At 42.9% G+C, this 576,716-nt stretch overlaps 1 protein-coding gene across 2 annotated transcripts; it reads left to right on the top strand.

The window, feature by feature from the left end:
* The first annotated feature begins 101,337 nt into the window (after positions 1–101,337).
* Positions 101,338–331,530, top strand: LRFN5 (leucine rich repeat and fibronectin type III domain containing 5). 2 transcript variants are annotated; one of them, XM_066605734.1, is made up of 5 exons: positions 101,338–101,764; positions 228,012–228,114; positions 312,190–313,597; positions 326,192–326,886; positions 331,257–331,530. In XM_066605734.1, exons 3-5 carry the CDS (start codon positions 312,210–312,212, stop codon positions 331,277–331,279), a joined length of 2,106 nt encoding a protein of 701 aa, XP_066461831.1. In that variant the 5' UTR covers positions 101,338–101,764; positions 228,012–228,114; positions 312,190–312,209; the 3' UTR covers positions 331,280–331,530. The 2 variants fall into 2 exon arrangements, with proteins under 2 accessions (XP_066461831.1, XP_066461830.1); XM_066605733.1 differs by lacking the exon at positions 331,257–331,530 and having other exon boundaries at positions 326,192–327,552.
* The last annotated feature ends 245,186 nt before the right edge of the window (positions 331,531–576,716 follow it).

Below are 576,716 nucleotides of genomic sequence, written 5' to 3'. Positions count from 1 at the left end.
TAACTGCAATGTCAGGGATGTTATATAACTGCAAAGGAAATATATGGCCAGCTGGAGCATGAGAGCTCTTCATGAGCCAACCACCTTTAAAGGAATAATAAGGACTTGTCAGCGTGCCGGCTTCCATAATATCGCAGTGCGACATCCACTATATAGAAGCAGGTACGGACCACCTTCCCATTTTCCACTGACCAGGTCACATCTATCTGGTGGTGTGTGGTCTGATTGGTCAGTGGGAAGGTGTTGTCCATCCCCAGCCAGCCAATCTGCCACTGTTATAGTATATACATTCCAACTCCTCCTCTGAGAGGGCGCAAATTATTCTTCAGTCGGTGGAGTTCTGGTCCAGTCCATCTATCCCCGGTGTCATTCTACATTTTGATAAGTTCCTGCATTCACACTTGAATTGCGGTCTTACACCTGCTTCCTATACTAACATGACTATTGCTATTACATCTGTCCATTGTTTTGACCTTGTTTTTATCTATCTAGGGACAGTTTAGGAATTTCTTAGGTTCAGGATATGGGGTTACCCTCATCAGGACAATCGCCCTGCTTTAAGCAGGGATTTTTCCCGCATTAGTACATTATGGTGAGATTTCCCTTTTCACCCTCATTAAGTTTTATGTTGGTCATTATGTTCCCCTGAGTTTTTACTAGAGTATATATCTGTCATATGATACCTGCAGCAAAAAAAACTGCAGCTCGCTCGAGCAATTGCCCTTAGCGAGTATGCTCGCTCATTACTAATACACACCTATATGACTGATTATACTGCACTTGTGGATGCATGCCCCTTGACTTCTTTTCTTATGTACCAGAGAGGGAAATTGCACATAAAGAGTAATCCTGTATTGATTGCCTTTCTTTTAAGAGCCCAGAGCAGATACTTTGCTTACCTCTACGATAAGCATGTCCTTGTAGAAAGGCATGCCATGAAGATAACCAATAAAGTTACCATGGGGTCATGAGAAGTGGACTGTGGATTCACCAACTCAGCAACAGTGTTGTGTGATGAATAACATTCATCTTTTCTGCAAAGGTTTGAGAGCATTGGAGAGAGAGCAAAAGTGGTCGTTTGTTCCTATCTTAGCATAGTAGGATATGACTGAGCCAGCTACGGTGACCATTTGATTTTTGGTTATGATTATGCAGTGCCCTTGCTATTTGTATATGTACTCCATTATACAGCTGCAATATCTTTTACTGAGAAGCTCAAAGCTTTTCCGGAGCAGCCGGGTTCATGAATAGAGAATGTCAGCACCAGTCTTGAGTGAATTGAAATAGTCAAACCCTCTTTGGTTTGGTGCAAAGCTAAAGATTCCGCAACTTATCTCAGCAAAACACACTAAAGTTTCTTCTCTTCTTCCACTTTTTCTTTTACTCCTTTTTAAAAGAAGAATGAAAAGGAGAAAGAAGAAAAAGAAAAGGAAAAGGGGGAAGGACGAAGGAAAAAGACTAAGGAAAAGAATCTTTACCCTTCTTTTTCTTTCTTCTTTCTCTGTCTTCCTTCTTTTTACTTATTATTTTCCTTCTTTCTCTTTTGGGAAAAGGGTGATATAATTATTTATAACAATGTATCTAAAATAGGTTATAACTAGAGATGAGCAAGCACCAAAATGCTCGGGTGCTCGGTACTCGAGTCGAACTTTTCGTAATGCTCGAGAGCTCGTTTTGAGAAACAAACCCCATTGAAGTCAATTGGGGACTTGAGCATTTTTGTATGGGACCGATGCTCCGCATAGGGGATGTTTTGTGAAGCACCTGAAAGCATGAGAAAGTCATGGAAACACCACAGAAACAGATAGGGAAGGGCAGGGGCAGCATGCATGGCTGCATCTGAGGCTCCCAAGTCCCACCAATAAGCCAAAAGGGGGCAAGAGCCTGGCGGTCACCCCCCTAACAATTTACTTGGGACAGACCCTCATTAGCAAGGCACATGTGCTGGCACATCTTAGCTAAGCACAACACTAGCTGCAACCAAGGACAATCACTGCCTCCGGGTGACACCGCTGCCTCCTCTCCTGGGTTACATGCTGGCATTGCTGTCCAACCCGCCACCACGACCCTGCGTCCACAGCGCATACAAAATTTTCCCTGCGTAGCATTCAGCTGCCCTCATGCCACATGCTCGCTTCATAGCCACACCACCCTCGTGTCGATTTATAAGTGCATCTGCGATGAGGAGGAACCGGAGACACACACTGCAGAGGGTTGGCAGGGCCAGGCAATGACCCTCTTTGAAAGTGTGGGCGATAGCCCACAATGCTGATGCGAATTGATGATAAACTAACACATGATCATCATTCCAATCCAGTGCCACCTCCGTCAGGAGCCGCAAACGTGGGTGTAAAGGGGACTCAGGTGCCAGCACTTCTATACATCTCCACAATGCAATAGCACATACTAACACCAAAGATTGGTTTGAACGATGTTCGGGGGTCCCGCACGCCCCCCCCCCCCACCGTGGTGAGATTGGGTGAGCCGTGCAGGCGTCATGGCTGCTGGGGGCCTTCTAAAAGGCCCCAGGTCTGCCTTACCAGACTGCCTATCAAGCCATCCCCGTGGGGTGGCTTGATAGACTGCCTGTCAAAAAACAGTATGACGTAATGCTATAGCATTACGTCATACTGTAGGAGCGATCAAAGCATTGCTAGTTGTAGTCCTCCAGGGGAAGTAAAAAAAAAAAGTATTTTTAATTGTAAAAAAAAAAAAGTTACAAAAGTTTAAATCACCCCCCCCCCCCTTTCGCCATATCTATTATTAAAAATCTAAATCATAAAATAAAAATACATGTTTGGTATTGCCGTGTCCGTAAAAATTCGATCTATCAAAGTAGTGCATTATTTTTTTTGTACAGTAAGCGTCGTCCGAAAAAAATAAAATAAAGAACACCAGAAATGCACTTTTTTAGTTACCCTGTCTTGCAATAAAAAGCGATCAAAAAGTCGTATGTATTCCAAATTGGAACTGTCAGAGACTACAGGACATTCCACGAAAAATGAGCTCTTGCTCAACTACGTCGTTGGAAAAATAAAAAAGTTATTGCGCGCACAAAATGACCGCAGAAAATAATTGAAAAAAATTAAATGTCTTTGAAAAAAAAGAGCAGTACAGTAAAAAAAAAAAAAACTATACAAGTTTGATATCGTAGTAATCGTACCAACCCATAGAATAAAGTTATCATGTGGCTTTTGTTGCAGTTTGTGCGCGGTAGACACAAGACGCACTGAAAGATGGCAAAATGTCATTTTTTTTCATTTTACTCCACTTAGAATTTTTTAAAAGTTTTTCAGTACATTATATGGTACTTTAAATAGCACCATTGAAAAAAAGAACTCGTCCCACAAAAAACAAGCCCTTATACAGCGACGTAGATGGATAAATAAAGGAGTTACGATTTTTTTGAAGGGGGGAGGAAAAAACGAAAATGGAAAAAGAAAAGGGCTGTGTCATTAAGGGGTTAAATCAGTTACGGTTGCTTTCATCACTTCAAAGACTGGATGAAGCACAAAGAAGTTCCACAGGCCAAACCTGGCACAGTTGCATCCCCCCCAGGACCTCGGCCTCTGCCCACAGCCTCAGTAATCATTGGCCTTTGCCAAATCGTGTGCCTAAAGCAGACTTGAATGCTAGTACAGCTGTGAACATCTCATTAAATCAGTTATGGTTGCTTTCATCACTCCAAAGACTGGATGAACCACCAAGAAGTTCCACAGGCCAAACCTGGCGCAGTTGATTCTTCCCCCCCAGGACCTCGGCCTCTGCCCACAGCCTCAGTAATCATGGGCCTAAAGTGGACTCGGATGCTAGTACAGCTGTGAACGTTTCATTAATTCAGTAACGCTCCTTTTGTTTGGCCCAAACCAGTGTCTCAGATAACTGTGGTAACATGAGAGCAAATACATGTTTCCCAGCGCTTATCCCCAGACCCCAAGCAGGAGGAGGTGGCATAATAAGGCCGAGAAAAAGCATGACCGAGGTAGGACCCGCAATACTCTGTGTGGGAAGTACGTGAGCGGGCCCTGGGACAGGCTCGGTTCCAGCCTCCCCCTTTTGTGACCCAAGGTGCCATGAGTTACATAGCTATGAGAAATTCATGTGTTCCCACACACTTCATTCTGTGTATGTGTCAGGCAGCTGAACACCGCTATGGGAAACCTTTGTGCACCCACAGTATAGGCGGACCCATGTAACATTTCTGTAGCAAAAGAATAGGCGGACCCCAGTAACATTTATGTAGCAAGAGTTTAGGCAGACCCCTGTAACATTTCTGTAGCAAGAGTATAGGCGGACCCCAGTGACATCTCTGTAGCAAGGGTATAGGCGAACCTCTCAAACCTTTCAGTAGCAAGTGTATAGGCAGACCCAAGTAACATTTCTGTAGCAAGAGTATAGGCAGACCCCAGTAACATTTCTGTAGCAAGAGGATAGGCGAACCCCTCAAACCTTTCAGTAGCAAGTGTATAGGCGGACCCCAGTAACATTTCTGTAGTAAGAGTATAGGCGAACCCCTTAAACCTTTCAGTAGCAAGAGTATTGGCGGACCCCTGTAACATTTCTGTAGCAAGAGTATAGGCGGACCCCAGTAACATTTATGTAGCAAGAGTATAGGCGGACTCCTGTAACATTTCTGTAGCAAGAGTATAGGCAGACCCCAGTAACATTTCTGTAGCAAGAGTATAGGCGAACCTCTCAAACCTCTAAGTAGCAAGAGTATAGGCGAACCCCTGTAACATTTCTGTAGCAAGAGTATAGGTGGACCCCAGTAACATTTATGTAGCAAGAGTTTAGGCGGACCCCTGTAACATTTCTGTAGTAAGAGTATAGGCGGACCCCAGTAACATCTCTGTAGCAAGAGTATGGACGAATCCCTCAAACCTTTCAATAGCAAATGTATAGGCAGACCCAAGTAACATTTCTGTAGCAAGAGTATAGGCGGACCCCAGTAACATTTCTGTAGCAAGAGAATAGGTGAACCCCTCAAACCTTTCAGTAGCAAGTGTATAGGCGGACCCCAGTAACATTTCTGTAGTAAGAGTATAGGCGAACCCCTCAAACCTTTCAGTAGCAAGAGTATTGGCGGACCCCTGTAACATTTATGTAGCAAGAGTATAGGCGGACTCCTGTAACATTTCTGTAGCAAGAGTATAGGCGGACCCCAGTAACATCTCTGTAGGAAGAGTATAGGTGAACCGCTTAAACCTTTCAGTAGCAAGTGTATAGGCGGACCCCAGTAACATTTCTGTAGCAAGAGTGTAGGCGAACCCCTGAAACTTTGGTGTACAAAGAGTATAGTTGAACACCTGAAAAAATGTGGTTACCAAGAGTGTAGGCGAAGGCCAGAAAAATTAGTTAGATAACAGTATACTGTAGGCAAGGGCCTGAAAATTTGGTGTACCAAGAGTACAAGTGTACCCCTGAAAAATTGCTCAACCGCGAGGGCAGGTGAAACCCATAAACATTTTTTAAAGATAAAGTTCGCTGTTGCTTAATTTATAACAGAGCCTGGAAGCAGCCCACTGAAAAAAATTGGTTTCAGTTTAAGTATAAAAACTTTTGAAACTTTTAAAAATTGTAAAAAAACTTTTAAACAGAGCCTTTTGGGCCGCAGAAAGGTTGGCAGTTCAGCGTGATGACAAGCTGTTTTAGGAGGAGGAGTAGGAATAATAATATCCGAGAGGGATTGACAAAGCTAATTCCCCCTTTTTTGTGGTGATAGAGGATGCATTTTTCTCCTGTTGCAATAAAAAGAATCATTAGGTTCCGCTGCTTTCCAGAGAAGTCTGGGGAAATCCAGCCTTTGTTCATCTGTATGAGTGTAAGCACGTCGGCACTGGCAGTTGACAGGCGGGTACACTTATCCGTGATAATTCCCCCAGCTGCATTGAACACCCTCTCTGACAAGACACTAGCAGCAGGGCAGGCCAGCACCTCCACGGCGTACAGCGCAAGTTCGTGCCATGTGTCCAGCTTTGACACCCAATAGTTGTATGGAGCAGAGGGATCACGGAGGATGGTTATAAGATCGGCTACGTACTCCCTCACCATCTTTTTACGTTGCTCCCTCCGACTAAGCCTTGACTGGGTAGTGGTGACACAGTCTTGCTGGGAAGCCATAAAACTGGCAAAGGCCTTGGAGAGTGTTCCCCTGCCTGCGTTGTCCCGCGTCTCCACTGCTACTTGGCCCTCAGAACTGCGTCTTCTGCCGCTAGCGCTGTCAGATGGGAACTTTAGCATCACTTTTTCCACCAGGGCCCCGTGGTATTGCATCACTCTCGTAGCCCTTTCCTCTTTCGGAATGAGAGTGGAAAGGTTTTCCTTAGACAGTGGGTCTAGAAGGGTGTACACCCAGTAATCCGTGTTGGACAGAATGCGTCTAAGGCGAGGGTCACGGGAAAGGCAGTCTAACATGAAGTCAGCCATGTGTGCCAGAGTCCCAGTACGCAACACATCGCTGTCCTCACTAGGAGGATGACTTTCAGGCTCCTCCTCCTCCTCTTCAGCCCATACGTGCTGAACAGATGACAGGCAAGCAGCATGAGTACCCTCTACAGTGTGGCCAGCAGTCTCTTTCCCCTCCTCCCCCTACCCCTCCTCCTCCAAAACGCACTGAGATATAGACATGAGGGTGGTCTGGCTATCAATTGACATACTGTCATCCCCCGTCTCTTGTTCCAACCGCAAAGCGTCGGCCTTTATGCTTAGCAGCGAACTTCTCAGCTGGCAAAGCAGTGGGATGGTAACGCTAATGATGGCCGCATCGACGCTCACCATTTGGGTAGACTCCTCAAAGTTTCCGAGGACCTGGCAGATGTCTGCCATCCATGTCCACTCTTGGACAGAATGCGTCTAAGGCGAGGGTCACGGGAAAGGCAGTCTAACATGAAGTCAGCCATGTGTGCCAGAGTCCCAGTACGCAACACATCGCTGTCCTCACTAGGAGGATGACTTTCAGGCTCCTCCTCCTCCTCTTCAGCCCATACATGCTGAACAGAGGAGAGGCAAGCAGCATGGGTACCCTCTACAGTGTGGCCAGCAGTCTCTTTCCCCTCCTCCCCCTACCCCTCCTCCTCCAAAACGCGCTGAGATATAGACATGAGGGTGGTCTGGCTATCAATTGACATACTGTCATCCCCCGTCTCTTGTTCCAACCGCAAAGCGTCGGCCTTTATGCTTAGCAGCGAACTTCTCAGCTGGCAAAGCAGTGGGATGGTAACGCTAATGATGGCCGCATCGACGCTCACCATTTGGGTAGACTCCTCAAAGTTTCCGAGGACCTGGCAGATGTCTGCTATCCATGTCCACTCTTGGACAGAATGCGTCTAAGGCGAGGGTCACGGGAAAGGCAGTCTAACATGAAGTCAGCCATGTGTGCCAGAGTCCCAGTACGCAACACATCGCTGTCCTCACTAGGAGGATGACTTTCAGGCTCCTCCTCCTCCTCTTCAGCCCATACGTGCTGAACAGAGATGAGGCAAGCAGCATCGGTACCCTCTACAGTATGGCCAGCAGTCTCTTTCCCCTCCTCCCCCTACCCCTCCTCCTCCAATCGCGCTGAGATATAGACATGAGGGTGGTCTGGCTATCAATTGACATACTGTCATCCCCCGTCTCCTGTTCCAACCTCAAAGCGTTGGCCTTTATGCTTAGCAGCGAACTTCTCAGCTGGCAAAGCAGTGGGATGGTAATGCTAATGATGGCCGCATCGACGCTCACCATTTGGGTAGACCCCTCAAAGTTTCCGAGGACCTGGCAGATGTCTGCCATCCATGTCCACTCTTCAGTAAAGAATTGCAGAGGCTGACAACCACTTCGCCGACCATTTTGCAGCTGGTATTCCACAATTGCTCTACGCTGCTCGTATAGCCTGGCCAACATGTGCAGCATAAAATTCCAGCGTGTGGGCACGTCGCACAGCAGTCGGTGCTCTGGCAGCTGAAACTGACGTTGCAGGGTCCTCAGGGTGGCAGCGTCCGTGGTGGACTTGCGGAAATGTGCGCAGATGCGGCGCACCTTGCCGAGCAGGTCAGACAAGTGGGGGTAGTTTTTCAGAAACCGCTGAACCACCACATTGAAGACGTGGGCCAGGCATGGCACATGTGTGAGGCTGCCGAGCTGCAGAGCCGCCACCAGGTTATGGCCGTTGTCACACACGACCATGCCCGATTGGAAGCTCAGCGGCAAAAGCCAGAGGTTGGTCTGCTCTGTTAGACCCAGCAACAGCTCGGGTGCCTTGTGTCTCTTGTCACCTAAGCTGATTAGTTTCAGCACGGCTTGCTGACACTTGCCCACCGCTGTGCTGCAGCACGCTACGGACTGCTGGCGACGTGCTCACACTTCTTAATTAAGAGGTGGCGGTGGCAGAGGAGGAGGAGGGGGGGGGTGTTGGAGGAGATAGATTAAAACACCACAGATATCAGCACCGAGGTAGGACCCACTACTCTGGGTGTGGGCAGGACATGAGCGGTCCCAGGCTCTGACTCGGTCCCAGCCTTGACCAAGTTCACCCAATGTGCCGTCAGGGAGATATAGTGTCCCTGCCTGCCAGTACTTGTCCACGTGTCTGTGGTTTAGTGGACCTTCCCAGTAACTGCATTGGTGAGGGCACAGTTTATGTTGCAGGAGACATGCTGGTGTAGGGCGGGAAAAATAGTGGCGACTCTTGACCGAGTAGCGCAGGACTGCCGCCACCATCATGTTTTTGAAAGCCTCCGTTTCCACAAGCCTGTACGGAAGCATCTCCAGGCTGATTAATTTGGGAATGTGCACGTTTAAAGTGTGTGCATGCGGGTTGGTGGCGGCGTATTTCCGCTTTCACTCCAATGCTTGTATTAGCGACAGCTGAACGCTGCGCTGAGAGACATTGCTTGATAGAGTGGAGGACCATGAAGGTGAGGGTGTGGAAGAAGGCCAGGAGGTGCTCGTGCCTGCGTCCTGGGAGGGGGATTGGATCTGTGTGGCAGGTTGTGGTACAGGGGAAGAGGCAGTGGTGTGACCCAGAGGCAGTGAATGGCCTTTGTCCCAACTTATGGGGTGCTTGGCCATCATATGCCTGCGCATGCTGGCAGTGGTGGCTCCCCGGCTAATCTTGGTGCGACACAGGTTGCACACCACTGTTCGTCGGTCAGCCACGCTCTCACTAAAAAACATCCACATCTTTGAACATCTAGCCCTCTGCTTGGAGGCTTGCCACGAGGGGGTGCTGAGGGAAACAGTTGGGGGATTCTTGGCTTTGGGCCTGCTTCTCCCCCTGGCCACCCCACTGCCTCTTCCAACCTGTCCTGCTGCTGCACTTGCCCCCCCCCCCCCCGAAGCCCTGTCTTCAGTAGGCTTAGCAAACCAGTCACCTCATCGTCCAGCAGCTTACTGCCCTTACTACTACCTCACTGACAGACAACTGTGCCTCATCATCCTCATCCACAAAAAGCTCTTGAGACAGTTACCGGACGTCCCTAGGCTTATCACCCGGACTCCGGGAACTTTCCACAGGTTAGACATCGGTCACAACAAACTCTTCAGGTGAGAGAGGAACCGTTTTTTCCCACTCAAGGCAGGGATCTGAGAACAGTTCCTGGGAGTCTGCCTGCTCAGAATATGTCATTTTCATGGAGTGAGGAGGCTGGGAGGAAAGAGGAGCAGCCAGAGCATTCAGAGGTGCAGTCCCTAGCCCGGTAGTAGTGGACTTAGTGGAAGACTGGGAGTTCGATACATTGCTGGACACGTTATCCGCGATCCACGACAGGACATGCTCGCACTGCTCTGTTTGTAATAAAGGTCTACCACACGGACCAGCAAATTGTGATATGAATTGGGTCAGCCCAGAAACTTGCCTCTCTCCTAATCCCTCAGCAGCCGGCTGTGATTTACCCAGTCCAGGAACTCGGCCTGTGCCAACACCCTCACTTGGACGCCCGCATCCGTGTCCACATCCACGTCCTCGACCCTTACCCCTACTCCTCATCATGGCGGATTAAGTATAGAGCAGGGCCCAAATAAATTACCTCACTGTACAGCGCTGACAACTGTGGCTAATTCACCGCACACAGAGACTTGTAGATAGCGAAGGCTCTATGCTGTGACTTGAAAAAATTAACCCGCTGTCGTGCGCTGATACCTAGGGATAATTTACCGCTCTCAGAGACTTGTAGATAAGAGAGTCTGTATGGAGTGGGAGAAGACTTTAAATTCAGTGGATAGTGCTGGGAACTGCGGCTATCTCACCCCCCCCCCCCCCCCCAAGGAAAGGGTATTGTGAGACGCTCTGCACAGTGGCAGAGCTAAAATACTTTGCCGTGGCCTAGGAAATATTAGAGTACTGTTTTGCAGTGAGACCTTGGTCTAATGCACTGCAGACTGAGAATGGTATAACTGAAAGTCTTTGCAGTGGCCTAGGAAATATTAGAGTACTGTTTCACGGTGACACCACGGTCTAATGAACTGCAGACTGAGAACGGTATAACTGTAATGCTCTGCACAGGCCTAGATGCTTTAAAAAAAAGAAGGGTGTGCTATTGCTCCCAGCCAGCCGCAACTATAATGCACACGGTGAGGAGTAGCCCTAAGAAGGACCATTGGGGTTCTTGTAGAGCGGATCCCGACCGTAAAACCTTCCCTATCTCAGCAGCACTGTCCCTAAACTCTGCGTTATGGACTGCAGACTGAGAACGGTATAACAGTGGCCTAGGAAATATTATAGTACTGTTTCGCAGTGAGACCTCTTTCTAATGCACTGCAGACTGAGAACGGTATAACTGAAATAGTTTGCAGTGGCCCAGGAAATATTAGATTACTATTTAGCGGTGAGACCTCTGTCTAATGCACTACAGACATAGAACGGTATCACTGAAAGGCTTTGCAATGGCCTAGGAAATATTACAGTACTGTTTAGCGGTGAGACCCCTTTCTAATGCACTGCAGACATAGAACAGTATAACTGAAATAGTTTGCAGTGGCCCAGGAAATATTAGAGTACTGTTTAGCGGTGAGACCCCTTTCTAATGCACTGCAGACATAGAACAGTATAACTGAAATAGTTTGCAGTGGCCCAGGAAATATTACAGTACTGTTTTGCGGTGAGACCTCGGTCTAATGCACTGCAGACTGAGAACGGTATAACTGAAAGGCTCTACACAGGGCTAGATGCGTTAAAAAAAGAAGGGTGCAGTACTGCTCCCAGCCAGCCACAACTATAATGCACACGGTGTGGAGTAGCCCTAAGAAGGACCATTGGGGTTCTTGTAGAGAGTATCCCGACTGTAAAACTTTCCCTATCTCAGCAGCTCTGTCCCTAAACTCTGCCTAATGCACTGCAGACTGAGAATACTTTAGCTGTAATGCTCTGCAGAGGGATAAATACTTAAAAAAAAAAATTGGTGCACTACTGCTCCCAGGCAGCCTCAACTGTAATGTACACGATGAGGAGTAGCCCTAAGAAGGACCGTTGGGGTTCTTGAAGAGAGGATCCTACGCTAACACTTTCCCTGTATAAGTACCAGCACTTTCCCTAACCCCTGCCATCATGCGTCTGAGGCGAGCAGCGGGAGGACCGAGTTTAAGTACTAGGCGGTCACCTGATCAGCCCAGCCACTCACTGCTGTTGACGGGCAGAGGTCTGGCACGTCACAGCAGGAAGTGGTAATGTCTTCCCCGAATGTTTATTGGCTAGAAAATGGCGCTAAACATGCGGGGAAGTAAATGCAATTGACTCGAGTACCGTGTGGTGTTCATCTCGAGTACCCTAATACTCGAACGAGTCGCAAGCTTGGGAAAGCATGCTCGCTCACCACCAGTTATAACCTCTGTTATGAGCAATTTAATGGCTATCATTGGTGTTTCTCACCCAACATCGGTCAATAACTGAGAAAAATAATTGAAGGCTATAAACAGTCAGTATGTCTAGACTCTAGAAGTAGATTGGATATAAACGGTCTGTGCTTTTTTTGAACCTCACAAAAAAGGCTTTTTTTCTAACATTCATTGGTTACAGTCAACAAACTGCAAGCCCTGCAGTGGAAAATACAGCCTCCTAATAAACTACTAGACAAATTCCCATTAAAGCCAAGCCGTGAGAAAGATATTTTTGGAGCTTAGAGTCATGAATTAGGTCGATCATGAAAAATCAATTATTTTATTAGGACTATGAGTCTTCATGATAATAGAGGACTGATGTGTAAATTGAGCTGGGAATCACATGCATATCAAATGGACCATGTTATCCCGGCACAATTTAGATCTGACTCCTTAGAATCCTATGAACCGAGGCAGTAGAGTAAGTAAACTGTATTTGCTCCCTATTCATTAAACCACGTGTGAACTATCAGGTTATTTTAATTTCTATAGAAGTTATGGATTGCTATAGTTTTACACTTCTCTGCCTTTGAAAGTATACTTGGCTTGGCAGCATTCCCTGTCCTACATGTGAGGCAGCTGCACCAATATTTCACCTTCAGAAAGAAAGAGAATGTTAATACGACATAAAAGGTGTAAGATATGACAGATAGAAAGTTTTGTATTCCTGTCACAGAAAGTGCTTCTGAGCTGTAACAATGACACTGGAGCTGGAACACTTTCCCATCAATAGACAAAAAGCAACATATTAACGTGACTCTTCTTTCATTGTTTCCCTTTAGAAGACAACAACATATGCTGCAGGTTGATTTGACATCAGTTTCTAAATGGGTTGAATTTTCCAGATTCAAATTATATCAGACAGAAATGACCTTTAGGAGTCAGGAGGCGATATTTCATTTATGAAAGTATGATACACCTACTCCACAGACAGTTATATTTTAAAGCAATACAATAACATTATAGTATGCATAATAATAGTAATATAATCATAATAACCTCTGCAAAAACTTCTATCTACCCACAATAGAGAACTGGTGGGACCGTAAGCCTGAAAAAGGGGTTGAAAATGAAGCAGTCAAAATTCTGTAGGATTTCTGCATATACACGGCTAAAGGCTTGGCCAATAACATGTCTGATTTGACTATCATTGAAAAGAAAAGGGTATGGCTCATTGACATTGCTATATCCAGTGATGCATGGTTGATGGGAAAAAGAAAATGGTCAAATATGAAGATTCGAAGGTCAAAATACAGCGTCTCTGGCACAAGCCGGCAGTGGTGGTCCCAATGATAATCGGCACAGTAGGTGCCATGCCTAAAGACCTTGACTGGCACCTGAAACAACTCAATATTGCAAAAACTGACATCTGTCAGTTACAAAAAGCCACACTGCTGTGCTTTGTACACATTTTATGCTGATATATAATGTCATCCTAGGTTCCTGGGTTGTTCACGTTGACAAATTACCAAGCTGTGATCTTTTGCTTGTGTTGTACAGTTTTTTGTTTTTTTGTGTGAATAGTAATCTGTTTTGGTTTAGGAGATTATATAGGCATAACACCTTGTAATGGGTGTCAACATTCTCAAATTTAAGCTCCGTTTACACACAAAAACAATCTTTCACACAATTGAAAGATTGACAGTTTTAGCAATCATTTTACATAAAGTGTTAATGGACACTAATGTCCATTAACACTTTATTAGCTTTATTTCCATGTAAAAGGGCCTCCTGACCTGTTTGCAGATCACAGCAGGTGGTCTAAGCTCTGCAATCAGCTCAATTGTTCTCGCATGGGTTGTCAGCTGAATACAATGTAATCAGCCGCTCCCGTGCAGAACACAGTGCACGGTCTGTGTTATCTCTCTCCAACTCACCTTAAAATCATCGAAGAGAAAACGATGGCAGCGTTTACACACAACGTTTATCGCTCATATGCCATTGTTTAAACAAATTTTGAGCAATAATCGTTGCGTGTAAATGGTGTTTTAATGTATAAACTAATGTTAGCGCAAACCGATGTTTGCTATATGATATGTTATTGGGGTCCAAATTCTTAATTTGTTAGAGGTAAGCTGAGCTCAGGAGGCTAACCTTAAATAACACAGGTGGGATGTGATACAAATTAATCCATTTATTGAGTGACCAACGACAGGTTTTATAGGGTCACATGTTCAATTACAATAATCCAAATCTGTTATAATTTATTTGTTACCATTGGTCAAAGAACACAAACAAAATATAAACATACAAGATAAAGATTTACCATCTAAAATGCCAACCAAACGCACGCAGGCGCAGAGTTGACCATACATGATTAACTTCTTGGAACAGTAAATCTAAGCAGTAAGTTGTTAGAGAGAATGTTTAGGAACATATATGAACAGCTAGGAACATGTTAGTTTGACCCGCCGGCCAATCTAAAAGCCATATAGCTATCTTCTGAAACAAAAGTCTTAGTAATTCACTCAAGGTTTATTAAATAACCATTTAATATCCATAAATCCTCCAGAAAGAGGACAAATGAATACAGTGAAAAGAGACACAGAAGATGGCTACTTGCTCACAGAATGGCTATGCATAAGATAGAACATGGAGTCATATTCATTTCACTAACACTAATTATATGCAGTCAAGTTTGTACATTAAAAGGGTTGTCTCATCACACATAATTCTGCTAATCTGAGAGCCATTATAACAACTTGGCCAGTTTTTCTATGCAGTATTACATGGCGGCCATCCACGTAATTCATAGACTGCTTTAGTCCTCAAGTGTGGGAGTCTCTGATTATCAGTGGCTCTCTAATCCTTAAAGGGCAGATCGGCAAGCGTTTTGTTGACAGGATAACCCATTTAATAAAGCATATACAATTTCTGCAAATGTATGAGTAGGATATTCAACAAGCAACAGGCTGAACTTTTACAAAGTAGACGTGGTTTTATGCACCGAAATCAAAAGCGGGCTTCAGTTTACTCTTATTATGGGGAAAAGTTTCCTTTATAGAGATGTTGCCATTTGCACATTTTGTTGAGATGTAACCAGCAATAGACAACACTCAGAGAAAGCCTTTATATAATACTCACAGCAGTCGTCCGCATTATAACTCCGCTCCAGACGCAAACTAAATTTCCAGGGGTGAAGAAACCAAGCATGCAATGTTTGTAGTGATAAAAAAGTACAGCTTGTCTGAATAAGTAATTGTATGGAAGTTGCCGTAAAACTGTATTGTCAGGCGTTCTCCCTGCTCGACTGTCCTTTGTAGCAGCTAACTCAGTTTTGTATTTTCATTGTGTTGCCCACATTTGTATGCAAATCAAATGAGGCAAATCAGCATAATTTCATCCCACTACTAGTCATGACACAAAAGTGTTACAGTTACGCAGCACAAAGGGAAAGATTGGTGATCAGATTCAATTTTAATAATGCATTAAGCCAAGAACAGCGTGTCTCCTTTTTATTTCAACATCCACAGAGTTCTAGTTTTTCTCATCTACCTGTGCTGCAAGAGAAAAGTGCTGATCTTGGAAATCATGTACAATCTAAGACGCTAGGAAGCAGAATACACAGAAATTTCTCCTAGCTCATGCTCTGTGACTTGTGCGTTGTGCCAAATTAACTATCTTTCCTTAGAGAACATCAAAGTTTTTTCCTCTACTTTCATATAGTCATGCTCTTTCCAAGTCGTTAAATGTAGACCCTAGCACATTAAAGACGTCGCTCCATTTGGATCACCCGTCTACATAAGCTCTATTAAGAAGTATCAGGGCAAAAACACATGGGCGTCTGTGCAGCTACGCTTGCCGCTATGAAGCTAAGTTGTGCATAAACATTTTTTCTTGTGTTTTTTTTCTTTCTGGCCATTCAAACTCCGCGCCATGGCACGGGAGTTGGGAAAAAAACAGCAGGAAGATAGGTCCTGCCCTATCTTTTCTGCATGTAGTATTCGCTACATGCGAGAAAGATAGGGCAAGTCCTATCTTTTCTCACCTGTTACTATTAAAGGGGTAATGTCAGGAAAAGAAAAAAAATGTATACTCACCTGCATCCTGCCCTGCAGGGGCGTAACTATAGAGGGTGCAGGGGATGCAGTTGCACCCGGGCCAAGGAGCCTTAAAGGGGTTGTCCCGCGAAACAAAGTTGGGGTATACACTTCTGTATGGCCATATTAATGCACTTTGTAATGTACATTGTGCATTAATTATGAGCCATACAGAAGTTATTCACTTACCTGCTCCGTTGCTAGCGTCCCCGTCTCCATGGTGCCATCTAATCTTCAGTGTCTAATCGCCCGATTAGACACGCTTGCGCAGTCCGGTCTTCTCCCTTCTGAATGGGGCCGCTCATGCCAGAGAGCTGCTCCTCGTAGCTCCGCCCCGTCACGTGTGCCGATTCCAGCCAATCAGGAGGCTGGAATCGGCAATGGACCGCACAGAAGACCTGCGGTCCACCGAGGGTGAAGATCCCGGCGGCCATCTTCGCAAGGTAAGTAAGAAGTCACCGGAGCGCGGGGATTCGGGTAAGTACTATTCGTTTTTTTTTTAAACCCCTGCATCGGGTTTGTCTCGCGCCGAACGGGGGGGCTATTGAAAAAAAAAAAAACCCGTTTCGGCGCGGGACAACCCCTTTAAGGCCTCTCTTCTCCATATAGGGAGCTAAGTACTGAATAAAGCATTGTAGTTGGGTGCCCTGTTACAGGTTTTGCATTGGGGCCAGAAGCTTCAAGTTATGTCTTTGTGCAGCATGGTTTAGGTATGAGTACGAGTATAGATATAGATAGAGGGGCGCCCCAGCTCACCTTTTGCATCAGGGCCCCTAAGCCTTTACTTACGCCCCTGCTGCCCTGCATCCCTGTAGAGTCTAACCTGTGAAAAGAAAAGAGTTAAAAAAAACTAAGTAAACTTACCTAATCCCATTGTATTTCTTTCCTCCGATGTTTAGCTGTCACGTGAAGGGTCACCTCCCAGCGGCTCCTGCGTGCTGACGCCGACCTGGCCGTATTTAACCTCTGACATTCTTGGAGAGTTGCCGGCGAGTGTGCAAGCGTGCCAGGAAGGGGGACGCATGCGCACTTGCCGTTGACTTTCTGAGGATGTCAGAGGTTAAACACAGCCAGGCCAATCAGTGAGCGACGTGTCACTTGTGACGCGTCGCCCAGTGGCCCGGGCAGCAGTACTTGCCATCCGGCAAAGGTCGAAGCAGTAGCAGAAGCTGGCACTTTGCCAGCTTCTGCCCTACAATAGAAAGGCTACAGGAGGAACAGGAGACGATCAGCAGCTTCCTGGTGAATGACCTGGCAAGGCACAGGTGAATATAATTTTTTTTATTTTCCTGACAGAACCCCTTTAATGGACGAGAATACCGCTAATGAAAACAAAACCATTGAAGCCAATGGTTTTGTTTTGTCTAGTTATGCAGCCGTGATAATCACAAAATCATTGATAACCGGTATAAATTATGCTCATCTGAAGAAGCCCTCAATTATAGAGGTTGGTACATATCCAGCCTCTGTGAGCCAGAGCAGAGAATTGCTGCAAAGAGTGACATTTGCTATGACACTAAATTTCAATGGGTGCTATGATAGACTACATGCAATATGATATTTCTCCTGCAGTGGTCAAACCAGAGTAAATAAAAGGTCACATAGTTCCTGGGAGTAGAAAAGCTAGACCCATGATGTACTGTATATGCTTTGCATGATTTTGGTATAGTATGTCATATTAAGAAAAAAACTGAAGAAATAGTATTGACAGACCCAACTCTGCTACATCTGTATTTGCCTTACTTTTATGAAATATAGGAGGATAAAATTAGACAAATGTAGCTTTAGCAAATATGCTACTAGAGATGACCGAGGATGCTTGGATAAAGCAGTTACTCGAGCGAGCATCGCTTTTCTCGAGTAACTGCTTACTGGTCCGAGCAGGCTCGGGGGACGGAGGTGAGCAGGGGGCAGTGGGGGGTAGCGGGGGGAAGAGTGAGAGAGATCTCTCTTCCCCCCGCTACCCCCCGCTCACCCCCCCCCCCTTCCCCGAGCCTGCTCGGACCAGTAAGCAGTTACTCGAGAAAAGCGATGCTCGCTCAAGTAACTGCTGTATCTGAGCGTGCTCGCTCATCTTTATATGCTACTAATATTTTCATCTCTTTGGACCTTTATAAAGGCCACATTCAGATTGCCATGATGCAACCATAATTTAGCAGTCACATTACTACTGACCTGGACTCCGCATGGCTCAAGTAAACCAAGATACAACTTAATGCACCCCTTTGAATATTTATACTGGGTTTGGTTCATTTTAGCTGAAAGGAGTCCAGGTGTTGCAGCCAAGAGCACTAAATTGTGCTCACAATATGGCTGCTGAAAGTGGCCTAAGGCTGTGTATGCAATAACACCTCTTTCCTCCCTGTCACATACAGGACTTCTGGCACATCCAAAAATTTTTGGACTTGTGTCAACCCCAGAAATCCTGTTGTGTTTAATCCAGCCGAACTGATGAATGGACTTGATTAAACACTTGTTGGTTCTCTATGTTGTTAAATAAAAAAAGAAGTGCTTTCACTATCACATCTTGGCACTTTCAGCATTCAACTAGCTTAGAGTGTTGAGCCTTCACCCCCAGTATTTTACCACATTCTCTTTCGCTATACCCACGCCCACCTTGGTGGAGCCTTATCTGGTTGGCAGCACCTCCATCATTCGTAACACTTTTTACTCCAGAATCATTTCACCGCTCTCACTGGGTCTTCCTCCACCTTCCTTTTTTATGTTTGCTTCTCACATAAGGCGGTGTATAGACTAATTCAACAGGGGTGCATCTTTGCAAATCTGAGTCTGACTGCAGGTCTAATGGCCAACACATTATAGGGTTCTATGTTGCTCTTTGCTATGGTCATCAAACTCATGACCGGCCGGAATTTGCAGCCATAATATAAGCACAAAATGCACCCATATTAAGCTTATATAATACTGGCCTTGCTAAGATATTTACTAAACACCATGGAAATACGGCATACTTGAATCCATCGTCCAATTAATTGAAATTGAAATCTTTTCCATTAATTATTGTAGCTAAACTTATAGCACACCAATGGCGCCTGTGAGTGCCAAGTCACATAATGTAGACTCTGGAGCTATTAAGTTAAATTAAAACCTTCAGACGAAGTCTCAGAAGAATTCTGACATTGGAATTTTAATTTAAAAGCAATAAAATGTTAACATTTATTGACACGCTGACACCAAGAATCCACTTCACAGATCTGACTCGTATTCTTGATACATTGTACTTGTCACTGGTGCCAGAGCTTAATATATTTACTCCTGTTATTGAATTGAGTTATTGTATATAAAGAGAAGATAAATGATGACATATGGAGTATAAAGGAATTATAGCTTCTTGGCATGATTCTAATATGGCTTAATTACGTAAATATATATATAATGTTGTCTGACTTTAATGTAGACAGCCGGAAATAAACATCCATGAATAGATCGGCAATCATTTTGAAAAGTAAATAGTGGTTTCCTCTGTAGGTTATTTCCAGGGACTGAGCTGAGTTTAGAAATTTGACCAGTTTTCAGATTAGAAAAACTAAATATATAAATAATAAAATAATTTCCAAGAGTCAGAATGGTTTTATTTTTCCATAGCTGTATGAGGGCTTGGTTTTTACAGAATGAATGGTATATTTTTGGTGGCACCCTTTAATGTTCAATATATAATATACTGAATAACTAAAAAAAAAAAAAGAAAATTGATGCGTTGAAGGGAAAAAAACAGCAAATGCAGAGTCCTCCAAGAATGATTTTTGGGTTTTGGTTTTACAGCATTCACTTTTTCAGTAAACATGATATATTACTAGGGATGAGCGAGTATACTTACTAAGGCACTACTCGCTCGAGTAATGTGCCTTAGCCGAGTTTCTCCCCGCTCGTCCCGAAAGATTCGGGGGCCGGCGCGGGGCGCTGCGGGGGAGAGCAGGGAGGAACGGAGGGGAGATCTCTCTCTCCCTCTCTCCCGTCCGCTCTCCCCTGCTCCCCGCCGCAACTCACCTGTCAGCTGCGGCGGCCCCCGAATCTTCAGGGACGAGCAGGGAGATACTCGGCTAAGGCCACCTGCAGACGAGCGGGTCGGATCCGGCGGTGAGAATTCTCGCCGCGGGACCCGACCCGAGCGCCTGCAGGGATGAGCGCGTACTCACCCGCACCCGGCGGCCCCGGCTCTTTCATGTGCCGGCTGCCGGGCAGCCGGCGCATGCGCAGACCGGAGCCGCCGGCTGCGTGAGTGACGTTTCTGTGCGAGGCTCTGCGAGCCCCGCACAAAAATAGGACATGCCGCAGTTTGTTTGCCGCGTTAACGCAATCCTATGCAGGCTTTGAGCGGCGGAAATCCCGCCGGGGGATTTCCGCTCGTCTGCAGGCGGCCTTAGGCACATTACTCGAGCGAGTAGTGCCTTAGCGAGTATACTCGCTCATCCCTATATATTAACTTTGTTCTGGGGGCAAGGAAATGCTAAATGTATATATTTTTTGTTATGTTCCTTTCATATTGCTTGTACAAAACAAAAAAACTAGCTTTTAAAAAATGCTTTGTCAGCATATTTTGAAATCCATAACATTTTCATTTTTCGATTGATGGAACTATATAAACATATGAACAGTGCCTTGTGTAAGGTAGTTGTATTAAGTATAAAGTGTAGATAATTCTGCACTCACCTGGTGCGTGGTGGGAGAAACCGAGTTAGGGAAAACTCAACAGCACCCTGTGTCCAAGTTCTCGTCACAAAAATCTCAATCCACAATCCAGGGATGGAAGAAGCTCACTGGATCCCGGAGGGCTCTAGGCAATCGACCAAGTTATATATGAAAGAAACTCCGCACTCCACAGGCTGGGGTTATAGTAGAAAATGTCCCAATATTCAGATGGTTATCAGAACCATAATTGATTCAAATCTCTGCAACCGGATAAAATAATAGAATATTTAATTATCTTTGACTTTTAAGGACGTAGTAATACCAATTCTTTTTATTTTTTATTGTTTGTATATTTTTATGGTGCAAAACATGCAAAGGACCTTTTTACCTTTTATTATATGAGTTTATGAAGCTTATTTTTACATATTTTTAAATCCCACTAGATGACTTGATCATTTCATTGCTTGACTATTCATATAATATACTGCAATACTTCTGAATTGCAACATATTATATCATAATAGCATTATCCTATTAAACCTTACCATTCTCTGTCTAATTCTTTAGATGCTGTATTGCTATTAACCATAGCATCTGAGGGGTCACAGTTCTTATAACTGAAACTGTTACAAGCCATGCATCTATGTGTCTATCACAGACCCAGGACCACCATCAAGAGCCTTTTCTGTGGTCCAATAATAGCACAAAAACATGTGTTCAAATGTTCTTTTACTTGATCATCCGGTCAAGTAAAACTGCTGTGAAAATCAGTTGATGAACAAAAAAATGAAAGTTGTATGAGTATGAATGATTGTTGTTCCTCTGCTGCATGTGAACTGCAAGAAGTAAGCACTGATCATGGGCTTTGACAATTGATGCACGTTACATGTTGAAAGACCTTAAAAGGGTTATACAGGAAATGAAAAACATGATAACTAGAGATGAGCGAGCACCAAAATGCTCGGGTGCTCGTTACTCGGGACGAAATTATCGCGATGCTCGAGGGTTCGTTTCGAGTAACGAACCCCATTGAAGTCAATGGGCGACCCGAGCATTTTTGCATATCGCCGATGCTCGCTAAGGTTTTCATTTGTGAAAATCTGGGCAATTCAAGAAAGTGATGGGAACGACACAGCAACGGATAGGGCAGGCGAGGGGCTACATGTTGGGCTGCATCTCAAGTTCCCAGGTCCCACTATTAAGCCACAATAGCGGCAAGAGTGGGCCCACCCCCCTCCCAACAACTTTTACTTCTGAAAAGCCCTCATTAGCAATACATACCTTATCTAAGCACCACACTACCTCCAACAAAGCACAATCACTGCCTGCATGACACTCCGCTGCCACTTCTCCTGGGTTACATGCTACCCCCCCCCCCCCCCCGCACGACGCAGTGTCCACAGCGCACACCAAAGTGTCCCTGTGCAGCCTTCAGCTGCACTCATGCCACACCACCCTCATGTCTATTTATAAGTGCGTCTGCCATGAGGAGGAACCGCAGGCACACACTGCAGAGGGTTGGCATGGCTAGGCAGCGACCCTCTTTAAAAGGGGCGGGGCGATAGCCCACAATGCTGTACAGAAGCAATGAGAAATATAATCCTGTGCCACTGCCATCAGGAGCTGCACACGTGGGCATAGCAATGGGGAACCTATGTGCCACACACTATTCATTCTGTCAAGGTGTCTGCATGCCCCAGTCAGACCGCGGAACATGTCAGATGATTGGTCCCGCTGAGCCAATCAGAGGCAGCAGTCACACACCCATTCATAAATTCATGAATGGGTGTGTGAGTGGAATCTGCCTCTGATTGGTCAGGCTGTGACCAATTAGAGGCAGCTCATTCAGCAGGCGGGGATTTTAAATCCCCGGCTGCTGAATACTACTCACAGCTGTTCAGAGCAGGAGGACTGCCGCTGGCCGCGCTGAACTCCGTCTGCCGGGACCAGGTGAGTATATATATATATATATATTTTTTAACACATTTCTCGATGAATTGCTGGGAAGGGCTTATATATTTAAGCCCTTCCCAACAATTCATCCCGCGATCGCCGGCAGCCCATTGCTTTTAATGGAGCCAGCTGTATTGCCGGCTCCATTGAATTCAATGGGCTAACATCGTTCTGCCAGGACAAGGTGAGTATATATATATTTTTTTTTTTACACATTTCTGGATGAATTGCAGGGAAGGGCTTATATATTTAAGCCCTTCCCGACAATTCATCCCGCGCTCGCCGGCAGGCCATTGCTTTCAATGGAGCCGGCTGTATTGCCGGCTCCATTGAATTCAATGGTCAGTGCTCGTTTAATCGAGACGAGTACCGCGTGGTGCTCGTCTCGAGTAACGAGCATCTCGAGCACCCTAATACTCGAACGAGCATCAAGCTCATCTCTAATGATAACTTTATTCTATTGACCAGTATAATTATGATGATATAAGCTTTGTATAGTTTTTTTCTGAATGCTTGGAAAAAACGAATACAATTTTCTGCCACTATCTTCTGACAGCCATAGCCTTTTTATTTTTCTATCTATAGAAATGTGAGGGCTTGTTTTTCATTGGACGTCCTGTAGTCTCTATTGGTTCCATTTTAGAGTTTATACAACTTTTTAAATGCTCTTCATTTAATTTTTCTTTAGGGTGCTTTCAGACGAGTGTGTGCGTACATAGGTGCACACAAAACCATGCGTCTATTAGAACTATTGGCTCCATATGGTGTGTTCACATGTCCGCGTTTTGCAGACATGCAAACGCATGTACCTGCAAACCATAGGGAGAACATCACTATCCTCTGCCACAGTGCTGTCACAATGTTCAGTGACAAGGGGACTCCTCGTGGGGAATATTTACATGGCAGCGGCATAGGGGTGAGTATGTGTATATATATATATAATTTTTTTTTACACAAACCAGGAATGATTTTCAGGAAAGGGCTTATATTTCAAGCCCTTCCCTGAAAAATCACTGCAGGGGTTTCCGACATCCTATTGTGTTCAATGGGTCCAATGGCAGCAGCCGCGCCCAATTGTAAGCAATGCTGCACGGACCTGCATTCGCGTGTGTTTTTGTGCACACCTATGTACGCACATGCTCGTTTGAATGCACCCTTAGGGATGGAGTGACCAAAAAAGTGCAATTCTGATGTCTATTTTTATTCTGAAAACATTCACAATGCGGGATAAATAATGCATTACTTTGATATATCAGACAGATGCAATGATGCCAAATATATATATATATATATATATATATATATATATATATATATATATATATATATATATATTTGACTTTTCAACATTATAAATATTGTAGAAGGGTTTTTATTAAAACTTATATTACAGCCCATGTCTCTTTTTTTCTAGCGCATTGTTGAAGATTGCATTAATGCCCCTAATAAAACATTCTAACAATATGACATAACAAAGCTTCATTTAATTGGACGCCTATTTTAGTTCCATCATAAACCCGGACATCAACAGCTGCAATCATATCAATTACATCTGTTTTATGATTAATTACTCTATTCAAGTGATTGACTGGAAAACCATTTCAGTTGCACAAACATCTGGAGTATGTGTCAATGCCATCAAACTGACTTTCATCAATTTTAAATGCTTTAGGCAAGAATTTAATCAAAGTGGATCTCCTGAGCCCGATAACTGTATGAAAATGAGTAACAAGAGAAGTTAAAAGAAAATATTAAATGCAAAGCTACAAAATATCCTGTACCTGGGGTGTAAATAACCATGTCTATTTATAAATTAACCATCATATTTAAAATTCTAATTAATAATTTCTAGATTTTAATTTCTGAAAAGAACACCCGATATTGGTTTTTAATATGAGAATAGGAGTGATATGGATTGCACCGGGAGCGAACTTTTGTAGACATTCACCTCCAAGGTAACATGTAAGAACTAATTAAAATGGTTGATGTGTTGTTTTCTCTTGTACAAGTAATTATCCTGTCATTCAAACAAATTAGGACGAAACTGCTGTAGAAAGTGAGGTTTTATAAATAATGCAAATGTTCTTCTATTACTTCTGGACATCTACATTTAGATGTATAATTAACATGTTGGAGCTGGGAAGTTGAACAGCTATTCTGGAAAGCTAGTGAGATAGATACTATGAATGTAAATTTATTGTAGTGTTGAACATTTATCTCCGGTTACTAGGGTCGTAGGAGTCATGGATGACATCTGTATATAAATCCATGGTAGAATAACTGCTGCCATGGTTAGTGAGGGATGAACATACCCTGGAATATTTCAGCAGGAAGCCATACATTAGTTGAAACTTTTGCACACGCAATTATATCAAATGAAGAGTCATAGAAACCTATGTAGCGACACACAAACAAAATAAGTGCCCCATAACCTTACATTCACATTGCCCCTATAACAAGCCCCACATAGTAGTCTCATAATAAACTTACATGTAATGCCCCAATAATAAAGCCAACCATTTTATTCATATATCATTGCTAGATACATCACCCCCTTTGGTGTACTAGCCAGGGCCCCTATGGGATATCAAATGTCACTGCCCTGATAAAAATATTGCCTATATAATAATTATATTTATTGTCTCAAAATATAGCCAGCCATAGCACCTGAATTTTCACCTTAATTACTTGGATGTCACTGTTCAGATTGGTATGCTGGACAGTCGACTGTGCAACTGTGGAAGTAGTGATGAGCGATTAGTGGAATAATCAGTTTGAGTAGGTATCGGGCTGATTTTACGAAAATCATTGTTAATAGGGACAATTGATTTTGACTCCCATTAAGTCAATGGAACTAAAAGTCGAGTTTGATAATTCGCCATCCAGAACTCCCAAATGCAACCAGAACCCTTCAAATTGCTTTGATATACAGCCACACATCTGGGAAACACTGTGCACCTTCCACAAATTTGTCAAAATAGTGTACTGTGGTGAAGGGGTCATTCATAGCACAGGGGTGTCACTGAAAACAAAAGAAGGCTCACATAGGGTCATATAGGTCAAACATTACACCAAGGAAGACACCAGGTGTGCTACTTATTTTAAAAGCAATGTAATAAATTTTACAGGGACACATTCCGCCAGGTGAAGACAATACTCGAGCACGGCCCTGCTTCAAGAAACAGCTGTACAAAAAACTTTGTGAAAACAACACTTACCTCCTACATCTTTAAGTAAATAGCCTCCAACTCCTCTAAGTAAAAGCCACCTACTGTACTCCAATGGATTTCTACTCCTCTAAGTAAAAGTAGTGGAGTTACCAAAAATTACACCAAGGGAGACATCAGATGTGCTGCTTGTTTTAAAAGGCATATCAAAAAAGTTTGCAAAGAACAAATTCTAGCAGGTGAACAGAACAGCCAAGCACAGGCCTTCTCCAAGGAAAAGCTGTAGAGCTACTGCTGTTTATTATTCCTTTGAAAATTTTAATTTTGCAAGAAGGAGGAGGAAACATGCCAGAAGCAGGAGAAGGACGGCAGCAGCAGTTCCACCAGCTAGTAGCACGTTGAGGGAAGAATGTGCTTCTCATGGAAAAATGAGAGCTGAAGCTCCGTGTATCCATATTGACATATTATTCATTTGGGGGAAAATAGAAGAAGGAATCATGGAGGAAGGAGAGCAGCACAACCACCACCAGCAACAGCACTTTGAGGGAACAGTGCGGTCTTTGATATAAATCCACGCTCAGTTAACCCCTTGAGTGGCAGGTTTCCTACCACCCTGTCGTGCCCACCAGGGCAGGTTTTTTAAAATGGTCTAATCATTAAATTTCAACTAGTTTTGCAGTTGCGTCTCAAGAGCCATAACTTTTTCATTTTTCCATTGACATGGCCATATGAGGGCGTGTTTTTTGCGGGACAAGTTGTGATTTTTTAAACAGGGGGGAGGGAAAAAAAGAAATGGGGAAAAAAGAAAAAAAGGGGCCATGTCATTAAGGGGTTAAATAATGTATTAACTTCCTTCTCTGGGTAATTACGACGCACACGGATACCACATGTGTGATTGTATTTTTGATTTTTTACAAAGTAAAGGGAGACAAGTGTTTTTTTTTATTTTTTTAATAATTTTTTAACTTTTTTTTTTTAAAATTTTTTTTTTTGTCCCTTTAGGGGACTTCCACAGGGACCCATCAGGACCCCCTGATCACATTCCGGGGGTCCGATGGTGACAGCCCTTTACATGCTGCAGTGACAACCCTTTACATGCTGCAGTCACATAGACTGCAGCATGTAAAGGGTTAACACAGCAGAGATCGGAGGTTTTCTCTGATCTCTGCTGTAAGAGCTAGTACCTAGCTGTCCTCTGACAGCTAACAACCAGCTCTCCCTGCCACAGAGACCATCGGCTTGCTTCTGACAAGCCGATGGTCTCTATGGCAACTTGTAAACAAAGCAGGACATTGCCGACATGTCGGCAATATCTTCTGCTGGTTTTTCAAAGCCCTTGCTTTGTTCTCTGTGGGTCTGTGCAGGCAGAGCACACTGTCACAGCTTGTGGCATTGTGCTCTGCAGCTCCCATAGTGATACATAGCCCGGAAATCTTCCGGGCTATGTTGCTATGAGCAGTGGAGCTCGTCCCCGGAAATGTTCCGGGCGTGCCACTCAAGGGGTTAAATGGGAGTAAAAATTACCAGCTTGTTAAATAATTAGTGGAATCTGCCATGGGGGTGAAATCCCTATGAGGTCCAATATATGAGAACAGAAGGCAAAAGAGCATAGCTAGTATCTTTCTGAGCTGTTGCTGTCTGCTGCAATGTAATTTAATTTCCCAAACCCCAATGCTAGCTCTGCATGGTTCGCAAATTATTTGTTATGGTTGAACAGGCAACTTTGAGTGATGTTTCTGGCCAGGGTCATACCTAAAGGCTCAGGGGCCCGGGTGCAAAAGTTCAGCTCGAGCAACCACTCCCCCCTGGACGTCCATCCCATACCGATACCTAGATTGTGCTGCATACAGCTGCAAAAAGGAATTTCCATGCATGTTATAGCCCCTTGGTGTAATCTTTGCAAACATGACTCATTTCCTGCACTACATGGAAATTTGTTTTTATCCCTTTAGGCCACTTTCACACACACACCACTTTTTACACTTATTAGCATGGCGCCCCAAGCGCTGTACTAGTCGCGGTACAACGCTCTCTTTGATTTTAATAGGGTAACTCAAACCTGAGCTCGAACGCAGTGTTTCTAACATCGCTATTTTCAAAACCTGTCTGTTCTATTTTTGCATTTTCTATTTTTTTTAACACACCTACTCACCCATCACAATGATGGGGTGTAGTAAAAAGAGCTGTACCATGCGTTCAAAAACGTTGCTCAAAATTGCAGTAAAAATGCCACAATTTAAAACTGCATTTTCTGAATGCATTTGTGGGAGTTGCCTTAAGGCGTGTTCATATTTTTGTTGTACTTTTGAACCACAAATAAGAAAAACACATTAAAAAAACTGCATGAGGTATTCAAAGACCGCATACATTATTAAGAAACTGCATACGCTATTAAAAACTGCATATGCTTTTGATTCATTTTTTAATCGTGTGTTAAGTGTGCAATTATATACAGGGAGATGTATAACTTATAGATAGATAGATAGATAGATAGATAGATAGATAGATAGATAGATAGATAGATAGATAGATAGATAGATAGATAGATAGATAGATAGATGGATGGGGTATTAGTGCAATATGTCTCCACCAGAACTATGGGTGGAGACATAGTACGTTGAACTAACCACCTTTGAAACACCCCCAAGCTCCTGATAGGCTCACATCCTCGTCTGTCAGCCGTGGCCTTGGGGGGAAGAGAGGTTTGCCGTGGTTGGAGGAGCTAGCCAAGCAGGATCAGGAGCGTCCGCAGCCTGACTGCGAGAGGCGCTTCCATGAGCTTGTCGGGCAGAAGCAGGAGCGGCTGCTGAGCTGGCCGCCCATAAGCAGGAGCGGGCACTGAGCTGGCTGGAAGCAAGAGCGGGCACTGAGCTGGCCTGCCGGGACTTGTGGAGCAGTTTTCAGGAGTTCCCCCAGCAGGAGCTGGAGTGCTTGGAGAATCAGTAGTGGCGCCACATTTTCAGGAGGCTCCCTGCCAGCAGCTGGAGTGGACGGCATGGAAGTGGTTATCCATGTGAGGAGAGCAGCAGGACCAGTAGATGCAGCCGCTGCACAGCAGGAGGTGTGGACAGCACAATGTTGACATCATTGTTGTGCTCCAGTCCCTGTCGGGCTGTGCAGCTGCCTGCCTCCTCCTCTGCACTGTGTCAGCTTTCTCTCCGGCTGGTCACACTGACCATGTTATCACTGCGGTGCTGCCAACAGCGCGACCAGACAATAATGCATTGAATGTGCATATGTATTTGGTGGAGGGCGACCCCGGCGACCCCTGATGGTATGCCTATGTTTCCAGCCACTGTTATGCATGGTGTGCATTTGCTGTTTCCCTGTTTGGTTTTCCTTTTGTTTTATATTAATAATACTCCAGTAGGGAGTAGGAGTTATGGGACTGGCAAGATATTGACAGTATGCCCACTTGATGCCAGAGTACAGTAGTGTACCAAGAAAGAGTATAACAATTCATTGTAACTCTGTTGAAAGAAGTGGAGTGTTATGACCACTGGAGCAGCAGAGACAGAGAGAGAGAGTTAACATATGAAGAGATCTATCCTGTTAGTTTCACCCATATGCTAAATAGTGACTATTGATAGATGTGTAGTTGTAGTATGTGTAGTTAATGTATGGAATCAAACATAACTTGGTGTTCTTTTACATGAGATGATTGTTGGGCACTCAAGCGTTCGACAGTTGCCCCGGCAATTATTGCTCCACTGCTTTCAGTGAATGGAGTTGGAGTGGGTCAGAGATTGCTTCCAGCTACCCGCCTCCATTTACAGTAAACAGGCAGTTGTTCGTACATGATTGACTGCCTTTTTACGCAGGGTGATCGTCGTTTGAGTTTTATGTCTACTTAAACTGAACAACGAATGAGCGAACTAATCATTTGTAGTCCAGACGCTGGCAGCGTTTACACTGAAGGATTAGCGTTTAGATTATATCATTGAGAGATAATCATTCTGTAAAAAAAAGTCTTTACTTTACTGAAGATATAAGTGCCCTGATTATACTTTAATACTTCTTCTACTCTTCTGCCTTCCTTCCATTATATTTGTCAACACATAAATAGAAAATTTACAAGGAAAATTGCTACATTATACTTATTTTCACTATATATATATATATTTGGATTATGGTGATTTTATTGGCTTTGTATATTTATATTGTTTTACTGTTTTTTTATTAAGTCATGATCATTGCCTTCATTTCATCATTCTGGGGGAGTCTAACAGAGTTAAAGAATTAGGGGTCAAGTCTTCTTTCTCATCTAATCACATTAAAAAGTGAATATTATGTCCTATTAGACAGTGTGACTTAACATAAACACTTTGTTCTCATAGACTTGGAATGATGTGATTAAACATAGGTTAATGTAATGTGTTGCTACATTTGGCCCATTAATCTCGTCAACTAGACTGAGACATTAAATCCTTTCTTGAACACTGTCCAAATGTGAAGCTTACGAGGCTTTCTTTGAAAAAAGATTTGTCTAAACGTCCATATAGGGTTCTATTATTAGAGGATAAGCACTAAAATGTGCTGTCTGTCTCAAGCAGCTCTGGAGACCATTGGATCTCATTATTCATTTCACACTTTCGAAACAAAAAAAAAGCTATACTGTATATTACAATCTCAGTTGGTTCAGTTCTCAGTGTTTTGTCTTTTGGTCAAAGAGTTCTAGGGGTCGTCTAATAGTGTGCTTAAAGAGTGCTGATCATCTACATTGGAGCTTGTTTACCTTAGTCTCCATACAGGCTGATCAGACTTTATTAAGAAATGAATGATTGCTCATACAATCGTTTATTTCTGATTCCCATGAATTATAATCGACAGCACCTTCCCCATTCATATAAGTAATTATGAGGAAATTACAGTACCAGTGTTTCTGGTGGCACATCACATACACAGTAGCTTGATTACCACACAAGACTAACATAGCTTGGCTCCTCCCACAGCAGTGAAGTCATCACAAGTCCTTCAGCCCACCGGATTTCTGTGGCAGTCAGTGTGTTCTGTCAGGACTGCTGAGTTGTGTAGGAAATTATAGTACCAGTGTTTCTGGTGATGCAATGCACCACACAGCTCTGCTACATGGTACATGCATTATGATCCCCACACATCACACACACAGTAGCTTGATTACCACACAAGACTAACACAGCTTGACTCCTCCCACAGCAGTGAAGTTATCACAAGTCCTTTTGCCCATCGGATCTCTGTGGTGGTGGTAAGTCAGTGTGCTCTGTCAGGACTGCTGAGTTGTGTAGGAAATTATAGTACCAGCATTTCTGGTGCCACAGAGCTCTGCTACATGGTGCATGCATTATGATCCCCACACATCACATACACACGGCATCTTGATTACCACACAAGATAAACACAGATTGGCTCCTTCCACAGCAGTGAAATCACCACAGGTCTTTCAGCCCACTGGATCTCTGTGGTGGAGGTAGGTCAGTGTGTTCTGTCAGGGCTGCTGAGTTGTGTCTGACATAATAGTGGTTTAGTTGTATTCTCATTTTGTTATTTTTGTCCTCCCCTTTTCAAGAGCCCTAACTGTGCTGTTCTTCTATCAGTCAGACTCTGTGTTTTATGTTGTGGGACCTTCAACGACGTTGCCAGAGGGCGGAGCGATGACATCACCAGGGGTGGAGCATAAGAATCACACACACAAACGCACACATACATACATACTCACAGACAAGTGGTCGATAGTAGTTTGATGTGCTGTCAAGCATGATTATTTTTTAGACTGCACAAAAAATACTATCAGGCGATGAATGAGCATTTGCTCTTTGACTGGCTGATTGCTGCCCTGCTTGCACAGGGCAGTGATCGAGTAAACAAGTGTTTTAATGAACTTGCATTTACGATCACTGCATCATTTAAAAGCACCTTAAATTCAATGGTGGTTTGTGTGTGTACTATAAGACTCAGAGGAGTAACCTGAAGTCCCTGGGCCTCCACCTACCATGAGCCATTTATAGTACTGAAGGTGAAAAAAGAACTCCTGCGCTTATTATCCTAGAGAAGAGCAGCAATTAGACACGATGAAATAGATGGATGGCTCAAGAATAGAGATGAGCGAACGTACTCGGTAAGGGCGATTTCGTAATCGAGCACCGCGATTTTCGAGTACTTCACTACTCGGGTGAAAAGTACTCGGGTGCGCTGTGGGGCGGGGGATTGCAGAGGAGAGTGGGGGTAGCAGCGGGGAACAGGGGGGAGCCCTCTCTCTCTCCCTCTCCCCCCCACTCCCCGCTGCAACCCCCCGCTCACCCACAGCGCACCCGAGTACTTTTCACCCGAGTAGTGAAGTACTCGAAAATCGCGGTGCTCGATTACGAAATCGCCCTTACCGAGTACCTTCGCTCATCTCTACTCAAGAACAGAGGGTGCCTTCCATTCATGGTAGATGGAAAAAAGGGAATGTGAATCCTCAGTACTGAATAAAATCGGTATTTTTTAATTATCTGATAGCTACCATATTACTTTTTTAGGACTCATTCAAAATTGATAAGGCAATATTTATGAAGGCCTTTCCCTGTTACTGCTCATATACATTATATCAGGCTTTTCAATAAGGGTTAAAAAAGTCAAAGACACAGTAAGAGAACACTTGAAGATGATGTTGATGACATCCAAAGTAAACTGGAGAGGTTGGGGATTGAGAAACATTCTGTAATTTTTTTTGTCGCGTACACTGAATCACCACTTTATTAGAGACATCCATCTAGTTTAACCTCCTTTAGCCTTCATAACCACAGCAATTAATAATGGAGTTCATCTGCAGGTATCAGAGGACCCAGGATATGCCAAGAAAACATTCCTCACACCATTATTCCACCTCCACTAGTCTGAACTCTTGACATGTGACAGGAAGGGTTCATTGATTAATCGCACTTGCAACATTTTTTGACCTCCCTATAAGCTTGTACAATGAAAAACTTTGATTTATCTAATCAGACAATGTTTTTCCACTGCTCTGCTATTCACTTTTTGATCTCATGCCCAATGAAGTTTTGCCATTCTGTTTCTCTTAGACCACCCAAACTGATCATGGGTGATCATTATGTCCACAGGATGCCCTTTCCATGGGTATTTTTCCTCGATCACACCATTCTGTGTATACTCTTCACACTGTTGCATGAAACAACAAGGTTGGCACTTTTGAAATACTGTCCCTGGCTAGTCTAGCATCGAAGACCAGGCCTTGTTTGAAATACCCCAGATTGCTCGATTTTCCTTTTCTTATTTGGATTCAAACCGAAACTGATCCATGGAAACTGCACTCACTTGATTTTATCAAGTACTCTGGGGTCACATGTCTAATTTCCAAATAGGGAAGCTCCAATCATGAATGGGCAGGTGTCTGTAATAAAGTGGACAATCAATGTAAATAATTTATTATTTGACAAAATAGTGCCATGCCAGATTGGTAGGGCTTTGGCAGCACTGGATATATATTCTGCCTCCTTTTTCCTATTACCTTTCAATTTACCCTGATGTTGGATCTGTTCACATTAGCATTGTGGTTTCCATTTGGAGCCATGACAGAAATGCTTCCAAACGGAACTCAATGTACCCTCATGGATCGTGTTGATTCGATATGGGCTCGTCAGGTCCTATTCATTTTAAAGGCAAAACATTACAGCATACTGTTCTGTTCTTGACTTTAAAAAGCAATCAAAACCAAAAAAACGAGGAACAATGAAAGTATGAACACAGTCAAAAAGCTGGAGTCAGTTTTAGCTTCTGGTAGGGGCACAGTCATATTAGGTGACGAGATAGCAGTTGTATATGGGCTCTGCTGTCTAAGGAGATCAAGCGATCCCTCTACCATATAAAAGGCCACCACAATTACAGCATGAATGGCACTTGATATTGTAGGTGTTGGGGCCCTGTTACAAATTTTGCATTGGAGCACAGAGTTCATGCCTGTGGCGCCTGGTGATCATATGATTAGAGTTCCTCCAGGGTCTTTTGAACATTTTCCTTTCTCAATGTCATATTTATGTTTTCTGTTAGTGTCTATATATATCTCATTGCATAATTTTCTTTTACAATGGATCTTCTGCCCAGATTCAAATGAAGCTCTATTCAAGTCATCTGCACATCAAGTGGAAGGCGTGACTAAATGTAATCAGTAATTAACTTGGCAACACCAAGAATCAGGAGTGTCTATTTAATGTCTACCCTTCCCATTCATAAAGAACCACAGATAATTCCACAGCTTTTGCAATTCACATATTTATTTTCACAGACACATCCTCCCAAATGCAGACCTTTTCCTTGTTCTATTAAAGGGGTTGTCTCGCGAAAGCAAGTGGGTCTATACACTTCTGTATGGCCATATTAATGCACTTTGTAATATACATCGTACATTAAATATGAGCCATACAGAAGTTATTCACTTACCTGCTCCGTTGCTAGCGTCCCCGTTGCCATGGTTCCGTCTAACTTCGGTGTCTTCTTGCTTTTTTAGACGCGCTTGCGCAGATGCATCTTCTCCCTTCGGCTGGTCTTGGAAGCATCTGCATTTTGGCTCCGCCCCCTTTTCGCGTCATCGCGTAGCTCCGCCCCGTCATGTGCCGATTCCAGCCAATCAGGAGGCTGGAACCGGCACACGTCATGGGGCGGAGCTACGCGATGACGCGTACAAGGGGGCGGAGCCAAAACGCCGATGCTTCCAAGACCAGCCGAAGGGAGAAGATGCATCTGCGCAAGCGCGTCTAAAAAAGCAAGAAGACACCGAAGTTAGACGGAACCATGGCAACGGGGACGCTAGCAACGGAGCAGGTAAGTGAATAACTTCTGTATGGCTCATATTTAATGCACGATGTATATTACAAAGTGCATTAATATGGCCATACAGAAGTGTATAACCCCACTTGCTGCCGCGAGACAACCCCTTTAATTGTAGGTTTTTGTACTATTTCTTAGTGACTCAATATTTTGTTGTTAACAGTTATTACAATCAGACAAACTCTCTATTCTGCTGTTACCAGCACTGTTTCTCTTGCATCACCTGTGACTGGGTTCGTAATGATTGATCTTCATAGAATGTCCCCACCACATTGAAAATTAAGACTAGAAAATCAGTTGCCCCCACGCTCTACATCAACACATCTTTGGTACATCTTAGAGGCAGATGTAGAATTCAGTTCCAAATGACGGATCCTGCAGGGGCTAATCAGGACAACTGCTGTGACTAAAACTGAAAAGGAAATTACTAATGCTAGGGAAGGAGTTTTATTAAAGGTTTCTGCCAGAAGCAATGTACAATTCAGACCAAATCTAAGAAACATATTCTGACGTTTGCTAGCAACTAATGTGAATATTTGATTCTTGTAATTTTGCACTATTGGCACTGAATTTTAATCTCTCCGAGCATTAATGTGACAGAAAGTTGCCTTGTCACTTCACATTTTATCTCTGATGAATTGTTTTTGACCAAATTGAAATAAGCCTTCTGTTGTAGTAGATTAATTAATGTATTGTCTGTGATTACGACAAGGGATTTTTAGACTTTCAAAATATTCCGGTTTTGGATTTTCGATGTTGACGTGTTCAAGGCAGAACTAGGAAAAAATAGGAGACAACTCTGTCATAGTGATCATATTGGTTTTCTTAATTAGAGGGGCATAGGGCTCATGCACATAAGCATAGAACATGCATGGGTCCTTCAATATGTATGAAGATATTTTATCCTGGAAGCAATGTTTCCTTATACCTCCCTACATAAGGTATACTATAGAGTCTAATGGAGAATGGCACAATGTTGTCTATCACATTCATGGAGATCAGAAACATATGCAGGAATGGTGGAGATTTTTTTGACCTCTATAGCAGCGTTATTATAGCTCCATACAAAATAGAACCAACATATGGCCATGTACATGAGCCCTAATATCAAGGTAGCAATAGTGATTACACAGCATGAGTGAATGTAAAAAAGATACAAAAATGGCATGTGACATAAACATCCAGACAGGATAAATTAACCTGACTTCTATTTATAAATTCAGTAAAAGATGTGTTTTGAGGCAACTTGCCTCATCCTCAATAAATGCTGGAGGGAACACAACTGTAGCAGCATAATAGGCAAAACTGCATTCCCGTGGTAAAGAGGGCCAACCACTTAGCTCATTATCCCTTTACAGTTGTGTTCCCTCCAGCATTTGCTGAGAAAGAGGCATGCTGCTTTGGAACACATCTGTTGCAGAGGTTCTAAGATTGCTGCCTTGCTCATAGTTTGGTGCTGGTTTTGGAGATGTTCCTACATCTTCTGGCTCTGGTGGGTGTAGTATTAGATATGGTGTGTTTAGTTGCATCTGTGGGTAATTATCAAGGCTTTTTAGCTTGGACTCATACTAAGCTGAATTGCTGTTGATTTTTTAGTATCTCTCTGGCAGTCAGAGCTTGGTCTTGGATCTCTCAGCTACTAGTGCATCTCAAAGCTAAGTACTGTGCTTGTTTGCTTTCCTATTGTTGGTTTCTTGTGTTTTTCCCCTTTCCTACGAAGGGTCAACTAGGGGCCAAGGCATGCGGTCAAGGCCATCCTTATCAGAACGATCACCCTGCTTTCAGGCAGGCTCCTCCTCTGTGTTCAGTCATATAGTGACAGAGTTTTCCATATTTTTGTTCTGTTTTGTTTTATTGCTGGTTGTTTAGAGTTGAGGGAGATCTGCAGGTGACAGATCAAGCACATCCTGGTTAGATGTAACAGCATCTTCTGCTGAACGTATAAATAAAAGAGAAGTCAAGTTACTGTATCCTGTCTTTGAGCATTATACAATATACATGAATGTTTGTATTGTACATCATTTTTTTCTTTTTCTCCTTTTTCTCTCACTCATTTTCCATCACAGCTACTACTTGTAATTTGGCATAAGTCCAATGAGAGCAGCTTCCATAATTTGATACTCTCAATCCATCTGTAATATTGAAAAGAAATCTATGAAAATCAAGAAAAATCTATTGGACTGTTTCACCCATTTTTTTCTCTATACCCTATATGGCATGATAGCTGCTAAGCATCTGATCAAGTTCTCTTCAGTCAGCCTAGTGCTAATCCATGTCTGATTTGATCAAGACTGATAGTTTAGTAATAGGAAAATGCTGCAAAAAAGTGAAATCTAAGCAATTGGGTCAAGTCAGACAGTTTTGTTACTAGGGATTCTCTGTCTAGCAACTAGAGATAATCAGCTGGTTTAAGTCTGAGATACAGAATGATTGCTCGGAATACACCACATAGCAACCAGAATGGGCTACTGCAGTTGAGTCAAGTCTAATGGCTAGAGATACACTTCTAGCTACCAGAACTGAGTACTGTAGCTGAGTCAAGTATGATCATTGCTAGGGATACACATCTGAGCAACCAGAGCTGGCAGCTGGGTCAAGTCTTACGGTTTGATTATTAAGGACAAACTGTCTAGCAACTGACAAGATAAACTTAGTCAAGTCTGCCAGTTTTGCTGCTAGGAGAAGGCTGGTTAACCAACACAGTCTTCTGAATTGTCAAGCAGCATATTCCGAGCATCCAATTTCTCTCAAATTACTGTGGTCTTCCTTTCGATGCATGAGTAGTACTGAATACAATACAATTCATGAACATCGAGTCTTCTCTTCTCAATTTCTTCTTGCTGCATTAGTCATATTCTTACAAAAACTATTGCTGTAGAACCTTGTACATGACATTATATAACATGGATGATATATGTTTTTGAATAACAAGAGATCATGGTAGATTATTTTTCCTATACGGTATTTGCAATGAGCTCTCTGAGGTCTCAGAGTTTTAATATTTTACATATGTTTCCAATATGCATGGCAAGGCTTAAAGTTAATACTACCAACTCAGAAAAATCTTATTCTTTATGTCAGTAGACTATTTTACATTCCCTGAAATGAATCCTGCCGTGCATACCCCCAAAGCCATCAGTTCACAGGGTATAAATGAGGCAGGTTCTATACTTTGCAAAAATATCAATAACACAAGGAGAACCATATTTAATAATGTTGCCGATTACACTCAATCTTCAGCTGTGAAATTAAGGGATATTTCTTGTTTGACCGCCAGGCAGAAAGGAGACATTTGCAGAAATTAAATCTCAGCCTGCTTATTCTGATAATCCATAGGGATTATGTGTTAATTGTGATTGTTGTTGTATTGCTACTTTCCAAAATTAATCTCAAGTAGATGTGGAAGAAGATGAGGTGAATGATATTTAAGACTAGATGGCAGATAAATAACTTCTCAGTATCTTTGTTTCTAGAGACTCACCATGTGATCTACTATTATGTGACACGGAAATTGAATTTTTGGTTTTGAAGTTAATATCTGTAATTTTTTCATTAAACTTACATATGTTAGGGTATCATCCTACTAGAACCATGGCTAAACCAACTGCACAATAGCTTTTACAACTATTTTGCTTTTCTTTTCTTCCAAAGAAACTTTTAAAATTGCTCCAATATATCTAATATACAAAAGTGAACCAACTTTGCAAATAGTCTAAAAAGGGTTGTCCGACAAAGAACCCCTTTCAGATTATGGCCCTGGGGCAATTAGCTGATCTCTCTAGGTTCTTCTCTCAGCTCCCTGGGTAATAGTTGATTTTGCTGAGGGAAGCCGTGGCTAGCCAGATATTTTCCCTGCAATAGATGGGGTGACTGAGAATGGGAATGATAGTGAGGGGCTATTGCTGGTAATGTCATGGTACAGGCTGTTTTCTGTCCATCGTGGTTGATTTAAGTGTTACTCCCCAAACCAGCTCCCTATACTGGTATAGTGGGATAATGGTGCAGTGCATTAGGCCGTAATGCATGAGCACCGCAATCCCTTCAACCAGCTGCTTGGCTGGGATCTCAAACAGTAGACCCCCACCAATCAGATATTGATGGCCTATTCTTAGGACAGGCTAAAAACTTTTAAATGTTAGATAACCCCTGTAATTGCTCCCGCTAGTTTAGCATAGGACTAAGGAAATTCTCTAAGCTATTAACCCTCTAGCTGCTGCAGTATATTAGCTGGACACTCAGTCACTACCTAAAATACAGCCTATACTGGTATAAACCATCACAACACATTATAAAACAGTTTTCCGGTATAATGAAACTCATTTATGCATAAACATTTGTCAAGTAACATGGTGCATGCATCTTAAGGGTTGCAACTACATGTTTCTGAGTACCACGTAGCCTCATAGCAAGGTGCATATTAAAGCAAGTAACAATCCAAAACTTACTAAACCTAAATCTCCCATGGTCTTCGTCCTATGAGTTCGTCCACCAAGCCTTAAATTTAGAGCCCATAAGCTTATTCAGTTTATTTGTATGGCTGTAAGGATCCATATCTCCTCCAGATGGAAATACTCAAATTTCTCCTTCCCTGAGATGGTCAATAGAATATCCACAATTATGCTGCACAAAAGGATCCGCAAAATCAAGACGGATTCCTTAACCAATTTCCTAGGTACTTGGAGCCCTGGATTGATTACCTCCAAGTCCCAGGACTATGTTATAATATCTAATCTACCTAACTTCTCCATCAGAAACCAGCTCCAGTTATTTACTATGCATATACTAAGGAGTTGATATGGATCCTTTACGATGTATATGAGTATGTTGTTATATTATAAATTACTGTACTTTAGGAAAGCAATAATCAGCCCCTGCGCAGGGACGTAAGAATATTATGCACATTTGTGAAAATTCTCAATAAAAATCAGTTGAAATTAAAGAAAGTAACAAGTAGGGCAATAGGTTGAAAATGTAACCACTTAACAAAGAGGATGGAAGTTCTTGGAAGGGTCCTGTTAAGAATCAAAACAAGACTAGCATGTCATAAAAATATATTGTTAATCCGGGTATACAGGCAGGTAGGAACTATTAGGGGTTGATCCAGGGAACAGTCTGATTGCCATTAGGGAGTCGGGAAGGAATTTTCCCCCCAAAAGGGCTAATTGTTTCCTGCCTCTTGGGGTTTTTTGCCTTCCTCTGGATCAACAACATAGGAGGATAAACAGGCTGGACTAGATGGACATTGTCTTCATTCGGCCTTACATACTATGTTACTATATAGTGATAGAATGGAAAATAGAAAGAAAAGAGAAGGGAAAAAAAGAATTTGGAGGAGAGAAAGCAGAGATAGAGAGATGCCTCTGATCCCTCTATATTGTATGTCCTAGCTCAGGAAGAGCTCTAACAGAGATAATTTCCAGCTAATGATTGAATGACTACAGAAGCTGTTGTCTTGTCAGTGGAGTATTGTATCCAAGGGGACCCAATCTTCTCAAATAATTTAACCTTATCTTTAAGGATGCTAGAAAATTTGCCACTGACCATAATCCAAGATAGTTAAAGCTTTACATAATCTAAATTAATTGTACGTGACTTCCATGCCTTTGCTATTGTAATTTAAGCAGGCAGAAACAAATGAAATTAATTTTTGGATGAGTTTAGGGATGGATTTATTTAGTAATGCTTCCCAGAGGGATTTATGAAGAGAGATATGTATTACCGAAAAGCGCATCCAAAAATGGCGTACTGTGGGATGTCCACCAACAGTGTAATAAAGAACCCTCACCTTGACAACCCTGAAGCAAGGCGAAGAAAATCCAGGAAAGATCTGAGCCAAACTCTGACGTATTAAATCCCATCTCATGAGGTGCTGGTAATTGGATTCTGTTACTGCTGAATTGATAGGGGGCTAGTAGTGGATTTAGCCATACTGTACATTGCCAGTCTCTAGAAGAAATCAAGTCCTCTAGATCCTTCTTCCATCATCGCATATAACAAAGCTTATTCTGTGGGGAAGCTAATGCTTTACATAGGATAGATAGTCCAACAGAATTATTGTAGTATACACATTTAAAAACACGTTTTGGAGTCAATCTGTCCATGTTTTGGTTTAACAAAGCTAAAAAGATTTGGATTTGTTAAAAGGATGCAGTGATCTGATGCCTGTACGAGCCACAAAATTAGCTATGCATAAGAGACCCTTATTTGTCCATCACAGGAACTCCACATCCAAGCTAGGCGGAAAATCCGAATTATTAAGAGGAGAGGTTAAGGGTGCATGAGGGCAAAGACACAGGTAGTGTTTCAATAAGCAATTTCAAGGTTGCAGAGAGTGAAACAGTGAAGGACATTGGATAGGATGCAAGTCGGAAAGGCACAAAAGCATTTTTTATATGAAAAGCATGAACACTTTTACCTTCTATTGAGATCCATCATAGAAATGAATGGGTTACACATAGGGTGCTCAGATGAATCAGTTGGCCTAAGTCATAATATTTAACTGGATGCAGTAATCCCAAAACACCTGAGTGTATAGGGACAAATAAGTTAAAGATAAGTTAATGTAAGGAATTCTTTTTAGTTCACTCTGCCAGATAAATTTAAGAATTTGTTACTGTACCATAATTAAATAATTTCGATGCACTAAAATTAGGAAGGGGGGTATATAAAATACATGGAAAGAATACTAATATCTGTGGTGCATATCCTGCCCAACCAAGATATCTGGTATGAGTTCAATAGCTGGAGATCCTTCACCACCTTTTTAAGAGTTGGTAGACATTTAACCCTATAAACCGAGTCCACAAAGAATGGAAAGCGGATTCCAACGTATGCCAACATATGAAAGAGATTAAATGGACCACTTGAAATTACCATTAAGTTTAAGTAATTTCACCATTGGGCAGGAATGTTTTATATTAAGAGACTTAGATTTCTTACAATTTACTTAGATGCCAAAGAGAAGCTCTAAGATATTAAATATCTAAAATACACTGACTGTAAAAAAAAAATCGTGCCCCTAGAAGGAGTTGTTGTCTTGCTGCAAAATTCGGCATGCAGTTACATCTCAGGCAGATATACAAATGATCAGCATTGTGGTGCGATTAGATGAACGGTCTTGCCACCTGAGGCTCTAAAAGTGGTTCTACCCTTGGGCTATAAAAAGGTTCTTGGAGGCACCTTATATGTAGTGACCTCTTGTTCCACTTGTGTAGAGCTTGTTGACCACTAGATGCCTCAGTAGAGATTTTGCCAACTTACCAAAATTTCAGTGGGACACATTATTGGAGTGTGAGAAACTGGATGGTATAATTGACAAATTGCCCCCACCTGGGCCATTCTAACCAGATTGTTATGAGTTGCTGGACTAGTGGGTATACATTGGAAACACCATAATACAACTTTTAGAACACAGCAGGCTTAGATGCTGTGACTCAGCATTTCTAACCTGTAAATAATGCAGTCACCATATAATTGATACCAGTTCTACATAGTAATAGTGATTACAGTGATCACCCAAGCTGCCACCTTTGTGCCCTCACAAAGAAGCTCCATTTAATGAGCTGTGTTTCTACTTGCAATACTTAGCTCACATCCTCTGATCAGTCACACACACTGCCCATGCATCTGCTGCAGCTTCCTGATAATCACAGCTAGGGGACTGAGTGTCCCATTAAATCCTTCCCCGCCTAGTCATCGCCACTCTGATGTTCTGAGGACTTCGATTGGATGAGGCAGAGTAAGGATAAGGATTCAATGAGATGCTCAGATATCACACTGCGACTATCAGGAAGTTGCAGTAGCCATACAGGCAGTGTGCGTGACTGATAAGAATGTGGGCTAACTAGTAAAAGTCAAATACAGTTGGCGGATTTACTAGCATGGCGAATGGGGCCCACGGACTCTCTGACTTAGGGGCCTGGTTGCAACTGTGACCCCTACCACCCCTATAGCTACCCCGCTGACTAGTTTCATTGATGGACACACAACTTCACACAACTCTACAACCACAGGAACTGAGAAGAAAGCAACTTTTACCAGAATAACAGGTATAAATAGTGTGGAGAGTAGCAGCGCCACCTGTCCTCAGTGTCTTCACAGAGTTCTGTCCTCTGACTAGACATATAGCTACGGTACTAGTGCAGGAATGGGAAGGGGCATGGGGAATTGGAGACATTTCCGGGATCTTCCAGTAGATCTCTTTTTTAGAGAATTTCCCTGGAATTTTGCGAAAGTTGGCAAGTATGATTTAGGGCTATGTGGAATGAGGATTAAGCTAGTTAGCAGCCAGGATCAGTAGAGCATTGAGATAATGTGTGCTCTCAGTTTTGTTTGGAAACTTTCCCCCAATATAGTATTTTTTAAATCTACTTGTAATATGGAAAAAAAAAACACATAAAAATGCTGTAGATAAACAACACCCTACTGTATAATATTTTTGCTTGTTTTACCGACTTAGGCTGGGCTCACACAAACGGGTCGGATTCTGTATGCCGGAGGCTTGCATCGGATTCCAGTTGTGGGCCCCGCCAGAGACCCTGCATACTTATTTGAACTATATTGTGGATGATGCGGCGGCTTGCCGGGAGTAATGCACAGTACAGGCTTTTTTTTCTTTGTTGGCATTTCCTGCACCATCACTTAGCGATGACACAGGTACCCACAGCCCATATGCAATGTTAACCCCTTCCCACTCCAGGGCGTAAGTTTACGTCTTGGCAGCGGGGTACTTCCCGCAACAGGGCGCAAACTTACGTCCTGGGGATAGCACGAGATCACATATGATCTTGCGCTATCCCGCAGCGGAAGCCGTCTATCAGTCACAACCGGCATCCCGCTGCAACAGCGAGGGGGCATCGGAGATGTGCCCCTCGCTGTTAACCCCTTCCCTGCCATGATCTATGTAGATCGCGGGAGGGAAAGAGTGCACAGAGGGAGCACGCTCCCTCTGTGTCTTCAGCCAGCTCTCGTGATATTATCTCGAGAGCCCGGCCTGTAGCCATGGCAACAGGACACCAGACACTGGTGTCCTGTAGTGCCAATGCCTATGATCGCTGTATAAGCAATAAGGCATGGCAGGGCAGTAGCCCTGCCATGCCTTATCACAGCGATCAGCAGTACTGTAGTGAAAGTCCCCCAGGGGGACACAAGTGTGAAAAAAAAGATTAAAAAATAAATTTAAAAAAAAAAAAAAAAAAACAGTAAAAAAAACCCCTTTTTTATGCTTTTTCTCATATTAGCATAAAAAAAGGTTAAACCCCCTCCCCCCCACATATTTGGTATTGTCGCGTCCGTAACGATGCATGCAATAACCTGCACATGCTTTTGAGTGTGCATGGAAAAAAGCGTTAAAAAAACCACTAAAAAACTGAGGCAAAATGCATTTTAGCATTTTGCCTCCCTAAAAACGCAATACAAGTGATCAAAAAGCCATATGTACCCCAAACTGATACCAATAAAAACCACAGCTTGTCTCGCAAATAATAAGCCCTCACAGAGCTCCATACATAAAAAAAAAATAAAAAAGTTACAGGACTTTGAATGCAGCGATAGAGAAAAAAAAAAAGATTTTGGTATCGTTGTAACCATACCGGCCCGCAGAAAAAATGGATTGTGTCATTTACGCTGCATGATTAACGCTGTAAAAAACTAAATCTATGGCAGAATTAATGGGTTTTCTCTCCCTGTTATCATACAAAAAAAATAAAAGTTTTACAATATAGTAAAATGTACCCAAAAGTGGAACCAATAAAAACTACAGTTCGCCACGCAAAAAACAAGCCCTTATATGGCCATGTTGATGAAAAAATAAAAAAGTTATGACTTTTGATAATTGGAGAAGAAAATCCGTCAAAAATCATTGCGTCCTTAAGCCCAAAATAGGCCATGTCATTAAGGGGTTAATAGAGCATGCTGCAATTTTTTTCTTCCGCTCATGGAATACGCAATTCATATCCTAGAGTGTGAAGGAAAAATCAAAACTGCAATCATGGATTCCACAATTAGAACCCCCCCCCCCCCCCCCTTACAATTCATTTTAAATCTCTAAAAATATACATTTTTTGTTTTCTGCTACGATGAAATATACATACATTCATTAATCACATAGAAAGGATGCTTACACTGGATTAGACATGAGCGAGCACACTCGTCCGAGCTTGATGCTCCTTCGGGTATCGAAGTACTCGAGATGCTCGGTACTCGAGACGAACACCACGTGGTACTCAAGTCAATTTCATTTCCCCTCCCCGCATGTTTAGCGCCATTTTCTAGCCACTAAACAAGCAGGGAAAGCATTACCACTTACTGCTGTGACGTGCCAGCCCTGTGCACGTCTACAGCAGTGAGTGGCTGGGCCGATCAGGTGACCCCAAGTACGCATGCTGGCAGGGGTTAGGGAAAGAGCTGCAGCTGTGATAGGGAAAGTGTTGGAGTAGGATCCTCTCTTCAAGAACCCACCGCTCCTTCTTAGGGCTACTCCTCATTGTGTGCATTACTTTTTTTTGCTGTCTGGGAGCAGTAGTGCACCAATTCTTTTTTCAACCATCTAGGCCTGTGCAGACTATCTCACATATCCCATTTGCTGTGTGGGCTGAATTAGCCAGAGTTCTCATCGCTAAACAGTGGCCTAATTTTTTCTGGGGCAGTGCAGACTATCTCACATTCGCTGAATTAGCCGCAGTTATCAGAACTATCCACTGGGTTAATAGTTCTCTGCCCCTGTGCAGAGAATCTCACAATACACTTTACTTGTGTGCGGCGAAGTAGCCGTAGTTATCTGCACTATCCACTGGGTTAATAGTTCTTGGCCACTCCATACAGTCTCTCTTATCTACAAGTCTCTGTGAACAGTAAATTACCTCTAGCTCAGCGCAAGACAGCGGTTTAATTTTTTCTGTCACAGCATAGAGCCTCTGATATCCACAAGTCTCTGTGTGCGGTGAATTAGCCCCAGTTCTCAGCGCTATACAGTGAGTTAATTTATTTGGGCCCTGCTCTATCCTTTATCCGACATGATGAGGAGTAGGGGTAAGGATCGAGGACGCGGACGCGGGCGTCCAAGTGAGGGTAAGGGTACAGGTTGAGGTCCTGGGCGTGGTAAATCACAGCCTGCTGCTGAGAGATTAGGAGAGTGCCAGTGGGCAACATGTATTTGCTCTCATGTTACCACAGTTATCTGAGACATTGGTTTGGATCAATCAAAAGAAGTGTAACTGAATTAATGAGACATTCACAGCAGTACTAGCATCCAAGTACACTTCATGCCCATGATTGCTGAGGGTGTGGGCAGAGGCCGAGGTCCTGGGGGTGGGGGGGGCAACTGTGCCAGGTTTGGCCTGTGGAACTTCTTTGTGGTTCATCCAGTCTTTGGAGCGATGAATGGAACAGTAACTGACGGCACATTGGGTCAACCAGGTGGAGGCTGGGACCGAGTCTGACCCTGGGCCCGCTCACGCAGTGCTCACGTGTTTCCCACACAGAGTACTGTGGGTCCTACCTCGGTCACTGTTTTTTTTTCGGGCTTATTATGCCACCTCCTCCTATTCCTTGAGGTCTGGGGATCAGCACTGGGCGACATGTATTATCTCTCGTGTTACAAATTACCACAGTTATCCAAGATACTGGATTGGAGCATTCACAGGAAGCGTAACTGATTTAATGAGACGTTTTAATGAGGGTCACTGTATACCTGTGGTGGCTGCTTTTGTGACACTTCCTGCTTCAAATCAATCTTTGGTGTTAGTATGCGCTGCTGCATTGTAGAGATGTGTAGAAGTACTGGTATCTGAGTCCCCTTTATCATGTTTGCGGCTCCTGACAATTTTGTGATGGAGGTGGCACGGGATTGGAATGATGGTCGTATGTTAATTTATCATCAATTCTCATCAGCATTGTGGGCTATCATCTACACTTTCAAACAGGGTCACTGGCAGGCCCTGCCAACCCACTGCAGTGTGTGCCTCCGGTTTCTCCTCATCCAATAAGCACTTATAAATAGACATGAGGGTGGTGTGGCTATCAAGCCAGCGTGTGGCATGAGGACAGCTGAACTCTGCGCAGGGAAAGTTTTGTGTGCACTGTGGACGCAGGGTCGTGCGGGGGTTTTGATAGCAATGCCAGCATGTAACCCAGGAGAAGAGGCAGCACGGTCACCCGCAGGCGGTGATTGTCCGTGGTTGCAGCTAGTGTGGTGCTTAGCTAAGATGTGCCAGCGTGTGTGCCTTGCTGCTTATGGTCTGTCCCAAGTAAATTGTTAGGGGGGTGACTGCACGGCTATTGCCCCCAATTTAGCTTAATAGTGGGACCTGGAAGCCTCAGATGCACTCATGCATGCTGCCCCTGCCGTTCCCTATCCGTTTCTGTGGTGTTTCCATGACTTTCTCATGTTTTCAGGTGTTTCACACAACCTCCCCATGCGGAGCATCGGTCAGCTTGAAAAATGCTCGAGTCTCCCATTGACTTCAATGGGGTTTGTTACTCGAAACGAGCTTGAGCATTACGAAAAATTCGACTTGAGTAACGAGCAACCGAGCATTTTGGTGCTCGCTCATCTCTACACTGGATACATTTGCTCTCAGCTTTTGTCATAAGTGGACAACGAGCAGATTATTTTAAAAGAATATATAATAAAGTGATAAAATGTATAATGTAAATCATTGTCTGAGCATGTACGTTAGCAATTAACCGTGGGTGAAAAATAAGTGAAGTGGCATTTTTCTTACATTTTGCACAAAACTATTTTCAATTCTCTCACATGCACCGAATGAATGGATCTAGTAAAAGTCTACAATAAGGTGAAACCAGCGGAATTATGGGAGATTGTGTAGGTGTTTTCTACAGTATGTATATTATGCCCTAGTTTAATTGCATTTATTAAAGTTCAGAGTAGAACATGTTTTTGTTTTCTTTTTCTATTTTACTAAGAGCTTAAAAGCCCATTGATTTACATTGGGCTATTCAGACCTGCATTGTTCATGAGCATGTATTACGCTCATGAAAAAAAAACTATAACTCCTATACCCTGAAACTAATTGAGGGAGCTGGTCTTTTAGCACATAGTCTCATGTAGTCAATGCTGATACGCTTATATTAGACTTAGTTTATCTGGCAGCATTTATCATACATGCTGGCAGTTCATGCATGGATCCAATCACTTGCCATATCTTTAGCACATAGCAGTATACTGCTGCATGGTAGCACGGACTATTTGCAGCAGGTGTGACTCTGATATCCCATATACATAGGCACTCAGTTTGGTTGAATGTGCATGTGTTTTCAGTGAGGAAAGAGGAATAAGCTGAGGCCAGACACCAATGGTTTATCTCCCTTGAGAACAAAGGATCAAGCATGTTTAAATTCTACCAGACAATGTTGGTTGAACATATGTACGGTATTGGATATTGGTATTGGTCATCTGGTTCTGCCCTGATTGGTGGGGTTGGCAGACCTTAGTCAAATGTGTATAGCTACCTTACCCATCAGATGAGTAGTGCCTTCAATGCTCATGCTAACTGAAAACATACAAAAAGAAGTTGGGAAAAGCTGCTGCATTTTAACATTTAGTGTGTTTGCCTCAAGGTCCTGCATCTGAGCTGTGGACTAAATATCTGTGAATTTACCCCAAGAGCAAATTAAACAAAGATTAAATGTCACTAAGCACATTAATATTCTCTGTGCTAAGAGTTTTAAGACACGATGCAACAGGTCAACCCAAGATGACTCTTAATGTTTGTCAAGTAACCTTCTAATATGCTTATGTAATGCTCATGAGTGCGATGAGGCCATTATAGCAATACAGTTGGTATGCTATAGGGAAGACCGCAGATCCCTATTGTTCTTCATTGTCCAAACTTGGGATGTAATACAATCAACAAAGGACATGAACCTCTCTTCCTCTCTGTAAAAGCTCTTTGCCAGTAATGTTAATTCCACTTCTCCTGTGTGAAGGACTAAGGGTGCTTTTGGACGGAGCGATTAATCATTCGCAAAAGTGACACATGTCAAAAGTTGCTTGTTTGCTCATGCAGCTTTTTTTTAGACAGGTAGATAAATCATTTGCTTGTACCAGTGAATGAGAACAACTGAACGGTTGGTATTTAAACCAAACGATTAGCTAATGAGCCAACGGTGATTTCCATGGGTTTTTTTTTTTTATAAATCTGTTTTTTATTAAAGTTTTGACAATTAAACAGAAATATCAAAAGATACAACATGTATCAAACATACATAGGGAAGGAGAGTACAAATATGCCAGTGTTAATAATTTCATACTCGACTATTCGTTCTGCGGTTGGCGTTATGGTACAATACTTGTAACCCTTCTAGAGGAGTTTAAGAATAAGGTCAAACATCAAACATCAAACTCTTCTCCTCCAGTTTTGCTCTCTTACCCGGCAGATGGCAATAAAACACAAAATCAACATCTGTGGATTGTGAGGGGAGGCGGAGGGAGGAAGGGGGGGGGGGATGGGGTAGGGGGGAAGGGAGATGAATATGCTGTGGTGGGCCTCTAGCACAGGTGGGAGAGGGAAAGGGCACCCTCATCTCATTAGTCTCATTAGTCCCACAACGCCAGGGGCCGTATCTCACGCCATGGTGCCCAAGTTACGATAAACTTGTCATAAGAATTGTTGGACCAGCTATGTAATTCTTCCAGTGAGTATAAATTGTCAACTCTATCTCTCCATTGACTCAACGTAGGGGGAGTGTTTTGTAGCCATAGACGGGGAATTAGGGATTTAGCAGTATCCAGGAGCAAAGCAATCAATTTATTTCTTGTGGGGTGGAAATGCTCATGTGGTCTCCATATCAGGACTAAGTCAGGGGAGATGGAGATCTTTGGATTAATCTTCTGTATGATTTTGTCCATGCCCCTCCAAAAGGGGGTCAGAACCGGGCATGACCACCAGATGTGAAGGTACGTCCCCTCATCTTTCTTGCATCTCCAGCAAGCTTTCTGGGTGGAGAGTTTGTGGTCATATAACCACTGAGGGGTCCGATACCACCTTACCAGCAGTTTATAGTGTGCCTCTTGGGCCATGACGCAAGGGGACAGACCGAATGAGGTATTTAGGATTGATTTAGTTTCTGCACTTAGGTGAATACCCAGCTCCCTCTCCCATGAGGTGAGGAAGGCTGGTTTATAGGACTGATCTGGGGAGATAAAGTGCTTACGAAGAGAGGAAATTCTCCTCTGGGAGGCTTTGTTTTCTAACCAGGCCCTTTTAAATGATGTAGAAGGTCTAGTGGATTTATATGTGCTGAGATATGATCTAAATATGCCAGTCACCTGAGCTTTCTCTAAGAAGGAGAAGTTCTGCTCCGGCTGCAGCTTTTGAAGAATGCTGATAGGGTCCAGATGGGCAAGAGACTGTAGTTTTGCAATATGAAGTGACTTAAATTTCTCCCACACCGGGGCAACGTCTTGACTCAAATGGGGGTTCAAAATTTTGGAGATGGAGGACAGCGGTAGTATGGGTGAGGGAGATGGAGCCAGCTCCTCTCTGAGCTTGTCCCAGACCTCACAAGGCCCCCTGAGAAGCGGGTTGTAGGTCCTGGACTGGTAACACGAGCTGACTGGGAACCATAGGTCCTCTGCCAGAGGAGTTCTGCTATACCCCTCCACCAACTTTGTGAGTAGCCTATCCCCCTCTATCTGCGTCAGGTCCCACCAATAGCGAAGTTGGGAAGCTCTATAGTAGTCGCATAGGTTGGGGAGGTCTATGCCCCCCTCCCTGCCCCTCCTGATCATCAGGCTGTGCGCTAGTCTTGGTCTCCTCCGCCTCCACACAAAACACGAGAAGGACGAACGCAGCTCTTTAAAAAAGCTGGTAGGGAGGTGGATAGGAAGCATCCTAATCTTGTACAGAATAATGGGGAGAATATAGGTTTTTATAATGTTTTTTCTCCCAAACCATGACACAAATAGAATGTCGTAATTTTTGAGAAGGTGCTTGACCAGGTCGATAAGAGGGGTGAAATTTGCGTTATATAGATCTTCGGCTTTTCTGGTCAGTCTGATACCCAGATATTCTAGGTAGGAGGATGACCAAGCCCATGGCGAGTTGGCTCTCAACTGGTCATACTGCTTGGATGGTATGGAGATATTCAGTGCTGTCGACTTTGCGAAATTAATTTTAAAGTTTGATAATCCGCCAAACTCCTTTAGGAGCTCTAATAGTCTGGGCAAACTCTTCTGGGGGTCGGTAACCAGGAATGCCACGTCGTCTGCGAAGGCCGCCGCTGAGAGTTGTTGGCCACCGATATTGAGGCCTTTCACCCCAGCGTCCTGCCTTATCCTCAGAAGTAGAGGTTCCAGTGACAAAATAAAGAGGGAGGGGGAGAGGGGGCACCCCTGCCGAGTGCCGTTTTTTATGTGGAAGGGAGGGGAGAGAATCTCGTTTACCCTAAGTCTTGCATGAGGGCAAGCATATAGCGAGAAAATTGCACGTATGAACTGCTCGGGGAAGTTAAAGTGGTGGAGCACCCTCTCCATGTACAGCCAGTCAACCCTATCAAAAGCCTTTTCGGCATCCGTACCTACTAGGGCAAGAGGGATATTGTGGTGTTGAGCATATCTGGCCGCATGGAGAAGTCTAAGGCAATTATCTCTCCCCTCCCTTCCTTTAACAAATCCCGCCTGTTCTCCTTCTATCAGGGAGGGTATAAAGGGGGCTAGTCTTTTTGCTAACAGTTTAGCCCAAAGTTTCATATCTAGATTAATCAAAGATATGGGGCGGTAGTTCCCACATATCTCCGGGTTTTTGTTATCTTTATGAATCAAGGCGATGTGGGCCTCCTGGGCTTGTCTCGGCAGAGATGCGCCTCCCATCAGGTCATTATACAAGGTTGTTAATCTGGGTTTTAACGCTGGGAGAAATATTTTATAATAGTAAAGGGGGAAACCGTCAGGACCGGGACTTTTATTAGGAGGGCTGGATGTTATCAGTTCCTCCACCTCAGCTTGTGTTATCTGACCAGTTAGGGAGGAAGCCTCCAGTGAATCAATTCTAGGCATTTTGATCCGCCGGAGAAATCCGTCGATGAGGTCTGAATGCTTCTCTGGGGAAGAAGTGTCACCTTCTTTTTTTATATTATATAGGTCCGAGTGCAACTTTCGGAATTCTTCCGCTATGTCTTTGGAGGCGGTCATAGTTACTCCCGATGGGGACTTAATAGCCCTAATCTGGTTCCTTGTGCGAGCTTTTTTGATTAGTGCTGACATAAGTCTGCTGCCTTTGTTGCCCTGGGCATAAATCTTATGCCTGAAATATAGCTGTTTTTTATTGAAGTTAGAGTTCAGTAGTAGCTTCAGGTCAGCTCTTACCTCAGTCAATTTATCTAGGTTTTGTTTAGTTTGCGGCAGTTTCGCTGTTAACTCTAGCTTGGCAATTTGTGAGAGCTTATCGTCGATAGCCTTCCGTGTGCGTTTCTTGACCATAGAACCCAGGTCAATCAGCAGGCCGCGCATATAGGCCTTATGGGCCTCCCAGACTATCGGGGACTTAGACCCCTCTGTTGAGTTAAGGAGAAAATACTCCTCTAGGTGTTTGGTCAGGTATTCTCTGTCCTCTATCTGATCAAGAAGAGATGTATTGAGTGACCATCTCCACTCTCTAGCGCATAATTGTGGCAGACGGATCGTCACATGCACTGGGGCATGATCCGATATCGTCATAGTGTCTATATCGGCACTGATCAGCGTTGTGAGGAGGGCGGAGGAGACCAAGATGTAATCTAACCTCTGGTATGTTGAGTGTACCGAGGAGAGATAAGAGAAGTCTTTCGTGGTGGGGTTTAGAGAACGCCACGAGTCCACCAAGCCGAGCTCCTGAATCTGTTTGCCCAGTCTTCTCAGTTTGCCCTGCGAGATCTGCTATCGGCCAGAAGAGGAATCTAATGCGGGGTTGAGGGTGACATTTAAATCACCTGCTAGAATAATCTGACCTGCGCTAAATTGTTTCAGGATTTCCAGCTGTTTTAACAGCCAGGGTACCTGCTCCGAATTGGGAGCATAGATATTTGCTAGGGTCATTTTGGTGTTATTCAGTGTACCTCTCAGGAAGAGAACTCTACCCTCCTCGTCCCCAAACCGGGCCTCCTCCACGAAATTGATCGTTTTGTGTAAGAATATGGAGACCCCCTTGGAGGCCGACGAGGGGTGAGTGCTATGGAAGGCACTGGGAAAATACTTCCCCGGAAGGGAGAAGGATTTGCTTCCCTTGAAGTGGGTTTCTTGGAGAAAAAGAATTTTGGTATCATACCTTCTCAGTAGTAGTTCAAGGTCATGACGTTTTGACGGAGAGTTGAGGCCCCTGACGTTAAAGGACGTGAGACGTAAACCACTCATGAAGGTGTACCTGAGCTAAGGAATGAACAGACAGAAATGCAAATTAAATCAGAATGACACAAGGTTGAAGGATAGGAGCGTCCGCTATGGAGCTCCTTCGTGAGGTCACAGCACCTAAGCAGTGGGGGGTGAGAATTACAGGGTGCGGGAGAGTTAGGAAGGAGGGGGAGGGTAAGGGGGTGGGGAAGTGCAAACACAAGTCTTGCTTTTAACAGAAAGGGCAGAGACTCCCTACAGAGGAGAGTCTCTGTCCACTAACAAGAATAACTAGATCTGTAACTATGAGATCTGTAGCTTAATAACTGAGGACGGTCTTCTGATAACCCGAGGCGTCGTAGACTATTTCGGGAGATCAGAGCAAAGCTTACTGCCTGGACAGTTCAGTACAGACACCCACCCAGTCCCTTCAGAGGGGAACTAGCGGGCTAAGCGCCCGAGGTAAAAGGTGATATGCAACGGCAAAATATATTGTGAAACGTGTGAGGGGGCCGAAAGTATGGAGGGACATTAATGGTCAATAACTTGTTAAATAACAGTCACCGGTTCCGAGACAATGTGCCGGAGGGTTGTAAAGAGAGCAAATCTCATCATCTGGGATGATGAGGCGGGAAAATCAGTTCTGCGCCTTCGGACCTCTCTGGGCTGTGGAGGTAAACAGTTAATCTGGAAAAAGGGAGATAAACAAGAAAACTAAATGAACAGAGAAACATAACCCCTACAGTAGGCGGGCAGCCTGGGTGGAATTAAGGCTGCTCCTAGGGTCTGTTCGACTCTGTCGAACAATAGGGCGATATGCAGCAACACAGCAATTACTGGACTCACGAATCCTGACGTGGTTTCTTCTTTTTCCCCTTAAGGGAATGTGAGCTACCCGCTGACAACCAGTCCCCTGGGTCCTCAAGCGGTTGGAATTGAAGCGGGTCAGGGATCGACTGCCAATTAGGGAGGTCAATCGGTTCAATATCTAGAAGCTCCCACAACTTTTGCATATCTTCCTGGTTGCAAATATTGAACTTCTTGCCTTGTATAGGGATGCTGATGCCGAAGGGGAATAGCCAGGCATATCTCAAGTCCCTGGATTTGAGAACCTCCAGCAGTGGACGCAGAGCCCGTCGCTTAGCCAGGGTGGAGGGTGCTAGGTCTTGAAAAATCCAAACCACAGAGTCCGTATATTTCAGTTCACCGTGCAATCTGGCAGCTCTCAGCACCGCAGCTGTGTCGGGGAACGCAAGCAGCTTGCAAATCACATCTCTGGGGAAATCGGAAGAGCTAGACGGGGGTTTGAGAGCTCGATGTATTCTCTCAATACTGATGCTAGTTGCTCTTTCTTCCCCCAGCAGGGTAGCAAAAAGTTCTTTGGCAATCTTCGCTAGACATTCGTTAGCATAGGATTCTGGAATCCCCTTTAGGCGCAAGTTGTTGCGCCTATTCCTGTTCTCAAGATCTTCTTGGAGCAGGAGCACTCTGTTAAGGTGTAGATGCTGCTCCTTAACTGCTTGCTCTAACTGCAGAGAGTGAGATACAATGGCGGCAGAAGATGACTCTAAATCCTCCACCCTGTGTCCCAGATGTCTAAGCTCATCTTTTATTTCAGCCAAATCTGAGCTGATGGGGCGCAGGGCTTGAGAAATCAAGTTTATCATGAATCCCCTTGATACTGACTCACCCTCTTCTCCTTCTGAGGGAGGGTCCTCTTCCTCCACCTGGTTGAGTGTAGGGACGAGTGTACGTGCTGGCGCCATCTTGGACGAGGGCCGCGGGGAATGGGCAGTCCGTTCTTTGAAGAAACACTGCACATCCACCTGTGTTTTGGCCGGCCGAGGGGTGCTCTGCAGGTCTGTGTTCTTTTCCTTTGCTGTCTTTCCCATTTTCTTTTTGTTCTACCGTTGTTGTAAGGTTCTGTGGGCGTCTGTCCGAGGAGCACGGCTCTCAGGCAGCCATCTCACTCAGCGTCCAGGCTCCGCCCCCGAAAAATTGACTTTCTGTATGAGAATCTATAGCTTAAAAATTGTTGTGGTTTAGAACCTGCACCGCAGGATCCGCAAAAATTAGAGCCGTGCTCTTATATATAAGCCTCTGGGCCACTTGGAGGTGTAGGCAGTGGCTGATCAGGGGTTAATAGGTTCTCCCTTTGGAGGTAATTCTTCTATCTTCCCCAGGGGGGTGGAATGGTGGTGAGGGTTTGGGCGGGAAACTTCCCGCCGAGGAGGGAGAAGAAGAGGGGGGGGGAGCTGGGGGGGGGGGATGACGAGGAGGCAGAAGACACTTACAATGCTGACTTCAGCTTCTCCCTTTAGTGGAGGGCCGTTTCGGAGCTGGTTCCCCTCGTTGTCAACCTCGCACCAGACTGTCTCCCTCCTCTATTGTCCTGCTCACCCGTCCGGACGTCTGCTTCTATAGCTCCGGTGGAGCCGATAACCTGCTGCTCCGGTAAGTGCCGCTCGTCTCGCTCTCCTTCTCCTCTGCCGGGCTCGGAGAGTGGAACTGCCGCCCGCTCCGTTCCTTATGAGCCTCCGCCGGACGCTTCCCTTCTCCAGACAGCGCGCTGCCCTTCAGTGCTTAAGATGGCCGCGGCTTGTCTCCGGTGCGTGGACCCGCTGCCAGGACGCTGTTTAGTCCGGTGTCGGGTCTCGTTTAGCGTTGTCTCAACATGCAGGGGAAGCAGCTGTGGTTCGCACGGGTCCCTGAAGATCTTGAGGTGCCAGGTAAGGTCTTTAAGAAGTATATTTTCCCTTCTGGTTGAGGAGCCCTGGTTCCGTGCGACCATCCACTCCGCAGGTTAGGCCACGCCCCCGGTGATTTCCATGTTTGCATGAAACGATCAATGAATGATAAGCAAACAAATTATCGTTCATTGTTCAATCGTTGGCTACATTTACACTGAATGATTATTGTTCAAATTGGAATGATCCAAGGATTGTTTGAGCGATAATCGTTCTATGTAAGCGCACATTTACTGAGCAGATGTTATTTCACTTAAACCCTACCAAACCCTTCCATAGAGCAGTCATTCCCTCCATTGTTGCTATAGAAGAACCCCCAAAAGATTTTTCCACTATCAGCAAACCCCAGATTTCATTCTTGCCTTAGAAAATGTTTGAGAAAAGAGTAGGTAAAATTTTCTGACTAAACATTGTTGAGTGTCTTGCTTACAATTATGCCAAGCATCTCTGAGGAGGCTGAAATTATTTTGCTGATATAGTAAAAGAGACATTTTTGGCGGTGTCACCTGAGGAATCTCCGACCAAGTTGCAGGCAACCCTTGTTGGAAAACCTACAGTAAGCGGTAGCAAGTGCAAAGCTAAATAGTGTAAAGTGCACCTTCACTAGCATAAAAGTTTGAGCAAAGTCAAACCCAATCTTCTTTTCTCAACTCAAGTTATACAAGGATCAAGAAGAAGATATGTGGTCTGCTATACACTGTGTTCTTTAGGCCGTTCACACCCAAAACTTTGCTGAGTCCCTACAGTCTTTTCTTTCCCCTATCTTTCTCCTCTCCTGCCCCAATCTGGCTGCCGCATATTACAGCACCACTCTCAAAAATGCCCTGGATGAAGCGGCACCTCCCGTTACCCAAGCCACTAGATGCTGACCGCAGCAACCCTAGCTCACACCTCAAATGCAGTTCATCTGGAGGGGCTCTAGGTGTGCTGAATGGCTGTGGAGAAAGTTTCAAAAGTCTGCAGACTTTCTCCATTTTAAATTCATGCTCAGAACCTACAACCTCGCCCTCCACCATGCCAAACAAGTCTACTTCATCTCTCTCATCTCCTCACTATCCCAGCACCCTAAACTACTCTTTGACATTTTCCACTCACTTCTCAGCCCAAAATTGCAGCCCCAAGTGATGGATCTCAGTGCTGAAAAGCTGGCTGCTTACTTCAAAAAGAAAATTGACGACATCCGTCAGGAAATAACATCCCAATCCTAGACTAGCCCTGACCCTAGATTTGTCAGTACTGCATCTAGCTTTTCTTCACTCTCTGTACTCAGACCAATGACAGAGGAAGAAGCCTTCAGATTGCTTTCCTCTGCTCGCCTCACCAACTGCGCTAGTGACTTCTTTCCTCACACCTCCTCCGATCCCTTTTGCTGGTGGTTATCTCCCACCTCACCACTATATTCAATCTTTTTCTACATCTGGCATCTTTCCCTCCTCATTCAAACATGCTATCATATCCCCACTGCTAAAGAAACCAACTTTTGACTTGACCGATGCTGCCAACTACCGACCCATCTTCAACCTCCCCTTCATCTCCAAACTACTAGAATTCCTAATTTATTCCCGCCTTATAAGCTATCTCTCAGAAAACTCTTTTTGACCCTCTACAGTCCAGATTCCACCCCCTACACTCAACAGAAACCGCCCTGATTAAAGTGTCAAGCGATCTCCTGATGGCCAAATCGAGGGGCGACTACTCCCTGCTGATCCTGCTTGACTTCTCTGCAGCATTTGACACTGTTGACCACAAGCTCCTCCTCAGTATGCATCGCTCCATTGGACTAAAGGACACTGCTCTCTCCTGGTTCTCCTCCTACCTATCTGACTGCTCCTTTAGTGTCTGCTTTGCTGGCTCTACCTCCCCTCCTCTTACCCTTGCTGTTGGGAGTCCCCCAGGGCTCTGTTCTCGACCCCTCCTTTTCTCCATATATACAATCCCTATTGGATAGACCATCAGGAAATTTGGCTTTCAGTTCTATCTCTATGCTGACGATACTCAGTTATACACCTCCTCCCGTGACATCACAGCAACATTCCTCCAGAACGCCACCGGCTGTCTGTCCACTGTTTCTAACACTATGCCCTCTCTCTACCTAAAACTGAACCTCTCAAAAACTGTCCTAGTTGTGTTTCCGCCCTCTACTAACCGACCTCATCCTGACATCTCCATCTCAGTGTACGGCATCACCATAACTCCTAGACACCATGATCTATGCCTTTGGGTTATATTCGACTCCGATCTATCCTTTACCCCCTGTATCCAATCTCTCACCTGAACATGTCAGCTGCACCTCAAGAACATCGCAAGAATCTGTCCTTTTCTCCCCATGGACACGCTAAAAACGCTCACTGTTGCCCTCATCCACTCTCGGCTTGATTACTGCAACTTGCTGCTTATTCCCGGGCCAGACTTTACCCCTTCCAATTCATCCTGAATGTGGCAGCCAGCCTCATCTTCCTGTGCAGCTGCTACTCAGAGGCCTGTGCCCTGTGCTGGTCACTGCACTGGCTGCCCGCCAAATACAGAATACAATTTAAACTCACTAAACTTCTCATAAACATATCCATGTACAGTGTCCATATTAGTATATCCTCAGTCAGAATCAAACTTCACATTAATAAAAGTTTTACATCTGACACTGACAACGACACAGACAACAACTCTGATAACGAAATCGATGTCAGCACTGACCAGGACAACAACACCTAAAACAACGGGGTGTGAAATGCTGGTTTAAGTAAATAAGCAACAATGTATTCGCTTCCTAGCTGCCTTACAAATTTGATTCATGTCTGACTTTCTCCAGTGGGTTAGCTTCAGTTTCACATGCATTGTATGTGCTTGCAGACTGTGGAGATAAGAGGCACGTGATGTTGCTGCATGATGAAGTAAACACTGTGCCTCGCTACAATTGACAAATTTAAAAAAAAAGCCTCTGGTTGAGGCTAAAAACTGACTAGTCAAATTAAAATTAGATGTCAATGTCGTTGTCAGAGTAGTCATTGTCAGTGTTGCAAGTGTCATAGTCTAACCGATTGTAATTGTTGTTGTCAGAGGTGTTGTAGGTGTCTTTGTCAGAGGCGTTGTCAGGGTCATCATTGAAACTGCTATTGGTCATTGTTATTGCCAAAGTCATTGTCAGTGTCAGGTGTAAAACTTGCATTAATGTGATGCTTAAGTCTGACTCTGAGGCTGTCCTAATATGGACAGGACACTGTATTCATAATGATGGATCCCTTTCACTTCTGATATGTTCATCAGTATTTCAATTTTTTTTCTATTGTTCTTTTTTGTATATTATGCTACACTATTCTGGTTATTTCTTAAAGGAAATGTGTCATCAACAATGACCTATTATATACATCACATTTTTGTCTTAAACATATTTTTTAAATAATTTTTGTGATTTGTTTTTTAGAAATTTTTGGTCACAATTAGAGTTGAGCGAACGTACTCTGTCGAGCTTGATGCTCGTTCGAGTATTAGCGTACTCGATGGTGCTCGTTACTCGAACAAGCATCACGCCGTGTTCGACCCCGCCCCAGTTTTTGGCTCCTCTCTGCTGTGACGTGCCTGTCCCCTGAATGCCCCCCACCCCCAACCCGCCCAGCGCTTGTCACTGGCAAAGTTTTTGTCTGGTAGGCAGAGGGAGAGAGAGAGAAACACACGAACCAAGAAAAAAAAAAGAAAAAAGTCGGGACCCGGCGTCCCACATACAAAAATGCTCGAGTCTCCCATTGTAGTCAATGGGGTTCGTTACTCGAGTAGAGCTCTCGAATTTTACGAAAAGCTCGACTCAAATAATGCTGACCCGATCATTTGGGTGCTCGCTCATCTCTAATTACAATCTATATATTAGAAAAAAAAAACTAAAATCCTGCAATTGACCACATACCTAATAAATGGCAGATACTTCCTGAGTTTCAGAGAAAACTTCATCTCACTTCAGTTATCCCACTAACATCACAGGCAGGGATACACTGAAAGTCAACATATATATGCAGATAACACAGGATCTGCCATTGACAATAGATGATTAGTTTTAACTATTTACTCCCCCTTCCTGCAAAATTACCTCTGTACCAGTGACAGAACCTGTCTAGAACAGTCTCCCATACAAGGCAATGGGTCAGCTCCTATCTTTGGTGTGAACGGCCCATGAGGCTGCTGTAAAGCATTTCTCTAAAAGCGCAAAGTGCTCCTAAATGTAGCTCAAGCAAGACAGCCGCCTTCGTAGTCATCTATAGACAAAAAAATCTACAATCAGAAAATAAAAACAAATTTAAAAAAATGTTTATCTATCTGGTTTTAATTAATGAAAAAAAAGGTGGTTTATATAGTCCCTTTAACACTTATGGAAACAGAAGATTAGACATATTTTTTTGTTCTCCAACTTCAATATTTGTAACTTCAGACATATTACATCACTTATGATATATCCCAAGAAGAAAAACATAAATAATTTTATCTCCAATTAAGGTATATAAAATGTGTTTTATGATTTATTCTCTTCTCATCTTGTGCTACATGATGAAATGTTTTCTTTAGTATTACTTTTGTCCTTCCACTTTATCTAGAGCTCTGTCCTGTTTCAGCTCAAAACAAACTCCTGGACATTCTCATCCTTTTCCCATCAGCCTTTAAAATATATATAGAGATATAAAAGTAAAAGATGGATGTAGAAGAAAGACGAAATAAGGAGCAGGAGAGATAGTCGGTGCGGAGGACGCAGGAGATTGTTAAACTCTCCTGAAGAATTTCTCCCATTCAGTATTCTTTATGCTACTTAATGTCAAATGTTTCCAGTCCGACAAGGATATGGACAGGTGGGGTGTGGAATGAATCAAGTAAAGTGCGTCTAGCCGAGTTTACTTCATATATCTTTTTAAGGTGGGATATAAACAACAGGCAATATCTCTTACTGCTCCTTTATACTAACAGAACAGCAATGAAAATGGATTACTCTCAGCGGATACAGTTGTATGTAGGAATCAGCATAAGGCATAAGGGTATTATAGAGGGAAAATTCCACTGTCCATTTTTCTGAATAGGAATTGAGACGATTGTTGCATATTAACTATATGATTTTATCCGACATTATGTGACAGTTAAAGCAACACACTTGCAGCATGACAGAACTGTGTGCATGAGCCCTTAAAGGAACACTACATTCAATGTTTAATGCTGGGTATGAGCAAGGAAGTATGACAATGGGGTTATAAGAACTCCAAAGTGAGAATTCTATGCCAGGCCCCTTTTTTTCCTAAAGCTATGCTCTAAACCCACCGCAATCTGCTGGTTTTATCTGGTGTTCCTTTAAGGCCTCATTCACACGGGCTATTTTACGCGACTATTTAGCCATGATAAAACTTCACTCCAAAATCGTGACCATTTGGATTCCAATGCATTCATTCACTTTGGCAATTTTTGGGGTGTGCGAAAAGATCGCACCGTTAAAACATCAAAATTGACGATTTTTCAAGCGGCGTCAAAAGATAGATCTTGACCTATCTTTTGACGAAAATTACTGGAAGGTCCCACAGACTCCTAAGCTAATCGCTTTTAATCATCTGCATTTTCTCCACAAGTTGTTTGCTCAGCTGGGGGTTGTATTTATGCATGGTAAACACATGTCCCACAGAATTATCTGGCCAGCAGAATTTCATTGTCCTCCTCCTGGCAGAGTAAACTGTGTACTCATTGTGCATGCAAAGCAAACACAATGAGTACATTGTTAAGAGTGTCTTTTGAACTGTTAAGCATTGGTTTTTATGCAGGCTAAAAACCAGTGCCAAATGACAATTGAACGAATAGTGTACGACTGCCCACATTTACATGTAGTAGTTATTGCTTACTTTCGGCCATTTGAACAAATTTTGAGCAATAATTGTTGCGTGTAAAAGGGTCTTAACAGTAAAACTGTTTTTGTTGGCTACTTCCAAGAAAGAGATGAAGTTACTTTTCAGATGTTAATGGTAAAAGATTTCACCAGGACATATGAACAATTGAAAAACGTTATGAAGGAAGATGGTTGCCTGCCATGTCGGCTGATTACTGCTGAAATATTCTGAGGGAGAACACTGGCGGACATAAAAGAAATAAGTGACTTCTGCAAATATCCTTTCATGCCACTTATGAAAGTTCTTTGTTCTTTTACATCTGCCACCCGATGATCTTATATCCTACTTATAACTTGTGTTACCCTGTTCTCGCGTTACTGTTTAGAATTACATTTATAAAACATTTTATTGCAATTATATCTACACTTCTTTATTCTACCGTTAAGGTTATCGTCTGTAAATCTGTTCCCGACAGTCAAAATCTGAACACAAATTTGGAATCATTACTAGAGATGAGCGAGCATACTCGTCCGAGCTTGATACTCGTTCGAGTATTAGGGTGTTCGAGATGCTCGTTACTCGTAACGAGTACCACGCGATGTTCGGGTTACTTTCACTTTCATCTCTGAGATGTTAGCGTGCTTTTCTGGCCAATAGAAAGACAGGGAAGGCATTACAACTTCCCCCTGCAGCGTTCAAGCCCTATACCACCCCCCTGCAGTGAGTGGCTGGCGAGATTAGGTGTCACCCGAGTATTGAAATCTGCCCCTCCCGCGGCTCGCCACAGATGCATTCTGACATTAGTTCAGGGAAAGTGCTATCGTGTTGGAGCTGCTATAGGGAGAGAGTTAGGAGTATTTAAGGTTTCAAGAACCCCAACGGTCCTTCTTAAGGCCATAAATCTTCTCTATATGCGCTCAATGGGGCCGGCGGCAGCAGCGCCGACCCCATTGAGAACATATAGAAGACAAATCCAGCTGTTACAGCTGTGGCAGAGAAGAACGATGTTTGCCCATTGAATTCAATGGAGCCAGCAATACAGCAGGTTCCACTGAAAGCAATGGGCTGCCGGCGATTGCAGAATGAATTGTCGGGAAGCGGTTAAATATATAACCCCTTCCCTGCAATTCATCCAGAAATGTGTTACAATAAAAATATATACCGGCGTATAAGGCGACGGGGCGTATAAGACAACCCCCCAACTGTCACCTTATACGCCGGCAATACAGTGGAGCAAAGAATAAAAATCATTACTTACTTCTTCTGACGTTCTGCGGCGCTCCTGCCGATCTATCAAAGTAATGCATTATTTATTCTGCACAGTGAACTGTATCAGAAAAAAAAATACCCAGTGTCAGAATTGCGCTTCTTTTTTCCCCCCGATCTCCAAGATAACATTCAAAAGGTCATATGTCCCTCAAAACTACAGGACATGCCGCAAAAAACAAGCCCTCATACAACTATGTCAATGGAAAAATAACAAAAGTAATGGCAGTCAGAAAATGGTGGCAGTAAATAATTTTTTTTTTTCAAAGATTTTTTTTTAAGTAGTACAGCAAAAGAAAAAATATATACATTTTGTATTATCGCAATTGTACCCAAAGAATTAAGGTATCATGTCATTTTGTGCAGCAGTATGTAGACACAAGACACTCCCCAGAAGATGGTGGATTTGCATTTTTCTTCCCATTTTCTCTACTTTTTTAAACGTTTTTCAATACATTATATGGTACAATTAATAGTACCAATGAAAAATACAATGCGTCCCGCAAAAAGTAAGACCTCAGGATTACAATTTTTTTGAAAGTGGGGAGAAAAAAAAAACAAAAACCCTCCTTAAGGGGTTAATAGGAAATTAGCCAAAGATTTGTTGGATGAATTAGTAAAACTATGAGCAGATTATCTCTATTTGTTTCTGTTGTATTTTATTTTCAATGTTACTCAAGGCTGAACAGCTAATTTTTGGAATAACATTGTCTTCACCTTTTGTTTTTTGGGGCATCTTTACATGACCCTAATAGGACAAGTTGTTTTCAGCTCCAGAGAATTTGACACCAATAAAAGTGATTCCACTCATCAGTGCAGCAGTTCACTCATCATCGTGTGAAGCTGGAGAACTGTTACGATGAAGCAGCAGAACATTCATGATTACAGGTCAAGAGACTCTTATTAAATATCCAATTTCAGATACTTTTAAGCCCAGGTTGAAAAGGTGTGACAAATGTCTAGACAGAACTTGAACGATTTGATTGGGGTTACCTGAATACATTCACACAAACAATAGAAAAATAAATGTGATTCATTTACTGGAACATAAGCTTTTTGTGTTTTTGTTAATAATATCTAAAATACGCAAGTCTGCTTTAATTAAAGCAAACCCCAGAAATTCTCAAAAGTACATCATATGAACATAGTATGCTAGGATGAAAAAAGACAAGTGTCCATCCAGTTTAGCCTTTTCCACCCCCTCTTGTTGATCCAGAGGAAGGCAAAAAAACCTCATTGAGGCAGAAGCCAATTTCCTCTCATTCTGAGAGGAAAAAAATCCTTCCCAACTCGTTAATGGCAGTCAGAATAATCCCTGGATCAACATTTCAGATCAACAACCCCTCTGGTTATTTAATGGCTATATGCTGTAATGTTGTAGCGCTCTAAAAAGGCATCTAGTCCCCTCCTAAACCACTCTATCAATTTTGCCATCATCACTTCCTCAGGCAGAGAGTTCCACAGTCTCACTGCTCTTACAGTAAAGAACTTCCTTCTATGTTAGTGATGAAACCTTCTTACCTCTAGACATAGAGGATGCCCTCTTGTTCCTGTAATAGTCCTTGGTATAAACAGATCATTGGGGAGATCCTTATATTGTCCCTTAATGTATTTATGCATAGTTATTTGGTCGCCCCTTAATAGAGATGAGCGAACGTACTTGTTACAAGTACTTACGCACCCGAGCACCGCCATTTTCGAGTACAGCAGTACTCGCGCGTAAAGATTCGGGGGGCGCCGTGGCGGCACGGGGGGTAGCAGTGGGGAGTGGGGGGGAGAGGGAGAGAGAGAGGGCTCCCCCCTGTTCCCCGCTGCTCCCCCCCGCACCGCCGCGCCTCTCCCCGCCCCCCGGCGCCCCCCGAATCTTTACGCCCGAGTACTGAAGTACTCGAAAATGGCGGTACTTGGGTGCGTAAGTACTCATTACGAGTACGTTCGCTCATCTCTACCCCTTAACCGTCTTTTTTCCAGGGTTAATAATCCCAATTTTGATAGCCTCTCTGGGTATCCCAGTCCTCTCATTCCATTTATTAATTTAGTTGCCCTTCTTTGAACCCCCTCAAGCATTGCAATGTCTTTCCTGAGTACTGGTGTCCAGAACAGTACACAGTATTCCATATGAGGCCTGACATGCCTTATATAGTGGAAGAATAGTGTTCTCGTCCCTCTCCCCTATACCTCTTTTAATGCACCCCAAGACTTTATTAGCTTTTGCAGCAGCTGACTGACATTGGTTACTCCAGTTTAATCTACCATCCACTAGTACCCCCAGGTCTTTTTCCATCTCACTTTTCCCTAGCTGTACCCCATTTAGTGTATATTGGTGGCATCCATTTCTCCTGCCCATGTGCATAACCTTACATTTATTGATGTTGAAGTTCATTAGCCATTTTTCTGCCTAAGCCCCCAGCTTATCCAGGTCCGTTTGTAGCTGTACATTGTCCTTCGTTGTATTAATTATCTTGTATAATTTCGTACCATCTGCAAATATTGATATTTTACTGTGCAGCCCCTCTATCAGGTCATTAATAAATATATTGAACAGAATGGGGCCCAATACTGAACTCTGTGACACCCCACTAGCGACAGTAGTATGAACCATTAATTACCACCCTCTGCTTTCTATCTCAGAGCAAGTTCTTTACAAAGCTACAGGCATTTTCACCCAGATGATCACTTGCCGAACAGAAGCTAATCATCATTTTGAAAGATGGAGCTATTTTCACCTAGTAGCATTGCTTCAAGAGAAGAATGCTGCATAATATTAGGGATCACCATACGGTGATACACAGAGTGGCAGTGGCTCATTGAAATGCATGTGCCATCAAGGGAGATTCACTACAGCATTATATATATTGAATGGCCAACAATCATCATGCATAGCTGCCTTTAGACTGATCCCCGATTGTTCTATGTTAATGTGCACTTGTTTCGGGAATGTACTTGGATGCGTCCCCATGACAGTTTTCTCACTATTTGCAAAGACGACAGTAAGAATTGGTCAAATAAAAAAACCTTTCTCCTAGTAATTAATATAAGTGATAAGAAAAGCTTAAACCGTGTTTTGGTGCTCTCCATTTATCTGTGTCAAGATGTTTTTATTTTATACTGTGCCTCAGGAAACGGTTTTGTTTAAACAAACTCAAGTGCTGCCGATAGTGTGGTTCTGCGAGTGATTAATATAATTGTTCTATGGTTCACATATCTCAGGACTCATTAGTGATTACAGTCAAAAAGTCACGCTAGGAAAGCAAAATCTAATGAATGTTAGAAGATCAGAGAAAATGATGAATTAGAGAAAAATAATAAGATGGAAAGAAATGCAGATTTGAGAAAATAATGAACATCTTAACCTCATAAATGAAAAATTAACAAAAAAAATGAGCTCACACTAAAATGGGACAAAGTAAAAGAGAATGTAGCAGACCTGTGTTCGTCATTTAGGTCTACTGATTGCTTTAACAATGTTATGCTTGTTTTAGGGGTACTTATTATCTTATACACTCATTGTAAAAAATCCCTCCCCGAGCAGGGGTTGTTGGAATCAAATGAAACTTTCTATGTGTGATTGTATCGTTGTTATAAGTTAGTGATTACAATATTAAAGCAAAAGGAGAATTTATTGTAGAGGACTGATGAATTGAACGGAGGCTCCAGTACCCTGTTGTACCGCCTCTAGCTTGGATACAAGATGTAATACTGGTGGGCAATAAGGCTCTAGTACCCTGTGGGGCTACCTCTAGCTTGGATACAAGATGTGATATGGGCGGGCATGGAGGCTCTAGTATCCTACTGTACTGTCTCTTGCTTGGATACAAGATGTGATACGAGCGGGCATGGAAGCTCTAGTACCCTGTTGTACCACCTCTAACTTGGACACAAGATGTGATATGGGTGGGCATGGAGGCTCTCGTTCCCTATTAGGCCACCTCTAGCTTGGTTACAACATGTGATATGGGCGGGCATGGAGTATCCTGTTATGCCACCTCTAGCTTGGATGTTAGATGTGATAAGGGCAGCCATGGAGTCTCTTGTTCCCTGTTGGGCCGCCTGTAGCTTGGATACAAGGTCTGATACAGGCATGCATGGAGGCTTTAGTACTCTGTTGTACCACCTCTAGCTTGGATATGTCGGGGGTCCTTCCAAGGGGGACCAGATGCTAATGTTGCCTAGGTCCAAATTGGTATAAGCAATCAACGAGCGCTCGGAGAAGACACGCTGACCAGACAGTGTGATCAAAATGGCTTCTAGTTTATTGAAGGAAATACACTGGATTATAAAGACCATAGACCACCGCCCAGGCAGGAAGGACTTGTCTTGTGGTCAGCAAATAATGGCAAGGATACATTCCTTCTTAATGAGCTATTGTAAAGAAAAAGGAGACAGTACATCTTGTTAGTTTAGGACACAGGATGTTCTTGTTCACTAGATAAGAGAGACCTTGAAGCTTCAGAGAAGTCCATTCTCAACCACCTGTTTCCCTAACCAGAACACATTTTGTATTTAAACTATTTATTCGTATTTTGATAGCCTAGCAACTAAATTAACCCCCTACATATACAAGATGTGATATGGGTGGGCATGGAAGCTCTAGTTCCCTGTTGTACCACCTCTATCTTGGATACAAGATGTGATACGAGTGGACATGGAGGCTTTAGTATGCTGTTGGGCCGCCTCTAGCTTGGATACAAGATGTGATACAGGCAGGCATGGAGGCTCTAGTACCCTGTTGTATCACCTCTAGCTTGGATACAAGTTATGATATGGGCAGGCATGGAGGCTCTAGTATCCTGTTGGGCCGCCTCTAGCTTGGATGTAAGATGTGATACAGGTGGGCATGGAGGCTCTAGTATCCTGTTGGGCCCCCTCTAGCTTGGATGTAAGATGTAATACAGGTGGGCATGGAAGCATACAGGTTCCATATGATGCCCTGCGACATATTGCTCCACATTTGCTGTAACTGATGTAACTGCACCTCAACATCGCAAAAACTTGTAGGCTGTCAAACTTGGCATCCCACATAGTCCCATACATGTTCTATTAGTGATAAATCTGGCAACCGGGCAGCCATGGAAGTGTGACAATGTTGTGGGGACATTCCTGTGACCCCCTTGTGTGTACTTCTGAGCATTATTCTGCTAGAAAATGCCTCCTGGGAGCTGCCATAAGAGGAACACATCAGTGGGGATAGTGTGCCGCTCCACAGGAAAGACAGAATTGCGGCGCTCACCCCTAGATCTCCAGACAAGAATACATCCGTCCTCAGTGCCCAAACTTAAGCTGGATTCGTTGCTGAAAACAATCCGGTTCCACTCCATAGCAGTCCAGTTTCGTTGTTCACGACACCACAGCAAACAGAGGCGATGATGGGTATCAAAGGCAGATGTAATTTTTGACATTCTCTTTCTCTTCTTATTGATATCCTGCAGACAGTAGAAGAGGAAGCAGATGGAAGAGAGTAATGCCCCTTTTACACGAGCCGAGAATGTCACGATTCCAGTTTTCCCAAGTGAACGAGCTAGTGATGTCATCACCAGCTCATCCATGCTGGGGCAGCTTGCTTAGACTGCAGGATTCTCAACAAGTCATCCAGTGTTTCACATTCTTATATGAGTTGGGAGGGGTATTGTCTCTCCTTGAGGAGAGCATCTAGAAGGTGAGTGAGGAAACTTATAAGGCCATGCATGCTCCTCTGAGAGATATATGCAAATAAGGAAGATAGAACAATACCTCTGCAGCGCCACCTATTGGATGGCAGCATTCCTGCTAATCAATGTCTGATCCCTTATACAGGTCTCAACAAAGATTGGGAATTGATAACTAAGCCAGAGTCCATACACAGACAGCTGTTTCGGGGTGTTTGCCCCTCATCAGTGTGCAGTTGGATTCTGGCTTGGTTAGTGAGAGGCCTGTGACGTGAGTCGGGAAGGGGTATTGTCTCTCTTTGAGCCTTGGTTTTCAATTCACAATCTTTGTTAAGACCTGTATAAAGGGTCAGACATTGATTTGCAAGAATCCTGCCAATAGGTGGTGCTGCTGAGGCATTGTTCCCTCTTCTTTATTTGCCGGCATGAACCGGCTGAAACTGAACGCCGAATGAGAAGCGCACGATTCTTGTTCGTCATTCAGTCATTGGCTAAATTTAAACTGAACGATAATCGGTCAGTTTTGCTCGTTAAAATGATTTTCTGAATAATGATCGTTCAGTCTAAACGCAGCTTAACAAGCGACTGCAAGATCAGGCTTACAGGGTTTGTTTTTAAACTGTATCCATGAAGATACACAGGTCTACATAGGAGCTGTATACACAAAACACTAGGAGACATAAAATTTAGATGCAATGGAGCAATAAAAATATGTTTTAAGAAATTCTGTCATCAGGCTCATGCTGTCCAAGCCACGGACCTCATGAACCTGTTCACCCTGTGGGTGTTTCATTCTGTAACACTGCTACGTTTCAGAATGGAGGCACATTGAAGTTTGACTTGGAGCTGAGCTGTGAGTCATGGAGGTGGGCCATGCCACTTCTTCCTGCCCATTGCACAAAGACTGACAGCTTACTCCTCTTTTATGTATAGTTCAGGCAGCAGTTTTTTAAAATAAAACCCCCACAGGATCAACAGGCATCCCTGCCCCGGGTCCATGCAGTCTGTGGTTCGGGAAGCATTAACCTGATGACAGAACCCTTTAAAGATTGCAATGTGAAATCAGATTTCTTCTTCTTCACTTATTTTAAGGACTTGACTTCACTTATCCCTAGATAAGCATAATTTTGTTGTTGTTGAGCAGATGAATGAAGAGTGATTTTCTAAACACAACACAGAGGGGGTGGTGTTTCCAAATTTTGCTAGAAGTTGGCTAAAAACACAAGGGATTTCACAGGCAAGCATCCAGACAAAAATTGATTAGTCTCTGCAGCCGGAAAGACAGCCCTCATGAATTCTCCTTTTTTCACAACCAGAACAATCTTAAACCTGCACAAACAGCTTAGGTGTAAACTATGGGAAATGATTTGCATTTCAGTTTTTCAAAGTATTTGTTTACTAACAACATTTCATTTGCTACAAAAATGCATAGGCTTGTCATTCTAGTGTATGGTACTCCCATAGTCACATCTACAAGCCTTCTGTGACGATTTGGATTATTAGAAAGGGAAGGCAGTCAAATAAATAATAATATAGGAATGCCCTCATTACAGCCCACATATACCTTGAGAGCCAGGAATTCATCTTCTAAGGGAATACAAATTTATAGGAATGTTTGATACTTTGAATGAAAGACTATGGCTGCCTGTCCAAGGGTGTTGCAATATCCCGCTGCGGAGATCCACCACCGCCCAGGAGCAGAAGACAGCTGACGGATATCCGCGGTCAGCCTATCTGACAAATAGGCTCACCCCGGAGAATCACAGCAATTCGCAGCATGCTGCGATTTGCCGGCCGCGAGTAAAGAATCACTATGATTCTCTGCTTGTGGACAGGGGGGCTGTGCTTTCCATAGCAACGCTATGGAGAGCTTTCACTGTGTTCGCCACTGCCGGATTATCCCCGCGAGGAACGTAATGCAAAAACGCACATGGACAGGCAGCCTAAATCTCTCCAAAGGATTTATGGTGGGGTATAACATCTAAGAGAGCCCATTGTGGCACAGAATGTTAAGGAAGCAGAAATGGAGGTTTAAGCTCTCACTCACGAACTGCAGGTTGTGGGTTCAATCCCTGGATGGTGCAGGCTGCCGGCTCAAGGTTGACTCAGCTTTCCATCCTTCTGAGGTTGGTAAAATGAGCTGTTAGTAAACAACAAGATGACTGGGGAAGGCAATGGCAAACCACCCCGTCACGTTTTGACATTACCCTAGGAGTCAGTCATGACTCCATGCTTGCACCAGGGGACTTCACCTTTACCTATAACATCTAAGAGATCTGGTGCAGGGATTTTAGAGAAAATAAAACTCTTATTACTTATCTGTGGACTTTTGGGTTTTCCAAAAAATCTAAAGTTATCCCCAACAGCAGACATACTTACCATGAGGCCCAATGGAAAAACTTTCCACGGCTGTGATCATCGCTCAGGGAATGGAGGCAGGGTGGATCAAGCCCACCCACTTCCATTCAAACTAAACAAGCAGTCATTCATAAAAAAAACATGGATCTGTTTACAAATGCTGATCGTGATTTGATTTTTATACCTGCAGAAACTGAACTACAAACAAATTCTCATTGCTGATCGTATTTATAGAAGTTTTCACACCCAGCACAAATATATCCTCTGTAGAATATCTTTCCCTAAGAACAGACCACGTTTTATATAGGCATATAAGTGTGATACAGCTTCTCTGTCCTGTGCTCAGCTGTAAAATGTCCGCTGGTACATTACTAGGTCATGTAATGCAAGTGTCAAATGAAACTGCTGCTTATATGCCAGAAGGAGGACATATTTGGTGACATCATCAAGGTGCTCTGGCTGCTGATTGTTTGGACTCTTACCTCTGTAGCAGAAATTTTGGGAAATTCAATTTTTCTGTTATTTTGGCCAAAAATTGGGTCAGACTTACCCTATTCGATTAGGTGAAAATTGGAGTGATTTGTCTGCCCGGCTGATGAAGACAAACAACTCTACCCTTTACATTAAAACCCCCAATAATGTTTGCTTTGACCTTATAGTGCAATATATAAATTTACAAAAAGTCACTGCTTCCTTAGGCCTTAGTCACACGGGCGTTTTTTCCCGCAATTTGCGGATCGCATGACGAATGCACATCTGCAAATCGCGTGACCGGGATCGAAAAATCGCCCGAAAAACTGCTCCTAGCCGCGTTTCAATAGAAATGGGCCGGAGCAGTGCAGCGCTGTCCAGCGAATTGAATTCAATGGAGCCGGCAATACAGCCGACTCCATTGAAAGCAATGCGCTGCGGGCGATCTCACAATGAATTTTCGGGAAGGGCTTAAATATATAAGCCCTTCCCTGCAATTCATCCAGAAATGTGTAAAAATAAAAAAAATATATATACTCACCTGGTCCCGGCAGACGGAGTTCAGCCGCGGCCGGCGGCAGTTCTCCTGAACTGCTCTCTGTAGTATTCAGCAGCCAGGGATTTAAAATCCCCGCCTGCTGAATGAACTGCCTCTGATTAGTCACAGCCTGACCAATCAGAGGCAGCTCTCACTCACACCCATTCATGAATTCATGAATGGGTGAGTGAGTGCTGCCTCTGATTGGCTTAGCGCAGGGACCAATCAGGGGCAGCTCTCAGCTGTCATTCAGAGAATGTCATTCAGAGCTGTATTGCCGGCTCCATGGAATTCAATGTGCAAACATCATTCTTCTCTGCCACAGTTACAGCTGTGGCAGAGAAGAATGATTTGTCTTCTATATGTTCTCAATGGGGTCGGCGCTGCTGCCGCCGGCCCCATTGAGCGCATATAGAGAAGAGAACAGGAATCGCAGATCGCAGATAGGTGCGATCTGCGATTTCTGTTCTATAATTTATCGGACGAGCGCATACAAAAGCGCTCATGTGTCCGATACCATTGCAAAGCAATGGTTTTTTTTAAAATCGCCGGACGCATGCGCATGCACAAATCGCGCGAAAAAACGCCCGTCTGCGTATAGCGCCAATTTATTCCGCAGTGCCTTGTATGCCAGAGAAAGTTGGTTGACCACCAATGTGGCCACCTGTAGAGCTCTCAACGATGCTTCATCATAGATTTATTTCTATGCTCCCATTTACTGCCATCTTAAGGCAGATTTGTCATTTTGCACTATAGTAAGACTGAGATTCAACCTGTAGGACATTTTTGTTCCCTTACCGAGGTAAAGTAATAAGTAAGTGTTGCAATGATAATACAGTAACAGTTAAATATTGCAATAAATAATGCAAAACTTTACTTAGAATGTCCTTGAAAGAACAAAAAAAGTTACTTCATTATATAAAGGGACTTATAAATGTTCATTATTTTTGCTCCTCCTATGTACCCAGCATGTTTTGCACTGCCTCCATTTCTATTACTCCGCATCGATTCGTCACCTTTCTGCTGCTCTCCCTGATTCTCTTACATGAAATCCTGTTGTATCATTTATCTCCCACTGCACATCTTAGCTCAGGGCAGAGGTTTTGTCTCACGACATTTCCATTAGCATCTAAGTATTGATCTTTTTATCCCGTGTTCATGCATTGCTGTCTGTGTACTACTAACTATGCATCCAATGCTATATAAAACTAACCAGAAGCAAATTTATCAAAACAATGATGTAGTAGGGATAAATTATCTCATATCAAGTATCACATTGATGAATGGCCCTATAATGAATGTGTTACTTGCAAAATGTCACCAGCATTAAAGATTATGTACATGTTAGAGTGCTCAATAATTCATTCTGCTGCAAGATAGCCAATTTCCTTCTGTTTATTATGTTGTTGGATGCTGTGAAATTAGCATTAAAAGAAAAAAATCTAAATTGTGTTTTTTTCTTTTTGAATGTCCAGGCAATTCTTCTTCTCTAAAACCCAAATTGCTGAATGTAAGCAATTGTGTAGACTATATTTTTCAGGTTGATTCCCAGCGTGTGATCCAAAGCAAAAAAAAAATATTGAAAATCTTTAGAAAGACTTACACCAAAGATGGAGGTCTTCTACGAAGACAGACATTGGTCATCAGTAGGAGTGAACGTGCTTGTTTAGGACAATTACTCGATCGAGCATCGCTTTTTTCGAGTAACTGCCTACTCGGGCGAAAAGATTCGGGGGGCGCTGGGGGGCGGGGGCGGCGGGGTGGAGCAGGGGGTAGCAGGGGGGAAGAGGGGGGAGCTCTCCCCCCCCACTCCACCGCAACCACCGGCTCACCCCGGCGCCCCCCGAATCTTTTCGCCTGATTAGGCAGTTATTCGAAAAAAGCGATGCTCATCGAGTAATTGCTCTAAACGAGCACGTTCGCTCATCTCTAGTCATCAGTAGTCCATATGTGCTGCCACCACTTAAAAGGGTTGCCTCACAACAGCCCATGCCCGGAAAGCAGCCCTGCAGGGCAGTAGAGGATGTGCACCTCCTCAGCTTCTATTCACTTCATTGTGGCCACCAGAGATACCTGAGTTGACTATCTCCCGCAGTCTCATTAAAGTAAATGGAAGCAGAGGGGAGCATGTGTATCCTCCGCTGCCTCACGCTTCGGTAACTTCAGGACAGGCTTTAGGTGTATATTAAGTATGGGCTGTCATGAGACAACCACTTTGAAGTCCTCTGATATCACAGGATTAGTTATAGTATTACAAGGTTTGACCTTCCTATCTCCTAGGCCATCAGTGATCTGTCTATTCCACCAGTCTTGGGCCAACTATTCATGACTGTATAATGGTACTTGTTGGAATGATAGGTGATTGCAAACCACAACGGCAGATAAGAACAATTAGGGTAAATCAATATATAGCTGAAAACAATATCCACAAAATAACCACACGTACATGGACTGCAATCCAAAGACAATGTATACAGGGGAATTGATTTTGATTGTATAAACTGTACTTTACTCAAGGACCCCTCTAGATATTTGCTGTACGTGAACAGGTAACCTCGTAGATAACACTATGACCACATGAATCATGGAAAGCCATTTGTACATATATTACGTTTCTCAAAACGTCTTAACCATGGTGGATGAATTGTTGACCTATTTCCCTCTTGCCCTATTCAGTAGCCAAAAAAAGGCATTGGGGTGGGGGTTAAAACTAACACCACTACTCCTTTTTTGAGAATTATTGCATTTACATAGACTTCCATAGAGGTACCATAATAACTTCGGTAGGTCACTTGTTGGACAGTGTCAGTATACTACCATTTATGCCAGAACTCTGGTGTTAAAAAGTCTAAATTCTTTGCCCAAGTCCCACTTGCGCAGTTTTTTATGCTGTGTTTGTCACTTTTGTAAAAAGAAAAGTGTGTGGGTTTTGAAGGAGGGGGCGAGGTCATTCACAGCTGTCAAATTCACTATAATTTATGCAGATTTAATTTGCCATAAATTTCAGAAAGCCAGCTCAAGATGCACCAAATGAGCGTGTGTCTGTTATTATATTTGGCGCATGCTACTCTGTTGTCACGTATCTATGACTGGTGTGTAAAACACCGGCCTTAGAAAAATGTGTCCCATTAACTTTTTTTTTTACTTTCATTGGAAAACAACAATCGATGGCACTTAATATCATTATTCAAGACAGTGAAGCTTTTACAATATCCTAAAGCTAAAATGTATATGCCCAGCTAGATATATTAATGAAACTATGGGTGGAGTGGAGCCTCTAGGCTGATCGCTGAGCACCTCACTTAAAAGGGGTTATCTCAGCAAGGCATTACTTTGTTCAAATGAAGCCACTATACTGATGAAATAATAGCCATGGGTCCAAAACTAATGCCAACAATCAGCTATCAATGCTGGGTAAATCATATCTAGTCAGACGCTATAACATTATATGGTGGCCACTGGTGTCACTATAGGGGATGCATAGGATGCGGTTGCACCCGGGCCCAGGAGCCTTAGGAGGCTCATAAGGCCTCTCTTCTCCATATAGGGAGCCCAGTACTATGAGTAAAGCATATAGTTGGGGGCCCTGATACAGGTTTTGCATTGGGGCCCAGGAGCTTCAATTTACGCCTCTGTATTAAGGGGTTAAGAGAAGTTGGGGGGGCCCAAGATAAACTTTTGCACCTAGGCCCATGAGCCATTAGCTACGCCCTTGATGGTGGCCATTCAGATGATTAAATGGATGGATCAGGTTTGCCTTTATAATGTCTGTATTCTTTAAGAGGGTGTGTAGGCAGGAGTTGTTTTTATGATACAACCCAGTTAAGGGGTAATTGTCGTGTTATAAAACATCTGAGATGTAGAGTCCTACTGTCTCAAAAGTTCTGACTAGTGGGAACCTAAGTGTGAAGATCCTTCATAGATGACTAGAACAAAGGGGCACAATTTTTCTACTGACTTTTGTGTCCCATTGAACCATGTATGGCTCTATTTGTTTTACTATGCATTGCCGATAATATGAGGCATTCAGCCAAGTAACCAACTGCCTGTGTATCAAAGCTGTCAATGTAGCCTATCTACTGATATCTTCAGACTAGGGCCTATTCCTAGACCCCGTCTCTGCATAGTGTGAATAGATGACCTGAGAAAACCCCATCAGCTGTCAAACCCCTGGCACTGTCCAATTTCTTGACCATTCAGTCCATCCCAGGTGCAGAAATTCATTATGTGTGCTTTTGTGTGTGCATAGTGGAGCTATCCACCAGACACAGATACGTTTACAAAGGACTTTATCTGCACTCCGAATCTGTAATGTATTAATGAATGTAAGTATGTAATGTGACCGGCAGAGATCCAAAGCAAAGATTTGTGCTATTTAAATTCTACAACAATGGGCATGTTGACTGCACAATGTATGAGTTGCATATTTGCTTGTCATCCACTAATATATCCTGAACCAGGATTAGGGATTTATTTGAGCTTTGCAACTCTTTAAATCCTCCGTCAATATAGAAGACAAACAGTTCTCCTTATTCTGTAGATAAGAGCCTGACACACAGTACATACATGCATTTTGGAATGAAAATTAAGCTGAGCCCAGACCTCAGGGCCTTCTACATCTGCAGCGGCCTGATATTATGACCTCATTGAATGCAAATATACAAAACTGAGATAGACCAGGAAAAAAGATAAAATGATTTACAGATGCATATGAAGGTCATTATTAAAATTAGACATAATCCCAACAAATGGAACATAAGAAGAGACATGATATGACTGAACCTGCTGACTCTGTGGCATCAGCGGCATCAGAGATAGAGGGGCTGCTGCACTTAGCAGCCTTTTAGAAACAGAATACCAGGATTCAATGGACTTATTAGGTAGGTAAATGTCACGTATATCTGAAATGGTGCAGAGAGCTCAGTATTAAAGACAAAGAATTCTTTCAGAAGCTTCATTATTTAATTTTTTAAGCCGAGACTTTTTCACCTGAGGTTAAACAGATCCTTGGTCTCCATAAGGTCCAAAGGGTTGGAGTCTTAAATATTTTAGAAAATACACCAAATTAATAATTGACAATTCTATTACTCATGCTTGATAATGTTGGGGAAGCCCAAAATAACCATTTCTTGCTATGAGCAATCGGGCCAAAATAGCAAGTTTCCTCTTATCGCGTAACATCTGGCTCAAATCTATATCCGTAAGCAGTAGAATAGTTTTATATAGAGGTATTAGAATCTAGAGTCTTGATTGCAAGGTTTCTTTAATCACCTGTCTAAATAAGTGTATTTCAGGACAATAAACATACAGTGACAACTTGGGTGTTTAGGTACCCTTAAGGCCCATTTATACTGGACGAATGTCGGGCAAATAATGCCCGACACTTGTCCCTGCACATACAAGCTAGTATCGAGCGAGCATCACTGGCTCTCTCACAGAGCAGCTAGCAGGGGGCCGGAGCGGCTGGAGGAGATTTCTCTCCTCGTGCTCCCCCATCCCTCTTCATTCACCTAACATAGTGGCCGTTCAGTGTAAGCAGCAGCCGTTTAGTACTGAATGATCATCGTTCAGTTTTATGCAGTTTAAAATCCTGAACGATGATCTTCAGTGTAAACAGTACGGCCGCTGTGTTAAGTGAATGGAGAGGGGTGGGGGAGAGCAAGGAGTGAAATCTCCTCCAGTCACCCCTCCTCCCTGCTGAGCGATCCAGCGATACTCGCCCCTGTGCTGCAGCAGCAAGGGAGCAAGCACACTCAGGGATGGTTGTCGGGCATCGTTTGTCCGACATTCATCCAGTGAAAATGGGCCTTTACACAGGACGACTATTTCTGCTGTCCTTTCACACAAGAGTGATAGTCATTCAGAGAATGGAGGCGGAGCGCACAAGAGATGTATTCCGGCCACCCACCTCCATTCACTACAAATAGAGAGCTGTTCCTAGATGAACGAATGCCTATTTACCTGGACTGATAGTTGCTTTGTTTTCTGGTGAGCTAAAAACCAAGGGACTCCATCAAGTGAATGATTTCTCGCTCAGTGCCCTGTCGGTAGCCATGTGTACATGGAACAACTATCACCTGAATTTTCTGTTTGCAGCTATAATTTGAGCGATAATTGACCCATGTAATGCTACTTTTAGTCATAGAATCATAGACTGGTAGAGTTGGAAGGGACCTACAGGGTCATGTCATGAGGATTGCCATCTCTGGCGTAAAATGGTTAGCACGAGCATAAATTCACTCCAAAACTATGAATTTGGTCTTTGCCAGATTTTATTCACTTCATAGAAATGCAAATTCACATTGCAAAAGTACATCCTGGCCATTTGACCATTAGCTAAACATATAGCTTCCTCGCTGTTAGGCACTGAGTTTGCTGATGGTATTGCAAAATAGAGTTGAGATACAATGCAGCAGACAAAGTTACAAAAATATGCAATATTTATTTGTGAGCAAAGGGACAAAAATGAGCAAGGCTATAACAACAAGAAAACTGTTCATCTTTTACCATGGATTTTTCTAATGCTAACTACAATTGGCTAAATCCTAGTATTATTAGCAGTACAAAATAATGATCTGAAAAACGGTAACAATACTGCTGTAAAGAGATTAATCCAGTTAACAGTAACATAGATTACACAGTCTGCACTTTTAGGGTGGCTTCACATGAGCGTGTTTTTGTGCATGCATACGCACGCACAAAAACACGCTTCTATTTGCAACATTGCATTCCCTATAGTGTGTGCACATATCCATGCTTTACAGACGTGTGCCTGCAAAGATAGGACATGCGTGAACCATTGGGAATGCACGCATTGTTTTCAATGGAGCCGCGGCTGCTGACGGTTCCATTGAAGACACTGGTCTGCTGCCACCGCTGCATTCTTTTTCAGCGAAGGGCTTTACATATAAGCCCTTCCCTGAAAAAGAAACATTTTAGTGTAAAAAAAATAAATAAATAAAAAATATACTTACCTCTCCGCCGCTGCCGTCACCCCCGCGGGGATGAAGAACACATTTATGGCATTCATTCGGCGAAAGCTGCCTGTGATTGGCTGAGCACATCAGCCAATCACAAACAGCTCTTTCAGCAGGCGGGGATATTAAATCCTCGCCTGCTGATAGATCAGCACTACAGAGCTGGGGACAGCGAGGAGAAGACACGGCTGAGCGCCGGCAGCCGAAGGGAGGTAAGTATGTTTTTTGTTTTTTTTTTATAGCACTTTTACTTGATTTTCAGGGAAGGGCTTATATTTAAAGCCCTTCCCGGAAATCAATTGACGGAAGTAGAATCCTTTACCGTAGCTGACATGTGTGACAGCTGCCGTAGAGAATTGAAGAATTCCTCTGCTGCATCTATCACAGATGTGGCAGATGTAGCAGCAGGGAATTCTTTTAACTAGCGGGAATGAAGGAAACATCTGCCGCATGCGGCAGATGTGTTCTTCATCTCTGCGGGGGTCACGGCAGCGGCGGACAGGAATGCAGGGGTGCCAGCAGACCATTGCTTTCAATGGAGCCACCGGCAGCAGCCGCAGCTCCATTGAAAACAATGCACGGACCTGCATTTACGTGTTTTTGCACGTACATGGGTGCGCACCTATGTACCCACAAAAACACGCTTGCGTGAAGCCATCCTTAGAGCTTAAAGGGGTTCTCTAGGCAAAAAATATTGATAACCTATCCCCAGTATAGATCATCAATAGTTAATTGCCGAGACTGGCCTTGCCTGTTCCAAGTGTCTGAGGCAGATGTGCGATAAGTGTAATAGCAGTTTCAACTCCTATTATATCAATGGGAGTGAAGCCAGCTAGAGCTCTTCTTCTTATGTCCTCTATGACACACGTCTGACTCCCTACACTGACAGTGGGCCAGGTGATTACCAGGAATCCTGAGCAGAAAACTCCTTTAACACTCTCTCTCTAGCAACACAGTTCATGCGAGACATAGTATTTGACCCCAGCCAATATGTTTTATTTGTGTAAGCTTGCATTCCTGTGCCATATCTGAATTCATAACTATGAGCTATAGAACAGTTCAAGTCAGGGGCGTACCTAAGGGCTCAGGGGCCCGGGTGCAAAAGTTCAGCTCGAGACCCCCCTCTGGACCTCCACCCCACACTCCCCCATACCCATACCTAGATCGTGCTGCATACATGATCTGTCCCTTGGCGTAATTTTTCCAAACATGATGCATTTCCTGCACATGAAAATTTGTTTGTAGCCCCGCAGCCCACTCTCACACAAACCGCTTTTTACCGCTATTAGCGCGGTGTCCCGAGCGCCGTACTAACCGCGGTACAACACTCCCATAGATTTTAATGAGCTTACTTAAACCTGCGCTGGAATGTGGTTTCCCTATTGCTGTGATTTTCGAGATCTGTCTGTTCTATTTTTGCGTTTTCGTGGTTTTTAACACATCTCATCACCCATCACAATGATGGGGTGCATTAAAAAGTGCCGTCAAACGCTGTAATCTGTGTTTGAAAACACTGCTCAAAATTCCGGTAAAAATGCCACGATTTCAAGCTGCGTTTTCTGAACACGTGTGAGAGCAGCCTTAGGGGGGGTTCATGTTTTTGTTGTACTTTATAAAGAAAAACACATAAAAAACCTGCATGCAGTATTTAAAGACCACGTACGTTATTAAGGAGCTGCAGACACATTTAAAAACTGCATGTGGTTTTGATGCGTTTTTTTATTGTGTTTAAAGTGTACAATTATATACAGTAAATCCAGGGAAATTTATAATTTATACCAGAGATAGATATGAGATAGATAGATAGATAGATAGATAGATAGATAGATAGATAGATAGATAGATAGATAGATAGATAGATAGATAGATAGATAGATATGAGCTAGATATAGATAGATATGAGATAGATAGATATGAGTTAGATAGATAGATATGAGATAAATAGATATGAGATAGATAGATAGGTAGATAGATAGATAGATAGATAGATAGATAGATAGATAGATAGATAGATAGATAGATAGATAGATAGATAGATAGATAGAGTGGGGAAAAAAGTATTTAGTCAGATACCAATTGTACAAGTTCTCCCACTTAAAAAGATGAGAGGCCTGTAATTGACATCATTGGCAGACCTCAACTATGAGAGACAACATGAGAAAACACATCCAGAAAATCACATTGTCTGATTTTTAACAAATTTATTTGCAAATTATGTTGGAAAATAAGTATTTGGTCAACAACAAAAGTTCATCTCAATACTTTGTTATAAATCCTTTATTGGCAATGACAGAGGTCAAACGTTTTCTGTAAGCCCTCACAAGTTTGGCACACACTGTTGCTGGTATGTTGGCCCATTCCTCCATGCAGATCTCCTCAAGAGCAGTGATGTTTTGTGGATGTCGCTGGGCAACACGGACTTTCAGCTCCCTCCAAATGTTTTCCATAGGGTTGAGATCTAGAGACTGACTAGGCCACTCCAGGACCTTAAAATGCTTCTTATGAAGCCACTCCTTCGTAGTCCTGGTGGTGTGCTTGGGATCATTGTCATGCTGAAAGACCCAGCCACATTTCATCTTCAGTGCCCTTGCTGATGGAAGGAGGTTTGCACTCAAAATCACACAATACATGACCCCATTTATTCTTTCATGTATACGGATCAGTTGTCCTGGTCCCTTTGCAGAGAAACAGCCCAAAAACATGATGTTGCCACCCCCCATGCTTCACAGTAGGTATGGTGTTCTTTGGATGCAACTAAGCATTCTTTCTCCTCCAAACATGATGAGTTGTGTTTCTGCCAAACAATTCTACTTTGGTTTCATCTGACCAAATGACATTCTCCCAATGCTCTTCTGGATCATCCAAATGCTCTCTAGCAAACTTCAGTTGGCCCCGGACATGTACTGGCTTAAGCTGAGGGACACATCTGGCACTGCAGGATCTGAGTCCCTGACACCGTAGTGGGTTACTGATGGTAGCCTTTGTTACGTTGGTCCCAGCTCTCTGCAGGTCATTCACTAGGTTCCCCCGTGTGGTTCTGGGATTTTTGCTCACCGTTCTTGTGATCATTTTGACCCCACAGGGTGAGATCTTGCCTGGAGCCCCAAATCGAGGGCGTGGTCTCATATCACTTCCGTTTACTAATTATTGCTCCCACAGTTGATTTCTTCACATCAAGCTGCTTGCTTATTGCAGATTCAGTCTTCCCAGTCTGGTGCAGGTCTACAATTGTGTTTCTGGTGTCCCTCAACAGCTCTTTGGTCTTCACCATAGTGGAGTTTGGAGTGTGACTGCTTGAGGTTGTGGACAGGTGTCTTTTATACTGATAACAAGTTTAAACAGGTACTATTACTACAAGTAATGAGTGGAGGACAAAGGAGCCTCTTAAAGAAGAAGTTACAGGTCTGTGAGACCCAGAAATCTTGCTTGTTTGTAGATGACCAATAATTTCCACCATAATTTGCAAATAAATTTGTTAAAAATCAGACAATGTGATTTTCTGGATGTGTTTTCTCATGTTGTCTCTCATAGTTGAGGTCTACCTATGATGTCAATTACAGGCCTCTCTAATCTTTTTAAGTGGGAGAACTTGTACAATTGGTATCTGACTAAATACTTTTTTCCCCACTGTATGAGATAGATAGATAGATAGATAGATAGATAGATAGATAGATAGATAGGAGATAGATAGATAGATAGGAGATAGATAGATAGATAGATAGATAGATAGATAGGAGATAGATAGATAGATAGATAGGAGATAGATAGATAGCTAGATAGATAGATAGATAGATAGATAGATAGATAGATAGATAGGAGAAAGATAGATAATAGATAGATAGATAGGAGATAGATAGATATGAGATAGATAGATAGATAGATAGATAGATAGATAGATAGATAAATAGATAGATAGATAGGAGCTAGAGGAGACAGACAGATGTACACACATACACATACATACACCGGGGCCCGGACGACTTCTCCATGTCACAGCAGCAGGAGAGGCAGCAGGAATCAGCAGGAATCAGGGGGGCAGCACATGATCACAGTGCCCTGCCGGCCCATGTGACTTCCTCCCTCCTCCTCCTCTCCTCCTCCCCCCAGCTCTGCCAGGCTTCCACTCAGGCTTCCACTCAGGCTAGCCTTTCTGCCTGCAGTGTGAGGGGAATCTTGCTGCACACAAAATGACCAGCTATTAATACACTGAATGTGCAGATGGGTATGGCGGAGGGCGGCCTCAGGGCCCCCCTGAGCGCAGAGGCCGGTTCGCCGCGGCGACCCCAGCAACTCCTGACACTATGCCTATGGTTCAAGTACAATCAAACAGTCCTTTTAGTTTTTTGTGTGCATCCCTAAAGGTGTACACATGTACAGTCACTTCGACTTTTGCCTGCCACACTTCTGTATGTTGCTTGGGAGTACTAAGTTCGACTGACTCTGGCTAATCTGGAGTCTCCTCTCACAAGTATAAATAAAAAAAGAAACAGATCAGCTCACAGCCATTTATATAGGAGAATATACATGCTTCAAGACCAGGAATTGGTCTTGTTTTGTAAGAATGGTAGACTCCAGCACCATAGCTAAAATTATTGCTTTATTTATGAAGAGGTATAAAAAAAACTCATGTATGCAAACCATAAAAACACTAAGGGCTCAGTCACACGGGCGCATCGGCACCCGTACACTGGCACCCCTGCGCCCGTGTGACTGAGCCGTTACTGCAGAAAGAAGACAGCCGTACCTGAAGACGGACGTCTCTCTGCAGCGCTGATGAAAGAACACATGACCGGCAATGAAGCCAGTCACATGTTCTTCCCTCCGACGCTGCAGAGAGGCGTCTGTCTTCAGGTACGGCCATCTGCTACTTGCAGTAACATAGGCGCCGATGCGCCCGTGTGACTGAGCCCTAAGTTGATGTGTTTATGACTCAGTTCGAGTCCTTATCTTTCCGGTGCTGGAGTCTACTATTGTTGCACACATTGTCCTCTGACAGTCCCTGTCCTTCTCCTTGTATTGCAGTTATAATTCTGTCTTCTTTTCCCAGTGTTGGACACAGCTAAACTCCCCCCCTCCCTTTTCTTCAGCTCCCATAGAATACTATGGGAGCTTCCAGCATATCTCGGCAAAAGATAGGGCAAGCCTATCTTTTCATGCACCGTATAAAATTGGTCACTGTTTTTGGTCGCCAATGTCCTTTTTTTGCCAGAGCAATTTTTTTTTTCATGCCTAAAAATTGCTTATCTGAATGAATACATTGAAAACTGTGGATTCAGATGATCATGGTTTTTATTAATGCTTCTATAAGAGCTGCATATATATGGTCATTTGTATAAGGCCTAACTGAGACTGACTGGAGACTGAACACATAGGCCCGGGTGGGTTTAAGTCAGAAGTTTGTATTGCATGGATATCTGAGGAGAAGGAGGCTGGGGATTTCAAGTGTAGGGTAGTGGCTTGCCAGAGCATCACTGGTTGACTTATATGTACTGGGAAATTGTCGCATGATGAATATGGAACAACATCATAAGAGTGGCCCTTTAACCATTACAAATGAGAATTAGAGTTTTGTATAACAGTCAAATAATTCAGAGTGTTTGATAATCTGATATCAGGCCCAATTAATGCCAGATTAAAGGACTTTTATTATATAATTAATGATAAATCTTATATTTTTCTTTTGTGAGCTTCCCAAAAATGCAATAAAAAGCAATGCAAAAGTAATATGTACCTCAAACTGGTACCTACAGGAAACTACAGCTTTTCCCACAATAAACAAGATCTCACATAGCTCCGTTGTCGGGAAAATAAAATGCTATTGATCTTAGAGTGAGCACAGCGGGAAATCGCGTTACCGCCTAGCGCCAGCACATCGAGTGTTGCACTGCACAAGCCGGCTGGCCCCCCTGCCGAGACACTCGCCACAGATCCAGGCAGGTGAGTATAGGGTCTCTGGGGGCGCCGGGTCTGAATCCATTGCGAAATTTCGCAGGCGGAATCTGACCGGGCCATGGGCATGAGGCCTTAGAATGTATTAAATTGGTTACTTCTTAAAAATAAGACTATGGCCAACTATGCAGCCTATTTTAATTGTTGTGATACATCTTGCTATTTGCAAATAGTCTTGCATAAATATTTTACCACGTTGTGTACACAGGCCCTATGTAGATTACAAACAAGAGTCCTTGCAGTCATACTCTTCGATGAATCTTGTTACCTAGCATATGCTAGCCCAAAGTAGCAATTAGATTGAATGCAGTATGACTAAACAAAACAACACCTATAAATTTGCTTATCCTTAATGTAATTCAAGATAACCTGGAAATTAACTGATTGCCATTAGAGATGAGCGAGCATACTCGCTAAGGCAAATTACTCGAGCGAGTAGTGCCTTATGAGAGTACCTGCCCGCTCGTCTCAAAAGATTTGGTTGTCGGCAGGGGGCGGGGAGCGGCGGGGAGGAATGGGGGGGGGGGGAGATCTCTCTCTCACTCTCTCCCGCCCCCCGCTCCTCCCTGCTCACTCCAGCAACTCACCGCTCTCCCCCGCCGGCACCCGAATCTTTTGACACGAGCGGGCAGGTACTCGCATAAGGCAATACTCGCTCGAGTAATTTGCCTTAGCGAGTAAGCTCGCTCATCTCTAATTGCCATTTGACTGTCAAAACCCATGACAATAACTTCTGAGGCTAGAAACACATAGAAGGAGAAAGTTGTATGTGCTGGCCATTCAAGTGACTGTCTGTCTGTGAAATATATGGGCAGACAATAGCAAGAGTTGCTCTGCATTCAAAGATCTCCTTTCTGGATTTTAGACAGAGGGTCACATAGTAACACCCACATACACAATGTCCATATTCTCTAATTCTTCAAGGTTGTTATGTTGTTTTAGGAAAATATCTCCCTTGTAGGCTATGGTCTTTCTCAATGTCATTTCTAGTTGCACTGTTGGAGACAGAATATGAGATAATTACATGAGCATCAAGTATTACTATAATTCAATTTCCATTTAAATTCCATAAAGTTCATACTGCAGAGAAATTATTTTAATAGAAAAATATAATAATATTAAAATGTGTTTTACCAACTGCATTACAGCCTACAGGGAAAATGGCTCTAAAATGAAATATTTAAGAAATTGTAATGATTCACTAGAGTATAAGGTAAGTAAATACAAATAATTACAATGTACATTTGTACTGATATACAAAGAAATATTTGGGGATGCATATCGAAAAACGCTGCTCTCTCGCAATGCCTGCATAGGGATAGTGTTTCATATGGAGCCCATAGAAGGGCTCCGTACATACACAGAGGAATAGAGCATGCTGCTATTTAATTCTCTTGTGCGTGGGTATGCTGTGTCTACACGCTGGTGTGCATGGAAAAATGAAAGTCCGTTGACTTTTATTGCCCCCATTCACTGCGTATCATGCGTGTGTGCAACGCACACGTAATACGCGGTGAAAAAACACCCGTGGACACAAGCCCTTACTGAGGTTATTGAGAAGAGAAGGCAAATGGAGTGGAGTCATACAGGACACATGCCTGCAAGAACAGACCATGCAGGACTTGTTTGCAGTCTGTAAGGCCTCCAACATACTAGTGTTTATTTTTTTCCAAGTGTGTTTTATTAAATATTTGAATACATTTTAAAAACATATGATTGAAGAGCAAAAAATCTGAATCATGCATTATGACATATCAAAACAGTAGTATAAGAAAGCCATAGCAAAGACAATATTGATGCATTCTAGTCTGGGAGAATAACAAACACAGACAATGACAAGACATAGACAAAAAGGGAAAGGAGATATCCGCATATAGTGATACAGCAGCAAATAAGCTAAATTTATGCATTTTAAAAACCAAGAAGGAAATAACTAGTCACCTCTAGAGATGAGCGAGCACCCAAATGCTCGAGTCCACGTTATTCGAGTCGAGCTTTTCTTAAAATTCGAGAGCTGTACTCGAGTAATGAACCCCATTGATTACAATGGGAGACTTGAGCATTTTTGTATGTGGGACGCCGGGAGCCAAGCTTTTTTTTTCTTTTCTTTTCCTATGTTCCTCTCTTTCTCTCTCTCTCTCTCTCTCTCTCTCTCTTTCTCTCTCTCTTTCTCTTTTTTAGAGATGAGCGAACCTACTCAGCCACGCCCCTTTTTCGCCCGAGCGCCGCGATTTTCGAGTACTTCCGTACTCAGGTGAAAAGATTCGGGGGGCGCCGTGGGTGAGTGGGGGGTTGCAGCGGGGAGTGGGTGGGAGAGGGAGGGAGAGAGGGCTCCCCCCTGTTCCCTGCTGCTACCCCACGCTCCGCCACGCCCCCCCCCCTGAATCTTTTCACCCGAGTACGGAAGTACTTGAAAATCGCGGTGCTCGATCGAGTAATTACTCGAAACGAGTATATTCGCTCATCTCTACTCTTTCTCTCTCTCTCTCTCTCCTGCCTGCCATACAAAAAATGTGCCAATGACGCGCGGGAAGGGGCCAAAACAGTAAAGTTCGAGTAACGAGCATCAAGCTTGGCAGAATATGTTTGCTCAACTCTAGTCACCTCTGATAATTCAGTGCGTTTCCCACTGGGCCCAGATATTTAAAAATACATTGATGTTATTAGTCATCAAAGCTGTAAAGTATTCTATACGTAGTACTACTTTATCCTATCATAAACCTCCATGTATGTATGTAGGAGCTAGAGTTCGTCTCCATTTAAAGACTATGAGACATTTTGCTGCAGTCAGCATACGTATTAAAAGTTTTTATGTGGAAGGACATTGAGGAAATAAAGCGCTGCAGAATAAGTTGGCGCTATACAAATAAAGATTATTATTATTATTAGATAATCTAGAGTATTTAAGGAGACCCTTAAATTAAATATGTCATATATAAGCATCTGGACCGTTAATCAAAAAGGTACAATTTAGGGACACTCTCAGTATAAATGGGTCAAAGCCCCACACCATCAGCAAACAATAGGTATGCTGAGTTAAAGGACCAATTTACATGGGACAACTGGTTGGGTGCTTTTACACAATAACAAGCTTTGTTAGTGGATGAAGGTGGAGCGGGCCAGGGATCATTCCAGCCTGCCAGCCTCTACTGATAGTAAGAAGGCAGTCGTTCATAAGTGACAGGCTGATCCCTCACTCAGTTTACCTTATGTAGAAACTGAACAATTAAAGAGAAGCAGATGAGCTTCTTGTTAATCATTCAGTCGGGACATGCATTTATTATTGGCCCATGTAAAAGGGCCCTTAGTTTATGGAGTAAAACCGGAGTGTGGTACCAAAATGTTAATATCTTACATTGATTTTCTTTATATTGAATGCAAGAGGAAGACTTTGAGGCCCTATTCCATATCTTTCTCAGGTGTCAAAGCATAACCCAGCAAGGATTCCCATTTGTCCATATAATTAAACGTCCCTGAAAGGGATCTAGAAAGACTTGATATATTGCAGAAATCAAACCCTTAGTATTCATTTGCATTTTACATAACTTCTCAGATGGTGTAGGCACAGAAATCCGAGTAGACCTAAGCAATTTATTCATATAATCTTAAGTAAATCATATGGTAAAATATCCATAGTTCTATAATCATCTATATCAGAAGGGGGGAATAAGCCTTGTTCCAATCACAGTTTAGTCATATCAAGAAGGAGATTATTAGGTAGTAAAGGGAGCCACGAAGGGCTCAGTCAGACGAGCGTTTTTTGTTTTTTTTTGTACCTATGTGTGCAAAAAAAGCACTCCACTAGAAATGAGCGAGCACGCTGGTTTAAGGCTGATTCTCGAACTAGCATCGGTCTTTTAGAGTAACTGATTACTCCTCTGAGCACCATGCGGGGGTCAGCGGGGAGCAGGGAGAGAAAGATCTCTTCCCCCACTCCCCCCCCCACCGCCCCGCGCATGGTATTCAGACGAGTAATCAATTACTCGAAAAGACCGATGCTCGCTAAAGCATCAGCCTTAAACAAGCATGCTTGCTCATCTCTACACTCCACACATTAGCAAAATGTGCGTGACCATGGCTCCGTGCCCATTGCTTTCAATGTTAGCATGCTACAGCCGCTGGCTGCATTGAAAGCAACGAGATGCAGGCAGCCCCCGAAGTGATTTTCGGGTAAGGGTTTGAAAAAGGAGCCCTACCCTGAAAATTATCCCTAGCTTATGTAAAAAACAAAAACATATATATACTCACCTCTCCGCCAATGTCAGGGCTCTGGCGCATCTTGTCTGTGCAATCCTGGCAGTGTTCTGAAGTTTTTTCAACAGGTGGGGATTTAAAAATCCCCGCCTCCTGAAAGGGCTGTGTCTGATTGGTTGAGCACTCAGCCAATCACAGCCAGTGCTCAGCCATTCATTGAATCCACGACAGCGCCAGAGAGGTGAGTATATATATTTTTTGTTTTGCAAATTGAGAAGCTGGAGCATTTGCGTCATGATGTTCTCTATAGGTCTCTTTCACACGGGCTACAAAATCTTGCTACAAAACACATGTATGTGAAGCTCATGGTTTCCAATGGGTTCATTGAGGCTACAATAACATCTCTCATGTGAAAGAACCCATTGGAAAACATGGGCTTCACATACATGCGTTTTGTAGTGCTGCTTTTGTAGCCCGTGTGAAAGGCCTAAAGTTCATACTTCTGAAGCTGACTGATGACATATCAGGGCTGTGATGTGGGGCCTTTAGGATGCAAAAGTAACTAGTTGGACAGCACATACTGAGGACTGTTTTAATTGGCCATAAGGTTTATTGAAATAGTCCAGATGTTCACACTAAGCACACAATTGCAACAATTCAAGCTTAATGCGCTTTGTCAAGCTGCATAAAAGGATACATACATAAACATAAATCATAATATCTTTAATTTTATCATTATTCTAACCATATGATGGCTTGTTTTTTGCAGGACTAGCTGTATTTTTTAATGGTACCATTTAATGAATTGTCGATGGGATGTGGGAAGTGCTCCCTCCCTGCTGACTGGTTAGACGTGCGGTCAGCTTTGACCACAGCATCTAACCCGTTAACTGCCGCGATAAGAGATAACGGATCATAGGAGTTACCAGTGGCTGTCAGCTATCATAAACAGGGGTACGCAGTGGACTCGGCTCCCAAGTCTGCTGCACACACCCTTCACGACCGCAGGGTGTTTATAGTCGTTCAGTGGTTCTGAAGTGGTTGTGATGGAATTTCCTGCGTAAGTCAGCCATCTTTTTCATAAATGACAATCTGACGTATCCTCAAAAATGTAGCCATTAATTCTTTATTCATCGGCTTAATTAATCCTATTATAGAAAATCATCTCAAGGACTGAGCTACAAAATTTGCTTCACAAAAAAAAAAATCACTGAATATATTTGAAGTATAGACCTATCAATGCATACTGTTAATTTAGAAACAAATTTTTCCAATATTAAGTTCATATGAATGGTTTGGAGAAGTACACATCCTTCATTATGTCTGATGGTGATGACCTCATTTGTGCTACATAATACGGTTAATGTGACCCATGTTGCTGTACAGTTCTAGCTGACACCAATTCACTAAGCTAATCACATTGCTGACTCTTGCTTTTCTCAGGGCATGAGTTAATAGGAGACATCAGTTATGATAAAACACTATACTTTGCAGCAATCTTCAGTGAAACCTCTTCCCCAGGAGACTTTCGTCACTGCATAAACATAGAGAAATGAAATATGCAGCAAATAACTGTAATTGTATTTATACAGAGATGACCCAATGCCATACAGGAAAGATATTCATTTATATAGTCCCTGCCCCACTGGAGATTATAACCTAATCCAGATGCTTCACACACGTTGTATTATATGGTAGGGGCCTATGACTGGAATGAGTCTTGTGGGCTCAGCTCTATCATAATACCATATTAGCAAGATGATTAAAATGTGTAGCACTGTGCATGACCCCTATGAAGACTTTCATCAAAATCTACAACCAAAGGTTTGCCATTTAACTGCCTTGTTGGGAACCTCATTGGTACTACAAATACACATTTAATGACCACCACTGTCTGAAGACTTTATACATGCACAACACACAGACATATACCAAAGGTTTTATTTCTATGTGGGCACAATATACTATCTCAGGATGTACACACATAGCCATCAGAGTTTCTCTTTTATGTAGAGAACACTATCCACATAACTGTCTTAGCTCTATATGGCGACTAACAACATAGAGTTCTAGTTCTATGTAGGAAGCAGGAGTGTGACTATAGGTATTGCCCCCGGGCCCAGGAGCCTTAGGGGGCCCATAAGGCCTCTTTTCTCCATATACGGAGTCAGTACTATGAATAAAGCATTATAGTTGGGGGCCCTGTTACAGGTTTTGCATTGGGGCCCAGGAGCTTCAAGTTATGCCTCTGGTAAGAACCACTCCTATCAGACATGTGTATATTTGCCTCAGACATTGAAGTTTATTACCACAAAATTTCAAGAAGGTGTTCTTTGTAGTTTTTGCGAAAAACATTCTTGACTCTATACTGACAACCATTTAGTAGTATGACGAAATACACCTGAATATTCTTCATATCATGAATTGGATGATCTGCTTTCAGACAAACAATTTGTTCAGCTAAACAATAATTAATTAATGATTAATTAACAAATTAATTAATTAAAATTGACATTATTTTATGTGCAAAGTTTCCTAAAAATTGGGGATGGTCAGGTGTTAGCCCTTGGGTGATTTGCCTTGGAATGACCCAAAAGACTTGAAATGTAAACTAATAAGGTTCTTTGATCAATTCCTTCCTAGTTTGGTCATGTAGTAGTGCATAAAATTCATGGGGAAAACAAAGCAGGCCCTCCCCCATGGATATTATAGAAGCAAAAAGCTCTACCTCTATGGTATATATAGGAGTAAACACACCAGAGAACTAGTAGATAACAGGCTGACTGTCAGCTTAAAAGCAACTTCCTACTCTCTATTGGATTGCAAGTAAGGGGCTGAGTTAGAAAATTTAATGGCCAATGGACCCACGTGTTCTTGCACCGGGTGCCCTTATCTTTCTCTCTCTACCTTTGAGTATATACAGTATGGCTGTGAGAGCAGTAAATATGTATCCATTTTATGTCTTGTATCCATCTTATATGCTTCAGTATGTTATATCATATTTTTGTCATTTTGCAAACATATTGGAGAACCTTTAGACAAGAAAACCAGCCTAGCGGCCTTGGTGTTATCAGAGCCAGTTCTCCAAGACAAAGCAATATCATCTTGTGTACTTTTTTTATTTATTTATTTATTTTTAAAAGCTTATTACGCATGATAGAATATGTTCTGTTTACCTTTACCCTATAAATTGAGGTGCAGTGCAATTTAAGAATGACTTCCTTTCATATTCAAAGTGTGTGTGATTTGTAAGCTTCTTCGAACTTGAACAGTATGGCCACTTTCACATACGCGCTTTTTATTGTTATTACCATGCATTTTGAACACTGCGGTATATAACGCTCCCATTGATTTCAATAGGGCCCCACAGACATGCACTTGACTTTTGAACACTGTTTGCTCTACTTTACCCTGTTTAGCGCACCTCATCATCCATCACAATTATAGAGTCTGCTAAATCCAGCTGTCGAAGGCAGGAACCTGCGTCCGAAAACAAAAGTAAAATTGCAGCTTTTTGCCGGCCGCATCTGTGAAAGTGGCCTAACAGTTAATTTGGCCACCTGAAATCATACCAAGTAGCAAATATTTATGCAAGCACACCTTGAAAAATCAGAATGTTTCAATAAAGGGATATTCCCAAGATTGACTTTTATCGACTAAGGATAGGTGATAAAAATCTGATTGGTGGTGGTCTCACCGCTGTGACCCCCAGTGATCTCGAAAACAGGGCTCTTCTGTTCCCCTCTCCTCCTCACTGCATCTCCACCTCCACACAGATAGTTGATAAAAGTCAATATTTGGAATACCCCTTAAAGGAAGTGCTTTTTTCTGTAGTCAACGCTCTGATACTCCTCAAGGGATTTAATTAAAAATATATGAATATGTTCTCCACAAAAATCAGCAGACTTAGATGAAAATGTGAATAGTCATAATTGAACAGTCAGTCATGTGATCTTTACTTGACTTCATACTTTAGCGGATGCAGAGCCTGCAGGGCCTGTTTTGAGATCTGAGGTTGTGTGACTATATATATGCCTTATGTATAATAGAATATCCTTTAACGCAGAGGCGTACTCTAAATATACCTACTGTATATAAGAAAATGTAATTGCTCTAAGTAAAGTGAAACATTCAATAAAAAGTGATGATGTTTGTTGTATGAGAATTACGAGCAGCCTGCACTGCAGCGAGCTGAGTTCAATACCTGACAGCATTGTTTTATGCACTATGCGCAGAGTTTGACAGATAGGCCCAGAATCCCAGTAAAAGCCTGCATGGCCTATTATCAGCAAAGCATTGTGTACACAGCGACCATTTCACTCGAGCAGCTTCAAACAGATGGGCCCATACAATTCAATTAGGAGAAAAAGCAAGAAAATAAAATACGTTGTATATAAAAAAAAGCCACTAAAGCTGCACGGATTTGAGATTTAGAAAGGTAGGCTGTAGATATTGAGGTTTTTAGTGAATTACATCCACTTATCCACATCTACAGATGTAAAAATAGTTTTCATGAGTGGTGCATCACGATAACTCGATATGCTGCATTATAGTACATTGCAGGTAAGTTACCATAAAGATTTAAATTTCACGCTACTAATTGCTACATCTGTACCCCACAAAAAATTTGAATGGAACAGCTTTATACTATAAAGCTTTAGGCCTGTAAGTTGATAAATTCAGTTTTTACATTGTTAGTGGTCAACAAGCTCCACACAAACGGAAGAAGAGGTCACTACACACAAGGAGCCTCTGAGGGCCTTTTATAGGCCAAGGGTGGAACCACTTTTAGGGCCTCAGGTGACAAGACCGTTGATCTATTCACACCACAACTCTAATCATTGTATATCTGCCTGAGATGTAACTGCATGCCAGGTTTTGCAGCCAAACAACTCCTTGTTTGTTTGTTTTTTTACAAAGAGTGTATTAGATCATCAGTGTGATATCCTAATAGAGTTACATTAGTTAAAGGAGTTTTACAGGGACAGGTCACCAATAGATGATTGGCCAGGGTCCCAACTCTGCACCCCAATTGATAGGCCACTCACTGTCAATGACATTACGCACAAGGGTAATGATGTGGAAGTTGCTGCTCTGACCTTTGTGTAGTGGCCAGAGCTTGTAACTGCAGGTGCAGCTCTCAATAAAATCAATGGGAGCTGTGTCTGTAGATACAAGGGCCAGGCCCTATACAGGGATTGGACAAACAATTTTCCCAATGTGTGTAGCGGCGCCGACATGGGTGTCTAATCAGCTGATTCATCAGGGTCTCAAGCAGCGGACCCCAGTCAATCAACTATTGATGACCTATCCTAAGAGTCTAACTGATATAACTCTACTAGAGTATCACATTGGTGATCTAATATAAAGAGTTCTATCAGAGTGACAAATTTTCTTTAGGAAGCTAGTATGGTAAAGAATTGATTGGTTTCTTAAGGCCCTTTTGCACAACAATTATCACTCAAAATTCACTGAAAAGCCATCTTTTGAGTGATAATCATTGCATGTAAATGTGCCCATCTTTCACTTTTCTGCCAAACAATGATTTTATGTTCGCCATAAAATCCATCGTTCGGCAGAAGAGCTGATAGCAGGGACTACACACTGTGTTCTCCATAGGGAGCACTGATAACATTGTCGCAGCTGTTAGCCCCACAGCAGAACAAAGGGAATGTATTCAGAGAACAGACCACCTGCTGTTCTCTGAATATAACTCCCAGCGGCTCACACAAATTAATAAGCTACTAGTTGATATTAGTACTAGCGATGAGCAAGCACCAAAATGCTCGGGTGCTCGTTACTCGGGACGAAATTTTCACGATGCTCGAGGGTTCGTTTCAAGTAACGAACCCCATTGAAGTCAATGGGCGACCCGAGCATTTTTGTATATCGCCGATGCTCGCTAAGGTTTTCATTTGTGCCTTCAGCCAATCACAGCCAATGACAATGATGTCATTGAATGGCTGTGATTGGCTGACGGCGTGTGTTAGCTAATCACAGTAGCTTTCTGGAGGCGGGGATTTCAAGCCCTGCGTCCAGAAAGCAATGCTCTGCCAGGGACCAGGAGGGAGCGACATCCTGCAGCAGTGCCGCAGACCGCCGGGGGATGTGAGTAATGAATTTTATTCTTTGCTCCGCTGTATTCCCGGCGTATAAGGTGACAGTTGGGGGGTCGTCTTATACGCCCCGTCGCCTTATACGCCGGTATATACGGTATATATTTTTATTGTAACACATTTCTGGATGAATTGCAGGGAAGGGCTTATATATTTAAGCCCTTCCCGACAATTCATTCCGCGATCGCCGGCAGCCCATTGCTTTCAGTGGAACCTGCTGTATTGCCGGCTCCATTGAATTCAATGGGCAAACATCATTCTTCTCTGCCACAGCTGTTACAGCTGTGGCAGAGAAGAATGATTTGTCTTCTATATGTTCTCAATGGGGTCGGCGCTGCTGCCGCCGGCCCCATTGAGCGCATATAGAGAAGAGAACAGGAATCGCAGATCGCAGATAGGTGCGATCTGCGATTTCTATGGCCTAAGAAGGACCCTTGGGGTTCTTGAAGCCTAAAATCACTCCTAACGCTCTCCCTATAGCAGCTCTGGCATCAACAGCACTTTCCCTGAACTATGTCAGAATGCATCTGTGGCGAGCCGCCGGCGGGCAGATTTTAATACTCGGGTGACACCTAATCTCGCCAGCCACTCACTGCAGGGGGGTGGTATAGGGCTTGAACGTCGCAGGGGGAAGTTGTAATGCCTTCCCTGTCTTTCTATTGGCCAGAAAAGCGCGCAAATTTCTCAGGGAAGAAAATGAAAGTGACTCGAACATCGCGTGGTACTCGTCTCGAGTAACAAGCATCTCGAACACCCTAATATTCGAACGAGTATCAAGCTCGGACGAGTATGCCCGCTCATCTCTAATTAGTACCAAATAGTAGTTTATGCAAAATGATTGCTCAAAAGCCATCTTTGTGTGTAAAAGGGACTTTACACTACTAGTGTCATCGAGAGTATTCATTTATACAAACTTATATCTTACATATAAAAGGATCAAAATCCACTATGGATGTGCATACTTTCTTGTGTATCCCAAAGCTGTACATCAAATTTTAACTAGAACAAAAGTCTCTGTGGTATACAACCTAGGTACTCCAGCAGGGGCCTAGATAACGGCTTATGGGCTCTGGTGCAAATGTTTAGCTTGCTCACTTCCTTTTAATGGCTGTGGTCCACATGGAGCTTTCTTCTGTGTCTTAATGCTATGTGCATATGACATGTATTTCCCACAGAGAAAAACAATGCCTACTTTCCAACATGTGTCAACATTTCCATACGTGACTCATTGATAGAGCACTAGCAACTAGGAGTGTTGCTAGTATATTAAATGATCAGGAGCATAAAGCCCTGGACATATATCCACCCTCCTCTCAATAAGACAAAAAGTAATGAAAAGACCAAAAAAAAAAATATATATATATATAGAGAGAGAGAGAGCACTAAAAAATATACCTAGATAAATATAACCATATGATAAATACAAGCTCTCCACATTGATAGTGATCATTCGTGATGTTGTCTGGAGTGATCAACTTTGCCTTTTCTTCTCCATAAAATCCAGACCGTCTCCCCATCCTGCCACTACCCCAATGCCCCTCTCAGTACCCTCCATAACAATAGTGTCCCCTTTGTGCTTCTTGCATAACTAGTACCACACAAACAGTGCTCCCAGACAGTAATATTTCACCCATAGTGCCAACTACAATAAATAATTCCTCTTTTGTGCCATACTGTAATAGTGCCTCCTTTGTGCCCCCATGCAGTAATAATTAAAGCCTACATAGAAATAATCCTCCTCTGTATGCTTCTACAAGATAACACCAATGTTGTGCACCTGAGAAGTAATGATATTCCCTCTGTGGTCCACAACATAGTAGTGCCCCTATGTGTGCCCTCACAAAGTAATAATGCCCTCTATATCCTAAAAGTAATTGTTCCCACAAACAGTGTCCCTACAAGAAATAATGTCCCTCTGTGCCCCCTCAAAGTAATTGTGTACCCAAAAAGCCATATTGCCTCTCTAAGCCCCCACAAATCAACAGTGTCCCTTCATACAAATATTGTCCCTCTGTGTTCCTTCATAGTAATTTTCTTTACCACAAATCCAGAGTTCCCCCAGAAAGTGTTCTCCTCTGCTCCTTTCCAATATTATTCCACCAATAAACTCGTTCAGCCCTCTGTGCCCCTACAAATCCATAGTGCTCTCAGAAAGTGTCCCTCTGTGCCTCTTAAAAGTATTTTGTGCTTCTCAAAGTTCACAGTCTCCTGAACTTTAGCATCCAGACTTGCTTCCTTACATTACCTATGCAACATTGCTTAGTCTCTGCTGCATGACTGAGACACCGCGTTAAGCAAACAGAATAGCCCATGTCCACCCCAGCATCTCTGGCTCTATTCAGCTTATACTGCACATCAAGGGGAGGAATTAAGCTATGCTATACTCTCTGAGTACAGTCTGTCAGTCATGCAGCAGAGGCTGAGCAGTGCTGTATGAGTGATGTAGAGAAGCAAATATTTCCATCAAAGTTCAGGGGGCAGGGGGTCCATCTCTATGATGCTAGTTCTGCTACTGTAGCAAGTACAGCTTATGAATCACCCTAGCTTAGGGGCCTAGTCACAATTGCAATCACTACGACCCCTATAGTTATGCCACTATACTCCAGTGCACAATCCAGGGAGTACAATACATCTTTTAGGGTTACATGCATTATGCTCTTGCTGTGCTTTTAATAGATAGCACAAGGTATGATCATAGTTCAGAGAGTACTATAATATTTCTTTGATTAGAGGTACTTTACTTAGTAACAGTAAGAACTTTTGGGCTACGCAATAGCTAAAGAGGCATGTAATATATTAATGATTCCTGCCCATTTCTGGTCAATAGACTCAGCTTATTTTATGCAATATTCAATGTAACACTACACATAGTATGGAAAAGTCAAAAAAAATTATATAACAATCAAAACTTGGTCTAGTAACTTTTTAACATTGGACTATCCACTAACATCCACTATAGCCTGCGGCAAGAAGACTACAGCGATCAATCATAACAATAAAACCACCTGTCAAACATTGTGTCGGTCACCCTTGTGCCCCCAAAATACCTCTGACTCATTTGCTCTTCATCATCTCTGAAGATGTCCTGTGGCATTTGGTATTGGGATGTTAGGAGCAGTTCATTTAACTCTGGTAAATTGTGAGGTGGAACCTTCATGGATAAGATTTGTACTCCCCGAATGCCCCAGACACACTCTCCAGTTTTTCCTTCCAGCATGTATCAATGAAATGTAGTTGTGATGATAGGATTCCTACTTATGCATTAGCCCTGCCAGAACAAGTTGTTCATGTAACCTATTGAAACCTCTGAAGGCTTAGCAACTTGCATTCATTCGGACTGAAGCAATGTAGTGTGCTGAGCAAGGACTCAAGGCAAGATTCCCAATGGTCACCTTTTATATTTTGGCATTGGCCCATTATTATATGATCAAGTAAACAGTTAAAGTTTAGTCCAACCAGGTGTTCTATTCAGCAGTCCTAGTCAGTAGCCTCAAGTTTACTTGCAATTGGATTACATTCTGGAAGTTCACTGTGATATGTACAGTAAATTCTCAGCTGCTAGAAGACAACTTCTGTGAAGTATGTCAGATCATGAAAGCCATTAAATGGTCAAAAGGGATCAGCAAGGTCCAATGGGTAATTATTAAAATGACTGCATGTAAAGGCTTTCTGTATTAATAATCCTAGGTCTTGCAGAAGCAAAATAGATCAATACATAGTAGAAATGTAGCATAGCAAAATTGCAATAGCAGACAGTTTTCTATGTGTGCATTACATTAACAGTAAGGCTGCATAAGGATACACAAAAGAGGTTTTGCATTGGCAATCAAGAACTCACTGTGAATGATCAATGCAAATATTGGCCAATAATCCACTTAAGTAAAAACACACATGCTGTGTGGGCAGGAGTACAGAATGGAGATGGAGCTGCCTCAGACATAGTGCTCAAAACAGAAATATATTCAGCTTGTATAGTAATGATCTAATCTAGAAACACATAATCCTTCCACAAGCTCAGTCCAGGTTAATGGAGCAGACAATGGAAAATAATGATACTTAATCTCTGAACACTTTGCATAAAATATCAACATACTATGCAGCACCCAGATAAAAATAAGATAAATAACATGACACTAAAACACAAAATACACATTTGGCATTTAAATTCATTTCCCATACTATTATTCAGCAACATTTCCAACATTATCTACTCAGGAGCATATAATAATAACCCATATTATATTTAGTGATAATCCATAAATAATATCATAGCAAACCAGAGCTGAAGTTGTCATCAGATTCTTTAGAGGTTTAGCTCAGTAGATTTACATGAATATCTAAGGATAAACACATGAGATAGGATGACAAACTCAACTCTGCTGCATCAGGAAGAAATCACTATTACTTCATTTGTGCACAGTAGATGAAACATTCATTCAAAAGCTCACAAGAGAGTTAAAAATCTGCATTACCATCTCAATAAAACTTGGAAAAATCACAAATGCAAGTGAAGAGTTAATGCAAAGTGCGAAACAGCAGGTAATAAAGTTCACAGAAGTAAAATAAATAAAGTAGAGGGAAGTAAAGGCATCCACAATACAGAGTCTTCTGCAGTTAATGAATTTCCGCACAAGATAGACAGTAGAGTCTACTTACTCCAATCCAAGCAGCTCATACCACATTGTATAGCAGGAGGAGGGGTGCAAGGCAAAAGCCTGATCTCTATGCAGATAGCACATGGATGACTCCCTCGGGCAGAGCTAATGCACAGGTAGGGAGCCAATCATAAAAAGTAGCTTTCATTGGTGCATATAGGAAGGGAAAAAAGCAGGCAGGAGTAACACGACATAGAGGATTTTCCTATAGGACAAGCAGAGCTTATATATAATTGTCGGGTCTGTTAACCCTGATTGTGTTGCGCATGGACAGATGCTGCAGAGCTAAGTTGATCATTCTGCAATTTAGGATGAAATAAAAACCTGTTCCAGTATTCCAGGTTATAGGAAATAGCAAAATGACACATTTAGCTCTGCTACATCTCAACTTGCCTATTCACCGTATTTTAGATCGTATCATTGGTATTACTAAATTATCCACTTAAGACTCTTAAAGAGGCAAAAAAAAACCATCTGAAGCTGCTCCCCCAGTTTTCCTCCTGGGGACTGGAGACACGTTTGTGGCATTCAATCACTCTTAGGATTAACTCAGCGTGGAGGCTGTACAGGGGGAAGTACTAGGTGCAGCTGTGCAATCCTGCCTGCTGAGATCTGATCTGACTTTCCTATCTCAGCCACTTGATCGCTCTCACTGCAGAGACGTTGGCTCAGCTTGCAGAGGAGGCTTGCCTAATGCAGAGTGAAACGCTCCCTCAATGCGCAGGAATGGCTTTGTCACTGCTGGATGAGAGAGCCCCACAGAACTGTATCCTACACCAGAGGCTTCCGGAGCCTTGTTTGCAAGACTGACTTGCCCTGTGTACAGCATGTGTGAGCTATTTAACAGAGGCAGGGGTGGAGGGAGCCGCCTTTTGGAGAGGGTCTTCTTCAAATCATTCTCGACAAGTGGATCTGTGTCTTTGTCTAGTGTGATAGATCCTGGAAGAAAAGCAGTATCTAGTGTCTGATACTATATTCAGCCCGAAAATTCTCTACCCTCTCCCTCCCCAACTCGTACAAACGAGAGTGCAGCTGAATAAGCAGGCTGGAAGGAGGAGGAATCGAACCTGCTGTTGACCTTCAGCACCATGGACAGCGACCCAGATCAACACCTTGCATAGATCTATTTCAGCACCGTAAACAGCGACCCGCACCACCACCTTGTATAGATCTTTTTTAAGCACCATGGGGAGCGACCCAGATCACTACCTTGTATAGACCTTCTTCGGAACCTTGGCCAGCGATCGTGATCAGCTCATTGTATAGCTTGGCTTCAGCACCTTGGACAGTGATCCCACTCAGCTCATTGAATAGATCCATCTGACCAGCTTGTGCAGTGTTCTGGATCACCAAGGATCTACCACAGCACACCAAACAACGATTTGGATTGCCCCCACCCTTTTTTTTTGCACAAATCTGGATCAGAACCTCAGATCGGATTGGGGTCTGATTCAGCACCTCACAAAGCAACCTGGACCACTTCAAGTATCCAGCATGCGATCCTTTTGCTGCTAATTATAAGGAGCAGATAACAAGCCCTTGGATTACAACTGCAAAACACCTTGGTTCACCCAATGGCTGCTACTACCAGTGGGTGCTGTCCAGGTATGGGCATTATGTTGTTTGACAAGGATGCTTGCATTAAAGGACGGTTTTAAGGATTAACCTGGATCAGGTACATTGCAAGGTCAAAGCTCCAATCTTTTACTTGTTTACTGTCTACAACAGACACTGGTAAAAGTTGATTGTCTCTTTTGGATTTACTTCTGGAAGGAGATCCCTTGAAACCTTTCAAAACTGTTGTCGGGGCTTAATAGTGCATTATAATATGTTATCCAGAGCAAGTTGCTGGATTTGAGCAGGTTGCAGGATAAAGGTATCTTGTTATGTGTGAACAGGCTGCATACTATACACATGGTGGTGGTCTCAGCCTTCCTGTCTGTGTTGGGGATGTGTGTACCCACACAATCTCCTTGCTACTGCTCCAATTCCCACATATTTTCCTGCTGTCATCTATTTTAATGAAGAATTCTATTTGGATTACCTCTAGTGAAAATCAAGGATAGAATTCTAGAATGCCAATGCTGGGTAATGGCAAAGGGCACACAAGTTACCGGAAAACAATTTGCAAGCCTGTGAGATTCTCCCTGAGACACCCTGTTATCATTTTATCTGCAGGTAAAAAGTCTGACTGCAATCGTCTTTACTCCGGAGGCGACAGGTAAACACAAAGCTTAATCCTTCTATAAAATTGTGTTGTGATCTTGTGTCTTATGGCTCAGCTGCATTGCAGACTGCTTTACTTATTAATGCTTTTTCGCATTTGTTAGAGTGAGCTGAAATCCCCTGGGGTTCCTGTTGTATGATGTTCTAGCAGAATAATTTCTATTAAATGGAAAATAAATCTATACAGGGGCACTTAATCTATCCCTGAAATGGGAGATCAGTTACATAGCTTCCTGGACGTTAGCTGGAAACCAAGTGTCTCCATTCAACCTACACTCCTTCTCTGGGAAAAAAATGTTCATCTCCTGAAATATAAAAACAGATTTGTCCAAGCTAGACAGCCATAGAGAAAGGGGACATTGTCTTATGGCAGGATTTTGGTGGTACTGTGCTATATGCTACTACCGACCCACCATGACTTAACATAGGGTCTGCTCTAAATTATAGGATTTCTCCATAAACTAGCACTTATGGAGACTTTTAATGAAATGCATATGTGATTGTTCTAGTTATGTAACACAAGCAGATGGCTTGGTGTGGAAGTGGAGAAGGGGGGTCTGCCAAACATTTATCTATTACATAGTACTAGTGCAAGACTCTAAAATTGGGTTGGGGATCAGTTGATTGGAGTCATCAAATAATCCATTTTATGACTCTGAGATATGAAATGGAGGATCGGAGGTTTGATTATTTCAGTTTTTTTTCCTTTATGGAATAAAGTGAAGGCAATAATGCACTTGCCTTACAAGATGGTCTCATCAATGTTTCATGTTTATGGAGAAGAACAGGTTAATAATTCAGATGCATTATGCTTTATTTGTCTGGGTGTTTTACAGCAGTCACATATTTAATACAGACTCTTCAGTTACCTTGGCCTTGCATCGCTTAAGATTAGGCCAGGGTGAAAATGGGTGATGACCCATCTTTTTTTAAGCATCCATTGGGGGGGCTCTTTTATTTTATTTAGTAGTTAGTGCATTTCACATATTTCTATATGAAGGCATTTGTTGGCAGCTGAATAAGAATGGAATAAGGAGGTGCTATTATCAAGGCTGGCAGGCTGGGGGTGCCAGTGGGCCACTTTTAAGGTTCTCTTGAACCTCTTTGCTTTAACCTTGCATTTGCCTGTTTCGAATGGAACACACTGTGTTTGAGGAAAAAATATACTGTTCGATTTGTACCTGAATTGTTATAATGATTGTCTACTTAAATAAGATACCAGTATTTAACCTATTGTGTTGCTTTTTGATGAATGCTGTTTATGCCACCTTCACACTTTTTCTGATATGTTACATCTTAAGTCTTGTTCATGGTATGGTATATGCTTTCAATTAATAGAGTTTCCTAAGGGATTTAATAACTTACTTGGATTCTAAAGTAGATATAACTCCATATAGCAACTCTATATAGCAACTTATACTGTATATGGTAACACCCACTAGCAGTTGTCAGGATCTGGGTTGGACTGTTATACGTGACTCCAAGTAGAATGTCGATGACAAATGCATCCCAGTTTATTAATCATTACCATTTATTATGCCTATTGTCTACTTACTCTGTCTATGCCTTACGTCCCTTGCAAGAATATACAGACTTTTGGTGAAAGGTAGCATTCTTTGGATATTGTTCAGATCGTTTGGATGAGTGTAGAATGCATTTTACATTGAACAGAGCTGTTGATAAATATTCATAAGAACATAATGACTTCCTTATCTAACTGATTAGGCAAGAGCATAGGATATGTTCTTTCCATTCTCTGTACATACGCAATCTGGATCACTCACAGACACCAATTAGATGGAACAGTCTTTATAACATGTACAAAGATGCTGAATCTTCCCCCTATAAACTTCCTCTTCCACCCCCAATAATCTGGTCTCTTTTCCCACTGTGATCCCTGAGATTTGTTACAAAATGAGCTCACGCCATTTTGGGTGCCCTGTAGCTGCATTCAAAGCAGGGATTTACATGGAATCAGAGCAGTCTGACATTTTTTTTCAATCTCCGCCTCTGAAAGGATTCCTGTGCATGCTGTTTATTCCAATTGCAGAATTCTCATCACACATCTGCTGGGAGGGGGAGAAAGAAAGTAAGAAATTAAGAGAAATAGGGAAAAAAAAGACAGGACCTGGGAGAGAGCGTGTAATAGAATAGAAGACAGATGGAGATGGAGATAAGAGAGGCATGGAAAAGAAATGAGACTAGGGAGAAGGGAGTGAGAAGTAAAGAAGACGAAAAGAGAGAATAGAAGAAGATAGAGGGAGACAGGAGGGAAAAGAGAAAGGGGAGAACATAAGACAAGACTGGGGAAAGAAAGACCTCGATGGCATTTCCAAGTGAAGGTTTGCATATAAAAGTCATACATTTTGATGAAAGCCTTGCTTGTGCAAAAAATCTGTAACCTTTTAAAAATTACGCCTCTTGCGCCACTTTTAAGTAAAGGGGTGTGGCTTGTCAGGAAGGGGAGTGGCTATAATCAGACCAACAGATTTGTGTATAGTCTACAGCAGAAACTGTAATAAATTAAACCGGTTTATAGCTGGTGTGGATTTATTTTTAGGGACCTTATTTTTAGCTGGCTTGAGATGTGCCCAATATTTCAAGAGGTATGCGCATGCGGGAATCATATTAAGACCGGCACCTTCCCATAATGTCAAAGTTAATTACAGATAGATAGATAGATGTTCAGGTGTTAAAATCATCGACAAAAATATATTTTTTTTGGCAATGTAAGTTTATCAAACTTGAATGTGCATCCATTTTGAATTACATAGCTATTGTCAAAGCCCCTTTATATCCTAACATTATCCTATATAAGAGATCTAATGACCATTGTCTTCTCCTGTAAAAAAAAATAATCTGTCCCATTATGCCTACTAATGTCACTGTATTATATGTAAACATATGGACTTTGGAGCTTGCAACCAGCCATGCTATGTGATTAAAAATTAATTCCAATTAAAATGTTTTTTCAAACAAGATTCTTATCCCTAAACTTGAGCCTTGATATCAAAGAAAAGTACAGGAAAAGATGAATCCATACACACTATTTCTATGCAGTCCACCATACGATGATTATAGCTTCAAGGGTAGCAAATACTGTTCATTGTATGAACTGCACTAAACCACTGCCTTGTTTGCTGCTGCTGTAGCTCTGAATACCAACATGCTGACAATCATGCATATTCTTCGTAATCATACAACTTACCCATCAGAGGTCCCTTTAAACTGTGTGCTAAGGCAATGAAAGACTATTCAAATTCCATTTATGCCTACAAGGTTTGGAAGCTTTAGTTCTACCATTTCCAAGGCACACAGTTTAACCCATGCAGCTCATGAACATTGGGTAACCACAAGGGCATTGTGACTTTCTTTCAAGTCCAGGACAGAAATGACAACTCTAATATCAACTTTCTCTTCGAATCTCTGATATAAATATTAAATTGCTATAAAGGGGCCTGATGAGAACAGCCCATGAAAGCTTGATGTCATAATGGTCCTTACTTCAAAAGATAAAGCAACAGATTAGTAAGGGAACATAGGCCAAGGATTATTGGATTGTCTGTGGCTCTAAACCATTCCAAAGCAGCTGGTACACTTCGAGAAGCACATTGTTTTCTTATTATTGTCTGCTCTAGTCATGGATTAAGGTTCATTTACAAAGAAAAATCACCGATAAACAAATTATTATTTTCCTAGCCGCATAATAGAGATTGTCCTATTTATATAATGGCATATGCATATTATAGAAGAGATCTCCATCTATTATCCAGAGTGGAGAGCTGCTCAAAAGACTGGCTTCCACTCCGGAGGACTAAGCATTACTGCTGTATATATTACATGCTCACCCATTCATTTGAGTGCCATGCAATACCACTTTGCAGTCACTGTAGTAGTAGAAATGTAAGACCTCTTACAGCTTAAAGGGGTTGTGCCAAGCTTACAAGTTATCCCCATCCATAGGATAAGGGATAACATGCTGACCAGTGGGGGTCTCATTGCTGAAACCCCCACCAATGTCAAGAACAGGGGTCCTGTGTCCCCCCTACCTGTCACTGCAAGGGTCGCTTCTCTCTCTGCAGTGACGTCATTGTGAATGGAGTGCCAGCCAAGCATGCATGGTCAGTGCTCCTTTCATTTTAAATGGGGCACAAGGAAATACCCAAGTGCTTGTTACTCAGGTATCTCCACGGTTCTATTGAAAGTGAATGGAGCATCAGCATGCTTGTATGACCAGCGTTTCGTTCAGTCTCCTCCACACTTTGGGTGTGCAGTAACCCTGCAGTAAAAAGGTGGGGATAGGGGATCTTGTGGATAGAGGATAACTTGTTACAACCCTTTTAAGTTATGGTTAGAGCTTTAGAAGTAGATCTGGCACAAAATAGCCCAACATACTCAGCTATTTTGTTTGATAATAGAATTATTATAATAGAATTATTATATTTCAGTGATATATGTTGGGTGCCATTCATGCCAATCATGTGCCACATCTAGGGCTTCCGTTTTTCTCAACGTTTCACTCACATGACACTGCTGGATTATAGAAATAAAAAGCCCTGGTATGAACCTCGCCTTACCCTGTTGATAACAGCTGAACACTGGATTTTCTGCTGCTAGCCCCAAAGTCATTGCCTATGGGTTCTGCTTTATAAAAGGGGATATCCAGATGACACCCCCCCCCCCCCCCCCTTCAATTTTGGTGTATTATACCATGTAGTAAAACAACTGAAAAAGACCATGAAAACTACCTATTTGCATTCTTTTAGATTCATATGGCTGCAATGACAATAGTCAGTTTGTGGGCTTTCCAGAGTAATAGCTTCAATGAATCAATTCATTGTATCTAATTCCCTTTTATATTTTTCTATTCTACTAAATGTTTCTAGTGTAAAGCCTCGCCGCCTGTTGTACTACACAATGCCTACTTTACCTTGCTCTTATCTCTTGCATTTCCCAAAGACATAATACAGAGGTTTTCCGGACATTATTTGAGGAATAACTTCATACAAATTATGTAAATATGATTTAATTTATGTTGGGTAACATTACCTTTGAGCAATAATTAAGCTGGAGACACAATTGGCAGTTTGGGAAGTTTTGCATTGCCTGTTGGCAATAGAGAGAGGAAGCAGAGAAAATTACTTCTTTAGCTTTTAATTTAGCTTGTTAATTAATATGATCCCTTCATGTGAACTCTCTGCTCTAAACTGGAACATGTTGGAGTAGGCTGAGGATGTTTTACAAGACTGTGCAAGGCCTCCTAACTCAGAACAACCAGATTATGAGTCATGTCATGTGTTGATTTGTTCAATCAATTATTATAGGCAGCTCAGTGCTCCAGGCAATCTTATACTGTAGCATTAAATTGCAAGGCATACTGTATTAAGAATTACTGAGCTTCCCTTCCTGCCAATGCACATGGGTATATTTGTCAAGTTGGAAGCAGAGACATAAATGCTAACTTGATACAATTTGCTTTGGTTTTGTGCTACTCACATGATATATTAGTACTAGCTATAATTACATGAACCTAATTTACCAGGCAAGATATTTATCAACTATAAGTGTAGGTAATACATGTTGTTGGGAAGGGTGGAGGCGTATGTGATCAAGGGCTGGATGGCAAACTGTTGGCTGGGGGCAAGAAAACAGCACTGTGCCACAAGTAGAGGCCATATATATATATATATATATATATATATATATGGCCTCTACATATATATATATATATATATATATATATATATACATATATATATATATATATATATATATATATATATATATATATATATATATACGCTATCTCTGGCAGTCCTATTGAAATCAATGAAGCGATGTGTATGTGTGGCTGCATTGCCCATGCTTCAGAATGCGCAGGGCTCCATTCTCAGGATATTGGGGGCCTCAGTAGTTGCATTTCCATTGATCAGCAACTTATCCCCTTCTAAATTGCTTTTTTGGGAGAACCCCTTTAACTCCTTAGTGACAAGGCTATTTTGCATTTTAATGACCAAGCTATTGTCTTAATTTACTTCATTTTTATATTGAAAAAGCCATAAATTTTACATCTTTTTTCACCGACAGCTATATGAGGGCTTGTTTTTTGCAGGATAAGTTGTATGTTTGGGTACAAATAATGTATTGTATAATTTATATTAATTTGGGTAGGATGAGATCAGCACAATTCCAGTGATACAAAGTTTAGACAGTTTTTTAAGTGTTTGGCTATTTTTGTACACTAAAAACACTTTTCTCTTTTAAAGATCTGCTTTTGTGTCACCACATTTTAAGAGCCATAGCATTTTTATTTTCCACCAATGGAGCTCTATGAGGGGTTGTTTTCTGCTGGATGAGCTCTAGTATTCATTGATCTCATTTTAATTCCATTTTATCTAGAGGCAAGATTAACAAAATCTGCAATTCTGGCACGGATTTTTATTTTAACGGTGTTCACCACGCGGTATAAATATCATGTTAATTAGCTCTGCGGGTCAGTCCTATTACATCAATGCCACATTTATATAGTTTTTTTGCAGCTTTTTCACACTTTTTTTTACATTCTGTGGTCACATTGTGCACAACATGTAAAAGGCTAAACAGCAGGAATCTATGGTTTCACTGGTCCCCACCATGACAGCTGAAGCCTGGTTGTCTGATGATAGCTGGGTTGCCACTCCCTCCTAGCCTGTGCCAGGCTTCTGAGGCAGCACCCTAAAAAGGCAATCGCATCAGAATAAAGCCGATTTACAGTCGCCGTAAAAAGGCATATGGGCTGTCACTAGGGTATTAATGTGCATTGCTGATCAAAACAACAATTGGCAAATATAAGCAAAGTCTGAAGCCACCTATACTATGCAAAACATAGATACGTTTTAGAATAGTGCATCCTACAAACATAAAAAAATCACACTATATATATATATATATATATATATAATATGCACATATATACTGTATGTATATTACATGTATGTATGTATGTTTACATATGTGTCAGAGGCTCCTTCAGAAGTCTGTGTTGCAGATACAGTCCAAAAAGCTGGACAAAATGGCATAGCATACTGCATTACTTTGTGTGGCAAAATAACAAGCAACCTGACCGATGCCATTATAGCCAATTGGTTCTGTTGGGTGCAATTGGTGTCTGTCGTATGATGGATTGGTTGCTACCCTAATCTCTGTTGTTCTGCTCCTATGACAGGACAAAGCAATGAAAAATTGCAAACTCTGGTGTGAATATTCAGACATGTGGAAAAACCAACACTAAAATCATTATCTCTATCATTAGAATTTTAATGTGAAATTGAAATTTGCAGAATTCTGCATCAAAATCAGTGTTTAGACCTGTGGATTTTTGCGTATATTTTAGCAGTGGAATATTTCACAGTTTCTTGCAGAATATTCCATTCTGTGTGAATGAACCCTTAAGGACTTTTCACACAGGCCAAATCCACACCTTATTCCACAGCTGCACTGAAACCTGCAAGTTTCATTTTGATGCAGAATTAAGTAATTTTCAATTACACATCAAAACCTGCATGAAGTTTTATAGTTTTGGTGCAGAATTTAGTGTGCATCCTGCAGGCTAGTTTCACCTGTGTGAAAGGCACCTTAGGGTATCACCCAAATTCACTGTTTCCAGCGATAATTCATCCCATGTACATGTGGCTGCTGACAGGGCAAATCGCTCACCTGTTGGGGTCGCTTGGCTTTTGGCAGAACAAAAAAGCAAGTGACGGTTGACAATCATGAATAGGTAGTAGCTCAACTATGAACGACTGCCTGTTCACAGACAATAGAGGCGGGCGGCCGGAACATTCCCAGGCGCACCTCATTCCCATTCACAAAATAAATATTGCGCCTGTGTATCACACAGGAGCAATAGTCGATAGGAAAAGGTACCTTTACACATACATACACAAATATATAGATACACATATGCACATTGCTTGCACAGAAAAATGCCTATCATGCAGAAAGATACATTGCACACAAGTACTATATACAGAAATATACATATGCACACTTCACATTATACATATTACACACATAAACATTACAAATGGTTCACTTTCTGCAGCATCTTGGCTTTCCTCAGCTGCAGGGAGTGGTACAAGGTAGGGGTGAGCGCCTATACTCTTCTCAGCATGGCACTCCGTCAGCCGCTCCCCCTCCCTTCAGTAGTGATAACAACTGTGATAACAATGATGAGACGGATGAGAAGAGGTTGACCATAATTACCCCGATGACAAATGATGAAAAAGTTAAGCACAAAGACCAATAATTGTAAAGTTGACAATTGTGATGGCGCTGCTGCTGATCATGAGAATGATGATGATGTACAGTAGATGATGATCATAAGAATAATGATATAAATGATGGCAAAGCTAATGATAGTAATATTAACAATGATGACAAAGATGATGTTCATGAAGAATTTAACTATGATTGAAATGAAAAGGATGGCTATTAACACTTCCAAGAACTAATGGCACCTATATGTAAAATATCTGTATGCAACCACTGATAGTGTGACACATCCAAAAGAGAGAGCTTAATGTTAGATAATAGTGTAGATATTTTTTTCTACCCTCCTGCTTCTATCTTGTAGTATCAAACGGATGTATCACTATCTAGGATCTGTAAGGATGCGGAGGGCTTTATAGGTTGGCTCACCTCTATGAGGAAGGTAATTCGGACCTACCTAAAATTGTAATATACCTCATCTGGCATCTCTAGGCCTATTGTAGCTAATGGCTTCGCTCTGGAGTAGATATTCCCTTGTTGACACTTAAACAATGACAACTTGCCATATGACCCTATTTTGAATTCTTTAATCCACACAAAGTCTTCACTCAAGGTCTATTTGTTCATTAATTAAAACACAACCCTCCAGCCAATTAAACCTGTGAGAAAGAATTAAATGAAAGCATAACTTCCACTAGTTAAGGTCATTGGGGTTTAATTTATAAAATAAACATGGATATCTATTTTAACAATGTATGGTTTCCAGTTGTTGTGTTTCTGAAAGAATCCCTTGTTTGCAGTGTGACTGGCAATTTCAGCATTAAGGGTTATAGACCTTTTATCAAGCAAGAGCCAAGTGAGTGTTGTATGAGCCGATTATATATTGATGTATTTGTTCTGTGTTGAACTCAGTGTTGAATCCCCTTGATTTCGGACTTTACGTCAAGAGGTGATCTGCGCTGGTCATGACCCTGCCAAACGATGGTTTTTAGAGTATTGAACTTTTCATTGTATATTCTAGATACAATTAGGGAAAAGAATGTATATTTAAAAATCAAACTGCTATCATGGTTTGGAAAATAATGCCTTAGTTTGTGGGAGGGCGTCTCATCCCCTTCTATATACAAACAAAGGGCTATTTCAATGCTGAAAATTGGAAATGTTCATCTCATCTGTTCTAGTTAAGTCCTCTTGATGTGTTTTTCGACTGAACGTACCACAGCCGAAAAAGGCACAGAAGAGAGAAGGCCACAACCAAGTTGTGGCTAAAATTTGTGTTTTCTCACCCATTCACACTGCCGATATGCCGCTGCCGGAATTCCTTTGGTGGGGAGAAATGCTCAGCATGGCTTCTATTAGTTAAATAGAGCTAGCTGACATGTTTTAGCAGCGCTAGCCGCTGTTAAACTCCCTCCCCCTCCCTAGCCTATGGGAGCTGCCAGCTGATCGCGCCAGAAAGATAGGGCAAGACCTATCTTTTCAGGCCACATCAAAACCTCAGCTGGCGTATTTGGCCACCAATGTCCTATCTTCACTAGCCGGTTTTACACAGCTAATAATCGCCCATGTGAATGATTGCATTGGAATCCAATGCTTTACATGGATCCAATTTTCGACATTTTATAGCGGCAACATAGCCACGATAAAATGCTTGTGTGAATTAGACTTAAGGATCATGTTACACTTCAATATAGGCCCCATTGATGAGCACCGATCAATCAGATTGTCACTCGTTTACCTTTACATAGGCCAATTAAGAAGGTATAAGGATCAAATGATTGTACATATGTTTGTTCGGCTCCATACAGTTTCAACAGCATATCCCCATTCACATGTACTGCTGACAGGGACTATTTTTGTCATCTGCATAAAAGATGCAATTAGCCTATGAATAAGCATTTGCTTATTTGTCAAACAGTCATGTGTAGCTTCACATGGCCAAATGATCAAGCAAATTAGCGTTCTTGCCTAATCATCAGGTCATGTAAAAGGCCCTATAGTCCCATTTTTACAAATCTGTAGGATAATTTAGTTACACTTTGAGTTTGCTTATGAACTTTTTTACTGAAATTTTCCCTTATATGTCCATGTAACATGAAGATCTGTGATGATGTTCATGATAAAGATGATGTTGGTGATGATGGTTTATCATAGATTGTAAGCTCTTCTAAGCAGGGCCCTAACTCCTATACTTTGCATTAATGTTCAACTTCATTTATGTATGTACCATCTGATTTGTAAAATGCTGTGGAATATGTTGGGCGGTATAATATTATTATGATGAGGAAGATAAGAATTTGAATGGTTTTGATTATGATGGTAAGGATGATGTCAATAATGCTGAAAAAGATGACAGTGATGAATAAGTAGACTAGAGATGACACTGATGGTACTGTAGTACTAAGGGTAGATAAAAATGAGAATGATAAAAAATACAATTTCCTACAATGACTAGACGATGACGATTATTAGGATAATCATAATGCTGTGATGGTTGTCATAATGACAATTATGCTATAGATAGATGATAATGAGAAGTTGACCACAATGGCCATAGCAGTAATGATGACTGTAGTGATGGCAAGGATGATAATGATACAGATGATAATATAATGATAAGGCTGATGATGTAGTTTATAGTAATGATACTGATGAGTCTGATAATAGTGATGACAATGATTATGACAATGTTAATAAAATTAGTATTTTTCTGGACCAAATTTTTGTGTTTCTTACAGAGTTTTGGGTGCTGATTCCAAATTTGTGCTCATATCTTGACTGTCAGGAACAGCTGTATAGACAATAACCTTTACATTAGAAAATATAATTACAATTAAATATGTTTTATAGATGTCCTATAAACAGTAACTCCTAAGTAGAGTAACATAAGTTATAAGCAGGACATACGATCACCAGGTGACAGATGTATCATAACAACTTCCATAAGTTAGATGCAAGGTTTGCATAAGTCACTTGTTTATCTTATGTACCCCAGTGTTCTCCCTTAGAATATTCCAGCAATAATCAGTCACCTGCGCAGGCAGCCACTTTCCTTCATACCGGTTTTCAATTGCATGTGTGTCTTGGTGCAATTGTCATGTATTCACCATGCTCATCTGGTAAGTCACTGCAGCTCTCTGGGAAGTAGTCAGGGTTCAAGGACATGAAATGTACTTGTATGATTTCAACATTTCACAATCTGTTTGAAGTCGTTTGTTCTATCTTTTCCCGGAAATTTGTCTGAATGCCATCCAGGCAGATTTTTCTTTGCTTGTTAAGCATTTATTGAATCGACTGTCATGTTTCAGTTCTCTCATCTTTGGACCCTTAAAAACACCCTCTTTTACCTTTGAAAGATGGGTAAATTTGGTCTTGAGTAGAGATGAGCGAGCACCCAAATGCTTGGGTCTGCATTATTCGAGTCGAGTTTTTTGTAAAATTCGAGAGCTCTACTCGAGTAACGAACCCCATTGACTACAATGGGAGACTCGAGCATTTTTGTATGTGGGATGCCGGGTTCCGAACTTTTTTTTTCTATGTTCCTCTCTCTCTCTCTGCAGAGTATGTTCGCTCAACTCTAGTCTTGAGATAGGCAAATGCTCTGCCATGTTTATCCACTGTCTTGATGAACTGTTTCGTAAGGCCTAATTTAATATGTAATGGAGGAAATAAGATGCCTTCAGAGGACAGACATCATCTTCTTCTTATGCCTCTCAAATATTACCTCACCACATATACGACAAAAGCTGTCTGCTTTGTTTTGGCCTGTACAAGATCCCATATTGTTTCACTAGGAAGACATAGGGTCTCATTTATCAAAACTGTCTAACTGTAAAACTGTCTTTGTTCCTCATAGCAACCAATCAAAGCTTTAATTTTACCTCAGCAGTTCCCGAAATGAAAGCTGACCTGAGATTAGTTGCTATGGCAACAAAGACACTTTTACTGTTAGACAGGGTTGATAAATGAGACCCGTGGTTTAAATGGTCAATATACCGTAACAAAATGGTACAATATTGAATATCCTACTTTCTTATAATGTCTATAACTTTATTATCTTGTGTGACAGACAATTTTGGTTGCCATTTTTGGATTCGGCACCTTGAATATAGGTAGAACACTGATTTTTACACAGGAAAATATAACCTTGCAACACAGTGTATCAGTTGTAATGATGGCTTTGATGACAATGATAAAATAGAAGTTGACCATAATGATCATAATGTTGGCTATTATGATTAGAGATGAGCGAGCGTACTTGCTAAGGCAAAGTACTCTAGCGAGTAGTGCCTTATGCGAGTACCTGCCCGCTCGTCTCTAAAGATTCGGGTGCCAGGGGGGTGGGGGTGGGGAGCGGCGGGGGAGAGCGGGGAGGAACGGGGGGGAGATCTCTCTCTCACTCTCCCCCCCCCCCCTCTCAAAGACCGAACAAAGGTGGTGTGCCTTAATGGTCAAGACAATAGTGATGCTAACTACTAAGCCATGTTTTTTCTTTATAGTGGAGTTTTCAATATAAGACAAATGTGCATCAACTAATCTAGAGTCTATTTTTATTCTACTCCATGTATCCCAAATGTTTTTAATAGTTTATTTTTGCAACCAAGATTAAACAGTGTGCTGAGACATATTAATGGATTGCGTTATGTCTGTGCTTGTGATATCTTTTACACTTTCTATTGATATCTTTTGATGCCTACTCCTTTGATTGGCCAATCATCCCACATCATGTTAAGTCTCATTAACATAGGCATCAACATCCCTTGTTCCAGTACAGTATCCAAGGCTATCTTTGGTCTATTGCTGCTACATGTCATTTCCTGTATATCGTTACAATATATTGTTAATCATACATAACCCAATTAAGCAAGTCTTTTCTTTATGTTTCTGACAGAATGCACTAATTAATTGGGATAAATAGTCAGTTTTTGAGGTTATTTCCTTTTTCTATACTTTAATTGGCTGTTTAGAGTTTTCATGTAAAATACTGCAAAGCCTTATGCTAAAGTAATTGGCCCCGAAAAACAACAAGAGACTGTACATTTTGGCTTAGTCCATTTCTACAGCACTTTATAATGTTTGAAATGTTTGATTATCTATTTAATGAGTGCGCAAATTATAACGGCTGTGAGCATAATCAAGTTCCTGCTCTGCTGTCATGTAATAGCTGATTGCCGTATTGTAATTCTACTGTGTGTATAACTTAGGAACAATGACAGTATAGAAAGTGAAAATCTACATCGAATGTCATATAAAACATGCAAACAAATAATTATAGTATTGACACACAGAGACATAATAGTGACACTGTCTGCATTTTTGTAGCACCAACAAAGTCTATTGGGGCTGCTCTAGAGTGAGGTACATGAGCTACAAAGCAAAGCAAAAGGACTCAAGTATTCTGATTGACTGAAGGTAGAAAGCAACTTGGCAGGAGACAAGCTGTGACTGTCCCATGAATCAGAGTATACAAGGTAAAATCAAAACGATGGATCCAGCGCTAGATCTCAATGCTAGTGTCTTACATTGAAATACCAATAGCGTACTTGAATAGGAAGGCATGGATGCACTGCAGGATGGTATGGTGGATCAGCACCAGGGGGCCCCGGAACATGAATTTCAAATTTAGGTTTTGGCCCCTGTAAGAGATAGTATAAAACCTAATTTCTATGTCTCTCAGTGGGACAGCTGGTATGACCGAAGAAAGTGTACTTTAAGTGGCTTCTTTCTGCTACAATGCATGCATGGAGCCATTGGGCAGTGCAGTCCAGGGCTGACGCCATCATTGTGTGACTGTGTTGGTGAATGGTGAAGCACAAATTCAGTGCAGATGGAATGCAAATTACTAGTAAGAGCACAACCCAATCAGAAGACAGGGCAGATTTCAGCATGAACATGTTGGTTAGAATTTATCATGATCACCTCTTTGGACCTGTGTTCATTCCAGGGACTCTCCATACCTGAATCTCCTACAGACGACGTTGGATAACTTCCTGGATAATCTGCCCCTAACGTAGCAGGAGGGCCCTTCAAGTAGACTGTCATTGCTTCAATCATATCAGCGGTCCCATGGGACTTAGAGAGACATGGGGGCTGTATGGCTCCTCTGCCACATAAGATGTCAATGCTATAAATGCACTTCAAGTAAGACCTCTACCAGCCTGGTACTTAGTAAACTCTTACGTTTTGTGTTTGATTATTTTATCATATATTCACGTTATATATTTAAATCCCTCTGTATTTCAGAACCATGGAAACTAGGAAAAAAAACTATTGCAGAGAAAATGTAGCATTACATGGCAGCCATTCAGATGAATTGTCATCTACTCTATGCAATACATGAATGGTTCAAGTCTACCAGAGTGGGAGCTGTTCTCACAGACTATCTTCCAGTTCTGGATCATAGAGGCATGTCCCAACCTAATTAGGCATATAGCTTCACAAGGCAACCACTTTAATGGTGCTATAAAAGATAGCATACTGATATGGTGGCTACATATTTTTCATTTGAGCCCAGGCGCTTCAGGCTACACCTTGAATGATGCGTAGGGATAAAGACACGGTAAATGAAAAAATAGCAAAGATTTATACATTACTAAATCATCCTAGAAAGCTATTACAATTTTTTTCAAGCCTATAGCGTATCATCCAGGCAAATAGATGATATTTTTTCTGAGACTTTGAGGCTGGTTCTTAGGGAAAACGGAAAATATTACCCAGCGCACCATAAAAGAATTGCCAAATCACTGTAATTATTTCCTAGCGTGTCTGCTCCTAACCCCTAATACAGCACCTTTGTTTCCAGAGCCGATAATAGTTAATTATCGTTACAGTAATTTCGGCAGCACTGAGTCATATTCAGAGAAGTGCCATTGGCCCAGATTGATTTTCTACTAAACACAATGATACTGTATCTGTATGATTTGTGACTCCTGTTCTAATGGATGTTCCTTATAGCATACAAGTAACAGTACTGAAACAAAGAGGAATTCATCTGTCACGTGGATTTCTGGCAGATTATGTTTTGATCTAGAAGAAGCTCCTGAGGTCATCACCTCCCAACTAAATCCCAATTAAAGGGTCATACTCCTTATCTAATACATAATCCTTGACCCATCTTCTGTGGTTTAGCATTTCTGACCTTTGTCTAATGTGTAAGAAATATTGTATCTACAGTGTGTTAGGAGTCCTAGGGAATCACAGACTGTTTTAGTGTCGTGAAGGATCATTGCCATCTTCATATAATCATCATCTTGAAATACTTTGTGCTACTGAGGACCCTGAATCTTCCACAATGTAATTTTCAGCCTGTAACTTTGCACAAGATCAGCACGCTCCTCACCTGAAATACTCTGTGCTGTTAACAGACCCTGCTGATTCTACTATGTAAAGGCCCTTTTACACGCAACGATTATCGCTCAAAGTTCATCCAAACAGCTGAAAATAAGCAATAATCGTTACATGTAAATGTGGGCATCATGCTCTTTTCGCTTGATCAATGGATTTTGGTTCACTTAAAATCCATCGTTCAGCCTATGAAAGACTGAGGAGCAAACACTGTACATTCCAATTGAATTCATTTTGCTCATCGTTCAAAAGACTGAAGGATGTTCTTCCTGTGGCATGTTTACACTAGCCGCGTGGAGAACAATGCAATATGCTAGCAGCTGCCAGGAGAACAATGGAATGTAGAATGTGTCAAAACACAGACTGAGCTCTGCAAACAACTCTTGGAGGTACTTTTACATGAAAATGAAGGTAATAAAGTGTTAATGGCCATTAAAACTTTATGCAAATAGATTGCTAAATCTTTCATTCATTTGAAAGATTACCGTATATACCGGCGTATAAGACGACTTTTGAACCCCGAAAAATCTGCTCTGCAGTCGGGGGTCGTCTTATGCGCCGGTAATACAAAAAAAAAAAAAAGTGTAAAAAAAAAAAATTTTATTACTCACCTCCCCCGGCGTTCTGTCGCGCTCCGGCAGGATGTCGCTCGCTCCGGCAGGCTGTCGCTCGCTCCTCGTCCCCGCCGCAGCATAGCTTTCTGAATGCGGGGCTTGAAATCCCCGCTTCCAGAAAGCTAATACACACGCCGGCAGCCATGACAGCATTGAATGGCTGTGATTGGCTAAAGCACACGTGGCTTCAGCCAATCACACTATTCAATGACATCATTGAATGGCTGTGATTGGCTGAAGGCGCACGTGTTAGCAATCACACCTATTCAATGATGTCATTGAATAGTGTGATTGGCTGAAGCCACGTGTGCTTTAGCCAATCACAGCCATTCAATGATGTCATGGCTGCCGGCGTGTGTATTAGCTTTCTGGAAGCGGGGATTTCAAGCCCCACATTCAGAAAGCTATGCTGCGGCGGGGACGAGGAGCGAGCGACAGCCTGCCGGAGCGAGCGACATCCTGCCGGAGCGCGACAGAACGCCGTGGGAGGTGAGTAATAAAATTTTTTTTTTTTTCTCCACTGAATACCGGCGTATAAGGTGACAGTTGGGGGGTCGTCTTATACGCCCCGTCGCCTTATACGCCGGTATATACGGTATATTTGTGTGTAAAAAGGCCTTAAGACAGTCTGTAACTTCTACATTCACCTCTTCACATTATGTTACTGCTCATGTCACATGCAGACTTGTCCTTACCACGATCACATGTGCAGACAAATTAATGTATCCCTTTGCTACCCCAAATTAACATGTCTTTATAAATGGTCACTGCACTTTGAGTTATGTTAATTTGATAGCCAGCGTTTCAAGACTCAAACCTGGGAACTCCTGTACTCCAGGTGGTTTTTCTCAGCTTCTCTTTTGTCCTTGCTCCTGTTCAGTCCACTTCCTGTCTCACTGACCTGGCCCCACCCTGCTACGAATTGGGGCTTTCTATAAAAGCCTATCCCTGCCTCAGATCCAGCACATGATTAGTCTGCTCCACAGCATTGACTGATCAAGCTCCACTTCTGCATGCCCCTATGCTATTGCAATAAGACCTCCTGACACCGACTTCTGGCTCTCCATCTGACTACATTACCTATTGTACTGCAAACTGAAACTTCCTGTTGCTGACGCCTGGCTCTTCATTAACTACTTTCCAGACCTGTGGCTGCTACAACTGAGGTGCTACCCTAGTGTCTGAACTGCTACAGAATGTGATAACTAGCAAAAGTACAAACCATTTCTTTTTGTTGAAAATTGAGACTTCCTGTTGCTGACTCCTGGCTCTTCATTGACTACTCTCCAGACCTGTGGCTGCTACAACTGAGGTGCTACCCTAGTGTCTGAACTGCTACAGAATGTGATAACTAGCAAAAGTACAAACCATTTCTTTTTGTTGAAAAATTCCGCTGAAGTGCTGGCCACTAAGGTCTTCCTGCCTACTAATTAGCTGTTTAATGTCTGTCGATATCTCTGGTAACAGATGACAAGACAGACACATAACAGGAGATATAGGAGTGTGAATACTCTTGCATACTCTAGACATATAATTTCTGCAGCTAATAGTAAGTGTGTTACGGCACTCTGCCCCCCGAGCGCCAGTTGGGGTGCCCTGATCTCCTGCACCCCACTGTCCCTGCCTACTTGCCTCGGCCCTGGCTAACCCCAGGCGGACAACTGGGCGGCAGTCCCTGCACTGGCTAGGGACCTGGCGACTGCCTAGCTGGAACTACTAACAGGGGACAGAGTGCCGACAGAAGAGGCAGGTGTAACAAACCAACAAAACTTACAAGTACAAGCAGGGCTGGAGATGGAGCTCACAGGCAGATAGACAGGACCCGAATAGCAACTAGTGCTGACTGGGACAGACCAGACTAGGGGCTAACAGGACCAACAGAAACAGGCTGAGAAAGGATAGCAGGGCTGACAGACAACTAGTGACTGGCTGAGGTAAACTGCAGACAGACTGACTAGCTGAAAGCAGAACCAATAACTGGCAGTGAGCTCACATCACTGCCAGTCTCTTAACCACAAGGTTCCGCCCCCGGGCGGAGAGTGGGAGGAGGCAACTCCACCCACTGCTGTATAAGACGAACGGAGGAGTGCGGGCGGCACCCTACGGGTGGACACGCCCATGCCGCCGCCCACCGGCCGTCCCAAGCTGCTGGGATAACCTCGACACAGGGCTCCAGGCTGCTGGAGCCGACGCCGGAGCGACGCGCGCCGACTGCGGGATCCCGTGCCGCGCTGTATGGTAACATTACCCCCCCTCTGACGGGGGACCTCCGGGCCCCCGGAAACTCGACCAGGCTTATCCAGGAGGCGGCTGCGAAAACGCTGTACCAACCCGAGAATGTGACCCACCTGGGCGGTCACCATGGGCTGATCCTCAGGTCCATGACTTCGGTAGTCTGTGGCTGCCCCATTTCCTTCAGGGCCAACCGTTGACATATCGTCATGTTTCAGGTCGTCTTCCGAGTCAATGTCCAACCATTCACCACTGTCTTTTGACCCATCCTCGCTACCAATGACGCTGCCTTCAAAATCTGAGGCATCTCCAACTTTAAAATCACTGTCATCTGAGCTATCATACTCCAAAAAACTCTTCCGGGCCCCCAAATATTGTAAGGTTCCTGTAGCCCGGCGAGAATCCAGGATCTCCTGGGCCTCGTATTCAACTTCATCACGGACCGGGGTGGGCGGCGGGGGACCGGAGGTGGGCATCACCGAAGGGACAACAGGTTTCGACACAGACTTATGGAACCCCCTGCGACCCCTCCTTTTGCGATTTCCAGAGGACCGGTACCCCTTCTGTCCCGCCCTGTACGGCTCAACCACCGACAGACTCTCCTCACAACGCAACTGCATACGAGACCCCACCCCTTTCTTCCGTCCCCCCTGCAGGGCATCGGTGGCGACATCAGCAGCAGGGCAGGCGGACGGGGTGTGAAGGTAAGTGGGACCTCGGGGACTGAGTGCGGTCTCGACTGAGCAGGGAGGATGGGAAGCGCGATGGCTATGGCAGAACGGGCCCCACTGGGTTAGCTCCCCAGTGGCCCAATCGAATTGGGGGTTATGCAACGCCAGCCACGGCATCCCTAGTACCATGTCTACCGACATTTTCTCCATTACCAGGAATGATAGACCTTCCGAATGGCGACCCCCCACAGTGAGTTGTAACACTGGGGTCCTCCATCGTACCAAGCCCGAAGCCAGAGGAGTAGCATCAATGCTAGCAAAACGAATTGGCGTCTTCAGCGCCAAAAATTCCGCCCTCAGGGGCTCAACAAGACGCATGCTTACCAGGTTAGCGGCTGCTCCGGAATCAATAAATGCCTGCCCTAGGCGGGAGAAGTTCCGGAATCTAACCTGGCAGGGTATTAGAAGTCTAGGACGTACCTGTGGTCCTAGGCGACCCTCCCTGCAATCGCCTAGGACTGGGAGTCTTTCTGCCGATTCGGACTGTGGGCGCTGAGGCCTCAGGGGGCAGGTTATCACCCGATGTCCAGCTTTCCCGCAGTAGAGGCAGAGATGATGCAATAACCGAACTCGGCGTCGCTCCTTGGGGTCCAGCGGGTCCAGTTCCATAGGTTCGGGAACAGAGACTGGTACGGAAGAGGAAGGAACCGGACAAACGACCTCCCTGACTCTACTGGTCTGCCTGTCCTGCTTCCCAGCCCTGAGCCTCCTATCTGCCTTCACCGCTAGCTCCATGGCCTCCTTTAAGGACCTGGGAATGGGATGGGAGATCAACAGCTCTTTGACCGCGTCCGAGAGACCCTGCAGAAAAACGTCCTTCAGGGCACTCTCGTTCCATGCAGTGTCGCCCGCATAGCGTCTGAAACTGGAGCAATAATCCTCCACACAAAGCGACCCCTGATGCAGCGCCAGCAACCGTGAAACCGCCAACCCCACTCGGTCCGGCTCATCAAAGATGCCCCCGAGTTCCTGAAAAAAGGAGTCCACCGACTGCAGGGAGGGGGAACCCTCGGGAATAGAAAAGGCCCAAGTCTGGGCAGAGCCCCGCAGCAGGGACATTATAAGCCCGACCCTCTGGGCCTCTGAGCCCGAAGAACGGGGACGCATCCGAAAAAACAGGCGACACGCCTGTTGAAAAACGAAAAACTTGTTCCTCTCCCCAGAGAACACCTCGGGGAGAGGGCACTTGGGTTCGGGACTGGTAAAGGCGTTCTGCCCCTGCGACAACGCCCACTGCTCCTGGGCCACCATGCGAGCTGACAAATCCCGGATCACCGGCACCAGGTCTTGCAGCTGGTTTGCAAGGGCGCTGATCGCCGCCATGAAAAAAAAGGTATTTTAAAGGCCAGTTATTATGTTACGGCACTCTGCCCCCCGAGCGCCAGTTGGGGTGCCCTGATCTCCTGCACCCCACTGTCCCTGCCTACTTGCCTCGGCCCTGGCTAACCCCAGGCGGACAACTGGGCGGCAGTCCCTGCACTGGCTAGGGACCTGGCGACTGCCTAGCTGGAACTACTAACAGGGGACAGAGTGCCGACAGAAGAGGCAGGTGTAACAAACCAACAAAACTTACAAGTACAAGCAGGGCTGGAGATGGAGCTCACAGGCAGATAGACAGGACCCGAATAGCAACTAGTGCTGACTGGGACAGACCAGACTAGGGGCTAACAGGACCAACAGAAACAGGCTGAGAAAGGATAGCAGGGCTGACAGACAACTAGTGACTGGCTGAGGTAAACTGCAGACAGACTGACTAGCTGAAAGCAGAACCAATAACTGGCAGTGAGCTCACATCACTGCCAGTCTCTTAACCACAAGGTTCCGCCCCCGGGCGGAGAGTGGGAGGAGGCAACTCCACCCACTGCTGTATAAGACGAACGGAGGAGTGCGGGCGGCACCCTACGGGTGGACACGCCCATGCCGCCGCCCACCGGCCGTCCCAAGCTGCTGGGATAACCTCGACACAGGGCTCCAGGCTGCTGGAGCCGACGCCGGAGCGACGCGCGCCGACTGCGGGATCCCGTGCCGCGCTGTATGGTAACAAAGTGATTGTTTTCTTTGATACAGCTACTAGAATTGCATCCCCAGTGCTCAGCACTACTCTAGGGTCCTTATTTATGTATGTGCTACAGACACTTAGGGAGCAAACTCTGCTGTTTTCACCATGTGCAGGGAATAGAAGACATCATTACAGCAGTCTCCACCCACCAGCTCAGAGACAACTGAAAACTAAAGATACAGCCCTTAGAGGGGAAAACTGGAGATAAATGCAGGATGCAAATCATATAGTGGTCATAAATACTATTATTCCTCACATACTCTCAAGGCAGCCTATTCTGAAAAGTCATCTGAAGTTAAGTAATATATTCTTTAAATACACTACTCTATACTGCTGAAGTACTTCGCTCTTTCCACTATGTATTTCTCATTCTCTCACTTTGGTTCCATAAAAGGAAGAACTCAGATGTATTTAGCTCTACAGACATATATGGCAACAGATTGTTGTCAATATGTCATTGTCTGCATGCTTATGCCATGAAAGTGCAGTACTGACGCTAATCTAATATGTCTGCACATTGTGTGGTGATGTATATATAAACTAAAAAGGGGAAAAGAGAAAGAAAGCAGAGAATAAGCAAAAAGAAAAAGTGTCAGTTAGTTTTCATATATGACACAAAGTGACACTAAATGGCCTGAGTGGATGAGTAGACATAGTACATGTGTCGGTTTGCTACTGCTGTTAATATTATAAGATTTCCTTTGCTTACTCAGTGCAGCATGGAGACAGCTGCTGGGATGCCATCATTTAGACATTATGATGTATGAGACATTTCAGACTCCGTTGAGTCCTCAAGGGCTAGGATTCTGACTGTGACTCTTAATGTGTTTCATCCAAATACAATAAACCAATTAGCATTGCAGTAATATGTTTAGGCCCTGCATAAATCACAGAATGGCCCTGTCTGTTAACATGACCAATTTTAGGAGACAATCAAGGCTGAAATAAGGAATTTTATTAAGACAAAAAATGAAAATAAGAAACTTTTTACACAGACAGACTATTACCCACAATCAGGGGCGTAACTATAGAGGATGTAGGGGATGCGGTTGCACCTGGGCCCAGGAGCCTTAGGGGGCCCAAAGGCCTCTCTTCTTCATATAGGGAACCCAGTACTATGAATAAAGCATTACAGTTGGGGGCCCTGTTACAGGTTTTACATTGGGGCCCAGAAGCTTCAAGTTACGCCTTTGCCCACAATGATAGATTGCCTACATCTTTTACATAGCATGCAGGTCATTCAAAGTACATGGCAATGACTGCATTACATAAATAATGGAGAGTCAGCAGAATGTCTACTCCGTCTGCATAGTATGTCAGTAATGAATCTGGCAAGTGTTATATCTACGTATCAAAATTACTGTTTGGCATTCACCAATTTACATTATTGTCATGTCACATTTCCTCATATAAACTACCGACAAACGATTAGAGATAAGAACAGTTTTCAAAAGTTCGGTTCGGCCGGTTTACAGAATTTCGTCAAAAAGTTTGGGTTAGTCTGAATATTCATAAAACCGCATAGAACAAGTACTGAGCACTGTTCAAGAGCCCTGAAATGGTGATGGTGATAGCTCAGTGGCCAGGTTTAAAACTGACCAAAGACAACATCTGCATCCGAATGGAAAAATGCAAGCAGATATTGTCTTTGGGGAGATTTCAACCCAGGACTCTATCACTGTAAGGCTAACCACTGAGCCACTATGCTGCTTCCTTCTCTGGAGGAGGAGGAGGAGGAGAAGAAGAAGAAGAAGAAACACAAATAGAACATACAAACACCATACATGTTATCTTCAAATTCTTTCTTTCTTCGTCTTCCTTTTTTCCTCCTGCATAGGAGGAGAGGAAGAAGGAGGAGGAGGAGGAGGAAAAATTAGAAGCACGGTGGTTGAGTGATTAGCACTGTTCCCTTGCAGTGATGGAGTCCTTGATTCAAATCTGATCAAATACAACATTTTCATGGAGTTTTCCAAATGCATGCAGATGTTTTCCTTGGTCAGATTTGACTCCAGTGCTACAAGACAACAATGTAACCACCAAGCTACATGCAACCCCACCATTGTTTCATTGCTCTTAGTGTTCAGTAATTGTTTTAGGGGGTTGAAGAACTTCCAATTCCGCAGCAATGAACCGCCTGAGGTTAGCGGTCTCCCTCAACCAAAAACTTAATCAAAGCTCAACTTTGGGTTCTATGGGTTTAGTTCGCTCATCTCTAAAAGGATGTTTTTTGCACCCACCTAAAAGTTGCGCTAAACAAGCATTTTATCATTTGCTGTTTGATAACTGGGTGCCTTCACTCTGAGTAATAATTTGGAAAGAACATTTTAAATTTGATCATTGCCCAGTGTAAAAGGCCGTTAAGAAACACTATGAGGTTTGCACATTGACATACTATGGAATTGGGTTCCTGTGAGTCTGTTTCAGTAATGGGAGCTACATTACAAAAAAAATGTTGCATATTGATAGTGGGTCAACTGACAATCTAGAGAATTGGGACTGATCTATTCTTGGGATGTTGTATGGAATGACAGCTCTCTAAGGAACGTAATATCATGTACATGCTTAAAGAAAACTATGAGCTGTGTTGCAAATATGAAGCCATTGGATTAGAGTTCACCATTTCTCTTCAACTTCTGCAGTAAAGAGGGATCTAGTCTGTAGTCTTGCCTCACTTATATACTTTACAAATTAGGAATGAGCGGGCAAATAAGCACCATACTTTCCTGTTGTGATTAGGTGGGCAGAGGGGTAGAAATATTGGGTGCAGATGTAGCTGTTGGCCCTTTTCACTGGTGCCTGAGGGGGCCTAAATTCCCATCTTCCACATAAGAAAAGACCAATATTACAAATGGCACATGGTAGGTGGGTGTCTGATTACAGAATTTGCATTGTGGCCCAGAAGCTTGAAGTTACAGCTCCTGGAGTGGAGTCTAGTAACAAAAGCTGGCACAAGGGAACCTAACTTTATCTTTGGGCTTTGTTTTGATATGCATGCAATTGAGAGGAAGTACTTCTGAGATGGAGAAGACTTACTAGTACTGCTAATAATGCTATTGCAGCAGGGGGATTTGAGGGCAATGTACCCAGGGGGAATATTGCATGTATTATTAAGCTAATTTATGTGTGTGTAACCTTTAATGTATTAATCAAAAGCAATCATCAGAGGTTGTACACAAACCCTGCAAGAATATAAGGATTCCTATGGGATAATACTATCTGTTTGTGGTGAGCGCTGATTGGCCGCAGGGCTATACATGGGACATCTGAGTCACGCATGCAATGTAAAAGATGCTATTTTGGTTTGCTGAAGAACAAGAGCATTCCAATGGGTGCTGCACCATGCCACAGATACAGCTGGGAGGAACAGGCGTATGGCCTTTAATTTATCCTTTTGGAGCTTCATCGTGACATTGAGGAATCCCCGTGAGTGACAAGAGCCAGTTGCTAGCTCAGACAGACATCTCCAACTTTTGAGTGCAACCTCTCAGTACTAAGAGTAGTCATCGTATGATTCTGCTACAAGGAGGGTTATTGTCAGTGGACTGTTTGTTTGATAAGTATACCGTGAAGTAACAGTTTTATGTATAATCTGCCTTTGAACAAAGGGGCATGTCATATTGTATTCAGGGCTCTCTTGTTCAAGTTTGCAACATTCAGTTCAAATCTAAAGTCCCTCCGTGATTATGGACTTGAGTCAAATCGAATAAATAGTTCTGTACAGCACACATTGCATTGTGATGGGTTGCATTGGGGTGCACCAGTGGGCCAACAGACTCATAGCTGAGCACTGGGTTCAAGTCTCTGAACTGTCTCTTTAGAATGAAGAGGAGATCCCATTATTCTTGGCTGTGCCTGTCTGGGGTTCTACAGAAAAAAGGCAGGCCAAGGTTAAACCCCTACCTAGCGAACAGGAGGCACCATCTACCATCCAACCACTGCATTTACACTATTCTCATATTTATGTGGGGCCCAAAAGCTTTATACAGTACATGGTGTGGCCATAAAAACTCTTTCCAGACTTTACATTTGAAAATATGAAAAGAAAAACTTCAGTAAAAATTACACTTTGTCGAACTTCAGACCTAGTAGTGGATATGTTGCTTACCTGAACAGCCAGTATATATGGCATAAAGGCAGACAATGCTCTTAGAGAGAATGTATCTAACCTTGTTGGGTTCCATCCCCTTTGCTATTGGGTGGAAAGAATTTGCGCAGGAGTCTGTGTTGCAAAAATGCTATTGTATCCCATGAAAAGGGGATGGTGGAAAAAACAGACACTTGGCCATTCTAACTGCTCAACGCTATTAGGCAGCATTTCGGTCTGTGCTATGGAGCTCCATTCCTTCTGTGTTTGTCATAGCGAAGGAATATGTAAGCATGATTACCACATAGTAGCAATTTGTGGCAATGATTACCATAACATAGATTTCCTTCTATGCTATTTTCACAGTCCAATCACAAGTCGTAAACTATGTGTTGTTAGGGAATGGTTTATCATTAGTGTAAAATGATCTTAAGACAAGGTTTTTTTTTCCATTCTAAAAAGACTTGCTGTACAATTACCATCAACTCCCCCATTAGCTGTTATTCAGCCCATAGATGAAGGACCACACTTAAAATTGGTTATCATTATCACCATTCCCTTTCAAATGACTCTACCTCTTCATAAGATCTACAAGAGTGATCTGCAACTTTTGACTCTCCAGCTGTGGCAAAAATACCATACACAGCATGCTTGCGTTTTGGAAGTTGTTCTGCAACAACCGGTGATCCACCAGTTGTAGACTCCCACTCTGACAAAATGTTAAGATGGGAACTAGTCCACAAGTCCTTTGACCCTTCTCTTCTACAAGTGAAGGCTTTGCTGTTCTAGAAAGGTGGTGGTACCGTTTCATTGAGCCAACACTTGGTTACCCCTTTTGATATTTTTTTCTATAGGTTCTTTCTTTGCATGTAGATCCCTGACAACAGTAATAACTACACTATCTTGTATGTCAACATAATTTCTAAGGCATTTTTCCTTACCTGAGATACACATTGCATATAGCAATCTAAAGATGACTTATGAGGAAAATAGAATGCTTCCCGGTTTTCCTCTCAGACTCAACACTTTGCCTGATGCCATTTCAGTATCATCTCATATTCTGTTTTAGATGCTAAAATAACTGATATATTCATTTATTCCGACCCTGGGGTTAGAAATTAAAGCAGCTGTCACAGGAGACATGAACTGAGGAGGAGAGGAATGTACTGAATGTGTTTACAAAATTTCCAAACTCAGAAATTATGTTTACTGCCGTCATTTTGCTACTTTTTGGGTAAACAAAATAATTATTAAGACATTGTTTTTTTTCCTAGTCCATACTATATGTATATTATATTATTGATTGTATTCATCTGTATATGGAATGTAAGGATATACAGTAATATAACTGAAATGACAATAGTCTTTGTAAATTACAAGTAAAACATCTTCACGATGAAAGATTTCCTGTGGCAACATTATCAGGGAATCGTAGACCATATGAGAACTATCAAAGACATATCCTTCTGTATTGACCCTCTACCCTATGCTATGCACACTATTTCTCTGGGCACCTCTTTGCAGAGGGTATCTGCCATATGGCATTATGCAAATTTGCTTCACTTATGTTCTTCGTCTTTTCTTCAACACCTACCAAGAAATATGGATGTAGGGCAACCTACACAGCCTGCAAATATAGATGTGCTATATTGTCTTCCTTTATTTAGGAATCCCTAATGATTCAATATTAAATGGAATGCATCTAATGTTTTAAGTTAGTGCATTCACTGGACATGTTAATGGTTAGAATAGCATGTAAAGTAATATGATATGTTAATGGTTATAATTCCATCATTTGAAAACCCTTCCCAAGTTAGGAACTAGAAAATATAAGATACATTGTATGAAAATGTTGCAGACTGCTTATTATCTTGGTCATTTGACTGACTGAGTACTTGACTTTCTACATAGGGTCCTTTTACATGGGCAGGCTAATTACCTATACAAGCACTGATCGACAATATAACAAGTCAATTGGCACTTGTTCAAAAGGACTTTAAACAGGACAAATATTATTCGAAAAACTGCCGCATGAACAATTCTTTACTACTTATGATTGTTCATGAAGCTGATGGTTTCCATGTTCGTTGGCAGCATAGTCCCTGTTTACATGATGGGATGTGCAACCGACAAACAAAGATTTTAATCTATAAAAAAGATGTAAACACCATCAACGACTGAATGACGAATGCTAATTTGTTCACTTAACGCTCATCATTCAGTTTGTGCAGGCATAAATAAATATCAAATGATGATCCATCTGTATAAACAGTCGTTCATCTATGTTTATTGTGAATGGAGGCGGGCGGCTGAAAATGATCTCATGCCGTTCCACCTCCATTCATTGAACAATTCACTCCTTTGCAAAGGAGCAATCATTGGGATGACTGTTGGGTGTTTAAGCGCCTGACAATCGTCTTGTCTGAAAGGACCCTTAGGCTGGGACCACACGGGACGGATTTGCTGCAGAAATTCCGTACGGAATTTCTGTGCAGCAAATTCGCCCGCGGCTCCTAATCCCGGGATTAGACAGCCATGTAGATGAGATTTTGCAAAAATCTCGTCCACAGGAGCGGCCAATCCGTCGCAGCAAAGGGCAGAACTGGCATTGCGGCATTGACTTGACAGCCGCAGCATGTCAATTCTTTTTTTTTTTTTTTCTGTTGCGGCCTCTCTCCTCTCTATGGGGGGAGAAAGCTGCAACGGAATGCCAGTGGCCGAACCGCACCAAAACCCACAGCAAAACGCAGCAAGTTTTGAAGCTGCGGCTCTCCCACGGAAATCTTGCGGCTTTTCGGTGCGGCCAAGCCGCGAGATTTCCATGGGATTTCCGTCCCGTGGGAACCCAGCCTTAGAGATTCTAATTGGCTGAGAAGGATTATTTACAAATATGTTAAAAAGAAGGGAATTAATTAAAATGAGTGCAAGGGAAACCAATTATATAAACTAATTTGATTCTAGCAGTTCAAAAGAAATTGCAATAGATGTTAATAATGCCTAATCAAAATCAAATTTTTTTTAGAGGGCATTTGATAAATAAATGCAGCAACACAACTGGTTTTATAGGAAACTGCATAACTTTACCCTTGAAATAGTTTTAGATACATTCCCCCAGATAACTCTAATTACATGAATGGTAGAGTCATGAACAGTCTGTAGTGAAGGGTGTCTTGGGCTAGATTCACACGAGTGTATATCGGCCATGCTTTCACACCCGGCCAATACTTAAAGGGGTCATCCAGGCTTTTTTCTTATTGAGGACTTATCGGCGAGACATATCACCAACAAAAGATCAGAAGGGGTCCGGCACGTTATATCCTTGCAGATTTCCAGAATTAGCACAGGTCTGTACACTGCGCAGTGGCCAAAAATTATATTGCAGACTTAATTGCATTTACTTCAGTGGGGCTGAACCTACAATACCATTCCAGGCTGTATTGGCAAGGACCTAACATGTGGTGCGGAATTCTGGGATAGCCTCCAAGAACAACCTGTCTGCTAAACTCCCACCCCCTTCCTGACCCCTCTCCGCCCCTTGTTAGCTGCCAGCAATGGGAGGGGGCAGGAACTTAGCTCACCAGCTTTCGCCCCATCCCACCCCCTTCCCTTGTCGAGAGCCGGTGAGGGGGCAGAAAGAGTGAGGCAGTTTAGCAGGGCTAAACTGTCTTCCCCTGCCCAACAGCAATCCGTGCTCGGTGTATATGCGCCAGACCTGGGCCGTCTGAACGGGTGCACAAATGTCTGATTTGTGCGCCCGTTCACTCAATTTTCGGTCATGCTGTGACCGTGACAGAACCAACTGAAAATGCTTTCACACCCGGCTGATATACGCTGCCCCTCTGATGCATTTGTTTACAATGCACCAGTTTACATGGGCATATTCCTGCGGCGTAACAGTGCTTGGCCAACCGAGACAGCGCATTTCGGCCGGACTCCTATGGGAGCCTATGATAGTGCCGGAGAAGGGAGGTGGGAGGGAGTTTAGCAGCGTGACTAGTTGCTAAACTCCCGCCCCGTCCTGTCCCCTCTCCACCCTTGTTGATAGTCATCAATGGGAGGGCACACTAGCTCCAGCCCCGCCCCTTCCCTTTCAGAAAGCCGGCGAGGGGGAGGGAAAGGGAAGGCAGCTTAGCAGTGTTAAATTGTCTCTCCCTGCCCAACGGCATTGCAGGCTCAGCGTATATGCACCGCGCCCATGCCGTCTGAATGGGCACACTAATGCATACGCCTATGTGAATCCAGCCAAATGCAAAATTCAGAAGCAAGGTGGCTAATGAGGATGAATATATTCCTATTTCCCCCAAGCTAATTATTTGATATCAGAGTTAGATCAAGACTAGAGATGAGCGAACGTACTCGGATAGGCACTACTCGTCCGAGTAATGTGCCTTATCCGAGTACCGCTGTACTCGTGCTGAAAGATTCGGGACGCGCTGCGGAGCGGGGAGCTGCAGGGGAGAGCCGGGAGGAACAGAGGGGAGATCTTTCTCTCCTTCTCTCCCGCCCGCTGTGCCCCGCTCCCCGCTGCGACTCACCTGTCAGCAGCGGAGCGCCCCGAATCTTTCAGCACGAGTACAGCGGTACTCGGATAAGGCACATTACTCGGACGAGTAGTGCCTATCCGAATACGTTCGCTCATCTCTAATCAAGACCCTATGTTGAGCTTGCACTAATTAAGAACTAGTATAGTTCAAAATGCACCAGCAGGTTTTCTGTATGTGATTTTAAAACTGAAGAAAAAAACCTCTGATTTAATGGACTAATGAAGTCCTGAATACTTATGGTTGTTCTTGGAGCCTATCCCAGAATTCCGCACCACATGTTAGGTCCTTGCCAATACAGCCTGGAATGGTATTGTAGGTTCAGCCCCACTGAAGTAAATGTAATTAAGGGTGCATTCACACGAACGTATATCGGCTCGGTTTTCACGCCGAGCCGATATACGTTGTCCTCATGTGCGGGGGGGGGGGGGAGGCTGGAAGAGCCCAGGAGCAGGAACTGAGCTTCCGCCCCCTCTCTGCCTCCTCCCCACCCCCTCTCCGCCCCCTCTCTGCCTCCTCCCCACCCCCTCTCTGCCCCTCTGCACTATTTGCAATGAGAGGAGGCAAGACGGGGGTGGGGCTAAGTGGCGTGAATTAGCCCCGCCCCCGCCCCGCCTCTCCCCATTGCAAATAGTGCAGAGGGGCGGAGAGGAGGCAGAGAGGGGGCGGGAGCTCAGTTCCTGCTCCTGGGCTCTTCCAGCCTCCCCCCCCCTGCACACGAGGACGACGTATATCGGCTCGGCGTGAAAACCGAGCCGATATACGTTCGTGTGAATGCACCCTAAGTCTGCAATATAATTTTGGCCACTGCGCAGTGTACAGACCTGTGCTAATTCTGGAAATCTGCAAGGATATAACGTGTCAGACCCCTTCTGATCTTTTGTTGGTGATATGTCTCGCCGATAAGTCCTCAATAAGAAAAAAGCCTGGATGACCCCTTTAAGTATTGGTATTGTCAAATGTTCTGTGCTTAACATTCGCTGTAAGATAATTGAGATCATTACATATTACCGTCATCATTTCTGTGGAATGAGGCATGATTGGTTGGCATTACTATAGAAGGAGACATGTCTGGGAAGGTAACAGAAGGTAGGCCAGATATGCAGAGTCTCATCTACATTAAAAGCTTTTTTATGGCGATAAAAGTTACATTTTAATGGGACCGCAGTCAGGATTTAGGATGGGAGAAGGCATAACACACCTGTCACATATTTCTGTCTGGATACACTGTAATTCTTTCAAGGAAATTGGCATCAAGAAATATACAAACAATTTTTGCATTTTGCTATTTCTTGCTGGAATTGCAGGCAATATGCTGATATTCTAACTCACACAGTAGTTGTCACCGAGCTTTCTTAGGCCTCATCACCACGGGCATATTGGATTCCGCATGCGGGAGCCCGCAGCGGAGTCTGGCCCTGCCCGCGGCCGAGGGCACTGCATACCCATCCAGGTCTTCTGCGTGGTGTCCGGGTCTTCTATTTTCTTCACTGCTGATGTGTGCAGAAGTGCCAGCTGCCACGTCGCTGCATATGTGCAATGGAGGTTTTTTTTAAAACCTCCAACTTCCATACGGAATCCACGTGACCGTATGCAATTCAATTGCTGATCGGCTGAGATCATAGGGCTTTCACTGACTTTAACGGAAGCCATTTGTGCAGGAACTGCACTGAAATGGAGCAAGTTGCCATTTGTTTTCCAGACCAAAAGGTCCGCAAAACAAATCCACATGCTTCCATTTGGGCGGCTTGATTTGCAGATGCCAGTCCTGAATGGCAAATCAGTCTAAGGGCGCCCACCCACTGGCGATTTTTTTTCCTTTGCGTTTTGCGTTTTTTCTCAAGAGCAATTAGTTTTGAATGTACTCCTGTCCACTGGCGTTTTTTTTTTCAGTCCGTTGCAATTTTTAACATAGGAACTGTCAGTTGCATATGTGTCCTTATTTTTCTCTTAATGCACCCATGAATGTCAATGTAAATTAACGGGAAAAGCCGCGAAAATGCCGCGAAAAACGCTGCGTTTTTCACGCACGAAAATCGCAAACGCCAGTGGGTGGGCGCCCTAAGGCTTTATTCATACGAGCACATATCAATATATGTATTGTATATATATTACAATGCATCAGTTCAGATGGGCATATTCCGGTGACGTAAAAGTGCCCAGCCAGCCAAGATAGCACATATAGGGAAAGGGACTTATTATTTGTATAGCGCCAACTTATTCTGCAGCGCTTTCAGGTAATTTATTCATTAAAAGTATCTATATGGTGGCCGGTGAAATGAATGTACCTCCATATAATACATGGAGGCACTGTGGCCATCAAAGTGAGAGTTGCTCTTACAGAACAGACCTAGATTCTGGCATATACAGGGGTTCAGAACGGATACTATCTTCTATAATGTACATATGTCTTCATAAATCACATGACCAAGGTTTATCGTCTTGGTACAACCACTTTAAATATGATGCAGAACTAATATAAATCTATAAGATTAATCATATGTCCTTATATTTTACGGAAATGCAGCATGATCTATTTCTTGCATGTTCACCGTCGTATTTATATTATTTTCTATTGGGAAAATACAGATCAGTATTTGCCCAATAGAATATAATAAAAATACGGAAGCACAATTGAAGACCTACGGATGTAATACGGATCTGTATTATGGACATGTTTTTATACGCTACTCTGAAACCCGCTTTACTGTCAAACGCAGAATTGTGAGAAGAAGAAGAATCATGTAATCCTCGTGTGGCGCAGAGTGTAAGCTCTCGCTTACGACCTGAAGGTTGCAAGTTTGATACCTGCATGATTCAGGTAGCTGGCTTAGGCCTCATGTCCACGGGCAAATTAACATTTACAATCCGCAGAGTTTTTCCTACATGCAGATCCGCGCCCCATAGGGATGCATTAGACAACCACAGGTAGTTAAATACCTGCAAATGTCATTTTTCCCTGCAGGCGCGGGTCCCGCGTGCAGGAAAAAATCCGGACAAGCTCCATTTTTGTGCGGGCCTCCCGCGGGGACGGCTCCCGCAGGCTTTTATTGCAGCCTATAGAAGCCATCCAGATCCGCGGGAGATCCGCACCAGAATAAACTCACCTGCTCCGGACGCTCCGGATCTTCCCTTCTTCGCGGCTTGATCTTCTTTTCGTCGCGGCCAGATCTTCTTTCTTCGGGCCGGTGGATGTGCCTGGCGCATGCGTGCGGCACGCAGCCGGCGTGCCGAGCACATCCGCCAGGCCGAAGAAAGAAGATCCGGCCGCGACGGAGAGAAGATCAAGCCGCGAAGAAGGGAAGATCCGGAGCGCGCAGAGAGGTGAGTAATTATTATTTTCAGCCCTCATGTCCGCGGGGCAGGAGGGACCCGCTACGGATTCTCCATGGAGAATCCGTAGCGGGCCTGATTTTCCCCGTGGACATGAGGCCTCAAGGTTGACTCATCCTTCCGAGATCAGTAAAATGAGAACCCAGCTTGGTGGGGGGTAATAAGTAATAATTACCTGAAAGCGCTGCGGAATAAGTTGGCGCTATACAAATAGCAAGATTTATGTTTTATGTGTAAATGTCTGAAATCCTGGGACTCATATAGAAGAATTACTTATATGTTTCTCAGTTCTCAGTGCAATGTGAGACAGAAAATGATCAGAGAAGCGGAGATTAATAAAAAAAAACTGCTGGATTTTTTCATTTTGCGTATTTTCTTTATTTAGTGTTTCTTTCATACTTATTTTGCCGGTAACAGATGTGACTGCAGATATTGACTTTCCTTTCATATGAATGAATACAACTTTTAGCAGAGCCGGTATCATGGAAGAGTGAGCAAATTAACCACATACATACACGGCAAGGCTGCAACGTCCCTTGTTAATAAGCTAACACACAACTTGACACTAAGACTTCTCATATCTCCTCAAGCCTATTTATTCTTAATAATTATCTACAAATAAGCTGCACAGTAAGGATTATGTCCCATTATTAACAAAATAATCATTCATAGGCAATTATCGGGAGAGGAGTAAAGCGGAATTATTATACTTAATTACTATAGTAGCAATAACAAAAGTAACAGCATAAAAGGAAATATAATGATCGTATTTTATAAATGTAATGGCCAAAATGAGGCAGTAACCCCTTTAGTTATAAATATAGAGGTTGTAAGATAACAGAAGTATCTTGCATCCAGGTAATAGATGAGAGAGGGAGAGCACAGAACCTCAAAACACTAGTCTTCCGTATTTAAAAGTGATATAGACTTGTGCAAGGCCCTCCCTGGTACTAAGCTATAACCAGAGGAAAGTCTTCAGAGAACCTCAAAGGAGTAGTAGTACTGCTAGTAGTAGTTAGAGATATTAGTTGAAGCTCCTGGGCTCCAATGAAAAATTTATAATAGGAAGGGTTGCCACTAGAGATGAGCGAGCGTATTCGCTAAGGCAAACTACTCGAGCGAGTAGTGCCTTATGCGAGTACCTGCCCGCTTGTCTCTAAAGATTCGGGTGCCGGCAGGGGGCACGGAGCGGCGGGGGAGAGCGGGGAGGAACGGGGTGAGATCTCTCTCTCACTCTCTCCCCCCAGCTCCTTCCTGCTCACTCCCGCAAGTTACCGCTCTCCCCCGCCAGCACCCGAATCTTTAGAGACAAGCGGGCAGGTACTCGCATAAGGCACTACTCGCTCAAGTAGTTTGCCTTAGCAAGTACGCTCGCTCATCTCTAGTTGCCACCTTTCTCAAAAAGGGTTCAGCTATAGGCGTGTTGCTTGAGGTACTTTTCACATTGGATGGATTTAGGATGCACTGATTTTTCTGCGTCACAATGTTATGTCTATGGGGCTTGAATTCTGCACCTGTTACTCCCTTGAGGACATGGCCTATTTTGGCTTTAAAGGGGTGCTGTCACTAAAAAAGAAAAATGCTCTACTTATCTATTCCTCCCCCATCAGTCTACTTACCAGATCTTCACCTCCCTTATCTTCTCCTGTCTCCTGCAGTGGGGGGGGGGGGGGGGGGGGTACTTCACCTCCACTTGCCTGATTCTGCTCCTTCCTGTGAGGTTACTTACATTAGCTTGGCAGTCTGCCAATGTACGTTAAGTCACAGCTCACAGGCCAGCAGGAGGACTGCCTATCTTCTTCAGAGATTGCTCATACGAGCTGTCTCTGAAATAGATTACAATTCCTTCCTAGGCAGTGAAGCTACAGCACAGGGATGTGACCTTCACTGACCCAGCCGGAAGGAATTTCTGATAAGCAGCCCTCATAACAAGCTGGGCCCAGCCTGTAGTGAGCTGACCTGGGGCACTGGAGAAGCTCAACCAAGAGAAGATGTGATAAGGAGACTGACAGGGAAGGGATAGGTAAGTTTAGATAATTTTTATTTTAATGCCAAAACCCCTTTAAGGACCAAGGCTTATTTTCCAAATCTGACATCTGTCACTTTATGTTGTGATAGCTTTTGAATGCTTTTATTTATTGACACAATTCTGAGACTCTTTTTTGTGACATATTGTAGTTTATGTTAGCGGTAAATTTTTATCACTAAATTTTGTCATTATTAAGAAAAAAAATCAAACGTTATTGAAACGTTGCAATTTTCAAACTTTGTTTTTTTTTTTTGTAAGACAGATAGTCAAACACCACAAAATAGTTAACAAATAACATTTCCCATAGGCCTGCTTTATATTGCTATCATTTTTTAAATGTTATTTTATTTTTCCACAAAATATATGTTTAGCAGGAATTTTTCACAAATTTCAAAAACTGATTTTTTTTAAGGACCGATTCAGTTCTGACGTGGATTTAGCAGCTAATAAAGGAGAAAACCCCCATGGTTAACTCAATTTTAAAAACTGCACCCCTCAAAATATTTAACAGACTCCATACTAGTTAACAAAATCACATCTGCATTGAGTCCTGCGGACAATTCCGTCCCGTGTGAAGGGTAACTCGGGGTACTTTAGCATGGGTGGAATTATTCCAACAAGATGCCGTAAATTTGCTGCCCTGCAAAAAATTAGCACCAGAATCTGCACAAGTAACATGCACACAATGCACTGGGGCGATGCGCGGTAAAAGAAAGCCTGAACAGGAGTCTTGCTGGAATCCAGTAGGTCAGGGCAGGCAGCAAGCTAAAGCAAAGTCCTGAATACAGAGTCGAGGTCAAGGAGCACAGAATTAGAATGGTCAGAGTAATGCAAAGGCCGGAACCAGAATATACACGAACGGGGGCTTTGTCACAAATGCCTAATGAGCCCAAATTGCTTAGTCATCTTACATGAGGGGAGGATGCCTAATATATAAGGGGATGGCTGGGGATTAGTGGGGGATACAATTATGGAGCACGCTGGCCCTTAGGGATCTTTCCCATGAGCACATATACGGCTACAACGTTTTTACATTTTCATTCCTGCTCCGTATAAGCACCTGAATGCGCAATCATGGCCAGTGTTTTCTCGCCCATTCACACGACTGCAAGCCCCTTTTTTAGTGAAAAAATACGGCACACCCCAGAAAACTATTGCTCTGCCAAAATCCTCGGGATACCTTCCAATACCTATATAGAGGCACCTGTAAGCTTTTCGCAGCATTGGATGCTGCAAAAATACTTCCCCCTCCCTTCTCTTTCCCTACTCCCATAGGAATCTATGTGACCCGCCGCCGTATATTGGCCAAAATATAGTTCCAGAACTATCTTTTGGCTGAGCATATATGCATCGGCCGCTTATATGTTCTATTTTGTCATGCTGCCGACTTATTTATGCGCCGTTTATTCGCCCGTGTAAACGGCTGCATTGGAAACCAATGCTTCACATGGGTACCATATAAGCACTTGGCATATATGCGCTCGTGGGAATAAAGCCTTAAAGAGAGGAGAGGGAGCACATGCAACTTCTACAATCAGATACCTGGGAGTAAGCAGAAACAGAGGAGTGGTGTGCAACATATGAAAGTTGGTAGGGGGAAAACAACGGTTTGCACTATCCTGCATTTAGTTGCTATGCCGATATCCCTACTTTTCCAGGTTTTGTCCATGCTTCACCCCAACGCTATCCTATGATTTATCTCTCTCTCTCTTTATATATATATATATATATATATATATATATATATATATATATATATGTGTGTGTGTGTATATGTGTGTATATATATATATATATATATATATATATATATATATATATATATATATATGTATTCTTTTTAATGCAAATGGGAAAGTGTGTAAAGAAGAGTTTGGGGTTTTTTACATGTTTTACATGTAGGGAACTTGAACCATAACAGCTCTGATTACTGTGATAATGCAACCCTTCGGCCGTCTGCGATTGCATCACGGAGTACCGATGACATCCCTCTGTGAACCCTTTCCATACCGCAATGTACATTGATTATGGCATGTACAGGGTTATGAGCGGGGATCAATGTCCTCATTGATGCCGTTTTTTGCAGCAGAAGGCTGCAGACATTCGCACTGCGGGATGGTGTGGGCTCATTTGTGAACCTGCGCCATCCACAAGACGTACGTTTACGTCCTGTTACATTAAGTGCCCCCTACCAGGATGTAAACTTATGTCCTGTTGTGTTAAGGAGTTAAAACAAAATTAAGGACAAAAAATGGAAATAGTCAAAGTTTTATATGAGAAAAAGAAGAAAAGGAAGAGGGGTCAGATGAAGAAGGTCATTTTATGTTATTACAGACATCTTTATGATTTTTGCCCATGACTTTACAAAGCATTTCAACTCTTAATTAGGGATGAGCGAGCGTACTCGGAAAAGCACTACTCACTCGACTAATTGGCTTTATCCGAGTATCGCTGTGCTCGTCCCTGAAGATTCGGGTGCCGGCACGGAGCGGGGAGCTGCAGGGGAGAGCGGGGAGGAACGGAGGTAAGATCTTTCTCTCCCTCTCTCCCGCCCGCTCTCCCCTGCTCCCCGCTGCGACTCACCTGTCAGCCGCAGCGGCACCCGAATCTTCAGGGACGAGCACAGCGATACTTGGATAAAGCAAATTACTCGAGCGAGTAGTGCTTTTCCGAGTACGCTCGCTCATCTCTACTCTTAATACATTATTGACCATGGTTCAATGCTTCATAATGCCCTTGCAATAAACATGTTTCAATTTGATCTTACAGTCATATGCCAGATTTCTTGTATATGACATCAACAAATGTTCAAGCACACCGACATGAAATCCTGCGTCCTTACAAAGGCAAGCACTGGTATGGATATATAACAGCTGTCACATCCATCACTTTCCCTACTAAACTGGCTTTTACAACTCAAATAAAAGAAAGTGATTGCAGAGGGTCCCTGTCATAACCTCATAAAGAAGCAGGTAGCAGTAGAAACATGGGCCCAAATTCAACAGGTCAAGAGGACTTGTAGGACTGGACCCACAGTAAGAGATATGATGATACTCACTATTATAATGCTACCTTCATCTGTACTTTAAAACATGGCAATGTACCGCTGCTATTACATAAACGCCATTAGCATTCACTTTTTTCCAACAATTGCCAGGCTGCACCTGTGCTTGCAGGTGCAGCCCAGCAATTAACGTTATTACACAAGCATTAATGGTTCTTATGCAATAGCCTTCTAATTACCACGATGCTACAGTTACACTGGAATATTAGTAAATGTAATTAGTATAATGACAGCAGAGTAGATATTATATGTTGCAGATGAACTCATAAATATGCAGCATTAAATATACAGAGTCTTCAGGTCCATCTTATGCTAAAGCCATAGTACAGAGTTCAAACAGTATATTCTATATAATATATAAGGATCGCATTGCTAGCGTATACTTTTTAAGGGGGTATTTCCATCTTATAAAGTCATAGCATACCACTAAGTTGTGCCAAAAGTTTGTGATCTTAGAAGTTCCACACCTAGGACCTCACTAATCTTGAGACCTGATTTAGCACTGCATCCCCTTCTGAATTTACAGTTCCTTGCACAGCAATGCTCCTGGACAGGGTTTGGCAAACAGCCCTATTCATTGTAATGAGGCTGTACTGCAGTTCCCTGCACAGCGGGTGATTGGGCTGCTGCTACGCAGGACAGAAGAATAAAGGGACCCAGTGATAAATCAATGCTACTGCCCCTACTTTTTCAAAAACGGTAGCAATATGCCATTGCATTTTTAAGATTGGAATACTCCTTTAATTCCAGACATCAAGTTCAACGTTATATACGACTATCCTCTACATATCAACACCACTTATGCGGTGTTGACATAGTGCTTTATATTGCCAAAAAATGTCCCATATGGTGGCCTAAATATCATTCTATTCAATTCTGCCACTACTATACACTGCAAATATAATATACTGTACAGTGTCTAAGTGACAGTGCCAAATAAATGCCACCATACACTGCCAACTAATGTCACAATACCGTGTTCAAATAATGCCAACATACAATGACCAAATAACAGGTTAATAAATCTAAGAACAAAGCTCTGCAGTTTATAAATGATATTGCTATATAAATAATAGCTTTGGGTAGCAGGCCATCTGAGGTGCCCACACTATATTCAACTAGGACTCCATGAGCATCTGCAAGTCAATTTAACATCACAGCATCACTGGAACTTGTGAAGCTCAATAGAAAATAAAGTCAAGCGACAATCACAAGAATTCCAACATGGTCAGAGTTCTTCGCAATCCTCTCTAGTCAGTGAGTTGTGGTAATTCTGCTATTAAACTATGACTTGCTGTTGATAAAATCTTGCTACGGAGTTCTAACCTGTGTTTGTCCCTGGGAAAAAGAGCTGATGTGATTGATCCATTAAGTGTAGAGTGCTGTAAATACATCTCTTCTTTATAAATGTATCCTGTCTCCCCTTCTATAATATCAGTATTGACATGTTGTGTATTTTCCTTTTATATACATACATTGAATTACTGGATATACTGTATCCATGCTTAACTGTAATTGCACCTTATGTTGCAGTGGATTGAATTAGTATCCTTGTGAAATTGCTTCAGTGCACAGAGCCATCTAACAGTATTTAATATAGAGTCAGATATTGAGCAACCTCTTCTGTTCACACTACTCAGAGTCATTGGATTGTCCTTGAATCAGTGATGTGTACATGAAACAAGCAGCATCATTTCACAGAAAATTCCTTTTTCAAGCAACAGTTCACAGCTAAAAGGATTCTCCATTGCTGCGGTACGGATGGTATATCATTAGCATACATCGTCAATATTAGATAAATGGGGGTGCAACTCGTGGCACCCCCACTGATCAGCTGATTGAAGAGTATAGACGTGCAGATCAGTTCCATATCAAAGGTACGGAGCTGCGTCTAATAAACCATGAAAGGGAAGTGGTGCTCAGTTGTGTGCATACAACCCCTTCTGTCAGCCAAACCCTAGTGGTGTCTGGCGTCAGACCAATCTAATATTGATTTCCTATCCTTGGGATATGGTATCAACATTGTATCACCTGAAAACCCCTTCATCAAAACTTTCCAAACACAGATGTTTTCATCCTTACCTTGTGTCATGGCTTGGCTTAGTAGAGATGACTAGTGTTGAACGATTATTGAAATATTCAGGTCGGGAATACCCAACCCAATTTTGAAAACACAAGTGTGAATCGATCAGCCAATTTCAACTCCCATTGTAATCAATATAAGTAAAATCGGTATCACTGAATTGACCTCTGGATAGGTGTGTGTTTTCTTCTATGAATGGGGCTCAGTTACTTTTCAGTGCTGGGGTCCTAGGCTCAAATCCCATCAAAGATACCATTTGCATGGACTTTGAAAAAACTCCAGATTTTGCCTGTGGACAGGTTTGGACCTAAATCTCCAACTTTGAAAGGCATGTGAGCCACCACACTTATCTCTTCTGCTCTACAGGAATAGGAGAACAAGAAATTAAACACAATAACAACATAAAAACAACATTCGGATGGGTTTTCTATGTTCTCTGTGTGTTTATTCTTGTTTTTCCCTCTTCTGAAGCAGTACAGACTAGTCCGGTGTGGCTATGTTGTTAGCACTGCTGCCTTGCAGTGCTGGAGTTATAGGTTCAAATCTGTCCAAGGGCAACATTTGGATAATGCTTTTATGTTTTCTTTCTGTTTATTCTTCATGTTATTCTCCTCCTCAGAAGCAGAAAGGAGAGAGGTGATGGCTTAGTTGTTAGTAATACTAGTTTACAGTCCTGTAGTTTTAGCTTAAAATCTGACAAAGAGCAATATCAGCAATATAATCCAGATGTTTTTTAAATGTGCTTTTTGTTTTTATACTTGTTGCTCTTCCCCATCTCTGGAAAAGACCAAACAAATGTGATGGCTCAGCTGTTAGCATTGCTGCCTTGTAGTGTAGGAGCTGTAAAATATAATCAGACCTAGGGTAACATCTGGATGGAGTTTTTCAAAGTCTATGCAGAAGTTATGCTTGAAGGGACTTGAATATAGTACCCAAGCACTAAAAGGCAACAGTGCTAACAACTAAGCCATATTTATAGAAGGATGCACCCACACCTGACTTTAAATTGTAAAACAAATTTTTTGCTGTTTCTAAATGTGTCTGGATGACCCGATCCAATTTTTCCAAAGTTGTCCCAATTTTATTACCTGGCAGATCACGGCGAGCAACACTAGAGATGACCAGCTGTGAAAAAATACATGATTTTGTGATACTGTGTTATAAAATGTATATGCTGTATTTGTCTAATACACAGTGGCTACCCAGTGGTGTGATGTGGATTACATCCTGTAGAGGATATTGCTAGTATGTAGCAATAATATTCTGAATTTGTATTGTTGGAAAGGCCTCAACAAAATTTTCGGAAAGGAAATGGTGGACATATATGATATATAGTGACAGAGAAATGAAGAATTAAACTGAATAAAAAAACAAACTTCCTATTCCTCCTTCAGTTTAGGACAAACTATTTGTTCGGCAGGAAAAGGACATTACAGTTTTGGAAGAACAGAGCTTGATCTACTTCAAATAACTTTTGCTCTGGTTCTATCAGTGCTATTGACATTCTTTTGTTTCATTATAAAGCTAAGATTCTTTAAAATGACCACAGAAGCATGTCCGTAGCATTTACAGAACAGAGATTACAGTCGTTTGAAGTAGGGTTGGGTATACTGAATTTACAGCTGTCATTTCAGTCTGTGTGTGCAAAGCAGAGAGGAAGGGGGAAAAGGGACAAGCCTGCAGCATGAAAAATTTGTGATACTCCTGTCCTGTATACCTAAAAATAGCATCAATAAAAACTATGAGTCGTCCCATGAAAAACAAGCCCTCATACAGCTCTGTCCATAGAAAAATAAAAATGTATATTTTCACGAGACATGAATTCAAAATCTACAATTAAAAAAGTGACATTTTGGAAAGGGATTTTCCAAATTTAATGTGACTGTTGGGGGTCAATGGGGGATATATTACAACTAGAACAAAAGTCAGGAAATACATTGCTCATAAATGTATGCTGACAAAGAGACTAATGTTAGACTAGATAGCTGGTAGACTAGATGGAGACAATTCCATGGAGAGCTGTGAAACAAGCCAGGAGAGGTTCAAATAGCTAAGTGAGCTGTGACCAAGGTCACACAAATAGCAGTGCCCGCATGGATTCCTAAAAAGGGTCAAGAGACTCCAGTATGACTTTACCCACGGGAGTCTAATCTGCAGACCGGGTGGGTGACTGGAACAGAGAGAGCTAAAGAACTAGAAGGATGGCATCAAACCACAGTGGTTGAGTTGGGCTTGTCACTAGCAAGTGTTACCTTGTAACCTGCTTGTCAAGTGTTCTTGCTTAGTGAGTGAAGCAAGCAAAGTTTTCAAGTATTGAACCTGGTTTCCATGTCTCACTTTCCTGAAGCAAGCTATTTCATACACCGCTCCCGGAGAGAAGTAGTTATCACCCTAGTAAATTACCCACCCAACATTATGTAAAACAGAAAGATCAGAATTCCTGCCTCATTTTTACTAGCTTAAAGAAATAAATGACCTGATTGGTTGGTATAGAAAACTGCTCAACTTTTACTTTGCACTGTTTTTCATAAATGCTCCTTGATATATCTTTCAACTCTTACAATATGGTCTGAAATCAGCTCTAAAGTCTGGTTTACACGGGCAGATGATTGCTCAAAGATTGCTTAAACGACAGTTTGAGTTACAGCTTCGAGCGATCATTTTGCATAAATCATTGGTATGCGATCATTGGTATTTAAGTAGTAACTCAGCTACTTAAATACCAATTAGGTGTACAAATTAAGCTTTCCCTGAATGCAGTTAATAGCCCGAGGCTATTATCTGTGCTAAGATCCTTTGTTCTCCATGGGGAAACAATGCTATCAGCACTCCCGTGGAGAACTACTGATAGAAGTGAATGACGACTTTTAGGTTGGACTAAATTTAACGATCAGCTAACAGTGCCTGAAAAACGGACAATAGGCGCACCGATTATCGCTAAAACCATTGCCGATTAGCGATTTTTTTGCGATCATCGGCTGGTGTAAATGGGCCTTAAGAGTGAACCCCTATTTACCTGTCTTCAATAATACTTCCTACTGCTGTTGTATTGCATAGCCCTATTTCTGCCATTTTGCAATCAATGTGACAGTGAAAGATAGTGTAATAGTCAGCACTACCATCCAGATCTTTATCAGCCATGTTGCTTTAAATTAGGAATCAGGAATATAAATGCACCTTGTTATCTGTGCAGAAAATCAGTATCTGTTTTACCTTGTCAATCGATGCAAAGAAATATGGACGCCTACATTAATTCAAGTGTCCTCCCTGCATAGATTTTTACATCCAGTTTCTGATGATTGTGTCTGTGCAAAATAAACCTGTTTAATGGTGGAGATACGGGCAGACATAACTTGTTTTTATCAGCGAAGGGTTATTAAACATTTGGTAAGTGCAGAATGGTCTCCTAATGAGCCGCTTGTTAGCACAGTACCTGCTATTGATCAGCATCCAAATGAAGTGCCATTATCAATATGGGGCAAAAGATGTTGCCATGGAGCAAACAAAAAAGAAATTCTATACCCACGAACAAAATTCTAGAATTCATCAATAAGAGTTAGCAAGAATCTGTCTGTTAAGAGCTAAAGAAAAATGATATGCAGCCTTTTCTCAGTTATTTCTATTTACCGGGCTTAGACCATACTACTTGCTGTTTAGTATTCATTTCTCTATTAGCAGTGATGGTGCATTCAGAAACTAGGAGCTATTACAGTACCTGAACCCTGAACATAGTAGCTGAGAAAAGCACATAAGCTTCCAAACAGGAGTTAAAAGGTATGGTCAGTTAGTATGGTCAAAAATCCACATTAAAAATGCATTATAAAACTGTGTGAGGGTTTATCGCAATTTGCCATGGCTTTCAATGCAGTAGCAATGGAAAAAAGCAGTGAATTGTATTGAATTGAAAACTATGGAACATAGTGGTAAACCTGCATGCATTTTTTTCAATTAGCTTTTTGCTGTGATTTTAACAGCAACTTAAGTGCACTGTTTGACAGTGGCATAGCAATAGGGGCTACAGTTGCAACCAGGCGTCTAAGCTAGGGGGGCCAGAGGCAGTACTCTTGTGTGTTGGAGCAGCAAGTGTTACTAATCATACTGCTTAATCAGATGGGAACAGTGAGGGGCTCTTAATTTACAAGGGCATAGAGTAACTTCCTACTCGGGCGAAAAGATTCGGGGGGCATCGGGGGGGCGGTGGGCGGCGGGTAACAGGGGGGAACAGGGGGGAGCTCTCTCTCTTTCCCCCCACTCCCCACCGCAACCCCCCACTCACCCCCAGCGCCCCCTGAATCTTTTCGTCCGATTAGGCAGTTACTTGAAAACAGCGATGCTCGATTGAGTAATTGCTCTAAACAAGCACGTTCGCTCATCTCTATTAGGAGTACATGGGGCTTTATTATTTTACAGGGCCACAGGAGGCGCTCTATTACATTAAGCCCTTCCCTCCCCATGACGTAAGGGTACATTATGGGAGCGGGGTACTTCCCGCAAAACGACGTACCCTTACTTCATAGGGATAGCGCAAGAGCATGGACGGTTGCGATGGCAACAGGACACCAGATACCGGTGTCCTGTATTACCATTACTTAAGATCGCTATAATAGGCGATAAGGCATGGCAGGAGAGAAGTCCTGCCATGCCTTATCGTAGCGATCTTAAGTCCTGCAGTGTAAGTTCCTCAGAGGGACACAAATTGTGTAAAAAGAAGAGAAAAATAAAGTACAAAAAATAAAATGTAAAAAAAAGTTAAAAAACCCTTTTTTATGCTTTTTCTCATATTAGCATAAAAAAATTAAAAAATCCCACATATTTGGTATCGCCACGTCCATAACGATGCGTACAATAAATTGAACACACTTTTTATCCTGCACAGCAAAAAGCGTTAAAAAAAAGCTAACATTTTGCCTCCCAAAAAACGTAGTAAAAGTGATAAAAAAACGTATGTACCCCAAAATGGTACCAATAAAAACTACAGTTCGCCACGCAAAAAAAAGCCCTTATATGGCCGCATCAACAGAAAAATTAAAAAAGTTATGGCTTTTGAAAAATAGAGATGAAAAAATATCAAAAATCGTTTGGTCCTCAACACCAAAATAGGCCATGTCCTTAAAGGGATATCCAAGGTAAATTAAAAACAAAAATCATGCTCCCATGTATGAAAATAATCATATACTCAGCTCTCTTAGTTCCACTGCAGCTCCAGCTCCACTATGGCACTACATTGACATCCTGCTGCAGCCTGTGTAAGGAATGCTGCAGGCTGCTGCAGCCAATTTTAGATCCCATTATTCAAGTGCTGAAATCTGTGATTGGCTTCAGTAGCCTGTAAAATGCCATAAAAAGGCTGACTGCAGACTGTCAACGCAGAGAATGTTGCTGTGGTGCTGGCACTGCGGGGAGAGGTGAGTATGCTATTGTTATTTCATACATGGGTAATACAAATGTAACAAAAAAATTAAACAGTGGAATTATTACTGTATGCGCGCAGTATTACTTTGAGGGGCACAAGAGGGAGCACTTTGGCTGTGGGATACACTGTGATAGCAGCAGGGTGGGGAGAGAGTGCAGAGACGTGCTGTAGCTTTAAGAAATGTTTATGGCTGGATGGAGAAGAAAAGAGAAAGTGGATGACACCAATCAGAGAAGATGTCACTTGTGATCCCTGGAGATAACTGGACTGTAATCACTATCACTGTGTAGAGCTTGTAGCTAACTACTATATGATGACTATGGTGAATGCCTTATATAGAGGAATCCCCCCCAAATAGGCTAAATATTGGCTTCTGGCTCATTGGTTTTTTTTACCTTCTTCTGGATCAACAAGGGGGGTGGGGGGTGGAAAAAGGCTAAACCATATGGACCTTGTCTCCTTTCAGCCTAACATACTATGTTACTATGAGGACTGCAGTATGAAACACTGTGGTAGAGAGATAATCTCTCATACATATGTGCTGCTGTGCTGAAGGTCCAGGAATTTCCTTTTCTTCTTTTTCCAGAAAGAGCACCACTTTTGTCCATCAGTTGTATCTGCTATTGCAGCTTATCATTCAAGTGCTATAGAACCAAGCACAGTCCATGGACAAGGGTGCTACTGTTTCAAGAAGATAAGCAGACCCTTCTTTCTAACCAGAGAAAATACCTTTAATTTATAATTGTATTATTCTTACACTGTTGTATCTGAAACTAAAATTTATATAAGTCAAACTATTTTTAGGTCAGATACAATAATACAGTGTTTCAAATGACTAAACTAAAATAGTTCAACATTAATAAATAATTCATATTCATTTGAGATCTGCCAAATGATATCCTAACAGCTTCCTAGAGCTTATAGCAAAATGAATGGATCAATTAAATAGCGTATTGCAGCTGAAATAGTTTTGCAGTTGTGAAACTTCTCTCATTCTGCATATTGTGCCTGATGACTAAATAATAAGGCTTTAAAGATTGACTTTTTATATCAAAAACTTGGGCTTTGTGTTTGTTCATAAAGGAGTCTAATTGACTGTCAGTGGGTGGAATTAATGAGCAATATAATACATAGGTAGTGAGACATGAAGCAAAGCCCTCATCTAAAGTTAAATGGGAACATTGTACTAAAATCATTTGTCTTACCCATAGTATAATGAAATAGATAATTTTCCTCAAATCTGAGAAGTTGTATCATGTACAAATGATACAGGAAAATTATGAAGTAGACACATCCCATGCTGTGAAACTTGCACATCTAGACATCTTTCAAACTCATGCACAATAATGTCATTTGGGGACTGCACTCACAGAGAAACTACAATACTGCCTCTACATACAAGAATAGCACTACTATAAAAGTGCCCCACTATGTACAAGAATATAACTGCTATACAACTGCACCCTATGTACAAGTATATAACTCCTATAATACTGCCTCCTATGTACAAGAATATAATTACTAAAATACTGCCTGGTATGTACAAGAATATAAATATTATAATACTGCTCCCTATGTACAAGAATATAACTACTATAATAATGTCTCCTGTGTATAAATATTTAACTACTATAATACTGCCCCCTATGTACAAGAATATAACTACTATAATACTGCCCCTTATGTACAAGAATATAACTACTAAAATACTGCCCCCTATGTACAAGAATATAACTACTATAATACTGCCCCCTATGTACAAGAATATAACTATTATAATATTGCCCCCTATGTACTAGAATATAACTAATATAATACTTCTCCAATGTACAAGAATATAACTACTATAATACTGCTCCTATGTACAAGAATATAACTGCTATAATACTGCCTCCTATGTACAAGAATATACTTACTATAATACTACTCTTATATACAAGAATATAACTACTATAATACTGCCGCTATGTACAAAAATATAACTACCAAAAATATAACTACTATAATATTGCCCCCTATGTACAAGAATATAACTACTATAATACTGTCCCCTATGCACAAGAATATAACTACTATAATACTGCCTCCTATGTACAAGAATATAACTACTCTAATAGTGCTGTTATGTACAAGAATATAACTACTATAATAGTGCTGTTATGTAAAAGAATATACTATAATAGTGTTGTTATGTACAAGAATATAACTATTAAAATACTGCTCCTGTGTACAAGAATATAACTAGTATAATACTGTCCCCTATGTACAAGAATATAACTACTATAATACTGCTGTTATGTACAAGAATATAACTACTATAATACTGCTGTTATGTACAAGAATATAACTACTATAATACTGCTCCTATGTACAAGAATATAACTACTATAATACTGCTCCTATGTACAAGAATATAACTGCTATAATACTGCCTCCTATGTACAAGAATATACCTACTATAATACTACTCTTATGTACAAGAATATAACTACTATAATGCTGTCTCCTATGTACAAGAATATAACTACTATAATGCTGTCTCCTATGTACAAGAATATAACTACTATAATACTGCCTCCTATGTACAAGAATATAACTACTATAATACTGCCTCCTATATACAAGAATATAACTACTATAATACTGCCCCCTATGTACAAGAATATAACTACTATAATACTGCCCCCATGTGCAAGAATATAATTACTATAATACTGCCCCCTATGTACAAGAATATAACTACTATAATACTGTCTCCTATGTACAAGAAAATAACTACTATAATACTACCCCTATGTACAAGAATATAACTACTATAATACTGTCTCCTATGTACAAGAATATAACTACTATAATACTGTTTCCTATGTACAAGAAAATAACTACTATAATACTGCCCCTATGTACAAGAATATAACTACTATAATACTGTCTCCTATGTACAAGAATATAACTACTATAATACTGCTCCTATGTACAAGAATATAACTACTATAATACTGTCTCCTATGTACAAGAATATAACTACTATAATACTACCCTCTATGGATAAGAATATAACTACTATCATACTGCCTCTTATGTACAAGAATATAACTACTATAATACTGCCTCCTATATACAAGAATATATTTACTATAATACTGCCCCTGTGTACAAGAATATAACTACTATAATACTGTCTCCTATGTACAAGAATATAACTACTATAATACTGCCCCTATGTACAAGAATATAACTACTATAATACTGCCTCCTATGTACAAGAATATACCTACTATAATACTACTCTTATGTACAAGAATATAACTACTATATTACTGTCTCGTATGTACAAGAATATAGCTACTATAATACTGCCTCCTATGTACAAGAATATAACTACTATAATACTGTCTCCTATGTACAGGAATATAACTACTATAATGCTGTCTCCTATGTACAAGAATATAACTACTATAATACTGCCTCCTATGTACAAGAATATAACTACTATAATACTGCTCCTATGTACAAGAATATAACTGCTATAATACTGCCTCCTATGTACATGAATATACCTACTATAATACTACTCTTATGTACAAGAATATAACTACTATAATACTGTCTCCTATGTACAAGAATATAACTACTATAATACTGCCCCCTATGTACAAGATTATAACTACTATAATACTGCCTCTTATGTACAAGAATATAACTACTATAATACTGCCTCCTATATACAAGAATATATTTACTATAATACTGCCCCTGTGTACAAGAATATAACTACTATAATACTGTCTCCTATGTACAAGAATATAACTACTATAATACTGCCCCTATGTACAAGAATATAACTACTATAATACTGCCTCCTATGTACAAGAATATAACTACTATAATACTGCCTCCTATATACAAGAATATAACTACTATAATACTGCCCCCTATGTACAAGAATATAACTACTATAATACTGCCCCCATGTGCAAGAATATAATTACTATAATACTGCCCCCTATGTACAAGAATATAACTACTATAATACTGTCTCCTATGTACAAGAAAATAACTACTATAATACTACCCCTATGTACAAGAATATAACTACTATAATACTGTCTCCTATGTACAAGAATATAACTACTATAATACTGTTTCCTATGTACAAGAAAATAACTACTATAATACTGCCCCTATGTACAAGAATATAACTACTATAATACTGTTTCCTATGTACAAGAATATAACTACTATAATACTGCTCCTATGTACAAGAATATAACTACTATAATACTGTCTCCTATGTACAAGAATATAACTACTATAATACTACCCTCTATGGATAAGAATATAACTACTATCATACTGCCTCTTATGTACAAGAATATAACTACTATAATACTGCCTCCTATATACAAGAATATATTTACTATAATACTGCCCCTGTGTACAAGAATATAACTACTATAATACTGTCTCCTATGTACAAGAATATAACTACTATAATACTGCCCCTATGTACAAGAATATAACTACTATAATACTGCCTCCTATGTACAAGAATATACCTACTATAATACTACTCTTATGTACAAGAATATAACTACTATATTACTGTCTCGTATGTACAAGAATATAGCTACTATAATACTGCCTCTTATGTACAAGAATATAACTACTATAATACTGTCTCCTATGTACAGGAATATAACTACTATAATGCTGTCTCCTATGTACAAGAATATAACTACTATAATACTGCCTCCTATGTACAAGAATATAACTACTATAATACTGCTCCTATGTACAAGAATATAACTGCTATAATACTGCCTCCTATGTACATGAATATACCTACTATAATACTACTCTTATGTACAAGAATATAACTACTATAATACTGTCTCCTATGTACAAGAATATAACTACTATAATACTGCCCCCTATGTACAAGATTATAACTACTATAATACTGCCTCTTATGTACAAGAATATAACTACTATAATACTGCCTCCTATATACAAGAATATATTTACTATAATACTGCCCCTGTGTACAAGAATATAACTACTATAATACTGTCTCCTATGTACAAGAATATAACTACTATAATACTGCCCCTATGTACAAGAATATAACTACTATAATACTGCCTCCTATGTACAAGAATATAACTACTATAATACTGCCTCCTATATACAAGAGTATAACTACTATAATACTGCTCCCATGTACAAGAATATAACTACTATAATACTGCCCCCTATGTTCAAGAATATAACTACTATAATACTGCCTCCTATGTACAAGAATATAACTACTATGTACTGCCCTCTCTGTACAAGAATATAACTACTATAATACTGTCTCCTATGTACAAGAATATAACTACTATAATACTGCCCCCTATGTACAAGAATATAACTACTATAATACTGCCTCCTATGTACAAGAATATAACTACTATAATACTGCCTCCTATATACAAGAGTATAACTACTATAATACTGTCTCCTATGTACAAGAATATAACTACTATAATACTGCCCCTATGTACAAGAATATAACTACTATAATACTGTCCCCTATGTACAAGAATATAACTACTATAATACTGCCTCCTATATACAAGAATATAACTACTATAATACTGCCTCATATGTACATGATTATAACTATACAAGTTTGTGACAATTTGCTTTCATTGTCAAATGCTAAAATAATGGCCAATTAGTTGAACTAGGCTGAAAAAAACTAAGTTCCCTGGAAATCCTCTCTGTGACATTAACCTCTAATTCAAATTACTTTACCTGCTAACTGCTGAGTTGCTATACGGTTAGTACCATTTTACACTCTTTATTACAAACTGCTCTAAATATAGAATACCCCCCTCCACACACACAATATTAATAACTGAATGTTTATAAATCTCACTTTTTAATTGTCTACTTTTTCAGCATAGTCTCTCCTGGGCTTTTTCTATTGATGACTTGTCCTCAGATTAGGTCATTAATAGAGATGAGCGAACGTACTCGTCCGAGCTTGATGCTCGGGCGAATATTAGGGTGTTCGGGATGTTCGTTATTCGTAACGAACACCACACGATGTTCGGATGTTCGGGTTACTTTAACTTTCTTCCCTGAGAAATCTTTTCTATATGCGCTCAATGGGGCCGGCGGCAGCAGCGCCAACCCCATTGAGAACATATAGAAGACAAATCCTTCTTCTCTGCCACAGCTGTAACAGCTGTGACAGAGAAGAACGATGTTTGCCCATTGAATTCAATGGAACCGGCAATACAGCCGACTCCACTGAATGCAATGGGCTGCCGGCGATCGCGGAATGAATTGTCGGAAAGGGCTTAAATATATAAGCCCTTCCCTGCAATTCATCCAGAAATGTGTAAAAATAAAAAATATATATATACTCACCTGGTGCCGGCAGACGGAGTTCAGCGCGGCAGGCTGCAGTTCTCCTGAACTGCTCTGAACAGCTGTGAGTAGTATTCAGCAGCCGGGGATTTAAAATCCCCGCCTGCTGAATAAGATGCCTCTGATTGGTCACAGCCTGACCAATCAGAGGCCAGCCCTCACTCACACCCATTCATGAATTCATGAATGGGTGAGTGAGGGCTGCCTCTGATTGGCTCAGGGGCAGGAGAGCCCCTGTCTCACTCTTGCCGCTATTGTGGCTTAATAGTGGGACCTGTGAACTTGAGATGCAGCCTAACATGTAGCCCCTCGCCTGCCCTATCCGTTGCTGTGTCGTTCCCATCATTTTCTTGAATTGCCAAGATTTTCACACATGAAAACCTTAGCGAGCATCGGCGAAATACAAAAATGTTCCGGTCGCCCATTGACTTCAATGGGGTTCGTTATTCGAAACGAACACCCGAACATCGCGGGAAGTTCGTTTCGAATAACGCGAACCCGAACATTTTGGTGTTCGCTCATCTTTAGTCATTAATAGTTAATTGGTGGGGATCCACGACAAAGAATTCCCACTGATCCTCTGATAGTCCAGCCTACTGTCAGCGCAGCAGACCCAGAATTCGTCATTAGGTTCAGATCCGGAAGTGTAATAGGTGGCTTTGTTCCAATTGATTTCAATGAGTTCAATTTGTTCCAGTAGCTACTTCAAGATATGTTATGGTTTATTCAAGGCTTAACAACTGTGCATTGACTGGCCCTGCGTCACGGCTTCAGAAAATAATTATTTGGGGACTTTGGACATTCTTTCTATAGATGATCGGCAGGGGTCCACCATTTGGGATCCCCACTCATGAGCTGATTTCTGCTACCACTGTTAGTATGAACAGCAGATGAAGCACATTGCGTCATCTGTACTGTAGCGGCCCAGTTTGGTAGTGCAGGCACAACTCCTATTGAATTCAATGTATGAGTCCTAAATAGAGATGAGCGAGCACCAAAATGCTCGAGTGCTCGTTACTCGAGTCGAACTTTCAGTGATGCTCGAGAGTTCGTTTCGAGTAACGAACCCCATTGAAGTCAATGGGCGACTCGAGCATTTTTGTATATGACTGGTGCTCCGCTAAGGTTTTCATTTGTGAAAATCTTAGCAAATCATCAATGTCATGTAAAAAACACAGAAATGGATAGGGCAGGCGAGGAGCAACATGCAGGGCTGCATTTCGGGCTCCGAGGTCTCACTATTAAGCCACAATAGTGGCAAGAGTGAGCCCCCCCCCCGCACTATCAGCATAAAGATCGTTCTCCTCCTCTGCCACAGCTGTAACAGCTGTGGCAGAGAACGATGTTAGCCCATTGAATTCAATGGAGCCGGCAATACAGCCGGCTCCATTGAAAGCAATGGGCTGCCGGCGAGCGCGGGATGAATTTTCGGGAAGGGCTTAAAAATATAAGCCCTTACCTGAAAATCATCCTAAAATGTGTAAAAATAAAAAAAAATGTATACTCCCTTTTCCGCTGCAGCCGGAGTTCAGCCGCGTCTGGCCGGCAGTTCTCCTGAACTGCTTTCTGTAGTATTCAGCAGGTGGGGATTTAAAATCCCCGCCTGCTGAATGAACTGCCTCTGATTGGTCACAGCCTCACCAATCAGAGGCAGCTCTCACTCACCCACTCATGAATTCATGAATGGGTAAGTGAGTGCTGCCTCTGATTGGCTCAGCGCAGGGACCAATCAGAGGCAGCTCATTCAGCAGGCGGGGATTTTAAATCCCCGGCTGCTGAATACTACTCACAGCAGTTCAGGAGAACCGCCGGCCGGCCGCGGCTGAACTCCGTCTGCCGAGACAAGGTGAGTATATTTTTTTTTTTTACTTTTTACACATTTCTGGATGAATTTCAGGGAAGGGCTTATATTTTTAAGCCCTTCCCGAAAATTCATCCCGCGCTCGCCGGCAGCCCATTGCTTTCAATGGAGCCGGCTGTATTGCTGGCTCCATTGAATTCAATGGTCAGTGCTCGTTTAATCGAGACGAGTACCGCGTGGTGTTCGTCTCGAGTAACGAGCATCTCGAGCACCCTCATACTCGAACGAGCATCAAGCTTGGACGAGTATGCTCGCTCATCTCTAGTCCTAAAGCATGTGTTTCTGTCACTATATATTTGTTGCATCCTTGGCTTGTGTGCACCTACGCGTTTAATTTATTCGTTAGAAGTGCTGACTTTTTTTTTGTTCATATCTTCTGGATTGATCATCAATAGATAATCGTGGGCCAATACTAGAACTTTAATTACTAGCAGCCTATGTTGAGTGAGGAGGGGGCACAGTGTTGATCCAATTAACTGGATAGCTAGTTGCAGGGATCTATTTATTGTCTGGGGATAGAATAGGCACTAGAGTGCCCCTGTTTCCACAGCCTCCCTAACGCAATGGTGAAAAATTTGGGTAGAATAAACTTAGGTGATTGGGATAAATACCCATAAATAACCAATTAAGGAATTTTGACTTAAAGGGGTTGTCTCGCGGCAGCAAGTGGGGTTATACACTTCGGTATGGCCATATTAATGCACTTTGTATTGTACATCGTGCATTAAATATGAGCCATACAGAAGTTATTCACTTACCTGCTCTGTTGCTAGCGTCCCCGTCGCCATGGATCCATCTAATTTCGCTTTCTTCTGGCGTTTTTAGACGCGCTTGCGCTGTGCGGTCTTCTGCCTGGTGAATGGGGCCGCTCGTGCCGGAGAGCTGGTCATCGTGGCTCTGCCCTGTCACGTGTGCCGATTCCAGCCAATCAGGAGGCTGGAATCGGCAATGGACCGCACAGAGCCCACGGTGCACCATGGGAGAAGACCCGCGGTGCATTGTGGGTGAAGATCCCGGCGGCCATCTTGGTGAAGGAACAAGTAGGAAGAAGGAAGACGTCGCAGAGTGGGGATTCGGGTAAGTAATATATATATATTTTTTTTAACACATCCCTTGGGGTTGTCCTGCGCCGAACAGGGGGCCTATGGAAAAAAAAAAATGTTTCGGCGCGAGACAACCCCTTTAATAGAGATGGGGATCCAAGATCAGGACCTTCACCTATTAGACAGAGCAGCACTGAGAAAACAGAAGCTACCACCACTTCACATTAAACATGGTAACTTTGGACGGACTTTGTAATGTATTTATGTCTTTCATTAATCTGGTGTAATTGTACACTTGTGCTTTTAAGTGTTGTAAATAAATTCTCTTGATGATTCCAGCAAAGACAATGTAGAACAGAACACTGATTAATCCCTGACACAGCACCATCAAATTCCCTCCAAATCCAATAAAGCCAATGGGATTGGTGCAGTCTCAGGCAGTCAGAATGGCACTTCATACCATACAAGGGACAAACAATGTTCAATCAAACTTTTATACACATAATTTTTAAGATCCAGTTGTACTTCCAGAGGATTGCAGGTTGCTATAAGTTTCACCAAAATCATATAAGCTTCTCTCAACAGAAATCCCTATAAAATAGAAAAAATGAAGAACCCAACGGTGAAGCACTAGAAATCCACTGCTTTTCAGAAAGAAGAAAGTGTAAGTTAAGGCCTCTTTCACATGAGCGCATATCGGACGGCCGTTTTCACGGCCAGCCGATATGCGCTGTGATCTGATGCATTGGGTATTATTGTATCTTGACACCACCGGAAGCTAGGGGTTTGACAGGAGGAACACCCCTGTCACACCCCTAGCTCCTGATTGGCTCAAGGCGTCAAGGTCCTAGCAGCTTCTCCATTGTTTTTAGCCAACCCTGCTAGTTTAGGGTAAGGGTTTGTTTACCATTTAGGCTTACATTATGAGCTTTATAGTGGATCATCAAAGCCGAAATAGAAAACTATCAGTCACCCTAAAGCAGATTGACCTTGCTTCTGCATCTGCCACCGGCAATTTCAAAATGACATGTGGGGTAGCCTGCTTACACTTCTTTCAGGCATATGGGGAAGACCTGGAGTGGTGTGTCTGAAGCTGGGGATCGCTGTATGCAAGTGTGCTCCAAAAAAAGGCTTTCTTAGTGTGCTGCCAGGACTGGCAGCCTAGGCACCTGTGCAGCCAATCAGGTACAGGGGGTGTCACCCCCCTGTCAATTTTGACTCCACCAGGACTTCTGGTGGCATCAAGATACAATAATACCGATGCATTGAATTCCAATGCATCAGATCACATGGGCTTATTTCTGAGACGCAAAAACGCCCGGCCAAGAAAATATAGCGCTGGGCATTTTTACATCGGGCAAAAAAGATAGTCCTGGAACTATCTTTTGGGCCGGCATACGTCGGCTGCTGCATGGGCTCCTATGGGAGCCCATGGCAGCGGCCGAAGGTGGGAGGGAGTTTAGCAGCGTGGCTGGAGCTAAGCGCTTGCCCCCTCACCCCTCTTGTCTATAGCCTCCATAATTGGGAGGAGGCGGGGCGGACCAGTGCTTAGCTCCGCCCCATCCCACCCACTCCCATTGCACAGAACGAGCGGGAAGGAATGAGAGGTGAGCCTGCGATGGGGAGGGAGGGGAAATGGGCGATAGCCTGGTGAGCTCAGCGCATTTGTGCCGGCCTCACCAGGTCATATGAACGGGCGTACAAACATTTGATTTGTGTGCCCATGCACCAGATTTTTGACCCCCAACGTAGAGTATATCGGCCAACTGTGAAAACAGCCGCCTGATATGCGCTCGTGTGAAAGAAGCCTAAAATAGCATATCAAATGTACAATATCATTGGACATAAGGAATCCTAGATCATGTAGCCCGACCTGAGTTTTGAATCTTTGCGGGATCTAATGGGGTAGCCGCAAAGTGGTGAAACTTGAGTTGGGCTCCTCATGTACCTTTGACATTTTTAATTTAGCACATTGTTGTAATTTGGAGCCTTGTTGAAGCCAATGGGCGCTGTGTGATACTTCAGCTGACCAGCAGTGGTGACAGCCGCTGGCTAAACTGATCACCAGTTGCAAAGTTTCCCCACAAATTACAATTGATCACCAAGAGTACGAGCAACAGGACCTATTTGAAAAATGGGAAATGATAAAAGGTGTGCATTCCCCAAAAGTCTATGAGCTAAATGGAGCCCCAAGTAGGAAAATACTTTATATGGTCCTTCCTTCCAGCAGTGTATGTCTTCTAGATGATATACTCGCTCCACAAAAACAACAGTGCAGGCTCGGGAAGATAATATTTTTTTACTTGTGCAACAAAAGGCTATGCCCCTGCTTTGTAAGCTGCCCACGTTTGTGCTTCTAGCTAACATCTGTTTGCTTCATGCAGTTTTAATCAGAAAATAGTTTGCCAGCCCAGCTCCATGTCATCCTGAGATTTAGAGTCACCATATTCCTTTTTGCATACAGCACTTTTTTTCCCTTTGTACTGGAAGAAAACCGAGCAGCGCTGGGATGATGGTGACAGGAGAACAGCTCACAAAATGCAGTGTGTGCTAATTGGTACAGTCGCTGGTGTGCAGCTGCCGCAGGAGGAAAGTGACTGTTCTCTATGATATCCCATACTACATACTAATGAGGTTTCATTTCTTGCTTGCCTTTCTATATGAGATGCAAAATATCTCTGCAATGGTGAGATGGAGAATGTAAGGGTAGGGTGAGCTGCATCCTGTACTGACTGCAATGGTTCAAAGCTCACAGTGATTGAAGAGTTGGATTCCGATCACATGCAGGTGCTTTGATTAGAGCAGATCTTACCTGCAGTTGCCATGGAAACGTGATGTCAGGTGGAATGTTGACCTGTTCAAGGTTGATAAACAGAAGCTCAATCGTTACATTTTGGAACACAATGAACTATATAACAAAATGGGAGGATTCGCAATGTGGTTCCTCATTGTTCAACTTGTGTTATCAAGAGCTTACAGGAAATGTTGGTATTCAAAGTGTATTTAGCAAGTAACTCACCTACTTGGACGGTATAGAAAAAGATACTTAAGAGCCGATGGGTAGGGGGCCAAAGCTCACAGAGGCATGCAAAAATATACAAGCCTCCATTTCTCTAGGCAATTCAAAGTTAGCAAATAAGGAAAGATCAATCCTACTTAGGCCAGCTTTAATGGTGGACCGGATTCCGCATGACAGAGGCCCACAGCAGATTCCCACTATGAGCACAGCCGGTCACCTTGCGTACCAGCTTGCCAGCGGTCATGCGTAGCACAGGGTTTTTTTTTTGTTTAATTGTATTTCTCACGCTGTCGCTTAGCGATGACACGGGTACCCCTGGCCCATAAACAATGTTAATACGTATGGGTTGCGGATTGGACAGTCTCCATTGACAGTAATGGAGGCTGTCAGCGTGGATTACGCGGCAAAATAAACCATGGTGTAATTTTTCTTTTGGTCGCGGAATACGCAATTTGCGAATGTGAGTGAAAAAGTGAAAATGCAAAACTTTCAATGCCCGTGTTTTAACGTGGATTTCCCGCGCGGACAGTGATTACAGAATCCACAGTCTAAATCCACCCATCTGAGCCCGTCCTAAGGCTGCCTGTCCACGGGCGTTGCAGTATCCCGCGGCGAATCTCTGCCGCAGGAGCCACCACCTGGGAGCAGGAGCCGGCAGACTGATCTCCACTGTCAGCCTATCTGACAGATAGGCTGACCGCGGAGAATCGCGGCAAATCGCAGCATGAAGAGCTATGGAGAGCGTTCACTACGTTCCCCGCGCCGGATTATCGCCGGGGCGAACGTAATTCAAACCCACCCGTGGACAGGCAGCCTAAAGTGTACTAAATTTTATGATCTTAGTCATGCCCTCCACCTACTGTTAGAGAGCTGCACTTTCTTGTTTCTTTACCCTTCAATTCTAGAAATGTGGGTCACAAGAAATTAAGAAAGCAGAAATTAGGAGAGGACCACAAAAATACTATTACAATACGGATTCTACAGATTCCATCAGCTCCTGCTGCTATTTACAGCTGCCTGTCCACGGGCATTGCGTTTTAATGCACTGGATTTTACCCGCGGGAACAGCTACGGAAAAAAACACTAAAGTCACCGCGATTTTCCGCAATGAACCTATCAGTATTAAAAATTATTCGCTGAAAATCGCTAAAAATTTCGGCATGCCGCGATTTTTATATGCAAGCAGAAAATCGCTGTGGATTTCTACTCTGGTACATCGCGCTGCGCTTTCCTTAGGTATCCTGTGGAAAGTTTCATGTGTTACCCGGATTATCGACACAGATAACACAATGAAATATCACCCGTGGACAGGAGGCCTAAATGACATGTATTACCCTAGACTTCCTTATATGTGACACAGGAGCAAGGCTATGTTTTTTTCTTATTGCTTTTTTTCTTCCCATGACCATTGCAGGATAGATTCAGGGAAGTCCAATTTCCCACACAATGCAGGGTTATTAATTCAATCAGTCTTTGTTGTAAAGAGAATATACATAAGGGTTTATTTACATTGCCGATAGTGAGTTGTGACCGACATTCTTGTGTGCAACTTGCAATGCACAGTAGATGGACACCTCTACCATGTTCTGTTTGAGTCCTATTCTCGTGAATGAATTACACGAAAATAACACATGCTTCAATTTTTCTATTTTGCACTTATTTGTACAAAAGGAAAAACACCAGTGTAAAGTAACCTACTGGAAATAATCAGTTAATACTTCATGTAAATTCTTTGTGTTGCACAAACGCACAGAACTCGTGCTATTTTTTTGGCTGTGTAAATATGGCCTTAGGAAGATACATGTTGACATGTTAATAGGACACACCACAATAGTCTTATAGGGAGGGATCTAACTACTGGGAGCCCCAGAGACAGATCAACTGGGCAAAATATTGAGTTGAGACGTCTCCTCATGTCTTTGAAGAACGTAAACTAAGTGAGGTGCCGCTGGCTGCATCTTTCCCCAACTAAAAAGGGAGGGAATGTTCTATGTATGAAGAATTCTTAAAAGAGGCGATGGTGGAGGCCCTCCAATTGCCATATTCATTCTCTTTGGAAGCCACCTTAGAAAACTCAACCAATTTTAAGGGTGGTTTTACACGGTACAACCATGGGCTGAAAAGTTGCTCAAAACAGCAATTTTCAGTGATAGCTGTCCTGTGTAAACACGGGACCCAACAGGGTACTGAGCAAGAGATAGTTTAGTAGTCATTACTCACTAGTGAGTGCGTTCTCACTCAGTGTAAACAGACAGTCATTCATCTTTGAGCAACTGCCTATCCTCAGTGAATGAAGTGTTCAAACAAAGGCTGGACAGACATCTGTCTGGGATGATTTAGTGATCTTGCACTGAGCAGGGGGTTGGACCCGATGACCTGGAGGTCCCTTCTACCAATCTATGATTCTTTAAGGCTGTCAACCTGAAAAGATCTCCCATGTGCTCCACCTCCATTCACTGAGTAACTATCACTTCTGTATGAAGGCACAGATGCAATAAGTCTTGGGACAAGCGTTGGGCACTCGACAATCGGCCCTTGTAAAGCCACCCTAAGAAATTACTGGTCTGAACCAAAATCAATAGTGATTCTCATTCTGAAGTCTCCTCCAAACTCATGTAATTCGATGGATAGTGAGCGTACTTCTGCAGCCCTACTGCAATTGGTGGGATGGTAATCATTCCATTCCACTGTATAAGTCTAATAGATAAAACCTTTTTAGACGGGGTTGCCTAAGATGAGAAAATCATGGCTGCTTCCTTCCAAAAATTGCAAGACACTTGCCAACAGGTTCTTTGAGGTATTGCAGTGCAGCCCCATTCACTTCAATAGAGATGATCTGAAATATCAGACACAACCCATGTGTCTGGATGTGGCACTGTTTCTATAAGTAGGCAGCCTTTTTTCCTGATCCTTTACAACTCCTTTCTCAAGAAATTTAAGAATAAAATGCCAAAAATAAGCCTAAAAATTGATAGCATTTACATTCTGATTTAGTCCATCGTTGACTGGAATAGGGAAATATATTTAATATTTATTTCCAGCTTTGTGTTTCATCGGGACAGTCAACAGCCCATGAAAAAGCTTTTTACAATCATGCTTGATGGAGTAAACTTAAGAAAAAAATATACTCAGCATTCATTGAACCTTTTTCTCTGTGTTGTATTTTCTATGTATTAAAAAAAGAAGAAAATATTGCTTATATGGTAGAGAGAGCAGACGATTTGCATCCCGCTTGTGCTTTGTGATATGTATTGTGTGCAGATATTCCTTGCCCCCTTAGCTGCTAACTCTTGGGATATTTTATTTAGAATGCATTACAAAAATTTTACATAATTTATACTTGCATATTTTATTTTTCAGCATAAATATGAGACCACAAAGTGGGGAAAAAAAGCACCCTCTAGATCCGCACTTCACAAGAATAAAGAGAAAATGGAATTTACTTGACTTGGGGAGTTCCCATGTTTAAGAGACTCCCCCTATATATGAATAATATGGTGCAATCCAAATACTAGAGGAAATGCGTCCAAAGAAATACTGCAGCCCAGGTCCAGATTCAGGAAAGGTTTTTTTTGTGAATTTAATGTAAGGAGCTTCACAAAAAACAGACTAAATGACATAAAAAAGCATACAAATGAAAAACACATGCAACACGTTTCGGCATGGATACAAGCGCCTTTTTCAATCATGACTTAATTCTATCTAAATCAGATATTTATACAGGAGTACTTACACCACAAGGCAAATCAGCAACCTGCTTAGATGGCGTTTTTGTAGTAACGGGAGGTTGCCATTGGATGATGTAACAGACTGAAGGAACAGAAGGTTGCGAGTACCAGGACGCACTTCTCCGTTGTGCAACGTAACATGTGTTCCATCTTACTCACGGAACCTATTAGGTGTAATGACGTCATCACGACGGGAGTAGTATTCATATTTCCATTCAAATAACTTTACTACCATCGATAAAAATGGACAATACACAAAATGAATAAAATAACATATAGTATATGTCTGTCTTACCTTCAAATAGTTGTGTTATTTTTCAGCATGCAAGTTATACATTTAAAGGAATATGTAATAACCAATGTTCTTCTGACTCCTCCCCATCCAAGCACCCAAATAAATTATAATATAAGATAAAATGCCAATTATATAACTGTTATTAGTATTCAGTGACATCACCCTTTGATTTCAAAATGTTTCTATTCGTACATTGTTATGCATTTGACTGTCTAATGTTGTGTAAGATCTGATGTCCCCGTTTTCACTTTGTTGTTTGCAAGTTCGGGTTATGTTTGGTGTGAACGGTATCAGCAGTGTAAACACATAGCTGCTTAGAAAAAGGTGTGGATAAGAAAAATTAAATATTCATCACCAGACTCACGTTTTCTCCATAAGGAAACATGAATGTTGTGCGTGAGTTGTGTAATGCTGCAATTTTACTATGACTCATGTGTGACCACACAAAGACTATATAGGCTGTATGAGTGTTACTGTCGCGGCCTATCATGGCATGGTGGCCTTGACGTAGGCCAAGACCTGTCACCTTTTTATGCAGGACATGGGTTAAAGCACCATGTGCAGAGACTGCTGATGCTGTCTTTATTTGCGGCATGGATGCATGCTGGATTAGTCATGTCTGGGAGAAGAGTGGAGGTGTGCTTCTGTAATTGCTGTGCTAGTCCTCAGGTGTGGAGTAGTTGTATATTCTCACCCCTCCTTGTGCTCAGTACTGCTTCTTCTGTTCCATAGTGGAGTAGTTGTAGTTTGGAGCTCTTCTGTGCTGGGTTTATTGCTACTTGCAGATAAGTTGCTGCAGGTTTCTTTTCAGTTATATTTCTGTTTTCATTTCTGTGTTACTTCGCTGTTTGGTTCATCTCTCTGGGGGCCTCGATAGGGACAGTCAAGGCCCCAGATGAAGATCGTGGGGCTGCCTCTATCGAGGTGATTATTCCGCTTCTAGGCAGGGACCCTTCACCCACCTGCTAGGTTAGGGCCAGGCTTCCTTCTCCCTGAAGTGGTGTTACTGTTCAGCATAGTGTGGTGTGCATCTATTTTCAGTTGTGTGTACGTTCTCTGACACTGTGTTGAGCGTAGTACTTTTTGTGTTGCACGGTCTTTTCTTGCTGGTTTACACACTCCTGTTGTGGTGCGCACAGTTCTATAGTGCATAGTAGTATCAACTGCAGTAGTTGTGAGCATCACTCTGTGTCCATGCTGAGCGTTGTGCTTGTGAGCTGCACTGACATAACAGTTACATTCGTGCACGCTGTGTAAACAGCAACCTACAAAAACACAATATATTTAGGGCTGGAGTGAAGGAAGAAGGATATACACACATGACTGTGTACTGCTCACACAAAATGTAAACTGAATGTACAGCCAACAAAGGGAAAACAGGGACATCAGACCCTACACCACACCAGGCCGATGTATATTTACCACATGTACTAACACAACAAGCAGATAGAAATATCAATTAGTTTAAGGTATTGGTTCATATTTTAGCCAAAATACCTAATCTCACAAGCCCACATCAAGAGTCCTCTTGTCTTGTGAGTCCTTACACTAGCAAGATAGCCAAACCACAGGAAAAGAAACCCTGCCTACAAGCAGGGCAATCGTCTCAATAAGGACGGCCCCACGTTGGAACGTAAGGACCACCTGTCTTGTCCTAGGTAGGAATAGGCAGGAAGACCAGGTAAGGATATAACACACAACAGACGTCTGCACTCCAACAGAAACATGGAAATTAAAACATAGGACATAGCTGAGGCATATACATCCACACACGTATGTTCACACCAGGCATCTTCACACCTACAGACAGAGGAGACACTAAACACAACAGCATGCAGGCACCATAGTTCTGAAAGGAGACGAGGACCAATACCCTCTGGCAAGCGGGGCTGGTATTTATATGCAGCAGACTGGTGGTGATTGACTGGCTGGGAAACTCTAGACCATCAGCCAGTGAACTCAAGTACACCCACAGCAGTGTGCTCCTTGAAACCCACAGGACAGCAGGTCGCAGGAGCACAATGTGACATTGAGATTAGCAGACAGAATCAGTCATTCATGAGCTGTGTCTCTTATTGCAGATTAGTTTCATTCAATTAAATATTGAAATATAGCAAAGAGGTTTTGCAGAAAAAGTAGCCTAAAATATGTCAGTATCAATACATAAAAAGGGATGAAAACAAAAAATGCTAGTGTGAACAGACCCTTATTTGTACATCTAGCTGCTCCATTGTGAGAGCAGCTAAACTGAAAGAAAACGAAAAAGAAAAAACGGAAGAAAACGGATATTTTTCATTTTGCTTCAATTTTCCATTGACAGCAATGGTAAAAAAGATGGATCTATTCTGGTTTTGTTTTTTGAATTGGAAGCAAAAACGCAGCCGCCTGCACTTTGGCTTCAGTTTTAAAAACAAAATAGTGACATAGAGTTGACAAACACATTGAAACTGAAGGTCTACAGTATCAGCGCATGTCTATGTGCACAAAATCTGAAGCATTTCCTTTCCATTTAGCTCCTCCCACAACAGAACAGCTAGAAGGAAACAAAAAACACTAGAGAAAATCTAGCTTACTTTAAGATCCAATCACAGCACAGCTTACATTTTACCTCAGCAGTATAAGAAATAGCAACCAATCACAGTGCAGCTTTCATTTTACTTCAGCAGCATAAGAACTGAAAGCTGAGCTGTGAATGGTTGCTATTAGCAACAAAAATGACAGGTAAAGTCTGTAAGTTTTTGATTTTTAATTACGCAAGTATTCATCGCCTGGTACTGAAACCGCTCATGCTAAATTTCACTCAAATCGGGCCAGAACTCTGGATTTGCATACGACACAAACAAACAGATTTTGCACTTTATATATAAGATTAATGCATGTTTGTATGTCATTCTAGCTTGACAAAAAAGCTTACAGTCATACCCAAAATGTTGATGTTACCTTGTACTACAGGTATGGTGCTTACAGAGGCTGAAAATAAATAAAAACACCACTTTAGGGCATCGACAGATGAACATATATGTAAATACACTCATAGTAACATAGAATGTTAGGCTGAAAGAAGACAATGTCCATCTAGTTCAGCCTGTTTCCACCCCCTTGTTGATCCAGAGGAAGGCAAATAAACCCAATGAGGCAGAAGCCAATTTAGCTCATTTGAGGAGGAAAATGTCTTCCCGACTCCATAATGGCAGTCAGAATAATCCCTGGTTCAATGTTTGAAAGTTCCTACCTGACTCCAAGACCCCAGATTAACAACCCCGCTGGTTTTTAATGTCTATATCCTGTAATATCATAGCGCTCTAAAAAGTAGTCTAGTCCCCTCTTAAACTCCTCTATCAATTTTGCCATCACCATGTGCGCAGGCAGAGAGTTCCACAGTCTCACTGCTCTTACAGCAAAGAACCTCCTTCTATGTTGGTGATGAAACCTTCTTACCTCTAGACGTAGAGGATGCCCTCTTGTTACCATCACAGTCCTAGATATAAACAGACTAGTAATTATCAGGAAATTATAGTACCAGTGTTTCTGGTGGTGCAATGCATCACAGAGCTCTGCTACATGCACATCACACACACACAGCGCTGCTACATGTACATCACATACAACTCTGCTACATACATTCTTCATACCATACAACAGGAATCACAAGCAGCACAGCACTCAGGATAAAAGACCTTGATGATGTCACTGTCATGCTCTGCCCCTGATCAAATGATGGTGATGTCATCACAGGTCCTTCATCCCGAGTTACATGCTCCGCCCGTGATCATATGACACTGATGTCATTACAGGTCATTCATCCCTGTGCAGATTATGGGCAGACTACATCCCCTACGAAACTCCTGCAGCCTCAGTTGCCATGGAATACTAACACCTAGCCCGATAGCAGCCATGTGCTTACAGGACCTGTGATGACGTCACCGTCATGTAATCAGGGGAGGAGCATGTAACCCACTCACTTGGAATGAAGGACCTGTGATGACATCACAGTCATGTGATCTGGGGTGGAGCATGTATGGACAGGTGTCACTCATGGATGGAGAGGTGGTTATTAGTATTTTGATCATGGGAGAAATCCTTATATTTTGGGGGTATTTCAGGCCTCTCATTCTGTTTATTTATTTAGTTGCCCTTCTTTGAACCCCCTCAAGCAAGCAATGTCTTTCCTGAGTATTGTTGTCCAGAACTGTACACAGCATTCCATGTGAAGCCTGACAGGTTCCTTATATAGTAGAAAAAGAATGTTTTCATCTCTCGCCTCTATACCTCTTTTAATGCACCCCAAGTCTTTATTTGCTTTTGCAGAAGCCGACTGGCATTGATTGCTCCAGCTAAGTCTACAGTCCACTAGTACCCCAAGGTCTTTTTCCATATCACTTTACCCTAGCAATAACCCATTTAGTGTATATTGGTGACATCCGTTTCTCCTGCCCATGTGCATAATCTTACATTTAGCAATATTTCACTTCATGTGCCATTTTCTACCCAAACCCCCAGTTTATCTATTTCCATTTGCAGCCGTATATTGTCCTCCCTTGTATTAATTATCTTGTATAATTTCGTATCGTCTGCAAATATCAATATTTTACTGTGCAGTCCTTCAATCAGGTCATTAATAAATATATTGAACAGAATGGGGCCTAGTACTGAACCCTGTGGCACCCCATTAGCAATGGTGGCCCAATCAGAGTACGAACCATTTATTACCACCTTCTGCTTTCTATCTTTGAGACAGTTCTTTACCCTGCTACACACATTTTCAAATGCTTTAGAAAAATCCAGATACACGAGATTAATAGATCCTCCCAGGTCCAGCCTAGAACTTACTTCATTGTAGAAGCTGATCAATTTGGGCTGATCGACCCCTCATGAACCCAGGAGGAGTTATATTGTTGTTTTCCTTGAGGTATTCCAGGATGGTATCTCTCAGAAACCCTTCAAATATTTTTCCAATTGAAGTGAGATTTACCTGCCTGCAGTTACCAGGCTCTCTTTTAGACCCCTTTTTGTATAATGGAACCACATCTGCAATACACCAATCCAGTGGAACAACCTCGGTCTCAATAGAGTCCCTAAATATAAGAAATAGCGATCTATCTATCACATCACTTCAATGGTTCCCTTAGAACCATTGGGTGTATTCTATCTGCGCCCGGTGATTTGTCGATATTAATCTTTTTTAGTTGGCTCTGCACTTCTTCCTGCGTTAGGCAGGTAATATTTAGCAGGGGATTCGTTTTATTCCCCTGCATCTTGTGAGACATTTCTTTTTCCTTCGTGAATACACTTGAGAAAAAACTATTTAATAGCTTCGCCTTTCCCCCATCATCTTCTATGATTTCTCCTGCATTATTTGTTAAAGGGCCAGTGCTTTCAGTGCAAATTCTTTTACTATTTATATAATTGAAAAATATTTAGGGTTGTTTTTGCTCTCTTTGGTGATCAGTCTCTCTGTCTCCTCCTTGGCAGTTTTGATCTTATCCATACATATTTAGTTTTTTTCCCCTGTATGTTTTTAGCACTTCTTCACTACCTTCCTGTTTTAATAATTTAAATGTTTTCTTTTCTTCACTTATTGCCCCCCTTACAGTCCTGTTGAGCCAGATTGGTTTCCTTCTACTTGTAGTTCTTTTATTTTTAAAGGTTATGAAGTGCTCACATGAGATAATTAGGATGTTTTTAAACTTCTCCCATTTGTTGCCTGTTCTGTTATTTTTGGGGACATTGTCCCAATTAATGTTGCAAAGAGTAATTCTGAGCTGATCAAATTTTGCTTTACTAAAGTATTGTTTTTTTGTCACTGCCTGATAAGGCTTCCTCTTGAATGACATGTGGAAATTAACTATATTGTGGTGACTATTTCCCTCAACCTGCACCCACATTTTGTCCGGTTTGTTAGTTAATAATAAGTTCAGAGTTCCCCTCCCTCTAGTTGGTTCGTGCACTCATTGGGTAAGGTAGTTGTCTTTAATTGTTCTAAAGAACTTATTGCCCTTGAGAGCTCTGCAGGTTTCATCTTCCCATATTATATCCGGATTTAAAGTCCCCCATAATAATTACTTCATTTAGGTTTGACATCTTTTCTATTTGTCTTAATAGTAAGTTTTCAGTTTATTCCGTTATTTTTCATGGCCAATAGAAAACCCCTGTCGGGATTTTGTAATTTTTCCCTCCCTGTATTTCTATCCATGGAGATTCCACATGTCCATCTGCCATACCTATATCTTCTCGTAGCCTTGGCATTAAGTAGGATTTAACATACAGACATAACCCTCCACTTTTCTGGTTCTCACAGTCTCTTCTGAAGAGATTGTAACCCCGTACATTCACCGCCCAATTGCACTTATCATCAAGCCATGTTTCCTTTATTCCTACTATGTCATAATTTTCTCCAATTCTTGCTTCAAGCTCACCCACTTTACTGATCAGACCTCTTGAATTCATTGCCATACAATTTATACGGTTGCTATATACTTGATGCGTAAAATGCAGAAAGATAGGCCAGGTCGTTTTTTTCTCGTACAAAGATTTTATGCGGTAGGAATTGCATGCAAGAAACTTGCTCATGAGAACGAACCCATTGAAATCAATTAATTCTATCTGTCACAATTTGCAGGCATGATTCTCATGTGCACAAAAACGTGCACAAACACGTTCATCTGTTTATGCCCTTATTGCATTAAATATTGAGTGCTGTCCTTCAACAGAGGAATCTGTACAATTCAACCTGCTGATAGGAAAAGTTCCTCAGGACATGCATCACCTACAATCCATACCTGTTGAGAAAGTGGTGTTGTCACTTGGTGTAAAGTCTCACCTTAGTTATATCCCAATCTGACTGTTTTCTTGACTTCTAATGAAATCTAAGTAGGTAAAGAAATTAGCTACCGGTACTTCTTCCATTTATTTTACTCTTGAGATTCACTTCATAGCATTATTGTTTGTTTCCATATTGCTTAATTAAAACAAAAAAACTACATAGCTTTTATAGGCTGTAAAAATAGGATGAAAGTTTTGATCTGTCAGCTGTAATAAAACAATAAGCCTTCGGTGACAGCAGGATTGCATTATAGGAAAATCAAAAGGTTTAGCTGTCATGGCACAAAGCCCTGACATATAGGGGCAGTGATTTATAACAGGGCCTTAAGGTACCTTTACGAGGAATAACTGTTGAGCACAGAAACACCTGACAGCCATCCTATAGACTATTGCTTCTTGCTTTCACACAGGAGCGATAGTTATTCAGAGAATGGAGGTAGAACGGGTTGGAGGTCTCTTCCGGTTATCTGCCTCCATTCACTGTAAATGGGCAGTCGTTCATAGATGAATGACTGCCTGTTTACATGGGTCAATAGACTCTGACAAGTCAGCGATTTCTCACTCAGAGCCCTGTTGGTGGCTGAATATATACGGGTTGACTGTCTCTCAATTTTGCTGCTTCCAGTAATTATTTAGGCGATAGTAGCCCAGTGTAAAGGTACCTTTGCAGCAATTTTTTTTGTACACTTTATGGCCATATTATTTGGACATTATAGATAGATCAATAGATAGATAGATAGATAGATAGATATGTAGTGTACATGATTTGTACTCTCCATAATAGTAATGTAGCTATCTTTGTAGTGTATATGTAGCTTTAGGAATGTAAAGGGGTTTTGTCATTAGAAAAAAAAAATCAATACTTACCTATTCCTCCACAGGCAGTCTTCTTACCACATCTGCACCTCACCTATCTTCTCCTGGCTCCTCCTGGTCCCCAGGTCACATCACCTCCAGGGAACGCCAAGCTGTCTTGACGCGAGTGTTCATATAGTATTGTCATGAGACAGTGCGCATGTGCAGTCTCACCAATAGCATGACATAGGAGTGAGGACTCCCTGCTAGGCAGTATTTGCTATGTCACTAGTGACGTAGCGTACATTGCCCTGCAGTAAGGAGAATGCCAAGAATGAACGTAATGTCACAGGAAGAAGAAGAATCGTCTGTCTGGAGTCGACGTGACCAAGGGGACTGCAGAAGCCAGGAGAAGACAGCAAGGAGAAGATGTGGTAAAAAGACTGACAGGGGGAGGAAAAGGTAAGTATTGAAATTTTTTTTAGAACAGAACCCCTTTAAGTTTGGTTGATTTGTCACTTATATCATTCTAGAAAACCCCATTCTAGCCTTATTGATGGTTTAGATAGCTAGAAGAGACCTGTCCTGGGATTGAGGGATGGTACCCAAGCACGGCTTGGCTTAGTGAAATGAGATAAAACAGAGAGGGATTAGTTTGGAGGAGGAAGTTAGAGTTCCAGCTGGAGTTCTTAAAGTCTTGATGAAGGAGTAGAAAAGTGAACGAGAAAGCCAGTGGGGTGGGAAGAAGTCAAGTGTGAATACAAAAAGTTACACAAGATTTGGAGAGAGGTGAAAGAGAAGTAATAGGAAGCACAACTTTCAGTAAGAGAAGAAGTATAGAGAAAAGAAACAGAACTAAAAGAATCAGAAACAGCTTTAAAGTATCAGTAACTAATTAAAAGTACAACTCTATTCCTAAGAAATTAGAAGAAAGAAATCAGAGAATACGGGAGGGCTAAGCGCAGAGGAAAGAAAGGATCCCCATGCTTGTTACTATGGAAGAGCCCACCAGTGCTCAGATGTAGTTTCTGCACTTATTGCCTGCCTACTTACTTATGAATGTAACTGTACTGTATAAATAAACTCTACCTGAAGATATTTAATGCTATGTGTATGAAGTATGGAAAAACCTTCTCTTAAAATATATAAATGGATCTATGCTTTTACTGTTCAACCTGCCTCCTGGAGCCTCCTCCCACCACCGAACATCTGCACTGAGGTACCATACTAAACTACAGGGAAAAGAAGTGTTTTATTTTATTTTTCCCATTTTTGTTATTATTTTCTCCAGCACATGTCTCGGCCTGAATACCGACTGGTGTCACAAACTTGACAAATTACCATTTTACCCAGTCCAACTCTGCAGTTAGCACCAAAAACAAAAAACGAAATTTATTTATTTTTTAACTGCATACCGCCATCTGGCTGTCAGGGGCACAGCCAGGCCACCGTCACATCCATTATTTTTGCTGCGCACCCCTCCACAGTTCAGCTGGTTGCAGATAGATGGCCATTGTATTACGGTAGGATTTGAACATAGCATAGTAGTATTATTTGAACACTATATAGCAGTATTTTATCTGCAGTATGCTCATAATACTTTGTTAGTTTGTGTTTGGCTGTTATTGGGATTATGCTAGCAATTAATTATAACTGCTTACACAAATTAAATATAACTACAATATTTGGACAATACAATATTCTCTTTTTATATATCACTTTTCTTTTTTTCCCCAAAAATGTCTATATACAATGGAGCAGATTCAATATTGAAAATGGTCCAGAAAACGGTCCTGCAGACTTTGCACTACATTTATGATGTGCTTTAGATTTTGATCAGAGGTCACAGATACCAGATCATATTTATCGCCCTACAATCATTTAAGTCAAATATTGCTCCTTAAAATAAAGGTGACAGAAATGGATGGATTTTATTTTGTCACTGTGATTGCCAGGAAGAGCTGGCTGAGCAGGTGACGGGAAGAGTAGCCCCAGAAAATTATTATTCTGACAGAACAACTATGCAAATGATAAATAAATAAAACTACAAACAAAAAGTCATTATTTTACTGCTTTCTACCACCTTTGCAAACAAAGAACAAAAAGAAAATGTAAATTTTAGTAGTTGGAGTTGGAATTACTGTGGTCATTGAGGGTTAATTATCCTGTGGATCAGTTCTGTAAAAGAAAGCTTCATGTTCTCTAGATGAGCATTATCTTCAAAGTAGGGAAATAGAGAAATGTGACATCTTCATCACTTTTAATCATTGCCTAGTCAATCTGCAAATCGTGTTCTCTCCAGGAAAGGAACTGGGATGAAAGTTACAGATGCCACCAACTCCTACATAGCTCTTCAAAAATAATCATGTTTATCTATGACCCATTATTCCTACTGTTTTCCCCTTCCTGGATTGGCATCAGAACAATTCATCATTGGAACATAAAGAGTAATGAAGTAGATCTTTAATTGACTCTTACAATAGGTTCATCTCGGCACAGCTTGATCATTTGTTTGTGCGCGGAAAAACTTTTCAGTATTTTCAATGTTATGTGAAAGACACTATGAAGTAATAAAGAGAAAGAAATAGCCGTACTTGATATCATGCTAAGGCCAAGATTACTAGACAACTACTGGTCATTGTGTGATCAACGTAGCCCAACAGTGGGCCATTTAGTATGATTGTGCAACATACCATGACAGCCATTTAGGCTAGTTTCACACAAGTCTATTACAGACACCCTCAATACAGACAAGTTTCCCAGCCCGACTGTAAGACTACAAACCCAGACTCACAGTATCATAGGGATCTATGATGCTCTGAGTTCAAACGAGTAGACCCATAATCAGGCTGGGACACTCATTTATATTATTGATGCATAAATCGTCTGCAATATACTCATGTGAAACTGGCCTTAAAGGGCATCCATACTTTTACAAGTATTTTTATTTGCTCTCATACATCTAAGATAAAAAACAATTAAGCAACTAAGTCATGAAAAGTTCTACCTTTTCTTGTATTCAGATTCAGGTTTTAAACTACCCATATCCCTGTGTGCAGACTACATGAAAAACTTGGGTAGTCATATTCTGTAGTCATCTGTTAATCCTTCCCATTTGCTTCTCTCCCACTGTCTATAAGTTAGCAAGAAGAAGGGGAAGAGAAGTAGAGGGAGCCTAGATTGAGATGGCCATACAATGGTACATTCCTATTGGTTACCATTGCTGATGACTTCCCATGGTTCTTCTGAACAGAACTTACATAAATCACCAGAGTTCTGTGGGGATCTGAATTTAGTTCATTAGAACCATGGGAGCTACCATGCTACTTCAGTAATCTGAACCCTAAAATGCAACGTTAATCTAACACATGACTGCCCAATGTGAGTAAATACAGGGATAATTAGTAGTTTGCAACCAAGGAGGCATATTGACCTGCACAGAAGTTGCATACAAAAACAGTAGAAAAACTATTTCCAGGTTTTTTTTATTTTAAATATATTTCACCAATAAAACACAATTGGCTACAAAATTATATATAGCTTATAAGCTCTGTTTAGTGAATTCTATAGACTTATTCAAGTCTCTCTTCTGCAAATTCATTGTGTAATGATGATGCCTCCTCATTGCCGTTTTTCTCGCTGGGCTCCATTATATCTGACAAATTGCACTTAATAGCAAATGTGGAATTTTGACTATTCATAGACTTTTCTATACAGTTTTATGCCCTCAGACCCAATGTAACTATTGAATTTCAGTTACTTTGAAAGTTGTGTTCTTCTTTCTGCTTAGATGTGCTACATTTAACCCTTTTGATGAGTAACTTTTAAAATAATGAAAAAAATTTAGAACATGAAGTGATGATACATTCTACAATATAATGGAAATAAAGGACATGTCTGCATAAGACTGTAGCCAAGGACACAATTTGCAATATATTTACAAGGTAGAAAGGATGAAAAAACATCTAATTATAGTGATTTGGTATGAGGATAAATACAATTCAAGGTTCTGTATTTGAAAGGAGTGTCCTTTTTAAGTTCATATCTATTGTAAAGGTACTGTAGCGCCTATGGATGTCATTGGGTTTGTGAAAGGGAGACTGGGCAGCTAATTTTGATCCAATCTACTTTAACATAGGAGGGTTAAGTTCTCCACGTACACCATTCAACCATGGAGAGGAATGAAGATGATGTGAACTATCCAGTGCTAGTATCAGGGAATTTTGTTAGTGCAAACCATCATTGTAGTGGTAGATAGATATATGTGGAAGGATCCCAGTACTTTTGTCTCTGAAAAGAAAGTTTAATTGATTTTCATAGCACATGGCAAACCCCGTCACCAATGTGAGTGTATTACCAGTACCATTACTATGCAAGTCACAAATAATACCGGCCCACAATGACCACTACATAGTGACTGAATATTCCTTCCATACTGTTAAACCCTAAGTGAGAGTCCTTCATTGAGTCCCTAGATGAGTGTCCCCATTCTATAAATGAATAGCTTTTCCTTCTTCCTTATAAGTAGTAATTAAATAGGTTGAGACCCTCTTTGAAGGACCACCTTGTATTAACTTTATGTGGCCTAGAGGGCCACATTTTTATTTCAGCTTATCTAAATGTCCACATTGATGAATAAATCAGAAGTGGTAGCTAATGACCAAAGCAATTGGGTCGACAGTGACCTCATGTTTATAGTCATTTTAGTCTACAAAGGTCTATGGTCCAGCCCCTCTGCGGATTTCTTATTGTTTTTCCCAATGGACATCTTCATGGTTGTGCTTACACTAATAGCTTGTTAGAATATTTTGGGAATTTCAGTTTGCAAAACCTGAAAAGCCAAAGGTTGGAGATCTCTTTTCCCATAGTATTCATAACATGTCAAGCGGTATAATTACCTAGTTTGGACTTTTTAGGCTGAGATGAAAGTCGGGAACTTAGAGGCAAACAATATATAAAGTATCCCATACTGGAAATAGCTTTTGGATTATATTTTTTAGGGTGGGGGATGAAGATTCTCCACTACTACCACAAAACTTTCACTTAGAAGGTATTTAAAAAGAATCTGACAAAAATTACATAACTCTTTTCTCCTTTAAATTAAATTCATTTCAGATGTTTCTTGACTAGATGTTCCTCATTGCTGTTTGAAATGTGTATCAAGTAATAGATACACCCTATATAAAATATAGAATACAGAATGATGGTGTATAAGAAACACAAAAAATGCAACAATGTTGCAAATGTCTTGTTGGTTGACATGGCAACAGAACTGTTTTTCTCTGCACTCGCTGTTCTACATGGCCACCCTTATGTCTTTCTCCATAAAAATATAGAGAGCAGATGAATAATAGATATTTCTATGAAAATTCAATCTGCTCACAATAATCTGATTCTCTTCTGCTGGTTATAGACAGCAAAGATTGCAGCAATGGTTCCTACTATCTAAGACAAGTTATTGAATGTTCAATAATGCAGTGCAGAGTTGTATTCTAGATACCGATTAGACAGTAGGAGATAAAGGGTAGAACTCATCTAATGTTTTGCAGCTCTACTGCCAAGTTATTTTCCAAGTGATACCCCCCACTGAACTCTGGTTCCCGGGGATTGCACACTGGAGACCCTGTAACTATACATGGATACTTTATACATGTTTCAGGATAAAATTAATAAAACTACTCGTCCTTTATATGTGTTTACACAAAAGCTGATGGCGTCCATTATACACTGATATAATACTCTGAACTAGTGTTAAGCGATTAATAAAATATTCTAGTTGGGAATACTCAACCCGATTTCATAAAAATGATTAGCGCTGTGCCTGGGAATACAGCGCATGCACTGAATGTATCCACAGAGCCCTATGGACCCAGAAGATTACAAAAGAGTGTTCTCTTGGCATCCTCCAAACAGGTACTGTAGATATTGGTATACCATTTTACTTTGGCATACCTTGCACCTTTTTGCTTGGTGCTTACGCCCGGAGATTTCCCCATCATATACACTAAACACCAAAGGGAAAATGAGAATTGAACAGAACTTAGTCACATACTCACATTTCACATCTACCGCCACTTCCTGCACCAATGGCCACCTGGTGGTTACTAGGCTACTAAGATGACATGTGGTAGCAATTGTGTCCCTAAGCAGATCTGGTCATTGCTGCAACCTGGTAAACAAATGTTAAGCAGCTCATACTGAGGTTTTTGTCAAGATACCCCTTTAGGGCTCATGCAGATGAGCATAGTTTTCTGTACTGCAGCAGCACACAGTACACACTGCTAATAGAAACCAATTGGTTCCTATGGAAGCGTTCACATGGAGGTTTTTAGGTGCACGAAACTTCGCGCATCTAACAAAGATAGGGTATGTGAGTGGAAACTAGCTTCAAGGTACGGGCAAAAATAGGACATGTCCTATCTTTGCTGCACGCTTTCCATAGGCTCCCATGGGAGCCTTCCTTAGAAAAAAGACTCCTTTTATTTGCAGTACATCTTCGATGCAGATCTAAATATTTCTAGAAATTAAACAAACCTTGTGTGGTCTGATCTGCCAATCACATTCCCTCTCCTCAGCCCCATAATGCTTGCAAAAATATATTTGGAAGGTAAGCAAGAAGTATAAGGCCTCTGGCACACTAGTGTTTATTTAATCTGTGGGCCTTCTAATTAAAAAATGGACTACACTCATATGGCCCCATATTAGTCAATGTGACATCTCTTGATTTTTTAACCCAGGTAAACAAAAAAAACTCATAGCATGTATTATTCTGATGTGATTTGCAGACGAGACTCGCCCATTCAAGTCAATGTGGATTAAAAAAAATGGAAAGCCCTGAGATGCCAATCCGTGAGCAGTCCATGTTTCTTAATAGATGCCGAAATAAATCGGTTGCGCCTGTTTCAGCTTTTTTGTGGATATGAAAAACAGATGGTATACAGAAGTAAAATACAAACGCACAGACCGCATACGGAGGGCACACGGAACTGCAAAGGGATAGAAAAAATTTCATTCACATGCTATGGAAAAAGTCCACTGTGCAAGTTGATCTGTGGAGGGGATTTTGGATCCTCAACATGTCAATTATAGTGCAGGATTTTCTGTGTGGACTATATTTTTTCAAATGATGGGGGTGAATTTCACACCAAAATCCACACAAAATAGTGTGGTCTTTAATGTAAATTTTCCTCTATGGATCTGCTGTGGAATATACGCTGCAGACATTCTGCGGTAAACTTGTCCTGTGTGGACATAACCTATAAGGGGGGCACTAAAGGGGGGAATTATTACTTTAAAACGGGACTCTGAAGTGGGACATTATTATTTCATAAGAGGGCTCTCAAGGGAGGAATTATTATCTTAAAAAAGACACACAGGGGCATTATTACTTTCAAGGCAGGGCTACTGTGGGTATTACTACTATGTGGGGGCACAATAATGGTGCCGGGTCCCATTATTAGGCTGGGTCCATACAGGGGCTGATTTGCAGCAGAGTGTCTGCAGCGGTCATTCTGCTGCTGATCAGCAGCGGAAAACCTGCCTCTGGACACGCACCATTTGGCGCAGATTTAGAAGCGGAATTCACCCCCTCATTGAAAAAAGGTGAAATTCCACAGCAGAAATTCTGCTAAAATTGACATGCTGCAGAATTGAATTCCACATGTCAATTTCCACACTGGTTTTGTGCAGATTATTTATGCAGTTTGTGAATGAGATTTTCAAAATCTCATCCGCTTTGCTGCTACTGTAAATGCAGTGTCTGGACACTTCCTTATTATTTGGGATACTAATGGACACCCTTTTACTGTGTGGTGCACTAACAATGCCTGTGACACAACTGAGAGGTAATTATAGCGGTCACATGATCACCGGGCTGAATGCAGAAGTAACACTTCCACATTCTCTCTTTATCCTCCCGAGCTAGGCTGTGAGTGACAGCTGAGGTCAGGAGGCTCCTGGCGGTCACATGATCGCCTGGCAGAATGCAGAAGTGTTACTTCCACATTCTCTTTGCATTACATAGCGCTAATTGAGAGCTATGTAATGAGTAAAGGAGAAGACAGAAGGGGTTAAAACCCCTTTCTGCCTTCTCCACAGGGGTCCTCGGTGAGGAGCAGTGCAGGAGTGCATCTGCACCTGATGTGTCTGACGAGCGGCTGCAGATGCACTCCTGCACTGCAGTTGTGGACCTGTACTGACATCGGAGCTATAGAGGAAGCTCATGATGTCGGAACAGATCAGGCATTGGAGTGGGAAGGGTTAAATCTGAAGTAAGGTATTTGGGAGCACAGTGCCACACAGCTAGTAGATATGGCAGTAATAGACACAGAATTAGGGGTAGCAGTAGGATGAACAGTTTCTATAGGTTGCTAAAAGTTTTTGTGATGCTGGAAAAGTCAAAGATGTCTGTGTTGTAAACTTGCAGAAACAAGTCACAGCTGGATAGAAAAGCCAGGAAAAGTGAACAACTCCAGTCAGAATGGACATCACCTGTGATCAATGGCTAGAACAGTACTGTAATCGGTAATACAATCTGCAGCCCACCTGTGTAGAGCTGGTATATACCACTATATGGACACTGTATGATGGTAATATTAGTCTTTGTACAGTGGTTTTTATACAGTAAGGCCTTAGTCACACGGGCGTTTTTTCACGCGATTTGCGCATCGCATGACGGATGCGCATGCGCAAATCGCGTGACCGGCGCCGAAAAATCGCCCGAAAATCTGCTCCTAGCCGCGTTTCATTAGAAACGGGCCGGAGCTGTCCAGCGCATTGAATTCAATGGAGTGGGCAATACAGCCCGCTCCATTGAAAGCAATGCGCTGCGGGCGAGTGTGGGATGAATTGTCGGGAAGGGCTTAAATATATAAGCCCTTCCCTGCAATTTATCCAGAAAAGTGTTAAAATAAGAAATATATACATACTCACCTGCTCCCGGCAGTCGGAGTTCAGAGCGGCCGGCCTGCAGTGGGTGTGAAGGGGGTGTGAGTCAGACCTGCCCCCTGATTGGCTCAGCGCTGAGCCAATCAGGGGGCAGGTCTGACTCACACCCCCTTCACACCCACTGCAGGCCGGCCGCACGGAACTCCGGCTTCCGGGAGCAGGTGAGTATATATATATTTTTTATTTTAACACATTTCTGGATGAATTGCAGGGAAGGGCTTATATATTTAAGCCCTTCCCGACAATTCATCCCGCGCACACCGGCAGCCCATTGCTTGCGCATGCGCAAATCGTGGCAAAAAACGCCCATCTGACTAAGGCCTAACAGTACGGAAGGAATATTCAGTAAGTTACTTAGTGGTCATGGTGTGGTGGTATTATTTGTGCCTTGTATATTGATGGAGCTGGTAATATTGGTCTTTCTATAGTGGGTTTTATTAAGTAACAGTATGGCAATATTCATTAGTCACTATATAGTAGTAGTGGTAAAGGTGAGACAGTATTATTTTGGACTTATAGTGGTAACATTGGTCTTTGCATATTGCGTTTTGCTCAATACCAGTATATAGATAATTACTGTATATCGATATTTGTTTGTGGTATAGTGGCAACAATGTTATATGGTTACTATATAATTAAAGGGGTTTTGTCATTTAAAAAAAAAAAATCAACACTTACCTATTCCTTCCTCGTCAGTCTGCCAAGCTATTGCCAAGTCTGCGCATATATACTATTACAGAGGGACAGTGCGCATGCGCAGTCTCGGCAATAGCTCAGCACTCCCTGCTAGGCAGTGAACGCTATGTCATTAGTGATATAGAATACATTGCCAGGCAGGAAGGAGACTGCAGAGAATGGATGCTTCATCACTGGAGGAAGATGAATAGGCTGGTTTGTGGTGAGATGACCCGGGGGCAACTGCAGGAAACAGGAGAAGATGCTGTAAGAAGACTGACAAGGGAGGATTAAGTAAGTATAGGATTTTTGTTTTCTAATGACGGATCCCCTTTAAGACTACTCTTAAAGTTGCTTCATTTTACACCTACTTTACATGCACAAAAGCAATAATAAAAAGACTGATTGCAAAGGTTGACATTCTCTTTAAATTTGATTGTGAACGATGCTTGAACCTCGCTGTTTAAAAACACAAAGAATCCAACACTTTTTAGAATTTCTATGCAGTTCTGTAACCTCTCTACTTGGTGAATTTAATTTATTTTGAAAGTCATGTTCTTTCTGTTTCAAATTGTAACATTTAACCCTTTATTTAATAAGTTTTACAACACTAAAGAAAATTCATAATACGCAGTGACTGAATGAATTCTACAAAACGATATAATGTAAAGTCTTCTTCACAGTATTAAATCCGCATTAGAAAAATCAGACACGGATTCACCTCTTAATTTGTGGCAGAGATCCGAGGCTGAGCCTTGGATTTCTTCTGCAGATTTGCAGGTGAAAACCCCATCAACAACAGACATGTCAAGTGCCTTTTTTCATCTTTTCTGCAACACGGATTTCAATCTGCATAGGGCTAAAAATAACAAATAGTCACATATTCATCTTTCAAATTTTCCACCTCTTCCAGTGTCAATGGTTCTATGGCACGCGGCATTACTACGCCGCAACGATGAGATTCCATAGCAGTGATATCCGTAAGTGTGGTGGGTCATTGCTGCAGCCTATTAAAGGAGATGTCTCGAGGAAGCAGTTAATTTTTTTTTTTGCCCAGTCCCCCCCATTAAACACACATTACTAAGCCCCCCTGTAAATTACATTTCTAGCTGGTTCGTACTTACCGTTCCAGCGTTTCAGCAAGTTATAAAAGTTTCCTCAAGATGGCCGCCGGCTCTTTCCCAGTCGCTCGCTGCAGCCCGACGTGCGCGCTCCCGAGACGCCGCCAGCTGTGTCTCCATGGCAACCGGACGCATCGCAGCCGCCGACCAGACAGCAGGTAACCGGCGCTAGCCCCCGGCTCCCCAGCGCTAGTTCCCCCGGCGCAGCGACAGCCCCCCCGGCCTAGCGACAGCCCCCCCCATCGCAGCGACAGCCCCCCCGGCCTAGCGCTAGCTCCCCCGGCGCAGCGACAGCCCCCCCGGCCTAGCGACAGCCCCCCCCATCGCAGCGACAGCCCCCCCGGCCTAGCGCTAGCTCCCCCGGCCTAGCGACAGCCCCCCCCGGCCTAGCGACAGCCCCCCCCGGCCTAGCGACAGCTCCCCCGGCCTAGCGACAGCCCCCCCCGGCCTAGCGACAGCCCCCCCCGGCCTAGCGACAGCCCCCCCCGGCCTAGCGACAGCTCCCCCGGCCTAGCGACAGCCCCCCCCGGCCTAGCGACAGCCCCCCCCATCGCAGCGACAGCCCCCCCGGCCTAGCGCTAGCCCCCCCGGCGCAGCGGCAGCCCCCCCCGGCGCAGCCCGGCGCAGCGGCAGCCCCCCCCGACCCATCACTTACCTGGGAGGCTTCTCGGGGCTGCTGGGCTGGGCTGGTCTTCTCCGCTGGGCAGCTCCAGTTTCTGCACCTTCCTCTAACAGAGGATGGTGCAGAATGGCCGCTTCAGCGCGCTCCCGAGCAGTGACAGCTCGTCTGCGCATGCGCAGAAGAGCTGTAGCGGGGAGCACACTGAAGCGGCTCGTGCTGAATGGAGAAGACCGGACTGCGCAAGCGCGTCTAAAAAAGCAAGCTGCCAGCGAATTTAGACGGAACCATGGAGACGAGGACGCTAGCAACGGAGCAGGTAAGTGGAATAACTTCTGTATGGCTCATATTTAATGCACAATGTACATTACAAAGTGCATTAATATGGCCATACGGAAGTGTATAACCCCACTTGGTTTCGCGAGACCACCCCTTTAAATAATTAGTATGGATCATGAGAGCTCAGCAGCTTACAGCGGCTTCACTCAGGCTAATTTGCACATGCAATGCAGGGGATAGAATCCATTGAGCTCAATGGGGTTGTTCACATTTCCGTATTCTGCATGCACATTTTGATGGTGAAAAAACATGTACTATTTTTCTGCGTATTTTGTCACTATAGAAGTCAAAGGGGGTGCGCAAATCTGGCACTAATTAAAGAATCACTGTATTTTTATTTTTTTTGCGTGCACAATTGCACTTTTATTCGCAAAAAGTACAGTAATAAACTCAGTTAACACGCAAATACAGAACTATGATTTCGCAAAATTGCACGCAAATACGCTTACGCTTGTGTGAAGAGGCCCTAAAGCTAATTTAACAGCCACGAGTGAGATATCAGGCTGTGAAACTCCAATATCACGCTTGCCAACATGCAATGTCTCTTTGTCGGTTGCAAGGCATTTATGTGTTAAACACTCCTTACATTACTTCAGGGACATTTTTTAATGGGAAACTTCAAATCGCATTTGCGTGCCCCTAATAAGCCGTGCCAAGCTTTACCAGCCCCAGTGAAAACAATGGGCTCCGAAGGAATGCCCAAAGATAGGACATGCTGCAATTTTTACTAGCGCTGTGATGCGGGAAAAATAAATTGCTCATGTGTATGACCCCATTTTAAAAAATTGGGTTCATATTCTTGCGAGATTTGTGCATCTCGCAATGCACAAATCTCATATGATTTTCTCAACCGTGAGAAAGTGGCTTAATAGTTTTTAAAACTGTTAGGCTACACTTTTAAAGGGAATGTTGAAAATCCATCTCCAGTGTCTCAGCTTGTTGGTCACGACAGCGTTGTGGCATAGTGGCCTCAAAGGCAGGCCAAAACCTCTCGCCTTGTTATGGAGGACAAGGGTTAATGCACTATTTGCAGAGACTGCTGGTTGCTGTCTCCTTTTGCTGCATGGATACATGCTGACTATTAGTCATTTCTGGGAGAAAGTTGGGGGTATGGTTTTCTAATTGCTCTGCTAGGTCTCAGGTGTGGAGAGCTTTATAGTCTTACCCCTTCCTTTTGCTCACCGCTGCTTATTCAGTTTATAGAGGAGTTGTTGGAGTGTGGTGTTCCTCTGTGCTGGGTGTCTTGCTACTATTTCCAGATAAGTGCTGTGGTTTCTTTTTCAGTTGTATTTCTGTTTTCATTTGTATTGCTTGCTGTGTCGGTTCATCTCTCCAGGGGCTCCTATAGGGACAATCAGGGCCCAAGAAGAAGACCGTGGGGCAGCCTCTATCAAGGCGATAACTCCGCTTCTAGGCAAGGACTTTTCACTTCCCTGCTAGGTTAGGGCCAGGCCTCCTTCTCCCTGGAGTGGTGCTACTGATCAACATAGCGTGATGTGCTACTATTTCCAGCAGTGTACGTTGCCTGACACCGTGCTGAGTGTAGTACTCTTGTATCGCATGGGCTTTACATTCTGGTCCTACTGTGGTGTGCACTGTTCTTCAGCGCATAGCATGTCAACTGCAGTAGTTGTGAATGTCTTCCTGCGTCCGTGCGGAGCATTGTGCTCGTGTGCCGCACGGACGTGACACTCAGGGCTTAAACAGACGACCATGATAGTGGAACGATTTCCAGGCATGAAAATCACTCACGCAAAATGTGTTGAAGTGATGCTATTGATTTCAATGGTTTTGTTCTCACGAGCATGTTTCTTGCACGTAGGAATATTCCTACGGGTTAGAAAAATAGGACTTTCCCTATCTCTCTCGCACCTATTTTTTATATGTGCGAGAAAAGATACGTCCTCCGTAGAGATGAGCGAACGTACTCGTCCGAGCTTGATACTCATTCGAGTACTAGCATGTTCGAGATGCTCGTTACTAGAGGCGAGCACCACGCGATGTTCGAGTTACTTTCACTTTCATCTCTGAGATATTAGCGCGCTTTTCTGGCCAATAGAAAGACAGGGAAGGCATTACAACTTCCCCCTGCGACGTTCAAGCCCTATACCACCCCCCTGCAGTGAGTGGCTGGCGAGATCAGGTGTCACCCGCGTATATAAATCGGCCCCTCCCGCGGCTCGCCACAGATGCATTCTGACAGAGATCAGGGAAAGTGCTGCTGATGCCGGAGCTCCTATAGGGAGAGCGTTAGGAGTGATTTTAGGCTTCAAGAACCCCAACGGTCCTTCTTAGGGTCACATCTGACCGTGTGCAGTACTGTTGAGGCTAGCGTCTTGTCAGAGAGGGTGTTTAGTGCGGCTGGGGGAATCATCACAGATAAGCGTACCCGCCTGTCAACCGACAGTGCCGACAGGCTTATACTCATCAAGATGAACAAAGCCTGGATTTCCCCAGACTTCTCTTCTCCACCAGCGGACAGCAGCGATACCTAAACAATACGTAGGCTGCACCCGCGAATTGAAGCATTGTTCTCTATCACCATCAAAAACGTGGACCTTTTAGCTTCATCAATCTGTGTATAATATTCATCCTCCTCCTCCTGCTCCTCCTCCTGAAACCTCACGTAATCACGCCGAACAGGCATTTTTTCTTAGGCCCACAAGGCTCAGTCATATAATTTTTGTAAACAATTTTTATACGTTTCAATGCTCATTAAAGCGTTGAAACTTGCACCTGAACCAATTTTTGTTTTAACTGGGCGGCCTCCAGGCCTAGTTACAAATTAAGCCACATTAACCAAAGCGATTAATGGGTTTCACCTGCCCTCTTGGTTGGGCATGGGCAATTTTTCTGAGGTACATTAGTACTGTTGGTACACCAATTTTTTTGGGCCCTCGCCTACAGTGTAATCCAATTAATTTTTTGCCCACCTGCATTAAAGCTGACGTTACATCAGCTGTGATGGGTACTGCAATGGGACACATTAATGTACAGCCGGTGGGTTCCAGGGAGCCACCCATGCTGTGGGTCCACACGGAGTTGTAACTGCATGTGTCCACTTCTAAAGAACCCCAGTCTGACTGGGGCATGCAGTGTGGGCCGAAGCCCATCTGCATTAAACATGACATTACCTCAGCTGTGATGGGCAATGCAATGGGATATATTTATGTACCGCCGGTGGCTTCCTGGCACCCACCCATGCTGTCGGTCCACACGGAGTTGTAACTGCATGTGTCCACTTCTAAAGAACCCCAGTCTGACTGGGGCATGCAGTGTGGGCTGAAGCCCACCTGCATTTAATCGGACGTTACCTCAGCTGTGATGGGCACTGCAATGGGATACATTTATGTACAGCCGGTGGGTTCCAGGGAGCCACCCATGCTGTGGGTAACATGGAATTCCCATTGCGGAGTTGTACCTGCCTGTGACTATTTATAAAAAACCGCGGTCTGACTGGGGCATGCAGACACCTTGACAGAATGAATAGTGTGTGGCACATAGGTTCCCCATTGCTATGCCCACGTGTGGAGCTCCTGATGGCAGTGGCACAGGATTATATTTCTCATTGCTTCTGTACAGCATTGTGGGCTATCGCCCCGCCCCTTTTAAAGAGGGTCGCTGCCTAGCCGTGCCAACCCTCTGCAGTGTGTGCCTGCGGTTCCTCCTCATGGCAGACGCACTTCTAAATAGACATGAGGGTGGTGTGGCATGAGGGCAGCTGAAGGCTGCGCAGGGACAATTTGGTGTGCGCTGTGGACACTGGGTCGTGCAGGGGGGGGGGGGGTTGGGCAGCATGTAACCCAGGAGAAGTGGCAGCGGAGTGTCATGCAGGCAGTGATTGTGCTTTGTTGGAGGTAGTGTGGTGCTTAGCTAAGGTATGCATTGCTAATGAGGGCTTTTCAGAAGTTGTTGGGAGGGGGGGGGCCCACTCTTGCCGCTATTGTGGCTTAATAGTGGGACCTGGGAACTTGAGATGCAGCCCAACATGTAGCCCCTCGCCTGCCCTATCCGTTGCTGTGTCGTTCCCATCACTTTCTTGAATTGCCCAGATTTTCACAAATGGAAACCTTAGCGAGCATCGACGATATACAAAAATGCTCGGGTCGCCCATTGACTTCAATGGGGTTCGTTACTCGAAACGAACCCTCGAGCATCGCGAAAATTTCGTCCCGAGTAACGAGCACCCGAGCATTTTGGTGCTCGCTCATCTCTAGTCCTCCGCTATCTTTTACCTTTTTTTTTTTTTGCACGCACAATTAATTCTGAATTAATACTCTCCCTTTGTTTTGCGTATACATCCAGAAACAGCGCCACTCTTATCCATGGGCTGTGTCTGATATTCTCATCTCAGTCTAATATCAGATACAACCTATGGACACAAGTGAAGCTGTGCCTAGATAGAAGGAGACTCTTTCATTAATTATTATAATCTACCTTCTCTTTAAGCTTTTCCATATCAGCATGGAACAGATCGACAACAATGCCCAGATCACATGGTCGAAGCATGTAAATTGGCACCAAAGACCTGGCCTAGGCAGAGTGCCTGCTTGTGCCCCCCTGCCGTGGCATTCAGCCCCCGTCCCCGCTCCATACAACAATGTGACAGTTTTCAGCACTCGGACACATAACATCCTCCTCCTCTCAGTTACAGAGCTGTGAATTTATCATGCAGGTGTAAAGCGCTTGGACACAAGTAGGTCAGCGTTGCAGTTCTCACTGCATAACTATGGACAAAAGAAATATTTAATATTATTCTTTGTCCAGAGATGACGCCGGATACAGGATTGTATATGAGAAATTCTCTGTTGTGTCAGCGCCAAGATGTAGCAGGCTGAATTTATTATTTACTTCTTTGTTATGTGCCTGTCATAACTGACAATGATAAACAGAACTCATACAGGGAGACAATGGGGGGGATTTATTATTGCATTTTTACCATGATTTTGGCATTTAAAAGCAGCAAATCATGGTGTGGGCAACAATTTAGGCAGCATGGTGCCACAGTGGTTAGCAGAGTTGCCTTTTAGTACTGGAGCCCCTGGTTCAAAGCTAATCAAGGACAACAACTGCATGGTGTTTGTATGTTCTCTGTGTATTCTGCGCATGTGTGCCGGCAGCAGTACCACAGTACAAAAAAAGAAGAAATGACAGGTAAGCAGGGTCGCCAGTAGTGGGCACGTGCGTGCCGTGTGCAGGGCGCCTAAGGCTTTATTGCAATGAACCTTTAAGATTTTGGTGCATGAAAAATTGACTGATTCTAATGTATATGAACATGTATGTTGGTGTGTGTTCATTTTCTATTCCTGTGCATTGTTTTTCTTGTGTCTATTAAAAAAAATGGAGGCCTACGTTTTTTCCTCAAACTGATTAGCAGTGATTGGAATGGGCGTGGATATCTTCTGGGTGTACTCTGTGTTTTTTGTGCACCCATTGACTTGAATGGATAACTGTTGTCTGAAAAGTTGGACCGGAATAAGACGTGTTGCAAGTTTTTACAGTCCGTGTTAAAGAGCACATGTCTGTATACCCCGCTGACTGTAATGGATCAGTGTGCTGTCCATTGCTAATATAGACAATGCATGGACATGAAAATCACTCATGTGAATAAGCCCTGGTAGGCAAATATAGATCGTGACCTTCCCTTGGGCCGGGGAGTAAGCGATGGCAATCCACATATAGAGTTACAGAACCTGTATGCGCTTTATAGATGAATAAAGTAAATAATTAACTTTTTTGCTTTTCTTATAATTATCTTGACATTTTTTAAAGATGGTAAGAAAAGTAGAGGTGTTTAACAGAGCAGGGAGACTTCCCCCTCATTCCCTGGGAACTAAGGAGTTTATGAAGTTTATGCCGGAAGCTAGAGTAAATTATAATGCAGACCTGCGGTGCACAGACTGTCAAAGATGCTTCAAATGTATTAAAAAACATGCACCTCTTAATAGATTTGGTGCATCTAACTTCAATGTATTTTGCCTTTGAACTGATATATATAATGCCAGTATAAGTAAATTCTCCCCATTTTTTCTATCATGGTCGAATACCCCCACCCTTCCCTTGCAAACTGCTAGGGGCAGAAGAAAGTCATTCCAACAGAGCCTTGTATGGATTGTTGCTGGGCAGATCCTGTAACCTGTTCAGCTTTCTCTAAAATCTCTCTCACTGAATGAGTAAAATGGAACATTTGTGGTTTTCTTTGACTTGTCTTTTAAAACAATGCAGTTGGGTCCCCAGATAATAAAGTGTGCTAGCACTGAATGCTGAGGAGGCAGGGCCTTATTTGTGGCTCACACTGCCCTAGGCACTAAGACTGAATATGCCCCAATTAAAGAACAATTTACACTGGCCAGTTATTGTCATGAGTCAATCATTTCTGGGCGACTGCGAGAATAATTGCCCATTGTAAATGAAGGGAAAGAATGAATGACAAGAAATAAAATTGTTCACCATCACCACTGATCTCCAACAATTGTGCTGCTGTGTTAGAGGCACGATCAGTAAGTGTAAATATCAGCATGCAACTAAATATTACAATATCAGAACTGAATAGCACCACAATACAGTAACTGAATAACATCTCCATACATTGTCTGAATTAAGAGAGCTTTCACATCCATGTCGGAACCGCCGGTCGGGGATTCCGTCACAAATCTGAACGAAAATACCATAATTAATCAGGACGTTGAATACCAAGTACTCAACTCTTTTTCATCCGTCTAAAAGCCGAGCAGCTGGAAAGAAAGTGGGCAGACCCCACTATAGTCATTGGGGTCCGACTGGTGCCGTTTCGTTCTGTCCAGTGATGGAACAATTCCGAACAGAGCAGGAAAGTAGAAACCCTGCCACGCATGTGAAACCACGCTAATACCACCAGAATTTTGCTATATAAAGAATCAGTAAACTAAGACAAATTGATACATTACTAATCAGCCACAGTCAAAACCAGAATAAGCACCAATTAAATGCTCACAATCTACCAAATTTTCTGCAACAAAGTTGTAGAGAATTTTGCAGTGGCAAGAACCCAACGGTGATGTCTCATCCCATGCAATTACTGCAGCCTATGATTGTCTGCAGTGGTCCCATGTTTATACAACACCCCATCACTGGACGCCTGGAGGGGGTGATGGGGGAAAAGTATAAGGCTGCACATGGGTGGATTTGCATTCCGGATTCCACAGCAAATACTGCCCATAAACATGCTATTAAAATCACATTTTCCTCTACCCAAGTGGAAATAAATTGTGATTTTCCACTCGCGGCCGAAAAATCGCAGCATGTTCTATTTTTGCACGTATCTGCATGGATGGCTTCCACTGAAGTCAATTTATTTTATTTTTATTTTTAAATGTCCCTACCTGAGAATCGGCAGGTAATCTGCAGCAAAATCTGCAACAGTTTGAATTTGACCTCAGTGGGGAATATCCACCGGAAATGGAAGCGCAGCATACCTTGACATACTGCGGATTTAAAATCCGTACCTCAGCTCCATTTACTCTGTGGATTTTATACACAGTGTGTAAATCATCCAGTTTGCTGCTGATGCACATATTGCATAATATATAAATATCTCATCATAATCTATAAATCACTCAGTGGAAAACATGCATCATATCCGCTCCGTGTAAACATATTGTGCTAGTTGTGCTGCCTAATGCACACAAATATTTATGTACTACAGTAATAACTATAACTATAGTACTTTGAAATAAAAGTGTCTCACACCCAATAAGGGTATGATCATGCAGTGGATTCTTGACATGGAATTTGATATGGAATCTGCACCAATTTGATGACAAATCTGCACCTCATTACTTTCAACGGGAAGCTCTGCCATGGTCTTTACAGATTTTTTTTGCACGCAGATTACAAATCCACACTGAAAAGAAGTGACATGCACTATTTCCAGATAGAATCTGACGAAAGCAAAAATTGCAATGCTCAATAATGCAGCAGGGTAAAGTTGCCATAAAGTAATGGATGCCAAAAGGAAATTGGTAGCTTAAAGTGGCGTTGTATACCGGCACAATACCTATATACTCCTGTGAGGTAGCTGCAGCCTCCTCATCCTGCAACAGCCTTTCTTAGATAATGAAGAAGTGTAAAAAGCAGCCAAGGACCACAGCATGCTTGGATGGAACAGGACCAGAAGTCAGCAATGAAGATTAGAAGTTTATTAATTCAAGGCAATGTGCTTCTGTCCCAAAACATGACTTTTATCTGCCCTTTTAATAGAAAGCCGCGCCACAGTCTATGCTATACAGATTTTTTCCATAAATGGATTACAAAGCCATGTGCCAGAAAGAAGTGACATGTCAGTTCCTGTTGTGAATACTACACCGTTACCACGTGGAATCCGCGTCAAACATTCTGCGAATCCACAGCCAATTATTTGCATTGCGGTGGCCCAAATATGCAGCTCTGTTGCAGTTATTAGAGGCGGAACTCACATGGAAAAATCTGCGATGGATTCCACTGTTCTGTAAATACCCTCATAACAAATAACACCTATAAATACTGATTCTTAATAAATAACACCATTCACATAATGCTCCCTTTAAGTGGCTCAATAATATTTATCTTCATACAGATATCACTACCCCAACATAGCAAATATATCCCATGGGTGAACTTCCCCATCCACTGAGGATTGCACTCCTCTCGCTATACCAGCCCTCCTCCAGAAGTATGCAGTGCAGCATGTAGTTTCCCCTTGTACCTCATGCCTCACACCTTTCACTTTCCTGTGGCTTTTCCCTCACAATGCTAATCTCCTCCTGTTTAATACTATGCCTATCACCTCTTCTAGAGCCTCTTGTATCATAGCTCCTGCTGACTCCTCTCGTCCCTCATACCTCACACTGCTAATCTCCAATGGCAGTGTACCTTACACCTGCTGACTGGCAATGTGAAGCTAATTGACAAGGGCATCCTAGGCTTGCCGGGAGTCAAGGAGGGAGCCGACAATTGCTCTTGGGTGGGTGAGTTAGCACTTCCCTGGTGGTGTCTTCCACAGTTTATGGCCCGTATATGCCCCCTTTTCTTCTCAGAAGAGGCATCAGTTGTTAAGGGGCAAACAGGGACATGAACAAATATCTCCTTATCTGTGTACATGTGTATTCTGTAATGTCAAATTGGGACATAAACACTCAGCAGAGTTTTACCGGCACGTGAAGTGCAGAACTGCAAACTGGACACAAAACTTGTTGAAGGTGAGCTCAGAAACAGCAGACATAACTCACGGACAGACATAACACACTGACTGACAGATGCTTAAAACAGTCCCCTGCATACCTGCACACATAGCCAGATGGAATTACTATAGAATGTACAAGGTATTAGTTTGTATTTTGGCCAAGATACTTAAGCCCACAAGCCCAACTTCAAGAGTCCTCATCTCGCGGGTCCCTACACTAACAAGACAACTAACCCTAGGAAACCTTCTTGCAATGCGGGGCAATCGTCCTGATAAGGATGACTTCCCCCGCTGAAACCTAGGGACCTACCTTGTTCTAAATGATAAAGGACCCACAGAAAGGTACAGTTCACACGACACATACCAAGAGCTGCAGAGACACGCAGGAGCATGACACTGTTCACACTGAACATTCTGAACACTGCACAGACACTTCATGTCCAGCCATATGCACAGACATCTATTGACCAGCCACATGCACAGACATGCAGGAGCATGACACTGCCCACACTGGACACAATGAACAAAACAGAGAAAAGGCAAGCACCCTCTAGCATAGGAGCTATTATATATGAGCAACAAACCTTACGGATTGGCTAGCTGAAGCAAGCCACACCCAGGCAGCTCAATCAACAACACCTGTGAGGCTCTGCTGCTGAAAGCCCACATAGTACAATAGATCCCAACAGCGAACCCTAACACCAGTTTTACTAAGAAGTCCAGTTGGGAGAGGTTATGGAAAAAAATAGAAAAGTATTGTGATCAGTTGGTGCCTGGCTGTAATGCAGCACCCTAAATACTGGACCTCCAGTGCCCAGTGGCAGATATAGCCTTGGATAGAGAAAAAAACAGGGAAGGGAAAGGACAGATATAGATAGATATAGAGAAAAACCCTTGTCACTCCTAATAAGGGCCCTTTTACAAGAAACGATTATTGTTCAAATAATCAATGAATAATAATTATTCAGTGTAAACACAGCCAACGATTGAATAATGAAATGAAATGATAGTTTGTTTGCTTAAGGCCCATTTAGACATATTGATTCTCGTTTTCATGCATGATTCATTCCTCGCTCAATTCTAGTCAAACTACTAATGACCACTTGTCTGTTTGTATGTTAGTGAGTGAGTCTTATAGCCCGCCCCCTGGCAATGTCATAGCCCGCCCCTGACGCCATCACAGCCCCACCCCCTGGCACCGTTATGGAAGGTCCTAACACATTGAGAATACAACTAAGCCATTATTATGTCAGACCCAACTCAGCGGTCCTGATAGGAGACACTGACCTACCATCACCACAGAGATCTGGTGGGCTGAAAGACCTGTGGTGACGTCACTGCTGTGGGAGGAGCAATTCTGGAGTTAGGTAGTACTGTATACTGGATAAGCCAACAGAAAGTACCATGATCTGTGATGATGTCACTGTCATGTGATCACCTGTGTGGGTGGAGTCAGGGATCACATGACCAGGGGCTCCTCACTGTATCCAAGAGCTGTGTGTGTGTCATGTGTGCAGTCAGCATAAATGTAGTAGAGCTGCGAGTGGCTGTTTCTCTAATGTGCTCTGCATGTAATGTGTATAGTCAGCATGGATGTATGTCATGTAGCACAACTGTGTTTGTGATGCCCATGTCATGTAGCAAAGCTAAGTTTGCAACATGCACATGTACTGTGGCATAGCTATGTCTGTCACGTGCATTTAATGTAGCAGAGCTGTGTTTGTACCATGCGCATGTCATGTCTATCAGGCGCATGTCATGTACCACAGCTGTGTGTGTGACGTGCATGTAGTAAAGCTTTGTGGCACATTGTACTACCAGAAACACTGGTTCTATAATTACCTAATAATTACTAGTTTTTTAGAATTGAACAATGAACTCTAATCAATGGTGCAGGCTATTATCACAGTTGGCAGTACTGACAAGATTCTTTCAGCTTGTGTCCCGCTGGTAGTTCACAGCGGGACGTGAGCTGTAAGCACGGAGAACAATGCAACTGTTTGCTTATGAAAAACAGCTGTATTGTTTGCCAAGCAATAGCTGCGGTGTCCTGCACTGCTTGCATAGCTCTTTAGTAGCTAATTAGCTACTCTAGACTATGCAAAGTTGATGGCTTAAAACTGTCACTCAAACTGTCTTTTAAATGATCATCTTTCAATGTTAATGGGGTCTTATCATTCATTCTTCATTTTATGCAGACATAAAAATCATCGTTGGTCATTTGCCAGCCATTCTGTACAAAAGATGATTGTTCAGTGGTTCAAAAACTATTCCTAGGTATTTTCATATTCCCTGATAGACCAATGAAGGACTGAATGAGTTATGCCAAAAAATTGGAAAAAATGTAAGCGATAATCTGCATGTGTAATCGGACGTCGTTTGAAAGCAAAAAACTTGTTCACTTCTTCCAACGATCAGTCGCTTCTTGTAAAAGGAACCTTATGCTCCATTTACAGGGGCCGTCTGTTGGCTAAGTGATCTGCATAAGTGGGTGACATCACAGCTAGTTGTTAGCACTCGTGCAAAGCTTATAGACAGATCATTGCTGAATATCACTCACTTCTGGCTTAGTGCTTCACATTCTATGTGAAACACAGAGCAGGGTGCGCTTTGCATTTAGACATAATGATTGTCGCACATTTTCATTCGTTTGAACGGATTTTGCATGATAATTGTCTTGTGTAACTGGCCCTTAAGTTACAAAGATTTATGATGAAGTAGTAAGGTGTAATTAAGAGTAAAATGTACAGTACGCTGATTAGAGATAATTCTGTTGCATATTGTACTACCGAATTAGAATCAGAGATGAAAAGAGAAAGGGACGCAATTTGTTAAAAACACACAAAGAAAAGATCAGGGAAGGTGGCTGCAGAACTGCAAATATATACAAATATGTGGTCCTGTCTGTGTGAAGATTGCAATCACAACTTCCTGGGGAACTCAGTGTGAGGTCTGATGAAAGAGCAAATACAATAGACATCTATTATTTTTCCTGCACTCAGGGGGGTTTTATATTGTATACAACTGAGGAAAGCAACAAACTGGACAACAAAAGGTTAATTTATAGAGATGAGCGAGCACCAAAATGCTGGGGTGTTCCTTACTCGAGCCGAGCTTTTTGTAATGCTCGGGAGCTCGTTTCGAATAACGAACCCGATTGAAGTCAATGGGAGACTTGAGCATTTTTCAAGGTGACCTATGTTCTGCATTGTTTTCAATGGAGCCGCAGCTGCTGCTGGTGGCTCCACTGAAAACAATGGTCTGCCGGCACCCCTGAATTGTTTTTCAGGGAAGGGCTTTACATATTAGCCCTTCTATGAAAAACAATAATTTTAGTGTAAAAATAAAACAATAAACTTACCTCTCCGCCGCTGCCATGTCCCGCGGGGATGAAGAACACATCTGCCATATGCGGCAGATGCTTCCTTCATCCCCGGTAGTAAAAAGAATTCCTTGCTGCTGCACCTGCCACATCTCTGACTGATGCAGCAGAGGAATTCTTCAATTCCCTGCCTGAGGATTCAATTCCCTCCCTGAGGATTCTGCTGCCGCCACCCGGTAATTGTTTTTCAGGGAAGGGCTTTAAACATAAGCCCTTCCCTGAAAAACAATAATTTTAGTGTAAAAAAAAAAAAACACCAAAAAAAAACACCTTACCTGTCCGCCGCTGCCATGTCCGCATGTCGCAGATGTGTTCTTCATCCCCGCGTGGGACATGGCAGCGGCGGACAGGTAAGTTTTTTTTTTTTTTTTTATACTAAAATTATTGTTTTTAATGGTGCTCAGCTCAAGTAACAAGTTCATTGAGCAGGCTAATGCTTGAACGAGCATCAAGCTCGGATGAGCATGTTCGCTCATCTCTATTAATTTATCAAGAAACTCTGTATCAACAGGTATAAAGAAATAACATAATACAGTATTACTATAAATATAGAAGAATGACTGGACAGACAAAAGTTACATTCTTGTACAAAGGGGGCAGCAGTATATATTCTTGTACATAGTAGGTAGTATTATAGAAGTTATATTCTCGTGCACAGCAGACAATATTATAGTAGTTATATTCTTGTACATAGGGGCAGTATTATAGTACTAATATTTTTGTACATAGGGGACAGTATTATAGTAGTTCTATTCTTGTACATAGGGAGCAGTATTATAGTAGTTCTATTCTTGTACATAGGGGGCAGTATTATAGTAGTTATATTCTTGTACATAGGGGACAGTATTATAGTACTAATATTATTGCACATAGGGGACAGTTTTATAGTAGTTATATTCTTGTACATGGGGCAGTATTATAGTAGCTATATTCTTGTAGATAGGGGACAGTATTATAATAGTTATATTCCTGTACATAGGGAGCAGTATTATAGTAGTTATATTCTTGTACATAGGAGCAGTATTATAGTACTTATATTCTTGTACATAGGAGCAGTATTATAATAGTTATATTCTTGTACATAGAGAATAGTATGATAGTAGTTATATTCTTATCCATAGAGGGTAGTATTATAGTAGTTATATTCTTGCACATAGAGGGCAGTATTATAGTAGTTATATTCTTGTACATAGGGGGCAGTATTATAGTAGTTATATTCTTGTACACAGGGGGCAGTATTGTAGCAGTTATATTTTTTTTACATAGGAGCAGTATGATAGTAGTTATATTTTTGTACATAGAGGGCAGTATTATAGTAATATTCTTTTACATAGGGGCAGTATTATAGTAGTTATATTCTTGTACATAAGAATCAGTACTATAGTAATATTTTTGTACATAGGAGGCAGTATTATAGTAGTTATATTCTTGTACATAGGGGGCAGTATTATAGTAATTTTATTCTTGCATATAGGAGACAGTATTATAGTAGTTATATTCTTGTATATAGGAGACAGTATTATAGTAGTTATATTCCTGTACATAGGGGCAGTATTATAGTAATATTTTTGTACAAAGGAGTCAGTATTATAGTAGCTATATTCTTGTACATAGGAGGCAGTATTATAGTAGTTATATTCTTGTACATAGGGGCAATATTATAGTAGTTATATTCTTGTACATAGGGGGCAGTATTGTAGTAGTTATATTCTTGTACATAGGGGGCAGTATTATAGTAGTTATATTTTTGTACATAGGGGGCAGTATTATAGCAGTTATATTCTTGTACATAGGAGCAGTATTATAGTAGTTATACACCTATACATAGGGGGCAGTGTTATAGTAGTTATATTCTTGTACATAGGAAGCAGTATTATAGTAGGTATATTCTTCTACATAGGGGGCAGTATTATAGTAGTTATATTCTTGTACATAGAGGGCAGTATTATTGTAGTTATATTCTTGTACAAAGGAGACAGTATTATAGTAGTTATATTCTTGTACATAGGAGACAGTATTATAGTAGCTATATTCTTCTACATAGAGGGCAGTGTTATAGTATTTATATTTTTGTACATAGAGGGCAGTAGTATAGTATTTATATTCTTGTATATAGGAGGCAGTATTATAGTAGTTTTATTCCTATTCATAGTGGAAAGTATTATACTAGTTGTGTTCCTATAGATTGGGACATTATTAAAGTGGGGATAGATAGATAGATAAACATACCCTATTGCACTGCATTTCTGCATATATACAGATACAGTTAGTGACCATTGTACAGAACAAGCACCTGTACCTCTAGTTTCACCATTATTTCGTGATTGATTCTAAGCTCACGAGTAAGGCCTTCATTCCTATTTTTCATATTCTCTATTGGATTAATCCTGTATGTTATGTCTACTTTTGTTTATTCCCTATGACTTGTAAAGTGCTGCAGAATATGTTGGCGCTCTATATATAAAGATTATTACTATAGATAGATCACTAGATAGGCTAGGCAGATAGACACATCATCTAAGCAGCCATCGGCAGTGTCATCTAATGGGTTCTGCATTGTTTCTGGCTTTGAATGTCTCCATGACTTTTTTGTCCTGTTTTGTTATTCACTTTTCATTTTTTATGTGTTGCAGACACAGTATGAATAACATTTTCCATAAAACAGAGGAGAAATTATCTGGCAGGATTAAAGCAGAATCGCAGTCATAAAAAGTGTATGTGCAAGCTTTGTACTCAGTGTATGGAATATAATTATATAAAGCAGGGGAACTGAGTGAAAGGAAACCATATGGCAGAAGAAGGAAAGTAGCATCCAGAGGGCACCTTGAGGAGCTGGATTTCCTCCATTAACTGTTACTTATCACTAAGAAAAGGTTTGCCCCAAGGTCCTGTGTAATTACAGGCAGTTCCGAGTCTTGGCATTTAGGAGCCACAAACCAAGTGTCTGTTCTGCTCTTTACCTTCACTTCTCCAATTGATGACCACACAAGGTCATTGAAGGTCATAGGGAGATAACAAAAACCTGCAGGTGCACATCAAATGTTAATTGCTGTAAATCCTCCTATTCATTTGCCTTGCATCAAAAGAATCTAAATTCAATGGATCCTATTGTGATTTTTTCTAAAATATTGTCAAGCCAGGATGAATAGTGATATTATGAGGATCCTCCCATCAGTCTATGCACTACCTATCCAATAATCTTCTTTTTTGCACTGGTAGTATAGTTTTTTGTAATTTTCTTGTAATCATTCTTTCCTGTCCTTGGAAATCATCTCGCTATGCACCAGCCTCCTGCTGATCCTATGCTTTATACAACAGCCAATGTGCAAAAGCAGAACTCCAGTATAAAGCATGCTGAAGGGACAAATTAGCATCCTTCCCGAGCCTCTGTTAAGATGGGAGGTAGATTTCAGACTACCTTAAACTTCAATACCCAATGCAGTTAAGCTGGGAACTCTGAAGATGAAGAAATAAATTGCAGGCATTACTCAGTGCTAGAAACATTTATCTCATATCCATGAGTGAGCATGCTCAGCATTTTTTGTATCTCCCATAAGGAGAAAGGCTGGTGCCTGCTTTATTTATTTTTTACTGGTTCCTTATATGGAACAAGGAACATAAATCTCCATATTCATGATTTTTGAGGTCGCTAATGGCCAGACCCCATCAATAAAACACAATCCATCTTATAAATTCTTAATGAATGCATCTTAAGAGAAACAAAGGAAATGGGGTCCAACTGCAATTGTTTTCTTTGCTTTAACCCAAATTATAGATTTCTAATTCCTCAGTATATCTAGATTTTATTACTCAATTTCTGTAGAGTCTGGGAAAGTGATACTAAAGCTCTAAATCAGGAATAGGATAACAATACAAGCCTGTCTAAGATAAGCACACCACCCCCGTCATGTAACGAGTGACTGGCAACTTGTACAGATTTACTTTTCATCTGTTCTACCTGTTTTGTGGTTGAATAACTAAGTAGCTTATTGGCCTCCAACACACTTGATGTGTGTCCGAGTTGCACCCAAGAAGCTGAGGCGTAACTCACATTGGACACCATATGGACACCTGTCCATGTGCTGCCTTATATATGGACAGCCGGCTTATTGAAAAGCATTTGCATGTCCTAATACAAACAAGAAAGGATAGCCAATGAACCTGCATTGGGTCTGTGTGCTGTGCATGAATTAACATGGACAGCACACAGATCCTAATTTGGTCGTGTGCCGGAAGCCTTAAGGCTTCTTCACATGGGCCGTGATTTTGTCCCGTTATGAGGCCGAGATAATCAAGGCCATATTACGGGACAAAACGAAACCATTGTTTTCAATGGTTTTGTTTGCCTTAGTGGTATTCTCACCCGTTAATAGTATGAGCAAGAAAAGATAGGACTAGCCTTATGTTTCCCTCATGTAGTTAATACTGTCTACGGGAAAGATCGGGCAGGACCTGTCTACCGCTGTTTATTCAAACTCGAGTGCTACTCCGAGTAAAAAAAAAATCCATTCATGCATAGTTGCACAAACGGCTATGTGTTTTTGCCCTTAGGGGTCATTTATTGCTCTCACCTCGTCTGCCCTGGTCTGCAGACGTCTTCATCTAGTCCTATAAACGAGGCTCTCGGCTCTGCTACATCTGTAGATATAGCCAGGGTCACATAATACTGATGTGGTGTTACGCAGATCATGTAGAAATGTCAAAACAGTGATAGAATGAAATTGGGAAAATATAGTTGTGGGTACAAAATGAAGACCGGGTGACATATGTTTTAGATTGTCCATTAATTGTGACCATTAAAATGGTTGAAAACCTTAGACGCTATTTGAAATTCTGTGCAGCCTAAAAGTGTATTGATGGTGGATTGTTGGAGCAGTGTGACAATGAAGCGCACAGTAGATTGTACAGTGATTAGTTCAGCAGATGCACTCCCAATGTCTTGTGTGGACTGATTTCCTTGGTGACAGACAAGACTCATCACTTGCAGTCCCAATTGTCATTTACTATACACTGACCCAGTTTCTTTAATTTTCTTTTTCATCTACTTGTTAATTGAGTTTCTATATGGTTCATCTTTCCTGTAATGAGTGTAATGTGCAATGAATTTACTTCTTGCAGCTGTTGCAGTCTTCACTTCTATTACAATGACATGGAGACAACTTTTTATAACTATTCTTGCACTTTTCAAGGAAAGACAGACAATGAAAGCGAAAAGAGACATAAAAAATAGGACAAAAATGAAGAGGCAAACAGTTACATAATCAGATTTCTGTTCTTTAAATGAAAATGCTCAATTTTTATGTTACTCTTTACATTTTTTATTCTCTTTCAACTTAAGACATAACTTTTTCTTAAAGTCAAAGAGTATGTCTATTACTTTACAATTCACATATAGAAATATTTATATAAAAGTTGAGTCACTTTGTAAATAGATATTCTACAATATAGATCCTGTAATGCTCCTGAGTTACTACACTTTCTGTATTATACTCCAGAGCTGCACTCACTATGCTGCTGATGGAGCGACGATGTACATACATTACTTATCTTGCACTGCTCCTGAGTTACTACTTGCAGCCTGCAGGTCCAGTTTGGTGGCGGCAGTGCAGTCTGACCACTGACCTCTTCTCCCTGGCATGTGCATATGCTGTCTTATACGCAGCACAGACAGGAGAGATCTACAGTCACAGACTCTGCACTGCCACCACTGGACCGAAGCGGCAGACTGGGTGAGTGTAATCCCTGTAGGGATGCTGTCCGGCCCGAGGCAAATAGGGAGGTCACTATTCCTACTGGAAATACTATGGAGATCACTTATTGCTACTGTGGCCAATATAGAGGACACTATTACTACTAGAAAGGACACTTACTATTGGGGCCACTATGGGGCGTCACTATCATTATTGGGGTCACTATGAGAGTCACTATTAATAGGGTCACTATGGGGCTCAATATTACTTCTAGGGCCACTATGGGGATTATTATTATGGCTCGTAAACACGGGCATTTTGGTCTCACAAACACACTGCGTACTTGCATGACCAAACATCACTTACGCCCGCAATTGTCCGCCACTCCAGCTTCTTTTTGTGTTCGCAAATACACTACATATTTGCGCACACAAAAAAGTGTGCAGAGGGGCCTGATGAAATGCTGCACATATATGCAGTGAATATGCAGGTTTTCAGCATATTTTGTGTTTTTGCACCGGTCCATTCACTTCAATAGCCTATTGCGGTGCGTAATACACACCAAAATAGGTCATGCTACATATGTTTTTACACAATAGCACACATGTGAAAATAGCTGCTCATGTGAACAAATCCATTAAAATTAAAAGGTTCTATTCACTGCTTAATATATGCGCAAAAAATGCGCACATGACACTGTGCAATTATGCTCATGTGAACGAGCCCTTACTATGTAGTCCTAGGACAGAGACACCCAAATGTATATGTGCAAATATGTTCACCACAAGGTGTTAGCGCATGAACGAGGTATGAAGAGAAACATAATCACCCTGTTGCGCGCATATCTGCACGTATTACTGTAATTTTTGGCATGCAGAGCCAGTTCACACGCACACGTGACACACCCCTTCCCTGGAATTTAATGGATATTACAGCCCAATAAGGTCCAGCTGTCATCTTCTCCTATGTTTTGCTCAGTGGCACACCCTTCCTGTCGCGTAATTGTGCCCCTGGCATAGATTTCTATGGCAGTTTAGCTGCACAAAACACATGAAAATACAGCAAATGCATGTGCAAAAGGCGTTTCTGAGAACAACCTTATTGTGGACCTCAAAGTGCCTGCATGGTTTACCTCTGTGGTACATTATGTAACGCCATTTCATCTGCCTGCCATATATGCTGAGTGGCATCATTTGTCTCTATGTACTATGTATATGGCACATTCTGCAGTCACGCACAGACCTTCATTACTTTGGCAGCATGTAAATGAATACCTTGGCATTGCTGGAAGACAGTGCAGTATTGTCCCTTTGCTGCTTGACATGTCATTTTATTTTTGACTCTGCTAGTACTTTCATGCTCAGTGATCCTTGTCATTACCTCTCCAGCTGTTTTCTGTCCACAAATCATGTTGAGCGGATATCTTAGATAAATAGAAATAAATTTCCTGGCAGATTTAGCATTATTGACAAAAACTGAAGAGCAGCAAGCCAAGCTGTAATAATTTTATAGTGCATCCTCTCTATATGGCCACAGACTCTGCTTGCTTTATACTGTAAATTGTTAAAGACACAATGGCATGCTATATACTCAAAGACACAAAATATATGTTATGTGTCACAGCCTATTTTTCAAAGTGTACCTGTCAGCTCTTCTGTGTGGTATAGTATAAAGGAGCTGTTGGCTTTCCTGTGTCATGTAGTTTAGATGAGCTGTCGGCTCTCCTGTGTGGTATAGACTATAGATCTGTTGGTTCTCCTGTTTGGTATATTAAAAAGGATCTGTTAGCTCTACTTTGTGGTGTACCATAGAGGATCTATATTTACATCTCTGCTGTGCCAAGCCTAGAAAGAAGATCAGAGAATTTGTTGGCAACAATCCGTAAGTGAGGCCTGCCTTAGAAAACCTGTTAAGTGTGCACATTGCTAGGAACTAAATTGTCAGGAGGTTTGCTGCAATCAGCCAGAGGAGACCTTAATGAGCATTGGATATTTGTTACTTGAGTGGCTGTAACCTATTCTGGGCTTGAGTATTTGGGATTGGACTGAGGTACTGACATTAAATAGAGTTGAACCTGACATTGCAGAGACATTGCAAATTATATCTGGTCTAAATTGTATTCCAGAACTACCAAACTGTAATACATGAAGCGCTCTTCCATTAAATACGAATTGTACATTACGTTACATGGGTCATTTTTCTGTTCCACAGGATTACTTCAGTAAGGTAACATTGATATTGTTGTGCCTGAATTATTTCATATTGTGCATAGAGTGTCATGTCTGAATGACTGCCTGCTTACTGTGAATGGAGGCGGGCGTAGAGAGAACGCTTCCAGCCCACTCCGCCTGCATGCCAGCAGCGCTGTAAGCGATGCCAGCGATACTTGCTCCTGTGTAACAGCACAGAAGCAAGCATCACTGGGACAAGCTGTTGGGCATCATTTGCCTGATCGCTCGTCCCATTTAAATGGGGCATAAGATTGCATGTCAGGACAAAAGAGGAGGAATAGAATCACGGGGACAATAATGGATTGGTTCCAAGCGCAGCTCTTACACAGCTATCACACAAGGAGAAACTCGCCACACTTAGCAAGAACTAAGAAAAAAAAACAGAAAACCTCAAATCTGCAGGTTACGCACAATGGCGCAGAGTTATGATACTGCCTAAAAGAAAAACTGTCTTTCTTGCCCATAGCAACTAATCAGAGTGCAGCTTTCATTTCGTATTCTGCTCTTGAAAAATGAAAGCTGCTCTGTGTTTGGCTGCGGTGGGCAAGAAAGACAGTTTTTCTTTTAGGCAGTATCATAACTCTGTCCTGTTATTTCTGGCTACATTACATTAAGTATAACACATATCTACAGCTACCCAGGAAAGGACTATGATTTTCGTTGCAGTGATGACATGTTATATACCATTCATTTGAAGATATGTAACATATTAAAATGGCAAGTTAAAATTAGCTAAATCTCTAGGTACACTTTAAATAGAGAATGATAGTGAATTTGCAACTACCACTCTGCCAAAGGTGAGGACTAGGGGCCCTTCCTCCTGTAGAGCCTTCTCTATCCCATAGAAGAATGTTTTGTTCTGGAGCCACGTGGGGCTCTGGGCTCTCTGCATATGGCTCAACAGCTCTTGGTCGTTCCAAAACTACTGAGCACCAGTTGCACCAGGAAGGTCATAGCTTTACTGGAACATGGTAATAGGGTCAAAACCAATCAGTGGCCATAAACACTGAAATAAAAGCCATATTACTGGGCTATAGATTTTATAGGACTTTATACCTTCAACATTATATATCATGTTTGAAAGTGGCTTATGACCTACAAAAGATTGGGAATCAGTCCCCTAGATGTTTCCTTCTATATTACCTCCAAATGAGTAATGTGAATCTTCTGGGCTTTAACCCCTAAAGTGGCAGGTTTATTATTACCATGTAAGCGCAACAAGCCCCGGAGATTTTCCTGAGGTAATTCAAAGTGGCAAACGTGTACAGTGGCACAATAACTGTGTCTCCTGGACAGCATTTCAGCACTAGAGTTGTCCACGGAAATCTTCCAGGGTTTAACTGCATGGTCAGTGCAGCAAGCCCCGGGGATTTTTCGGGTATGCCACTAAAGGGGTTAATGCGAAACCTGTAATAGGCACCCAAGTATTACACTCCTATTATATGGTAGTACTAGTTTCCACATATGGAGGCAGGGACCTTCTGAGCCTTGTAAGGCTCCAGAGCCCAGGTGCAACTTCTGCCTGTCTACTCTCTCTACAGATATGTTCCTGTTCATCTACATCTGTAAGAAAACAATACATATGTGCATTGTGATCTCCAGGCTGACATGTTATATCATATTAACTTCAGTCTAACGGCAGGAGAATACTGGAAATTTAAGGCCCAATTTTCAGCTGGAAAAATAAAATCGTGTTTAGCTATTCCTGTGTGAGTCTCTTTATAAGGTTCTCCTGGGATGTGGCCCATTTTTTGCTATCATCTTCATACTTGCATTAGCTGAGAGGTAAGGCAGATTCTATTCCACCTGCTGAAATCCACAAGTGGGTCACACTCCTCCTCATCCACTCTAGAAACACTTTCTTGTTTCAATTCTCAACTCTGAAATATTAATAAACACTTAGGAATGTGCTACATGGACGAGATAATTACCTGCTATATGAAATGTTCTGATAATTTCTGTGGGTTGCAGATTTCAGGGATTATTCATTAGTGGACTGTTCATAGTGAAATATGATTTTCCAGTATGATTACCAAGAAAAACACAACTACATATAACTCACTTACATAAAAAACATGAATGCCTTTGGGAAAGCATAACATTACTTATCATTTACGGTTCTTGAGTTACATCCTGTATTATACTCCAGTGCTGAATTCACTATTCTGTTGGTGGAATTTCTGTGTACATACCTTACATTATTTAGACTGAACTGATCCTGAGTTACATCCCGTACTATACTCCGGAGCTGAACTCACTATTCTGTGGAGTTAGGGTCGATTTACACGGTACCAATGTCGGGCAAACGATGCCTAACACTCGTCCCTGTGTGTCCTCGCTACCGTGCTATTGCATGGAAGCTACTATCGCTGGCTCGCTCACAGAGCGGCCAGCAGGGGGCAAGGTGGCTGCAGGAGATTTTTCTCCTCACTCTCCCCCGCACCTCTCCATCGACTTAACGTAGCAGCCGTTCAATACTGAACGGCTGCAATTTACACTAAGCAATCAGCGATCAGCTAATCGTCCATCGTTTATTCCGCATAAACGCCCTCTGTTGTGCCCCCACTCAGTAATAATTCCTATTTGTGTCCCTAAAACTTAATACTTCTATGCCCATCTAGTAATTGTACCTCCTTTGTATACGTATAAAATAATAGGGCCAACACAAAGTAATAGAAGTCCATCTGTGCCTCCATAATGTAATAGTGCCCTCGTAAAATAATAGTGTTTCTCAAATGTTATAGAGTCACTTTGCATTAAAGGGGTTGTCCCGCGCCGAAACAGGTTTTTTTTTTTCAATAGCCCCCCCGTTCGGCGCTAGACTAACCCGATGCAGGGGTTTAAAAAAAAAAACGGATAGTACTTACCCGAATTCCCGCGCTCCGGTGACTTCTTACTTACCTTGCGAAGATGGCCGCCGGGATCTTCACCCACGGTGGACCGCAGGTCTTCTCCCATGGTGCACCGTGGGCTCTGTGCGTTCCATTGCCAATTCCAGCCTCCTGATTGGCTGGAATCGGCACACGTGACGGGGCGGAGCTACGAGGAGCAGCTCTCCAGCACGAGCGGCCCCATTCAGAAGGGAGAAGACCGGACTGTGCAAGCGCGTCTAATTGGGCGATTAGACGCTGAAATTAGACGGCTCCATGGAGACGAGGACGCTAGCAACAGAACAGGTAAGTGAATAACTTCTGTATGGCTCATAATTAATGCACGATGTACATTACAAAGTGCATTAATATGGCCATACAGAAGTGCTGAACCCCACTTGCTTTCGCGGGACAACCCCTTTAAATTAATAATGCCAATGTGTTCTCAAAAATAATAGTGCCATTTGTTTTCCCATAAACTAATAGTGCCCCTCTGCCCTAGAAAAATTATTTTGTCTCTGTGTGCCCAAACTGTAATAATGCCACTATGTGCTCCCAAAATGAAAAGTACCATAAGAATGAATGACCTCCTGGACTGCACCGTTCTCTGGTCACCAGTAATCCATCACTAACTTGAAAAGGTGGCAACAACAACCACACACAGTTAGTGCCACTGTGCATATAGCAATCCCATCTTAGATTAATCCAAACATAAAAACACAAGAAAATAAAAGTGACCGCGTCATTAGTGTGATGGAGGGAGCAACCAGATCCACTAGAAATCACATCATTAGCCAAAATACGTGGATTGAGGCCATTATGGTTTCTGGACTGTATGAAGGTTGCAGGTCCCTCACCAGAAAGTATAGAAAGTGGCAGCATCCATCCACCTTCATAGTTATCAAATGGTCCTAATTTATCCAGCATGTGTCCACAACCAATGAAAAGTTCTGAAATGATCTAACATTGTATAGATCCAGTAAGAGAACTGAGCTTACTACATAGCAACACTACTAGAACCAAGCTTTCTATGTAGATATGATACCATAGATCCGGTATAAAAGCAAAGCTTACTACATACAGTACCAGAAGCAAGCTTACCACCTAGACATGGTACGAGAGTCAAGCTTGCATAGATGTGGTACCAGAATTAAGCTTACTAAGTAGATGTGGTACCAGAATTAAGCTTACTAGGTAGATGTGGTGACAGAATCAATTTTACTACAAAGATATGGTACCAAAACCAATTTTACATTTGCCTCTGTCAAGAAAAATAATAAATGGATCAAAAACAGAGTATAGGTGAAATAAGGTGGTGTCTTTTTTATTGTATACAATAAAAAAAGACACAACCTTAATGTTGCCTACATGCTGTTTTTGATGGATTCATTATTTTTCCTGTTTTTTTTTTACAGTGTTTTTATTTTTTTTTGTCTCGAGGGCCTGGTGCAAGTGCATTGTTTGCCCCATAGTTAAAATGCTGCATACCGCTTATTCATTATATTGTAGTGTTGCTTTCGGTCTTATTAATTCCCCACCACGGCCTAAAATTGCAGAAACAAATGGAAACCTGCTGAAATGGAGACCCGTTTGTCCTAGAGTTAGAAAATTGTCAAAAACAAGTCCTATTGGTATCTGTTTCAACAAATTTCTACAATGACAGAGATGGCTTTGGTCCAGGGATTCCTTTTTAATCCAATTTTCGGGATTTTAGACACAAACCATTATACAATCCCTAGACATAAGATGTAATGTGATGCGGAAAGGCTGTTATGTAACAAAAAAAGTGCATGATATTTTTAAAAAAGCAACATATTTTTTTCCTGGCAGGGAATGAATATTATAGGTACTTTATTACCTTGCTACGCGTATGTTTTCTTTTTCTTTGCCTTTGCTGTCTTCATAGCAAACAAAAGACTAACCCAGGCATGAATAGAGGGCAATGTGATCTGTGTGCGATGACAATTAGTATTCTGTATTAGACTTAATTACTCTTAGTTAATGTTCTGCACTTTGTGTCATTAGTGTTTTTGCTGCGATTAGCTTCAGTAATCTAACACTTAAAGTCACATAACTAATTCTAGAGTTCATTTTAACCTTGAACCTTGACCCAAGGGAAGGATTAACGGATGTCTCCTGATCCCTTCGATTGCTTTGACAGTAACTATTTTTGAAATGGAGAGAAAAAAAACCCTTTCATTATCATTTTTTTTAATTATCTGAATTCATTTATCTAATTTAACTGATTTGATAAACTTGAAAAAGGCTTTTGAAAAATGTATCATGATCCAATAAGACATTTTTCTCTTGGCAAGATAAAAATAATTGAAAGTAATTTTTTGTCGGATTTGGCAACTAGGTTTTAAGCAGTCAAAAAACAAGATATGCAATAAAATCCACAAAATTTATGCTCAAAATATACCGTGTCATAAAAATCAATATTGCTAATGTATCTGTCCTTGACCCTGTGACATCACTTTTGGTATATGTGCATAACCTGTGCTATGGCACTCTCACTACCTGGGGTATAAGTATAGGGGGTGTGGTTGCACCTGTGCCCAGGAGACCTAGGAGGCCCATAAAGTCTCTTCTCAGGCTCCTTTACATGGGTGCTTCGGTTTTCAGCCAGCCACGTCATAGCCACAGTGCGGGTGAAAATAGCATGAATGAGATGCAGCTGTTTGAGTATTCCCTGCACCCAGAATACCGTTGGGTAGAAAAAGAGTTTAGCTCTGCTAAACTTCCTCTCCATTCCCTTGCGGGATGTCGGCAATGGGAGGGGGCGGGAGGTAATGTGCTAATCTCCCATCCCACCCCCTCCCTTTGTCAACAGCGGGGGAGGGAGTGGGGAGGGAGTTTAGCAGAGTCACAGCTAAACTCCCTCCCACCTCCCTTTGGACCGGCTGGCCAAAAAGCTAGGTCCAGAACTATCTTTTCAGGTCGGTGTAAAAACATCCGACCGAAATGCGCACCACTTGTGCTATCTTTTACAGCAGGCTGTTTTTACGCATCAGGAAAATTGTCCATCTGAACTGATGCATTAGAATCCGATGCATCAAATGGTCTCATATATCGGGCGGCTGTGAAAACGCAGCTGATATGCACTCATGTGAATGAAGCCTTCCCCACATTGCAAACCAATACTATCAGTGAAGCTTTATAGTTGGGGGCCCAGTTTCAGATTTTGCACTGGGGCCCAGCAGCTTCACGTTACACCTCTGCTCACTACCATATAATTCCAGACAAAACAGTGACAGGCACCCAATGCACCACAATATGGTGCCTCCATATGACACCATAATGCACAGATATCCTACCCTGAAAGGTGACTTCTCCTTAATTTGGCATCTGAGAGAGCATGGTGCAATATGTTTTCTCTTAGTCTCTATATGTAACTGACGATACAAAACATTACACAGAGACAACTAGTGATATAGTGTTGACCCATAAACATATACAAGTGTCATATTAAGGCCTCATGTCCACGGCCGTGGCGGACTCCGCTAGCGGAATATAACAGCGGAGTCTGCCACGGCGCCCCCAAGACCCCCATACTCACCTCTTGGATCCACCGCGCTATTCCTGACCCTCAAACTGGCGTGCATGCACAGTACAGCGCGTGACACGCCGGCAGTGAGGGATGATGCGGCCGGCAATGGGCGGAGACGCGTAATCACACAATATTTCCGCTGTGCTACAGAGGAAGTGTAACGTGATGGATGGCTTCCATTGACTACAATGGAAGATGGCTGCACGTATTCCTGTGACAATTAGAGCATGCCGCGGTTTCTTTCAGGCTGCAGAATTCCGCAGTGGAATTCAGCAGCGTGAACATTGAGCTATTAGGTTCAATAGAACCTAATAGCTGCGGCATAACGCCACGGATTTCCGCCGTGTGAAACTCGGCAGAAATCTGGCCATGGGCATTAGCCCATAACAGATTATGCATAACTCAAATAACAACTCTAACTCTAAAAGCTACAATACAGATATATCCATAAGCCAGAAACTGGCATTACCTCGTTTAACCCGTTTAGGACCAGCCGCCGTAAATTTGTGGCGGCTGGTCCTGGGCTTAGAGCACCACCGATAGTAAAATTACGGCGGTGCTTTAAGTCTCCTGCTCTGCAATTAGTCAGAGGCAGGAATGGGTTATCAGCTGTTAGTGACAGCTGATAACCCGGAGCAGAAGGCAGGAGGGGTTTTTAACCCTTCCTGCCTTCTGCTTCCCCGATATACAGTGCTCAATGAGCACTGTATGGGGAAAGTGAAAGTAATGTACTTTCACTACGGAAGCCTCGGGGGCTCATGTGACCTCCTGGGATTCCCTGCTACTGCAGAGCTGGAGTGTCAGACTAGACCCTGGCAGCTCTGCAGGTGACTAATGTCACCACAGGGGTTGCTTCCCCTGTAACTAGGGCTCCTATGGACGCCCCAGCTACAGTGGGAAAGTGTCAAATAAAGATTTAAAAAAAACATGTGAATGTCCCCCAGAGGTCTTATATGACGCCATGGGGGACATAGATAGTAAAAAACACAATTACATAAATAAGTAAAGCAAAACAACAGAATAAAACAGCAATACATACATAAGAAAGAGAATAACACAAAGCAGACGCCAACAAAAACCGTTGCCGTATGCGCCCTGTAAACCAAAACCATACATACTATATATCAAAACATCCAAAACAAATAGAGGAACCCATTCCCATACTTTATTTTAGTGTAAATATAAAAATAATTTTTAAAAAAATTATAAATTAAAAAAAAATGATTTTTTTAGCTTCTTACCCACAATAAAACTAAAAAACAGAAAAAAAACATCAGTGAAAAAGATATAAAAAAATAGTCCTATATGTCATGGGAAAAAAAACGCAGCAAAAATAATTTTGGTAGCTAAAGGAAAAAAAATAGAGCAGTAAATCCGCCACATGGGTAAAATCCCTAAAAAGTGTCTGGTCCTTAAGGTATAAAACAGCTGGTGCTTAAGGGGTTAAAATGGCAATTTAGGCATTGTAGGAGCTGTAGACAAAAAAAAACAACTATATTTTAACCAAGATTTTTATTATTTAGGATGCATTGGAACAATACAATAAATCATTGGCAAAAGTGCACGTAGAGGAAAATTTAGCATCGTTTGTGCCAGTATTTTGGAACATAAAAGCTGCAAATTTCAGCACCTGTTATATCTGTGCTAAAATTTGCAACTTTATGCTCCTCTTGTCACCTTTCTAAAGTGGGCCTAGTTAATTGCAGTCGAGTGCCAGCACGTTTTCAACAGATTTATTATTGTTAAAGACAAATATGGTGCAAATTGTAATGCAAATCTATGGCTACTTATACAGTAGCTGGCATAGCTTTCATTTTCTGTCTTTAGGACACCCTACGATTTGGCAGATTTCATCACATTTCACTCTGCCCAACTTGAACCTGAAAGTGGTGTATGAAACACCAGTCGAAATAAATCTCCCCTACATTATTTATTGCTTACCACAATATCTGCTATTTACAGTCCCTAAATGTACTTTGGTACTGTAGCTTCCAAATAAGAAAATAAAGGTGCTATGTACATAAAGAAGAGTGACAATGTTCAAAATTCTGGTTACTCCCCCGCTTAAAACAAACCATAAGCAAAATCTTAACATAAAACAAATTCGAAAAATCTAGACTCTAATATATGAGAATTGTGATCAGCCACAGTGGTCCATTTTATATGCCTCCTGGGCTGCGTGCCAACTGTCGGCACTGGTTCAGATGCCCGCTAGGTTTTTCGTTTTTTGGCTGCCATTGACTTAAACTAATATGAATGTTAATGTTGTGTTTATGTTGTAAATTATATTGTGCTTGTAAAAACATATTCATAAATTATTGTGGTGATGGGAAACCAGTATGTTTGATCATATATTTAGTCGAAAGAACAGATGCATGAATCAAACACAGTATTTTATATTGTTATCATCCTGTCTGTATATGGTATATGTCTACTACAGTTTATAGAGAGTATAGCCACATTTAATCTTGCTCTTGCCCAGGTTAAGGAATACATGTTTACACTCCAGATATTCATGACATCCATTTATACATATTGTATTACAATATGGTAGTGTAGTGGCCCAATACATACTTTCCTGGCCCCCTCCATAATGTCATACATGCCATGTCTCATGTTGGTGCACTGCGCAAATTTGTCTAGTCATTCTGTTATATGTATTGCACAGCTGCAATGTGTGATGGGTTAAGTGTTTACAAAAGCCTGGGGATTGCCTGTAAATGTATCAATTTATGTCCTGTCAAGTGGTATGAGTGAGGCTACAAATGCGAGTGTGTGAGGGCGGGAAAGAGAGATTCTTCTAGATTTCTGAGGCTTCAGAGTGCCAACAACATTGGGGGTACCTTTAACCCCTCATGTAGTGAAGATGGAAGAGGAAGAGAGGTTCCCTAGAGTGCATGTACCAGTGACGAGAGAAGAGGGCACCCCAAGCAGAGAGAGGGAGAGAGCAATCAGTATGTGCACTTTTTCCCAAGGCCTAGTACAGAGGTACTTGCTATCCAACTTTCCTACGCGGCCGTCTGGAGCTACTGAATTACCGCGTAGAGGTACTTTTATTCATTTTTCACACACAGCCGTCCTGACATCTGGGATCACCATGTGGAGGTACTAGTACTCCAGTCTGTTTAATGCCTGCACTTCCAATGCTGTCAATTGTGCCTTGTGTTTTCCAAAGTTGATTCAAGTAAAGTTCTTCCAGGCCTTGACCATTCCCAGGGAACTGAGGTACATCAATTCTGTCTGCAGCTCATTTATTTACCGCCAGGGGTTTTTCCGGTGGGTAAAAGGAATGGTGGCATCACCTGTGACAGCCCCTATCCCTGTTCTCCAGTTTATTGGGCATCCCTGTCTAAGGGGTGTCCGGGAGAGGCCCAGCGCTGCCCTGCCCGAGGCTATGTGCGTCCCTCCAGGAGGGAGCATGGTAAATGCCGCCATGACAAGCCAGCATCTTACCCTCTGCACTCCTCAATGTATGCCCTGTGTCCGGTGTAACCCTACGGGAAGCTGCAGTAGTAATAATTAGCTAACAATAATGAGATAATTGCTAACTCTGACCTCTAATTTAATGAGATGACTTTACTAATCCTGCCCTTATCCACACAGTAAGGGCTCCATCACATGGGTGCTGCCAACTCCCTCCCACCTACCTTTTTCGTCAGCTCCAATACGCTCCCATGGAAGTCTATGGGACCAGCTGGCATATTCCGGCCAGAAGATAGGTCCAAATCTACCGTGTTAAAATGCTTATGTGAATAAAGCCTGAAGCTGATATATGAGCTGCAGAAAATAAAAAAAATCATCCCATTTTATGTGTTCCAGTGGTTAGTATGAGAAGTAGGTTTTTTACAAATAGGTATTCATAAAAAAATATAACCCCACACAAAAAAATGCATTTTTTCAAATGTTTGTAGTAAAAGTCTAATCTAAATGCTGTGTCATTTTCTAATAACATATTTCGCTTAAATTAATTTTTGGGTATGTGCTTGGCATATAAATGTAGCAACCAGCACCATAGGAGGATATTGAGTAATTGGTAATATACATGTTGTAGGCTTAGTGTTCTCACTGCTGACATTCATCACTTTCACTGGGATAGGTGCTAAATGTAAGATTGGTGGCAATGTAACTGTTAGGTTCCCCACTGATTACTGCAATGGTTCCCCCAGTGATCGCACATTTATCACCCATCCTGTCAGTAAGTGATAAACGTTGATGGTGGGAAAACTTCTTTGATATGTCTTAAAAAAAGGCTTTCTCAACTCTAATCCAGCTCTGTAGTCATCTCATGATATATTCTTACTCTTACTCTTTTAGACTGTATTGTCAATGGAGAAAATAGTAATAGCTAGAGCAACATGGAGAAGAAAAAGACAAAAAAAAAAATCTAAATATTTGGCTACTGCTTTAACTTTGGATTAACTAGTATATGGCCACTTTTATAATTGTGATGAAAATCATCTTGTGGCACAGTGTTAAGGAGGCAGAATAAGTCCCAAGTTCTCACTTACGGCCTGAAGCTCGCAGGTTCAATCCCTGCATGGTTCAGATACTTTACCAAAATTTCTGCCACAGGCTTAACATAATTTAAAGGGGTTTTGTCATTAAAACAAAACTCCATCCCTCAGATGGGCCCTGCTCAAATTAACAAACAAAGATATAATCACTGTTAGTGAAATGAATATGACTCCGTTTTCCCTTTCCATTTTATAGTATGAACCTTCCATTTCCTATGATAGTCTGTGTCACTTGTTTGTACTTTTCTTTTAACCCATTAGTGACCAAGCCTGTTTGCGCCTTAATGACCAGACCAAAGTTTGGAAATCTGACATGCTGCGAATTGCCCCGATTCTCCGCAGTCAGCCCATCTATTAGATAGGGCTGACCGGCGGAGATTCGGCGGCGTCTCCTGCTCCTGGGCAGCGGCTCCGGGGGCGGTGCTTCGCTCCGGGATACCGCATCACCCGTGGACAGCCGGCCTTACATAGAATAACTCCATAAAGGTTTTCCATATCCAAGTGATTCTGTCATTGTTTTTTTGCCATATGTTGTACTTCATTTAGATGGTAAAAATAGACCAATAGAATTTGTGTATATTTATTAAAAGTGCCAAAATTGGGAACATTTTTTCACATTTTCAACTGCAGTATCTCAAATATATGCAAATATATTGTACACATTTTTGATAAGATATATATTTCCATCTGTTTACTTTATTCTGAAAGCACATTAGAAAAACTTCAGTTTAGGAGACGTACAAATTTAACATTGATTATCAACATTTTGAGGAACACTGTGTTTTCCTATACCAAGCCAAGATTGCAAAGACTCATGGGTGTCGGAATGATAGATCCCCCCACAAATGACACCATTTTAAAATCTACACCCCTTAATGTATTCACTGAGGGGGGTCAGGAGTATTTTGACCCCACAGTTTCTTTTCAGGAATGAATGCAATTCAAAGGAGAAAAAAATAAATAATTTTTGCAAATATATAATTTAAAAGACACAATTTTTTTCTATAGTGTACATAGACACTCCTGTTTGTCCTCTGTTCAGAAACATATCTGTTGTGGCCCTGATCTTATATCTCTATGCACAACGGGGCCCAAACCGAAAGGAGCAGCAGGTGGCTTTCAGAACAGACATTTTGCTTGACGGTGATTTAGGCCCGATTGCATACTTTAGGAGGCTTAGGCGCCTCCTAATCCTGGAAGATGTATCAGATAAAACTGGTACCAGCAGCGGCAGCAAGGTTCCACAATTTATTGATAGTACAACGCGTTTCGGCCATACAGCAAATGGCCTTTGACAAAGGCCAATTGCTGTATGGCCGAAACACGTTGTACTATCAATAAATTGTGGAACCTTGCTGCCAGTGCCAGTTTTATCTGATACATCGTCCAGGATTAGGAGGTGCCTAAGCATAGGCGCCTCTGTGAAGTAAGTTAATTATACTTACCCTCTGTCTACATACATTTCACTTTTATATATGGTCTGAGCGCGGAGGAATTTTTTTCTCTGTTTGTATCTAAGAGTGAAGGTTATGGGAGATTTCGAGAAAGATATATGCACCTTCAGCCTATAGGGGTTGAATAGTTGCAGAAAAAACTATTTTTAAATGCCATATTAGGGAATTGTGATGGAATAGAGGGGGGCTCCTATTTAGGACACTCATCTTTTGCCAGATCAAGGGGAGACTACTAAGAAACATCTGATGGTCTGGAGGATCTAATATGTTCATGCATAAGATGGACAACTTATAGATTTCAGTAGGAACTATGTAATATTTAATTTCTCCTGTGGTGATGCTGCAGGAAAATAAACATTTGCTACTAGGTTTCCCTACACATTACAACTAATCACTAGAGGGGCCACACAATGGGCCAAACTGGGATTAGTTTATAGTTGGGGCACCTAACAAAAAGGAAGCATCCAAAATGGTCACTCACTTTGAAGAATATTCATTCCTCCCACCCTGAAAAAAGACTTTTTTGGTAGCTTTTTGTTATTTTTGTATCTCATAGTTGTGCTGATGGTTCTTCCATTGAAATCAAGTGTACTGTTATGTTCCACTGACCCTTTATGTTAGCTTTTAGTGACGATACCGAATTGTAGAAATCTCAATGATTGCCACAAGAGCTTAATGTATCCATTAAAGTCTTTGATGGCATTTAAATTCTTCTGGAAGTGTTTCCCTTCACAATGACAAAAAAATATTCTATTTAATGTATAGCTTTGTATTTTTTTTATGAAATTGACTGTATTAAAATGATTTTTATGTCATAAAACAAAATGTATTTTAGTAAGAGATTTGCATAAAAAGTACAAAAGGGAAAACTTTATTTTGACTTCTGTCTTCTGATTCATTATTCATAATGGAAGATTAATGGCTTAGAGCTCCAACGTATATTAAAACAAATGCACATGAATCATTTACAAGCCTAGAAATCGCTAATAAACATTTACTATGTGAAAACCTATTGATTAGATCTTGCAAAATGCTTCCTTCAGGAAATAATTGTTTTTTAACTTTTATATTTTTTAAGCAGAATTAATATATTAATGTGAATCATGCCTGAACAGACAGTCTATATATTTTAAAGGGTATTCTCATAACTATAACTCCTTCCATATTAGGGCATATAGATGTAATACAGTGGGGTCCTGCACTCTAGACCATTCTATTAACCAGAATAGAGAACTACTAAAAAAATGCAACTCTCACTTTGGCAGGCAAACAACTGTAGGTACCTTTACACGGGACAACTGTCAAATGCACAACTGACTGCCACTGTCCCAATGACTACTGCTCCTGTGTTCTCTTCTGGCCACCCGCCTCCATTCACAATGAACAGGCAGTCATTCAAAGAATGATTCCTGTTTACACTGAGCGAGAAGTTGCTCAGTGAGCTGAAATGAAGCAACTGGTGACTACTAAGTGATTTCTCACTCAATGCCCTGTTGGTGGCTGTGTGTACATGGTATAGCTATCGCCATAAATCATTGTTTCAAGCAGTTATTCAGGCAATAATTGCCCTGTGTAAAAATTCATGAATGCAGAATTTTTAAAGCATGTTTTCCAAGTTCATTGGTGTCAACAACCGAGAAAGAGCATTTCCTGTTCTCTCTCCAATATCAACAATACTTACTTTGCCTACATTGTACATGTGCTAACTACAGATGTAGCAGCGCTGCCCTTAAAGGATGGCTTGCTGCATCGGAAGTGTCTTTAAACATGTTACGCTAATTGCTTAGTGTGGCCACTACTATTTATTTTCAACAGCCACCGCGCTAAGCAATTAGCATAGTCATGCCGAGTTAACTAAGTAGCATGCTAATGCATCATGCATTAGCACTGCTACATTGGTACATCACATAGTTACATTGGGTGGTTTAGGAATTAAAATAGTATTCTTAAAATATTCTCGCCTTAACACCTTTTATCTCTAGTGGTCTAGGGTGGTTTAATATTTTCCACTTAATATTACATAGTATTATATAGTTTATTAACATGGTTTAGGATAGTCAAGGGGTTAATGGGAGGATGTAGGGAAGAAATATATATCTGTAATTCGATTTAATCTAGATAGGTGCAGAATTCTCATAAGGGATGAAGCTCTATTGTTTGATGCAGTGCTCCAAATGCTCTGCTTTTTAACTAAACTATCCAGGTAATGGCGGACACCCACTGGCGTTTTTTTCTCTACTGCACTGCGAGAGCAAGTGAAAACACTCGCCTCGCAGCGCGAGAAAAAAGCTAGGATGACACCGGGATATCGCCTGTTTTTTCAATGGGGACAGCGGCAGAATACTGTGGACTTTTGCCACAGCTGTCACAGCTGTCACAGCTGAGGCAGGAGTTTCCTGCATCCCTGCGGGGATGAAGGAATCCTCTGCCACAGCTGTGACAGAAGTGCAGCATGCTATCCCATTGAAAGCAATTGTTTGTGGCAAACCCTGCAGTATCATTTTCGGGGAAGGGCTTGAAATATAAGCCCCTCCCTGAAAATCATCATTAAGTGATAAAAAAAGAAAAAAAAAAATTACTCACCTCTCTGCCGCTCAGACGCGTCCTCCAGCTGCCTCCCTGACACTGCTATCCAGCACTTTCAGCAGGCGGGGATTTAAAAAATCCCCGCCTCCTGAAAGGGCTATGCTGATTGGCTGAGCGCTCAGCCGATAACAGCTAGTGCTTAGCTATTGGCTGAGTGCTCAGCCAATTACAGCTAGTGCTTAGCGTCTGAGTGGCAGAGAGGTGAGTAATTTTTTTATTCTTTTTTACCACTTAATGATGATTTTCAGGGAAGGGCTTATATTTCAAGCCCTTCCCCGAAAATCATACTGCAGGGTTTGCCACAAACCACTGCTTTCAATGGGACCGGCAGCAGCTCCAATCCTATTGAAAGCAATGGGATAGCATGCTACACTTCTGCCACAGCTGTGACAGCTGTGACAGCTGTGGCAGAAGTCCGTGGTATTCTACCTATCTTTTCAATGGGGTTAGCACTTCTGCCACTGGCCCCACTGAAAAGACTGGCAATATCCCGGTCTCATCCCGGCGTCTTTCTTGCACTGTGAGGTGAGTGTTTTCACTTGCTCTCGTAGCGCAAGATAGAAAAGATTGCTAGTGGGTGTCCACCCTTAACGACAAAATTCTGTGTCTCTGTAGCTGCACATAGTGGGAACTCGCTGAATAAGAACTTATACTGCTCTTACCACACGATTGGCTAGACAATCATTAAATTGCCCTTTGTCACCTCCTTTCTCCTTACCAATCCATTGCATTCTTTTATATATATATATATATATATATATGTGTGTGTGTGTGTGTGTGTGTGTGTGTGTGTGTGTGTGTGAATCTTCTTTTTAAGGGGCCTATTCTAGCACAAACTCATTTTTCCATCCCTGTCCCCCTCACCTGATTGTCTATCAAACTCTGGAGGTCTCCTCTGTGTATTGCAGCCACTTCCATGCAGTGCAGCCTCCTATCTGATGCTTATTAGGCACCACTTCAAATTGAGGGGTTTTTTTACTTTCGTTTTCAAATCTATCTCATGATGCATTAGCACAGCATTAGCTAGAGGCTGCACCATTCTACCTGCTGGGGTGATAGTTTAGTTCTCATTACCCTTACATTTACCTAAATAAGCTAGAAAAAGTATGTATACAGTCAGTAGGATGAGCTGTGATCTCCTCCATTATATCTCTGTAACAGGAGCTGTGTGATCATCATCAGTAACTGTGATAGGAGTATCTGTGTCCCCCTCTAAACAGTTTCTGTTGTAGCATTGCACTGACTGAGAAAAAGACTAGAAACTTCACATATAAACCCAAGCAGATCCGAGTTGGTCAGAATTGAGATTAAATGACCATCTAAAGAAAAAGAGGCCAGGAGTTTCAGACAGAAAGGAATAACTAACCAAAGTAACACTAGCTGACTTGTATATGCTGAAAATAAATATCACTGGAGTGGCCTTTTAAATTCATGAATTGCACCCCTCAGTGGCACCCTTGGTGGCTCTCTTGTCTCTTCCCAGCCCTCTCAGTGAGACAACCCTTTTAATGTCAATTATTAGCATTTAAATTAAGAAATGGTTGAACATAACCCCCTCCCCCTCCTGGATATAATGTAGAGATTGCTAAATATTAGCAGACTAAAACATTCTCTAATTACGCTATTCAATTATATTAATACATTTGAAAACCGTTCTCGCTTTCTAAATGCTGCATTAAAATAAAAAGTTAATTTTGCAAATCTACTTTCTCATTTCTACAGACCATTAACACTGAAATAACTCGTCAGAAAGATATCATTTTCTGCTTTTCTTGATAGGTTCTGAGGAATAATGTTCTTTTCTGTGTAAATTAAAACCAGTGAAAAAATATGATTTTAATTATGTATTTGTTTGTTTAGTATTTATTATATTTTACAGACTGCATTTCTGTGTTCATATTATAAAATGTGTATCATAGGGGATTCAAATATTAGCTATGTAAAAGAGTAAACAACCGCGGCGAATGGGTGAGTGCATGGATGAGTGGATGGGTGAGTAGATAGATAGATAAAACGGCTGCTGGATCTGCTACAGATTTCAGTGGTGTCTGATGGAAACTATTGAATAATATGTACTCCTAGAGGCGTAACTTGAAGCTCCTGGGCCCCAATGCAAACCTGTAACAGGGCTCTCAACTCTAATGCTTTACTCATAGTACTGGGCTCCCTATATGGAGAAGAGAGGCCTTATGTGCCCCCTAAGGCTCCTGGGCCCGGGTGCAACTGCATCCCCTGCATCCCCTATAGTTACGCCAGTGTGTGTTCCATCCGGTTCCATCCAGGGCTTCTATCATTTAACCGGTAAATGTAGCACAGTATGCTAAACTGTTGCTTCAAGCATTTATAACGGAACCCCTGGATCTAACGATCAAACACGAGTGTGAACAGAGCCTTTGAAATTGCTGCATGCCCTATTTTAATCTGTATCACGGACCAGAATCATCCATGTAAGTCAATGAGAGTGTACAACAAATGCAGTGAATATGGCTGTTACACACATATTCATTGCATTTTTCACGCTTGTTGCCAGAAGACAGTGTGACTTTTTTGCATATGAAAAACAGTGAATATGGATGGAACACACTCATAAAAATACGGCATACGTATGAAAAATGCACATGCCCTGCAATAAATACGGTGCGTTTTAATGGACCGAAAATGCAAATTCTCGTGTGAATAAGTCTTTAGATCAGCAACGTGATGTCCAGAAGTAGGAGCTGCACTCCAGCCTCGGAGATAGACCCGTCTGTAAGTGCTCATGGTTCATCTGCCGCCCCTTTCCTTCTGCAGTTCTTGGAAGAGTAGCTGCTGATACTGCTTAATAAACATTGCCACAGGATTCAGGGTTCAGTGACTGATTATTTAAGAAGCAATTACTGGCTGGATATTTTAGAGCAGTACTTTACAGATAGTCAGTCTGCACTTAGCCGGCTTTGTGGATGCATCGAACAACCGCAGATGATAAAGCAGCCGGAGTAAAGATCCTGTAATGTGATCTTGAAGACGAAGCTTTAATGTGAGAATAGCAGAGTGAGCGAACTCAGGGGAATAGGATAGGAAAAATACAAAGAATACTAAATTAAATAAAACACGTATACTAATACATATACAAGACATTTATGCTACTCATGGAGCCCCACAGCAAGACTCTGAATTGGACCCCCGCCCCTCCAAAAAAGAAAATCTACTATATATGTCTGGCTTTTGGGGAAGGGGCCCAATTTTGAGTTATCCTATGAAATAACACTGCATTCTTACATACAGTGGCCCAGCTCTGATTTTTCTCTAAAAACTGCAGTCATGAAATAAGGGTCCGATCAGTTCTACGCAGTGATAACAACTACAGTGCAGTTACCTCCAGTGATCATAGGTGACGTCTTCTCATCTGATTGGAGTTGTCCATTTTTCCTTTCTTCTCTGTCCAGGCTCAGACTGTCTTGAAGATGTCTTCCAGTCATGACTCATCTATGCACCTTCTCCCCACTCTGTCGTTATCCCCAATGCCCCTCTTAGTATCCCCTCCCCACAGTACTAGTGCCCCCTCAAAGTAATAGCGCCCCTTCTGTGGCTCTAAAGGGAATAATTCCCTCTGTCTCCCTACTAAGTAAAAGGGCCTCCCCTGTGGCCCTACAAGTTAATAATTCTTTCTGTGTGGCACCACAAATCAATAGTGCCCACTTTTTTCTCCCAAAATTAATAGTGCCCCTTCTGAGGCCTTCAAAATTATATTGCCTACCTCTGTGCTCTCCATTCCTCCCCTGCAGCCAGGAGCAGAAACAGAAGGCCAACCTTTTACTAACACTGCTGCTGGATACCACGTATGGTACTGAGTAAAGATGAGCGAACACCAAAATGTTCGGGTTCGCGTTATTCGAAACGAACTTCCCGCGATGTTCGGGTGTTCGTTTCGAATAACGAACCCCATTGAAGTCAATGGGCGACCGGAACATTTTTGTATTTCGCCGATGCTCGCTAAGGTTTTCATGTGTGAAAATCTTGGCAATTCAAGAAAATGATGGGAACGACACAGCAAGTTCTCCTCTGCCACAGCTGTAACAGCTGTGGCAGAGAAGAACGATGTTAGCCCATTGAATTCAATGGAGCCGTCAATACAGCCGACTCCACTGAATGCAATGGGCTGCCGGCGATCGCGGGATGAATTGTCGGAAAGGGGTTAACTATATAAGCCCTTTCCTGCAATTCATCCAGAAATGTGTAAAAATAAAAAATATATATATACCCACCTGGTGCCGACAGACGGAGTTCAGCGCGGCAGGCTGCAGTTCTCCTGAACTGCTCTGAACAGCTGTTAGTAGTATTCAGCAGCCGGGGATTTAAAATCCCCGCCTGCTGAATAAGATGCCTCTGAATGGTCACAGCCTGACCAATCAGAGGCCAGCCCTCACTCACACCCATTCATGAATTCATGAATGGGTGAGTGAGGGCTGCCTCTGATTGGCTCAGGGGCAGGAGAGCTGCCCCTGAGCCAATCAGAGGCAGCCCTCACTCACCCATTCATGAATTCATGAATGGGTGTGAGTGAGGGCTGGCCTCTGATTGGTCAGGCTGTGACCATTCAGAGGCATCTTATTCAGCAGGCGGGGATTTTAAATCCCCGGCTGCTGAATACTACTAACAGCTGTTCAGAGCAGTTCAGGAGAACTGCAGCCTGCCGCGCTGAACTCCGTCTGTCGGCACCAGGTGAGTATATATATATTTTTTATTTTTACACATTTCTGGATGAATTGCAGGAAAGGGCTTATATATTTAACCCCTTTCCGACAATTCATCCCGCGATCGCCGGCAGCCCATTGCATTCAGTGGAGTCGGCTGTATTGCCGGTTCCATTGAATTCAATGGGCAAACATCGTTCTTCTCTGTCACAGCTGTTACAGCTGTGGCAGAGAAGAAGGATTTGTCTTCTATATGTTCTCAATGGGGTTGGCGCTGCTGCCGCCGGCCCCATTGAGCGCATATAGACGAACATCCGAACATCGTGTGGTGTTCGTTACGAATAACGAACATCCCGAACACCCTAATATTCGCCCGAGCATCAAGCTCGGACGAGTACGTTCGCTCATCTCTAGTACTGAGCAAACATTTTAGGCAGTCGTAAAAAAAAAAATCTGTAAAGTAAGAATGTTTTCAAAAATAGCAGTGTTAATGGTTTATTTTTTTCAATTAACAAAATACAAAGTAAGTGAAGAAAATGGAAATCCAAAAATAATTTTTGGTGTGACCACCCTTTGCCTTCAAACAGCATCAATTCTTCTAGGTACTCTTACACACAGTTTTTGAAGGAACTCAGCACGGGAGTTATTCCAAACATCTTGGAGAACTAACCACAGATCTTCTGTGGATGTAGGCTTGCTCAAGTCCTTCTGTCTCTTTATGTAATCACAGTGTTTCTCAGCATTGAGGACACGATGAATCCTGACCAAATCCCCTACTTGATTTGCTGAAATGCAGCCCCAGACTTGCCAGGAACTTCCACCATCCTTCACTGTTGCCTGCAGACACTCAGCATGGTACTGCTCTCCAGCCCTTCAGCGAACAAACTGCCTTCTGTTACAGGCAAATATTGCAAATTGTGATTCATCAGCCAGAGCACCCACTGACATTTTTCTGCACCCTAGTTCCAATGTTTTCATGCATAGTTCAGTCACTTGGTATGGTTTCTATGTTAGAGATATGGCTTTCTGGCTGCAATTCTTCCATGCAGACCACTTCTGGCCAGACGTCTCTGAACAGTAGATGGATATACCTAGATCTCACTTCTGAGCATATGACACTACTGGACATCTTCTGATTTCAAAGGGAAATAAACATGATGTGTCTTTCATCTTCTTGGAAGGCCACTGATTCTACAGTCTTCAACATTACCCACTTCTTTGTGCTTTTTTACAACAGCACATCTTGAAACGCCAGTCTGTTTTAAAATCTTTGCCTGAACGGAAAAACCTTGCTGATACAATATAACTACTCTATGTCTTGTTGCTTTTCTCAGTCTTGCTATGGTGAAATTGTCTTGCACAGCCTCGGCGCTGTGGCAGAGCTTGGCTGTTCTTCACCCACTTTTAAGCCTCCTACACAGCTGTTTCTGTTTTAGTTAATGACTGTGTTTTAACCTACATATGAAAATACTGATCATTATTACCTGTTTGGTATAAATTGGTTAATCCTACAAAATCTCTGACTTTGTGCAAGTGTACCTAGAAGAATTTGCGCAGTACTGAAGCTCCATGCAGTGCACAGCCCAACTTCCCTGTTCTTTTCTCATGGAAAGGGAGAAGGAGCCAGAATAATCACTTTAGCACTGCAAGGTGTCACATGACATCCAACTGTAGCATGAATGAAGGGGGCCTGATGAGTCACCAGAAGGAACAGTGGGGGCAGAGCCATGCTCTCATGGACCCCATGTCCGATAGGACCCACAGCAAATCCAAGATATCTGATAATTCTGCACTTACCACCAGAGCACATAGGCGCAGGATTAAGAGGTTATCTACCTTGACATCTTGAAGACATCTTTTGAACTGAAGCATCATGAACATCTGGTGATCAGTTGTGCTCACCAGGAAAAGCTACAACCAGACATACCTTTTTCTTTGCAGTGATCTCATCTGGGCAAATGTGGCACAACGTGCTTGTGATATAGAGACTGCTAGGCCATCAGCCATTTTGTGTGTGTCAGGCCTTAGGCCTATGTCAGCTTCCATTTTATATTAGTCCATTCAGGCCTGGCTATAGTGTTATCCATTTATGTGTAGTTAGATTGCTTGTGTAACTCTTCAGATACCCTTCCACCCCTTCACTCATTCCTGCCTATTGAAATTCCCAATTAGAAAGGCAATTCTTGTCTTACCTTTTACCTGCACAAGAGCTATGATGTGTGTAAATAACCCCTGCCTTTCTTTTCGCCACTGATATCTGTTGGTGTAGAATGAGCATGAGTAACCCACACAGTGTGCCCATGTACTTGTTAATGAAGTCTTAGAAAAATCATTCGCCCAGGAGTTGGATTCTTACAGACATTGTGGAGACGAAATTCAGATTAGGGAAAAATCTTTTAATAAAAACTATTGGTTGTTTGAAGGTCCTAGCATGAGGTGAATTATATTTTCAGAATCTGGCGGGCCAGCTAAACAAATGCACCTAAACACATTGGGGTGCATGGCCCAGAACACCCCCAAATGGCATATCCATGTACCTGGTTATAATTTGCGTGTCATGCTTAATATCGCAGAATAGATGAAAACATGACGAGAAATATGCCAAACTTATGTTCCCAATCGAAAGATCTGTTGCAGAAATATGGCCAAAAAACTTTAATTGGGTTTCTATAGAAGTGGGCTACACATATATTCAACACACACCTCAGCAATGTTGAAAGGAGGCTAGAGGAGGTGTGTCCGAAGAGACTTTAAAGCAGAGGGGTTCCCTCTCCCATGTGTCAGACATCAGAGATACGCCTCGGCATAAGGCTGTTCCCATTTACTTTAGTGACTCTGCATGAATCAGAACCTTGGGCTTGATATTATAAATCTAGTCTCTTTCTGTTCCTTTTTTCCTGTTTATTTTAAAATACTGTCTTGTTGTGTATACCTGTATGCCCTTATACTCCCGTGTAGCAATCTTTCTGTATATCCTTTGTATATTTATATATATATATATCTGCACAGCTAGTCTTTTTTAGAATAAATCTATAATTTATTAGTCGAGTCTTGCCCATTTTAAAACGAACCATAACTTCAAAGTTTTTGTGCATAATTCATAATTCTGGCTTCCAACTTACCTTTAATAGTTGATGGTGGCAACGTGTGTGATTGGCATTGTGGAGTGTGGGAGTGCGTTTGACTGGATCAGGGGTGATTCGTGCTTTTGGCCTGCATGTGGCAGGACCCCATGAAAGCTGGTTAGAAATTCACCTGTAGTCTGGCGACTCGACACTCACAATCTCGCTAGAGCGATTGAATGGTGTTATGACAAATTGGATGCAATGGTTAGAGCGATCATCTCTCTCCTCCCTATTCGTGACAATGCTAGCTATTTAAATGCAAGGTTATACATGTAATACATAGACAGGCTTGGTTCTTTAAAGGGAGAACTACTCTTTGTACTGTACCTTTATCAGAATATAATTTAGATTACAGAAATAATGGTTGTTAAATGAACATTCTATGCTATTAATGCAGTATGCCCCCACATTGTTGCACAGCTGCTATATCTGTACATTTTAAGGTGGCATTGTAGTGTCTATAGGCTATAGGAACAGAATCCATTGAGAGAGTATGAAAATACTACACGTGTGTCTTTTTTCCTTGCAGCACATAATATACTCATTATCATCAACATTAATGTCTATCTTTTCATCCATCTATCTATTGTAGAGATTTCATGTTTTATTTTACTTCATTTATATGGCCTGGAAAGGAATTCTGAGATTTTAGCACATCTTATCACTATGCTCCATCATACAAATTTAAGGCCTCATCTGATAGCTTCACCTGCTATTCTGATAAAATGTAAATGTTTTTTTTATTATAGATCTCTAGTATCATAGAAGGGTAACAAAATATAATTGTTATAACCTCCATTACATCAACGCACTCTTTCATCTTTGGTGTAATGTGGATACAGATACAAGACCTTTGCAAAATATGTGCTGATGACAGTAAATGGCTGCCATTATCAAGAGACATCACACAGGAAAAACATCTTTCTGAATTGTATGGTAACAGTAAAACTCCAAGAGTATAATCTTCCAGATTAAAAAATTGCTACTTTCAAGTAGAAATAAACTAGATTTCTAAAGTAAGATATGTGTGCATTGAAAATATCATGAAAAACTTTATACCCCCAAGTTTAGCATCCCCCCTGTACCATTATTGTGCCCTGATAAAGTAGCACAGAACTACTATAATTAATGTGCTTCCTTACCTGCAGCCCATCTCTAGTGTTTTCTGCATCTTTTCCTGCTTCAAGTCTTCTAGTAAGCCTCTTGACTTCCTGTCTGAGTGACTACCATATGAGTACATCACCAAAGGTGGTCACCAGAAATTCAAGGTGCTGTACAGTAGACTGCCACTCTACACTACACATACTTGTTTAGGTATCTTCTACTTAGGCAGCAGGAAACATACAGAAGAAAGTACAAAAATAATTCAGAATGGGGTAGAGGCATATTTAGGAAGTTGATGGTGACAAAGGAATTAGCTAATTGAATGATGGACATCTACATCATTACTTCTGTATTTGTCATTTGCTTTTGAAAATTAATGTATTGCTTGTTTTCTTCTCCAGATGACTTGAATCTCCATGTTATGTTGTTACCTATCAGAGGTTTGGGCAGACTAATGTGTTCAGATGACCAGGTGAACACCAAAGAGATGGTTTCCTAAGCAAGGTAACAACATTTTGTACTGTTTTGTATACATTATTCTGTAGGAACTAGTGCAGATATTGCAAAAGAGGAGTGAACTTGCTGAAGCAACCAATAAGATCACAAATTGTATTTTCTAACCTACATTAGAAACACAACAGATGGAGTCTGATTAGATGTTAAAACATCACCTCTACTTTGTTAGAATTTTTTTCTTTTAGGTTTTTTTAGAGCTGTGTATTATTTTTAACTTATACATGCAAACGATAAGGTAAAGTCCCGTGGTGCAAGCACCGAGTCATGACTGACTCCTAGGGTGACGTTTTCTTGGTAGACTGTTTTTGCTGGGTGGTTGGCCATTGCCTTCCCCAGTCATCTCTACTCCCCAGTAGGCTGGGTACTCATTTTACCAACCTCTGAAGGATGGAAGGCTGAGTCAACCTTGAGCCGGCTACCTGAACCAAGCAGGGGTTGAAACAGCAACTTTCAGGTTGTGAGCGAGAGCTTTGGACTGCATTTTGACTGCTTTAACACTCTGTGCCGCACATACAATATCAAATAAAACTCAACTTTTTGAGAAATTTGTGCACAGAGTTTATAGAGAGAAAATAATGTAGTGCATCTAGAATTTCCCAGTCATTGGCATTAAGTCTAACACCTGAATTTATGACCCACTACGTAGACATTTCACACTACTAGTTTCCCCAAAATGTGTGATCCCTATGACATCACTTTTGTTGCTTTTTCATCTATAGCACAAACCTTAGTTTTAGTGTTCTGGTTGATCTTCTTGATGCATCACCCCATGTACAATGTCTAGTATAACATCTTTTAAATGTTTTGTTTGCTCTTCTCAGTCCTTTATTTGTTAGCCTACCTGATGAAGGAGCCTCTGTGCTCCAAGAGCTTGCATATGTATTTTTTTTCTGGTTAGCCCTTAAAGGTATCACCTCTATAATACTTTTGTCTTTTTCATATAAGTGTAGTTAACATCACTTCTTCAAAATGTGAAGAGTTAAATAATAACTATAATTAATGTGTTTATTTGCACTCCTGTTTTCAGTACTACTTGGACCAGGGGAAGGGCATTAGAAAATAACTGGGAGTTGGATCAAGTGACTGCGAGATGGGTCTATTGAGTTCCTATTAATGCCAGAATTGAGGGATAGAGAAGTGGTCATTGAATGGTGATATACCACCACTCATCCTGAGAAACTGTAGTTCAGTAATGCAAAAAGTGTACAAACCCTTTGAGAAGAGGAACCAAGCGCTACCCATAGCAAAGAAGAACAGGGAGGGATATGCCAACATGTAAAAATGCAAACTAGTATAGTGGAGTATTCCATAAAAAGTAAATTTCCAACTTTTAACACCATGTTGTTTTATAATTTAAATATTCTGTGTTGATACATTTCTTATTAATCTTATGGAAATATAGAAGATTGACAGCAGAAGAAGATTAAACGGTCCACTTAGTTGGCTCTTATATAATTTCCTTTTAATTTTTCTCTTAGACACATGTTTATCCCAGGCAGCTTACATTCACTCAGGCCTCCTTCCCACGAATGGATTTCCACCGCATAATACGCGTCGGAAATCCGCTGCGTTGCCCGCAGCTATTAGGTTCTATTGAACCTAATAGCTCAGGGCACACGGTGCGGAATTCCGCCGCGAAATTCCGCACCGTAAAATCTCCCGTCCTCACCCGCAGCATGCTCTATTTGCTGCAGGTATACGCGCGGACGGCTTCCACTGCAGTGAATGGAAGCCGTCCGTTCACGATATCTTCCACTGTAGCACAGCAGAAGATAGCGTGAAACCGCCGCTCCGCCTACTGCCACCCGCGTCATACCGCCAAAGCGTCAGGCGGGATGTGGGACTCCGGATCCGGAGGTAAGTATTGGGGTCTCTGGGGGGCGCCGTGACAGGCTCCGCCGCGGAATTCCGCGGTGGAGCCCGTCACAGCCGTGTGCAGCCGGCCTTACTGTTGATTTGCCAACCACATCTGCTAGAAGTTTGTTGACAGAATCTACTACTTTTAGTAAAACTAATAGTTTAATATTTATTTTTATTTATTTAGTAAATAATTTAATATTTACTAATAGTGTCTAAACGTCATACACTGTAAACTTAGATTAGACAGTCTTAAAATGCACCAAATTTATCAGATTAGCTTTGCTGAAAGATAAATCTGCAGAATTTTAAGACTGTCTAATCTAAGTTTAGACAACCTCTTAGTTGGCTTAGTTTCCGCCTAAAATTGTGCCAAAATTTTGGCAAAAGTCATATCAATTTGGTGTCATTTGGGCCACACCCCTTTTTCTGACTAGTCACAAAAGCTGACAAAAATAGTCTTAAAACATACTGGAAATGTGCTGCAAAGCATGTAAGACAGTTTTTTGGTGCAATTTGCTCTAGAAAACAGTCCTATATTGAGTCATAAATCTGCCCCATAATATGTTCTGACATCTTATAGCAGTCTGAGTTGTAATACAAAACTCCAAATCCCCTGCATAGATGTAGAGTTAAATGATAAAATCTTGTCTACCTTCAGTCACCACTAGGGGGAGTTTACTGCATACTGTTTTATTATTAAACAATATGCAGGAAGTCCCCAAGTTTTCGGTAGTATTAGCTACAGATGGACAGAATGTTGCCATTCAGCTCTTTATGTATGCAGAGGATTTAAAGCTCTGTATCACAGCTATAACTGCTGTGAAGACTGATATATTAAAAATTGTCAGAATATTGGACCCTAAAATGATATTGTATTAAAAGATGGACATTCCCTTTAAGACTTAGCTTCACTTTCCAGGCATTACTTAGAAGCCCAGATCTTACATGAGGGTAAACAAGTTGCCGTTCCAACCTCAACCCCTTAATTGCATGGTCCCATCTTCTTCATATCAGCTGCAGCCAAGATCTATATCCAGTGTCTGTCTAGAGTAGGCTGCGGCTTCTTCGTATAAGCCGCTCCTGACCTATTTCCGTGTAGTGACAAGGAGTGTGCATTATCTCTGAGAAGGAAGCGAGGCAGCTCTGCTCTGCAGATACAGGCGGGTCTGATCTTAATTGCTCCTGGAAATGAAGCGCAGATCTATAAGAAGCCGTTGGCTGATTATTTATTTTGACTTTTTATATAATTTCTCAGTACAGCTGAATTAACCCAGAAAACACTTCCCATTAGAGAAACCTAAACAATCCTGCACTAATTAGCTCACATTGTCAGCAAATATTTTAAGACCTCGGTAATTACTGCTGAATTCCAAATGCTTAGGGAAAAGTAACTGTAATAGTGAATAGCGGTCATCCAACAACATAAAATGTATAAGATTAAGACAGAAAAAAGTTTGATGCTAAATCAAGAGTTTAGACTTATTATTCCTTTAAACCGGCATTCAATAATCTAGAAATCTGGATTATACCTTGTAAACTCTACAAATTTAGTTTTCCCTAAAATTTTAATTGTCAGATTTAGATGCCCCAAAGACTAGTCATTCATTGGACTGACACTTAGTTTATATGGGCCTTAATACAAGACTGTACTTGTGCATATTTAATATAGATGTAGCAGTGCTGAGTTTGTCAGTTAGTCAATGGTGATCTAGCAATGCATTATGTTCTATAGGCTTAATGAGCTATCTTAAATGCGTATTCCTATTTTACATATTTAGGGCAGGATTATTAATGTTGAGCTGTCTACTTACATATTAGATTTTCCCCTTTTATGTTATCTGTTGCTTCCATGCATGTTATTTACATGTACCTCTTAGTCTTCTACATGGGTTTTCATGAACGGACATCTTTATTGTTTAATGTCTGCTTTCTAATATTCAGCAACAAATCTGGCTTTTAAGCTGATAAAGACAAGGATTACTGGAAGTGGAGCACGTGTCATGCAGGCTGTCAGCAACTGGGTCATCACAGCATAAAAATGATGCTAGACCTATATTTTACCTTCTGTGCAATGGACTGGTGTCCCCTGAGTGCAATGTAATGCAGACTATAGGATATGCTACTGCTGGCCTTATTATATTGGAGATAACAGATGGGACAACGAGCCGCCAATGACATACATATGGGAAAATATGACTAACATGCGTAATGCAGAGAGAAGCATGCAATTCAGGTCTTAGATCATATAAATCCAAAGGTAAAAGGGGAAAATATAGGGCATCTTCCCAGATATACACTTTCCATATGTCTTATATGCTGCATCAGTATTTCTCTGCTCTGGAGGACCACAGGTGTCTTAATGATAATACTAGGTATCATGCAATACTCTGTTTAACCTGCAGGGGTGTTGCAGGCAAAATAAAACTGTCAAGTTAAGGAACAGTACTGTTTGGTAAAATCATCTAATCACAGGGGTTCTTGGTGGTAGCTGAATGTTTACACATGGTGTTTTTGCTATATTTCCATAGCTGATTTTTGCTTCATTTTATGGCAATTTTTAGATGCAAAAATGCCTGAACAAAGAGAATTTGCAAAGGAAAATTGAGTTACTAAGGTGTATCTAAAGTAGACAAACTGGAAGCTAAAGTGAAAAATCCTTTAACTCTAGTGCATCACCAGGGTAGAAGTACAGGGCACATATGTTGCACCTTGCAGGGAATAGCATTAGGGGGTGAGGAGGTTTTGGTTTCACTTGAACCCAAAAGGTCCCTCTGATCCATTATAAATGATGTATGATAGTTGGGGACCCTGTTACAAATTTTTCTCTTCCTCCTAGTCAACAATATGGCAACTTGTATTTTTGGGCATGTCACCATTGCTAGCTTTGCTTTTAATTCCCAGTCATTGTTACAAGGCTTGTATAAAGAGTCTAACTTTGGCTTAAAGGAATGCTGCCTTCCAATAGGTGGCACTGTGGAGGTATTATTCCTTCCCCCTTATTTGCATATTACCCAGAGGAGCATAAATGGCCTTTTGAGTCTCCTCACTCACCATCTAGGTGCTCTCCGTAAGGAGAAAAGATAGTGTTTCAAACCCTTTCAGGTATGCATTTTGTTGGCCACGTTGCTACCATATAATAATTTATACCCCGTGACAGATACCCAGTAATATATATCCAGGACCAGAGCAGCAATTGTGATTAATTTCACTCAGAACATGTATAAGGGATGACTTCAAACATTTAACTGCTCAGAACCAGTATGTGCAGGCAGGCAGCAGAAGTGACCTGTCATAAGATACCCCAGGGAACCATGTAGGTAAGAATCTGAGTTGGAGTATTTCCATTCTGGGCAAAAGCTGGCTTCTTGGCCCTTACCAGGAATGCCCGTTTAGATTGCATCCCTGGCCTGTAATGCAGACTGTTGATGGCCTGGGTTATTTGTCATGACAAATTTACAAACATATGACAAACAAATCCATTACCATCTGCACTTTCTAAGATGCTTAGACTGAACTCAGCTTTACTTAAGTATTGACTGCACTCCTAATCCTATCACTCTTAAAGAGGCCACCTTATATCCATGTAAATAAGACTTGAAGATGGGGATGCTGACAATAGAAGGAGAACGCATTATTTTATTTCACAGTGTAATAAGATAATGTGAAGGTTCATTTGTTACATAAGAATGCCTTGTGATTGCTCGGCAGCTGACTGATTCTTTATAATTGACAGACTTATCAACACAAGATTCTCATTTAGCTACAATTATACATAGCAGATGTTCACAAAAATATTATTTAAACTCATACTGATTTTCCTACATTATTTTATCACTATGTGGTCACATGATCAATCCGCTTTATGTAGTTTGCCGCATTGTCAATGTTTATTTCTTGGTGTGTTTCTTAGGCCTTAGTCACACGGGCGTTTTTTCACGCGATTTGCGGATCGCATGACGGATGCGCATCCGCAAATCGCGTGACTGGTGCACGCAAGTCGCCCACAAATCGCCCGAAAATCTGCTCCTAGCCGCGTTTCATTAGAAACGGGCCGGAGCTGTCCAGCGCATTGCATTCAATGGAGACGGCAATAGAGCCGGCTCCATTTAAAGCAATGCGCTGCGGGCGAGCCCGGGATGAATTGTCGGGAAGGGCTTAAATATATAAGCCCTTCCCTGCAATTCATCCTAAAATGTGTAAAAATAAAAAATATATATATACTCACCTTCTCCCGGCAGCCGGAGCTCCGCGCGGCCGTCCTGCAGTGGGTGTGAAGGGGGTGTGAGTCAGACCTGCCCCCTGATTGGCTCAGCGCTGAGCCAATCAGAGGCATGTCTCACTCACACCCATTCATGAATTCATGAATGGATGTGAGTCAGACCTGCCCCTGATTGGCTCAGCGCTGAGAGGCAGCAGTCACTCACCCATTCATGAATTCATGAATGGGTGTGTGAGTGAAACCTGCCTCTGATTGGTCAGGGCTGTGACCAATCAGAGGCAGATCATTCAGCAGGCGGGGATTTTAAAGCCCCGCCGGCTGAATAGTGCCGAGAAGCAGTTCAGGAGAACTGACAGCGGCTGTGGCTGGACTCCGGCTGCAGCGGAAAGGTGAGTATACAATTTTTTTTTATTTTAACACATTTTAGGATGAATTGGGGGGAAGGGCTTATATATTTAAGCCCTTCCCGACAATTCACCCCGCGCACGCCGGCAGCCCATTGCTTTCAATGGAGCCGGCTGTATTGCTGGCTCCATTGAATTCAATGGGCAAACATCGTTCTTCTCTGTCACAGCTGTTACAGCTGTGGCAGAGAAGAATGATTTGTTTTCTATATGTTCTCAATGGGGTCGGCGCTGCTGCCGCCGGCCCCATTGAGCGCATATAGAGTAGAGAACAGGAATCGCAGATCGCAGATAGGTGCGATCTGCGATTTCTGTTCTATAATTTATCGGACGAGCGCATAAAAAGCGCTCATGTGTCCGATACCATTGCAAAGCAATGGTCTTATAAAATCGCCGGACGCATGCGCATGCACAAATCGCGGCTAAATACGCCCGTCTGACTAAGGCCTTAAAGTGAATCTCAACCTTTATATTCATTTTTCTCCTGCATAGACAAGTTAAATGATAAAATTCCATCAGCAGCCACCGCTAGGTGAGTTTAGGAGCTCCCTTCAAACTACTTTGTTATTTAGGGCTCATTCACACCTCGCTTTCTCCCCTTTGCCAGCTGATCGCGGCAATGGAAGCTCCCATAGGCTCCCATATGGAAACTGTGGGTTGATCACGCCAAAAAGATACGGCAAGGCCTATCTTTTCTGGCGGCGCATAAAAGCAACCGGCCAGAATCTGCAGCGGACGATTTTAGGCACCAGAAAATCGCCCATCTGAACAAATACATTGAAATCCAATGCTTCACATGACGATTTTCAGCCGACGTTTGATGGCTGCAAAATAGTTGCATTAAAACATTTGCGTGAATAAGGCCTTAAGGAGTTGTCCCACTTCTAGTAGTATTGTTGAAAGAAACAGACCCCTCCATAAGTTGTGTAGTGGTCCAGATTGGTACTGCAGGCTGACTCCTATTGATGTAAATGAGACTCAGTCTGCAGTACACAGCCAGGCCACTGTGCAATGTACAGAGCTGCATGCTTCCTGCAGCAAAACAGCTAGAAGTGGGACAACTCCTTTAAATTTAAAGGGGGAACTCTGACTTTGTAAGACAATAAACAAATGCAGCAGATATATACGTAAAACAAAATAAAAAAAAGAACTAGTACCACCCTCTCGTACCCCTAGCAATTCAGTAATTCAGCTCCTGCAAACGCTGGTCTTACTATAATTCCCATAGGCGCAAGATATGCTTAATGTATGAAGAAGAGCCTGTCCCTTCCTACATTAGGGACATCTTAGGCTGGATTCATACGAGCGTAGGCGTATTTATGTTCGCGCGTTCACAGTAAGTAGGTTCTATTTTCAGTGGGTCGCCGTTTTTATGCACCATATAATCACTGGTGAACGAATACATTGGAAACCAATGCCTCAGATGGTTATGTAAATACAGTCGGGCGTAAAAATGCGCCGTATATGTGCTCGTGTGAATAAAACCTTAGGCTGTCTGTGTGCTTAAGATGAAAACTACACCAGTAGAGATGAGCGAGCATACTCGCTAAGGCAAACAGTTCCTCCCCGCTCTCTCCCGCCTGCACCCGAATCTTTAGAGATGAGCGGGCAGGTACTCGCATAAGGCACTACTCGCTTAAGTAGTTGGCCTTATCGAGTATGCTCGCTCATCTCTATACACCAGTCATTAGCCAGTTTCTGGGATAAATCACTCTTAAGTCTGTCCAGCTGTAGCAGCCATACCACCTCCCAAAGCTGGCACAAGTGGCGTAAAATTTAAAAAGTCACAAAGCTTTTGCGACAAAATTTTAAATTTTTTTTATACCATTTGAGAATGATAAATTCCCCCCATGGTGGTTGTTTTTATTATTTTTTTACAAAGTCGAGAATCTCTTAAATGTACGCAGAAAACCCCTACATTCTCCCTAGTTGTTGGTGAAGGAATGCTGAATTTTGTATGTGCACTGTAGGCCCATGCTTCATGCTTGTATTATGATTAGAGATGAGCGAGCACCAAAATGCTCGGGTGCTCAATACTCGGAACGAACTTTTCGCGATGCTCGAGGGTTCGTTTCGAATAACGAACCCCATTGAAGTCAATGGGCGACCAGAGCATTTTTGTATTTCGCCGATGCTCGCTAAGGTTTTCATGTGTGAAAATCTGGGCAATTCAAGAAAGTGATGGGAACGACACAGCAACGGATAGGGCAGGCGAGGGGCTACATGTTGGGCTGCATCTCAAGTTCCCAGGTCCCACTATTAAGCCACAATAGCGGCAAGAGTGCCCCCCCCTCCCAACAACTTTTACTTCTGAAAAGCCCTCATTAGCAATGCATACCTTAGCTAAGCACCACACTACCTCCAACAAAGCACAATCACTGCCTGCATGACACTCCGCTGCCACTTCTCCTGGGTTACATGCTGCCCAACCGCCCCCCCCCCCTCCCCCCCACAGCGCACACCAAAGTGTCCCTGCGCAGTCTTCAGCTGCCCTCATGCCACACCACCCTCATGTCTATTTAGAAGTGCGTCTGCCATGAGGAGGAACCGCAGGCACACACTGCAGAGGGGTTGGCACGGCTAGGCAGCGACCCTCTTTAAAAGTGGTGGGGCGATAGCCCACAATGCTGTACAGAAGCAATGAGAAATAGAATCCTGTGCCACCGCCATCAGTAGCTGCACACGTGGGCATAGCAATGGGGAACCTATGTGCCACACACTATTCATTCTGTCAAGGTGTCTCTGCATGCCCCAGTCAGACTGGTAATATGTACCTTAACAGTAACCGCGTTGGTGGTAATGTGGTGGTGACTGCGGACCTAGTAGCGCGGTTTTATTTTGTTGGTTTTCGGAATGTGGCCAGGATTAAGTGGGCCGTGGCGGGGGGATGGTGGGGGGGCTCTCTTGTAGTGTCGGTAAAGGTGAAATTCTTGGACTGCCACCAGACGAACCAATGCAAAGGCATTTGCCAAGAATGTTTTCCCTGTTGGAGGAGGAGGGGGATGTTTTTGAGGCACTACGTGTCCTCTCCACGTGTCCGTGGTTATATGCACCTTAACAGTAACCGCGTTGGTGGGAAATGGCCTCGCCGCCATCATGTCTTTGGGAAGCCTCTGTTTCCACACCCCAGAGACATACCATTAGCAGCGGTATAGGCAGAGCCCAGAATTCGTAACATTTCAGCCGTAGCATTAGGACAGGCCCCACTAACATATCACTAGCAGCATTATAGCGGGAGCGCAGTCTTCGTTCCATGTCAGCAATAGTAGCACTCAAGACAGGCCCCAGTAACAATTCCGAAGCAGCAGTATAGTGGGAGCGCAGTCTTAGTTCCATTTCAGTAGCTGCAGTATAGCCAAGGCCCAAGTTACATTTATGTAGCTAAAGTGTAGGCCAACCCCACACACACTTCTGTACCATGAGTGCAGGCGAAGAACATACAAATTGCTATGATTACACTGTAGGTGAGGGCCCCAAAAAATTGGTGTACCAACAGTACTAATGTACCTCAGTAAAAATTGGCCATGCCCAACCAAGATGGCAGGTGAAACCCATTAATCGCTTTGGTTAATGTGGCTTAAGTGGTAACTAGGCCTGGAGGCAGCCCAGTTTAACGAAAAATTGGTTAAAGTTAAAGTTTCAACGCTTTTAAGAGCATTGAAACATATAAAAATTGTTTCGAAAAATTAGATGAGTGAGCCTTGTGGCCCTAAGAAAAATTGCCCGTTCAGCGTGATTACGTGAGGTTTCAGGAGGAGGAGCAGGAGGAGGAGGAGGAATATTAGACACAGATTGATGAAGCAGAAATGTCCCCGTTTTGGATGGTGAGAGAGAACGTAGCTTCCATCAGCGGGTGCAGCCTGCGTATTGCTTACGTATCGCTGCTGTCCGCTGGTGGAGAAGAGAAGTCTGGGGAAATCCAGGCTTTGTTCATCTTGATGAGTGTAAGCCTGTCGGCACTGTCGGTTGACAGGTGGGTACGCTTATCTGTGATGATTCCCCCAGCCGCACTAAACACCCTCTCCGACAAGACGCTAGCCGCAGGACAAGCAAGCACCTCCAGGGCATACAGCGCTAGTTCAGGCCACATGTCCAGCTTCGACACCCAGTAGTTGTAGGGGGCAGAGGCGTCACCGAGGATGGTCGTGCGATCGGCTACGTACTCCCTCACCATCCTTTTACAGTGCTCCCGCCGACTCAGCCTTGACTGGGGAGCGGTGACACAGTCTTGCTGGGGAGCCATAAAGCTGGCCAGGCCCTTAAAGACTGTTGCACTGTCTGGGCTGTACATGCTGCTCGATCTACGCACCTCCCCTGCTACATGGCCCTCGGAACTGCGCCTTCTGCCACTAGCGCTGTCGGATGGGAATTTTACCATCAGCTTGTCCGCCAGGGTCCTGTGGTATAGCAACACTCTCGAACCCCTTTCCTCTTCGGGAATAAGACTGGGAAGGTTCTCCTTATAGCGTGGGTCGAGCAGTGTGTACACCCAGTAATCCGTAGTGGCCAGAATGCGTTGAATGCGAGGGTCACGAGAAAGGCATCCTAACATGAAGTCAGCCATGTGTGCCAGGGTACCTGTACGCAACACATGGCTGTCCGCACTAGGAAGATCACTTTCAGGATCCTCCTCCTCCTCCTCAGGCCATACACGCTGAAATGATGACAGGCAAGCAGCATGGGTACCGTCAGCAGTGGGCCAAGCTGTCTCTTCCCCCTCCTCCTCATCCTCCTCATCCTCCTCCTCCTCCTCCTCCTGAACGCGCTGAGATATAGACAGGAGGGTGCTCTGACAATCCAGCGACATACTGTCTTCCCCCGGCTCTCTTTCCGAGCGCAAAGCGGCTGCCTTTATGGTTTGCAGGGAACTTCTCAAGATGCATAGCAGAGGAATGGTGACGCTAATGATTGCAGCATCGCCGCTCACCACCTGGGTAGACTGATCAAAGTTTCGAAGGACCTGGCAGATGTCTGCCAACCAGGCCCACTCTTCTGAAAAGAATTGAGGAGGCTGACTCCCACTGTGCCGCCCATGTTGGAGTTGGTATTCCACTATAGCTCTACGCTGCTCATAGAGCCTAGCCAACATGTGGAGCGTAGAGTTCCACCGTGTGGGCACGTCGCACAGCAGCTGCTGACACATCTAGATTGCGAGACAGAGGTTGAGGAGGAGGAGGAGGAGGAAGAGGGTGCTTTAGTGGAGGAAGCATACACCGCCGAACATACCACCACCGAGCTGGGGCACGCAATTCTGGGGGTGGGTAGGACGTGAGCGGTCCCAGGTTCTGACTCTGTCCCAGCCTCCACTAAATTCACCCAATGTGCCGTCAGGGAGATGTAGTGGCCCTGGCCGCCTGTGCTTGTCCACGTGTCCATAGTTAAGTGGACCTTGCCACTAACCGCATTGGTGAGGGCGCGTACAATGTTGCGTGAGACGTGGTCGTGCAGGGCTGGGACGGCACATCGGGAAAAGTAGTGGCGACTGGGAACTGAGTAGTGCGGGGCCGCCGCCGCCATCATAGCTTTGAAGGACTCCGTTTCCACAACCCTATACGGCAGCATCTCAAGGCTGATAAATTTGGCTATGTGGACGGTTAACGATTGAGCGTACGGGCGCGTGGCGGCGTACTTGCGCTTGCGCTCCAACACTTGCGCTAGCGACGGCTGGACTGTGCGGTGCGAGACATTGGTGGATGGGGCCGAGGACAGCGGAGGTGAGGGTGTGGGTGCAGGCCATGAGACGGTTGTGCCTGTGTCCTGAGAGGGAGGTTGGATCTCAGTGGCAGGTTGGGGCACAGGGGGAGAGGCAGCGGTGCAAACCGGAGGCGGTGAACGGCCTTCGTCCCACCTTGTGGGGTGCTTGGCCATCATATGTCTGCGCATGCTGGTGGTGGTGAGGCTGTTGGTGGTGGCTCCCCGGCTGATCTTGGCACGACAAAGGTTGCACACCACTGTTCGTCGGTCGTCAGGCGTCTCTGTGAAAAACTGCCAGACCTTAGAGCACCTCGGCCTCTGCAGGGTGGCATGGCGCGAGGGTGTGCTTTGGGAAACACTTGGTGGATTATTCGGTCTGGCCCTGCCTCTACCCCTGGCCACCGCACTGCCTCTTGCAACCTGCCCTGCTGATGCCCTTGCCTCCCCCTCTGAAGACCTGTCCTGAGTAGGCGTTGCACACCAGGTGGGGTCAGTCACCTCATCGTCCTGCTGCTCTTCCTCCGAATCCTCTGTGCGCTGCTCCCTTGGACTTACTGCCCTTACTACTACCTCACTGCAAGACAACTGTGTCTCATCGTCATCGTCCTCCTCACCCACAGAAACTTCTTGAGACAGTTGCCGGAAGTCCCCAGCCTCTTCCCCCGGACCCCGGGAACTTTCGAATGGTTGGGCATCAGTGACGATAAACTCCTCTGGTGGGAGAGGAACCACTGCTGCCCAATCTGAGCAGGGGCCCGAGAACAGTTCCTGGGAGTGTTCCCGCTCCTGACCATGTGTCATTGTAGTGAAGTGAGGAGGCTGGGAGGAAGGAGGAGCAGCAGACAGAGGATTCGGATTTGCAGCAGTGGACGGCGCAGAACTGTGGCTGGACGATAGGTTGCTCGAAGCACTTTCTGCCATCCAGGACAGGACCTGCTCACACTGCTCATTTTCTAATAAACGTCTCCCGCGTGGACCCATTAATTGGTCGATGAATGTGGGGACGCCAGAAACGTGCCTCTCTCCTAATCGCGCAGCAGTCGGCTGCGACACACCTGGATCAGGAGCTCGGCCTGTGCCCACACCCTCACTTGGGCCTACGTGTCCTCGGCCACGTCCACGTCCACGTCCTCTAGGCTTACCCCTACCCCTCAGCATGCTGTATTACCAGTGATTTGATTTCCCAGGCAGGAAATAAATTGGCGCAAGCCTGCAGGCCAAATATAATGTTTTCGCTTTTTTGCAAAGGGAAGGACCCACTGCGTATATTCAATGAACAATAACTTTTAGAACTGTAGTGTGGCCCTGAAAAAGTGACACACAACTTTAGTGTAGCAGAGTTATTAACTCTAGCAGAGCAGGTATTTGCCAGTCAGAAAAGACAATGGCGCAAGCCTGCAGTAAACCGTAGCTGGTTGCGTCTGATTTTTGTACGTTGTCCACGCAGCACACACGTACACGGAGACCTTAGGACTGACACAGGCAGGCCAAATATAATTTATTTTCCTTTTTTGCAAAGGGAAGGACCCACTGCGTATATTCAATGAACAATAACTGTGTTGTGGCCCTGCCTACACAATTCTGTCCCTGTAGTATCAATGGAGGGTGCAATGCTCTGCACAGACGATTTTTAGAAAAAAAAAAAAATGCAACACTGCTAACAGCAGCCAGCACAGTACTGCACACGCTTAAATTTGGCCCTAGAAAGGACCGTTGAGGTTCTTGAAGGCTACACTCACTCCTAACACTCTCCCTGCCTATGCACCACTTCTGTCCCTAATGCCGGGCGCAATGCTCTGCACTGCCGATTTTGAGAAAAAAAAAAAAAAAAACACTGCTAGCAGCAGCCTGCACACAGGTAGATGTGGCCCTAAGAAGGACCTTTGGGGTTCTTGAAGCCTACACTGACTCCTAACGCTCTCCCTACAGCAGCACCAGCACGATAGTACTTTCCCTCAGCTAACTCACAAGGCATGTGTGGCGAGCCGCGGGAGGGGCCGACTTTTATACTCGGGTGACATCTGATCTTCCCAGCCACTCACTGCAGGGGGGTGGTATAGGGCTTGAACGTCACAGGGGGAAGTTGTAATGCCTTCCCTGTCTTTCAATTGGCCAGAAAAGCGCGCTAACGTCTCAGAGAGGAAACTGAAAGTAACCAGAACACCGCGTGGTACTCGTTACGAGTAACGAGCATCCCGAACACCCTAATATTCGCACGAATATCAAGCTCGGACGAGTACGTTCGCTCATCTCTAATTATGATTAAAATTAAAGGCTACATATACATTTGCACTCTTTTTTTTAATCAATGTGTTTTTGAATTGGTTTTCATAAAAAATATTCTCATTGTTTGATTTCTATGCTTGGATTTAGTGTTGCTTGTCGTGATCGGCCGGGTGATAAAATCGGGACAATTTTTGCAAAATCGGATCAGGTCATGTAGACTGAATTTTTTGCAAACATCACCATAAAATTCTATGAATAAAAGGGGAAGAGACTCAGTCGTTAGCACTGTTGTCTTTCAGTGTGGTGTCCTAGGTTCAAATCCCACCAAGGATAACATCTGCATGGACTTCGAAAAAGTGTTGCTTTTGGTCAGATTTGAACTTACAACTCCAGCACTGCAAAGCAACAGTGCTAACAACGTAGCCACTAATGTATCTGTTATGTACCATAGGAGGGGAAAAACAACAATAATAAACACAACGGAGGATAGAAAAACCCCATTCAGATGTTGCCCTTGGATAGATTTAAACATAGGAATCCAGTACTGCAAGGCAGCAGTGCTGACAACTGAACCACTATGCTTTGTCTTGCTTCTCTGAAGGAGGAGACAGAGAAACACAAAGAAAACCATACAAAGCCCATTCAGATGTTGTCATTTGACAGATTTTAACCTATGACCCCATCACTGCAAGGTAACAGTGCTAATGATTGAGCCACCATGCTTGTATTTCCTTCTTTTTGTTCTTTTTTTATTTTCTCCTCCACGATGGAGAAGGAGAAGAATAAAGTGAAAAAGACGACTAAGGAAAAGAAGTATAAGAAGGAGACAAAGGAAGATAATATGAGGATGTTAACCTTAATGTGATTTAAACCTAGGACACCAGCACTAAAAGACAACAGTGATAACACCTAAGCCTTCTTATAGAAGAACCCATCCCTCTGTAGAGGACAATTTAGTGAAGCTAATTTTTACTCCCATTGCATTTAATGGGATTCCAAATCAGCTGTCCCAATTCACAATTATTTTTAGAAAATCGTGTTGGGCACTTTCTCCCCAAATATTTCAATAATTGCTCAACACTACTTATATTGTTTTTCAAGGCACTGTAGACTGTAGAGTGAAATCCTAGCAAATTCTGTCTATATGTGTAAATTGGCAATTTCTTCCCTAGCCTGCTCTCCTGTTGTGAATGTATATTCACTATCTTTCCACTGAGCCATTAAAGAAGACTGTATGACAGTGCCAAGGGGTGGTGGAGGAGCTCAAGAGGATGGAAAGCAAACTAATATTAAAAATGGCTGTGTCAGGAGAAGTGTGAAGATGCTAACAGAGAGGTAGCTGTATGATATTGAGTGTGAGTGGTTATGCTACACAGCCTCTAAAAGAGAAAAAGAAAAGGTAGCTGAGCTTGTTCATGAGAGAGACCAGCTGATCAGTGCTGACAAAACCCCTGAGCCAGAAATTTGAATACAATAGAGCCTATAAACCAAGCATGAAGCTTTCTACATGCATAATAAGGAAAACGCAATGAAAAGAATTTGTAAGTGCATCTTTTTTTTTCATATTTGAAATATACTGCAGGTTCTTAATGGGCACCATGTCTACACATGCTGTGGATTTTGACTGCAGATTTAAATTTTTGAAATGCAAAGGTTGAAACCCACTACAAATCTGCAACATACTCCACACCATTTAGGTGTAAATTTGCCCATTGCAGATTTGCTGTGTATTTGCTGCAGATTTTCCTCTGTGAAAAGCCCAAAGTGAATATGCCTTGTGTAAAGGTACCCTTATTGTATATTCACATAGAGCAGATCTTTCACAGAGTGAGCCCAAATTGCAGACAGTGGTGGACCACCCATCAAACAGTTTGGGCTTAATTTGCATATGGCACGCAACACTATTGAGACATATCTTAGGAATGGTAAACCACTGATGACTCTTAAAGGTATCTACGGTTTCATCATGTACACATGTAACTGTAATCTGCTTGTATCACTGAAATTAGGTGACAGTCTTCCTGTAAGCCTCTGGCAGGGACCATGTAATACTTCAATTGCCCTGCAGTGCCAACACTGGGGAAACTAATACTTGCCGCAAAGTTTCCTCATTGATGACACTAATAGTTTCCCTATTAATCAGCTTTACTCTGTGAGGGAATCTTACAGAAAAATGTTCACTTTCCCTACAGCACCTCCACAGGAAAAACGAAGTATTACACCATGCCTTTTGAAATTAACACACAGATCCTCCATAATGATGGATACTTTATATAGTATGTAGCCGTGTACAGCTCTGGCAGCTAAATGGGATCCTCCAGACCATCATCTCTACCGCTATCTCAGTTAACTTATAATTTTCTAACAAAAGCATCTGAAAATGGCTCTTTTAAGCAGCTTTAAGTATGCATTTCAGTACAAAAGCAATATGGAAATTTTCTAATACCTTCATGTAAACGTTGTTGCCATCTGGTGATGAATATATCTTTTTTTACTGTGTGTTATCCCACACATCTACATTTGTTTATTGGAAGTGACTGTATTATGCATTATCTCCTCTGCTCCAGCCGCTGATTCATATAATCTGTAATGCTGTCAAATGATGGATAAATGTTCTCGTAATGACCTTTCTAATTCTTACAGAACTTTCAAATGTCAGCATGGCCGATAATATGTGATTTGAAACGAAATATCTTTTATTAAAAAGGGAATATATAAGGCACCTCAAATAAGAGAACGGTAATATTGACCCTTAAGGGACTTGTCTTTTCTGAACAGCACCTTTCCATATACTATATTAAGGCAAATGCATGTCAAGGTGGGGGTCCCATATTTACAAACCAGAATGAAGGGTCCATAAGTCACAACACCTTTAAAAAATTGAGATACACCAAATGTCGTTATTAAAGGCTAGAGGTGAGTGAACCAAACCTGCAGTACCCAAATTTAGGTCAAACTTTGCTAAAAGTTTGGATTGGTGAGAACCCAAACCTCGGGCAGTTTAATTCTGCTGAGCCTGAAGTTCCTAGAAAACATTATTCAACGTGGTCTTAGGCCTCCGACACACTAGTGTTTCTTGAGGATGACACACAGACAGCATACGGACCCAGATTATTCAATGAGGCAGCACAAACTACTGAGTCTAAGTGAAAGACTCATCGCACGTCCTATTCTTGTCTGTATCACAGATGAGAATTAGGACATGAAATGCGTGTGAATGTGTGGGCCGTTTGTGAATCAGACAGCACATAGACAGGTGTCCGTGTATTGTCTAACGCGAGTTGTGAGAGAATCTCTTGGGCGTACCTTGCACACATGGCAAGTGTGTTGGTAGCCTTAGAGTGGAAATTTACTCCATCTTGCAACCGGTATTCATCTCACAGTCTATCACATAGACCGGACTGACATATGCCAGATTATTGAGACTTGTGCCTCCTACTATATTTGGCACATATCACTCTAGGTCGCTCTTTCCTAAGACTGGTGTATAAAGCACTGATCTAAGTAAATATCCCCCATGAACTATACTTAAAGAAATACTCTGGTCATGATCGATACATAGTCTTATGCCCAAAGCAGGAAGCCGATCATGACACGGGGATTATAGTTTCAATGTACTTTGAAACCCTGTGCAAATAAGGAAGATGGAACAATACCTCTGCAGCGCCACTAATTGGATGGCAGCATTCCTACTGCACACTGATGAGGGTCAAAACCCCCAAAACAGCTGTCTGTGTATGGATTCTGGCTTGGTTTTCAATTCCCAATCATTGCTTTACAGACCTGTATAAAGAGTCAAGCATTGATTTGAAAGAATGCTGCCATCCAATAGGTGGCGCCGCAGAGGTATTGTTCCATCTTCATTATTTACATATTACCCAGAGGAGCATGGATGGCCTTATAAGTCTTGTCACTCACCTTCCTGGTGTTCTCCCTAAGTAGTGATATTACCCTTGAAACCCTGTGTGATGCTCCATCCTCTCAATAGTCAATAACATATTGTATCAGTTCTTCACAAAGTAGTCCTAGTATTGTAGTATCAGAAGAGTTATTCCATGAAACTAGCATATCACCTATCCACAGGATAGGTCATAAGTATCTGATCTCTGGGGATGTATTGCTGCTCTATTCTTCTCTACAGGACTGTCAGAGATAGCTGAGCACATGTACAGAGTTTCTGAATTTCTCTAATATCCACACAAATACCTTAAAAACTTACATGATAGCAACTAATGGTTGTCTAGCCTCAGAGACACATTATCTGTATTAGATCCACATAGAAGAGGGGGAGCCTCACAGCATAGATCAAAATGGAGTTTCTATTATGGGTTTTGCCCATGAGGGCTGAAAGGCTTTGTGTTTTACATCCCTCTATGAACCTAGCATGAGTTCCTCTCTCTCTTACTTACTACTAATGCAATACCTCTGGGGAGATGAGTCCTGTGCACATTCTTGCCACTCATTAGCAAATGATATGGGACTGACCAGTGCTGGACTACCCTCTTAATAGTGACCAGATTGTGAGCCCAGTGGATGAGTGGTTACAATATGTGTACAGAGCATGTATGTGCAACAAGTGGGGTCCATAAGTTCAAGCAGTTGACTTCAATGCATAAGTACGGTGAAAACTAAACTGTATTAGAAATTTCCTAAGAAGTATAAATGGCATTGGACATGTCACATACCATCCCATCATCTTCATTTTAGGAATCATTGGGGTCATGAAGTGCCGCCTATAACATCTTCTGTAATTGTAAGGTTTGCATTTTTGGATGATTTCCCCTTAACTAAAAATGCATTTGATTCTTCACTTGCTATTCAGGGAAACATATTGGAGTTTGTCCTTCTGAACAGAAGTCTTAGTTATTTACATATTTGCATTTATTATTACAATTGGCAACTAACAAGCTACTTGGAAGACTATGAATTTGGCATCATCGAGCTGCAAACTTATGAACAAAACATATTCTCATATATGAGGAAGCTCATCACTCAACGGAAATAGCTTTAAGACAAAATAGCAGCAGTGATGACAGACCCATCAATGCCATGGTATTATACCGATATGTTGGACTGGATGGCAGCTGGCAGGTTGTATGCCCTGAGTGCTGAGAGCTTGGTGCCATGGAGGGATGGCAATAAGCCATTCTACCTTGGCCATGGTATGTAGATATGGGGCATTTAGATTCAAACACATCTTGGCCCTGGATGAAGTAAAACCTTACTACAAGTCAGCCTCAAATCATTAAGACAGATATGCATGTTTGCAGTATTTTACCTGTACTGTGCTTGGGTGAGGTCTTGGATCATTGTAAGAACAATAAGGGCTGCAGAGTTTACAGTCAGAGCCAGAGCCCCATATATATGGGTCATTATATAGTATGAAGCTTAATACACATGATCATATAGAAATTAATCTGTGTTGCTTCCATAAAAATTGCATGTTTCTTCATGTACGTGCAGTCCTGTATGCCATCTGTATGTGCTCCATGTGTCATTTATTAACTTCTATAGGTCAACCATTTTTTTATGTCCACAAAAAAAAAAATCAAACTGTCCCAATTAATTCACATGTGCGCAATCTTTCATGCGTTGTGCAATCGTGTAAAACAATATGCGGCATGACCTATTCTGCTGCATATTATACACCGCAATAGGCCATTGAAGTAAATAGGTGGGCACAAATGTGTACTGAATATGCAGGAGATCTGCGTACTTGTACGCCATTTCAATAAGGGCGCCCACCCACTGGCGATTTTTTTTCCCTGCGAAATTCGCAGCATTTTCTTCTCTGCAGGGGTCTATGGGACTTGTAATGTTAAAATCGCGATCGCGCAAAATCACGATTTTGCGGTAAATTGCGATTTTGCGCGATCGCGATTTTAACATTACAAGTCCCATAGACCCCTGCAGAGAAAAAAATGCTGCGAATTTCGCAGGGAAAAAAATCGCCAGTGGGTGGGCGCCCTAAGCCTGTCTGCGTTCGTTTTAGCGTGCAAAAATTTGCAGTTTATTTGTACACATAAAAATACGCAGGAGCAGACGTAAAATGAGGGCATAGGCAATTTTTGGTTCGCAAATATGCAGTGTATTTGGACGATCGAAGTGCACTTATGCCCATGTGAACGAACCCTAATAGTGACCCACACAGTGGCTCCAGTAGTAACAGTGTCCCCTATATTGGCCCCAGTTTTAACAGTGACCCCCATAGTAGTCCCAGGTATGCTGCCCAGCCAGAGGCCAATAGCAAACCCCTATTGGCTTCTGGTCTGGCAACATCCCTAAAGGCTTTACACTTACCCCGCCTGCAGCTCCAGTCTGGCAATAGTGGCAGCAACAGCAGCAGCACTCTGTAACTTTTCTGTAACTGCTGAGTCTGTAACTTTTGACCTTTCACATCAGCGGTCACAGATTCTGCACTGCGCTGCTAGACCGGAGCTGCAGGCAGGGTTAATAGACTTCCTTTAAAAGCATTATACTGGCAGCACCCGCTGGGATACACCAGGGTCGGAGTGGGAGCCTGTGCTCCGACACCTGTCTATTGGCTGATGCTTGTAATTGCAAGGGCAGTCCTCACTGAGACCAATGTCAGCTGGGCTTGTAATTGCAGGTACAGCTCCCATTAATTTCAATGAGAGCTGCACCTGCCATTACAAGCATCGGTCACTTCACAGGGGTTGGAGCAGCAGCTTCCTCTCTGACCCAGTGTATCCCAGCGGGTGCTGCCTATATAACCCCTTTAAGGCTTAATGTGTGACCGGTGTTTGACATGTGTGCCTTAGAGTATACTAGCATTATGACCAAATAACTTCTCATACTAATTACACAATGTTATTATAGGACGATCCTTTATGGACCCCTGCCACCATATAGGTTGGCTTGTGATGTCACAGGCAGTCGGGTGATGGGTCCAGGTACCACTATGACAGATATAGATTAAAATATAATGACATTTATTGAAAATTTCTAAAATTGTGGGCTCACATATAACACTTATAGACAATACGTAAAAAGGACAGGTAACATATAAGCAAAGAATAGGCCCTTATGGATATATGTAAGACAACGTATCTCTCTGATAGATTTTTAGAGATAGCTGCCGCTCATACAAATGAGAGAGGATAGAACTTCGGCCGCTCACCATCAGAGCCGCAGGCGCTACCTCTCTTGCTCTGTCCCTGCCTCTTACCCCTGTCTAATCCAGCTAGGACTGACACTGTAGGGGTTCTGTCTTTCCTGGTCTCTATGAAAGAACTTTGAATGGGGTATTATCCCCCAGGTCTAGCCGAAACAACCCTATATTCTCTGAAGCTAACTCTATCTGAGACTTATATTGCTACTTACCTGAGCTTCATCTGTGTAGGCAGTGCCCTCATCGCACAAAGCCGGGATAACTACCAGCTGTGTGAGAAGGGTCGGCCATAGATCCTGGAGAAGCATTCGCTTTAACAAACACTGAGAGACAGAACAATTTCCATCTGGGTATTGTATTAATCCACACTGGTCACAGAAATCTACAGACCAATGCAAGTACCCTAATGGATATTGCAGGAATTCTCTAGGAGGGTATCACTTGGCCTTGCCGTAGTAGCCGGTGACTAAGCCTGATTAAAGGGCGCCATCTGCTACACGGAAGTGCTATCTGAGGCATTGAAATACTGGCACATACCATCTTATATGCCAGATGGGATGAATGACCCTCTCCCTCTCTGAATATTCAAATAGAGAGCCCGATAGCGGTACCACCACAGATACCGCACGGGAAGTGACAAGCAAGAAGAGGTGACTATCGAACAGGTGGCATCACCTTAGCAGTATCAAACTGCAGCAGGACTATGTCCTGACGCACTAATCCTGTTGCTCTATTGTCTTTACGTACTTTTCGGGCAATAATTACCCGCGCTCCTGAGGAACTGCCCCCTACATGGGTAGGGAAACGCGTCGAGCGAGCTTTCCGAAACGTTCTGGTCAGCATCACTGACACACAATGAGCCCATGTGTTTAGCACCTGTATACACAATAACTGTGCTACCAATGGGAAGTCATTAAAAAAGTGTTCTAGCAACAAGAGTACACATAAGAATACTGTGCCCTAGTACAGGTACCAATTCCTGTACCATATCAACATCTAAGTGCAAATAATCCTTAGACGTGGATATCACTCTTTCACCTTCTGGAGTTCTATCCTCTCTCATTTGTACGAGCGGCAGCTATCTCTAAAAATCTATCCGAGAGATACGTTGTCTTACATATATCCATAAGGGCCTACTCTTTGCTTATATGTTACCTGTCCTTTTTACGTATTGTCTATAAGTGTTATATGTGAGCCCACAATTTTAGAAATTTTCAATAAATGTCATTATATTTTAATCTATATCTGTGAAGGGTTTCAGTTAAATTTATATAGATCTCTATACCACTGTGATCAGGTACCACTATGACATTGAAGACCAGGAGCTTTACCTCCATCCTAATTGTGGGAACTTGTATGATGAATGTCCCTCAGGGAAGGTCCTGTTATGATATAGTTACAGGTTTATTATTAGGAGCATTTACAGAATCAGTCATTGGAAGGGTAATAATTAGGAACTGTATATGATCAGATGATTCTTACTTCTACCTGCATTCCCACCAGTTATCCATGATGTTGCATCGTCAATGACCTGCTCAGTAAACTTTGAATTGAATCTGTTTTGTGCTCAGTCATCTTCAGGGTTGGCTGAACACTTCCTGAGCTGATATGTACCATGGCTACAGCTGTGACACGCTCCATCAGCAAGAAATAGGAGTGCGGTAGATGTTACACACATTGTGCTGTCCATAGGTGTTACTCAATAGCACAGACGTGGGAAGTCCCCACAAGTCTTGTTTGGTGGCTTCCCATAAAAATATCTGTGCGGAGTCTCCTGTAAGGTTAATACAGCAATACATGGTAAATGCAGTATAGTAGATAAAATCAGGGACCATAGGAACACACGAACTTACTAAAAAGCAAGGATTCAACTTGAAGGGGTTTCAAGGATTAGGAAAAAGCATGGCTACTTACTGTCATAGACAGCGTCACAGTGGTCCACAGATTACCGTAGCATCGCAGCTCAGCTTCATTCACTTCAACAGACATTTTGGTAATCCACATTATTTCCAGCACATAACTGCATGCCACTCTGGTGGAAAGCAAATAGCTAATAAGGGATAATTAATCACGCGTCTTCAGCTTATAATCAGAAGGCGCGTGATTAAAAAGCACAGTGGTAGATTTGATATGTCTATATGGTCTTCCTAAATGATCTCCATACTTAGGCCAGTTTCAGATGGCTGAGAAACTTGCGTGAGATTTGCATGTTCCGAGACTAACAATTAAGAACCCCATCCCTTTGAATGGAATAATATACTGTGTACCCACCCCCAAAATAAGACCTATACCTATAATAAGCCCTACCTGATTTTTGGGGTGGGGACTTGAAATATAAGCCCTCCGTCGAAAATAAGCCGTAGTTGCAATAGGTGAAAGAAAACAGCAATACTCAGCTAGCCGGCGGCAGCTTGGTCCCTCACACTGGTTTCCTAGGCCCTGCGGCAGGCTGCTGTGTCCTCCGCACTGACAGAGGATTCTCTTCTTGGTAATGAGACTTTGAATACCCTGCCTCCAGCAAGCGAGCGCTGTGATTAGATCGAGCGCCAGCCAATCAGAGCCAGTGCTCGATCATTCACAGTCATTAGGTGAATGACATCACTGAATTCCTGCGATTGGTTCATCAGGCGCTGGCTCTGATTGGCTGGGGCTCGATCCAATCACAGCACTCACTTGCTGGAGGCAGGTTATTCAAAGCCCCGTTACCAAGAACAGAATCCTCTGTTAGCGCAGAGGACACAGCAGCCTGCCGCTGTGCCAGGGATAACAGCGCAAGGGACCAAGACGCCGGTGGCTAGGTGAGTATAAGGCATCCCCTGAAAATAGGACACTGTGCCTCCTTTGGGATAAAAATTAATATAAGACAGTGTCTTATTTTCGGGGGAAACACAGTACATGAGCAATCCAAAAAAAAAAATCGATCTGTGTCCTAGCTTTTCACTTTCCTCGGAATGCATCGTCCATTGTTTTCAAAGGGGACAGGAAAAAAAACATCCATGGCGTGTTATGCGTACATGAGTGCAATGTGAGGTTTCCTATTAAAAACAATGGGAAACACTTGATGATCCTCCAACGTGACTAAAAGCTACACTAGAGGATAGCTACTTTACTGATGGGAGGTGTTTTTGTCATAAAAACGCCTTGCCTTACTGTAAAAATCTATTTTGGCAAATGCTATATCAGGCCGAGTTTCGCAGCCCGATATCGTGCTCACTTGTGTGTAAGTAGCCGCAGGAGTAAATTTTATATGCATTTCATGAGTTCCCAAAAATCTCAAAATATGTGATATGAAACCTCTCCTCTGAATGAGATGTCAGTGTTATTTCATCAAAGCTTAATCCTTGTATAGTTAAAACTTTTGCCAGTTTCTAGTATGCTTTGTGTTTCAGTTTGTCACTATTCTCTCAATCTCTGTCCGCTGCCAGTAAATAGGAACTTTCTTAAAGGGGGTTTGTTATTGGAAGAACAGTGAGACTCTTGGTTGTTAGTTCCAGCTAATTTTTCCTTAGATCATTGGTAGATCTCCCTCGGGCACTCTCGTTGCAAGAGCTGAGGAGCGCCACTCCAGGAATCCAAGTTTTACTCCTTCTAGTTCTCCATTAGCACTAGGGCAGCTCACTCCTCACAAGGCTCTCTGCAAAAAACACTTTCACCTTGTCTGCAGAATGTCACGAGTCCAGCTTCAGATTAGCTTTGCTGCAGCTGTTACAAATAGAGTCTCTTCTCTGCCCTCTCTAAAATTGATCAGTCACACTAGAGCCTACCCTCTATATTAGTCCATCAGCCAATCATTAGGCAGTTCAGGTCTTGTTAGTCCATAGCAGCAAAGTCGAAATACAAAAACACAATCATGTGATCTCTGTGGAGATCCTGGCAGGACATAAAGTACAGCATTTATATTCCTAGATATATACATGGGCATTTAACCCCTTACAGGACCACAATACTGTGAGCAGATGTAAGCCTCAGTATATGTTCCAAGGCAGTCACACTAATTCAGTCTTGCTTCTCTGCACTATTGAATGTTTTAATAAGTGTAAATACAGATCATCAATGGCAAGCTCTCCCAGCAATGTCTCATCTCTGAAAAATTCGCAACACAGATATATTTAGCTCCATGCTTCCCCATACTTCACTCAGCTGTTCACAAATCCCCTTCCTACTGCCCCATTTATTAGTGCTCATCTGGTGTTACTGCTAATAAGTAATCTCACACAGACTGCTCCTTATACCTCTCCCTAACAGACTGCTCCCCAAGCCTCCCTCTCTTATGCAAACTGTTACTCATGGTTTCTTCTCCCACAACCCAGACTGCCTCCCATGATTCTCTCACACAAACTGCCCCTCATGGCCCTCTCCTCTTACACACTTACACAGACTGTCTCTCATTGATAACCACTAGTCAGACACTACTTAAAGTATCTGTCACACACGCTGCCGTTGCATATGATGTGTATCTTCTTGGCCTTCTCTCTTTCTCTCTCCTCTCTTCTAGGTGAGCATTGGGTGGGGCATGTGAAGAACCAATCAGGGCAAGCAAATTCAATGAACAGAGGAGAGGGAGGAGCAATGTCCTTCCTTCCTCATGTGGACTGTGGCCCTGCAGCCTACCCAGAAGGTTTCCAGGCCAGTAAGAGGCAGGGGGAGGAGTTAAAAAATATTTAAAAATGAAAACAATAGCAGATGCCACCCCTCGTAATAAGCCGCCCTAGGCACTGTACCTCCAGTGCCTAGTTGCATGTACAGGCATGTAACTAGGGCAACAGGGATTGTAAGACATTTGCTACATGTTTACTTCAGCCTATGGCATCACAGCTAAACCTAAGGCAGCAAGTGAAAGACAGAGAACCCCAGCACATAGGACCCCACCGGACTGCATATTGACTCTGGTTATTCTGATTACAATGATTGATCAGCTAGTGAGTCTTGGATACATTGAGTTACACACTTCTGGCATATTAGTGAAGGTTAAGGGTGTTATCAAAGTTATTTTTCTATATCATCATATAATATGCTCACTGTGGTGCTGAATCGCCATTTAGGTGGTCTGGTGCATTTGTTTTCATGCACAAAGAGAGGAAACTGGAATGAACCCATGCAAATATGCTGGTGTGAAGGAGCCCTTACAATAGTGGACAACATCCTGTGGATCACCAGATATCATGGAAATGCAGCTCCTAACGGTCAGAAAATGTTATTATTTTAAGAAACATGTGCAGCTTTTGATATGGCCCAATTCATCTGAAATCATAGAATGGCAGAGTTGAAAGGGTCCTCCAGGGTCATCTGGTCCAATGCTCCATCCATCCATCTTTAGTTTGCTATCTTGGAGACATACTGTAGATCCATAAAGAATATGAATGCATAAAATGATAGCAGATTTTTTAATCAAAATCATATGCAAATTTTTTTCAGTTTAGACGGATTGGAGCAGTAAATAGCTGTGAAGGCAGACATCGCCTTATAAGAAAATTTCTGGAAGCCAAATTAAAACTTGAACCCCCTCTGCTCCCAGCCACAAAATCTCTGTTTTTCACAAGTTCAATTTAACCTGTTTTAGAATATTCTAACTCAAATTACATTGATCTTCCAGCAGTTCAGCATCATTCTGTCCTTGGCGCCTGCCCTCAGATCCATGTTCGTATTGTTCTCTTTAAGTTGCATGGTAGTGAAGTTTGAAAACTCACAACCACTCAGAGAAGCTTGCTACCATTCAGACTTCCTGAGATTTCACTTTATTGATCAGGCAGAGCAATCCTAAATTATTTACCCAATCATAGAAAGAATTGTGCAGATGTACTGTAGCCATACAGCCCACTCTTTCCAGTGAATTTGTTCCTATGATCAGGGCAGAAAAGATATGTGTTCAGCTTCCTGCTATGTGCTGTGGATGGTAGTGTGTCAGAGAGGCATAGGGAGAAGTCAGTATGGGGTTAAGGAGCAGTCTGTAAGAGTGGCCTAGCAGGTAATGGGATAGTGACACAGGATTCAGGTTATGATGCAGCAGATGGAGTAACCAAAGTAAACAACAAAGGAATAAAAGTGCACAAGGTTATGATAACAATAAAGCAATTAAACCATCACTCTTAAACAGCCTAGCACTAACCAGCTCTTAGGAGTATACTTAATAGTTATAGCATGAGTTTACAGCAGTACCTTAAGAACAATGTCAATAATATTGTGCAAAGATCAGTCCCGTTGAACAGAAATACAGTTAACATAAGTTAATGCACAGTTCATCTTTCCGGGATTAACACTCCACTATTTTTAATAAGGTCCATTGGCAGCACAGCACTCAAACGCACTTGAAAATGTCTCTTTAATCGCCAGCTCATGCACGGCCCCCAGTGTAACATCTCAGTCTGGAAGCAACATCACACGTAAAGGCAGTTTGCTCAACAGTACAATCTCCACAGTGCAGCTCATGGATTCTCCAACAGGCCTGTTGATTACCTAATAATGGTGTGCACACCAAGAATTTGTATAGAGCTCTTATGGGAATCATTGCTACTACTGACCTACTAGTACAAGGTTGGGAGGATACACTACTCCTTATGGTTGTCCAACTGTGTCCACCAGATGGGGGTTGTAGCGCGGCTGCTTTCTCCCTTTTGCAGCAAGCAGTCTCTGCTTCCTCAGCATAGCGCTCACTGTGCACTTCAAGTAGCACTCACATCCGGGCTCTGCACTCCTGCTGATTCACCTCTTTCTCACTCTCTGACACTGCCCACTGCCTTTCCCTCGTAGGCAGCGGCTCCTCTCACAGACGCTGAGTCCCCACACTCTTCTAGTGCTACAGAAGAAATTGTCCTTTATATAGCCCAGACTTCAGTCGCCTAAAAATACCCACTGAGCAGGTTCAGCTCGATTGTGTTAAAATTTAGTGCAAATCTTGGCACATGTGATGATTTTAATACAATTTGTGGCACTTCTTACTGCCCATTACCATAGCAATAGTTTAACTGTTTAAGGTAGCGCCTTACATGGGGAGGGAGATCATGTGAAGAAGTCTGAGAGGGAGGCAAGGGGAGCAGTCTGTGTAAGAGAGAGGAGTAGTTTGTGAGATAGGGGGCATAACCTGCAGTTTTTTGTGAGGGTAACAGTCTGTGAGAAAGACGGGCATAGGGAGCAATCTATGGAACAGGAGTGGCACAGGAAATAGTCTGTGTTGAGGAGGGGGCAGTTTGTGTTAAATAATGGAGCATGGGGAGCTGTCTGAGATAGACAGGAGGCACTGAATAGGAGCCACAGGTGTAGTAGCCATGCGGACTGGAGAGTAGTCAGGAGGAAGATGGAGTTCGTCAGTAGGTAGTCACCATTTCAGTACAATGAGTGAGGTAGAAAGTGTAGACAGATGGAAGGCAGGAGTCATTATCCCGTAATATTGCAGCAATAGCGGAGGAGCAGGTAATGTGGAGCTTGACTAAACAGTGCTGTGAAGCAGAATAATCATGCATGGAGGGAGTGGCAGGGCCAGGCTTTTATAGGGAGTCCCAATTAGCAACAGGGTGGGGCCAGGACAGAGAGGCAGGAACTAGACCAGGAAGAATAGAGAACAAGGCTAGGTTTCAGCAGAGGAACTGTCCAAATTCTGGATGGCCTAGTGAAGAGAGCTACCGACTGGACTGCAAGGAGGTTGTGGATTCGAGCCCTGACACATCGGTAGCAGTTAATGAGATAGGGGACATGGGGAGCAGTCTATATGAGAGAAGGATGTATGGGAGCAATTTGAGATGGGGGAGTCTGTGTTTGAAAGAAGATGTCTGTCTATTCTATTCTCAGTCTTACTGCCATAGGGATAATGTTAGAGCCTGGAGTAGGAGTAACACACTGGAACCAGGTATTAAATATTTACCCTTTTTCTGTCCAAGACCACTAAGTATGCTAATATTAACCTTTTTTCTGCCTCAGGCCACCAGGGATACTGACATTAACCTCTGCACTGCCTTAGCCTAGGAGGGTTACAGACCCTAATTTCTTCTCTGCCCTAGGCCATAGGGACGTTACCATAAACTAGTTAAATATGGGAAAAATTTGGGGCATATACAGCAATATTTACTTTGGTTGCCCAATTTAAGCAAATGGGACCAGGTCGCTAGCTTCCCCACTCATTAGCTACAAAACCTTAGAGCAGGCTTGTACAACATGTGGTCTGGCAGAGGTTTTCTGGCGGCCCGCGGACTGTGACATCACTAGCAGCTAGCCTCTTGTCATCTTAGTCATGTTATAGTCCACAGCTCAGGCATGTCATATAGCGGCTAGCGTGACATGACTGCGCAGGATAAAGGACCTTCAGTAAATGACCAGCCAGGTGACCAGCCACCCGCTGCGCAGCACAGCCTGTCACATGACTGTCATTCAAGCCGGGAGCGATGGTGCAGCAAAATTTTTCAACCTATAGTATTTGAAGCCCAATTCACAGACGTGACTACCACTAAAAACGTATTTTATTAAATATATTAAGACATAAACTGGGCACTACAAAGACAACACACAGCAACCAGGTACCTCCAGACACAGATTCGTTATAGGAGGATAAGGACCTGGAGTTATTTGATACTTGATAAGCGATAAAAAAAATGTTTTATGATAACAAACAAAAACACTCTACCCAAGATGGATTCAAAAAAGCAAAGGATAGTTCAATATAGGAGCCAAAAGAGCTGGTTTATTCTATGTGTAAACAAGGCAGGGTTACCATTTGGACTCTCACTTGTGATGGAACACTATCACTATCAGTGATCAGGACTCAGGCTCCAACAATTGAGCGTCCTGAATTGTTATGGGTGTCGACAAGACAGGATCACCATCTAGGTATTCACTTATGATGATCAGTACTTGAGTAAGCCAGTACAAATACTCAGATCAGTACTAGAGTTGGTCAGTACTTATACTCACTTATGATGATCAGTACTTGAGTAAGCCAGTACCACTTATGATGATCAGTACTTGAGTAAGCCAGTACCACTTATGATGATCAGTACTTGAGTAAGCCAGTACCACTTATGATGATCAGTACTTGAGTAAGCCAGTACCACTTATGATGATCAGTACTTGAGTAAGCCAGTACCACTTATGATGATCAGTACTTGAGTAAGCCAGTACTATGATGATCAGTACTTGAGTAACGTCCTGTCTTGTCGACACCCATAACAATTCAGGACGCTCAATTGTTGGAGCCTGAGTCCTGATCACTGATAGTGATAGTGTTCCATCACAAGTGAGAGTCCAAATGGTAACCCTGCCTTGTTTACACATAGAATAAACCAGCTCTTTTGACTCCTATATTGAACTATCCTTTGCTTTTTTGAATCCATCTTGGGTAGAGTGTTTTTGTTTGTTATCATAAAACATTTTTTTTTTTTTTTTTTTATCGCTTATCAAGTATCAAATAACTCCAGGTCCTTATCCTCCTATAACGAATCTGTGTCTGGAGGTACCTGGTTGCTGTGTGTTGTCTTTGTAGTGCCCAGTTTATGTCTTAATATATTTAATAAAATACGTTTTTAGTGGTAGTCACGTCTGTGAATTGGGCTTATATTTCCTAGTTGACTCTATACTGCCCCCTCTGTGAAGTCGTATAGTATTTGAAGCCATGTGTATATGCTGCAGTAAGTGCCTTGCAGGGTAAAAAGTTATATGAGATTCTCATTGGGTTTTTTCTTAGATTTCCAAGAGTATTGTAAATGTAAATTGCTAGTTTTTCAAATGTTTAGTTTAATCATTAAACTATAGAATAGATATCTTTGATTTAAATTTCGGCCCCTACCTACGGCCAAGTTGCCAGGCCTGTCTTAGAGGGAACGCTGCATGCGGGTAGAGCCTCTCTGCAGGTAGGAAGATAGATGTCTAGTAATACTGTAGCTACATGTGATTTACAGGTGGCAAGAAATGACCTCAGGGATCCCTTGGTGACAATGACAGATCAATCAGGATGATGGAGATCTCTGTTGTTCCCTGTTGCAGGTATGGACTGTTGCTATGTAACAGCCTGGGCAAATTCCAGTAGATATTGTATTATGCAGAAGAACAGTAAAAAGAAGAAACTGCAGCAGTTTTAGATATCAGGATTTTAGGTAGGATTTCGCCCAGAAAGTTTATTAACAGTTAAGTGACCAATTCAGCTCTGCTACATCTGTACAAATGTAGCATACTTAACAACGCAGTGTAAGTTGTCATTCTAGGTGGTTGACTGCAGAGGACACGGCGGCTCTTGGCTCCATCTGTGTCTCAGTCTTCACTTCTGTAACATGTCTCCAGGCATTGTAGACTTCTTAGGTTAGCATATGGGAGTGTAGGGCTTCCAGGTAGCACATGCTGAGATACAGGACGGCTCTTTATAGTTTGCAGGAACTTTGCCATTTTCTGGCAGTGCATGCTGGGGCTATTTATTCAGCAGCAGCTTGACACCCTCAGGATTCCTATACTTTACATGCAATATTCAACATATACTGACAAGAGCCATTTCAGTTATGCACAGCGCACGTCAGAGCCAGAGTTGTGTTCTGCCTGATTTATCGGAACCAGAGAGTAATGTTATATAATGGTACTACAGGAGTTCAAATTGGGTATTTTATCCTTTTCCCCCCCTATGTTCATAGATGAACCATATACAGTCAATCAAAGATAAGCATTGGCTATAAAGTATTTCAATTGTCTCAGTAAAGCTTTATTATTAGGTTCCCTCAATAAATTGCTTCCCTTAGTAAGTCTTCTAGCATTATTGTGTAATGCTGTGCTGCAGTACCGCATACAGCCTATGGATAAGGGCTTCTTCACACAAGCGTTGCGATTTTTGGTCGGCCGTGTCACGGTCGCAGCACGGCCGAAAATTGCATGAACGAGATGCAGCCGTGACCAAGTCATGGCTGTATCTCCCGTTTATGCGCCCATTCAGATGGCCCAGATGCGAGTATACGCTGAGCCCAGGATACCGTTGGGCGGGGATAGAGAGTTTAGCTCTGCTAAACTCCCTCCCCCTCTCTGCCCCTTGCTGGATGTCGGCAATTGGAGGGGGCTGGAGCTAATGTGCTAATCTCCCAATTTGTCCTGCCTGCAAGGGGCAGAGAAGGAGAGGGAAGGGAGGAGAGGGAGGAAAGGGGAGGGAAGGGGTGGAAGGAGAGGGAAGGAGGAGGGAGTTTAGCAACAGCCGGCAAGGGGCAGAAAAGGGGAGTGAACGGGGAGGGAGTTTAGCAGAGATGCTGCTAAACTCCCTCCTTCCTCCCTTTCCCGGCAGTTCTCATAGGCTCCCATAGGAGCCTATAGAACTGGCCACCATATTCCAGAACTACCTTTTTCGGATGGTTAAAAACGGCCGACCGGAATGTACACCGTATGCGTTATCTTTTCCAGCCAACTATTTTTACGCACCCAAAAATCGGCCATTTGAACTGGTGCATCGGAACGTATATCGCCCGGAAGTGAAAACAGGGACGATGTACGCTCATGTGAAAAAGCCCTAAGTGTGAGACTATTTCTGGCATAAGGCAGCCATGTTTTTCTAACCTTATACAGTACTTTTTAAAGGGGTTTTCCAGGAAAAAATACTATTGATGAGCTATTCCCAGTTCTGCACAATTCCAGAAATAAAGGGATTAATTCGTTATTTAATCATATCCAAAAACAACACTAGAACAAAAATCCTTATGCATTTCAAGGTCCAAAGCTGCTGTGATCAAGACACGTGTCTCTGCTATTACTAAAAGCTGCAGAACGTGAAACGCGTCAACCTCTGCTATGACTAGGAGCTGCTGAGCTTGGAACACATGTGACAAAGTCAGGGAAGCCATGAAAAAGAAGGGATGGAGCAACAACCGGGGAGAAACTGGCAGGTTTTTCCATGAAAAAAAAAATTATATATAAAATATATTTTGGTTTCCCTAATGAGGTTAAAAATTTTTTGAACAGTGCAGCCAACCAAAATCATGTCTCAACTTTCAAGGAGGATATATATTTGATTCTATTGGTCAATAGTAAAAATTGGGTATAGGTGCGACCATCATAAAGCAGCACAAGACATCAAGGAATTATTAGCTCAACTGTGTTGTTTTATTGAAACCAGCATGACTAGATGTGTCTACTTATGTTGAACTAATCCCTTGATGTCTTGTGCTTCTCTCAGACAGTCATGCCTATATTCAGTTTATGACTATTGACCAACAGAATCTGCTTTGAATGTAATACGTTTGTGTTTCTGCTTTGACTAAGTCCTATAGAACCTGAAACATGTAAGCTTTTCTCCTGAAACGTGTAAGCTACTTTGTTTTGATGTTGTATTTCAGTAATAGTATGTAAAATGTTTTTTTATAAACTTTTTCTGTGCTCTGAGATACTTTTCTAGCAGATGTACAATTGCAGAGATTTCTTAAAGAGTGTTTCCAATAGGCAGACCCTCTTTTGGTACAACCCTGCTTCATTAGAATATCCGCTGTCTATGTGTTGTAACCCAAGTTGTATTCAGTGAAACTGGAAAGCCACATACCCCTTTAATAACACAAGTTTGGCAACTTTGGATGGCGAAAGCATGTTTGTTTAGTAGAAGCCCCATTCGTTTTAATGCCATCATTCTGAAGAACCATAGGAATGTATTAACATGTCCCTCAATGTGCTATGTGTAATATAACCTTCAGTGCCGTATGGTGAATGTCCTACCAGCACGCAATCATGTGATGGTCACAGAATAATACGTAGTAACATAGTGTTACCTATGAGATCTACATACAGACCAGCTTGTGTTCTACAATCATATAATACATCTGTTCAACTTCTCTTCTCTTTGGAATATTTTGCCATGAACCAGGACGTTTCTGATGTCGTTAATAATTCATCAGGAAGCCTAAATTAAGCTGTGTGTTATAAATTTATACAGCAAAGCACGTCACCATGAATAATTGATCATTCACATTGTGTGGATCTGGTCTGAGAGACACATATGGAGGGAGGCTTGACAATTCGGTGTGCAGAATCAGGAACAGATACAAGTACGGACAGCAGAGGGCGCCGGTCTGTAATCTATAGTATGTGCTCTACCCAGAATGAATTCTTTTTGTCACTTTTCTCTATAATAAGGAATCAGAAGAGCTGATAATTAGCAGAGAATATTAAGTTTACCCACAGCTTCAGTATCATGTCTATAGACACATCTTGTTTTTGGTCTCGGAGACAAGGAATGTGTTAATATTCCTGTCGTTATTGGATGTACTCAGTTTTCTATACAGTAATCTTCATGTATTGATTTCTGTCTACATCTAATGGATATTGCTAGGGATCATTCAATGTCTGAACAAGACTTGCTTAGGTAATTTACATTCTGGAAAGTGTCATCTTCTCCCCAGGAGTGATCTGATGTCATCTGATGTAGGAAAAATTAACTCTCCCCCTCCATCACAGGAGCTTAGCAAAGCTGTTAGGGGAGTGTCTGATGACAACTTTACAGATGTGTTCTCATTAACCAACTGAATAGTGAGTGTAGCTCTGCAGAATAATACAGGATGTAACTCAGGATCAATACTAGATAAGTAATGCATGTAGACAGTTACTCTACTAGCAGAATAGTGAATGTAGCTCTAGAGTATAATACAGGACAGTGGCATAGCTACAGGGGTCGCAGCTGCAACTTGGCCCTTAAAGGGGTTGTCCCGCGGCAGCAAGTGGGTCTATACACTTCTGTATGGCCATATTAATGCACTTTGTAATGTACATTGTGCATTAATTATGAGCCATACAGAAGTTATAAAAAGTTTTTTACTTACCTGCTCCGTTGCTAGCGTCCTCGTTCCCATGGAGCCTACTAATTTTCGCCCTCCGATGGCCAAATTAGCCGCGCTTGCGCAGTCCGGGTCTTCTGCTCTCTTCAATGGAGCCGCTCGTGCAGAATGCCGGCTCCGTGTAGCTCCGCCCCGTCACGTGCCGATTCCAGCCAATCAGGAGGCTGGAATCGGCAATGGACCGCACAGAAGAGCTGCGGTCCACGGAGGGAGCAGACCCCGGCGGCCATCTTCAGCAGGTAAGTATGAAGACGCCGGACCACCGGGATTCAGGTAAGCGCTGAGCGGTTTGTTTTTTTAACCCCTGCATCGGGGTTGTCTCGCGCCGAACGGGGGGGGGGGGGGGGGTTAAAAAAAATAAAAACCCGTTTCGGCGCGGGACAACCCCTTTAAGATAGGGGTCCCATGGGCCCCCCTTGCCAAATTAAGTCTGCTGTGTGCCCCTCTAAAATGCTTCCACACACCCAGCATTGCTATCAAGTGCTAACTTTATGTCACTGCACTCATTCACCTAAATGTTATGTCCGTTGGGCACACCAGAGCACCAAGCCTCAGCATGAACACAAGACAGCGTTCACACAAACGTCATAAGCACACACGAAATGCAAGGTAGGACGGTGAACTGGTCTCACAGGCAGACGTAACATATCCCTTCTCTAATAGGACAACCACCACATGAAAACCTGATTGCAAGCAGGGCGATTGTCCTGATAAGGACGACCCTGCACTGGAATCTAAGGACCTACCTACCCCTAGATGGCAAATGATTTACAGCAGGACAGGACGCAGCTCACACCAACTCACAGATCAGGACTCACAGATCCTCATTGTATGTTTTCAATGGGGTTGGCACTGCTGCCGCCGGCACAAGGTTTCACATCCAAAAAAGATGGATGCCGCAGTTACCTGCATTTTAAAATCTGCTACCCTATATTTACCACTGTGCATTTTTGTGCGCAGGTAAATATCGGGCATATGACCTCTGCCATTGAAAAGCATTGGTTCTATTTAGATGCAGATCGCAAACGCAGGTAACATACGCACATAAAAACACCTGTCTGACTGAGTGAGTTCACAAGTTGCATATTTTGAGCTGTAAATTTGCATTAAAAAACATGTAACTACCACACCATTTAATACAGATATTGACATGGTTTTTGCTTTGGATCCACAGTAGAGGTGGTGAAGTCTGCTGTGGATCTGAGCAAATGGCATAACAGAATCGGCACCAATGCTGCAGATTTTGAGGTGGTTCTTTGGTGCAGAATTTCTGCTGCGGAGATTCCACACTAGTTCCACTACTTATGAATTTTCACCTCAACGAGATTGTCCAAGTTATATTTTTTATTTGACTTGATGCTTTCCATGCCTGCAAATAATAAGCTAATCTCTACTCCTCTCTCCCAGCTCCCCTTAGCTCCAATCCCACCAGTGACATCATGATTACAGGCTACAGTCAGCTTGTGTATGGGACATCACAGGCTACTGCAGCCAATCTGACCTCAGTGTTAAAACATGGCAATAAGTCTTCATTTTTCCTACAGTACCACCGCTGAGGAAACTAAGTATTACTAAGTGCTCAGTCATATTAATGCGTTGTCTGTATAATGCAGGAAAGGAGAGGTTCTGTCACTCTTTGGTATCACTCTACATTCTGGATAAGACATGAGGACCCTGAAGAGTGGATCCCCCTCTATTACAGCAATAGTGCTTATTATGGCGTATGAACATGGCTTTCCTAAACAGGACGACCCCTGTCGGGTAGATACAAAAACAATAGTAAATACTGTCCTGTTCTGTACACCTATTATTAAACATTGTATTTGGTTATTTTTAGGAAAGGGATTTCCAATAACATCAACATTATTAATACAGTATTTGTAGTTGTCCAACTCTTCAGAAATCCCAAACTCCTCAACTTCAGTACAGATATGCTGTTCAGGACCTAAAGCTTATAACCCTGTGGGAGCTGTAATGGCGACCACATTAACCATCAACCATATCAGCTTACTTAGAAGCAGGTAGAAGTAGATATGGCTGACAGAAGAGGACAACTAAATGATGGACATACCAAGGTGTTGCTTGGTAAATACCACTCCTTCAAGTTGCATAGTAAATCATCTATGGGAAACTATAAGTTTTGTTGGATTATCCCTTTAAGTACATGCCATTGTTTTATCGTTTAGGTACTTTTCAGACAAATCAGTATTTAATCTGTGTTTTGTGGACTATAATATGGAGGTAATAAAAATCTGTGAATATATTTACATCGACTGTATAAAATGTGCATGTATTTGAAAATGCCAGCATGCGCTAGTTTAATCTGTTTTACAGAAGTTTATAAAGAGTGACTAAAACACATATTATTAAATGCTGGCGACATACTAATGCATTTTCACCTCTAATATATCTGTATTACAGACTTTAATAAATACACTTGTGTGAAAGAAGCCTTAAAGGGGACCTATCACCAACATCTCACACCTAAGACTAATTTCACTGGCCAGCAGGAGATGAAACATCAATCACTTCTAATACCCTCTCTTTTTGTAATGAGCCAATGTTCCTGAAAATAAGCAGAGAAGACTCATCTATCCGAGAAGAGTCACGCTGCTTTGTAAGCTGTCGTGGAAACCAGACCCTATTTCCATCGATAGACCGAGTTTCCTATGTGATGGCAGATGCATCAAGCTGTCTATCAAGAGAAAGATGGTGTGGTTAGCTCGACAGCTCATAAAGCAACATGACTCTTCTCTGCCAGATGACTCTTCTCTACTCATTTGCATATGATGTAGGAGAACTTTGAAACCTAATTGCAGAGGTACATGGGTACATTAGGAAAGAGAGGGTATTGAAGATGATTGATGTTTCATTCCCTGCCAGCTAATGCAGTTAGTTTTGGGGGTTAAATAGAGGTGACGGGTTGTCATTAAAGAAAAAGTATCATTAGGGGAAAAAACTGCACACAATAGCCGGTTTCCTGTTTGCTAATGTTTTGCTTTTTTTGACTGGGACAGAGTCTACAGTCATCTCATTGATGTATAAAGGCTGGGATTTAATAATGGCCATTCTACTGTACTGCTTAAGTGCAACAGGTACAGAATATGACACTGTTAATGGAGAGGCGTTATACAGCTCAGCTGGACAAACATTACTTTACTGAATGTATAATAAAGAATAATATGCCAATAACATACAACAGTATTATTTACGTACAATGCAAACAATTTACTAACGTTCAACGCCTTTACCTCAGTCTGTATCCTATGAATAGGATGTCCTTAATATTATGCACACAATATAGAATTATCGCAGTCAGTAAATGGTTTATCCTGGCCAGAAGTAAAGAGCTCCACAGACGCTGGTTGAAAATAGAAGTCTCTTATGAAGTAACTCGCAGGTACTTTGGTTAATGGAATCACTACCTTTAGGGAGGCTGTACAATGATGAAGTCAAAACAATTGGTTTTCCTGGTGGTGAGACCAGGTGATAGTACTCAGGATTACTGAAACCTGAATATCCACGTACTGTACTTGCTGTCACTTTGTTTGCCCTTGTTGGTAGTCTCTTACCTGGTGAACCATAGTACTTGTGGTCAGCAATAATTTACATAGATATGTAGACATGTGTATGTAACCCTTTACAGAACTTCTAGATTACCTTTTTTTTTGTGATGCAGGATAAAAAGCATTTTCGATTTATTGCGTGGGTCTTTACGGACACGCCGATACCAAATATGTGGGATTTTTTAATGCTAATATGAGAAAAAGCATAAAAAAGTGTGTGTGTGTGTGGGGGGGGGGGGGGATGTTCCTTTTTTTTTACATTTTTATTTTTTGTACATTATTTAGATTTTTTTTTAACACCATTTGTGTCCCTCTGGGGAACTTACACTGTTGCACCGTGGATTGCTACAAGAAGGCATTGAAGGACTTCTCTCCTGCAATGCCTTATCACTTGTTACAGTGATCATAGGCAATGGCAATACAGGGGCTGGTATCTGGCATCCTGTTACCATGACAACCAACCGGGCTCTCTGCCATAACATCGCGATAGCCAGCTGAAGTCACAGAGGAAGCGTGCTCCCCTGTGAACCCTTTCCCTGCCGCGATCTACTTAGATCGCGGCAAGGAATGGTTTGACAGCGGGGCCGCTTCTCCGATGCTCCCCCGCTGTTGCAGCGGGAGGCCGGCTATTAGTGACAGTCATCTCCTGTTGCCGGATAGTGCGAGATCTGTCATGATCTCGTGCTATCCCTATGACGTAAGGGTACGTCATTTTGCGGGAAGTATCCCGCTCTCATGACGTACGCTTACGTCATGGGAAGGGAAGGGGTAAAGAGGAAATAGACACACGAGGTGTCACATTAGTATGTTCTACCAATAACACAACCTATATACTTGCTTCCATTTATGCTCCAAACAACAGCAGAGAAGTACACCTTCTTTCCAAACTAAAACAAGGCAGACTTCTCATTTGTGGTGACTACAATGCAGTTGCAGACGTTAGTATAGACACAGCCTCTAAACTACATAGGAACATCCAATCCCTGGGTTATATATGGTGGAAAGAAGAACTCTTCGATGCTTGGCAAGCTATGCATAGCTCTGAGAAAGATTATTCCTTTGACTCAGATGTTCACATTCACAACAGTTACGGATTGACATGTTTATAATTGATATAAATTTATAATTGCTATCTGAGAAATCAATGATTGAGGCAATCACTTGGTCCAATCATGCAGCAATATCTTTAACTACTGAGGAACAATATAATCAAACATCAATGTACTCATGGTGAAGTAACTACTTCTCGCTATCTCAGCCAGGACGAAAGGACTCTCTTGAAAGAGACCAAGGGGAATATTTCCATATTATTACATCCTCTGAAGTAAATCCTCACATTCTATGAAACGCACACAAAGCATATATATGGGGCTCCTTCATAAGACTACGACACTATGTAAAAAAAGGAAAGAAGTCGTCTCTTAGAAGAGATATTCGATAAAATTAAGATCCTTGAAGTAGAAAATAAATTTCAACAACACATCAAGCAGAACTATTTCAATGCAGACAGACAGTCTGAAGCATAAAACTCTCACAAAATAACTAATCTGGGAAGCCATTGCCTACTAGTCTTAAGGCCCAACATCCTACATCTCAGATCCTGTACCTATTAAATCCAAATAACACAGGAAAATTAGTGGACCCGATAGACATAGTGAATACTTTTAGTGATTACTACTCGGCTTTAAATAATCTAAAAGATGACCCTTTCCCATTTCCACATGTGGCCCATCATGTTCAAACCTTTTTACAAAATGTTACTTACTTTCCATAACCCAGAGATAATTCTTTGACTCTCCAATCACAGTAGCATAAGTGCTTGAATATATCAATTCTTTATCAACAGGTAAATCACTAGGCCTAGATAGATTTACAGATGCTTGCACAACCTTCTGAGCGATTCTCCACACATGTGTAAAGCTTTTCTGTTAGCGGTCACAGAGGGTTCCTTTCGAAAGGAAAACCAACTAGCTATATAGTCAGCCTTCCTCAACCTGATGTTTTTCAAACTTTCTGACCTGTTTTATTATGAACACAGATATCTAAATCTGCACAAAAATATTGACCTCTAGATTTTAACCTACTGTATTTTGTCAACATTAATTGGGGAAGATAAAGTAGGATTTGTGAAAGGTCACCAAGCTCTGGATAACACAAGGAGAGTACTAAATATCACACACGTTATAGAATCTAGGAAAATCCCTGCAGTCTTGTTATCTCTAGATGCTGAAATGGCGTTTGACCGCATAAATTGGTCTTATGCATTCATGGCCTTGAGTAAATGGGCTCTGACAGACCCAATACACTCCCTAGATACTGCAATGGAGGTCATCAAAGTTTTCAACATGATCTCTTACTATAAAATATATACGCAAAAATTGCAGCTTTTGCCGGTAAATATTTCTGAAGATACGCTACATTATCTTCAAAATAAGTATTCTTTTGACTGGAAATATGAAGGCATTATATATCTTGATGCAACAATCTCTGCTTTACACAAGAACTTATATCACAATAACTTTAAGCTCATGCTAAAGGTATTAACCCCTTAGGCCTCATGTCCACGGGCAAAAGAAGAATTAAAATCCGCAGCAGATTTTAACTCTTCTCCCGCACACGGATCCGCATCCCATAGGGATGCATTGACCACCCGCGGGTAGATAAATACCCGCGGATGGTCAATAAAAGTGATTTAAAAAAAAATGGAGCATGAAAAAATCTGGACCATGCTCCATTTTCGTGCGGGTCTCCCGCGGGGACGGCTCCCGCGGGCTTCTATTGAAGCCTATGGAAACCGTCCGGATCCGCGGGAGACAAAAATCAGATTTTACTCACCCGCTCCGTTTCTTCTCTTCGCCGCGGCGCCATCTTCTCTCAGCCGCGGCCGGATCATTTTGCTTCGGGCCGGTGCATGCGCGGGGCACGTCACCGACGTCATCCTGCGCATCCGCCGGGCCGAAGAAAGAAGATCCGGCCGCGACGCAGAGAAGATAACGCCGCAGCGAAGGAAGTATCCGGAGCGTGCGGGAGGTGAGTTAATTCTGATTTATTCTTCTTTTCAGCGCTCATGTCCGTGGGGCAGGAGGGACCCGCTGCAGATTCTCCATGGAGAATCCGTAGCGGGCCTGATTTTCCCCGTGGACATGAGGCCTTAGAGACCACCCTATCGTGTTTTTATGTCCTGCCGTTGCAGGATGTGTATGGAGGGAGATAGCACTGCTATAGTCAGCTGTTTATTAGAGCTGACAACCGCGGCCAAGAGCCCCGACAAGCCGTGCGCCTGATCGGGGCTGTTAACCCTTTAAATGCTGCTGTCAAATCTGACAGCAGAATTAAAATCCCACAAACGACCCCCCCCCCCCCCCCCGTGATGAGTTTGGGAGAGCCACGCAGGTGTCATGGCACTCGGGGTCCTTCTGAAAGGTCCCAGGGCTGTCACGGAAGAATGGGGTGGCTTGATAGACTGCCTGTCAGATCGCAGTATTATGTAATGCTATAACATTACATCATACTGCAGGAGCGATCAAAGCATCCCATGTTGTGATCCCCCTGGGGAGTAAAAGAAAATCTAAAAATAAAAACAATAAAGTTTTATTAATTATTTAAAAAAAAATAGTTATAAAAGTTCAAAAAAACCCTTTTGCCATATTTACAATAAAAAAATCTAAATAATAAAACAAAAATACACATTTGGTATTGCTGTGTCTGTAAAAGTCTGATCTATCAAAGTAATGCATTATTTACCACGCACAGCGAATGTTGTCCGAAAAAAAAAAGAACACCAGAAATGTGCTTTTTTTGGAAAACCTGTTGCAAAGAAATATTCTAATAAAAAGCCATTAAAAAGTTTTATATGTATTCAAATATGGTACCAGCAGAAACTACAGGACATACCGCACAAAATGCGCCCTTGAACAACTATGTTGATGGAAAAATAAAAAAGTTATTGTGCGCAGAAGATGGAGACAGAAAATAATTCAAAAAATTAAATATCTTTTAAAAATATATATAAGTAGTACAGCAATAAAACAAAAACTATACAAGTTTGGTATCGTAGTAATCGTACTGACCCTTAGAATAAAGTCATCATGTCATTTTTGTTGCTGTTTGTGCACTGTAGAAACAAGACGCACTGAAAGATGGCGGAATGTCGTTTTTTTTCCGATTTCTCTCCTCTTGGAATTTTTTAAACGTTTTTCAGTACATTATATGGCACATTAAATAGCACCATTGAAAAATACAACCAGTTTTGCTAAAAACAACCATTATACAGCTATGTTGATGGATAAATAAAGGAGTTACGATTTTTTTAAAAGGGAGGAGGAAAAAACGAAAATGGAAAAGAGCAAAAAAACTTGGTCACTAAGGAGTTTTAAAAGAAGAATTTCAAAATTTGAGATATCATTGTTAAAAAGAATAGCTACTTTTAAAAGGCTTTTACTACCAAAACTGATATATTTATTCAACACTCTTCCTATTGCTCTGCAAAAATGCTTCTTTGTAGCAATAAACTTACCATTGTCGCAATTAGGAGGATATCCCCGATTGCTACCTAGCTACACATATCTCCCAATTAGCCTCACAGTGGAGACCTGAAGCTCAGAAACATTGGGTTCACATTGAAAATTATTTAGCTTCTCCTGTTTCAATAAGTCTCTGCTTATAATCCCTCTGTGGAACTTAGCTCCACCGCCATATCTCTCCCCATTCACCAATATTTCTTTAGCAGTGTGGAAAATGTTTGACAGCCACGCAAAACCACAAGGGCTTCTTCCAAAGGAATATATATATGCTTGGACGTGTTCCACTATACTATTCCCTACCTGAATATCTCTAAGTTGATCTGATTGGTTGTCACTACTTTGGTGCAATTATATTTATTGCAGGGAAGGTCGCTCATACCATTTGAACAGTTAGAGTCTCAGTACTGCTTGACCTCTAGAGATCATTACAAATATTTCCAAATCCATCCTTTTTTAAACAAACCATTAACCCTCTCTGTTTCAGTGTAAGCTAAGCATATTTAAGATATTTTCCGGAGGAACCAAAGGGCTAAAACCCAGTTATTCCTTTTTGCACAACCGAGTAAATATTCAAAAGATATATCAACTAAAGTAATAGGAGAGGGAACGGGCACATGTGTTCAGTGATAAAAAATGGAAACAAGCCTCTTCTCTGGCACATAAAGCACTTTCAGTCGATATGGAAAGTCTATACACTCCTGTTAACCACATCACAAATATTAGGAGTTCCATAGTCTCACTGCTATTACAGTAAAGAACTCCCTTCTATGTTGGTGTAGAAACCTTCTTTCCTCTAGATGTAGTCCTGGGCATAAACAGATGATGGGAGAGATCTTTGTATTGACCCCTGTTATACTTATACATAGTTATTAGGTTCCCCCCCCCCGCCATCTTTTTACCAACTAAATATTAAAATTGCCCGCCTTTGTACCCTCTCAAGCTCTGATATGTCCTTCTTGAGTATCGGTGCCCAAAAATGTCCACAATATTCCATGTGTGGTCTGACCAGTGACTTGTTTAGTGGCGGAACAGTGTTCTCATCACGTGCCACTAGACCTTGATGCACGCCATGTTCCTATTTGCCTTGGCAGCAGCTGCCTGACACTGGTTGTTCCACTTGACTAAAAATTATACTCCAGTCTAATTGGCCCAAATGTACAACAAACTGCCTCAGGAATTGTAGTAATAGGGGCTTTTCTTGCATACCTTGTGGAGCTGCCCACTCTTTGAGCAATATTAGGACACTGTATTTCAAATGCTATCCTCTTTGGTGAATTGTGTAGTATTGAAAGCCCTTTCCTTAGCCTTGTTGTGTATTAGCTCATAATCAATCCCACTTGATTATGCTCGCTTGTGATATCTTTATGCTTCCCAAGTTCCACCACATATGGAGAGCATGGTCATCTAGACCACATTGTGTTGCAGGGCACTAGGAACCCCATTCTCAGGATATGCCCACGAGCCACTATGGCAAGATGGCAAAAGTGTGGAGTCTTCAATATACCACATTTATAAACCTGGTATTTATTTATCTACTTATATGCTCTTTTTCTATTCTTTTCAGTATTCTGTTTTATATATTGAAACCTAATATTTGAAAACTGTAAACTTGGTTCTGTATGATATATGATATGCTATGATTATATAATTTTGTACATGAAAGATGATTATTTTATTTAATATATTTTATGTTAAAATTGGAAAATTTAATAAGAAGCAATTGAGACAAAATACAGCCAGATAGCCTATCAGTGCAATGTATGCCACTTTTTTGTGAATGGGAGGGTGGACGCCCAAAGAAATTCTGCACAGGGTGCCATCTAACCATAAGGCCAACACTGAAGAAAATATATATCACAACTAGTAAAACTGGTGTAGTTTCCCATGGCAACTGGACTGCACCTTTCTATTTTTTCAGGAGTCCTTTGAAACAGCAATCTGATTGGTTAACATGGTGTATTCCACCAGTTTTGATATGGGTCCATTGGGAAACCTTTAGATGGACAGCCAGCTCTTCCACCTCTTTTTCTATTGGAAGTGTCATCAAGTAATGTTACTTTAAGAATTCTACTCTATGTACAGTCCTATGTAGTATAGCGCTGCACTGTGGACAACTCCAGTAGCACAGGAGACGCATTCATCGCTATGTTTATGAAGTACAGACTGGCATTGGATGGCAGAATCATTGTCAGCCAAAATAAATTCAACCATTTATTTGTTTTATCACTTTAAGTTTCATCCGATTATTTTTATTTGCACACATAACGTCAACAGCAGTACTTGACATTCATTTTTTTCTCCCCAAGCTTTAATATACAATGTAACTGATCTTCAATGCCCGGCGTTAAGTGCTCGGTGCATTTCACCAGGGGAAGCTGTGTAGCCATAACAGATCAGACTGAAAATCAGCTTTATTACTGCAGCAAACTGGAAACCGGCTTTCTTGGAGAAGACGTCAATAAAGCAGATTGTCAATTTAAGCTCTAAGATAAGATGAAAAGCTTTTTGTCCATTTCTCAGATTGTGTGGGTTGTTTACAAATTCCCGTCAGGAACGGTTAAATGTTACTTTTCTGTATGTGAGTTCTCAGCCGCGCCGGTTTAAAGGAAAAGTTCATACAGTACATTGCCCCTTTTAACATATTAATGGCTATAAATGTCAACACTTGGAAGTTATTTCTAGGCATGCAGGGTGATGCTGGTATAGATGGGTTTTCATAGAATCTGAAGCTTGGTGCACTTGTTGTTCCTACCTTGTGGGATATTAACAAAACAATGTCTGTTTTTAATTTTTTTCTCCTTAGGTGACATACATGAGAGATAAGTGACAGGATTCTGTAAATATACAATATACAAAAAGATAAGAATAATATGCAATACAGTTCTTACAATATATAGTACAACAATGAGCAAATTCATAATGAAATACTAAACTATGCACTCCACTGACATACAATAATATGCAGACATATTCCCTTCAGTTCCAGTATAATAAAATATACAATAAAGTGTAACATTATACAATAAAATTCACCAATATATAGTATAGTGTAAAATTATAGCAACAATATGCAAACATTAACTACAATTCCAGTAATATACAATAGTCCCCAAATATATACAATACAATTCAACAAATATGCAAATACATAATAATATACAATGAAATTCCAGAAAAAGAGCAATACACCAAAATATATGATAAAATACCAGTGAGAAATAAAAATACAATAAACTAAAACACTTCAATAAAGTAAAAATGGCCAAAAATATGATAGCATTCCAAAATATACAAAAAAAATCAAAAGTATAAAAATATGAAATGAAATATACAATATGTGACACAAAAATGTTTTGCAAAAAGTCCTATAATTTCTTTAAAATATACAAAATAAGCGTCAATACTTTGTCAGAAACAGGCACATGCGGATAATTGTGGCAGTTTATGAAATGTATAACTGACCCCCAACTTTTTTTCTCAAGGACAAGCCATTTATACATATAGAAGGTGTCCCCATCTTTATTATGTCTTAAACTCAAATTTATACTATTTCAATTCAACAGGAAAGAGAATTTGTGTTGTGAGATATCCACAGAGCTTAGAATGAAGTGTGAAGAGTGTAGGAGTCCTTCAGATGAAGCTTAGCAGGGAAGGCTCGGTACTGTAAGCAGTATCAGCCTCAAGCAACTTGACATCTGTAGACTGCAAAATGCAGACTAAATAAAATAAGTGAAAATACACTATATGATAAAATTCAGGGAATATCTCACAAGATATGGTAAGTGCCAGAGGCTGGGGAAGGACAGGCTTCTCCAGCACAAGGCAATGTCAACCATGTACCTCAAGTAAGTTGGCAGGGGATGAGGCAACAGAGCCCATCCTTGAGAAGGGTCCATGTACGAGAAACAAAGACTGGGCCTAGAATGCCTACAGACTGAGCTTATATAGCAGAATAAAAAGACTAGGTTTATATTTTGTAGTAAACTTGGCCCACCAGACTACTAGAGGAAATCTCTCTCTTCACCACATGTAGACTGAGCAAAAACAGCCTCCATAATGGACTTGTAAAAGCTATCTTTTATACACCTAAATATCATTGTATTTGGACTTTTTGTTAGTCATAGCAGGCCCCATGTCTAGTCCATCCTTCGGCTTGACAAGTATAAAGCATGATTACTCACAATCCTCCTAATGCTGCATTTAGATTGAATGATTATCATTCCGAAAATCATTCAAACAAGCGAAACTGAACAATAATTATTCAATTTAAATACTGCCAACAACTGAACGATGAACAAAAATTGTGCATTTCTCGTTCGTCATTCAGTTTTAGCGGTCCCCGGTCACGTAATAAAAAAGTAGCAATCTAACATAGGTCGGTCTATGACCGGATAGGAATTACGGATTCTGCATGCGTCTGATCCGCCGTATTACGCAGATCATTTGCATTGGATTACACAATTCCGCTCACATTAGTGGGTTGGAATTGCGTAATCCACTCGCAGAAAACAGAACGCAGCAGGTTCTATTTTACCGCGGCTATCCGCAGCATAGAGCCTATTGTGCTCCATGGTCGTGGATATACCCGCAGCCCATACGCAACTACGTTGTGTACGAGCTGCGGGTACCTGCATCATCGCTAAGCGACGGTGCCGGAAATACAAACAAAAAAAAGGTGTACTGCGCATGACCGCCTGCGTAAGTAGGCAGTTATGCGCAGTACATTACGCGTCCGTACGCAGGGTCACAGCCGGGCTCACAGCTGGGATCCGCTGTGGGCCTCTGCAAGCGGATTCCGTCTACGGCTGCATGAGCCCAGCGTTATTCAGACCACTACCTGTTATACGTATTTTACAAGAAGCCCCGGGAACGCTTGCCTTCCTGCAGTTCCAGGAGCAGCTTGTTGAGCTTCTTCTGTGTGAGACCGCCGCACCTCATCAAGCTTACGAAGACTTACGGAGTGCCACTTTTACACCCCATCCCTGCTGCTGAGGTAATGAAATACCCCCCAAAAAGCATGAGAGGAGGGGGAACACCCGTTTTTTTTGCCCCATGTGCCCAACTCAACCAGCCTCCGTAATTACCCCTGTCTTCGGACATAAAATGCAGTTTATATTATTACCTTTATCTCATAATTAGGGAATACCAAAAAAATGGGGATGGCGGGGAGGGGGGGATTATTTTTAGGAAGTCAATTTTTTTTCCGTATAAGTGGGCAATGGGGCCTGGAATTTATTCAGTTCTGCCCTGAAATCCAGCGGGCATTCCCTCCATTATGGGCCTAGCCATGTGTCCGGTAAGTAGATTAGGGCCACAATGGGTATGTTTCTGAACACGGGACAAATGGGGGTATCCATTTTGGGGTGAACATCTTCATTCCTATGTACACTGTACAAAAAAAAATAGTTTTTAAATTGACAAAATTGCCAAAAAAAGGAAAATCGTAATTTTTTCTTTCTGATTTGCTTAGATTCATTCAAATACTGTGGGGTCAAAATACACAGTACACCCCTAGATGAATTTGTTAAGGGGTCTAGTTTGTCTAGTTTGTGGCCTGGAATTTATTCCGTTGTACCCTGAAATTCAACGGGTGCTCCTTCCATTATAGGCCTAGCCATGTTTCCTTTAAGTAGATTAGGGTCACAATGGGTATGTTTCTGAACACTGGACAAACGGGGGTATCCATTTTGGGGTGAACGTCTTCATTTCTATGTACACTGTACAAAAAAAATGTTTTTAAATTGACACAATTGCCAAAAAAATGAAAATCATAATTTTTTCCTTCTACTTGGCTTAGATTCATTCAAAAACTGTGAAGTCAAAAAAGTCATCGTACCCCTAGATAAATTCTTTAAGGGGTCTACTTTTCAAAATGGGGTCACATGTGGGCGTTCTCCATCGTTTTGGTCACTCAATGGCTCTACAAGTGTGCAATAGGGCCTAGATCTCCTTCAAGCAAAATTTCTGTTCCGAAAGCCACCGGTTGCTCCTTTCATTTTGGGCCCCATTGTGCATCCAGACATAAGATTAGGGCCACAATGGGTATGTTTCTGAGTAGAGATGAGCGAGCACCAAAATGCTCGAGTGCTCGTTACTCGAGTCGAACTTTCAGTGATGCTCGAGAGTTCGTTTCGAGTAACGAACCCCATTGAAGTCAATGGGCGACTCGAGCATTTTTGTATATGACTGGTGCTCCGCTAAGGTTTTCATTTGTAAAAATCTTAGCAAATCACCAAAGTCATGTAAAAAACACAGAAATGGGTAGGGCAGGCGAGGAGCAACATGCAGGGCTGCATTTCAGGCTCTGAGGTCTCACTATTAAGCTACAATAGTGGCAAGAGTGAGACCCCCCCTGCACTGTCAGCATAAAGATCGTTCTCCTCTGCCACAGCTGTAACAGCTGTGGCAGAGAAGAACGATGTTAGTCCATTGAATTCAATGGAGCCGGCAATACAGCCGGCTCAATTGAAAGCAATGGGCTGCCGGCGAGCGTGGGATGAATTTTCGGGAAGGGCCCGAAAATCATCCTAAAATGTGTAAAAAAAAAATAGAAACGGGCCGGAGCTGTCCAGCGCATTGAATTCAATGAAGCCGGCAATACAGCCGGCTCCATTGAAAGCAATGCGCTGCGGTCGATCTCACGATGAATTTTCGGGAAGGGCCTAAATATATAAGCCCTTCTCGAAAATTCATCCAGAATTGTGTAAAAATAAAAAAATATATATACTCACCTGGTCCCGGCAGACGGAGTTCAGCCGCGGCCGGCTTCAGTTCTCCTGAACTGCTCTCTGTAGTATTCACCAGCCGGGGATTTAAAATCCCCGTCTGCTGAATGAACTGCCTCTGATTGGTCACAGCCTGACCAATCAGAGGCAGCTCTCACTCACACCCATTCATGAATGGGTCCAATTGTGCAATTTTGGGCCCAATTGTGCATACAGACGTAATACTAGGGCCACAATGGGTATGTTTCTGAGCATGGGACAAACAGGGGTATCCATTCTGCGGTGCAAATCCTCATTTTCATGTGTACTATAGAAAAAAGTCCTGTCTTTAAAATGACATATTTGCAAAAATATGAAATTTTAGTTTTTCTCCTCTAAATTGCATTGACTCCTAAAAAAAAACTGTGTGGTTAAAATACTCATGACACCCCTCAGTGAATACGTTAAGGGGTGCTGTTTTAAAATGGGGTCACTTGTGGGGATATCTATCATTTTGACTCCTATGAGCCTTTCCAATCTTGGCTTGGTGTAGGAAAACAAAATGTTCCTCAAAATGCTGAAAAGTAATGTTAAATTTGTACGTCTCCTAAATGGATTAAAAAAAATGAAAGTTTTTCCAATGTGTGCCCAAAATAAAGTAAACGGATGGAAATATATATCTTAGCAAAAATTTCTATATTATGTTTGCACATATTGGAGATATTGCAGTTGGAAATGTGAAAAAATGATGATTTTTTCAAAATTTTCCCAATTTTGGCACTTTTAATAAATAAACACAAATTCTATTGGTCTTTTTTTTCCGCCTAATGTCAGAATCGCTTGGATATGCAAAACCTTTCTGGTGTTTTTCCATGTTAAAGTGACACGTGTCAGATTTGCCAAATTTGGCCTGGTCATTAAGGCGCAAACAGGCTTGGTCACTAAGGGGTTAAATACTAATTGTTCAGTCATTTCCGTAGAAATGTGAAGCACTGAACGACACGTGAGCAAGAACTTGTTGAGAATCGTGCAGTCTAAACATACTGCCCGAGTTCAAACGAGCTGATGATGATGTCACCAGCTCATTCGCTTGGGCAAACAAGAATTGTCCCATGTAAAAGGGTCATAAGCCAAATAGGCCCCTGGCATTGACCAAGCTGTCCCTGCGGTTGACACTGATCCTGGATCTTGCCCATAAAGCAAACATATGTGATTAGTCACCACAACACCCATTTACATATGTCTTCCTAGTCTCCAAAATAAAACATACTCCTCAACAGACAAATATGAAGAGCTTCTCTCCCCCCCCCCCCCCCCCGCCCCCCCCTCGGACCTTTTAGTCAGGACTAAAGTATGTGAAACCAAGTATACTCTTTGTCAAAGAAAATCAAGCATCTAGAAGGAGTTGTTGTTTTGCTGCATAACTCAGCATGCAGTTACATCTCAGGCAGATATGCAAATGATTATGGTTGAGGCATGATTAGATGAACGGTTTTGCCACCTGAGGCCATAAAAGTGGTTCCAGTCTTGGCCTCTAAAAAGGCTCTCAGAGGTTACTTGTGTGTAGTGACCTCTTTTTCAACTTGTGTAGAATTTTTGACCCCTAGACGTCTCTATGACACAATAGAAGGGATTCACCCAGTTAACAGAGCTTGAGAGGTGGCACATTATTAGAATGTGAGAAGCTGCATGGTGGTATCAATGAGTTGCCACCACCAGACTGTTGGGAGGTGTTGGGACCAGTGGGTGTGTGTGGGCACACAAGGTGACCAGATTCAGGACGCCCTTAACAGACCATCATTACAGAGGATCATCTGATCATCTGACAACCATAAGCAGCTCCACCTGTTTTATTGTCCGCCATCCAGAAACAGATGTCACCATCATTACTGGCTCCTGTGTCTGTTGGAAAAATTTTCAGGTATTTAGCTAAAGGACCTTTGTCTAACAGTGCCCATTACGTGTACTATCTTTGACACTCACTGCCTCCTCCATTTGCAGTGTTCTCATGAACAACAAAACTGGACTGCTATGAAGTGGAACTAGATTGTCTTCAATGACTCATCCAGGTTCAGTTTGGGCACTGATGATGGCCTCATTCATGTCTGGAGACCTAGGGGTGAGCACCTCCATTCTGCCTTTGCTGTGGAGCGGCACACTGCCCCCTGCTGGTGTGGTGGTCTGGGGGGCTATCACATACGACAGTCGGTCACCCCTAGTAGTAGTACGAAGGGGCATTGACAGCTCAGCGATATGTTAAGGACATCCTGCAGTCACATGTGTTCCAAGAGGCATTTCCCACCAGTATAATGCTCGGCCGCACACACAAGGGGGTCATAGGAATGTCCCCACAACATTGTCACACTTCTGTGCCTGCTCAGTAGCCAGATTTATCGCCAATAGAACATCTATGGGACCATCTGGGACTCCAACTTTAACAGCCTCTAGTTTACAAGATCTAGAGGCTCAGTTACAGCAAATGTGGAGCGATATGCAGCAGGATATCACACGGAACATGTATGCCTCCATGCCCACCCGTGTCACATCTTGTATCCAAGCTAGAGACAGTACAACAGGGTAGTAGAGCCTCCTTATAAGTGTTCAGTTTCCTGCAATACATTATCCTTTTGCTCTGATATTGTAATCACTTACTTGTATCAGTATTATAATCACACAGAGAAAGTTTCACTGAATGCCGACAACTCCTTCTGGGGGATGTATTTTTTTTACAATGAGTGTAATTTAGAAACATTTAGTGACATTTTATAAACTTAACAACAAAATAAAATGAATCCCTCTGGAAAAACTTATAAAGTTTATGTTTTAGCAAAAATATTTTAATTTTAGCATGAGTCGTGTTTCATATTTCCATAAAGTATAAAAATGAAAATAAAATGTAATCATTTTCTGTTATTTCTCAGTAGTTTTATTGACACAATTTACAAATATCATAAAGGGAAGAGTAGGTTATCCTGGTATTGTAAGTATACTTTTAAAGAAAGCTGCTCTTCAGTTGAACTAATTTTGACTTACATTTTCTTTTTCAAAGATGCTGTTAGAATTTTTCATATTTCCTGTTACCAAAAGGCATTACCAGTGGGATACATAGTGGAGAATGGGGCCCATTGCACAAAGCAGAATTTTGCACCCCGCAGGACAGGTCTAGAGCTTGTTTCCCTTCCATCCCCTTTCGATGGCCACTAGCCAATTAACCAACTCTTGTCTACTGATAATGCAGTTTGTCTGGAGAGGGGAGTCCCGTACAGCTTCTCACCACTCTGTAGCCAACAAGGACAAGGCCCCCTTCTTCTAGGGCCCCATAGCAGCTGCATACTACGTTTATGGCATGTCCACTCTTGAGCACTACATTGTGGGTGTTCTGAAGGGAATGACAAAGGTCATGCTTACCGTAACTAATAAACCCCTTCTTGATGTTGGGTGTCTGTGTACAGAGAGGGATCAGGAGCCAAGCCTGGTCCATACATGGAAGAGATTGACCTTCTTTGACAGCTCACATGTATCTGCAATGACTGTGATGAGGATAAGGCCTCGGTCAGACGGGCGTTTTTTCGCGCGATTTGCACATGCGCATGCGATCTGCGCATAAATAGAACCATTGCTTTGCAATGGCATCGGACACATGGCCGCTTTTTATGCGGATGTCCGATAAATTATAGGACACGAGGAATCGCAGATCGCGCCTATCTGCGATCTGCGATTCCTTGTGTTCTATTATATGCGCTCAATGGGGCCGGCGGCAGCAGTGCCGGCCCTATTGAGAACATATACTACAAAGATCATTCTCCTCTGCCACAGCTGTAGCAACTGTGGCAGAGAAGAACGATGTTCGCCCATTGAATTCAATGGAGCCGGCATTACAGCCGGCTCCATTGAAAGCAATGGGCTGCCAGCGAGCGCAGGATGAATTTTCGGGAAGGGCTTAAAAATATAAGCCCTTCCCTAAAAATTATCCTAAAATGTGTAAAAATAAAAAAAAAATATATACTGCCACCGGCCCTATTGAGCGCATATATTAAAACACAAGGAATCGCAGATCGCAGATAGGCGCGATCTGCGATTCCTCGTGTCTGCCCGTTTCACTGAAAACGCTGCTAGCTGCAGATTTTTCGGCCCCGGTCACGCGATTTGCGGATGCACATCCGTCATGCGATCCGCAAATCGCGGCAAAAAACGGTCGTCTGACCGAGGCCTTAACACTGATTGTGGCTGTTAACCCTTTAAATGCTGCTGTAAATTTTGAAAACTGCATGCAAATGCCTGTATCAGTGTTTGGGAGTCCCGGATGGCCCGCCTCCCAATGATATCTGTCATGACCATGTTTTTTTAAATTTTGCCCTACTTACAAATTTTTTAACATTTTCCAATGCATTATAGGAATAGTTAAATGGTATAATTGAAAAATTAAACTCACCCCACAATAAACAAGCTCTCATGTAGCTACATCACCAGAAATATAAAGAATTTATGAATTTTAAGTTAAGAGTTTTTAACCCCTTAATGCTAAAGGACGTACAGTTTCGTCCTACAGGTTCAGGGTATGTATGGAGGGGAATCTCGGCTTGATCCCACTCCATACAATGTTGTGTCGGCTGTTTCTTTTCCCCTCAACAGCTCCAACAAGCCACGCAACTCATTGGAGCTGTTAACTCTTTAAATGCCCCAATCTATGTTTGGGGTCCGGCACTGCCCTCCCTCGATAAGATTGCAGTGCATAAATCTTGTGTGATCTTGACACTCCTGTTAAGGCAGTTGAAGGGGTTAAAAGTAAGGAAGGAAAAGTGAAAATGACAAAAAGGGCTGCGACAGAAAGGGGTTAAAGGGTTTTTCTGACTGCAATACTGATGTCGTGTCTGCAGGATAGGCCATCAATATTTCATCCATGAACAGCTAACTTTAGACTTAGTGAGGTAAGTTTAGTAGTGGCTGTGTCTGCTACTGCATCTCAAGTGACTTGGACTGAGATGCAGTACCAGGTACAGCCACAACCACGTACATGGCACTGTGCTTGGGTAAATAATAAATCTAATGCACCATGGTCCCTTTATTAAGCTCATCGGCTGACATCCACGGTTCAGATATTAATGGCCTATCCTAAAGATAAGTCAACAGTATTATAGTCTTGGAAAACTCTTTTTTGCCACATGTCTGACAACTGGGTGGAGCTTAACTGTTTCGAATGCAACTAGTAAAATTTTGACTAGAGCAGAAAACATTATGTACCATAACTGAAGAAATAGGTTTGTCTACAGCGTTGAATTATTAAAGGTGCAGTGTCTGCACTAAAGAACATATTGCAGTTCTGGTCAATGTCCTTAATGATCACGTCTATCGGGTGACGCTGAGTTTTCAGTTCTGTCACTTATCTATAGCTCTGAGAACATTTCAGTGCAGTCTGCGTAACCTTTATTCTAAGGATGTCGTTTTTCTAATAGGAACATGTGTGGATTTGATTTTAAGTGCAGATGCAATTTCACAGTCTTGTTCTTAATATTTGCCGCATCAGTGAGGATTGGCACGAAAAACGGCAAACAAGCGTGCTTCTGATACCATTTTTTAAATTGTGTTGGGTATTAGAGCTTGAAATGATACTTCATATCGACAAACTGGAAAAAGAAACATATCTGTTAAGATGAATAAACTTTAGCGCGACATTACCGAATATATTAGGAAACTGCATTATAAGCAATTCTTTGATATAAAGTCAAAAAGCTCAGGGCAACAGATGGGAGCAGCAGCCATTGCCTTGAGCAATAAGCTAATTATAACAGCTACCTACAGTTTCTGCATCATTTTATGGAATTGCATTATAAGCAATTATCTGCTATATGTTTTTTCACAACACTACTTTGGCTCTATTGGGAATGTGTTGTATAATGGATGGGAACACCAGTGATCTCCTGAGAAAGTAGCAAAATGCAACAGCTATTTGCTAATTTAGGGGATTTCATTATTAGCATTTCCCCCTATCAACTTCTACTAAAGAAGTTGATGAGAAAAGGGATAGATATGGTGCTGTTTATGGAAAAAAAGCTGATTTTTTTTCCCCCCTCTGATTTTGGACAACCCCTTTAAGCCTATCCTTCAAAACACTTACTCTCACAATGCAGCAATTGTGTCCCCTCAAGTATGCAGTGCAAAATAGGCAGTGTATTTAAAGAGACGGTCACCATGTCTCTGAGGGCAGTACAAGGTGGCAACAGTCACACTGATTACAGGGATATGTCTGCTGTGTGGATCTGTGCAGTCTTTTTGGAGAAACTTGCATTTTATCAGTAGCAACAGATGCATAGAGGATTTCTTAAAGTAGTCCTGGATATTCATGAGTTGCAGAGTAAGGCTTTGTTCCCACAAGTGTATATCAGCCGTCGTTTTCACGGCCAGCTGATATACGCTACGAACTGAGCAGTAAAGGCTTGTGAACAGGCGCACAAATCTAACGTTTGTGCGCCCATTCCCATGGCATGTACTCCGGCGCATATACACCAAGGCCGCCATGCCATTGCCCCTTCCCCCCCCTCACCGCTCACCTCCAATCACCTCCCCTCCGGCTGATTGCAATTGGTAGGGGCGGAGCTAAGTGCCACCCCGTCCTGCCTACTCCCATCGCTGGCTGCGGACAAGGGGTGGGAACTTAGTTCCGCCCCCCCCTCCTTGTCCACAGCCAACAATGGGAGGAGGTGGGATGGGGCGGCACGGAGCTCCACCCCATCCCGCCCCCTTCCATTGCAATCAGCTGGAGGGGAGGAGAGACGAGGGAGGGAGTTTAGCAGTTCCGCTGTTAAACTCCCTCCCACCTCCCTTCTCCTACGTATTCCGGCCCAAAAGATACTTCCAGGACTATCTTTTGGGCCCGATGTAAAAACACCCAGTACTATATTGTCCGGCTGGGCGCTTTTACATCACGGGAATACGGCTATGTTATCTGATGCATTGGAATCCAATGCATCAGATCACAGAGCTTATCGGCCGACCTTGAAAACAGCAGGCCAATATGCGCTCATGGGAAAGAGGCCTTAGGGTTCATTCACATGAGTGATATTCTCACGCGAGGTTTGTGCGATGCACATAAAACTCACACAAATATGAAATCCATTCTTTTGAATGGATTCATTCATACAAGTGATTTCGGACCATGCTCTATCATCGCTCATCCACGCTCATTGTTTTCAATGGGAACTTAAAAGCCATCGCATAGCACCCACATTCCCTGTTATATGCATGCAAGTGCGAAGCAATGTTTCCCATTGACATAAATAGAAACACTAGCGATCCTAATACGCGCATAAAACACGAGCGTGAGGATCACAATTTCAGAGAAGCAATGTAATTTTGAAACAAAAAGGCTTTGCATTGCAGTGAAAAACGCATGCTGGTGAGTGCGATATCGGGCCAAGTTTCTTGGCCTGATATCATGCTTGCCTGTGTTAATAAGCCCTTATTGTGAACTGGTAGATAATAGTTGTAGTCAACCAATTACTGAAGCCATTTATGGCTCTTGGCAGCCGTTGATTATAATTTGCAGGCTTTTCCGTTTGCAAGGAAAACTAGGAATTCTGGGAGATCCAGGGGCCATATGACAGCAAGTTTTAGTGATGTGTACTATTGAGCAATTATTAAAATAATCGGGTCAGAAGTAACCGACCTGTATAGAAAAAAAACTAATTATGAATCCAGATTCCCGATTCTGACTTCCATTAAAAGCAATGGGAGAAAAAATTGGGTTCTTTAATTTGGCCTTGAAAATGTTCCTTGAACAACACTGGATGAGGAGTAGGGCAGTGACAGTGACAGCCCGGGGGTCAGCACTGCTGCCTTGTAATCAGCAGGGTCTCAGGTTCAAATCCCCATCAAGGTGAGATTCAAACCTGGAACTCAAGCATGGCAGCCTTGCTAAGGCAGCACACCTGTGATTTCTGCTCCAAACAGAAAGCTGATATTTTTTGGCAACTTTCGCTAAAGAGCCGAACGGGATGATCCAATTCGATTTAGCAAAAATTAGTCCGATTTTATTGCCTTTCCGATCACAATAGGTGACCATAGTGATGTATATATGACTCTTGCTAGCATCTTGTAGGAGTCATTACTTTATTTGCGTCTGTCCCGCATTCTGTAACGCTACTGCTGTTATGTAGGTGATTCTCTGTGTTTTGCCTTTACAGCAGCCGATTATGATAAAGGTAGTCAGCTGATTGATGCCATCTAATGTGTATGACAGAGCTATATATCTGTATACACAATATGGACAAAAGTATTTGGACACTGCATGTTTTTCAGAAAAAGTGCCTTATTATTTTATTTAGTTAGGTGTCGGCCTTCCTTTGGCTTGTATTACAGCGGTATCATGTCGGCATACTTTCCACAAGTTCTCTGTAAGTCTGGGCTGGAATAGCTGCCATTCCTCGTGCAAAGCTGTGAGAAGAGATGGTTGTGAGGATGAGCGTGGGAGGCGGTGTCGTACCCGTTGCTCCAGTTTGTCCCACAAGTGCTCAATCATATGAATAAATAGTTATTAAAAAATGAGCAGCTTTTTATTTTACCCATGCCCTTCCCAGCATACCGTTCGGCAAACTCAGTATTTGCATATTTGCTGATTTTCTGCAGTGTCCCAATACAATTGTGTATATTGGATACATTTTACTATGGTATGTAGTTTTGCCCTTCTTGTATATCATAATGTAAATACAGTACATATAGTGTACCTCTCACATTCCCTCTGGTGGCTATTGTTGTGTATTACAAGTAAAATAGACAGAAATGTTGTGTCTTATCTGCATATTTGGGGTCTTTTTCCACCCTCTGCATGCCCCCATAGGTATATTATTTTTTCTGCATGGTTTTGTAGTAGTCATTTGCTTCCTACTATAATGTTTGCGATGCACATAAAACTCACACAAATATGAAATCCATTCTTTTGAATGGATTCATTCACCCAACCGATGTTCTATCTTGGAACGCCTCAATCATTGTTTTCAATGGGAACTAAGAAGCCATTGTATAGCACTCACATTCCATGTTGAATGGCGTTTTCAAACACGTTCAACAGCGTTTTTTAACCCACCATCACTGGAATGGGTGATGAGGTGCGTTAAAATTTGCTAAAATGCACTAAAATAGAGCGTAGAGCATTGGAAAATCACAGCATTAGAAAGGCCATTCTTGAACGCTCATGTGAGAAGCCCCATTGAAATCAAAGGAGGCGTTTTACCACGTTTCAAACACTGCACTAAACGTTGTAAAAGACAGTTTGTGTGAGAGTAGCTTTAAAGATAACTTATTGCAGAAAGTTATTACAGTTAGGTTAATCTTTGCTACACACTTTTGCTAACACTTTTATGTTGTACAGACAGTCTGAAGAGTTTATCACTCTGCAGACCACATAGGAGAATACAGAACAGACACAGTCACAAGCAGCATACATAACAATTAGATCCAGTGACTCACAGACAATGATTGGAATCATTCTCTTTCCTTTTCTTCTTCATATGGCCCTGACTGCCATGACCATTTCTGCAAAGACTACAAAGTGTGTTTCCCAAACAACTTTAGCATCTCACTTCTGGAGTCTCACTTCTTAAGTAACACAAATTCACATCCTAAACCAGACCTCTAAATTAGATCAGACCCCAGACCCGTCCACTCTAAATTATTTAAGATCCAGATCAAACCCACAAATTAATTCAATCCCCAGAACAAACCATAAAATTAATTCAGATACCAGATGAGAATCCTGAATTAATTCAAACCCCAGACTCTCTAAATTGATCATACACTAGGTAGGCTCCTAAATTTATTCTACCCTAGATCACACCCCCTAAATGTTTCAGACTGCAGACCAGAACCACTAGATTAATCAAGCCCTGTGAAGTTATTACACCTCTAACCAGACCCCCAGATCCCAGGCCCCTTTAATACTCAGACTTCAGACCATAGTTAAAATAATCAGACCCCAGCTCTAGGTGCTGCAGTACTTGGTTCTGACAACATCAGATCTCAGTACAGTGGCACCTAGAGATGAGGAACTAAGAAGTATGTGGAAGTACACCATCACTCCTCAACTTGCCACTGCTGTTTAGCTGCACATCCACTTACACTCATGGATGGACAGTTGAACAGTAGTGGCAAGTTCTAGGGGTATTGCTGCACCCTACCTACTTTAACTAAAGGCGAAGGCACCCAGGGTGATTGCATTTCCCACCCAGAGGTAGAGTCCTTTATGTAACTGCACATGTTCAAGAGGTCTCAAAAAATTATGTCTGCTTTATAGTCTGCAATTGAATGCTGTACAGACCTGTTCTACAGGTCTCTTCCTAAAATCACATTGAATGAAACCATGCTGCATTCTAAGGGGTGATTACTGCCCCAGGTTTCTTTTTACTTGTTGTAAAAGTGTTATTTCATGATACTGTGGCTTTAACTTAGTTTATGACAACCGTGGTAATAGCGGGTAAGTTACTGACTATGCATAGCGGGTTATACCACCAAAAATTATGGCACCCCCATATATATAAGGGGTATTCTGTGTGGGAGCGAGTGTGATGCATCACAAAATGGAGAGTGAGAGACAGGATTGTTTGGAACCTAAATGAGAGAACCTCCGCATGGTGTATCGCTTACACTGTGCAACAAATGTTTGAAAAATTTTCATAACAGAAAGTAATTGATATGTTTCTGTAAAATTAAAACCTGCTAATTACACTGGCAAAACTGATTACTAGCAACACGTCTCATTTTCAAGCTACGAACTATTTCCTTTAATTTAAGATGATAACAGTTTGGACGTGCCGTAATATTACTATTCAACTGTTTTTGGTGGAAAATGACGCTTGAATCTTGACTTCCTCCTCTAAGAAACATTACTTTCCCTCTGAAAAAACAGCAAAAGTCGTCCATCGTTTTTGGATTGTACTGTCCTTTGTAACAGTCTTCAATGACTGAGATGTCTTGTGTGCATAATACGCAATGCATAGAACTAGAGATGAGCGAGTATACTCGCTAAAGCATATTACTCGAGCGAGTAGTGCCTTAGCCGAGTATCTCCCGGCTCGTCTCTAAAGATTCGGGGGCCGGCGCCAGTGACAGGTAAGTTGCGGCGGGGAGCAGAGGGGAGCGGGGGTAAGAGAGGGAGAGAGAGATCTCCCATCCATTCCTTCCCGCTCTCCCCCGCCGTCCCCCGCCGACCCCCGAATCTTTAGAGACGAGCGGGGAGATACTCGGATAAGGCACTACTCACTCGAGTAATGTGCCTCAGCGAGTATACTCGCTCATCTCTAAATAGAACCTATTGATTATAATGGCTTCATTCACATGAGCATATTTTTTCGCACAATGTATAATCACATGAAAAATATGCAGCATGACCTTGTTGGGGTATATTACGCACCGCAATAAGCCATTAAGATGGGCGGGCACAAATACGCAGGCAACCTGCTTGTTTGAACAGCATTACCCCATTTCAATGAGCCTGTCTACGTTCTTTTTTGCATGCACAAATATGCAGTGTATTTGTGCACTTAAAACATGCCAGGCAGGAGAAAAAGGCAGGCTTAAGTGATTTTTAGTTGTGCAAATACATATCGCTTTTGCACGACTGAATGAGCCCCAGTAGTAAGTGACCCCCATAGTGGCTCGAGTAGTAACAGTGTCCCCTATATTGGCTTGTCTAGTAATAGTGACCAGCATAGTAGTCCCAGGGATGCCCAGAGGCTAGTAGCAACCCTCCCATTGGATCAGGAATAGGTAATCTGGCGCCATGAGGTACAGGTTTTATTCCAGAAGGTATATTGTTCTGTTTACTGGAGAAACCTTTGTTATTTGTCATGCAGGAATAACAGTCAATATGGTGGTCTCTTTGTTATCGACATACCATCAGAATGGCGAATGGCAGGCTACTCTTGGCTTTCAGCCGCTGTGTGAGATGAGTGATACATGACACACAGATAATGTGCAGTGCCACTTCTTATCTTGGTCACCAAGCTTTATTCAAAAATGCTAGTCATAGGCCCACTTTACCAAGGATTTTATTTTTCTCCGCGGTGTCTTTGTTGTAAACTGTCTGTAGACATAGCAGAAATTGTCTTTGTTATTTAGACATTCACTCCGCTCAGCCATATTGTTATTACATTTTGAAAAGTTGTCTCAGTTTAACCAATGACCTGTAAAAACACAGTTCACTAATTATAACCTACTAGTGGATGATCTGCAGCATTTCCGCCATGTAGAAACCATACCATATATGTTACACTAGCCGATATAACTGGCCTTGCCCAAGTTCATTTGATACAGCTGTTTACGTGTTGTTTGCATGGAAAATTTTATGAAGTCAAGGTTACTTTAGAGGAACTGAGGAATAAAATATGTATACACATAGAGGAGCGTTAGATTCTCCTCAGGCTGCATGTGCCGATGTCCCTCTGCAGAATGTATCACCCCTCCCATTCTACTCATTTTGGACCTAAAGAATGCTCGTGCCAAATTGCACGCTTGTACACCACCGAGAAGTTACATTACATAGGTGTTCCAATATTTTTTCACTTAGCATCGATTAATCAAGTTGTAATCCCTTTACTTTTCCTATTTAGGGACCTAAGGAATGGTTGTGGCAAATTTCATGTTTGTGCGACACCGGCAAGTTAGATAATTAGTGGCGGTTCAGTGAGTCAGTCGGTGAGGGCTTTCACCTTTATATATAGATAAATCTACCCTTATAGTGTTCAGTCAGCATGCGGTGTGTAACAGCGATTGCTAAATAGGGAAGTTGCACGATCACTTTTGTTCTTTTTATTAAGCAAGGTTACTGACCAGTCTACTGGATTAATTGTATAGTCATATCTCCAAAAAATAAAGTACAACAGCAATTGGTTTACATTATTCCCCATAACTGGAAAACCTTACATGAATTCAACACACTAAAGTTACTATAAGCCACCTATCTGCTTGTCTGTTATAAAAATTGTGTTGTACAATGGTATCGGTAAAAAGAGAAGAAACCTCTACAAGAGAAAGTATTCAGCCAGTTGTTTGCTGTCACCCTGTGTGACCCCAAGAACTGAAAAGCTGTTACTTGCTACCTGTTACTCCTTTTGTCCCTGGCATTAAACACAAGTTATTGCAAGAATGGTGTCGACTCTCAGAGGTATTCCTCCTCATTGCATCTTACCTCTGCAGCCTTGTAGCTAAGCTTTCTTCCACATGTTTTCGTAACCGGAAAGTAGCTATAGAAAGAAGCCTTCCCTCCAATAAGGTTGATCATGAACCTATATGAGACCAAGGCCCCAGGTCAGCACTTTCAGCGTCAGTATTAACTAAACAATCTAGACTAGAGGGGAAAGATGCAAGGATGAGTTTAAAGTTATATGCTACAATATATGCCCTCTATGTGTTATTCGAGCCTATAATACAGCACAATGTATAATGGTCATGGTTATATACAGTTTTTGAAGAGAACTGCATATAAATGCGACGATAGTTTGAAAAATCTTGAGGTACGAGTTTGATAAATGACTGTGGCTATATATATATATATATATATATATATATATATATATATATATATATTGTAGTTGTGCAGTACACAGAAGGGCCTGTAGAGGGCTGTAGACAGGACTTCTGGTGCGAGGGTTAACACAAAGGGGTGGAGCAGGAACTAGAAAAGGGCCAGTTCCTGCCAGAATCAAGTTAGAAGAGAGATGACCAGTGCAGCAGAGTTGAGGTGCTGCAGGCTGGTGGCCTAGCAGAGGCCTGAGTCCGACAGGGGCGACAACCCTGGACTCACACCCAAGTGGGGTGCATATGGACTGTGTATATTGACATTGGATGATATTGCTGTGTTTTGTGATTGCGGTGATGACAAATAAAGGCTGGCAGGAGCCAGATAAAGAAATCCACATCTCCTAAGCAGTTTCTACATGTGTGGTGTGCCATTTTCATGTGCAAGAGGTTGGCGATCTGCAGGCAAGTGCACCCCGCTTGCTACAATATATATATATATATATATATATATATATATATATATATATATATATATATATATACATACACACACACACACACACACACACACACACACATGCATGTCTCACCTTTTAGGTGTCTCCCTAAGGAGAAACAATACCCTTCCCAACCCACATCACAGTCCTCTCACTAGCCAAGGCAGAAACCTGTTGCACACTGATGAGGGGCAAACACCCCGAAACAGCTGTCTGTGTATGGCATTCCATCTTGCTTTAAAATTCCTAGTCATTGTTATAAGGCTTGTCTAAAAGGTCTGACACTGACTTGCAAGAATGCTGCCTTCCAATAGCTGGCGCTGTAGAGGCATTGTTCCACCTTCCCTATTTTCATATTTGCCAAAGGAGCATGGATGGTCTTATAAGTCTCCTCACACCTTGTAGGTCTTCTCCTTAAGGAGAAACGATACCCTTCCTGACTCATTAGTTGAATGACAAATGAGTCGCAGTGAATTCTATTTGACGTTTGTGCATGGTACAAGTATATTGCATTGAATTGTGTAAAATGTGGCGCTGTACTCTAGTCTAGTTGTCACAAGCTGCTGCAGAAAGCAAGTTACTGACAGCTGAGTCAATATTCTCCCCATTGCAGTGCACAATGGGAGATCTGTGTTTGATTGCAAATTTGCAATTCTCGTGAAATGGTTAAATATGAAGACCTTTAATATGCTTTGCATATTTCTAACAGTCTTGATGCTGTCCTATGATCTATATAATGGATTTTATGGATTATTGGATGTTTTTTTTTATATCCAGAGCTGAATTAGTAATCTCAGTTTATTCTATAGGGCTGCAGGTAAAGCTACTGTATTATCAAAAACACACATAGAAGAAAAGATATCATAGCAAAGTCAGTTCTGCTATACCTGTTTTTCCCATATTAAATTGTGATATTGTATAATTATTACAACTATTATTTTTTTTCAATATTATTTTCATTACCAGACACGTAACTTAAAGCTTCTAGTCCCCAACACAAAGCTGTAACAGGGCTGACAACTATAATGCTTTATTCATAGTACTGGGCTCCCTATATGGAGAAGAGAGACCTTGTGAGCCCCCTAAGGCTCCTGGGCCTGGGTGCAACCACATCCCCTGCATCCCCTATAGTTACGCCCCTGTATCATTACCAATAATAGCAAATTTACAAATAGGGCTGATTAAAAATGTCCTACTGGTGGTGTTTACAGCTCCTATGCAGACTGGTATCTCTCCATAGATACACACTGGAAGCAAACTATATAGCCCACAATTATGTGTTTACCTATTCTTTTTGCCCCCTTTACCTGATAATCTACAGACAGTCGAAGAGGGGGGAGAAAGAAGAGAGCAACACACAATGAAGAAACATAGCTCTGTATAGGAGCTGTATACTCACAATGGTAGGGGATTGCATTTGTGCTTCTTTAGCTTTCTTTGTAAAGTTACGTAAGTTTTTTTGTTTGATGTATTGCAACTGTAAAATCTATGGATCCGCAACATCAACTGCAGGAAACGATGCTTATATTGCCATTTATTTTCCACATAATAGCACGGATACATCTAAGTTGCGGTACCAGGAATGGTAATAACGAGCATAAATACTATCATGTTACAATAGGAAGCGGAGTAATGTGTGTCTGCAGGCAATGATTCCGAAGAGACCTAATAAAGTTGTTACAATGATTTCATGTGCTCACTTCTACACAGTAAACACTTTGTTAAAAAGCTTCTATGCATGTGGCAGGAATTCCAGTGGGCGCCATTTTCTATAAATTAAATATTTGTAAACCAGTTGGATTAATAGTATTGATTGCTTATGACGATCTGGTTTGGTTGGATTGGATCCTACGTCTATTATCCGCAGTACTTGCAGCCTGCTTAACATTCCAGCATAGTAACCGTCCTTTTCTGCCTGGAGTCATAAATCAGCATTGCATATCAGAGACGTGTTGGAGAAGAAAGATAAGACTGAGTGTAATAATCTCACCGAAAAAAATGACCTACTCACTGGCTGCATCAATAATTGTGTCGCTAAAGAAGGAATGTTTCGGCCATTTTTTAGAAGCTATATAGCTGTTCATGCAATTAAGTATATGAGATTTTTGCTTGATTGACTTATAATGCAATTAATAATTCACTACATCTGTAACAGGGGGATGCAATGATTTTCAGTCATTAGATATCACTGCAAGGCCTAAAGGTTTCTTAGTGCAATGTTTTAAATGGGTAGTCTGGGGAGAAAAAAAAATGAAACGAATATCTGCTCCACCCTGCATAAAACATTAAAGGGGTATTCTCATCTTAGCAAGTTATCTCCTCTCCACAGGATAGAGGATAACTTGTTTATTGGTGGGAGTCTGACCGCTGATCCATAGATATCTTCCCGGCGCATCCCTACATTTTGACAGCACTCCATTCACTACAATAGGAACTGCTGAACTCTGCAGCAGTTCCTATTGAAGTGAGTGGAACGACGGGGCACATGAGTGACCAGCACTGTCAAAATTTAGGGATGCATTGGGAAAGCCAAAACTGGATGGGTGGGAATCCCTGTGCACAGACCACCATCAACCAGTAAGTTATCCCCTATCTTGTGAATAGGGAATAACTTGCCTTGATGGGAATATGCCTTTCAAAAGTCATACTCACCTCCCTTTATTCCCTGCAGCTCCCGTTCTAATGGTGCCCTGTCTCTCACTGTACTTTTCTTCCGTCTCGAGCTAACATGACTACCCCTTTAATATTATAAATCAAGCACCTCTACTCAAATAAATTACCTTTAACTACTGAATTTAGAGGAATTATATGATGCTCCTGTGCCTCAGTGCAAATTCTGCAACAATCCCCCTCCCCCCTTTCTTCTCCCCATCCAAGAACAATACTCAATTTCTACTAAAGATGTCATCTTATGTGATTTGGCAGTGGTGGTGGGGGAGAAATTTAGGCACTGGGTGTAATTTCTAACCTGGCACACACTATGGCAGTGTATCACCTCCTATGACACAGATCCCTGCTTCGGCAACATATAGTACTGATAAGTTCTTATACAGCAGAGGGGCTTCAACAAGCACCAAGGTTTGACTGTTGCCTCTGCACCCCTTATAGTTACACCACTGATCTAACACTGTGCAGCAGATTGAAATCACAGCCTACAGAATGTGCAAGTACCCCTTTTAGAGATATGACATTTAACCCCTGGCTTACCTGTATTTTAGGTTGAGAACCTGTTTAATAGCAGCACATGGGCATTTCTTAAGTGAAGTGTCATGGCAGATAAATTGTTTATAAATTGCTTTTATGATAATGTTCCAACTTGTGGGGGCAGTCAGAGTCATGATGGTCATACTATCACCCAGCTTTCCTATAAACATACACTAGCACACATTCATTTCAGTACATTACCCAACTAACTAAATAGACTATTGGAATATATAATGAATGCGGATATATTTAGGCAAATAAACATGATTTGTACTCATAAACATTGTTTACAAATAAATACAGCTTAAATGTTTAACTCATCATAGTACCCAACTTAGCAGCGATTCTGTGGATAAACCTGTCTAAAGTTTCAGCTACGTTTGCAGCCCACTTGTCTTTGTACCAACTCCCAAAGGTGATTTTGGCTTGTAACTCACACAACTCTCCAGTTTATCCCAAAGCATGCACCTGTCTAAAAATGAATGAACTTTCACCTATTGGACCCAAAACACCTAAAACTGCAATTTGTCTATAATAAGAAGCTTCTTCTACTGACTAGTGGTCCAGCTTTTTACCCCACAATAGCCTCTTCTAATGAATGAATGGGCCAAAGCAGTTTTTGAGCTGTAACACATCTCTTCAAACCACTGGCTAAGAGGTGGCATTTGAGGGTCCTGAATAACACACTATTCTTCATTCTTTCCATCATGGTAACACAGATCTGATGAGCTGTTTTGAACCAGACGTATTTGGAACACATGCTGATAAATTTGTCTCCGGTTTTGTGGTCACTCAAGGTTGTCCAGATCATGGTCGATCACTTATACTATTGTTTTCAGGATACCTCTTGAGGATACTCCTTTCTCAAAGTGACTATGGCAGATAACTTTTCGATGGATAACTCCTACTAGGACGCCATTTATTAAAAACTTTTCCCAAGTTTACATAGTATAACGATGCAAGGTGAACACTAGAATTAGTTCACTGTGTACAGTGGTGACTTAGAAACCTGTGTGAAAGACAAACTGTCTTTGTTGCCCAAAGCAAATAATCACAGTGCAGCTTTCATTTCATATTCTACTCTTAAAAATGTGATTGGTTGCTATGGGCAACAGAGACAGTTTCTTTTTTACACAGATTTCATAGCCTTGCTTCCTCAAGAACTATAGTTTTAAGGAATAATTTTCTAAATAATGTATTCATGCGAGTGCTGAAAGTATTTAAAACAGCAGTTCAACTCATTTCTGTGCAAAACATGTAAAACGTTAATCCTTTACAGAGAAATGGATGAATTAGGGTGTATCGATATTAATGAGCAGTAGTGTATATAACAAAATATTATTGCTTTCAGTAAGAGAAACAAAGTAATCTGGTAGATATGATACCTTTCAATGCCTAAGAAAAAGAAATGATGTTCTAGTAAGCTTTCAAGGCTACTTAGGATTTCCATCAAGCATGGAGGTCTAAGTAACTGTTTTCCTGTAACATCATTTCTTTTTGTTACGCAATAAAAGGTATCATATCTACAAGATTACTTTGTTTCTCTTACTGAAAGTAATAACATTTTCTTTTACTGACAAGGGGCAAGTGGTAGCCTTTTAGGCGTAGCTGTCCTTTAAGGGAACCTGTCACCAGGTACATGCTGCCCAGACTACCGGCAGCATGAACTGGGAAAGCCATGTACATTATAGGCATGTATGTCTTATTTTAAAACTCTTTCAGAATAAACATATACTAAAGATCCACTCCAAATGGATCCTGGAGTAATGGGGCAAGACCGTGGCAGCCTCTTCCAGATTGGATCTCCTGTTTGTGTATAGGGAAAGAGCTGTCACTCTAGATGATGTAGGCAGGGAGAGGCCGGTACTTCATGACTCCACGCTTTGTTTGGAGTGGATCTTCAATGTATGTTTATTCTGTAGCATTTCACGATAAGTCCACTCTCACACAAGTGTTTTTTACAGGGTTTAGCACTTTTCTAACTTTTTTCTAACTGGGATGTCTGCTCTATTTTAGTGGATTTTAGTGATTTTTAATGCATCTCATCACCCATTGTAATGATGGGGTGTGTTTAAAAATGCTATCAAGCGCGTTTAAAGATGGCGTTCAAAACCACTGCAAAACACTGAGTTTTTAAAAATGCAGCGTTTTTACAGATACCTGTGTGAGAGCGGCCAAAGGCTATATTCAGGCAGCTGAGTATGAGTAGTGTGCAGCTCTCATCGAACAGCATACAAACACAGCCCCTATGCTGTCCGATCCCCATGGGCAGTGGACATTGCGTTTATGGTTCGGGTCCCTTAATTAGACTAGAATTGGACAGGCTTTGAGTTTTTCATGCCAATCATTGGTCCGTGTGGAAAAACACTTATGTGAATAGCCTAATTGGCTGTAATGGGTCCAAGTGCTGTCTGTGATATGGATGGGAAAATTAGATGTCTGAATGGGCCCTAAGACATACATGCCTACAATGTACAAACCTGTCCAGGTCTTATATTGTCCATGCTTCAGGCAGCAAGAATCTGATGAGAGGTTCCCTTTAACCCTTAACTCACTTGGTGGAGTCAAAAAGGACTTCAATTTGTCTAATTCTGAGTAGTGTAACATTTGAACCAAGCGTGCTTTCAAGTAATCTCAGTTCGCCATGGGTTGTGCCCTGTGACGCACATTGGTATGTCTGTGGCTGAGCTACACAGTGTAAATACGCAGTTGGAATCGCATATGACCCCACTAAGTGAATTATGTTCATTATGATTTTTTTTAATTTGCATTATTATAATGTGTTCTATTTTTGTTTTATATAGCAAATTTGGCACATTGCCTAACTAAAGAGCAAATAAGTCGCATATTAGAGAACGAAAATAAAGATGAAGAGCCAGTGTCATTTGTTTCTCACTGTACTAAATGATGTCTGATTTAATTATAAGTTCCAGTTATTACTAGAGATGAGCGAGCACCAAAATGCTCAGGTGCTCGTTACTCGGGACGAAAATTTCGCGATGCTCAAGGGTTCGTTTCGAGTAACGAACCCCATTGAAGTCAATGGGCAACTCGAGCATTTTTGTATATCGCCGATGCTCGCTAAGGTTTCCATTTGTGAAAATCTGGGCAATTCAAGAAAGTGATGGGAACGACACAGCAACGGATATGGCAGGCGAGGGGCTACATGTTGGGCTGCATCTCAAGTTCCCAGGTCCCACTATTAAGCCACAATAGCGGAAAGAGTGGCCCCCCCAACAACTTTTACTTCTGAAAAGCCCTCATTAGCAATGCATACCTTAGCTAAGCACCACACTACCCCCAACAAAGCACAATCACTGCCTGTATGACACTCCGCTGCCACTTCTCCTGGGTTACATGCTGCCCAACCCCCCCGCATGACGCAGTGTCCACAGCGCACACCAAAGTGTCCCTGCGCAGCCTTCAGCTGCACTCATGCCACACCACCCTCATGTCTATTTATAAGTGCGTCTGCCATGAGGAGGAACCGCAGGCACACACTGCAGAGGGTTGGCATGGCTAGGCAGCGACCCTCTTTAAAAGGGGCGGGGCGATAGCCCACAATGCTGTACAGTAGCAATGAGAAATATAATCCTGTGCCACCGCCATCAGGAGCTGCACACGTGGGCATAGCAATGGGGAACCTATGTGCCACACACTATTCATTCTGTCAAGGTGTCTGCATGCCCCAGTCAGACCGCGTTTTTTTATAAATAGTCACAGGCAGGTACAACTCCGCAATGGGAATTCCGTGTGCACCCACAGCATGGGTGGCTCCCTGGAACCCACCGGCTGTACATAAATGTATCCCATTGCAGTGCCCAGCACAGCTGAGGTAACGTCAGATTTAATGCAGGTGGGCTTCGGCCCACACTGCATGCCCCAGTCAGACTGGAGTTCTTTAGAAGTGGACACATGCAGTTACAACTCCCTGTGGACCCACAGCATGGGTGGCTCCCTGGAACCCACCGGCGGTACATAAATATATCCCATTGCAGTGCCCAGCACAGCTAATGTAACGTCAGCTTTAATGCAGGTGGGCAAAAAATTAATTGGATTACACTGTAGGCGAGGGCCCCAAAAAATTGGTGTACCAACAGTACTAATGTACGTCAGAAAAATTGCCCATGGCCAACCAAGAGGGCAGGTGAAACCCATTAATCGCTTTGGTTAATGTGGCTTAATTTGTAACTAGGCCAGGAGGCAGCCCAGTTAAAATAAAAATTGGTTCAGGTGCAAGTTTCAACGCTTTAATGAGCATTGAAACGTATAAAAATTGTTTACAAAAATTATATGACTGAGCCTTGTGGGCCTAAGAAAAATTGCCCGTTCGGCGTGATTACGTCAGGTTTCAGGAGGAGGAGCAGGAGGAGGAGGATGAATATTACACACTGATTGATGAAGCTAAAAGGTCCACGTTTTTGATGGTGATAGAGAACAATGCTTCCATCCGCGGGTGCAGCCTACGTATTGTTTAGGTATCGCTGCTGTCCGCTGGTGGAGAAGAGAAGTCTGGGGAAATCCAGGCTTTCTTCATCTTGATGAGTGTAAGCCTGTCGGCACTGTCGGTTGACAGGCGGGTATGCTTATCTGTGATGATTCCCCCAGCCACACTAAACACCCTCTCTGACAAGACGCTAGCCGCAGGACAAGCAAGCACCTCCAGGGCATACAGCGCGAGTTCAGGCCATGTGTCCAGCTTCGACACCCAGTAGTTGTAGGGGGCAGAGGCGTCACGGAGGACGGTCGTGCGATCGGCTATGTACTCCCTCACCATCCTTTTACAGTGCTCCCGCCGACTCAGCCTTGACTGGGGAGCGGTGAGACAGTCTTGCTGGGGAGCCAGAAAGCTGTCAAATGCCTTGGATAGTGTTTCCCTGCCTGTGCTGTACATGCTGCCTGATCTCTGCGCCTCCCCTGCTACCTGGCCCTTGGAACTGCGCCTTCGGCCACTAGCGCTGTCGGATGGGAATTTTACCATCAGTTTGTCCGCCAGGGTCCTGTGGTATAGCATCACTCTCGAACGCCTTTCCTCTTCGGGTATGAGAGTGGAAAGGTTCTCCTTATACCGTGGGTCGAGCAGTGTGTACACCCAGTAATCCGTAGTGGCCAGAATGCGTGTAACGCGAGGGTCACGAGAAAGGCATCCTAACATGAAGTCATGTGTGCCAGGGTACCTGTACGCAACACATGGCTGTCCTCACTAGGAAGATCACTTTCAGGATCCTCCTCCTCCTCCTCCTCCTCAGGCCATACACGCTGAAAGGATGACAGGCAAGCAGCATGGGTACCCTCAGCAGTGGGCCAAGCTGTCTCTTCCCCCTCCTCCTCATCCTCCTCATGCTCCTCCTCCTCCTCAACGCGCTGAGATATAGACAGGAGGGTGCTCTGACTATCCAGCGACATACTGTCTTCCCCCGCCTCTGTTTCCGAGCGCAAAGCGTCTGCCTTTATGCTTTGCAGGGAACTTCTCAAGAGGCATAGCAGAGGAATGGTGACGCTAATGATTGCAGCATCGCCGCTCAGCATCTGTGTAGACTCTTCAAAGTTTCCAAGGACCTGGCAGATGTCTGCCAAATAGGCCCATTCTTCTGTAAAGAATTGAGGAGGCTGACTCCCACTGCGCCACCCATGTTGGAGTTGGTATTCCACTATAGCTCTACGCTGCTCATAGAGCCTGGCCAACATGTGGAGCGTAGAGTTCCACCGTGTGGGCACGTCGCACAGCAGTCGGTGCACTGGCAGATGAAACCGATGTTGCGAGGTGCGCCGGGTGGCAGCGTCCGTGTGGGACTTGCGGAAATGTGCGCAGAGCCGGCGCAGCTTTCCGAGCAGGTCTGACAAGCGTGTGTAGCTTTTCAGAAAGCGCTGAACCACCAAATTAAAGACGTGGGCCAGGCATGGCACGTGCGTGAGGCTGCCGAGCTGCAGAGCCGCCACCAGGTTACGGCCGTTGTCACACACGACCATGCCCGGTTGGAGGCTCAGCGGCGCAAGCCAGCGGTCGGTCTGCTCTGTCAGACCCTGCAGCAGTTCGTGGGCCATGTGCCTCTTCTCTCCTAAGCTGAGTAGTTTCAGCACGGCCTGCTGACGCTTGCCCACCGCTGTGCTGCCACGACGCGCGACACCGACTGCTGGCGACGTGCTGCTGCTGACACGTCTTGATTGCGAGACAGAGGTTGCGTAGGAGGAGGAGGAGGGTGGTTGAGTGGAGGAAGCATACACCGCCGCAGATACCACCACCGAGCTGGGGCCCGCAATTCTGGGGGTGGGTAGGACGTGAGCGGTCCCAGGCTCTGACTCTGTCCCAGCCTCCACTAAATTCACCCAATGTGCCGTCAGGGAGATATAGTGGCCCTGCCCGCCTGTGCTTGTCCACGTGTCCGTTGTTAAGTGGACCTTGGCAGTAACCGCGTTGGTGAGGGCGCGTACAATGTTGCGGGAGACATGGTCATGCAGGGCTGGGATGGCACATCGGGAAAAGTAGTGGCGACTGGGAACCGAGTAGCGCGGGGCCGCCGCCGCCATCATACCTTTGAAAGCCTCCGTTTCCACAACCCTATACGGCAGCAACTCCAGGCTGATAAATTTGGCTATGTGCACGTTTAACGCTTGAGCATGCGGGTGCGTGGCGGCGTACTTGCGCTTGCGCTCCAACACTTGCGCTATCGACGGCTGGACGGTGCGCTGAGAGACATTGGTGGATGGGGCTGAGCACAGCGGAGGTGAGGGTGTGGGTGCAGGCCAGGAGACGGTAGTGCCTGTGTCCTGAGAGGGGGGTTGGATCTCAGTGGAGGTTGGGGCACAGGGGGAGAGGCAGCGGTGCAAACCGGAGGCGGTGAACGGCCTTCGTCCCACCTTGTGGGGTGCTTGGCCATCATATGTCTGCGCATGCTGGTGGTGGTGAGGCTGGTGGTGGTGGCTCCCCGGCTGATCTTGGCGCGACAAAGGTTGCACACCACTGTTCGTCGGTCGTCTGCACTCTCAGTGAAAAACTGCCAGACCTTTGAGCACCTCGGCCTCTGCAGGGTGGCATGGCGCGAGGGGGCGCTTTGGGAAACGGTGGATTATTCGGTCTGGCCCTGCCTCTACCCCTGGCCACTGCACTGCCTCTTCAACCTGCCCTGCTGCTGCACTTGCCTCCCCCTCTGAAGACCTGTCCTCAGTAGGCGTAGCAAACCAGGTGGGGTCAGTCACCTCATCGTCCTGCTGCTCTTCCTCCGAATCCTCTGTGCGCTCCTCCCTCGGACTTACTCCAATTACTACTACCTGAGTGATAGACAACTGTGTCTCATCGTCATCGTCCTCCTCACCCACTGAAAGCTCTTGAGACAGTTGCCGAAAGTCCCCAGCCTCATCCCCCGGACCCCGGGAACTTTCCAAAGGTTGGGCATCGGTCACGACAAACTCCTCTGGTGGGAGAGGATTTGGAACCATTACTGCCCATTCTGCGCAGGGGCCCGAGAACAGTTCCTGCTCCTCAGAATGTGTCATTGTAATGGAGTGAGGAGGCTGGGAGGAAGGAGGAGCAGCAGCCAGAGGATTCAGAGCTGCAGCAGTGGACGGCGCAGAATTCTGGGTGGTCGATAGATTGCTGGATGCACTTTCTGCCATCCATGACAGGACCTGCTCACACTGCTCATTTTCTAATAAAGGTCTACCGCGTTGACCCATTAATTGTGAGATGAATGTGGGGACGCCAGAAACGTGCCTCTCTCCTAATCCCGCAGCAGTCGGCTGCGATACACCTGGATCAGGAGCTCGGCCTGTGCCCACACCCTGACTTGGGCCTCCGCGTCCTCGCCCGCGTCCACGTCCTCTAGGCCTACCCCTACCCCTCAGCATGCTGTATTACCAGTAGTGCAGAAACAGAACGCTGTAATTAAATGTGCCGCTTATTGGCCTGTGGTTGGAGGCTGACTTCCCTTACTGAACGCACAGCAGAGCCAGGAAACAATTTTGCGCACGCCTGTAGTGAGACGTAGGTGCGTACGACTGAGCTAGTGGAATTCACAGCGCAGAAGCAGTCAAGTGGCCAAAGGCCAGTAGTAGGCCTTAAGTATTTTGCTTCTATTTTTTTTAAATGCTGAGCTGATACAGCAGACAGATACTGTAGGCAGCGTATAATATTATGTATACTGTTTCCCTCTGGCGGGATGACGGCGATCATGGAACAGAGAAAGCAGAGCCAGGAAACAATTTTGCGCAAGCCTGCTGTAACGCTTAGCTGCGTATTAATTAGGACTACTACCCCCAGCAGATAGATACTGTAGGCAGCGTATAATATTATGTATACTCTTTCCCTCTGGCGGGATGACGGCGATCATGTAACAGAGACAGCAGATCCAGGAAACAATTTTGCGCAAGCCTGCTGTAACGCTTAGCTGCGTATTAATTAGGACTACTACCCCCAGCAGATAGATACTGTAGGCAGCGTATAATATTATCTATACTGTTTCCCTCTGGCGGGATGATGGCATTGATGTAACAGAGACAGCAGATCCAGGAAACAATTTTGCGCAAGCCTGCTGTAACGCTTAGCTGCGTATTAATTAGGACTACTACCCCCAGAAGACAGATACTGTAGGCAGCGTATAATATTATGTATACTGTTTCCCTCTGGCGGGATGACGGCGCTGATGTAACAGAGACAGCAGATCCAGGAAACAATTTTGCGCAAGCCTGCTGTAACGCTTAGCTGCGTATTAATTAGGACTACTACCCCCAGCAGATAGATACTGTAGGCAGCGTATAATATTATGTATACTCTTTCCCTCTGGTGGGATGACGGCGATCATGTAACAGAGACAGCAGATCCAGGAAACAATTTTGCGCAAGCCTGCTGTAACGCTTAGCTGCGTATTAATTAGGACTACTACCCCCAGCAGATAGATACTGTAGGCAGCGTGTAATATTATGTATACTGTTTCCCTCTGGCGGGATGACAGCGCTGATGTAACAGAGACAGCAGATCCAGGAAACAATTTTGCGCAAGCCTGCTGTAAGGCTTAGCTGCGTATTAATTAGGACTACTACCCCCAGCAGATAGATACTGTAGGCAGCGTATAATATTATGTATACTCTTTCCCTCTGGCGGGATGGCGGCGCTGATGTAACAGAGACAGCAGATCCAGGAAACAATTTTGCGCAAGCCTGCTGTAACGCTTAGCTGCGTATTAATTAGGACTACTACCCCCAGCAGACACACATTAAACTGAAGACGGTCACAGGCAGCCCAAATATAGTATTTTTCCCCAATTTTTTAGAAAAAGCCCACTGCCTATATAGCCTGAATATCTCTTTCCCTGCCTCACCAGTACTGGCCCTATACTCTGTACAAGGACTGCAGACTGCGGACGCAATGCTCTGCACGCCCGATATACAAAAACAAATTGTGCAACACTGCTAAAAGCAGCCTCAACAGTACTGCACACGGTCAGATGTGGCCCTAAGAAGGACCGTTGGGGTTCTTGAAGCCTAAAATCACTCCTAACGCTCTCCCTATAGCAGCTCTGGCACCAGCAGCACTTTCCCTGATCTCTGTCAGAATGCATCTGTGGCGAGCCGCGGGAGGGGCCGATTTATATACTCGGGTGACACCTGATCTCGCCAGCCACTCACTGCAGGGGGGTGGTATAGGGCTGGAACGTCGCAGGGGGAAGTTGTAATACCTTCCCTGTCTTTCTATTGGCCAGAAAAGTGCGCTAACGTCTCAGAGATGAAAGTGAAAGTAACCCGAACATCGCGTGGTGCTCGCCTCTAGTAACGAGCATCTCGAACATGCTAATACTCGAACGAGTATCAAGCTCGGACGAGTAAGTTCGCTCATCTCTACTCATCTCTAGTTATTACCTTATAAGACTGTCAGTTTTTCGTGTAAGTTTATACACTTTATTTAAGTTTTTCTAGAAAGATGTAAGTATTGTTAATGTGGTGTAACCAGTTTAAAAGTTGTTTGAATATTTAGTTTTAGGATATTAGACTGTGAGAGTAATGCCTTAAAAGAAACTTTACAGCATGTGATGTGTTCTACTTTTGAGACTGTTGTTATGATGTCTTAAAATGTTAAAAAATATATGAATATATCAAGATTGCATTCTGTGTATTGAAAATTCACAATAAAAAAAAAATCTCAGATTTAGGCAATTTAACCCCTTAATGACTTGGCCTATTTTGGTGTTGAGGACCAAACAATTTGTGGTATTTTTTCATCTCCATTTTCAACAGCCATACCTTTTTTTTTTTTCTGTCAACGTGGCCGTATAGGGTTTGTTTTTTGTGTGGCGAACTGAAGTTTTTATTGATACCATTTTTGGGTACATAGGCTACATTGTAAAACTTGTATTATTTTTTTTATGATCGTAGGGAGAGAAAACGCATCAATTCTGCCATAGATTTTTTCATTTTTTTTAAAGCATTAATTATGCAGCATAAATGACAGAATACATTTTTTCTGCGTGTCGGTACGATTACAACTATACCAAAATTCTTATATTTTTTTTAGGTTTTTCCACTTTTACACAAAAAAAACTCTTTTTTTGAAAATAATTTTTTTCTAAAATCACTGCATTCAAAGTCCTATAACTTTTTATTTTTCCATGGACGGAGCTCTGTGAGGGCTTATTTTTTGTGAGACGAGCTGTAGTTTTTATTGGTACCATTTTAGGGTACATATGTTTTTTATCACATATATTGCGTTTTTTGGGAGGCAAAATGCTAAAAATTAGCATTTTGCTGCAGTTTTTTAGCGTTTTTTTAAAGGCTTTTTGCTGTGCAGGATAAAAAGTGTGTTTGATTTATTGTACGGGTCTTTACAGACACGACGATACCAAATGTGTGGGATTTTTTTTTATGCTAATATGAGAAAAAGCATAAAAAATGTTATTTTTAACATGTTTTTTTTACATTTTTATTTTTTGGACATTTATTTACATTTTTTTATTAACACTATCTGTGTCCCTCTGAGAGACTTACACTGCAGCACCGATGATAGTTACGATAAGGCATGGCAGGACACCTCTCTTGCCATGCCTTATTGCCTATTACAGCGGTCTTAGGCAATGGCAGTACAGGACGCCAGTATCTGGCATCCTGTTGCCATAGCAACCAGCCGGGCTCTCTGTGATAACATCGCGAGAGCCGGCTGAATTCACAGAGGGAGCGCATTCCCTCTGTGAAACCTTTCCCTGCCGCGATCTACTTAGATCGTGGCAGGGAAGGGGTTAACAGCGGGGGGAGCATCTGCGATGCACCCCCGCTGTCGCAGCGGGAGGCCGGCTACTAGTGACAGCCGGCTCCCTCTGTGGGATAGCGCGAGATCTGCTCTGATCTCGCGCTATCCCTATGACGTCAGTGTACGTCATTTTGCAGGAAGTACCACGCTCCCATGATGTACCCTTACGTCATGGGGAGGAAAGTGGTTAATGCTAGATCCATCATTTACACGACTACGAACTTTCTTGACCTTGTGAAATTAATAGTGATTGCAGAAATAGTGAATTGAGCTAATAGTCCTTTTACGCAGGACGTTATCATTCAGAATCGTTCTGATTCCCATGCTCCCTTGCAGTATAAATGCATGCAGCGACTGAGCGAGAGTTGCTCCGTTTGTGCACTCAGAAAACTCAACAACTAGCACTTCAGTGTAAGCAGCAGTTGTTCACTTTTGAACTACTGTCTGCTTAAAGTGAATGGAGGCGGATGGGGGGAGAACTGTGGGTGACGCCAATGATACTTGCTCCTTTTCTGTTACAAAGCATCACTGGAACGAATCTTCGGCATCGTTTGCCTGACAGCTTGTCCTGTGTATTGGGACCATAAGAGGTAGAGCATATATTTATATAGGCAATGCAAATTGTTACTATTTCAGCAGAAGAATACAATCAGTAGGGAAAGCCTTGTGTGATCATTCACTTCCCTTACAGTGGCCACTACTGGAGAAATTACCTGACATGCATTAAAATGAATGGGCAACCATGTAATACATCAGCAGACAGGTTCTGCTAGAACAAGAGACGCTCTTTGTTAGCAGTTCTTTCCCCTTTTTATAGAGGGGCCCCAAGTGGAAGATCCTCCATTATGACATCTACATGTTGTAGGGGGTTGTAATCGTGATACTTACTGTATATACTCGAGTATAAGCCTAGTTTTTCAGCACATTTTTGTGTGCTGAAAAAGCCTCTCTCAGCTTGTACTCGAGTCAGGGAAAGGTTAAAAAAAAACCATACTCATCTCCCAGCCAGCGTCTGTGTCTCCAGCGGTGGTGCTGTCATCCCCCGCCATCCTCTTTGCTTGGCTCTGTCATCCCCCACCGGCAGCTCTTTGTAAGTAAGAGCTGTGATTGCATCGAGCGTCAGCCAATCACAGCAGGCGCTCGATCATTCACAGCCAATCAAACTGTTTTAGAATTCTCCCCGCTGTTATCTCCCTGCTCGGCTTTCAAATCCCCAGCCATCAGTGGTGTGTAAGTTAGCACTGTGATTGGATCAAGTGCCAGCTGTGATTGGCCGGCGCTCAATCCAATCACAGCGCTTACTTACACAGCACTGACAGAGCCAAGCAGAGAGGACGGCGGGGGATGACAGCGGGGAGAATTCAAGCAGCTTGTCACACAGACACAGACACCGGCTGGGAGGTGAGTATGGAGGGTTTTTTTTTACCCAGTATATACTCGGTTATAGCTCGGCTTATACTTGAGTCAATAAGTTTTCTCGGTTTATACTTGGGTCGGCTAATACTCGAGTATATACGGTAGTTAATTTGGAAATCTACAATGGTATAGGTTTGAATTCACACAATAGTAATAATTATTATTATTTGTACTTGTCTATTAAAATATAAACCCATTAGATGAAACCAGATTGTAAATTAATGACTTCACTGCTAGAACATTTTGAAATCTGTTTGACTGTAATTAATTATTACAGATTCTTAATAATTGTTGGCTTCAATTTACAAATCAGAGTGAATGCAGACAGACTGTAAAGCAAGAGTTTCCTATGAATGCACTGCTGTTGCCATGGAGAAAAGTTTCCTTTAGATTATACTTTAAAAAATCATCTGGAACGGAAACTTCTACAAAGAGGGAAAGCACAATGGTCAGGGATTTTGGGGAGATTATAATCCCACATTCTCACATTCTGGTTGATTTTGATAGTGGAAGAGCTAAGCTTTTTCCGGTACAGAGCTTGATGTACACTTTATTATTGAGTTCATTGTGTAAAAAGTGTTCAGTAAACTCGTGCTAGTGGTATCTGCAGGCAGCCGGAATTGTGTCATGTAATTATACGTCTATGCAATGGACTTAGAGCTCTGTATCACAACAATGAAGTTCTGGCTGATAAACTTTAACTGACTAGATGTTTCAATAACTTTTTGTTTTGGGTTTTTTAAACTTTGTGGTTTCCTTGTGAGAATTTTCCAGAATTTTGGTGTTTAACAAACATGTGGCTGAATGAATAAAAAAAGTAATGAAAAAAGACCTAAAAGTAAGTTTATAACTTAAAACCTAAAATTGGAATTCTATTTTTTAAATTTATAGTTCATATTTTGTTAATGTGTTAGTTTTTAATCATTGATCTATGCAGAATACTAAGAATAATTTTAAAATAATTTTAAATGTAATCTAGCATGTACTACCTGAATATCAGATAGTAACGCTTGCACTTTCGGAGGAAAGTCAAATTTGCATTGAGTTGCACATAAAACTATTTCTTCTTTCTTAACCTATTAAATATACATACCGTATATACCGGCGTATAAGACGACTTTTGAACCCCGAAAAATCTGCTCTGAAGTCGGGGGTCGTCTTATACGCCGGTAATAAAAAAAAAAAAAGTGTAAAAAAAAAAAATCATTACTCACCTCCCCCGGCGTTCTGTCGCGCTCCGGCAGGATGTCGCTCGCTCCTCGTCCCTGGCGCAGCATTGCTTTCTGAATGCGGGGCTTGAAATCCCCGCCTCCAGAAAGCTAATACACACGCCGGCAGCCATGACAGCATTGAATGGCTGTGATTGGCTGAAGGCGCACGTGTGTTAGCAATCACACCCATTCAATGATGTCATTGAATAGTGTGATTGGCTGAAGCCACGTGTGTTTTAGCCAATCACAGCCATTCAATGATGTCATTGAATAGCTGTAACTGGCTGACGGCGTGTGTATTAGCTTTCTGGAGGCGGGGATTTCAAGCCCCGCATTCAGAAAGCAATGCTGCGCCGGGGACGAGGAGCGAGCGACATCCTGCCGGAGCGCGACAGAACGCCGGGGGAGGTGAGTAATGATTTTTTTTTTCTCCACTGTATTACCGGCGTATAAGGTGAAAGTTGGGGGGTCGTCTTATATGCCCCGTCGCCTTATACGCCGGTATATACGGTATATGGCACTTGGTGCTGGACTTTGATCCTGGCTGATGATATATATATATATATATATATATATATATATATATATATATATATATTATGTTTTTATATACACTGCACGGGATTAAGGCTCCTGTTCCTGAAATCCAGCAGGGGCAAGTCAAGTCCTCAGCTGTCAGACATAGGCAAGGACCCAAAGGAGAAGACAGAAGCAGTTTTTAACTGGTTCTGTCTTCTCTTTTACCAGCTACATAGTGCTTAGCATAGAGAATCGAGAAAGCGGCAGTGTCGGCAGAGGACTGGGAATCATGTTATCAATGACAACCCACAGCATGTCAGAGCTGCAAGGACTAAGCAGATCCTTGACCAGCTCTGCCAGTGACTACTGTCACACTAGCAAGATGTTTTCCCCCCTAACTGGGACTCCCATGGATACTCCAGTTACAGTAGAATGGTGTGAGATGAAAAATAAAAAAAATACAGTGTGAATGTCACCCAGAGGTCTTATATGTCATCATTAGAGACATAGATATTAAAAAAGGTAAGAAAGTTACAAAAATAGGCTAAAAAATTACAAAATTATATATATATATATATATATATATATATATATATAAAGAAAATGACCCTCTACCAACTCCAACCTAAACCATTGTCATATCCACTGTGTATTTTGAGATTATACAAATCAGATTGTCTACTTTATTTTAATGTAAATATAACAATTTAAAAAATAAAGAACTAGAAACTTGATAAAATCTTTTTTTTTTTTTACCTTTTGCACACAGTACCCCCTAATAAAATTTAAAAAAACTGAGAAAAAAATTGTGGAAAAAAAAGGTATTAAAAAATAGCCCTATATGTGATTACCATGTAAAAATCACTAAAACGTGCCTGGTCCTTTAAGACCAAAACACTGTGATCTTTAAGGGGTTAAGGTACCTTTACATATGCAGAACAGCCTCCAACATCGGAGCTCTATCCTGCATACTGTTAGAAACATGTCAGCACTTGTCCAAGATCAGAGCCATGCAGGGAAATTTTAACGTCAGAGGACCGATGCTGTATTGAAAATGGTTCATTTAAATAAAATCAGCATAAAAGTTCATTTTTGTGTGTTTATGTTGAGTAATTCAGAGGAATCCACAACACACGTTCCCACCGAAAATAAACAATAGCTGAGGAGTGTATAAGGAAATTGGATTGGAAGGGGTTAAGATACCTTTACACAAAGTGATTATCACCTGAATTATAACTGGAAACAGCAAATTCAGGCAATAGTTGTCCTGTTTTGGTCACCCAAAAATCAAGCGACTGTCGGACTGTGTAAACAGGAGTGAATCAATCTTTGAGCGACTGTTTACTGAGAATGGAGGTTGGCAGCTGGAACAATCACCGGTCTGTCCTGCCTCCATTTACAAAACGACTATCGCTCGAGTGTAAAGGTACATGGCCATTAGTCGCTGGGACAACCTAATGCACCTGACAGTCATCCCATGTAAAGGAGCCCTTACTCACGTCATACTTACTCTGGACAAACTATGCCTTTATCATGGATTACAACCGGTTAAAATGTATCAAAAGTCTTCAGAAACTAAATTTATTTTCATGATGTTTTTAGTGGAGGCCTCACATATTTGTACCCCATTATGAATAATGATTTAATTGACTTGAACAGCTTCCCTGCGGTCCAGGCTTTCACACTTCGCACTTGATAATTTGTATCTAAATGTCTAACCCACAATTTATCACTATGTGTTGTTGCTTTGTGGCATAGTTCAGTGAGGCATTGTTTCTCGTTACTTACCCTGTCAAACTGTTGTTAATAAACCTGGGAATAAATGTAAAAAGTGCTGCAAAATGTACTATAGTCAATCTTATGTCACCAAATTTGGGCATTGTAAAAAATGTGCAATTACATATAATTTTGAGAGTCAATGGCAAAGTCATAAAAAATTGTCATGGAGCCTATAGCAAAGACTGAAACGAGAACGTGCTCACCCTGATAACCCCCAGTCTTTGAGGACTGAAAGTGATCTGTGCCCCCAAGCATTACAGGTTATGAGCCACCTACCAAAGCTTCTATCCAAGATATACTACTGCAGATTACTAAATTGTATTTCATGTGAACTTCTCACTTCTATTTGATTGTTTTAGGGAATTTCTTTTTACAATTCCTGTATTTAAACATTGAGTGATGTAAGTAGCTAAGGAATTAAGGGTTCTTGAACGTTATTCTAATGTCCAAATGAACATTTCTGCTTGTTACCCCTGATTCCCGTTCCTCTTTATCAGTTCTATATCCTAAACCCTAAAAACCTAATAACAAGTACAGTTAAAAAAAGTAATAAAAATGTATAATGTACACGATACTAATGGCAGCTTTCTGTTTCTTGCAGGCTTTTTAACCTGATCTACAATGGAAAAACTGTTCGGTTATCTGTTGTTCATTGGCATGGCGGTGAGAGCTGAGATCTGTCCTAAGCGCTGTGCCTGTCAGAATCTATCACCAAATCTAGCAACCTTGTGTGACAAGAAGGGGTTGCTCTTCATCCCACCGAACATCAACCGAAAGACAGTAGAATTAAGGCTAGCGGATAATTTTGTTACCAGTATAAAACGGAAGGATTTTGCCAATATGACAAGTTTGGTGGAACTGACTTTGTCCAGGAATACAATAAGTTATATCACAGCTCAAGCATTTGCCGACTTACGAAATTTACGAGCATTGCATTTAAATAGCAATCGATTGACTAAAGTCACTAATGACATTTTTACTGGGCTTTCCAATCTCCACCATTTGATACTCAACAACAACCAGCTGACATTAATTTCACCTACCGCCTTTGATGATGTTTTAGCCCTGGAGGAACTTGATCTATCTTATAATAACCTGGAGACCATACCTTGGGAAGCAGTTGAAAAAATGGTCAGCTTGCACACTCTTAGTCTAGATCACAACATGATTGAGCACATCCCAAAGGGAACTTTTTCCCATCTGCACAAGCTAAACAGATTAGATGTAACATCCAACAAACTACAAAAATTACCACCAGACCCCCTGTTTCAGAGAGCTCAGGTGCTAGCAACCTCAGGGATGATAAGCCCTTTCATGTTTGCATTAAGTTTTGGTGGAAACCCCTTACACTGCAACTGTGAATTACTATGGCTGAGGCGCCTTATGAGAGAGGATGACCTGGAGACATGTGCTTCACCTCCCCTTCTTTCGGGGCGTTATTTTTGGTCCATAACAGAAGAAGATTTCTTATGTGAGCCACCACTTATCACAAGGTATACACCAGATGTGGAAGTCCTGGAAGGTCAAAGAGCAGTCTTAAAATGCAAAGCCCTTGGAGACCCAGAACCTGCAGTTCACTGGATATCCCCAGAAGGAAAGTTAATATCTAATGGAACACGGATTCTGGTTTATGACAATGGAACACTAGACATCCTTATAACTACAGTCAAAGATGGAGGTCCTTTTGCATGTATTGCTTCTAATCCTGCTGGAGAGACTACAAAAACAATCAGTCTTCACATAATCAAACTCCCCCACTTAGTGAATAGTACGAACCACATTCATAAGGAAGATCCTGGTTCATCAGACATATCAACGTCCACTAAATCTGGTTCCAATGCAAGTAGCAGCAATGGAGATACAAAATTGAGCCAAGATAAAAAGGTGGTAGTGGCAGAAGCAACGTCATCAACTGCACTCATTAAATTCAATTTTCAAAGAAATATCCCTGGAATCCGAATGTTTCAGATACAGTATAACGGCACATACGATGATTCTCTTGTCTACAGGTACAGTACACAACAATTATAGCTCATATGTTCTCCATGATCAACACTGATCCAGGGATTATTATGACTGCCATTATGGAGTCGGGAAGGAGTTTTTTCCCCCAAATGGGCTAAATTGGCTTCTGCCTCATTGTTTGTTTGTTTTTGCCTTCCTCTGGATCAACAAGATGGGTGGAAACAGGCTGAACTAGATGGAGATTATTTGCCTTCAGCCTAACATACTATGTTACTATGTAACAATTACAGAAATTTTTCAGAAACAACCATTATCATCTTTAAAAATATTGCAAATTAGGTTAAAGGAATTCTCCAGTTACAAAACAAGTTTTTTTAAAAAAAAAAAAAGATGCAATGTTATTAAAATAGTAAAAGCAGAGTTACTTATCCATCCTCAGACGTGGTAATTGAGTGCTGCAGCCTTATGGTCCTCCTTGTCTTTGTTGTGCAACGGATATCATCTGAGCGCTGTACCCAATCAGAGGCCGCAGCATCACTGCATGCTCTCCTTGCCGCAGCACTCACATCCTGTACACCACAATGCCAGGAGTTTGGAACAGTAATGCTGTGGCCTGTGATTGGCTGTAGTGGTCATGTGGTGTCTGTTGCAAAATGGAAATTGGGAGGGACAAAGGGCTGCAGCTCTGAATTGCCAGGTCTGAGGACAGGTGACTGCCTTTGCTTTTATTATTATAACAGCATTAGAACTATTTTTAAAAACTTGTTTTGTAAATATAGAAAGTATTACAGAATGTAAAATGGCCTTTAAAGGGAACCTGTCACTTTGTCCAAGTAGTCTGATCTGCTGGAAGCATAGTATAGAACAGAAGAAGTTGAGCATATCAAAGCAGTCCTCCGAGCCTGGAGAAACAAAAATGGCCTACCTGATGTACACTGTATATAGTATGCATTGGCAGTCTAAGACAATACATGCTGATCTGACTGGTTAGCATGGCTCATGTGGGCAACACTAGTTAATCAAAGCTGGTATAGTGTATAAGGACTAATGATGTATACTATGAACAATGTATATCAGGTTGTCAAAGAAGCTGATGGGGCCAACTTTGTTTCTCCAAGCCTGGATGGTTGCTTTAATATATAGTTTTATGGGTAAATATACAATATAGCCTGTATTTTAGCCACTGATATGCCTGCTTTTTCTATACTTAGAAGTCTAGAATGTGGTCCTATTTGATTGATATTCCTGCTACACAGGGTATACTGTCAGTACCTAACAAGACCGCCCATCGGACTCCTAAGCATAGAAACAGCATGGATTCAAGTGAATAAAATGCAAATATTGAACATCAGTAGTTGCAACCTACAGTATGCATCATCTGTCGTGGTGGTTAAAAATTGCTTTGTGACTTTATTACTTTGAGAACCTCTTTCTCCAACCTTAATCAAGTGACTAAAGTTTTTTCTCATCTCTGCAGTTAATGTGATACAAATGTGATATGAGATAAATTCATTTAGTATTAGAACATTGCATGCTCTCGACTCTCCAGCAAAATTGTGTCATTTGTAGCCTTGTAGTCAGAGTGCAGTGGTCACTGTAATGTTACTTCTGCAGAGGACTGTGTATTGATTTGTCTCTTAGCAAAATACAGAATCAGATGTTCAGTGCTGTCCATCCCTTCAAAGTCATATGACAAAACCCAGTAGTGCTGCAGAGAGGTGGGACAATTGCAGGGATAATGAGAGAACATATTTATGGGATGGATTATTGCATCTACTTATGGAATGGTTGTTTTTGCCTTTAGTGATCTGGAATCCAACATTTTGTACACGGCTGGTCCAATAGAAGGGGTTGGTTCTCCCCATTTACATATTTTCAGAAAAATCTGATTAATAATGCAGGTTGACATGAAGCTGTATTTACGCAGTTGATTTTATTGTGTGAGTTTTGTGTTGTGAGATGAAGCCTGATGAAGGGGCCTAGAAGCCGCAAAAGCTTGCATATATAATTTTTATACTTAGCCAACAAAATTATGACCACTATAATACTTTTGTTTTTTTTATACGAGGGTATTTAACATCACTTCTATAGACTATAAAGATCTGGTGGACAACTGTAACGTGTCCTGTAATGGGAAGCACTAAACTGCTCCCCTTCTTGTTATGCTTGCTGTAGCTAGGGGAAGCTACTTGTGAATGTACCCCAGGGGTCTTATATGCCATCATGGGGGACATAGATGTAAAAAAAAGTTTGAAAACTAAGTTTAAAAAATTACAGAATAAAATAAAAAATATATATAACAAAAAGAAAATTACCCACCACCGACACCAACCTAAACCATCACCATATCCACACCGTAATCCAAAACTATACAAACTACATATCAAAACATCCAAAACAAAATGTTGTACCTATTCCTGTACTTTATTTTAGCGTAGATATAATAATTTTAAACATAAAGAGCTACAAAGTTAAGATTTATTTTATTTTTTTTAACCTTTTGTACATATTAAACAAACAAAAAAAAAGCCGTATATGTTACGATCGCATGGGCAAACTAAACACAGGGCCCACACGATCCTGACCAAGGATACGGATACACATGGGTTTCAGACAACTGCCCCTGAACTACATGGAAGAATGACATGACCCTACCTGAGCAGTGACATCGCCCTCATAAAGGGCGGCCCAACAGTCTACAGAACTGGGCCCTAGCTACTCCTAAGAACCATTCAACAGAACAGGATGCATACACATGCCACATGACAGTGACATATCAACAGGACACACAGAGCCAGAAAACACAGCATACAGCAGCCAAAATGAAACCGCTAGTAACAGATGATAAGCTATATATAAATACCAGGTATTAATTGACATTTTGATCAAAACGTGGAAGCTAGCGGGCCACTTCAAGGCTCCTGGCTATACTGCTAGTCCCTACACTAACCAGGAGTCCGGTGGCAATGGACACAGTTCACACAGCAAGCTGCAACAGGACAGAACAGAATACAGTTCACACAGCAAGCTGCAACAGGACAGAACAGAACACAGTTCACACAGCAAGCTGCAACCGAACAGAACAACCAGGCATGGACCCTACCGGCAATGGCTTACAGCAGACTACAACATATAGTTAAAACCACACAGACTGCACCCAGAGCTCACATGCACACAGATGAAACTCACAGCAAGACCATATGTCGTCATACCAGGGGGATAGACAGTCAGCCACCGAGCTGACATAGGGAACTGTGTCAGGGATCCACCAACTGACACACAGAGCGAGAAATAAGATGTTTGGAGGCCACACCTGGCAGGGGAAGGGAAAAGGGGCGCTGCATGTGCTGCAGACAAGGACTACAGGTGTCCAAACTATCTTTAGGAAGCTGAGAGACACAACAGATCTACATGCACACAGATCTGAGTGGGAACAAAACAGATACATCCAAACAGTACAAGACCAGAAACAACTACTGACAGGAGCTGGGTTTATATGTGCTGCAGAGTAAAGGGGATTGGCTGCTGGAAAATACCACACCCAGCCAGCTCAATTAACCCTCACATGTGGAGCTGTGCTGCTAGGAACCTTAGTACTAAAAATCCCAGCAGCACACCCTAACAGTATATGTGACAAAAAAGGCAGCAAAAATAATTTTGGTGGCCAAAGAAAAAAAAATAGGGCCATAAAAGCACTAAAAACTGTCTGGTCCTTTAGGACTGAATCACTCTGGTTTTTAAGGAGTTAATTAATTGCTTAATTATGTGGCTCCTTTGCTCTTCATCTATTTGGTGCACTTCACTCCAGCACACTTTAGATTTAGAGCGGCATATAAATCAGCGGTCACAGTAAATTTCCCTTTAAGTATTTCCCAAATTTTTCACCTTTTTATGCAGTGAGGCCTCAAACAGACGAGCGTGGTTTTTGCTTGCCTATAGGTGCATGACAAAATTCTTGCATGTGCTGAAAACGAATTTTCATATGCGCATCACATGAAACATTGCCCGTTCACAGGAGCTGCTGTGCTTGAAGAAGGGCATCTACTCCAGGAGGAGAGAGGAGAAGACCCGCAGGGCTTTGGGATTTCCCCAAAGCAGGTAGAGTGAGTGGAGCTATGGGGGATTTCCCCATAGCATGGAGAGATGGAGGAGATCCCCCATAGCTCCGCTAAATCTCCCTGCTATGGGGAAATCCTGAGGGATATCCCCATAGTGGAGAGTGAGTGGGTGGGGCTTGAAAGAGTGGGTGGGGCTATAGGGATTTTCAAAGAGGAACCATATAGCAAACTATAGGGGAGCAGTGATCCATCTAGCCCCGCCCCCTTCTTCCACACTCTCAAGGGAAGCCCTGTAACCCCGCACCCCTCTCTCTCCGCAATAGGGAAATCCATTGCAGAGAGAGGTGAGGGGAGTCCCTTACTGCCCCCAGTTGCTGAATTCTAGCTATTAAGTCTCGAGCTTAATTAGCTGTGAAATTTCCCGTTCACACGATATGCATCACGCACCAAAGATAGGATAGGTCCTACATTTTCTCATTCCACGGACCTTAGGTGCGAATTTGCAGTCACATGTCCTATCTTTGTTAGGTGCAAGTATTTTGCGCATCTAAGTTCCTTCATGGGAACGCTTCTATAGCAAACCATTGGTCCTATGAGACGCAATCTTTTCACATTCTAATAGACGCGAACCTCGCGTAAACGAGGCCTCACGATGTGGCCCTGTTTTTCCCAATTTTTTGGTTTTCCTCTCTACTTTCAAAAAAATCTCAACTCCGGATGAGTGGTATTTTTCAATGGCACTATTTAATTTGCCGTATAATGTACTAGCATCTTTGGAGGGGTCTTATTTTTACAGCATACACACTGCAGCAAAAATCACATGATAGTTATATTATACAATTACGATAATACAAAATTTATAGACAGATTTTATTACTTGTAAAAAATAAAATATCTATGGAAAGAGATTAAATTATTTTCTGCTGCCATCTTCTGATAATCATAATTTTTACTATTTTTTGACAATATAGTTATGTGAGGGCTCCTCAATGAATGGCTAAGTGTTGCTTGTGGTTGGCTGAGCGCTCAGCCAATCAGACGCAGACATTCAGGAGGCGGGGATTTCAAATCCCTGCCTGCTGAAAGAGCTTCGGTACAGGGCCGGCAAGCCAAGCGGCTAGACTCGCCAAGCCCCGATAGTGGCGTTAAGGTGAGTGTATGCATATATATTTTTTTTTTTTACATAAGCTAGGGATAATGTTCAGAGAAGAGTTTTAAATAAAAGCCCTTCCCTGAAAATCATCCCTAGCTTGTGTAAAAAAAAAAAGGGTGACCAAAAAAGCGCAATTCTAGCATTGTGTAATTTTTTTTAATGATGTTTAGGGCTTATTCACATGAGCGTATATTAGATGGTGCTTTCATGGCTGACCAATATATACTACTATGTGATGCATGGGCTCGGCATATATGCCGTCGGGCATAAGCTGTCTCGCCCTTCCCTCCCCCTCACCGGCTAACCTCCTCTGTCCTCCCCTCCAGCTGTTTGCAATGGGAGGGGATGGAGCTAAGCTCCTGCCCCTTGTTCGCAGCCAGCAATGGGAGTATGCTACTAAACTCCCTCCCACCTCCCTTTTCCGCCTGCTGTCATTGTCTCCCATAGGAGTCTGTGGCAGCAGCCGTAGTCTGTCCAGGAAGAAAGTTCCAGGACTATCTTTTCTGCCCAGTGTAAAAGCACCCCACCAGGCGTTTTTACGCTAAGAGAATACGCCTGTGTGATTTGATCAATTGTAATTCAGTACATCAGATGGTTGCATATATCGTCCGCCTGTGAAAACGCTATCCGATATGCGCTTGTGTGAATAAGCCCTTACTGTGTGGGATGAATACTGTCTTCCTTTTACAGGATGCGGTGATACCAAATATGCTTCTTTTTTTGTCTTTTAGAAATATGGGAAAAGTTTTTTTTTTTCTAATGTGGGGCTCCAGCGCTGTATCTCTGCTATCCTTCCGGTGTTTGTTGTGGGAGATGATGTCACTGGACTTCACCTGCTGTTGCAGCCAATCAGAAGCTCTACATCCTTGTTCTGAACTTCTGCCATCATGGCACCCATGGCGCTGAAGCCAGGAAAATGGGTGGTGACTAGAGATGAGCGAACCTACTCGGCCACACCCCTTTTTTGCCCGAGCACCAAGATTTTCAAGTACTTCCATACTCGGGTGAAAAGATTCGGGGGGTGCCGTGGGTGAGTGGGGGGTTGCAGCGGGGAGTGGGGGAGAGAGGGAGAGAGAGAGGGCTCCCCCCTGTTCCCCGCTGCTACCCCCGCTCCGCCACACCTCCCCCCACCCCCCGGCGCCCCCCGAATCTTTTCACCCGAGTACGGAAGTACTCGAAACGAGTAGGTTCACTTATCTCTAGTGGTGACACAACAGCCTCAGTTTGGTTGCAGCAGTCAGGTGACTTCATCTTCCACGACAAACATCGAGAGGAAGGCGGGGCCACAACACTCTGCCATGTCAGGGGGAGATAAGTACTGCTCTTTTTGTTATTTAAACATAATTGGGACAGAATAAAAAACAGTGTCAAGCCAAAAGGTTCTCCGACATCACTGTATTCAACGTCCCAATAAGTGTATAATAGATTATCTCCAACTCACCAGGTGTCACAGAGGAACCATCTACCTATGGATTGGTACTCCTTGTGCATCCCAATAGGCCAGAATAACCTGGGATCTCCACACAATACGTAGCAATCCCCCACCTCAATTGGTATCCTAGGCAGGAGAGCACCATTTACCACTCAAGATTAGAGATGAGCGAACGTACTCGATAAGGGCAATTTCGCAATCGAGCACCGCGATTTTCGAGTACTTCACTACTCGGGTGAAAAGTACTCGGGGGCGCTGTGGGTGAGCGGGGGGTTGCAGAGGGGAGTGGGGGGGAGAGGGAGAGAGAGAGGGCTCCCCCCTGTTCCCCGCTGCTACCCCCCGCTCCGCCGCGCCTCCCCCTGCCCCCCGGCGACCCCGAGTACTTTTCACCCGAGTAGTGAAGTACTCGAAAATCACGGTGCTCGATTGCGAAATCGCCCTTACCGAGTACGTTCGCTCATCTCTACTCAAGATCTCTAATTGGACTCAGTAATAGAAACAAATACAAAAAAAATGAAAACAAAGAGCGCTAAGGGGGTGCTCGTATTTATACATATGGTGTTATATTTAAGCTTAAAAAGCACTTACTTTGAAAAGGGTAGGGGGGTGGAAGACTGTGGTCTCCCACTACCACTATCTAAATCTACTTTCAGACTTTCCATCAACTTTTAATCAGTCCAAATAAAATATACAGCAACAGTATAACTTCAGGTGCATACAGCATCTTTATGGAGATGGCAATGGATTTTTATTGGTTGCTTACAAACTCATGCTTTTTCAAGCCCAATATTGGGGTTCTCACTCCCACCTCCTGTTCCAAGTAAATGCTTTATAAAGTTTTCATTAGAGATGAGCGAACCTACTCGTTTCGAGTAATTACTCGATCGAGCACCACGATTTTCGAGTACTTCCGTACTCGGGTGAAAAGATTCGGGGGGCGCTGGGGGCGGGGGGAGGTGTGGCGGAGCGGGGGGTAGCAGCGGGGAACAGAGGGGAGCCCTCTCTCTCTCCCTCTCCCCACCACTCCCCGCTGCAACCTTCCACTCACGCACGGCGCCCCCCGAGTCTTTTCGCCCGAGTACGGAAGTACTCGAAAATCGCGGTGCTCAGGCGAAAAAGGGTGTGGCTGAGTAGGTTCGCTCATCTCTAGTTTTCATATAGCACTGGATATAACACTGCTTGTTTTTGCTTTTTGTATTTGTTAACACAATTGTAGCTATAAGGGCAATGTCGTCCGGTAATCGTACAATCCCTTTAAGACACACCCACTTCTGTTTAACACCCCTTGCTGTGCAAGGCGCAGTGGATCACTCTGTTTGGTGCATTTGCTTCATAAATACGTCTAAACCGTGATGTAACATTGAGGCATATTTACTTAGACTGGCGTTTCACCCGCAAGCCTCTTAATACATTTGTTTCATTTAGTAGTTTGTCAATGCACTAGATGCAAAGCCTCTCCCAGCTACAAACTGGAGTAGGTGGGGACAGCATATATGCCTAAAAAGTCATTGCTTCTGCGTGCCTTCAAGATACCTTGTGCAAGGTGAAAGGGTGTGGTTGTGTCACAGCAGCTTTCAATGAGGAAGCGGTGAAGGTGTGATGTCAGAGGGGGTGTACTGTACCTTGACTATTCATTGGCCAACAGCTCATCTAAAGTTCAGGCCAACCAGAAGTTCCACCACTGAGGAATATGTTTCTCTTTTTCCTCCAGTAGGATGGCTGAGAGGAAAGACAGACAGATAATGTCATGTATAGGTAGAGGCAGTGCAGCAAGTCTGTCTGCAGATTATTTTAATCAATAGCTGGCTGACTGCTGCTGCAGAATTGGACCATGAGTCATTCACCATCCGTGTTGGTATGTATTACGTATGTATGTACTTGTGTGCATCTGGATGTGTAGAAGTATGCCTGTACATGTTTGTGAAATGTTTGCATGTAAAAGTATAGCTTTGTGTTTCTAAGATGTGTCACTGTGTGTGTGTGTAAAAAGTGTGCAAGTTTAAAAGTGTGCATCTGTACTTGAAGTATATATTCAGAAGTTTGGGACAACTTTTTAAGGCTGTGTTTACATGTGCAGCTCAGAGTTGTCAGAAAATTCCGGACAAAATAGCACATCATGTGGTACTATTTTGTCCGATAGATTGCAAGCAGCAATACTGAAGTCTGACAGACCCCATTTAAGTCAGTGAGGTCTCTCAAGTGCCATTCATGTCAGCTAAGTGCTTTATCCTGCAAGTCAGTTTTGTTCATTGTAGGGTTCCTATGATGGAGCCAAACAATGGATATAATATTACAAATATCAACCCAGCCTTACTTATTAACTAAGTTACTAATACTAACTAAATTTACACCACATTTTCAAATTTATCCAGGTATAATACAAAAAAAGAAGTGTCTACTGTAAGCTATTATTAATTCATATTTTCTTCTATTGTTTTTGTTATTCTTGTTTTTCCCCCTGGCAGTGGATATATTTTTTGCAGAGGTAAATGTAAGCTTGGTTCTGGTACGGTGCCTGTGTAATAAGCTTTCTTCTGGTACCACATCCTTGTAGCAAGCTTTGTTCTGATATTGTATCTATACAGGAAGCTGTGTTCCGTTACTCTATATAGCTTTGAAAGCTTTGTTCTGGTACCATATATATGCAATAAGCTTGGTTCTTGTATCTAATTATGTGGTAGAGAGGCCTTTGTATTACCTCACCTCTGGGTTAGACTAGACTGCCTTTTTGCACCCTGTATAATTATGACCTTGGTTGTGACTACAGTTGCCCAATAAAGGGCACAAACGTCTCCACTTGTAAATATAAAAAAACTTGATGTGATTTCTATGAACGTTCTCTAGATACAAACTATAAACTGTTCAAGTAAAATGAAACACTAAGGTACAGTATACAGTCCCCTTCTTGTGACACAGTGAAAAATTGAATGGACGTTTTGAAAGCCGTAACTTGAAGCTACTCGGCCCATTTATAATACTAGTTCAGTTGCAAGAAAAAGTTGGTGAAACCTTTGGAATTACCTGGATTTCTGCATTAATTACTAATAAAATGTGATCTGATTATTATCTGAGTCACAATTAGCAAAGCTAATAGCACATAAACAATTCTACCTTTCATGTCTTTTGTTGAACACATGGTGAAATATTCACAGTGCAGGCAAAAAAGTAAGTGAACTCTTAAATTTAATTACCTGTACTGTACATACCCCTTTAGCAGCAATCATCACTACCAAATGTTTCTGGTAGCTGCAAAAAAAGATTTACACAACTCTTGTTGTCTTGTTTAAGGGGTTTTGTCATTAAAAAAAAATTCTATACTCACCTATTCCTCCACAGGCTGTCTTTTTACAGAATTTTTTCCTCCCTGAGCTTCTGCAGTCCCCAGGGTCACCTCACCTCCTGCTGGGTCGGCTTGTTATGAAGCCTGCATTCCTTGCATTCTCCTTCCTGCAGGTCAGTAAAGGTCACACCCCTGTGTCCTAGTATTCACTGGCTAGGAAGGAATGCTGATCTATTGCAGAGACAGCGGGCATGAGCAAGGCTGTGAACTGTGACAAAATGTACATCGCCAAGCAGGAAGGAGACTGCTGGCAATGTATGTAAACCTCAGAGGAATCAGCCAGCTGGAGGTGAGATGACCACCCCTCCACCCCCCTGACTGCAGGAGACAGGAGAAAATAGGCGAGGTGAAGATCTGGTAAGCAGACTAATGGGGGAGGAATAGGTAAGTATAGAATTTTTGTCTTTTAATGACAGAACCCACTGCTGCCCTTACATTTTCCTGTAAAATATTTCAATACATCTTAGAATTTGTTATGCAAGGTATCTAGGAACTGAGACAGCAAAGCAGCCTCTATCCATGATTCTCCCTCTGCACTGATTTACAGTTGGGATAAGGTTTTGATGGACAGAATTCTTTTTCCTCTAAACATAGCATTGTGCATTTGTGCTAAAAAGTTCCACTTTTGTCTCATATGTTCATACATCATTTTCCTAGAAGCATTGTGGAATACCCAGCTGATCTCGGGAAACCTTGAGATGGGTCATGAATCATGATTTTTTTTGTTTGTTTGTCTGTTTGTTTTTACAGTAGTGGCTTCCTTTGTGGTGTCCTCCATGAATATTTTTCTTTCTCAGTATTTTTCTAATAGAGGACACTATATGAGCAAACATTTGAAAAGTTTTGTTCAGTCGGTTTGCAAACCTTTGAAACAGTTTGGTTCAGTCCAAATTAGTTTGAACCAAATCAGAAGTTCATTGAAACTGATGTATAACACTATCTGAGAGCCATGAAAGCCCTGTGTAACATTCTGACAATAGTATGCAGGACTTTTATGCTCTGTGGCCTCCTTCATAAGACCGTATGCGTTTTTACGTTCACCTGTATGTAACATATAATCACATGAATGAATATTTGACTCGGTCGAGTCCTGATCTTTATTTGCGTATTTCAAGCCAACACCACTTTATCATCACTACTTTATCTCTGGGGCATATTTCTCCATCAGCCCCTAATCTAAGGGTCTTGTAAGTTCTAAATTAGTACCCTCTCTACCACATTTTAATGTATGTAAATTGTTTGTTTTTAATTGATTATATTTTTCTGTTTACTTGGTGGGATTTGTCCATCGCAAACTTTAGGACATTTCTCTTAAAACAAGCAGCACACCTGCTGTCTTGCATAGCAAAATATTTGTAACTCTACAACTGTTTCTTAGAGCATGGCTTGAGTGTTGTCTTCACCTACTAGAATTTCACCTTGTAAAATTTTTGACATTGCCTTTAAAACAAGCAACACAACCTGCTGTTTTCATTGGTGCAAATTTTGATCCAAAAGATCCTATAGGGGTCTTAATTTGTTTTAAGTGACACCCCTGTGTTACAATTGACCCCCTACACCACTGTATACTATTTTAATCATTACCATGCAATTTGGGGGCTTTGGCTGCATTGGGAACCTTCTGGAGGCCAAATGAGTGAACCCAATTTTTAATCCCATTGGCTTTAATGGGAGTCCGAATCAACCATCCCGATCCACGATAATGTTTGTGAAATCGGCCCTAATCTGACACGAACCAGTTATTTTACTAATCGCTCATCCCTATAAATTTGCTTGAATTTTTACTAAAAGGGAAATAAAGGAACTCCAATTCTCCTAAGGCCTCAGTCACACGGGCGTAAATACGCGCGTAAAAAAACCGCGTGACCATGTCCATTGCCACCAATATGTTCTATCTTTTGTAGGTGCGTTTTTAAGCGCGTATATACGTACGTAAAAACGCCCGTGGGTTTTTATGCGCGTATTTACGCCCGTGTGACTAGGGCCTAAATCTGCATTTTGAGTCAAATGTTATTTTAAGAGATATAGCTGGAAAATAAGTGTTACAAGGAAGGCGATAAATGGATTTATTTAGAAGTTGAGTTATGTAACAGTCACACCTTTCAAAATCAATCTGTCATAACCGGATTTGGCAAAAGCCTGAAGTGAGGATTCATCTATATAGTATAGAGCTGAGATCTGTAGCTTGTAGCTCTCCAGTTGTTAAAAAATTGCAACTTCCAACATGCTATTAGTTCAACTTTCACCACTATTCATTGCAAGATTTCATTAGGCCTCCTTCACAAATTATGCTTTTGGTCTATTTACATGTCATAGACAACTTCTCTAAAACTTGTATGACGAGTCTCCATGGCAGTACTACTTTTTGCAGCAATTTGTGTTAAAAATTAGGTTTCCTTGAAAAAAAATGCTGCGCTTGGGAAAAGTGCTTGGGAAAAAATGAAACCGACTCCAGAAATGTCCTCCAATCATCCCAAAGATTAAAAAAAACAGCTGTATGAAAACATGATTTAATGACAGTGTGAAGAATTTAGATTTTGTAGGGGTTCTACTTCATGGTTTCATGCCTGTATGATACAATTTCCATATTATATATTTTTTCATGTTTTACTTTGTTTCAGTGAATAACTGTGAAATGTTTTTGTGTTCTTCCAGAATGATTCCTCCAACAAGCAAGACATTTCGTGTTAACAACTTGGCTTCGGGAACAGTTTACGACTTATGTGTTCTAGCAATTTATGATGATGGCATTACATCTCTCACGGCCACAAGGGTTGTTGGATGCATCCAATTCACAACTGAGCAAGATTATGTTCGTTGTCATTTTATGCAGTCGCAGTTCTTGGGAGGTACCATGATAATTATAATTGGTGGAATCATAGTGGCCTCGGTCCTTGTTTTCATAATTATCTTGATGATTAGGTATAAAGTTTGCAATGGCAACGGACAACATAAAGCCACGAAAGTCAGTAATGTGTATTCTCAAACAAATGGATCTCAAAATCAAAGTTGTAGTGTATCAATGCCTCCATCAGCTTCCAAGCAAGTGGTTGGACATGACGAGAGTCTGCAATGCTGTAAGTCAACAGACAGCGGAGCACCATCTTCTGACACCTGCTCAAGTCAAGGTGCAGCTGCTACTACCTCTGCTTTGCCTCACACATGGACTTCAAATGCTTCTGCCTCACTGAAGCAGAAAAGAAAAACTCAATTAAAACCCACAGACTCACAGACTGAAACTGTTTTAAATATGGAGTCCCAAAACACAAATAGAAATAATTCAACTGCCCTTCGGTTAACTAGTCGCCCCACTGGGTCACCAACCTATAAAAGAGCACAATCAAGGCCAAGTAAGTTCCTTACATTACCTGCAGATACTTCTAGAGCTAAGCGGAGGTACTCTCTAAATGGTGAAATTATGGAGTACCATTGTTATGTAAACTCTCGTAACACAGGTGGACTGTGGTCAAAGAGGAGCATGTCCATGAATGGGATTTTGGTTCAGTCAGATAATTCAGACATGGACAGCGGAAAAGCAACTTTTTCAAGTTCTGAGTGGATATTGGAGAGCACTGTGTGATTAGTTCCTTTAAAAAAAATAAAAAATAGAAAAAAAATTTAAAAAGAAATGAAATTTGAGAATTTCGAGCACAATACTAAAATGAATTTAAAAATTCGAAAAAAAGGGGATTCCAATTTATGTCTCCTTTTTGGCTTCTACAGGATTGTGTCAAGGCTACCTGCACATTCTGTTCGCTTTTTTCTGGTGATAAAGTTACAAGATAAAATAGCGATGATGTTGTGAAATTTATGAATCAGCAGCGGTGCCTTCCCTTCCTATAGGACTGGCTTCCTGGTTCTGCTAAAGCAGAAAAATAAATAGGACTGAGTTCACAATAAAAGCCTTTCATATGGGAAAATTCCTTCAAGCTTTCAACATATTAAACTATATAAAAAAAACAATTATGGAAATTAGTTAAAAAATATTTTTTAAAAGACCAGACTGCATTTATTTTTGAGTGACAATGGTGTTGCCTTTATTTTTAGGCAAATGATGTACAGAACAACAACTTCTGTGTTGTTATGTTGTGTAAAATAAAATATTCAATATCTATATGGAGACATTGTTGAAATATTTCCTCTTATTCTGTTACTATGGTGATTATTTATATTAATTCATAACTATCAAATTACAATCAAATTACATTTAGATGGTCACTTTAAATTAGTCCACCTGGGTGCTAAATATGTTTGTGGGTCATTTTGTTAAGAAACGGTTACTATAAAATGTTAGGCACAATCTCTAGAATTGATGTTATATTACTTTTTCCTGCTTTAAAAATTGTATTTTTTTAAGGATCACTTCACTAGGGTTGTGCAATATTAGAAAAACATGGCTGCTTTCTTCCACAAAATACCACATTGGCTGTACTCTGATATTGCAGCTCAGCTTCACTAAAATAAATGGGTCTGAGCTACATTATCACACACAACCGATTGACCGGTATGGTGCTGTTTATGGAAGAAATCTGCCAAGTTTTAGTAACTTGGACAACGCCTTTAAGGTTATTAATTTTAAAAAAAATATTTGATATTAAATTTAATGTTACAGATGATTTCTTGTGCATATACAGACTTTTAATTTGGTTTTATTTTTTTAAAGGTATATTTTTATACTTTATTTTAAAATATAGTTTTGTTTTTTTTAAGTTTTAGCTTAATCACAATTGCAAAAAATAAATAGTTCCCTTAAGAAGAATTTATGATTTATTCATGTTTGCAGTTGGTTCAAAACTCACGTGATTTTCACACCGTTACAGCATATATTATTAGGGATCATGCTCATAACAGAGCTGCACAGTGTGCAACACTCTCCTAAATCTGAAAGGGATCTGTTTATTATTTATCGCACTTACCCCAAGGTAAAAGCAGAATAACCCCAAGCTTAGTTTATTTTTTCCATAAAATATTCAGTTATACTTACAGTATATATCGTACATATCACAAGATATTAAAAATACGTAATTCCTACAGTTTTGTATTTACAGTTCCTATGCTGTCCTATGTATATCTTTATTTAACCTCTTAAGAACCAGGCTGTTTTGATCCTAAAGGGCCAACCACTTTTTAGGGATTTTACCCATGTGGTGGTTTAACTGCCTTATTCTTTTTTCCTTTAGCGACCAAAATTATTTTTGCTGTGTTTTTTTCCCCGTGACATATAGGGTTATTTTCTTATCTGTTTTCACTGACTTTTTTCATTTTTTTAGTTTTATTGGGGGTAAAAAGCTATAAAAAAATTTAAAATTTTAATTTATAGTTGTATTTTTTATATTAGTATATTCATGCTGAAATAAAGTACAGGAATTGGTTCCTCATATACTTTCAGACGTTTTCAAATATAATATGTATAGTTTTGGATTACACAACGCATACGACGACAGTTTTGGTCTGTGTCAGCTTTGGGTCATTTTCTTTTTTATGTATATATTTTTATTTTATTCTGTATTTTCTTTTTTTTTCGTAACAATTTTTTTACCATCTATGTCCACCATGATGTCATATAATACCTCTGAGAGACATTCACGTTGTCTTTTTCTTTTTTATTTCACACTTTGCTATTGCAACTGGCACATCTATAGGAGCCCCAGTTACAGGGGAAAACATCCCCCTGTAGTGACATCAGTCATTAACAGAGCAGATTAGAGCCTTCTAGAACCTTGCAGCTCTGCTCTAACAGGGAGCACCTGGAGATCACATGATCGCCAGCTCGCATAGTGGAAGCAACACTTCCACTTTACCTCTTTAGTACATAGCACTCATTGAGTGCTATGTACCCAGAAAAGGAGAATGCAGAAGCAGTTAAAAAACACTTCTCCCTTCTCCTCTCAGTGTTCTGCTGTGTCATACATCTGCTATCAGTGGGGATTAAAGCCCAGGAGGACCAGGTGCTGTGTATTTATCATGCTTGCTCCTTAAGGGGTTAAAGACTACAAAAAAACCTTGTGTTTCATTTTCATGTCTTACTTATTTGTATTTGCCCCCACTTATTGATAATCTTTAGATATACACTTGGTTTGTTTATAGATAAGCACCTTTAAAACTTAGCTTTTAATAATTTAAAACTAAAACTTATGGGCCATACAAAAAAATAGACATGGCAAACAAACAAACAAAAGGTATTCCCCTGGGTCAGTAACCAGGGTCACTCAAAATGAGCCTCTACAAGTGCCTACTCATTGGGGGAACCAATAATGAATACATAAAGTCAGGCTAGAGGAGTCTCCTAGTAGAATGAACACGCCATGAGATAGAGTTATACTCTTATCTAGAGTGCCCAATATAGATAATGTCAAATATATCACCAGGTACTGTAAGAGAATAGATAGGTGCATCAATTAGATGGAATCCGTTCTGATGCATCTAGCATCATAACCATATTCTTACGTCCGATAACCTACATTCTTACGTCCTCTTCCTGCCTATCAACTGAGTGCCTAATTGAGCCACTAAAAGAAGAACCACCCTATATTAGGGCAATAAACTGATACTTACAGACTTTGACAAAGCTAGAAGAAATAGTTCTTTATCAAGGATCTTACTAACATGATTCTTAAAATTGAATCTGATGAGCAATGTAAATGGTTCAAAGCGTTTCAGTCAAATATCAGACCTCATCAGGAACCTTATAGCTCTTTAGTTAAGTGCTAATAATGACCGACCACTAGATTAGATGCACTACACATACATGAGGATCTATTCTAGGGTAACCAGATAAATTACCTACCACTAGTAAGCTGCTTGTATACATAGATCTCACTATGTGATGAGCTATGCTAAAGTAACCCTAGGCCCAATCATCCAAGGTCACCAAACTAGAGCCCAGAGCCCAATTCTCTCAGCAGGCTGTCCACCATCAGGGCTGTCCTTGCTGCTACTTTGTTATTTCAAATTTGCTGCTCTTCTTGGGCTTGGGAGGATTTGGCTCTAAGAATCATGTCAATAAGATCCTAGATAAAGAACCATTTCTTCTAGCTTTGTCGAAGTCTGGAAGTATCAGTTTATAGACACTCGGTTGATAGGCAGGAAGAGGACGTAAGAATTTGGGTTATCGAGATCCATTACATCTATTATGCTAGATGCATCAGAACTGATTCCATCTAATTGATGCACCTAGCTATTCTTTTATAGTGTGTGGTGATATATTTGGCATTATCTATACTGGGCACTCTAGATAGGAGTATAACTCTACCTCCTGGGGTGTTTATCCTACTGGGAGACTCCTATAGCCTGACTTCATGTATTCATTATTAGTTCCCCCAATGAGTGGGCTCTTGTGCAGGCTCATTTTGTTTGACCGTGGTTACTGACCAGGGGGATACCTTTTGTTTGTTTGTATGTCATGTCTATCTTTTGTATGGCCCATAGGTTTTAGTTTTAAATGATTAAAAGTTCAGTTTTAAGGGTACTTAAACCAGTAATTTCTGGTTTGTTTATAGGCTTCAACCATAGGGACACATAGATCTGCATAGGAACTACAGATACATAACTATACATTTTTAGTCAAGACTATTAAAAAATGGCCTCAATTGTTATTTTAGATAAACTGGAGATACAGTACTGTGCAAAAGTTTTTGGCAAGTGTGAAAAAAATGCTGCAAAGTAAGACATTTTTTTCAAAAGTTGAAGGCATCTGATTGATTCCAATTTTTTTCTGCAGCAGGACAACGACCCCAGACATAAAGTCAATGTCACTAAGGACTAACTTCAGCATAAAACAGAATTAGAAATCCTGGAAGTGATGATATGGCCCCCACAGAGCCCTGATCTCAACATCATCGAGTCTGTCTGGGATTACATGAAGAGACAGAAGAATTTGAACAAGGCTACATCCACAGAAGATGTGTTGTTAGTTCTCCAAGACAAAAACACCCTGTTGACTTTCTTCAAAAACTGTGTGCAAGTGTACCTAAAGAATTGATAATGTGTTAAAGGCAAAGGGTATCACACCAAATATTAATTTGATGTAGATTTCTCTTTTGTTCATTCACTTTACATTTTGTTAATTGACAAAAAACTAATAACACTTCTAATTTTAAAAGCATTATTAATTTGTAGCATTTTTTTCCACACCTGCCTTAAACTTTTTCACACTATGGTATTTAAAATGGGTGAGAAAGAGTAAACAACCAGGTCTCTATGTAAATCTGTTTTCAGTATTTTTTGTTGAGTTTTTAAAAGGTTTAGTGCATAAAACTGTGTCAAAAAATATATCAGTGCTATTCTTAGCAACCAATCAGATTCCACTTTTATTTTGACAACATATCTGAAGATGAAAGAAGTTTGAATTCTGAAAACATTGACACTTTCTCTAAGAAACATTTATTGCATGAAGCCCATACCATCAAAAGAGTTATCCTAGAAAAATATGCATATATACCATTATGTGTCCAAGTAGTATAAAAACACCAATTACTTGCTATAGAACAAATAGGGTTTTTTTTTAATATAATGTATAAACAGTATGTAAAAAGCTACTAAGCTGCATATAATGATGGCTGCATGCAGACAGAATTTTATAATTCAAAGAGTAACTAAAAACTTTTATTTTTTTCCTAAATTAATAGTAGAAGTGAATATAAAAAAAACTTTGAAATATATCTTACCAGAACTGTGGATTTATATATGACACAAACAGACAAACAAACAGATTTAGCGTTTTATATATGATTAGGGAAAAATGCTTCTTTCTCCAATTATCTGACATTGATCATCACCCCTATTCTGCACTGATCACTCACTCTGAATGTGTTGATAAAATCTGACCACAGAAGTATGTACACTGAAAGATCAGATTATAGCCAAAGCGCATAGAAGTACATGGAGAGGGGAAAAGAAGGAAGACAGAAGCTGCTGAAGGAAGACAGAAGCAGAGAGATTAACACAGAGACGCGACTGCAATTTCTAGTAAGTTTTTTTTTTCTCCCATCAATGCTGAATTTACATCAACACAGTACTGCTGTAAGATGTCCTCCATGTTGCTGCTTCTGGGGCTGTGCTGTGGAACAATAGAGAACAAATCCTGCTTCCCTACGTATGCAGTATATAGGAGACATCATAACAGCTTGTCTTGACCCTTTTCTAGAGCTGAGATCAAAGAAAACAGGCAATTAGAAACTGAGCCTATGTAAGGGGAAAATAGCTAAAAGAATGCAGAATCAAAACTATATAATGGCCAGATAAAGCGCTATTCCTCATGTACACACGCAATAGTTTATTCTGAAAAGTCATCCAAACATTTATGTTTTAACTAAGCTGTTTGTAAAGGATTTGGAGCTCTGGATTAGAAAAACAGAGCTTTTATCCCTATAAAAATGTATTACGATTTAGTACAGCATTTTAGACTTTGTTAATGAAAACAAAACATGATGGTGTTCAAGAGTGGATATTTTAAGGTTCATGTGACACATTGGACTTTCAAATTTATAGGTGTGTTAAATGCTGTTAAAGAGGTATTCCCAATTCAGTCAGTGCTCTCCTTCTGCTGGCCACCACATCCAAGCTCGAAGTGTCCAGGTTTTATGGAAAAAGCTGGGCACCCCATGCTACACTGCTTGTTTAGCTTCCACAGAGGTAATTAGGAGTTATATAAATAGAGTAGCACCATAAAATACATTGTTTCGCAACTTCTGAGATGCAGAAACAGCTTAGTGTGCTGCTTTATGCTGATTAATTAGTTCCCATTTATTTGTATTAGAGCTGCAAGTGAAGGGTATTCAATTGTTTTCTTAAAACTCAGCCGCATTTTGGAGCCTGAATGTAGCAGCCAGTGAGTGGGGAGTGTCTTCTTTAATTTACACAGTTTAGCATGATACAGTAATTTTTCTATATCCAGTCTCTATTGAGAAAATTTGCATTCCAAATGTTGCCTGATTTACTTAACAGGCAATTGATATCTCAAATGTTGATGAATTGTACACAATATTTTCCAATAACCATAACTATACATACCATTAAAATGTCTACATAGAAATATTCCTCAATTACTTCAATATATTTTAGCTTTATCTTCTGTCGGCCAGCTACATCTATTTTGTAAAACCTAAATTAGCTATTCACTGCCAGATCCTTATGAATGAAAATGGAAAATGAATTAGTATTATCCAGATATTTTGAATTAATAGATTTCATTATTGAAATGTACAGTAATGGGTTTCCAATGGAAGACAAAGCCTCGTATTGTCTCATTTAAATAATGGGTATATGGTATGTAATATTAAAGCAGATGATGCAGTTGCTATGGAGCTTCTATATGGGGGGGGGGGGGCAATTCCATATTGACTGCCAATCCCATTTCTATATTAGTTATTTTGATGGGTGGTGAGAACCTATGCAGGAACCTATTCTACAAACAATCATGTGGGGAATTAACTCAAGGAGTATGGAAAGGAGATAAAATATAAGTATGTACCAAGTGATTTTGCCCCAGGTGGTTAGTGGAAAAGGGCATTATTTGAATATTTTCTATGAGTCCTCTTACTTTTATGCTTATCTGAACAAACAGAGTTTGTAGTATAAAGTATGGTAGGGTAGATCAACAACCTGAGTGTTACGATCATGTGGGCCGACTAAGGCATGGGACCCACACGATCGTGACCAAAGGGGACTAGGGTGCGCACACGGGTTTCAAGCAACTGACCCTGTGTTACCGGGAGGAATGGCATAGCCCTACCTAAGCGGGGACAATGCCCCAATAAGGGCAGCCCAGCGATCTTCAGATCTGGGCCTTGGCTGATCCTAGGAGCCATGCACCAGAGCAGGACACATTCACAAGCCCCATGACAGGAACTGAACAACAGGACACAGAGCCAGAATACACAGCATAACAGCAGCCACAATGCAAACAGTAATAGCAGATGATAAGCTGAATATAAATGCGAGGTGTTAGTTCGTACATTGGCCAATGAACTTAAGCTGCAAACCCCGGCAAGGCCCCTCGTATCTTGCAGTCCCTACACTAGCAAGACACATCTGCTAGAGGGCACTAGGGGCCAACCTAGCGCAGACATAGCAAACAAACTCAGCAGACCAAACTGACGCAAAATAAATGTACAAACGGACATGAACAGCAAGGCACAGATCACACAGCAAGCTGCAACAAAACACAGATAGCAGGTCACACAGCAAACTTCAACAGACAAGGATTCATGACTGCTCACTTTGGGCCTGATGCAGACGCCAGCCAGTCAGCAGGAGAAGGAAGTACACACTGGTACCTCCCGCACAGGGGTCTACAGCAAATTACGTCCACTGGGCGCACCTTGCCACAGGACGGAACCCGGGACAGGAATACAGACTGCATAATGCAGGACGGGTACCAGACAGAGATGGAGCTCAGACACAACATGCATGCCACCAAAGCTGTATGGAGCCACCACACCTACCATACAAGGGGAAGGACCGCCAGAACACCTATCTGGCCTATAAGGAAAATTGTGGCCGGCATCACCAGCTCGCACCACGCACACAAAATCAGATGTTTGGAGGCCGCACCTACCAAGGGAAAGGAGAAACCTGCAAGTGGTTGCACTTGCGCGGTCACCGTACCACACACTACTGAGTGCACCACCCCAGAACGTCAGGAGGGGAGGAACAGCAGGTGTCTAAACTATCTGCGGGGAAATACGGGGTTGAATCCTGCATTGAGCTGGAGGTTGGACCAGATGACCCTGGAGGTCCCTTCCAACGCTACCATTCTATGATTCTATGGTAGGAACCTAGGTAGTTGCCCCATATCTAGGCTTATGAAGTTGAGAACCCCAAGGGCAAACTAAGAAACTGTTCACATTGTGATAGAGCCTTCCATTAGAAGTATACCCACATAGGCTCCATAGGAAAAAGTCTACTGTGCTGTGTACATTTTTTACTTGACTGCTATATAAAAAATAACATAGTATAATATTACTTTATTTCACACAGTAGAAACAGTAATCAAAGTGCTCAGGTTTCAATTTCTATGTGAAATATACTGCAACGTTTCTTGTGACTTGGACAGTGGATCCTTAGGCCTGAACAGCTTTCAGAGTCCAAGGGATCCTCTGCTTTTCCCCCTTAAGGAGGTATTCCCATCTCAGCTTTTCCTGGCTTAGATGAGAAGTTTGCAACTGTTTGCCCGACCACCTTGCCGAGTATGCTAAGCTGTTTCCGTAAAACTTATTCTCTTGAATAGGTATTATGGAAATAGCTTAAGACTGAAGTACTGTACTCGGCTGTTTCCACAACATCCGGCAGAGGGGTCAGGATTCCAGCTGTGAGTTTCTCATCTCAGCCAGAAAGTGCAAAGATGAGACAACCTCTTTAATTTCTTCAAGTAGGTATAGGCTTTGCTGCAGGAGAAAGCTAAGGTGATGATAACCAGAACATTCACTTATTGGCAGTAACCAGCAGCAGTGATGACAGGACAGGAACAAGACCACGCGTGGAATAGGACCATGGAGCCAAGACAGGAATGTGGAGCATGGAACAAGATCATGGTAAAATAACAGAACCATGCAATGGGGCAGTGGTTATAAGATTGGAAAAGGTATTAGGGACATGGTTATAGGACTGGTGTGTGGTTACAGGACTGAAATGTAGAGTGTGACACTAGGAACAACGTAATCAGGGGAGCTAGGAACAACAAGACCAAGAGGACTGCCAGGGACTGAAAACATTAGGAATAGAGATGAGCGAGCATACTCGTCCGAGCTTGATACTCGTTCGAGTATTAGGGTGTTCGAGATGCTCGTTACTCGTGACGAGTACCACGCGATGTTCGGGTTACTTTCATTTTCTTCCCTGAGAAATTTGCGCGCTTTTCTGGCCAATAGAAAGACAGGGAAGGCATTACAACTTCCCCCTGCGACGTTCAAGCCCTATACCACCCCCCTGCAGTGAGTGGATGGCGAGATTAGGTGTCACCCGAGTATTAAAATCTGCCCCTCCCGCGGCTCGCCACAGATGCATTCTGACATAGAGGAGGGAAAGTGCTGTTGGTGCCGGAGCTGCTATAGGGAGAGTGTTAGGAGTGATTTTAGGCTTCAAGAACCCCAACGGTCCTTCTTAGGCCATAGAAATCGCAGATCGCACCTGTTCTCTTCTCTATATGCGCTCAATGGGGCCGGCGGCAGCAGCGCCGACCCCATTGAGAACATATAGAAGACAAATCATTCTTCTCTGCCACAGCTGTAACAGCTGTGGCAGAGAAGAACGATGTTTGCCCATTGAATTCAATGGAGCCAGCAATACAGCAGGTTCCACTGAAAGCAATGGGCTGCCAGCGATCGCGGGATGAATTGTCGGGAAGGGCTTAAATATATAAGCCCTACCCTGCAATTCATCCAGAAATGTGTTACAATAAAAATATATACCGGTGTATAAGGCGACGGGGCGTATAAGACGACCCCCCAACTGTCACCTTATACGCCGGGAATACAGCGGAGCAAAGAATAAAAATCATTACTCACTTCACCGGACGTTCTGCGGTGCTCCTGCAGGCTGTCGCTCCTTCCTGGTCCCCGGCAGAGCATTGCTTTCTCTACGAAGGGCTTTAAATCCCCGCCTCCAGAAACACACGTGCCTTCAGCCAATCACAGCCAATGACAATGATGTCTTATACGCCCCGTCGCCTTATACGCCGGTATATATTTTTATTGTAACACATTTCTGGATGAATTGCAGGGAAGGGCTTATATATTTAACCCCTTCCCGACAATTCATCCTGCGATCGCCGGCAGCCCATTGCTTTCAGTGGAACCTGCTGTATTGCTGGCTCCATTGAATTCAATGGGCTAACATCGTTCTTCTCTGCCACAGCTGTTACAGCTATGGCAGAGGAGAACGATCTTTATGCTGACAGTGCGGGGGGGGGGGGGGGGGGCACTCTTGCCGCTATTGTGGCTTAATAGTGGGACCTGGGAACTTGAGATGCAGCCCAACATGTAGCCCCTCGCCTGCCCTATCTGTTGCTGTGTCGTTCCCATCACTTTCTTGAATTGCCCCGATTTTCACAAACGAAAACCTTAGCGAGCATCGGCGATATACAAAAATGCTCGGGTCGCCCATTGACTTCAATGGGGTTCGTTACTCGAAACGAACCCTCGAGCATCGTGAAAAGTTCGTCCCGAGTAACGAGCACCCGAGCATTTTGGTGCTCGCTCATCTCTAATTAGGAACAATGACCAAGAGCAGGCCTTGTGGGGCATTCACACTGGGGAGATAATCGCATCATTTTCTCGTGAAGCAAAAGTGAGTGCAAGCGCATGTTTATGAAACCAATAATTTTCAATGGTCTCATTTTCATTTGCGATGCTTTCACTCCTGTAATGCTTCCTAAAAAAAAAATTGCGGCATGTCCTTTTTTTGCGATATCGCCCATTGTTTACAATGAGGCTAGTGGCAGCAGCACCGGCCCCATTGAAAATAATGGGAGAACATTTTGATCCTCTGTGACAGCAGCACTGGCGGATTCCTTCCGCCCCGCAATGATGTGAGGCTGTTTCCATGTGAAAACGCCTCGAATCCAGGAGTTTCACATGGATTGTGAGGGTGATATCAGGCTGTGAATCATGGCCCAATATCACCCTCGCCAGTGTGAAGCAGCCCTCAGACAGAACTAAGAGAGGTCAGGAAAAGCAACCATGGGCAGACCTTGGACGAAACTAGTAGATTCCAAAAGCAGTGTCCAGGAGCATACCAAATTAGAACCAAGTGTGGTCAGGAATGGAGCTAAAGTTCTGATGAAACAGGAGCATAGTCAGAAGCAAGCCGAAGGTCATGACCTGGAGTTGAATTACAGTTTCCAGGGACAGAATCTAAGGATCTAGGCAGGAATAAAGTCCTGAGTAGTATGGAGTTGTGACCAAGAGTATTACTACAAAGAACATGAGAATCAGAAAGTAGGAATCAGAGACGAGGAACAAAGAGCCAGGGGTCTTCAGTCCACTGGAACAGTGACTGAAAGAAACTGGATCAGAAACTATACTGTGCTGCAGAAGACACTAAGGCCTCATGTCCACGGGGAAAATCAGGCCCGCTACGGATTCTCCATGGAGAATCTGCAGCGGGTCCCTCCTGCCCCGCGGACAAGAGGGCTGAAAATAGGAATTTAAAAGAATTTACCCATCCGGAGCGGTTCGGGAAAGTCTTCTCTTCCTAACGGCCGGATCTTCTTTTTCGGCCGGCGGATGAACTCGTCACGGCTGCGGCACGTCGCCGATACGTCGCCGACGTGCCGCGTGCATGCGCCGGGCACATCCGCCGAGCCGAAGCAAGAAAGATGCGGCCGTGAGGAAGAGAAGACCTTCCCGGTCCGCTCCGGATGGGTAAATTCTTTTAAATTCCTATTTTAGGTCTCCCGCGGATCCGGACGGCTTCCATAGGCTTCAATAGAAGCCCGCGGGAGCCGTCCCCGCGGGAGACCCGCATGAAAATGGAGCATGGTCCAGATTTTTTCATGCTCCATTTTTTTTAAAATCACTTTTATTGACCATCCGCGGGTATTTATCTACCCGCGGGTGGTCAATGCATTCCTATGGGGTGCGGATCCGCGCGTGGGAGAAGAGTTAAAATCCGCTGCGGATTTTAATTCTTCTTTTGCCCGTGGACATGAGGCCTTAGGCCATCTGCACATGAACAGGTCAGATTCCGCATGCGGAACCAAGCAGAGGAATCCAACCCGGACAGCAGCTGGTGTCCGTGCGTACGTGTCTTTCCTTTTTATATGTACTGCAGATGGCTGTGGCGAGCCGCTGTCAGACCTGCTCAGTACAGATTTTTTTTTAAGTGTTTACTTTTCTTGTGCCCTTGCTAGGCGATGATGTGGAATTCGAAGACCTTTCTACAATGCCAATTGCGGAAGGGCTGCGGGTCAGATAGCTTCAATTGACTTCAATGGAAGCCGTTCGTGCGGAATCTGCACTAAAAAAAAAAAAATAATAATCATCTTTATTTGTATAGCGCTAACTTATTCCGCAGCGCTTGTAGAATGTGCTGCGATTTTTCTTCCGCTTGTGGAAATTGCAATTCAATTCCCCGAGTGTGCAGGAAGAAGCGATTTTTTCATAGCATATAGCGAATGGTATTTGCTGTGGATCCACAGTGCAGACACCGGCCGCGGATTCTGCAATGCAAATCCATTTGTGTGCAGGTGGCATAAGGCAAGGATCGAGAGAACTGGCTGTGTTTTAATAGTAACCCTCATGAGCTCATCAAAAATAGCATATTATGTTGCTTGACAACAGAGCTCAGAACCAAGAAGGGATAATCATTGCTTAGCTGCCACAGCTGGATGTGGTTGAGCTATAAAGATAGAGGTATGCAAGAGCAGCCACCTCTAGCTTATAGCACCTCTAGCTTGTATATAAGATGTGATACGGATGGGCATCAAAGCTCTAGTACCCTGTTGTACCGCCTCTAGCTTGGATGCAAGATGTGATACGGGTGGGCATGGAGGCTCTAGTACCCTGTTGTACCACTTCTAGCTTGGATACAAGATGTGATATGGGGGGCAAGAAGGCTCTAGTAACCTGCTATACCGCCTCTAGCTTGCATACAAGATATGATGATGTGATACGGGTGGGCATCGACGCTCCAGTACCCTGTTGTTTCACCTCTAGCTTGGATACAAGATGTGATATGGGTGGGAATGGAGGCTCTAATACTCTGTTGTACCACTCTTAGCTTGGATACAAGATGTGATACGGGTTGGCATCAATGCTCTAGTACCCTGTTGTACCACCTCTAGTTTGATATAAGTTGTGATAAAGGGTGGGCATGAAGGCTCTAGTACCCTGTTGGCCTGCCACTAGCTTGGATGCAAGATGTGAAACGGGTGGGTATGGAGGCATATAGGTTCCATATGATATCCTGCAGCCTATTGGTCCGCATTTGCTGTAACTGAGCCTCTAGATCGCGCAAACATGTAGGCTGTCAAAGTTTACCTCCCAGATGGTCCCATATATGTTCTAGTGGTGATAAATCTGGTAACCAGGCAGGCCATGGAAGTGTGACAATGTTGTGGAGGCATTCCTGTGACACCCTTCCTGTATTGGGCTGAGAATTATCCTGTTGGAAAATGCCTCTTGGTAGCTCTGCCATGAAAGACAACACTACAAATGCTGGCTATTACACAGGGGTTAGAGAGATATGCTTTCATGCTGTACCCTGTGTGCTTTGCTGTTTACAGCGTGTGCCTGAACAGCTGATCTGTTGGGGGTACGATTGGCGGACAAAGCCATTCAACTATTGATGACGTATAATATTCAAAGGGCAGTCAGATATATTTCCATGTATATGAAATGTTCTATCAGGGCTTGAACCCAGGAACTCCTGTTCTGAGCTATCCAGCCATCTGGACAACTTTCCTATTGGACTTAGCCATGTCCCTGTACTCCTGGTCCAGTTCCCTGTCCTGGCTCCACCCTGCCCTGCTTGGACAAAGTATAAAAGGCTTTCCTCTAACAACTCTACCTGCTTGCTTCCTTGTACTACAACCGATACCACCTGTTACCAACTCCTGGCTTCCCCTGACTATGCTCACTGTTTGCTCAGGTTACAGTACAAGAAACTCCAACCCAGAACCAGAATGGTTACAGTCCCACTACACAAATTTACAGTGCATAAATCTCTACTTTTCCAGGTTTTGTTCACATTTAGCATTGGGCTTCGCCCCAATGCTATCCTGCATTTTATCTCTGGCATAGATTCTCTATCCTGGTCAATCTTTGAACCAATGAAGATGAAGTCTTGCATGCATTCTATGGCCTCGTTGTCGATTTTGATTTGAATTTGGCCATTTTTTGCAGTTGTCATAATTTTTGTCTTCTTTAAATTCAGGTAGAGGCCCATTTTTTAACTTTCAGTTTTAATCTTACGTATCAGCTGCTTCAGACCAGCTTCTGTTTCTGCAAGCAGAGTTGTGTCATCTTAACGGATATTGTTGATGTTTCTTCCACCTATTCTTACCCTGGTTTCCAATTCATCTTGGTCTATTTTTCAAACGATCACTTTCGCATATAGGTTAAACAAGAAAAGTGAGATGATGCAGCCCTGTCGGACACCTTTGCCGATCCCAAACCAATCTGTGTCCCTATACTGTGTTCTCACAGTGGCTTCTTGATAGTTATAAAGTGATTTTATCAGCTTGACTAGATGTGCCGATATGCCCTGCTCTTGTTGGGTGTGCTATAGTTTGTCATTGTCAATGCAATCAAAGGCCTTGATTTAGTCAATGAAGCACATGTAGATATTCTTTTGGTATTCTTGAGCTTTTTCCAAGGTTCATCGCAGGTTTGCATTATGGTTGTGTGTGCCACGTCCTTGCCGGGATCCTGCCTGCGCATCAGGGAGTGCCGCTTCTACTACTGATCTTAGTCTTTCCTGTATGATTTTGAGAAGGATATTGCTCACATGCGAAATGAAGGCTATTGTTCAGTAGTTGGAGCAATTCTGTGAGTCACCTTTCTTTGGTAGAGGGATGAAGACAGATCTTTTCCAGTCCTGTGGCCATTGTGTAGATACTCATGCTACCTGGCACAGTGTCGTGATGGTTTTCTCTGGTATTGGCAGCATTAGTCTGCTGGTACTTTATCTATGCCTGGCGCTTTATTTTTGGCTAGTTGTTTCATTGCCATAACCACTTCTGACTCCATAATGGAGGGCTCCAAGTCCACAGGCTCCACTTCACGCAATGGTCTAGGTATGTGGTTGCAGTCATATAGTTCCTCTGTGTATTCCCTCCACCTATCCTTGATACTCTGTTGGTCATTCAGTTCCTTCCCATTGTTGCCTTTGATTGTGCCATTACATGCCATGATAGGTTTTCGGGCCATCTTGACCTGTGAGAATAGGCCTCAGATGTAGCCTTTCGTGCCTTCTGCTTCAAATTGTTTGCAATGCTCATTCCAGTCCATTTCCTTGTCCTTCCTTGCCGCTTGCTGAAAATCAACATTTAGTTGCCGAACTTCGTCTTTGTTGCTGGCTGCCTTTGCTGCTCTTCTTTTATTGGCTATTCTGAGGGTTTGCTTGGACAACCAGTAACGTCATTTTTCCTGCTTCTTATAGGTAAAATGCTTACTGTCTGTTTTCATAACTGTGGACTATTTATCATTCCATAGTTCCTATGGATGCTTTCCTGATGTGTAAAGCAGTTCGAATCTGTTTACTATCTCAATAGTGCATGATTGGGGAATTTTAGAGATGTCAAATTTTCTCAATGGAGCACCTTTCTTAATGCTACAGGGGATGCCCAAAATAATGCTGCTGGGCCCAAAATCCAGAGCAGTAATGCTAAATTTGGAATACTTTGAAATGACTGGCCAAGCCCATTACTTTCAAATCTGTGACACTGCATTGTCTAGCATGGAGTGTTCCTTTAGTCCGATTATGACCAAGTGTTATAAATATATGGCGCTTGGTCCTGAGCTTTAAATGCATGCTATTGTAAATATATGGTCAGGTTTTAAGCTCCTACAGTTTAGCAGGAGTAGATCAGGTGCCTGGCCATCAGAGACAGCTGAAGACCCTGAGGAAAAGAAAAAAAAAATCTTCTTTTTTCCAACCCACATAATGCTTAATGAGCACATCGTAGAGAATAGAGGAAGTGGCAGTGCTGTTTCCTCTATTGGACCTGGTGATCACGTGAAGGATCCAGTTACAATGAAAGGTATTAACACCTTTCACTCATATCTTTTAAGTAGTTTCCTACACTAAAGAGGGAGTTTCAGTCTTCCACTCCTGTCTCTGGGAAATAGAGCAAATCTGTACTCTCATATGGGTGATTTAACTGTTGAGTTTTTTTTTGTTCCAGGCAGCCTGCAATCTAGATTTTTAACCTTTGTCAGGTGAAATTTAAATTTATATCTAATAAAAGTTACATTTTAGGGAACTGGGTATAGGGGTTAATACCATTGGCATTTGTTTTCACTTTAAATCCTTTATGACCCTTAACCAGCTTCTTAAGGCCCATTTAGACGGGACAAATATTGGGCAAACGATGCCTGACACTCTTCCGCACACATACTAGCCCCCATGCACCTGCACAGGAGCCAGTACCGCTGGTTCACAGTGGGGAGGCTGCAGGAGATTTCTCTCCTTGCGCTCCTCTGTCCTTCTCCATTGACTTAACATAGCGGCCGTTCAGTACTGAACGGCTGCTATTTAGACTGAACGATCAGCGATCTGCTCATCATCCATCATTTATGCTGCATAAACAATGGACGATGAGCTGATTGCTGATTGTCCCGTCTAAATAGAGCTTAAGCCACCCTTTTTCTGATCAGTTACAGTGAAAAAAAAAAAATGACACTTTGAATGTCCCCGAAAGTTCTTATATGATCTCTTGGGGGATATAAATGTCAAAAAAATATATGTACAAAATTAGGTAGAAATAATTAAATCATAAAATAAGAATATAGTAAAAAAAAAAAAAATAATAATAATAATAATTAACCGCCCATGCCAACCTAAACCGTCACCATAACCACCGTGTTATCTGAGACTATACCAATTCTATATCAAAACATCCAAAACAAAATGGGAAGCGCATTTCCGTACTTTATTTTAGCATTAATGTTTTAATTTAAATACTTATTTTTAACTTTTTGTAACATTATCTCCAATAAAACAAAAAATGGGAAAAAAATCTGAAAAAATCTCCATTGAAGTGAATGAAAATTGAATTGCAATACCAGACACAATATACGGGCAAGGGTAGCACTGTGTTTGGAACAAAGTATCTATAGGGACAGAACAGATCTGCCCGAGTGAGAGCAGTGATTACTTATCAGCTCTCAGTATTGGCTCATAGACGATGGTCCCAAGTGGGGAGCCCACTGTATTAATACATTATACACTGAAAGAGATAAGAAAAGGGACTGTCTTTATAAAATAACACATTTAACTCTAGGTTCAATGTTTAAACCCAAAGTAAGGTTGATTTTCTCAATTTCTTAGTGAATTTACAATAAAATAACTAATTTAAGTATCAGGCAAGGGCTTTAGATTCTCTTTCTATAGGTTGCTCCCTATAAAATTCTGCTAACCATATAATAATGAGTTCACTTTAAAAATCAAAACGAAAATCATAAAATATAAAAAAGCTCCAAATTTTTAATATTCTGTTGAACTTTCATCAAAAAGATAATCCGTAATGTCTCTAATTATAATTTGTGTAGATTTGCCCTTCAGGTTTGCAGCGTAAAGGAGAAACTGAAACACAGTAAAATGGGTCATTATCTTAGAATAAGCCTTTCAGATGTTTATGACTTAAATCTTACATATTTTTTTTTGGAGGGGAAAAGTAATGGAAGTAAATGTTTAAATCTAAAGTGAGGCTGATTTTCTCAATTTCTTAGCGAATTTACTATGAAATGAAGGATAATGAAAGTCTCCTAGAGGGACGCTTTGAGGATCAGTGCTGATCTCTGTCTGTTACTGTGTTTAATAGTAGAACAGAGACAAGTCATTATCATTTTAAGAAAGAGCTGCAGGCTGCATCACACCGAACAGTATTCTGTTTAACTTCTGAGACATATCTAATTACACACTACAAATGACAGACGCTCATCAAATATATAGTCATTTCTTAAAGGACAACTACTGAAACAACTACTGTACTACTATAGAGATATGTATTCTTTTGCATATAGGGGGCAGTATTATAGTAATTATATTCTTGGACATAGGGGCAGTATTATAGTAGTTATATTTTTGTACATAGAGGCAGTATTATAGTAATTATAGTCTTGTACATAGGGGGCAGTATTATAGTAGTTATATTCTTGTACATAGGGGCAGTATTATAGTAATTATATTCTTGGACATAGGGGCAGTATTATAGTAGTTATATTCTTGTACGTAGGGGACAATATTATAGTAGTTATATTCTTGTACAGAGGGGACAGTATTATAGTAGTTATATTCTTGTACATAGGGGGCATTATTATAGTAGTTATATTCCTGTACATAGTGGACAATATTATAGTAGTTTTTTCATGTACATAGGGGGCAGTATTACAGTAGTTATTCATTTACATAGGAGGTATTATTATAATTTTTATATATTTGTACAGAGAAGGCAGTATCAGACTAGTTACAGCATATTCTTGCAGTGCACACATAAGACAGTACTTTATTATAGCACATACATATATTCAGTATATGTTACGGTATCCTACACAATGATACGCCAGCGTGGGTTGCCCTAGAACTTACCCGCAACCCCTGTCCGTGCCTACTTGCCTCATCTCCTGGCTAACCCCAGGTGGGCAACTGGGCGGCGGTCCCTGCTCTCACTAGGGACCGAGAGGGAACAGGATAGAATACCGACAGCAAGGGCAAATGAAGAAAACCAACAGGAAATACATGCAGACCGAGGCAGATGGGATAACCTGGCAGATAAAGCAAAAGCTGACAAACAGGAGCCTGACAGAGGCAGGATACTAGCACAAACCAATAACTGGCAGTAAATGGACCTCACTGCAAGCCTTATAAACAGAAGCCTCCACCCAGGGGCAGAGAGAGGGAGGCGACTACCTACCTGCAGAATCTCATAACCATGGGCTCATGTATAGAGTTGCACTCACAGGCACGCACGTCGCCGCCCCCGGACCCACGAGCGCGCGCACCGCGCCGACCAGCCACCCGCACCCCCGGCAGCCGCCACATGGTAACAGTATAACAGCAGGGGTCATAGTTACTACCGGGCCTTCAGGCCAGGGGGCACACAGAACCACCTCACTACTTTAGTTGTGCTACTATAATCTCATCATCGCCACTCCTGTTCCTGCATCCAGCAGTGCGAACAGTTGGATCAACCTTTGCCAGCACTCATGCTACTTTGGTCAAGTTATACAGCTTTCTACACCGCACAGCTTGACTCTTGCCCTTGTTTCCTGCTTATAGCAGATGATGAGCAGGAGAAGGAGTCTGGCTAAGATGTGTATGGAGCCACATAGCATGAAGCAGCATGAGTGAGGATTGAGCTGACTGCTTTGCTCTCCTGGACAGAGGTTGAGGAGGGCGGCTCTATTACTTTAAGAGGGCTTAGAGGGCAATTTTACTTGAGGGTGCACAGAGGGGCTCTGTTAATTTTTTGGGGGGGGTTCAAAAGGGACATTTGAACTTGGAGGCCACACAAGGGTCCTATTATTTTGAGAAGGCAGATTTGCTTGTATAGGGCACAGGGGAGGTCTATTTTCTGAGGGGTCTCTATTTCTTTGATCTTTTTTCTTGTTGAGCATAGAGGGATTTTATTACTTTGTGGGAACACAGATATGGGTACTATAACTTTGAGAGAGCACATAGGGGGCTTTATTACTATAGGGGAGCACTGAATTGGATATTGGGAGAAGTAGCAGGATGGGATATTGTGCAGAGACAAATCATGGTTGTAATAAGGCTTCATGACAGTCTTGGCCCACAAAGAGAAGAAAAGGGAAGTGAACTACACCAATCTGAGAAAACATCACCCATATTCACTGTAGGTAACTGCACCGTAATCACTATCACTATGTTGATAGACTATATATTATTTGGTGGCTACATTATTTAGAGCTATGCTACATAGAGGCAAGCCGCTGTATGTAATTCCACCAAGGCTGTCTTTTATAATACATCTGTACCACATATAAGTAGATGTATTTTTCTTTAGCTTGGCTTTTAATGTGATTTAAATTCAAAGGGTGTTATTATATCAGGATGGATTGTGTTAAGATCAGGGAACAATAGGTTTTTACTGGGTTAAGATAACTATTGTTGCTCGTCATGATTGGCCAGGCAATAAAATTAGGCCAACTCAACCAGACTTTTAATAAAAAATTGAAAATTGGCTTTCCCATAATCAGCAGTGTTGGTGGCCCTTCAATGAATATGACTCAGTGGTTATAGTGTTGCCTTGCAGAACTAGGGTCATAGATTCACATCTTTTTGAGGACAACATCTGTATGGACTTTGAAAAACATCATAGAGTTGTTGCACTTGGTTAGATTTGAACCTAGAACTTCAGCACTGCAAGCCAGTAGTGCTAACAACGGAGCCACCACATTTGTTCTTTTCTTTCCAGAGGAGTTGGAGAAGGAGAAGAAGAAACACAAAAGCACTGGAGTTCTAGGTTCAAGTCTGACCAATGGCAAGATCTGTATTAAAGGGGTTGTCCCGCGGCAGCAAGTGGGTCTATACACTTCTGTATGGCCATATTAATGCACTTTGTAATGTACATTGTGCATTAATTATGAGCCATACAGAAGTTATCAAAAGTTTTATACTTACCTGCTCCATTGCTGGCGTCCTCGTCTCCATGGTGCCGACTAATTTTCGGCCTCTAATGGCCAAATTAGCCGCGCTTGCGCAGTCCGGGTCTTCTGCTGTCTTCAATGGGGCCGCTCGTGCAGAATGCCGGCTCCGTGTAGCTCCGCCCCGTCACGTGCCGATTCCAGCCAATCAGGAGGCTGGAATCGGCAATGGACCGCACAGAAGCCCTGCGGTCCACAGAGAGACAGGATCCCGGCGGCCATCTTCAGCAGGTGAGTATGAAGACGCCGGACCGCCGGGATTCGGGTAAGTACTACCCGGTGTGTTTTTTTAACCCCTGCATCGGGGTTGTCTCGCGCCGAACGGGGGGGGGGGGGGTTAAAAAAAAAAAAAACCCGTTTCGGCGCGGGACAACCCCTTTAAGTCTCTCAAAGTCCATGCAGATGTTGATTTTTTATGAAGTTTGAACCTAGGCAAAAGTACTAACCACTGAGCCACATTCATTGAAAATCATCCTCACCCCTATACATTGGATGAGGTGGACCCATGAATGGAACAGAAGACCTCATGTATTCCATTTACTCATACTCACTTGACTTCAGCTTATACAATCCAGTCCACATACTCCTGATTTGCATCTGGAATCCTCCCTGCAGCTATTTACTTCCTTGTGCTGTGTCGACATTTGCAGCCAATTTTGTATCATCAGCAAATGTAATAAGCTTTCCAGTTACAGTGGATTTAACATCATTAATGCACAGCGTTGAAAAGCACAGACCTCTGGGGATGCCATTAATGACCTTGCTTTGCTTGGAGCTTGGAGGACTTTTTTTATATATATAACTATCTGCCTTTTTTGTACTTATCAATCTCCTAGGACATACATCAATAGTATAGATATAACTTTCATGCGCCTTCCCCAGGGATCATCAAAGAGAAGAAATATAATGTCCACTATGTATTGCCCTCTGCAGGCATTCATTGCCATTCATTCATTGAGTTATGACTAGATTGTATAAGTGTATGTTCCCCTAAGTGCTTAGATTACTGTCTGGCTCTGTAATTCTTGCCCGTTGTGTGTCCTATTATAAGCCAACTCTGCAGAGAGAAAATGGGAGATGATTATCATTGTTAGTTATTATTTTATTTGTTATTACCCTTTTGTAGTGGACTACAGAACATGTTTAGGTCTACATGGCAAAGCTTGTACAGCAGCAATCCCTGCAGTTCCATATCATAGAGCCGTTCAGTTTTCAAGGCAGAAACCGGAGTTACACAAATGTATTTGCACAACGCATTATGCAAGAAAAATTTTTGTGCGCAATACACAGTGAAAAGAACCCATTGATTTCAATACGTTCATTCACACAAGCATCTGTTGCGCATGCATTTTGCTGGCACAAAAAAATAAAACGCAGCATACCCTATTTTCCTGTGCATTTGCACAAAGAAAGAGCGCATATTGAGCATGGTTGTACAGCAAATGCCTATTGCACAAAAGTGCGGCACAAATGAGTGCGTAAATGCACTTACACTTGCGTGACACCAGCCTGAGATTCGTTGTACACAAAGTGATTTATTGTTTGCATTGTTTGCATGAGTGAATGATGACAAACAGGTGGCTGAAAAAACAGCGAATTTCTAGCAACCATACCGTCTCATATGGTTTGACAAGTTTCGTTCTGCAATGCAGGTAGCTCTTGAAACTGCTATGAGGCCCATGGGACAGGGGGCCTGAAGTTGAATGGCCCCCTGTACCACCTCTTACTTCCTTCCCATTACCCTGAATGCCCAACCATCAGCACAAGAGTTCAAGTAACTTACAGAACTTGATTTCTCAGCCCACGCAGGCTGCTCCCGCCCCTCCTCCTTGTGCTCTCACTGTAGTACTGATGAGAGGGAGAGAAGCCTGTGCATGGACCGAGAGAAATGTCCCCAGCACCACTACTGTAAGTTACTGGAACTCATGTTCTGCTGGCCAGACATTAAGGGAAGAGGGGATGCTAGTGCCTCTGGGGGACACGGAGAGGGCACTATTATCTGTTGGAGGCACAGAGTCGGGGTACTATGACTGTGTAGAAGCAGCGTCTATTATATGGCGCCTGTATTATTAAAATTTAGGGAGACTTCACACAACATTATTTAACCCTTTCAAATCCACTGTCTGACCTCTGAAGACATTATGATTTAAGGCTGTACAGCTCCGATGTTGGAAGACGCCCGTCGGGGTTCTCTTACTGTATATTGCCAGCCTCTCTGCTGTCAGAGCCTATCCAATGTGTCACCTCATCCAGTACTGACTTTAGCCAGCATATAGCACCGTTGTATAATGGCAGAAAAGGAGTAAGCCCCCTAGGAAAACCAGGATACAAATTGGAGTGGAAAGGGTTAATACTCTGTGTGATTCCACTTGGGGGTTCCATAAGAGCTGCAAAAATAGTACAAAAACCCTAAGCACAGGCTCACATGAGTGTAATGTAGTATCATAAAGAATTGCATAGTTGACTAGGATATTCTATGTGACAAAGAAACTGGAAACGGACATAAAGCTTGTAAAATAGACATGAAAGGGGTGTGCGGTTTACAATACAAGTGAATGTTTCGTTCGATCACAGCGCTGTTTTCTGCAGCCGGCACGGTGCCCCCAAATAGAATTATAGAATGTTAAATAACGCTTTGTCAACGCTCCACAATGGTGGACTCACACAGACGTATTTGTGCACGCACAATTTACGCTTACATACGCAGAAAATAGAGCCCATTGATTTCAATGAGTTCATTCTCAACTCACGCTTTTGCACGTGCACGAAAAAAAAGCATCATGCTGTATTTTAGGTGGCCTTCACACTGGCAAGGAAATCATGTGAGATTTGTGTGTTGCAAGATGCACAGATTTCGAACAAATATGAAACCCATCCTTTTGAGTGGGTTTATTTACATTTGTGATGTTTTCCTGCATGGCACTGCGTTACGATGCTATGCAGGAAACAAATCACAGCATGTTCTATCTAGCGGTGATATTACCCGTCGTCCTCAATGGTGCCAGCGGCAGCAGCGCCCGCCCCATTGAAAGCAGTTGAAAAACTCTGCGATCCTCTGCCGCGGCTGTGATAGCTGTGACGGGGGATTTTTTTCAGCTCCACAGGTTGCACAAGGATGGCGAGGGCAATATTGGGCTGTGATTCATGGCCTGATATTGGCCTCGCCAGTGTGAAGGAGCTCTTTGTGCGCATTTACCCTAAGGGGGTGAGAGAAAAATACCTGCATGACTGCGCATTACAATGCACAATTTTGTGGGAAAATTAACACATCTGAAACTAATTAAGCTAAACAAGCTGGTAAATCTGGGTACGGCTGCCAGTGCAAAAAGTACAGCAATATGTGCAGAAAATGGTATTCAAATTTTGCTATGGTGCCATGTGATGTAAATTCCTGGATTTGGCTCAAAACTGCTATAACTTGACACTATGTACATAAGAGAAGGGTAAAAGCCTCTTGCACTCATATCAAGCTATGTCACTAGTCTTTGTGGGTCGGGAACCTTAGGGAGAGCACCTAGAAGGTGAGTGAGTGAGGAGACTTGTAAGGCGATTCATGCTTCTCTGGGTAATATGCAAATAAGGGAGATGGAACAATACCTCTGCAGCGCCACATATTAGAAGACAGCATTCCTGTTAGAATCGTTATACAAGCCTAGTAATGACTGTGAATTGAAAGCCAAGCCAGAATCCATAGACAGACAGCTGTTTCGAGGTATTTGCCCCTCACCAGTGTGCAGTAGGTTTCTGGCTTGGTTAGCGAGAGGCCTGTGATGTGGGTCAGGAACACTATCGTTTATCCTTAGGGAGAGCACCTAAACTAAGCCCTTGTGTACATGGTAGAGCCAAATTCCTGGAGCCTCATACATGTGCAACTCTGTGAAACTGGAGACAGACAGAGGCTCAGTATGGGCCAAAAGGCAGTGACGGGTTATAGCTAGTGGACGTTTCTGTGGAGTGTGAGGCCGGGGTGCCGGGTTGGCAGGGCTTATGCCATTCTGCCTTCACCAGAGCATTTAGATACTGGGCTAGAACAGCAGACTGAACAGTTGCCATGGCACAAGCTGCTTATGTTGACACAGATTCATAGTACAGCCATCATTTTGAATGAGTTTCTTTATCGCTTTTGTGGCAGAGGATGAAGTCTGTCTTAGGGCTTCTGCAGATGGGCGATTTTGCGCACATTTTTGTGTGCACAAAATCCCTTTGCACAAAAAAAGAAAATAGAACCCATTGATTTCAATGGGTTCCCTTACATTCTGCGTTTTTGCACTCAGTTTTTGCGAATGCGAAAATCTACACAACATGCTTTATTTTTGTGCACATTTGTGCGCTTAAGACACCATAGAAGTCTATGAGGGTGCACCCGATCCGCACAAATTTGCACACTGAACTATGTGATTTCGCAGGGAGATCGTTAACACCAGAGAGTAACTAGGCACACAAACTGTTCAATCACAGGTTGGTTGTGTCCCGTGCCAATGTGACCGGTCCCGGCAGCACAGTGGAGTGCACAGATATGCACACAATAGCGCTACCTTCACAGCACAATTTCCTCACACTATCACGAGTGTATCTACACCTAAGCTCAACTTAGGGCTCCTTCGTACTAATGTATGCACAAATGCGCACGCTTCAGCACAATGTATTTGCACTATGAACAAGGTTGATTTGCATGCGTGTCTGCGCAATGTACTGTACTTTTTTAGTCCTGTATTTATGCATTCCCTTACATATTACATGTGCATTTGCTCACCCCCCCACAGACTTCTGTGGGGTCCATCAGTGCACAAAAGCGCACAGAAAATAGCATTTTCTTTTTTTAGTGCGTGTAAGAAATGAGCATGCAAAAAAAGGAAATGTGAATGAACCCATTGAAGAAATACGCCCATGTGAAGAAACCCCTAGTTTAATTCTATGATACCCACCCAAGGAAAAAGCTAATTATCAGGCCTCATGCAAACATCAAAGCCATGTGCATGGGACCTATGGCTCTCTACTTCAGAATGAAAGGCACTTGGTGTGCCGCACTTGTGTACCGTGTGTGCAACCATCATATGCCTCTCCCTCTGGTGCGCAAATGTGCAATAAATGAAACATACTGCATTTTTTTAACGTAAAATGGGAATGAACCCATTGAAATCCATGGGTTCTATTTTCTGTGTCTTGCGTGCAATAATACGTGCAGAAATACGTCCATGTGAGTCCGCCCTAAAAGGTTTAGCCATTAAAGGGGTTGTCCCGCGCCGAAATGGGTTTTTTTTTTTTTCAATAGCCCCCCTGTTCGGCGCGAGACAAACCCGATGCAGGGGTTTAAAAAAAAACAACAAACGGATAGTACTTACCGAATCCCCGCGCTCCGGTGACTTCTTACTTACCTTGCGAAGATGGCCGCCGGGATCTTCACCCACGGTGGACCGCAGGTCTTCTCCCGTGGGCTCTGTGCGTTCCATTGGCGATTCCAGCCTCCTGATTGGCTGGAATCGGCACACTTGACGGGGCGGAGCTACGAGGACCAGCTCTCCAGCACGAGCGGCCCCATTCAGAAGGGAGAAGACTGGACTGCGCAAGCGCGTCTAATCGGGAGATTAGACGCTGAAATTAGACGGCTCCATGAAGACGGGGACGCTAGCAACGGAGCAGGTAAGTGAATAACTTCTGTATGGCTCATAATTAATGCACGATGTACATTACAAAGTGCATTAATATGGCCATACAGAAGTGTATACCCCCACTTGCTTTCGCGGGACAACCCCTTTAAAAGAACATCTTTAGCATAAAGGAAAATCAGTCGTTTAGCAATATTGCAATCACCCTGCGACATCCTGCTATTAAGGGGATATCCATTTACCATGTACATGTATCATTCTCTCTTCTGCAGGCAAATTGATACAGGAGCCGCCAAATGTTTATGTGACTTTCTCCCATTTTTTTAACTACAGAATGCGAAGGAAATACATCATTCTGACTGCATAGCAAATCAGGTTTATATTTTACGATCAAAGGGTGTATGATTTACTTCCAAAAGGTGCTTATTCTTCATTGCTTAATAACCTACATTTGTACATAATGCTACTGTATTATTCCATTACTGCAGTAAATCGAATACTTCCTACATATAGGTAATAAAGAGGCATACGATTACTGGGCGCAATATCCAGATATTTATACATATTTTAAGCCCTGTGCAGTGAAAGTGTGTTACAATTCAGCAGGCTAAGCATTAAAATACACCGGAGAATAATGGTGCCCTATACATAATTCAGAGCAGACGACGGAGAGCCATTATAATCATCTATCTTTAATATTTTTAGGAAAAATCATATTTAAAGGCTAATAAAACTCAAATACTATACATATGTAATTTATACAGATAACCTGAATACCCAGGTTATACCAGCAATACTTCATATCACTATATACAAGAAGATGTATAACGTACTGCATACCAGCCGTACGTATGTAATTATATACCAGAAAATGTCTAGGTTATACCAGCATGGTCCATATCCCTATGTACAAGAAGATGTATAACATATGTACCAGAAGATACCCAGGTTATACCAGCATAGTCCATATCACTATGTACAAGTAGATGCATAACTTATATGAACCATAAGATGCCCAGGTTATACCAGCATGATCTGTATCACTATATACTCATGAAAGATGTACAATTTATACTAGTGGTAATTCTTTAATTATATACTAGAATATGTCTAGGTTATACCAGCATGGTAGATGTTAGTATATGAAAGAAGATGTATAACAAGGGGTAAATATATACTTTACTTATACACAAGGAAATGCCAAGGCTATACTAGCATAGTCCAAATCATGATCTATACATGTACATATGTAGTTTTATACCAGAGGATACCCAAGTTATATCAGCAGGTAGATATCACTATATACAAGAAGATGTATGAGCTACAGTATAAAAGAGAGAGAGAGAGAGAGAGAGAGAGAGAGAGAGATCACTGCATATAAGATGTACCACTTATACCAGCTTTACAGTTATTGTACAGTACATACAGAAGATCCCCATGTTATACCAGCATGCATCATAGCACATATCATAAAGTAGAAAATGTGTAAGTTATCACTAAATGCAAGAAGATGTATAATGTATACCAGCTGTATGTTACTTTTTACAGAATATGCTCATGTTATGTCAGCATGAACCATATCATTATTTACCAGATGATATATCAGCTGTACATATATAATTATATACAGAAGATGCCAAGGATGTACCAGCTTGTTCCATATCTCTATATACAGTACAAGATGGCAGCAACATATTGCAGTTGTACATATATAATTATGCATCAAAAGTTGCCCAGAGTATACAATACCAGCATGGTCATTAGATACTAGATAGTAGATATTTTTGTTCATGTACTAACTTTCCGTTGGCCATTTCTGTAATAGACTAATCAATCATCTGTTAATGACCTCTTCTGCTTATATTTGATCAGTTGGCTCAGGATAAATGCAGCCGTAGCAGTTTAACTCTGCAGAGCCGGGGACATTACGGCTTTTAGCATCCATCAGATTGCCGACATTGCAGAAAACATTTTCACACAGTTTGGCCATTTCCTGATCTGCATCTGCTGGCCTGCATACCTCTTACAATTCATTATTTGGGCGGCAGCCTAAAAGCTTTGGTCCGCTCTCAGAATGTTATTTTCTGTTTTATTTTGTTGCTTTTGTTCTAACCACATTCATTGAATTTCACAGGACTGGAAAGTGAGATCCAATTTCGCCATCAGATTTCTCTGACTTTGGAAAGTTCTCCGGGATAACCTGCCGCCGGCACAGAATTTCTTTTTAAAAGGAACCCAGTCTCTTAAATCCTTAGGCTGTCTGCACATGGGCAGATTTAAATTGCGGAATCAGGAGCAGGAGACCATCTCCAGATTCTTCAGCAAATACTGCCCATAGCATGCAATGCAAAATTGATTCTTCCTGCACACGAGCAGAAACCAATTGCAGTTTCCATTCGCGGATGGAAAATCGCAGCATGCTCCATTTTCCTGCGAATTCCGCACAGACGGATTCCATTGAAGTCAATGAAAGCTGTCCGACCTGCGGCCCGTCCACAATTGACATTGCAGACGGGCCGCGGACTCTACGGGAAAATTAGGATTGTAGAAAAAAATCTGTACGTGCATGGAACTTGGAAAAGCGTTGGACAGTCACATGACATTCATTGTGCATGTGACTGCTCATCCACTGACAGGCTTCAGCTGAGATTATTCTATGGCCGTTGAAGCCTGTGAGTGGCTAAGCAGTCAAGTGCACAATCAACGTCACATGACCAGCTGCTACTTCTTTCGGGTTCCATGTGGCAGGCACCAGGGTTGCAACTCTAGACATGAAGTGGCTGGGATAGGTGAGTATTCAATTTTTGTTCATTTTAAGCCTTTTCATCTTCCTTTAGGTCTTTGAAAACTCCTTTAATATTTTTTGCAGTCTTTCACAAGAAAGTTGTGACCATCATTGCACTTGTAGTTCCCAGAGGAGCTCCCAGATTCAATTGCCAGCAATATGAAAATGGAGTTCTACTGCTACATATATTAACACTGACCAACAAAAAAATATTTTGGAATGTTTCCTTAACCTAATGACTGAAATCTTACTACAAAGAAAATTTTTTATTAGCTCTAGTTTCTGTGATATACTATAGGTGAAAGTATGTTATTTTAACGGATTAAGAGAAAATGATACATTTTAATTACATATGCTAACAACATTGAAAATGCATTTGAAATTTTTTTATGACAGTTACATTCTAAGAGTTCTAAAGTGATGGAAGAATTCCTGGCAGGTGGTTCGGTGTGAGGCCTTAGTCAGACGGGTGTTTTTTCGCGCGATTTGCGCATGCGCATGCGTCCGGCGATTTTTTTAAACCATTGCTTTGCAATGGTATCGGACACATGAGCACTTTTTATGCGCTCGTCCGATAAATTATAGAACAGAAATCGCAGATCGCACCTATCTGCGATCTGCGATTCCTGTTCTCTTCTCTATATGCGCACAATGTGAACGGCTGCAGCAGCGCCGACCCCATTGAGAACATATAAAAGACAAATCATTCTTCTCTGCCACAGCTGTAACAGCTGTGGCAGAGAAGAATGATGTTTGCCCATTGAATTCAATCGAGCCGGCTAGAGATGAGCGAGCACCAAAATGCTCGGGTGCTCGTTACTCGGGACGAAATTATCGCGATGCTCGAGGGTTCGTATAGCGCCGATGCTCGCTAAGGTTTCCATTTGTGAAAATCGGGGCAATTCAAGAAAGTGATGGGAACGACACAGCAACGGATAGGGCAGGCGAGGGGCTACATGTTGGGCTGCATCTCAAGTTCCCAGGTCCCACTATTAAGCCACAATAGCGGCAAGAGTGGGCCCCCCCTCCCAACAACTTTTACTTCTGAAAAGCCCTCATTAGCAATGCATACCTTAGCTAAGCACCACACTACCTCCAACAAAGCACAATCACTGCCCGCATGACACTCCGCTGCCACTTCTCCTGGGTTACATGCTGCCCAACCCCCCCCCCCCCCCGCACGACGCAGTGTCCACAGCGCACACCAAAGTGTCCCTGCGCAGCCTTCAGCTGCACTCATCCCACGCCACCCTCATGTCTATTTATGAGTGTGTCTGCCATGAGGAGGAACCGCAGGCACACACTGCAGAGGGTTGGCATGGCTAGGCAGCGACCCTCTTTAAAAGGGGCGAGGCGATAGCCCACAATGCTGTACAGAAGCAATGAGAAATATAATCCTGTGCCACCGCCATCAGGAGCTGCACACGTGGGCATAGCAATGGGGAACCTATGTGCCACACACTATTCATTCTGTCAAGGTGTCTGCATGCCCCAGTCAGACCGCGGTTTTTTATAAATAGTCACAGGCAGGTACAACTCCGCAATGGGAATTCCGTGTGCACCCACAGCATGGGTGGCTCCCTGGAACCCACCGGCTGTACATTAATGTATCCCATTGCAGTGCCAATCACAGCTGAGGTAACGTCCGATTAAATGCAGGTGGGCTTCGGCCCACACTGCATGCCCCAACCTGACCGGGCTTTTTAATTCATAGACACAGGCAGGTACAACTCCCAATTGTGAAGTCCCTGTGGACCGACAGCATGGGTGGGTGCCAGGAAGCCACCGGCAGCACATAAATATATCTCATAGCATTGCCCATCACAGCTGAGGTAATGTCATGTTAAATGGAGGTAGGCTTCATCCCACACTGCATGCCCCAGTCAGACTGGGTTTCTTTAGAAGCTTACACATGTAGTTACAACTCCGTGCGGACCGACAGCATGGGTGGCTCCCTGGAACCCACCGGCGGTACATAAATATATCCCATTGCAGTGCCCAGTACAGCTGATGTAACGTCAGCTGTAATGCAGGTGGGCAAAAAATTAATTGGATTACACTGTAGGCGAGGGCCCCAAAAAATTGGTGAATTGGTTAATGTGGCTTAATTGGTAACTAGGCCTGGAGGCAGCCCAGTTAAAATAAAAATTGGTTCAGGTGCAAGTTTCAACGCTTTAATGAGCATTGAAACGTATAAAAATTGTTTACAAAAATTATATGACTGAGCCTTGTGGGCCTAAGAAAAATTGCCCGTTCGGCGTGATTACGTCAGGTTTCAGGAGGAGGAGCAGGAGGAGGAGGATGAATATTATACACAGATTGATGAAGTTAAAAGGTCCATGTTTTTGATGGTGATAGAGAACAATGCTTCCATCCGCGGGTGCAGCCTACGTATAGCTTAGGTATCGCTGCTGTCTGCTGGTGGAGAAGAGAAGTCTGGGGAAATCCAGGCTTTGTTCATCTTGATGAGTGTAAGCCTGTCGGCACTGTCGGTTGACAGGCGGGTTCGCTTACCCGTGATGATCCCCCCAGCCGCACGAAACACCCTCTCTGACAAGACGCTAGCCGCAGGACAAGCAAGCACCTCCAGGGCATACAGCGCGAGTTCAGGCCACGTGTCCAGCTTTGACACCCAGTAGTTGTAGGGGGCAGAGGCGTCATGGAGGACGGTCGTGCGATCGGCTACGTACTCCCTCACCATCCTTTTACAGTGCTCCCGCCAACTCAGCCTTGACTGGGGAGCGGTGACACAGTGTTGCTGGGGAGCCAGAAAGCTGGAAAAGGCCTTGGAGAATGTTCCCCTGCCTGCGCTGTACATGCTGCCTGATCTCTGCGCCTCCCCTGCTACCTGGCCCTTGGTACTGCGCCTTCTGCCACTAGCGCTGTCGGATGGGAAGTTTACCATCAGTCTGTCCACCAGCGCCCTGTGGTATAGCATCACTCTCGAACCCCTTTCCTCTTCGGGAATGAGAGTGGAAAGGTTCTCCTTATACCGTGGGTCGAGCAGTGTGTACACCCAGTAATCCGTAGTGGCCAGAATGCATGTAACGCGAGGGTCACGAGAAAGGCATCCTAACATGAAGTCAGCCATGTGTGCCAGGGTACCTGTATGCAACACATGGCTGTCCTCACTAGGAAGATCACTTTCAGGATCCTCGTCCTCCTCCTCCTCCGGCCATACACGCTGAAAGGATGACAGGCAAGCAGCATGGGTACCCTCAGCATTGGGCCAAGCTGTCTCTTCCCCCTCCTCCTCATGCTCCTCCCCCTCCTCCTCCTCCTCAACGCACTGAGATATAGACATGAGGGTGCTCTGACTATCCAACGACATACTGTCTTCCCACGCCTCCGTTTCCGAGTGCAAAGCGCCTGCCTTTATGCTTTGCAGGGAACTTCTCAAGAGGCATAGCAGAGGAATGGTGACGCTAATGATTGCAGCATCGCCGCTCACCATCTGGGTAGACTCCTCAAAGTTTCCAAGGACCTGGCAGATGTCTGCCAACCAGGCCCACTCTTCTGTAAAGAATTGAGGAGGCTGACTCCCACTACGCCGCCCATGTTCGAGTTGGTATTCCACTATAGCTTTACGCTGCTCATAGAGCCTGGCCAACATGTGGAGCGTAGAGTTCCACCGTGTGGGCACGTCGCACAGCAGTCGGTGCACTGGCAGATTAAACCGATGTTGCAGGGTCCGCAGGGTGGCAGCGTCCGTCTTGGAGTTGCGAAAATGTGCGCTGACCCGGCGCACCTTTCCGAGCAGGTATGACAAGCGTGGGTAGCTTTTTTGAACCACCAAATTAAAGATATGGGCCAGGCATGGCACGTGCGTGAGGCTGCCAAGCTGCAGAGCTGCCACCAGGTTACGGCCGTTGTCACACACGACCATGCCCGGTTGGAGGCTCAGCGGCGCAAGCCAGCGGTCCGTCTGCTCTGTCAGACCCTGCAGCAGTTCGTGGGCCGTGTGCCTCTTCTCTCCTAAGCTGAGTAGTTTCAGCACGGCCTGCTGACGCTTGCCCACCGCTGTGCTGCCACGCCGCGCGACACCGCCTGCCGGCGACGTGCTGCTGCTGCTGACACATCTTGATTGCGAGACAGAGGTTGCGTTGGAGGAGGAGGAGGAGGAGGGTGGTTTAGTGGAGGAAGCATACACCGCCGCAGATACCAGCACCGAGCTGGGGCCCGCAATTCTGGGGGTGGGTAGGACGTGAGCGGTCCCAGGCTCTGACTCTGTCCCAGCCTCCACTAAATTCACCCAATGTGCCGTCAGGGAGATATAGTGGCCCTGCCCGCCTGTGCTTGTCCACGTGTCCATTGTTAACTGGACCTTGGCAGTAACCGCGTTGGTGAGGGCGCGTACAATGTTGCGGGAGACGTGGTCGTGCAGGGCTGGGACGGCACATCTGGAAAAGTAGTGGCGACTGGGAACTGAGTAGCGCGGGGCCGCCGCCGCCATCATGCTTTTGAAAGCCTCCGTTTCCACAAGCCTATACACAGCATCTCCAGGCTGATCAATTTGGCAATGTGCACGTTTAACGCTTGAGCGTGCGGGTGCTTGGCGGTGTACTTGCGCTTGCGCTCAAACAGTGGCGCTAGCGACGCCTGGATGCTGCGCTGAGAGACATTGCTGGATGGGGCCGAGGACATCAGAGGTGAGGGTGTGGGTGCAGGCCAGGAGACGGTAGTGCCCGTGTCCTCAGAGGGGGGTTGGATCTCAGTGGCAGGTTGGGGCACAGGGGGAGAGGCAGTGGTGCACACCGGAGGCGGTGAACGGCCTTCGTCCCACCTTGTGGGGTGCTTGGCCATCATATGCCTGCGCATGCTGGTGGTGGTGGCTCCCCAGCTGATCTTGGCGCGACAAAGGTTGCACACCACTGTTCGTCGGTCGTCAGGCGTCTCTGTGAAAAACTGCCACACCGTAGAGCACCTTGACCTCTGCAGGGTGGCATGGCGCGAGGGGGCACTTTGGGAAACAGTTGGTGGATTATTCGGTCTGGCCCTGCCTCTACCCCTGGCCACCGCACTGGCTCGGCCTGTGCCCACACCCTGACTTGGGCCTCCGCGTCCTCGCCCGCGTCCACGTCCTATAGGCCTACCCCTACCCCTCAGCATGGTGTATTACCAGTAGTGCAGAAACAGAACGCTGTAATTAAATGTGCCGCTTATTGGCCTGTGGTTGGAGGCTCACTTCGCTTACTGAACGCACAGCAGAGCCAGGAAATAATTTTGCGCAAGCCTGCTGTAACACTTAGCTGGCTGCGTATGAATTTGGAGGACAACTACACCCAGCACAGACCCAGTACACTGAGGACAGTCACAGGCAGCCCAAATAGATTTTTTTTTCCCAAATGTTTTTGGAAAGGCCCACTGCCTATATTCAATAAGTATATGTCTTCTGTCCCTGCCTCACCACTACTGGCCCTGGAGTATGTAAAATAACTGCAGACTGTTGCACTGTGGACAGGAATACAGCGGTGATGTAACAGCCAACACAGAGCCAGGAAATAATTTTGCACAAGCCTGCTGTAACACTTAGCTGTCTGCGTATGAATTAGGAGGACAACTACACCCAGCACAGACCCAGTACACTGAGGACAGTCACAGGCAGCCCAAATAGATTTTTTTTCCCAAATGTTTTTGGAAAGGCCCACTGCCTATATTCAATAAATATATGTCTTCTGTCCCTGCCTAACCGCTACTGGCCCTGGAGTATGTAAAATAACTGCAGACTGTTGCACTGTGGACAGGAATACAGCGGTGATGTAACAGCCAACACAGAGCCAGGAAATAATTTTGCGCAAGCCTGCTGTAACACTTAGCTGGCTGCGTATGAATTAGGAGGACAACTACACCCAGCACAGACCCAGTACACTGAGGACAGTCACAGGCAGCCCAAATAGATTTTTTTCCTAAATGTTTTTGGAAAGGCCCACTGCCTATATTCAATAAATATATGTCTTCTGTCCCTGCCTCACCGCTACTGGCCCTGGAGTATGTAAAATAACTGCAGCCTGTTGCACTGTGGACAGGAATACAGCGGTGATGTAACAGCCAACACAGAGCCAGGAAATAATTTTGCGCAAGCCTGCTGTAACACTTAGCTGGCTGCGTATGAATTAGGACAACTACCCCCAGCACAGACCCAGTACACTGAGGACGGTCACAGGCAGCCCAAATAGATTTTTTTTCCCAAATGTTTTTGGAAAGGCCCACTGCCTATATTCAATAAATATATGTCTTCTGTCCCTGCCTCACCACCACTACTGGCCCTGGAGTATGTATAATTACTGCAGGGCGCAATGCTCTGCACGGCCGATATACAAAAGTAAAAAAAAAGTGCAACACTGCAAAAAGCAACCTCCACACTACTGCACACGGTTAGATGTGGCCCTAAGAAGGACCGTTGGTGTTTTTGAAGCCTAAAATACTCCTAACACTCTCCCTATAGCAACTCCAGCAAGACAGCACTTTCCCTGATCTCTGTCAGAACGCATCTGTGGCGAGCCGCGGGAGGGGCCGATTTATATACTCGGGTGACACCTGATCTCGCCAGCCACTAACTGCAGGGGAGTGGTATAGGGCTTGAACGTCGCAGGGGGAAGTTGCAATGCCTTCCCTGTCTTTCTATTGGCCAGAAAAGCGCGCTGTCTCAGAGATGAAAGTGAAAGTAACTCGAACATCACGTGGTACTCGTCTCGAGTAACAAGCATCTTGAACACGCTAATACTCGAACGAGTATCAAGCTCGGACGAGTACGTTCGCTCATCTCTAGAGCCGGCAATACAGCCGGCTCCATTGAAAGCAATAGGCTGCCGCCGAGCGCAGGATGAATTGTCGGGAAGGGCTTAAATATATAAGCTCTTCCCTGCAATTCATCCAGAAATGTGTAAAAATAAAAAAAATGTATACTCTCCTTTTGCTGCAGCCGGAGTTCAATCTGATTGGTCCAGCCGCGCCAATGAGAGGCAGCAGTCACTCACCCATTCATAAATTCATGAATGGGTGTGTGAGTGAGAGCTGCCTCTGATTGGTCAGGCTGTGACCAATTAGAGGCAGCTCATTCAGCAGGCGGGGATTTTAAAGCCCCGGCTGCTGAATACTATAGAGAAGCAGTTCAGGAGAACTGCCGGCGGCCGCCGCTAAACTCCGGCTGCAGCGGAAAGGTGAGTATACATTTTTTTTTTATTTTTACACATTTCTGGATGAATTGCAGGGAAGGGCTTATATATTTAAGCCCTTCCCGACAATTCATCCCTCGCTCGCCCGCAGCGCATTGCTTTCAATGGAGCCGGCTGTATTGACGGCTCCATTGAATTCAATGCGCTGGACAGCTCCAGCCCGTTTCTATTGAAACGCGGCTAGGAGCAGATTTTTTGGGCGATTTTTTTGGCCCCGGTCACGCGATTTGCGGATGCACATCCGTCATGCGATCCGCAAATCGCGCAAAAAAAGCCCGTGTGACTAAGGCCTGAAGAGAATCATGTGGTGACTTCATGAGATCGTTTTCCTTTGGCTTGCCTCTTGTAAATGAGTTCCAGAGCCTCCCTACACACAGACCAGCAGTAATCCACAAGCATTGCTTCACTCCAACGGCCCTGATATCTTTGTTTCATTACAGAAATATCTTGGTGGAATCTTTCTCCATGTTCATCACTGACAGCTCCACAACTAGGAGGGAAAACATCTAGATGGGAGTGGAGAAAATGGATTTTAAGGGTCATGTTGTATCCGAGTTGATGGTATTTTTTCCAGAAGTACTGTCACCAACTGAGTGTAGTTATCATCTCTTTTGTTGTCTAAGAATCCATGAATAACTCTCTTTAAGGTTTGCCTAGCTTTCTTTTCTTTTCCCTCCAAAACTTTGTCAAATGCAGGATCCTTTACAAGTTGTCGAATTTGTGGCCCAACAAAAATACCTTCCTTAACTTCTGCATCACTCAATGTAGGAAATTTGTCTCATAAGTACTTAAATGCCTGTCCTTCCTGGTTCATACTTTTGACAAAATGTTTTATTAAACCCAGCTTTATATGAAGGGGTGAAGAAGAACATCTTTGGCTCCACAAGAGGCTTGGCAATGACATTTTTCTTGGTAAAGTCAAGATTTCTTGCAGGCCAGTCTGCTTGAATGTAATGTGATTTCCCATCCCTTCTGTTCCACATACATAAATAGCAACAATATTTAATGTACCCAAGTTGCATTCCTAAGAGTACAGCGATGACTTTTAGATCGCCACAGATTTTCCACTTGTGTTCAGCATATTTGATTGAGTCGAGGAGGGCTGTCATGTTTGCATAAGTCTCCTTCATGTGAACTGCATGACCAACAGGAATAGAAGGAAGACGGTTGCCATTGTGCAGTAATACAGCTTTTAAACTAAGCTTGGAGGAGTCTATGAACAGCCTCCATTCAGTTGGATCATGGTTCAAATTCAAAAATTTTATCAAGCCATTAATGTCGCAGCAAACAACCAGATTGTTTTTCTTCTCAAAAAAAGGAAGCAGATCCCTCTGACGTTCTCTGTACTGTGAGACCTTGACATCATGTTGGAGAAGATTCCATTGCTGTAGTCTTGACCCTAGAAGTTCCGCCTTGTCCTTTGACAAGTCATGGTCTCGAATGAGATCACTCAATTCCGCTTAACTCAGTCTGTGCGGTGTGTCATCTTTTACCTCAAAGTCAGGGTCATGGGATGTGGGAGGCTTGTTGGGTTCTTCTTTACCCACACTTTCTTGAACTATCTGAATGTGGAATAGGTCGAATAGCAGATGGAAGATTTGGGTATTGAACTGTTCCTGTTTTCTTCATTGACAATCCTGCCTTTATAAGCGGAGACAAGCAGAAATAGCAGTCATGGTTTGTAGGATCCCACCAAACCATGGGCACAGCAAAACCATAGATAATTTTTTTATTTTTAAGCCATTCTCGCAGTTTAACTGAACAAGAGTTTAAACATATATGTGGAGCCCATGACTTATCCTGATGCCCTACATTTATACCAAAATAATGATAGGCAGTTGTCACAAGAGGCGTCAGACTGCGTTTCTGTGACAAAATGTTATTTCACCACAAATGTAACAAAAATTCTTCACTAAATTTACACATTTTTGTGGTATTTTGATATAGCAAATTTTACCCTTCAAAAGCACTCCAAAACCATAAATTCTAAAAAAAAGAAAAAGAGAAACAATATGAAACTCAGTCATAGCAACATTTATTATGTTTATATAATACTGTGTTATGTCAGTTGAGAGGTGTGTCAACCCCCCCCCCCAAAAAAAAATTCCCACAAAATAAAAATGTAAACTCTACAAAATGACATGTCACTGTATCTCCAAAGCAAGAGCGAATCGGTCATTTTTATGGTGATTTTTCAATTCAGCAGATGGAAATACATAAGGATATGCTAATTTTGAGCCCAAAACAAAATAATCGTTGGTCAGTGTAATCGGATTTGATATTCAAGTATTTGCATACCTGTGTGACATAGGGTGACAACTATCCAAGGTGCATTGGTTGTCACTAGAGATGAGCGAACGTACTCATTTAGGGCTATTTCGCAATCAAGCATCGCTTTTTTCGAGTAACTGCCTACTCGGGTGAAAAGATACGGGGGGGGGGGGGGCGGAGTGGTGGAGCGGGGGGTAGCAGTGGGGAGCTCTCTCCCCCCCCCACTCCCCTCTGCAACCCCCCGCTCACCCCCGGCACCCCCTGAATCTTTTCGCCCGAGTAGGCAGTTACTCGAAAAAAGCGATGCTCGATTGCGAAATAGCCCTAAACGAGTACGTTCGCTCATCTCTAGTTGTCACCTATGTTTTCTTAACTCATCCCTGAATCTGTCTACCCATATAGTGGTACATATCTAAGTTCCATATGGTTTTATAACTGTAACATGCAAACTTTCCAATCAAGGATCTAGGAAAACTGTATGACAACCAAATGGAATAGTGGTTAATGTCACAGTCCCACTGTAATGGGCTGGTGGTAATTCCCGAGGTTGCAGGATGCAAGATGGTGCAGCAGTGATAGATGGAAGCAGATGTGGTGCAGAAATATACCACTAGACGGACAGGAGTATTGGTAGGAGACAACCCCTGAGCCTCTAGTCACAACCAAACGAGACTGAGGTGCAAAGGCATAGGTCAGCCAAAAATGACCATCAATGATGATGTTTGTGGGATGGAAAAATTGCTGACCAAAGTCGTGTCCCCAAAGTAGATGGTAAAAGGACACACACTGTGAACCTAACGACGTTTATAAAAATGATTGTGGAAAAAACACCAATTCCTCAACCATTTTCCACAATCTCGTTAGGTTCACATAGTGTGAGTCCTTTTACCATTTGATATATCACTTCTTGACCGCAATCTGCATGGAAATGCTTTGGAATTTCGTATGTGGATTTTGCCTATTGACAAGACTACATCTGCGTGCACATCCATGGCAAAAAATGTAAATAGTCACAGATTTCTGCCACGGTTTTACAGACAGAATCTGCACTGAGATCTCCGCCACAGATTTCACTGTGTGAACATAGACTTATTGTATAATCTTTAGAAGTACATCCCCTGGCCAAAAGTGTAGCCTTGTAACAATGCAATTAATTGGAAGCCAATCACTTGTTTTGTGGTTCGCTAGTTGCTGCGACCCTACAATAGTAAGAAATCCATTGCGTTTGGAATTCTGTGATCATCAGGTCGTAGCAACTTTTGTGCCACAACACAACCACAGTGACTTTCATTAGTGTATGAAACTGCAGTGCTGTATTGCAAACTTTGGCCACGTCGGTCATGGCATGGCCAAAGTCACCTTGTACCCCTAACCTTAAAAGAACCTTAAATCTACGGAATTCATTGGCAAATGGTACAGATTCTGATGTTAACGGAGGACAGTTGGCCCCAAAATTCTACCGTATTTAAAGTCTCCTAACAGGTTAAACTAAAAACCATCTTGACGTGCTGAACTTTATAAGCAAAAGTAATCTGACTGACACTTTCCCCTATCTGTGGATAGCTCTTCGTATTTTACTTACAAGCCCTGTCACTGTGGCTTCAGGACTATGTAGCTTTTCTAAACTAAAACTGATTAAAATGTACTTGAGATCGTCAATGTCAAATGACAGACTAACAGCCTTCGCAGTGCTATCCACTGAGAACGATATTCTTCAGACACTAGACAAGAACACCGCTACTGAGGAGTTCGCAAGAGCAAGATCACAGAAAGTTCTATTCTGAGCACACTAGTTTGTAATAACTTACACTGCCATTGAATGTGCATATTATTGAAAATATATACAGTAGTTATATGGTTGATAAGGCTGAAAAAAGACACGGGTCGAAGAAGTCAAAGTTATATCCCTACATGTTGATCCAGAAAAGGCCAAAAACCCCAATGAGACACATGCTAATTGCCCCATATCAGAAGAAAATTCCTTCCCGACTTGAAATGTTAATCCAGGGATTTATTCTGATTACTATGTTTCATCTGCAAAAATGTAATACCCAGAATTTGTAATACTACATTTTTAAAAAAAAAACACATTTGGGGCCTAATTGAATTAATTCAGCGAATGCAACGTCGCATTCTATGTCAGGGCGTAAAATAGAGTTTTTTGTTGCTTTTTAAAGGCTTTATTTGAAGTATTTATTGCATTTTATGTATTTGCAATTAACATAATAAAATAACATGTGACTGGAACAAAAGACAACTTCTAATTTCTTGGCAGATATACAATATGGCTATGATGGATGGGACAGAAAACCGTCTAATGCACACTGCACAATGTAAGAGGAACAGCATGAATCAACCTAGATTAGAATTATAGGACTTCTTCAGAGGGAAATTTACAATTTTGCCCAGCCAGCTAATCAAACATATACGGGACATACATTCACATGTGCCACCATCGTAATATAGAAACATGACCTCCAAGTACCCCCCGCAAATCCTCAAATTGTCATGGTTATAGGCCTAGGTGTAAAAATATAGTTATATTTGTGCTTTATAATTAATTAAATTAGCGCGACACTCAGAATGCTGTGCTAATCGCAGTAAAAAGCGCCTGTGTGAGGGAGAGCCTAAATCTATACCTCCTATCATACCCACCCTCATGTCAAGCATTTGGTCTTCTATGGATCTCAGTCGCTGGCTCTGCTGTCCTAGTGCCTATTCCTCCTGCCCCTCATGATATGCGCATTGCACATGTGTGTTCAAGCATCTCTCGTTCCGATGATTTTTGACAGTGCCCAAAATCCTGATAATGTTTTAGTGGCGATGATAATCAGCAGCAATGCTGGGAGCTTTGTGACAGATTTCTCCAGCATTCATTGGATTCGGGGATGCGCACAATGTGCCGCAGGCTCTGTGCTTAGTAGTATCCTGCCCAAGCAGAAGGTTGCCATCTTTAGCGCACAGTGGGACAGCATGTGGGGGATTTCATGTTAAGGCCCTTTTACACCAAATGATTATTGTTCAAAAAATCATCCCAATGTGCGAAAATTAACAATAACAGTGTGCAACAAACTTTTTAAAAAATGATAACCAAAAGTAATTGATATGTTGCTGTAAAGTAAAACCTGCCGATTACACTGGTAAAGCTGAATAATTAGCAGCACGTCTTATTTTCAAGTTATTTAACCCCTTAGTGACCAAGCTTTTCTTTTTCGTTTAAAAAAAATCGTAACTCCTTTATTTATCCATCGACCTAGCTGTATGAGGGCTTGTTTTTTTGCGGGAGGAGTTGTATTTTTTAATGGTACTATTTAATGTACCATATAGTGTACTGAAAAACGTTTAAAAAGTTCTAAGTGGAGTAAAACAAAAACAAAAAACACGAAATTCCTCCATCTTTCAGTGAGTCTTGTTTTTATGGCCCACGAACTGCAACAAAAATGACATAACATTATCCTATGGGTGAGTATGATTACTATACTACCAAACTTATGTAGTTTTTTTTTTTTGCTGTACTACTTTTATTTTTTCAAAGACAATTTTTGTAAATTATTTTCTGCCGCTATCTTCTGCACACAATAACTTTTTTATTTTTCCGTCCACATAGTTTTGCAAGGGCTCATTTCTTGTTCGATGTCCTGTAGTTTGCGGTAGTACTATCTTGGAATACATACAACTTTTTGATCACTTTTTATTCCATTTTTTGTCTTAGAGACAGAAAGACCAAAAAAGTGCATGTCTGGCGTTATTAATTTTTTGTCGGGCAATGTTCACCATGCGTTGTAAATAATGTGCTACTTTCATAGATCAGACTTTTACAGACACAGAGATATCAAATATGTACTTATGTTTTATGATTTTGATTCATTTACTTAGTCTAACCATGACCTGTAAAAAGACAGTCCATTAATTACAACTTACTGGTGGATGATCCGCAGCGTTTATGCCATGTGGAAACATACCCTATATGTTAATGTTACATTAACCTACCCTTATAGTGTTCAGTCAGCACTCGGTGTGTAACAGTGATTGCCAAATAGTTGCACAATCACTTTTGTTATTCTTTTTATTAAACAAGGTTAATAGTGAGCCGGCTGGATTAATTGCATAGGCAGATTTCCAAAAAATACAATACAACGGCAATTGGATTACATTATTCCCCATAATTGGAAAACCTTACATGGCAGAAAAAAACTGATATCAGATTGAATTCAGCGCACTAAAGTTACTAAAAGCCAGCTATCTGCTTATCGGTTACAAAAATTGTGTTGCACAGTATAATTGTTCAGTGTAAATGCAGCCAACGATTCAAGACAAACAATAACTTATTAACTTCTTATTCATTGACCATTTTATGCAGGTTTAAATACCAATCATTCAGTCATTCTCATGACCTGGGTATAATGGATGGAGCCTGCTGTACCCCGTAAACCTCACTCATCTCCAGGCGCCATTAATCACACAACACTTCTGACTTTGAATAAATTGGCCACTGCAGCCATTATTATAAACACATTTTGAAAACCTACGAAAGAAAGGAGGTTCTTGGAGCCCCAACCAATTCTGTCATCTCAACAAGGGAAATTTCTCGTAATGTCTCCCGCCGCACACGAACGGACTTGGGAGACCCAAACTCACCCAGTTGCCTCTAGATGCCTACCTCCTGAGTCAGAGACCCACTAGCCATTTCCAGGCTCGATACACCCAATATCTCTGCAGGGGCTCTGCCCTGTCAGAGCCGAGAGGCGACAGACTCACAAAAACTCCATGAAAAGGGGAGAAAGGTAACTATAGAGGTCCTGCCTTTCCCCCACCCTACTTTTTTGCTGAATCCACAGCCACAGTAAGCATGGCCTGCGCTGCACCTCACAAAACCAGCACTCACTCTATCCCCTCCTGAACACCCACTAATCACAAATTCATGCCGATTTCATTCCGGTGCACTCCATTATTTCTTCAAAAATTCCCTTCACCCGATTCAAAATCAACATGGCAAACCACCACTCCACAGTTATGGCCCACAAAATGGGACACTTTCCTATTTAGTTTAATCCTAGCTTTGTCAACACCCTTCACCGACTGCGCATACCGCCAGACTTTCCTTGGAACTATTTCTGACCATACAATTATCAACCCACAGTATAGTGTTAACAGCCGTAACATATTGTATGTAATATCCCTAGACAAGTTTCTAAAAGTTCTTCTTCCCAAGTCATTACCCCCTGCATGCAGTACTAAAATATCTGGCACCTTATTCAAGCTAACTAAATGCTGAACATACTGCAAAACCCTGCACCATGCTATAGCCCTAACACCAATACATTCTCAATTGTCTTCAATCTGGACAAACTCTTTCCCTCCCCCCCTCAATATACGAATGGCCCGTGATCCAGACAAGGGCAGCTCGATTATCTGAAAACAGAAAAAAACAAAAAACAAACAGTAAATAACGCCCCCCTTTAAGGTGTCCACTACTTTTATTAAATGCGGTCCAATATAAGCCTTAAATCTCCCCGACTTCCACCTTGCAATCATCATTACCGCTCCTCTATCCAGACCTCCCTTTGATGTTTCTGTCGCTGCCCCTAACCTAAACGAGTGCGTTATGAAGCAAGCACTGTCCACTCCCAACTTGTCCAAAGTTCTTCATAAAAACAGCTGTGAATTGAAACCTCGCCTGGAAACCTAGTCCGAGCATGTCCTCCCCTCCTCTTCTGCTCCTGGTGCTAACATCCAGAATCGCTCCCATTGAAAATGATAAAGAGCATCTGTGATGGAATTGTCGATGGTACATGCACTGCCACAAGCCACATATTTAAGGACAAGGCCTCCAATACCAAATGGTGCAATGGGGCCACCCCTGGAGGGGAAGAGGCAGACAAATTGTTGATTGCCTGCACCACCCCTTGGTTGTCACAATGGAAGCGTACTTTCCTGTACCTGAAATGATCTCTCCAAAGTGCCACCGCCACAATGATCAGAAAAAGTTTCACCAACACCAGACTTTTTACAAAACCCGATGAGTGCAATTCTGTTGGGCAACCACCAGCGCACCATTGGCCTTGAAAATACAGTCCAAAACCAATGCTCCCTGCTATATCCGTAAACAATTCCTAATCAAAATTGTCTATTACCTTTCCAATCATTACCGACCTCCCATTGTATTTGTCCAAAAACATTGACCACATCACAGGTCCTTTTTATAACCTTTTCCCAGGCGAATAAAGTGGTGAGGTAAACATACCCCAGCCGTGGCAATTGCTAACCTTCAACAAAAAATTTGCCCCATCAGCATTATCTGGCAAGCAAAATTAAGCTTGCCCAATAACGACTGCAACTCTCTCAAGGTAATCTTGGTCAACAATCTAGCTTTGTTCAGCTCCGCTTTTAAATCAACCAATTTGTCTTCTTGCAAACTGCACTCCATTGCTTCTGTGTCAATGGTAATGCCTAAAAACTTAAAACATGTTGTGGGCCTCTCAGTTTTCTCAGGTGCCAAAGGCACCCAGAAACGCCATGCCACCCATTGAACTGTCCCTAACAACGTCGCACAAATTGGTAACCTCGTTAGCCCAATACACAGGAAATCATCCAAGTAATGGATGCGAGATCGAAGCCCAGCAGTATCCCGCACTACCTATTCCAAAAGCTAGCTGTATGCTTCAAAATATGTGCATGATATCTAACAGCACATGAGTAAACACCTATCTCCAGCGCCACCAGAAGTAACCGAAAAGCTGACTTGATGTCCAACTTTGCCGTACTGTGGTGTCGAATGAAGTACATACAACAGAGTAAATCTCTGGATCTATACCGTCATTAACGAACACCCCTTTGGGATACGATAAAGGGGGCATCAACCAAAATTTATTTGGATGCTTTTTAGGGACAACACCGAGCGGTGACACGACCCAATCCATAAATGGAGGGGCCTTAAACAGCCCTGCCATTTGACCCAAATGAACCTCCTTATCCAGCTTTTTGGTTACTACAGTCGGACACCTTAGCGCTGACTGTGGATTGTTTGTCTTAAAAGGGACAAAATGGGCTGGGGTGGGAATTTTAAAACCATCACACAATCCTTTTAACAGTAACCTGCCTTCTCCGTATCGGGTACCTATTTAAGAACGGCACCATCTCTGCCAGTTTCACTGGCATCGTCCCTTTTTCCAGAACCATCGGGACCTTTTTCTTTTCAGAAACATTTTGCCGCTCCATGCGACACAGCATTACACAGGGAGCAAACATGCTTGAACTTGCAGCTTCCACTGAATTTGCATTGGCCATCATTAAACTCCCAACACAAACCAGGTATATGGCCCCCTGTCTGTCCTCCCTGGCTTCCACCCTGTGAACTCGTAGCCGAACTCAAAGTCCCGGCTCCTCCCTGAAAGGGCTGCCCATACCACATGGGCCATTACCTGCAACCAAAGCCCAAAATCTTTCTGATCCTATCTAATGGCCGGACCGCCTTCCGCTACCTAAACTGTTCATCGTACCTCAACCATGTCTGACTCTTGTATGCCCTATACTCCTTACTAGAGATGAGCGAGCATACTCGTCCGAGCTTGATACTCGTTCGAGTATTAGGGTGTTCGAGATGCTCGTTACTCGTAACGAGTACCACGCGGTGTTCGGGTTACTTTCATTTTCTTCCCTGACAAATTTGCGCGCTTTTCTGGCCAATAGAAAGACAGGGAAGGCATTACAACTTCCCCCTGCAACGTTCAAGCCCTATACCACCCCCCTGCAGTGAGTGGCTGGCGAGATTAGGTGTCACCCGAATATTAAAATCTGCCCCTCCCGCGGCTCGCCACAGATGCATTCTGACATTGTTCAGGGAAAGTGTTGTTGATGCCGGAGCTGCTATAGGGAGAGTGTTAGGAGTGATTTTAGGCTTCAAGAACCCCAACGGTCCTTCTTAGGCCATAGAAATCGCAGATCGCACATAGGTGCGATCTGCGATTTCTGTTCTCTTCTCTATATGCGCTCAATGGGGCCGGCGGCAGCAGCGCCGACCCCATTAAGAACATATAGAAGACAAATGCATTCTGACATTGTTCAGGGAAAGTGTTGTTGATGCCGGAGCTGCTATAGGGAGAGTGTTAGTTATTAAGAACATATAGAAGACAAATGCATTCTGCATTCTGACATTGTTCAGGGAAAGTGTTGTTGATGCCGGAGCTGCTATAGGGAGAGTGTTAGGAGTGATTTTAGGCTTCAAGAACCCCAACGGTCCTTCTTAGGCCATAGAAATCGCAGATCGCACATAGGTGCGATCTGCGATTTCTGTTCTCTTCTCTATATGCGCTCAATGGGGCCGGCGGCAGCAGCGCCGACCCCATTAAGAACATATAGAAGACAAATCATTCTTCTCTGCCACAGCTGTAACAGCTGTGGCAGAGAAGAACGATGTTTGCCCATTGAATTCAATGGAGCCGGCAATACAGCAAGTTCCACTGAAAGCAATGGGCTGCCGGCGATCGCGGGGATGAATTGTCAGGAAGGGGTTAAATATATAAGCCCTTCCCTGCAATTCATCCAGAAATGTGTTACAATAAAAATATATACCGGCGTATAAGGTGACGGGGCGTATAAGACGACCCCCCAACTGTCACCTTATACGCCGGGAATACAGTGGAGCAAAGAATAAAAATCATTACTCACTTCTCCTGGCATTCTGCGCCGCTGCTGCAGGCTGTCGCTCCCTCCTGGTTCCGGGCAGAGCATTGCTTTCTCTACGAAGGGCTTTAAATCCCCGCCTCCAGAAAGACACGTGCCTTCAGCCAATCACAGCCAATGACAATGATGTCATTGAATGGCTGTGATTGGCTGAAGGCACGTGTGTTTCTGGAGGCGGGCATTTCAACCACTGCGTCCAGAAAGCAATGCTCTGCCGGTATATATTTTTATTGTAACACATTTCTGGATGAATTGCAGGGAAGGGCTTATATATTTAAGCCCTTCCCGACAATTCATCCCGCGATCGCCGGCAGCCCATTGCTTTCAGTGGAACCTGCTGTATTGCCGGCTCCATTGAATTCAATGGGCAAACATCGTTCTTCTCTGCCACAGCTGTTACAGCTATGGCAGAGGAGAACGATCTTTATGCTGACAGTGGGGGGGGGGGGCACTCTTGCCGCTATTGTGGCTTAATAGTGGGACCTGGGAACTTGAGATGCAGCCCAACATGTAGCCCCTCGCCTGCCCTATCCGTTGCTGTGTCGTTCCCATCACTTTCTTGAATTGCCCAGATTTTCACAAATGAAAACCTTAGCGAGCATCGGCGATATACAAAAATGCTCAGGTCGCCCATTGACTTCAATGGGGTTCGTTACTCGAAACAAACCCTCGAGCATCACGAAAATTTCGTCCCGAGTAACGAGCACCCGAGCATTTTGGTGCTCGCTCATCTCTACTCCTTACCTATTGAGTCCAAATAACAGAAAAGGCTGGAATAATTTTCTGGCACTTTTCCCCCTATAACACTGGCTAGCGTAGCAAACGCCTGGAGCCAATTTAAAAATGTCTGCAGGATCAAGCACCCCCTGCGCTTTTACTCCTCCTCCTTATATTCAGTTCTTTTCCTTTTGTTTAAATTAAATTTTTCCAGAGGGAGAAGAGAGAATATCTCCACATTCATCCTGCCAAATCTTCTCCTTCCCCTCATTTTTCAGATGTGCACCCAATGGTCCTTTAAAGCACACATAGACCTTGCCTTTTGCTCTATCGTCCAACCAAACCCTATCTCCATCTTTTTCTGTCTGAACCGATACAGCTACCCCAGCCACTTGCTGTCCCCCATTCCCTCCAGCCATGCTTCTGCATGCAAGGCTCTCCCGGCTATAATACACACTTGATGGCATAGTCCAGGCTAATACCGGCAAGGGCACAGACACTATTTCTTGCCTTTGCCACAAATCCCATAATCCACCCACAAATAAATGAAAATCATCCACTATGCTGCGCATGCCTGCAAAGGCTATGGTGTCCCATGGCCCACCCCCCAAACTATCTCCAGCAAGCGCTACCTGGCTAACTAAATGAGATGCATAATCCTTAGATGTTATGTCACTGGGCTGCATAGGGGGTTTGAACCCACCAGCCGCCGATTCTCCTTCCAGTGGATGTGAATCCTCCTCTGATGATGATCCACAATGAATATCTGGATCCTCCCCTGGCCACAATCACTCCCTCTGAGTCATATCCGCTCCTCTGGACCGGTTCCCTGCTCCAGCCGACCGCCATCTTTCATGTCCTTCCAACTGGCCAGTCGCACTCCTGGGCTCCAGGCCCGACGTCACTTCCACCCTTTGCGGTCCGGGTCCATGCCAGGCTGCTCCCTGACCAGTTCATCACCAGGTGAGCAGCCCAACATGCCTTCTCCGCTCCTGGTTTCCAATGTGGTACTAGGCCCCATCCCTCTTCAACACAAGGCCTAGAACCGGACGCCGTACCATGCTGCCTGACGGTATTCCTCCCAGGCCTGCACTATCCCCTTGCTGGTGGAGCAGGAGAGAGTCAGCCCAAAGGGGCCGTGAAGGGCTCCCTACGCCACACCAACACATTGGCGCATGCTCAGGTCTAAGCTGCAGTGGAGCGCGTGCCCTCAATGGCCTCTTCTCCCTCACTGCTCCAGCTGCCACCACTGCTCTGGTCTCTTCTGCCACAGTTCCTCCGGTGCTTGCTGCAGCTGTAACTCCATTCACGGCTGCGGCCACTGGTCTGGTCACTGTATTCGGCATCCCCAGTGCACCATCCTGGTCCCTCTCCAGCCAGCCTAGTCCCCATTACTTTGTCGCTGTCTGGATCTTTTCCATGACCGCATCTATCTTAAGGTAACTTTCTAACCACTCCTCTTTGGGCTCTTCCTGCTTCTTTCCTTCCTTGCTGTCTTCCCTTTTCCCTCCCTGTTATGCACTACCTGCACTTACAGCCTTGCAGGCTACTTTTCCAGTGCTTCTCTTATGCAACGAATGTGAACGACAGAACAATTTTTTGCTTGAACGAGCAAACATTGTATCTGCCTGTATAAACAGGCTGCACGAGCGAATGAGCGAACTCTGAAATTGTTTGCTCATTCAAATGATGAATTGGCAAACCTTAATGGACCCTTAAAGGGGTTGTCCCGCGGCAGCAAGTGGGTCTATACACTTCTGTATGGCCATATTAATGCACTTTGTAATATACATTGTGCATTAATTATGAGCCATACAGAAGTTATAAAAAGTTTTATACTTACCTGCTCCGTTGCTAGCGTCCTCGTCTCCATGGTGCCGACTAATTTTCGCCCTCCGATGGCCAAATTAGCCGCGCTTGCGCAGTCCTGGTCTTCTGTTCTCTTCTATGGAGCCTTTCGTGCAGGATGCCGGCTCCGTGTAGCTCCGCCCCGTCACGTGCCGATTCCAGCCAATCAGGAGGCTGGAATCGGCAGTGGACCGCACAGAAGAGCTGCGGTCCACGGAGGAAGAGGATTCCGGCAGCCATCTTCACAGGTAAGTATAGAAGTCACCGGAGCGCGGGGATTAAGGTAAGCGCTCCGGTGAGCTTTCTGTACGTCCCTGCATCGGGGTTGTCTCGCGCCGAACGGGGGGGGGGGGGTTGAAAAAAAAAAAAACCCGTTTCGGCGCGGGACAACCCCTTTAAGCATCAAAAAAGGAATTCAATTTTTCAATATCTCACCTATTTTATCATGTCCACATCTAACTATATAGCCTCCAGGACATGTTGGCGGTGGAAAAAATGTCTTGCTGGAATACCCTTTTAGGTTTTACTCAAAATTTTACCAAGGTTTAAATATTATCACAAGGTGGGAAGGAAGGGAGGAAGAAATTTTACACAGGGGGCCATTTGACCTATGGTGATCACTCATATTTATTGTCACCCAGCTTTTCCAGTAACTGATATACTCAAAAACATAACTAATAAGAATTTTTCAAAACTGGATAGAAAAAAATCAACTCTTCTATTTTTCTTAACAATATATCAATTTTAAAATAATTAATGTTATTAGAATCTAATTAAAAATATATATATTTTTTATTTTACACATGATTTAGATTAAAAAATGAAATACATTTTATAGGATTCTGTCATCAGGTTCATACTGCCCAAAACACAGCCAGCACGAACTCGGGACAGGGATGCCCATTGCCCCCGTGGATGTTTTATTCTGAAATGCTACAGCCTTTCAGAATAAACACACATTGACGTTTGACTTGAAGTTGAGTTCCAAATTACGGAGGTGGGCCAAGCCCGCCTCTCCCCACCCACTGCATGTGGATTATCAGCCCTCTCCCTGTACATGAAAGAGAGAGAGCTGCCAGCCTTCCGGGTGCGGGCGGGGAGAGGCCGGCGAAGCCCATCCCAAGACTTGGAACTCCAAGTCAAACTTTAAAGTGCATTTATTCTGAAACGTCCTAACATTTTGGAATAAAACACCCACACGGGCAATGGGCATCCCTGTCTGGGGTTTGTGCTGCCCATGGTTCGGGCAGCATGAACCTGATAGAGAATTCCTTTAAAACATTTAAAATTTAGCAGGAAATGCATCACTGCACTTGTTTCAATAAAAAACAGAGCTTTATTCAAACGGAAACATAAAAACGCATGATTACTGACGCGTTTCAAGCAAATTGTGCTTTAATCATTGCTTTTTATGTATCTGTTTGAATAAAGCTCAGTTTTTATTGGAACAAGTACAGTGCTAGCTCTCATTCTGTCTATGCCTAGGATAATTTCTGTATCTTGATGCATGTATAGAACCAGCTGGGTGTGATTATGCTGAGGGTGTTGGAGAGCGGGTGTTGGCATGCTCATTTTTTAAAACTTATTTCTTGCTTCTCTAAGCTACTGAGTTCTTTTCAGCATCTTCATTTAACCTCATGGGAAAAGTCTGTTGCAGGATAACGTAACATACTTTATTTTATTTTGGTTGCAAAATGAAATTCTAAATTTAGTTGGAGGATTTAACACACAATCAGCAACAAAAAAATGGACTAATATAATTCATGTGGAAGCGGTGAGCTGATACGTAAGCAGAATCCCACCGTCTCTTGGTAATGTATACAAGTCGATTCTCCAGCAGACTTTCTTCAGTATCATAAATATGACACATTCTGGAGAATTATATCTTGCGACACCTGATATGATTGGAACTACTGCAATGTAAATGAGGCCGAGTGGGAAAAGCTGTTATCTTATTCTCCATCTGCGCAGTATAAAATGTCACAATTTTCCCCGCTTAATAATGTGTTGTCATGTTATTACAACAAGTCTACACAGGGGCAGCATTCATGACCTCTGCTCAAGTTACATTTAGCGACAATTTCTTTCCGTCTATGAAAAGTGACCATAGAAATACTTAGACGTTATGACTATTGTCAAAATGTTGCATTTCTAGATTATTAGACATTGATTGTAGTAAACATTTGGACATGGGGATAGAACTGTAATTTGGATCTACTCAATGTCAATAAGACAAGGATTAACTGGCAGAAAACAGGGCAAAAAGTGTAATCATGGGGACACTGGAGAAAATGAGAGATATATGAGATTTGATATAAAATAATAACAGAAAATTGATACAATCCTGAATACAATTTAGGCTGGGACTAGTGTGTAAGACTAGTATGAAAAAACATTGGTATGAAGTCTTCTTTAAATTGGTATCTTTAAAAATGCTTAATACTTTGTATGGGAAAATGTGTTTGGCGAGTTAATGATGAAGGTGTATGAAAGTGATGAAAGGTGATGAAAGTTTGAAAATCATGGTGGAAAGTATAATTGGTTGCCATAAATAGATGTGTACATCCTTACCATAGCTCTAATTTCTCATGAAACTCAATACAATATTGTGCTTGACATGCTAGCAAAACCTTTGACAACACAGCTACTGGCAGTGGCATAGCTATATGGGTGACAATCATGACCGGTCCGCTAAGCTATGGGGGTGCTCACACACCCCTATTGACGCACTATGATTTCTTCCGACTGTCGCAGTCCCTTAGAACACCCTGCAGTGCTGTAGTCACTATAACATTTCTATCACACCACTCATGCTCTTACATGATCACCCCAAATCAGAGCCTGTTTTGGGACACTTTTGGTAAAGAGGCACATTTGGGGGCACTATTACTAAGAGGGTGCATAGGGGGCACTATGTAACTGTAGTGGCCACATTTCTGGGAACCATTAGTAAGGGGACACATAGAGGACACTTTTATTGTAAGGAATCACATTGAGGGCACTGTTACTATAAGAGGCTAAATAGGAGAAGCTCTTTCAATAAGGAGCTACCTCAGGAGCACTTTTACTATAAGGGGCAATGATGGGGGCATTAATGCTATAAGATGCTGAGCAGAAACCTATAAAAAGTTAAAAGAAAGGGTCCTGATGACTGGGGGCCAAAGTATAAGAACCAAAAGGGCCCTGATGACTTGAAAGGCCCAACCAGATGAAGCCCAACAGGATGGGCTGCTATACAAGAGCAACACATGGAGCTGAGGTTGGACCTCTACACAACAAAGTCTAAGTGGGGTCTCCAATGTGAAGTGGGCACATTGGCAAGGAAAGGTGTTTAGCTGTCCCCAAATCAGTGGTAAGGACACTAGCAGGAGGATTGAGGCTATGCTATTAAATAAAGTAATGCTAATATTTATGATGGATGTGAGGGTACAACAAGCCACCTGATGCTGTCAGAGAAGAGTGCGTCATTATGGGGTAAACCTTGCGTAAATTAGTAAATGAACATCAATGACGTTTGGGGTATTGTAGGTAAATTCACAGCCTCAAAGGGGTGGGTAGCTTTAGGCTACTGGAAGAGAGTCAGTATTGAAGACATGAAGTAAATATGCTTAAAGGGGTTGTCCCGCGAAAGCAAGTGGGGTTATACACTTCTGTATGGCCATATTAATGCACTTTGTAATGTACATCGTGCATTAATTATGAGCCATACAGAAGTTATTCACTTACCTGTTCCGTTGCTAGCGTCCTCGTCTCCATGGTGCCGTCTAATTTCAGCGTCTAATCGCCTGATTAGACACGCTTGCGCAGTCCGGTCTTCTCCCTGGTGAATGGGGCCGCTCGTGCCGGAGAACTGGTCCTCGTAGCTCCGCCCCGTCACGTGTGCCGATTCCAGCCAATCAGGAGGCTGGAATCGGCAATGGACCGCACAGAGCCCACGGTGCACCATGGGAGAAGACCCGCGGTGCATCGTGGGTGAAGATCCCGGTGGCCATCTTGCTAAGGTAAGGAAGAAGTCGCCGCAGCGTGGGGATTCGGGTAAGTACTAAACGTTTTGTTTTTTTTTAACCCATGCATTGGGTTTGTCTCGCGCCGAACGGGGGGCCTATTGAATAAAAAAAAAACCAGTTTCGACCTTGGACAACCCCTTTAATAAGTGACAATTATAGTACAGTTATAAAGACGATATAAAAGAGATGTACTCAAATGCTATACGCAACATGCTATAATTCCGTGACATTTTATGCAAAATTCAAATACCAGTGCCCTCCTATGGAGAAAAGTTATCCGTTTATTGCTAATCAGTAATTTTCATGGGTAGAAAGGAGTTTTAAATTGTTTTATATAGATATTAGTACCAAAAAAGTAAAATTCTTGTTGTTAAAAAAGTATTAAAAAAAGGAAATAAACCAAACAAGTAGCTATAAACAGAAACTATTCTTATTTATGCAGCACAGCCAGGGCATCATGTGATTGGCTAGAGAGCAAGCAAAGACATTTAAGGAAATCGAAGACTGTGAATTATATACAATAAAGACAATTTAAAACTTAAAATATTCCTCAAGAAATTGGTCTTTGAACAGCCGTTTCTTGGTTTTGTCTGCAACTAGGAAGGTTTGAAAGCCAATGAAGTGGCTACCAAAAGTTTTCACAAAGTTCTCCCAGACTGTCGAGTGTATATTTCCTAATCTTCCAGATTATTATGGGATTGCCCTACAAAATGGATCTTAAACATGGGGGACTTCCACAAATAGCCAGGAGGCATAAGATTTTGCGGGCCATACTGCGCTAATCTTGGATAGGTTATAACTTATAAGCATACCCCATAAATGGAGTTCGGAATGTAGGACGTCATGTCAATGTAAGAGCATCTAAAAGCAAGTGTGTGTGTGAAACATGATCTCTTGTGGAGCTTCAGCCTATCCTGCCAGTCTCCTTCGCAGTCTACAAGTTTGCATGTTCCTTGGATTAGCCTTCCTCCAGTTCCCCTCATATCTGTATGAATCAGAAGGTCATAAGCAGTGCCAACACTGCGCAGGAATAATACCAATCTCCACACCAAGGAATGCAATTCTATGGTCCTGTCACTGATAAAGAAGGTCCTGGCAGGGTACTAGCTAGAGTTTTATGACTGTGCCTTCCCAAATACTTTTATTATATTCCAAATAAGCTACACGCTGGTAGTCAACTGCTGTTGTAGCTCTAATTTAGAACTGTGAAACATGTAACATTTTAAACATCTACTTAAGATTTCCAACTTCTCCCTTACAAGGCAATAGAAACATAAGAACAATAAGACATTGTGGACATTACACGGAACAGTGAAATGTGCCATGTTCACAGCCTCTGCTTTTAATATAAAACACAATCTTTTTATGTATGAGTAATTTATCTTGGCAAGGAGTTCAATCACCGCTCAGGTCAGCAGGGATTTCTGCAGGCTGGGTAGCAAAATGTACCAAAAGGAAGCACTAAGGTTGACTGACTTTCAATTCTGTATTATTTTCAACCGCCGCCTTTCGTCTTTGAGGGAGAAAAAAAATGCAACAAAAGATATAATTAATGAAAGTTTACAAAGAAAATACATTTGGCTTTGAGTTTTGTTAAGAAGCACTCTGATGTAGGTGACGGTATGAGGGAGGGGGTGCAGTGTGTTGCATTGAATTGCAGCGGATGCGGCCTCGTTCTGCAGGGGATCAGATTTGCATGCCGCTGAGCAGCTGAGAGCCTTCAAGTGGAGCAAAGGAAAAACAAAATACACGTCAAACATCTGATTACACTTTGTAGCGGGGGGGGGGATACTATTCACATCATAACAGATGTTGTCCTTAACATTGTAGATGTTTCCAAAAATTGGGCAAATGTGTTTTTTAGGTGTCAGGTTGGAAAGAAGATTTTGCTATCATCCCTTCTCTCTGTGAATGACATTGTGCCATTTCTGAGAACTGGGCTTACAGCTTGAAAGTGGACATGGAACTTGGGTGTAAGGCCTTAGTCAGACGGGCGTTTTTTCGCGCGATTTGTGGATCGCATGACGGATGCCCATCCGCAAATCGCGTGACCGGTGCCCGAAAATCGCCCGAAAATCTGCTCCTAGCCGCGTTTCATTAGAAACGGGCCGGATCTGTCCAGCGCATTGCATTCAATGGAGAGGCAATACAGCCCGCTCCATTGAAAGCAATGCGCTGCGGGCGAGTGTGGGATGAATTGTCGGGAAGGGCTTAAATATATAAGCCCTTCCCTGCAATTCATCCAGAAAAGTGTTAAAATAAAGAATATATATATACTTACCTGCTCCCGGCAGCCGGAGTTCCGCGCGGCTGGCCTGCAGTGGGTGTGAAGGGGGTGTGAGTCAGACCTGCCCCCTGATTGGCTCAGCGCTGAGCCAATCAGGGGACAGGTCTGACTAACACCCCCTTCATGCCCACTGCAGTACGGCCGCACGGAACTCCGGCTGCCGGGACCAGGTGAGTATGTATATATTTTTTATTTTAACACTTTTCTGGATGAATTGCAGGGAAGGGCTTATATATTTAAGCCCTTCCTGACAATTCATCCTGTGCTCGCCGGCAGCCCATTGCTTTCAATGGAGGCGGCTGTATTGCCGGCTCCATTGAATTCAATGGGAAAACATCGTTCTTCTCTGCCACAGCTGTTACAGCTGTGGCAGAGAAGAATGATTTTTCTTCTATATGTTCTCAATGGGGTCGGCGCTGCTGCCGCCGGCCCCATTGAGCGCATATAGAGAAGAGAACAGGAATCGCAGATCGCAGATAGGTGCGATCTGTGATTGCTGTTCTATAATTTATCGGACGAGCGCATAAAAAGCGCTCATGTGTCCGATACCATTGCAAAGCAATGGTTTTATAAAATCGCCGGACGCATGCGCATGCGCAAATCGCGGCAAAAAACGCCCGTCTGACTAAGGCCTAAAATGTTTGACCTTTCTGCCTTTTTTCTAGTATGTCTCTTTGACTGATATGCCATTGGTTAAACTCCACCTAGCTGTCACATATGCTTTATTTTACACCAACATATTTTGAGTAGAAGCTTGGAGTAGCCGTGGACTTTTACATTTTTATATCAGGTTGGTCTCCAGGGACATAACTATAGGGATGCATGGATTTCTTTCCTATTCAGCCATAACTCTCAGGGAGCCAAAAGGTAGCGTTGTTTCAGAGGAAATCAGTATTATCAATGATTGTTCAGAGACCCTTTTACAGATTTGGCATTGAGGCCTAGGAGTTTCAAGTTACACCTTGGATACTTCCCAACCATTGTTACATGATTTATAGTACTGCTGTCCACTTTTGTGGTAGAGATTCCTCCGGTGCCAGGGCCTACTTGTAACGGTGCTGATTTCTCACTGCTTCCCTGAAGGCTCCATCAATAGATTATAGTCAAAAGTCCTTCTGTGTACTTTATTCTTAGACTACAGGTACTATTCACATTAACTGCATTCTCTTAAAGGGCCACTCTGGTGAAACACACATTCTTTGAAAGAAAGCATCCATATTTTTCTAATCCTAGATAGCAACCACTGCAATAGCTCTACGTGTAGTGCTCCCATTCAAATGATGAAGGTGAGATTCCAGTAATAGACATACATTGAAATTTCAATAATCAAAATCAGACGCGTCTCTAAGGTGTCAGATATTAGACATACTCGATTTAGGGGGTATATAGAAATCATAGGGCCCTATAGCAAAACTCTGAATATATATATATATATATATATATATATATATATATATACACACACCATATATACTCAAGTATAAGCCTAGTTTTTCAGCACATTTTTTTGTGCTGAAAAAGCCCACCTTGGCTTATACTCGAGTCAGTTAAGGGTTAAAAAAAAACAAAACTTTACACTCATCTCCCAGCCGGTGTCTGTGTTCCCAGCGGTGGTGTGGCAAGCAGCTTGATTCCTGTGTTCCCGGCGTCGATGCAGCAAGCTGCTTGAATTCTCCCCGCTGTTATTCCCCAGCGTCCTCTCTGCTTGGCTCTGCGATCCCCTGCCGTCAACGCTGTGATTGGATCTAGCGCCAGCCAATCACAGCCGGCGCTCAATCATTCACAGCCAATCAATGAGTGGCATTCACTGATTGGCTGTGAATGATCGAGGCCCGGCTGTGATTGGCTGGCGCTCGATCCAATCACAGCGCTTACTTACAAAGCGCTAATAGCAGGGGATTTGAAAGTCAAGCAGGGAGATGACAGCGGGAAGAATTTTAAAGCAGCTTGCCGCATGCTGCTTTAGAATTCTTCCTGCTGTCATCTCCCTGCTCGGCTTTCAAATCCCCCACCATCAGCGCTGTGTAAGTAAGCGACGTGATTTGATCGAGTGCCGGCTATGATTGACCAATGCTCAATCCAATCACAGCTCTTATTTACACAGCGATGACAGAGCCGAGCATAGAGGACAGCTGGGAGAATTCAAGCAGCTTGCCGCACAGACACAGATGCCGGCTGGGAGGGGAGTATGGAGTTTTGTTTTTTTTTACCTGGTATATACTGGAGTATAGCTTGGCTTGTACTCGAGTCAATAAGTTTTCCCAGTTTTTGTGGTAAAACTTGTTGACTCGGCTTATACTCGGGTCGGCTAATACTCGAGTATATACTGTATATATATATATACCTATAGTTAAGGGCCACCCTAACACACACACACACACACACACACACTCATATATATATATATATATATATATATATATATATATATATATATATATATATATATGTTAGGGTGGCCCTTACCTATAGGTAATTTTCTGAAAGTTAAACTTTTGCTGCTCCCATCCCCTAATCCTGTTCCGATCAACAAAAAAGCAGACTGTGCAAAACTTCAGCTTAATCAGACAACTGCTAGGCAACCCTCAAACACCTTGAAGTTGGAACATAGTATACACATTATGCAATGATTAATTCTGTTCAAATGCGGTATACTCTTCCCGATCTCGATCATTTTCTTTTCTTTTCTTAGAGACAATTTTGTGGACACATCCAGGCAACCCCAGAAATTATTTAACAATATACTGAATCAAATTTCCCAAAAGGAAATTCCAAAAAGTTCCAGAAATAGCATAAACAATTTTAAAAAAATTACTTTTTTTAACCCCTTAATGAACAGCCCCCGCCCTTTTTTTCCATTTTTGTTTTTTCCTCCCCCCTTAAAAAAAATCGTAGCTGCTTCATTTATCCATCGACATCGCTGTATGAGGGCTTGATTTTTGCAGGATGAGTTGTATTTTTCAATGGTGCTATTTAAAGTACCATATAATGTACTGAAAAACTTTTAAAAGATTCTAAGTGGAGTAAAATGAAAAAAAATGACATTCCGCCATCTTTCAGTGTGTCTTGTTTCTAGGGCGCACAAATTGCAACAAAAACGACATGATAACTTTATTCAATGGGTCGGTACGATTGCTATGATACCAAATTTGTATAGCTTTTTTTTTAATATACTACTCTTTTTTTTCCAAAGACATTTAATTTTTTTCAATTATTTTCTGCCGCCATCTTCTGCGCGAAATTACTTTTTGTTTTTCCATCGATGTAGTTGAGCGAGGGCTCATTTTTTGCCGGATGTCCTGTAGTTTCCATTAGTTCCAATTCGGAATACATATGACTTTTTGAACGCTTTTTATTGTGTTTTTTTCTGGGAGACAGGGTAACTTAAAAAGTGCATTTTTGGCGTTCTTTCTTTTTTTTTTCAGACAACGTTCACCATGCAGGGTAAATAACATGCTGCTTTGATAGATCGAACTTTTACAGATGCAGCGATACCAAATATTTATTTTTCTTTTATGATTTTGATTTTTTTAATATAGATATGGCAAAAGGGGGGTGATTTAAACTTTTATTACTTTTTTTTTAACAATTAATAAAACTTTATTGATCTTTTTGTCACTTTTCTTTTAGGTCCCCCTAGGGGACTACAACATGCGATGCTTTGATCACTTCTACAGCATGACGTACTGCTATAGCATTACGTCATACTGCATTCTGACAAGCAGCCTATCAAGCCACCCCAAGGGGTTGGCTTGATAGGCAGTCAGCAGTCTCTCAAGGCAGCCCTGAGGCCTTTCAGAAGGACCCCGGCTGCCATGAAACCTGGACGGCTCCCCCAAACTCACCGCGGGTGGGCCGTACGGGACCCCCAAACACAGTTCGGGGATTTAAATGCTGCTGTCAGAATTGACAGCAGCATTTAAAGGATTAATAGCTGTGATCGGCTGTACGGCCAATTGCAGCTATTGTCCGCGGGTGTCAGCTATAATAAACAACTGATGCCCACGCTGTATGAAGAGAGGTCACCCACCCCAGGTCACCCCATCGGTGCTGATAGAAAATCTTGAAGAAAGTTTTTGTACCAGGAATTACAAAAAAACGAAAACTCAATGTTTGTAAAGGAAGAAAAATCGTTTGGTGCAGAATGTACCTCTTCAGTTTATGTTCTTCTTCCTCTTCTTCATCTTTGTCTGCTTTCAGCATAACTTGAGCCATATTTGCCTTAAAGGGGTTGTCCCACGCCGAAACGTTTTTTTTTTTTTTTTGCATAGGCCCCCTGTTCAGCGCAGGACAAACCCAAGGGATGTGTTGAAATTAAAAAAAAAATTTTACTTACCCGAATCCCCTCTCTGCAACTTCTTCCTTCTTTTCCTCCAAGATGGCTGCCGGGATCTTCACCCACGATGCACCGCGGGTCTTCTCCCATGGTGCACCGTTGGCTCTGTGCGGTCCATTGCCGATTCCAGCCTCCTGATTGGCTGGAATCGGCACACGTGACGGGGTGGAGCTACGCGATGATGCTTAGAAGGGGGCGGAGCCAGAACGCCGCTCGTGCCCGGACCGACCAGAAGGGAGAAGACCCTTCTGTGCAAGTGCGTCTAATCGGGCGATTAGGCGCTGAAATTAGACGGCACCATGGAGACGGGGACGCCAGCGCAGGGAAGGTGAGTATATAACTTCTGTATGGCACATATTTCATGCACGATGTATATTACAAAGTGCATGTATATGGCCATACAGAAGTGTTTAACTTAACTTGTCATCGCGGGACAACCCCTTTAACTGCTATTGGAACGTTGTCATCAAATAAAGGATAGTGCCACAGTTTCGAGAACTAAGTACCAGAGATGGTTGGAAATTTTTTTTTCACAGCAGCCTTACTGATTTTTGGATCAATATCCTGATAATTTATCAGTTGACGCATGAATAGGAAATCATGATAAGGTACTTTAATTGCTTCTGATGACAGAAACCAGGCTCGAATGTACACTCGAGCAAGAAAGTTACATATTTTTCTTGAAGAGTTCTTTTCACTTTGAGATAACTGAAATTGATCTTGAAACAGGTATGTTTTGAATGCATAAATTGCCTTTGTTAACCTCCTAGCATAACATCGCATAACATAATTCACGCATAACATAATTGTATGTTAAATCAATTGTAGCGCTGACTTAACTTAGCAATAGCAATGCTAATTAAATTAATGAAAACTCACATTAATTTCCATAATTGGTGCTTACAAGTGATTATAAATAAAATTATTTTGAAAAAATATTATCTGAAAAAATGAATTCCCAGGAGAAATTTTCAAAACTTCACAGTCAATGAGGGTCGCCTAGCAGTTGTCTGATTGAGCTAAAATTTTGCACAGATCTTTTTTTTTGATTGGAATGAGATGGAGGGGGGGGGATAAACTTTTAGAAAGTTGAAAAATAAGGACCCTAATATAGATACACAGTGTATGGAATAAGAGGTCTAGTATACCTCTAAATAGTGCAGTCACCATATAATAGTCAGACAGCACTTCTACACAATGCTCCACAATGTAGTGACCACAGGTGATACCTTCTCTGATTGGAGTAATCCACTTCTCTTTCTGGACCCAGACCGTCATGAAAACTTCTTTCAGCCATGACTCTCCTCTGCACTCTCTACTGCTGCTGCTGCTGCTTCCCCAGTGCCACTTTCAGTACCCTCCCATAGTAATAGTTCCCACTTGGTGGGATACTAGTTACTCTTCAGTGGTCCACAAATTAATAGTGCCCCAACTGGGCCTTCAAAGTTTCAATGTTCCTCTTTTTACCCCTCAAAGTTATAGTGTCCCTCTTTGCCTCTCAACATTATAGTGTCCTTCTCTTAGCACTCTCAAAGTTAGTGTCCCCCACTGTGTGTCCTCCCTCCCATTTCCTGCTATCAAAAGCAGCCAAAATCTTTAACTGACAGCAGCTCTGTGCAATAACATAGTCCGACACCTCACCCTGTCTCCTGCTCTCAATACAGCACAGTGCCAGGGGAAGAGCAGGACCATGTATTGCACAGTGTCTAGCAGCACTGTGGGATAAGGGGACCCAGTATGTCCTTGGGGGTGGACTCATATGGCCTTGGGACCCACAGCATCTGTGTGACCCACCACTATTGGTAGCATACCTTTAACCCTATTGTTGGTAAAAGGTAATTTTATAAAATATGCCAGCATAGGACTAATTTGGTCATATGCAAGATTAGAGGCATTTTATGACCAATAAATGATGAATCAATGGAATTTTACTATACGTAGCCCAAGTTGCAAGATCATTTTTGCAACTTATCTCCCCTTTGCCAATAATATAATGCTGAGTAACTTGCCTCTCCTCAGGGAGCCTGGTAGTGCCAAGTGGCGTCTGCATCTGTTCTTGAAGTAATCTATTACAGCGATGACTCCTGTCATTTACAAATCAGATACAGATGTAAATACAGCAATAACATGGGTAAATAGAGATGAAATATGTAAATGGAGAATTAAAAGCACAGTCAATTAACACATTACAGAGCACAATTACTGACATATCCCAGCATTGTTAAAAAGTATCCTCATAAGTACCTTGCAGAACAGATTAATTAACGAACAAATTAATTTCCATGAGATTCTTGCCATAGTTACAATATAGCTATGGGCTCAGGATTTACCCAAACAAATTAAATGCAGTCACGGTTCTGCTAAATCTTTTATTTATCATTTGTGATACATCAAAAGGAGCAGGAGTTCTAAACCCAAGGAAGCTACAGTAGGTGCTCTTGCAGTAAAATGCTCACTGAGATTATTAAAGCTTTTAAACTCACATTCCTTGACTGCCCAATAGGCCCGAGTCCAGGGCATATGTAGCATGGCTTCACCAATGACCCTAAATCCTGCTACAGTGGCATTCAGCAGGAGCAATAACACATGAAACCCTATTTTCACATGGAACTACAGCCGTTCCAACAACTATCACCTGTATGCTTTCACACGGATGTGATAGTCCTTCAGTGAATAGTGGCAGAGCACGCCAGAGATCTCTTCCGGCCGCCTGCCTCCATTCACAGTGAACAGGCAGTCAGTTGTTCATCCCTGAATGATTGCCTGTTTATACTGAACGAGAAGTTGCTCACTAGCCGCTTCGTTTCAGTTATCTGAGACCGTGTAACTAACGACTAATAAGCGATTTCTTACTCAGTACCCTGTTGGGTCTTACTTTTACATGGGACTACAATCGGTCAAAATTGCTCCTTTAGGCAATTTTTTTGACCGATAGTTGGCCTGTGTAAAAGTACCCTAATATAGGTTATCTTAGAGTACTTTCACACAGTCTTTGCAGTAGCATATGCACTAGGAAAGCTTCTGGCTCATATATCGCATGAAATCCCGACATATACTTTTGACTGATGCCTGAAATACAATGTGGATAGAGCATTAAGGTCCATTTATACGGGACAAATGTTAGGCAAATGATGCCCGACACTCGCGCTAGTAGCGCTGGCTCACTCACAGAGCGGCTATCAGGGAGGCAAGGCGGCTGCAGGAGATTTCTCTCCTCACTCTCCCTTCCCCCTCTCCACTGACATAACATAGCGGGTGTTCTGTACTGAACGGCTGCTATTTACACTGAACGATAAGCGATCAGCTCATTGTCCATCATTTAGGGAGCATAAACAATGGACGATGAGCTGATCGCTGATCACTTGGTGTAAATAGTGGCCGTTCAGTATTGAATGGCCGATATGTTAAGTCAATGGAGAGGGGTGGGGAAGAGTGAGGAGAGAAATCTCCTGCAGCCTCCCCGCAGTGATACCAGCTCTCGTGTGACAGCATGAGAGTGAGTATGTGCGGGGACGAGTGTCGGGCATCGTTTGCCCGACATTCATCCTGTCTAAATTGGCCTTTATACATATGGTTTAAAAAAAGGATGACCAAATCACTTTCAGGCTACACAGCTCCATGGTGTTGCTTTTGAGTTACAGTAAAAATGCAGCAATATCTTGCGTTATGCTGCAATATCAGTTTTCCCTTAGCCCACTCTCAGACAGGCATTTTTTTCAGCGTTTTCAGGGCAGCACTAAACGCTGTCAATTACTACCATTGATTTCAATGGGGCCTCTCAGACAAGCATTGAAATCCAGTGTTTTTAATGCTGCATTTTTCAAGCACTGTCTGTTCTATTTTCACGCATTTCTGTGTTTAAGGGCTTATTTACATGAGCGGATATCGGGCAGCGTTTTCACGGCCGTGCTGTATACGCTGCCATCTGAGCAGTTCCCCTCTTCCCTTTCCTCACTGTCTCTCTGCCTCTCTCTTCCAGTCCAGCATTTGCAATGGGAGGGGGCAAGACAAGAAGCAGGAAGGGGGAGGGAGCTTAGCTCCGCCCCCATCCCACCCACTCCCATTGCAAACAGCCAGAAGCCTTCTTAGTCACCAAAATATCCTTCAAGAGTAAAACAATAAATAGAGGAGATGGGGAGAGGAGGGAAATGCAGCTGCAATTGTGTGAGATTGCATGCTGTGAGAGGGGAGGCGGAGGTAGCAGGACATTGTTTAGCCCATTCAATATACATAAAGAGAAAAAAAATAAGCATTTTCAGAGGTATAATTTGGACCCTAAAGCAAGATCTCTAACAAGGCTTCCACCTACTATGCGTCATTTATAATACTGGGGTCTTCTTATGTGGCAGACCCTTGATGTGACTGCTACTTTTACACCTCATGCCCTTGTGTGTTTTGAAAAAGAAGAGAAATTGAGAAGATCATTGAACCAGTATATTAAAAAAAATATTTTAAAGAATTCTCAACTAAAAATTCACATTTACAGAAATTTCTTAATAATACCAGAGGTTATATCGGCTTGTGATCTAAAGCTCTGACAGCAGTGAAGCTGTAAACTCAGAAGCACATCTTAGATTCTTTAGCCTGAGAGTCTGTCAGATTCATCCTACTCATTGCTTTTCTGTTAATGAGTCGTTTCACGGTGAGCGCCAGTTACATAGTTTTACATATATACATTCAACTTTCCTCAGTCTCACAGCAGGACTTGAGATACAGCAAGAAAAATGTCAGAATGTAACCAGTTTGTCTTAATTAATGTTATTTCAAGGCTTGTTTTATGCTTTTTTTTTAATTGCTTAGAATCACTAACGAGTTTTGGATATTTCGTTCAGAATAGGTTTTGCTGTCTAATATTAAGATTGAAGTTTTTGTGCCTTGGGACAAATATCACTATATTTTAAAGGGCTTGTCCGGTTAGAAGACATCATTCTCCCAGTAGTTGCAACTGCATTAACATAATAAAAGGAGCTACGCTTACCTATTCTCTGCTACAGTAATTCAGTAATGCAGCCCTGGCGCATTTGTTGTCATCCCAGGAAGGCACCTGACTGCTGCAGGGGCTACAGTGTGATCGTTCTGAGCTTCTGGGATCATGGCGCCCGGAGTGTGAGTGCCAGGAGAACGAGTAGTGGTGATGTGAGCACTGATTGGCTGTAGTGCTCACCTGACTTCTGATTATTTCATCCTCCAGAACAAACACTGAGACCACAGCGGGGCTGCAACCCTAGATCATTGGTCAGACCACACATGGAATATTGTGTACAGTTTTGGGCACCAATACTCAAGGAGGACATATCAGAGCTTGAGTGGGTACAAAGACAGGCAACTAAAGTAATAAACAGTATGGATGGACTACAATACCCAGACAGGTTATCAAAATTGGGGTTATTTAGTTTAGAAAAAAGCCAGCTGAGGGACGACCTAATAACTATGTATAAATATATCAGGGGGCAATACAGAGATCTCTCCCATCATCTGTTTATACCCAGGACTGTAACAAGGGGGTTCTTTACTGTAAGAGCAGTGATACTATGGAACTCTCTGCCTGAAAACGTGGTGATGGCGAACTCACTAAAAGAGTGTAAGAGGAGCTTGGACGCCTTTCTTGAGTGACACAATATTACATGTTATAGTCACTGATTACTTCAGAAGGGTCGGTGATCTGGTGATTATTCTGATTGCCAGATTGGACTCAGGAAGGAATTTTTTTTTTCCCTTAAATGAGGAAAATTGGCTTTTACCTCATTTGGTTATTTTTTTGCCTTCCTCTGGATAAACATTGGGAGTAATTGGCTGAACTAGATGGATATATGTTACTATGTATCTAACAATCACTATATCCAGCTATTTCTTTTAGATTGTCTTGCTTTCTTCCCCTCATTTGTGCTTGGACACAGAACACCATTTATACTATAAGTCTGCACTTCGTACCAACTGTTTCACTTTGACACTGCCTGGCAGTCATAAGAGTCATTGTGGTCTGTTCTGTCTGATCACATCTACCGCGGTTTGATAGACACAGTAAGTAAATTAGACAGGCTCTACTTTCAGCTGCAGAGAGGCCGATAGCTCTTCTCTGACCCCTCACACAAGTCATATTCTCTTGTTAAACACTAAAGACAGAATAATCTAGGATTCAAAGTTCACAATAGTCTTCATGTTAAATTGGAAATGCTTTTTCTAAACAAGCACACAATGATGTAGATATATTAGTACCATCTAATATTAGACAATGCAAACTTAGACTAGGAGTCCTAAAATGTATCAAATTTATCACAGTGAATCATGCTGAATGATAAACTGGCACATTTTAAGGAATGTCTAATCTATGTTTATTCCATATATTAGTTGGTTTAGTCTAATTTTACACGGGTGAAATTCTCACGCAGATTTGTGCATTGCGAGACGCACAAATCTCGCACAAATATGAAACTCATTCTTTTGAATGGGGTCATACATCTGAGCGATTTTTAACCGCATCGCAATGAAACAAATGACAGTAATGTCCTATCTGTGGCGTGCCCTTGCATCACCAATTGCTTTCAGCGGCAGCATGGCACTGCATGCTAGGTGCACACAAGTGCAATGCCAGGTCTCCCCATTGAAAACAATAGGAGACACTCCGTGATCCTCTGCCGCGGCTGACAGCTGCGGCAAAGGAATGCTCCTTCCCCGAAGTGATGCAAGGTGGTTTTGGTATAAAAACGCCTTGCATATGCGGGGAAATCAAATGTTGGCGAGTGAATATCGGGCCATGAATCACGCACTCACCCATTTATTGCACTCACTGTTTATGTCAGTGTCACCCATGCTTTGCACTGCAGATCATCTTGCTATAATTGGTTGCATAAGTCATTATGTCTGGTTAATGCTTACCGGCTATTTATTATTTTCAAGTTTAGCCTTTTTAATTTAGCTTTATTGGAACACAGTTATCTAAATCCAGCATAGCTGCAATGTCTATTATAATGTCCACCATGCTTTTCACTGCTGCTCTGCCTGTTAAAATAGCCTTTTATCTATAGGAACAATGTTACCAGATAAAAATATTGTAAAGATCTGATTTCAATTACAATTTTGTTAGAAGCTACAAGAAGCTATTATCTGGCAGCTGACACACATGTATTTTGGTAAAGGGAGACCCAGAAGATGCATTTTTGTATACAGCAGTGTCATTAGTGTGCATGAAAAATGTAAAGCAAAGCATCTTGATGGCTTAAGGGGACTATCCAGCCTTTTAAAACTGATGGTCTAGTCTCAGGATATTCTATCAATATCTGATTGGTGAGTGTCCGCTGCTTGGGAACCCCACCAATCAGCTGATTGAATGGGCTGCGGCAGTCGTGGCAGCGCTGCTGCATCTTTGATGTTTATATCTGATCATGCTCATGTTAAGGGGCGTCCTGTTACTCCCCTCCTGTTAGATTTGTGTTGCTGCTTTATTTACGTAGCATGTTAAGCAAATTTATAGCAGTATACATGCGTGTCGACTGTGACCTCTTGGGATTCTTATAAGTTTGTTTTTTTATCTTTTTACTGCTATTTAAAAGAATCTGATTGGTTGGTTGTCACGGGGGGAAGGCACAGTCATTCACAGAAATAGAACATGCTTACGCTCACTGAATCAGTATGTACATCTATGCTAAGCTAGATGGTTGTGGAAGACGTCATTGCAGACCGTAGATGAACCAGGCCTGTCCATGAAGCCGTAGCCCACACTATTACACAGGTGAGACTGTGCCCTGCTACCAAGAAATGCATCCAGAGAACAGAATCAGGAGGAACCAGAGTCTTTTAGCCCCTCGTTCTTTAGCTTCTTTTCTATTGGCCTAGTGATACCTGGTACCTTACTTAAATTAGGGTCTGGACTACAGACTCGGATTGTCTTTTTTGTTTTCCTCAAATGAGGACTTCTACTGTTCTGTTCTGACCCCACTCAAAGTATAATAAAATTCTCAGCATGATGAATATAGCATCTCTTGAAATGCGCAAACCCCTGTCTGACTCAAGTCCATGAGCCCCCAATATCCAAGTAGTGGTCCTCTCACCAGCAAGCCCCCCATGTCACATGCTGCCTTAGAACCCTTCAGAATGCCACATTTATATAGCAGCCATTCTGAGTAATAAAAGCTTGGAGTAGTCTGTAGTACTCAGAATAGCTGCTTAAATAATGTGGCCTTCTGGGTATGAGCACATTCATGCTCGGATGTAAACATTAAAGAGGCTGCAGCACTCATAGAAGTGCCGTGGTACCTTCAATCAGCTGATCATCAGGGATCCCGAGCAGCAGACCCTCACTGATCAGATATTGATGCCTATCCAAAGGATAGGTCATCATTTTTCAAAGGTTGGATGATAATCCATTTAATACCAGGACTGTGAGGCTGCTACTTTTGTGTGCTCCGCCATGTTCACATTTATCATAAGGATGTTATATGAACACACATATTATACTGTATATCCAGCTAAAGAGTGCTCCACAGTTATTAGTACTGGTTGTGCTGTTGCCACCTTTTTGGTAAGGTGTTTGGCATAGACATGAAATATATCTGAGACACCACATTCTGGCTTAACACTGATCTTTGCTGACTTTTATTCACTTCACAGCACAAACGTTTACAGCACTTCACAACAACACAGTGCATAAATAAAATAAACCCTGGCCGTCTGGCCACTTGCTAAACATTAGCGTTCTCTCTATCAGTAGGTCTTTTTCTTTTTCGTGTCATATAGCTCTTACAGACCCTGGTAATGCCTGTCTCCTCTCTAGACTGGGAGCCATTGTGGGAAGAGTTAAGCCAACTCTTGTTCGGACCACTCATTTGGTTGATAATTGAAAAGCTACTCCAGTGAAAATTGTTTTTTTCATTCATTATTAGAGATGAGCGAGCGTACTCGGCCACGCCCCTTTTTCGCCCGAGCGCAGCGATTTTTGAGTACTTCTGTACTCGGGCGAAAAGATTCGGGGGGCGCCGTGGGTGAGTGGGGGGTTGCAGTGGGGAGTGGGGGGGGGGAGAGGGAGAGAGAGAGGGCTCCCCCCTGTTCCCCGCTGCTGCTCCCCGCTCCGCCATGCCTCCCCCCGCCCCCGGCACCCCCCGAATCTTTTCACCCGAGTACGGAAGTACTCGAAAATCGCGGTGCTCGATCGAGTAATTATTCGAAACGAGTAGGTTCGCTAATCTCTATTCATTATGTAACTAGTCCATATATATATATATATATATATATATATATATATATATATACACATTGGCTCAAATTATCTTGATCATTTATTCCTCTCTGTCTGGAAATTCCTGGAGTCCTACTTAGGTGAGTAAATTTGACAGCCTGGGAAATGTTTGTCTTTGTGTTCTCTCAAGTAGTCACTATTTCATTCTCCAAACTTCCTGAATGATAAAATTGCATGGACTTTACCACATGGCTCTTCTCAAAGTCTCCTGTCACACAAATTTACTTCAGAAGATGTTATTTCGTTCTGACTGTATACTTAAGGTCCATAGCTTATTTAGGTAAATATAGAAGGCAATGATAATTACAGTGTCCTCTCAGCAGCCAGAGATGGTACTTGTCTAGCTGATGTATCATTGGATTTCTAGCACAGCATATAAAGAGCAGGGAGAAATCTCAGAATCAATATGGTGCCTGATAAGCATCAAACAGGGGGTTGTACTGCATGGAAGTGATTGCAATATACATATGAAACATCCAGAGTGTGACAGGCAATCAGGTGAGGGGTGCAGGGATAGAAAAATATTTTTCACTGGAGCGGATCTTTAATTCAAAAACAGAGGGGAAACTTTCCCAGCTGGACCTTTTCTTGACATTTGATCCTCTAGCGCAATGTTTCCCAAACTCCAGTCCAACAGGTCATGTTTTCAGGATCTCCTATAGTAAGAACACCTGTGGCAATGTCTGAGGCACTGACAATAATTACATCACCTGTGCAATACTGAGGAAATCCTGAAAACATGACCTGTTGGCGGTCCCTGAGGACTGGAGTTGGGAAACATTGCTCTAGTGGCACAAACAGGCCACTACAATTGCTACTCTGATACATGGTGTTTAATAAGACCATCTAAAAAAATGATTCTTCAAGTGATTTGAGCTAAATTTGTTAAAGGTGCACATCTTTTAATAAACTTAGGATATATTAGACTGTCCTAAAGTCAGAAAATGAAGTCTATAGCCGCTATGAGCAGGTGTAGATTTGAGCCAATATTTGCACCATTCTCCGGCTTTAGCATTAATAAATCCATCTAAAATAATCCTGCTGGGTTATATCAGTTATTACATCATTTTTTACGTCTCAGTTCACAGACTCCTCTCTTGATCTATTCACAATTACTATTTCACTCGATTAAAACAGCATTGCCAGCGACCGCACAGCCATCTGCCCGCTGTATCTTTTTCTCTATGTCACTGAGCCAACCAGGCTGAATTTGGTCCACTTTGCAGGATTTAGTAGTCAGCACCAGATGTAACAAACAGTTGGTGAAAAAAAATAGTGCAATGTCTGGAACACAGACTCTAAATCCCTCTCAATATATGTTTTCTGCTTCACTTTTCAAAGGGAATATGCATTACTTTTGCAAACTGTACAGACTTAATGTGAGTCTGCTTTTATACAGTCCAGGCAGTTAGAAAAACTTTTAGCAAGGTCACACATTACCTCTAAAACTGTGTGGGAAATATGTGAATGTCAATGTATGCAAAATCAAATATAAATTTAGCTGCAGGTTTGCAAAAAAAAAGAAAAAAAAAGACATTTTAATATTTGATTTCATTTTTGTTTTTAATGAATGATTATATTATTTTCCAAATGTTTCCTATTAAATAAGTAACTAGAAATTATTATCATTAGCATCTTTTTTTTAAGAACAATATTTTATTAATATTATAGCCACAACATTCTGCAACACTTGGACTGACATCAAGGGGAATTGATAATAGGCATTGGTGCCTTGCAGGAGATGAACTTTTAGTTAATGTATGGTTTCCCTGTCTCACATTGTATTTGTACATTTTGAATTCTTTGGAGGCGTAAAATGGAATTGGCCTTTCAGTTTTCTTTGCCAATGTTTAAGCACTTAGGTTGCCAAGAAACCTTTCACAAATGGAAGATTCAGTAGAACAGTTTTGTTACTGCAAACAGAAAGAATGCAAGTAAATTCTTGTCACAACACAAAGTACTTGAATATATGTATGATTAATGAATACTCAGGAGATAGCCCAAAAAATCCCTCTTAATGTTTTCATTTGGAGTTGTCCTCTCAGCATTCTCCATGCCCAACACGAATTCAGATCAACCAATCAAAACATGGATTTTCTATGATCTAATTAACGTTTGCAAGTCATATTAAATGGCAAAAATGATGCAACGCTTGAGATGGCTAATACGTTTTAAACGTGTTCTTTTTCTAGTGGAATTCCGCAGCATGTTTTGCAACTCTTTGCATATTGCTCATGCATTTGCACACTTCCCTATTGACTTGTATACCTTAGGTGTGCAAATGCCCTATTCTCATCTGCACAAGGAAAGACTAGAAGCAATGGGATGAAACTGAAAGAGATGAGACACAAATTAGATATTAGAAAAAACTTTCTGACAGTGAGGGTGATCAATGAGTGCCACAGGTTGCCATGGGAGGTGGTGAGTTCTCCTTCAATAGAAGTCTTCAAACAAAGGCTGGACAAATATCTGTCTGGGATGATTTAGTGAATCCTGCTCTGAGCAAGGGGTTGGACCCGATGAACCTGGAGGCCCTTTCCAATTCTACCAGTCTATGAGTCTATAGGAAAAGTAGAGCATGCTGCTTTTTTTCTGTGTGACTGTAATGCGTACACAAAATATGGAAATGTGAACGAACCAAATTAAATCAATGGGTTCTGTTCTCTGCATATTGTGCACAAATATGCCTATGTGAAGGAACACTAAGTGGTAAAATTTATATGTCTTATGTAGCATAAGAATATTTTATGCTGGTCCAGTTCACACCACACAATAATATCCTGTGTTGGCTAGTTGTTAAGAGTGTCCTGTAATGGTCAGGCTCATTTGCACTATACATTCAGAGTTCAAACATCCCCAAGTAAAATCAGAAAGGACCATGAAAGACCCCTAGGGGTAGCTAAGATACTAGTTTTGGATTTGGGACAACCTACTGATCTGTTTATACCAAGGACGGTGACTGTAACACTCTATGTCTAGAAGAAAGAAGATTCCTACACTAACATAGAATAGGATTCTTTACTGTAAGAGCAGTGAGACTATGGAACTCTCTGCCTGAGGATGTGGTGATGACAAATTCGATAAAATAGTTCAAGAGGGGCCTGGATGTCTTTCTTGAGCGATACAATATTGCATGTTCTATTCATTTGTAACTTTAAGGGTCGGTGATCCAGGAACTATTCCGATTGCCAGATTGGAGTCAAGAAGAATTTTTTTCCCTAAATGAGGAAAATTGGCTTCTACCTCATTGTTTTTTTTTCCTTTCTCCGGATCAACATTGGGGGGTAGTAGGCTGAACTGGATGGACATGTCTTTTTTCAGCCCAACATACTATGTTACTAGATCACTCAAGATAAATTATAAATGTTTACGTCATCAGGGAAAGTTTCTGTGCTACCATACATGAATATTATATAGCTAGGCTAATAGAGAATGGATACTAAATTACTAGATTACCAAGAATCCAAAATGGAAAGTATAGGAAAGCACGCAATATTTCCTTGATTTATTCTTTATACAAAGGATGAAAGAATATGAACAGCAATACTAATGCTGAAGCTCACTCAGGCCTCTATGATAAGCCAGAATGAACTTCATCACTAGTATTGCTGTTCACATGCTTTTAACCTTTGAATAAAGAAGAAATCAAGTAAATATTGAGTTCCTGCCTATACTTTCTACTTTAGAATCTATACCTGGCTTCAGGAGTCTAGCCACAACCGAATGCACCATTAAGGAGGCCAGATGATTCTTTATTGTTTGGATTGGAGATTCAAAGTTGTTGACAGAAGTTATGTAGATTTAGGCCTCCTTCACACAGGCGACAAAGTCACGCGAATTTCTCACGTTGCTACAAATCGCATTTATGTGAAGCCCATGTTTTCTTATTGGTTGAGATGTGCAAGGTTTTGTAGCATGCGACATCCTGAAACAAAAACCTTGTGGGTCCTGCGATATGCACGCTACTTGTGATGTTTTGTAGCCCATGTTTCCATATGGAGCCTTCCTCTCTGTTGCATCGCATAAAACACGATTTTCATGCTGTGCAATGCAACTTTGACAGTAGAAAAACCTACTGTCAAAGCCATAATCTAAGCCCTGGTTGCAGGAAAAAAAATTGAAAAAACAGTATACATCACCTAAGAAGCGCTGGCAGGGTGGCTGCATCTTCTACCCCATCCCTGGCACTATTCTCCTTCATCTTTTCTGGCCGGGGATTGAAAACTCTCCACTCTTGGAAGCACTGCCTCTGATTGGCTGATGCTTAGCCAATCACAGCCAGTACTTGATGAATCAATCATGGCTATTCATCAAGCACTGGCTCTAATTAACTAAGCTTCAGCCAATCACAGCCAGGGCTTCTAAGAGGGGGGATTTTTCAATCCCCGGCCAGAAGAGATGAAGGAGAGCAGTGCCGGGGACCAGGAAGAAGCTGCAGCGGAGCCCTGGACAGCGCTTCTAGGTGAAGTATACTTTTTTTTAAATCTCTGCAGATAGGGCTTTTTTTCAGGGTAGGGCTTATATTTCAAGCCTCCACCCCCCCCCCAAAAAAAAAAATCTTCACATGTGGTGCTACAAAGTCACATGACTTTGGAGCACCACATGCGATTTTCTAGCGCTAAAAAATCGCGGTATTGCCGTGAGAGGACGCAGTGGTATCGCACCGACCAGTGAAGCAATATCACTACAATTTTCTCGCACTGATGCCATGCTGCCCGTGTATGGGAGGCCTTAACCCCTTAGTGACGGCCGTATCGTAAAACTACGTTCTGCTGTCGCAGGACGTGTGTGGAGGGAGGTAGCGGCGCTATCTCCCTCCATACAGCGTGGGCGTCAGCTGTTTATTACAGCTGACACCCGCGGACAATAGACGCGAGCAGCCGCGCGGCCGATCGCGGCTATTAACCCTTTAAATGCCCCGAACGCTGTTTGGGGGTCCCGCACGGTCCCCCCGCGGTGAGATCGGGGAACCCGTGCAGGTGTCATGGCAGCCGGGGGCCTAATGAATGGCCCCAGGGCTGCCTTAGCAGACTGCCTATCAAGCCATCCACACAGGGTGGCTTGATAGACTGCCTGTCAAAAAGCAGTATGACGTAATGCTATAGCATTACGTCATACTTCAGGAGGAGCGATCAAAGCATCGCATGTTAAAGTCCCCCAAGGGGACTTCAAAGTAAAGTAAAAAGAAAAATCAATAAAGTTTTTTTAATTGTTAAAAAAAAAAAGTTATAAAAGTTTAAATCACCCCCCTTTTGCCATATCTATTATTAAAAAATCTAAATCATAAAATAAAAATATGTATTTGGTATTGCCGCGTCCGTAAAAGTCCAATCTATCAAAGTAGCACATTATATTTCCTGCATGGTGAACGTCGTCTGAAAAAAAAAAAAGAACGCCAAATGCCAAAAAATGCCAAAAAATATTATACAAGTTTGGTATCCTAGTAATTGTACTGACCCATATAATAAAAATATCAGGTCGTTTTTGTTGCAGTTTGTGTGCTGTAGAAACAGGACGCACCGAAAGATGGTGGAATGTCGTTTTTTTTTTTTCCATTTCTCTCCGCTTTAAAAGTTTTTCAGTAAATTATATGGTACAATAAATAGTGCGATTGAAAAATACAACTCATCCTGCAAAAAAGAAGCCCTCATACAGCGACGTCAATGGATAAATAAAGGAGCTACGATTTTTTAAAAGGGAGTAGGAAAAAATAAAAATGGAAAAAAGCAAAAAAGCTCCGTCACTAAGGGGTTAATCCACAGTAGAAGCATCTTATTCAAAATATTCATGAAAACAGTACGTTTTGGGGTTGGGACCACCTTCTGAAGTACCAAATATGTGTTATTTCAATGGATATATATATATTTTCTTTAATAAAGTGTTTTTTCTATTTATGGAATCTGCACCACTTATTTGAACAACTGCCTCCAATACTTTCTCCCTGGACAAGGCTAGCACCTGTGACCCTAGGGACATTCATATTGGTCATGATTCCTGAGTATTATTCTCTGATGTCTGCTAATAGTGTTGTACCTATTGCTGCACAATACTAGATGATGAACCTTCACTTGGTCAGACAAAAGTCCCATATGTTTTTTAAACATATTCTGTGTTTTCCCTTCATATGAGCTGTTGATTTGTTTTTTGGGTCACCGGTAACTTTTTATTGCATCACTGGACTATGGTCAAAGGTGCAAAATCAATGCCAGGGATGTTTCTATAAGGGGTGCAGAGGTAAGAGTCACATCTCATTGCTGGAGCCTACAAGAGTCCAAAGGGGTTCTTTTTTTGATATGTGCAGATCAATATTATAAGTAAATTGTGATAGGTAAGAGGCCCAGTGACAGATTTTGCATTGGGTCCAGAAGCTTATAATAATACCCACATTACTAGAGATATGTAGAGGCAGAGATGCCAAAGCAACTTGGTTCCTTTAAGATCCTCATTATTTCCTAGTCAGGAAGCTAAAAATTCTGGTTGGAAATGATGCATAGAGTTCTGCTCATAGTTATCAGTCTATTTTTTTCTTTTTTTTTCTTTTAAGAAATTTGCATTTTGATATAGTGACATAATGGGCCCTCATCTCTTAACAAACGCTAAATTCTCAGAGGTTCAATGAGGTCACCCAGAATAATTACAATTACAGCTCACCAATTTTCCTTCAGTCTCCTCTCAAAAAAAGGAGTATTAATGTGTATATTTCAGAATAATGGAAAAGATTCAAGCAATATAGCTATTTTAACAGGTCATCAACTTTTCGATATTAGTTGAGCAGAATTAAACTTGTAAATTCTCGTTAATTTAACAATATCCTAGGTATGAGCCGAAGCTTAAAATGGCTAATGAAAAAGGGTCATATAATAATTTATTTTATAAATCTCTATTGTTGCCGTGTTACTGAAGAGACTTCATTGCAAAAATCAGAGTCCTTTTCCTGGTTTACCTAACTCCTTAAGAATCAGAAGAGCTGAAAATTTCCTTACCCATCCTGGCAGAACATGTGCTGAGAAATGTCTTGGCGCACATCCTTTTTTTCATGTCAAAGAAAGACTATTGGAAGCAGCCAGGGAACTAAAGGCCCATTTAGACACAACGATTATCGCTCAAAATTCACTCAAAAGTCATATTTTGAGTGATTATCATTGTGTCTAAATGTGCCTATCTTTTAGTTTTCTTCCGAATGATGGTTTTCAGTTCTGCTTGAAATCCCTTGTTCGACAGAACAGCTGATAAGCAGGACCGCATGCTGTGTTCCACCGGGGGTGGGGGGAGGGAGGTGCGGAGGAGATGATAACAGCTGATTGCTTTGTCAGCTCCAAGGCAGAACAGCTGGTAAGCAGGACTGCACGCTGTGTCTGCTGTCCATGGTGCTGAATTCCCCACGGGGAGCTAGATATTACATTGTTTTTCTTAGCAGCCCTGGGCTGAACAATGGACCTAATTACAGAGCTCAGACCTCCTGCTTTATGCAAAATGATTGCTGATCTTTCAATCTTTTGAAAGATTATCTGTGTGGCCCTAAGCCCTCTACCTGTGCTATATCAGACTCTGTCTCTGTTTACAGTTTATCTGCAGCTACCCTGACACAAAGACAACAATTACCCACTGTCACTACACCCCTATACTGCATCTCTGATTAAGTCAGTGAATGAAGGGATCAGCTTGCTGCGGCAATCTAGAAATCTCCTTACCTATAAAGGACTCTAAACTGCCCACTCAACAACTGCTAGAAGAATAGCAGATGGTGAAATCCCACAAATCAACTCATTGATAACCTGCTCTTTAGTTCTCTTGGTGACTAGTAAAGGATTAACAAGTACACTTGGAACAACCTAAAAACATTTTTCCCCATAGTGGGCATTCAACTCTGGAAGACATGCCATATTTATTTTGCTATTCACAATAGTATATGTTTATCTATCTTTCCTTTGTTTCTCACTGTTACCTACCAGTTATACCCAAAGACTTACTCAACTTGGTTATATTACTCCTTGAACGACAACTTCATACCACTTTGAACAGGTAAGACTATATTTCCATGCATATTGGATGACTATTCAATATGGTGCATAAGATTGTATCATTAAATGTTAAAGGGCTTAACAGTTCTTAGAAGCACGCATTCATGTTGGAAAATGGTAAAAGCTTTATCTTCAGACATTTTTTGTGCACAGGAAACCCTTTTTCTGTCAAACGATGATTTCCGTATTAACCCCTTAGTGACGGCCCTATCGTAAAACTACATCCTGCTGTTGCAGGGCGTGTATGGAGGGAGGTAGCGGCACTTTTTTAGTTACCCTGTCTCCCAGAAAAAATGCAATAAAATGCGATCAAAAAGATGTATGTATTCCACATTGATACTTTTGGAAACTTCAGGACATCCCGCAAAAAATGAGCCCTTGCTCAACTACGTCGACGAAAAAATAAAAAAGGTATTGCGCGCACAAAATGACCGCAGAAAATAATTAAAAAAAAATTAAATATCTTAAAATAAAAATAAAAGTACTACAGCAAAAAAAAATACTATACAAGTTTGGTATCCTAGCAATCGTACTGAGCCATAGAATAAAAATATCAAGTCGTTTTTGTTGCAATTTGTGTGCTGTAGAAACAGGACGCACCAAAAGATGGTGGAATGTCATTTTTTTTTCTATTTCTCTCCGCTAAGAATTTTTAAAAAGTTTTTAAGTAAATTATATGGTACAATAAATAGTACCATTGAAAAATACAACTCATCCCGCAAAAAACAAGCCCTCATACAGCGACGTCGATGGATAAATTAAGGAGCTACGATTTTTTAAAAGGGAGTAGGAAAAAACAAAAATGGAAAAAAGCAAAAAAGCTCCGTCACTAAGGGGTTAAACACCCCAATTTCCTCACAATATTCCAATCTCATTTTGTGTCTAAATTGAAGGGAGTCTTGATGGCAATAAAAACTCTAGTATTTCAGCTCATTCATGAAAATCTAGACCCACAAGGCAGATTTGCTTCAATAGTTTTTTCTTTAAATAATTCTATACAGACGTTGGATTCCATTTATGCCCCAAAGAAGAAACAAAGATGCTTCCTTATGCAAAATAAATGCATATACTCTCTAAATGCAAACAAACTAATTATTTGTGGGGATTTCAACACAGTTTCAGATGTCACTATAGACACCACTTCTGTACTACATAGCTAAGCACAATCATTACATGACAAATGGTGGAGGGAGGAGCTCTTTGACATAATACAGGCTGTACAGAGTTCCAAAAGGGATTTTTCATTCTATTCACATGTTCATAGTAGCTATTCAAGGATTGATATGTTTATAGTAAACAGAGAGGTACTACTCCTTCTCCAAAAATCAACAGTAGATGTGATCACTTGGTCTGATCACTCCACTATCTTTGACTCTAACAGAACATCATAATCAAGTACCAACATACACATGGCGTACTAATGACTTTTTGTTCTCACAATTGAGACATAAAACTGATTTGGAAAGAGACTTAAAGGAAAATTTTGCTATTAACGTCTCCTCTAATTTAAATCTTCATACTTTGTGAAATGCTTACAGGGTATACATTAGGGGCTCCTTTATTAGAATAGATCATTACGTAAAAACAGAAAGGACCATAGCCCTGAACAATTTACTTGATAAAATTAAGGCTGTTGACACAGCGCAAACAAAATCAATCACCTCAACAAGCAGATGAACTTTTGTAATACAAATATAAACTCCAATGCTATCTGCTCTAAAACTATGAAAGAAAACTACAAAAAAATTAAAGCTTACTACTATTCGCATAACAATAGACCAGGGAAACATTTGGTTTCTCGTCTTAAGGCCAACCATAAAAAATAGCAGATTCCATACTTATTGGACTACAACAAACAAGGCAAGGTTATAAAGTCCAAAGATAAAGCAATTAGTTTTAAGGATTATTCCTCGGCACTATAAAATTTGAAAGATGATCCATTTACATTTTCAAGCACATTACAACAGGTCCAACAATTTTTACAAAAGATCATTCTCATAGAATCATAGCTTATAGAATAGTAGATTTGGAAGGGACCACCAGGGTCATCGGGTCCAATCCCCTGCTTAATGCAGGATTCACTACATCATCCCAGACAGATATTTCTCCAGCCTCTGTTTGAATCCTTCCATTGAAGGAGAACTCACACCACCTCCCGTAGTAACCTATTCTACCTACTCTTTCTAAAAACCAAAAAGAATTACGTGATGGTCCAATTATTGTTGCAGAAATTCTCAAAGATCAACTCCCTATTATCTGGTAAATCACAAGGCCGAGATGGACTTACAAATGCCTGCTATAAGACATTTCGTGAAAGCCTATCCCTATTTATGTGTAAAACATTCCAATTAGCAATGACAATAGGATCCTTTCCAGAATAAAATAAACACATACCTCACAAATTCCTACATCTGTATTGACAGCTGCATTTAAATGGTTAATAGCTCCGATCAGCCGCGCAGCTGAGTGGAGCTGTTGTCACCGGGTTTGAGCTGTAATAAACAGCTAGCACTCGTGTCGCATGAGGGGAGGTCGCCCCGCGATCTCCCTTCATAATACCCCGATGCTGCAGGGTTAACATGTTAATTGATAGAGCTCATAGAGTACAAAATCCTAAATCACTGTCGGATTAAATTCCCAGGGATCTCCTTGCTGGGCTGCATTTTTTCATGTTAAAATGCTTTAATGACAACTGATTTTTACAGATTTGTCCCAAATGATGATCCAAGCCAGGAAAAAAATTTGCTTACATCATGTCATTCCACCGAGATAGCAAAATTGCATAGAGATGGGTTTCCCTACAATGCCTCTTGTTCACAAAGATGGAAAATTTAATGTTTTTCTGAAGCTGGAAGAGGAAGTTACTCGTACTATGCTCAAGAAATGGGGTCTTGTCTTTAGTGATCCAACTCTGGGTAAAAGTCCTGCAAAGCCACATTACCTATCTCCAAAATAATTCACCAAATGAAACCAATGGATGAAATAGTAAGATAGTATGTAAGGCCGAAAAAAATACAAATGTCCATCCAGTTCAGCCTATTACCCTCTGCCCCAAATTGTTGATCCAGTGGAAAAAAAACCCAATGAGGTAGAAGCCAATTTTCCCCATTTAACGAAAAAAAATTCCTTCCTGACTCCAAATAAAAGTGTCGTTAGTCTTTTCAGAAATAGGAGGTCAGGTTACTCCACTCAGGCATACTTTTCTCTCCTACTTTATCTCAGTGTCAATTTACTATTTCCTGAGTTAGTTTAAACTGTAAATTGTATGCTGTACAAATCATTAGAGATGAGCGAACCTACTCGGCCACGCCCCTTTTTCGCCCGAGCGCCGCGATTTTTGAGTACTTCCGTACTCGGGCGAGAAGATTCGCGGGGCGCCGTGGGTGAGTGGGGGGTTGCAGCAAGGAGTGGGGGGGGAGAGGGAGAGAGAGAGAGCTCCCCCCTGTTCCCCGCTGCTACCCCCCGCTCCGCCATGCCTCCCCCTGCCCCCGGCGCCTCCCCAAATCTTTTCACCCGAGTACGGAAGTACTTGAAAATCGCGGTGCTCGATCGAGTAATTACTCGAAACGAGTATATTCGCTCATCTCTACAAATCATCCTTTCACAGTTGGTATTTTGTTTACCTGAGTTGTTCCTTAATGTTTTCTTATCCTGTTCTAAGTGCGTTCCACTAAATCTATACCTAAAACTAAATTTACAACTAAAATATGGCGTAACCGTCTACATTACCTGGAGAAAACATAATACTTAGATAACATCATTCAGCTTCCCAGATTATGGCATTCACATTATTGTTGCTAATGTTGGTTAAATTAATTTCTCTTAATTCTAGGGGTTTAAATAGTCCCTTTGAGAGAAATTTGATGTGGAAAGATGCAATGTCCTCCAACACAGGTATTTTATGTTTACAAGAAGCACACTTTACTCAACAAAAATGCCCTAACTTTTCCCACAGCAGATTTCCAAATATATTAATGGCTAATTCCAATGAAAAGAAAGCAGGGGTGTTAATAGCTATTAAGGATACAATAGCCTTTCAATTGCTTAATTGTATTATATATACTAAGGGGTGATACATTAAATATGTAAGATTTATGCCCCCAATACCTCACTAATTAGCTTTGTTACCAAGTTTTTAAAGAGAGTGTGAATTCCATCAAGAAAAACTGGCTAGATGTGGAGATTTTAATATTATCCCTTATAAAACATATGATACGACCGGGAAAACAAAAAGAATACATCCAATATTAGCTTCATTGCTGCATAAAGAAGAGTTATATGATTCATTAAGATGTCTTAATGCATCTTCTAGGGAATATACCTTTTATTCAAACAGACACCTCTCCTTTTTCAGGATTGATTTCTTTCTTCTTGACGCATAGACCCTCAAGAATGCAAAATCTTCCCAGATGGGCCCAATTACATGGTCAGACCACACTCTTATTACTCGTGGGCTGCATTCACACGAATGTATATCGGCTCGGTTTTCATGCTGAGCCGATATACGTCGTCCTCATCTGCAGGGGGGAGGATGGAAGAGCCAGGAGCAGGAACTGAGCTCCCGCCCCCTTTCTGCCTCCTCTCCGTCCCTCTGCACTATTTGCAATGAAAGGAGGCAGGGGCGGGGCTAAGTTCCCTAGAATTAGCCCCGCCCCATCCCGCCTCGGGGTGGAGAGGAGGCAGAGAGGGGGCGGGAGCTCAGTTCCTGCTCCTGGCTCTTCCATCCTCCCCCCCCTGCAGATGAGGACAACGTATATCGGCTCGGCGTGAAAAACGAGCCGATATACGTTCGTGTGAATGCAGCCTTACCTTGTCACTCTCGCCCCATTTTAACCTAGCTAATTCTTGGTGTAATAATATCTTCTTGAAAGCTCTTCCCTTATACAGAGAAAAAAATTAATTTCCACTTGAAGGAATATTTTTCCTTGAACTAATCGCCTGACACAAATGCATTCTCCTTGTGGAATGCTTATAAGGGGGATTATAATTCAGCAGAGATCCCAATATAAAAAACAAAAAAATCCTCTAGTATTTTGTAACACATAAAAGAAACGGAGATTAAAATGCAACAAAATCCTTTAGACATTCTCCATGGCACCCTCTTTAATTTAAGACAGAAACTCTGAAAAGTTCTTAAAGCAAATTTTGACAAATAACTTACAGCTCTTAGAATGACATATTATACATCATACAATAAAGCCAGTAAACTGATGGCCCAAAAAGTAAAACAAAAAAAGATTAAAGAATAAAATTCCCTTTATCAGATTACCCGATAGTAAAAATAGATTTAAGCATCCACACGATATAGCAGATGCTTTTAGTTCCTTCTGTGCAAAGCTCTATAATCTCCAGAAAAAAAACCTTCATCTGCACAACCCACACAGGATTCAATTAACCAATTTTTACATAATTTAAAGTTTCTTTTTCAAGAGAGAATCTTGCAGCTCTTAATATACCTATTTTAAGTTTAGAAGTGTGCAAAATAATCAAAATAGGTAAATGTGAAAAAGCACCAAGTTCAGATAGATTTTTAAACAAATACTAATCAAATCTTTTCTCCTATATCACCTCATTTGGCTAAAATTTTTTATGGGTCCCAGAAATGCTGCATGCTACAATTGTCTCATTGCAGAAACCTGGGAAGTCCCCTGATTGCTTAGCCAACTTTAGATCTATTTCATTATTGAATTATGACATTACACTTCCTGTAAAAATTATTGCCCATCGTTTAATTTATATTTTATCCAGTATCAGCCATTTGGACCAAGTTGGTTTTACTAAGGGAAGAAAAGCACCTGATGGTATGAGATGCATGATCAATGTTTTGGCTAAGGTGGAGGAGGGTCGGACACCTCTGTCCTTATGTTAGATGCAGAGGAAGCATTCAATAGGATTTTAGGGGGGCTTACATTTTCTACTTTGAAAAAGTCAGGTTTTGAGGAGAATATTCTTAGGGCCATACAGGCCCTTTATACTTTACCATCAGCTTAAGTATTAGCAAATGGAACGTTATCTAAACCCCTCCCGAAAACCAGTGGCACTTGGCAAGATTGCTCCCTGTCCCACTTATTATTTTTTGGGGTCATGGAACACCTAGCAGAGGCAATGATAATTGATATTAAAGTAACTGATAATTCTGTGCGTCTCAGACAACATAAGATAAAAAATGTTTTCCCACTTTTTACTTATTATATACTAGCTGATATACCCGGCTTCGCCTGAGTTAATATAATACAGGTGTTTACGTGTTGCTTGCATGGTAAATTTTATGAAGTTAAGGTTACTTTAGAACAACTGAGGAATAAAATATGTATACACATAGAGGAGCATTAGATTCTCCTCAAGCTGCATGTACCAATGTCCCTCTGCTGAATGTGCCACCCGTCCCGTTTTTTTGCACACATCTATGTGCGCAAAAAAAAAAAGTGCATCTATTAGAACAATTGGCTTCCTATGATGTATACACATGTCTGTTTTATACAGACGCAAAATACTCGCACCTGCAAAAGATAGGACATGTGTGCATGCATAAAGAATCCCAGCGGGGAGTCCACACATCACTGAACACTGTGATAGCAATGTCACAGTGTTCAGTGATGATGGGACTCCCAGCAGGGTCAAAAGAATCCCCTTCCACATCTGTTGCAGCTGTGGCAGAGGATCGCAATATTCTCCCATTGCTTTCAATAGGACTGGCGCAAGTGATTTTTCAGGGAAGGGCTTGAAAAATAAGCCCTTTCCTGAAAATAAGCCCTAGCTGAATGAAAAAAAGATAAAATAATACATCACCTAGCGGTACTTCCTCCCTCTGGCTCCCCAGCAGTGTTCTTCAGCATTTTCTTCCGGCCAGGGATTTAAAAATCCCTGCCTCCAGAAAGAACTGCCTCTGATTGGCTGAGTACTGTGACCAATCAGAGGTAGTGCTCAGCCATTGAATGACAGCTGAGCACTGCCTCTGATTGGTCACAGTGCTCAGCCAATCAGAGGCAGTGCTCAGCCATTCATTGAATTCAATAAATGTCAGAGCACTGCAGTTAACTGCAGCCCTAGCAGTTAATAAGAGGGCTGGTAGTAGAATGTGACAAATTAGTCCCTACAGCATAAAGGACCATTTACACGTAAAGAATAATTTGTTCAACATTTGCTCAAACGAACAAAAGTGTGTGATAATCATTACATCTAAAACATAGCCACTGCATGCTTTTTATCGCTTCTCATTTTTCGCTGCTGTACCGCCTGTTTTAAAATCATCACCGCCTCGCTCACTTCACGTTGCATTTAAACACTGTGCCTACTCAGTATTTCACATAGGAATGTGAAGCACTGAATGAGAAGTTAACAATTCTCAACGATGACCTGCCTGTCTAAACATTCTGCATGAGCGCAGGGAATTTGGACCAGATGGCATCATTGAGAGTTCCTTTAATAGTAGAGCCCAAGACCGGAGATTTACTAACATTCATTTTATAATAAGAAACATGATCTAATTTTTTGAGGGTTGAAGAGGCTGCCCTTACCAAAGTAAGAAGGTCAGTTAGTGTGATTAATAATATCGCCAGCAAACAGTCCACATTTGTTTTATCTAGGGCCAATTGAAATACCCTAATGCAAAGATTCGATCTTATGGACTCTGCTAAAGGTTCCATAAGCATTGAAAATAATGGGGAGTGGGGACACCCCTGTCTGATACCATTTGTTATCTGAATGGGTTTGGACAAAGTTCCATTAGCTAGCACTGAGACAGATGGAGAGAAATAAAGGGTACTTATGGCGTTATATATGTTCCCTTCAAAGCCAAGTTTCTTCCAAGATGAAAAAGCAAATTTTTCCTATTGAATGTCCCAGTTTTTCCTATTGAATGTCTTCTTGGAGTCCAAAGTGAGGAGTAGAGACGGCATCTAATCTCCTTCCACATTTGCAATCAAGTCATTTATATGCCTCATGCCATTGTGTGCTTGTCTCCCTTTAGTAAACCTCACTTGGTCAAAGTGGATAATGCATGGTAAGATAGTAAGCAAACCTTGGACACTAATTTTTTCATAAGGTTTCATATAGCAGTTTTATAGGAAAATGGGCCTAAATTTAGCTGGACAGTCAGAAATTTCCTCCAGTTTCCGTAGCATGATAATAGTGCCTTGCAAAATTTCTTGAGGTAGACTGCCAACTTGTACTGCTTCATTGAATACTTCCATTAAATAGGGGGATAAAGTAGAACAGAACAGTTTGTAAAACTCGATTGAAAACCATTGGAGCCCATAGATTTCTCAAGTTTAGCTGATCTAATTGTTTTCCAGACCTCTGAGCATGATATTAGGCTTTAAGTACAGTAAGGCCATCAATGGATAAGGTAGGGAGATTAACATAATGGAGAAACTTGTTTATGCTTTCTTTTGTAGGCTGGATAGTGGAGGAGTCCTCCTTGAGGTTGTAGAGATTAGAATAGAAGTAACTGATATCATTCACAATGTCCTGACAGTGTGTGAGCTTGACTTTTTGCCAGCTGACAAAATAAAAAAAATCTTAGATTTTAAACATTTTTTTGACTCTTTGAGGAATGAATTTACTGTCCTTGTTGTAGTATATGGAGGAAAGAGAGAGCCTTATCATAGTCCGCTATGAGGATGTTTTTTAGTTTTTGTCTTAGTCACTGTCGCGCAGACCTTTTAAATAGGCAGATACATTGTTGGCTCAGTCAAACAAGAGTCGTTCATTATTGTTCAGTCTTTCAAATTCACTGTATGGGCAAATGTGGAAGACTCAACAACTGCTGTTTAAAAGGAATGATAAGTAAACAAGCCAATGAAGATTTTTATGCCTGCATAAAATGATTGAAGAGTGAAAAGCAAACTATTCATGTTTATTGTTCACTCGTGTTTAGACTGAACAATTATTGTTAACTTTCTCTTACTAAGGCCTTAGTCAGACGGGCGATTTTTCGCGCGATTTGCGGATCGCATTACGGATGCGCATCCGCAAATCGCGTGACCGGTGCGCGCAAGTCGCCCGAAAATCTGCTCCTAGCCGCGTTTCATTAGAAACGGGCCGGAGCTGTCCAGCGCATTGCATTCAATGGAGACGGCAATACAGCCGTCTCCATTGAAAGCAATGCGCTGCTGGCGAGCCCGGATGAATTGTCGGTAAGGGCTTAAATATATAAGCCCTTCCCTGCAATCCATCCTAAAATGTGTTAAAATAAAAAAAAAATTGTATACTCACCTTCTCCCGGCAGCCGGAGCTCCGCGTGGCCGTCCTGCAGTGGGTGTGAAGGGGGTGTGAGTCAGACCTGCCCCCTGATTGGCTCAGCGCTGAGCCAATCAGAGGCATGCCTCACTCACACCCATTCATGAATGGATGTGAGTCAGACCTGCCCCTGATTGGCTCAGCGCTGAGAGGCAGCAGTCACTCACCCATTCATGAATTCATGAATGGGTGTGTGAGTGTTTTCAGCCTCTGATTGGTCAGGGCTGTGACCAATCAGAGGCAGATCATTCAGCAGGCGGGGATTTTAAAGCCCCGCCGGTTGAATAGTGCCAAGAAGCAGTTCAGGAGAACTGACAGCGGCCGCGGCTGGACTCCGGCTGCAGCGGAAAGGTGAGTATACAATTTTTTTTTGTTTTAACACATTTTAGAATGAATTGCAGGGAAGGGTTTATATATTTAAGCCCTTCCCGACAATTCACCCTGCGCACGCAGGCAGCCCATTGCTTTCAATGGAGCGGCTGTATTGCCGCTCCATTGAATTCAATGGGCAAACATCGTTCTTCTCTGTCACAGCTGTTACAGCTGTGGAAGAGAAGAATGATTTGTCTTCTATATGTTGTCAATGGGGTCGGCGCTGCTGCCGCCGGCCCCATTGAGCGCATATAGAGAAGAGAACAGGAATCGCAGATCGCAGATAGGTGCGATCTGCGATTTTTTGTTCTATAATTTATCGGACGAGCGCATAAAAAGCGCTCATGTGTCCAATACCATTGGAAAGCAATGGTTTTATAAAATCGCCGGACGCATGCGCATGCGCAAATCGCGCGAAAAATCGCCCGTCTGACTAAGGCCTAACTCAGTAAGTAATGGCCGTTTTCTGTGGCTGTTTTAATTTTTTTTTATATTTCCCCTTCTGTGATGCATTTATATTAGTGTAGGGACCCACTACAACGCAAGGAACCGTGAAGTGGTTAGTGGGCTCATGTATCTGGGCCAACATTCAACTAATGCCTTGCATTTATTATCTATCATTCACATGCAGTGTGGCTTTAAGACTCCAGGGGGAGCCCAGTGTGGCAGTACCAATGTGGTTCACTGATGGAAATGCAGGGCAACCCGCCAAATTATCATGGCATCATTAATAGGTTGCTGGTCTGCATGATGAACTACATATATCAGAATGGTCTGGCACTTTGTATCCACTATGTGTGGGAGTATACAACAAGCAGCCGTCCCCCTCATTATCAGGAGGCAGTGTGAGTGGCTGTCTCATCGGTGTCCTGCACAGGTGTAATTTGCTCCTCCATTTGGTAGTCAGCTACCTGCATGGTGAGAGGATGCATCTATATGCACTCCTCACTCAGTAAGTAATGGCCGTTTTCTGTAATTGTTCTGTAATTGCCGGCTCCATTGAATTCAATGGGCTAACATCGTTCTTCTCTGCCACAGCTGTTACAGCTGTGGCAGAGGAGAATGATCTTAATGCTGACATAATTTTTATTTTTACACAGTTTTGGATGATTTTCAGGTAAGGGCTTATATTTTTAAGCCCTTCCCGACAATTCATCCCGCGCTTGCCGGCAGCCCATTGCTTTCAATGGAGCCAGCTGTATTGCCGGCTCCATTGAATTCAATGGGCTAACATCATTCTTCTCTGCCACAGCTGTTACAGCTGTGGCAGAGGAGAACGATCTTTATGCTGACAGTGCGGCGGGGGGGGGGGGGGTGTCTCACTCTTGCCACTATTGTGGCTTAATAGTGAGACCTCAAAGCCAGAAATACAGCCCTGCATGTTGCTCCCCGCCTGCCCTATCCATTTCTGTGTTTTTTACATGACTTTGGTGATTTGCTAAGATTTTCACAAATGAAAACCTTAGCGGAGCACCAGTCATATACAAAAATGCTCGAGTCGCCCATTGACTTCAATGGGGTTCGTTACTCGAAACGAACTCTCGAGCATCACTGAAAGTTCGGCTCGAGTAACGAGCACTCGAGCATTTTGGTGCTCGCTCATCTCTAATATGCTTCTATCCTTCATTCTTCCTTATCCATAGATCATCCTACGTAACAAAAGGTGTTTCCACCTTTTATGCTGCCTTTTTCATTCGGCCGCCTCTAGCTAAATCTCCACAAATGACAACGATGAAACAGGATGTCAATAAAAAAATATTCAGTCAAAAAATAGAAAAACATTTTTTTACATAAAATTAAACATTGAGAATCTGCTCAAAAAAAACTTTTTCTTTGCTTTATCTAAACCCTGCAAAACCTGTAAAGATGAACATGTTCTCAGAAACTTGCTGAAGGGGATGCGGTTTAAAAAGGACAGATTTTAAATACATAGTGGTCTTGTCCAGTAATTATTTCTTCCTGGACTTCAGTTTTATCCTTTATCAAGTGACACACCACCTCATACATTCAGACCTAGCAATGGTTCTCTGGTTCTTGAATGCCAATCTTCTTTCCTCTAGGTTTTTAGTGGTTATATGCCATTTCATCCTTGCTAGCCAATTAGCAATTGTTATGAAATGAAAATCTCCAATCATACCTTCTATGCCTAAAGTTTTAAATTCAATCTTCTACACTCGTCATACGGAACATTTGTCATACACAACTCCAGATCTTCTGGTTCAAGATTAACCACATTATATTGGCTTCCATCAATACTATTTTTAGCCTTCTTTTTAATTTCTAAAATATAATTTTAAGTTACTGTATTGATGTTCTATACGGACACAGTTGTGAAAAGATGCATCATTTAGCTCATATGCCGCTTCTAAGTACTAGAAATGTAGAGTCTCCCACAGTGACTGTACTCTACCTTTTGCTATATTCCTTTGTAAGAGCAGAATAAACATTTTATGACTTCCTCTTTTTTACCACTAGGCAGTAGATTCTAAACTCAATCTTAATATTGTTGTTGGTGCAACATACTCTTTATTACAGTATGCACTTACTATACAGGGGTTTCATAATATGCCTTCTTCTTCCATATCCTCCCTAAAATTCGGCATGCTAGGTGGTAGAAAGAGGTTAATTTATTTCACTACCACCTGCTGCCTGCAATACCCCACGGATTACAAACATGTTTTTAATTATTAAATTATAACCCCCCACCAGTGGTTCCCACAATGGCCACCTAGTCTGGCTGCTACGTGTCCCACCTTTGCACATTATGGTAAAAGTTTAGACTTAAATAGAAGGAAAGCTGTTTTTGAAAAAACATTTTTGTACACAAGTCATACCATTCTCTAAGCTGAAACAATAACAGGTATTTTTACATGATATAATTAGCTTGAGATGAAATATATTGATTCACGTACAGTTCAAAGCATTTTGCCAGCAGCAGACGCTGGGAAAAATGAAATCACAAAATAGTACATCAATCAGATAGAATTTCTTTATACATAACGGATGGATTCCCACGTGTGTCATTTGAAAGGCATTACTTATAGCACAGTACATTCTAGAAAATCTGAGATTTTCAATGTGCACTTCAAAATTGCCCCTGAATAATCCAGAAACAAAATTAGATGTGGAGCTACTTAGCGTCATGTCTCTTTCGCTCTCTCTTCTTCTAGCACCTGTACTACTGTCTGACAGGTCCTCTTTAAATTCAATTTATATTGTTTCCACCCCCACCCTCCTTCCCTAATATAAATTTATATTTTGAGTAATAGGAAAATCCATATTTCAATGTTGTTCATGGATTGGACGCAGTGCGGAGATTGCTCATTCAACTAAAACCAAACACATCCAATGAGATTGCTATCCCTTCCAAAATCAAATAAAAGAAAAAGAGTGTCAATGACACAGAAAATGACTGCAGTGAATCCTATCTATTGGGACGCAGCTTTAGAAGACCAAATAACCTGTTCTTGCTCGTGTCATATGCTAGTTTACCGGACCAGTACACTTGGCGACGTTCAATGCAGTCCTCTTTTCCCACCGCAATAACTGGGGTTGTGCAGGTCAATTAGAATTCATGACATCTTCTTCCCCATACAGCATAAATAAAGGGAAAGGCTGTTGTTTCTTGAAAAATGCAGGTAGATATATTCCCTTTGTGTCTGTCCCTCTGACTCTACACAGTTTTAGGTCACTCTGTCTAGAAGCCAATATCCACTTGAGTGTTCACAGGCATTTAATAAAAATGGCTCTGCTGATTTTCCGTCAAGGAAAACACACAAGCAATAAGTGTGCATCAGCTGAAAATATTTGAAGATAATGTAAGGTAGGAGGTTTAGAAAATATTCAGCATTCCATATTCCATAGCTCCACTGAGGTTTAATGATGCATTTATTTGTGTTTTAGTAGCACTTACAGCCAAAAATAGCAATAGTTTTGCTTTGATAAGACAATACAGTTAGGTTCAGAAATATTTGGACAGTAACACAATTTTCATCATTTAGGCCTCATGTCCATGGGCAAAAGATAATTTTAAATCCGCAGTGGATCACCCGCATGCGGATCCGCACCCCATAGGGATGCATTGACCACCAGCGGGTAGATAAATACCCGCGGATGGTCAATAAAAGGGAATTTTTAAAAAATGGAACATGAAAAAAAATGGACATGCTCCATTTAGGTGTGGGTCTCCCGCGGGAACAGCTCCCGCAGGCTTCTATTGAAGCCTATGGAAGCCGTCCGGATCCGCCGGAGACCTAAAATAAGAATATACTCACCTGCTCCGGATCTTCCCTTCTTCGCGGCTTGATCTTCTCTCCGTCGCGGCCGGATCTTTTTTCTTCGGGCCGGCGCATGCACGCGGCACGCAACCGACGTGCCGTGCACATCCGCCGGGCCGAAGAATGAAGATCCGGCCGTGACGGAGAGAAGATCAAGCTGCAAAGAAGTGAAGATATGGAGTGTGGGGAGAGGTGAGTAATTGCTATTTTCAGCCCTTATGTCCGCGGGGCAGGAGGGACCCGCTACGGATTTTCCATGGAGAATCCGTAGCGGGCCTGATTTTCCCCGTGGATATGAGGCCTTAGCCTCTGTATGCCACCACAATAGATTTGAAACAAAGTAATCAATATATGATTGAAATGGAGAATTAATTTTAATTCATGGGCTTTAAGAAAAATATTGTGCCAGCCAGTTAGGAATTGCATACATTTTTTCAGATAGTCCCTCCGTTTTCAAAGGATCAAAAGTAGTTGGACAAACAATCATAATTAAAAATGTAAGGATTATTTTTGATACCAGATGTAAGTACTTTCCAACTAATGACTGTCTGAAGTCTTGAATGTATGACCAAATGCGGAGTTTCCTTCCTTGAGATTCTGCATCAGGACTTTACTGAAGTTGCCTTCAGTTTTTCCATTGTTGTGGGTCTTTTTGTCTGCAGTTTTTTTCTTTAGGCAAGTGAAAACCACAATCAGGTTGAGGTCAGATGACTGGGCCATTGAATAATATTTCCTTTCTTAGCTCTAGGAAGCGACTGGATTGCTGTTGTGGTAAATTTGTGGTCATTCTCTTGCATATACAGTATCATTACACAAAGTGTTAAGGCAGCAGAAATGCAGTCCTAAGCTCTCACTCTTGACCTGAAGGTTGCAAGTTCAATCCCTGCGTGGTTCAGGTAGCCGGCTCAAGGTCGACTCTGCCTCTATCCTTCCGAATACCCAGCTTGGTGGGGGGTAATACACAGATTACTTGAAAGCTCTGCGGAATATACAAATATGATTTATTTAATATTTTCTTATTTATTATCTATCTGTACTATGAATCATTGTCCTATAATCTTTTGCAGCATTTGACTGAAACTAAGAAAAAAATCTTGCTCTGTACAGTTCAGAATTCATCCCGCTGCATTAATCCACAGTCACATCATCAATAAACACCAGTAACTCAATTCTACATGACAGATGATGTGATATGTATTGAATCATGAATAGAGATGAGCGAGCATACTCGCTAAGGGCAATTGCTCGAGCGAGCATTGCCCTTAGCGAGTACCTGCCCGCTTGAGAGAAAAGGTTCGGCTGCCGGCGCGGGTGACAGGTGAGTTGCGGCAGTGAGCAGGGGAGTGGGGGGGGAGAGAGGGAGAAAGAGATCTCCCCTCCGTTCCTCCCTGCTCTCCCTCGCAGCTCCCTGCCCGCCCCCGGCAGCCGAACCTTTTCTTTCGAGCGGGCAGGAACTCGCTAAGGGCAATGCTCGCTCGAGCAATTGCCCTTAGCGAGTATGCTTGCTCATCACTAATCATGAACCCCTTCTTCATACTGTTCTGTGTCAGTTATTCAGGCACAAATTCATCTTGGATTCATCTGTCCAAAGGATCTTGTTTTTAGAACTGGGCAACTCTTTTTAGATGTTTTCTGCTGAAGTTGTATCTGGTCTTTCCGTTCTTGAATATTAATAGGGGTTTTCATCTTAAGATAAGCCTTCTTTAGTTACACTCATGAAGGTGAATCTTGAATGTAGAATTTAACCACAGCATACCTATCTTCATGAGAGTGTTCTTGACTCAACTAAATGTGAAGGCATCTTTCTTTACCAAGGAAAGGATTCTGTGATCATACACTTAAGTTGTCTTCCAGGCTCTTCCAGGCCTTCTTGTGTTGTTGAGCTCTAGGATGCTTTCTTTCTTTATACAAAATTACCAAATTGTTAATTTGGCCACTCATAAAGTTCCTGCTATTTCACTGATGGCTTTGTTTGTTTGCTTTCAACCTAAAAATGGCCTGCTTACATTCACACCTCTTTAGGTCACATGCTGTATTTGAGAGTTCCATTGAACAGTCAACAAATGCAAATTAAACACTTGAGTTAAAGTCCAGACCTTTTATCTCCTTAAAGGCCTTGTGCCAAGTTATAACGTTATCCCCTATCCACAGATTGATACTAGTAACAGCTAAACTAGAATTTAAGTTTTTGTTCTTGAGCCTCGAAAGTGATACATTGGTTTGCAGTCACTGTCTTGCATATATTATCAGAAATTTCCTCTCTATGACATTGGGGAATCTGATACATCAGTGTATCTGTGGGCAGATGAAATACATAGACTCATCCTGCTGTCCATCATTAGCTTTGTTTGCTGCTTAGTGCACAAAATACTGATGAAGAAATAGTTAACGTGGCTGACGCATAATGATAACTTGATTTACGGCATTATTGTACATTGCAGTTATCAATCATAATGTCTTTATTACATGTCAAATTAACATTTGCTAAATCTGCTGCTACTGATTGGCTCTAGGAATTTTCATAGAAAATAATACTTTGGGGCTGGCAATGGCTGACGCTCTTATAGTTTAATTTCCTATTTTGGAGCAGTATTTCTGCAACATGAGAAAATAGAATCTGAAATACAAATGCAGATTCATATTAGGCCTCCATTATCTTAAGTTACCCATACACCTTAAGTAACGTTACTGTATTTCTCCCAACTCCAACATATACATGCTTGTTCAGCTCGGTCAAAGGTGAATGTATATTTCAGCGGGGACAGGGAAATAAGCTGTTGCCAGACCCCTCTACAATAAAGCATTGAGCATGATGAACTCCAATCTGCCATTATGGGTTAGATCATTTGCCAATGCCAATGAAATGGGGTTCAGCTAAGTTGTGTGTAATGTGTATGGGCAGCTTTACATGAGGGAACACCAGCTACATAATAGGACATTTATTTGTTCATCTCTATACAAGTGCAAGTTCACTACTCTGCAGATGCCTTGACTCACGGGCTGAATGTTATGACTTCCCTTTTATTTTCTTTTTACTGAACTGCCTTGGACTTTGTACAGTTGTGTAATATCTTTGCTGTTCTGCTTTTGTGTCAAAGAAAAGACACAGACTTCCTCAGTGATAAACAATTTTGGAATTTTGTAAAGGTCACCTATGCCTCCAACACAATGAAAGTGAGAGGCAGACAAAGCAAGAGAAGAATGAGTGAACCAGTTGTCTCTGTGCCATCACCATGTTGTCTCTTCAATGCTGTAAGAAATGTAACTCCGAACAGCAATAAAATTATTGAGCGTCGTTTTCGCTGCAAATAAAACTGTCTTGTGAAAGTAAAAGCCCCATCTCAGTAACACCATACACAGGAAAGGCTACACAGTTGTGATAAAAAACTGATATAACACTAAAGAGTGCAACACCTATTGGATAAAGCATGATGGTTTATGCTTTGGATTGACTACCACTTTGACTCTACATCATGGAGTAGCAAATCATGGAGTAACAGAACCGAGGTTGCAGCATAGTACACCAGGCACAGGTTTCCAGGCTTAGGGAAAAGGATGTAGGCCCAACTCGTAAATCTATACATTCCCTTTTCTCTAAGTTTTTGTGAAAAAGCTAAAAGCCTTACCTGGCTGAAACCCTTTTTATATGCAATGATTATTGCTTAAACGTCCGAATTATTGCACAAATTGTCAACATTTTTGCATAAAATTATTCTCATATAATCATGTGTATTTTCCCTTATTAGCTAAAATAAACTTAGTAGCAGCTGTTAGTTTCAGGTGGGCATGTGTTTGTACTGAGATTATCTGGCCTTCAGATTCCATTTTTTCTCCCTTGCGTACACAATGAGTACATTGTCTTCTCTAGGCATCTGTAAACAATGTACTCATTGTGTATGCAAGGCAAACAAAATCATTGTTAAGCTACTCAAAAGACTGAACTATCTGCATTCAAGTAGAATGAATTCTGGTCGGCTTCACAATGGCTTTTATGACGGACGTTTGAACAAATTTTGAGCGATAATTGTTGTGTGTTAAAGGGCCTTTACACCCTACTCACGCAGAAAAAGACTTCTAGAGAGTTGGGACACTCAGATACTTTTATGTATTATAAAGCAATTCAATTAAATAGATAGCTCGAGCTGGGTAATCCATTTAAAAACCTAAATATGATCTTGTAATGTGAGCAGGGGCAATAGAAAAATCTATAATGCTTAGATAGATCAGTTTCAGAAGAAATCTTGGCCGCCAAAGGACACGCGGCTGATACAGTCAAAGCTGATACTGACATGGGTATCAACCAACTGAAAGAAGCAGCGCAAAACCAAAAAATATGGAGGGAGCTCGCGTTTAGAGTCACTGAGGGTCGTGAATGACTAAAAGACTAACAATATCAATAATTATGATTTTGCCAAACTGTCTCAAGGATCCTCATTTCAAAGGAATCTCTTGACGCCCAACCTGAACTTATGTAAGTCACTGTCATGAGACCCCAATTTAGAGGAGCATGTGAAACCTGGAAGGACTTACAACCTACTCTCTGCTTCCCCTTGTATCCCCATGAGCTTGCTCTCTAATCTCTTTAATATGCCTGAAGAAGCCTTTCTGGAACTCTGAAACAAATTGGAATCTGTATCCCTCTTCAAAACTCTGGGAATGGGTCTCATCCCTGACTATCCCTGTTTTTAATAAATTTCATTAATTTCCATCCAAACTTTATACATTATTTACATTTCAAGAACCTTTGCATCCAAATTCTGGCTACATACTCGATTGCTAGGTCTTTTTACTTATATATCTCAAATGTGTTGCAACTTTGTAAACAAACGCACCAAACTTCCTGCAAGCCAGCATTGTTGTTGTCATGGGAGAAAAACAAAAGAAAGAACTAGAGGAGAACCACTATAAACTTTTAACAAGGTGGTATCACACTCCTGAATTTCTATGTGCATATAAATTAGCTGAATCAAACAAAGGGAAGCCCAACTCAAGATACACAACAAGACTCAAAGTACAAGAAATAGACCCTGATCCAGGATTATGGAGCAAAGCCCATGTACACAACTCAGAGTACACATATGGAATCAAGACCGGACTCATGGTTCTGAGTTCTGGCTACATTCATAGAGCTGCCAAAATAATTTGGAACACAGGAAGTAAAAATCTGTGGGTTTGAAAATCATTCTCTCGCTTAGATACTCATTGATTGAATTAAAATACTGTCAAAACCCAATAAAAAACTATTGTTTCAAAAAAAAATCTGTGGGTTTATACAGTCCAGCAAATACTGTGATTGGCTATACAACAAGTGCAATCCGTTAACACACGACTACAGCGGTAGAACTTAGATGCAAAAAACACAGAGCTGGGCAATTCTAAAGCAAGCCAAACTCTGGATGGCAGAATGGCAACATTTACAAAGCACAACAGTGTAGTCCAGAGTTCAAGTAAAAATGAACACAGTTTCCAACAATATGGATGTGCCTGGTTAAGCAGCTATGCTCCATTTAAGCGACCATGACTGAGCCTTGGCTGAGATGAAGTACCATATATGGTCACATGATAAAGAGTAGTGCTCCTCCATTCCATTTGTTATTTAGGTGCTGGTTTGGAGCCTCTTGTTTCGACCAGTATGAGCTGATAGCATAGTCAGGGTAAAGCCAGTATTCGGTACGCATGTCTATTCGTTTGCAGTGTGGAGGAGCGTGCAGGTAGTGGACCTTGACTACAGGCTCGGAGCATAATAATCTCCCAAGGAGAGAGAGACAGGGCCAGGTTTATATAACGTAGCTAATCAAGGGACATGTAGGGTCAATCAAGAAAACAGGAGCAGGGAACTAGAACCAAGTAATGCAGGGGAGCTATCCAAAAGGCTGGATAGCTCAGCTGGTAGAGCCACTGCCAGGAGTTCCCGGGTTTGAGTCCCGAGAGACGTACTATAATTTCACAGGGATATATATATATATATATATATATATATATTCCTGGGATATAGTCTATGATTTAGATATGGATGAGTCATCCCAGGAATATTTAATAATAAGACTTATAGTCTCAAGGTTGGAAGATGGCTCTTCTGTATCTGGGTCTTTAAGAAAAAAAAATCTGCAGAAGAACATTAACAAATCCTTATGGTAAAACATGAACATTTCATTCCACATTCTTCTAACCTTATAAGTTTTCTTGTTAATTACGGCTCCGGCATTAATCGCTTGCACTTCATTAAATGTTTGTTTGTTAATCAGTCTGTTTGTATTCATAATGTAACCAGATTATGCAAACAACAAGGTGCTTTGCTGACAGACCTGAGCGCCGATAAGAGCTATTGACATTCAGGAAGACATTATTTACACTGGAAGGATTGTGCCTTGTACAAAGTAAGAACAGTAATACTCATGTGCGGAATCTTATACTAGCGAGTTCATTAAGCTGACTATAGTCATTAGTCTTATGACAGCAGATCCCATCGATTTCAGGATCCGCTAACAAATGTCTCTGTGGACTGCTAGGAGAATCAAAAAATTTAACCAACTTCAAAGATAAGTGGTGGCTGAAATGTTTAACAGCCACTTATCTTGTCCTTCCATTGAAATGCGTAATGCCTTTCCAGCTGCCCATGACCCAACCTGGTTAGGAAAATTTATGAGCAATGAAAATTCTGCAGGTTACCATCCCCATTCTATAAACATATCACTTTGAACATGTCTGGGACCCCAGTGTTTATATAGGAAAAGCATTTAATGGTCTGTTTATATGGGCTGATTTCTCGTTTGAGCGAGCAAATGATTTCAGAGTTTGCTTGTTCAGCCTGTTTATACAGGCAGATACTTCATTAGCTTGTTTAAACAAGAAATCATTCAGTTGCTCGCATTCACTGTATTAGTGAATGAGAATAATTCAACAATCGCTATTCAAACTGAGTGATAAATGAACGAGCCAACAATGATTTTTAGTGCTACATAAAAGGAATGATGAATGGAAAAAGAACGATTTATCGTTTGTCGTTTGGTCCTTGTCTGTGTTTAGACTGAATGATCATCATTCATTTTTGCTCGTTTAAATGACTTTTTGAATGATAATTGCTCAGTTTAAAAGGCTTTAGGAGAGTTTTTAGAGCCAGAAATAACATGTCTAGAATCAAGGTTTCTCAAGATATGTCCAAACTCAATAAATTCATAGAAATTGCTGACTAAGTCGTATAGAATACCCCCTTTTTAAAGGTGAGAGTTTTTTCATTCATTATGTACTATCCCTCAATGGAATTCCTGGCCTCTTTCTCCTTAGATGGCCATGTAATCTAAATTCTGACCAGATCATGGGTTATGTTGTCTGAAGCTAGTCAGTTTCTAAGTTTGTGTGATGCTATTACATGGACCCTACCACAGAAACCATCACAGTTATAATGGATGAAATGACAGCTCAGCCTCCTAACTATATACTTATGCTCTGTAGCCAATTTGGAAGAATATAGAATACAGACGGTAATGGCGGATTTGCAAAGACAGTACAGGCTGCAGCTTTTTTATGTGATGCGGTACTAATGCATCATGGGATTGATGTGAAAGTAAAATTAAGATGGTGCCTGATAAGCATCAGACAGGAGACTGCACTGCATGCAAGTGGTTGCAATACACAGAGAGGATCTCCAGAGTGTGATAGCAAATCAGGTGAGCAGGGCAGGGATGGAAGAATATGTTTTCTCTGGAGTGGCCCTTTAAAGCTGATCAGACTAAAAGCAGCAGACTTATGTTAGTACTACAAAACAGAAATAGGATCTTTGATGCATACTTTCTGGTCATGTCCAGGGGTTAACTTTTTTGGAAAGAAATTGAAAAGTGCATTAAAACCATCTGTTCGCTCTCTATTCAATTAACTTTTGAGTCAGTACTATCATGGCTCCACTATAGTGTATTCAGTAGTAATAGCAGACCTGTCAGTGGCCCTAGTAGTAATAGTGTCCCCCATAGTTTCCCCAGTAGTAATAGTGTCCCCCATAGTGGCCCCAGTAGAAATAGTGTCCTTAGACTTCTGACCAGCAAGCAACCTGACATGCATTTCACTCACCCAGTTTGCAGCTCCCCTACTCCTGCCACCACTGCTGAGTCTGTAACCCCTGACCTCCCCTACCTGCGTCTGCACTGAGGAAAGTATGCAGATGGCGGGGGCAGAGGTCTGGGGTCACACACTTAGTGGTGGTAAGGAGGATAGTAGAGACAGCACCTTGGGGCTCGGATGAAGGTGATGAAAAGCCATGAGGTAACCAATCCACCTGTAATCCACTATTGTGGAGAGTTGCAATAGTAAAGAATAAACCGCCCATCAAAAATTGGTGGTGGTCATGCAATTTAAGTGTTCTTACTATTTTTTCTTTAAATTTAAAATAATTACAGTCAGAAGATCAAGCACATAAAACAACCACAATCTTTATTCCTTCTTCTCATCACTCCCCACTAATTTCTGCTTAAAAAAGCAGTGTTCTTCTAATTATACCTACATCAGAACATAGTGGTTTATCATGTAGTAGGACACACCCTTTGAAGTTGGCCATGTAGGTATTAATATAGCCATGTTTCTAGAAGGTAATGAGCACCACTTATAGTTGAAAGTTTTTGAATTCATGGTTATTCTACAAAACAGAATGATAAATTAATCCAGCATGTTACACTGGTAAGACCCATGAAATCCTAAGGAGAACACAAAAGGGATGGTTAAACATGAATAGTTTATGTTCAGAATGAATTTGTCACATTCTCATCTCAGACTGCAATAAGGGTATCACCGCTGCGGAATATGTTGGCGTTATACAAATAAAGATTATTATTATTTTTATTATTATTATTTCTCGTTATGGAGAACACCTAGAAGGTGTGAGGAAACTTATAAGGCCATTTATGCTCCTCTTGAAAAAATGCAAATCGGAAGATGAGCCAAAGCCAGAATCTGGCCTCTCACTAGCCAAGCCAAAAATCTACTGCACGCTGATGAGGGGCAATCACCCTGAAACAATATGTCTGTACATGGTTATCTATTCCTTCTGGAAAGGATTCTGGCTTTGGCCCATAATTCCCAGTCATTGTTACAAGGCTTGTTAAAAGGTTTGACATTGACTAACAGGAATGCTGCCTTCCAAAAGGTGACGATGTAGAGGCATTGTTCCATCTTCCCATTTGCAGAATTAAACAAGTGATATCCCTTAGAGGGATACTTTTCTATTGAATAAAGTTCACAGAATGACTGATAGGTTTGGGTCCCACTTCTGGCAAGGAGTATCCAGCTCTTTCTGTAGCTCCCACACGTTTCAGTGGAGAGGGCTTCATCTACACCTTTTCGCATTTATGACATATCCTATGTATAGACCATAAATGTTTCAGATTGGAATACAGCTTTCATTTGATATTCTTAGTTTATTGATTAATTTTTCCAGTAATCGCACTTTAGGGACAACAAAATGTAGCTATAAGGAGGGTGACGGGGTTTATGCTCTGGGTATGGGGCACTAAGGGTGTGTATCAGGAAACCACTCTGACTTGGACAGGATATCTAGATGCAGGGCTAGGAAGAGTGAACTGATTATTTGCCCTAAATAAAGGAAATCTAGTTACGACTCCACAAATCCACCACCCAAGACATCCAGCATTGCTGAACTATCCACTCTGCCCCATTTCTTTTCGAAAACAGCAAAAAAAAAGACAAATTTGAACTATTCTAAATGTGGAATTTGAGGAACTAGATATATAAAAATAATGTTACTGTATGAAAGTGTTTAGTGATTTCAAAGCACACAAATGGAATTTACAGACTTTATGCATATGCCGGTGATGTGTTTTCATGCCATTTATGGCATTCAGAAACATAATCCTTCTTTGTTATTCTCCATGTGATTACACCTTGCACTTTAAGCTTTCTGGAATACAAGTGTTTCCAAACCCACTTGATTGAGTTTTTCCTGCTTTCTTTCCATTTAAGCACTCTGCAATGGGTTTAACAGTACTTGGTAGATGGACAAAGTTACGGAGGTTTATCACAGATAAATAGAAGCTGGGAGATTCATTTTTCTTCATCATTCGGCATTCATTTTTTAGCATCCAACAAATATAAAGCTTTTACCAGGATAACTAACAAGTCAATAGCTTCCCCAAAAATGAAAGAGAAAAGCTACACCAGATGTTCACATACTACATTGGCCTTATTATGAAAAAAAAATTCAATACAATACCATATAAATCAAGACACTACAGTAGATTTGATCAAAATATTGCAAGAGCAGATAATTATACAGAAAATGTATCATTTAAATATGTATCATCAGAAAATATCCAATTGAATATATATTAAATTACATTTTTTATATTTTTTTTACATTTTTGGTATTTTTTTATACTATGTAAAAAAGTCCTAATAATTTACAGTTGCCACTCTGGCCACTTAGCTTAAGAATAGTCTGACACTTCCTGTTCAGTACAGCAGAGTCAAGGACCCTAGACATAATAGACTGGAGGGGACACTTCTACAGGAGGGAGTTTTAGGCATGTTCTGTGACCTGTGCAAAGGTCATTGTTAAAGGGGTTGTCTCGCGAAAGCAAGTGGGGTTCAGCACTTCTGCATGGCCATATTAATGCACTTTGTAATATACATCGTGCATTAAATATGAGCCATACAGAAGTTATTCACTTACCTTCCCTGCGCTGGCGTCCCCGTCTCCATGGCTCCTTCTAACTTCAGCGTCTAATTGCCCGATTAGACGCGCTTGCGCAGAAGGGTCTTCTGCCTTCGGCTCCGTCTGGCATGAGCGGCGTTCTGGCTCCGCCCCCTTCTGCGCGTCATCGTGTAGCTCCGCCCCGTCAGTGTGCCGATTCCAGTCAATCAGGAGGCTTTACATACTGTACATAGGGGCAGTATTATGGTAGTTATATTCTTGTACACAGGAGCAGTATTATAGTAGTTATATTCTTCTACATGAGAGGCAGTATTATAACAGTTATATTCTTGTACATCGGAGGCAGTATTATAGTAGTTATATTCTTGCACATAGGGGCAGTATTATAGTAGTTATATTATTGCACATAGGAGCACTATTATAGTAGTTATATTCTTATACACAGGAGCAGTATTATAGTAGTTATATTCTTCTACATGAGAGGCAGTATTATAACAGTTATATTCTTGTACATAGGGGGCAGTATTATAGTAGTTATATTCTTGTACATAGGGGCAGTATTATAGCAGTTATATTCTTGTACATAGGAGGCAGTATTATAGTAGTTATAGTCTTGTACATAGGAGGCAGTATTACAGTAGTTATATTCTTGTACATAGAAGGCAGTATTATAGGAGTTATATTCTTGTACATAGAAGGCAGTATTATAAGAGTTATATTCTTGTACCTATGGGCAGTATTATAGTAGTTCTATTCTTGTACATAGGAGGCAGTATAATATTTGTTATATTCCTGTACATAGAGGGCAGAATTATAGTAGTTATATTCTTGTACATAGGTTCAGTTTTATAGGAGTTTTATTCTTGTACATAGGGGGCAGTATAATAGTAGTTATATTCTTGTACATACAGTAGGTGCTGTATTATATTCTTGTACATAGGAGGCAGTATTATAGTAGTTATATTCTTGTACATAGGGAGCAGTATTATAGTAGTTATATTCTTGTACATAGGGAGCAGTATTATGGTACTTATATTCTTGTACATAGGGGGCAGTATTATAGTACTTATATTTTTGTACATAGGAGCAGTATTATAGTAGTTATATTCTTGTATATAGGGGGCAGTATTATAGTAGTTAAATTCTTGTACATAGGGAGCAGTATTATAGTAGTTAAATTCTTGTACATAGGAAGTAGTATTATAGCAGATATATTCTTGTACATAGGGGACAGTACTTTAGAATTTTTACTTTTGTACAGAGGAGGCAGTATTCTTGCACTTACATTGCTGTGCAAAGGGGGACAGCATTCCAGTAGTCATATTCTTGTACTTAGGGGGCAATATTGTAGAAGTTATATTCTACGAGTAAGACAATTTTTCTAACAATCCCATAGAAAGTAATGAGGGAATCCTTACAGGAGTTTTGCAGAAACAGGATATGCCGTGAGATAAAATCATTCAGGTGAAAAAAAGACATTGAAATAAAACTCATTATTACGGATGGCAACATCAGCCTTTTGGCTGCTTCAGATGGCCGATTGTAATTGTTAGGCTTCTTTCACACGAGCGCATATCGGTCGGCAATTTTACGCCTATCCGATATGCTCTGTGATCTGATGCATTGAATTCCAATGCATCAGATCACATGGGCGTATTTGCGAGACGTAAAATGCCCGGCCGGCCAATATAGCGCCAGGCGTTTTTACGTCGAGCCCAAAACATAGATCTGGAACTATGTTTTGGGCCGAAATACATTGACCACTGCATGGGCTCCTATGGGAGCCCATGGCAGCGGCCGTAGGTGGGAAGGAGTTTAGCAGCGTGGCTGCAAAACCCCCTCCCTCTGTTTTCCTCCCCTTCCCTGTGCAGGCTTATCTCTCTTCCTCCCCGCTCGGTCTGTACAATAGGAGGGGGCGGGACATGGGCGAAGCATTTGCGGCGGCCTCACCAGGCCATATGAACGGGCGCACAAACGTTTGATTTGTGCGCCCGTTCACCATTTTTTTTGCCCCCAATGCAGCGTATATCGGCCGGCCGTGAAAATGGCCAGCCGATATGCACTCGTGTGAAAGAGCTTGAGACTGTATAGTAAGGGCTCGTTTACATAAGTGTAAAAGAACCCATTGAATTCAATGGGTTTGTTCACATGAGAGTAAATTTTCATGCGATGGGCGATTACGTTAAAATATGCGGCATTACCCTTTTTGGTGAATAATTTGCACCACCTTTATGCTTAATGAAACGGATGAATTCTCCCACAGTCTCTCTCTTAAGGCTTATTCAGACAGGCGCATATCGGTTGGGTTTTCACGCCCAGGCCGATATATATGCTGCCCCTCTCTGCAAGGAGGGGAGGCGGGACGGGATGAGAGCTAGTGCACTGAGCTCCCATCCCCTCTCCTTAGGGGAACCATAAGGCCTCTCTTCTCCATATAAGCAGCCCAGTGCTATGATTAAAGCATTATAGTTGGGAGCCCTGTTTCAGGTTTTGCATTAGGGCCCAGAAGCTTCAAGTTACGTCTCTCATTAGCCCTATATGTTATTTGTCTTATGTAGTCCATTATTTTATATTAATATTAATAAAAATTAATTTTAGGGTTTGTCCCTCTCTGTGAAAGGGCTTATTTTAATTTAATTTGGGACCCCTCTGTCTTGGTAATTAGGTACAACACAATGTTAGTGAATATAGTTTTAACAAAGTCCATTCAGTCAAGAGGAGAAATTCCTCTATGGATTATAGTCTTGCTGTGGATTTCCAAATCTGCAGCATGTGCTATCTGATGCGGATATATTGTGGATATTTCACCTGAAAATTAAGTTATTTTAATGCAGTGAATGGAATCTGCAGCTATTTCCCCCAACAATAAAACAACAACAAAATTATGTACTGTATGTATCTCATTGTGGATTTTGGTGGGGAAATTAAGGGTGTATTTGCAGCAGAAATATTGCTGTATATTTGAAAGTAGCCTAAGGTCGTGCAATATGCAGTAAATAGAACCCATTGATTTCAATGGGCTCGTTCACATGCATGTATTTTGCGTGCGCATTTCTGCAGTGCAAAAAAAGATAGAACATGCTCTATTTTCCATTTTATTTGCGCACCAAAGGTCCTCATAGACGTCTATGCAGGGTATACAGATACGTGCACAATACACAAGGAGATGTGTAAACACTGCGTAATTCCACTGGAAAAAGAACACATCTGGGACAAATTAGTCATTTTAATTGGTGAGTTTGTTTGCCGCGCAAAGATGAACATGCCCAGTGGGCAGACAAACTGCAGTACAGATATGCCAATACGTGTGCAGAAAAACATTGTTTATAGCTCAAAAATGTTACGCTAGGGCACGCACAATTGCACTTACGCTCCTGTGAAGAAGGCCTCAGAATACACAAGCAGATCCAGTCACATTAGAATTTTGTGCACCTTTATCGCTTTCCCCTTCACTAATCACAATACTTTTCAGATGGTTCTTAATAACAGCTCATGTTTCAAATGTTAAAGTAAAAACCCATTAAAAGTAAAAATCCATGGCTGGATTATAATTAGAATGATTGAAGAGTTTGGTGTGGGATAAGAATGAGTGATTCCAAATTGGCATAGTCTACATAAAGATATCAAGCTCTATACAAGATGTGATTGACAGGTAGAATAAAATGAGAGCAGATTCTGGTCCCCAAAGAATGGATTAATTTGCAAGTTTGCAAGTCTCGCTGTGATGAAACTTTATATTTTGAATTAAATTGACACCACATTTAATCAAGCAGGCAGTAAGACAGCATTTGGACATCAGTACTGAAATGTAACCAAGTATATGGAGAAATTAGGTGTCCCATCAATATGGGATTAAAATACTCATTATTTAGAGTAATGAGTGATTGTTGCAATAATCAGGTCAGGAGTGACTGACCCGATTTTCCAAAAATAATTGGGAATTGGGACAACCCAATCCCAATTCTCATTAAAGGTGTTGTACCACAATTACAAGTTATCCAGTATCCTGAGGATAATTTGATGATCGATGGGGTCTCACCACTGAGATCCCTGCCAATCCTAAGAATGGGAGTCTACAAGTTATATTCCTATCACTGCAGGAGTCGCTTTACCCTCTAGCAGTGATGTCACTATGAATAGAGAGCTAGCGGAGCATGCACAGTTGGAGCTCCATCTATTTCAATGGGGCTTACGGAAATAGCGTTGTGGCACCCACTCGGATATCTCCACAGTCCCATTGAAAGGGAATGGAGCGCTAGTGCGCTTGCACGACTAGCACTAGATTCAGTCTCCTCCTCACTGCAGTGGGTGTAGTAACCCCACGGTGAGGAGGACATGGGACATGGAACCCCCGCTCTCAGGATTGGTTGGGGTCTCAGCAGTGACACCCTCACCAAACAGCAATTTATGCCCTATCTTGTGGATAGGAGATAACTTGCAGTTGTGCAACAACCCCTTTAAACATAATGAGAATAAAAAGTTGGTCACTAATTTGGGCTCCATAAGGTCTCTAATTAGTTGTAGTGGTGATGGTGGCAGCTCGTCAATGAATGTGGCTCAATGGTTAGCACTGTTGCCTTGCAGTATTGGGATCCTATGTTCAAATCTCATCAAGGACATCTACATGGAGTTTGATAAACTCCATTCAGATGTTGCCCATGGCCAGATATGAAACTATAACTCCAGTACTGCAAGACAATAATGCAAACAATTGAGACACCACACTTCTTCATCCATCTCCAGAGGAGGAGGAGGAGGAGAAGAAAGAGAATAATAAACACAAAGGAACAGAAAAACTCCATACAGATGTTGCTCTTGCTCAGATTTGAACATAGAACGTAGCAATTGAATGAGCCACCACATTGTTCTGCCTTCTTTCTTCTCTGGAATATGAGAAAAAGAAGAAGCACAAAGAGAAAATACAAAAGCACTTTAGATGATGTCTTTGGTCAGATTTGAATTTTGAACCACAGCAGTAAAAGACATTTAACCCCCACCCCCCTACAAAGAGTTGTCAGAATCAAATGAAACTTTCCCGTGTGATTGTAAAGTTGATATAAGTAAGTGATTACAATATCAAAGCAAAGGGAGAATTTATTGCAGAAAGCTAAACACTTGAAGGGAGGCTCTAGTATCCTGTTGTACCACCTCTAGCTTGTATACAAGATGTGATACGGGAGGGCATGGAGGCTTTAGTACTCCGTGAAATATCCGTCCACATCTACTCTAACTGAGCCTCTAGATTGTACAAACTTGTAGGCTGTCAAAGTTTGTGTCCCAGATGGTCCCATACATGTTCTATTGGTGATAAATCTGGTAGTCAAGATGGCACAGAAGTGTGACAATGTTGTGGAGACATTCCTGTGACCCCCTTGTGTGTGCAGCTGAGCATCATCCTGCTGGAAAATGCCTCTTGGAAGCCACCATAAGAGGAACACATGTGGCTAAAGGATGTCCTGAACATATCGCTGAGCTGTCATTGTCCCTCGTACCACTACTAGGGGTGACTGACTGTTGTATTTGATGGCCCCCCCAGACCATTATATCAGCAGTGAGGGCAGTATGACGCTCTACAGCAAAACAGGATTGTGGCGCTCACCCCTAGATCTTCAGAGACAAACACGGCCGTCGTCAGTGCCCGAACTAAACCTGGATTCATCGTTCATGGTGCTACTGCAAACGGTGAGTGTCAAAGACAGTACATGTAATGTACTCCGGAAGACCAAATGTCCTTCAGCCAAGTTCATAGAAATGGTTTTGACAGAGATTGCCTGTAATAATAGTGCCACCTGTGTCTGGATGGCAACAGCGAAACAGTTGGAGCTACTCGTGCTTGTTGGACAATCAAACAATCCTCACTACTGGTGTTCTGTCAAGGTTGTCCTGAGCCCGGTCACCTTGTGTACATGCCTTCATACATCCACTGGTCACAACATTTTCTAACAGTCTGCTCAGAATGCCTCAGTTGGCGGCAATTTGTCGATGCGACCATCCAACGTCTTGCATTCCAATAATGTGCCCCCTCTCAAACTCTTTTCAATTGCATTATAAAGGCATATCTAGTGGTCAACAAGCTCTACAAAAGCAGTAAAAGAGGTCCCTACACACAAGTAGCCTCTGAGAGCTTTTTTATACGCAAAGGTTGGAACCAAGTTAAAGGTCTCAGGTGGCAAGACCATTCATCTAATCACCACAACTCTTATTATTTGTATGTCTGCTTGAGATGTAACTGCATGCCGAGTTTTGAGGCTAAATGGTAACTCCTTCTAGGTGCCTGATTTTCTTCCCTTTAAGTTTCATACATTTTTAAGAGCTATTCAATAAAATAGGACAATTCTATTATGTAATTAAATATAAAATTCAATATTTGAATGCAATTTTATGACATTATATTGTGATATAAAGAATCAATTCTCAAAATAAGCTGGAGACCAAGTTGTACTTTTTTTTGTTCATCTTACTGAAGCTTCGTGAATTTTTTTTCTTCCCAAAATAAGAAAAGACAAACCGTGGGTGTTTATTACAGTGGATAAGTGCAAAAATCAGCCATCTGAATAATGGCTCCATAGAAATTCATATTACATGTTTAAGTGCTTCTGCCTTAGCAGTGACAATAACAGAGCACAAATTTCATAGCTCTGCCTCAAAATGTCTTTCTAGAGTCAAAGTGTTTTATTGTATCCATAGAGGATGAGTTCTACTTAATTTTGTTTTATCTATTTTTCCCCATTTCATAGTTAGAATAATACATTTCCACATTCTAACCTTCCAAATAGAAATCGCAATGTAATTCAATATATGTATTAAACCAAAACTTCAACAAGAAAAGCACAAGTCCGTTTCTGTAACCCCATAAGCAACCTCAGCTCCAGGGGCCGGCAGATAACTATAATAGATGGTGATATCTAAAAAGTACCATATTGTCACAGGCTGTAGATGTGATTTTTGAATTGGCACCCTGTCTGCTTTGTGTCCCCTTGTATAGAATGGGGAGAGATTTGTTTTTTAACTTAATGGGTATGTCTACCTCTGGACACCACGTTGCAGGTTACAGATAGAATTAATCTACATGTAAAATTCAGTTACGTTATAAATATTTCTTAGCCTATACTGATCTTAAGTTACATACTGTATTATACAGCTCCAGAGTTGCACTCACTATTCTGCTGGTGGAGTCGCTGTGTACACACATTACATTACTTATTCTGTACTGATCCTGAGTTACATCCTGTATTATACTCCAGAGCTGCACTCACTATTCTGCTGGTGGAGTCACTGTGTACGCACATTACATTACTTATCCTGTACTCATCCTGAGTTACCTCCTGCATTATAGTCCAGAGCTGTACTCACTATTCTGCTGGTGGGGTCACTGTGTACATACATTACATTACTTATTCTGTACTGATCCTGAGTGACATCCTGTGTTATACTCCAGAGCTGCACTCACTATTCTGCTGCTGGAGTCACTGTGTACATACATTACATTACTTATCCTGTACTGATCCTGAGTTACATCCTGTATTATACTCCAGAGCTGCACTCACTATTCTGCTGGCGGAGTCACTGTGTACATACATTACATTACTTATCCTGTACTGATCCTGAGTTACATCATGTATTATACTCCAGAGCTGCATTCACTATTCTGCTGCTGGAGTCACTGTATACATACATTACATTACTTATCCTGTACTGATCCTGAGTTACATACTGTATTATACTCCAGAGCTGCACTCACTATTCTGCTGGTGGAGTCACTGTGTACATACATTACATTACTTATCCTGTACTGATCCTGAGTTGCATCCTGTATTATACTCCAGAGCTGCACTCACTATTCTGCTGGTGGAGTCACTGTGTACATACGTTACATTACTTATCATGTACTGATCCTGAGTTACATTCTGTATTATGCCCCAGAGCTGCACTCACTATTCTGCTGGTGGAGTCACTGTGTACGTATATTACATTACTTATCCTGTACTGATCCTGAGTTACATCCCGTATTATACTCCAGAGCTGCACTCACTATTCTGCTGGTGGAGTCACTGTGTACATACATTACATTACTTATCCTGTACTGATCCTGAGTTACATCCTGTATTATACTCCAGAGCTGTACTCACTATCCTGCTGGTAGAGTCACTGTGTACATACATTACTTATCCTGTACTGATCCTGAAATGCATGCCATGTTATATACTCTAGAACTCTAACACCTAATCTGCTAGAGGAGTCAATGTATACACACAGCCTGTATTATATACTTCAGAACTGCTCTCTCTGTTTTGCTGTTAGTGTCATTGTGTACAGATTGGTCCAAAGGTATAGAACTACCTAATGAAATGGAAAATAGTGTGTGTCGTGTTGCTGAGGAGAGGGGGTAAATCTAAGTGGGGCAGTGCCAACATGGCGTCCATTTTAAAAGCCACAGTCTTGTAATCAAGTCGATATTTTCAAATGGGAGTGGTATATGTGACATATGTACGCAATAGAGAACTAAATGGGGAGTACAAATATGTGCTTAAATGTCATGTATTTTTATTCCTAGCAAAGTTGTTAACAGTTTTTCCGTGATATGGAACATGATGACGATCCACTAGAGGATATGCTTGATATACTCCCTGTTTGGAATCAACGAGGCTATCCTCTCCTCCTATTCACAAAGCACTGAGAGCAGAAATGCTTGCACAGGCATTTAGGATCTGCTGTTGCAAGTGCGCCACACTCTGGATTTTCACTGTGTAAACCCTGGATTTTACATAATCTCACATGTAGAAGTCCAAGGGGGTGAGATCCACAGAATACGGGGGCCAATCCACTTCCCCTGAAACCTAATCCAAAAACATGCTTCTTACGGCATTCATGGTGCACTAAAAGCAAATACGACCTTTGTTCTGTGGATCAGTACTGTAACAGTAAAAGCAAATTTCTATAGTGTTATTTATGGTCTACTACTTAAAAAATCATTTTTGGAACAAAAACTCCTTCCATTGCCTTATTTTGAGACTTATAACTATTTTTTTAATGGTGTTTACTAGAGATGAGCGAGCGTACTCGGAAAAGCACTACTCGCTCGAGTAATTTGTTTTATCCAAGTATCGCTGTGCTCGTCCCTGAAGATTCGGGTGCCGGCACGGAGCGGGGAGCTGCAGGGGAGAGCGGGGAGGAACGGAGGGGAGATCTTTCTCTCCCTCTCTCCCGCCCGCTCTCCCCTGCTCCCCGCTGCGACTCACCTGTCAGCCGCAGCGGCACCCGAATCTTCAGACCCGAGCACAGCGATACTCGGATAAAGCAAATTACTCGAGCGAGTAGTGCTTTTCCGAGTACGCTCGCTCATCTCTAGTGTTTACCATGCAGGATCAATTTTGTAATATTTTAATAGTTTGGATTTTTATGAATGCAGTGATACTAAATATGTGTGTTTTCCCATTGTTTAGATTTTGATGGTACAAACTGTAGCGATAATCATTGGCTGAATGGAGGTGGAATGGGCTGCACATCGCTTTCGGATGCCTTCCTCTATTCGTAGGTAACAGGCAGTTGTTCATAGATAACAGCTCGCTATATACAGCGGCCAATCGTCGTTTGATTTATATGCCTGCATAAACTGAACGACAGATGATAAGCGAACAAATTACTGTTCGTCGTTTAGTTGCTGGCAGCGTTCACACTGAATGATTGTTGTTCAGTTTTGAATGATCTAGCGATAAACTGTGCAAAAGGGCCCATAGTCTAATGTGTATGGGCGCTTTTATTCTGAGTTGCAGCTCGTATTATACTCCAGAGATGTGCTCACTATTCTGCTGGTTGTTTTTGGAAACAATTGGCAAGCTTGTCATCCGACAGACTCCTAACAACTTAGCTCCTGTAATGAAAATGCATGATTAGTCTATTCTGCTGTAAATATTGCACTTCGCAGAATGTAAATCATTGGTGTAGATGTAGTGTCCCAGAATAACATCCTGGTCCCCTCCATAATTGCCATACATGTCTGTCTCATGTGGATGCACTGTACAAAACTGTCATGTCTATTTTCTGTATGTGTGTTGCACAGCTGCAGCGTCTGAAGGGTTAACTCCACTAAAATCATTGCCTGTCAGCTCTGCTGCTGGATGTATCTATCTTGTAGTGTCATGTGGTACAAGTGAAGTGATAAAACTGAGTGTCTGAGAGCGGAAAGGGTCTTCTTTCTGTGTTAGAGCAGGGTTCCATCTTACCTGCTGCTTGGAGCTAACACAGAGCTGCATGGGAGCACCATCAGCTTCCATACTGATGAAGATAGAAGAGGAGGAACGGCATCCTGTAACGCATGGGGTGTGGACGTAGAGGAGTGAGCACTGTCCAGGGAGTGAGGGAGAGCACACCAAATCCTAATTGCTATTGAACCAGATACTGTTTCACATTACGGCAGTTAATTTCTCCTGTATGGCCGTCCGCCAATGGATCACCACACAGAGGTACGTGATATTAACACCCACGCGGAGAATGTGCGGGGTACATTTAAACTAAGTCTTCTTCTGAGTATTTGTGCCTTGCCAGGGAGTATGTGGAGAGGATATTGTCTTTTTGCCTCCTCCAGAGTATATATTGTGTCCAGGATTGGTGACATATAGATAATGTGGAATATAGGGGCATATTGTTCCTGTGTATTTTGGCCTCCCAACCTCTGAGCTTCTACCTGTAACTGCTGTCATGAATCTACATGTAACTGCTGCTGTAAATGTACCTGTAATTACCTGTTTTTGCAAAGTTAAACTAAGTAAAGTTTTACCGGGCCTCAACCGTTCCAGGGGACCCGAGGTACGATACACTTGCCCAGCGTTTGTTAATCCGCCATATATGAATGCCGGTGTGGAACGGTGGCGTTACGAACTGACAACTACTACCCCCCTCATCCTGAGGACTACTGGCCATATCCTTTGCTGTGGTAACTCCCTCCAGGAACAGGAGTTGGTAAGTGCCACCATGACAGGTCTACGCACTACACCCTCCCAACTCCAGCCGTATGCTTTAGTAGCGAGTCATTCCCCTGCAGCATCCTAGCATGGGTGTTGCAAGACCTGGCGTCTCGCACAGGACATTACATAGAAACTGAACAAGAAGCAAGCAGGAAATCTTAGGAGATAGCACTTACTGTTAGGGTGCCTACCCACTAGGAATATTTGTTTTTGCGATGCGAGAGTGATGATTATAAAACCAATGATTTTCATTCCTCACAACACACAGAAAAAATCTGCGAGATCGCTCACTGTTTTCAGTGGGACTGGCGGCAGCAGTGCCAACCCCATTGAAAACATAGGGAGTACATCACCAACTTCTGCCACATCTGTACCACATGGCTTGTACTGTAAATGTTGCGTAATTTTCACAGAGAACCAGCTAGCAGAAATTCAGCAGGAGATGCTTCCCGTTTGAAAACACACAGAATGTGGTGTCAGTAGCGTAAGCACACCCTGGTGCAATAGGTTAACCCCTTAAGGACCACCCGACATAAGCATATATGGCAGGGTTTGATAAACTATCATTACAAATACAATAAACTGCAATACTGAAGTATTATAGTTTAATGTAGAAGCAATCAAGGCATTGTAGGTTCAAGTCACCTGTGAGGACTAAAGAAAACATCGCAAAAATATGTTTATTTACATTTTTTTTTAAATATTAAAATGAAGAAAAAATTAAACGTTTAAGTCACCCTCCCTTTCCCCCAATTCTCATGGAAAAAAAGACAAAATCATAAATTGTAGTGCCATGTCTAGAAAAGTCTGAATTATTAAAGTATATAATTTATCCTATATGCCAACCATTGTAAGAAGAAAAAGAGAACTTAATGTGAGAATTGCATTTTTTGGTACCCATTCTCATATAAAAAAAATGTGAACAAGTGATCAACAAGTCATATGTATGCCAAAATCAATAAACACTATGGCACACAGCTCCATCAACGGAAATATAATAAAGTTATGAGCCTCAGAATATGATGACAGAAGCAATTTTTCTAAAGGTTCTTTAAAGGAATAATACATAAAAAAAACTGTCTACATTTGGTCTTGCCACATTTGTACAGACCTGCAGAATAAAGTTAATATGTCATGTTTGGTGTACTAGGCCTTGAGCTGGTTAGGACATTTAGGAGACGTGGTGACATACTCGTAGACAAGAAACTCTTGTAGAAGGAGATAGCATGGATCTTTAGGCTGAAGTCTATTCATCGTAATTGCTTGAATGAAGTTTTATTCATTCAGCAGTAGAGATGAGCGAGCATACTCATCCGAGCTTGATGCTCGTTCAAGTATTAGGGTGCTCGAGATGCTCGTTACTCGAGACGAACTCCACGCGGTACTCGTCTCGATTAAACAAGCACTGACCATTGAATTCAATAGAGCCGGCAATACAGCCGGCTCCATTGAAAGCAATGGGCTGCCGGCGATCTCAGGATGAATTTTCGGGAAGGGCTTAAAAATATAAGCCCTTACCTGAGAATCATCCTAAAATGTGTAAAAATAAAAAAAAATAAAAATGTCAGCATAAAGATCGTTCTCCTCTGCCATAGCTGTAACAGCTGTGGAAGAGAAGAACGATGTTAGCCCATTGAATTCAATGGAGCCAGCAATACAGCCGGCTCTATTGAAAGCAATGGGCTGCCGGCGAGCGCGGGATGAATTTTCAGGAAGGGCTTAAAAATATAACTTGTTAGTTAGTCTGCAATCTAAAGTTTTAATTTGATATCAATAAAGGTTAAATTTTAGGGCACTCATCTGTTAGTGTCAAGGGGTGGGGCATCTGGGCTCTCTTGCTTAGTGGTCGGGTTGCACCTGCGATCCCTACAGATACACCGCTGTATGTGTAGCTTAGGTATGGGTACAGGTGCAGATGACTGCAGACTGTATGGCTTAGGTAGGGGTGCAGGTGCAGATGACTGCAGGCTGTATGGCTTAGTTATGGGTACAGGTGCAGATGACTGCAGGCTGTATGGCTTAGCTATGGGTACAGGTGCAGATGACTGCAGGCTATATGGCTTAGGTATGGGTACAGGTGCAGATGACTGCAGGCTGTACGGCTTAGGTATGGGTACAGGTGCAGATGACTGCAGGCTGTATGGCTTAGCTATGGGTACAGGTGCAGATGACTGCAGGCTATATGGCTTAGGCATGGGTACAGGTGCAGATGACTGCAGGCTGTATGGCTTAGGTATGGGTGCAGGTGCAGGTGGCTGCAAGCTGTATGGGTACAGGTGCAGAAAACTGCAGGCTGTATGGCTTTGGTATGGGTACAGGTGCAGATGAATGCAGACTGTATGGCTTAGGTATGGGTACAGGTGAGATGACTGCAGGCTATATGGTTTATGTATGGGTAGAGGGGAAAATAAGCAGGACAGCAAGAGTAACAAAACAAAGTCCTGAATCGCATAAGAAACAATTTATCACTAGAGGGCAAGATGACTGGGCTCAGGCTCCCATATGTTGGTCATGTAATGTGAGCAGAGTCGCTAGAAAAATCTCTAATGCTTTGACAGATCAGTGGCTAAAGGAGGCTTGGTTGCCAAAGAACACGATGGCTGATACTGTCAAGCGGATATTGGCATGAATATCAACCAACTGAAAGAAGCAGTGCAAAACCAAAAAACATGGAGAGAGACTAAGGGAAACAAGTTTATACGACACCAGGAAGTTAGAGAATTAGATTATGTAAATTACATAGAGGGTCGCTTACTTAAGTTGTGACCCCTTTACTTTTCCTATTTAGGACATAAGAATGGTTGTGCCAAATATAAAGTTTGAAGAGCTCCAGGAAGTTAGTGAATTAGTTGCAAGTCAGTCAGTCAGTCCTTGAAGACTTTTGGCTTTATATGCATAGGTACAGAACATACCCAGGTTACACCAGAATGGTTCACATTGCCTCCAGCACACCGCAACTCCATGCTGTTATCTTCATTGATGTTATCACATCTTTGGGTTTTGGGCATCACCGCTTTAACTCCACCAGCTCATCCTGTACTGAGAACATGCTGCTGGTGGGGGAAATAGATGCTTAGCAGTAGTGGGGAGGGTCTGTGAGCTGGGGGGGGGGGATTTCTCTTGAATGCTGCGCTTTAGTGGCAAAGGGGGCCTTTGGGCCCCCCTGGCTCAGGGGCCAGGTTGCAACGGAGACCCCTATAGCTATGCCACTGTGTGTAAGGTATATACACACTGACTCCACCAGCAGAATAGCAGATCTGCAGTATAATAGAGGATGTAACTCAGGGTCAAAATAGAATAGCTAATCTATATTTGGTTTAATACAATTATTTAAACCTATGCACTTTATTTCAATGCAGTGATCAGGTGCTGCTTAGCAATTGTGGAAATTAATCGGAGATTCGGGTTGTAAGCCTTGAGATATAAGATTTTATGTTTTCCGTACACAGGTGAAGCAAAGGGAGAGCGAAGGCGAAATATAACAACGTTTTTTAAATTTATTATAGAAAATACTTGCTGCATATGGAGATGATGTATTAATCTTCATATTTAGACTCTGCTCATTACTCTTAATAGCCTGCAAAAATCTGACCACTCCAGAACCCCTCAGAGGGAAATATTAACCACATATACACTATTTTATGGAAATAAATGAAGACAATATTTCACACTGTGTAAGTAAAGGCAATTAGAGGACCAGGGACCAAGTACTCATGCACACACGTGTATTAAGGGTTCATACATAAAATGAGGTGAATAGAACTTATTGTACCTCCATTAGTCTCGGATTTCATGATAAAATAAATTGTAATAGGTTCCCTGAGATGCCGTATGACAATATTTTAATACTGATTCCAGGGAAGAATATCTCTGCCATACAATGCCACATGGAAACATCACATCACGATGCCTGGAGTGTCTAAGACCTCATAGTATAAAGTAGACGGGATCCCACATAATACTGCCTACATTCTGTATTAAAGTGTAACTATTTTTTTTTAAATAACAAAAAACTTTTGACATGTCATAGAAGCACATCAAAAGTGCTCATTGAAAGCCAGAATAAAGCAGCGGAGGATTGGAAGCTGAAGACCAACGTAATAGAAAATCTATGAGCCTGGCTTCAGCCAGCGAGAAGAGATAATGCTTGACTGAACCCTTCTGTTGCTTCATTTTAGCACTCAACATCTAGACCCACTCTGATCAAAACTTTTGACAACTCAACATTTTTTTGAGACTACAGTTACACTTCAAAGTAAAGGTCTCTTTTAATAGTATTATGTTGTGGTTGGGTATCAAGGGCCTCCTGGTTATGCAGTAGTAAACCTTCATCCTCCAGTGCGCAATTTTGTGAAGTAAAGAACACATCTGAACCTCATTGGGCTAAATAGCCTTTTAAATTGGGGCTTGGTAGTGTATTGTGTATAAAGAATCCTGCCCTGCATGTGCAAAAAGTACAGTTAAATACACTAATATGCATGCAAAAAAGACTTGAGGCACAAATACATAGTTGTGCCAAAGCATGTGCAATTGTGAATACACTCGTGTGATACCGTCCTTAGGCTATGTCCACACAGGGCGGATTTTCCATGGACTGTCTGCACAGAAAATCTGCTTCAGCAATGTAAATGAGATTTTCAAAAATCACACAAAATTCTCCCAAAATCTATGTGGAAATATAGTATGGAATTTAAATCTGCAGTATGTGAATTAGCTGCAGTGGATTTGTTGGGCAGATTCCACTTCTTCAAATGAGGTGGTGAATTCTATACTCTATACAAATATACCAATGTGAAGCCGGCCTAAGAGTGCATACCCACGAAACAAAAACTGCTTCACTTGCAGCTGAAACTCCGCCCAGCTGCAGTAGCCAATGAAGGCATAATCTTGCCAATAAGGTCAGTAAGATTATGCAGCTATTTGCAGCTGTGACTGGGCGAAATCACAGTCATAAACGGTCTTTTTTTATGTGGGAACATACCCCAAAGGAAGAAAAGAAGAACAGGAAGAATAAACACGAAGAAAACTTAAAAACACCATCCAGGTATTGCCTTTAGACAGATTTAAACCTTAAACTCCAGAACTGCAAGGCAGTAGTGCTAAAAACTGAGCAAGTACGCCTGATCTTTCTTGTTCTTCTGGGAGAAGGAGAACGTGAAGGAGAAAAAGAATAAGGAAAAGAAGAAGTATATGGAAGAGGAGGAGAAAGGGAAGCATGAAGAAGCTTGGAGGCTTAGTGCTGTTACGATTGTGTGGGCAAAGTAAGCACGGGGCCCACACGATCGCAACCAAAGGGAGGACTGGGTACGCACGCTGGTTTCATGCAAACTGACCCTGTGCTACCGGGAGGGTGGCATGGCCCTACCTAAGCGGGGACATTGCCCCAATAAGGGCAGCCCAGCAGTCTTCGGTTCTGGGCCCTAGCTGATCCTAGGAGCCACGCACCAGAACAGGACGCATTCACATGCCACATGACAGGGACTTAACAACAGGACACACAGAGCCAGAATACACTGCATACAGCAGCCAAAATGCAACCACTAGTAGCAGATGATAAGCTGAATATAAATGTGAGGTGTTAGTACGTACATTAGTCAATGAACTTAAGCTGCAAGCCCCGGCAAGGCCCCTCGTATCTTGCAGTCCCTACACTAGCAAGACACATCTACTAGAGGGCCCTAGGGGCCAACCTAGCGCAGATATAGCAAACAAACTCAGCAGATCAAACTGACACAAAATAAACGTACAAATGGACATGAACAGCAAGGCACAGGTCACACAGCAAGCTGCAACAGAACACAGATAGCAGGTCACAGCAAACTTCAACAGACAAGGATTCATGACTAGGGGGCCATACAGAGACTGACCAGGAGCTGGGTTTATATGTGAGCACAAACCCAGGAGATTAGCTAGCAGGAAGTACCATAACCAGCCAGCTCAATCAATTAACCCTGTGAGGGCTGTGCTGCTAGGAAGCTTAGAACTACAGATCCCAGCAGCACACGTAACAAGTGGCTAGCACTGTTGCATTGCAGTGCTGGGGTCTAGGTTTATGGCTAACTGACAACAGCTGCATGGAGGTTGTGTATTCTCTTTGTGTTTATTATTCTTGTTCTCCATCTTCTCCTCCTCTGGAGAAGGTAAAATAAAGAATAAGTGTGTTGGCTCAGTTGTTAGCACTGCTGGTTTGCAAGGTTCAAACCTGTCCAAGGTTGTGTCTATTCATCCTTCTTTCTCCTTAGAAGCATAACAGACAAGTGTGGTGGCTCAATTGTTAGCACTGTTGCTTTGCGGGTGCTGAAGTTGTAGGTTCAAATCTGACCAAGGACAACATGTGGATGAAGTTTTTCAAAGTCCATGCAGATGCTGGCCTTGAACCACCACCTGTTGTGGCATTTGCACCTCACAAGAGGCTCGACCCAGAGACTTCTGAGGGTTTCTGACAAATACCTCCTGAACACTCTCTTCACACTCATTAGAAATAGATGGCTGTCCATTCTTTTTCTGTGCACACAAGCAGCTGGTTGTTACAAATTGCTAATGCCACTTGGTAACTGAATCCTGGAGGTCGCATCCGTAACGAAATTATTCCAAAACTTGGGTCTAACTTGCGTAGCATTGCCATGTTTATCAAATTGGAGGACGCAAAAATCCTTCCCCATGCCAGAAAATGCCATGTTACATACATCACCCTTGCAGCCAAGTCAAGCAACTACCACTGGTCCTCGATATATCAGGCCCCCATGCAGTGGCACTGCGATCGCCCAATGTTTGTGGCATCACCCACAGGGCTCACATTGTATTGATGTAATCTTGATAAAAATTGGGATCCTTGTAGATTACATAAATCAGAAAACAGACTGTCATGTATGTTGCTTGCTGCGTAATACAAATATTAAAGTGGGACGTACTTTAGAGTCTCCGTTATATATATTTCTCTAACAGCGTGTCTTACACAAGGTAGACAGGCTGTAAATGTCAGGCCTATATAAAAGGTACAGTAGTATAACATGAGAATAACAAAGTGCAGGAGGAAAGGTCAAATTTATTAAATCAGCAGAGGACAAACCTGATTTTTTCCCATTTCCTACAAAGTTTTATTAGCCTCGTCACATTTTAGCTTATATAAAATAATGATGATTATAATAACTAAATAGCAATAATTGCTCTTGCTGCTATTAGGACTAACATAATTCAACAGAATTATATTTGGTTTTAGGAAAAATAATGTTAGGGGCATTCCCAACTTAAACTTTTATGACATCATTATGTCATAGTATTGTGGTCGGTAGTGGAACCAACTCAGAGTCTCACGTCTGTCCCTGAACAATGGTCCTCTATACATAAATGTAGCTAGGTGAATCAAAGTTTTTATGCTTTGTGCGCTTATGATCAGTTTGAAGCAACTCTGTACCATCTTTACAATTTGCAAATGTTTTGTAAAGTGGTATTCATATAACACTGTATAGACATATGTCCCGTAGTGCACAAGTAGGTTACCATAAAAGTCAGGGAGGTATGAGTGCATAACTAAAGGGGATTCCTGAGGTCATTGGTGACAGTGGGGAGATGCAACCCAAAAAAACCCCAAAACAATAACATCCCGCTGCTACGATGCTACCCCGCTGCATGCTCCCAGTCCTCCAGTCGTCTGTTTCCAAGCGCTGCAGCAGTCATCTGGGTTGTTTACCCGTGTGACTGCTGCAGCCAATAGAAGGCCCAACACTCACATCCCATAAACCTGCCAGGGCCTTCTGCATTAGAAGCCAACGTCACAGCTTTATGGGACTAGTAGAAACAGACACGGTGCCAGAAGCACAATCCAGAACACTTTAAAAGTAGGGCAACTGATGCGTAGTCACCTTGAGCCAGAATCTATAGATCCAATCTAGAATCATAGAAGGAAGATGTGACAGCATTCAAGGTGCAAAATTTCTAAGTCTTTATTCCTCCAAGGTCTTAGTTAAGCCTACAGATACATAAATGTGTCTCATATATATAATGACTCAAATTAACATCAGTATATAGGCCCTTCCCACAAAAAAGATCCAATACATTTAGATCATTTCTGATCAGCCTTCCATCATGGCACAATATCATTCAGCTTTATGGGATGTCACTGGGTCCTCTTTTTAAATATATATATTTTTTATATAGTTTTGTGTTCCCCATGCTCAAAACTAGATAAAATAAAAAAACTTGTAAAACCCTTTTAAGCAAAATTTGCCATTCTGTTACTCCCTAGAATATTAACAGTAGATGGCTGATTAACTTTTTTTTTTTTTTAAAGAAAAGTATTTGTAATTCTATAGAATTACAGGATTCTGATTGGATTCTGACTTGTAACATTACTTCAACCTGTGTTTTTTTCAACTTGACATTCTCATTCACTGATACAGTCAGATGTGCTCGTAGGATATTTGTGCTGCTTTTCATGAGGGAACATCTACGCTTCCCATGTTATTTGCTACAGCTTGTTCACCAATGCTTGTACAAATCTCCCTCTACATGGAAATAATTCTCTAAGGAGAAGCATATGAGCTGTAAAGCTTTCGGTCCTGGGGCAATGAGCATGAACTGTAGATATACAGTTTGCTTGTTCTGGGTGAGAAATGCCTGCCGGGCGTTACCAGTACATCACTATTGCTGTGTAGTCCCTTGTGATTGTATGGTAGAGAGAAAAAAAGAAAGCAACTGTATGACCTCTATCTAATCTGAGATCATTCAATGATCAAGAATTTTAATGGAACCAGAAAGAGCTGTGTTATGAGCGACATTAAAAAAAGTATGTGCGCCTCTTCTGTTATTGGTAGAGGTCATATCACTGAAGCAAGGAGACTGTGATCCAGACTGCGTTGATGTCAATAGGAACTCCATTAGCTTTGCCATTAAAAGTTTAATCTCCAAATAAAGTCATTTGAAAATAGAAGGACATGCTCTCATATCACGCTTCAAGGACCCAAAGGCGCATGCAAGGAAGTCAGTCCTTACAGGTTTTAGGCCAGAGTCTGTAGCCTATATACGGTAGGGCAGCACTTTTTTGTGCACCCTGGCATAGTGCGCCTAAAGGCATTGTGCCAAGTTATAAAGTTATGTCTTATCCACAAGATAAGGGATAACTTTAGGACTGATGAAGGTCCGACCACTGAGACCTCCACAGATCCCAAAAATGGTGGTCCAGTTGATCCATGGGTGAATGGAGCACAGTTCACACAGGTGCCGCCACTCCGTTCACTTCAGTGACAGTGCTGGAGATTCTGAAGTTCAAGTGTTTCCTAAATTTTAGGTATTGCCATTGAACTGGATGGAGCAATGTTGCACCTGTGTGACCTTTATTTCATTCACTCAGGGACCAACCAGACCACTGTTATCAGGATCTGGGCGGGTCCCAGCAGTTGGTCCCATACCACTCATAAATTTATCCCCTATCATTATACGCAAGGAAAAAACGCTAGTCTGAGTGTAACCGTGAAAATGGATGTATTTGAATTGCTGCAATGTACCACATATTACACGTGTGTACATGACACGCGTAATACGCAATTCAAATAAGCTTGTCTGAGCCTGACCTGAATGTCCAGGATGCTGCTGCCTTCACTAGCTCTCAAATACAATGTAATTGTGTATCAACATCTTTTTCATATGTACCATAGTGAACAATAGAGCTCTATTAGGCGTAATATGCGGTAAAACAGAGCGTGCTGCGTTCTTTTTTACTCTTGTATTATACGCAATGACTATGCACAAATGTGAATGAATCAATGAAAATCAATGTACTTTCATTGATTTCATTCACCGCACATTTTGTGTGCTTAATACGCAATGATATTAGGCTCGTGTCAGCCTGCACTTAACTTGCTATGTCTTTGTCATTGCCAGTGGCATCTTTGAGTAGTGTCTGGGTCACACAATCTTGCCTAAAACCTGTAAGGACAGACCCCTTTACATTCTGCCTAGCAGGTATGTGTATGGGGGAGTTGGAAGGAATGGTTGAAGCTCCTGCACACAAGCGTATGCTTAGATACACTCATGACGTGATTGCACTCTGAATGGAGTGTGATCACATCTTTTTGCAACCATGCATTTTACTGTACATCTTTGCACTGCCCCGCCGGTTCACATCGGCGTGGGAGACATCTGCACCGGTTTTGAACCAACTCAGCAGCCTAATTAGTCCTCAGTGTTAGCAATTAAAACTGTGAAATCGCATAGTTACATGTGTGATTTTGTGCAGATGGGTTGCTCATTTGCGCACCCCCATAGACTCCTATTGAGCCTCGGATTCACAAATGTGTGCATGTTGTGTATTTTTTCACTCAATGAAAATGATGGTGCCAAAACGCTCAATGTGAGGGAACCTATTGAAATCCATGGGTCCTATTGTCTGCAGTTTGTGCATGTGGAAATGCATGCAAAATTGCTCGTGTGCAGGAGCCCTTATTGCCTTATTGGCAGGACGACAGCTATTAAGTCATTGGTCACTTTAAAAGATGGAGGGAGGAAGAGGATTCAGCCAACACAGCCAGGAGCCTTGTGCTGTAAGGATCTTTGTCACATTCAGCAGGACAGCTAGCAATGTGAAAGAGTTGCACAGACTCTACAACAAGTGGGAGAGAATTTTTACTAAGAAAATTGCTTCATTTTGAATTTCAGAAATCAAAAAACAATAAAAAAAAAGTCAGTGCAAGGGTGTTCATAGCCTATTGGGAATGATACGTTTTAGTATTGAGTACATTTAAAGTAAAACATAGCTGGCATTGTTGACTACTCCACACTATGTGTAATAAAAGGCTGTATTCCTTTAAGAGAGATAATTTAATGATGAAATCTGATAATTACTGTGAGTAAAGTGTGTTACGAGGTCTTGTTTTCCCAGTCATAGCTCTGGGACCCGACCGCCCTTACATGCACGGAATATTTATTCTATTTGTAGAGAAGCTTGTCTTATAATATGGCAGCATGGAGACTCAAGGAAGACAATGGTGTTCTCAAAGGAAACAGCTTTTATTCAGCAGATCCATCTTCATGACAGGCTTTAAAAGGTTGTCTTTAAGATGAAAATTCAAGATCACAAGCTTGATGTCATCCTATTCCTGCCTGAATAACTGAAGGGAAGAAAGAAACAAGCTTTAAGTTAAATCTGGATGTAGCGGATAACACGGGTGTAGCGCAGCGCCTACTTCTTACATATAAGTTTTAGACCAGCTCTCTTGGGAAAGGTTTCAAAGCTTTAGAAGAAAAAGAACGATAATGTTGTCACAGAGTCTGCGGGCGGAAAGCTAATTAGCTGAACATTAATGCAAATGGAACAAGAAAGAAATATGTTAGTCATTGATACATTTCATTTTGCAATCCCTTTGTGTCCTTTCGTTAGGTAACTCCTTGCAATAAAGTTACAATTAAAAAAAAAAAAACTTCCTCTTATGTAGATTAATAGAAATAATCTACTCAAAAATTACTTTGTACATAGATTACATTACTTATCCTTTACTGATCCTGAGCTACATCCTGTAATACACTCCAGAGCTCAACTCAATATACTTTTTACATATATGTGTAGCAAGCATTAAATTAATAGATGGTGCACTATGCTATTAATATAGCGCGCCATGGTGTGATTACGCCATTAATGTAGTGCGCTCTGCTAATATTAAGTGTATAGAATGGTGCACTTCATAAATAGTGTAGCGCGCTGCTACTGTTGGCTTAACCCCTGCTACGCCTGTACATTATATTATTTATCCTGTACTGATCCTGGTTGACTGGTTACATTTTCAGATTTTTCAAGACAGGTGCAGATGTATTAGAATAAAAAATACAGCAGTACCTGCCCTCGGCCCTGGTGATTCAATGTTGCAGCCCCGCAGTTTTCCCGGTCTCCTATGACAGCAGAAGTCGGGTGAGTGCCATCTGCCAACCAGAGGCCACAGCGTAAGAGTGAAGCACCTGCACCCTCTTTCAATTCTGACCTAGCCAATTTATGTGCCCATCACTAACGTTACAACATAGAATGCCTCCAATAAAGTTCATTTTAATCTACAGTACACATACTGTATATATAGATATGGCATATATATGGCAAATATAAGCATAGCATTTTTCTCTCGTTAACTCCACTCTATGTATCACAGTCCAAGAATATGTTGTGTAGGGAGAGGTGGACCAGTATTCTGATAGTCCTCATACTTCAGAGCTATACTCTCTGCTCTGCTGGCAGAATCGCTGTGTAGACACATTACCTATCCTGTACTGATCCGGAGTTACATCCTGTATTATACTGCAGAGCTGCACTCACTATTCTGCTGGTGGAGTCACTGTGTACACACATTACCTATCCTGTACTGATCCTGAGTTACATCCTGTATTATACTGCAGAGCTGCACTCACTATTCTGCTGGTGGAGTCACTGTGTACATTGTGACAAGATGGGGTCCGCTTGCCACTGGATCGCCCACCTTTGGTACTGGACTGGCCACCAGCCGTGCAGAAATGCTCAAGAGATGTGGATTCTCTTTTTAAAGGAATCTCCTTTACGTGGTGTTGAAATATTCTGCGACAAATCCACAACGTTTTTGAAACATGATGCTGGCAATTTAAGATCTGCATGTCTAGTTATTCTGTGGATTTCTGTTGAAATACAAAGGTTAAATTCCACAGCCGATCTGCAAGAAAAACCTTGGCTAAGTCCACCCCAATTAGGTATTTTACCAGCCTAATTGCTGCAAGTCTTCCATTGTGGAATGCCCAATGTAATTACACTGTGTGTGAAGGTGGTCTTAAGCTACCTAAACACGGACAAGAACAATCTCAAGATGAGAAACTCAACCCAATATCGCACTTGCCAATGTGCCAAAAATACCTCCCATCACTTCTGAAGGAGTGGATCATCCGGCACAGCTTTCAGGTACATTAAAGGATCAGCAAGTGTTTCCCATACAGTATGTGATGTGTTTTACTGTCTCATTAAAAAAGGGCAATGCGTTCTCAGTGCCATCTTAAAAGCATTACGGGGTCCCTACGACATCTACTCACATGGGTGGATATTGCAGACATGAGACATTGTCGAGAAAACTCAGGAGGACGAGTGAGTTAGTAACTGGCGACCTTGACCAAGGAACCGGAAGTCTAAAGGCCCATTTACACGCAAAGATAATCTTTCAAATGACTGAAAGATTTTGCAATTTATTTGCATAAAGTGTTTTGGGTCATTAATCGCCATTAACACTTTATCATCTTCATTTTCATGTAAAAGGCCCTCCAGAGCTGTTTGCAAAACCCCAGCATGTGATTAATCACACTCCCAGCTGTGTACATAGCTGTATTGTTCTACTCATGGCTGCCAGCAGATTGCAATGTTATCTGTCGACTCCCGTGGAGATAACAGCGTCCAGTCTAGTGAGAGATAAATGTGTTTGCTTTACCTCTCAGTAGATGAACAACGAATTTTACATTCACCTTAAAATCATCGTTCGAACGAAAAGTGCACAATGCCAGCGTTTACCTGTAACGCTTGTCGTTCATTTTCGGTCGTTTGAACAAATTTTTAGCGATATCGTTACGTGTAAATCAACATTAAGTCTCTAGGGTCCATTTTCCTCTTGCACTGTAGACATCTCTTTGTTCATAGAGGCAGGCTACTTTATGCTAGAAAGTAACGAGACGATGTACTGCGCTTCACAAGACGATCCACACATCCATTCTGTGGGAAATCTCTCTTTTCATTAGAGAAATTATGGCTAATTTACCATAGGGATTATGGGAAATTTACAATAGGAATTATGGGTAATTTGAAAGTGACAAAATTAAAGTCTTCACACTTGGCATAGACAGATTGGAAAGTTCATATTCCGCCACACAACATTATCATTTATGATACAAGGTTCATTGAAATGTTAACATACATAGATTAGTATGGGGCCCTTATGCTTGTGGGGCCCCTGAGCAAATGCCCATCAGGTCAATACGTTAAGATAGCACTGTGCATTCTGAAGAACACTAAAAGATAGGACATGCCACAATCTTTTTTCTCACTGCTTCAACGGTGCATGTGACTCCATGTAAAAGAGAGATTCTCGTCCATGTGAAACCAGCCTAGGGGAACTTTAATACATAACGGAAAATACCATAAAAGACAGCAGAATATTCCACAGTCAGAGCCTACACCAAAATCTACATGTGGAAATGTGGATTTTGATGTGGAATTACTGGCAGAATTAAACCATTTTCAAATCTCTGTCAAAATCCTCATGTTAGACATGCGAATCTAAGTGGATTTTTCCATAGGGTGGAATATTCTACAGCTTCTTGAGGAATATTTCATTATGTGTGAAACAACCCAGAAGCCGCTTTCACGTGGCCGAGAAAATCGTGCGAGATTTGTGTGTTGTGATATGCACAAATCTCGCATGAATATGTACCGTATTCTTTTGAATAATCGCAGCATGTCCTATCTTTGGGCGTTCCTCGTAATGCCTCGCATATTGCTTTCTAAAGGGACAGAACACATTGCACAGCGAGTGTAGCCGTGTGTGGCTAAGCAATGGAGACATAACCACAAATAAATGCAGACATGAATAAGTCTCCAGGATCACACAGGGCAGAGGTGACAGTCTGCAAGCTTCGAAGAAGACTCCCAACATCCCCTGTTGTTCACTTATTGCAAAGAGCATGTGTTGGGGATTTTTCTTTCTATGAACTAATAATGGTTTCATGTATTTATGTGGATCAGGAACACTATCTTTTCTCCTTAGGGAGAGCACCTAGAAGGTGAGTGAGAAGACTTATTAGGCCATTCATGCTCCTCTGGGTAATATGCAAATAACGGAGATGGAACAATACCTCTGCAGCGCCACCTATTGGACGGCAGCCTTCAATGCTAGATTATTTATACAAGCCTTGTATGAAGAGTCTAACATTGACTTGCCGGAACGCTGCCTTCCAATAGGTGGCACTGCAGAGATATTGTTCCATCTCTCTTATTTGCATTTATTTATGTAACATACTCACAGTCATCCTCCCCCAGGAATACTAAATTTTCCTCATTATGTTAAAAGTTAAGTAATGCTATCATTTCCATGTTTTAAGTCCTAGGAAAGTCCAACATCCGGGGGAACATGTGGACTTCAAGTCCTCTATGTAACAATGTGGAAGCTGATTACTTTTAGTTGTTCTTTGTCTGTTCTGATGTTCCATGCAAGTCGTCCTCTTTGGAAGAGAAAAAAAATGAAACCCCAGGGGTCTAACAGCTGCTATACTGAGACATAGATAATGCAAATCTCTGCCTCCCACACAAGCAGCCTTTATTTTGTTCATTAAATGGAAATTAGTAAAACTCGTTACCTTTATTGTTTCATGTGCTTTACTTTTGCAGCTGGTAAATAAATCACCAGATATTCTGTTCACAGAAATTACAGAAGTTTTTGATATTTTTTTCTAGAATTTTTAAAATCAATAAAAATATTTTGCAAAAGTTCTTGTTAATGGTTTTCAACTTTAGAATAATGATGTCACATAAAGTAGCTTCTGCAGTTGTTACTAGGAGCCAGCAGCTCTGTGCATTCTTTGCTTAAGGGCTTATTCACACGAGTGCATATCGGCCGGCTTTTTTACGGTCAGCCGATATACGCTACCATCTGATGCATTGGATTCCAATACATCAGATCATACAGGCGTATTCCCGAGGTGTAAAAGTGCCCGGCTAATATAGCGCTGGATGCTTTTATGCCGGACAGGAAAGATAGTCCTGGAACTATCTTTCTCGGACAGACTATGGCGGCTGCATAGACTCCTATGGGAGCCAATGACAGCGACCAGAGAAGGGAGGGAGTTTAGCAGTGTGACTGCTAAACTCCCTCCCCCTTATCTCCTCCTCTCCGCCACATGCCCATTGTTTACAATGGGAGGGGGCGGGACAGAGGCAGAGCTAGTTGCTAAGCTCCCGCCTATTGCTGGATGTCGACAGGGGACGGAGAGGGGGTGATAGCTTAGCACAGTAGCTCCCGCCCCATCCCACCCTCTTCCCTTGCAGAGAGCCAGAGAGGGGGAGACAAGTTAGTAGAGCTAAACTGTTTCCCTCCGCCCGACGGCGTCCCGAGCTCGGTGTATATGCACCATCTGAACGGGTGCACAAACATTAGATTTGTTGGCCCGTTCATACATTTTTATGCATGAACGCTAGAGATGAGCGAACATGCTCGGCCCCGCCCCTTTTTCGCCCGAATACCGCGATTTTCGAGTACTTCCGTACTCGGGCGAAAAAATTCGGGGGGCGCTGTGGCGGCGCGGGGGGTTGCAGCGGGGAGTGGGGGGGAGAGGGAGAGAGAGAGGGCTCCCCCCTGTTCCCCGCTGCTACCCCCCGCACCGCCGCGCCTCTCCCCGCCCCCCGGCGCCCCCCGAATCTTTACGCGCGAGTACTGAAGTACTCGAAAATGGCGGTACTCGGGTGCGTAAGTACTCATTACGAGTACGTTCGCTCATCTCTAATGAACGCCTGTTTTTCAATGCCCGTTTTAAAGAGCCCTAAAACAAAGAAAATGTATCATATGGCAGTAAGGCTGCCTTCAAACTTGCAAGAAAATTTTAGAGCAATGCGAGAGTCCGAGAAAACGCAGAATTATGAAGTCTATGTTTTTCAATGGCTTTATTCCCATTATCAATGTTTCTTATCATGCAATTTAGCGAGATTTGTAAACCGCTGCATGTCCTATCTTTCTGCGTTTTGCTTTTTTTTTCTCACTATATTTCCCTATGGAGCCTCCGATTTATCGCATTGCAACACCAAAACTTGCGATGTTCGTTTTTAACATTAGCAACTCATCTTGTTGTCTATCGCATGAAAAAAATTCGCAGACGACACAAATGCGATTTTGCTGCAATTTTCTCCCGGCTATATCGTGTTCGCCAGTGTGAAGTCCACATATATCAAAATTATGCAGGTAATATCAATAATAGATTACAGAACCAGGTATGTGGATGGGATGTAACAAAATTTCATCAGCATGATACAAACTTTTTTTTGCACAGAAATATATAATGCGCAGCGGGATGACGTACGCGGTGAATCCACAGCAAAATCAGAACATGCTGCTGTAAATTTGCTGCAGAAATGTGGCAAAATCCATGGCTGGATTTACGGTACTCTCCTTTCCTGCAGACCTGGTCTTTAGGCTGCCTTCTCACATGGCAGAGGTTGCTGCAGGCATTCCACTAACGAATACCCGCAGTAATACCACTAGAATTTCTCATTGACTAAATGGTGCACTTTTTCATGCTTTTACTTGCAGAATGTATTGCAAGGGTTGAATTCGGTAGTGTGCAATGCCTCGGCATAAATAAAAGCGCTATTGACTCAGAATCTGCAGCGTTTTACAGAAATGCTGTGGATTTGTCACGCAAAATATCTGCACCATTTAAAGGAGATGAAATATTTGAAATCCCCTCTGTAATGCTGCAGAATATCTGCAGCAGATCCTGCACCTATGGAGGCAGTCCATGGGAAAATCTTGTGCACACATCCCGTACGTCAAAAAAATACAGACCCTGTTGTTCTCTATTATGAGCACCAGCAGACACTTTATGTGCACCAATGGAGCCTCCATGAAGAACCAAATTCTCTATTTGCTTCCCCGGAAGAATAACCTACAATATGGCATCTGCTAAAGCACAGCACCATATATTTTTTCATGGATTTAGCATAAAATAAGGAACATACATGTTGACAAAAGTATTGGGACATGCATAGAAGGTGATGAAATTCGATTTTATGCACATTTTTCAGTTCAGTGTTCATAGAATGGTACAGTTGGCAGAGACTCTTCAATCTTCCCAGAATGCACTTCACTAGAACCATTGGCCTTAGCCCTTATCAGCAAAAGCACTTCTATACCACAACAGCACCTCCTCCAAATTTCACTGTTGGGATCATGCAGGCGCGTAGAAACTACTCTCCGGGCAACTGCTATACGCAAGTGCGGCCATCCTATCGGAAGCTGGTGTACTGGGATTTATCTGTCCACAACACTTGCTTCCACTCATTTATAGGCCAGAAAGAATGACGCTCCAAGCACCATTGCAGACACCTCTGTACATTCACTGCTGTGATATTGGGATTATAACACTCCTCCATGGTAACCCTTCACATGCAGTTCCCTACAGATAGTTCTGGTGCTAATGGATGTGCCAATGGCCTATAAGATCTCTTGAGCGAGTGTTTCGGCAGACGATGTCCGTGATGCCTTCATAGCTCATACAAGGCTTTATTGTCCACATTCCATCAGTTTACAAGGTCTCCCCGAATGTGGCTGCTCAGCATGCACACCAGATGGTTTCCATTTCCTAATAATATTGCCAAAAATGGACTTTGGATTAGTCGTTCAGGTGCCATCCCACCGTCATACCACATTGGAAGTCCATCAACTCTACAGCTCGTGGCATTCTGATGGTATTTGTACTGGGATATGTCTGTGTGATACTCTCCTTTATATGTAACTAGGCGATATACCCGTGTGTTGCACAGCGATTTTATAAATAACAGTCCTTGAATATACAAAGTGGGCCACAACAATAAGCCTCGCACTGCACTCTTATGAAAGATGTCCAAAAGAAAATCTGTGTTGCCCATAGAAGCCAGCACAGCACTGCTTACATTTTACCTCAGCAGTATAAGAAATAGCAACCAATCACAGTGCAGCTTTCATTTTACCTCAGCAGTATAAGAAGCCAAAGCTGTGCTGTGATTGGTTGCTATTAGCAATAAAAAATACATGGAAATTTGGTGAGTTTTCGTTTTTTCATTCAGCCAGTATTTGTCGCCTGGGGCTGAAGAACACTCATCCTAAATTTCACTCAAATCAGAACTGTGGATTTTGCGTTTTACATATATGAGGCCCGCACACCAACTTGCCATATCCCTTTCGTCTGACACCACAGGACTGCTTGGTGTTCCAATACTTGTCAACATAATGTACGGCACAGAGGAGAGTGCTGGAGCTTCAACCATGGCGTTGGAATAGAATATGGGAACTGGTGAGCAAAGTGAGGCTAGTGACTCCATGTGCCATCAGTGTGCCACTGCGTGGGCCTAGTGCTGTTGGAGAACCATAGCTGAAATTTGTAGGGATTTAAGGAGACTAAAAATTATTCTGATGCCCTTTGGCTCGTACGGTTATGGCGCTTTACTTTAGGGCTAAAGCAGCGATATAGCTCAATTAGTTCTCAATGTGTTCTTTTCCCTGTACAATTGCACAGTGTATTGCGTAATTACGTATCATGGGTGCTCTGGGTGTGCAAATTCATACTAAAATAGGGCATGTTGAGTTTTTTTCTGTGCAAAAACAACAAATGAGAACGAACACATTGAAATCAATGGGTTCTATTCTTTGCGTATCGTGCATGCCAGTACACGCGCAAATTTATATGTGGGCAGCCACCCTAATAGGTAAAACAGATGAACGTGAAAAAGCTGAAACGAGACCATTAATTTTGATTTTGTTTTGAGTAGCAGGATTCTCGCGCGTTAATACTGCATGCGTAAAAAGATAGGACTTGCCCTATCTTTCTTGCATGTCGTTTTTCCACATGCGTGAAAAGATAGAGCAAGTCCTATCTTAATGTTTTGTTTCACCTGCATGCAAAAGCACGAAGTTTGAACATTAAAAAAAGGATTTTGACTAGTTCATGCGCGTACACACTCCTTAGCAGTGAGTATATTTGCGCATGCGCCCATCTTTTTTAACCCTTATGGAGGGCACTGTAATTGCTTCATTGTGGGCAAAAATCTGGTTATTTTGCATTTTTTACAATGTGTAGCATTTGAATTCAGACTTGAATGGGCTGTCAGAAGCAGCTAAATGAGCGCTTTCGGCTACTTCCGAGTCCATGGAGAAGGACAGTGCATGTGTGCCCTACTCTCTACCGACGGGGTACAAGAGCCCTTCATTCTCCACAGCAATATGTGTCCCAGAGGTTGGATCTCATATCCTGTCTGCAGCATAGACACACGCAGTATGTGTACATGACGGGAGTTGTCATGTTCTGGCGGGCGAGCTGAAGGGGAAGTCACATGATCCTCAGACAGGAAGACTTACTGGAGTGATAAGCGCTGTATAGTGAGGGGCAATAGGGGTGAGAGGTGCAGGTGAAAATAAAGTTTCATTGTATAATGCCAAAAACATTGCCCTGTGTTTTCTGTTAAGGAAAGCTTCTGTCCAGAACTGTCCATTAGAGGATACAGTGTGGCATATTATCAGCACATTTAGGGATTTAGTCCATCCCTCTTAAACTAATTTCACATGGGTGAGAGCGATAGCAGACCATGAAACTTGGCCAGATATTGCGCTTGGAACTTGCGATGTCCCCGCGGATGCAAAGCCTTTTTTTGTGTCAAGAAGCCTCCCATTGTTTCAAGGAAACAACGATCCTCCATCGGCAAGTGTTTCCCATTGTTTTCTATGGGAAACTGCATCGCACTCTGTGCAATGTTTTTTCTGTTCCCATTGAAAACAAAGGGCGAGGCATTGCAAGGGAACGCCCACAGATAGGACATGCTGCGATTTTGCAAAAGACTAGGATTCATATTCTTGCAAGATTTGTGCATCTCACAATGCACAAATCTTGCGTGATTTTTTCGGCCGTGTGAAAGCGGCCTTAAGGGTGCATTCAGACGACCGTATATCGGCTGGGTTTTCACACCCAGCCGATATACAGCGTCTCTCTCTGCAGAGGGAGGAAGCTGGAAGAGCCGGGAGCAGTGCTCTGAGTTCACGCCCCCTCTCTGCCTCCTCTCCGCCCCCCTGCACTATTTTCAATGAGGAGAGGCAGGACGGAGGCGGGCCTAATTCACGGAACTTAGCCCTGCCCCCGTTCTGCCTCCTCTCATTGCAAATAGTGCAGAGGGGCGGAGAGGGGGTGGAGAGGAGGCAGAGAGGGGGCGGGAGCTCAAAGCACTGCTCCCAGCTCTTCCAGCCTCCTCCCCCGGCAGAGAGAGACGCCATATATCAGCTCAGTGTGAAAACCCAGCCGATATATGGTCGTCTGAATGCACCCTCACATAGGATTTACGCAGTTGGGGCTCGTTCACATGAGCGCATTTGCACTTCGTATAATGCACATAATTTTTTATTTTAGTGAATAGAACCCATGGATTTCAATATTCGTTCACACGTGCGTATTATTTCACGCGATGTGCAGTCATATCAAAAATAACAACACATTACCTATTTTGGTGCATATTACACACTGCAGTAGTCCAGTGAAGTGAATAGGCCCGAGAAAATATGCAGAAAACCTGTGTATTCACTGCGCAGCAAATCAATGGACCCTTCTGTGTATTTTTTGTGCGCTTATTAACGCAAACAAAAACCTGCAGGAACAGCTGAAATATGCAGGAAGTTGCGATTTTGTGCAAATATGCAGCATATTCACACAACCAAAACCCGCATACACCTGCGTGAATGAGCCATTACGCTTGCTTGTACTTTCACTCTTCTAGGTCGTGCGGAACCTTAAATGACCCCTCTATAGTGCCGTCCTGCTAGAGACATTTGCTGTTTGCATGAACGCTTGCTTATCTCCACTGAATGCAGCTATCTCTTTTTTCCAAGAGGGAATGTGATGTCCCATGAAGCGATAAGTAAGATTACAGCTATAACTCACTACAAATGAGAACAGCAAGAATAATCAATAAGGTTATGATAGATAACCCAATTGTTTCCTCACGTCTGGGTAGCTGCACTGTCAGCTCATGAACGCAAATTAGACGACCAGATGCCATTTCACAATAAAAGGGGACACGCTCATACCACTGATGCACGTTCACCACTTACCACAAAGTGTGCATCAAATGTTTGTTGGCTCTGCTTGCTGTCAGTGAATTTGAACATTCCGTTGTACTCCCGGAAATCTGTAGCTATGACTGAGAGCTAGCATCAGCGCCAAAAGAATTGAGGTATCTGATATGGCATTTTATTGTCTACTTACTAGTAAAGTTTCTAATTTGATGGATTTTTGTGACTTTTATACAGCTTTCCTACTGAACACTCCCTGCTGAAATCCTGGCTGCAGCTGGTCAGCAGCTCTTGCACTGCTTGAAAACCTGTCCTGCCCTAATCATGTTCATGTGCAGAAAAGTGACACCTAGGCCTCCTTCACACAACCATATTTTACGTTGGCTTGTACGCACCATATAATTGCATAAATGAAAATTTGCCGCAATCAAGTCCCAATCTTTATTTGTGCTTTTCATGCCATTCACATGGGCCAAAAATACGCTGGGGTGCTGAAAACCACCAATGAGCAGAAATCCTCGGAATGACCAATAATGTTTAAAAAGGGCAAGCTGTCTTCCCTCCGCCTCACTTTTTTCCTGCTACCATAGAAGTCTATAGGAGCTTGCTGCGTGTCATGTCAAAAGACAGGGAAGAGAGTTCCTCACTGTTTCCCACTGCTACCCCCCGCTCCACCACGCCGCCCCCCGGCGCCCCCCGAATCTTTTCGTCCGAGTAGTTAGTTACTCGGAAAAAGCAGTGCTCGAGTGCAAAAACACCCGAACCGAGTACGCTCGCTCATCTCTAGGAAAGACCTATTTTTTCACACAGTGCATAATATCGGGGATCAAAAACAGTCGCGTATGCGCTATTTTTACTGGCGCAATTATTTTACACATGAAAAAGTTGTTCATCTGAATGTGCTCATTGGAATCGAATGCTTTATCATGGCTGCTTTAACACAGCTGAGAAAATCATGCAAGATTTCTGCATTTCCAGACGCACAAATCTTGCACGAAAACGAACGCCATTCTTTTGAATTGGGACAAATATATGAGCAATTTTTTTCTTGCATCACTCCACAGTGCAGAAGAAAATCACAGCATGTCCTGTCTTTGGGCGTTACCTCGGGATGCCTTGCCCAATATTTTCAATGGGTCCAGCAAAAGCATTGTATAGCATGCTAGGTGGACAGGAGTGAAATGTGGGCGGGGTTTCCCATTAAAAAAACCGTGGGAAACACTTGTCGATCCTTCGGTGCGGCTGTCACAAAAACCCCTCGCATCCGTGGTAAGCATGATATCGGGCTGAGTTTCACGGCCCAAATACGCACTGTGAAATTAGCCTTAGCGCGGGTTACCACCTACATATCTGCACACGTATTTGCTTGCAGAATATTCAGGTAATAGAACCCATTGATTTTAATTCTCATTTGTCTTTTTTGTCTGAGCGGGAAAAAAAATGCAGCATGCTTTATTTTAGGGTGCATTTGCACACCAAAGGCTCCATGGCAGTCTATGAGGGTGCCCAAATACACACCTGATACTCACACAGTGGTGCAATACACTACGCTATTGATCAGGAAATAGAACACATTGGGAACTAATTAGGCTAAATTACCATTTACCTTGTGGTGTGGCTGTGTCTCGCGCCCATGTGAAATGGCCTAGCCAAGTGCAAAAAGTACAGTAATATACTCAAAAACGTACAAAAACATGACATTCACAGTGCACAAGCCCTGCGCCTACACCGTGCATTTTTGTGCATACTCCTGTGTGAAGCCGCCCTAAAAAGGAATGTTGCAACTAGCAGTGATCAAGTGTGAACACGTGAGCAATGGCCTCATTCTTTGTGTGCATCCATTGATGAAACCTATTTGTTTCTCACATAGTCTGTTAGGGTCCTTCCTTATCCATGGGACAGTTGTTAGGTGATCAAGCACAAAAAAGTAGTCTCAATGATCATCGGTCCTGTGCCTCCACACAAGAGCAATGATCACTTAGTGAATAGAGATGGAGTGGGTCAGAGATGCCAGAGATGTTAACTTGGGAAAGGGTGACAACTATATATTACAGGGTGACTGGGTGAGGAAGACTAAAAACAGGGTGACTCCCTGTAAACCCGGGTGAGTTCACATGTCTGAGATCCCTTCCGACCGCCCACCTTCATTCACAGTAAACAGGCAGTCGTTTATACTGTAGATGAAAAACTGCCTGTCCACACAGGTTGAACGTCGTTTGATTATTATGCTTGTTTAAAATGAATGTGATTGATAAGCAAATTAAATAACATTCGTAGTTCAGTTGATGGCAGCATTTACACTGGACGATTATCGTTCAGGTTTGCATGATCCAGTGATAATCTTGTATAAAAGGCCCTTTATTCCTACAATAAGTAGTTGTATTCAAACTGGTGGATTTTAACATGCAAGAGGGGGTATAGTAGTATGTGTCTTATGCGCACTCAGTAATACATGCAGTATTACTCTGATGTGGCACTAGTACTTTCAGAGAGGTGAAGTTGGGGATGTGGTTGGTTATATAGGTGGTACATAGTGGGTAGCAATTGTGGTATTAAGTCTGAGGATGACCCTGTTGCAGCAGAAAGCTGATGAAGGGCCCACATACAGTAAAGGCCCATTTAGACACAACAATTATCGCTCAAAATTCACTCAAAAGCCATCTTTTGAGCGATAATCGTGTGTAACTGCACTTACATCGTGCGGTTTTCATTAAGCCGTCGCTGATCGTTGTCTTTAAGTGCGCTGAAAGACAATGATGAGTCTTATCGGGGATTCACAGGGGGATACAGCTGATACTATTGTTTCAGCTGTATCCCTCTCCCTCATGGCAGCTGGGTATGAAGAACAGAGTGGTCCAGCTCTGTTCTCTATACCCCGCACGGTGCGCTCGGCTGTATAACAGCCGGGTGCTCCGTGCAGAAAACAGCTGGATGCAGAAGGCAAGCGAGGACACCCCACTGGTCTTCTGCATCCTCTGCTCCGAGTGCTCGGCTGTATAACAGTCGGGTGCTCGGAGCGGAGAACAGCTGGATGCAGAAGACAAGGAGGGACAGCACGCTTGTCTCCGGCATCCTCCGCTCCGGGCGCTGAGCTGTATAACAGCCGGGGGCTCGGAGCGAAGAACAGCTGGATGCAGAAGTCAAGCGGGGACACCCCACTTGTCTCCTGCATCCTCCGCTCTGGGCGTTTGGCTGTATAACAGCCGGGCGCTCGGAGCAGGGAACAGTGGATGCAGAAGACAAGCAGGGACACCCTGCTTGTCTTCTGCATCCTTCGCTGGCAGCACAAGGTGATCGCTCATCTTGAGCGATCATCTTGGGCTGCAAATGACACAACGATTATCGCTCAAAAGTCGCTTGAACAACATCTTTTGAGTGATAATCATTGTGTCTAAATGGGCCTTAAGAGGGGTCTTTACTTTGGATTTGCCGTGAGTTCTTCCCCTCTCACTACTCACCCCTGGCAGAAACTTTTGTCTCTCAGCAGTTTCTCTTCATGTTGTCTGTTGAATATTGAGGACATTTCACTTACTTTGCTGCCAGACCTGTGAAGCCTCTTGCTTTATAAGCTGCTGACGCATCATTTGTTCTGAATTTCCACCTCATTCAACACAATAAAACTGTTATTGACAATGAGACGCACGCCTTCACTATTCATTGCTCTGCAAGTTCAGCTAGTTTTTCTTTGTCTTTGTATCCGCTAATTGAATTACATCAGAAAATTAAACTTTCCTTGAAATGAGATATTAAATCTTATTGTGACAGGACAAATATATAACTATGTAGCTGGAAATAGAAGAACTGTAATATATGTACATGAAACAGATATCACTAAATCACTATGAGAGGACCCCTTCCCAGGTTTAAGTGAGTCACTGTCTAGAGTAGGCTAAGACTGACTGTACATAAGGGAGTAGAAATGTAAAAAAAAATATTCTATACCACAGCTTAGCTCTAAATCTTATTGCACCAATTAAGGCAACATATTTCCTGCAGCTGAATTATGCCAAATAGTCGTGTTTTTTGGATTATGAGAAGAAATCAGAGCAAGCAAAGATATGTTGTCCTGCTGCTTGAACTATAGTGGTGACCACTGAGCCAAGTAATATAATGAGCAAGTACTGAGGGACAGCGCCTGGGTGGGAAAAAGTGAATTTCTTACCTGGCGCCCGCGAGGAGACCCCTGATAGGGGATCCTACCCACTGGCACCGGAATCCCTGTCTGTTGTAGTGTTTCTGAAAGCCTTACAATCCGTGGCACATTTAAAGGTTTGGAGCGCAGCTAGAGACTTCGAAACCCAACAATTGAGAGGTGTGGGTAGTAGGCAATAAGAGTGAAGAAAGAAAAAGGTCTCCACGCTTCTTCCATATACAACCACAATCCTTACAAGCGCTGAGATTCCGTTTTTCTTTCTTCATTCTAAATTATATAATGAGGAAAATCAGACAGAAAATTATTTAAAGGGGCCCTAACTTTTCAGACAACTTCTGCTCATCTACTAGCTTGATTTAGTCTTATAATTTCTGTAATATACTCGCATTAAAATGTTGTTGCTTTACCACTGTAAATCACGTTTGAAGTGGCTGTCACTAGGGGGAGGGGATATCTTCATAGGCAGCTCCTGTGCACTCAGAGACTGTAGGCTGACAGATCCACAGATGCTGTGATAAGGATCTTCACAATATCTGTTTCTCCTGCTGTTTCAGCATCTGCGTGTGTGTCTGTGAACATACTATAGTGAGTTTACCAACCATTTGGTGAGAATGTCATTGAATGTCTCACTCATCCTGTAAAAACAGAGGTCTGAGTATTCAGATACTACCTCCCTGCTGATTGGACCAGAGACAGTGCAACTCAGCATAGGAAGTAAGAGCAAGGAAGTACAGGACAGTGAACTACGGGCAGAATGGTAAGCTTGCTACACACTCCCTTCCTGAAAGTGGGTTGCAAACCACAAACAGCAGAAAAATGGGGCAGACCACCTGAAAATCAGAGTTTACAGACATAAAACAGGGTGCAAACAGTAGCAACTGAGAGGATAAGGAGAACCTATTGTATTTTAAAAAGCCGTTTAAAACTCAAGTACGCTTTAAAAAATAAAAACACTTAACACAAGCAACAATTAAATTGCCCCAAGCATTTTAATTTTTCAGAAATCAGTCACAAATTTGTATAATGCAATACTGTAAATAGTACAGCTGAGATGCAATACCCCACACAGCCCATGGACATGTGTGGCACTGTTTTCAAATGGAAATTAGTCATGCTTTTCTAATCATGTAGAACCCCTTTATTATACCCCATGGAGAACCAAAGTGGTGATTCAGTCTTTTTGTTTTTTATTTGTAACTTTTTAGCACGTTTTGTAATCTCTGCATTGTCTGTGCAGCATTTTCTAAATAGATAATCTCTTATTGCATATATTATTTGTGTATTATTGCATATTTAATGCAATCATACACAAAATGGGATTCTCTTTTATTTGTGAAAAGCATAAAACCCAATTAAAAATGTTCCTGAATATGAAATATGGCCTGGGCAATCCTTAAAATCATTTTGTATAGAAATGACTCAAGAAGATACATATTTTAGTATAGTGGAAGTGACTCCTGAAACTTTCTCTCCCCAGTCCTTTGAATGTAATCTTTGAAATGACTTTTTGATGTTATTAGTATTCATCATGAATGATGCCCAGAACTCAAAATCTGCATGAGAGCTTCATAGACCCTTTACATTAATGCAGTGGAATATCTCTACCTGTCATGCTGAATACTGATGGGATCTCATAGCAGCTTTTACTGGTAAGATTTTATAACCATCTGCATTTAAATAGATCTACTGTAGAAACCAAACACTGCAATTTTATGAAATGGGAAAAGGTTGCAGCCATAGCAATACCTCAAAAAATCAATGACAATTACAATATGAAATAATCATCATCATCGTCATAATAAATACTTGGTATACTCTAGTTAATGCTTATCTTCTAAATTCTCACCTACAAAGAACATTAAATAGAATCCTGCATAAAGTTCAGCAAATTTCCAAAGGACTCCAACACCTTTAGATCTTTAGAGGGTACTTGACCCTAACTTACTTTACCAAAACTTATGGTAATTGCTTTGAGTTGTATTGGAGAGGGTGTAGTGTTAAAGGGACATACTTGCATTCTATATGGGGTCCTTGTGTCTAAAATTCTATACCTTCTGGATCGAAGACTTTGCTATCATTTCTACCTTTCATTGAGCTGTTTCGTCCCTAACCCAGTGCTAGCTTTATGTTTCTTTTATGTTAACGAAACGATATTCCACAACATGCTAGAACAATAGTAAGTCAAATAATATAATTGCTGCCCTTTCAGTATTGCTAAATTCTGGAAGCCGCCACAAAGCCCATCTATCATGTAAACCCTTCATTTTGTAAAAAGCTCATATGATATGGACTGTCTGTATACTAAGATACACTCTACATATGATTCTTTTGAGCTAGATTGGATTCCATTAGTCTCATTATTAGGACTCTATCCAGGGTAGATCTAAACCCAAACCTAAACTCACCTTCAATCCCAAAATATTGTTCCTCTCTTTCCATACTATTTATTTCTTTAACGATCAATGCTCAGGTTATGATACTGGTTATATATATATATATATATATATATATATATATATATATATATATATATATATATATATATATATAATATATATATATATAATGTGCTTGCCTTTCTACTTTGTTTTCTACTGGCCTTCAAATTGTTGGTTAGTCAATCCCTATTTTCTGTTATCCAGTAGCCCCCTTTCTTTACAGGACTTTGTTTCGTTATGATAACTGCACAGTATGAGCTTTCTCAGCTTTCTCAGCAGACTTAGTCTACCTATTATCATACCTAGAGAGAGCTTGCCTTAAGGGTCGCCGAGGGTTGTGAATGACTAAACGGCTAACAACAACATCATCTTACCTCCTGTGCTTCCCTTCTGCATTTGTCCTGTACTTGTATTATTATAGCTAAAAACTATTGATTCTTCTCATATTTGTCATGATTGAAACAATGGACATAATTTCTTTGATAAATATGATTAATGTGCCATAGTTTTATTTTTTGCATTTGCTGATAAATTTAACAATAAGAATGTATCTGGAAAAAAAACTAATAGTAATAGGGGCGACAGAGTATGTATTATGTGAAATAGAAGACAGGGCAACATGTATGGATTGATTTAGGCATAGCAAGCTTGGGAGATTACTGCATATTGTGTTTTTTTATTGAATTAAAGGGGTTCTGTCAATAACAAAAAGAAAATTCTATACTTACCTATTCCCTTCCGTCAGTCTACTTACCAGATTTACCTCCCCTATCTTCTCCTGTCTCCTGCAGTCCGGGGGGTCACTTCACCTCCAGCTGGCTGATTCCTCTCCTTCCTGTGAGGTTACATACATTGCCAGCAGTCTTCTTCCTGCCAGCCAATGTACATTACGTTACAGTCCACAGGCCAGCAGGGGAAGTGCCGATCTACTCATACAAGCTGTCTCAGCAATAGATTAGAATTCCTTCCTAGTCAGTGAATGCTACAGTACAGGGACGTGACCTTCACTGAAGCGGACGGAAGGAATGTGAGGAATGCCAGCTTCATAACAATTCAGCCACCATGCAGTGATTAACCCGGGGGACTGGAGAAGCTCAGCTAGAAGATGTGGTAAGGAGACTGACGGAGAAGAAATAAGTGAGCATAGAATTTTTTATTTTATTAAAAAAAACCTAGAGATGAGCGAGCACCAAAATGCTCGGGTGCTCGTTACTCGGGATGAAATTTTCGCGATGCTCGAGGGTTCGTTTCGAATAACGAACCCCATTGAAGTCAATGGGCGACCCGAGCATTTTTGGATATCGCCGATGCTCGCTAAGGTTTCCATTTGTGAATATCTGGGCAATTCAAGAAAGTGATGGGAAAGACATAGCAACAGATAGGGCAGGCGAGGGGCTACATGTTGGGCTGCATCTCAAATTCCCATGTCCCACTATTAAGCCACAATAGCGGCAAGAGTGCCCCCCCTCCCAACAATTTTTACTTCTGAAAAGCCCTCATTAGCAATGCATACCTTAGCTAATCACCACACTACCTCCAACAAAGCACAATCACTGCCTGCATGACACTCCGCTGCCACTTCTCCTGGGTTACATGCTGCCCAACCCCCCCCCCCACACGACCCAGTGTCCACAGCGCACACCAAAGTGTCCCTGCGCAGCCTTCAGCTGCCCTCATGCCACAACACCCTCATGTCTATTTATAAGTGCGTCTGCCATGAGGAGGACCCACAGGCACACACTGCAGAGGGTTGGCACGGCTAGGCAGCGACCCTCTTTAAAAGGGGCGGGGCGATAGCCCACAATGCTGTACAGAAGCAATGAGAAATATAATCCTGTGCCACCGCCATCAGGAGCTGCACACGTGGGCATAGCAATTGGGGAACCTATGTGCCGCACACTATTCATTCTGTCAAGGTGTCTGCATGCCCCAGTCAGACCGCGGTTTTTTATAAATAGTCACAGGCAGGTACAACTCCGCAATGGGAATTCCGTGTGCACTCACAGCATGGGTGGCTCCCTGGAACCCACTGGCTGTACATAAATGTATCCCATTGCAGTGCCCTGGACAGCAGAGCTAACGTCAGATTAAATGCAGGTGGGCTTCGGCCCACACTGCATGCCCCAACCTGACCGGGGTTTTTAATTCATAGACACAGGCAGGTACAACTCCCTATTGTGAAGTCCCTGTGGACCAACAGCATAGGTGGGTGCCAGGAAGCCAACGGCGGTACATAAATATATCCCATTGCATTGCCCATCACAGCTGAGGTAATGTCATGTTTAATGCAGGTGGGCTTCGGGCCACACTGCATGCCCCAGTCAGACTGGGGTTCTTTAGAAGTGGACACATGCAGTTACAACTCCGTGTGGACCGACAGCATGGGTGGCTCCCTGGAACCCACAGGCTGTACATAAATGTATCCCATTGCAGTGCTCTGAACAGCAGAGCTAACGTCAGATTAAATGCAGGTGGGCTTCGGCCCACACTGCATGCCCCAGTCAGACTGGGGTTCTTTATAAGTAGACACAGGCAGGTACAACTCCCTATTGTGAAGTCCGTGTGGACCAACAGCATGGGAGGGTCCCAGGAAGCCACCGGCGGTACATAAATATATCCCATTGCATTGCCCAACACAGCTGAGGTAATGTCATGTTTAATGCAGGTGGGCTTCGGCCCACACTGCATGCCCCAGTCAGACTGGGGTTCTTTAGAAGTGGACACATGCAGTTACAACTCCGTGTGGACCGACAGCATGGGTGGCTCCCTGGAACCCACCGGCGGTACATAAATATATCCCATTGCATTGCCCATCACAGCTGAGGTAATGTCATGTTTAATGCAGGTGGGCTTCGGCCCACACTGCATGCCCCAGTCAGACTGGGGTTCTTTAGAAGTGGATACATGCAGTTACAACTCCGTGTGGACCGACAGCATGGGTGGCTCCCTGGAACCTACCGACGGTACATAAATATATCTGTTACCATGCAGGGCGGTGCTGGGTCCTGCGACCGGCGCGCACCGCTCCGATGTCGGCTCCGGCGTCCCGGAGCTCTGCATTTGGGGCTCTCCCGGCGGCGTGGGGCAGCCAGCGTGCGGCGGCGTGGGCGTGTCCGCCCATAGGGTGCCGCCCGCTCTCCCCCACCTTCCTTATGCACAGTGGGAGAGTCGGTCCTCCCACTCTCCGCCCCCGGGCGGGGGCTTGAAGTTAAAAGGCTGGCAGTGACCTGAGCTCACTGCCAGTTATTGGTTGTGCTAGCCTCTAGTCAGGTCTGTTCCAGTCTGCCCTAGTTGCTTGTCAGTATCCTTGCGTTTGTCTGTGAGCTCCACCTCCAGCCTTGATTTACCTAGTAAGTTTTGTTGGTCTGTTACACCTGCCTCTTCTGTCGGCACTCTGTCCCCCGTTAGTTAGTTCCATCGTGGTAGTCGCCAGGTCCCTAGCCAGTACAGGGACCGCCGCCCAGTTGTCCGCCTGGGGTTAGCCAGGGCCGAGGCAAGTAGGCAGGGACAGTGGGGTGCGGGAAGTTCAGGGCACCCCATCTGGCGCTTGGGGGGCAGAGTGCCGTAACAATATCCCATTGCAGTGCCCAGCACAGCTGATGTAACGTCAGCTTTAATGCAGGTGGGCAAAAAATTAATTGAATTACACTGTAGGTGAGGGCCCCAAAAAATTGGTGTACCAACAGTACTAATGTACGTCAAAAAAATTGTCCATGCCCAACCAAGAGGGCAGGTGAAACCCATTAATCGCTTTGGTTAATGTGGCTTAATTTGTAACTAGGCCTGGAGGCAGCCCAGTTAAAATAAAAATTGGTTCAGGTGCAAGTTTCAACGCTTTAATGAGCATTGAAACGTATAAAAATTGTTTACAAAAATTATATGACTGAGCCTTGTGGGCCTAAGAAAAATTGCCCGTTCGGCGTGATTACGTCAGGTTTCATGAGGAGGAGCAGGAGGAGGAGGATGAAAATTATACACAGATTGATGAAGCTAAAAGGTCCACGTTTTTGGATGGTGATAGAGAACAATGCTTCCATCCGCGGGTGCAGCCTACGTATTGTTTAGGTATCGCTGCTGTCCGCTGGTGGAGAAGAGAAGTCTGGGGAAATCCAGGCTTTGTTCATTTTGATGAGTGTAAGCCTGTCGGCACTGTCGGTTGACAGGCGGGTACGCTTATTTGTGATGATTCCCCCAACCGCACTAAACACCCTCTCTGACAAGACGCTAGCCGCAGGACAAGCAAGCACCTCCAGGGCATACAGCGCGAGTTCAGGCCACGTGTCCAGCTTCGACACCCAGTAGTTGTAGGGGGCAGAGGCGTTACGGAGGACGGTCGTGCGATCGGCTACATACTCCCTCACCATCCTTTTACAGTGCTCCTGCCGACTCAGCCTTGACTGGGGAGCGGTGACACAGTCTTGCTGGGGAGCCATAAAGCTGTCAAAGGCCTTAGAGAGTGTTCCCCTGCCTGTGCTGTACATGCTGCCTGATCTCCGCGCCTCCCCTGCTACCTGGCCCTCGGAACTGCACCTTCTGCCACTAGTGCTGTCGGATGGGAATTTTACCATCAGCTTGTCCGCCGGGGTCCTGTGGTATAGCATCACTCTCGAACCCCTTTCCTCTTCGGGTATGAGAGTGGAAAGGTTCTCCTTATACCATGGGTCGAGCAGTGTGTACACCCAGTAATCCGTAGTGGCCAGAATGCATGTAACGCGAGGGTCACAAGAAAGGCATCCTAACATTAAGTCAGCCATGTGTGCCAGGGTACCTGTACACAACACATGGCTGTCCTCACTAGTAAGATCACTTTCAGGATCCGCTTCCCCCTCCTCCTCATGCTCCTCCTCCTCAACGCGCTGAGATATAGACAGGAGGGTGCTCTAACTATCCAGCGACATACTGTCTTCCCCCGCCTCTGTTTCCGAGCGCAAAGCGTCTGCCTTTATGATTTGCAGGGAACTTCTCAGGAGGCATAGCAGAGGAATGGTGACGCTATTGATTGCAGCATCGCCGCTCACCATCTGGGTAGACTCCTCAAAGTTTCCAAGGACCTGGCAGATGTCTGCCAACCAGGCCCACTCCTCTGTAAAGAATTGAGGAGGCTGACTTCCACTGCGCCGCCCATGTTGGAGTTGGTATTCCACTATAGCTCTACGCTGCTCATAGAGCCTGGCCAACATGTGGAGCGTAGAGTTCCACCATGTGGGCACGTTGCACAGCAATCGGTGCACTGGCAGATGAAACCAATGTTGCAGGGTGCGCAGGGTGGCAGCGTCCGTGTGGACTTGCGGAAATGTGAGCAGAGCCGGCGCACCTTTCCGAGCAGGTCTGACAAGCGTGGGTAGCTTTTCAGAAAGCGCTGAACCACCAAATTAAAGACGTGGGCCAGGCATGGCACGTGCGTGAGGCTGCCGAGCTGCAGAGCCGCCACCAGGTTACGGCCGTTGTCACACACGACCATGCCCGGTTGGAGGTTCAGCGGCGCAAGCCAGCGGTCGGTCTGCTCTGTCAGACCCTGCAGCAGTTCGTGGGCCATGTGCCTCTTCTCTCCTAAGCTGAGTAGTTTCAGCACGGCCTGCTGACGCTTGCCCACCGCTGTGCTACCGTGCGCGCGACACCAACTGCTGGCGACGTGCTGCTGCTGACACATCTTGATTGCAAGACAGAGGTTGCGTAGGATGAGGAGGAGGAGGAGGAGGGTGGTTTAGTGGAGGAAGCATACACCGCCGCAGATACCACCACCGAGCTGGGGCCCGCAATTCTGGGGGTGGGTAGGACGTGAGCGGTCCCAGGCTCTGACTCTATCCCAGCCTCCACTAAATTCACCCAATGTGCCGTCAGGGAGATATAGTGTCCCTACCCACCTGTGCTTGTCCACGTGTCTGTTGTAAAGTGGACCTTGCCAGTAACCGCGTTGATGAGGGCGCGTACAATGTTGCGGGAAACGTGGTCGTGCAGGGCTGGGACGGCACATCGGGAAAAGTAGTGGCGACTGGGAACTGAGTAGCGCGGGGCCGCCACCGCCATCATACCTTTGAAAGCCTCCGTTTCCACAACCCTATACGGCAGCATCTCAAGGCTGATAAATTTGGCTAAGTGCACGTTTAACGCTTGAGCGTGCGGGCGCGTGGCGGCGTACTTGCGCTTGCGCTCCAACACTTGCACTAGCGATGGCTGGACGGTGCGCTGAGAGACATTGGTGGATGGGGCCGAGGACAGCAGAGGTGAGGGTGTGGGTGCAGGCCAGGAAACGGTAGTGCCTGTGTCCTGAGAGGGGGGTTGGATCTCAGTGGCAGGTTGGGGCACAGGGGGAGAGGCAGCGGTGCAAACCGGAGGTGGTGAACGGCCTTCGTCCCACCTTGTGGGGTGCTTGGCCATCATATGTCTGCGCATGCTGGTGGTGGTGAGGCTGGTGGTGGTGGCTCCCCGGCTGATCTTGGCGCGACAAAGGTTGCACACCACTGTTCGTCGGTCGTCTGCACTCTCAGTGAAAAACTGCCAGACCTTTGAGCGTCTCGGCCTCTGCAGGGTGGCATGGCGAAAGGGGGCGCTTTGGGAAACAGTTGGTGGATTATTCGGTCTGGCCCTGCCTCTACCCCTGGCCACCGCACTGCCTCTTCCAAACTGCCCTGCTGCTGCACTTGCCTCCCCCTCTGAAGACCTGTCCTCAGTAGGCGTAGCAAACCAGGTGGGGTCAGTCACCTCATCGTCCTGCTGCTCTTCCCTTGAATCCTCTGTGCGCTCCTCCCTTGGACTTACTCCAATTACTACTACCTGAGTCATAGACAACTGTGTCTCATCGTCATCGTCCTTCTCACCCACTGAAAGCTCTTGAGACAGTTGCCGGAAGTCCCCAGCCTCATCCCCCGGACCCCGGGAACTTTCCAAAGTTTGGGCATCGGTCACGACAAACTCCTCCAGTGGGAGAGGATTCGGAACCATTGCTGCCCATTCTGGGCAGGGGCCCGAGAACAGTTCCTGGGAGTCTGCCTTCTCCTCAGAATGTGTCATTGTAATGGAGTGAGGAGGCTGGGAGGAAGGAGGAGCAGCAGCCAGAGGATTCAGAGTTGCAGCAGTGGACGGCGCAGAACTCTGGGTGGTCGATAGATTGCTGGATGCACTTTCTGCCATCCACGACAGGACCTGCTCACACTGCTCATTTTCTAATAAAGGTCTACCGCGTGGACCCATTAATTGTGAGATGAATGCGGGGACGCCAGAAACGTGCCTCTCTCCTAATCCCGCAGCAGTCGGCTGCGATACACCTGGATCAGGAGCTCGGCCTGTGCCCACACCCTGACTTGGGCCTCCGTGTCCTCGCCCACGTCCTCTAGGCCTAGCCCTCAGCATGCTGCATTACCAGTAGTGCAGAAACAGAACGCTGTAATTAAATGTGCCGCTTATTGGCCTGTAGTTGGAGGCTGACTTCGCTTACGGAACGCACAGCAGAGCCAGGAAAGAATTTTGCGCAAGCCTGCTCTAACACTTAGCTGGCTGCGTATGAATTAGGACAACTACCCCCAGCAGAGACGCAGTACAGTCAGGACGGTCACAGGCAGCCCAAATAGATTTTTTTTCCCAAATTTTTTTGGAAAACCCCACTGCCTATATAGACTGTATATGTCTTTCACTGTCCCTGCCTCACCACCACTACTGGCCCTTGACTATGTAAAATTACTGCAGACTGTTTCACTCTGGACAGGATGACAGCGGTGATGTAAGAGGCAACGCAGAGCCAGGAAAGAATTTTGCCCAAGCCTGCTGTAACACTTAGCTGGCTGCGTATGAATTAGGACTACTTCCCCCAGCAGAGACGCAGTACAGTCAGGATGGTCTCAGGCAGCCCAAATAGATTTTTTTCCCAAATTTTTTTGGAAAAGCCCACTGCCTATATAGACTGTATATGTCTTTCACTGTCCCTGCCTCACCACCACTACTGGCCCTGGACTATGTAAAATTACTGCAGGACGCAATGCTCTGGACGCAATGCTCTGCACGGCCGATATACAAAAAAAAAAAAAAAAAAATGTGCAACACTGCAAAAAGCAGCCTCAACAGTACTGCACACGGTCAGATGTGGCCCTAAGAAGGACCGTTGGGGTTCTTGAAGCCTAAAATCAATCCTAACACTCTCCCTATAGCAGCTCCGGCATCAGCAGCACTTTCCCTGATCTCTGTCAGAATGCATCTGTGGCGAGCCGCGGGAGGGGCCGATTTATATACTCGGGTGACACCTGATCTCGCCAGCCACTCACTGCAGCGGGGTGGTATAGGGCTTGAACGTCGCAGGGGGAAGTTGTAATGCCTTCCCTGTCTTTCTATTGGCCAGAAAAGCGCGCTAACGTCTCAGAGATGAAAGTGAAAGTAACTCGAACATCGCGTGGTGCTCGCCTCTAGTAACGAGCATCTCGAACACGCTAATACTCGAACGAGTATCAAGCTTGGACGAGTACGTTCGCTCATCTCTAAAAAAAACCCTTTAAGAACCATCTATTTTCCAGTTTCTCATTTTTTCCACTACCTATCAAGAACCATGATTTCTTTATTTTGTCTGCTGACATAGCTGTATGAGGACTTGTGTTTTGCGGTATAAGTTACACTTTTTAATGGCACTATTTATTGTATTGAAAACTGGAATAAATTATCTGGAACCAAAATAACAAAAGAAATGCTGACTCTAGCACTGGCTCTCTCTATGTCTTTCCCTAATCTCTCCTTGATGCTGTCCCTTAACACCACATCCCACTGTCCCTTGATGTCTTTGTGGATGATCCTGTTTAAAACACTACTCCTAAGAACAGAAGGCCACTGGGGCCCGGACAAAAGGCTAAAGAAATATGCTGGAATTAGCCAAAGGAGACAGAAATACAAACTAGGAAATACAAATTGGACTAGAAAACCAAGGAAAAAGGCATACTGACTGGACAAGTCTGGACAAGAACTAGGTACTTCGAACTAGAACAAAGAATACTGGATAGAATACATGTTGTCACAGATATATACTGCACCATACTGGTTAAAAAAAACATATTAAAGAGGGGCTGACCAATCACACATTCCTCTCTGTCACAAGGCTGAGACGTTTGATCAGCTGATCCCCTACAACGGATTATAACAAATGCCAACAACAACATGGAAAGCAGGAGATAATAATGCAGTAAAATTTTTTCTGTTGATTGTAACAGTGCACGACTTAAATCCCAAAGATAAAAGTAATATGCAACCTTTTCCTGCCCTGTACCCTGTGAGTGATTTTTTTTTGTGGGGTATTCTACAATAGAGATTTCAATACAGCATTCTGATTATGAGGATTCTTTTGTTTCATGTCATATATTTGGACACCTTTGAACTGCATCAATTTAAACTTGTGAACAATGTAAACTAATTTTGGTGCAAACAAACAGTATATAACGTATTGACGACTATCTTCCTTTCTTCTATCTGTATTTGTTTATACAGATCAATATGAAATGCCTGCTTTGTCTTGGAAGATAAATTACTTATTGACTTGTTTGGAATAAATTAAATAAAAGTGGAAAATAGTTGACTTTAAGCTTATTTACTAACCATTTGAAGGATAATTTCAGATCTATTTAGATCTATTTCTAAAACCAGGATAAATTCATATATACTGAATGTGCTCCATAGGTTGCAAAGTCAAGTATGTCAGGTGTAGTAAAGCTAACTGACAGTATCTGTGACTTTCCCTAAACTGACTGCATTATTTTAACAGTAAGTTATCATAATGCATATACAGAAGAGTGGAGTGACTAAATCAGTCCTGCTACATCCAGAAGTTACTGACAGATCTGTCAGAAAGGTTTCATCACAGCAATACCACACATAAAAGAGAGTTGAACCGACATCAAAGATCAAAATGCATATTGTATTATGGTGGTAGATTTTGACAATGGGAATAGAAGGGCCAAATGTTTGCCTCCCCCATGTCACTTGCTGAGCCTTTCGACAGTTTGTGATTGTTCCCAGTAAGGGCTCATGACCACCGGCGGGTCAGATTCCGAATGCGGGAGCCCGCAACGGAATCCGACCATGGCCGGAGACCTTGCTTACCCATACGAGTCTTATTTTTTCTCTACTGTGGATGTGTACTAAAGCGCTGTCCGTCGCGCCGATGCACATGCACAGTAGAGATTTTTTTTTTTCAAACTCCTACTTTCTCGCAGAACCCACAGCCCATTCACAATGTCAAATCTGCATGCTTTAATTCATTTGCAAACACCCATGTTTCTTTACAGTTGGCTTAAACTGTGGATCATCCGCATGGGTCCCCCGTGTGGATTCCAGAATTCAAATCCACCCATGGACATTGGGTCTAAGAGAAACCAGGTAATCTTGTAGATATGATACCTTTTAATGGCTAACAAAAATACATGATGTTACTGGACAGTTTCTCATTCCTATACTTACTAACAATACCATTTATGTGGAGGGAAGAGACCTTGCCGCTCAGTAGCAAAGGGAATGAGACCAATCAAACTATATATAAATCTATATATATTTATTGAATTCATTTGACATAATTTTTGTCCTCGCCTTCCCTGCACACCATAGCCCCAACTTTCTCTCTGCACTTCATAGCATCCACAGCCCCATGTTCCCCTTCTGCCCCACAGCTCTCACTTCAAGAACTCTGGCCAACAGAGCTTCAGGATAAACTTCAGAAGCTGCAGCTTATTACAGGCTTAGCGTAGTGTGTACAGCCCACTCCATCCTTCCCCACTTTGGTACATTACATGCAGCAGGAGAGGGGAAGGAACGGGTTGTACATTTAGTTGTGATGAGCTGCAGTAACATTAAGTACTATAGGATTGTGATGTACATGGGGAATCATTGGGGAGGCAGAGCCATGCATCACAAGAGGCCCCATAACAACTGTGTGGTCTCCCTACATTTTAGGCACTGCACTGGTGACACCCCAATAAAAAAGAAGGCGGTAGGTAAGGTGACTCTTTACTCCTCTTTATTTACTCCCATCATCTGGAGTTCAGGAGTACAAATTTTGACATTTTAATTGGATGTCCAAAATACACAGTAGTCAGGAATGATGTGTGCTTCTTCCATGTTCTTCTTGAGGTTCCCGTTTCACCAGCATCAGGTTAGCCTTATAGAACTGCTTTTTAAAAGTTATTCCTAGGTCTTTCTTCTTTTGTACTTTTCTTCTTTTATGTGTTAAATGTTTACCCAAAAACTGAACTTAATGGTTAAACTAGTTGGTCAAGCCCCTATTAGCTATATTCAGTCTTAGGCACCCACTTTATTCTCAGCACCTAGTCTAGTCATACACTTTAAGGCCTCCTTCACACAAGCAAGAAAAGCATGCCGTATTACCTGAGCAAAAAAGAATCCCAGCTAATAGAACCATTGCATTGCTAAGAAAACGTTTAGATGGGAGAATTCCCTCTAGCCCCACCCCCTCTTCCCCATCTTTCTCCTTGCTACAGGGGAATCACCCCATAGCTGGGAGAGAGAAATAAAGGAAAGCCCCGGTGGAACCTCTTTCTCTGCAGGGCTTTGCTTCATCTCAGCAGGGCTGGAGGGATATCCCCTGCAGCTGCAAGACAGGAGTTCACCTGCAATCCCTTATTTTCTTCTGTAGGTGAACCCCAGTCTCGACGCTGCTGGGGATATCCCTACAACCTCGCTGAGATGAAGGGAAGCCCCGCAGAGAATGGGGTTCCCCGGGGCTTTCCCTCACCCCACTCCTCCCATGACAGCAGAAGTGCTTTTTTAAAGCACCACTTAGCTCCCAATAGTGTGAATGGGCAATTTCACCACTAACTAAGCTTGATAATGGGAAATCGTCCATTCATGCAATTTTTCCCACACTTTGCTGTAATTTTTTTTGCATGGCTAACTTTGGCGGGAATTTAACGCTCATGTGAATGAGCCTTAAAGGGGTAGCTTACATGAAATCCTAAAATAGAAAAATATTAATCTAGGCAATTTCCAATTTTTCTCAGTTCCTAAAAGCAACAGTAGGTCGTTATGGTCATGTGTCACTTCATTAGTGTATTATGGATGGATCAGGAACCATAATGGGGATGGGTGATCTATTAAATATCAATATTCAATTTTAGACCCAAATGTATTATATATAATTTCACAGTAAACTCCTTTAATGCACTTGTTTACCTTTTTCCCTTCTCAATACCAGGAATTTCTCATATTCCAGCAGATTTCTTGAAGTTTGGAGCAAGCGGCAAATATTTACTGCAATTTGTTTAGATAACTAGCTGTTTTTTAATATTGTTACTTGTCCTTTAGTTATTCATTACACACCAGAGATCTAAATTGACTGTTAGCGGTAGAGAACCACTGTGGCAGTGACATATGTAGGCTAAGTGATCCCAGCGTACTAAATTTCTAAATTAAGAAATTGTCAGGGATGAGAAATACAGTGCAATGAAAATGATGCATTATTACCAAATGGAGCCAACTGCACAGCTGAATTGCATGCAATCTGTTTAAATATATCTTGTACTTGCAGCCCTTTTAATACAAATGAAATCAATGGGCTCCAAGAATACTGCAGAAGATTCTAAACATAGAAGCAAATTTTCTTTACTTCTTTTTTTATTTCTAAGCAAATCCAAATTTGTCTCATAAAGTTGTCTGGAACAACAGTGAATATAATATCAGAAGGAGATTGATCTGAATGGGAGATGATCTTTGCCTGCAGCGCTTATTTTTGTGTCAATAAAATCTTTCTTGTAATTCATAAAGTGAATGACCATTTGAAATAATAACATCAGGACAAATCAGCCTTCAGATTTCGAAAAGATGGAGAAGAAAACAAGTTGTGAGCACGAAGCTTACAATGAGGATATTACCAAAGTTTATTACCAGCTACAGTAAGCTGCATTTTCATACATTCTAGAGGAAGAGCCTCAAAGATGAAAATAATTCTTCATCAGAAAAGAGAATTCGAAACCTTTTTTATTTTTCGCAATGTTATTTCTCTCAGGAAGAGAAAAAAAAAATCTTGTAGATATACCCTTTAAAAGCTATCAAAAAGAAATGATAGTACAGCAAGCTTTGGAGGCTACTTAGGTCTCTTCACACAATACCACCGGGAAAAAGGTAATTTTTGATTTAGCTCAACCCAATGCCTCGATTGTCAGATAAATATAAATATTAGCAGGGCTGGAAATCTTCCAGCTTAGGTTAAACATAGAGAAGAAGTAGGTCCCATAGCAGTAATCAAAAATGCAGCCTCCACCTTGGGCTATTTTGATCAACAGCTCTTCGACATGAGCAGGAGGCCTGACAATTGTTCGCTTATTACCATCTCTTATTGGAGAGAAAATGGCATAATGACAGGCGGGTTTGCAGTCTCTGTATAGGTGCTCGCTAACAATGGGGAAAGCAGATTAGGGAGTTGCAGAGATGTCCATTTGGATACACATCTCTTTGCCTTTTATCCCATTTTAAATATTTATGACATATGCCCAATATTCAATTTGCGAGGTGTAGTAAAATAAAAAAAGATTTGCTGATACTTTGTCATGAAATCTCTATCCTATATGCGTCCAGGTGTATACACAGTGGTTGGGTTGTAAAATGGAGCCTGTCAAGCTGTCAAGGCTTTTGTTAACATGTTGCAATATTATATTTATGTGGTTTCATGATAAATTAGCATATTTGATTAAATTTAAACTGAGATATGAGTGGACACCTCTGTACTGCTAGTTGTAGGGAAGGATCCTGTGACCAATAGGATGCCAATCCTACAACATCTCTAGTACGTGAGGACAATCACCCAAACTTAAAAAGGCAGATTTCACATCTGAAACTGTGCAGTTTGTATAGAGGTGAAGTTGCTTAATAAAAAGCAATTTTTGCCAACAGGCTTCTCTGAGACTGGGATGCTCTTTGCATAATGTGGACTGAAATACAGTGTACAGATAGCCATACCAAATAATGACTAAATATAAATGACATTCTGTCTAGCATACAAATAACAGTGCTATACTCTACATTGACTATGACTTGTACAGTATCCTGCTTTTTTTCTCCATTTTTCCCTTGCAGGCTACATATCTCGTTTTCAGTTCTCTCTGAGCTGGTAGGATAAGACTAGATGTTTTGCTGTGTTCCTTACACTGCATATAGAAAAAAATTGTAAATTCTGCTCGCTAATTTACTAAAGCATACACACAAAGAAATAATGGAGGATACTAGAGAAATACTGAGCAGTGGAGATGTGATTACAATAGCTGTAATGTACTTACTATTAGTTGTCTGTGTGTGAATCTCTCTTCTTACAGCAGCTCCCTCCCTCTATTTTCCATAAACGTCTATGGGGGCAGCATGAGTCACCTCCTCCTCCATTTCCTGTTCTCTGCCTTGTTATCTCTGTTGCTAAAGACATACATCACTTAACAACAGGCAGTGGACAGTAAATTAGAAGGAAGAGAGAGACTCTTAGTGGCCAGCACTTTAAAGGGATTTTTCAGCACAAAAATGTCATTTTAGGTAAATAAAGTGATTTTGACTTTCGCTAGCTATCACACTGGCTATCAGGTAAGAAGAGGTTGTTTTGTTGTTTTTTTAAATCAATTTTTATTCAAGTTTTCTAACAGACAAATCGTCTAGGATATCAAAAACAGTTATCTTTTCACTCAATGCAAGAAACAAACAATCATTTGGATCAAATTACAAGCTTAGGTTGAGGTATAGCTGTTTGCTTACATTCATACTAAGTATGCATTTTGCATCTCAATCATCCCGGTGCTTCGCGCTACTTAGCGCTAATCCTGAGACCAAGGCGTTGAGGTAAAACATCAAACATAAAATTCTTAATAAACAATTAAGTGGAGACTGGGGGGGGGTAAATGGGAGGGGGGGGAAAGGTGGGGGGGACGGGAGGGAAGGGGGGAAAGGTGGGGGGGACGGGAGGGAAGGGGGGGAGTTCAGGTGGTGGTGGTAGTAGGAGAGGTACCTCTATGAGAAAAGATGTCCAGGAGCCTCAAGCTGCGCCAGGGGTTCCAGATTTTGGTAAATCTGTTATGTGTGCCATTCTTCCAACTCGACAGCTCTTCTAGATTGAAGAGACTATCTACTCTTTCTTTCCATTGTTTTAGTGAGGGGGGTGCTTCGCATTGCCAGTGCAGTGGTATTAATGCTTTAGCTGAGTCTATCAGGAATGCCATCAGTTTGTCCTTTCTGGGGTGGAAAGTTGCGGAAGGCCTCCAGAGGAACAGTATCTCTGGTGAGAGTGTGAAGTTTGGTTTAATTTTCCTCAGGATCTCCTCAACTCCCCTCCAGTAGGATTTTAGGGGGGGGGGGGCAGTTCCACCATAGATGGAGGTATGACCCCTCCTCTCTACCGCACCTCCAACATTTATCGTGGGAGGCTAATTTATAAGCATAGAGCCACTGCGGGGTCTTATACCACCTTACAAGCAGTTTATAGTGCGCCTCCTGAGCCATAATGCAGGGGGAGATACCAAATGAAGTTGCTAATATTGAATTGATGTCTTCTTGGGATAAAGAAACGCCAAGCTCTTTCTCCCAGGAGCTAATGAAAGCTGGTTTAGTTATACTCTGAGGTGTTATGTAACGTTTACGTAGAGGAGCAATTTTTCTTACTTTTCGGTCTTTGTTATTCAAAGTAGTCTTAAAGGGAAGCATAGGTCTAGCCCCTTTATATCTCTTAATGAATTCTCCTATTACGCTGGTCACCATTGCTTGGTGTAGAAAAGATAGCTTATGCGAGGGCAGGAGGGTTTGGAGTATCTCTGAAGGGGAAAGATGCGCTATGGAAAGCAATTTTCCAATCCTGAGGGTTCTGAATTTTTTCCAGACAGACTCAGTGACTGGATCAGCCCTGAGGTCTAGTAATTTGTGTATTGTATTCAGGGGAAAGGTTGGTGAGGGTGACGGAGCCAATCTCTCTCTTACCCCGTCCCATACTTCACACGGGCCTCTCAGCAAGGGATTAAAGTTTTTTGCTCTATAGCGTTTTTTTTCGGGTAGCCATAAATCCCCCTCCGAAGCCTCCCTGTTATATTGCAGGGCCATTGCTGCTAGTAACTTGTCTCCTATCGGGTTCACTAGATTCATCCAGTAACCTAGTTGTGAAGCCCTGTAATAATTGCTAATGTTGGGCAGGTCGATGCCTCCCTCAGGCCCCCTCCTTATCATTAGGCTATAGGCCAGTCTCGGCCTCCGTTGTCTCCATACAAAGCCGGAGAAAATGGTGCGCAGGGTTTTAAAAAAGCTTGTAGGGAGGTGAATAGGAAGCATCCTTATTCTATAAAGCACTATTGGAAGTATATAAGACTTCAGGATGTTCTTCCTACCGAACCACGATATACATGGTATATCGTATGATCTCAGAAGGCTCTTAATTTTGTTTACCAATGGTATGAAGTTAGCTTTGAACAGGTCTTCCGCTCTTTTTGTTATAATCACTCCTAAATAGTCCAGTGACACCTCTGACCACGTAAAGGGGGAGGATGTCGAGAGGGTGTTAGAAAGGGTGCGGGGGATAGAGATATTCAGCACTGTGGATTTATGGAAGTTGATTTTGAAATTTGAAATTTCTCCGAAGAGGTTCAGCAGCCCCACCAGCCCGGGGAGACCCTCAATAGGGTTGGTGATCAAAAAGACAATATCATCGGCGAATGCCGCTGTAGACAGTACCTTGTCCCCAATAGAAAGGCCTTTAATGTTCGGGTTTTGTCTTACTTCCACCAGGAGAGGCTCTAGAGCTAGAACAAATAGTGTGGGGGAGAGAGGGCACCCCTGCCGTGTACCGTTATTTATTTCAAATGGAGGGGACATAGCATCGTTTACTCGCAGTCTCGCGTGGGGTTTAGCGTAGAGTGTAAAAATAGCAGATACAAAGTCTGGTGGTAGATTGTAATTAAGCAGTACACTTTTCATGTATGTCCAATTCACCCTATCAAACGCCTTTTCTGCGTCTGTGCCTACAAAGGCTAGGGGAATTTGGTGTTTTTGGGCATAACGAGCTGCGTGTAGTAGTCTATGACAGTTGTCTTTGCCCTCTCTCCCCTTCACGAACCCTGCCTGTTCCCCGTCAATCAAGGAAGGGACCAGGGCCTCGAGCCTTTTTACCAAAAGCTTCGCCCACAACTTTACGTCCAAATTAATAAGCGAAATCGGCCTATAATTTCCGCAAAGTGTGGGGTCTTTATTTTCTTTTGGGATAAGGGTAATCTGAGCCTCCTGTGCCTGTCTAGGTAGTTCTTTACCCCCCAGTAGGGCGTTAAAGAGATCCGTTAGCCTTGGAACCAGCACTGCCTGAAGGGTTTTATAATAAGCTCTGGTCAATCCGTCACGGCCTGGACTTTTGTTAGGCGGGCAGGAATCTATCAGGTTTTTTACCTCCTCTTGGGAAACCGGGGTCAGCAGAGATTCCGCTTCCCGGTGATCCAGTTTAGGCATATTTACTTTCTGGAGGAACCTGTCAATTTGTTCTTGCAAACTCTGATTCCCTCCTCCCATGTGGGATGTTTGTATGTTGTATAATTTTTTATAGAACATCTGGAATTCTTTGGCAATTTCCTCAGAGGATGTAGCCATTGTGCCCGATGTGGTTTTGATGGCTCTAATTGTGTTCTTTGCCCGGGCTTTTTTAATTAGCGATGTCATAAATTTGCTGCCCCTATTTCCTTGCGCGTACACCACCTGCTTCATAAAGAGGCTCTTTTTGTTGAACCTCGATTCAAGGCAGAGTTTCAAATCTTTTCTTAAGTCTTCTAGTCTCTCCAAGTTATCAAGAGTCTGTGAAAGTTTGACGGATTGTTCCAGCTTAGCTATTGATGCGAGTTTTGTATCTATATCTTTTTGTAATTTTTTCTTGACCCTGGATCCTAGTGCGATTACTAAGCCTCTCACATAGGCCTTATGGGCCTCCCAGACAGTGGGGGTGCCGACCTCTCCGTTCGCGTTCAGAAGAAAGTATTCCTCAACAGCTTTAGAGAGCTTTGTAGCCTCGTCTTCTGAGTCCAACAGTGAGGGATTTAGTCTCCATCTCCATTCTTTGCAGGGTGGGTGGATGGGTCTGAGCAGGATGTGTATGGGGGCGTGGTCAGAGATGGTCAGCGGATCTATTATCGTTTTATTTAGAAACTCCACTAGTCCCTTGGATATCAACAGGTAGTCCAGTCTCTGGAAAGAGGAATGGACCGAAGAAAAAAAAGTGTAGTCCCTCACTGAGGGGTTAAGGAGACGCCATACATCAATCATTCCCAATTCCTGGAGACCTCGGTTAAGTTTTCTTAATTTGACCTGCGAGATCTGGGATCGGCCCACGGATGAGTCTAATACCGGGTTAAGGATGACATTAAAATCGCCCCCCAATATCACGTGACCTATTGCAAAATGTTTGAGTGTGTCTAACTGTTTGAGTAACCACGTGACCTGGTCCGTGTTTGGAGCGTATAAATTTGCTATAGTGATTTTAACATTATCCAAGAGACCTTTAAGAAATAACACCCTCCCCTCTCCGTCCGAATATTGGGATTCACATACAAAATTCACAGACTTGTGAAGGAGTATGGAGACTCCTTTAGATGCCGAGGAGGGGTGGGAGTTATGATAGCATTGGTGGTACTGTCTGCCTGGCAATGCGAAGCACTTGTCCCCTTTAAAATGCGTCTCCTGCAGGAGAACAATTTTCGAGTTGTACCTTTTTAGCAGCACTGCGATGTTGTGGCGTTTCAGCGGCGAGTTGAGGCCCTTGACATTGAATGATGTGAAGCGTAGATCATTCATAGTTTGCCGTATGTAGAAAGGTAAAGCGATATCTGAGAAAAGAAGATAATATTAATTGACGATTATACTTTTGCAATATACCACTGGGGTCCTCACCTGAGGGGGAGGAGTGAGGGAAAGAGGGGGACGGGAAGGATGAGTAGGTTAAAAAAAAACAAAAAAAAAACAGAAGTCAGGTATAAACAGTAATGAACTTTGGCACTCTGCGCCCTGTCAAGGAGAGGTCCGGTGTAGTTCCGGTCCTCCTCCGGGGGGGGGGGAGAGTTTCAATCGGTGTTGAACCAGTGACCCCTAACACCAGGGTCACTAGGGAAACTATCAACAGCCTGACCTGGCAGGCGCCCTCCAGGACTATTCGTGTCCTGTAGGGGGAAAGACATTTGTTCCCGAACTGGGAAAACCTCAGAGTCGCCACCCAAGGGAGAGAGGGGGGGGGGGGGTCTGGAAGTATGTGGTATAAACCCTTCTTCATCGGTGGGCAAACTGCCAGCTGATTCCTCTCTCCCTGCCCAAGATAAGGAACTCGGGGCAATATTGGGGGCGAATCCCCTCCCGTTCTGTAAGCCAGGGTCTCTTGATGAATGTTGTGCATCACCCTGAGAAATACTATTCTCAAAATATTGTCTAAGGGGGGGGGGGTGAGAGAGGGAACAACTACTTAAAGGTACGAATTTAGTAGGGACTAGAGTCTCTTTCAGGTATCCAATTCCGCGACGTTTTCTTTTGATTTTTTCCTTCTATTCTTCGGCGATTTCGGATTGCTCACAGTCTGCCAATTCTCCTGCACAGCTAGGCTGGGGAATCTTGGTAAATCGGGCAAAGGTAACCATCCTTGAAGCTGTACGGGTTCTACCTCTATTAGTTGCCATAGCTGTTGCAGATCTTCTGGGGTTCGTACATTGAGCCTGCGACCTTTGTAAGTAACTCCCAGCCCAAACGGGAACAACCAGGCATATTTTATGCCGTTCTCTCTTAATATTTCCAGGAGCGGACGCAGTGCCCGGCGCTTCGCCAGTGTTGAGGGCGCTAAGTCCTGGTATAGCTGTATAGGGGTGTTGGCATAGCGAAGATCTTTTTGCTGTCTTGCTGCTCTCAGTATTGCTACAGCATCTGGAAACATGAGCAGTTTGCAGACCACGTCCCTTGGGGGGTCTGATGCAGGGGGTAAAGGGTGCAGGGCTCTGTGTATCCGCTCAATGTTAATAGCTGCGGCTCTTTCTGCTCCTAATAATGAGGTGAAAATCTCTGTTGCAACTTTGTGGAGACAGTCAGTAGCCCAGGATTCAGGGAGCCCTTTGATGCGCACGTTGCTGCGCCTGTTCCTGTTCTCCAGGTCTTCTTGCATTATCAGGGTTTTGTTGAGCTGCTCATGCTGTTCTTTTATGATTTTCTCCATCTCACATGAGTGTGAGATAATGGAGGCAGAGGTGGATTCTAAGTCCTCTACACGTCGCCCCATTTGCTTCAGGTCCTCCTTGATCTCTGTGAGATCTGACTTGAGTGGAAGTAGGGCTTGGGAGAATAAGTCTCTCATAAAAGCTCTAGAGACATTCTCTCCCTCTTCCTCCTCTGATGACCCCCCCTCCTCCTCTGCCTTACTGTGAGCTGCTGCAGATGCTGCAGGTTCCCGGGCCGACACCATCTTTAGCTGGGAGCGGGGGGAGGGTGCGCTCCGTTCTTTAAGGTATTTCTGCATATCTGTTTGTCCCTTTTGCGATCGGGGTGTTCCTGAGGGTTCCCCTCCTCTCTCCTTTGTAATCTTCCCCATCTGCGCTGCTTGTAGCTGCTGTATTTAGCCCTAGAAGGCACCGCTGAGAGGGAGCTCTGTACTCAGACCACCATCTAGCTCAGCAGCCAGGCTCCGCCAGAAGAGGTTGTTTGAACAGTTCCTTGCTACCATTTTTTTCTTAAATAATACCAACATACAATGACCAGATAGTAATGCCACACATACAGCAATACAATGTCTATATTATACTTTTATAGTATAGTGTTAGTGTTCAGATTTGGTGGTACTTGTTTCTATATAACAGGAGGATTGACTATCAGTAAAATAGGTAATGTACTCTAGGTGTACATTGAATACAAATGCTTTCTATTGTAGACATTTTTATCCATGTTCTCTAACTTGCCTCATTCAATGTGAGTTTCAAATTAAAATGTGCCAAAAACAAAAATATTATCATGTTTTAATCAACTGGGACCTTTTTGGAGAAATCTGTCAAATTTACCCAATAAACCAAAGAAAAAAACTGAGTCACAACCTAAAAGTCTTTAAAAAAATCCTAAACAAACCTGACCGAAGAAAAATGAGCCATTCCGTCCCAACTCTGCTGCAGCATTGAACTGAGTCCGGGAGGCTTGCCAGTTTAAAGTCATTGCAGTTAATTGTCAGACTTTTCTTAACACTGAATCATTTGAAATGTCAGTACAATAAATACTTTCCCATGTTTCCTGCTTGTGTACCATTTTAGCTTGATTAAGAACCCCGCGAGCTTGTAAACAGAAGTACTGTATGTTTGGCTATTAAAAAGACCTATTCCACTTGTGTGACTTCATAGAAGACTCTTAGAATTATGGATTTTTGGGTCTGTGAAATATAACTAAGAATATGTACCATTAAAGAAATAATGTAAAAGTAAAATTGGAAATGTCACATTTGCCATATTAATTTCTTACATGTATTTTTTTCATATCAGTTACATAATAACTTATTTGGAAAGGGCTGTCTAGCTGTTAGCTCTCCAGCAAAATCAGCTTTTTGCCATGGGAGCTGAAAGCAGGACAAGCCCTTTAACCCTCTAACAGGTTACCCTGTGATATTCTCAGGCTTCAACAGTTTATCGCATTCACAGCTTGGGGTAGTTTGAATGCAGTGAGAGCTGACACTCTAAAGGATGCAGCTTTGGCTAGAAGATGACTAGAGCTGTGACTTTGGTCTTGTTTTAAAGTGAGGAATCTTGGTTTTAAAGAAGTTGTCTGACCACCCAATTTGATGCTTCCTGGGGTGCCCTGCAAGTCTCTATACTTCCTGCTCCCTGTTGACAGGGCCATATGACTGCTGCAGCCTGTCACTGACCACACCTGTGATCTTCTACAGCCACTGATTGGCTGCAGCTGTCACATGTCAGTGTCAAATGAGACTAAAACGTATGGAAACCATTGGGTGACCCTGGAAAGTGTCATAATGGGAGTGGTGGAGAATCTGTATTATGTGTCTTAGGCCCAGTGTTCACGAGTGGGTTTTGATTTGCGGAATCCGCGTGAAGGTTCAGAAATCAAGCTGCCCATAGGGATGCATGGGTGTCCGCAAATGAAATAAAGCAATGTGGATTTGATTTGCGGACCTTTTGGTCCAGAAATAAATTGGTTCATGCTCCATTTCAGTGCGGATCCCGCATGGATGGCTTCCATTGAAGTCAATGGAAGCCGCCCGGTCCACAGCCTGTCTGCAATTCGACGGGCCATGGATTTAGCAGGAAAGCAGGAGTTAAAAAAAAAACAAAGTTCACTGCACATGTGCGGTGGCGTGCCGGCCGGTGCTTCCTCACACATCTGCAGTGAAAGAAATGAAGACACAGACTGGGAAGTAGAAGCCCTAAAGTACTCTTGGCCGCGGGCAGGGTGGGATTCCACTGCGGGCTCCGGCATGCGGAATCCGACCAGCCTGTGGACATAAGGCCTTACGTCTTTAATAGAGATGAGCGAACACCAAAATGTTCGGGTGTTCGTTATTCGTAACGAACTTCCCGTGATGCTCGAGGGTTCGTTTCGAACAACGAACCCCATTGAAGTCAATGGGCGACCAGAACATTTTTGTATTTCGCCGATGCTCGCTAAGGTTTTCATGTGTGAAAATCTGGGCAATTCAGGAAAGTGATGGGAATGACACAGTGACGGATAGGGCAGGCGAGGGGCTACATGTTGGGCTGCATCTCAAGTTCCCAGGTCCCACTATTAAGCCACAATACCGGCAAGAGTGGGCCCCCCCCCTCCCAACAACTTTTACTTCTGAAAAGCCCTCATTAGCATGGCATACCTTTGCTAAGCACCACACTACCTCCAACAAAGCACAATCACTGCCTGCATGACACTCCACTGACACTTCTCCTGGGTTACATGCTGCCCAACCGCCCCCCCTCCCCCCCACAGCGCACACCAAAGTGTCCCTGCGCAGCCTTCAGCTGCCCTCATGCCACACCACGCTCATGTCTATTTAGAATTGCGTCTGCCATGACGAGGGACCGCAGGCACACACTGCAGAGGTTGGCACGGCTAGGCAGCGACCCTCTTTAAAAGGGGCGGGGCGATAGCCCACAATGCTGTACAGAAGCAATGAGAAATAGAATCCTGTGCCACCGCCATCAGGAGCTGCACACGTGGGCATAGCAATGGGGAACCTATGTGCCACACACTATTCATTCTGTCAAGGTGTCTGCATGCCCCAGTCAGACCGGGCTTTTTAATTCATAGACACAGGCAGGTACAACTCCCTATTGTGAAGTCCCTGTCGACCCACAGCATGGGTGGCTCCCTGGAACCCACCGGCGGTACACAGAAATATCCCATTGCATTGCCCAACACAGCTGAGGTAGTAATGTCGTGCTTAATGCAGGTGGGCTTCGGCCCACACTGCATGCCCCAGTCTGACTGGGGTTCTTTATAAGTGTACAGATGTAGTAAAAACTCCGTGTGCACCTACAGCATGGGTGGGTGCCAGGAAGCCACCGGCGGTACATAGAAATATCCCATTGCATTGCCCAACACAGCTGAGGTAGTAATGTTGTGCTTAACCCTTTCCAATCCAATTTGTATATGGTTTTCCTAGGGGGCTTACTCTTTTTCTGCCGTTATACAACGGCGCTATATGCTGGCTAAAGCCAGTACTGCATGAGCTGACACGTAGGATAGGCTCCGACAGCAGAGAGGCTGGCAATATACAGTAAGAGAACCCCGACGGACGTCTACCAACAACGGAGCTGTACAGCCTTAAACCCTAATGTCTTCACAGGTCACACAGTGGACTGGAAAGGGTTAATGCAGGTGGGTTTCGGCCCACACTGCATGCCCCAGTCAGACTGGGGTTCTTTACAAGTGGACACATGTAGGTTTAACTCCCTGTGGACCCACTGCCTGGGTGGGTGCCAGGAAGCCACCGGCGGTACATAGAAATATCCCATTGCATTGCCCAACACAGCTGAGGTAGTAATGTCGTGCGTAATACAGGTGGGCTTCGGCCCACACTGCATGCCCCAGTCAGACGGGTTCTTTAGAAGTGTACAGATGTATTAAAAACTCAGTGTGCACCTACAGCATGGGTGGCTCCCTGGAACCCACCGGCGGTACACAAAAATATCCCATTGCATTGCCCAACACAGCTGAGGTAGTAATGTCGTGCGTAATACAGGTGGGCTTCGGCCCACACTGCATGCCCCAGTCAGACTGGGGTTCTTTACAAGTGGACACATGTAGGTTTAACTCCCTGTGGACCCACTGCCTGGGTGGGTGCCAGGAAGCCACCGGCGGTACATAGAAATATCCCATTGCATTGCCCAACACAGCTGAGGTAACGTAAATTAATTTGATTACACTGTAGGCGAGGGCCCACAAAAATTGCTGTATCAACAGTACTAATGTACATCCCAAAAATTGGCCATGGCCAGCCAAGAGGGCAGGTGAAACCCATTAATCGCTTTGGTTAATGTGGCTTAAGTGGTAACTAGGCCTGGAGGCAGCCCAGTGTAACGAAAAATTGGTTCAAGTTAAAGTTCCAATGCTTTTAAGCGCATTGAAACTTATAAAAATTGTTCTGAAAAATTATTTGAGTGAGCCTTGTGGCCCTAAGAAAAATTGCCCGTTCAGCGTGATTACGTGAGGTTTCAGGAGGAGGAGCAGGAGGAGGAGGAGGAGGAATATTAGACACAGATTGATGAAGCAGAAATGTCCCCGTTTTGGATGGTGAGAGAGAACGTAGCTTCCATCCGCGGGTGCAGCCTACGTATTGCTTACGTATCGCTGCTGTCCGCTGGTGGAGAACAGAAGTCTGGGGAAATCCAGCCTTTGTTCATCTTGATGAGTGTTAGCCTGTCGGCACTGTCGGTTGACAAGCGGCTACGCTTATCTGTGATGATTCCCCCAGCCGCACTAAACACCCTCTCCGACAACACGCTAGCCGCAGGACAAGCAAGCACCTCAAGGGCATACAGGGCTAGTTCAGGCCACGTGTCCAGCTTCGACACCCAGTAGTTGTAGGGGGCAGAGGCGTCACCAAGGATGGTCGTGCGATCCGCTACGTACTCCCTCACCATCCTTTTGCAGTGCTCCCGCCGACTCAGCCGTGACTGGGGAGCGGTGACACAGTCTTGGTGGGGAGCCATAAAGCTGGCCAGGCCCTTAAAGACTGTTGCACTGCCTGGGATGTACATGCTGCTCGATCTACGCACATCCCCTGCAACATGGCCCTCGGAACTGCGCCTTCTGCCACTAGCGCTGTCGGCTGGGAATTTTACCATCAGCTTGTCCGCAAGGGTCCTGTGGTATAGCAACACTCTCGAACCCCTTTCCTCTTCGGGAATCAGAGTGGGCAGGTTCTCCTTATACCGTGGATCGAGCAGTGTGTACACCCAGTAATCCGTAGTGGCCAGAATGCGTGCAACGCGAGGGTCACGAGAAAGGCATCCTAACATGAAGTCAGCCATGTGTGCCAGGGTACCTGTACGCAACACATGGCTGTCTTCACTAGGAAGATCACTTTCAGGATCCTCCTCCTCCTCCTCCTCCTCCTCCTCCTCCTCAGGCCATACACGCTGAAAGGATGACAGGCAATCAGCCGGTGTACCGTCAGCAGCGGCCCAAGCTGTCTCTTCCCCCTCCTCCTCATCCTCCTCATGCTCCTCCTCCTCCTCCTGTACGCGCTGAGAAATAGACAGGAGGGTGCCCTGACTATCCAGCGGCATACTGTCTTCCCCCGCCCCCGTTTCCGAGCGCAAAGCAGCTGCCTTTATGGTTTGCAGGGAATTTCTCAAGATGCATAGCAGAGGAATGGTGACGCTAATGATTGTAGCATCGCCGCTCACCACCTGGGTAGACTCCTCAAAATTACCAAGGACATGGCAGATGTCTGCCAACCAGGCCCACTCTTCTGAAAGGAATTGAGGAGGCTGACTCCCACTGCGCCGCCCATGTTGGAGTTGGTATTCGACTATAGCTCTACGCTGTTCATAGAGCCTGGCCAACATGTGGAGCGTAGAGTTCCACCGTGTGGGCACGTCGCACAGCAGTCGGTGCACTGGCAGCTTAAAGTGATGTTGCAGGGTGCGCAGGGTGGCAGCGTCCGTGTGGGACTTGCGGAAATGTGCGCAGAGCCGGCGCGCCTTTACGAGCAGGTGTGACAAGCGTGGGTAGCTTTTCAGAAAGCGCTGAACCACCAAATTAAAGACGTGGGCCAGGCATGGCACGTGCGTGAGGCTGCCGAGCTGCAGAGCCGCCACCAGGTTACGGCCGTTGTCACACACGACCATGCCCGGTTGGAGGCTCAGCGGCGCAAGCCAGCGGTCGGTCTGCTGTGTCAGACCCTGCAGCAGTTCGTGGGCCGTGTGCCTCTTATCGCCTAAGCTGAGTAGTTTCAGCACGGCCTGCTGACGCTTGCCCACCGCTGTGCTGCCACACCGCGCGACACCGACTGCTGGCGACATGCTGCTGCTAACACATCTTGATTGTGAGACAGAGGAGGAGGAGGAGGAGGGTGCTTTAGTGGAGGAAGCATACACCTCCGCAGATACCAGCACCGAGCTGGGGCCCGCAATTCTGGGGGTGGGTAGGACGTGAGCGGTCCCAGGCTCTGACTCTGACGGCTGAACGGTGCGCTGAACTACACTGCTGGATGGGGCCGAGGACAGCGGAGATGAGGGTGTGGGTGCAGGCCATGAGGCGGTAGTGCCTGTGTCCTGAGAGGGGGGTTGCATCTCAGTGGCAGGTTGGGGCACAGGGGGAGAGGCAGGGGTGCAAACCGGAGGCGGTGAACGGCCTTTGTCCCACCTTGCGGGGTGCTTGGCCATCATATGTCTGCGCATGGTGGTGGTGGTGAGGCTGTTGGTGTTGGCTCCCCGGCTGAGCTTTGCGCGACAAAGGTTGCACACCACTGTTCGTCGGTCGTCAGGCGTCTCTGTGAAAAACTGCCAGACCTTAGAGCACCTCGGCCTCCGCAGGGTGGCATGGCGCGAGGGGGCGCTTTGGGAAAAACTTGGTGGATTATTCGGTCTGGCCCTGCCTCTACCCCTGGCCCTGGACACTGCACTGCCTCTTGCAACCTGCCCTGCTGATGCCCTTGACTCCCCCTCTGAAGACCTGTCCTCCTGAGTAAGCGTTGCACACCAGGTGGGGTCAGTCACCTCATCGTCCTGCTGCTCTTCCTCCGAATCCTCTGTGCGCTGCTCCCTGGGACTTACTGCCCTTACTACTACCTCACTGCAAGACAACTGTGTCTGATCGTCATCGTCCTCCTGACCCACAGAAAGTTGTTGAGACAGTTGGCGGAAGTCCCCAGCCTCTTCCCCCGGACCCCGGGAACTTTCGAAAGGTTGGGCATCAGTGACGATAAACTCCTCTGGTGGGAGAGGAACCGCTGCTGCCCAATCTAAGCAGGGGCCCGAGAACAGTTCCTGGGAGTGCTCCCGCTCCTGAGCAGGTGTTATTGTAGTGGAGTGAGGAGGCTGGGAGGAAGGAGGAGCAGCAGACAGAGGATTCGGATTGGCAGCAGTGGACGGCGCAGAACTGCGGGTAGACGATAGGTTGCTCGAAGCACTTTCTGCCATCCAGGACAGGACCTGCTCACACTGCTCATTTTCTAATAACCGTCTCCCGCGTGGACCCATTAATTGGGCGATGAATGTGGGGACGCCAGAAACGTGCCTCTCTCCTAATCGCGCAGTAGTCGGCTGCGACACACCTGGATCAGGAGCTTGGCCTGTGCCCACACCCTGACTTGGCCCTCCGCGTCCTCGGCCGCGTCCACGTCCTCTAGGCCTACCCCTACCCCTCAGCATGCTGTATTACCAGTGATTTGATTTCACAGGCAGGAAATAAATTGGCGCAAGACTGCAGGCCAAATATAATTTTTGCCCTTTTTGGAAAACGAAAGGCCCCACTGCCTCTAGTGAATGAATTATCTAAGTTTAATAACTGTGCTGTGTCCCTGCTTATGTGTCACAGAACGTGAGGGTAGCAGAGTTATTATAACTCTTGGAGAGCAGGTATTTTTTTCCCAATTAAGGAAAGCAAATGGCGAAGCCAGCAGTAAAGCGTAGCTGGGTGCGTATGATTTAGCAATGTTTTTCACGCAGCTCACACGTCTCCACAGGCGTAAGGACGGACAGAGGCTGGACAAATAGATTTGTTTTCAGTTTTTTCCCACCAACAGGCAGCACTGCGTATATTCAATGAACATGAGAAGTTTAATAACTGTGCTGTGTCCCTGCTTATGTGTCACAGAACGTGAGGGTAGCAGAGTTATTATAACTCTTGGAGAGCAGGTATTTTTTTCCCAATTAAGGAAAGCAAATGGCGAAGCCAGCAGTAAAGCGTAGCTGGGTGCGTATGATTTAGCAATGTTTTTCACGCAGCTCACACGTCTCCACAGGCGTAAGGACGGACAGAGGCTGGACAAATAGATTTGTTTTCAGTTTTTTCCCACCAACAGGCAGCACTGCGTATATTCAATGAACATGAGAAGTTTAATAACTGTGCTGTGTCCCTGCTTATGTGTCACAGAACGTGAGGGTAGCAGAGTTATTATAACTCTGGCAGAGCAGGTATTTTTTTCCCAATTAAGGAAAGCAAATGGCGAAGCCAGCAGTAAAGCGTAGCTGGGTGCGTATGATTTAGCAATGTTTTTCACGCAGCTCACACGTCTCCACAGGCGTAAGGACGGACAGAGGCTGGACAAATAGATTTGTTTTCAGTTTTTTCCCACCAACAGGCAGCACTGCGTATATTCAATGAACATGAGAAGTTTAATAACTGTGCTGTGTCCCTGCTTATGTGTCACAGAACGTAAGGGTAGCAGAGTTATTATAACTCTGGCAGAGCAGGTATTTTTTTCCCAATTAAGGAAAGCAAATGGCGAAGCCAGCAGTAAAGCGTAGCTGGGTGCGTATGATTTAGCAATGTTTTTCACGCAGCTCACACGTCTCCACAGGCGTAAGGACGGACAGAGGCTGGACAAATAGATTTGTTTTCAGTTTTTTCCCACCAACAGGCAGCACTGCGTATATTCAATGAACATGAGAAGTTTAATAACTGTGCTGTGTCCCTGCTTATGTGTCACAGAACGTGAGGGTAGCAGAGTTATTATAACTCTGGCAGAGCAGGTATTTTTTTCCCAATTAAGGAAAGCAAATGGCGAAGCCAGCAGTAAAGCGTAGCTGGGTGCGTCTGATTTAGCAATGTTGTTCACGCAGCTCACACGTGTCCACAGCCCGTAAGGACGGACAGAGGCTGGACAAATAAATTTGTTTTCAGTTTTTTCCCACCAACAGGCAGCACTGCGTATATTCAATGAACATGAGAAGTTTAATAACTGTGCTGTGTCCCTGCTTATGTGTCACAGAACGTGAGGGTAGCAGAGTTATTATAACTCTGGCAGAGCAGGTATTTTTTTCCCAATTAAGGAAAGCAAATGGCGAAGCCAGCAGTAAAGCGTAGCTGGGTGCGTATGATTTAGCAATGTTTTTCACGCAGCTCACACGTGTCCACAGGCGTTAGGACGGACAGAGGCTGGACAAATAGATTTGTTTTCAGTTTTTTCCCACCAACAGGCAGCACTGCGTATATTCTATGAATAATAACTGTGTTGTGGCCCTGCCTATACAATTCTTTCCCTGCAGTATCAATGGAGGGTGGAATGCTCTGCAGAGGCGATTTTGAGAAGCCCAAAAAAAATGCAGCACAGCTAACAGCAGCCTGGACAGTACTGCACACGGATAAATATGGCCCTAGAAAGGACCGTTGAGGTTCTTGAAGGCTACACTCACTCCTAACACTCTCCCTGCCTATGCAGCACTTCTGTCCCTAATGCCAGGTGCAACGGTCTGCAGAGGCGATTTTGAGAAAAAAAAAAATCCCACTGCTAACAGCAGCCAACACACAGCTATCAGTGGCCCTAATAAGGACCTTTGGGGGGTCTTGAAGCCTACACTAACTACCAATTCTTTCCCTACAGCAGCTCCGGTATAAACAGCACTGTCCCTCATCTAACTCACACCGCATCTGAGGCGAGCCGCGGGAGGGGCCGACTTTTATATTAGGCGAACACCTGATCTCGCCAGCCACTCACAGCAGGGGGGTGGTATAGGGCTTAAACGTTGCAGGGGGAAGTTGTAATGCCTTCCCTGTCTTTCAATTGGCCAGAAAAGCGCGCTAACGTCTCAGGGAAGGAAGTGAAAGTAACCAGAACACCGCATGGTGTTCGTTACGAATAACGAACATCCCGAACACCCTAATATTCGCACGAATATCAAGCTCGGACGAACGCGTTCGCTCATCTCTAGTCTTTAATTATTTTAAAGCAGTCTGAGCTTTGATTTTGATCATTCATGTTTTCTTGTTTGGGTTTCTTTTTGTCTTAAATAAAGCAAAAAAACCCACTGCCAACTAAGCAAGATGCAATCCCTGGGCTGCGTGATATGTGAGAACAGAAGGCGACACAGGACAGCATGTATATTTGTGCACTGTCCCTGTTTAGCACAACGTGATTAAATTCCCCAAACCCCACTGCTAGCTGTGTAAGGCCGCCTGCAGACGAGCGGGTCGGATCCGGCAGCGAGAAATCTCGCCGCGCGATCCGACCCCAGAGCCTGCAGGGACGAGCGCGTACTCACCCGCGCCTGGCGGCCCCGGCTCTTTGATGTGCCGGCTGCCGCGCAGCCGGCGCATGCGCAGACCGGAGCCGGCGGCCAGGTGAGTGCGTGCCCCGCAGAAAATTAGAACATGCCGCGGTTTGTTTGCCGCGCGAGATTTCGCGCGGCCAAACCGCGGCCGTCTGCATAGGAGTGTGTATTGTAATGCACTCCTATGCAGACTTTCAGCGGCGGAAATCCCGCGGGAAATCCCGCGGCGGGATTTCCGCTCGTCTGCAGGCGGCCTAAGACCTGCAAATAATTTGCAGTTGCCCAACTGGCTACTTTGAACCACTTTGACGCCACAAACAGAGGACTACAATATTTTCCATGCTAAAATATTGTGTATTTGCATACATATGTTGACAGCTGCAGAAATATACTCCCTTCCATTGTACAGACCATGCTTTGTATAGCCATATAAACATAATGCAGCTTATCTGTTCTGTGCTCAGCTGTAAAATGGCCACTGGTTACACAGCGCCTATGTTATATATGGTTAGGTCATGTGATGCAGGCGTCCAATGAAACTGCTGACCATATACAAGGTGACAGACACATTTGGTATCATCATCAAGGCACCCTGATTGGCTGCATGCTGAACTCTGTACCAGGCATTAAGGGAAATTTGATTTTCCTATGATTTTCACCAAAAATCTGGTTTCGCACACCCCATTCGATTTTTGTGAAAATCAGATGGATTTTTTTCTCTGGCTGATCAAGATGAGCAACATTATTTGCTGCCAGAGATAGTTGAGTACTAGAGATGAGCGAGTATACTCGCTAAAGGCAATTGCTCGAGCGAGCATTGCCTTTAGCGAGTATCTCCCCCGCTCGAGACTGAAGGTTCGGGTGCCGGCGCGGGGGAGCGGTGAGTAGCGGCTGTCAGCAGGAGGGAGCGGGGGGGAGAGAGGGAGAGAGAGATCTCCCCTCTGTTCCTCCCCGCTCTCCCCGGCAGCTCTGTGCCCGCTGACGGCACCCGAACCTGCAGTCTCGAGCGGGGGAGATACTCGCTAAAAGCAATGCTCGCTCGAGCAATTGCCTTTAGCGAGTATACTCGCTCATCTATATTGAGTACTTTAACTCCACTATCTCTGGGGGAAGCACTAAAGTGAATGGAGCAAATGTAGGTATATGTGGACTCTGCTGCCAGAATTTTGGGATCTGATTCTGGAATGTATGGGGGTCCCAGGGTTAACTTGCTGTGATGAGAACACTTCTTTCTTTGACATATAGAGAACACGTCTTTAATGTGACTGCTGGGGGGATAAAATAAGCTGTTATGTAACTGATATAGAAAAATGTTAAAAATCAATATGTTAGATGTGAAATTGAAAATGTGTAACTGGATATTTTCCCTGCAGCAGCTATATGTGATAAAGTAACATTATACATCTGTCGCAGTGGGTGGCAGGTGACACAGAGTTCAAGATACAAGACGGACTCCGAACAGACAAAAATAGATTTTTTTTTCATTACAACTAATAACTGCAAGAAAAAAAAGGCTTGAACAAGATTGATGAGCCATAGGTAAATGTTACATAAACTTTAACGTTAGTCTAACAGGCCTGACTATAGCTAACTAACAATCACAGCACTTAGTATACATGTTAAGGAATTTACAGTTGGTGTACACAATTATAATAAAGTATTGCATCCAATGGATATGTAATGTTTAGGAAGAAAATATTAACTCGAGGATGGCAGCTTGCCCTACGCAGTCTGTATTTAACAAAGGAATCATCATAAGAGCTTGCATGCAACAGGTGAAGAGATTTTTAACACAAAGTTCCAACAAAGATCTGGTTTGTCTCCGGTTATAAAACTGCACTTTAACTCTGTGCAAGACTTAACAGATATGCTAGTGTCTGGCTGTATAGTGTAGTATGTAGTAGTCTGTGTAGCAGGGCTGCTTACTGTCTGACACAAGTTACTCATGCGCACACGCTTGGTTTTTTTTGAGGACTGTCCTCACTTACGATCTCCAGTGTCCCCTGTTCTGTGATGGTGCTGAAGAGACTTCCAAAGTTCATTGGTGGTCACTGATTCAAAAAGCGTGGTATGGTGTGTCACACTCTGTAGCGTTTCAAGCAGCAGTCCCTCTGGCTGTAGCCTCTGTGGTCCTGCAGTATGATCCCTGCATCCTTGCACTCTCAGTAATCCTTCCTGGGAAGAGTGATAGCTGAGGCAGCGATAAACAGCATTCTCAATCTCTCAGCGGCTCCTTCCCTCAGGCAGTTGTACAATGTCCTCTGCTAATCTACATACTTCAATCCTCCCTCAGACAGAGCTCTTCTTCCGCCAGCACACAGGAAATTGTACCAAGGAAGGAGTTTTGTGTGAGTGCCAAAAACATTAATTTGTGTCAATACAAATGAGGAGCAGTCTATGTAGTCTATGGACAGCTTGAGTCTGCCAGAAGCAGGGCAGCCTATATAGAGTAACTCTTCTGGCTTTTATGATGGCCACTAGGATCTCAACAGATCTATACAGTAAATGTTACATAGGGGTACTCACCATCAGAAAACTTCTTTGTGCAGGACACATTTAGGCTATCTACACAAGGTCGAGCATGATATTGGGCCATGAAAGTTGGACAGATATCGCGCTCGTGAACGTGCGATTTACACATGCATGCAAGGCGTTTTTCTGTCCAAAATGCCTCCCCATCACTTCTGGGAAATCGCAGTCCTCTAACACAGCTTTGAGCCACAATGAAGGATTTTCAACTGTTTCCCATTGTTTTCAATGGGAAACCTTGCATAGCACTCTAGTGATCATTGCAATGCATTCTCTATCTCTCTCTTTCTCTCCTCCATCCCTCCCCCCCCCCCCCCGCCTGCAAGACAAAAAATTTGTCAATGATGAACTCTGTGTCGCAGCGGGGAGGGGCCAAAACAGGCACGTCACAGTGGGGAGGAGCCAAAAACTGGAGCGGGGTCGAACATGGCTTGATGCTCGTTTGAGTAACGAGCACCATCAAGTGCGCTAATACTCGAACGAGCATAAAGCTCAGCAGAGTATGTTCGCTCAACTCTATTTATGACTCCATTGAAAAGAATGGGGTTCATATTCATGTGAGATTGTGTGTCTCGCAATGCACAAATCTTACGCGATTTTCTCGGTTGTGTAAAAGTGGCCTTAAAGTGATGCATTATTTTTATAAAATTTTACAATATAAGCGTTAAACAACCTTACCTATTTTCTTTTCCAACCACAGTGAAAGTGACATTCAGAATACTGCTTGCCTCCACTTACACTTCAATAGCACTCCCCTAACATCTGAGTTAAAATGTTAGAAAACACAATTACAGTATATACACCACTACATATCCCATAATGCTTTGCAACAGAGAAAATATAATATTAGATCAAGTTTCTGGAAAAAAGCTGAAAATACCCCTTTTTGCGTGGATAGAAAGTCCCTTCTTTCTGAGCAAAAGCAGAATTCTCAACCTTTTCTTGAAGGGCACTTCAATAATCATGATAATTAATAACCTAATAAATGATGTGAAGTGTCAGTTTTGTAGTATTTTAGAAACTTGTTTATGGTTTTTGGAACATAGTAAATTATGACATTTGAAGTTAAATACAAAGGTACGTCGATCAAATAATGAATCTGTTATCTATCTCACTTGTGCCTATTGGAAGATTTAATAGCTGAAATTTTTGTTTGCATCCCCTTTAAGCATGTAGGCTACTGTACATTTTTTATTCATGAGATCTAGAGCAAAATGTGTTTGCTTACTATTTGAATGCATCATTGTGAAGATAATATGCACACCACAGGTAGTTTCATGCAGGCAAAGAAAATTCTGCTTTTTGATATATGGTACACTAAATTACATTGGAAATTATTTCTATAGTCCACAATCTTGCACATAATTAGATGAGATGTTAAATAATAAGCCTTTAACCATTGTCTGGCTTAGCACTTGTTACCATTATTAACCAAGTTAAACATTTAACACACCACAATAGTAATAATGAAAAGAAAAATCTTTTTAAAAAAATCACTTTTGAGCACTTTTTATATATTGATATTGAAATTCTATTGCTACAACGTTGAACATGGTAACATTAAATGCATTGTCCTAGGATAAGTTCAGAGAAGGCCTGTCACGTCCGTGCGGCACACAAGCACCATGATTAGCACGGACGTAGGGTGATGCTCACAACCACTGCAGTTAAACATACCATGCACTGTAGAGCAGTGCACACTACACTATGCTGAACAGTAGCAGCACTCCAGAGAGAAGGAAGCCTGGCCCTAACCAAGCAGGTGGGTGAAGGGTCCCTGTCTAGAAGTGAAATAATTGCCTCGATAGAGGCGGCCCCACAGCTTTCTTTCTGGGCTCTGACTGTCCCTAGAGAGACCCCTGGAGATGAACCAAACAGCAAAGCAAAACAGGAATACAACTAAAAAGTAAACAGCAGCAACTTATTTGCAGCTAGCAATGAACCCAGCACAGAAGAGCTCCAAACTCCAAGTACTCCACTATGGAATGAAATAAGCAGCACTGAGCACAAAGAGGGGTGAGAATGTAAAGCTACTCCCCACCTGAGGACTGCCATTGCAATTAGAGAAGCACACCTCTACTCTTCTTCTTGGCATGACTAATCCAGCATGCATCCATGCAGCAAAGAAAGACAGCACCCATCAGTCTCTGAACATGGAGCATTAACCCTTGTCCTGCATAACAAGGCGACAGGTTTTGGCCTGCATCGAGGCCACCATGACACGATGCTGTGGTGAGCAACTAGCCGCAACAAGGCAAGATGGGGCCCATTAGGTTCTATTAAAATGAAATTATTTTGAAAAAATTTAGAGGTATTGTAAGAAATACACTAGAAGGGTCCCAAAAAAGATAATCACATGGCATGCTTTTATTGAGCAATTAGCTGTAATCTTTGCTGAAATCCCCAAGCAAGTGTTCAATTCCACTGCAACACCATCACAGGAAAATAAAGTACTGTATGGTGCCCTTTTATATAAAAGCCATTTATGATATTACCACTTCACAAAACATCTATGAAAAAGGTGGCATTATTTTTATTTTTTACATGGCACAATACTTTAAAGCAGACTACACTGCTGCTATTGGGCCCTTTGAAGAGAGGGAACCCAGACCTGTTTAGTTGTATTTAGTCCTATTTTATCCTCATTGCTACTGTTTGGAAAGAACCTGTGTAAGTCTCTTCTTTCCAGAGGAGTACTGAATTTTTAGCAAATAATGGGGTGAATAGCTGGCCAAAGGGTCATGGAAAGGGGGTGGAGCAGAAAACAAACAACAAATCCCCTGCCCTGGTTGTAAAAAAACTGGCATTATTACCGAAGGCCTGCTATTGTCTTTGCTATGGGGCCCCTCTTCTGTATGTATAACTCTAACTACCAAAGATTTTTTTTTTTTGCACACTTTAGGCCGTTTTACACGGGTGATAGTGATATAATTCTGCATTTCTACTCATCTCCCAGGAAACAAAAATTGCACGAATTTATCACCTGTGTGAAATTGGCCTTAATTTAAATGTGGGGTTATTTTAGTTTTTTTTTTAACTACAAGTAATCCTGAAAAACAATAAAAGATATATACTCCTTGGCTTCAGACAGTACAGCTCCAATGTTGCACCTTCTGTTTCCGCAGCTCTGTTTACAAGCTGCAGTCGGTAGCATGCATTCAGAATTCATTTTCTTGGCTTCATGCTTATGGCAAAAGTTTACGATACACCAGTGTTCAGGACTAAGTGTTAAGCTAACTAAACCAATAGAACCCTATTTTGGGTAGAACTTTGCTAAAAGCTCAGTTCAGGTTTATGCCAAAGCGAACTTTTAGCAAAATTTGACCCAAAACTAATCACGGACTGCAGCGTGTAAAAGGAATCAGCAGGGAGAACAAGAGATGCAGCAAAAGAGCACTTGGTGTCTAGAGCTGGTGAGTACATGTTTTTTTATTGTTTTCTAGAAGAAAAAAAAAACAGGAAAAACCCCTTTGAAATATTTTTCATTTTTTTATTTTCCATTTTTAGGTTAATAAAAAATGCTTCTATCTCTTGTTGGCTCTTAATAATGAATACAAGTACAAAATAATTCTAATGATCTGTTTTATTTTTGAAAAACTATAAAATACTGGGATTTAAATAAAAGAAACTATTTTTCTTTTGCATGCTATTAGAACTACTCTTCTTGTTCCTGATTCTGGTGACTTTTTGAAGATATATTGAGCTGGTGAAATGGAGTCTAAAGTCAATTGAGAACTGTCCTCCAAAGAATCAAGTAGCAAATGAAACTTCTAATAAGGTTTTCTCAGCTCTTCCAGACTTCCCCATATATTACTTCATTGTGTATTAGCCTGGCCAGCTACACGAAGATTGATATATATTACAGAAATTTACAAATTATCTTTGCAATTGCTACAAAGTACAGTCTATCTAATATGAAGTAGTAGAATTCAGAACATTTTTGGTACTACCTTCTATTTATTGCTTTGTCTGGCTCTAACATAATGGCACTTTAATAGACAAAAAGAATGGCTTTCCTTAAAGGTAATGTCTGCGTTATACTAGAACTAATAAAATGTAGAGCTGGGTGCAGTTCTGCCAAGTAATGAAACTGTCAAACCAAAGGCTGAGATTTGGGAACATGTGTTACAGTAGCTGTATGACCTTGGCTGAGAGTTACCAGTCACAAATGTGTTAGGTAAACTTTGTATTAAATGTAATATATACTGAAAAATATTTGTTTTTATAAAAGTTATGTTTTTTTGTCTTTCACTGTGTTTGTTTTCTTTTCATGATTATGAGCGTAGTTAGGCCCAATGTCCACGGGTGGATTTTAATTATAGAATCCATGCGAGTCTCCCGCGCTGGAGATCCGCAGCTTTAGGCACCCATAGGGATGCATTAGCATTTGCGAAACAATTTAGAGCATGCGGATATGATTTTTTTTACCGGCGTGCGGATTGCATGCACGTGAAGAAATCCCAGCGTGCTCCATTTTTCTGTGGCTCCTGCAGGACAGCTTCCATTGAAGTCAATGGAAGCTGTCCGATCTGCGGCACAGCCAGAGCTGTCACTGTGGACGTGCCGCAGATCTGTGAAAAAAGCAGGAATTTTTAAAAAAATCTGCCTTATTTTTTTACGTCTTTTTCATTGATTTTTTTTCCTGTTTTTTTAGCTTTATTGGGGGTAAAAAGTAAAAAAAACCAAAAACGTTTTTTTAACATTTATAGTTGTTTTTATGCAAATTTACGTTAAAATAAAGTATGGGAACAGGTTCCTAATTTTGTTTTGGACTTTTTGATCTATAATAGGTATGGTTTTGGATTACAGGGTGCATATTGTAATGGTTTTGATTGTCATTGGCTTTGGGTCATTTCTAGAGATGAGCGAGTATACTCGCTAAAGGCAATTGCTCGAGTGAGCATTGCCTTTAGCAAGTACCTGCCCGCTCGAGACAGAAGGTTCGGGTGCCGGCGCGGGAGTAGTGGCAGTCAGCAGGGGGGAGAGAGGGAGAGAGAGATCTCCATTCCTCCCTGCTCTCTCCCGCAGCTCCCTGCCCGCCGCCGGCACCCGAACCTTCAGTCTCGAGCGGACAGGTACTCGCTAAAGGCAATGCTCGCTCGAGCAATTGCCTTTAGCGAGTATACTCGCTCATCTCTAGTCATTTCCTTTTTTATGTATATACTTCTGTTTTATTCTGTAATTCTTTTAAACGTATTTTTGTAACAATTTTTTTTTATTATCTATGACCCCCATCTATATATATAAAGACAAAAGCCCTCACTGACTCACTCACTGATTCACTGACTGACTGATTGACTGACTCATCACTAATTCTCCTATTTCCCGATGTATTAGAAACATGAAATTTGGCGCAAGCATAGATTCTGTCCAAAATAGGAAAAGTAAATGGGTCCCAACTTGATTATTCAAATCTAGCGCAAAATAACTAGCGTCCAAATTTTACGTACGGAATCTAATTCTCTCACTTCCCGATGTCATAGAAACATGAAATTTGGCATGAGCATTGATTATGTCATAAATTGGAAAAGTTAATGGGTCCCAATTCGATTATTTAATTCTAGTGCAAAAGAATTAGCGTCCAAATTTTACGTACATAATCTAAATCTCTCACTTCCCGGTGTCATAGAAACGTAAAATTTGGAACGAGCATTGAATATGTCATAAATAGGAAAAGCTAATGGGTCCCAACTCGATTATTCAATTCTAAGCGCAAAAGAATTAGCGTCCAAATTTTACGCACAGAATGTAATTCTCTCACTTTCCGGTGTCATAGAAACGTGAAATTTGAAACAGGCATTGATTATGTCATAAATAGGAAAAGCTAATGGGGTCCTAACTCGATTATTCAATTCTATGCGCAAAAGAATTAGCGTCCAAATTTTACGTACGTAATCTAATTCTCTCACTTCCCGATGTCATAAAAACTTGAAATTTGGCAAGAGCATTGATTATGTCATAAATAGGAAAAGTTATTCGGTCCCAACTCGATTATCCAATTTTATGCGCGAAAGAGTTAGCGTCCAAATTTTACGTACATAATCTAATTCTCTCACTTCCCGATGTCAAAAAAACTTGAAATTTGGCATGATCATTGATTATGTCATATATAGGAAAAATTAGTCAGTCCCAACTCGATTGTTCAATTCTAAGCGCAAAAGAATTAGCGTCCACATTTTATGTATGAAATCTAATTCTCTCACTTCTTGGTGTAATAGAAACTTGAAATTTGGCACGGGTATTGATTGTGTCATAAATATGAAAAGTTAATGGGTCCCAACTCCATTATTCAATTCTAAGAGCAAAAGAACTAGCGTCCAAATTTTACGTACGGAATCTAATTCTCTCACTTTCCGATGTCGTAGAAACATGAAATTTGGCATGAGCATTGATTATGTCATAAATAGGAAAAGTTAATGGGTCCCAACTCGATTATTTAATTCTAGCGCAAAAGAATTAGCATCGAAATTTTACGTACCTCATCAAAATCTCTCACTTCCCAATGTCATAGAAACGTAAAATTTGGCATGAGCATTGAATATGTCATAAATAGGAAAAGCTAATGGGTCCCAACTCGATTATTTCATTCTAAGCGCAAAAGAAGTAGCATCCAAATTTTACGTATGGAATGTAATTCTCTCACTTTCCGGTGTCATAGAAACGTGAAATTTGGCATAAGCAATGATTATGTCATAAGTAGGAAAAGTTAATGGGTCCCAACTCGATTATTTAATTCTAGCACAAAAGAACTAGCATCCAAATTTTACGTACAGAATCTAATTATCTCACTTCTTGGTGTAATAGAAACTTGAAATTTAAAACAGGCATTGATTGTGTCCAAAATAGGAAAAGCTAATGGGTCCCAACTCGATTATTCAATTCTAAGTGCAAAAAAATTAGCGTCCAAATTTTACGTACGGAATCTAATTTTCTCACTTTCCAATGTCATAGAAACATGAAATTTGGAACGGGCATTGATTATGTCATAAATAGGAAAAGTTAAGGGGTCCTAACTCGATTATTCAATTCTAAGTGCAAAAGAATTAGCGTCCAAATTTTACATATTGAATCTAATTCTCTCACTTCCTGGTGTCATAGAAACTTGAAATTTGGCACGGGCATTCATTATGTCATAAATAGGAAAAGTTAAAGGGTCCCAACCCGATTATTCAATTCTAAGCCCAAAAGAATTAGCGTCCACATTTTATGTATGGAATCTAATTCTCTCACTTCCCGGTGTCATAGAAACTTGGAATTTGGCACGGGCATTCATTATGTCATAAATAGGAAAAGTTAATGGGTCCCAACTCGATTATTCATTTCTAAATGCAAAAGAATTACTGTCCAAATTTTACATATGGAATCTAATTCTCTCTCTTCCCGGTGTCATAGAAACTTGAAATTTGGCACGGGCATTGATTATGTCATAAATTGGAAAAGTTAATGGGTCCCAACTCGATTATTTAATTCTTAGTGCAAAAGAATTAGCGTCCAAATTTTACGTACGGAATGTAATTCTCTCACTTCCCGATGTCATTTTATATAAAGGAAATGTTGCATGGTTACCTCCCGTGGTGTTTCCTGGGTAACGCAGAGAACTATGCAAAATGGTGAACATATTTTTTTCCCAGTATCTCTAAAGTAACCACGACTTCATAAGATTTTCCGTGTGAAAACCAGATAAACACCAGTACCAAATTAACTCAGGCAAAGCCGGGTATATCAGCTAGTGACGTCATATAAAACCTCTGGGGGTTATTCACATTGTCTTTTTTTTCTATTACACACTTTTCTATTGTAGCTGGGGCATCCATGGGAGCCCCAGTTACATAGGGGGAAACATCCCCCTCTAGTGACAATAGTCACTGGCAGAGCTGATCAGGGTCTACTGCCAGCAATAAATCAGAAACCCCACTTAATGGAGGGATATAGGGGATCCATCATACTGGATCTTTATCAATAACCAATAGATGACAGTGGCTACAAAGAGTACTGTCTTTCCCTCTAGAAGACCTGGAAATCTGTACATTACATGAACATTCCACTGATTCTACTAGGTACTTTGTAATGCTTCATTTCTCCTGTGATGGAGCTGTATTGTAATTGAACACTTGCTTTCAGGTTTCACCATGAATTACAGCAGATTGCTGGGGGTCTCAGCAACAGGCCAGCTTATTTCCATGGTACCTTTCTACTATAAAGAGAATAGAAAAAGGAGAAAACTGTGTAATATATGAAAATATATGTTTATATCTAATTAACTGTATGGGTAATTGTCACTTTTCAGAGTTAAAATATAATTGCTGTAGAGTACTTAACTGTAATGAAAATTGTTAGTTTCAATTATTTTATTTTGGCATTAAGTTGTAGTATAAAAATGGTAACTCTCAACTAATCTTCTGAAAACCAGGTGTGTTTTAATTATTCATTCAAAATTGAATTGGTAATAAGTCAAGAACTGCTGATTAGAGTGAAAAAAAAGCAGTGTGGGAGGACGATCTCCACTGATATGGATAAACATCACAGAGTCTTAAGACAAAAGTTTGGCTTAAAATCCATATTGGAGTGCCAAATCACGGCAAATGATAGACAATGTTCTGGCATTAATAACAAGTGGGGAAAAAGTTCCACTCACTACATAAAAGTTGTAGGATAACACCGAACCATAAAAATGTACATAATTCACAATAGTTTCACAATAAATTCCTCAGTCTCATATAATTCCCAAACAAATCTGTGAATAATTATAGATAGTTTATGGGCTGTAAACCGCAAGGACTGATATGATAAACTTGACATTATCAAAATCCCACAATCATATTCCAACTGTTAACCTTGAAATATCACACTTTTTTTTAAACCAGAACATTTCATAAATATGAAACAGCATAAAACAGGTGCTGACTAGGACCAAATTTAAAAAGTTTTTTCAGCAATCTAAATATTTTAATACAATATATATTACTAAGGGTTTGACCTCCTTTCACATTGCTCAGAGCTCCTCTACTCCATCTGCCAGCACAACTTGCTAAAATAAATCCAATAGTCTCTGGTCTATGCGTTAAGTTTAGATCTACTTTGGTAGTCTGGGAAATCAAGAATGAATGCTTGTACAAGCTTTCAAAGCACTCCAGTACTATCTTTAACCCCCAAGCAAGAATATGTTTTGTAAAGCTTAAGAAATAAACTATGAACAATATAATTTGATATTTTTTACATATATAGTGTTGGTACGCATTTATCTTGTAGGTCGATAAATTCAGAGGGTAGAACAAGCTACAAAGATGTCCAGGTTGAGTTATCGAATTCTTGTTATGCATTGGCAGAAGTATGTAAAAGTTAGGGTGTCTTACAAAAATCTTGACAGGGTTCCAAGTTCTTTGGGAGTTTTGGTGTGAGTGGCTAGAGATTGCAGTAGGTTCTTCAATATAATATACAGATGGAGCATACGAACATCAACTTTACACTTAACGAATTATGATAACTACGGTGTACTACAATGTTGTATCAAGTTATCACAATGTGAGAGTCATGTTAAGAACTGCTGCATCTGATAAGGTTTAGATAACCATCCTGGTGGAACTGATGGGCAGACTGTTGACCTCCACAAAGGAGAAATTAAAAGTTTAGCTGTAGCCAGGAAGACGTTTAAAAGAGTTTTGGTGAACTTAGCAAGGCTAGATTTAATCTGGAATATTGCAGATGTCTTGTGCTAGATTTATTACTGATTCCCAAATTTAATTATCTTTTGGGCTTTGCCACCTTATGTATAGTGAAATTCCCAGCTCTTGGTCGTATCTCCAGCAGGTTTCACTAATTGATGGGTACTACTTGTGTGTTTCATTAATTTGAGGTTTTTATTGTGCATTTTGATCAAATTATGAGGACACATCTGCTAATGACAAGGCAAGCTTTTTATATGGGAACCTACACCTACAAAATTAACTCAGAGCAGGCAAGATCCAGCTACACAATGCTCCAATTAAAAGTTGAATTAAAAGATGATTAAGGGCTCAGTCAGACGGGCGTTTTTTTCGCGCGATTTGCGCATGCGCAAGCGTCCGTTGATTTTATAAAACCATTGCTTTGCAATGGTATCGGACACATGAGCGCTTTTTATGCGCTCGTCCGATAAATTATAGAACAGAAATCGCAGATCGCACCTATCTGCGATCTGAGATTTCTGTTCTCTTCTCTATATGTGCTCAATGGGGCCGGCGGTAGTAGCGCCGACCCCATTGAGAACATATAGTAGACAAATCATTCTCCTCTGCCACAGCTGTAACAGCTGTGGCAGAGAAGAATGATGTTTGCCCATTGAATTCAATGGAGCCGGCAATACAGCCGGCTCCATTGAAAGCAATGGGCTGCCGGCGATCGCACGATGAATTTTCGGGAAGGGCTTAAAAATATAAGCCCTTCCCGGAAATTCATCCAGAAATGTGTAAAAACAAACAAAAAATATATACTCACCTGGTCCCGGCAGACGGAGTTCAGCCGCGGCCGGCCGGCAGTTCTCCTGAACTGCTCTGAGTAGTATTCAGCAGCCGGGGATTTAAAATCCCCGCCTGCTGAATGAGCTGCCTCTGATTGGTCACAGCCTCACCAATCAGAGGCAGCTCTCACTTACCCATTCATGAATTCATGAACGGGTAAGTGAGTGCTGCCTCTGATTGGCTCAGCGCAGGGACCAATCAGGGGCAGCTCTCAGCTGACATTCAGCTGAGAGCTGCCCCTGATTTTCAATCCCTGGCTGCTGAATACTACTCAGAGCAGTTCAGGAGAACTGCCGGCCGGCCGCGCTGAACTCCGTCTGCCGGGACCAGGTGAGTATATATTTTTTTTTGTTTTTACACATTTCTGGATGAATTTCCGGGAAGGGCTTATATTTTTAAGCCCTTCCCGAAAATTCATCGTGAGATCGCCCGCAGCCCATTGCTTTCAATGGAGCCGTCTGTATGGACGGCTCCATTGAATTCAATGCGCTGGACAGCTCTGTCCCGTTTCTATTGAAACGCGGCTAGGAGCAGTTTTTTGGGGCGATCTTTCGGCCCCGGTCACGCGATTTGCGGATGCACATCCGTAATGCGATCCGTAAATCGCGGGAAAAAACGCCCGTGTGACTAAGGCCTAAGGGTACATGACCAAAATAGAGGCAGTCAATTCTCCACATGCATAATGGAAATTGATAATATAGTAAATAAAGTAGTAATGCAATTAAAAAAAAAAACATATAGTTAATAGTTACATATGTCTTAGCACTTATTCCCTTACAACATATATGGTGAAAGTGAAGTGTCATAGCAAAGAGCAGACTTGGAATCTGAGCCCGTTCTATACACAGCACATTTGAGAAGTCTTTTACAGCTGATACACGGCTGTAATGGCTGAGATTGGAGATAACTCCAGTCCTGGCAGTTTAGCCATTAACATGCCACAGTCAATGTTACATTAGCATTTAAATGGCCTGATACAGGGAGTGGGCTCCTTCTGTCTCTGCAATGGCTTCCCATGACAAAATTGCAGGGTGCCGTTTAATTACCATGGCAGCCTGGGGCCTTTTGTAAGCCCCCAGGCCTGCCATGGATTTTCTTATTTCCTAATTCCTGCCTTTCCTGATCAGGATGCCCATAAAAGCAAGTTAGATGTACCTTATATTGCATCTTACAATCACTGGTCCAAGTCCCTAAGCCAGCGCTGTGATTGGATTGAGTGCCAGCCAATTGGCTGGCGCTTGGTCCAGGCATAGCGCTCCCTTGCTGGAGGCGGGGCATTCAAAGCCCCATTACCAAGAAGAGGATCCTCTGTCAGCGCGGAGGACACAGCAGCCTGCCACAGTGCCACGGAGACCAGAGTGAAGGAGAAACATGCCGGCAACTAGGTCAGTATTGCTGGGTTTTTTTCACCTAGTGTAGCTAGGGCTTATTTTGGGGGGGGAGGGCTTATATTTCACGCCCTACCCCTCCCCTGAAAATAAGGGGGAGGGCTTATTATTGTGGTAGGTCTTATTTTTGGGGAAACACAGTATGAATCAGTCTTTTTCATTATTAGTACATTTTAAACCCACCACTTTCCACTTGTCACATCAAAAAGTAATAAATCTAAAAAAAAAAAAATAGTATGAGAACGTCCATAAAAGTTCAATTTTAAAAAATATTATATTATCATTTCTGCAAATGCCATCAGGAAAAAATAAATATGCAAAGCCATAATTGCGTTTTTGTGGTCACCTTGTGTTCAAGAAAAGAATTATACATATAAAAACTTCAGGTTGCCCTGAAAAAACAAGCCCTTACACAGCTTCATTAATAGAAAGAAAGAAGCATAATGGGGATTAAAAGATGGAAACGGAAAGCAATTTATTTGTTTCAAAAAGTGTTTTGTCATTTCAAGTAGTACAACCAAAAAACTATATAACTTTGGTATCACCATAATTGCAATGACCCACAGAATAAAAGTCATTTCTACTGTACCCAGAACAACGTAAAAATAGTCCCCTCAAACAAAATTGTTTTTTTTACCATTTTACCCTACTTAGAAATGTTTAAGTTTTCCAGTATATTATATGGTATATTAAATCCTGCAAAACACAAGCCCTCATACAGCTATGTTACCAGAAAAATAAAAAAAAGTTATGAATTTTTGAAAGTAGGGATGAAAAAATGTAAGCAACCAAAAAAAGAGTGCAGTGGAAAGGGATTAGAGGAGTGTGCTGTCATTCGTTGCGCATATTTATATTAAGGTGAATATCATACTTGGTTCTTTAGTGTTTCGGTACACGTTTTACTACATGTAACTGTGGTTTTTGTACTGTTGTCTTTCTGTATCCCCCTGTTTTTGTGCTGTGGAATATATTGGCGCTATATAAATAAAGATAATTATTATTTCTAGGCTGACTTTTTTTAAAGCTGGTATTTCCAACTTTCTGCAGTTTCATTTTTTCAGCTTTGCTGTGTAGACTGGGATATTATCAGCAGAGTCATCACATTATCATAGAAAAATCAACATAATAACCAGGATCATCAAGGAGTCAACTTATTATTATTAGAGGCTAGGGTCTGCAGTGCCATCTCATTATGATTAGAGGTAGGTCCAGCAGAGTTATCTCATACTTAGAGATGAGCGAACGTACTCGGTAAGGGCGATTTCGCAATCGAGCACCGCGATTTTCGAGTAATTCACTACTCGGGTGAAAAGTACTCGGGTGCGCTGTGGGGCAGGGGGTTGCAGAGGGGAGTGGGGGGTAGCAGCGGGGAACAGGGGGGAGCCCTCACTCTCTCCTTCTCCCCCCCCACTCCCTGCTGCAACCCCCTGCTCACCCACAGCGCACCCGAGTACTTTTCACCCGAGTAGTGAAGTACTCGAAAATCGCGGTGCTCGATTGCAAAATCACCCTTACCGAGTACGTTCGCTCATCTCTACTCATAATGTATGTTAGTAACACTATGTAGGTTGCATACACTGGTACCTCACTGGTCTATTGGAGATGGCGCTTTATACCAATTCCTTCTAAATAGTGTTGAACAAAAAGAACCAGTCAAACCATGTTTTGGGTTGAACTTTGCTAAAAATTCAGTTCACGGCAGACCTGAACCTCAAATGTTTTTTTGTGGCTGAATGAGAAGGAGGTCCTTCTCCTGTGGCTCAGAGGTTTGCACTGTTGCCTTGCAGCACCCGGTTCAAATCCGACTAGGGGCAATATCTGCATGGAGCTTGTATGTTCTCAATGTGTTTAATATTAAACACCTTTATTTATATAGCACATGCATATTACACGCACTTTACATCACTAGATATTTCCTGTCCCCATTAGGGCTTACAATCTATATTCACCTATTAGGGCTCCCACACACTTGAGATTGCGTTTTTTGTTAACGCACTTGTCAATGGGTCTTTCTAATGTTAAAAATGCAACGCAATGCACCAAAAACGCAGTTGCATGCGTTGCGTTTATTTACAATAGAAAGTCCAATTGACAATCCTGTTAACAAAAAACGCAATCGCAAGTGTGTGGGAGCCCTTAGTATGTTTTTGGAGTGTGGGAATAAATCCACACAAATACAAGAAGAATATACAAACTCCATGCAGATATTGCCCTTACTGCAAGGTAACAGTTCTAGCTAATGAGCCACCATGCTTCTTCTTCTTCCTCCTTCTTCTAAACAAATGTATGCACTATAGAAATAAAGGTGGTTATTTTAAAGGAGAAACACACAAACACAGGGAGAACATACAAACTCCATGCACTTTTTTTCCCCTTAATCAGATTTGAACATATGACTCCAGTGATGCAAGTCAACAGTGCTAACCACCTATCCACTATACTGCCTCCTCCTCCTGAGATATATAAAGAAAGCATCACATGATGTAAGAGATAACACAATTAATTGATTCCAGGCCACCTTCTTCCATTCTCCATGGTCCAGGTGTGATGATCATATGCCTATTGCAGGTGCTTTTCGTGGTGGACAGAAATCAGAATGGACACTCTGTAAGCTCCATTGGGGATAGAAGTCACAAAAGGACCACCAATACTGTATTGGTGAACTTTGCAAAAGTTCTCTCATCTCTGTTCCTAAAAACTGTATTAGTCTATTTACAATTTCTGTCTATTAACTCCCATTTATTGCAGCTGCCATAAAGCACACATACCCATTCTGCTCTGTCTATATAGAAAATACAGGAATGATGTAGCTGCACTATGGTCACCCTAAGGAAAGTTTATATTAATAAATAGCTACATCTTAAAAATTCTATAAACATTAATCTTCTACAGACATATATTTAACTCACGAAAATAAAATGGAACACAATAACTTTATGCTTCTAGACTGAAATTTAATTATGGAAGATATTAGTCATCAGCAGCATAATAATAATAATAATTCTAGTTATTTAGAAGATTTAAGACTTTATGACTTTTTTATGTTTTTCCAAACACTTGAGTAATGCCAGTTCTCCATTCCATAAAAAGTAAATCTTAAACAGGTTTATTAAACCATAAACAGATATTCTACAAAACTGATACAAGAAGATTATGCATCAAATAGCTTTCTTTTAGCTGAAGGCATTAAACATATGAAAGATGTATTTGTACAGTGTGACACATAGATGATATTCATTACCCGGCTGAGGTTCAAAGGAGAGAACATAAGCTGTTAAGAGGATTATTGTTCCAGCTCAACTCTGGGAGTTTAACATGACTAAATGCCGCCTGTTAGAGAAACGGAGGGGCAAAAGAAGACATTCGCATTTCATTAATTTCTGACTATCAACAGGCTATGGACGTTGCAAAAATCTACACAGTCTATCCAAAAACTGTGTCTATACTCATAGGAGAGTAGTGTTTATACTGAAAGCTGTATTAACATATTGCATGAGATCTATTAATACTGACAAAGTGTACTAGTGGCGCGCCAATATCTTCCTCCATGCTAAGTATGCCAAATTAATCAATAAGGCATTAGTCTGGTATAGGCTAAGAGCAGCGACAGGTTGAAAAACTAAGTAACACTGTGCAACTCTGGGATCCTGCCCACTAGTGGCAGAACAAGATGACTTGGTGCCCAGGGCACCAGTGCCCCCAGTGTTGGCTGATTTTTTCTTGTAGGAAGTAGGTACTGTTTACACTAGGTGGCTGTCACACATCAAAAGTTTACAAGTACAAACATGAAGTGATGAGCCTTATTTTCTTTATTGTGTATGCATTGTGTGTTGGATTGGTAGTTTATCACTTGGATGCCAGTACCCAATAAGTCTACACAACCCCATGGAGTGCTATCTCGAGTGCTGCCTGTGTATGGTAGAGTTTATTCCTGCTATAGATGCTGACTGCGCTCCAGTGAACGCTTCCCTATAATGCACAGGAAGCACTTGTATCTACTGCATTTTGAGCCAAACAGACATGTCATCCAATGCTAAACAAGTAGAACATGTTTATTGGTGTTTTAATTTTAATCCATTAACAATCCCCCAATTTTTGAACAAGCAATTCATGGTGGTCTACAACTCTAATTGTTTTCCTCCTTCTTCACACCTCCAATATGATTGACCAATTTTTCTGCCCACTATATTCTAAGAATATTGGGTAAACCAATGTAAAATGTGCCCCACAAAAAAATCATTTGTGGTATATTTAATCTTTAACTCAATTATATTGATTCCACCTAGGATCAGTAAAGCAAGGTTCTATCTCTTTCCTTCCCTCGCACAGTTCAAAGGGAACACTAGCAGCAAAGCATATATATTAAGTAAGGCAAATTTCCTGCAGGTATAATGCAGACAGATTTTTACGCTCATAGCTGCAAATTTCAGCCCCACCATTGGTCCAATGACCCAAACTAGCTCTGTCATAGGGACCTTAATTATATCATATATATAGAGATTTCAAAGGCCATTTCAGAAAAACATTATTTAAAGTTTGCCTGTTTGACTCAGGAATGGAGCTCTTGAGTTAAAGAAGTGAGCCACGTTGTGCTCTCCCCACCCGCAGCTTGTTGACTGACAGCTCTCTAGCTACTTGTGTATAGGGAGAGTGTTGTCAGTCAATATGCTGCAGGCGGAGAGGGGACAGTGTGGCTCACTTCTTTTACTTATGATCCCTGTTGCTGAGTCAAACACACAAACTTCAAAGTATATTTATTATGAAACGCTGCAGCATTTAGAAATAACACTTATATGGTGGCACTGTGCATACCTGTCCATAGTTTGGGCAGCATGCACCAGAGGCGGTTTCCCTTTAGGGAATATTAGCTGTCTCGGTATTAAAAACAATAACTTAAAGGGGTTTTCAACTTATATAGTTTTGGGCCCCCATACTCAAAACTATATAAAATAAACATATGATGGAGCTGGACTGCAATTTCGATGGTACAGCACTGCAGTATCTGACAGGTGACATAACTTGGCGAAAAGACCTGGTGATGACCCATAAGCTTGTCATGCGATCTTCGAATGTAGCAACCTCCGGGAGGTTTACTGAATGTCATCTCTGATGTTCGCATCGGGCCTTCTATTGTCTGCAGTGGACACGTAGGTAAAGAACTCATATGACCACAGCAGTGCTTGTCAACAAAAGACCGGAAAGCAGTAAGCGGTAGCAGGTGAGCATTGCGACAGCGGGAGGTGAGTATTGTGATTATTTTTTATGCATTCTGCATCCCCCCCACTGCTACCAATTACTCGGAAAACCGCTTTAATACAATAATTAATGCATACAATGCCTGACATAAAGTGATAAACACAAATAAAAATATATATTTTACCAATTTAATGTTAATATTTGGATGTAGGAGTTTTTAGAAAAACTATTCTTAAGGCACATATTTTCAGCTAGGATATGGCAATCTATCACTTGCAGGCATGCAGTATAATTAAAACCTAGTTCTACAGCCAGCTTGTAGAGATTTATATTTAGACAAGTTTTTTTGTCCCTGGATTAACACAGATGAGAAATATAGTCACTGATATATATATATATATATATATATATATATATATATATATATATAGGCTGTGGCTGCAGCATCCTTCTGTGCTGGAAAATGCATAACTCATTTTAAAATAAAAAAAAAATCCTCACCAAAATATTTCTCATGGACTTTATTTCTTGCCAGTAGCTGAATTTTGAATGTCTTGTGACACAAGAGGTGTACTCGTTGAGCTATGATGTGCAGAATAAAATACTATGTAGAAGAGCTGAATAGAAGAGATGGAAATCAAGTTAAAAATGTTTAAATGAACAGATAATAAAAAAAGGTATATTTTTAGTACTATAAAATTAAATTATGAAGTAAATGGTAAATTCTGTCTGTACATAAGTCATCCAATGGTGGATTTCACAGAATTGGAAGGAAACCAGTAGTAATGGTGCTGTAATTCCATGACAATATAACAAATATAACACATATCAGAATGCTATCCATGGACAGCATAATACTACCCATTATGGTAGTATTATATAAAAATATAACTACTATAATACTGCCCCTTATGTACAAGAATATAACTACTATAATACTGCCCCTATGAACAAGAATATAACTACTATAATACTGCCTCCTATGTACAAGAATATAACTACTATAATACTGCCTCCCTATGTACAAGAATATATCTACTATTATACTGCCCCCTATGTACAAGAATATAATTACTATAATACTGCCCCCTATGTACAAGAATATAACTACTATAATACTGCCCCTATGAACAAGAATATAACTACTATAATACTTCCCACTATGTACAAAAATATAACTACTATAATACTTCCCACTATGTACAATAATATAACTACTATAATACTGCTCCCTATGTACAAGAATATAACTACTATAATACTGCCCCTATGTACAACAATATAACTACTATAATACTGCCCCCTATGTACAAGAATATAACTACTATAATACTGCCTCCTGTGTACAAGAATATAACTACTAAAATACTGCCCCCTATGTACAAGAATATAACTACTATAATACTGCTCCTATGTACAAGAATATAACTACTATAATACTGACCTCTATGTACAAGAATATAACTACTATAATACTGCTCCCTATGTACGAGAATATAACTACTATAATACTCTCTCCTATGTAGAAGAATATAACTACTATAATAGTGCCCCTATGTACAAGAATATAACTACTATAATACTGCCCCCTATGTACAAGAATATAACTACTATAATACTGCCCCCTATTTACAAGGATATAACTACTATAATACTGCTCCTATGTACAAGAATATAACTACTATAATACTGCCCTCTATGTACAAGAATATAACTACTATAATACTGCCCCCTATGTACAGAATATAACTACTATAATACTGCCCCCTATGTACAAGAATATAACTACTATAATACTGCCCCCTATGTACAAGAATATAACTACTATAATGCTGCCCCCTATGTACAAGAATATAACTACTATAATACCGCCCCCTATGTACAAGAATATATCTACTATAATACTGCCCCCTATGTACAAGAATATAACTACTATAATACTGCCCCCTATGTACAAGAATATAACTACTATAATACTGCCTCCTATGTACAAGAATATAACTACTATAATACTGCCTCCTATGTACAGGAATATAACTACTATAATGCTGCCTCCTATGTACAAGAATATAACTACTATAATACCGCCCCCTATGTACAAGAATATATCTGCTATAATACTACCTCCTAGGTAAATTAATATATCTACTATAATACTACTTTCTAGGTACATAAATATACCTAGAAGGTAGTTTTATAGTAGATATATATACAGTATGTACAGTACAAGAATATAACAATCACAATATCGTTTCTTGTATACTAGGATATAGCAACTATATAACTGCCCCATATGTACAAGACTCTTTAATTTTTTCTTCATAAATACTTTTTTGTGTCTTTTTTTACTACTAAGGATTTTCTACAGATTCTCTTGGGGATTTCCAGCTATGACCTGCTTCATCTAGACATAGTCAAATGAAGTGGACTTATGTAGCGACCGCCAGGCAGTCAAGACACAACTGCGATGCAGCTGAATACCACATGGACATGCAACTCTCTTGCGGTTTTCAACTTAACTGTTAAAAAATGCACTGGTAATTGATTGATGATGACCAGATGTTTTTCTGGTGGTTTAACTAAAAATTGCACAGAATTGCATGTTGGCGTGGATTATGACTGTCCACTATTCAGTTGTTGGCCAGTGCCTGCTGCCGTGTGGAACCATATCCAGGGGTGTAGCTATAGGGAGTATAGAAGTAGCATTTGCTATTCGGCCCTGGAGTCTTAGGGTGTCTAAAGGTCCCTCTGTCTCATAAGAAGCCATCAGTATTATAAATGACACATAGTGATATGGGGTCATGTTACAGATTTTGCATTGGGACCTAACAGCTTCTTGTTATCCCTCTTTCCATACCCTAAACATGTCTAGTTGACACTACAGTTTCACTAGGATGTGGAACTAACAGGAGAATATAACACTTGTTGTTTAAAAACGAGCTTCCTGTTCACGATGAAGCCTACACGCTTCACACTCCTTAGCATTTTTTTTCCTGCAGGACACATTAATAAATTACATACCATAAAATTGCACATTCGGCTGATTCAATTGGATTTCATTAATTCTGCTCATTATGCAATTTTAACACAGGTAGCGAGCTATAATTACTGCACCATAATAGTAATTACACAAGTCTGTGACTAAGTACGCTTTAGATGCCAGGCGTGCATCAACTTACTGCTAAGAGATTGGATTCTAAAGTAAAACCATAATAGAATAGGCCATGGTATTTAGAAGCATCACAATAGTACGGATGTTAAAAATATAGCAACTGGGCGATAACCAAAATTACGCCATAGTCTGCCATTAGAAAAGGAAATTTAGTGTGGTTATACATTTTACTTACTGCTGTTTATTCTACACAATAATCCTGCCCGTATAGAGAAGATTATAACTGCTATAAGACTGCCTTCTATCTGTTATTGTTGTTAGCTGTTTAGTCTTCACGACCCTCGGCGATCCTCCATGTTTTTAGGTTTTGCACTGCTTCTTTTAGTTGTGTGATATCCATGCCAGTATCAGTTGTGATAAGGTCTTCTTTTGCCACTGATTTGTCTAAGCATTATGGATTTTTCTAGCGCCTCTGCTCACATTACATGGCCAAAATTCGTGAGTCTGAGTCTGGTCATCTTCCCCGCCAGTGATATAACGGGTATTGTCCGATTCAGGACTTCTCAGTTTGCTACTTCCGTTTCTGCAAGTAGAGTTGTGTCATCCGCATAATGGATATTGTTGATGTTTCTTTCCCCATTTTCACCCCAATTTCAAATTCATCCAAGTCCATTTTACACATGATCACTTCCGCATATAGGTTAAACAAGAAGGGTGAGAGGATGCAGCCCTGTCAGATGCCTTTGCCGATCCCAAACCAATCTGTGTGCCCATACTGTGTTCTCACAGTGGCTTGTTGATTGGTATAAAGTAATTTTATTAGCTTGACTAAATGTGCCGATACACCCAGCTCTTGTAGGGCCTGCCATAGCTTGTCATGGTTGATGCAGTCAAAGGCCTGGGCGTAGTCGATGAAGCACTTGTAGATATTCTTTTCGTATTCTCCAGCTTTTTCCACGGTCCATCGCAGGTTTGCAATATGGTCACGGGCGCCACGTCCTCTCAAAAATCCTGCCTGCGCATCAGGAAGTGCCGCTTCAACTACTGATCTCTTGTATAATTTTGAGAAGGATCTTGCTTGCATGTGGAATGAGGGCTATTGTACGGTAGTTGGAGCAATTCTGGGAGTCACCCTTCTTTGGTAGAGGGAGAAAGACAGATCTTTTCCGGTCCTGTGGCAGTTGTGTGGATGTCCATACTGCCTGGCACAGTGTTGTGATGTAGTTTTCTCTGGTATTGGCAGCAATATCTCTGCCGGTATGCTATCTATGGCTGGTGCTTTATTTTTGGCTAGGTGTTTCATTGCCAAAACCACTTCTGACTCCATACTGGAGGGCTCCAAGTCCACAGGCTCCACCTCATGCAATGGTCCATGTAGGTGGTTGCAGGCATACAGTTTCTCTGAGTATTCCCTCCACCTATCCTTGATACCCTGTTGTTAATGTAGTTCCTTCCCATTTTTGCCTTTGATTGTGCAATTGCGTGCCAAGAAAGGTTTTCAGGTCATCTTGACTTGTGAGAATAGGCCTCGGATATGGCCTTTCATGGCTTTTGCTTGAGTTGTTTGCAGTACTAATTCCAGTCCATTAAAACAGTCAGAATTGCAGGTCTCAGATATGACATCACTCCAAAGTATGGGGAACAAACAATCGCAGGCATTAGGGGAACCCCCCCCCCCCATCCCCCAAAACAACACACCAGAAGAAAGGGTGGAAAGATAGGTCACCTTCAGCTGCAACGCACTCCAGCGGGAAAATAAAAAAAAAGGGGGGGGGGGACATGTAGGAAAGGGAAATAGGGGTGTTGGGACAGCAAAATTATGCGCAGCCTAATTACAACAGCAAGAAGAATTAACAAATACTACTAACCTCAGTGTTACAAGCAACCGCTCCTCAGCAGAGATGCACTTCCACATCGACGTGTCCAGCCGCACCATGGAAAGTAGCTTGTCAAATCTCATGTCCAGCCGCACCATGGAAAGTAGCTTGTCAAAACAGACTGACAGAGAGTCTCGTGTATGCCTTGAATTTCTCAGGGTGGCGTTGAAGGTCCTTGTAAAGCAGACGAAAGTGGCCTTTAATTGGCCGCCACTACACCCACATTCTCAGTGCGGTAAATGGGTCTGCCTGCAACACATAGCCCCTTTCGCCAAATTGGCGTCAGGTCAGACAATTCAGAAGAAATGAGTTGTGCTGAAAGGCCATCTTAAAAATGTCAGCAGATAATAGTACTAATGGCTAAATCCTTTAAACCTCCTTAACAACCTAAACTCAAGTGTGACCACTATGCCAAAAATTATGAGGGGGCAGGTCTACGCAAATCCTTCTTTTGCTCACAACAGCTCTGGAGTAAAATTCTGCAGGAAAATACGCAACACAACATTGCTAGTTGCACTGCCATGCGGAATCCCACCCAAGAAATTCGCAATGCAAACGCAGGAAAAATGCAGATGCAATAATACGAAATCACAGCGTTTTTTCATGCACCAAATTCGCTCACACTAGTGGGTAAAAGCCCTAACACTGCATCTTACGTAAGTACTATAATACTGCCTCCTATGTACACAAATATAAGTACTATAATACTGCTCCCTATGTACAAGAACATGAATAGCCCGAACTCCCCCCCCCCCCAAAAAAAAAACAGGTTATGCGCTAGCAGCACTTGCCCTACGTATTTTTGCCCTTAGTATACTTGCACACACAGCATGACGACTGGGGGTATTCCACATTGGAAAACCTGCAGCAACTACACTAGAAAGCCACATGTCAAACCCTCACCTAAATGGTGCAAATCTGGCAGTGGTCTTTGAAGCCATTCTGCTATGGGATTTAACCCTTGCATTTCAAGGGCTGAATTCCGTAGCATAAATTCGCCGCATAAATAGACGTGCAGCAGATTTAGAATCCATAGGATTTTTCAAAAATGCTGTAGATTCAGCATTTAACCCCTTGAGTGGCAGGTTTCCTACCACCCTGTCGTGCCCACCAGGGCAGGTTTTTTAAAATGGTCTAATCATTGAATTTCAACTAGTTTTGCAGTTGCGTCTCAAGAGCCATAACTTTTTCATTTTTCCATTGACATGGCCATATGAGGGCTTGTTTTTTGCGGGACAAGTTGTGATTTTTTAAACAGGGGGGAGGAAAAAAAGAAATGGGGAAAAAAGAAAAAAGGGGCCATGTCATTAAGGGGTTAAATAATGTATTAACTTCCTTCTCTGGGTCATTACGACGCACATGGATACCACATGTGTGATTGTATTTTTGATTTTTTACAAAGTAAAGGGAGACAAGTGTTTTTTTATTTTTTTAATAATTTTTTAACTTTTTTTTTTTTAAATTTTTAAAAAAATTTTTTTTTATTTTTGTCCCTTAAGGGGACTTCCACAGGGACCCATCAGGACCCCTGATCACATTCCAGGGGTCCGATGGTGACAGCCCTTTACATGCTGCAGTGACAGCCCTTTACATGCTGCAGTCACATAGACTGCAGCATGTAAAGGGTTAACACAGCAGAGATCGGAGGTTTTCTCTGATCTCTGCTGTAAGAGCTGGTACCTAGCTGTCCTCTGACAGCTAACAACCAGCTGTCCCTGCCACAGAGACCATCGGCTTGCTTCTGACAAGCCGATGGTCTCTATGGCAACCTGTAAACAAAGCAGGAGATTGCCGACATGTCGGCAATATCTTCTGCTGGTTTTTCAAAGCCCTTGCTTTGTTCTCTGTGGGACTGTGCAGGCAGAGCACACTGTCACAGCTTGTGGCATTGTGCTCTGCAGCTCCCATAGTGATACATAGCCCGGAAATCTTCCGGGCTATGTTGCTATGAGCAGTGGAGCTCGTCCCGGAACTTTTCCGGGCGTGCCACTCAAGGGGTTAAATGAGACTTCTGAAATTTCCTCCACATGGCTTGTACTGTAAATGCTGTGTAATTTCTGCAACACATATGGGCCTTGTGAAGGCACCTATAATGACTCGTGCAGTCTCATAATTATTCAACCCCTTCATAGCTAGCATCTTTTCAGTGCTTAGTAGTAGTGATGAGCGATTATTGGAATAATTAGTTGATATCAGTATTGGGCTGATTTTATGAAAATCATTGTGAATTGGGATGGTCAATTCCGACTCCGATTAAAGTTAATGGGAATAAAAATCGGGTTCACCCTCCAGGAGGTCCACAATGCAGACATAGCCTCCCAAATTGCATGGGAATACAGCCACACATCTGAGGAACACTGTGCTCCTCACAAAAAAAATGGTCAAATAGTGAATAGTGGTGTAGGTGTGAATTGTAGCACAGGGGTGCCACTGAATGCAAATGAACACCCAAATAGGGTCTCCCTAATCAAAAATTGCTAAGGAAGATAGAGGTCTGCTGCTTGTTTCAAAAGCAATGTCATAAACAGCCAAGCACAGGCCTTCTCCAAGACTTACAGCTGTTTCTTGTGCAGAGAGATATATTTTTTATGCAAAATCCACTCCTGGTTCATTTTTAGAAACATCAGTTCCACATTGTCTGTGGACCGGTGGACGCATCTGTCAGTTATCACACTCCATCCACTGTACTGAACCCCTTTCTGATAGCACATTGGCGGTGGGGCAAGCAACCACCTCTAAAGCATGTTGTACAATCTCTGGCCATTCATGCAGCTTAGACACCCAGAAGTAAATGGGGCCAACGCCATGTCTGAGTACATCCACGCGAGAGCTGACATACTCTTGGACCATCATGGGTAAGTGCTGCCTATGACTGTCAGTCATACCCTACACTTTTGCTACAGGCTGCGATGGGATAAAAAAAACTATACCACATCTGTGTTAGACTTCCTCTGCCACCAGTGGCGGTGCTGTTGATGCAGCTTGCTGCCCGTCTGCCATGAGCTGCAAAGCTGCGATCTATGCTCTGCTGAAACTGGTTAACATTCTGTCCGGATACAGATTTTCTTCAGATCCCAGCAGCCTAGTTCATACGCTGATGAAAGTGGCAAGTCCAGTATTTTCTTCAATGTTCAGCCGGCACAGCTCAGTACATTTTGAAGCGTCTGGCACTGCAGCTGCAACGCCAGGCACAACTACTAGAAAATGTACAAAGCTGTACCTGGTAAACAATGAAGCTGATGCCACACTTTCCCCTTTAATCAGTTGATAGGTTCGGGTGTTTTCACATGCAACAGAATATTCCCCCACATGGAAAGGATATTCCAGTATGTGTGAAAGCACTCTTAGGGCGAGCACCCACTGGCGTTTGCGTTTTCCGCGGGAAAAAACGCAGCGTTTTCGCCGCGTTCCCCGCGTTTTTTCCGCCCGTTTTCTGCGGCGTTTTTCGCGGCGTTTTCGCGGCGTTTTCGCGGCTTTTCCATTAATTTCCATGGAGAAAAATAAGGACACATATGCAACTGACAGCTCCTATGTTAAAAACGCAAACGCAATGCAAAAAAAACGCCAGTGGACAGGAACACATGTTATCTCTATGCCTGTGCAGGAAAAACGCAAAACGCAAAACGCAGGTAAAAAAACGCCAGTGGGTGCTCGCCCTTAGGTCGGTGTCACATGGGCGACAAAATCCAGTGATGCGATAGAGCAAGAAAAAGCATGTTTGTGAAACCTGTGCTTTTCAATGGGCTCCTTCACATCAGCAATGTTTTCACTGATGTTATGCTGCGAGAAAAAAAAATTGCAGCATGCTCTATCTTTCTGCGATGTGCTATTTTTTATCTGCTATGTTTCCCTATGGAGCCTCTTTGTTTATCACATCGCATGAACTTGTGATTTTCATGCAATGCGATGCAATACATTTTTAACATTAGAAACTCCTGTTAACTTTCTCATGAAAGAAGCAAAGGAACAAGAAACGCAACACAACATTTTTTACAAGAAAAAGCATAGCTCATGCTCAGAAATTGCGGGAAAAAAGCCACCATTTTCGCCCATGTGAAACTGGCCTTAGGGTGCTGGAAGTTAGGCCTTCAAGTATCTGATATGTATGGTCTATCTTAAAGGGGTTTTCCACTGAAATACTAATGATGACCTATCATCAGGATAGGTCATCAATAGTTGATCGTCTGGGGTCTGCCGCTCAGGACTCCGACCGATCAGCTGTGCAGCCACATGCTGTCACTGCTGCAATAACACAGAGGTCAGAGCGAAAGCCTCTGCTTGGACCTCTGTGTAGTGGCCAGCACTTGTAACTGCAGGCACAACTCTCATTGAAATCGGAGCCGTGCCTGAAGTTGCAAGCGCCAGGCACTACATTGGAGGTCGTCGTGGAGGCTTCCGCTCCGACCTCTGTGTAGTTGGGGCGAAAGTCTGTGCGCCAACCTCCCATGTAGTGGCAGGTGCTTGTAACTGCAGGCACGGCTTTCATTGATTTCAATGAGAGCTGTGCCTGCACTTACAAGCGCCAGCCACTACACAGAGGTCGGTGCAGAGGCTTCCGCTCCAACATCTGTTATTGCGTTACTCACTGCATGCACCCGCACAGCTGATCAGTCAGGGTCCTCAGCGGTGGACCCTGGTCGATCAACTATTGATGACATATCCTGATGATAGGTCATCAATAGTATTTCAGTGTTAAACCCCTTTAAGGATAGGTGTTCAATATCAAAATCCTCGATAATCACTGTCATACACATTTGAATTATTTAATAAATGAAGATTATAAATCATTTATTTATCATTTTTATATTGAAAGAGAAAATGTGTTTTCAATGAAAGTGTATCTATGAAATGTATCGCTTTGTGTCCGCGCTATAGTGACCTTTCCCAAAGTAAGAGGCAGACGATGTTCTAGTCTGGTACATTGTGGATTCCTCCTGATCTGTCTGAACATTCCACTATACCTTATTATTTGTGCAGACTGATAAACGATGCTATTCTGCAGATTTTTCTTTCATATATATTCTCTATGCTTTGCCTCTAAAATAAAGCACAGATTATAATAACATTTCCTAAATGTACCAGTGGCTGAGAGAGTCTATCTGTTCTTATTTCATAAAGAGTGAGAAGGAAATTCCCAAGTTGGGATCATGAATTATGAAAATAACAAATATGTTCCTCCATTCTAGAAAGCTTATACTTAAAGCTTACTTACTGTGCTTATGAAAGATCATGCAGAAGTTCCAATATGGGTGAAAATGTCAAGTAGCTTCCACGCTGCAGGCAAACACTATATCTTGCTGAAAAACTTACTCACACTCCTCTTTAGTGTTAATCCCAATGTTAACTGTGCAACCTATGGATTGATTCAGGTTGGAAAAATGACCATGAAAATATTTATTATGGCTAAATACAGGATGCTTGTGCAAGCCTTTTCCTTAATAGTAGGCTAGTACATTCAATATAGCAGAGTTGTAGCATGAAGTTGCACTATAAACATTGCATAAGGTTGCACATGTGAGTAACATGACAGTTATATACTACTTTTCATGTACATATATGATACCGTGCTTCCCCGAAAATAGGGCACCCCCTGAAAGTAAGACATAGTAAGACATTTGAAGAAGTCTCAAATATAAGGCACCCCCTATAGTAAGGCATAGTAAAGTGTGTAAGCATGCCCGCTGAACAGAACACCAGCTGTGATGCTTTTTAGCCCGCCGCCGCTGTCCCCTACCTTCACCGTCCGTTGCAGAGCAGCTGCATGCAGGACATGAAGACAGTCACCTGCCGCCAATCCCGATGTTCCCTTCTGCGGCCATCGCTTGTAAATGTGCAGGCATGTCAAGAGGCCCGTCCCCTGCTGCCATCCCCGTTGTTTCCCACTGCCAGATGTATCGGTAGATCTGCAGACAGTCTGCCGTTACCCCTTCTCCTGCCGCCGTTATCCTGTCCCTGCTGTGCTGTACGAGTCTGCTGTCGTGAGCTCCCCCTGCTGGCCGAAAAATGCGATACTGTACATTCTGTTCCTGCTGTACACGTCTGCTGTGATGAGCTCCCCTGGTGGCCGGAAGCTGCAATACCATCCCTGATTACAAGTGTTCATTTTTTTTGTTAAATAATAAATGTGAATTCTTCTTCATTGAAAAATAAGACACCCCCTGAAAATAAGACGTAGCGCATATTTGGGAGCAAAAATTAATATAAGACACGTCTTATTTTCGGGGAAACAGGGTAGCTATTGCTATGCGGCCCTATCCCTAGCCAAATTATGCTTTGTGAAAAACCTGAAAACAAAAGGGCACTGGGTCCATGTAGCAGCATTTTGGTGCAATTTTGATTAATTTATGTGGCAGATACAAGAAAGATGAGAAGCAGTACTGTGTAAATCTTTTAGGCAGTAGTAGAAAAAAATGCTGTGAACTACGAATGCTTTCAAAAATAGAAATGTTAATTTATTTTTGTCAATTAACAAAATGTAAAGTGACTGAACAAAAGAGAAGTGTAAATCAAATCCATATTTGTTGTGACTGCCCTTTACCTTCAAAACAGCATCAATTCTTCTAGGTACACTTATACAAAGTCAGGGATTTCCTACGGTTGTTGTCAGGTGATTGATTAACAATTGTATCAAACAGTTGATGATAGCCATAATGTTTATATGTGGGTTGAAAAACAGTCATTAACTGAAACAGAAACAGTTGTGTAGGAGGCTTAAAACTGGGTGAGGAACAGCAAAACTCTGCTACAAATGTGAGGTTGTGGAAGACAGTTTCATGTTATCATGCAAGAATGAGCACAGCAACAAGATACAAGGTAGTTACATGGCATCAGCAAGGTCTTTCCCAGGCAAAGATTTCAAAGCACACACTGGGGTTTCAACATGTGCTGCTCAAGAAGAAGCACAAAGCTTTTTGAAGAACACAAAGAAATGGGCAATGTTGATGATGATAGACGCAATGGTTGACCAAGGAAACTTAGTACAGCAGATGAAAGACACATCATGCTTGCTTCCCTTCAAAATTGGAAGATGTGCAGTAGTGTTATCAGCTTAGATCTTGTAGAAGCCAGTGAAACCCAGGTACACCCATTTAGGGTGCGTTCACACGAACGTATATCGGCTCGGTTTTCACGCCGAGCCGATATACATTGTCCTCGGGTGCAGGGGGGGAGGATAGAAGAGCCAGGGCCAGGAACTGAGGCTCCCGCCCCCTCTCTGCCTCCTCTCGGCCCCTCTGCACTATTTGCAATGGGGAGAGGCGGGAGGGGGCGGGGCTAATTCCTGGACTTTAGCCCCGCCCCCGTTCCGCCTCCTCTCATTGCAAATAGTGCAGAGGGGCGAAGAGGAGGCAGAGAGGGGGGCGGGAGCTCAGTTCCTGCACTTGGCTCTTCCATCCTCCCCCCCCCCCTGCACACGAGAACAACGTATATCGGCTCGGCGTGAAAACCGAGCCGATATACGTTCGTGTGACTTCACCCTCACTGTTCTGAGAAGTCAGGCCGAAAATAATCTTCATGGAAGAATTGCAGCCAAAAAGCCTTACCTTCAACACAGAAAAAGGCCAAAAGATTAAACTAAGCATGAAAACATAGGCATGGCAGCATGTGTGCTGGACTGACGAGTCACAATTTTAAATATTTGGCTGTAACAGAAAGCAGTTTGTTTGCTGAAGGGTTGGAGAGCGGTACAGTAATGAGTGTCTGCAGGTTACAGTGAAGGATGGTACTTGACAAAGATCACTGTGTTGATCGAAACGGCGTATGTGTATGGAGTAATAAAGGAAGAAGTTTTTACTGCATCGCTGCTTGCTGCCACAAATTCTTCTCTTCTGTTTGCACTACTTTGGGGTCTCAGGATCTGGATCCCTTTTGTGGCGTGCACAAGGTTGGTCCCACCCTGTGGGTTGAGTGGAGTAGTGCTGCCCTGAATTGTATTACATGTTAAGGATGGTGGAGGTTCACTGCAAGTTTGGAGCTGCTTTTTCAGCAATTGGAGATGGGGATTTGGTCAGGATTAGAGAAGAGCGAGCATACTCGTTAAGGCAAATTACTCGTCAGTATCGCCATTTTCGAATACATGCCCGCTTGCCCGAAAAGGTTTGGGGGGCGGTGGGGGAGAGCGGGTGGGATTGGGGGGGAGTGGGGTGGGGGAGAAGGGGGGAGATCTCTCTCTCGCTCATCTCTAGTCAGGATGAAGGGTGTCCTCACTGCTGAGAAATACAGGCTGATAATTAATTATCTATAATATAATAACATCAGAGAGGCATCTCATTGGCTACAAATGTATTCTGAAGCAGGACAATGACTCCAAACATACAGCCAATGTCTCTAAAAACAAGTCTGTAGTTTGCTTAACATTTGCTGCGCAAAAAAAACTTCTTTGTAGTTTGTAACCATGGAGACAGATAGTTTCCAGAAAAGGACACTTTTGGCCTCTGTAGGATATATGGAGCCTTATGGATGGATATATCTGGTGTATATGTTGGTTTTTCCAGTGTACATGTCAAACATACAGTAGGTTCATATCAAACTACTAACGACCACTTGTCTGTTTGTATGTATGTATGTATGTGTGTGAGTGAGTCTCATAGCTTGGATCCCTGGTGACATCATAGCCCCACCCCTGGCTCCATCATAGCTCCGCCCCTGGGACTGTTATGGCAAGTCCTAACACACTGAGAATACAACTAAGCCATTATTATCTCAGACACAACTCAGCGGTCCTGACAGGAGACACCGACCTACCGCCGCCACAGAGATCCGGTGGGCTGAAGGACCTGTGGTGATGTCACTGCTGTGGGAGAAGCCATTCTGGAGTTTCAAGAGCTGTACACTGTATAAGCTGACAGAAAGTATAGGACCTGTGGTGATGTCACCATCATGTGATCACCTCTGTGGGTGGAGTTAGGGATCACATGACCAGGGGCTCATCACTGTATACAAGAGCTGTGTGTGTCACGTGTTCAGTTGGCATAAATGTAGTAGAGGTGAATTTGTAATATGTGCATGTCATGTCTGTCAGTCACATGTCATGTACCAAAGCTGTGTCTGTGACGCATATGTCATGTAGCAGAGCTGAATTAGTAACATGGGCATGTACTGTGGTACAGCTGTGTCTGTCACACGCATATAATGTAGCATACCTTTGTTTGTACCATGCGCATGTGATGTTTGTTAGGCACATGTCATGTACCAAAGCTGTGTCTGTGATGCGCATGTCATGTAGCAGAACTGAGTTTGTAACATGTACGTGTACTGTGGCACAGCTGTGCCTGTCATGCGCATATAATGTAGCAGACCTGTGTTTGTACCATGCGCATGTCATGTTTGTCAGGCATATGTCATGTACCAAAGCTGTGTCTGTGATGTGCATGTCATGTAGCAGAACTGAGTTTGTAAATGCACATGTACTGTGGCACAGCTGTGTCTGTCATGTGCATATAATGTAGCAGACCTGTGTTTGTACCATGCGCATGTCATTTCTGTCAGGCATATGTCATGATCCAAAGCTGTGTCTGTAACGCACATGTCATGTAGTAGAGCTGTGTGTGTCTGTCACATGCCCATGTACCACAGTTGCGTGTGTGATATGCATGTGGCAAAGCTGTGTGGCGCCACCAGAAGCACTGGTACTTGGATTTCCTAATAATTACTAGTAATGATGTAAACAGCGCCTAAAAAAGAATCTGACTAAACTGCAGGGTTTGTTTGTAGACTGTAATTACAAAGACATATAAGGCTCTGTTTACATGAGCATATGCGTATTTTTTGCAGAATGAACTATGCTTCTTTGCCCGCACATCAGCATATTTTACTGTACTTTTTCTGCACACAAGGCATGTTCATTTGTGCACCGCAAAAAAATGCACCATTTGAAATGGCTAATTAGTCTAATGAGTTTCAGATGTGTTCTTTTTTTATTCCTATGCAATTTCGCAGTGTTTCACACATCTCCTAGCGTATTGAGCGGGAATTTGCGCATCCCCATTGACTACTATGGTGACGCTTGGTGTGCAAATGCCAAATACTGCGTTTCTTTGTGTGCCTTAAATACACGGAAAAAATACGCGCATGTGAATGAACCCATTGAAATCAATGTATTCTATTCTCTGCATATTGCGCACACAAATATGTCCGTATGAATCTGGCCTTGGAGTTGCATACACAAATGGTAGTAGATTTGTAATGAAAACAAGCATAAAAGACATTTTATGTGTACATCCCCTTTAATTAAATAGAGGACAAGTGAATCAGGCATAAAAAATACAAACATTCTTAGTAATAACAATATTAATAATAACAATGCAGCGAGTTTTAGTCCCTTATTGATAAGCAAACAAGAAAATGTTGAGCTAACTGTTCCAACAATTGCAGTGAGTCCAGCAGCACTTAGCGGCCCTCAGAATAGCCGAGTGCAGCATTCCTGCTGAAGCAATGTGTCCAGCCAGACTGTCTCCTCTGCACGATCTGCTGCTTCACAGCATTTTCTTCTTCTTCGTGGCACCAGCAGATTTCTACGATTCACTGCTGGGTTGTAATGTGAAAAATGAACTCCACAAAAACGTCTCCATATTAAAGGTGCAGTCAGATTATACAGCGCAACATCTGATTACAGAGGATTAGCGTGTTACTTTAAGAAAGTCCAACATATTAAAAAGAGCAAGGAATGACATTTACTTCCAAAGATAGAGGAAATTTTAGAAGCACATTTTGCTGCTCTGGGCAGAAGGCAAATGATGTCCGGCGCCCCCTGCTGTACATTCAAAATGCAAAAAAAAAATATGGGAAAGACATTGATAAGGGCAGAGACAGAAAAGTGTTTGTGCAAATATACTCACCGCAGCGCAGCATATTTGCGCATGAACAAAGTTTGAAGAGCGACATAATCAGCGTTTTGCGCATGTGTCTGTGAATATTACTGTAATGTTTGCGCACGCCAGTTCATACGTGCAGGTTACATTAACTTTACATGGAATTTAATGTCTATTTAAGCCTTCGGGCTCATTTACACGGCCGTATGCGTACAACGCTGTGAGTATCTCACAGCGTTGTAGCGTCGCAGTCCATTCGCTCTGATGGCAGAAAGGCAGCAGAGATTGTATATGGGCTGCGATTGGAACTGCGGATTATGATGTCACAGACAAGCGCAGTGTAACTTTTTTTTTTTTTCATTTTCCTCTCTCTGCAGAGCTGGGCTGCGTATTAAACGCTAATATATTTCACTGGAAAAAAGACAAAAATGTAATACCTGATAAGGTGCAAAGCAGGCACGACAGCCGCTAAGCTGGCACGATCGCCATAAGACCGGCACAATGGCCGCAGGATAGGTACAATGGCCAAAGAACCTAACAATATGCAGCAAGCCAGACTATAAACCAGAGGAGCTAAACTGTCCACTGCAGACTTATATGCAGCCACCCACTCAACTCAGCCCAGATTGGGGAGGAGCGACTGCATGCAACTAAATCTGCAATGTGAAAGCTACCAAAGAAGCCAGCCAATAGATGGGTGCGTCCCACAATACAGGATTACAACTCACACTGACATAACAGTGGGTTGCCCCGTATTTCAACAATGGGCCGCAATGGCTGACATCTTGGGCTCCCCCAGAAGTCGACAGCAAACTGCATAAAGGGACTATTGATACACACTAATAAAATGCGGGTGTTAGTCAGCATTTTGGCCAAGACGCATAAGCTGACAGGCCGAACAGCAAGGCCACACCGTGTCCGTCAGAACCTACACTATCTCACTGTAAAGTAAAGTAAAATCACAGGGGTGAGGGGGAACACAAAAACATGCAACATTATATATGGGGTATGCCAGTGTTCCCCAACTCCAGTCCTCAGGGACCGCCAACAGCTCAAGTTTTCAGGATTTTCTCAGTGTTGCACAGGTGATGTAATTATTATCGGTGCCTCAGACATTGCCACAGGTGTTCTTACCATAGGATATCCTGAAAACATGACCTGTTGGTGGGCCCTGAGGACTGGAGTTGAGGACCCCTGGGGTAAGCCACAGTTGCTGCCATGCCTCTGCCTATACGGTTTAGAATTGTATGTTATGAAGAGAGAGTAGTTGATTCTTGAATGCACCCCTGCTGGAATTGTTCCGTACAAACTTTGCAATTTTCTTTCTAGGAAACTTTTAGAAACTTTTCAGAATTATTTGTGAGAATTTTAAGATTTAACTTTCTGTTTCTGTATATGGAGTCAACGAGAAGCAGGCATACAGCTGGGACTGATAGACGCAGCTGCAGAGATTGCTTTCATGATCTGCCAGGTCTGCTTCAGTGTGATGCCATACAGCACTTGTTTCTTTGTCACACAAATGTCTTCCTTTTACGTTGAACTGCTTCAAATCATGGAGAAGGTGAAGGCTTTTGTCTTGGCTGAAAGACAGGATACGATAGCTAGTCAATTCGTGCCACTTGCTAATACGGCTTGTCTGCGCGGCGCTTATACCAGAGATGGTAAATGAAATCCAAGAAATCTGAAGGTCAAGTTACATTCTTTTAAAATCTATATTTCTTTTTTTGATTGACTATTTTATAAGATGAGTTAAAATTCCAACAAATGTCATAAACTCTATGAGAAATATTCAAAACTGCACAAGGAATAATATACAAAACTATAAGCATTGTTAAGTTGTATAATTAACCAATTTATAAAGCGTAGACCCGGTTGAAGTGGTAATATTATTATTTGATAGAACGTATAAATATAAGGCGCTGCCAGATACAGTATGCTCTGCCACACTTATCGCTTACAACAATATATAGAACTATAGCCATAGAATTAATACAGCTCTTGTTCAAATCAGGTGCACTTCACTGAATAGTACACATATGCTATCTATCTATCTATCTATGGACTCATTTCACGGGCCTATTTGCGCAGTGTATTATGCGCTTATTTTTTCTGCACGTAATATGACGTGCTGAATCCCCATTAATTTACATTGGGGTATTCTGATGAGCATGACTTTCTGTGTGAAAAAAAATGTTGCATGTCCTATTTTAGGGTGCATTCAGACGACTGTATATCGGTTGGGTTTTCACCCCCAGCCGATATACGGTGTCTCTCTCTGCAGGGGGAGGAGGCTGGAAGAGCCGGGAGCAGTGCTCTGAGCTCCCGGCCCCCTCTCTGCCTCCTCTCCACCCCCTCTTCGCCCCTCTGCACTATTTGCAATGAGAGGAGGCGGAACGGGGGGCGGGGCTAAGTACAGGGAATTAGCTTTGCCCCCATCCGGGCTCTCTTCATTGAAAATAGTGCAGGGGGGTGGAGAGGAGGCAGAGAGGGGGCGGGAGCTCAGAGCACTGCTCCCGGCTTTTCCAGCCTCCTCTCCCTGCAGAGAGAGACGCCGTATATTGGCTGGGCGTGAAAACCCAGCCGATATACTGTCGTCTAAATGCACCCTGCGTGTGTACTAAGCACCAAAATAGCCAATTGAGGACCATGTGAAAACATATGAAGCTTTGTATTCACTGAGTATTTGTGCAAGGAATGAACGAGCTTTCCTGCAAATTTTTTGCGCCTGTAAATACGCCACTTCTAGGTACTGTAGCAGGATGATCACTGCGGACAATCACAGTGGTAATTATCCCTCTTTGTTGCTCAGAGGTTGGAAGTTATGTAACAACTCTATTGATGATTGTCCCATACTATAGTTAACACAGTTATAAAGCTGAAGCATAGGTATAGTAGGCTGCTACTTTACAACATGCCTATATACAAGCCTGATGCCAAATATGCAGAGCCATGCTTATTATGTGGAAATGTATTCATAAACATGAATCACACATTTGTTTACTTGAAAATTATCAGTCTAATGCAGCGGTTCCCAAACTGTGCTCCACGGGGCCCTTGGGGCTCTGTGAGCGATACGTGCCCCGACCGAGGCGCCGTGGTGGAGAATCTATGGCACACGTGTCGGGTAAGGCATGCAGAGCTTCTCATCACGTTAGTGATTACCAGCCAGTAATCACATAGCAACGCTAATCCCAGTGCACACTCTGATGTCAGTGTGTGCACCCGGGATCCTCCTCCCCTGCGTCCTCTACGCCTTAGTTCCGCAGGAGAGGACAAGAAAACTTTCCAGGCTCACACACTGCCATCAGTGTTCACCCCGGATCACTGCCAAGAAGAGGAGGAGGTCCGGCACTGACTGCAAGAAGGAGGTAAATATATGGGTTGGGGGGGGGGGGGGCTATTATTACTGAAACTACTGTGTAGAGATGAGCGAGCACCAAAACGCTCGGGTGCTTGTTACTCAAGCCGAGCTTTTTGTAATGCTCAAGAGCTTGTTTCGAGTAACGAACCCCATTGAAGTCAATGAGAAGCTCAAGCATTTTTCAAGTTGACCCATGCTCTGCATTGTTCTCGATGGAGCCGGGGCTGCTGCCAGCGGCTCCATTGAAAACAATGGTCTGCCGGCACCCCTGAATTGTTTTTCAGGGAAGGGCTTTACATATAAGCCCTTCCATGAAAACAATAATTTTAGTGTTAAAAAAAATAAATAAACAAATAAATAAACTTACCTCTCCGCCGCTGCCATGTCCCCCCTAGGGATAAAGAACACATCTGCCGCATACGACAGATATTTCATCCTCCCCACGGCCGTAGAATCATAACATGTGAGTTTGATATATTGAGTGACTTGTCAGGCAAAGTCAAAGTTCCTATGTTAAGTCTAGCGGTGCTGTTGGGCTTCAGCCAACAGCAAATAATGGAGATGGAACAATAGCTCTGCAGCGCCACCTATTAGAAGGCATCATTCAAGCAAGTCAATGTTAGACTCTTTATACAAGCCTTGTAACAATGTCAGCCAACAGAACTGCTAGGGAGAGTCAAGCATTACTAAGCAACGCTTATATCAAGTGCTTACCAGTGTGACTGTTGCCATGTCCCCAAAACATGGAAGACCAAGCCATGACAGTGAACAGTTCAAGCCCAATCCTTGGCTCAACAGTACTTAAAACATTTACAACCACTTTTCCAAACATTTTATCTTTGTGTAGCGAGATCAGGTCAATCGAATTTATGTATATAGTATATATTCTATGTACACACACAAGCAGACTTACAGAGGAGTTGCCCCTCATGCTTCTTTGACTGGTTCCACGTCAACATCTGTCTGTGAAGTGCAGACGTCAGCATGGGTTTTAACGCATATTCCACCCCCTCATTTAAGAAGGTGATATCTCAACTGAAAATCCACAGCAAAAGTGACTTGCTGAGTATTTAAAATCTGCGCCACAGCTCAATTTACACTGCAATTTTTTTCTGCGGCACATGAACATGATTTCTCAAAATATCATGTACTTTGCTGTTGCTGTTATTTGCAGTGGATTTTCTGCTGCAGAAAATCTGCACCATATTTGCCACATGTGCACATACCCTAGGGTAGATGTAATAGCACACTCAGGTCATTATGGGATATCAGAGGAAATTAAGGGGAGGAAATATAAGAGGTGGAACTACAAGTCTCAGCATACCCACGATGTTTCTATGTGGTATAAGATATTACAGGAAGGAAGTATAAGAGAACTACAAATCCAAGCACAATCAAGCTACTATTGTAGGATGTAAGAAGGTAGAAGAGAAGAGAACTCTATATGGAAAATTCCTTTAATGTACTTTTGAGTCAAATGCACAGCAAGTTAGGGCAAGTTTCCTCAGTTCACCTGGTGAGCACCTATACCACACATAAAAGGTACCAAATATTCAGAGCCACGTTGTTTCTGTGCATATCCGTAGGACATGCCTTATAAGGTGGCCTTTGCATTCAAATTGAGGATTAATCCCTTTAGTGGCACGCCCGGAAAATCTCCTAAAAATCAGTGTTGAAGTGTGCTGAAGACAACCTAAACCTGTCACTGAAGAGGTTAATAGTGATGTGGCCACATGGCTCTTATCATTCTCTTCTATAGCCGTTATGGAAACAGTCACAGATGGAACTGTTAAGTATTTAGAGCTTAAGATGGGAATACCTATAATGGTTAGAAAAGAAAAATTTTTAGTGTTTGAAAATGTACTTTTGAAAAATGAAGTTCACTATCAGTGTCCCGGATCGCAGTATCCTACAGCCCATTGTAGTAAATCTCAATATTTTGATAAACACTTTTCTTCTAACCTGATGTCACATTTGATATACTCGGTACATGTGCCTATGGCACTCTTTCTCTCTGTCTCTCTGAAGAGCTGGGTCTTCCACTGATGGATTTTTAAGCCTGCGTTAGATGATACAATCTGTTCTAAGAAATTTCATATTTTCAGCTGTGTCGACAGTTTATTTAATTTTAAAGTTACAATATCGCCTTTTGTGTCCGCATGATTTGAATCAAATGTTTTTATTATTTCGATAAACTGTTGAACTCCGTGCCGATGAATTATTGTGTTTTGAATAACCTCCGGCACCAAATGTGATATCATTCTTGTTTATTATTTTAGTCTGTGAGAGAAACATGATTTATCTTTGTATTGTAAATGTGTAGTCGTTTCAGAAAGTTTACTCAATTAATATAGAATCCTGCAGCTTTCCTTAAGTCACTTAGAAAATTGTTTTCTATAATACAACCACCAATATCGGATAAGAAGAGATACTCTTGATAATTTTTTGAAAATGCCCTGGTGGTGACAAAGAGTAATTAACCAAATAAAAAAAAAAATATTCTTAAAGGAAAACACCACTTTTAAAGTTCAAGTTATAACATTTCATGGATGAAACCTTTAGTTGCTTATTAGGTAAAACTTCGCATCACTCGTCGTGTTTTATTCTACATGCATGTCTAAAGATACATTAAAATTCTTCTGGCCTCAAGTTAATCCAGAGAAATCAATCTATTCAGTTTTTTTTTTTTTTGCAGCCTTCAACTTTATACAACAGAGAAAGATGGATCATTTTGTCTGATTCACTAAATTATCAGAAAAGTGACAGACAGACAGGGTGGATGAATGAATGGATGGATGGATGGATGGATAGATAGATAGATATGAGATAGATAGATAGATAGATAGATAGATAGATAGATAGATAGATAGATAGAGAAGGTTCAGACTTTGGTATGACATCTTGTGCCAAATTTCATGGACACTTACCCCTCTAAAGTTCTTTGAGTAAAGAATAGAGATGAGCGAGCACCAAAATGCTCGAGTGCTCGTTACTCGAGTCGAACTTTCAGTGATGCTCGAGAGTTCGTTTCGAGTAACGAACCCCATTGAAGTCAATGGGCGACTCAAGCATTTTTGTATATGACTGGTGCTCCGCTAAGGTTTTCATTTGTGAAAATCTTAGCAAATCACCAAAGTGATGTAAAAAACACAGAAATGGATAGGGCAGGCGAGGAGCAACATGCAGGGCTGCATTTCGTGCTCCAAGGTGTCACTATTAAGCCACAATAGTGGCAAGAGTGAGACCCCCCCCCCCCCCCACTTTCAGCATAAAGATCGTTCTCCTCTGCCACAGCTGTAACAGCTGTGGCAGAGAAGAACGATGTTAGCCCATTGAATTCAATGGAGCCAGCAATACAGCCAGCTCCATTGAAAGCAATGGGCTGCCGGCGAGTGCGGGATAAATTTTCGGGAAGGGCTTAAAAATATAAGCCCTTACCTGAAAATCATCCTAAAATGTGTAAAAATAAACAAAAAAAAAATATGTCAGCATTAAGATCGTTCTCCTCTGCCACAGCTGTTACAGCTGTGGCAGAGAAGAACGATGTTAGCCCATTGAATTCAATGGAGCCAGCAATACAGCCAGCTCCATTGAAAGCAATGGGCTGCCGGCGAGCGCGGGATAAATTTTCGGGAAGGGCTTAAAAATATAAGCCCTTACCTGAAAATCATCCTAAAATGGGTAAAAAAAAATGTATACTCACCTTTCCGCTGCAGCCGGAGTTCAGCCGCGTCGGGCCGGCAGTTATTCTGAACTGCCTGCTGAATGAGCTGCCTCTGATTGGTCACAGCCTGACCAATCAGAGGCAGCTCTCATTCACACTATTATGAATTCATGAATGGGCGAGTGAGTGCTGCCTCTGATTGACTCAGTGCAGGGACCAATCAGAGGCAGCACTCACCCATTCATGAATTCATGAATAGGTGTGAGTGAGAGCTACCTCTGATTGGTGAGGCTGTGACCAATCAGAGGCAGCTCATTCAGCGGCGGGGATTTTAAATCCCCGGCTGGTGATAGATCAGCAGTTCAGCACCACAGTGCAGGGGACAGCAGGAGAAGACGCGGCTGTGCCCCGGCAGCTGAAGGGAGGTGAGTATCTATTTTTTTTGCTTTTTAAATCACTTTTAATTCATTTCCAGGGAAGGGCTTATATGTAAAGCCCTTTTTCTGAAAAATAATTCAGGTGTGCCAGCGGACCATTGTCTTCAATGGAGTTGCTGGCAGCAGCAGCGGCTCCATTGAAGAGAATGCCTGCATTTTTATTCTTTTTTGCACTAAAATCTTTCTTTTTTAGGGAAGGGCTTATATGTAAAGTCCTTCCCTGAAAAGGAATGCAGGGAGCCAGCAGGCCATTGCTTTCAATGGAGCCGCCGGCAGCAGCCGCGGCTCCATTGAAAACAATGCGTGCATTCCCTATGGTGCACGCATGTCCTATCTTTGCAGGCACGCACCTGCAAAGTACGGACATGTGCACACACCATAAGGAATGCAGTGTTGTAAATACAAGCGTGTTTTAGGATGATTTTCAGGTAAGGGCTTATATTTTTAAGCCCTTCCCGACAATTCATCCCGCGCTTGCCGGCAGCCCATTGCTTTCAATGGAGCCAGCTGTATTGCCAGCTCCATTGAATTCTATGGTCAGTACTCGTTTAATCGAGACGAGTACCGCGTGGTGCTCGTCTCGAGTACCGAGCATCTCGAGCACCCTAATACTCGAACGAGCATCAAGCTCGGACGAGTATGCTCGCTCATCTCTAGTAAAGAAATAAGATTACATGATGCTCATATTAGTTGCTGCTGCTGTAAGATATAGAAACACTACTGCGCCATGAAAGCAGGCTTACCTATAGCCTATATTAATGGTTGTGCTCAAGACAGCAGAAAGAAGGTTCAGCCACACAGGAGAATGAATTGTTTTATGGTGCTAGCAGGGTGTTGTCATGTGAGAAGTGTCGCTGCTGATAATGTCAGAGTCTTCCATTTGTGGTGGAGTAAATCAGACATCAAACATTGTCTGCAACATATCAGGAGTAGTGCCAGAGTCTTGTCACAAAGGGGCAGTCACTTATTCGAGTTGTGACAAGGAGGTCGAAACCTCATGAATCTGAGCAGAAGTTTTCAGCAGTGATAAATATTAACATGAGACTAAGGACATAAGGGCACCTGGTGTAAGAAGTTACAGATATTGACATTACTGTTGATTAGCAATTCCAGAAAAAAAAGAAAAAGGGGACATGATGAACAAACAAAAACCCCAAAAAATGGTCATATACTTACTATTGTGCTAAAGCAAGGGGGCAGGTAATGCTCCCGTCCCTCAGCATGCAGACAGCCAAACTGCTATAAGGAGGAGCACAGTTGCAAAGTACTGAAAAACACTCACAAATCCTCCTGGATGCCCTGTACCACATTTGCACATAGGTAAAGCATACGCAGGGTGTCAGGCCACACTGTACGTATAGTGCCATGTCAGACTTTGCTATGGACTATCTTAGCTTTGCCAATATTCACATAGTTCTGTACATGTTGCACTGCCATATTTGTTGGTACATAATCTACATTAGTGAAACCGTTACTGAAAGCACTGCCGCAGTTATATTGCCAACTGTTTTGTACCCATTACATTGTCAATTCAGCACTTTTTTTTGCAATGGGTTAATTTATATGTGTGATTTTTCGCTTCTACTAATATGCAGCTTGTTCTATTTTTGGGCAATTCTGCTGCAAGAATCACTCATTCTTTCCTATGGGAGTGTGCAAAAATTGCATCACACTGGCATGCCATGCTATTTGCATGTGAGTGTGATGTGATTTAGCTCATTTCAGCTATTGGAACAGCATCTGTACAAACCGTGTCATCTTTACAGAATTGGAAGGCACTGAGCATGACTGAGTGGTAAAACAGCGGAGCAGACAGGTCGTAACCATTGGATACCAATGGAGAACTAAGCAGGGTGAAGACCAGAGGTAAAGCAATATCTCTGCGACTTTGTAGAATAAGTTATAACATTATATTGCAAAATTACATGTTATCGCCTTATGAAGCATAGAACGTTCACTTTGAATCACCGGAATACCCTTTTAACTCTTCGCATTACAACAGGCCCCCTTTTAAGAACAGAGCTAGTTCAGCTCACACTTGGGATGATGCAGACATGAGGCGCAGAGTTGTGGAATGTGTTTTAACAACTTGTTTACTCCGTTTCTCTCACATGCAGGTAGAAACTTACATAGTAACATAGTATGTAAGGTTGAAGCAGACATATGTCCTTCTAGTTCAGCCTATTACCCCCCAATGTTGATCCACAGGAAGACAAAAAAAAAATGAGGTAGAAGCCAATTTTTTCTATTTAAGGGCAAAAAATTATTTCCCGACTCCAATCTGGCTATCAGGATAATTCCTGGATCACCGACCCTTCTGAAGTCATAAGTGATTATAACATATAATATTGTATCACTCAAGGAAGACGTCCAGGTCCCTCTTAAACTCTTTTTTCGAATTTACCATCACCACATCCTCAGACAGAGAGTTCCATAGTCTCACTGCCCTTACAGTAAAGAACCCCCTTTTGTATCGGTGTACAAACCCCCTTTCCTCCAGACACAGAGGGCATCTCCTTGTTACAGTCACCATCCTGGGTGTAAATGGATGATGGGAGAGATCGCTGTATTGTCTCCCAATATATTTAGACATAGTTATTAGGTTGCCCCTCAGCTATCTTTTTTCTAATCTAAATAATCCCAAATTTGATAACCTCTCTGGGTATTGCAGTCTGCCAATTCCGTTTATTACTTTAGTTGCCTGCCTTTGTACCCACAGTCTGATATGTCCTTCTTGAGTACCAGTTCCAAAATCTGTCCACAATATTCTATGTGTGGTATGACCAGTGACTTGTAAAGAGGAAGTACAATGTTTTCATCATGTGGCCATAGACCTCTTTTGATGCACCCTCCAACCTATTTGCCTTGGCAGCAGCTGCCTGACACTGGTTGATCAAGATAAGCTTACAGTTAACTAAAATTCGCAGGTCCTTTTTCATGTCAGTGTTTCTCAGTAGTTTCCCATTTAGCATGTAATGGTGACATGTATTTCCTCTGTCCATGTGCATAACCATACATTTATCAGTGTTAAACCTAATTTGCCACTTTTATGCCCAAGCACTCAACCTATACAGATCTTCTTGCAACCACCTTGCATCCTCTCTTGTGTTAATTTCTTTACATAGTTTTATGTCATTTGCAAATATTGATCTTTTACTGTACAATACTTCTACCAGGTCTGTGATATAGAGACTGGTAGATCGTCAGCCATTTTTTGTGTATGTCAGGCCCAGCCAAATCATCACCCATGCTATGCCACTGTTATCCCATTCAGGCCTTGAGTAGTGAGAATGCAGTATAAGGGCGCCCACCCACTGGCGTTTGCGATTTTTGCCGCGTTTTCGCGGCGTTTTCGCGGCTTTTCCATTAATTTCCATTGACTTTCATGGGTGCATTAGGAGAAAAATAAGGACACATATGCAACTGACAGTTCCTATGTTAAAAAACGCAACGCAACGCAAAACGCCAGTGGATAGGAGTACATTCAATTCTAATTGCTCTGCAGAAAAAACGCAAAACGCAAAGAAAAAAAAATCGCCAGTGGGTGGGCGCCCTGAGTGTGCACTTCTCCCCCCTCCAATCATTACTCACTTCTGCCTGTTAATATTTAAAAGGTCATTGTCTGACATCTCCCTAGACAAAAGCTGTAATGTGTGTAAATGACCATTGTCCTTTCTTTTCTCCACTTTTTTGTTGGTGTAGAATTAGCATGAGTGAACCACATTATATGTCCACGTACTTGTTAATGAAGTCTTAGAAAAACCATGCATCTAGAAGATGGCTTCTCGCAGACACACTGGAGACAAAATTCAGATTAGGGAAAAATCTTTTAATAAGAGTTATTCATTCTGTGAAGGTCTTATCCCAATATGAATTATATTCTTAGAATCAGACAGGCCAGCTGAACACAAAGCACCTAAACACATTGGGGTGTGTGGCCCAGAACACCCTTAAATGGCATATTTACATACCTGGGCATAATTTTTGTGTCATGCTTGGTATCGCTGAATAGATAAAATCCTGTTCAGAAATATGCCAGCACAAATTCATAATCGGAGGATTGCTTGCGGAGGTATGGGAAAAATGGGGAATTATCTGCAAGGGATGTATGCCCCACCCCAACCCTCCTGAATGACATCAGAAGGGGCAGGGGAAGGTGTGTCCTGAGGGAAATGTTTAAAAACTGGGGCATCAGAATGAATGATTGTCAGACTTCAGAGACACACCTCGGCGTAAGGCTGTTGACATTGCTTCAGTGACTCTGCACGACCCCTTTTTTAATATCGGCACCACATTGGCTATGTGAAAATCCAGTGAAACAGACCCTGCCTCTATAAACTCCTTAAATATAATAAACAGGGGTCTGTCTATCACTATACTTAATTCTCTCAAAACCCGGGGGTGTATGCCATCAGGACCTGGCAATTTGACTATTTTAATCTTTTTAAGTTGGCTCTGCATTTCTTCCTGGCTTAGACTGACATTTAGTGGAGAGTTTACATTATCATTTTGCATCTCATCTGACATTTTATTTTCCTCTGTGAATACACTGGAGAAAAAGCTACATTATTTATTAAAGGGCCAACACTCATCACAATGATGGTATATGGTTTTGGTAGTAGACACAACTGGAGTAGAGTATGCCAGCTGTACTAGCTCGGTAAATCAGCATTGGTCTGCATTTTTTCACTTTGCTATATATCTTGTCCCATCTACGCCTTCAGCTGCTGGAATTTTGCAATTCAAACTACTTCAGCTCTGACCCTGATCTTCAGTGGCTTTCAGCTGGTGCTTACCTCTCTATGCCCTTATTGGTACAATACCCAAAATAGTACATGCAGTACTTAACTCCTTAATGCCACAGAACGTAAGTTTACATCCTGGCAGGGTGGTAGCTAATGCAACAGGACATAAACTTACATCAAAACATGGATCTCCTCTGTTAACTCCTTACATGCAGCAATTGATGGACATTGCGACATGCAAAAGGTTCACAGAGGGAGCACGCTTCCTCTGTGACTTACTCAGTCCTCCACTATGTTATTGCGGTGTCCAGGCCTTCTATGGCCTGTGATTGCTATTGTAAGCGATAATTGTAGTACAGAAGTACTGAAGTGTATTATCATAGCAATCAGAGCTCTTTTGTTGCAAGTGTCCTACAGGGACATTAAAAAAATGTAAAAAAAAATAATTAAAATAGTATGAAATGACAAAACCCTTTTGTGTGCACTTTCCCCTCTTTGTATAAATTAATAAATTTAAAAAAAAACACATTTCGTATCATTGTATCCATAATGCCCTGTACAATAAATTTAACACAGCATTTATCCTGCACAGCAAAAAATGTAAAAGCAAATAAGCCTAAGGGCTTATTCAGACGACCATATATCGTCTGGGTTTTCACGCCCAGCCGATATAAGGCATCTCTCTCTGCAGGGGGAAGGGGCTGGAAGAGCCGGGGGCAGTGCTCTGAGCTCCTGCCCCCTCTCTGCCTCCTCTCCACCCCCCTGCACTATTTTCAATGAGGAGAGGTGGGACGGGGGTGGAGCTAATTCCCGGAACTTAGCCCCACCCCGCCCGCCTACTCTCATTGCAAATAGTGCAGGGGGGCAGAGAGGGGGTGGAGAGGAGGCAGGGAGGGGGTGAGAGCTCAGTGCACTGCTCCTGGCTCTTCCAGCCTCCTCCCCCTGCAGAGAGAGACGCCGTATATCGGCCAGCGTGAATACCCGGCCAATATACGGTCGTCTGAATGCACCCTAAAAGATAGAGGTAAAATCCATTAATTTTTGCCTCCCAAAAAAATGCAATGAAAATGATAAAAAAGCTGTATGCACCCCAAAATGGTACCAATAAAAATTACAGCTCATAACACAAAAAACAAGCCTCCACAGAACTCAGTCCATGGAAAAATAAAAGAGCAATGGGACTTTGAATTCAACTATGCAAGAAAAATAAATGTGTTTCGTGTGCTGCTGAGACATGTTGTACTACTGTGCTTCCAGCAGCACAGCACTCTCAGGGTTAATGATTGAGCTGGCTGGGTGTGGTACTTTCTGCTAGCCAATTTCCTGGATCTGTGCTCACATATAAACCCAGCTCTTGGTCAGTCTCTTCTTCGTGTTTAGGGTGAGCAATCATGAATCCTTGTCTGTTGAAGTTTGCTGTGTGACCTGCTATCTGTGTTCTGTTGCAGCTTGCTGTGTGATCTGTGCCTTGCAGTTCATGTCCGTTTGTACGATTATTTTGTGTCAGTTTGGTCTGCTGAGTTTGTTTGCTATGTCTGCGCTAGGTTGGCCCATAGGGCCCTCTAGTAGATCTGTCTTGCTAGTGTAGGGACTGCAAGATACGAGGGGCCGTGTCGGGGCTTGCAGCTTAAGTTCATTGGCCAATGCACAAACTAACACCTCCCATTTATATTCAGCTTATCATCTGCTATTAGTGTTTGCATTGTGGCTGCTGTATGCTGTGTATTCTGGCTCTGTGTGTCCTGTTGTTCAGTCCCTGTGTGGGGTGCATTACGTTACGATCATGTGGGCAAACTAGGCACGGGTCCCACACGATCGTGACCAAAGAGGACTGGGTACGCACACAGGTTTCTGGCAAACTGACCCTGTTCTACATGGGAGGGTGGCATGGCCCTACCTGGGCGGGGACATTGCCCCAATAAGGGCAGCCCAGTGGTCTTCGGAACTGGCCCTTAGCTGATCCTAGGAGCCACGCACCAGAACCGGATGCATTCACATGCCACATGACAGGGACAGAATAACACGACACACAGAGCCAGAATACACAGCATACAGGAGCCAAAATGCAACCACTAATAGCAGATGATAAGCTGAATATAAATGCGAGGTGTTAGTTCGTACATTGGCCAATCAACTTAAGCTGCAAGCCCCGGCACAGCCCCTCGTATCTTGCAGTCCCAACACTAGCAAGGCACATCTACTAGAGGGCCCTAGGGGCCAACCTAGCGCAGACATAGCAAACAAACTCAGCAGACCAAACTGATGCAAAATAAATGTACAAACGGACATGAACAGCAAGGCACAGATCACACAGCAAGCTGCAAGGTAACAGGACACATGTCACAGATACATCAAAACAGTAAAAGGCCAGCTTCAGACTGACCAGGAGCTGGGTTTATAGGTGAGCCCAGACCCAGGGGATTGGCTAGCAGGAAGAACCACACCCAGCCAGCTCAATCATTAACTCTGAGAGTGCTGTGCTGCTGGAAGCACAGTAGTACAACATGTCTCAGCAGCACACGTAACAAAATGGTTGTATATTAAAAAAGGGTTATACAATACAAAAATGGTGAATGTACGCTATACAGCCCATATAGATAGCAACAGATTTAGGAGGCGCAGAGGCAGTAGTTTTATCTAAGACCTGGAGCTTGAGGGAGTCCAAAGACCCTTCTGTCACATAAAAAAAGATTCTATGAGAGATATAGATAGATAGATAGATAGATAGATAGATAGATAGATAGATAGATAGATAGATAGATAGATAGATAGATAGATAGATAGACAGATAGGTCAGCTCTTGGTATCACATAATCTTGTACTAAATTTCATGGACACTTTCCCCTCTAAAGGCTCATATTAGCAATTTCCTTTCATCAGTTTGCAGGGGTCACAGTTTTTTTTGCTTCATATTAAAGTAATATAACGGCATTTTAATGAAACATCCAAATATAGTTGGTGCAGCTGTAAGGTACAGAAATGCTGCTGCATCATCTAAAACAGGCTTACCTATATCCTATATTCTAGATACATAGACATATATCTCTTTTGATATTTAGAGAAGTGTTCCTTTAAATAAAAGTTGTTAGACACACATGCAGCAAGTTCAGGATAAGGCAATCTGTCCACATGTATAACGCTGTAAGAATTGGCTGTCAGAAGTAATGTTATTTTGATCGAAAGTCTGTGAAAACCCAATCACTGCTGTGTTTCACTCCTTTCAAGGTTTCTATCATTCTCAAGTCATTGTACCCAATTTCTCATTTTCTCTGTTTGGAGGTTATTGATGGTGACTTCTTAAAAGCTAAGGCATGTTTTCTACCCTGTGCTGTAGATTGTCCGTGAAACCTCGAATACAAGCAGGACGGCATGCAGAATATTCCTGCAGGGAGACCTCCAGTTGAAATTTAACTTTGAAGATTTTTCTTTCTGTTCACTGCTGGGTGCTACAAACGAAGCTACTACAAGCCTTCCTGCGGTGCGAATATCTGTAGCCTCCGACAGTGTACAGTACACTAATAAAATAATTTTGCAATGGTTGCACCAAATATATAAACAAAATCAATGCACATACTGTAAATAACTACAAAAACTATATTAGAAATAGCAAGAAAAAGAAATACAATAAAATAAAAATAAATACAGAATTACAAAATAAAAATGTGAATACAATAATAAAAAGAAAATAATAAATACAATAATATAAAGCTAAATAAAAGAATGTAAATACCATATTAAAAAGATATTAAGTATTATATATAGAATAGTATCCATGTAACCCAGAGCCAAAGGGCCAGCTTAAAGGGGTTGTCCCGCGCCGAACGGGGGGGCTATTGAAAAAAAAAAAAAACGTTTCGGCGCGGGACAACCCCTTTAAGCTGGCCCTTTGGCTCTGGGTTACATGGATACTGTAAGATGGAGACAAACCCGATGCAGGGGTTAAAAAAAAAAAACGGACAGTGCTTACCTGAATCCCCGCGCTCCGGTGACTTCTTACTTACCTTGTGAAGATGGCCGCCGGGATCTTCTCCCTCGGTGGACCGCAGGTCTTCTGTGCGGTCAATTGCCGATTCCAGCCTCCTGATTGGCTGGAATCGGCACGTGACGGGGCGGAGCTACGAGGAGCCGCTCTCCGGCACGAGCGGCCCCATTCAGAAAAGAAGAAGACCGGACTGCGCAAGCGCGTCTAATCGGGCGATTAGACGCTGAAAATTAGACGGCACCATGGAGACGAGAACGCTAGCAACGGAACAGGTAAGTGAATAACTTCTGTTTGGCTCATATTTAATGCACAATGTACATTACAAAGTGCATTAATATGGCCATACAGAAGTGTATAACCCCATTTGCTTTCGCGGGACAACCCCTTTAATGTCCATGTGAGTCAAGTCACTTGAAGTAGGTTGTGACTTGCGGAGCGGAAGTGACGTCAGACACCAGGTAACGCGCGCCAGAAGCAGGGGAGCTAGCCAGGAGCAGGGGACACCGGAGCAGGTGAGGTCCTGCAGGTAAGACTGCAGGTGACATCACCGGAGCTGCGGAGGAGCTGCCGACAGAGCAGATAAGTGTACTCTGTGTGTCTTAGGGCTCATGTCCACGGGCAAAATAAGAATTAAAATCCGCAGCGGATTTTAACTCTTCTTCTGCCCGCGGATCCGCACCCCATAGGGATGCATTGACCACCCGCGGGGTAGATAAATACCTGCGGATGGTCAATAAAAGGGATTTTAAAAAAAATGGAGCATGAAAAAATCTGGACCATGCTCCATTTTCATGCGGGTCTCCCGCGGGGACTGCTCCCGCGGGCTTCTATTGAAGCCTATGGAAGCCGTCCGGATCCGCGGGACACAAAAATCAGATTTTACTCACACGCTCTGGTTCTTCTCTTCGCCGCGGCGTCATCTTCTCTCAGTCGCGGCCGATTCATTTTGCTTCGGCCCGGCGCATGCGCGGGGCACGTCACCGACGACATCATGCACATCCGCCGAGCCGAAGAAAGAAGATCCGGCCGCGACGAGAGAAGATGACGCCGCAGCGAAGGAAGTATCCGGAGCGTGTGAGAGGTAAGTTAATTCTGATTTATTCCTATTTTCAGCGCTCATGTCCGCGGGGCAGGAGGGACCCGCTGCAGATTCTACATGGAGAATCCGTAGCGGGCCTGATTTTCCCCGTGGACATGAGGCCTTAGTGTGTGTGCCTGTGGGTCTAGGTGTGTGTCTTAGTGTGTGTGTGCCTGTGGGTCTCAGTGTGTGTCTGTGACTAAGGGAGGGGGTATTAGAGTGTGAGTGTATGTGTCTGTGTGCAAGGTGTAAGTACAGCAGGACTGAGTGAGGGAGAAAAAAAAATGTGTGAGCGGTTGTGCATAGGCGGCAGCGTGTGAGCGGTTGCTCATAGGCGGCAGCGTGTGAGCGGGTGCGCATAGGCGGCAGCGTGTAAGCGGGTGCGCATAGGCGGCAGCGTGTGAGCGTTTGCGCATAGGCAGCAGCGAGTGAGCGTTTGCGCATAGGCGGCAGTGTGTAAGCGGGTGCGCATAGGCGGCAGCGTGTGAGCGGGTGCGCATAGGCGGCAGCATGTGAGCGGAGTGTAAGCAAGTCTGTCTTCAGTACTTCCACAAGTAAATTGTAGATCCCCATTAGGATTAGCTCCATGCCTGGCAATGTCACCCAGTGTGCTACTTGTGCAATGTATGCGGTCCTTGATCAGCCAATCGAGGGTGCATACTGTTGCGCAAGATGCGTGCACGTCGCACATTTAGACGCCCAAATCCTGGATCTAAATGGGCAACTGTCAATACTGAGAGCCATTGACATCATGGAAAGGAGTTTGGTGCTCACTGAGCAGACACTCGCTGGGGTACAGGCGGGGGCAGATGGTAGTAGGGAAGAGCAGGGGGAGCAGGCAGTTAGCTGGGTGACAGATAGAAGGAGGGGTAGAGGGAAGAGAACCAGGAAGGCTAGTCCTGAACTGGCACAACCCAACAAGTCTGCAACATTGGCAGATGAGGGGGATGCCATTACAGAGCCAGCACTGCTGCAGCACGACATGCCCTCTGAACACCAGGGAGATGAATGCTCCAGTGAGACGGGGATGGGGAGCACAGGGCAGGCTAGACAGGTCCTACTGGTGGGGGACTCAATTATAAGGGGGACGGATAGTGCAATCTGCCATAAAGACCGGGATCGTCGAACGGTGTGTTGCCTTCCTGGCACTCGAGTTCGACACATCGCGGATCGGATTGACAGATTACTGGGAGGGGCTGCGGTCATGGTGCACGTTGGCACCAATGAACAAATTAGAGGTCAATGGAGGGCCCTCAAAAATGATTTCAGGGACTTAGGTTCCAAGCTTAGGGTGAGGACCTCCAGGGTAGTTTTATTGGAAATACTACCTGCACCTAAGGCCATACTAGAAAGGCGGCAGGATCTCAGGGAGGTAAACAAGTGGCTCTGGAGTTGGTGTAAGAAGGAGGGATTTGGGTTCCTGGAGAACTGGGCTGATGTTGCTGTTAGCTACAGGCTCTACTGTAGGGACGGGCTGCATCTTAATGGGGAGGGTGCAGCTGTGCTGGGGGAGAAGATGGCTAGAAGGCTGGAGGAGTGATTAAACTAGGGACTGCGGGGGAGGGCAAAACGAAAAATAGGGGGGTAGTCAGTCTAGCTAGCAACCTGGGTCTAAGCAATGGGAAGGGGAGTCGAGCAGGGGATAGGGTTTTTACAGTCAGAACTGACAGATCAGCCAATAGTACCATTAGTAGCGAAATGAATTTAAAGAACAAAAAAAACTGTATAAATTGTATGACCACGAATGCAAGATGTCTGATCGGCAAAGTGGTTGAGCTTGAAGTGAGAATGGCCAAGGAAAACTATGATATAGTTGGAATAACGGAAACATGGCTTGATAAAAAGTGTGATTGGGTGGTGAATTTACAGGGTTACAACCTCTTCAGAAGAGACTGTGGAAACGAGAAAGGGGGAGGGGAATGTCTGTACGTTAAATCGTACTTATTGCCAAGGCTATGGGAAGATATAGGTGTAGGAGATGAACACGTGGAATCTCTATGGGTAGAAATGCAGGGAGGAAGAAATAACACAATCCTGATAGGGGTTTTCTATAGACCACCAAAAGCAACAGAAGAAACTGAAACCTTACTACTAAGGCAGATAGAAAAGGTATCAAACCGCAACAAAGTAATTATGATGGGGGACTTAAATTATCCAGATATAACATGAGAAAACGAAACCTGCAAATCTCACAAGGGTGATAAGTTCCTGAGAACAATTAAAGATAACTACCATACCCAACTTGTGCAAGAACCAACGAGAGGGAGGGCCATTCTGGACTTAGTACTAACTAAAAAACCGGACCGAATAAAAGGGGTACAGGTTGAGGGGCACTTGGGGAACAGTGACCACAATATCATCAACTTCCAGCTGTCATTCAATAAACCTTATCAGGGAGCAACAAAAAAAACTAAACTTTGGTAAAGCAAAATTTGATCAGCTTAGGACTACTATCGGTAACATTAATTGGGACAACATCCTCAAAAATACCAGTACGGAGGACAAATGGAAAAAGTTCAAAAGGATCCTAATCCCCTCATGTGAGCAGTTAATTCCGTTTAAAAATAAAAGAACTTCAACTAAAAGGAAACCAATGTGGCTCGACAAGACGGTAAGAGGGGCTATAAACGAAAAAAAGAAAGCGTTCAAACTACTAAAGCAAGAAGGTAGCGAAGAAGCCCTAAAATCGTACAGGGAAAAAACCAAAATATGCAAAGATAGGATCAAAATTGGTAAGGAGGAGGCAGAAAGACTAATCGCTAAAGAGAGCAAAGACAACTGAAACTTTTTCAACTATACTAACAGCAAAAGGTTTTGCACTGAGAGCACTGGCCCTTTAACAAATAATGCCGGAGAAATTATTGAAGATGATGGAGGGAAGGCAAACCTATTAAATAGTTTATTTTCAAGTGTATTCACAAATGAAAAGGAAATGCCACATGAGATGCAGGGGAATAAAATGAACCCCGCACAAAATATCTCATACCTAATGCAGGAGGAGGTGCGAAACCGGTTAAAGCAGATTAAAATCGATAAATCGCCCGGCCCAGATGGAAAACACCCAAGCGTTCTAAAGGAACTAAGTGATGTGATAGCTAGGCTGCTATATCTAATATTCATGGATACCATCAAGACCGGGGTTGTACCATTGGATTGGCACATTGCCAACGTGGTTCCAATTTAAAAAAAAGGGGTCCAAAAGTGAGCCTGGTAACTACAGGCCGATAAGTCTCACTTCAGTAACTGGAAAAATATTCGAGGGGTTTCTGAGAGACGCCATCAAAGAATACCTCAAGGAGAACAACGGAATAACTCCTCACCTGCACGGGTTCATGAAGGGTCGATCATGTCAGACCAATCTGATCAGCTTCTACGATGAAGTAAGCTCTAGGCTGGACTTGGGAGAGTCTATTGATCTCGTATATCTGGACTTCTCTAAAGCATTTGACACCGTGTCACATAAAAGGTTGATATATAAAATGAGACAGCTCGGACTGGGTGAAAACGTATGTATCTGGGTAAAGAACTGGCTCAGATATAGAAAGCAGAGGGTGGTAATAAACGGTTCATACTCTGACTGGGCCACCGTTGATAGTGGGGTGCCACAGGGTTCAGTATTAGGCCCCATTCTGCTCAATATATTTATCAATGACCTGATAGAGGGGCTTCACAGTAAAATATCAATATTTGCAGATGACACAAAATCATACAATATAATCAATGCAACGGAGGACAAGGTACGGCTACAAACAAACCTAGATAAGCTGGGGGCTTGGGCAGAAAAATGGCAAGTGAAGTTCAATGCTGAAAAATGTAAGGTTATGCACATGGGAAACATGATGTCACCAATATACACTAAATGGGGTACTGCTAGGGAAAAGTGATATGGAGAAAGACCTGGGGGTATTAGTGGATTGTAGACTAAACTGGAGTAACCAATGCCAGTCAGCTGCTGCAAAAGCTAATAAATAGAGATAAGCGAACGTACTCGTTCCGAGCTTGATACTCGTTCGAGTATTAGCGTGTTCGAGATGCTCGTTACTAGAGGCGAGCACCACGCGATGTTCGAGTTACTTTCACTTTCATCTCTGAGACGTTAGCGCGCTTTTCTGGCCAATAGAAAGACAGGGAAGGCATTACAACTTCCCCCTGCGACGTTCAAGCCCTATACCACCCCCCTGCAGTGAGTGGCTGGCGAGATCAGGTGTCACCCGAGTATATAAATCGGCCCCTCCCGCGGCTCGCCACAGATGCATTCTGACAGAGATCAGGGAAAGTGTTGCTGGTGCCGGAGCTGCTATAGGGAGAGCGTTAGGAGTGATTTTAGGCTTCAAGAACCCCAACGGTCCTTCTTAGGGCCACATCTGACCGTGTGCAGTACTGTTGAGGCTGCTTTTAGCAGTGTTGCACAATTTTTTTTTTTGTATATCAGGCGGGCAGAGCATTGCGTTCGCAGTCTGCAGTCATTGCACAGAGTATAGGGCCAGTACTGGTGAGGCAGGGAAAGAGATATTCAGGCTATATAGGCAGTGGGCTTTTTCCAAAAAATTGGGAAAAAAAAATCTATTTGGGCTGCCTGTGACCGTCTTCAGTTTACTGCGTGTCTGCTGGGGGTAGTAGTCCTAATTAATACGCAGCTAAGCGTTACAGCAGGCTTGCGCAAAATTGTTTCCTGGATCTGCTGTCTCTGTTACATCAGCGCCGTCATCCCGCCAGAGGGAAACAGTATACATAATATTATACGCTGCCTACAGTATCTATCTGCTGGGGGTAGTAGTCCTAATTAATACGCAGCTAAGCGTTACAGCAGGCTTGCGCAAAATTGTTTCCTGGATCTGCTGTCTCTGTTACATCAGCGCCGTCATCCCGCCAGAGGGAAAAAGTATACATAATATTATACGCTGCCTACAGTATCTATCTGCTGGGGGTAGTAGTCCTAATTAATACGCAGCTAAGCGTTACAGCAAGCTTGCGCAAAATTGTTTCCTGGATCTGCTGTCTCTGTTACATCAGCGCCGTCATCCCACCAGAGGGAAACAGTATACATAATATTATACGCTGCCTACAGTATCTATCTGCTGTATCAGCTCTGCATTTAAAAAAAATAGAAGCAAAATACTTAAGGCCTACTACTGGCCTTTGGCCACTTGACTGCTTCTGCGCTGTGAATTCCACTAGCTCAGTCATACGCACCTACGTCTCACTACAGGCGTGCGGAAATTTGTTTCCTGGCTCTGCTGTGCGTTCCGTAAGGGAAGTCAGCCTCCAACCACAGGCCAATAAGCGGCACATTTAATTACAGCGTTCTGTTTCTGCACTACTGGTAATACAGCATGCTGAGGGGTAGGGGTAGGCCTAGAGGACGTGGACGCGGATGAGGACGCGGAGGCCCAAGTCAGGGTGTGGGCACAGGCCGAGCTCCTGATCCAGGTGTATTGCAGCCGACTGCTGCGGGATTAGGAGAGAGGCACGTTTCTGGCGTCCCCACATTCATCTCACAATTAATGGGTCCACGCGGTAGACCTTTATTAGAAAATGAGCAGTGTGAGCAGGTCCTGTCGTGGATGGCAGAAAGTGCATCCAGCAATCTATCGACCACCCAGAATTCTGCGCCGTCCACTGCTGCAACTCTGAATCCTCTGGCTGCTGCTCATCCTTCCTCCCAGCCTCCTCACTCCATTACAATGACACATTCTGAGGAGCAGGCAGACTCCCAGGAACTGTTCCCGGGCCCCTGCCCAGAATGGCCAGCAATGGTTCCTCTCCCACCGGAGGAGTTTGTCGTGACCGATGCCCAACCTTTGGAAAGTTCCCGGGGTCCGGGGGATGAGGCTGGGGACTTCCGGCAACTGTCTCAAGAGCTTTCAGTGGGTGAGGAGGACGATGACGATGAGACACAGTTGTCTATCACTCAGGTAGTAGTAATTGGAGTAAGTCCGAGGGAGGAGCGCACAGAGGATTCGTAGGAAGAGCAGCAGGACGATGAGGTGACTGACCTCACCTGGTTTGCTACACATACTGAGGACAGGTCTTCAGAGGGGGAGGCAAGTGCAGCAGCAGGGCAGGATGGAAGCGGCAGTGCGGTGACCAGGAGTAGAGGCAGGGCCAGACCGAATAATCCACCAACTGTTTCCCAAAGCGCCCCCTCACGCCATGCCACCCTGCAGAGGCCGAGGTGCTCAAAGGTCTGGCAGTTTTTCACTGAGAGTGCAGACGACCGACGAACAGTGGTGTGCAACCTTTGTCGCGCCAAGATCAGCCGGGGAGCTACCACCACCAGCCTCACCACCACCAGCATGCGCAGACATATGATGGCCAAGCACCCCACAAGCTGGGACGAAGGCCGTTCACCGCCTCCGGTTTGCACCGCTGCCTCTCCCACTGTGCCCCAACCTGCCACTGAGATCCAACCCCCCTCTCAGGACACAGGCACTACCGTCTCCTGGTCTGCACCCACACCCTCACCTCCGCTGTCCTCGGCCCCATCCACCAATGTCTCTCAGCGCACCGTCCAGCCGTCGCTAGCGCAAGTGTTTGAGCGCAAGCGCAAGTACGCCGCCACGCACCCGCACGCTCAAGCGTTAAACGTGCACATAGCCAAATTTATCAGCCTGGAGTTGCTGCCGTATAGGGTTGTGGAAACGGAGTCCTTCAAAGGTATGATGGCGGCCGCGGCCCCGAGCTACTCAGTTCCCAGTCGCCACTACTTTTCCCGATGTGCCGTCCCAGCCCTGCATGACCACGTCTCCCACAACATTGTACGCGCCATCACCAACGCGGTTACTGGCAAGGTCCACTTAACAACGGACACGTGGACAAGCACAGGCGGGCAGGGCCACTATATCTCCCTGATGGCACATTGGGTGAATTTAGTGGAGGCTGGGACAGAGTCAGAGCCTGGGACCGCTCACGTCCTACCCACCCCCAGAATTGCGGGCCCCAGCTCGGTGGTGGTATCTGCGGCGGTGTATGCTTCCTCCACTAAACCACCCTCCTCCTCCTATGCAACCTCTGTCTCGCAATCAAGATGTGTCAGCAGCAGCACGTCGCCAGCAGTCGGTGTCGCGCGGCGTGGCAGCACAGCGGTGGGCAAGCGTCAGCAGGCCGTGCTGAAACTACTCAGCTTAGGAGAGAAGAGGCACACAGCCCACGAACTGCTGCAAGGTCTGACAGAGCAGACCAACCGCTGGCTTGCGCCGCTGAGCCTCCAACCGGGCAGGGTCGTGTGTGACAACGGCCGTAACCTGGTGGCGGCTCTGCAGCTCGGCAGCCTCACGCACGTGCCATGCCTGGCCCACGTCTTTAATTTGGTGGTTCAGCGCTTTCTGAAAAGCTACATACGCTTGTCAGACCTGCTCGGAAAGGTGCGCCAGCTCTGCGCATATTTCCGCAAGTCCCACACGGACGCTGCCACCCTGCGCACCCTGCAACATCGGTTTCATCTGCCAGTGCACCGACTGCTGTGCAACGTGCCCACATGGTGGAACTCTACGCTCCACATGTTGGCCAGGCTCTATGAGCAGCGTAGAGCTATAGTGGAATATCAACTCCAACATGGGCGGCGCAGTGGGAGTCAGCCTCCCCAATTCTTTACAGAAGAGTGGGCCTGGTTGGCAGACATCTGCCAGGTCCTTGGAAACTTTGAGGAGTCTACCCAGATGGTGAGCGGCGATGCTGCAATCATTAGCGTCACCATTCCTCTGCCTCTTGTGAAGTTCCCTGCAAAGCATAAAGGCAGACGCTTTGCGCTCGGAAACAGAGGCGGGGGAAGACAGTATGTCGCTGGATAGTCAGAGCACCCTCCTGTCTATATCTCAGCGCATTGAAGAGGAGGAGGAGGAGCATGAGGATGACGAGGAGGGGAAAGAGACAGCTTGGCCCACTGCTGAGGGTACCCATGCTGCTTGCTTGTCTTCCTTTCAGCGTGTATGGCCTGAGGAGGAGGATCCTGAAATTGATCTTCCTAGTGAGGACAGCCATGTGTTGCGTACAGGTAGCCTGGCACACATGGCTGACTTCATGTTAGGATGCCTTTCTCGTGACTCTCGTGTTACACGCATTCTGGCCACTATGGATTACTGGGTGTACACACTGCTCGACCCACGGTATAAGGAGAACCTTTCCACTCTCATACCCGAAGAGGAAAGGGGTTCGAGAGTGATGCTATATCACAGGACCCTGGCGGACAAACTGACGGTAAAATTCCCATCCGACAGCGCTAGTGGCCGAAGGCGCAGTTCCGAGGGCCAGGTAGCAGGGGAGGCACAGAGATCAGGCAGCATGTACAGCACAGGCAGGGGAACCCTCTCTCAGGCCTTTGACAGCTTTCTGGCTCCCCAGCAAGACTGTGTCACCACTCCCCAGTCAAGGCTGAGTCAGCGGGAGCACTGTAAAAGGATGGTGAGGGAGTGCGTAGCCGATCGCACGACCATCCTCCGTAATGCCTCTGCCCCCTACAACTACTGGGTGTCGAAGCTGGACACGTGGCCTGAACTCGCGCTGTATGCCCTGGAGGTGCTTGCTTGTCCTGCGGCTAGCGTCTTGTCAGAGAGGGTATTTAGTGCGGCTGGGGGAATCATCACAGATAAGCGTACCCGCCTGTCAACCGACAGTGCCGACAGGCTTACACTCATCAAGATGAACAAAGCCTGGATTTCCCCAGACTTCTCTTCTCCACCAGCGGACAGCAGCGATACCTAAACAATACGTAGGCTGCACCCGCGGATGGAAGCATTATTCTCTATCACCATCAAAAATGTGGACCTTTTAGCTTCATCAATCTGTGTATAATATTCATCCTCCTCCTCCTGCTCCTCCTCCTGAAACCTCACGTAGTCACGCCGAACGGGCAATTTTTCTTAGGCCCACAAGGCTCAGTCATATAATTTTTGTAAACAATTTTTATACGTTTCAATGCTCATTAAAGCGTTGAAACTTGCACCTGAACCAATTTTCATTTTAACTGGGCTGCCTCCAGGCCTAGTTACAAATTAAGCCACATTAACCAAAGTGATTAATGGGTTTCCCCTGCCCTCTTGGTTGGGCATGGGCAATTTTTCTGAGGTACATTAGTACTGTTGGTACACCAATTTTTTGGGGCCCTCGCCTACAGTGTAATCCAATTAATTTTTTGCCCACCTGCATTAAAGCTGACGTTACATCAGCTGTGCTGGGCACTGCAATGGGATATATTTATGTACCGCCGGTGGCTTCCAGGCACCCACCCATGCTGTCGGTCCACACGGAGTTGTAACTGCATGTGTCCACTTCTAAAGAACCCCAGTCTGACTGGGGCATGCAGTGTGGGCTGAAGCCCACCTGCATTAAACATGACATTACCTCAGCTGTGATGGGCAATGCAATGGGATATATTTATGTACCGCCGGTACCCACCCATGCTGTGGGTCCACAGGGACTTCACAATAGGGAGTTGTACCTGCCTGTGTCTATGAATTAAAAACCCCGGTCAGGTTGGGGCATGCAGTGTGGGCCGAAGCCCACCTGCATTTAATCTGACGTTAGCTCTGCTGTCCAGGGCACTGCAATGGGATACATTTATGTACAGCCGGTGGGTTCCAGGGAGCCACCCATGCTGTGGGTGCACACGGAAATCCCATTGCGGAGTTGTACCTGCCTGTGACTATTTATAAAAAAACGCGGTCTGACTGGGGCATGCAGACACCTTGACAGAATGAATAGTGTGTGGCACATAGGTTCCCCATTGCTATGCCCACGTGTGCAGCTCCTGATGGAGGTGGCACAGGATTATATTTCTCATTGCTTCTGTACAGCATTGTGGGCTATCACCCCGCCCCTTTGAAAGAGGGTCGCTGCCTAGCCGTGCCAACCCTCTGCAGTGTGTGCCTGCGGTTCCTCCTCATGGCAGACGCACTTATAAATAGACATGAGGGTGGTGTGGCTATGAGGCCAGCATGTGGCATGAGTGCAGCTGAAGGCTGCGCAGGGACACTTTGGTGTGCGCTGTGGACACTGCGTCGTGTGTGTGTGTGGGGGGGGGGGGGGTTGGGCAGCATGTAACCCAGGAGAAGTGGCAGCGGAGTGTCATGCAGGCAGTGATTGTGCTTTGTTGGAGGTAGTGTGGTGCTTAGCTAAGGTATGCATTGCTAATGAGGGCTTTTCAGAAGTAAAAGTTGTTGGGGGGGGCCACTCTTGCCGCTATTGTGGCTTAATAGTGGGACCTGGGAACTTGAGATGCAGCCCAACATGTAGCCCCTGCCTGCCCTATCCGTTGCTGTGTCGTTCCCATCACTTTCTTGAATTGCCCAGATTTTCACAAATGGAAACCTTAGCGAGCATCGGCGATATACAAAAATGCTCGGGTCGCCCATTGACTTCAATGGGGTTCGTTACTCGAAACGAACCCTCGAGCATCGCGAAAATTTCGTCCCGAGTAACGAGCACCCGAGCATTTTGGTGCTCGCTCATCTCTACTAGTAAAGTCTTGGGGTGCATTAAAGGAGGTAAAGGGGCGAGGGACGAGAACATTATCCTCCCACTATATAAGGCACTTGTCAGGCCTCACACGGAATACTGCGCACAGTTCTCGTCACCAGTGCTCAGGAAAGATGTTACAGTGCTGGAGGGGGTTCAAAGAAGGGCAACTAAACTAATACATGGAATAAAGGGACTGGAATACCCAGAAAAGCTATCCAAATTGGGATTATTTACCCTGGGAAAAAGACGGCTAATGGGCAACCAAGTAACTATGAATAAATACATGAGGGAACAATACAAGGATCTCTCCCATGATCTGTTTATACCCAGGACTGCGACGGTAACGAGAGGGCATCCGCTACATCTAGAAGAAAGCAGGTTTCATCGCCAACACAGAAAAGGGTTCTTTACTGTAAGAGCAGTTACACTGTGGAACTCTCTGCCTGAGGATGTGGTGATGGCAAAATCCATAGAGGAGTTTAAAAGGGGACTTGATGTCTTTCTGGAGCGGAAGGATATTACAGGATATAAATCTTAGGTTAATTGTTAATCCGGGTATACAGGCAGGTAGGAACTATTAGGGGTTGATCCGGGGATTAGTCTGATTGCCATTAGGGAGTCGGGAAGGAATTTTTCCCCCAAAAGGGCTAATTGTTTCCTGCCTCTTGGGGTTTTTTGCCTTTCTCTGGATCAACAACATGGGAGGATAAACAGGCTGGACTAGATGGACATTGTTTTGATTTGGCCTTACATACTATGTTACTATAATAAAAAGATGGGTGAATAAAAAAATACATACAGGCTAAAATAATGTCCTACTTACATAGCATGGTTAATAGAGATGAGCGAGCATACTCGTCCGAGCTTGATGCTCGTTCGAGTATTAGGGTGCTCGAGATGCTCGTTACTCGAGACGAGCACCACGCGATACTCGTCTCGATTAAACGAGCACTGACCACTGAATTCAATGGAGCGGCAATACAGCCGACTCCATTGAAAGCAATGGGCTGCCTGCGTATGCGGGATGAATTGTCGGGAAGGACTTAAATATATAAGCCCTTCCCTGCAATTCATCTAGAAATGTGTAAAAATAAAAAAATATATATATACTTACCTTGTCCCGGCAGAACGATGTTAGCCCATTGAATTCAATGGAGCCGCAATACAGCCAACTCCATTGAAAGCAATGGGCTGCCGGCGATCGCGGGATGAATTGTCGGGAAAGGGTTAAATATATAAGCCCTTCCCTGCAATTCATCCAGAAATGTGTAAAAATAAAAAATATATATATACTCACCTGGTGCCGGCAGACGGAGTTCAGCGCGGCAGGCTGCAGTTCTCCTGAACTGCTCTGAACAGCTGTTAGTAGTATTCAGCAGCCGGGGATTTAAAATCCCCGCCTGCTGAATAAGATGCCTCTGATTGGTCACAGCCTGACCAATCAGAGGCCAGCCCTCACTCACACCCATTCATGAATTCATGGGGGGGGGGGGGTCTCACTCTTGCCGCTATTGTGGCTTAATAGTGGGACCTGGGAACTTGAGATACAGCCCAAAATGTAGCTCCTCGCCTGCCCTATTCGTTTCTGTGTCGTTTCCATCACTTTCTTGTGTTTTGCAGATTTTCACAAATGAAAACCTTAGCGAGCATCGGCGATATACAAAAATGCTCGAGTCACCCATTGACTTCAATGGGGTTCGTTACTCGAAACGAACTCTCGAGCATCACTGAAAGTTCGACTCGAGTAACGAGCACCTGAGCATTTTGGTGCTCGCTCATCTCTAATGGTTAACTATCCATCCATGCTTGAAAAATTGACCTGCTTCTTAGAGCAAGTTCACATCTATACTAGAGGTTCCGTTCAGAGCCTCTGGCACAGATGCAGCTTGACATTATAGAAAAATAGCACAGCATGCTGCGCTGTTTCATCACGGAAAATGCTAGTTGGAATGCCAGAAACCAGACGAATCCTGTATGTAGTATGTCTGGCACTGTTCGGGTTTGGCATGTGCGGATCTGGTATTTTCATTGAGTCAAATAATGGAAATAGACCAGAGGCCTAAGTGCCAGTGTGATTGTGTCCTTTTAGTGAGTCTACTATTAATTATCCTGATTAATGTTTTTTTTTTTATTAGGGTGGTTTCACACCTGTGTTGGAACCTCCAGTTGGAGGTTCCGTCGCAGATCTGGCTCAAATTACTGTCCATAAGTTCGGCAGCTGGGCAGAAACTGAAAGGACCCCATTATAGTAAATAGGGTCTGTTTGGCGCTGTTCGGTTCCATCCTGAAACAGGGTAATTCGGCTGTGGAGCAGGAAAGTGGAACCGCGGGAGCAGGTGAGAAAGCATCCCTGGTTGATTTATAATGTCATTGCTTATTTGTTTTTGTTTTTAGCTGTGTGTTACATGCCCTTTTGTAAATACTTACAATTTTTTATTTTGCTTAGATTTCATGCACATACTTCAGCTCTATACTACACCTAGCTGTACAGGACCATACATACTATGGTGCTCATAGCATTCTCTTTGGTGATACCGTTCTTCGGTATGCATCTAATTTCATACAGAGTTATTTTTTTCTCTTCTGCCGTGTTCCATCAAATGCCATATTACAAAAGTATATCTGTGTAATAAGGTACCATATAAAAACAACATGATATAGAGCTTCAATGACTTCATTGGCTCCTGTACAACCCCTGTGCATTTAATTATCCAGCTTTCTACTATAGGAGGTACAGTATTAGTAAAACTGAGCTTCTTTTAAAAATAAAAAAGCAGATAAATGTTCTATACATTGACCCCTTTTTGGCTCCCAGCCCTATGACCCACCATATACATTTATCTTATACCTCTTGACATTTGTGTGAAATATTTAGATTTAAGTGAGTAGAGAAGCCAGGCCGCTACACTGTATTATTATAGAAAATCAGCCAAAGCAGCACATAAATGCATCAGAGCTCACTAAATGAGACTTTCTGGGCAGAGAGCCTGATCAGTATTGGTTGCGTACAGGAGTAAAAACTTGTCTCAGCAGCCGGAAACACAGCTTATAGAAACAGATCTTGTGTATATAATTGACTGAAGACTATTTCCGGAAAATAGTTAAGTTATTGTATTGCAAAATATAGAAGGTTTGAAATTATAATTTCCATGTAGTTGGGGTAAATAGATGAGGCTGCAGTTACTAAGGAACCGAAATATGCAACTGATGTATTTTGTGTATGTTAAATTGAAATAAACCCCAGCTGAACCAATAATAACCAATAAATGTTCCAAAGCTCCTCACATGTTACAATCTATATTTGTTGGACAGTTCATAACAAAACAGGATTGTGGAGAGGTGAGTATATCAGTGGATCTACCCGAATGAACATATCTTCCAAGTATGTACACTAGAACTGCTCTTCTTATTGTAACCGGAGATTGAAAGTTGACGACATAGGCCACCATTTTGAAGATAAAGAGCTGAATCAGTTGGTTAGTAATTAACTTAGCCCTCTCACATAAAACTTGGGCTCCATGATCATTTTTAATTGCAATAAAGCCTATTGTTTGGCCTCAAATTTTCCTTATGGTTATAAAAGTCATCCTCTGACCATGTCAGATCTCTTGCAGTTGTTGCAATACTTTTTACCCCATAGGTGAATATTAGGCATTACATAACCAGCAGTTATTTTGGAGTCCTAGCCCAAATGTGCATAAATGTTCCTCCATGCCCTCTCCTCTCTCTTTTCTTTATGCTTTCTATATGTCTGACAATCTTGTATGATATAGTCTGTCTCTTGAAGAGAATGCAGCCGATAGCAATGGCCTTGAGTGCAGAACTCTGTCATTTGGGGAATTGGCCACCTGTAACAAACGTCATTGGTGCTGATCATGTGGCCAACTCTATTGACCAAGGGAGAGGCATTGGCGACCTACTCACTCCAATAAATGGTGGAATGACACACTTAATGCTGCCACTGTTGGGTGCATTCTCTATATGAGACAGACTACCTTAGGAATTTAGCAAAGTTCACATGCACCCCAAGAACTAATACTGCAAATTCCTCCTTTCCGTTTTTTTTTTTATCCATTAAAACATTCATGAATAAAGTTAAGTACTTTATCATTTAAGCTTTTCCATTCTATTTGTAATATGGAAAAATCAACCACTATTTGACTGTGTCTCTTTTATCCTGTTTTGCTAGGTTTTTATATATAGAGTTTCATTTTGTTGTTGTGATATGGTGTATTTTTATCCGTTGGTTTACTACTGCCTGATTTGCTATGCATTTTTATATTCATAAGTCAAGGCCAAATATCATATGCTAAATCTGGTTTTGTAGCTGTGGTAACCCTCCAACAGCAAACAAAACATAGGAACAGATTAAACAAATGCCAATAGCTCCAAGGTCTATGAATATCACAGTGCCGCTGCAGTGTCTCTTAACAACAGATGATGAGGCTGGCATTTCAGCAGAGAGAAATGTTAGTCATTGCATTACAGAGTCATTATTAGCAGGCAAGCAGGGTTTTTTTTCAGATGGGGTAGAGTTTATTTCAGCATGTTTATCCTATTATTCAGATTACTGGTGTTAATGTGACCTTGGCCAAACCTGATATGCTGCTTTTAGACAATCCTATTGAGTTGTATTGCTCCTAGACCTGGGGAATATTGGAAGGTGTGCAAATCAACTCACTGTGTTGGGTGGGGCATGTATGTCTAATGGAGGAATAGTAGGACACATCTTGCTCCACAGGGTGGTGCCTGTTTCAATATGTTTTGTGGTATGCATGTTGTTGTTGTGTTGGGCACAGAGGTGAAGTACTCAAGCAGGAGTGATGTCTGTGCAAGGTTGGGTGTAGTCTGTGTGTGGCCATCATGAGAAGAAACCAGGAAGGTTGGGTGCTCTGGCTCCTCCGTGCTCAGAGATTAAAAGCCCAAACAGTTGAACTGTTGTAGTTATGTAATGGATTGTAATTAGAGATGAGCGAGCACCAAAATGCTCGGGTGCTCGTTACTCGGGACGAAATTATCGCGATGCTCGAGGGTTCGTTTCGAGTAACGAATCCCATTGAAGTCAATGGGCGACCCAAGCATTTTTGTATATCACCGATGCTCGCTAAGGTTTTCTTTTGTGAAAATCTGGGCAATTCAAGAAAGTGATGGGAACGACACAGCTACGGATAGGGCAGGCGAGGGGCTACATGTTGGGCTGCATCTCAAGTTCACAGGTCCCACTATTTAGCCACAATAGCGGCAAGAGTGGCCCCCCCCCAACAACTTTTACTTCTGAAAAGCCCTCATTAGCAATGCATACCTTAGCTAAGCACCACACTACCTCCAACAAAGCACAATCACTGCCTGCATGACACTTCGATGCCACTACTCCTGAGTTACATGCTGCCCAACCCTCCCGCACGACCCAGTGTCCACAGCGCACACCAAAGTGTCCCTGCGCAGCCTTCAGCTGCACTCATGCCACACCACCCTCATGTCTATTTATAAGTGCGTCTGCCATGATGAGGAACCGCAGGCACACACTGCAGAGGGTTGGCACGGCTAGGCAGCGACCCTCTTTAAAAGGGGCGGGGCGATAGCCCACAATGCTGTACAGAAGCAATGAGAAATATAATCCTGTGCCACCGCCATCAGGAGCTGCACACGTGGGCATAGCAATGGGGAACCTATGTGCCACACAATATTCATTCTGTCAAGGTGTCTGCGTGCCCCAGTCACACCGCGGTTTTTTATAAATAGTCAAAGGCAGGTACAACTCCGCAATAAGAATTCCGTGTGCACCCACAGCATGGGTGGCTCCCTGGAACCCACCGGCTATACATAAATGTATCCCATTGCAGTGCCCATCACAGCTGAGGTAACGTCCGATTAAATGCAGGTGGGCTTCGGCCCACACTGCATGCCCCAGTCAGACTGGGGTTCTTTAGAAGTGGACACATGCAGTTACAACTCCCTGTGGACCCACAGCATGGGTGGGTGCCAGGAAGCCACTGGCAGTACATAAATATATCCCATTGCAGTGCCCAGCACAGCTGATGTAACGTCAGCTTTAATGCAGGTGGGCAAAAAATTAATTGGATTACACTGTAGGCGAGGGCCCCAAAAAATTGGTGTACCAACAGTACTAATGTACGTCAGAAAAATTGCCCATGCCCAACCAAGAGGGCAGGTGAAACCCATTAATCGCTTTGGTTAATGTGGCTTAATTGGTAACTAGGCCTGGAGGCAGCCCAGTTAAAATAAAAATTGGTTCAGGTGAAAGTTTCAATGCTTTAATGAGCATTGAAACGTATAAAAATTGTTTACAAAAATTATATGACTGAGCCTTGTGGGCCTAAGAAAAATTGCCCGTTCGGCGTGATTACGTCAGGTTTCAGGAGGAGGAGCAGGAGGAGGAGGATGAATAGAATACACAGATTGATGAAGCAAAAAGGTCCCCGTTTTTGATGGTGATAGAGAACGATGCTTCCATCCGCGGGTGCAGCCTACGTATTGTTTAGGTATCGCTGCTGTCCGCTGGTGGAGAAGAGAAGTCTGGGGAAATCCAGGCTTTGTTCATCTTGATGAGTGTAAGCCTGTCGGCACTGTCGGTTGACAGGCGGGTACGCTTATCTGTGATGATTCCCCCAGCCGCACTAAACATCCTCTCTGACAAGACGCTAGCCGCAGGACAAGCAAGCACCTCCAGGGCATACAGCGCGAGTTCAGGCCACGTGTCCAGCTTCGACACCCAGTAGTTGTAGGGGGCAGAGGCGTCACCGAGGACGGTCGTGCGATCGGCTTCGTACTCCCTCACCATCCTTTTACAGTGCTCCCGCCAACTAAGCCTTGACTGGGGAGCGGTGACACAGTCTTGCTGGGGAGCCAAAAAGCTGGCAAAGGCCGTGGACAATGTTCCCCTGCCTGCGCTGTACATGCTGCCTGATCTCTGCGCCTCCCCTGCTACCTGGCCCTCGGAACTGCACCTTCTGCCACTAGCGCTGTCGGATGGGAATGTTACCATCAGTTTGTCCGCCAGGGTCCTGTGGTATAGCATCACTCTCGAACCCCTTTCCTCTTCGGGTATGAGAGTGGAAAGGTTCTCCTTATACCGTGGGTCAAGCAGTATGTACACCCAGTAATCCGTAGTGGCCAGAATGCGTGTAACGCGAGGGTCTCGAGAAAGGCATCCTAACATGAAGTCAGCCATGTGTGCCAGGGTACCTGTACGCAACACATGGCTGTCCTCACTAGGAAGATCACTTTCAGGATCCTTCTCCTCCTCCTCCTCAGGCCATACACGCTGAAAGGATGACAGGCAAGCAGCATGGGTACCCTCAGCAGTGGGCCAAGCTGTCTCTTCCCCCTCCTCCTCATGCTCCTCCCCCTCCTCCTCCTCCTCAACGCGCTGAGATATAGACATGAGGGTGCTCTGACTATCCAGCGACATACTGTCTTCCCCCGCCTCCGTTTCCAAGCGCAAAGCGTCTGCCTTTATGCTTTGCAGGGAACTTCTCAAGAGGCATAGCAGAGGAATGGTGACGCTAATGATTGCAGCATCGCCGCTCACCATCTGGGTAGACTCCTCAAAGTTTCCAAGGACCTGGCAGATGGCTGCCAACCAGGCCCACTCTTCTGTAAAGAATTGAGGAGGCTGACTCCCACCATGCCGCCCATGTTGGAGTTGGTATTCCACTATAGCTCTACGCTGCTCATAGAGTCTGGCCAACATGTGGAGCGTAGAGTTCCACCATGTGGGCACGTCACACAGCAGTCGGTGCACTGGCAGATTAAACCGATGTTGCAGGGTCCGCAGGGTGACAGCGTCCGTCTTGGACTTGCGGAAATGTGCGCTGACCAGGCGCACGTTTCCGAGCAGGTATGACAAGTGTGGGTAGCTTTTCAGAAAGCGCTGAACCACCAAATTAAAGACATGGGCCAGGCATGGCACGTGCATGAGGCTGCCGAGCTGCAGAGCTGCCACCAGGTTATGGCCATTGTCACACACGACCATGCCCGGATGGAGGCTCAGCGGCGCAAGCCAGCGGTCGGTCTGCTCTGTCAGACCCTGCAGCAGTTCGTGGGCTGTGTGCCTCTTCTCTCCTAAGCTGAGTAGTTTCAGCACGGCCTGCTGACGCTTGCCCACCGCTGTGCTGCCACGCCGCGCGACACCGACTGCTGGCGACGTGCTGCTGCTGCTGACACATCTTGATTGCGAGACAGAGGTTGCGTTGGAGGAGGAGGAGGGTGGTTTAGTGGAGGAAGCATACACCGCCGCAGATACCAGCACCGAGCTGGGGCCCGCAATTCTGGGGGTGGGTAGGACGTGAGCGGCCCCAGGCTCTGACTCTGTCCCAGCCTCCACCAAATTCACCCAATGTGCCGTCAGGGAGATATAGTGGCCCTGCCTGCCTGTGCTTGTGCTTGCCGCCGCCGCCATCATGCTTTTGAAAGCCTCCGTTTCCACAAGCCTATACGGCAGCATCTCCAGGCTGATCAATTTGGCTATGTGCACGTTTAACGCTTGAGCGTGCGGGTGCGTGGCGGCGTACTTGCGCTTGCGCTCAAACAGTTGCGCTTGCGACGTCTGGACGCTGCGCTGAGAGACATTGCTGGATGGGGCCGAGGACAGCGGAGGTGAGGGTGTGGGTGCAGGCCGGTAGGCACTCGTGCCTGTGTCCTCAGAGGGGGGTTGGATCTCAGTGGCAGGTTGGGGCACAGGGGGAGAGGCAGTGGTGCAAACCGGAGGCGGTGAACGGCCTTCGTCCCACCTTGTGGGGTGCTTGGCCATCATATGCCTGCGCATGCTGGTGGTGGTGGCTCCCCAGCTGAACTTGGCGCGACAAAGGTTGAACACCACTGTTCGTCAGTCGTCAGGCATCTCTGTGAAAAACTGCCACACCTTAGAGCACCTTGGCCTCTGCAGGGTGGCATGGCGCGAGGGGGCGCTTTGGGAAACAGTTGGTGGATTATTCGGTCTGGCCCTGCCTCTACCCCTGGCCACCGCACTGGCTCGGCCTGTGCCCACACCCTGAGTTGGGCCTCCGCGTCCTCGCCCGCGTCCACGTCCTCTAGGCCTACCCCTCAGCATGCTGTATTACCAGTAGTGCAGAAACAGAACGCTGTAATTAAATATGCCGCTTATTGGCCTGTGGTTGGAGGCTGACTTCGCTTACGGAACGCACAGCAGAGCCAGGAAAGAATTTTGCGCAAGCCTGCTGTAACACTTAGCTGGCTGCGTATGAATTAGGACAACTACCCCCAGCACAGACCCAGTACACTGAGGACGGTCACAGGCAGCCCAAATAGATTTTTTTTCCCAAATGTTTTTGGAAAGGCCTACTGCCTATATACACTAAATATGTCTTCTGTCCCTGCCTCACCACTACTGGCCCTGGACAATGTAAAATTACTGTAGACTGTTTCACTGTGGACAGGAATACAGCGGTGATGTAACAGGCAACACAGAGGCAGGAAAGAATTTTGCGCAAGCCTGCTGTAACACTTAGCTGGCTGCGTATGAATTAGGACAACTACCCCCAGCAGAGACCCTGTACACTGAGGACGGTCACAGGCAGCCCAAATAGATTTTTTTTCCCAAATGTTTTTGGAAAGGCCCACTGCCTATATACACTGTCCCTGCCTCACCACTACTGGCCCTGGACAATGTAAAATTACTGCAGGACGCAATGCTCTGCACGGCCGATATACAAAAAAAAAAAAAAGTGCAACACTGCAAAAAGCAGCCTCCACACTACTGCCCACGGTTAGATATGGCCCTAAGAAGGACCGTTGGCGTTCTTGAAGCCTAATATAACCCCTAACGCTCTCCCTATAGCAGCTCCGGCACCAGCAGCACTTTCCCTGAACTATGTCAGAATTAGAGATGAGCGAACGTACTCGTCCGAGCTTGATGCTCGGGCGAATATTAGGGTGTTCGGAATGCTCGTTACTCTTAACAAGTACCACGAGATGTTTGGGTTACTCTCAGTTCTCTGAGACGTTAGCGCGCTTTTCTGGCCAATTGAAAGACAGGGAAGGCATTACAACTTCCCCCTGTGACGTTCAAGCCCTATACCACCCCCCTGCAGTGAGTGGCTGGGGAGATCAGATAAAAGTCGGCCCCTCCCGCGGCTCGCCTCAGATGCCTTGTGACTGAGTTAGCTGAGGGAAAGTGCTGCTGCTGGTGCTGCTGTAGGGAGAGTGTTAGGAGTGAGTGTAGGCTTCAAGAACCCCAACGGTCCTTCTCAGGGCCACATCTATCCGTGTGCAGTACTGTGGCGGGTGCTGTTAGCAGTGTTGCACAATTTTTTTTTTTTTCAAAATCGGCTGTCTGCAGAGCATTGCGCCCTGCAGTAATAGTCCAGGGACAGAAGTGGTGGTTAGGCAGGGAGAGTGTTAGGAGTGAGTGTAGGCTTCAAGAACCCCAACGGTCCTTCTTAGGGCCACATTTAACCGTGTGCAGTACTGTGCACGCTGCTGTTAGCAGTGTTGCATCTTTTTTTTCCAAATCGGCTGTGCAGAGCATTGCGCCCTGCAGTAATACTACAGGGACAGAATTGTGTAGGCAGGGCCAGAAGACATATATTATTGATTGAATATACGCAGTGGGCCTTTTCTTTTAAAAAAAAGGGAAAAATTCTATGTGCCCTGCCTCTGTCAGTCCTCAGCGTTCTGGGTACGTGTGTGGTGGGTGCAGAACGTTAACAAAAAACATACGCAGCCAGCTACGTTTAACAGCAGGCTTGCGCCAATTTATTTCCTGCCTTCCTGGGAAAAATCACCGCTCTGCTGCACTTCATATAACTGCATTTCTGTGGAACAGATTTCTTATCTGATTGAATATAGTCAGTGGGCCTTTTCTTTTAAAAAAAAGGGAAAAATTCTATGTGCCCTGCCTCTGTCAGTCCTCAGCGTTCTGTGTACGTGTGTGGTGGGTGGAGATAGTAAAAAATTCATACGCAGCCAGCTATGTTTAACAGCAGGCTTGCGCCAATTTATTTCCTGTCTGGGAAAAATCACCGCTCTGCTGCACTTCATATAACTGCATTTCTGTGGAACAGATTTCTTATCTGATTGAATATAGTCAGTGGGACGGCCTTCCCTTTAAAAAAAAAGGGAACAATTCTATTTGTCCTGCAGGTTTGCGCCAATTTATTTCCTGCCTGGGAAATCACTGGTAATACAGCATGCTGAGGGGTAGGGGTAGGCCTAGAGGACGTGGACGTGGCCGAGGACGAGTAGGCCCAAGTGAGGGTGTGGGCACAGGCCGAGCTCCTGATCCAGGTGTATCGCAGCCGACTGCTGCGCGATTAGGAGAGAGGCACGTTTCTGGCGTCCCCACATTCATCGCCCAATTAATGGGTCCACGCGGGAGACCTTTATTAGAAAATGAGCAGTGTGAGCAGGTCCTGTCGTGGATGGCAGAAAGTGCTTCGAGCAAGCTGTCATCCACCCACAGTTCTGCGCCGTCCAGTGCTGCAAATACGAATCCTCTGTCTGCTGCTCCTCCTTCCTCCCAGCCTCCTCACTCCACTATAATGACACATGCTCAGGAGCGGGAAGACTCCCAGGAACTGTTCTCGGGCCCCTGCTCAGATTGGGCAGCAGTGGTTCCTCTCCCACCAGAGGAGTTTATCGTGACTGATGCCCAACCATTGCAAAGTTCCCGGGGTCCGGGGGATGAGGCTGGGGACTTCCGGCAACTGTCTCAAGACCTTTCAGTGGGTGAGGAGGACGATGACGATGAGACACAGTTGTCTATCGGTGAGGTAGTAGTAAGGGCAGTAAGTCCGAGGGAGGAGCACACAGAGGATTCGGAGGAAGAGCAGCAGGACGATGAGGTGACTGACCCCACCTGGTTTGCAACGTCTACTCTGGACAGGTCTTCAGAGGGGGAGGCAAGGGCAGCAGCAGGGCAGGTTGCAAGAGGCAGTGCGGTGGCCAGGGGTAGAGGCAGGGCCAGACCGAATAATCCACCAACTGTTTCCCAAAGCGCCCCCTCGCACCATGCCACCCTGCAGAGGCCAAGGTGCTCTAAGGTCTGGCAGTTTTTCACAGAGACGCCTGACGACCGCCGAACAGTGGTGTGCAACATTTGTCGCGCCAAGATCAGCCGGGGAGCCACCACCAACAGCCTCACCACCACCAGCATGCGCAGACATATGATGGCCAAGCACCCCACAAGGTGAGACGAAGGCCGTTCACCGCCTCCGGTTTGCACCGCTGCCTGTCCCCCTGTGCCCCAACCTGCCACTGAGATCCAACCCCGCTCTGAGGACACAGGCACTACCGTCTCCTGGCCTGCACCCACACCCTCACCTCCGCTGTCCTCGGCCCAATCCAGCAATGTCTCGCACCGCACCGTCCAGCCGTCGCTAGCGCAAGTGTTTGAGCGCAAGCGCAAGTACACCACCGCGCACCCGCACGCTCAAGCGTTAACCGTCCACATAGCCAAATTTATCAGCCTTGAGATGCTGCCGTATAGGGTTGTGGAAACGGAGTCCTTCAAAAGTATGATGGCGGCGGCGGCCCCGCGCTACTCAGTTCCCAGTCGCCACTACTTTTCCCGATGTGCCGTCCCAGCCCTGCACGACCACGTCTCCCGCAACATTGTACGCGCCCTCACCAACGCGGTTACTGCCAAGGTCCACTTAACAACGGACACGTGGACAAGCACAGGCGGGCAGGGCCACTACATCTCCCTGACGGCACATTGGGTGAATTTAGTGGAGGCTGGGATAGAGTCAGAGCCTGGGACCGCTCACGTCCTACCCACCCCCAGAATTGCGGGCCCCAGCTCGGTGGTGGTATCTGCGGCGGTGTATGCTTCCTCCACTAAAGCACCCTCCTCCTCCTCCAACGCAACCTCTGTCTCGCAATCAAGATGTGTCAGCAGCAGCGCGTCGCCAGCAGTCGCTGCCGCGCGTCGTGGCAGCACAGCGGTGGGCAAGCGTCAGCAGGCCGTGCTGAAACTACTCAGCTTAGGAGATAAGAGGCACACGGCCCACGAACTGCTGCAGGGTCTGACAGAGCAGACCGACCGCTGGCTTGAGCCGCTGAGCCTCCAACCGGGCATGGTCGTGTGTGACAACGGCCGTAACCTGGTGGCGGCTCTGCAGCTCGGCAGCCTCACGCACGTGCCATGCCTGGCCCACGTCTTTAATTTGGTGGTTCAGCGCTTTCTGAAAAGCTACCCACGCTTGTCAGACCTGCTCGTAAAGGTGCGCCGGCTCTGCGCACATTTCCGCAAGTCCCACACGGACGCAGCCACCCTGCGCACCCTGCAACATCGGTTTAATCTGCCAGTGCACCGACTGCTGTGCGACGTGCCCACACGGTGGAACTCTACGCTCCACATGTTGGCCAGGCTCTATGAGCAGCGTAGAGCTATAGTGGAATACCAACTCCAACATGGGCGGCGCAGTGGGAGTCAGCCTCCTCAATTATTTTCAGAAGAGTGGGCCTGGTTGGCAGACATCTGCCAGGTCCTTCGAAACTTTGAGGAGTCTACCCAGGTGGTGAGCGGCGATGCTGCACTCATTAGCGTCACCATTCCTCTGCTATGCCTCTTGAGAAGTTCCCTGCAAAGCATAAAGGCAGCCGTTTTGCGCTCGGAAACAGAGCCGGGGGAAGACAGTATGTCGCTGGATAGTCAGAGCACCCTCCTGTCTATATCTCAGCGCGTTCAGGAGGAGGAGGAGGAGCATGAGGAGGATGAGGAGGAGCGGGAAGAGACAGCTTGGCCCACTGCTGACGGTACCCATGCTGCTTGCCTGTCATCATTTCAGCGTGTATGGCCTGAGGAGGAGGAGGAGGAGGATCCTGAAAGTGATCTTCCTAGTGAAGACAGCCATGTGTTGCGTACAGGTACCCTGGCACACATGGCTGACTTCATGTTAGGATGCCTTTCACGTGACCGTCGCGTTGCACGCATTCTGGCCACTACGGATTACTGGGTGTACACACTGCTCGACCTACGGTATAAAGAGAACCTTTCAACTCTCATTCCCGAAGAGGAAAGGGGTTCGAGAGTGTTGCTATACCACAAGACCCTGGCGGACAAACTGATGGTAAAATTCCCATACGATAGCGCTAGTGGCCGAAGGCGCAGTTCCGAGGGCCAGGTAGCAGGGGAGGTGCTGAGATCGAGCAGCATGTACAGCACAGGCAATACAACAGTCTTTAAGGCCCTGGACAGCTTTATGGCTCCCCAGCAAGACTGTGTCACCGCTCCCCAGT

This window comes from Eleutherodactylus coqui, chromosome 6 (genome assembly GCF_035609145.1).
Source record: "Eleutherodactylus coqui strain aEleCoq1 chromosome 6, aEleCoq1.hap1, whole genome shotgun sequence".
Taxonomy (NCBI): domain Eukaryota; kingdom Metazoa; phylum Chordata; class Amphibia; order Anura; family Eleutherodactylidae; genus Eleutherodactylus; species Eleutherodactylus coqui.
This window is presented reverse-complemented; position numbering and strand designations above follow the sequence as displayed.

What these genes read in the sequence shown, in the direction of transcription:
- LRFN5 (XM_066605733.1), top strand. Translation starts at nt 312,210, where the DNA reads ATGGAAAAACTGTTCGGTTATCTGTTGTTCATTGGCATGGCGGTGAGA. An exon ending in GATGATTCTCTTGTCTACAG is followed by an intron (nt 313,598 to 326,191) that starts GTACAGTACACA and finishes GTGTTCTTCCAG; the next exon opens with AATGATTCCTCCAACAAGCA.